This window comes from Anoplopoma fimbria, chromosome 4, assembly GCF_027596085.1.
Source record: "Anoplopoma fimbria isolate UVic2021 breed Golden Eagle Sablefish chromosome 4, Afim_UVic_2022, whole genome shotgun sequence".
Classification (NCBI taxonomy): domain Eukaryota; kingdom Metazoa; phylum Chordata; class Actinopteri; order Perciformes; family Anoplopomatidae; genus Anoplopoma; species Anoplopoma fimbria.
Window position 1 is genome coordinate 6,249,881 of NC_072452.1, and position 534,546 is coordinate 6,784,426.

General features: G+C 42.2%; 34 protein-coding genes and 1 non-coding gene across 52 annotated transcripts; 19 read left to right on the top strand and 16 right to left on the bottom strand.

The window, feature by feature from the left end:
- Positions 1-4,124: 4,124 nt before the first annotated feature.
- On the top strand, positions 4,125-24,087 carry LOC129089693 (protein phosphatase 3 catalytic subunit alpha-like). Of its 6 annotated transcripts, none has more exons than XM_054597007.1 (13): positions 4,125-4,167; positions 7,148-7,272; positions 8,998-9,109; positions 12,051-12,196; positions 13,772-13,911; positions 15,371-15,448; positions 17,220-17,314; positions 17,603-17,728; positions 19,461-19,538; positions 19,751-19,835; positions 20,138-20,235; positions 21,189-21,236; positions 23,732-24,087. In XM_054597007.1, exons 1-13 carry the CDS (start codon positions 4,140-4,142, stop codon positions 23,908-23,910), a joined length of 1,338 nt encoding a protein of 445 aa, XP_054452982.1. In that variant the 5' UTR covers positions 4,125-4,139; the 3' UTR covers positions 23,911-24,087. The 6 variants fall into 6 exon arrangements, with proteins under 6 accessions (XP_054452982.1, XP_054452983.1, XP_054452985.1 ...); XM_054597008.1 differs by having other exon boundaries at positions 19,461-19,520; positions 19,715-19,835; XM_054597010.1 differs by lacking the exon at positions 21,189-21,236 and having other exon boundaries at positions 19,461-19,547; positions 19,760-19,835.
- Positions 24,088-27,612: 3,525 nt separating this feature from the next.
- sting1 (stimulator of interferon response cGAMP interactor 1) lies at positions 27,613-36,536 on the top strand. Its single transcript, XM_054597002.1, has 7 exons — positions 27,613-27,685; positions 29,093-29,319; positions 29,967-30,159; positions 32,613-32,721; positions 33,011-33,246; positions 35,585-35,771; positions 36,245-36,536. Exons 1-7 carry the CDS (start codon positions 27,683-27,685, stop codon positions 36,505-36,507), a joined length of 1,218 nt encoding a protein of 405 aa, XP_054452977.1. The 5' UTR covers positions 27,613-27,682; the 3' UTR covers positions 36,508-36,536.
- Positions 36,537-46,060: 9,524 nt separating this feature from the next.
- Positions 46,061-47,567, top strand: si:ch211-39i2.2 (DNA damage-inducible transcript 4-like protein-like). Its single transcript, XM_054597017.1, has 2 exons — positions 46,061-46,341; positions 46,769-47,567. Exons 1-2 carry the CDS (start codon positions 46,164-46,166, stop codon positions 47,212-47,214), a joined length of 624 nt encoding a protein of 207 aa, XP_054452992.1. The 5' UTR covers positions 46,061-46,163; the 3' UTR covers positions 47,215-47,567.
- A 241-nt stretch (positions 47,568-47,808) lies between these two features.
- Positions 47,809-62,825, bottom strand: brd8b (bromodomain containing 8b). Its single transcript, XM_054597018.1, has 18 exons — positions 62,743-62,825; positions 61,892-61,988; positions 60,679-60,748; positions 60,512-60,561; positions 60,255-60,377; positions 60,087-60,167; positions 59,331-59,395; positions 58,864-59,057; positions 58,199-58,390; positions 57,601-57,694; positions 57,159-57,301; positions 56,211-56,649; positions 56,088-56,125; positions 55,797-55,996; positions 55,315-55,407; positions 54,463-54,531; positions 54,050-54,335; positions 47,809-49,627 (listed from the first exon to the last, which is right to left on the bottom strand). The coding sequence occupies exons 1-18, from the start codon at positions 62,759-62,761 to the stop codon at positions 49,568-49,570; spliced, it is 2,313 nt and encodes a 770-aa protein (XP_054452993.1). The 5' UTR covers positions 62,762-62,825; the 3' UTR covers positions 47,809-49,567.
- Positions 62,826-64,760: 1,935 nt separating this feature from the next.
- gpc4 (glypican 4) lies at positions 64,761-94,967 on the bottom strand. Its single transcript, XM_054597978.1, has 9 exons — positions 94,033-94,967; positions 75,569-75,727; positions 70,058-70,455; positions 69,549-69,714; positions 68,504-68,634; positions 68,265-68,411; positions 68,051-68,175; positions 67,726-67,898; positions 64,761-67,629 (listed from the first exon to the last, which is right to left on the bottom strand). The coding sequence occupies exons 1-9, from the start codon at positions 94,187-94,189 to the stop codon at positions 67,403-67,405; spliced, it is 1,683 nt and encodes a 560-aa protein (XP_054453953.1). The 5' UTR covers positions 94,190-94,967; the 3' UTR covers positions 64,761-67,402.
- A 19,247-nt stretch (positions 94,968-114,214) lies between these two features.
- Positions 114,215-197,346, bottom strand: gpc3 (glypican 3). The gene is given in 9 exon segments (XM_054598172.1): positions 114,215-114,298; positions 114,300-114,562; positions 114,753-114,939; positions 128,026-128,137; positions 132,459-132,584; positions 133,109-133,251; positions 142,608-143,293; positions 187,000-187,161; positions 197,190-197,346. Coding segments are annotated over 9 exon segments (1,920 nt in total).
- An 8,805-nt stretch (positions 197,347-206,151) lies between these two features.
- On the bottom strand, positions 206,152-210,044 carry cab39l1 (calcium binding protein 39, like 1). The gene is made up of 9 exons (XM_054597342.1): positions 209,716-210,044; positions 209,056-209,202; positions 208,797-208,961; positions 208,446-208,564; positions 207,482-207,650; positions 207,316-207,375; positions 207,167-207,232; positions 206,895-207,038; positions 206,152-206,704 (listed from the first exon to the last, which is right to left on the bottom strand). The coding sequence occupies exons 2-9, from the start codon at positions 209,170-209,172 to the stop codon at positions 206,513-206,515; spliced, it is 1,032 nt and encodes a 343-aa protein (XP_054453317.1). The 5' UTR covers positions 209,173-209,202; positions 209,716-210,044; the 3' UTR covers positions 206,152-206,512.
- Positions 210,045-214,301: 4,257 nt separating this feature from the next.
- Positions 214,302-221,785, top strand: phf6 (PHD finger protein 6). The gene is made up of 11 exons (XM_054597772.1): positions 214,302-214,412; positions 216,603-216,768; positions 217,313-217,414; positions 218,547-218,680; positions 218,790-218,836; positions 219,099-219,259; positions 219,363-219,506; positions 219,601-219,705; positions 219,799-219,932; positions 220,360-220,489; positions 220,974-221,785. The coding sequence occupies exons 2-10, from the start codon at positions 216,637-216,639 to the stop codon at positions 220,487-220,489; spliced, it is 1,089 nt and encodes a 362-aa protein (XP_054453747.1). The 5' UTR covers positions 214,302-214,412; positions 216,603-216,636; the 3' UTR covers positions 220,974-221,785.
- A 2,111-nt stretch (positions 221,786-223,896) lies between these two features.
- Positions 223,897-229,950, top strand: hprt1 (hypoxanthine phosphoribosyltransferase 1). Its single transcript, XM_054597054.1, has 9 exons — positions 223,897-224,089; positions 225,966-226,072; positions 226,795-226,978; positions 227,498-227,563; positions 228,102-228,119; positions 228,208-228,290; positions 228,465-228,511; positions 228,652-228,728; positions 228,855-229,950. Exons 1-9 carry the CDS (start codon positions 224,042-224,044, stop codon positions 228,900-228,902), a joined length of 678 nt encoding a protein of 225 aa, XP_054453029.1. The 5' UTR covers positions 223,897-224,041; the 3' UTR covers positions 228,903-229,950.
- A 1,151-nt stretch (positions 229,951-231,101) lies between these two features.
- Positions 231,102-236,925, top strand: pabir2 (PABIR family member 2). Its single transcript, XM_054597431.1, has 10 exons — positions 231,102-232,018; positions 232,146-232,224; positions 232,321-232,374; positions 232,799-232,842; positions 232,959-233,013; positions 233,384-233,485; positions 233,866-233,951; positions 234,120-234,184; positions 234,752-234,848; positions 235,074-236,925. The coding sequence occupies exons 1-10, from the start codon at positions 231,861-231,863 to the stop codon at positions 235,210-235,212; spliced, it is 879 nt and encodes a 292-aa protein (XP_054453406.1). The 5' UTR covers positions 231,102-231,860; the 3' UTR covers positions 235,213-236,925.
- Positions 233,130-233,286, top strand: LOC129090612 (small nucleolar RNA U109). The gene has a single exon (XR_008531202.1). It is a non-coding gene; the product is annotated as a small nucleolar RNA U109 (small nucleolar RNA).
- Positions 236,926-237,506: 581 nt separating the features above from the next.
- mospd1 (motile sperm domain containing 1) lies at positions 237,507-242,235 on the bottom strand. Its single transcript, XM_054597432.1, has 6 exons — positions 242,089-242,235; positions 239,593-239,896; positions 239,401-239,476; positions 238,906-239,138; positions 237,966-238,127; positions 237,507-237,864 (listed from the first exon to the last, which is right to left on the bottom strand). Exons 2-6 carry the CDS (start codon positions 239,747-239,749, stop codon positions 237,833-237,835), a joined length of 660 nt encoding a protein of 219 aa, XP_054453407.1. The 5' UTR covers positions 239,750-239,896; positions 242,089-242,235; the 3' UTR covers positions 237,507-237,832.
- A 1,527-nt stretch (positions 242,236-243,762) lies between these two features.
- ints6l (integrator complex subunit 6 like) lies at positions 243,763-257,229 on the top strand. 2 transcript variants are annotated; one of them, XM_054597420.1, is made up of 18 exons: positions 243,763-244,004; positions 244,112-244,189; positions 247,099-247,248; positions 248,760-248,849; positions 249,025-249,208; positions 249,339-249,467; positions 250,069-250,232; positions 250,755-250,907; positions 251,045-251,177; positions 253,010-253,104; positions 253,217-253,327; positions 253,681-253,896; positions 254,102-254,228; positions 254,601-254,743; positions 254,864-255,095; positions 255,211-255,591; positions 255,705-255,798; positions 256,002-257,229. In XM_054597420.1, exons 1-18 carry the CDS (start codon positions 243,852-243,854, stop codon positions 256,102-256,104), a joined length of 2,736 nt encoding a protein of 911 aa, XP_054453395.1. In that variant the 5' UTR covers positions 243,763-243,851; the 3' UTR covers positions 256,105-257,229. The 2 variants fall into 2 exon arrangements, with proteins under 2 accessions (XP_054453395.1, XP_054453396.1); XM_054597421.1 differs by having other exon boundaries at positions 253,792-253,896.
- Positions 257,230-258,202: 973 nt separating this feature from the next.
- On the bottom strand, positions 258,203-260,590 carry mmgt1 (membrane magnesium transporter 1). The gene is made up of 4 exons (XM_054597346.1): positions 260,394-260,590; positions 259,919-259,971; positions 259,696-259,799; positions 258,203-259,089 (listed from the first exon to the last, which is right to left on the bottom strand). The coding sequence occupies exons 1-4, from the start codon at positions 260,554-260,556 to the stop codon at positions 258,933-258,935; spliced, it is 477 nt and encodes a 158-aa protein (XP_054453321.1). The 5' UTR covers positions 260,557-260,590; the 3' UTR covers positions 258,203-258,932.
- A 133-nt stretch (positions 260,591-260,723) lies between these two features.
- pfdn6 (prefoldin subunit 6) lies at positions 260,724-264,192 on the top strand. The gene is made up of 4 exons (XM_054597347.1): positions 260,724-260,935; positions 261,086-261,156; positions 261,282-261,406; positions 263,805-264,192. Exons 1-4 carry the CDS (start codon positions 260,872-260,874, stop codon positions 263,923-263,925), a joined length of 381 nt encoding a protein of 126 aa, XP_054453322.1. The 5' UTR covers positions 260,724-260,871; the 3' UTR covers positions 263,926-264,192.
- Positions 264,193-268,172: 3,980 nt separating this feature from the next.
- On the bottom strand, positions 268,173-269,008 carry her5 (hairy-related 5). Its single transcript, XM_054598223.1, has 3 exons — positions 268,952-269,008; positions 268,763-268,858; positions 268,173-268,661 (listed from the first exon to the last, which is right to left on the bottom strand). Exons 1-3 carry the CDS (start codon positions 269,000-269,002, stop codon positions 268,173-268,175), a joined length of 636 nt encoding a protein of 211 aa, XP_054454198.1. The 5' UTR covers positions 269,003-269,008.
- A 3,469-nt stretch (positions 269,009-272,477) lies between these two features.
- Positions 272,478-273,908, top strand: her11 (hairy-related 11). The gene is made up of 4 exons (XM_054598225.1): positions 272,478-272,531; positions 272,816-272,911; positions 273,025-273,118; positions 273,262-273,908. Exons 1-4 carry the CDS (start codon positions 272,478-272,480, stop codon positions 273,906-273,908), a joined length of 891 nt encoding a protein of 296 aa, XP_054454200.1.
- Positions 273,909-295,305: 21,397 nt separating this feature from the next.
- Positions 295,306-297,147, bottom strand: fgf20b (fibroblast growth factor 20b). The gene is made up of 3 exons (XM_054597890.1): positions 296,513-297,147; positions 296,111-296,214; positions 295,306-295,900 (listed from the first exon to the last, which is right to left on the bottom strand). Exons 1-3 carry the CDS (start codon positions 296,802-296,804, stop codon positions 295,655-295,657), a joined length of 642 nt encoding a protein of 213 aa, XP_054453865.1. The 5' UTR covers positions 296,805-297,147; the 3' UTR covers positions 295,306-295,654.
- A 697-nt stretch (positions 297,148-297,844) lies between these two features.
- micu3b (mitochondrial calcium uptake family, member 3b) lies at positions 297,845-316,927 on the top strand. Its single transcript, XM_054596960.1, has 15 exons — positions 297,845-298,093; positions 299,838-299,985; positions 302,130-302,161; positions 302,326-302,404; positions 304,554-304,601; positions 304,704-304,786; positions 304,865-304,936; positions 306,163-306,204; positions 308,177-308,272; positions 308,747-308,835; positions 309,051-309,222; positions 311,028-311,136; positions 311,485-311,642; positions 312,283-312,351; positions 315,869-316,927. Exons 1-14 carry the CDS (start codon positions 297,845-297,847, stop codon positions 312,349-312,351), a joined length of 1,446 nt encoding a protein of 481 aa, XP_054452935.1. The 3' UTR covers positions 315,869-316,927.
- A 1,881-nt stretch (positions 316,928-318,808) lies between these two features.
- Positions 318,809-330,286, top strand: zdhhc2 (zinc finger DHHC-type palmitoyltransferase 2). 2 transcript variants are annotated; one of them, XM_054596962.1, is made up of 13 exons: positions 318,809-319,173; positions 322,717-322,743; positions 322,905-322,999; positions 323,694-323,814; positions 323,920-323,989; positions 324,100-324,132; positions 324,807-324,927; positions 325,273-325,405; positions 326,011-326,137; positions 327,950-328,042; positions 328,282-328,397; positions 328,928-329,011; positions 329,089-330,286. In XM_054596962.1, the coding sequence occupies exons 1-12, from the start codon at positions 319,047-319,049 to the stop codon at positions 328,966-328,968; spliced, it is 1,104 nt and encodes a 367-aa protein (XP_054452937.1). In that variant the 5' UTR covers positions 318,809-319,046; the 3' UTR covers positions 328,969-329,011; positions 329,089-330,286. The 2 variants fall into 2 exon arrangements, with proteins under 2 accessions (XP_054452937.1, XP_054452938.1); XM_054596963.1 differs by having other exon boundaries at positions 329,092-330,286.
- Positions 330,287-330,365: 79 nt separating this feature from the next.
- On the bottom strand, positions 330,366-335,798 carry cnot7 (CCR4-NOT transcription complex, subunit 7). Of its 2 annotated transcripts, none has more exons than XM_054597443.1 (7): positions 335,722-335,798; positions 335,099-335,222; positions 334,814-335,007; positions 334,369-334,530; positions 333,178-333,322; positions 332,898-333,008; positions 330,366-331,965 (listed from the first exon to the last, which is right to left on the bottom strand). In XM_054597443.1, exons 2-7 carry the CDS (start codon positions 335,213-335,215, stop codon positions 331,834-331,836), a joined length of 861 nt encoding a protein of 286 aa, XP_054453418.1. In that variant the 5' UTR covers positions 335,216-335,222; positions 335,722-335,798; the 3' UTR covers positions 330,366-331,833. The 2 variants fall into 2 exon arrangements, with proteins under 2 accessions (XP_054453418.1, XP_054453419.1); XM_054597444.1 differs by lacking the exon at positions 335,722-335,798 and adding an exon at positions 335,447-335,713.
- Positions 335,799-336,367: 569 nt separating this feature from the next.
- mtmr7a (myotubularin related protein 7a) lies at positions 336,368-348,422 on the bottom strand. The gene is made up of 14 exons (XM_054597166.1): positions 348,188-348,422; positions 347,783-347,905; positions 347,397-347,559; positions 346,648-346,805; positions 346,424-346,552; positions 345,227-345,361; positions 344,833-344,965; positions 342,730-342,839; positions 341,693-341,818; positions 341,306-341,355; positions 341,018-341,218; positions 340,664-340,798; positions 338,417-338,543; positions 336,368-338,309 (listed from the first exon to the last, which is right to left on the bottom strand). Exons 1-14 carry the CDS (start codon positions 348,209-348,211, stop codon positions 337,977-337,979), a joined length of 1,947 nt encoding a protein of 648 aa, XP_054453141.1. The 5' UTR covers positions 348,212-348,422; the 3' UTR covers positions 336,368-337,976.
- Positions 348,423-352,247: 3,825 nt separating this feature from the next.
- On the top strand, positions 352,248-363,636 carry slc7a2 (solute carrier family 7 member 2). 3 transcript variants are annotated; one of them, XM_054597409.1, is made up of 12 exons: positions 352,248-352,665; positions 353,843-354,223; positions 354,317-354,472; positions 355,786-355,951; positions 356,075-356,211; positions 356,292-356,514; positions 357,570-357,709; positions 359,700-359,802; positions 360,284-360,495; positions 360,584-360,750; positions 360,872-360,980; positions 361,482-363,636. In XM_054597409.1, exons 2-12 carry the CDS (start codon positions 353,854-353,856, stop codon positions 361,667-361,669), a joined length of 1,971 nt encoding a protein of 656 aa, XP_054453384.1. In that variant the 5' UTR covers positions 352,248-352,665; positions 353,843-353,853; the 3' UTR covers positions 361,670-363,636. The 3 variants fall into 3 exon arrangements, with proteins under 3 accessions (XP_054453384.1, XP_054453383.1, XP_054453385.1); XM_054597408.1 differs by having other exon boundaries at positions 353,846-354,223; XM_054597410.1 differs by lacking the exon at positions 357,570-357,709 and adding an exon at positions 357,964-358,100 and having other exon boundaries at positions 352,251-352,665; positions 353,846-354,223.
- A 1,577-nt stretch (positions 363,637-365,213) lies between these two features.
- On the top strand, positions 365,214-368,694 carry pdgfrl (platelet-derived growth factor receptor-like). Its single transcript, XM_054597975.1, has 6 exons — positions 365,214-365,496; positions 366,304-366,577; positions 366,668-366,819; positions 367,114-367,407; positions 367,915-368,051; positions 368,355-368,694. Exons 1-6 carry the CDS (start codon positions 365,442-365,444, stop codon positions 368,541-368,543), a joined length of 1,101 nt encoding a protein of 366 aa, XP_054453950.1. The 5' UTR covers positions 365,214-365,441; the 3' UTR covers positions 368,544-368,694.
- A 1,115-nt stretch (positions 368,695-369,809) lies between these two features.
- On the bottom strand, positions 369,810-399,005 carry mtus1a (microtubule associated tumor suppressor 1a). Of its 5 annotated transcripts, XM_054598058.1 has the most exons (17): positions 398,939-399,003; positions 397,590-397,718; positions 394,496-394,594; positions 391,429-393,154; positions 390,987-391,221; positions 388,449-388,664; positions 386,982-387,071; positions 386,454-386,573; positions 380,993-381,192; positions 376,069-376,135; positions 373,494-373,708; positions 373,066-373,171; positions 372,752-372,825; positions 372,520-372,615; positions 371,737-371,853; positions 371,536-371,633; positions 369,810-371,019 (listed from the first exon to the last, which is right to left on the bottom strand). In XM_054598058.1, the coding sequence occupies exons 4-17, from the start codon at positions 393,049-393,051 to the stop codon at positions 370,797-370,799; spliced, it is 3,480 nt and encodes a 1,159-aa protein (XP_054454033.1). In that variant the 5' UTR covers positions 393,052-393,154; positions 394,496-394,594; positions 397,590-397,718; positions 398,939-399,003; the 3' UTR covers positions 369,810-370,796. The 5 variants fall into 5 exon arrangements, with proteins under 5 accessions (XP_054454033.1, XP_054454032.1, XP_054454034.1 ...); XM_054598057.1 differs by lacking the exon at positions 394,496-394,594; XM_054598059.1 differs by lacking the exons at positions 394,496-394,594; positions 397,590-397,718 and having other exon boundaries at positions 398,930-399,005.
- A 232-nt stretch (positions 399,006-399,237) lies between these two features.
- Positions 399,238-404,241, bottom strand: sybl1 (synaptobrevin-like 1). 3 transcript variants are annotated; one of them, XM_054598046.1, is made up of 8 exons: positions 404,100-404,241; positions 403,614-403,793; positions 402,232-402,289; positions 401,857-401,994; positions 401,631-401,721; positions 401,205-401,272; positions 400,941-401,033; positions 399,238-400,235 (listed from the first exon to the last, which is right to left on the bottom strand). In XM_054598046.1, exons 2-8 carry the CDS (start codon positions 403,757-403,759, stop codon positions 400,170-400,172), a joined length of 660 nt encoding a protein of 219 aa, XP_054454021.1. In that variant the 5' UTR covers positions 403,760-403,793; positions 404,100-404,241; the 3' UTR covers positions 399,238-400,169. The 3 variants fall into 3 exon arrangements, with proteins under 3 accessions (XP_054454021.1, XP_054454023.1, XP_054454022.1); XM_054598048.1 differs by lacking the exon at positions 404,100-404,241 and adding an exon at positions 403,950-404,063; XM_054598047.1 differs by lacking the exon at positions 404,100-404,241 and adding an exon at positions 403,944-404,063.
- A 1,765-nt stretch (positions 404,242-406,006) lies between these two features.
- Positions 406,007-409,420, top strand: polr1d (RNA polymerase I and III subunit D). The gene is made up of 5 exons (XM_054598049.1): positions 406,007-406,115; positions 406,702-406,799; positions 407,219-407,295; positions 408,556-408,638; positions 409,113-409,420. The coding sequence occupies exons 1-5, from the start codon at positions 406,077-406,079 to the stop codon at positions 409,158-409,160; spliced, it is 345 nt and encodes a 114-aa protein (XP_054454024.1). The 5' UTR covers positions 406,007-406,076; the 3' UTR covers positions 409,161-409,420.
- Positions 409,421-413,784: 4,364 nt separating this feature from the next.
- Positions 413,785-423,289, bottom strand: LOC129089860 (endothelin receptor type B-like). Of its 2 annotated transcripts, none has more exons than XM_054597249.1 (8): positions 423,051-423,234; positions 417,831-418,367; positions 417,259-417,371; positions 416,969-417,173; positions 416,010-416,159; positions 415,780-415,913; positions 415,570-415,678; positions 413,785-415,475 (listed from the first exon to the last, which is right to left on the bottom strand). In XM_054597249.1, the coding sequence occupies exons 2-8, from the start codon at positions 418,218-418,220 to the stop codon at positions 415,335-415,337; spliced, it is 1,242 nt and encodes a 413-aa protein (XP_054453224.1). In that variant the 5' UTR covers positions 418,221-418,367; positions 423,051-423,234; the 3' UTR covers positions 413,785-415,334. The 2 variants fall into 2 exon arrangements, with proteins under 2 accessions (XP_054453224.1, XP_054453225.1); XM_054597250.1 differs by having other exon boundaries at positions 415,343-415,449; positions 423,051-423,289.
- A 33,984-nt stretch (positions 423,290-457,273) lies between these two features.
- On the bottom strand, positions 457,274-459,509 carry cysltr1 (cysteinyl leukotriene receptor 1). The gene is made up of 2 exons (XM_054597176.1): positions 459,429-459,509; positions 457,274-458,752 (listed from the first exon to the last, which is right to left on the bottom strand). The coding sequence occupies exon 2, from the start codon at positions 458,732-458,734 to the stop codon at positions 457,700-457,702; it is 1,035 nt and encodes a 344-aa protein (XP_054453151.1). The 5' UTR covers positions 458,735-458,752; positions 459,429-459,509; the 3' UTR covers positions 457,274-457,699.
- A 12,814-nt stretch (positions 459,510-472,323) lies between these two features.
- Positions 472,324-477,803, top strand: lpar4 (lysophosphatidic acid receptor 4). Its single transcript, XM_054597175.1, has 3 exons — positions 472,324-472,665; positions 475,807-476,587; positions 476,724-477,803. The coding sequence occupies exons 2-3, from the start codon at positions 476,012-476,014 to the stop codon at positions 477,210-477,212; spliced, it is 1,065 nt and encodes a 354-aa protein (XP_054453150.1). The 5' UTR covers positions 472,324-472,665; positions 475,807-476,011; the 3' UTR covers positions 477,213-477,803.
- Positions 477,804-479,661: 1,858 nt separating this feature from the next.
- On the top strand, positions 479,662-484,202 carry p2ry10 (P2Y receptor family member 10). Its single transcript, XM_054597173.1, has 4 exons — positions 479,662-480,155; positions 482,156-482,414; positions 482,506-482,686; positions 482,899-484,202. Exons 2-4 carry the CDS (start codon positions 482,236-482,238, stop codon positions 483,760-483,762), a joined length of 1,224 nt encoding a protein of 407 aa, XP_054453148.1. The 5' UTR covers positions 479,662-480,155; positions 482,156-482,235; the 3' UTR covers positions 483,763-484,202.
- A 642-nt stretch (positions 484,203-484,844) lies between these two features.
- On the top strand, positions 484,845-490,366 carry gpr174 (G protein-coupled receptor 174). Its single transcript, XM_054597177.1, has 3 exons — positions 484,845-485,093; positions 487,923-488,318; positions 489,372-490,366. Exons 2-3 carry the CDS (start codon positions 488,115-488,117, stop codon positions 490,185-490,187), a joined length of 1,020 nt encoding a protein of 339 aa, XP_054453152.1. The 5' UTR covers positions 484,845-485,093; positions 487,923-488,114; the 3' UTR covers positions 490,188-490,366.
- A 215-nt stretch (positions 490,367-490,581) lies between these two features.
- LOC129089812 (integral membrane protein 2A-like) lies at positions 490,582-497,465 on the bottom strand. Its single transcript, XM_054597179.1, has 6 exons — positions 497,053-497,465; positions 496,508-496,645; positions 494,580-494,765; positions 494,286-494,396; positions 492,300-492,444; positions 490,582-491,991 (listed from the first exon to the last, which is right to left on the bottom strand). Exons 1-6 carry the CDS (start codon positions 497,122-497,124, stop codon positions 491,897-491,899), a joined length of 747 nt encoding a protein of 248 aa, XP_054453154.1. The 5' UTR covers positions 497,125-497,465; the 3' UTR covers positions 490,582-491,896.
- A 15,788-nt stretch (positions 497,466-513,253) lies between these two features.
- tbx22 (T-box transcription factor 22) lies at positions 513,254-520,217 on the top strand. Its single transcript, XM_054597172.1, is given in 9 exon segments — positions 513,254-513,380; positions 513,810-514,071; positions 515,667-515,768; positions 516,187-516,361; positions 518,234-518,398; positions 519,209-519,273; positions 519,504-519,589; positions 519,677-519,949; positions 519,952-520,217. Coding segments are annotated over 9 exon segments (1,521 nt in total).
- A 9,524-nt stretch (positions 520,218-529,741) lies between these two features.
- Positions 529,742-533,580, bottom strand: LOC129089815 (charged multivesicular body protein 1b-like). Its single transcript, XM_054597183.1, has 8 exons — positions 533,516-533,580; positions 533,068-533,165; positions 532,801-532,947; positions 531,486-531,554; positions 531,287-531,394; positions 531,123-531,166; positions 530,908-530,980; positions 529,742-530,449 (listed from the first exon to the last, which is right to left on the bottom strand). The coding sequence occupies exons 1-8, from the start codon at positions 533,529-533,531 to the stop codon at positions 530,402-530,404; spliced, it is 603 nt and encodes a 200-aa protein (XP_054453158.1). The 5' UTR covers positions 533,532-533,580; the 3' UTR covers positions 529,742-530,401.
- Positions 533,581-534,546: the final 966 nt, after the last annotated feature.

Genomic DNA, 534,546 nt, shown 5'->3' on the forward strand with positions numbered 1-534,546 from the left:
GCGTGTCAGTACTTACTTGAGTGTATCAAGCCTAGCTGTTCATGACTCAGTAGTTTTTGTAAATTGATCCATTAGTTTTCTAGTCTATGTGTATGAGGGGGCTTTCTCAACTATAGCTGCATAGAAAACAGTCAATCCCCGCTGCTTGTTTTCTTGCTACATAGCCTGGGTCATCACTTGTGCATTCAGAAACTGCACAGGCTTGTGATGGAGCTCTGGTCTCACTCAATGACTATAAGTAGGCTGGCTACAACAGACCACTTGAAACTACTCACCGTTTTAAATCGTCAGTGGGTGCAGTTTGTTCTGCACAAATCCGAGAACAAAATGTGTGCAGGGTCTGTTCTTGTTGTCAGTTTGAAATTACACATGATGATCCTTTGTTAGGGAAAGAAAACGTAACTTCTTTTTAAAGTGATGAAGCCATGATGCTTTGTGTACGCGAGCCGAGCACGACACGTTCAATTTAATGCCTGGGATTTAACTAGACGCCCTTATGATAAACATTTTGATAATGAAAACTCTTCAGACATATCTTGGTTTGACTGAACTGAATGTGTATTTAGCTCAATCGTAAGCCCTTCAGGCTTTAAAACCTTTTTGATTCGCCTCCTGCCTTTTAAGCTTTGAAGCTCAAGCTTTGTTTAACTTTGAATTACCAAATCTCTCATGCAAGATTTAAAATGTACTTATGGGTGAAATCCCTTACAAAATGTATTAATTACAAAGGGTTTTAGAGAGAAACCTACAGGACACTAAGGCTAAATTAACATAGAGGGAAAACAGAGGTCAGTGCAGAGTTTCTCTTTGTAATCATGGATTGTTAGCAATGTTATTTTCATGTCTGGCCACTTGGATTGCCATGACATCTTGTTTAGACAGTCATGGTGCCCAAAGGATGATTCTAATTACTTTTTTTTTTTTCATCCACTGACATATCTTCTAGTGCTACCATCAGGTCAAAATTAGATGTATATCCAAACACTGGCTAAACTAATGACACTCCTAGCTGCCACAGCTGTATTTTGTGTTTAATGCTATTTTGCAAATGCTAGCATGCTAATACATTAAACTAAGATGGCAAAAATTATTCCTGCTAAACACCAGAATGTTAGCATAGCAACGTTACCTTTTGTCAAAGCCTGGATCTAATCCAGTCCAGAGCATTACAGGAATAAGGTTTACAAAAAGGTGAACCAGGCCTATATCAGAAGGCCCACAAACTGGCTAACATGTGATGCTCCGTTGCACTGCCACTGAATGCGTGCACATGCTGTAGATCATAAATGTGGGTGCAGTATTCATTGTAAATGCATTTCTTCTGCGTCGATGTTGTGCCCTAGGCCAACAAATTGTTTTTGCCAACTAAATTGCTTTGAGGAGGAAGAACAAGCTGTACCAACTTGTTCCTCATATTAAAATCAGGATTCCAATGTTAAATTCAAATTCATAATGTACAGCTCTAAACCCCAGGCAGTCTTCAACCTTTTCATGTGTGCTTGAACCTCTTGAATTGGTCTGAAATCCAGTAGTGATCCCCTTGAATTGGGCGCTCATCAAACAGTCAGTCATCAGGTGTAGAAGACCTTCTTGGTTTGACTCTCCTCTCTCTGATTCCCTAACTGCCAAGTATAGTTTTCCCAAGTTTAGTCCCTTCCCCAAGCCCTGTGTCTCTGCTGCTCCACACTCTCTCATACCTGCCCTACTTTCACACTGCTCACACAATTTACGAGTTTCACACTCCTTCCCTCACGCTTCTTCCCTCCGTCCTCTCTTTCTCCCTCTCTCTCTCACACACACACACACACACACACACACACACACACACACACACACACACACACACACACACACACACACACACACACACACACACACCCTGGAGCCAGAATAACCAGACATATACAGTACATACACACAAGTTCATGCATGTGTGCAAGCTTCAAAAGAATACTGTACCTTTTTCCTACTATGCATTCATCTTTTTGTGACTTGTGACAGTACTGTATGGTGCCGTACACTAGCACAAGGCAGTACATAACATTACATTGCAGTACAATGGAGGAGGAGAATTAGCCACTGACTGAGCCCTGTTTCTGTTTATAAATAAATATGAAGTCATGATCTTATGTTCTTTAACAGCTTGGCATGTACAACCTTTCATCATATCAATCAGTCCTAACCTGAGGGGCAACACTGGTTTGAACATGTAGATCCGCTGTTCTCAATCGATGGGAAGCAGACCCTTCAGCTTGGCAGCTTGTGGAGTCCTGGGATGTCTCAGGGTGCTCTTGTGTGTTGTGTTCAGTTTTCTTAAGGTGCTTTAAAGTGTCTCGGGGTGTGCTGTGGGCCAACCTATGTAGCCCTAAAGTGCCATGAGATACATTAGGGTACCCTGAGAAGCGTTTTGGTGAAGGTGTTCTGGGATGTTCTGGCGTGTCTGCATGCTCAAGTAGACATCCAAATGACTAGATGGTGCTTAAGTCCAAAATAACTCAAAACCAGAGTAAATATGACTCTGTGGGTTGTCAGAAACTATTGCCATCAGCAGTCATATTTTAAATGTTGAGTAAAATCCTCTTAATTACTCATAAAGTGTTGATTGTAACTGATTTAACTAAAATGTTGCTGGTCTTCCAGTGGTGATTACATACAACTGTGCAGTGTGGTTTCATGCGGTTGTGGAGCTGCTTTTACTGTAAATATTAAATAAAATGTGAGTATCACATTAAAATGTAATGATGGACATCAGTGAGGAAAGCTCATTGAAGAGGCTGCAGCCTGTTAAAGTGACAGGAAGAGAGGGAAGTAAGAGGAGTGAAAAATTGAAAAAAGGAAAAAGAGAGAAGGGGCAAGAGGAGAGAGTGCAAAACAGAGACAAAGTGACAGAGAGTGAAAGTGTGTGTATATAGAGAGAGAGAGAGAGGGAGAGAGAGAGCCAGGCCTAGTTTCTAGTTTGTGATCTAGGCCATTATCTGTGTTAGCACTGGTGGGGCTCCAACAGGCTCTGTGGATCCTGCATAACAATACCTTTTATGAGCTTGTATGTGGTAGTGTACCACTGTAGGCTCACACACACACACACACACACACACACACACACACACACACACACACACACACACACACTGTATGCGATCATGCGTGTTAACGTCATTGTGCCACACATGATGTACGCATGCGCCCCTGCGCCTCTGCCTTTTGTTTCTTGCCACTGAGTTTGTGCCTGCTTATTAAGACCGCTCGCGTGTGAGTGTGTGCGTTCGTTTGGCCGATTGTGTCTTCATGTGTGTGTATGTGACTCCTCACGTGCAGCTGTGCGCTCCTGCTGTATCACCCCCGTCGTCAGTCAACCCCCTCTCCAGCAGCGCCCTGGGGGCCTTCATTATGTAAGAAAGACATTACTGCAGAATAGAGGCAGAGAGACATTACTGCAGAACAGAGGCAGGCAGCCCTGATAACTCTGGCAGCCCCTGCTTCTGTACAACCTGCTTAGGCCTCCATAACACACACACACACACACACACACACACACACACACACACACACACACACACACACACACACACACACACACACACACACACACACACACACACACACACACACTAAAGGCTGCAGCAGAGGTGTGATCAGGATAATGGTGAGGTTCAAGGGCCTCTGGTGTTTGTGGGCAAACTTGATGGAAAAATAGAGGAAATATCAATAAATCATGGTATGCAATATAACAAACATTCTTCTCTTTTCTTCTGCATCAACTCCTCTCATTCACCTCCATACATTTTTTTCATACACCCATTCAAACTCTCCTCCGCCTTCTTAATCTCAAATAATACCTCACATATATTATCCCCCTCCCTTCCTTCATCATTGATCCTCTTCTGTGTCCATCTCTCTCTACACCTTCTTCTTCTCTCTTCCATCTCCTCCCTATCCTTTTCATCACTCCCCGACCTCCCTCCTCAGCGGTTCCCTTCCCCCTGGCCCACCGGCTCACCATGAAGGAGGTGTTTGATGCTGAGGGCCGGCCGCGGGTGGACCTGCTCAAAGCTCACCTCACCAAGGAGGGCCGACTGGAGGAGGCCGTGGCCCTGCGCATCATCGATGAGGGCGCCGCCATCCTGCGCCAGGAGCGCACTATGTTGGACATTGAGGCGCCAGTCACGGGTATGTCATGGTGATGCAGAGAGGAGAATGTGATGTGAATTAGTCTGTAATTTGTTCACAGAGCAGTTCATAAAAGTAGTAGGAAAGCTAAACCTGATGTAAGTTAAAGGAATAGTTTGAAATTGACCAGCAGACAATTGGCTTAGCTTAGTTTAGCAGAAAGACCAATGACTCATTTAACAATTTCTATATATATAATAAATAACAATTAGTTCAATAGATAAAAAAAAAACAAAGACATTAAAACTAAATAAAAAACAAAAAACATCCCTTTATTGTTTTATGGCTATTTTCTTGGTTATTTACTGGCTGGGTTCACTACTCCTGCCCAAGAAATAGTTCCGTACATAACCCCAGCAAAACTCTGAACTCTGGTTGTTACACTTCCGTTTCTGTATGGATTGAACAAGCAAGAGATACTGTGCAGGTAAGTTAGCTTTAATTGTTCTGGACAGCCAGGCTGATGGTTCCCCCTGTTTTAGCTTCATATTTGTCTTAGGTGGGGGGCAAACTAAACAGGTAGCCAGGCCATCACAGGTCTGACACATAATTACAGACAACCATTAACACCAACAGGCAATTTAGAATCAACAGTTAACATAGAAAGTCGGAGCACCAGAAGACAACCTTCACTGACACTGGGAGAACATGCAAACTCCACATAGAAAGGTCGGCCACCCGGAAGTTGACAGAAGGCGACAGTGCTTACATAACCATGCTGCCGCTAAATATAATTTAACAACAGTTTGCTTACATTGGGACTATCCACACAAACAAGAAAAATAACTGTGTTTTACATACGTATGTGCATGACAAGCAAATGGATCATAGACTTTAACAGTGAGGGTACAGATAGCAACAGTCAAACAGAGAGAGAGAGAGAGAGACAGACAGAGGAATGGAGCTGCGGAGCAAAAGGCAGAAAGATTCATTCATTAATCTGCCATATGTATCTGCCACGCTTTTAATATGAACTGTTGTTCGGTCGCACTTCACTGAGAGAACCAATTGGCGCTCATGCACGGGCGCTGGCTTTGGTAATATCTGCATGTATTCCCTTGCCAGACAAGTGGTTAGAACCGTGGAGAAGACGAAAGGAGGGGTGGGGGTGGGGAGATAGAACAAAACGGAAAACAAGTTTCTGAGATGATAACACAGAAGACAGACGTGCAGTCTGGCAGGCAGGCACAGACACTCTCAACCCATTGACACTGCTTGGTTAATATACCTGTGTATCTCTGCATGCCTGTGTGTGTGTGCGTTTATGCAAATGCAAGCAGTGAGATAATTCTGTGCGGGACGTCGTGCCCACGCAGTGTGGGAACATCGCTCTGCTTTCACAGGTACAGATCCCCAGGGATGAGGACAGAGAGACAGGCAGATGGAGAGACAGCCGATCATAAGCTGCTTAGTGCAGAGGTTCTCATAACATATTGATCGGTTTCCAAGTTTCTCCACTCTAAAGATTCTGACCCAGAAACACCCACCTGAGTGGAGTTTTGTCTGACTTAGCTATGATTGGAAACTACAGGAAAAGTAATGCAGATACTTGTGGGGAGGGGATTCAATCAAATGTTGAGGAGATATTCCGCACATTTAAGCACTTTGACGGAGTCTCTCTGGAGGTGCTCTAAGATAGACGGACTACTGAACAGACAGGCAGGTAGATGGCTGAAATTTGAAGGGACAGGCTTTAAGGGAATCACATGAATGCCTCTGTGGGGGATTACCGAGGCAGGTCTGAGGAGGCAGAAAGGTACGCCTCAATTTCACTCATGCCATTTTGCATTCCCAATTCCCTGCTCAAATTAAAGTGAATGCTTAAGAGTAGACACAAAAACAGACACTAACATGGCAAGCAGATGGAGGGACAGGCAGACATTGCCGGCCAGGCAGATGCAAGATGGCCATCGTAATATGGCTGCAGAGGGTAACTATGACATCGACTAAAAGTGAAAAGGAGAGGCCAGGCAGATGGCGAAGGAGGCGGATGGGAAGATGTACGCTGGCAGATCACACAGACAGACAGTCCGGAAGTCTTTCAAAATACAAAGTGTTCATCAGTGAAGCCTGATATGAATTAGACACAAAACTCCTGGATGTGACAAAGAACAAATCTGTGGGGACAGTACTGGTAACACAGCGATTGATATAGAATCAGAATCTATGAGGCTCCATCAAGAAAACTGAATGTCAAAAGTCTGATTGATGTGAAATTTCACCTTATGTAGTACTGTGAAGGCTGCTCTTGTCTTAAAACCAACATGATATATAGCACAGCAGTATGAAGTAGCATTGGGGCTACAATTATTAATGTTTCATTATCAATTAAAATGCCTTGGTGATTGTTTTGGGTATAGAATGTTGTAAAATGAAAATCATAATTTCCCAGAGCCCAAGGTGACATATTCAAATAGCTTATTTTTTTCCAACTAACAGCCAAAAACTCAAGGATTTTCAATATAAAACCATATTAGACAAAGAAAAGAAGCAACATCTGGAGTTTTTTTTTGCTTGAAATGTGGATAATCACAATACGGTAGTTTTAGATACCTTTTCTGTCAACCAACTAATTAGCTGATCAACTGTTTTTTTAGCTATAAATAGTAAAAAAGCATGAGATACTTTTGTCTACTTTTATAATTGTTAGACATTTTAGTAGAGAAAATCAATCTATGTATATATATTGAACATGAGATCCCTGGTTACTTAGCTGGTAGTATATTTAAACACAGACCTCAACGTAATTCTTTTAGGAGGATATTTTTATCACTCATTCTGTATTTTCATTAGGCAGGTGGTGTTTTCTAGATCTGCAGACAGAACAGACATACCTCTGCAGATGGAAATCAGGACCATATGGAGCCACTGAAGCAAAGATGGTGCTACGTGCTTTTACTGAATTGTGAAAAACTGAACACGTGGAGGCTGAAAACAGCGGCCTTTATGATCCTAACACTGTTGTGTGCTGCCTCCACAGTGTGCGGAGATATCCACGGCCAGTTCTTCGACCTGATGAAGCTGTTTGAAGTGGGGGGTTCTCCTGCCAACACTCGCTACCTCTTCCTAGGGGACTACGTGGACAGGGGCTACTTCAGTATCGAGGTGAGGATGGACACTGAAGCATATATCTGAACATCACACTACTTCACTGGGTGTGTGTCCACACAAAAATACTGTAAGCTGACTGTACTGTGTATAGAGTGAGCTTACAACTTAATCAATGTCCATTATGGTGTGTATTGCCCTGAAGTCTATTATACAGTTTCTAGTGGCAAGGTTTATTTCACTACAGAAGTATACAGTTACCACACTGTGCTGTATTAAATGAATTATAGACGTACAAAAGGTGCTTGAGATTAGCATTGAGCACCACAGTGTGTGTCCGAAAATGGACAAAGACCAAAATGATTTAAAATTCATGGTTGATTCAAGGTCAGTAATCACTAACAGGGGTATTATATGCTGCTTACTGAAATATATATGGAAACTGAGTGGAGATAGTATATTCAGGGGGCCGTTTGGACATTTCTGTCAAATAGACGTGAGTGCAATAAAGTATTTTTGGGTTGCTTTGTCTGGCAGAAATGCTCCACAGATCAGGAGTGTGACTTGAATCCATAATAATGCAGGCAAATGGTGAATGTCCTAGCCTGTAGAGCCACCTGGCCTCCATGGCATGAGGGCTGTATCGCTGATGTGGAGTGAGTTTGGAGGGCAGGAAGAGATATTTAGGCCACCTTCCTAACACAAGGGCACATAGGCAGTGTGGCCTAATGAAGATCTTGAATGATACCGTGTGTAGGTGAGAGAACACCCTCTAAGCTATTTGTAGTATAACAAAGAGATAAAAGTGAAAACACATTGGCGGAGCTTGTATTATAAAAGATGTCGGACACAACCACAGCTCTTCTAAAGTCATTTTTATTTTCTGTGAACTAAATCAGCACGCTCTTTTTTGAGATGATTCTTGTCAAAATCCTGTTCATTTCCATCTATGGACCGGGGTGAGGACCAAATTGTTTTCAGCTCAACACATTTGGGCAGTGGATGGTTCATTCAGAGAGGGAATTCCTTGTGACGCCTCCAACTTGATTCTCTGTGTCTTGCTTTGAATTTCCAATTTAAATTTAATGAGGGGAACTGAAAGTGAAATGACAACAACTCTTCCTCATACAGTTACCTACTGGCGATGATGTGCTAAAGAGAAAGTTGTCTTCACTGAAGTGTGATTTTTGAAGGAAAAGTTTTTCATGTTGGGAAATACACTTTTTTACCTTGATTTCATCACAAGGATGTGATCAGATAATGTATAAAACAAAATGACATCATTGAAACTTACAGAATGTACCATTTGGAGCCTTCCTTGATGCTAAGTAAATCGATTGCACCTAAATAGTTAACAAATTTCATTGATGGAAGTTGTAAAAATACACAACCCTAATCTGATTTAGAATATAATAAAACCAATACAAGTGAGCCGCTGGTCGTGCCCATGCTTTGGCTTTCCTAACAGACCAGAACTAGCATGCATGCCATGTGAGAACTAAGTGACAAAGAACAGATATATGCAGACAGCGGGCCATATGCCGATGTGATGATGCCATTTACTTCTCAAGAGTAAACGCGCGTGTAACAATTGTAACACGTTTCATTTAAGGCGATCAAATATGTGATAAGCTTCATTTGTTACAAGATAGTATCTATGCTTCAATTACCTACCATAATGCATTATAAATGTACTCCTGTTCTGGGCAAATTTGATGATGTTGTTCATTTATACAGCTGCTTATCTCTAACCAGCTTCTTTCTTCCCTGGTGAACCTTTAGTGTGTGTTATACCTGTGGTCACTGAAAATCCTCTACCCAAAGACGCTCTTTCTTCTACGGGGAAACCATGAATGTAGACATCTGACAGAATATTTCACCTTCAAACAAGAATGTGAGTAACTCTTGCGTTTCCTCCTAATATAATATGCTCCTTATCTTTTTCTCTACCTTTGTGTCTGTACCTCTTTCACCTCATGAAATGTAGTTGTTATTCCTCCTTTGACCTCATCCCATCATATTCCTTCAAATTATGGCAGTATTTTCTGTGGCTAACAATTATTTTCAGTATTGATTCATCTGCAGATTCATTTTTTAATTAATTGACAAAAAAGTTAAATAAATAAAAAGCATGAACAGTCCAAAATATTATTATAGAAAACCAGCAAATATTAACTTTTTTGGGCATTTTAGTTTTAAGAAAATATTTAAACAACAATTGTTTCAAGCTGACTTATTTGTATAAAAACTCTGTAAAGAAAATATTATGAACATGATATAACGCTAAAAGACTGAGGCTGAAGCTACATGTCCGAGGCAAAAGAATCATCTTCCTCACCAGTTAAAGATCCATGTAAAAGATAGAGTTGTAAAGAGACCGGATTGGTCCTGTTTTTGCAGAATACAGCTTGTTAGTCAAAGTGATATAAGAACTGCAAGGCAAAATACAGGATCAGACAGTTAATTCATGCTAACATAACCCTGTTAACTGCTTAGCTTATGTTATTGCACAATCAAGACAGGTTGCTTCACTGTTCATGTTTCTAATTAGTACTTTCACTGTTATAAGATAACATTTATAATAAGGACTTACAGAGGTGTTCGTAATGTAATGATTTCTCAGATAATGCATTTGATTGGGGTTGCAAACTTCCCCAAATACACCTGAGCAGGATAGAGCGACTGTAATGATCACGCTAGCCTAATATAGTACCGTCCAGGTGGACAGGCTTCCTCACAGTGAGGGAAATACTGCAGAGTGAATGTGCTTTTGTGAATGGGGCTTCTTCTACCGTATCATGTAACCACACTAAATCTAGTTAATAAAATGCTTGACCTTGGAAGTAACCCTCAGCTTCAGTAGCAGATAGTAAGCTAGTTAGCAGGACATGCTAATGTCTGCAGTTTAGGTTAAAGCAGACAAACACGCTGTTCTGTCCCTTCCTTACACTTTTGCTCTTGTGCTTTTGAACGCATCACTTTTGCCAAAGCCCCATGCAGGCCTCTTCAATATGCCGAGAAATTCAAAGCTAGGCCTGCCATGCCTAGTTACAGTTGCTAATCTACGATTGGACAATGTGCTTCTCGGGGTAGGGGTTTAACAAACAGTCACTAATTGCAGATTTATATTCTGTCACTCAACTAATCAATACATTATGACTATTTTAGCAATAAATGTATGTTTTTTTTCTGTAGGATCTCCTCTCTCCTCCCCCGTCCATCCTCCTTGGTTGTATCCTCACTCCTTTCACACTCTCATCCATCCCTCCTCTACTCCTTCTCTCCCTCCTTATTTTCTTATTCCTCTCCATCTTTTCCTCCCCCACACTGTCTCTCACTCTGTCTCTCTGACTCTCCTCGCGTCCTGTCCGAGAGTGGGTGATTAGCAGCAAATTAATTTGGCCCTTAATGATTGGCTCAGGGACTTGCTCTTCTGTGTCTTCATTGGCCAAGGGACAAGGAAGCTAATTTCCCCTGGTGCTTGTGGCGAATAGTGCTCGCCCTCAATTACCATCTGCTGTGTGTACGTGTGTGTGTGTGTGTGTGTGTGTGTGTGTGTGTGTGTGTGTGTGTGTGTGTGTGTGTGTGTGTGTGTGTGTGTCTGTGTGTCAGTGTGTGCGCACCACAAGTGTGTGCACCACAAGTGTGTGCAAGAGCATGTACTGTCACTGCATGTGTGTGCAAGAGCGTCTTCATAAATGTTTAAGGGTCTGTGTGTGTGGAAGGAGCCGAAAACTGGTGGACTAGCAATAATGAGCTCTTGCTTTACACGAGGCAGATGGAGCAGTTGACAAACACACTCCTCACTGTCTCACACACACACACACACACACACACACACACACACACACACACAAATGCTGGCTACTGTACAGTGGTACTCTGCAATACTAGCTTTGATTTGTGTACGTGTCGTCCTCATGTCCTCACACACTTCCTTCTCCTTCCCATCCCTCTTTCCTCCTCCCTTGCCGTCTCCTCTCCTTCCTCTCCTTCCTCTCCTTCCTCTCACCGCTCTTAAGCTCTCCTTCTTCTCCTGTCCCCCCATCAATCTCTCTCCTTCTCTCTTTGTTAAATTATCATTGTCCTTTTCTCTCCTCCTTGCTTGCGTTCATCCAAAATCCACGCTTCTCGCTCCTTTCTTTCTCTTCTATATCTTCCCTCCGATCTCCTTTCAGCTATTTTAATCCTGTGATATTGTTTTGTGTAAGATGTATTGTTACGCCAATGTGTGAAATCTACTTTAAAGACGCTGCGTGTTGGATGTCTTTATTGATATCACTGCCAAATCAAAAGGAGTTTTTCATAAAGCAAAAAAAAATCTGCGGTGACGCCTCTTTGCTGCTGTTTCATGCTTATATTTGGGTCAGATTTTGTTCACTGGAACAAAACTGGAGACTTTGCATCCATATGTTGTCTGTAATAATACCGCATGTACTGCAATATGGGGCATGTTTTCACCAATGTACATTTCTTCGTGTCATATGGTAGCGCTGGAGAAGAGATGTCTGTATAAATTATTAACATGCTATGCAAATTACCTATATTTTAATACCTTAACACCGCAGTAAACTGAGTTATGTTTTTAGGGGAACCTTGCAAGTCTTTCTGAGGCCTTTGGCTGAGTTCTTTAGATCTGTTGAATTAAAAGCAACATGTTTGTTTATCCTCTGTGTTCCTTGTTGCAGTGTTTTTGTGTGTGATATGTAACAGTCACACTCTGAGCGACAGGGACTGACTGTACGTTAGCGAGGATGGTGGCTGTCAAAACACAATACAGGCCCTTCTTTGTCTCAAGCCTTGAAATATCTCTCAACCCCTCTAACCACCTCCAGGTAAGATCAAGTACTCGGAACAGGTGTATGACTCCTGCATGGAGGCGTTCGATTGCCTGCCCCTGGCCGCCCTGATGAACCAGCAGTTCCTGTGTGTGCATGGGGGGCTTTCACCAGAGATCCACACGCTGGACGACATCAAGAAGGTACGAAAAGAGGCACACACACATGCAATTTTAACAATACTGCCCTACAAAGGTAAAACGCAGTAACTACATGTCTTGTCAAAATGAGTTAAGATCTAAAACTGGGTTACTGCATGCATATTATGCGTTTTAAATGTACATTTTCTGAGAAAACAGCTTTTTAAATTATCAGTTTTTTTCAAACAGAACTAAAAAACCCACTCCGGTTTGGTAATCTGTGAAATCTGCTTATAAAAAATATATATACATATAAATATATAAACATAAACTTTATTTGACAGCTACAGTGGAGAGGGACAGTAAATGTGGGGGGAAAAGAGTAGGGGAATGACAGGTACTAATGCTCCGGTTGGCTGGTGAGATAGCCAGGGCTAACAAACAAAATTTTGTTATTGAATTTCCCTAGCCTATAAAAAAATAATTTCCATATGAAGAACTGATATCTTAGTAACTCTAAGATTTTTTTATTTTGTATAGTTAAATTTGGTCTTGGCTGGATTCAAACCCCAACAGAGAGAAGACAAGTCTTAAACAGCTAAAGGTAACTAGCTTAGCAGAATTCAGAAGCTGCCATGTCAGACTCAAGTGGAATTCATGCATCGTTATTAACCTGCCTTTAACTCACATTTAGATTTATTTGATTGTTAATTACATCAATCTATTCATTAATATAAGTAATCAAATAAACAAACAACTAGCAACACAAATGCATTTAATATATATGGTCTGTGGACTGTAAAGAATCAAAGTAAAATGTTTTATCTTCTGAAAGAACAGACTTATGTTGGTAGATACTATTTCCTCGTTTAATTCCTTGAAGATTATTCAAAATCTATCCGTTTTTTTTGCTGCTTTTAGGTATATTTGGTTTTTGTTGCAGTTAGTTTTGGGGTATAGTGATGCATAAAAAGAACACATTACAACCTTTAGTCAACCCCGCCTGAAATCCATTTTCTCAACTAAAATCTCTGTATTTACTGCTTTAAACATATTAGCAACATTTATCAGTCTATTAATTGCCAGGAAAAATAATGTTAATGGAACATGTTATCCACTTATGCACAGTGCAGCATTAAAAAAAATTAAAATAAACAAACAAACACCTCTTATTTATGCCTTAATTCCCACAAGTACTGTCAATGCAGAGGATCCTCAAGAAGCCAGTGAATACAGTGAACCACACATGCTGTATGTTTAACAGTTCACAGTAATTAAGAATACAAAGGCGAACACATGAACACGGAGACAGGGGGACACACACTTCCTCATCTAATGGCAGCGTTTCCATGGTGAATCTGCTGGTGTGACATCTTCTCCCTCCTGTGTGGTGAGGGTTGCCATGGAGATGCTCTGCTCTGACAGTATGTGTTTGTGTATGTGTTTTGCTTTTCTTTTCCTTATGATTTATCCTATATGTGCAAGTGCATTTGTGTGTGTGATGTTAGGCATCTGATATGCTTTCATGTGAGGGTTTGTCTTGTGTCACTGTATTTCTATGTGTGATTGAGCATCCCTGTATCTTTAAGCTTATATTTCTCTGTGTGTCTCTGTGTGTGCGTTCTTTGCATGTCCTAGTTGGACCGGTTCAAGGAGCCCCCAGCGTTTGGGCCCATGTGCGACCTGCTGTGGGCCGACCCCCTGGAAGACTTTGGCAATGAGAAGACCCAAGAGTACTTTGGCCACAACACAGTCAGAGGCTGCTCCTATTTTTACAGGTAGAGGAAAAAAGAAAATCCTCACATGCACCAACTGAAAAGAAATATTACATAAGAGTCCTCATAGTTCATTTTATAAGAATATCAACTTGACTGGGAGTGAATATAGTCTAGTATCGTTGATCCCCTGGCTTATGAAGAACAGAGTTATGCACCTGATATCCAAACAAGCTGGAATAGATGCAATACTCAGAGATAAAAAGAATACACACTAGGAACAATATTCTTTGAAATTAGCAGCTGAAATGTGTAGCCAGAAATAAGACTGATCCTCAAATGTGTTCCTTCCCGCTCATTCAATGTGTTTTAATGATCTGGGCGTCGCGTGTTCGCCCTATGTCAGCGAGATGTGACTTTCATCTACAAATCTGAAATCTAATAAGTTTGGAGGACTTCAGTGTATTGGTTTAGGTTGTGGGTGATGAGAGAAGAGAAAGCGAGATGCTTCCTGCACGGTTACACCACATCCAAGATCCAATAACAATCACCCGGATTTGTACAAGAGACAGAAAATCTTGGCCAGTTTACACACACACACACACACACACACACACACGTAGTCAGTATACGAGCAAACACATAAACACAGAACTTACACACACAGAAACACACACACAGTTCCGTTTCAGCATGAAACGATATCCCACAATCCCCAGGGAGACTGCACGGTTCTGTTGCTATGACGACTGGCTACTCCTGCCAGATATGGAGTGATATTAAGATACAGTGAGAGAGAGAGGAAGAGCAATGGTAGTGGTGGTGGTGGGGTAGAAGATGAAAGGTGGAAATAAAGAAATAAAAATGGAGGCATGTAACGACGAGGAGCTGAAGTTGAAAGACAGGTGGACCGCCGGCGTGGTCGTAGCTGCACTCCCCACGTGTAGTGAGGAGTGTGTTGAACTTTGGCCTTATGACATTCAATTCAATTCAATTCAGTTTATTTTGTATAGCCCAGAATCACAAATTACAAATTTGCCTCAGAGGGCTTTACAATCTGTGCACATGCGACATCCTCTGTCCTTCCCTCACATCGGCACAGGAAAAACTCCCCTAAAAAAACCCTTGTTGTCTGTGGAGATCACAGAGATTTTCTATGTTTAGCAGACACAGCATCAATCCACCAACTGGTGTTACTCGGCCCCCTTCAGCACTGAGGAGGCCATAAGTCCTGCTCAGGCCTGCCTTGAGATCACTGATGCCCCCTGCTGGTCTCAGTTAGACACGACTACAGAAAACAAGAGGCCCACTCATCTCCCACTCCTAGTCTTTAAATACTTCCATCTGCTTTGTAGTTTACAGCAATTTTGATATAATGACATGTGACATGTTTGTTTTGTCATTTTTTTACCTGATCTTTGTGCGTGTTTCATCACCGGTATTGTTTTTTTTTCTTTTCCACTGCTTCACTTCACTTGCTCTGACTCTTTCTCTCTGTCTCCCTCTCTTTTTCTGTACACAGTTACCCAGCAGTGTGCGAGTTCCTACAGACCAACAACCTGCTGTCAATCATCAGAGCGCATGAAGCACAGGATGCAGGGTAAGCTGACTGACTGTGGCGGCTCAGTCCTTTCTCTCGGCTTAAAAGAGAGCTCCATTTAATTTAATGGCTTACCTCAACACTTTATGTCCCGAGCTGTTCTTTTTCTTTGTCAGGGAACTGGCACATTACGGGGAAAGAGGTTCCACAATTTTCCCTCTGTCATACTTAAACTGTGTTATTAGCATTGTTAGAGATTGTCCAACAAAGAGCACCAGCAGCCTGAGCAACATCCAGGTCAACTAACTCATCCCTTGAAAACTGAATGGTAAGGCAAAGAGCCATGTAAAGTTTGCTCCAATAGTCTAAATAAAGCAGTTGGGGCAAAAACCACAATTTTCTGACCCACAAATCCATCCTTGGCATCTGTTATCTCAGCGTAAATCCTCTGAATATAATAGTGCTGCCTTAATTGGTGCATTAGGAGTTGTGCTGTTGCTGTGGTTTGTGCTGTTTGGTGAACCCATTAACAGTATTTGATCTGTCGTGCAGCTGGGCAGCAAGGGTTGGTGCACTTGCATAAGCGCTGGCCAAAGCACACTATAGTTTTAGTTATTAATACAATTCAATAGTACCTAAGGTAGAGAAGACGTAGTGTGTGTTCATTTCAAACACTGCACAATCAAAAGAAGTGACTTCACGCAATGAAAGGAGCAGCAGTGTAGAGTAAGAACTAATTACAAGCAGTTTTCATATATGTTCTCACCGAAAAAAGACAAAATAAATAAAACAATCAGTATGCAATCTGAAAAAAAAAGGAAATGAGGGGTTTGCTCATTATTGAAAAAAAGAATTAACCAATTGTGGATGGTGGCAAAACTTCTCCAGGAACACCTCAGAAAACAAAAAAATAACTATATTTTTCTGGAAAAATTTAGTTTTTCCTTGACGAAGTGTAATTGCCTTTGACATTTTAAAGTTGCAGTTTGATTGATATACAGTGCACTTATTGTATTATTTCATAATATAAAAAGGTTACATTGGTTGATTTAATGCCTACAAACTGAAAAACTGTATACTGTAAACATTAGTACATTGTACATACTGGGTCACAGGGACAAATGGAAAGTATATGTCACTGTGGTAGAGCTGTGTAACAGTCAGACAATCAGGAGCCTGTTTGATACAAAGCCATTACTTTGATTTGATTGGCTCATGGTCAGGCATCCTTGACGAAGCCACACAGGACACTGAACCTCCATAATACCAGGCAATATTGAAATCACTCTGATAAGAAAACAGCAAACTAATTCTACTGCACACCCAGATTATATTTGCTTATAATAAATAACCCAAATTCTTGATTACTGATGAGTTTAGTAATTAGTCCATCCTCAAGGGACCTGGCAAGCAAAGGCTGCTTTTGTGCTTTGTCTGTGGTAACAAATGAAATACGTGTGCTTGGGTTCATTATCATGTCTAATCTCGGTAGGTTGTTTGCATACTTGAAACTAATTGCGCCCAGGCTTGTTTTTGATTGCGACTAAGTCACTAGATCTGGGCCTTATTCAAAATGTTTGCTTTGTGCTGGTGGCTCCACTCAAACACAGTCAGTACCCTGCTCACTGGCACTCTTACTTTACCCTGTCATTTTGCCCACACAGATTCCTTCTGCATTTGTTTTGAAATGCGTGGCTGTCTCGCCTTCAACCAGTCTCTGTCTGGTTTTAAAAGACCTCTGAAGCAAATCCTCAGTTTTCCTCCATGTGTTTTTTTATTTATTATTTGAGTAGCTGTAACGTAGGCGGTTTGTTTGTCTCTCTTTCCTCAGGTATCGTATGTACAGGAAGAGTCAGACTACAGGTTTTCCCTCCCTCATCACAATCTTCTCTGCTCCAAACTACCTGGATGTCTACAACAACAAAGGTCTGACACACACATGCACAAATACGCATGCATGAGTGTACACACACAGAAAGAAGTAACCACAGCGGTGCGATTATTTTAGACTCAACAGTAACATTCTGCACCTAAGTAGTGAACATGATATTTGATGAAGAATATTTAGGGAATATTATCCTCTACTATCTGACCAAAGTGGAAAAGGCTATAATGTGTATGAATGTGTGTGTGTGTGTGTGTGTGTGTGTGTGTGTGTGTGTGTGTGTGTGTGTGTGTGTGTGTGTGTGTGTGTGTGTGTGTGTATTTGTCCAGCGGCGGTGCTGAAGTATGAGAACAATGTGATGAATATCCGCCAGTTCAACTGCTCTCCTCACCCCTACTGGCTGCCCAACTTCATGGACGTCTTCACCTGGTCGCTGCCTTTCGTGGGAGAAAAGGGTATCACATGCACACACACATCTTTTATTTAGACTCTTCTACACACAGTGCATTACAATATAAACATTATAAGGCCACGTTGTCTTGTGTGATGCTGAAATAATGAAATGCTCCAGTCTTTTAGACTCGTTCGAATGATGATAAAAACCCACTTCTTTAGGCTGAATTTAAAACAGAGCAGCTTGAGGTTTGGGTGACTTAGTGCTCCAACTCAGACAGATCACCAGCATTTTTTATTTATTTTTTATTTATTTTATCTGTACATTTAAAAAACACCATGAATGGGGGAAAATTATGAAGACCTGTATGAGTTAAATGATGTTCCTAACTGGAGAGGAGCAGGTTCATGTAACACCGAGCAGAGAACCTGATCCGTCCGGGGCTGGTCTGATGTCACACGGGCACAAATGAAGAGCAAACAAGGGAGATGACTTTCATTTTGATTCCTCACAGAAGGAAAATCACAGAAGTAATTAAAAATGGATCAGTTAACACATGTAGAATAGATTTAGAAAATGAACTAAACTAAATCATCTTTGTAAACTTCGTAATAACAATGCAAATTATATTCATGATACGTGAAATGTCAAAAGAAAATAGAGGGGCCAATGTTGCAACTGTATTCTCATGGCAAAGATGTGAATGGTCTCCTGACTTCATCTTTTTCCTGTCATGAACTTTTAACACCTCCTGAGCGAGACAGAAGATTTGAGTCTTTGCTGTAAAAGACAGGCACAACTTTATCAATCTTGAGCTTTGGCACTATCTGTGCAGGGATGAAAACACACACGACAACATCATGTGTATGTCTCTGCTGAATCTCACTAATCAGCAAAAACAGTTAAAGATGAAAAAACAGTTAAAAGCCTTTAATTTTCTCAAAAAACGACCTTATAATCCGGAGCGCCTTATATATGGATTAATTCTGGTTGTGCTTACTGACCTCGAAGCGATTTTGTGTGGTACACGGCGCTCTGTCAAAATGTTTTAGTACGACTTTGGTAAACTACAAAGCCGCACCGCTTGCAGCATTACGGCTACCGTAGTCAGGAGCGTCGCGGAGTAATACATACTGTGCTTCACCATCATATTACAGTGTGTGTGTATAAGGACCCCAACATGGCTCCTGTCAAGAGACACGCTTACGACGCGGACTTCAAACTCAAGGCTATCAGTCACGCAGTAGAACATGGGAATAGAGCAGCTGCGAGAGAATTCAACATTAATGAATCAATGGTACGGAAGTGGAGGAAGGTTGACTGGCTGACTGTTTTGTTTCGCTTAATGCGCCTTATAGTCCGGTGCGCCTTATATATGAAAAAAGATCGAAAATAGACCATTCATTGACAGTGCGCCTTATAATCCAGTGCGCCCTATAGTGCGGAAAATACGGTACAAGGGATAATACAACTTTTTAGTTTTAAAAGAAAACCATTTAAATGTACTTTACAGTACCACTTTATAATATTCTCCAAAAATAGCAATTAGATCGGCTTAAAAAGGTGTACAGCCCCTACTTACAGGATTAGGGACTCGTGGGTAACCAGAGTTTAGTCAGATTTGAGGCATTTTACGCCTTAATTGGACAGCAGCATCAGAGAGATGGGCAGGAAATGAGTGGAGAGCGAGATGGGGAATGACGTGCAACAAGCGTCCCCAGCTGGGCGCGAAACGGAGGTGCTCCAATACGTGCCTGGCTGAGTTTGTGCATTTGTGTGTCGTGTGTCTGTAGTGACTGAGATGTTGGTCAACGTCCTGAGTATCTGCTCTGATGACGAACTCATGAACGACGGAGAGGAGATCTTCGACGGTAAGACACGCTCAACACTGACATATAAGCAGTTTGATTCAAACCTATGTAAGTGTGAATAAATAAATGCCTGAAACATATTTCACCAATTACACATTTTAAAATTTCATTTGTTATGATGATGATGATGATGCTGATGCTGATGATGATGATGATGATGATGTTGATGACAAGAAATCACATTAATGACTTTGTGTATGACGCTTTTCCAGCCAGTGCAGCAGCAGCCAGGAAAGAGGTGATCAAAAACAAGATTCGAGCCATTGGGAAGATGGCTAAAATGTTCTCTGTTCTACGGTGGGTTGAGATATGGTTTACATACTGTATGTGTGTGTGTGTGTGTGTGTGTGTGTGTGTGTGTTATGTGTGTGTGTGTGTGCAGTATGTGTGCAGCATGTGCTATAAATGTTGCATTTCCTTTAACCTTTGTGGAAATTAATGTCACTTTCAGTGTCAGTGTTATAGCCCACAAGCAGTTTTATTGTGATCTACAGGTGCACAATGAGAGGAAGTCTGGAATTCTCTGTAATTTTGTATCTTTTATCTACAAACACCTGTCACACACACATGTATACACACCGTCCCCGTCTGCCTCTCAGGGAGGAGAGTGAGAACGTGTTGACCCTGAAGGGGCTGACCCCTACGGGCATGCTGCCCAGCGGAGTGCTGTCTGGGGGCAAACAGACCTTGCAGAGCGGTGAGTGTTTAACACGCACAGACACACAAAACATACAACTCAAACGTTACCCTGGACACACAGAACTAAAACACACACACAACTACACACAGACGCAGTTTTAATATCTGCTTTGGACCATCCTCCGGATCTCTCCTGCCCTCTTTCCTCTTCTCCTCCTCTGCTGTTCTTCTCTTCATCCCTCTGCCTCACTGACACGCTCACCATCTCCACTCCCCCTCATCGGTGCCGAGGATACTAACAGCCTGCTGGTTGTGTGTGTGAGATAGAAAGAGAGTTAGAGAATGGACAGACAGACAAAGTGTGTGTGTTGTTTGTGTGAGCTAACCCCAGCTACTGCTAACACCAGGTGCCATAGTCTCAGTGCTGCTCTGAGGGCCACACATGACTGAAACATGTCTCTGAGTCATGCGTACCCACTCCTATAAAATTGCACATCATTTGAATGTGTGGGCTATGTGTTTTTTGGGGGAGGTGTGTCATTTATTCCTTTAATTCATAGAGGTTAGTGGTCAGGCAGACAGGAAACGTGGTGAGTGAGAGAAGGGGGTGCAACAAAAGTCTCCAACTGGAGAAGTTGAGTCATCTAAGCCTTTATGCCATCATGATGCCATACAAATATTCTTACTGGTATATATTTCACTACAAGGGACACTTCGATCTGCTTCATTCCATGTGTGCATTCTTAGGTAATTAAATAGTTTTTTACATAATTCTTGTTGGGTGTTGGAGAGACCCAAGTAGCCAGTGTTTATTGACAACATTTAACTGAGATTAGGAAGGCTCCTCTGTGAGTCACCCATGCATCCACGTTTATGCGCAACTGCACAGAAGCATGTTTCAGCCTTCACTTCCTCTCTTCTTCTTCCTTTGTACTTCATCTTCTCTCTCATCTTCTTTCTCTTCATGTCCTCCTTTCTTCTCTTCTCCTTTTCTCTTTGCCCATCCTTCAGCTACCATTGAGGCCATTGAAGCCATCGAGACAGTTAAGGACGCTGAAGGTAAAATCCAACTCATTTCACTGTGTGTTTGTGTCTGGGTGTGTGTGTGCGTGTGCAGCATGGCTGCGCTCTCAGCCACCCATATTCATAAGGTCATAGATTTTTCCTACCCACGATGCACCGAGCTCTTCTAACCACATCAGCGCTCACAACAAAGCCTAAAAGCGATACCACCACATTGCAACACATGAAGCATCAACACACTTTTCTCTTTCCTTCTCTTGGGAAACAGGAAACACAGACACACCTTCTCTCCAAACACACAAACATGTATGTACATAACACACACATTGCACATCACACCCAGCTTTTTCTTACACACACACGACAATAGTGGGGCTGTGGATGGGGATGGGTTTTGTGAAGGCGGGCAGGGTCATTCTTATGTATTGTGCAGTGTGTTACAGTGTTTTCTTAATATTTCATAGGTGCTGAAGTTCTGTAGAATATAAACAGGCAACCAATCTGTTACTCTGCAAGCAGAACCAGAGTGACCTGCGATGATGATAATGAATGATCGCAAAGTGTGTAATTATACGAACCAATTCTTTAGACTTTCGTCTGTGGTGAGAATCTGCTTTTCACTGGGCTTTTGACCATATCTTATGGCATTCTCAGCAAACGATCACATGACCTAAGTATATAACTTCATTCATGTGATGACAGTTTCTGTACTTGATGACAGTTTCTGTACAGAACAGGTCGGCCAGGTTCTTCTGTGCTACTGAACAGATTGTAATCATAGTATTTGTGTTTAGTGTATTGTGTACAACAAGCTTTGTTATTACTCTGCACGTTTCTGTTAACTGTAGTCTTCTGTGTTGTAAATTTCGTGCTGTCCCGAACTACACTCCATAATTTGTTTAAGCAAATAAATTATGACTATCTCTATGGTGTTTATTTCTGCTATCTGATTTGTAGATAGGTGTTAGGCGTCCACTGGGTAGCACAGTGGTATATTTGTGCGTAGCTGCATTTGTCAAAGGTAATACGACCGTAGCTGATGTTCAAAAGTGGCAGCGATCTCTCCAGACAGACCCCATTATCAGTACAGGAGCTTCTGTAAACACAGAGACCACAGTTCAGCTGATCTCAAAGCTTTGCTTTTTATTCATTTAGGTGAAATGTATGTTTTAAGACAACCAGCTTTATAAGTGGTAAATCTAATTGTTCTCTATCTGCTTTTATGTGGTCTAATTTTAGTCAAGTTTAAAGAGGGGTACCTCCCTAAAAAAATATGGGGGTCTTAAAAGAGGCTAATTACAACAGTGTTGAATCGTCTAACTGAAGCCAAAGAGCCAGACATATTCTGAGTTGTAATCCCTAGTTTGGGTCCAGCTCCAAAAGAGCTTCATCCTACATTTACCATAATGTAACTAACAGCAACCTTTTGTTAAAACCTTCGTTATGGGTAAACGCCCATGTCTTTTAAACTAAATGCCCCCATTTTACAATGCAGACCTCTGCTTAAGGAATAGTTTGACATTTTGTATGTTGTTTGTTTAATTTGTACACAAACAGAAGTGTAAAGAAATAAAGTTGGGGTTCTAGCATGTAACTTCCTAAAACCAAAATTCAGTTTTTTTAATGGATCAAACCAACATGATACAATGTGTTACTTTTTGAGCTTCAGAGTGCTTTTAGGCTAGCTGTGTCCCCCTATTTACAGTCTCAAGGCTAAGATAAGCTAACGACCTGCTGGAGGTCACTTCACCTTTGCCATACAGAAGTGCGAGACGTATCATACTTCTTGTCTAACTCTCTGCAAGTAAGCATATTTCCCAAATTGTTGAACTATTCCTTTAAACATTAACGTACGAACCAAGATAACTTGCATGTGTATTGCCCCTCTAAGAAAAAAATTGAGTGCACCAGCATGTTTTTCATTAAACCTGTTCATTATCAAAAAACTATGACACATCATATGACACAAACGGAAAATCTGACCCCTGACTTTTGTCTTTACCTTTTAATCTTTACTTATAAGTTAAAATATAAAATGGGAAAGTGGTAACCCTCAAAACAAACGTCTAACTGTCAAAAACGATTCACAGAGGTGGTTTTCAGGATCTTTAGTTACAGGTGTATCAGACTTCTGATCTAGGATCAATGGTAAGGTCGCACTGACTGTCACAATGTGCAAATATACAGAACCTTGTTCATTCAAACCCAGAATTTCCCTCTGTTTAAGGAGCTCAATCAGGGTTAAAAGCTATTGAAATGTCCTTTCTGATGTGCCCAATTTAAAACATTTAAAAGGTGAATTAAAACAGACTGAATGCTTTGGAAATGTGTGCACACTCACATTTCATAAATGAATAAAATGTGGTTTGGAATTTTCAATCCATTTCGGTGCTTTAAATATTTCCCTCAAAGCTCCCAGGGATTTGGATACACTAGATTCTACTTAATGTCTAGTTAAATATTAACTCTGTGTGCTCGTATGTATGTTTGTGTGTGTCTGCGTGTGGATGCGTGCCTGCCTGTCTCCGCAGCCATCCGAGGCTTCTCTCCGCAGCATCGGATCAGCAGTTTCGAGGAGGCCAAAGGCCTGGATCGGATCAACGAGAGGATGCCGCCTCGACGCGACGGCGTCAACAGCGTGGGCCTGTCGATGGGCCGCATGAACATGGGAGAGCCCAACGGGACCGACAGCAACAGCAATATACAGTGATGGACATACACTCCCACATGCCCAAACACATACCTGCAGTTACAACAACTCTGATGAGTTACCGGATTTATACATATGTGTACATAGGCATATATACACAAGATAAATGCACAACACACACACGCACATACACGAACACAGTATTACATTCACTGAATAGTCTACAGACAACATCACACACACACACACACACACGATAACCTACCCCATCCCTGTTGCCCACAGCTGTATGTAAAGGCATGAGCGTACCCAGACTTTACCACCAAAGGCTGAGTCTCTTCACTGAACTGATCGGCCCTATTTAAAGAACTACAACTCCCATGTACCTGCACAACAAACAGGAAAGAAACTACGAAAAAACCTCACCATGCAAAACAGGAGGAGCTGCTGCTCACCGTGTATGTTGGGGATCACCAGTGGGTTGACAGTGTCAGCATGACGTGGCTGTGTCGGTGGTGTGTGTTGTGTCGGGCGGGGTCGAGTGTTTGCACGGGGGGCAGGGGTGAGGGTGGCAATCAGGGGTGGCATTAAAGACATGTAAACAGGAAGTGGAACCAAACCTGCGATAGGTTGATTTTATAGAGTTGCAGATATGCCTGCCTGTGTGTGTGTGTGCGCACATACTTAAACCATGTCAATGTCAATGCGGTTGTATTGGAAAATGCTGATCTCGCCATCAGCCAGGCAACAGCAAGAATTTTTTATCTGATGTGCAGTGTGGTATCTGTTGCTGAGAGATGGAGATATTCTCAGCTGCAGTCTAATCTGAGCCCTCGCTGTCCTCTTCTTCTCAAGAGGAGATTCCCGTTTGCTTTTGTAGCACTACACTGTACCCATCCTCTGCAAGTCAAGTGGAGGTCTTCCCCCCGCCAAGCCCCAGAAAAACAACCTCTGGTCCCAGGCCAGCTAGCTCTGGGAAAAGGCTTGAAACTGGGCCCGGATTATATTCAAAATGAGTGTTCATCCCGACCTGTAAATAGGTGACATACAGAGGTTTTATTGCACATGTGATGCATATGGTGACAAGATGCAAGATGCAGTATAGCGGACGTACGATGAGAGGATGCCAGGGGGAGTTGAAATGTGAAGTCATACTCCATTCATTCTCTTTCTACATCCTCCTTTTATTCCCGTGTTGCTGTCTGCTACCAAACAGCAGTGACAGCTGTAAATCTCTGGCCTGAAAAGCAGGAAATCATATTCCACAGAGGAAACAGATTCTTCTTGTTAAGGCAGCAGCCACAACAACAACAACAACAACAAGAAGTCAGAAGAAAAGGTCTTTGTAAAGCATTTATATTAACGCATCAGTGCATGCAGAGTTAAGTTCTTTGATAATAATGTGAAGATTATATTTGTGCTCTGTGTTTCACTATGGTAGGATTTATTTTGTTTTTGTTTTTCTGGCTAATATAAATGAACAGAGGAATAATGAATACATTATTTTGTACATAATGTTAATTTAACTTATTTTTTGTAAATCATTTTGTGTTATATATTCTTGTTTTTTTCATGTTTTTCTTTTTCACAACCTGTGTATCCGGTTTCTTTCGACGCTGTACAGAATGACAGTACGGTTCTATTCAAAGTGTCAAGTCCACGTTCTCTCCTCTCTTCTTCGTCGGTGTACAGGAGTTGTTTTTAACGATAAATATGAATACCGATAAATAAATATTAAACTCGCATTGATGAATGACCATACTATACACAGAGGCACAGGCATTCAGGCAGCCAAAAGCATGATTGCATGGTTAAAATTTGTGCTGTTTGCAGCAAAAAGCAGCAAGACACATTTTAACAGAAGAGCCGGTGTGTTGCCGTCACAATTTAAAGGAAAAAAAAGTGTACTCTCTCTGATCATAGTTCTTGATGATTCCTCTTGTTATTTGATGATATTTATGATTCTATGATTATTATGATTCTATTTATTATTGACATTATTCTTAATATTTAAGCTCTCTCTCTCTCTCTCTCTCTCTGCTGGTTGCTCTTCATGTTGCGTTGCTCCTTGGTTGATCTTGTTGTGCTTCTTTGGGAGAGGTGAACCCCCTGGGAGACCCTGTGCCATAGAAATTGTGCCACGGTTCTAACTTTCTTTCTCAATCTCTCTCTCCTTCTCTCACTCTGTCTCTCTCTCTCTCTTTCTCCCCTCTCTCTCTCTCTCTCTCTCTCTCTGTTTTGACTCCCCAGTCACTAACACTGTAAGCATGCCCCATGGGACGATCCACTTTTTTACTCTTGAATAAAATATGCATGAACCTTTGGTATGCATACCGAGCCTTTATTTCGTAAACACTGTGCACGGACACACACACCCGCAAATTATGATACAAAAGAACCACTCTGATAATGAGAACTGACACTGACGTAGAGACTGCATCTGTTTTTGGTTTGACTTGATATATAAATGTCCCCGCTGCGGGACTAATAAAGGATTATCTTATCTTATCTTATCTTATTTAAAAGCTTTTATAGCCATTGCTGGAAGAGCCAGTGGTGAGATGGAGACATTTTCTCTTTAATTATGTAGCTTCCATGAAATGAAACTGGGCCACGTTGTGCAACATTTATGGATGACTAACTGAATAAATACTTCCGTACAGGGCGTGATAGGGGAACTAAATGGTTGGATGAGTGAATTAAAGGTGTCACTGTAGCGTAGCGGAAGGTAGGGTTATTTTAAACACATTTTTGATTAAATATCAACAAAAATCTGTAAAAAAGAATTAAAAAAAATAAATCACCAAAGTTCACATTTGACAGAGTTATTTATATTTTCTGTAAATTGTATCTCCCTAAAGGTATATGCAAATGCTGGTGAAGAATACAAGATTCATCTAATGTTATTTGAACATATTAGATTTATGTCTCTCTTTTGTCTCTTTTTGTCTAAAAATGTACAAATAACTTAAAAAAAACAGTCAGGTCATATGTGTGTAATAGTATAATGTAAGCTACTGTTTATGTCTTTTTTTGCCAGCCAAAATAATAAGAAGGACGTAGTCTCACATGGCCAGAGGGCTTAGGACTTGACCTCTGTGTCCTCCATAGACTGTATAAAAGAAGGGGTCTCCTCAGTGTGCTAACGTCATGGCCCTGCCTAGAGGTCGACCAGGGATACAAGTACATAGGGGAGGACTTCTGCTGTTGCAATGGTGTACGTGGAAAGCTTGTGGAATGGCTTAATTTAGTGGAAAAATAGAAATTTCAATTAGGGAGTTATAAACGTCATATGTTGCAGCTGAGAGTGCATCAAAACTGATGTTAACCTAGTTAGCAAAAGTGCTTAGAGAAGTTGAAACACTTAACTTGCTTACAGTTAGCTTGCTAAAGAATGAACTTGATGTCAAAACAGTTCAAATTATCTAAAAGAAGTAAATAGATGAACTGTTGAAATGATTAGCTAAAAACCATCTGGATTGAAGTTAAGGCCAAATGGTTAAATTGCTAAAAGTAATATTAGTTAATGGATAAAAAGTTAAATAGATCATGTTAGTTAGTGTATCTGCATCTATTCTACTGTGAAAGAATCGACAAGTTAATCTGTTTTCACTACAGAAAAATTATTAATGAGAGATTCCTCTTTCGAGAACATTTCCTGTAATCTCTGCCTCTCCCACTCTTTTCGTAATTTGATTTCTGGCAGAGGGTCAATTTTACTTCAATCGAAAGTGAAAGTGTCGGTTGATGACTAAAGGGGTGGGGAGAGATAGGCAGAAGGAGAACAGAAGACAAAGGAGCTATATCTTATCCGGATCACAGCTAACACACCATGGTGAGTCCCTTCATTCATTACTTTTCTCTCCTAGTTTTAAAGCGCACTTTGGATGAAGTTAGACCAACTGGCTCCCTGCTAGATTAGACAGTTGTGGTTATCCTGGAATGCACTTTGAATGGATTTAATTATTTGGGAGCGTTACTTGTAAGATGTGACTATTGATAGACAGAGAACACACAGGTTAATACAGCGTTTGGACAAATTGTTCCCCCAAAAAATATAAGCATAGGTAAATTGCCTTTTTTTAATAAAGTCAAAATGTGTCTTTGATAAAGTTATTTTTTATACATCCTTATCAGGTGACAGGTATTACATCTTCTAAAATCGTCAAGTAAATATAGCCCAATTTAAAAAATGTACCTACAGCATACGACCCTTTCATTGGATAAGGAAACGCTTCCATAACTTATCCCCTTAGCAGGTAAAACATGTAGTAACAGAGAAGGGATCACTATCTCAGGACGAACAGTCATGTAATATATGTTGTGTGTACAGAATAGACCAACATAATAAAATTACAATATAGACAATCCATATGACAAAATTGATACAAATAGTGTGAATATATATGGAAAGATGGATCCAGGAGGATGTCAAGCAGATTCCAGGTGTTGCCAAACACGACCTCCCCTCCACCACATTACCTGAGAAGAGGTCAGGCTACTCTTAAGCACATCATCCACACAGATAGGATAATTAAACAAACACTCAGAGAGAGCAACATAATGTATACACATGTATATCCATATGTATAAATACAGGCTTTCAGACTCCGGATGGTTTGTTTCCAAGTTGGGAAGCCATTAAAGGTAGAATCACTTATCGCTTAAGTACACTGAACCTTTGTGGAATGTATAGACTAATCTGGCTACACCCCGGCATTATCACAGCATGTGTGTCTATTAAGAGATGGGGGGGGAATTCCTGGAAATTAGGTAGTGACTGCTGTCAGGTTGCACAACCAACTCTGCTCCCAGGAATAAAAACATGACAATAAAAACCTGTGCAATACAATAACAGTTTTTCTGTCTGTAAATATAATATTTCAGTTATTGTTGTTTTTCTACTGTTTCTTATTGCTTATTTATAATACTTGTTTTTTTTATTTTCATTTGTTATTTTTATCTTGTCTTTCTTTTACTATGTCTCTTGTGTGCACTTTACTCTATGCTGCTGTAAGCCTGCAAATTTCCCGCTGCGGGACTAATAAAGGATTATCTTATTTTATCTTATCTTATCTTATCTTATCTTATTAAACACAGCTTTATTTTATCACATAACTACAACATAGTTTAGACTTCATTGAACAGTTTTCTGGGTGAACTGGCCCTTTGCACGGACAGGTAGATACCTCTGGTTTTATGAAAAGCGATCCCTGTAACTGGGTGACATTCCCCCTCACAGATGCTTCGCCTCAAAGACCAGGACGCTCTCATCCCTCGACCTCGAGGGACTTTGCCCACGGTGGCTGCTGCGGCGCTGGCTGCCATAACGATAGGAAGCGTTGTGTTTCTGTCTCCTGAAAGGTTGTTTGGATGGGTTGCCATGGTAATCCTCATCCTGACCCTCGGCCCTCTGCTGCACGGGCTCTGTCTGCTGGCAGAGGAGATGCTTAACCATTCAAATACGAGGTAAGAGCATTGTGCGTGTTTAAGTGTGTTTTTATTAAGATTTAGAAGAAAAAATGGTAGAGCATGTTGTTAGCCATTGAGAAACAATAGAAATGCTCCAAATCTCGTATAATAAACCTTTAACATTGCATCAAGTTAACCTGACATGCATTGGAAACTGTTTGGAAAAGGGCAGGCACTTTAAAAAAATACTTTGCATGTTATTTGAGGAACCATCTGTCAAACACACTCCTTCCAAAGCCCTCTGGCTTACAGAACACTAACGCATTACTTGATGGGACAAGGTGGATTTTCATATGATATGGGACTCCAGATCTTTACATTCTCTTGTGATATTGCCAGAATCCAGTTGCTGTGCATCCAATAATGGAATGTAAAAGTTGTCCCTCATAACTAACCCACAGAGAATCATCTTCTGACTGAAGTTACCCCCTAGCTCTATGTATGCAGCCACAATATGCAGCTGTTTTTGCTGAAAAACGTTTGAAAACCCACTGTACACTACCTATCTTGACATTGATCTCAGTAACAGCAAGTTTTAATAAATCCTTTCAACCTCTCTATGTTAATGAAATGTTTCACTGGTTTTAAAATGCCAAACTGAGACTCAGTAATCGGGTCAACAATAACCTCTCTGTGTTTACCAGGTATGGAGGCCGGAGGCTGCTGAGCCACGTGCTGCCAGCCTGTGGTTTGGGGGGAAAGACCCTGCTGGCTGCGGCGCTGGCGGGCCTCCTGCTCTACCTGGCCGGAGATCCTCTGCCACACAAAGGCCTATGCTGGAAACTCCTCATCCTGACCTCGGTCCTTTACGCTCTGTTCAAAAGCCTGGGAGTCCTGGTGAGGTCCACCAGAAACACAAACATTATTGTCTTTGTTTATCTGGGGTCTTTCTCTTCCACTCCACTGGAAGATCTAAAAGACAACAGCATGTTTTGGTAATTCATAGTAAAGTAACTTGCAGCGAACAAGCTACAGCATACAAAAACCCATTTTGAGCCCTTTGAATTAGCATGTAGACATCTCATAATGTAACTCTAATTATCCCTTGAAGTAGAGGGCTATGTGAAAGCTTAGGTAAAATTGAGCTAGAAGGAGTGGACATCCGGGGCATCTTAAGCTTGTTTATACTTTAGCAACACCTAGAAACCAATTTGAGGACAATGTTTTAAAAAAATAGTCTATATTACTAATTTAGCAGAGTCGCACACAATCAGAAATAAGAGACCAGCGTTTGTACAACACCTTGTCTCAGATGTCACACACATACTTAGCTTCACTATCAAGTCATTTATCCATACACAAGTTGGGTCCCTACGGAAGCCCAGTGTTCATGTTTAATGATGATTTGACCTATCATCAGGCCCTGCAGTGGGTATCCTAAAGATCCTTTTAAATGTTTACCTGCACCCACACACCAGAGGTGGAGATTACCAATCACTTGACTGACTCCAGTTTCCTTGTGCAGTTCAGTTCAAAGAGTTGTAGACAGTGATAATGTTTTTTCCCCTCTAAGCTTAGTCCTGTTTGTTGCTGACAGTTTTTAAGTTCAGTTCAGTAAAAAAACAGACCAAATATACAGGCACTGTTTATAAGTGTTATAGCTAAGCAGCCAACTATTTTCAGCAGTTATCACGTTATGATAGTTTATCTGTCTTTTATTGTCTTTCAATAGGCTTTTGCTGGGGAAGTAAAGTACTCCAGCTACTGATCCTATCGGTGACACAGTTCAGTACTCAATTTAAAGATCTGGTGTTAAAGATTTGTTCATACATGTACCGAACACCTCTACCACACACTCAATACAGCCCTTCGAAAGCAAGTTTCAACCAGGGTTGGGTAGTAATGGATTACATGTCAATCAGATTACAAAAAATACGAAACTATCATCAACCCAGATTGCATTTGAAAAAAATCTGATTTAATTACCTTGTCAAGTTCTCTCTATACATCAATGCTAACAACGCCTTAAGCTTACTCGCCTGTTGCCAGGTGAAACAAGTCTACTAGTCACTTGATACTAGATAGTGAAAAAAGTACACTGTAAATCTACTGTAAAAGAGAACTCTATACTTTACAATGTCTTTACAAGTAAAAGTCCTGGACAACTAGAAAGACAGTGTAGAGGGATTCTCTCTCTCTATTCACAATCCTGATTAATGTATTAAAAGGATAATCACTTGAGAGCTAATTGTATTGTTACAGCTCAGAGTGTCATGGTAGAAGTGAAAAATAGCATTAAAGCACTACACTTCAGACAGAAAAGTCCCTAAGCTTCCTGAAGCGTCAGTTGATTGTAATTGATGTGGCATTTCTGGAGTAAAAATAGGCTCCAAATATGTCTTCATCGGCAAGAATGACCATAACACTGTCCTCAAATAATTGCTGTGTAATTCTGAACAAAGCTCACTGTTCCTTCAGACTCATTATAAACTACCGGCACTATAAATTAAAATCCAGCTCAAGTTTGGGTATAGCTGTCCCTGTCATGTTGAATTATATCTAACAATTATAATTATAACAATTAAACACCCAGGGTTGGGTCAGATTACTTTGAAGTATAGTCAGTAACTGAATACGAATTACATGGCAATATTAGCATTTCATAAAAAAAAAAAAATCTAATCTTAATACTTCTGGATTACTTAAAAACCAAACATTATTGCATCGCATACAAAAAAAGGAAATGATTGACACAACCCCAAAAATTTGAGTTCATAAATTTGTTTTTCTCTTCAAACATACAAAAACATTTCAATGCAAATGAAATGCATTTTTGCATATTCAGCATTTACAGTTTGTTAATAAAATGAACCTCACAACCACAGTACTGGCACAAATTCAAAACAATATAAATGAAGTCTCCACTAACAAAACCGGCAACCTGATAAAAATATTTTACTTTGATATCCAGTGGAACAATTTAATTTATAACATTTTGAATTGGACATATAAATGATGAATCATCAATCATTACCCTTATAAAGACATGCTGAATAAGAACCTATTTTTAAGGACATATTTAGAAATGTAATCAAGTAATCCTTGACAATATAACTATATTATATTGTATATTATATATTACATTTTTTCAAATGTAATGTGGGCTGATCATAGTTACTTTTTTTAGTAATCTGATTAAGTTATCCTGATTCCATGTAATCTGTTACTACCCAGCCCTGGTTCCACATAGTAAAGAGCAGCAGGGCTGCAAGGATGCCCTTTTTCTGTCAGGCTGAGCAGACATGAGGTGTTGTGACATCCTTCTGGCTGTTTCTGTGGTCGGTGTGCAGGGTCCGTCGGAGGTGGAGGTGTCCGACATCTGCGAGGGGAGGAAGATGAACGTGGCCCACGGCCTGGCCTGGTCCTTCTACCTGGGCTACCTGCGACTGGTGCTGCCGCGTCAGTAACATCAAAACACACACCTCCTTATATTTCAGATTATACTCGATCATTTGTATCACAGTTAGTGGTACTTGTACAATATATTCAATGGATTTGGATATACTGTCTGTGCCTGAGATGTCATGAATGCTACACCACCCTCAAATCTTCATTTTAGGTGATACTTGAGTTGTATTCTCTGTCCTTTGTGGTTTATAGGGTCATAATAGTGCACCTTGCACCGCAGCCTAGTGATTCTAGAGGTCTGAATGAATGTGTGGGTGTCTGTGTTTGTGGGTCCGTTCAGGTTTAGAGGACTCCATCGCAGCATTTCGTGAGACCCATAAGACCCTCTGGAGTCGTGGCTCCAGGAAGCTCATCATCCTGATACCTATCAACGCCAACATTTCTCACAAGCTGGAGGATGAGGACGACAACATCTATTTCTATGACAACCTGCCCAACAACGAGATAGACCGGGCAGGCGTCCGGGGGCGGGTCTACAAGCACAGCGTCTACAGAGTATTGGACGAGCATGGGAAGGTATGTGCGGTGTAAAACAATATTTACAGAATGACACTGAAGTGCGTTCACGCCTGAAATAATAGCTGTATGCCATCCATCCATTCTCTGTAGTTTTAAGAGTCAAAGGTGGCTGAAGAAATATCCCATCATGCATTGGGGGAAAATGAAAAGAAAAGGAAACACCCCAGACAGTTCAGCAGAGTATCTCAAATCTGTATAACTTTATTATTTGAAGTTATAGATGTTAAATTGAGTTGCAAACTGATGAAGGAACCCGTCACATTTTAGGCAGATAATCAGAATATATTCACAAATGTCTCTCAGGTGCACAGCAGAAATATTCAGTCAACGTTAAATAAGGTAATCAGAGAACCTGCAGTTTGAATACCACGGAGCTACGTGTGCTGCGATTCAAATAAGTGTCTGTCTTCTTATTGCCAGTGTGAGTTGAAAGACTTAGCGTGTTGACATCTTCTCTTTTGATCAGATTTGTAAAGGCTGCACTGCAGAAATGCAACAGAGAGAGAGTCGCAGTAAAGTGACAGACTCAAGGGGCTGTTTCTGTATATTTTCTTCAATATTTCATGATAGCACGTCAATGTGCTCCATATTCAATATGTTTGATGTGGCAAATCTAATAGTGATTGTACTCAGACCCACTTCTGTAGTTTAGTCGACGGAAAGGAAGTTTGGGATGCATGAAAGCCGTCTGAGTTTCAAGTGAGACCAGAATTAGCCACCAGTGATATCGAAATGACTGCCAGAATGGTGTTATGGCTGTGTTTTACAGTTGCAGTCATCACACAGAACAAGCTGAATAAAGTGATGATGAATGTTTGACTTGTGTCCACTGTAAATAGCACTTTGCTTAAAGGAATACCTCTTCCACAAAATTACCATTTGTATATAAATTGCTCACTGAGGGTTAACTTGAATTCTTGAGGAAAACTTTGTTTTTCTCGCGTGCCTCCAAGGTGAATGGAGAATCTGAAAACGTACTAAACCCTTGATGAATTGTACTAAATATAGGCCAGGTTTAAGAACAGCATAACTATATCAAATCTTACTATCTTACTACTATAACACTTCCGCCATTGCCATCTCATGAGTCTGTGTATGAGAAGGAAGAGTTTTAAACAGTACGATTTTGCAAAAATGCATGTTTGACAAGAACTGAGCATACGACTGGATAAAACAAGACTTGGATTGTGCTGCAGGTGTTATGTGAGACTTTGTGAACAGATGTTTCGATATTGTTTTGCTGTTCATAAACCTGGCCTCCATTTCACTTTGTTTCATCAAGGATTTTCTCCGTTTACGGCTTTGGTTTTTGACTTCTCTGTTTGTCGTATAGGCAAAAAATTGATATACAAAAGGAAGTTTTCCTTGAAGTTCAATTTTAAGCCACTTTATACTTTTACTTGTGGGAACAAACTTTCAGCTGGGCCAGATGTCTTACAGGTCCCCTACCTAACTGGTTTGAATACTCTTCAATTAACACTCAGAATCAATAGAGTTCAATATGAAATAAGTAAACATGTAAACCCAGCTGGTACTAAAAAAGTGACCTCCCATTCTCTTATCTAAGATAACATTCTTTGTCACAGTACATTGAAGGTTAAAAAAAGAGAATATTCAGACATGCATGCTACGTATACATGGTGGGGATGTGCCTATAATTGTATAATGAGGCTGATTGGGCCGGCGCTGCCTATTATGTTTACATTGGACCCACTCACGGAAATCAAATGCACGCCCATGGATTTCTGTCTGCAACTGGGTCTGTCATGAAATAACATGTAGCCTACTTCTACTTTTAATAAGAGACTTTGTAACTTTTGAAAGTTGAGAAAAATGGTCCGAGCTACTAGACCCTCACTGCTTTACTGTTAAGACTGATAGCTTTGAATTTATTGATTTATTTAATTGATTAGAAGTTTATTTTTTCTAAACTTTACATATAAGACATTTGTCCTCTTGTCTTAAACATACAAAAGAAACCTGAGACATCAGAGAACAGTAAATCACCTCCAGCATAATGTTGCTGAATACCTATGTTGAATACACTTCCTGTAAGTCGCTTTGGATAAAAGCGTCTGCTAAATGACTGTAATGTAATGTAATGTAATGTTTCCCTTCCACAGCACAACATGAGTTCCACCTGCTGGTCAAACCTGAGAACTCAAGAGTTGAGATCTGATTTAGAAAGGCACAGTAACAGCACCATCTACATGTAAAACCAGGCAATCAAACCATCCTGGTGCCGGAGTTCCACAGGCTTTTAAAGGATTATTTGTCCATGTAATGTATCCATCTCTCAGTGTCTGCATGTGTGTGTTTGTGTGTGTGTAAACAGGCCCATGAGTGTGTGGTGGAGTATGCAACGCCTCTGCTGACTCTGTACAGCATGTCCCAGGAGAGCAGCGCTGGTTTCGGGGAGCCTGAGCGCAGACAGCAGGTCCTGCTCTTCTACAGGACCCTGCAGGAAATACTGGAGCACTCACTGGAGTGTCGCAACCGCTACAAACTCATCCTGCTTAATGGTAGGAAGACAAGCCGAGTGTGTGTATGTGTGTGTATGTGTGTGCGGGTTAACTTTATAAACACCTGGCAGGGTGAAACACACTGCTTTTAGTGGGATTTCAGCTTTTAGCTTATCCGCTTCCCCACAAGGATTGCCAATCAGAGTTTGCATATTTTTAGATTCTTTTTTCTGTTTCTGTTTTTTTTTAAAAGGTTTTGTTAATACACACTCACACATTATGCTGCAAAGTGTGTGACTAAAAGGAAGATGGAGGTCAAAGTATCAGCCAAGAACTTTTCTGGCTTTGGTCCAGTTCTGTCTGGCCTCTTGTGAACTTTTCATCTGTGGACTGGCAGTAAGAAACTAAATCACCATGGGATTTTTAACAAAAATATTACATAATTACCGTATCAACATGGACTTTTGAAAAGTGATGAGACAATGAAAATGATGCTGAAACAGACCATAGACCGTTTCCTCTTCTTCTTCTAGACGAGCCCGAGGACGACCCTCACCTCCTGTCCAAAGTCATCCTTAGACACCTGCAGCAGCAGGAGAGAGAGGAGTTCTGCCTTACCCCTCCTCCTCAGCAGGAGGTGGCGCACCCCTTCATAAGAACATCAAGTGCTCCGCCAAATGACTGTGGCCACCCTGAGCCAATGAGCAGAGAGCCTACGCTCATGTTCAGCCTGGAGAAACCTCAGCCTCTGAAGGAACCTGTTGAGGACACTGACCATTATCGTGGAAAAATATAAACACATGCTCAGGCACATAGGAACATAAAAACACAACACACACACACACACACACACACACACACACACACACACACACACACACACACACACACACACACACACACACACACACACACACACACACACACACACACACACACACACTGTTATACTATATTTTTGTTATTTAACAAGCTGACAGATTAGTGATCTAAAAAAAACTTGATACACCTCATTTTCTGACATTTGAATTTCTTAAGTGATTTATCTACAGAGTCTTTTATATCTGCCTGTGTCTGAATTCATAGATATTAAATAAATACAAATATTTGCTTAGATGAAGAGTTAATTTGATCTTTTCTACAATTAATGGTTTGGTGAGACAGGAGGTACACACAACTTATTATCATTTTGATCAACATCAACTGCAATTGTGAAAATCAACACAATATGTATTGACTTATCTTTAGAAATGGCTCTGGGTATAAACAGATGAATAGATCAGCCACAGCATTGAGATTCAAACAGTGTGTGTATTCAGTGGAAACACCCGGGTTACCATGAAGGTTTTGTTTGAAGAGAGTTTGTTATCCTCCTTCTTGTTGTAGAGAACAGGAAATAATCTTCTGCCAGCATCGTGTTAATATGTAAAATAGTCTTGAGAAGGTGGTGTCCATTTGTCCTGCTGGTGCTACAAGTTGGTCCATTCAATTGTTTCAGACTCAAATGATGGTCAGCATTTAGCTATAAAATGCTTTCACCTTTTAATATCACAACAATGATATTTCAAAGGGATATGGACATAAGGATGGTTAAAATGCAAATGTTATGTCGATAGTAAATGTTTTAATTAATGCAACCATTGCCACAAATTATGCAAAGGTAATAAATGAAACAGTAGAAGCACAGAAAGATGTAAGGCAGGAGAGCTCTGATAGAGAGAGAGAGAGAGCAGTGGAAGATAAAAATCTATGTTGCATTTTATGATTGAATAAACAAATGTTACAAGCAACCTGACACCACGCCTGCTTATCTGCGTCTCACATGAGAACACACACACACACACACACACACACACACCACCTCCTGACAGCAGCGCTGCAGCTGAAACTGCTAGGTGATGTTGCATCAGTTTATGTTTACAGCCGTCTGTCTTCTTATATGGGTATTCAATGGATATTCAATATTCAAACAGTTCACTTGCTTTACTCCAGACTACAGAAACTGTGATAAGCCACATATATTGACTTTATACAGTCTAAAAGCCTGGGTCACCAGTTTAACACCTCTGATAGTACAATCTGAACAAATGTCAGATACAGCTACTTTCAGTCTTCAGTTAAAGCCTTTCACCATCCAATCGTTGCCTTAGGAAGCCCTATGTAGAGAACGATCTTCTTTCATTTGGATACATTTATAAAACAGTACTTAGCAGTGCACAATGCATTGGGGCACTCTAATGAGCAAATGTTAGCATGCTAATATGCTGACCTAAGATGGTGACCATTGTAAATATTACACCTGCACCTAAGCATCAGCTGTAGCTGCTGACTCTTTTTCTTGTTGGAATAATGTTTATAAAAATGGAAGTCATATCAAATATGTGTGGAGATGACAAGTCAGTAGATCAGTTGGTCCATAAACATATCATCTGGACATATTTGAGTAATTTGTCATGTAAAAAAAAAAAGCCTGCTGTTTATCAAGAATGATATGGGATTGGTATCTTGTTTCCATTTTGTATCATCACTCATCAGACTATGGTGTAATATGAGCATCAGTATATCTGTCAGTAACCCGTCCTCTCCAGGCAGTTATTTTATCAGGCCACGGATAAGAATTAGTTTTTTGGCAACGTTCCTTCCGTGTTAAATAAGGATTTTAAAAAGAAAACAACACTCGTTCTCTGCTGCAAACATTTTTTAGTCGTGGCCGCAGTGGCTGAGGACTGCCAGAGACGGGTCTGACCTGTTCTCCACCAATAACACTACATCACAGGCAGCTGACAGCTGACACACTGATGACAATGAACGGATAACAAAGTTAATTGTTGTACGTTCTACCAGTGACTCATTGTTCCATGACTTCATTAAACCTTGAACTGGCGACCACCATCACTCAGAGTTTGTAATGATTGTTCAAGTTATGGTTAAAAAATGCAAATGAACCATCAGATGTGGAGAGGATATATTTGTTAAATGGTTAAATATATATAACACCAGACTCAAGCCCAGAGTGAAAAAAACACTACACAATATTGGTGAGGTAGTGAACACATACTGGCACCACACACTGTAGTTCCCCTGCTGTTCCACAGAAAGACACTTCCTCCTCGGTGGTAAGTCTTTCTGAGGACAGCATTTTATCTGAACCTGATTGGTTAGCAGAAGTGATGTCACAGCAGGGAGATTTCCCCAGAAGGTGAGTCACGTGTCAGTAGTTAACCTGTAAAAAATTCTACCTTCCTGCTCAGTGTCTGCTCTCACAGGCCAGTGGGCTGGACTTTAAGGCAACGCGAAGAAATGATTTTACTTTTAAACCTGACAGCCAGCAACCAGCTGAAGATAATGACTATTTTCACTGTAGCACTTTTGCCCACTACCTTGTATTAAACAACCATTTCTCAAATGTCCCAGATTAGTCACTAGGGGCAAAATGTTCTTAATTTAACAATGTGGCCAGATACATAAATACACTTTATTTAAATAGTACAATCTAAAAAAGCACTTTACTATAACATTAAATGAAACACAATCTCAAGACTACAATAGCTCATTAATTACTCAGTAGTACAATGAGGAAGTCCAGTATTTCTTATTGTTTGTCAACCAGTTGTGGATCTTATTTCGGTATATTTTATGCGGTGGTAGGGGTCGCATGAATCTGTAGAAATAGAGGGAGAAGGAAAAATAATAGTTCTGTGTTTAGTGGATACACTTCCGATGCTCCAGGTGTGTGTTTGTGTGTCTGACTGGCGTGTGTCAGAGCCTGTGACTCACCTGTGAGTAAGGCAGGGCTCATGCCACGGTGTCTAGACCTGACATGCTCAAAAACACACAGCAGTCTCTCAGGAATCTTATGTGAATACACTCAAAGCAGGTATGAAGGTAAGATTTCCTGGTAAATTACATAAAAAACTAACTAATGAGGCTTCCAAAGACCCAACCAGGAAGATCATTTGATGGAACTATTACAGCTCATTTTTCAAAATAAAATATAAAAAATCAATGGCAAAGTCTGATGTATGTTTACGGGTTTTTGTTTCACCATAAAAACTTTAAAATTCCATAACAACGTATTAATGATATGTATATGAACTGATCAGAGTCTGCACTATTTTAATGAATGTCAACATACTTATGTATATAAAATCAGATTGTTTATTTTCTCCACTTTTCTTTTAAAGTAAGTTTCTGTGTAGTTACTCGTAGTTAATCAACATTTCAGGCAGATTAAAGGTTCAACTCCACCTCTGGAAGATTGCCTTCAGCTTTAGTATTTCTCCATTATTTGTCCTTCAGGCCAGAACTATAAAAAAACTCTCCCTCCTGTTTATCAGGCTTTTGTCAAATAAAGGAAATCAGGTGGGGCTGTCTGGGTTTTAGATTTAAAGATGATCACTCTTTTTCATGAAGGCCCCCGGGCTGAACAACACCCTCTCGGAGGAAGCAAATTAAAAAGCATTTCTCAACATTTTAATATTTTGTTTTAGATTCATTTACTTTTTTTCTTCTTCTTCTTACTTTTTAATCTACTTTTTAATTTATTTGTGTGCCCATACTTCCCCCTTGCTGGATCCTATTACTTGTTGTTGCACTGAATTTTGTTTTTGTGATTTGAGTTTCTCTTTAAATGTGGTTATATAATGCAAATATAAAGAATATGAACTACTGGTACATTGTTATTATAATTCTTTTAGGTATAGCCCATAGCATGTCATTTATTTTTACCCAGACCACATTATGTATGAGCTATATATTAGTCATAAGCTTGTAGATTTCCATTGAAGCCTACAATCCCATTTAATCTATCAATAGTTTTTAACTGAACATTTTTATATCAACAGTGGTGGAAGTACTAAAAAATACAGCAAAAATAGGCCTCTCTATTAAATGTAAACGTCCTGCATTCAAAATCTTACAAAAGTTAAAGTACAGACATTTTGTCAGTACAATAAACTTTAGAAGAATAAATTGATTCATTATGCAGAAAAATGGCCCTTTGACTGTTTTCTATTTATTACTTTACTATAATTAAGCCTTTAAAACCATTATACATTAGCCTAATGTATAATAGTATAAACCTTCCAGCAAGTTTAAGTTACAGTCAAAAAACAGAGTGAAAGAAAGTAGTCTATTTATTTAAAACTTTACTATCATAGTCAATACAAGTATTATATATAAGCCAATATTATTTGATCATCATCATTACATTTAATGTGTAAGGGGGCTATGTGATCAATCACATTGTTGAAAAAACTTTGTACAAAAGCAATAAAGCTGATGCAGTGAAGCAAAATGTGTTGTCATGTTATTATATAGCAAAGAATGCAAACATAAACGTTTTTATAAAAGTTTTAGAGACGTATCAAAATAAAAATTTGAACTTTATTAAACTATGGATCTCAAGATTTCAAAATGTGTCTCCTTATGCATTGTTAAAACTAAATACTCCACGCTCTACATAATAGATACTGTTACCACTTTTTAAAGAAGAAAAAAAACGCCATATATGACATCGCCGACCTGTGGGTTTTCTATTTGTGACTTATCTCATTAACTCGCCTCTCTACTTTCTAAGATTACATGAATTACACCAGAGAGGAGCATCGTTGTGGAGGAAGATGTGGGGCAGCTCGACGCATGAATCACGAAATAATGTTCATCTCAAGGAGGTATGTGTAGAGCTTCCACCTCTTTCGATGGCCATCTGAGTTTGTGTGCACACATGAGGGCGCAGACCCAATGCGTTGGTTGCTGAAGTGGATGAACAATAAACTTTGTACCGATCGATCTGTTGCAATATGTTGACTGTCAAACTATGAGTGGTAAATATTGCTCAAAATGATGGTTGCATTGAATTGTGTGATGAATTATGGTGTATGCAGGAATCCATAATGGGCTTAATGTCACAGGAGGATAAAGTAAGACGGGACATATGGTTAAAGACAAAAATGATGTTCAATGATGAATTTATTGCCAACACAAAAGAGAGGTTGTCTGAAAATGAAGGTTCTGGTAAATTTGATATTAATTGTGGCTATCACGATGCTATCAATCCCAACGACAGTGTCTCTAATGTGGGTAAACATTCAAGCAGTAGTAAAGTAACACTTCTTCTGCCCAAAATAAAGCAAACGCAGTGAAAGCTGCTCTTGTTGCTCGTAATGGCCGTTTTAAAGGATGGAAGGTTAGGATGGACAGAGTTCCTCTCATGCACCGACAAATGGCATGAACTCTAATTTTAAAAAGGAGGAGAGGAAACTATACTATGACTTTTTTTTTAAAACTTTTTTCAACATATTATTCTATGACTTTTTTCGATATACTATTCTATGATTATTTTACAACTGTTTTGGACTTACTAAACTATGACTGTTTTGGACAAACTATACTATGACTTTTACTACATACTCTGCTATTAAATCTTTTGACATACTATAGGTTTTTTTACATACTATACTATGACTTTTGCTAACATACGACATTTTTTCTAACTTAAAAAAAATATATATAATCCTATAACCTATTTTTTGACATACTTTACTATTTAGACTTTTTTTTTGAGTCATTTCGACCTACTGTAATAATGTTTTTGATTGTTTTTTTTGGAAAGTCTATACTATGAATATCTCATTACTTTTTTTCGTCATACTATACCATGAGTTTTTTTTACTTTTTTTGACATAGTATATTATGACTATTTTTAAGATATGCTATTTTATGGCTTTTTCGATATATCATACTTTTACTTTTTTCGATATACCATACTATGAACTTTTCGATCCGCTAAACTATGACTCTTTTCATGACCTTTTTACTATACTAGAAGTTTATTTTACTTTTTTCGAGTTACTTTACTAAGACTTTTTATCCGAACGTACTATACTATGACTTTTTTAGCATACTATACTGTCTTTTTTTAACATACTATAGCTACTAGGACTTTTTTTTCGACATACTATACTTTGGCTTTGTTCAACATACTCTTCTAGGTCTTTTTTCAACATATTATACTATGAATTTTTTCGGACATTTTACAACATATCATACTTTGACTTCTTTTCTAAATACGATTGCTATGACTTTTTTTGCATATTGTTCTATGACTTTCTATGATTTCTTATGGCATAACCTACTATGAGGTTGTAATGTCTTTCAAAAACTTTTTTTACATACTTTAATGTGACTCTTAACTGATTTGTTCGGCATACTATAATATGACATTTAGTGACTTTATTTGAAGTACAATATTATGGTTTTTTTTTGCTATATGAAACTATGACTTTTTAAAAAAGCTCTTTGCGACATACTGTACTGTGACTTTTTCATGACTTTTGTGACATACTGTACTGTGACTTTAATGATTTTTTCACCATACTAATATATGACTTTTCCCCAAAAAATTTGACAAACTATACTATGACTTTTTTTATAAACTATATTAGGACTTTTTGATCATATTTTGGACGTACTATAGAATTACTTTTTAGGAGTTTTTTTCAACATACTATACTATGACTCTTTTGTGACATTTCTTTCCACATAGTATGCGATAACCTTTTTTTTTTTCATTTACTATTCTTCAACTTTTTAATGATTTTTTCAACAATGTTTATTGGGAATTTTTAAATACTATACTATGACATTTAATGACTGTTTTGACATACCAGGCCACCATTTTTTCGCATTGTAAACCATAACTTTTTCATGATTATTTTTTATATGCTACGCTTTGACTTTTTTATGATTATTTTTGACATTATGTGATTACATACTATGACTTTTTCTTTGATTACTTTCAATATACTATACTATGACATGTTTATGAAAGGCTTTACTATGTCATTTTTATAACATCCTATATTTTCTTAAAAATCACATAATTGATTAGTCGGCTGACAGATTTGGGGTCATACTAAACTGAATATCTTGGGGTGTTGGACTGACAAAATAAGACATTTAAGGACATCACCTTGGACTCTGAGGTACTGGCATACACATTTTTCCGCTATTTTATGACATTCTAATAACATCTTTACGGCATACTAAACCATGATTTTTTAATGGCATAGCATACTTTTACACATTTTCATGGCCAATGTTACTATGACATTTTTTATTACATTTTCCAAAAATGTTTGGGGCTTTTTTTTTAATCATACTACAGTATGACTTTTTATAACTACTATGACTCCAAAAACTACAACATTAACACTTTCAACTATTATTGCAACTTCTACAAGAACTACTACTACTGGTTGAGTTGATAGATACCAAGTGTTCATTCTATGTGCTCCAGCACGCATCTCCTCCAGGACCTTCAAGTCTGGTAACACCCTTTACAAGAAGTACAAAATGACTCACTTCACTATCTGTCAGTCCATGCATTTGCTAGCTGAACATAAATCAAAAATATTCAGGTGCAGGTGCTCAGGTTTTTTCAACATATACTATTTAATTACCCTGGTTCATCTCTACAACATCTATCAATACAAAAAGGCTGAAATATAGATGTTAGATAGAGTATTGGAATAATTCATAAATCCGCCATTAGACTTTAAATAATCAGTCACAAATTTGAGTGGTAAAATATCTTATTGGAGTAGAGTGGGTATGACTTAGTTCTGATTGTTTTGTATGAGTTCATTTTTTTAAATTTTATTTTTATTATGTGGCCTTCGCGACCAATAGCGAAGCTCTTTAGAGGGCTGAGCATGAAGGAAATAGAAGTTGCATGATCCCTAGTATGATGCATGCTGGCGCAAATGACATGTCAAAATGGCTGTTGTGAAAAGGGCCTATAGCTAAGCCCGTTTGAGGGCTCTGCGTCTACTCATAGAACTGAAGTTACACCCAGGCTACTATTTCTTTCTGTTGGTTTCCTCCAGCTCCTTTTACATTTCCCTTTCTACCCTGCCCCATGAACCTGCTTCTGATCTATGGAGAACCAAATGTTCAGAGAGAGGCACAACATTTTTTTCCAAAAATATGAAAGGCACAGTGGTAGATTGATTATGCTTGTTATAAATAACATAACAGCAATTCAACATCGGCCTACTGCTTGTGTACTTGAAGACGTTAACTAATAGATATTGATAATCCAACATGATCTCACTATGAATATTAGTGAGAACATGTTTGAGGAGCTTTTACCTGGTTATGAATTACGCTCAAGATTCAAAATGTGTCTTTAATTACATTACATATGCCTATGTTGAATACACTTCCTGTAAGTCGCTTTGGATAAATACGAATACAATAAGTGCAACAAACTAATACGAATACAATAAGTGCAACAAACTAATACGAATACAATAAGTGCTACAAACTAATACGAATACAATAATTGCAACAAACTAATAGAATAATTGCTACAAACTAATACGAATACAATAATTGCAACAAACTAATACGAATACAATAAGTGCAACAAACTAATACGAATAGAATAATTGCAACAAACTAATACGAATGCAATAATTGCAACAAACTAATACGAATGCAATAATTGCAACAAACTAATACGAATACAATAAGTGCTACAAACTAATATGAATACAATAAGTGCTACAAACTAATACGAATACAATAAGTGCTACAAACTAATACGAATACAATAAGTGCAACAAACTAATACGAATACAATAAGTGCAACAAACTAATACGAATAGAATAATTGCTACAAACTAATAATAGAATAATAGAATAATTGCTACAAACTAATACGAATGCAATAATTGCAACAAACTAATACGAATACAATAAGTGCTACAAACTAATACGAATACAATAAGTGCAACAAACTAATACGAATACAATAAGTGCTACAAAAATACAATAAGTGCAACAAACTAATAGAATAATAAGTGCAACAAACTAATACGAATACAATAATTGCAACAAACTAATACGAATGCAATAATTGCAACAAACTAATACGAATAGAATAATTGCTACAAACTAATACGAATAGAATAATTGCAACAAACTAATACGAATGCAATAATTGCAACAAACTAATACGAATGCAATAATTGCAACAAACTAATACGAATACAATAAGTGCAACAAACTAATACGAATAGAATAATTGCAACAAACTAATACGAATACAATAAGTGCTACGAGGAAGGCTCAGGGTAGTACTTCTTGATTCACTAACTTTAGTTGTCTTCTATCTCTCCCTCCTCTACAGGTCTCGGGTCTTGTCTTCCGAGCTCCGTGCAATGTCCAGACATGTTGCGTGAGCCGCACGCATCCTATCGGGAACCTTCTCGACTGAGCTGGTCGGCCACGCCCACACGTGAGCTGATGCAACGCGCTGCTCCTCCGGTATAAAGGCGGCGCGCTCACCTCTCACGGCTGCAGCAGGTGATCCATGGAGGAGACACAGACACAGACACAGAGCCGACGCGTGGAGGAGATACCGGAGCTGGACGGACTGGAATCAGGATGGTCTATACCGCTGCGCTGCTCTTTGGACACGGAGTGCCCGTTCTGTCGGAGGAAGAAAGCGTCGTAGAGATGATAGGAAAGTATTTCCTCCAGCTCACCTCCCCGGGCCGAGGGACGAGCTCTGCCCGGCGGGGGAGCGTCGACAGCTGCGACGAGACAGAGAAATACTCGCCTTGTAAGTTTTTTTTTTTTTTTTTTGGAGGATTATAATAATTATTATTACTATTAAAAACAGTAGAGATAAGTACTACAGCAACCATACTCGTCACATTAGAACTATATCATTTTGCGGAAGAACAAGCGCACAGGCTGATCTTTCTGATGTAACAGTATATGGATGTAACTCATGCCTGATGAGATGACGACATGCTGAGCTGTCAACATTGCTTCTCCTCTTAGCTGCTGAAACAAACTATTATTCTGATGACTCGTGTATTTGAGACATTTATCACATGATTATGTACAAGTATTGAAGATCAGTCTTTATTTTAGTTCCAAATCGCTGGAATTGCATTTGTCATTTTCCTGCCAGTCACTCTTATTAAAAATGCTCTGATTTTGAGACAGGCCTATTTTCTAACACCTCTGGTATCTGCCTACAGTTGCCAACATGGACGCTGGTTTGGAGCATGAAGAGAGGCTCCTGCAGCAAGATGTGACCCGGCAGATAGAGCGCTGCTTGACAGAGGCCAAAGCTTCCACCCTCCACTGCCAGATGCTGCTGCTACCTCACCGGATGACCTCCAGGGTCGGCCAGGACGTGGTCCGCTCCTCTGTCGATGAGCCCTGCGGGCTCCGGGGCGCATCCATCAAAGTCTATGTGGAAGGCAGAGATGGCCTAAAGTCAGCAGGGAGCATCCTCCTGGACCCGAGTGTCACCCCAACATTCGAACTGTCTGTGATCTTCAAGGCAGACAAGGACGACGGCTGGCCACCGCTCAAGCACATATTTGATACCAACAAAGTGTTGAAGCTCAGACCAGAGTACCGGCTGGTGAAGAGGAAGCTCTACTCTTCAGCTAGCCCTGTCATCCATGATTTCAGCTAGGAGGAAGTTAAGAATGTATACCTGTGTTACCATACCTCTTTTTTTTTCGTTTGTTTGAATTTTATTCTCAACTTTGTCAGGTGAAAGTTTGGCCTGGACTGCACTGGAGTTTTGCGGTGTCATATTTCGTATCTAAAGAATCGGATTGTTCTTTATTCATGTATGAATGTCTAACTTGGAGCAGAAGTGTCAAACTGCTTGTTTACCTAATGCATACAGTATTTTGCACAGAATGGATTAATGTTAAGTGTTCACTCTAAACTGAAAAACTTCCTTCCAGGATTGGGCGGGTCTCACTCCTGAATTGTGCTGTACTTTTTATATTTATGCATTTGTAAAATAAATATTTCACAACTGAATTTCTTGGTCCCTTGCTTGCATTTTAAGTTTACTTCTGTATACCTTTTTTAAATAGAGTATCTCATAAGTACTTATACTGTAAGTCTGGGAAAATGATAACGCAAAGTTTAATGTGTCCGATCACTTAAGACACTCAATGCAGCTGGTGGGAAGATTTCCAGGAAGGGAACATTTCTGTTGCGATGAATTAACCATGCAGTGATCAACACAAATGCGCAACTCCATGATTTAGATTTAGATCAAATAATCTTTATTTAACAAATGTACAACAGAAAAAAAATGATACTTGTATCATCTACCCAAACACAAAACTCTACATGATCCATCTCACAGGTACAAACCTTGTTTCTGTACGCTCATCTAACACACATTACACAAACATGTTTCTTCTTCCGTCTACGTAGCACAGTCTGGCTACATCCTAAGAGACGAGTATGGATGCATCGATACTATTTCAGCAACAACAAACTCCACATCCTACGTTTCAGCCCACGAACACACTCAGTGAAACACCTGCATTTTACAATACAGCCAACTATTTGACAAAGAATATATCGTTTAGTTTTTAAACACATTTTCTGAATCTCCACCTTCAAAAGGCAGCTGTTGGTTTCCATTCATTTCACAACAGCATAGCAAAAGAGCTGTTACATTTAGGTGTAAGATAATTAATCATGTGAAAAACACGTTTGTCAGAGAACCAAGCTGGAACCATTTCACTATTTTGAAAAACACTTGTTGCTTTTGACGACACTCCGGCATTTGAAATTGTAAAGTCTGCGGGCAAATGGTGACCTTTTACATCCCAAAAAAACCAAAAACAATATGCATCTAACAACTTCCATGATAGCTAGCCTGTATTGTGGACTTTGGAAGAAAAAAAAAAAAAAAAAAAAAAAGAAAGGCATTCAATTTTCAGATGCACGAGTGTACTCGAATGCAAAGAGTTAGAAGTTTCAACGGCAGTACCACACACAATCCATGACTGATTACATTTCTCAACTATGGTTCTCTTCTTTTTTTTTCCTGCAAGTTATTAGTGTTACATTGTCTCCCAATTTGAACGGAAGCTCAGACCTGCACGAGGGTAGGTAGTGAAACTTAAAACGTGCTTTGGAAAAAGATCTGCATAAATGTAAAGTATATTCAACTTGCAGTTGATAGGCCAAAACACTGGTATATGTATGGGCCAGCTGAATGAAACAAAATAATCCAGTTTAGTGACATCAGACTTTCTTAATTAAGAAAGAAACTCTTGTTCCGTCAATGAGAGGGGTCAGAAAATCCAGGTAAGTGAAGTGCATTTCAGTTTAACGTTTTAGCAGTGATCACAGACCAACATTCAGTACTAGTAGTTTTTGAATTTGTGGACCTGTACATTTTGATTCTTCATGAGGCCATTCTGGTCGCTGTTGTCGTCCAGTGTCTTTCCAGCCCATGCGGTCCGGGCACGGATCGGTGCAGATCGCTCAAATAAATGGATCAGTCAATCAGCTAGCATTAATCCATCCACCATTCAAATCTGACGAGTAGAGCTCATCCTGCCCTTCATCATTCGATCCTGAACAAACATTTGCTGGTGAAATGGATTTTTTCTCTCTCTCACAGTTTTAAGCGGTTCCATCTCAGCAAAGGGACTTCTACCTTTGCTTGTGAAGTAATGCGTGGGGAGAGTGGAGCGAAGTCCCATGGTGCTGCACATAAACCAATCATATAGACCAGAGAAGAAGAAGTTCTGTGCAGCTCTCTCAGACACACTGACAGATGTAACTGTCTACATATCCCCTCGTCTACGCCAAACTACGGATGTATAAGTGTGTATATACACACACACTTATACATCCGTATACAAACACACACTAAGCGCACACACACAAACAGATGCTGCACAGTCCTCTTTAGAAAACAACCAAGGTGACCATTTAGTATTCACCTCCTCCTCCTCCGAGTGACTCTTTGTCTCTCTAAGGGTCTCGTTCTCTGAAATCTCAGTCTATTTCTTCATTTTGAGGTCGGCCTCCATGGCACTACGGCGACCCCTAGTGCCTCCGTCCTGCAGCACAGAGACAGACGTGGAGAAAGAGGGGAAAAGGGAAAAAGAGAGACGAAAAAAGAAAATTCACATAAGGATGTAAAGGTCAAAGGTCAGTTGGACAGGGTGAAGGGAGGCCCTGCAGCGGGCCTCCTTAGGCCATTGAGCTCCGCACAAAAAAACACAGCAAAGTCCACCTCGGAAGGCTTCCTCTCCAAATGAAGAACAGAAAAAAAAAAACATGATGATCAAAAAAAAAGAGGAAGATTTCAAATGAAAAGAAGGAGAAAAGAAATTAGAACATGCAGAGACACGGACAATCGCACGTAAACAGAAAAAACAGGAAACCGGCATGGGGTCATTACCGGAAGGTCGACTGAAGCTTGGGTGATGAAAGGTTACAGGAGCCTGTGAGTGTGTGAGTGTGGTGAGTGTGTGTGGTGAAGATATTGTGTCAAAACAGAACTTAAAGTTTATGAGGGTGACAAGGACAGTGTGTGCAGAGATGTGTGTGAAACTGTCAGAGAGGAAGAGAGAGAGTATCAATACCAAACATCTAAACAGCGGAGTGTGGCTGTGTACAAAGGTCTGTTTTGTCTTTTCTGTTTTTTTCTTCTGTACTCAGAATTTGATAATTAATCCTATAAGCAGAGGTTGGGGCAACACAACCTGACTAACCAGATAAGTACGTTCAACAAAGAGGAAAAACTAAATAACGTTAAAGAAACAGTACATTTGACATTTCAAGTCAAAAAGGTTGCATCATGTTTGACCGAAAGAAAATCAGATGTGAAGTCAAACAAAAAATACCATCTTTTTTGTAAAGGCCATGAAAACTGGGAAGGGGCTGGGGTCCTACAGAGTCACGACATCTTTAGTTCACATGAAAGATTTCTGTATTAGTGTATATTTTTCTCAGAGCTCTTCTCTGACAAAAAGTGATGTCACCTACTTTCCCACTGGTTAATAAATCCCGATGTATCCGATTACAACTGTCACTTTTCAAGCAAAGATATTCGTTGATGATGCTCCATATCTGTACAGAACTTTCAATCAGTAATATTGCAGAAGAGGCGCCTGGACTCTTTGTGACAAAGACTACTGCGGCAAGCCTGCTGTGAACCAATCAGGATTCAGCAACATCTAAAGTTGTGAGGTTGTTGCTTATCCGTCAAATCTGAACAAAGCACACGGACACAGTGCTGACGAAGCAGATCTTCATCATCAATATTATGGATGTTTTTATTTCCGACATTAACTCCGATTGTTTCTTATAAAGTCATTCATATTTAGTCCTACAGAGGCTTTCAATAATATCAACTTACACTTAAATTAAAGAGAAATTGCTTCCACTTACTACGAGTGGGACAAAGTGCAGCTACAAATAAACCAGTGATTCCTGGTGAGAGAACTTCGTAAACGTGACTCAGTTTGTTAATAACCCCAGACCTAGTTTGGCATTTCTGTTCTGCAATTTCTTGCAACATATTCGTTGTCACTGATAATGACATATCTACCAATATCAGCCCATGGCTTGGTTGATTATAAGTCTTGCCCTACTCATAAGGATTTGTTTAATGCTCTTACAAAGGAACACAAAATAAAATCATTATATACTTTAAAGAGTGCTTTTGTTCATTTGCAGGTCATAACTTTTAACTTACTATTAGTTTTGAAAACAGTGGTAGCATTACCAAAAATGTTCAAATGATACTCAGCCCTAAAATGACTTGAAAGGGAACTGTTGCATTTTTTAATAACTACAGTTACAATATTACTGATTAACATTGATCATAATGGTCATTGGCTCAAATAACAACTTAAATCCTACTTTTATTTTGCTTCCTTTAAAATTGAACTGAATTAGAGAGAGAAAAGAGATGAGAGGTTGAAACAGATGTGTAGAGAGTGTGTTACAATGAGTGTGTGTGTGTGTGTGTGTGTGTGTGTGTGTGTGTGTGTGTGTGTGTGTGTGTGTGTGTGTGTGTGTTTGCTTTGAGACAAGCGTGTGCGTAGCGTGGCCTGGTTCTGGTGAAATCTGAGGGAGAACCTGAATACTTACAAAGAGAGAGAGAAGGAAAGCAGGAGAGGCCATTGGGACACTGTCCTGTAGGAGGACAAACATTGGAGTGAGAAAGAGAGAGAGATCACACACATGTGCGTGAGAAAGCAAGTTTCATACAAGTCTGCGTCAAACACGCCGAGGAACGAACGTCCGTTCGACCGCTGCACACACGCACGCACGCACGCACCTCTCATATGCAGATAGTAAAAGGTTAGATTGATATACACAGACAGATACACAGACAGATACACAGACGGATAAACACACCTGAGACTAACAGGCATGTATACAAGCAGGCAAGCACACTCACATACACACAAACATGTCTTTAAGTCAGCTCACAAACACCATACCACAGTTCCCATCATGGCCACTATAAAAAATATCATGACTTCCATTCAGTCGTAACACCTCCATGAACTACAGGGGTTGTTTTTTTAGTACTGTTGGGTTTAATAAAGCTCTAAAAAGGTCTTGACAGTCTCATTTCAACTGCAGCTTGCAGTAGAAAAGCCAAACAACAGGCTGAAATATTATTTAAAAAGGGTGTGGAGCTTTTTGTGACATAAAGTAAACCATTCGCAAAATTCTCCAGTTCCAGAGAAAATGTTGCAAATTCCTATATATTTCCCCGTCTGGAACTGACATCTCTAAATTCCATGATACTTCAAAAACACCATGACCTACAGGAACCCTGCTAGACACACACTCAAGACTCCCACAGTCAGAATAACACGCTCACTCACACACAAACGCAATTCATTGCAGACAGACAGGCAGACAAACAGTTGAGTCAGTGACAAGCGGATGCAGACAGACAGAAGTTATTGAGGAGAGCTGCAGCCAACATGCAGGACGTGAATCAGCAGGGAAGTCAACAGCAGGAGTTATTCCACTGAAGCACGTTGTAGGTGCCGAGAGGAGACGGACAACCAAACCGGGTCTCAAGTGTCCCGTGTGTTCAACAATGTGTTAATCTCTGACTTGTTTGATGCTGATGTGAAATGCAAATACATGTAATCAGTGGCGAGAGAGACGGGCACTGAATAACTGGCTCTCCTAAGTCACACTTGCATTACGCTGAGTGACGGTAGGCAACACATGAACTAATCGGCGAGGCACAATTCAGTCATTGTAGTGACCTCGAAGAAAATCTGACAAAATGAGAAATTGAAGTGTTTAGTTCCAAAAGGTTAGACACAAGTTCTTTGAATTCATATATAAAAGTAGCATGGGTTCAACAGACGTAACGGACTAAGGTATATCGTTAAATGTAATATCAAAACAGAGAGCGAAACTGTTCCTCCTGTCATTTAAAGCAGTTAAAGTTAGATTTATTCACATGAGTAAATGGTCCCATATTGATGGAAGGAGATAACACACACACTTTAATCAGTGGTGATCAAGTATACAATCCCTAAATGATACAGCAAAAAAGAGTGATTAAACAACAGAACAGTCAAGCCAAAGGCCCCACATTTGTTATATGAAGATGCCATTAATCTATTGAAATAGTTTGAAAGACAAGAACGTTTGTCATCATGGTCGATCAATACACGTAGAGCGTAAGTCAGGTTTCTATTGAGACAGGTTTCGGTAAAAAAAAAAAGAAAAGAAAAAAAAAGAAAGACAGAACCACACTGACTGTATGGTCAATTCAACAAATCTGTGACTTGAGTCCACAACTATGGCAAAACATTTCTCTATTAACAGGGGCTGTGTATCATATCCATTCCATTCACTCATTCATTCATTCCTTTTGCACAAACCACCTGTTTAAGAAATAGTAAGTAACAGGATTTTTGTTACTGGATGATGTTTACCTTTTCACACTGTACATTTATGTATCGTCATACATACTTGACATGACATCAGCCTACACTAATAGACTGTAAGTGTTGAGAGTTTTGAAATTGAAATATATTGTTCAGGAGGACAAATTCCTTAAAATGAAGGGCAAGGGGACATTTTAAACTGACCCACTCAATCTCTCGCTGGCCTCAGGAACCTACGCCTTTTTTCTTTTCTCTAATCTGTTTTTAATTTGGTGGCATTTTTCATTCACACTAAGAAATATCTATGCTTCTCAGCATGTGCACCTGCTTATGGGTTAAAATTGAAGGTTCTATGAAAATAAGAATGCATCAATAAACAGTATATGGCAAGAAAGTTTCAGTGCGAAATGGATACAATAGTTTTCCCATGACATAAAATATCTTCCTGGCTCACTGTTGGAATTTGGACAGTTTTGAACATTAAGGGTGAAATGTTTTGAGTTGGAGGTTTATTGAGTGCTTTGGCAAAGCGTTAAACGAGTCTGATTTTGATAGACTTTTAAGGGAATCCTAATTTGTCCCCCAACAAGTCGCCCAACCCACCTTCTCAGCCGGCTCTCCTGGCTTACGGTTTCCCTCCCTGCCGCGGAGGCTCTTGGCTGAGATGGCGCTCTCCGAGGTCTGCATGATGAGCTGGGTGGCCAGGAACTGCTGGACGTGCTCCAGGACGTCACGCTGCATCTCCAGCGCCATGTGGAACACGTCATGGTCTGACGAGTTGTACATGACGGCATTCTGGAACATCAGCATGATGTCGCGCTGGAACTCGGCTGTGGTGCGGATCACGCCGGCCTCAATGTTCTTCTTAATGGCCGACAGGTCCATGGGTCTGGAGCAGGAAGGACGGTGGAAGCAAAAGGGAGAGTATTACATGTTTATCAAAAGAGCATGTGAGATGTAATTTGATTAAATAAAAGCGAGTGAGTGTATGTGTGTGTGTGTGTGTGTGATCTTACCTGTGTACGATGCTATGGTAACCGGGTGCGATGTCATCCGACACAGGCTGCAGGAAGACGCTGGCGTACCTGAGAGAAAATAAAGAAAGTTCCCCTTCACTGTTAGGGGAGATGCTTTTGATCCTGGTTTCCCATAAACGCTGCATGCATTTTATTTCTCAGTAGTTAAAACAAAAAAGTGTGTTGAGAAGAAAATATGAGAACGGTGGGTGGAATCTTACAAATTCTATTCCAAATCACTCATTTTAAATTAGCCAAAAAGAACAACAAAAAAAAAAAATGCTGAATAAACAACTAGTAGACAACCGAGGTCAGTCCTGATTTGATGTTATACTCATTCATGTGCTTGTTTCACAGATCTTTTTGTTTCACAGATCTTTTTGTTTCACAGATCTTTGGCTGCTATATCCTTGGTATTGTTTCTGGGACTGTGGGAGTTTTAACGACTTTAAGAGTTTACCTAGGCTTCATCTACAATTCATCAAATGAACAGATTGAGGTTCTACAATCAACTGTTTTTCGGCAAAAATATGTGAATGCATTCATTGAACTTAACGAGTTGTACTGAATCAAAACAGATTGATTTAGTACAATCATGTAGAAAGAAAATATTTTTCACCCTCAAAAAGATTTTGACGTTTTAAGGGTGATCTCATGACCTACGTATGTTCTTTTCATCCGGAGGACTCCTGCTATGTGGGACAGCTCAGTACAATCAGGACGGTTGTTTGACAACCTTAATAATTGTGGGACTAAAAAACTCTGAGATTGACCGCGAGGTATTGCTAAAGTATTTTGACCAACAAAGACTTTAAATCAGTGCTGAGGTTGAGGCATTCCAAGAAGCTCCACCTGTGGTTAGCTGCGGCTCTCCACACCAGCATAATGGCTTTCTTCCAGATCTTCTGGGCCTGCACCGCCTCCTGGTCCTCACCGCATGTGGATCTGACGCAGCGAGAGAGGAAGCGGAGACAGAGGGCGAACGAAGAGAGGATTGGGAAGTGAATGGAAACAAGAAGCAGAAGAGAAATCCCCAGTGGCACAGAGGCAAGTGGAGACAAAAGCACACACTGTCAGAGTTTTGATGTCAGCAGACAAAGACCCTAATCTGGTTCAGAGGTCACGACGTGAACGATCATGACAAATGCAAGCTAAGCTTTATCTTGTTTTAAAGCAGAGAAATGCGGTAATGGCAGAGGTTATCTTAGGGCATTGCTCTGGATTTACACAAGCCACTTCCCCAGTAATTATAACCCAGTAAATAAAAATTATTTGTTATTATGACACAATCATCACACTACTTCCTGCAACAATGGACACACGTGGACACCTACAGCTGGGAGGACGAGGCCGGGCTGCTGGCCAGCGAGTCGGCCGTGTAGCGTTGTGAGGGCGGGCCGTAACCGTCTTCACTCTCGCTGGCTGCCCGCTCCACCTCTGACAGATAAGGACCCTCCCCCTCCCCGCACTCCTCCTTCATCTCCATCCCTTCTTCTTGGTCGCCCTCGCTCCCTGCCTCCTCCTCCTTCACCTCCTGGATTCAAAAACACACACACACATTGAGTAAAATGTCCATGTTTTACACATGTTTTGCGTGCGTGTGGACAAGTGTATAAGTGTGTTACCTTGGACTCTTTCCCGGACACAGAGCTGTCCTCCGAGTCTGTGAGACAGAAGTGAGAAGACGATTAGAAAAATATAAATATATGAGCATGATTTCTGCATGTGTGTGACGTGACACCACCCACCTAGGCATGGCGGGTTGGGCTCCGGCTGGCTCCACTCCTCTCCTTCGCTCTTGATCGTAGTCTCAGTGGCCTCCTTCCCTGCCGCCCCCTCCTCAGTTACCTCGCTTCCTGTTGCACCGTCGTCAGAGGTGACAGAAGAGGTGACATCACTTCCTGTTACCTCAGGTCCGTCACAGTTTCCCTGGAGCTGTTGTTGTGTTTTGGTTTCTGGTTGATTCTGGGTATCTATGCCTGCAGGAATCAGGGTTGACATTGCAGCCACATCCTGAGGCTCCTGAGAGGGATCGGAGTCTTGGACGGCGGGCGCTGCGTCCGAAGCCTTCAGCTCCTGGGTCTCCCAGGGGCCGGGGAGGGTGTGTCCTTCTGAGACGGCCTCTTCACACAGGGAGAGAGCGGCTTCCACTGCTGCTGCATCCAAGACCTCCACACAGTCGTCGACCTGGGATGAAGGAGGGACTTAACTAGTACAAAGCCAGTATGATCAAGAATGTTGTTTTTGTTACATAATGTCATACCGAGAGGTCCTGTTCTGCACTCAGAATTCCAAACTTTTTTTTTTTGAGCAAACATTAACAACATGATCCTGAAATATTGGTTGAGTGAATTTTATGCTTCTCGAAAGAAACGTAAACAAGGAAAAAAGCACTCCAGAGGTCACCGATTAGGGAGTGATCATTAAACAAAGTCTGCTTCTTAAATGTGTTTGTCTCCTGCAGGTTATACATTACTACTCTACATATTGATGCAGTAATAACATTTCTGTGGATCACTATCTATTAGAAGTCTACAATAACTTTCATCACAGTTTCATCAAATAAGTCTAACATACTCCCCAATTTAAATGAATTAGAAAGGCAACCTGCTCTGATCATGCTCATTATGGCCTCTTTAATGGTGAATGAAACAAACTAATGCGGAGATTTTGAATTAAAGAAACACAGTACGTACCTTCTCCTCTATGATGGCAATGATGCCTCCCATTGTCTCCAGGTCCAACTCGTCTCCCATGTAAGACACCGCTACAAGGTCCTCTTCCACTAACCCCGTCTCCTCAACGAGCTCCGCCTTAACTGCAGCCTCCGCTTCACCCTCTGCACACACACACACACACACACACACACACACACACACACACACACACACACACACACACACACACACACACACAGAGAGGAGTAAATAAAAACACAATGAAAACCTGCAAGGTTGTAAGTCTGAACTTAGTATTATTATCATTAACAGTGCAGGCCAAGATCCTTTATCTTCTATCTATTTATGTTTATTTATGTCACAGGACCATGAAATGATGTGGCAATGAAAGCCACTTGTGCACTGAGCTGCAGGAGGCAGACTCACGATGGAACATGTGTGTACTGGTGTGCGCCAATACCTGTTATGACATCATGACTAGGTGGTAAGGCAGTGGCTGCGGTGGCTGTCTGAACTCCATTGGTGAGGCTTCCAGTAGAGTCTCCCTCCACAACCTGACATCAATAAATAACACAAAAGTGTAAAAGGTTTAAATCCAGCATTGCTGTGACTTTTGGACCCACTGTCAAAATATTCACTGACAATAAATCAGAATATTGCAGTAACTGTCTGTCTGTTTTGAAAAAGAAAGTCACCAAAGCAGTGAATGAATGCAGGTATATAATTATATAATAAAGATATAAACTCTGACGATGTTGATTTTAGAACATGTCGCAATATACAAAAGACTGTAGGTAAAATAAGAAAAGTTTTAAATAGCGGCAAAGTCAATCCTCAATATGCTCATTAAGCTTTACTAGCAGCCGTTTCAAATAAATATTGAATGACATTTGAAGTTTATGTGCACAGTAGCATTCTATAAATTGGTGTTCGCGGTATATATCTTTGAGGCGTTTACAACTGACCAATTGTTTGTTGCATTGTATGATATAATCATATAATTCTTAATTCCTGGTATTCTTGTAGTTTCTGATGTTATGAACTATTCTGGCTCTCACCAGGCGGGGGCTGGCCGAGATGAGGTTGCCTTTTTTCAGCAGTTCTGACAGTAGAGGTGACGGCGGCGGCGTGGACTTCTGGGTTAGGAGCCTCTTCTGTGGCGAATCATCTATTTGAGCGGCCAGGCCTCCATCTTTGGGCCCCGGGCCTGGAGCCTCCGACACCGGTAGAAACACTCCGACCCCCTGGGCCTGGCAGAGGCAGCAAAGAAATCAGTGAGATTGGTTGGCACAGTGAGCTGCAGTATCTCAATCATCTCCTTCAAGGAGGAGCTGGGAGTGCCAAAACACCACAATGTGAGATTATATTTGTCCATTGACTCATAAAATGACAAAAAAAAACTGCTGGAGATACAGAAAGGCTCTTTTGTGGAGTCTATAGTTCTGAAATCAAACTCATCAAGGACTTTAAGTGGGTGTGACAGCCTTTAAATCTATTACAGCGAAGCCTGAATTAAACTTCAGTGAGTCAACTGTAAAATTCACAACATAATAAAAGATGGTAAAAATGGTGACTTAGAGAAGGTACTGTACATTTTTCAACCTAGATTAAGAAAAGCTCATTCATCATATTTTCCCCTCGGTATTGGCAGTATTCTTTGGCATCTCATCACTGTTACATGACTACATAAGGCAAACGCTTCTCTATTAGAGGATGTTCTTACAACTGAATGTGTGGTGGTGGTGGTGGTAGTGGTGGTGGTGGTGGTATCATCAGAAGCGACACCTCCTGTATCCATGGGCGTCGTGGGGACCAAGGAGTCAGCCAGAGAGTCCACGGCGGGGGGGCTGGCACCCAGAGGAGAGCGTACAGTTACGCTGGGCAGACGCTTGGGTGTGTTTTTCATCGCCTGACGAGCTGTGATGGACAGAGAAGATCAGAGGAGGCGAAAAAATTAATGATTTTTTTCTCCAAGGATTCAGAAAAGAACTGTAGCCCAAAATCCACATCACACCTTGAAAAACACATGTGTTGTTAACAGAGTTATGTGTTTTGATGCAACTTTAAACGCTGTATCACAGCATGCCAGATCATGTGAGGGGAATTTGTGGCAACACCGACCGCAGATATTCTAAGAAGTTCTCAGTAAATACCCAAGATATTCCGATTTACAGCGCAGACTGAACCTACCTTGGTACGCTGTTTCTGTGGCTTTCCTCTTCTGTTCCGCTTCCTCCTCAGCCTGCTTCTTCTTTCTGAGGTTGGAAAATCACACCATTTAACAGTCTGAGAAGAGGGTATATGGGGGGTATAATGGGAAAAAATGAATGAGGTAGGATTGTGGACTGTATAAACCCTTTCCCATGCTTCAAAGTGATAACTGTTGGGGTGTCATTGAGCAATGACACACCAACAGTACTCTACAGTGAGCCAAAAACGAAGACTTCTGACGCTCTTTATGTGTGATCACTGACAGATGCGGAGTCACTTTTTGCATCTATAAAACGCACTGCATTGTGGGACTGATAGAAAGTGGTATCTGTGCAATGGGCAATACTCGTTTGTTCCACTGTGGACTTTTTGAGGGCAGACTATAGTAGATGAATTTTCATCCTGAAAAATGTAGATTTACTAGACAGCATTCTGTACAAGAGAAACATGTAGCATGTGATGTGTATCATATTCTCATGCTACAGCAGCATTAAGGCCACCTATAGCTAAGTAAAGGTAATTGTCTTTGGCAAATTTCTTTCAAAGACTAAATGTTGAACAAATTTACATTTTGACAAGATGGTGGTGTTGAATGGAAGTCGGGATCACAAGAGTTATTAAAGACCAACTGAAATTAAATAGCATGTTTTTGTTATAATTTTTCTACATCTTGCTTTGTAAATCACATGCTACCTTCTGTTTAGTATCAAACAAAAGAATGGAAAAGAGTCTCACAGTGTGATCTCTGCCCACAGCTCCTTCAGCTGGGAGTCCATGTGACCCGTCTGAATCAGATCCACGTCCTTCTTCAACTTCCTGTCAGGACAGAAAGCACAGGAGGGTCAAGGTCATGTCTCGCAATCAAATGTATTTTAAATGATTTGATTTTCAGTGTGTATGTACCTATACTGCTCTTGTGTTTCTCGCAGTAGCTTTTTCAGTTCCTCTATCCTCTCCGTGGTTAGCCTACGCACAATGACATCTTCAATGGTTTCGACCACCTCACCCTTCTCACCACGCTTACGCCTGGAGTATAGGAGGGCACAAGAACTTTAAGTCAACTCCCAAAATACTTTACCAGTGTTAACAAACAAAAGTGACGACACATTATTATAATTCTGCGTTAAGGTGTTTGGCTATGTCTATATTATAATACTGACTTGGGTGCTTCTGTGGCCTCCAGCAGCTCTGAGTATTGTGAGGCACAGTGCTGAGAAACAGAGAGAAAGCTTGTTATACTTGGGCACATTTTGGCCACAGCCTGATAATTATCTGCTCCAAAGACAAAAGGGGGAAAATTATTTGTAGAATTGTGTAGATTTTTCACCTTCTGTGAGAACCAGTCAGGTGGACGGCCAGGCTCTGAGAACGGCTTGATGGCTCTACTTACAGACACCCTAGAAGACAGAGAGACATTCCTCAGAATAAACACACATGTTGAGAAAATAACCTAAAAATAAATTCCTTTGGAAACTGAAGAAATGCATTCAAATTAGGAATAAATGAAGACAAGGGAAGGTAAAATACAGGGTATTGTGGGAAAAAAAAGGCATGATCATATAAGTATTGGCGCAGTTCATTGTTAACCTACAATGCTGGCCCGTACTGCCACAGCAGCTGTCAAAATGATATTTATTTCAATTAAAGGGTTACACTGTTACATAGTTTATTTTTTTTTGTATTGAGGTTGACATTGGTCTTCTCTTACACACTGGTTATTAGTTGTCAAAGTCATGAACAACCACTGAGTGAGAGCTACCGGTCAGCATTTAGACAATATAAAGTGTCCAAGTCTGAACCCTAGTGGTAAGACTAGAGACTAACAGGTTTAACAGGACACATACTCGTGTTTTGCCTTATGTCCTAAAAGATGGACAGAACCAGATAATGTATGGTAGCTAATGTGCTCATTTTAAGCCTCTTACTTAAATTTAACAAGTTTGTATAGACAGGTTGATGCTCTTTTACTCTTAATGTAGATAGACCACTGTTGTTGAAAAGTCAAAGATACTTGGTTTTGTTTGAGGAAATAGTTTGTGTCGGCACATCAACTTTTGAATACTTTTTTCATATAATGGACATAGTAGACTCTAAGATTCTAAGGGTGATTTAATATTTCATTTAAATGTATGCAAAGCTAACACAACACTCTTTTATACAGTACCAGTCAAAAGTTTGTTCACACCTTCTCATTCAACTACTTTGAAGAATGTAAAATATAAAACATATTCTGGTTTGTTGAGCATTTGTTTGTTTACCACATAATTCCATATGTGTTCCTTCATAGTTTAGATGTCTTCAATATTAATCTACAATGTAGAAAAAATAAAAATAAAAATAAAGAAAAACCATTGAATGAGAAGTTGTGTCCAAACTTTTGACTGGTACTGTACGGTTCTCCTTTCTTTACCTCGGCTCTAGCTTCCCAACATATGGATGTTCTTAAAAAACAGACAGACAGACATCTGCCTGTTTTCTGATGTGCTGTGCCTGCCCCCCGTTGACAGTTGACTAATATATTGAGCAGTTTTTTTTCTTACCAGTTTTGGTCGCCACTCCTCATAACAGAGGAGGCCAGGCACAGTTTCTCCCTGACGGACCATGGCTCTGTTGGGCCCACATTCACTATCTTGTGTTCTGTGGAAGGAAAAAAAAAAAGGACAAATATACAATGAAGTCATAACCTGTCCAGGTGTTCTTGGCAGCCTTTGACAGAAATGCTTTATGTCAGTGCACAAAAAAAAAGAAAGAAAAAAAAGAAGATGTTTCAATGAGTAAACCCGTCCTCAGTCAGAGTTTATAAATCAAGCTGACATTCTTTCAGGTTTCACATATACAGACTGTGTTTACTTTCCGGGGGAATGTATTTCATGTGACACACAGGAGTTCTCTAAATGATGGCTTTGTCCCCATAAAACCCAGTTTAATGGGGACAAAGCCATGTGTTTTATGATATTAACATAAAACACATGGTGGTTAGCCGTCTTGTAGTTTGTTTTCATTGTTTATCAAGTTAGCCAGCTAGCTGTTATTAGCTAGATAGTTTAATCTACATTTGCTATCATGCTTGTTGTGCTCCTCATGCTTCTAATACTGTATTATTCTACAGTATAGGGCTTAAATGTATCATCTACAGTTAATTAAACATAACCCTGCAGACATTAACATACACATTCACTGACTTCAAACAGCTTCGTTAGCTTAGCGGTGTTGATTACGGGGGACACATTCACGGGACACACACGGATAAAGCGTGCGGCGCGTTTTTCATCCGTGTTTTAGGCTCGTTTGGACCGAGCTAAATGAACAGCACGGGTTAGAGTTTGTTTACTGGTAGCTGTGTTATCAATTCAGGAAGAAAATCGAGAAATATTTGTGAAATATTACTCACTGCCGATGCCGCTCGCCATTTCTTTTGTGACAAGGCCGTGAGCAACACTTCCGCCGGACGGATTTCAGTGGTGCACAAATGTGACGGGGGAAAAAAAGAGAAAAATCCTCAGAATGAAGCTGCAGTCAATATAACTAAATATATAAAAAGTGTTTGTGTGAGTTAGGTCGGCATTTTTTTTTTTTTTATATTTCAAGCCTGGACAGAAAAAGGTTAATAGGAGGTTGTTATGATAGTAGTTCTACCTAGTACTACCTCATAATAGTGTTTAATGGGAGTGAAAACCACAAACACATCTAAACCAGAAGTGTCACACAAGCAGATGCTTAATGTGTCTTGCAAAAAGACAATAACCAAGGAGAAAATGATGAGTTAGTGTTGTGAGCAGGGCTGTCAGGATTAAAAAGTGTATACTACTGATGTATTTTTGTCTATTTACTCTTTATGCATTTAAATAGACAAATCCTATTTTATTAAAATGTTATCTCTCCAAGAATTGGTCTGAAAGTGGGTTCAAAGGGCTCTACTTTGTCAGGAATATAATTCTGGCGGTGACATACAATTTTTTATTTAATTTCTTGTTTGCTTTAGCTAAAACACTGAGTCTATTACATATGAGAATCAACTTAAAGCCATGTGTATTTGTAGAGTATAGACATCATAAAATCATAAAATGTCCAGAAACAATACCGTGGACACAGCCTTTGTTTTGGTTGTGATTTGTACTCACAACTTGGCCTTCAGCATCTTTGGAAATTCCACTGCTGAATGGGGATGAAAACAAATACTAAACTTGTTTAAGTAATTTACTGTTGTTCGAGGTTCCAGGTTTTATTATCATTTTACAATACAGGATTGCAAAATAAAAATGCATTAGTAGCCCCCTTCATGCTATACACACAGACAATTTATAAAGGGATTTTCTGGAATAGAATAAAATATAAACAATTTAATAGAATACACTATATAAAAGTAGCATTTAAAGAAGAAATCAAAAGAAGCCCTTAATTATATTTACAAGGAAAATATACAATGTGTAATAACAGTGTAACAAAAGTGTTTTGAGTTAGATGTAAATATAAATATAATGTTAAAGTGGGAATTATGATATTGCAAGTGTAATGGTATGGGTTATGTAGCCTACAACACAAGCAAAACAGAAAGTTCCATGTCAAGTGCGGAGGATGTGGTGTTAACGTGTGTATGAAAATGTGTGCAAGAATCTACACCAGGATCACAAACAAAGTTTGCCTGTGTTACTATAATTTGAGGCACTGTAAAGTTGAGATGCAGCCAGTGCCTGGAGAACACACTGGACATATTTTGTTGAGTGAAAGAATTTGTAGTAACTGAACTGGACTTCTTTTACACTTGAGTGATGATCGGGACAGATCTGATTACCTAAAGTGAAGATTCATTGATTGTCAGGTTCACCTGAGTAGACAGACGTCTGCTAACATGTGACAGGTTGATAAAAAAAAAGAGTGGAATAAAAGTTTAACTTCAGCCTTCAGAAACAAACATTAACAATGTTAGCAATTGCATGCCAGCCCTGATAAAAAAAACCCATCTACAAATAATGTGTAATGTGTGAACTCAATGTTTTCTTTTTGGTACAAATGTACCTAGTCAGTGTTTTTTTAAAAGGCTTACTGTTTGTTTCTCAAAAGCAAAAATATAAAACAATGTTACTTCATCAGCTTCATTGTGTCAAAATCCATCATCTGGTGGCTACTTTACACACTATTGTGACTCTTAGTTTAAACTGTAGACTTTTGGAGTGCAGTCAATCAAGAGTGACAATAAAATGAGACCATTCACAACCGTTTAAATATTGGCAGTCTTTATTTCAACAAGACTAAGAAATGTTGTTTAATATACATTTTCTCTTACAATTTAACATCTATCTCATCTTGTTTTTTTCCATAACATTAAGGAGATACTCTGACAAGTAAAAATCTGGTGTACTGTTATGGCCTCTTTTAGAGACATTTAAACCGGCTGCTCTTTATTTACACTTTTGTTTTGTTTTTTACTCATCTCAGTCTCTCCTCAGAAAACGAGTCCTTTTCTGTTCTTGTGGGCCAAAGGCTGATGGTAGGGTTTCCGACTCCTGTCCAACTCAACTTTACATCGCTAGACTGGAGCTCTGTGGATCAAATGAACAACATCCAGCAGCCGGACCGACTCTCTGCCAGCTGGAAACTGTTGCTGCCCTGGCCCGCAAGCACAGACATTTACCATCATCACCGAAAAGCGTTTCCTCCCACTCTCACAAAGTTGGGTATCTTCACACTCGACTCATCTCTTCCACATGACACGAACACATGCACAAGCCCTGGTGGAAATGTTGGTGGAACATAAAAATGAATTGAACTGGTAGCACACAGAGGTCATGCCAGATCAAGCTCCTGAAGCACCGCTTTGTTATTTGAAATTAAGGCGGGAGTATTTTGTGTGTGTAGCTTTGTCGTTCCTTTGAAGTCAGATTCGTGATGTCCTCGTTGATTTGGAAGTCTGTTAGTTGGTAACATCACTTTGTGTTTTTTTTTTTAAAAGAGAATTTCATGTAAGCTTACAATCAAGCTGTCAATTTCAACCAGAGGCACAAAGTTTGTTTTCATTAATTACCATCCATCTTAACTGCAGCAAATTGTTTCAGAACTGACAAATGTGAATCAAGCCAATTCATTTCAATTTTCTCAAAATGCATATTCAAAGCCCCCAAATCTGATCAATTCAATCAATTACTCAAAAAAATGTATTACTTTCCCCTTAGTTTTGCATATGGAAACATTCTGAATACTGTATCTTGGACCATCTATGTCAGGTTTAAAAGCATGTTTACAAGGACGTTAGAATACATGCATAAGTTACTGTACAAAAGCTACATGAGGCAGCGTCATTTTAGAGATGAAATGGCAAGCTAATGCAACTTACAGACCCGATTAGAACATTAGAAGATAAAGAAAATCCTATGTTGTGCTTGTCAGCTGGTAACGATATACTCAAACACCCATCAGGGAATTAGAGCACATAATAGATACAAATCATCAATCAACATCTACATTCTTTTTTTTTTACCTCAAGAAGTTGCTAATAATGTACCAAGGTAAAAAAAAAAAAAAAAAAAAAAAAAAAAAAAAAAAAAAAAAAAAAGATCAGGCACCATACATTGCATTCATTTTGGTAGCACTTGTGACATAACTTCAACATTCCACCTCAAGTTGAAATGATGAGAACGTAAGGATGAAGGTAGGTAGATCAGATGGTCCGGAGTCCATTTACACTGACACAGGCCGGTTAAGAGGCACAAGTGTGTGTTGTGGGACGGGGGTTGTGGGCTTAAAAAAAAAGAAAAGAAAAAAAAAGGAGCACCAAAAAACTGTGCACACTAACCAAAAGTGCCCCCGATATCTGTGCACATTGTCCTCTTCCACCACCTAAAACTAGCAGTAAAAATCCACTGTAGTACCTAATATATATCTTCATACCAAAAAAAGCTAAACATTACAACACCTCTTCGACATAAAACCCTGTATTAAAATAATCTTTTTCTTGATTTCATTTGATCATAGCACTGTCTTTTTGTTCCTCTTCTCTTGCTTTATGAACGTACATGTCGCCAACTTCTCTTTTCAAACAAGACTGTGTAGAGTCAGATCGTCTGTGCTGAACTGAGCTTACAGTACCAAAAAAGGGCATTCAGGACTCGTCAGCTCTGCCTTCTTTAGGATCAATGCCAGGGGGAGTCCTTCTCCCTCCACGCCGGTTACCTTTCACCAGGACGTCAGCCACATATCTCCAATCTATCAGACACTTTCAACTCAACATCACTAGATTGCATTGACAGTGAGAGCATGCGTGAGGTACCACCTTTACTATTAAACTGTTTGTGCTGAGGAAGCTTAATTAAAAATGTATAAAAGGAAAATGGAAAAAAAAAAGTTAGGTTGTGATAATGCTCATGGCAGGAAAACAATATGCATTTTGGGCTTGCAGAGCGTCCCAAAAGCTCTTCTAAAGGATGATTCCATCTCCAGGTCAAACATAAATTGTGCTGTAACTTCTCTCACTGTATTACAGCTAGCTCCGTTATTTCTGACTGGTTGATGGATGCAAATGTATAAATGCACAGACACAAACATTCACAGAGTGCGCATTCAAATGATTGTTAGCATTCATAACAACAATCTGAATAATTATTAGAAAGAACATCCTCAGAAATATGAAGATATGTCCCACCGCAGGCACTCACTGTTCAACCAAACATCTGGGTAACTATTTAGGCGATCACCGAAGAAGGCACAAAAATGTATTATAAGATATAACTGCCAAAATAGGACAATTGTATGATGTTCGTAATGCTGCAAGCAGAACCATAGTGTAGCTCCAAAAGAGCCATAAGGAGTAAAGGTTTATCTGGGGGGGGGAAAGGTGGAGTTCTTGGGAAGAAAATCGTATTGCTGTACACTGATGTCCTTAAAAACATACAAATAATTAAAAGTGAAGTTATTGTAATATTAAGAAGAGTCTCCCCCCCCTCCCCAAATGGCGGACAGTCCAAGGTCCTGAAGGCAGTCTTTTTAAAGTCTCTGACAGTTTTCTCCTTCGCTCCGTCATTCCTGGTCGTTCTTTTCCTCTTCTTGCCCAGCCAGTTTTATCTCAAGTGGGGGGCGAGCAGGGCCAGGGCCAGCCCGCAGAGCGCCAGCGCCATGCTCCCCTGTGAGGCGACACCCCCGCCTGAGGGATCAACCCCCCTCACCCTTTCCTCGTCAGCGGGTTTGGGGGGGTTCGGTGGAGTGGAGAAGTAGATGTCCCGGTCTGTGTCGCAGGACGGAGAGTCGCAGCCGCTGCCGCTCTCCTCCCCACCACTGGCATCCTCATCTAGCCCCCCAAAAAAAAGAAGATATGAGGGTCAGATGTGTTTGACTTTATCATTATGAGATGAAGAGAATCTTAAAGAGCTTCAGCCATCCTCACCGTTATCAATAGAGATGTCGTTGCCGCTGTGTGCAGCTTTGAGCCAGCTTGTCATTTCCTTCAACGCTGCAATCTGACTGCGAATCACAATGTCTGGCTTTGTTATGTCCACGTCCACATCAGGGTTCGACACCTGATTGGCCAGGCCGTTGCCAATGACAACTGACTCGTACCTATGTAGAGTGAGAATCAATATTAGCCAAGATGTTGCATTATCTTGCGATAAATGAAGTCAAATGTAGATTGTTGTGTTTGTGTGTGTGTGTGTGTGTGTGTGTGTGTGTGTGTGTGTGTGTGTGTGTGTGTGTGTGCACATGTAACTTACCTGCTTTTTGCTGTTCCATTCCAGCAGTCGTCCCCAGGTGCGATCCTCTCACCTGCACAAAAGGTCTCTGGCAATGTGGACCAGAACTTTTTGGCATTTTTCAGCTTCTTCTTCACATCGTTTGTCTGCATTGGGAAAAAGAAAAACAGTCAGACTCAAAGACTGAAAGCAAAGCAAAGCGTGGCTGTGCTCTGGGTTTTTCCCCAGTCCTTACCAGTCGATCTAAACTGGTCCCGGCAGCGGTAGTGGGCCTAGCATCGGGACTGTAAGGGCGGAAGCGTCCGCTAAATCCTGTATCTTTGATGGAACGTTTGGAACGGAAGGCCACGCTTGGTTTGGGCTGCCCACATCCTTGGAAAACCTGTCAGAAATGAAGTATCAAGTAAACTTAGTGAAACTGATCTCTTCATCTCTTGTCTTTAATAACCTAAAACACTGTGAAATGGTACTGACTTTCTGCGACACTTGCATGCTGTTCTCCTGCATGTTCATGATGGCATCTGAGATCTTCACGTCGATGGGATCCATGACGGACTCAAAATTAAACGGACCTTCGAGCCTCTCGGCTAGACCAAGCATGGCATCTGAAAACCAGAACATAGGAACATAAAATGAATAAGAGAACAAGAAATGGAGTCATTGAGGAATGACATTTTCTGAAGCTTGATGTTACAAAGAAACTGCCACTAGGGGGAAGCACACGCCCAAGAGCAGGAGATGTTCAACCAGTGAAAGGAGCCCTCGGATCACGGTAGAGGAAAGCTGCTGCACAGAGAGGAGGAGGTAGAAACCCGACACCTCCACAGACAGTAACGGTGTCTGCAGCCAGGACGGACACATGTAACGGTGGTATAGACACCGGGAAACATCTTTTTGTCACGTGACTCTCGTCATGTAGAATAAATGTAACGAGGGGAACCGTGGATGTACGTGCAGCCCTGAGTGTAATGAAACCGATCTGTCTCTGTGTTTACACAACACAGAAGCTGCATTCATCCTGTTGCTATCAACATGTCCAACTCACACTACTACCCCCCCCCCCCTCTCCCCCTTGACTTATACAAGATGCTAAAGAATGAGGGGACGTGTTTGTACATGCTTTTTTTTTTTCTTTTTCTACAGTAAACACTTTGTTCCTTCGTTAAACTGGTTCATGCTAAACTGGAGTGCATTAACCCACAAAATACACTGAAGAAATATGCATTTATAATTCATCAAATACCCACAATATCCCATAATGTCACACTGGTTTTATGGATTCAGAAGCATGTTTAGATAAGTCAGAGGTAGATTAGATCATATTTTAAATGATTTTTTTCAGGGTGAAAAGTGAGCACTGCACTGGCAAGTTTTAAACGAAACACAGTAGCAGGGAGTTTCATAAATATACGTTGCTGCCAAATCAAACACTTAAAGCCATCTTGGCTCTGGCAAGGTCGGTCAGGTCAGTTTAATAATGGCTGCAGAAGGTGTCCTTGGTCGCATGATGGTCGCTTACCCAGGAAGTTGTTCCATTCGGTGTCCAAGTCGGCCTGGTTGGCCAGACACCCACGCAACACGTTCAGACAGTAATTCTGGCAGGGTTTCAGGGCCACCTGGCCCGAGCAGTAGGGACAGTACAACATCTTCATGGACGCTTGCACACAGCTGGGAGAGGCACTGACCTGGAGGAGGCAGAGGGCAGTCAGCAGACATTTATTATTTCATCATAACAAAGACGCTCATCCACCCTCGCCACAGACGCATACTTAGACTGGGAAAAAGCATGGCCGTTAAATTTATAAGCACTAAACTCTCTGCAGAGCAGTATAAACGTATCATTAATGACTCACTCCCTGCAGTGGAAAAACATGCCATACTAAAACAGTCAACGTGGCTTATGTTATCAGAGACACTGTAATGGAATGCAGCCAGTTTTCACAAGAAAGATATGATGGGATGGACAGAGCTTTCTGGAAAAAACGTCTTTGTTTTTTTATCAACGCTTCATAAGCACTTCTCACTTACCTTAGAAACTTTATTGACCACTTCTGGGATGAGCATCAGGCCTCGCACAAAGGTGCGCGAGGCCACAAAGGCCCGTGTCAGCTGGATGCGGAGCTTGCGGGGGACGTCTCCGAAGGGCTGCAGCTGCTCCGTGTGCCGGCTGACGCACTCCATGTAGGCGTCGCTGAACTCGTACTGCACGTTGACCAGCCGGAACATCCTCTCCAGGAGGTCGTTCCAGAAGTCCGACAGCATGGAGTCCAGGTTGACGGCGCCGCTGCCGGACGCGTAGTACCGCGTCAGGGCCTCGAAGAACTTCTTGAACAGCTCCGCGTTCTGCACGTACATCATCCCGTACGTTCGCACGAACATGCTGTGCAGCGAGACCTCTGCATTTTTCAAAAGCTCACGGAAAAACTCTGTGGGGGGACAAAAAAGAAAGAAAGAGGAGAGGGATTAGTGTGATGACTAAATGCTGAGGCTGCCAGAGAGTCAGAACAAACAATTTGACATTGTTAACATTTCAGGGAGGGATTGATTTTAAAGATGGTACAAAGGAAATTGAATTTGTATGATGGATAACACATTGCTTGGGACATCTACAGACACCGAGATGTTATCGATCTGTAACTCAATAACTCCTGAATTGGCTTGTTTGGGGACAGGAAATTCCCATTTTGTGCTTTGTGGGTTTCCCATTACAAAACTACAAAACAAATGTGACACACAACAACATTGTGAGGTTTTCATCAAGTTATTGCAATATACAGATTACAGCAGGACCACATCGTACGTAAAAAACAAAATTATTGATGATTGAAAAGCACAATACAGCGTTGTGGCAGCTGTATTGTGCATTTCAATCATCAATCATTTTGAGTCCTCCACCCACTTTTTTGCTTTATGAATCTGTGCCCGTGATGATGCTGTCATGATTGTAAATCAGAATGATGCTCATTCCCCCTTCACCTGTGCCCACGTCCTGACGTTCTCAGCATCTCAACAGAAACAGTTTAAGCATAAAATCTCAGATGAAAGGCTAAAGGAATGTATTGTGGCGAGAGTGGCGTCTGGAAACGAGGAGCTGAGAGGAGTGAGGCGGGAGGGGTGAAAGGTGGAGCCGGAGCATCTCTGTCAGGCTGAAGGAGCGGGTCTGAGCATGGGAGCGGCGCTGCTGATCCTGGCCCTGCAGACCGGGCCATTCAGCAGAGACGTCTCTCCACATCAAGCCGCTTCAAACTGACCACCATCAATGGCATTTTTCTGTTGTCACATTCCATTCGCTCTCCTTTCTCCCGGCTTGTCTTGGACTGTCCTTCAGAGGCATTTTCAATAGGATTACTGAATAATGCCCCCCCCTCCCCTCCCCTATACGGACCTGTACCCCCCATCTAGCCCTGCATCTCCCCCTCCACCGCTTTCACTTCATCAGTTCCTTCAGAGAGCTCTCTTGACTAGAGACAGGGAACAATGACCTACTTCATCCTGAGGAATGTCCATCTACCCCCCCCCCCCCCCACACCACTTTCCCCCACCCCCAATAATCCAAGCCCCCTCTCCCACGGACACCCCCTCCTGGACCCTCCCTCCACAACTTTCTTAATCTGAACAAAATGAGAATTCCTCAGAGTCTCTGAAAAATGCTTCACCTTCAGTCTTGCGTGCATACACTCACCCCCTTTCACTCATCTCTCTCTCTCTCTCTCTTTTTTTATCCCCCCCCCCTTTGGTGCCCTGTGCGCACAAAACCTCTGTCCCACTGCAGATTCTCTGGGTGCCCTCTGCTTGGCTTTGAAATGTAAAGTTCCCATGCTCTCACAGAGGGAATCACTAAACGTTCCCTGCCACCAGTACACACCCACACATGCACGCACACACACACACACACACACACACACAACAGCAAGTAGCGCTGTCACTTCCACTTCAGCCTGACACACTAAAAAGAAAAAATGGGGTAGGGGAGGGGTGAGGGCGGCTTGGGGCGGGTTAAATTGAGGGCTTTTTTAACTCCAAATCCCCACTGTGTCGCCAAGGATACCGGAAACACTGCAGCCCCTCCATTTACCTCCCCGCCATCATTGCCCTCCTACACACACACACACACACACACACACACACACACACCCCACACACACACACACACACACACACACACACACACACACACACACACACACACACACACACACACACACACACACACACACACACACACACACACACAAAGCCAGGGGAGAGGGCACCAAGTTCCACGCTCCATTGACAGAGATTAAAACAAAAGGTCCACCCCCACCCCTGGAATGTCATAGTAGCCACAAGTTTAAAGTCAGTGAAAGGAGACGGAGGAGGAGAGGAGGAAGGGGAACGAAGCAGGAGGACAAACCTAAACCTGTCTATTTCCTCTCTACAGTTTATTAGAGCGCTAATGCCTATATGCTAAACGGATAAGCCCTGTAATGAGTTTGGACAAACCCACTGGTTAAAAAAAAAAAAAAAAAAGAGAGTGGCCTGTGGAGGGTGTATGTGTGTGAGTGGTGCGCAGCAGGGGAGGAGGGGGTGTATTCTATGGCCCAAGCTGAGGGCCTGAAGTATGAGCAGCATTACACAGGCATCTTGCATTGTCATTAAAAACAGTTTATGACACGCAGCCGTCTGCCAACAGGCCGAGCAGCGGAACACTCCCTCTGGATCTTTTTTTTTTTCTCCATTAAAATGTTGCCTGTTGCTCCGCCAATGGTCTGAGGGAATGTGGGTGAAAGGTTACGCTGTAGCCAAATGTAAAGAAGAAGGACAACTCCTGCCTGGGTGAGCCTTCGTCTCCCTCCTCTCTCTCTCTCCCTCCCCTCGCTCTGTCATCATTTCCACATGTTGCAGAGAGGGCCCTAAATTATGAGCCATGATCTGTAGGCCCGATCCATCACGGGAACAGAGGAGCTGACCCGTTCTCCTCCCACACATCCCACCCATTTCCTCCTCCAAGGAGCTCCCCCCCCCGCTTCCCATTCCCATTCCCCCTCCCCGGCACCCCCACCCCCACCCCTGTGTCCCTATAAACCCTGCTCCTCCCAGCCCAGGCAGTAATTGCATCCTATTTGTGCCAATTAGTCCCTGCGCTTCTCCCTTTTCTTATGGGATGGGATTCTGTCCCTCCTGCTGTTGGACTTCGGGGCTTTTCGGATGGATGTCTCTTGTGTGTGTGTGTGTGTGTGTGTGTGTGTGTGTGTGTGTGTGTGTGTGTGTGTGTGTGTGTGTAAAAGGGGCCTTAATCCATGTGCTTAAATCCCAGACATAGGCTTGCTCTGCTGGACGGGGTGAGTGCAAGAGGACAGCCAGGCTGAGGCCAGGACAAACACACAGCGAGGAGACTCAGAGAGGGGAGAACTATTTCTGGATCCTGGTCTTAATTGGCCGTGACTCCTAGCTCCAGGCGCATGATGAGAGCCCGCCTAATCACATACACTACTTCCTGAGTTTGTTTAGTGTGTGAGCAGCGCGTTGTTGTGTCTTCGTGGAGCGGTCGCGGCTGCCTTTACGCACACACACACATGCACCCCCACCGCAACCGGCCCGACGTCATCATCGCCCTTTTCTGTGACACAAAAGTACAACGGGCACTTCCTGTAGCAGTTTCACCGGCGGGATGTGCCTCCTTCGGGGCGTCTCGACGTGACAACAGGAAATAATAGGACGGCAACCAGAGCCGGTCACCCTATCCTGTGAGAGAGACGGTCTAATGTCACAGGTGGAAGACAGCACAGCAGGCCTTTGTAAAGGGATCCCACATCTAACAGTGCAGAGACAGCAGCAACCTGCCTACAGTGATGGGTGGGGGGCTGCTCGAGGACTGCACCCTCTTGGTCAAATAGTTGACCCTACGGCTATTCAGGCTTTGTCAGACTCTGTGTGACTTTTGCATGACGAGTCTGATGTAATGTTTGCGTAATGAAAATATCTCAAGACATTAACAATATTTTAAGCAACAATGGGAACATATACCTGGGTGAACCAGTTCTAAAAGCCACAATGAAGTTTGACAGCAAAAGAGCGTGATGTCTTCTCTCGTCTTGCCCTCTTTCTCAGCAGGAACACATCCATTATTAAATGTGCAGACAGTAAAAACGTCACCACCTGCAGCCCCAGTAGACCAAAATGCAAAGCAGCCAAGTGAAACGTCGTCGTAGTTATTCAACCTGGACACCGTTTTCTTCCTCGCCGTCTCATTGCGTCAAATACTGCTACGTTCTCAGAAGAAAATAAAAGGCCTTAAAGCACTGAGGTAGACTGAGGAAAGGTTATAACATCATTTAATTAGTAACCTAGTTAAATAAATGGACTATCTAGAATCATTCTCTACGTAGATTTGGTATATTTCAGACATCATTTGACCATTAAAATGCAATTATTATTATTCTAATGGATTGAAAGAAAATCTGTAAATATTTTGATAATCAAATAACTATTTAAGTTCAGTCATTTCTGCGACTAAATGTGACTCTTTTCAGTTTTCTTTGCCTTTAAGACAGTCAACTGAAAGTATTTGGGTTCAGGTCTGTTGGCTGGACAGTTGCAGCCCTAAAACACCGTCACAGAAAGCCAGGGTTGAATGGTGTGAAAGAGCAGCAGGGACATGAGGAGAGCATGAGGAGGGCAGAAATTGTGTGTGATGGAAATATAAAGGGAGGTCTGAGGGGCAAAGAGAGGAGGTGTTTGGGAGAGTGGGGCATCAGATGGGGACAAAGGGCAGTAAGAGAGGAGGATAAGAGGGGCGGGACGGCCCGAGCAGCCACTGCATTCCGACACGTCACATTCCTGTTCACATCTGGCTGCAATACACACTCTACGCGTTACCGACTATCCCTCGCTCCCTTTCACCGACACATAAGATCCGGAGGTCTCTGACTCGCATGTGCACGGGCACGCATGTGTACGAACAAACAAACGCATCAAAACCACGCACAAAACTGCTCACGACAGGCGACATTCTAATGTGTTCGGAAACTTTTAACTCTGAAAGTTTATCAGTCAATCTTCTTCTTTTCCAGCAGAGCTGCAGCGGTGACACGGTCGGCTGGCTGATGGCAGTCAAAGCTGTCTGGCTCCCTCAGTGACTCAGCACTGTTGCATGTTCCCATGAGCTCCCAACCTCAGAAGGGAAACCTGATCCCAATATTTACAGGCATACACACATGTGCTCTCACACACACACACACACACACACACACCCACACACAGAGGAACAGGAAGTACAGAGAAGACTAAATCTGAAGATGTGTGTGGTCCGTCTGGAAGTGTGTACGTCTCTGGAGAGAGAGGGTGTGTGTGTGTGTGTGTGTGTGGGGGGGGGGGTTGGACGATGACGTTGAGAGACAGGTGGACGGGCAGACAGACACAGACTGACTGTCTCCACCCGGGGGCAGCGGACTGGCAGGTGGGAGCGTCCGTCAAAAACGCAAGTGCTGCTGCGGGGCGGCGGCGGCACAACAGAGTCTGGAAAGTGGCCGGCGTGCTTGCGCAAGTGTGTTTGCTTACTGTCAAAGTGGTCGTGCCTCTGTCTGAAGGTGGATTGTAGGTTGGTGCTAAGCCTGGAGACGGGAGCTTTGATCTCCGTGTGGCTCTGCTGGCTCAGCTTCTCCTCCATCTCCAGCGTGCAGCAGGAGAAACCCTGCGGACACACTTTCAACGGGGCTCCTGGAAGAGGAAGAGAACACAGCGTTAAAACACCTTGCGGTACAGGACGCCGGCAACACACGTCACGTCAATGCGGAATAAGTCCAGTCGGTCATGATGGAATAAAACCTGTTTCGAACAGTAGGCCTCTTAAAAGGAGATTTAATTCGTGATGAACTTTACGACCCATTCAGAAGCTTTAAACCTGCAGAGTGGCTTTGTTAACGTGTGAGAGGTTATCAATTAACTGAGCCGACCCGCCGACTTTAGTGCATATTTGACTTGTTTGAAGCACACTAGTGTATCGATCATTAACACCATTTCTTGCTTTTGTCGGGGATGAAACCTTTCTGCTACCGAGTCACAACTCCACCAAATCAAATGCACCTTGGCTGTGAAAACCCCCTTAACTGCACTTAAGTGGATTAATTGCAACTCTCAGCCCAGAGCAGCCTTTAGCTGCCCACTTTATAGAGCCTTGCTCTTATCCTGACACTTCCCCGTCCTGATTGATAGTTCAGTGCTGTAGCTTTCTCTGAGTGCTGTGTCCTTCTAAAACACAGACTTTTAAGAGGAGAGGATTAGCTCTTCGCCCACTTTGCTGGTAAGAAGGCTGACTTCCAGTCATTTGAACATTGAGGCTGATAAATGTTTTGGCTTTGCATCCACGTAGAGCTGCATTTTTTTGAAACAATTTTAGAAGTCTGTTGTATCACGAAGCACGTTCTTTCTATGACATGATCCATAGTTTTTTTCTAATGTTTACTTTGTAAACGAAAACTTTGAAAACAGCAGAGAGCCACCTGCTGGAAACAGCGTAAACCTGCCAGCTTAAGTGTCCCTCGCATGCCAAACAGGAGAGAAGTGTTTTTCTTCGGTGTAGTCGGACAAATGTTCTGAAAGGCTAGTGTAGACAGAGAACTTGTAACTGTTTAAACATTCTCAGACACATCTGCATTCTTGGACCGAGCCAAATAAACTCAACACAACCAACTCTGAGCTTTCACTCCGCTGTTGAATCTAAATCATTGCACAAAACCCTAAATGCAGTTTTTCGATATAAAAGCGACTGCCAACTTTGTCAAAAGTGAGACTTAACAGCCAATTAAAATGGCGGGTCAGTGGAGGACGAATGCAAAGTTGCAGCTGCAATAATGTTTTGTTTTAAACGTGGCTGTTGGAACACAGGGATCCTTTCACTACATCCAGGAACCAGCGGCCTGTTTGGTTTTCCCCACCAGCTCGTGCTCACTGACTCGAGGCCTGTGTGCAGGTTGCTGCTACTGGAGCGGCTTCCATGTGCCACACTGACTGGAGCTTTAATATCACCTGAATTTGTTCATCCCAGACTAATTGAGCCCCCAGGGATCATGCTGACTTTCCACATAGTGTGTGCAGTGAAATGTGTTGTGCGTTTCCTTAATGTAAAACCTTGAAATGCATCGACGTTTTGTTTAAAGCTTGAGGGAAAAAAATGAACAGACGTTAGCAAGGTCTTTAAACTCCAATGCTGGTTATCAATAACAGTGAATTTCTTCCCTGCTCCTTTTTTTTATTTGTTTCATCCTTATTTTCTTCCAAATGGTTGTAAAAATGTTTTCTTTAGACACAGATGATTTGAGCTTTAAAAATCCAGGCAACTTTCTCCACGAGACAACAGAAGGCAGCGAGTACCTTGCAGTCCAAACTACAAGCGTTGTCGTGCTTGTTATTGGTGAAAGGATTTGGTAAAGTGAACCGCTTTTACTCACTTCCAGCTTTGTGAGCGTTTTTTGGTTAAAGTAGCTTCAGTTCCTCTGGCTTGATCATCAGTATTCGACTGTGGGATGTTTTTTGTTACCTCCACTGCTGGTTGCCATGTTTAATATGTCGCCATAACAGCCTGAGCCCTGTGTATTTGTTCCTCTGTGACATCTTGAGATTGTTTTCATTCTTTCGCTGCATGTAATAGAAACGCCCGTCGACCTCTATTAGGAAAAACAGGACTTGGATTTGATGACTTCTGTAATTTTACACATAAACCTTAAGATAGATTAAAAAAAAAAAAACACCTTTGGATCCAGTTTCCTACTGCTTTAAGAGTCTGACGGGTGGCGGCTGATCTTTGAAGCACGTCTGCTTCAACGTCGAATAATTCAACTGCAGCGTCAGAAGTGACTCACAGCAGTACGATCATGTAAACAGGGCACCAGAGGGAGGGATGCACCCCGGCGCCATAAACTGGACCCCTCCGTCTGGGATCAAGTCCAAATAAGCCTCAAGTCACTCCTTCTCTTTCAGCCCTCTCCCCAAAACCCATCCCTCGCTCCCTCTCTCTCTCTCTCTCTCCCTATAACCCTCACCCGACCCCCCCCCTCCTATATGCATATACACACATTCACACATACCCAGGCACAGTTGGCAGCCCCTACCCAAACATATTCACACATCACATCACTGCTCAACACATGGCTCTTTGTACCCCCATGATTGGAGGTACAGGGAGCAGCACACACGCACACGCACACACACACACACACACACACACACACACTGGACTTTTAGGTGAAACAGCCATCCAGTCTCTCCTCCAGCGGGGCCCCCTGCTTGCCCACAGCACAGGCGTACAATCAAAAGGGCTATATCCACATGGAAAATAGCCCTAGTTACCAAAGTACACAAATAAAAGTGAGATGGTCAATATTTCACAGGAATGTCTGCACAAATGTCACATTGTTAGCTCAAAGGATTAGGTCTCTGAAAAGTGAAGATTCTTAGCTAATGCATACTTTGTGAAAACATTTTGGCAGCCAATTTCTCAAACCGCCGGGAGAAAAGAAAACCGGGCCCCTGCTGGAACACAAGAGAGCGAACAGTTAACGGGAACAGTTCGATCCTATAAAAATCAGCATCAGGCCGGACTCTGTGTGACACGTTTCTGCCTCACTATTTCACAATCAGCCATGTGTGGACGCATCATTTCTCCACCGTTGCTGGCGTGAATAGTCTTTGTGTGACGGCTGAACTGGCTCTCGTTGGCCCAAAAAAAAAGAAGCTTCAGAGCATTTTAAGATGTAACACGACGCAGAGACACAGCACTGTTCAAGTGTCGCTCAGACGAGGAAAACTGCCATTTATGGTTGTCAAAACAAGAGAGCAGCATCTTGTAAACAAACATGTGACCGTGTGTCATGGCATTCATCAGCTCTCCGCCGCCTCCCTGCCTTCTCCTTTGTGGGGAGACCACCATCCCCTTTTTAAATGGCTCATAAAATAAGTCACTTCCCTCTGACATTGTCCTGCCTCTCAAACTCTGTTCCCAGAGGAAGGATGGTGGGGGAGGTGAAAACGCCTCACAGACAAAAACCAGATTAGACACCTCACCGCCCCCTCTGCCTGCCATCATGTGCCCCTGAACCAGACGGACCTCAGGGTGCCCCCCCCCCCCCCAACCCCCCAACCCCCCACCACCACACACACACACACACACACACACCTCTGCCTCGACCACCACCACCACCCTGCAGGCTTAACCAGCGAGGTCAGGGGTTAACAGCCACTCCTCTGAGAGAGGTCCTGTCCTCTGACCCCCCCCCAGTCCGCCAGCCAGCACATCCACCAGCCAGCACATCCACCACACACACACACACACACACACACACACACACACACACACACACACACACACACACACACACACACACAGTATCTCAGCCCCCCCAATCACGCCAATAATAACGCCACCAAAAGGCAATTAAGAGCCGAAGAAGTCGCAAACACATGCAAAACATTTTTAAATAGAAAACCCTAACATATGCTCCGATCTGAAGTCATAAAAGCCCCCCAAAGGAATATTCCGGTACCCTTCTGAACCCGGGACGTCACTGAAGCTGCTAAGGGAGCCGAATAGGAGGCCATGGGGGCACCGCATGTCACGAATCATTTGCCGACGTCTGTCACTAATTGGAGCCTGGTGGTCTGCGACTGAACCCAAACCTCCGAGCTTTCACACAGACGTCAACATTTGTAAATCATTAAGTGATAAACTGTATGCCGCTCATAGACCATCTACATGCTAATCCAATCCCAGCGGAATGTAGGTAATCGGAGACGGTGAATACTGGGCCGATTTAATTTAAAAACATGGAAGAAAGAAAAATAAAACAGAAAAAAAACGTGTGAACATATTCCAAGTCGGTCTGATTGATCTCCAAATGTCGGGCGTATAAAAATTCAGCCCCACACACACACACACACACACACACTCGGCAGTGTGAGGTATGCAAAGCAACACTTCTAAATGTAGAGGTCGACTATTAATTGGCATATTATGCTTTCTGCTGTAACATGTAAAAGAGAGCGCTGCCAGTCTACTGAGCATTACTCACACAGACGGTTGTAAATGTGCGCGCCCTGCAGCCATAACATTCTCCTCTTGCTTCTCACCTCTGTCTAGGGTGTAATTATCCAGGGGGGGGGTTTAGGGATTGGTGCCATTTGTTGGATAACTTTCTGTGTTTTGCGTCCCATCCTATCCTGCGGTCTTTTGGAGGAGTCCATGATGCTTTTTAAGGTTGGAAGTTTTACTTACTAGCATTATGTCTTATGAGAATTTAGAGGTCAACTGTTTCAAATAGGCAAAGTAAAGAGACGCGATGTGAAGCCGCAGTTCAAAAGAGTGATTAAAAAGGCTGCTTATTTCATTTCCAAAATCACAGCAATTGCTTTCGCAGTCATCCCCTTCTTAAATTCTTTCCTGTTACAGCATGTTGCCAAATCACCACTTTCTTTTTGGTTGCCCTTTCTCCTTCATCTGAAAGGACTCTGCAGTTATGGGCTCTATCTGGATTTTAAAAAAAACTAATTCCTTTACACATTAAACGTTCCGAAATGCCATTCATCCTTTTTTTCGGGAGAGGCTTTTCCATTTAGTTTTCTCAGCAAGCAATTCAATGTGTCAAACAATTCCCAATAAATGAATCAGAAAAGTAATTTGGAAGCAAAAGTCTCAAAATGCTTTGCGTTTATCTGCTTTCAGTAATGGCCTTGGAAAAGGCAGCATTTTGTTCAAGGGGGGGGGGACGGATGTGTCATTTTGGAATTAAACCCACACATCTATACAACGACGGAATAAATGTTTTCAAGACTCCATAATTGTGCCGGGTTTAGCTAGGGGAATCTCCAGCATGAGATCAGCCTAGTGCTGTAAAAACAAAATGTGCAAAAGTCAAACTCTGGTGGGAGGAACATGCAGTATCTGAGCCACCAGTGTCCTGTTCTTTACAACAACGTTTTCACGCTTTTACAGTTAGGAAAAGTGCTCTGGTACAATATGATATTTCCCCCCAGATTACAAGAAATCCTTTAACTAGGCGAGCTGACTAAGAGCTCAGTCTTATTTACAACCTGGAGGAGTTGCTGCGGGGGGAGGGAAGGCTACAAACATCCACACATTCACGTCAGGCTGCCGCTCTGTACAACCGCAGACTCTTGCTCAAGGGCATCATGCCAGCAGGGAGGGAGGAAAGTGGGTCTTGTTCGCCTTTCCCTTTCACATTTTCCTAGCTATTTTTTTTTCATGAGTAAAAGTGAGGTCTTAAGACCACCTAACCATTACTTCAATGCTGTCAGTACATTAAAAATAATGTTACTAAGGGGTCAACTTTTTAGAATTCTTAAGTAGAAATGAAACAATGTTCTGCCCAGTCCAAAAATGTAATATTAAAAGTAATACTACATTGTGTGGAATTGTACAATGAAAAGTGAGATTGTCCAAACCATATAAAAAGGAGCGCAAAACCACGGACTTTAACATTAAATGAAATGAAAAATTGTACAACCAGGATAAAGTTACACAAGTCGCACTAAGCATTACATCTCTCTTACACGCCAACATCCTGCGTACATGAGTTGTACTCTGAGCGTTGGCAGAATGGACCGCAGAAGGGGGAAAAAGGTTCAACAACATTATGCTGTAAGCGGAAACCATCATTAGAGACCGGACTGGTCATATGGAGATAATCAGGGCAGGGCGAAACTTCCACCTACTCTGTGTCTACACGTCAGCTTCTTACAAAAATAGAGTCATGACAACTTTATAGCACTTTGGGCCGGACCAGTAATGCTTTTTTGTTTTAAGGGGAGTCAAAAAGAGCCTGGAATGTGCTTGCAGGGACTTTTGAATCTGACTAGTATTATATAATGAAATGGGTGGTAACAATGCCACTCCTATTCATTTGCACGTATGTGTTTGACTTGACTGCTGCTCAGTGTGTCCAAGCAGAACTGAAGAGAAAAGCTAAAGGACAGACCGTATAGTTAAAGTTGTTATTGATAGGGTAGTGAATGTTACTCTCATCCTCTCTGAGGTATTACGCCCAGTGTTCGGTCCGATAACCAGCCCCCCCCCCCCCCCCCCCCAGAGATGCCAGGTGCTACGTTCTTCTGGACGTCTGCAGTGTGTGTGTTCCACAAAACACACACATTGTAGATCTGCGGCCCCTTGCTGGCAGTGGCACCAGCATCTTAGCATGGAGCTACAGCTGACCCATGACTCAGACATTACACCACTCTCATAACCAGCCCGTAGCCTGTAAAGGATGTAACCCGAAGTGGGCGACGGCATTAAACATTTTAAGTTAGGCAGTAAAATCTTTTTAAAAGGAATTGTTTGAAATTGCGACCAGAACATCTGCATGTTTGCCTCAATAAAAAGCGTCTGCCTCAGTTTGTTCGGGTGCTGCCATTTGGATCCGTCGTAACATGCTGTTCTAATTAAGTCTTTTTCTTCCGAATATGTTGGTTGCTTTTTGGAGCCCACGTCTTTGTTTTTGTTTGTTGATGCTTTATTCTATTGCTGCTGCAGCAACATCAGTTCCCCCCATGACATCACCGTGCTTATCCATTGCACACTACACATACAACTAGAATAGCATTGTAGCTCAACAAATCACCAGGCTGACATTATGTACCACAGTACAGTGATAGAGAGCAGCTGAGGCCCATTAAATAAAGACAAACAGCTGATCGGTAAGATAGGTCTATGAATGAGTTATTACATACTGTATACAAAATACAGAGATTGTAATCTTCAGATAGTATTCTGTTACATCCCTGCTTACTATCACTACACATCTGCTTATTAATCATTTTGTACATCCATTCATCTTTGGGCACTACTGCATTTACTCCACTTAGAACAATGCTCACCATCCATTCATGAGGCAGGAAGTTTTGGTTTAGGGGAGAACTCTCTGGAGGGAATGTTCTCAGCTACCAGCCAGCCACAGGGCTTTGGATAATGTCTACGTTTCCTTGAATAAATCAGGAATTAAAATCGACTCTGCAACACAGCTGTCAAAACACCAAACTGCCAAAATGTACTTGTCACCCGGCACGACTGTGATGAGAGAAAGGGAGTCATGTCTGCTGCTTCACGGCACGAGGCAAAGCTCATTATGATCTCTGTGTCTCATCAGCGGCTTTTTATGCAGTGATACTTCGCTGCCACAGAAAAACTCTCGATAGACTATTTGTCACATTAAAATGTTTATCCGTGTTAAATCCTCCCCACTTTGTTCAACATTAATTATTGTCTAAAAGGTGCAAAATCTCACATAATAAGCTCTCACTGGGATGTGTAAACCTGAGCCTGAGCCACAAGAGTCCATTTCTGATTACTAAACCAGTCTGGGCCTCTGGCCAATTAAAACTCTCCATTTGTGAACATTCCAAAACGCTGTCATCCATGAACATTTACCCAGAAGCCCCTGGGGAGATTCCACAACATTGCCCCGGCCTCTCGCTCTGTCTGTTCCCCTCTCCCGTCCCGGCCCTGCATCTCCGGCTTTGTCTCCCCGCACAAAAGCTCCCTGCCGACACCACTTCCCAGGTCACTGCTTTGTCAGGGTTTCAACTGGCTCCTGCACTTCCCAGAGTACATTTAACAAGTCAGGGACCAAATTCCAACCACTGGGGCAGTGCTCAAAAGTTCACCTGCAGCACAAATATATATGAAACCTCTAGTGGTCAAAGAAAAATCTGGAGAACAGCGTTCAACTCTCAGATTTCTTGTGTACGTGGCGTGAAACTATTTACATAAAGTCTCTTGATAGTAGATGGATTTTACACCTGTCGAAATATTTTGATACCAGTACTGACACGATACTACAGACAAAGCCTAAAACACTGGGAAAAGTTTTTTTTTATTTTTTTATTAATTTCTTATTAAGATCATCTCTCACACTGCTGCTTATTAAATGTTAAATACTTATCTATTTTGCCAAGTTGCCTCTTAGGGAAATGCTGTGAATGAATTTTAGCTCCCTCTGGTAAGGGGTGATGCAGTGTGTATGCCTAGGGCTTTTACTGTGAAAGGTAAGAACAGGAAGAGTGAAGCTGTAATGCGCTGGCGTTGACACGGTGCGAGCGGTTAAGAGTTTTCCGCCTTGGAGCAGCCTACCGTGTTATTATTTGATTACCTACATAAGTATAGATGCATTTATAACGCTCAGCTGCAGAACTTTATTTTGCTTTGTTGACAAGTCGTGCAACACTTGAAGGGCAAGATTCAAGTGTTAGCCAAAAAGCCTACAGAGCAAGGCTGTGTGAAAACATATCAAAAGTTAAAGATTAAGAGTACAAGTTAGAAAAACAACTCATTAGTTGACAGAAGAAACCACAACCGGGTGGTGATTCAGTCAAAAAAAGCCACAAGCTAAAGTGGGCGTTAAGCATCTTGGTACTCGGTACAACATGGTTTTCTTACTCGACAGTAAACATTTGGCCTTAAACCAGTGCTGAGGTCTGTAAGAGGTCACGAATCACAAAGCAAAGTGAAGAAATGGGATCATAAAAATGAAAGACTTGTGCAGGCTCGGTCTCCAACGATGAGAAAGCCGGAGGCCCTGATTCATGTTAACATAGATTTGGGGAATTCGTTCTTCAAACAGAAGCGGCCTGTCTTTTCCGGAGGAGATTGAATTTGGGCCACTTTCATAACGTGCGCCACACAAACTTTCATCAACTTGTTTGACTTCATTCTGGTAAACACAGCAACCACTTGCAGTTGGCTTGACTGCCATTCAGGCATTCGGACCTGTGCGCGCCTCGCCAAGTGGTTTTAACACGAGCGCCTGCATCAAATATTGTATGGGCTATAGATTCATACATAAAGGAAAAACAACGATCACTCAGCCGTGAAGCTTTTCTAAACAGCACCCATCAGAGGGAGTTAAAGGAAATGATTCACGTTAACAGATGGTGTAATCTTTCACCCTCTCCACGTCTGTCTTTAAGGTTATGAGCCTTTTGATGAGCCGCAGAGTTCCAGTGTTTGATGCTTTTACTAAAGATTCCACCTTGACGTTTCAGCTTGGTGTGTGTGCGTGTGTGTGTGTGTGTGCGCGTGTGTGTGTGTGTTTTTGAACAAGCGCGAGGGAAATGCGAGTGAGTGAAGAGAGAGCGAGACTGTGTTGTGTTTACGATTTGCAGAGACGGGCGGAGGTTTTACAGACAAACGGAGAGGACAAGTTACGGCACAGCGTGATTATCACAAGGGAAGAGAAAAGGAGGAGAGGAAAGAAAGAAAAAGAAAGAAAAAAATGGAGAGACACAAAAGACCTCCCTGGCTTGTCCCTTTAGACAAGCGCTCCGTCTTTTCCACTGATTCATGGCACACAAATGAAAACGCACTTTAAAAGCAGAAGATGAAAAAAGACACTCTTTACTTAAGTGCTTTACCATGGGACCCTGGGCAAACACGGTTGTGCTGTCGGACAAACGGACTACCGTTGAGCGTACAAATGTGTCCTCTCTGAGATGTGCTTTACACACTGCTTCAGAGCCATGCGCTATCCGGTCTATCGGAGGAGGAGGCTTTACACTTAAAAAAACAGTCCTGGTGGACTGGTCATAAGAGCCTGCTTGAGCAAGCTTCACATAACAAATCACGACACCCCACCCCACCCTCCAACTCCACATTGAAAAGAATTTTTAAAAAAATCTCACTTTGTTGAAACATACGAGAGCCTTTAAAAAAAGGACTTGACACACAAACAATACATTTCATCGCTGCCAGTAAAAAAGCTGGCGAACCCCTCCTAAGGACAGGGAGCTCTTTGACAATGTTTATAACAGACATCCAAAAGCAGCTGAGATCCGCCAGATGTTGAGGCAGGACTGGGGCCCCGACGAAGCCCCCCAGGCAGAATGAGGTCAGGTACAAGATCAGGTTTCTGGAAGCTCAATGCTACAAAAGGGCAACAAAGATTCTGATATACCTGTTGGGCCTAAGGAAACTGGACACCAGCGGAGGCGGTGGGAATAGAACTGCTCATCGCAGACTGTCAAAGGGCCCCGAAAGCCTAAACCCAATGGTACGATGGTCTAATGGGGCCTCAGTCATGGACGGCTCAGTCTGTTCCTGATGATGTGTGCCGAATGTGTCGATAAATCAGAGCTGCTTGCAATTCCAATGATTTTTATATATTGGCATGAGGACTGCCAGTAATAAAAAATAATAACCGCCCTCAAAAAACACGCTAACCAAATTTGCAATTTTGGAGCTATCATTTCACAAACTATTTGATCCTTTCATTTGTGGGTTCTTTTTTTCCTCCCTCGCTTATCGGCCCTCAGCCAGCAGGACGTCTGCCATTGTTTTCTTCATGTTTTAAATTTTACTTTTGATGACCTGCTTCTAAACACATTTCATCAACTCGTCAGTCTAATTCACAGAGCTATGTGAAGCAGCCAGAGAAGAAAGGTTTTGTTTTTTTAAGTATTGAAGAAAAGGGGGAAAAAAAAGGGTGGTTTTGATCTCAAAGAATACAATTTATATCAAAATAAATGAGAGCGGGCAGCACACAAGGGGATTAGGCAAATATTAGGAAACCTATTAAACTAGCTGCAGTTTGGAGAGGTGAGCTAAGTGTGAGTGACTTCCTCGTCAGTGGGAGTCATGATGTAGGCCTTGGGAATAATTAGCAGGGATTACAGCTCGTCTGGCCTGCGCCCAGCTCTGGGGTTCCAGCCCAAACACCCAGGCAAGTCCCTGGCTCTGCTCCCTCACCGCGCTCCCTAACCACACGGGCCGCTGGCGAGTCGCACAAATCCTAATGATGATCAGGACTATCAACACGGACATCCATCCTGCTGTGGCTTCATGGGAAATCAATTAACTTCGGTCGAGTTACACCTACATCGCAAACCGCACTCCTCCACCGGCAGCTACGCGGTTAGATGGCTCCAGTGAGCGAGCGGAGCCGGCGTCGGGGGGGGAATCACGCTCCACCCCTGCAGTTTGGGATCAGAGCCCCGCGGCCCTTTTGCCACACTCCTCACAGCTGGCCGAGTGACAACAACACCGAGGTGATTAACACAAAAGAGATGCCAGGCGGCGTTGAATATCAGAGGAACAAAACAAACAAAAAAAAAAGGTTACACCACCAAGCATCGACTGGACAAAAGGACTTCAGCAGCCAGGGGAACTGAACGATGGAGAGGTGAGGTGAGGGATGGGAAACAGTATCTGTGATAAAGGATACTGATATACTCGCCTCATCCAGCGCTGTATTTGAGCCAGATTTGAAATATATTCACGTTGCATGTGTCATTTCATCCTATACAAAGTCAGGGTGTATTAAAATGCTCTTCTGTATTTGGTATAAGAGGCGAAAACATGTTGATGGTGCTTCCTTAACATTCAGAACTGATAAAGTGATTCTTGCACAGAAAAAAACGATTAATGCAAAAAGCAGACGCTAGACAGGAGAGGTAGAGGGGCTGAGAGGAGCACAGGAGCGAAATACCAGCAAACCACGTGAAAAAGAGAGGAAATCACCCAGGGAGGACGGAGAAAGGAAAGATTGGGCATGAAACTAAACCTCCCATAGGAGCTGCTAAAGAGCGAGTGCGGGGGGAAGAAAATGAACTGATATGTCGGTCGGGACAGAGGGAACGGGGAAACAGCGAGCAAACAGGACGTGTTAACAAGGAGTTCAGGGGGTCGCTACTCTCAGCTCAGAGTACGGAAAACCACAAAGCCAGATTGGGATTTCTCGCAGCTCCTCCGCACAGATCCTCCAAAATGATATAGTCGAGTTTAAATGCGGCAACCCGAGCCAACAAAATGTACCGTGGGGCCCTTCGGTAAAAACCTGGTTTTGTGCTCATAGGCTGTGCGTACATGCCTGTATGACTGGGCGACGATGAGTCACAGTGCATGCATGCTTCCAGTTACCTCCCCAGATTCCCGAGGCCTGTGTCACACACACACAGTTGCTCTCTGGCTCCTGCCTGGCCCACCATTTCTCCCAGATACTTGGTTAAACTTGCTCCAGTACAAAACTCTTTCCTGTCAGTCAAACTCTTCTCCCCCCCCTCCCCCCCTCTTTCTCTGCGTGCCTCGGTCGGTTTCTCCAGCGCTCTCTTTGTTGCCGTGTGTTCCCAGCTCCGGGTCTCCCTATGTGTATGGGTCTTGGTGGTCCGGTGTGGAATGTGACGCGGGGGGGAACGGGAGGCAGGCCGGCCTAAAAAAAAAAAAAAAAAAAAAAAAAAAAAAGGGGGTGCTCAATTGTTCCCACACACAGCATCCACCCCCCACTGATCTGTCGCTCACTTGGCCATTATAGAAAAGGGAGGGGGGGGGGGGGGCAAAGCAAAGGATGCAGAGAGATGGAATTACGGACGCTCAGTTGACACACGCACACGCACACACACACACACACACAGCTATTGACGCTACACTTGGAGCATACTAAATGAGTTTAAGAGGGGAAACTTAAGATTCCACATTCCTCCATGTTACAGAAGAACACCAGAGCGGGTGAAGAATGACAAAATCATTTCGTCTACCAGACTGGATCCACGCAGCAACAAAACAAGGTCGTTTTAGGTACCATTCTTAAAATGTTTTTATAGGAACTCGGGGATAAGCCTCATTCGTTTTGGAGCGATGATGAGGCAGCGGTTGTCGCCAGAGCAGAAAGGGACGCCTAGAGCCCCCCTCCCCCTCCCCCTCCCCGATTTGAGAGCTGCTGCGCTGAGTTGATAACAGCGGCGAGATACCACAGAGCTGGCAGGCACGTGTAGCTGCCCTCCTCCCCTCCCTCCCTCCCGGGCCCCCCCCGGGTACACAAAACCTCAACCTCATGATACCTAAACTCAATTATCCTGAAGGCTCGCCAGACAGTTAGTGAAGGGACGCCGAGAGCAACAGGAACCATCACATTATCACTGCTTTTAACGGATCTCCAAGGACACCACCAGAGGCTCACAATGCATCTGTTGACCAGCCTCTCAGTTTCCTCAAACACTAGAAATGTGGCAGCATCAATCAGAATAATATATGTACTGGGAATTACAAATATGAAGAGCATCACGGTCCAGGAGCCCTGCCCTCACGCTCTATTGTTAACCCGATGCAGGCGAAACAAAAGCAGTTGGTAACGAAAGTTGAGATTTTAGATTCTACTATTAATATCGGCACGTGAAACCACAGAAAAAAGAAAAAGAGAATTAGCACCTGTTCTCAAAAACAGAAATGCATACAAGACCAGTGAGAGAGAGCCTTTCAAGGGTTTAAAGGAAGAGGATTTTGAACCACACAGCAATTCTTGTGACCGAACCTATCTCACTAGTTATGACGTAAATGTGTACACTTCCACTGCTTACCACTCAACACTGATGCATTTGCCACTTCTGTAATGGTTTTAACTGATAGTCCATGCATACAAAGTCTTATCTAATCCCATGTGTAGTTTGGCTGCACTGAGAGTACTTGATTATTTCTATCATGAACCGGGCTTGTAGGTGGGATGTGACCACGCCTATGGGTGGAACTAAGACGGTTTCTTCTATGACACACCTGAGTCTTTTTGATCCCGCTGTATCTGGCAAGAAACGAGTTAAGGCTGGAAAACATCTTTCATGTACTAATTAGGTAGGAAGAAAAGGAGTATTTTACAGTTAAGATTATGGGATTTTCAAGTGAAATAGATTCCAGTTTCTACACAGGTTTTTTTGGAGTTTTTATCCCAGAGTTAACGCAGACAGTAGGAGCTGTCTTTTAGTTGGAGTAACATCCAACTCTTATTGTCAACTTCTTAAAAGACTTCACACATTGAACGCCTTCTTATTGGCCACATGCCATAAATAATACGCCTTCATGAAAGATTATCTTACTTTATATTGCCCGTTTACAACATCTCGACTAGATGCGACTACACAAGGGCCCTCAGTATTGCTTGACTGTTGAAGCGGGATTCGATATCAGTTACCACATAAACTACTTTCTACCTGCATGTTAGTGTCTGCTTTGATGTACAGCTAACAGACTGGTTCTGGACTCTTGACCTCGCAGACCGCAAGAACAGGAGGGAGCTGTGTGTTTTAAACAGATAGTGTAAATAATCACAGTGCACTAATTATTAAACCTTACCATTGGGTTCCTCTGAGCTGCTTTGCATGTTTTTTATTTTACATTTGGGAATGCAACAACTATTGCACATTGACAGTTGTTCTGTAATTTTCCAGAACCGCTTTTTAAAATGAGTGGAAATTAAACCTAATCACTAAGCGCAGTGCTGAAGTTATCCTTAATGATAAGACTAGCAAAGTGTTTCACATAAAACAAAAGAGGGCAGTTTGAGTTTTATGGGGTTGACCTTGAGAGCCGAGTAAGACACTTGGCTGGTAGTTTATTAGTTAATTATTGCTGGCGTTACAATACCAGGACACAGTGGAACGGAGCAGAGCCGCTCAAATATTGGTCTTTGAGCTATAAAAGCTTCTGCAGACTGAGCGTGTCCCAGTTCCCCGTGCTTATCTTATCAGCCCAATGTCACGGCAATAACACAACCTGTTATTTCCCAAAACCGTAATGATACAGGGCCACGCAGCCACGGGCTGAGGCGGGAAGGAGCCGGCCTCACAACGCGAGGCCGCAGAACTTCTCGAGCTTTCTGAGAGGCCGACGCGCTGAGGTCATGCACGCTTTGAGTTTCGGTGGTCGTGCGCTGAGCTGATTACGAGCCGGGGGGACGCTCCTCGCGCTGAAGCGGGGGGGGGAGGGAGAACGACCCTCTTCTCTTTGATCCCTGCCATTGTTCCATACCTGGAGCATGACATCAGGCCCGGCTGCCAGAGTAAACCAAAACAGATTTTGCTTGAAGAGCTGCAACAACAACGGAAAATAAAAAGATGGAAGCACAGCGTCCAGCCTCTGCAGTGAGTAGCCTTTGACATGGCAGACGCCGGCCTGGTCAGTGTTAACCGCTTTAGGGTGAGCCTGAGGAGCTGCTCCATGTCACAACTGTGCAACGGCAGCTAGCAGACACCTTTAAGCACTCATCACGGCATCAGATAGAACTGTTAGGGGGAAAAGAATCACTAGCTCCTATCAGCAGATAAGTTCAGAGAGTAAAACCACCGTTTACTATTCTGTATGATTACCGACATTATTTACGTGTCATCATTAGTACTGCGAGCTTCATTTATCACCCATTTGGCGCATTCAACCACAGGCCCTCAACAAATCATCATGCAGAAGACAAGAAACTTGGGAAGGAGGTCTTGAACTGCTTCCACGTGAGTGGTAAAAGATTGATACCATGGGATCGACGAGGAATTCACCAACTGAGCCTGCCGTTCCTCTGTTTCACTCAATTTGGCCTATGCCAAAGCAATCAGGGTTTCCATTTTAGTTTTTACTGCATTAAAAATCTTTATTGAATCCCAAGTCTGGCTTCAGCCAAACCCTTCGGTAATACGAATGGTAACAAACATTCTTATCTCGGAGCTGCCAACAATAACACAAGATCTCTGTGGTTATGAAAGTCAAGTCTTGAATCCCGCGACCCCAATAAGACTTATATTCCACAAGTCTGATTTATGATATCAAAGGAGGTAAACATGTCAAAAAGTTCCTCTGTGACAACTGGCAAAGATACTGTGTAATTTTCAAAGTATGTCTTCTCTGCAGCAGAAGTCTGCACAGTTATGGTTCACGTCAAAAAAAGGCCCATTAATTTGGTAGAAAACGTTCGTATCACAACCACAAGTCTCATGTGGAACAACATTAGTTCACTGCAACTTTTGCTATCTTACATTCAGTATTTCAACTTTCAACTGCGGATGTTAGAAGTCTTAGAGTCTCTGATTATTAACTGTTGAATCTAAAACTGTGCAGATAATTAATGTTCTGCAAACCTCCCATCCAGCTCAATTTAAACACAGACTGTGTTATGATAATAAAGGAATCAATGTTTGGAGTTTGACCCATTACAAAGTGTAGAAGTGATGCTCTGACAAACATGACTGAAGTTCAATCAGACTGCACATCTGGAGCCTTTTTCTCCCCGGCAACATGACACATTTGGAGAGCGCAGGGCTTCTGTGTGTGCGTTTTCTGCTTTCTGGAGACCCCCAGCTCTCTTTAATGACAGTAGACCTTGTTTGCTTTCTATGGATCAATTATCTCAGTCTCTTCCAATGACAAAGAGCTGCTCATTGAGGTCGGCCCAGACATACACCAGGAATCTATTGTAAAGGAAAAGGCACGTGTGTGTAGCACACAAACCTGCACAATAAAACTGCCTTCACTCGGATCCGTCTTTCAAAACCCAGAGATGCAAGACAATTAAGTCGGACCAATGCAGACATGTTGGGGTACTCTCAATGACATTTAGCATCACAAAGACATACAGGCAGAAAACAAAAGGGTCCTATAGACTTGTGTGAAATGCAGGGGGGGAATAAGTCCTCGGCTCCTTTGACAGTTAAGTCCAAACTCATATTCTAATGAGTGGTTGTCAACAAGAAAAAAAAGACAGTGTGAACATCCTCTTTCTATTCAAAGTAAACTAATAGAGCTACAATAAAGAGGACACATACAAACTGGTCACCCTTGTCAGAGGAAATAATGCTGTGAACACATTGCCAAAAGCTGGGAAAATGAAGGTGGGAGAGTCTGAGGAGAAAAAGAGAAACGCTTATTAAGTCCATTGAGATAAACCCACATTAGGAAATCACTTTGAGAAAAGAAAAAAAAGGAGAAAAACATGACAGCGGCCATGCGTGGATGACCTACTTCTAGAATTTAAACATGGACGTCCAGATGAAGCCACTGCAAATCTGGCGACCAAACTGGACTGAATTTAGGGGGTTTCAAATATGCGCGGATATTCATTTTTAACCACCATTTCAATTAAAGTGAAATGAGAGAAGGGAGGGGTTTAAAGTATGCAGGGCACAGAGGAATTTCAGACCCCAACCCCCTTCAAGCCTCCACTGTGAAAGCCCCCCCCTACGTAAGTTTCCATCACTTGGGTTTAACTCGTGATTAGCTAAATTGATTCGCCTTCTCACCTCTGCCTGAATAAAGCAACACAACGTCTATTTATTACCGAGACGTCTTCACTGGTGCTTAACATCCTGTCTAGCAAAACTAGACTAGAGGCAAATGCAGAAGTACAACATGTGCCGACACCGAAAATGTGAAAAGAAAAATAAATCCAAAGGCCTTGTTGAAAAAGCAGAGGGCTTGTTTACTGAATCACTGCAGGCTGCCTGCACTTCACAGCCATAGGAGTCTCCGCTAAGGAAGCCTGGAAATAAACACAGGCCTGGCTTCTTTCAGTGGGGAGCACAGCCCCGTGTGTTGATTATACCTCTTTATTGTTATGAATTACCTACAAGCATTTCCTAAATGAGGACTATATTTACACGCCGGAGTGGTGGAGTGCTTTTCAGCCTGAAGAATGCTCTCTCTCTCTCTCTCTCCTCCCCCCCAAAAAAAGTTCACTGCTCTCTTCCCCCCCCACTCACCCCAACTTCACAATGTACTGTAAGAAAAAGAAATGCATGATTAACCATGTTTCCATATAGACTTTGACAAAAAGCACAAAATGTCCATGTACATAAGAGACAGTTTAACTCTTCTATACTCTTTGATTTAACCGGCTCTTGAACTTTATTACATTTTTTTAGAAGATTTGGTCTTCAAGAAAACCACCTGGAGAACTTTATATTAATTAAAAAAAAAAAAGAAAGAAAAAAAGAGTTATGACTTTGAGCAGCCAACTCTCTCCACTCTCTGATATGATAACGATGGTACTGTAAAAAAAAAAAAAAAAAGTGCCTGGATTTAAGTGATCTTTACCCAGGCCCGCTTTAAAAAAAAAAGAAAAGTCCCCCATTATCCTAAAAGGACCACCGGGGGACTTCTCCAGGACCCACGGGGGGTCCGCGGCCCCCACTTTGGAGCCCACTGCTCCGGACTACAGTATTAGAGGTAATAAAACAGAATTAAGAGGCCAAAAAACACACATGTATTTAAAAAGACTCACCGGTGACTCCCATGTCGGGCACGTCGTTGACGTTGAAGCCTTTGGAGCTGTACGCGTCGCGCACGTCGTTGCAGTTTTTCAACTTTTGCTCCGCAGTCATCGACACCGACAACACGACCAGCGTGCACACGACGCACAGCACCGACAGCGTCTTCATGGCGTGGCAGTTTAAAAAAAAGCCTACAAAGTGTGTATAAAAATATATATATGTATATATGTGTGTATGTGTGTGTGGATAAAGTCGCTCAGGTGTGCGCAGCCTAGGACGAAGTTTCAGCGACTCCCACGCCGGGGTTCCTCATGGAGACGCGCTGCGCTCTGGAGCTCAACAGATCCTTCATCCACAGCTCTGAGGCCGGCTGTGAGACTTCTGGAGGGGAGGGAAAGAAGGAAAAAAAAACACCGAAAATAACCGTAAACGTCCGTTTAAAAAGTACGGATGTGTACTTTAAGTGTCGAGTTCCAGACTCAATCGAGAGAAGAAAAAAAAAAAGGTTTTAGTTTTAAAACATGGGGGGGGAAAAGTTTTTTCTTTTTTGTGTAAGTGCAGGCAGGAATCTGAGGCGCACACACTGCTGCTGCTGCTGCTGCTGCTGCACGGCTCCGGCGGCAGGAGACACACGGGAGGAGAGGCTCACACGGTGCAAAGTTGCAGTGAAGCTGTTTTTCTTTTTCTCTTTCGCTTTCTTTCCTTTTTCTTTTTTCTCTCTCTCGCTTTCTTTTTCCAAACTTGAGGGCCGTGGGGTGGTTTTTCCCTGTCGGACAGGACACTGGACTGTGTGCTGGTCGTACTGGGATCCAGATGCGAGCAGGAGGAAAAACCAAAAAAAAAAAGAAAAACCCTAGTGGACACCCAGGAGTGAGTGCAAGTTCCGGGGACAAAGACCTGGAAAACAGGAACACCAGGGGTGGAGCGTGGAGCAGGGACTTCTGGATCCCTTACTCCATCTGTGAAGTCTAGACTGCTGGAAACAGGCGGCAACCCTCTGTTAAAGTGGAGCCCATGCAGAAGTGACTTATATTTATATTTATTTTTAATTTATGTAGCCATCAGGGGGCGACTCCTCTGCTTGGGAAACATATGGAAGTCTATGAGAAAATCAGTTACTGCTACCAAGATTTATTACCTCAGTAAACACGAGTTTATGGTCTCTCTGGCTTGTTAGAAGTCCTCTTCAATAAAGCATGATGTCCATTTTTAAATAAAGGTACCATTTAGAGTGAAATACACAGTAAAGACATTCCTATATATGGTCTATATAGTGGAAACCAGTCTTGAAAATCTGGACTGGAGCTGATGGCGGAGCTGCTACACTGTGGCCTAACATGAGGACTTACTATTGTTTCACATGACATAAGGAAAGGAAATGCATAGATAACCAAAAGTCCTCATAATCACAAATCTCTTTAATTGCGGACCCCCTTTTGACCCGGGTTTGAGAGGGCTTCTTATCTGTTTTAACTGTCAGACTGGAGATAACCACAGAGATAAAAAATCCTTTGAACTAAAGGTCTGTTCTAATGTTAAATAAGTGAAATAATGAGGGCAGATAATGGGTTTTCTCTATTGAGGACCCTTTGTAAATACCCCAAAGAACATCCCAGATATATAAAAACACACTTTGTGATTGATCCATGTTGATACATTTCGTCATTATGGTTCAGCATTATTTATTTGACACACTGCTCTCTAAACGCGTCTTTTCTGCACGTCAGAAAGCACATGGCAGTGAAGACACATTTTCTCCAAATGTGTTATTTCTGTTTGGCCTTTATAATCCAATACGTCTTAGTTTGTTTAAAACCCTTGGATTAAAACCTGGCTCGTGGTACGGTGACCATAGAGTCCAAATTACAGGCCTGTTCCTTACACAAACACATGGTCAGGCTGTTTGCAGTGGGGCAGTTGTGTCTCTAATATGCAGCTGCCTGTCATATACCGCGGCCAGCAATGTAAACTACAGTAAACAGTCTGCTGGGAGCACGGTGGAGCTGAGCAAGTGGACGGAAATGACAAAAGTTATAATAAAAGTCATCAAATTAATTATTAATCATACTAAACAGGAAGATCACTGAATTACCGCACAATTTAGGTTTTCTTTTTGCACAAAAAACACGGGAGCATCTTGATGTTGTGGCGTGCAAATAGAATAAACCCAAACTCACTCCAAACTTTAGTTGAACTTATCAAAGTTTGGGCAAAAGCATACGCCACCGGAAATAAACTAGTTAAGTTTCAGGCCGAATGGTTTCAACCTAAATGTGTCTGAAACGGTGGAGCGTGCATCCGCACTAAAACTTTTACTTCTCAAACTGTTCAAAGTGCCATCTGTTCAACAGATACTCTGAATCCCCCATATCCTGGTCCATCCTCCACTTGCCAAGAACATCTCTCGTGTCCATATTTCTTTCACATTGTTGCACTAGTGTTTTCTTTTGCCTGCTCTCAGGAGCAGTTTGTTAAATCTGCTGTCATGGTGTTTTCTGACCTTTGACCTCATTGTAACTTGTTTCTTCTTGTGACACTGGGGGGAAAAAAAGCAATTTCTGTTAAATTTCCCCTGATAAGACAATCAGTTAAATCCAAGGAGTGTTACAAAAACTGGCAGCCCTTTAAAATCACCCTTACAGTTTTCCCTCTCTTCATGATCCTCACTCTAAATCAGAAAATGCAGAAATCTATTTTTTTTTTTACAAAGTCTGAAATTTTGTATTTAGAATCTAATCAAGCGCACACATTTTGAACACAGTCTTGTACCCAAATAAGTCGTAATAAGACTTCTTACCCCCTGCGTTTAAACATGCCTGGACTTGTGGGGTGCTTCTGTGTGTGTGTGTGTGTGTGTGTGTGTGTGTGTGTGTGTGTGTGTGTGTGTGTGTGTGTGTGTGTGTGTGTGTGTGTGTGTGTGTGTGTGTGTGCGCACACGTCCATTAGTTTGGGGGGCTGCACTCAGCAAAATGACATTCCTCCTTTTGTGTCCACATTCCTCAGGCGGCTCCATTCATTCTGTGTGACTGCGGCTGCTGCAGGGGAAGCCAGGGGTTGCAGAGGAGCGGGAGGAGGATGCTGGAGCTGTGAGCATGGGAGAGCGTGGGCCCGGCGCTCCCCTCGACGGGCCAACAAAAGGTAAGAAAATGGTCCAGTGCCATGGTAATTAGACGTGAATGAGCTTTGAACGACGTGACATGTCTCAGGCTTTGCTCTCCAGCGGAGGAATTTCAACATCCAGCTTGGTTAAAAAAAGAGCCTGGACCGGGGAGCCCATGCACACTCAAGCACCTGAGCCACATTGTTATTTGAATTCATGTGCACCGCTTGATGACACCCTCAGGCTTGTAAAGGTGCCATAGCCCAAACATCTTTGTGCCACCATGAAATAATGCTGTAATACATATTCATAAGGGAGTCAATCACTCAGGCAGAAAATGCAACAATTCCTGATAGTCAGCTATTCTCACTGTTCCTGCTGACTAACATCAAATTGACCTTTCACTCTCATAATGGTTGCCGTTCCAACATTGCCCCAATATTACCCTAAGAAAACACATGAACTCTGCATTTCAATAGGCCTGTTTGCCCTTTCTGAAGCCTCCCATTAGCATTCAGAGTATAAACCCAGCCCCCCCCCCCCCCCCCCCCGTTTCATTGTTGAGCTGTGAGTGAGCGTCTGTTACCTGGTTGAGGTGACTCCAGGGGTAAAACTAATGGGGTTCAATGTAGAGAAACCCCACAGAGAGCAAATGTCATGCCCAGAGTGGTTCATCATCTGCTGGGAGTGAGAAATACAGATCCAGAGAATCACACACATGATTCACATGCTGCTTTGAGGCTTCGGAGAACTAGCAGCACACTCCAGAGAAACATAAATTAAATGATTCACGAAGGGCTTTGAAGTGGATCAGAGGGTGAATGCCACATAAAGTAACACATATAGTTGCAACGTTGTGTGTCCTATTCAAAACCCCTGAGACACGCCATCCATTTTCTCTCACTTATTTTCCGTGTTTTGAAAGAATGCACTAAAAATGCAAACTAAATTGCATAATTGAATATTTTTTTTCTTTGGGAGGGGGGCTATTTTTGTTTAATCTTGCTTCAACCAATCAGGAGCGAGTAACGTATTTGTCACGTCTATCATCACTATTAGTCGACGTGGAAGCTGTGACATGTTTTTCACTGATCAGATATTTATTTCTTTGAGTCTATCTACATCCACGCAATCTGATCCACACTTTTTTTTTTTTGTCACTATTTTTCATGAATGGAGCTTAATAGCTAGCTATCTATATGTATGAGGATGTCCCAATTCTTAATCACAAAAATAACCGAAAACCCCTACATCTAAAAAAATGTCTCAATTTGCCGCCGCCTGATAGTAGTATAAAGAAAACGGGGTGAATGGGCTAAAAGCAACACATAGACAGCATCATTAACAGAAGTTGTCTCATTAGTCCACAAGCCAAAGATTGTTGCTTCAAAAATAGTTGGAATATACTTTATAATCACATAGAAATTGTACATATACATGGCTTGAATGTGTATGTTTCTGTGAAGGAATTAACACTCATCATATTAACAAAATAAGCATTTTGTGGGCTATGACACGTGTTGAGAGGTTTTGATAGCATGCCACTGGCTAAGACTCACGTACGCTATAGTTACAATAGTTGTTTAATCTTAATAAAAATGGGGTATTCAAATGTTAACTTCCTATCATATCATGTTATCATAGATTTAATAGAAAACCCCAGAGAGAAAAGCAACAACAGAAACTGAGAAAACCAGAAAAACTGAAAATGCTTGGAGCAGAAAGTGGAGAAGGATCTGGCTTTTTCCAACTACTGTAACTATGGATTATATGTACCAGCAGATATTTTCTCCTTGTGAAGACGCAAAACATGGAGCATTTCACTCCGGTGTTCTGTGGCTGCCGTTGGTGTACAAACCTGCATCTGTTGTTTGTACAACAGATCCCTCCCTGATTGTTGAGAGCTGTGCAAAGTCTAGGAAGAATCCCCCGGTCTTTGATTCTGGGGAACATTTACCACTGATGTGTTAGATGATTGCATTTGTTTCCGATATGGATCACCGTGTTGCTGCAATGGAAAAACTTTGAGGTGACCTCACATCCGCTCTGTTCGACCGGTTACACAAGAGAAAAATACACAACTGAAAATAACCCCCATGAATGCATTTAGTTCAGGCTGAAAGTCCTGCCTGTGCTGCCATTCAGCAGTTGGAGCACGGGACTGTGCAATGCAACATCACTATTGGGTGTGTGGTCACGAGGACAACAGACCACACCTTTCTGTAATGATGGGTGTAGTTTCTACAGCGGTAAGAGGGCTGGAGGTGAATCTTTCCTTTAAAAGGTCAGTCAGCTTCTCTCTGTGGGAGTGATACAAGCATTTTGGCCAAAGTTGTAACAGTTTTCACTTTTTAACATGAACGATTTCTGTCAGTCATGTTTTTGTCTCTTCTTTTGTCTTTGTCTATTCTGATGATAACTGTTTTCTCGTTTTGTCACGCAGTGAAATCTGCCGTTCCACAGATTAGATTTGTTTCTGTTAACAAAAAACAACAACCCAAGGATTGTTTTTCTAATTCAATCTGTGACCGTTGCTTGTTTTATCGCAAATAACTGTTTTATTTTATTATAAATAAATAATTAAAATAGCTTTATATATATTATTGAGATTCATCTATTTTTAATGTGGAGCTGCTCTTAAAAATGTGATGTGCTTGGCTCAATATAAATTTAGATATGATAAATACATTTGCTTCATCATGTTTGTCACAACTGTATTTATAACAAATGCTGATCTGCAGAATAGTACACATATCCACCATCACTGTATGATTACATGGTCGGAAAACATTCCTGGAATATACATATTTGGCTTATAAATCAAAACACCATCTCTCCTATCACGACTGTTACAAACACATGAAATAAGAAAACCTCATGTCCTCCTAGCGGGATCACACACATCAACCAAAAAAACACAAAACAGTAAAACAGGTTAAGTTTATTATACATTGTACTTTTCTCATCAGCATTGAACTGAAAAAAAAATGTATCAACATATTTTTTTAATGGGCATTCCTTTTTATCAACCTCTGATCACAGGTCATGACATTTGCCAATAAAAAAAACAGGTGTAACAAAAACATTCATGAAGGCTGCATTCTGCATGCTGGATCACTGACTGGACCACACCCGGATGGAACAGAGCCGCCGCTATTGTTATCTGTTACACCTGTGTTTTGTGCTATTTATCTCTTCAGGACGCTTCTCGCCCCAATGTCAGCTGGGATCGTCTCCAGCTCCCCCCAGCCACCCTCAAGGATTTGCAGGTTTAGCTAAAGGTGGATGGATGGATATTCTGGTGAGAGTACAGTCTAGTCATCTGGACGACGGCAGCAGATACACTTTCAGCTTTTAAAGAGTGTCTTTCCAAACATCCATCACACCACCTTCAGTCTAAACAAAGGAGCTGGAATCCAGTTTTCACCCGACAAACCAAACTAAACCGAACAAATAATAAAAAACTAAATTCTTCAAACTTCTGGCTCAAACAGAACACAGAAGGACAAATCATTAAATACAAAGGCCAGACTTTGAGAATGTGTGAGCTCAATGTAAGCCAACTACAAAAGTAATTTACACATATTTATATTTCACATTACTCATCGCTTTACCCACAGTGCTAAAGAATAAGCTGAAATATGCAGCGACTCTTCACATTCCAACCAACAATTCAGTCCACCAATCAATGAAATATGCCAATATTTCAAATAAAAATGTTTTCTGTAAACATAGCAACACAGAGAAACATACATCTGTACAGTTATCAGGCTGATTTGGAGATTTAGGCTTTTATGATCTTTTTTTTGTTTAGATGGCTGTCGCTGTTTAAAAAAATCATCAGTGTTACAAAATAAAGCAAACACTGAATGTGGGAGTGTGAACACTTGAGGAATCAGTCTGAAATAATTCAGCTATCACTAGGACACAAACAATGAGAGAGAAAGAGAGGGGTTTAAAGCTGGTGTAGGCGGTTTATCTTTGGTGTCATTGGGGAAAAAATGACACAGTAATCTTTCAGCATATTATAATTCAAGTGGTCTAAGAGAAAACTAGACCTGGGCTCTGTTTTCTGGCTTTAGAAAATCGAGCGCGTGACAACAAAGCTTTGGCCAATCACAAATCATTTCAGAGAGAGGGCGTTCCTATTGGCTGTGCTATGAATGCAGACGTGTGTTCCTTCAGATGGATTCAACGGCAGAATATCCTGCAGAAAAAGTTTCTATTCCAACATTAGCAACAACTGCCCCAACTGAAAAAAGGAAGACTGGCTTGAGAAAATGTCGCTGATCGTTTAGCCTTCTGCTCTTAAATCACAGCTACGGTTAGCAGAAGGCTAAACTATTAGCATCGTTTTCTCTCCAAATCTGAAACTCATCTTGAACGTCTTTACAGGCCCAAAAGTTTCCAAAGACAACAACTGCATTGGGATCCCAATTACGATCAAGAAAACGTTAAATGAATGGCTAGTACTCGTATGCCTGTGCTCGTCTGGTGGGAGGGGCTTAGAGCTGTATTTTCAAACTGGCATTTGTTTCGGCTTTTCCAGAAAACTGCCTACCCTTGAGTACCACTTGAATAACAATTTGCTGAAAGGTTATTATGGATTTCTTTTGCCAAATAACTCCAAAAATAAAGTGGCTACCCCAGCTTTAAGTAGTAACAGGGCATCTTAGGGTACAGTGCATGTTTAAATAAAGGTTTGACCTCAGCCTGTGGGGATAGGGAGTTCACAACAACTCCCCAGCTGGAGCCCAGTCCTGGCAGCAGATCAGTCACTAACATGGAAGAGAGTAGCAAAACTTTTTCTTCTTTTTCTTCTTCTTCTTCCAACTTGTTTCTGCAGGGCAATAACTTGTTGCAGACTGGGAGCATTTTAAAAAAGGTCAGTCATGCGTCTGATCTCCAAGGAGCTCCTCACTTGCGGGTCGATGACACAGCCGTGTCAGGACGAGGGCACCCGTCACTTTGTCTTCACACGGAAGTCAGTATGAGAGCAGACAGGAGGCGAGGCAAGAGGCCACAGAAGTTGTACTGGGAGTGGACCGGAGGGCAAGTTTGTTATTTACACCACGCCGTGGGTTTATCTGGTGTGCTTTAATGGTTTTTTGAGGACTAACAGTGATTTTGAATTAAACTAAACAGGATCTTGCTGAGAAAGATGCAGAGAAATGTAGCATTTATCGGTTGACGCTCCCTTTGATGAGCTGCTGAACTTTACACTGGGAACCTGGAATAAAAAAAAACAACAACCAGTTCCACATAGTTTGTATTGAACCCTAGGGGAGAGAGGTGATGGGAGTGTGAGAGTGCACTGGTCAGTGGTGACTGAGCAGGAGCAGAGCGAGCATCACAGGGAGCGTCGGGACCAGGCAGCTCCTCCACAGCGGAGCAGCAGGTGAGGAGGCGCCGCCGCCGACCCCAGCCAGCCGAGGGGTCAGCAGCTGCTCCTGGAAGGTAAAGTCGTCCATTACCAGGTTATCGGCCAGGTCTGAGAAAGTGAGGCAGAGGGAGACAGACGGGAGATAGCGAAGAGGAGACAAAGAATGAAAAATATGAGAGAGGCAGGGGGGGGAAAAAAGGCACAGAGATAATTAGAACAAACAGTGTCACAGAAGCTGAAAAACATATGCGCTACGCCTGTCCTCCTTTCACATGATGTCTTACGCAGCTGTAAAAACAATGTAACACTGGGAGAACCAGAAACTCCGAGCTCCGCATAGAACCAGATGTCACATGTTATTGTTGCAGACACATGCAGAATCACACAGACACATATTTTACCCGGAGTGAGTGTTGAAATGTGGATTTAAGTGGTGCGATGCTGAAAACAAGAAATGAAAATTAAAAACCACAGAGGCTGAATGAGGTCGTGTCTCAGAATCTGAAACACGCAATCATTTAAACTGCTGTATGTCTTCTCTTTGATATAACTTAATTGTTTAAAGAAAACTTAATTGTTTTATTAAATTGTTGTTCTGTTTGGAATTTCAAAGTGATGGAATGATAACACCTCATTTTTACTAGTATGTTAGGTTATGTAGGCACCAGGGAGGGATTTATATTTCTGTAGAGGGGGATATTCCTGAGACATAACAGGGTCATGTGAATAATAATATCAGCCACAGCCACTGTGATTGGCAAATGCGATAAGCTAGGGAATGCCTTTTTGCCCAGCGAGGGTCAACACTGTTCTGCCTTTTAAAAGAACTGTTTCACATTTTCGGAAATACGCTTATTCGCTTTCATTGCCGAGAGTTAGAGTAGAAGATGAGTACTCTAATGAGAGTTAATTATGGGGTCAGAGTCGGGAGTCTGCTAGCTAAGTTTGGCATAAAGACTGGAAGCAGTGGGAAGCACTGCAAAATGGTTCAACTTTGTTCCCCTTACAAATGTCTACAATTACATAGAATAAAAGCTCGCTGAATTCAGAGAAGTTGGCTTTACACTGACTCCAAAAGTCCTGCGGGGACAAGGGGACATCGAACCCAATCCCTCTCTCATGCAGCTATGAGTTATTTTTGGGGGCCAATGCTTTTGTTTTCACTGCGTTGTTAATCATACACAGTGTTACGTGGCTGCGGTGAGGTTCTCTGGGACTGTGGGAAAATAGTTCCACGACTTCAGGGACGCCGTGGAATGAAATGGCACTGCTGTGGGGCTCCTGCTCTGCTGTACCGCAGGTGATATTATGAGCTGCAACAAACCCATCATCCTTTAACTTTCACCTCTCCCTCCACAACAACCACGAATGTGCCCTCAAGCAAGGCACTTAACTAATTTGCCGCAATGAGGCCTTTCAGTAAGCAGCAGACATGCAGACGCCCAGGTGTCTTTCACTGTGTAGATACGAGGCAGAGCGCCCGAGAAAAGCCTTGCTTAGATACATAAAAGTTAGAGAAAGTGAATTATTCCTCAGTCGCTCCCGTATCTCACTGTTTCTCCTCCCTTCTTCTCCATCTGTTCTGTACACCGCAGTGACTTCATGGTCACCTGCTGCTCCGCTCCCACTTGCTGCTGTCTCGCTGCTCTGCATCCACAGCTGTTTCTACTACTGACGCTGAGCAGAGCCTCTTCCTCCCTCTGTGTGTGTGTGTGTGTGTGTGTGTGTGTGTCTGAATGTGTGTGTGCGCGCGTGTGTGACATATTCTGTGCTGCTTTCGCCTGGCAGAAAGCTGTGAGGGAGACAGAAATAAGAAGGCTGAGTTATATGAGAGCGGGCAGGCGGATATCAGTAATAAAGCAGCTCTATGGGTAGGAACGCCAGCTATGAGCTGTCCCCTGTCAAGCCAGACACGGAGCACACACACACACACACACACACACACACACACACACACACACATACAGACACACACATTTCTGACATACCTCTCCCTCGCACACGTCTTGGTGGCTTGGCACACATTCGCTCACTTTCTCTCTCACACACTGTCACATCTGAGCTCCTGAAATAACAGATAGCTCCAAATTGAATTAGCGGTCTGATCTGTGTGCTCCTGAGCGGGAGCGATCCAGTGGGAGGAAGTGGCCGATCTGAAGCCCTGTGTGATCAGAGGGAGCGGCCAGGATTCCGACTGAAGCTTTCAGGCCTTCTCTCCTTGAGTAGAAACACAGAGAACGGGGCCATTCCTCCCGAGTCCCCGGTGCCCACAGGCCCCTAAGCTGCCAGGGAGCCATCTTAAAACAGAGGAAGGAGGCAAATAAACAAAGCGCCAAAAAGGCTCCAAACGGCATCTCCTATGAATTTCTTTGTGGTTACGACATCATTTGAACAGCGGCCAGGGGACAATTAACTTTCCTTTTTTTCTCCTCCTGTGTCCTCTGACATGGCAGTCGGCAGACATTCTTCGGGGCTCTGAAAGAACAATTTGTCACTGTCGACAGCGGCGCACTGTACTGCCGAGCCAATTAAGCTCAAGGTGCAATTCGATACAGCTTTTATATACACTGCGGATAAGATGGAGGGCGGGTTGGGGAGGGGGCATGCGCGTCTGCGTTTGTGTGTTTGTGTGCCGATGATTGAGTGGGGTGTGCGCACCCGTCTTTGTGTGTGTGTTTGTGAAAAAGCGGGAGACTAAGTGGAAGAGCATTGTGTTGGTGTGCTTTACAGCCGCAATAATGTGAGTGAAAAAAAAAGAAAAAGTCTCAGGCTGTGAAAAAAAAGACCCTCAAACCTGGAGGGACGAGGGGGGGGGTCTCTCTTGCTAGTTTAAACACTTCGACATGAGCAGCACCACAGAGGGGCCTTGTTCTGCAGGCTTTATAAACAACCCAACAGGGACTGAACACTATGCAAACTTAGATCCCCTACACTCCTGCACAGGGCCTGGGACTAATAATATCCTGGTATCATTAGTGATGAACACCTGTGCATGTGTAGCAAAAGTACAGACAGTGAGAGTGAAAGAGAGGAAAACAGACAGACAGAAGTAGCTTCTTTTTCTCTTTTCCTTTTGGGGCCTTTTAAGGAGGAGCTGGGACAGTGGACAGGCGGGGACGATTAGGCGCATAGATGGATAACTCCCAGCTAAAAATAGAGCCACAATACGGTCTGTGATTAATGGGACCAATGCGGGGCCCTTGTGGCTTTCAGCGGAGCCGAGCCCTCCTCCTTGCTCGCCCATTTTGAGACTATTGCTCCTCAAAGGACGCCACCTTGCTAGCGTTCCCCCCGCTAGCTTTATTGTGGCCTCATGAGCTCGAGTTACGACCCAGGGGAGAGGTCAACAGTCCACCCATTGATCGGGTGCACTAAGGCTCCGGACTAAGAATGAGCAGGTAGGTCAGTCACCAGGGGTGTAAATATAGACAGTGCAGTAAGGCTGGGGCCCGTGGGGTTGGGTAATGGGCTGGGGGCGGGGGGCAATAGAGAGAAGGGGCTCTACAGCAATGTATTGGCAGTGAGGGCCAGTGCAAGTGAGTTACATTGGCACCTCAGGAATATGTCAGTATTCACAAAAGAAGTAACTACATTTTAAATAGTGCCATTTGCTATATATACAAAATAAAAAAGGGAAACCCAACTCCATAATGGTTTGAAGAAAGAAAATTATTGGTAAAGTCAGCAGAAATCTATAACAAAATGATATTCTTATTCTACATGCACTATATAGACTAAAACAAAACAAAAAAAAGCACTAATCAATTAAATTACCATTTCCTAGTTTCTTATGTATTATGTATGTAATGTATTTATAATATGTATGTTGATGTCCGATGTAAAGACTGTATTTATTCATGTGATGAGACAGCTAGTCCAGATAGCTTTCTGTTCGACTGCTTTCCCTTAATCATATATGCCTACCAGTGTGCTATGTGTGTGTCTGCCTGCGCTTGCTTGCACTAGGGCCCTTCATGATAGCGTGCACTAGGACCTGTCACAATAGCGTGCACTAGGGCCCGTCACAATAGCGTGCACTAGGGCCCGTCACAATAGCGTGCACTAGGGCCTGTCATGATAGCGTGCACTAGGGCCTGTCATGATAGTGTGCACTAGGGCCCGTCACAATAGCGTGCACTAGGGCCCGTCATGATTATGTGATGTCGTCGTTTTAATGTGTCGTTTTCATTTGGTTTTAGTATTTTATCTTATATTCGTTTACTATATTTGACCTATTTCACTTGATTTTATTTATTTTGTTCGTTTTATTTGATTGTCACTTGTTATTTCATTTGCTTTCTTTGTTTAGTTTTATCCTAACGATTGTTCTTAATGTTTCTTGTATTGCACTGTTTTGCTGGCTTGTCTGTCGAAGCACTTTGTAAACCTTGTTTGTGGTGCTATATAAATAAAGTGATTATTATTATGATAGTGTGCACTAGGGCCCGTCATGATAGCGTGCACCCTGGTGATAATAGCGTAGACTATGGCCCTTCGTAATAGCTTGCACTGGGGCCCGTCATAACCACCTTGCTCCACTAACAACAGCTGGGGACGCGGTCAGACTTCAACTTTATGTTTTCTGAAGCGACCATTCCTCAGGAGAACAGACAAATAAATCCAGACTGCGGTTTTCAGTTGGAGCGGATGTTTGTTTGGATCCCTCTAACAGGTCAAACAGTGGCTGCAGTGTGTGTGCATGCATGTGTATGTATATGTATGTGTGTGGCTTTGTGCAGAGGAAAACAGGGTGAAGAGGGAGGAGGGTGAGAGAGTCTGGAGTTTTGCTTTGCCTGAGGCTCGTCGTTTACAGTTTGCAGTTGTCACAACAAGCAAACTATGCAGAAAAATTGAGACAGCGAGTGGAAAGATACATTTCCCAGCAAAACACAGCTACAGGTGATGATTACATGATGCAGAAAAGCACAGGAAACGCTTAATTTGCGCTGTCTGGCATTCTCTGAACACTTTTCTTAAGTGCAGTGGAGCCGCTTTAAAAGTAGGTGCACATCAGTAGCCAGTTGTCACATTATTATAACCCCTCTGGTGAGTGTGTACCTTCATGGTCCGGTACAGTTTATTCAGTACATGTGTGCTATGCACAAAAGGCCTTTTTTTGGTCAGATAAGTATGTGGAATGTTAAGTCTCCAAACACAGGTGCTTCTTATGAAACGGGAGAGATGGTTTGGATTGTGCACATAACACACCTAAGCTGGTCAAATTTGATCTAGGTTTTAGAGATTCGACAGCTTAAAAGATATTATGGTTTCCGAGGTAAAGCAAATATTTTATCACTCGTCTCATCTGTGCAGAGCAAAGTGTTCCCCTTAAATATTATACTCAGCAAATTTAGCGATGGAGGGGCTGGCGTGGGTGTGTCAGTGTGTGTGTGCAATCTTTTATCAGGAGCCGTCTTTACAGCTGCAAAGAAGACAATGGTCCTGTGAAAACATGATAGGAGCAGCAGGATTGATTGATTGGGTCTTGTAGAGGCCAACAGATAAAGAGCTGACATGTGATTATTGGCTTGCTGGTCACATTCTGTAACTTCCAAGGACATCTTGCCGATTGAGAGCTGAGGAGGGAACAGAGGGAGCGGTGCAGGATGCTTCTGTCCTTGGGCCGGCGGGAATGTGACCGTCTGACTCCACACCCACAGGTCGACCACAGGGGCGCTCGGAGAGGCTGGGAATGTCAGGGCCAAGACAAACGGGGACGCCCAGAGGAGGCCCTGTCCCGGGCCTTTGCAACTGCTCTCTGAGCTGCTCTGGCCTCCCAACCTCCACAACACTCACTGTTATTCTAGGCTGAGGAACCCTCCCACACAGACTGCAAAGGAGTATGACGGGTGGACTTGATGCCAAGCAGGACCTGAGGTCACAAACAGACACAATGCAGTTCTCAAAAGTTTAAAAGGTGAGATCAGAAGTGAATAAATGGGGTTAGGAGACTGAAGGAAGTTTGGCAAAACAGGAAACAGAATGAGGACATTGGTGAGTCCAAATCTAAGAAACTCTAAACTAAGTACTGAATGTGTGGGTTCACTCTGATAACAAAGGAATACATCCAGCTGTCAAAAGGGGGAAACCAACACTCTCAGACACTTTTGAAATTGTGGCTTTGTGGGACAAATGCAAGTCAACACCTATTAATTACCATGGCCAGAAAAGGGAGTGAGGGGATGATCAGCACGCTGCACCCATTGGCCTCTCCCAGCACCGTCCAAATTAGATTTACTCAGAAGTATTTATAGTCTCTGCTTCCAGTAACAGCTAATATGATCGTTGAGAGGAGAAAGGGAAGGAGTTTTGAAGAGAAATAATAGCTTGAATCGGAGACATAAATTCTGACCGAGAGCTCCTTCGCAGCGCCGGGCTATGGGAGGGTGGAAAAGTGTGTGAGCGAGTGAGATGGGGTAAAAAATAAATACCATAACAAATCAAACATACAAAGAGTTGATTCTGTGCTGAGGGCAAGGGGGCTTGTTTAGGGGAAGGGAATCTCCACGACGTACTGAGAAGGCCTGTAACCTCCAGCAGCTCTTGGGCCGGTGCTGACGGAGGGTCAGAGGTTGTCAGGGAGCGTCGGTTACGGGTGTTTCTGGAGAGATGGAACAATGGTGGTTCTTATCAGAGAGAGAGAGAAGAGAGAGAGGTCAGCGTTCCAGTTTGGCCTCAGGGACATCCTGGTCAGGGAGCCTCTGACTTACACATTCTTCGGATACTATCTTTATCTTGTAATAATGAGGGAAGCTTACATCCCACACAAGATTCCTTTACATTCTCCACCTCGGTTGCAGCAGTCTCTCCACGGACAGAAATGTGGCTGGCAGATTTGAGACGCATGTTTGTTGTAAGAGTGTCCCTGCCAACAAACATGCAGAATTCTGCCCACATTCCTGACCCGGAGAGCGGCAGCCCAGAAATACAGCCGAGAGTGACAATTTGGCCGGCCTGACTGTACGCACAGCGGGCTCCCGTCGAGCAGTTTCACTATCTATCTGAGTCCTTTTTAGTGGTTGGCCTGCGGTTTCCTCCAGCAGCTCACAGTCTACTGCCAGCGGGACTCCTGCAATTTTCACTGCATTGTTGAGTTACTTTCAAGAATGGGCTGGAAAAACATAGTGAGAGCGTGGGCCACCGGGAGAATAAAAGACTGTTAAGAGGGAGACGCAGGTGAAAGTGGAGGGTTAACATGTAAAATGCAAAAAACCACCCAAATCCTCAACAAGGCTTTTAAGACGTTGCCACAAAATGGCTGCTGTGTGTGCTGCTGCGGCGGTCGAGCGGCGGGGCCCGCGTTCCTCGAGAATGGTCCCGCTGTGTGCAGAGTGTTTGTGGACTGCGGCTTAGCTGATGGACAAGACCCAGGAACGAGCCTGGAATCAATTTAGTGTGTCCAAAAAAGTGCCTGTGAATGTAAATAAAGCGCTTGAGCAAACAAACGCTTTTTCCGAGAGGCACACACAAACACTGTGGGGAAAAAGTACGGGGCCTACAAAACGAATCAGTCGTGTAGATGATGAGAACCCGGTCGGCCCTGCGCGCTTGTATCCACAGAAATTAAAACCAGGGCTCTTCTTCCTGCCTTCTGGCTAATCTTAGGGGTTTTATCCCCGGATTGATTTGAGAAAGCTCCATGGCAGAAGACCAACAAGGGCCCAATAAAAGGGTAACTTCATCCTCCGTGTTTCTCTCCTCCCTTTTTTCCACCCTCTCCTCTCCCATCTTCCCCTCCACTGCCACCTCACTCAGCCCCAGTAACCGGGGGACACACGGGGCCTTGTGGCCGGCTCCGGTGAGAGGCTGCAGCTCTTACTAGCCAAACCTGTTTACACAGATGGTGGCGAGCTTCATTATTTTTGTGAGGGGCGTGGAGGAGGTGGGGAAGGAGGAGGATTGGCTGAATTTACAGAGGTTGTTTATAAGCTCGGGGAGGGACGGAGGTAGCGAAGGCTCGGTCAGAACACCTCCAGTGTGTTACACATGATCAGGCCGTCCGCCAACACCACCCGACAACCTTTCAACTCCTCCTTTGCCCCTTGATTTTTGACGTTTTTATCAATTTAGAGACTTTGTAAGAAATATCATATATTTAAGTTTTGGAAAAATACTCAATACTGCAAGTTCACCGTTAATCTTCTGAAAGATAAACAGATTTTAGTTGGCTACAGAACGATCATTTTGTCAGCCAAGGATGAGAGCAGTATGCATTTTTTCCCCAAATCTCCCTCGCCTCAAACTGAGCAACAACATCTGTCCTTTTATCTGTTTCTCTTTCATATCTCCGGGAAAAATAAATCATAATTACGCTGTTCCGTAGACACGCTCGACATCACTCGTTACAGAAACACATTTGGTAAAATCAGTGCATGTTATCTCAACCAAAGCCTTTTGGGTTTGGAGGATTTTAAAAGAGTTTGATAATTTATGCTTCTGGTTGATAATTTCAGTTGGCATGAAAGAGTCTACAGCTACGCAGCCTCTCTGTGAGGTACATTGTAGAAACACAGTAGATCTGTCAGCATTTAAGATTAAAAACTGACTCCACAGCCTTTTATTCTATATATTTTGGAAGATGATTGACTCCCAATGGAGGTAAGCCTCAAACAGTGATACTTTTGGTGAAGTCTGCATATTTTTCCATCGAGGACTCGGGTCATGTGGGCGCCCAGATTCCTCCTCCGTCCCAAACACCTGCACTCCTCCGAGCACATCTGCATCGTCTGGGCCTGTTTCCTTCTGTCTCACGCAAACCTGTGGGACGCATGCCCCTTCTACCTGGCAACCACATGTGGACAGCTCTGTAACTTGAAGCAGTTAATCAGCTGTATGAAACTATATGGAGCTTAAAGGAGGAGGGAACAGTTTACATGGTGGATGCATCACTAGCTAAGTCAACAGTGTCTGGAATTATGGCTTTTTTTCTTTTGGTATGAAGACATGTGGCAAACACTACTTTGAAGGACCGGCGCCTTGTGACTCACCTATCAGGTGCCGAGGGTGCGGGGGTCACAGCTGCAGTTAATTAACATACCAGGTTCTGGTATTGGCAGCACGTACGGCTGTCAATTGGACCCACATACGGAGTAAGGAATGTTTAGGTTTCCCAGTGTATCAACCTTTAGAGTTATCAAAGGTGTTTTTGTCTCTTTCTGTACTTTCCCCGCATTCTTTCATCGCCTCCTTCTTTCTTTTTACTCGCTCCTTTGTTCCAGCCGCAAAAAGAAAATTGTAGCAGACCTGAAAGGCGAGCCCAGCCTCACATCATGAGCCGCGTGTTTCGCATTACAGGAATATTTCTCAACGTTTGTATTTTGCTAACCCCTGGCGCTGATAAAACTCTGCAGAGCTTCCAAAAAGTACGACCCTTAACTTGGAGTGACCGAATGTCTGAGAGCAGGGACATAACAAGAGGCCTATTCAACGCGGCTCCTGCTGAGCACGGCAAGGTACAGCAAACAGCGAAAAAGGCCCGTTCAGTCCAGCTCAGCGAGAAAACACAGAGGGCAGAGCTCTGGGCTGCTGGGCCGTGGCAGAGCCCACCGACTGTTGGCTTTCAGACCACTGAATGTTTCCAAACAGCATGAAAAACCCATTTCAACAAGTTATTTAGTCTAGCAGTTAGCCTAAGACTCTTTAAAAGTGGTTTAGAAATTTGAGTAGGCAACTGCTGTTATGAAAAAAACAAACATTTCTGTGGATTATTCCCACGTTTTCTCAATGAGAATCGTTTTGTTCCAAGAACTAACTTGAGTCAAGAAATTCAATCTGGAAACTCACTTTCACAGGTATAGCATAGACTGTATTCAGTAAATGGCTCAGTATTCTGAAAATGTTGCAGTACAAATTTGAAGTGACAAGGGCAGTAAAGTGTGAGGGGGTGAGGAGAGGATTTGAGCAGATTTAATGGAGGTTCTTTGTTTCACCACAGAGGCCGAACAGTCAGAGACCAGGTGTGCATGAAAGCATAGAAACAGGTGAGCCCTCATCATGAGCGCACGGCAGCCATACGGTATCACAGATTACAGGATAAAAATAAAAAAAACCACACACAGACAAACCCGTACCCTGCCATACACACGAGCATTCTGCGTACACATTTCGGGATTATATTAGCAAACATAATTTCATGCTTATGATATCGTTTGTTTGAACGCAACAGATCTTTTTTGACTTTGTAGTATGTGTAATAATCAATTAAAACTACAGATAATTTGTGTAATAGAGATTCACACTGCTGAAAAGATGTCCTATATCTGGTGTGGGACAATGTGACTTTTAAAAGACTTAAGAATTAAATTAGTTTGTAGGATTTGGTGGCTAACGTTAGCTAGCTTCCGGTCAATATTACTACGGAAATAATGGTCAGATAGCTGACTTTATGTCTCTTCCCTGCTTGTGGCACGGTCACACAATGTTTTTCCATAGAACATTTTACCATAATTGACACTTTTTTCCCCCCAATCACATGTGTGAAGTTGTAATTGATTATGGCTGTTGTGATTGTCTTCTGCAGAACCCAAACAACAGAATGTAACACATCTCCCACCACTCAATTTAAAGGTTGCAGGTCCTCAAACGATTTGGAGCTGGTCACATCTTTTTTTCACACAGCTGACTAACTCAAATTGATTGACCGACTGAATCAGCTGACACCAGAGAGGTCAGTGAGTGATCTGTCTGGTGTGTGAGCTGTAACCAGTCCAGGCTCTGGCTGTAAGTCTGGCTTTGGAGGGGTGAGGGTGATGTAGGGAGGGGTACCCTGTCCTGGAATAGCTCCCCTGGCCTGGAATGCTCTGGGGAATGTGCAATGTGTGGTTTGATTGGTCAGGAGGGGGAAGTGTGTGTGTGTGTGTGTGTGTGTGTGTGTGTGTGTGTGTGTGTGTATGTGTGTGTTATGTGTGACCAGCATTAGTGATCAGAAGGTTATGGAATCTGTGTGGAGAATGAGCGAGGACAGATCAATCATTTCACAGGTTTAGGAAAAACATCCTCTGTGTGGTCATCGGGTTGACAGCCGTGCTGCGTGGGGGTCTCGGCCCTGTCTCCGTGCTGTCCACACCTTGTTGTTGTGGCTTCCGTCACCTTTCCCCTGGCTCTTGTTTGCTTGTGTGCGTGCGTGCGTGCTTGCTTGCGTGCGTGCATGCGTCTGTGCTTTGTGAAACCAGATCCGCCTCGTCCATCTCAGGGCGGCGGTGGCCCATTAGGCCTCATGCTCTGCAGGTTGACCTTTGAACCCTCCAGTCCCCCTGTTTGACCAGAGTGGGCGGAGCGGCCGTGCTAGGTCAGCGTTTTGCCGGGTCATCATGGTGCTATCAGCGGCTATCTGTGTATCTGCCGAGGAGCGGGGGTCTGCTCCAAGGTCTGCAAACATTGCTGTCTCGTGTACAAACAGGCGAGTATGTGCCTGCAGACTCACTCACGCGCCCTAAAGATGGAGGTCAGACTATGGAGGCTGCTTTCATTTCCCGCTGTGTCAACCTTCAGCAGCTTGAGAGCCGGAGGAGACGGTGTAATGACTGTGTGTATGGAAGCAGAACTGTACAGTCAGGCTAACAGGAGCGTGTAAGAGAGGGCATCAGACTCTCACGGCCCAGGCCGCTGGAAGTGATGGCCCTGCAGGATTCCTGCGTTAACCCCCGGGTTCCTGCTCCCGCTCCCTGCCCGGCGAACCCAAATCTCTGCCACAACAACCCCGACAGGAGGACTACTCCCTCCGCTGTGTTTGCTCAGCTGCGCCGGCTTTATGTCTGTGCATCGAAACCCCCTTGTTCCTGCTGCCTGGCTGTTTTCTCCCTCTCTCTCTGTTTGGTTTCTTTTCTCCTGACGGTTTGTAGCTTCACTTGTTCTTTGTTTGGCTTTGTGAGAGCCGTCTGACGTGTCCAAAGGATCGGCGGCGGGGGAGGTCAAGAGGTCGAGGTGAGGCGGCTACCTGAGGAAGTCTCACGTCTTCTGCTGCATAGTGTCACGGTGGTGTCAACATGTACAGTAGTCATGTAAACGCCTCTCTGGTTTGCCCCGCTGCCCGTGTTTGGACTGCGATCGCTCTGGCTCACTGCAAACCGAGCCAAACCTCTTCATGCACTTACCAGTTTTTAAGTAAAAAGCTCTGATTTAGTTAGCAGCCTTAATATCTTAAAAGCTTGTCCCCAACATGTTTCATTTTAAGTAATCAATGTGGATGCAGTCCCTTGATTCACAAGTTGCAAGTGAAAGTACGATGTGAGATCCAGTTTGTTTCTAACCTGCAAAGATGCGTAGCCGTTTGCGTCTCGGCGGCGGCCCCAGCCCTGACACTCCGGTGCAATCGTCTTCGTCGTCGCAGTCACCACTCACGAATCCTTCCTCCCCCTCATCGTTCCACGTGTCTGCTCCACCTCCACGCGACCTGGCTCTCCAGCGTTTCTCAGACACCGTTACCAGCCGCAGCAACTGTTGGGACAAACAGGAAGAGGTTTAAGGTAAAAAGAAAACAAAGAAAACACCCGGCCCCCTAACCATCTTCATGAATCACTCTGTGGCCGGAATGTGCCTGTGTATTAATGGTTTAACAAAGCTGTTAAAATAAATAGAGGGTGTCTCTTGGTGGGAGCGTGTGCTGTATGATTAGAACAGTTTGAGGGGGAATTCCTGGCAAGAAATCGCTGGTATTTACCAAAAACTCTAATTAAATTCACCAGGCAGGAACACAGTTTTGTTATCGGTGCCAGTTTTGTTATTTCTGTCCAAACGTGATTCATTCAAAGGGTTGTGGCTGTCGCTCCATGTAATTTACTGGTAGAAAAAGAAACAGTGGGACAAGCAGACTGGTGCGACCATGTTGTTACTGGCAAACATCCTTGTCTTGAGTGGTTGTCTCAGGGCAACAGGGACACAATAACACCACATAACTCGATCTGTCCAAGTGGACATCAAGACTTTGAGATCTAAAAAGAGAGAGTCGGATGAAGGACGAAGAAAAACGTATCTAAATGTTTGTAATATTCAGACTCATTTTATTGAACGAGTTACGGTTGGAAACCTCTTTTCATGTGAGAAATATCCAAGATGGCAGCATTAAAAGTTAATAAAGTTAATAAATCAAGCCACAGATTTAAAAATGCTTTAAAAAAATAAGATAATAAAATTAAGACGGCTACAAAACATATAACACAGGCTCTAAAGCAAAGAAATGGGTTATAATTTGCAACTGAATCTTATTCCAATTTGGCCTCTGGGCTGTAAAAGCAGTTGTTGTTCAACTCAGATATTTTCCCACGTGGTTTACAGAAGCTCATAATGTGTTTGTGCAAAACATACCAGAAGTGTTTTATTGAGAACTGTGGTAAACTAATCAACTCATAAATAATACACAAAAGTCCAAGAGCTGTGAGGCAAATACAAAAAAAATCTCAGAATTCCTCCTGACCAAGTGTGAGAGGAGGGCAAATAGCAAACTTTAATAACTTTTTCAATAAGGAAAACGGAGCAAAGACGTCAATTTACGTCAACTTTCATGAACTTTTGTTGTGTAGCATTAGAAAAAAAACTGAAATTAAAATAAAAGAGCGTTCCTGTGTTTTGTTCAAGGGTGAAAAGCATGTGAGCTTGCTTGGAGACGAGTACATGGCCGCTGTCTGACCATCTTTCAGCCTCCACAACATAGCACATGATTGAGAGCCCTGCCAAGGTAACAGATGTGCTAAATTCCTGCCGCCTGCCCTCCGAGCCTGCTTTCATCTCACCGCTCTTCCTCCTTGTTTGTTTTTTATTGATTTCCTTCCTATCTGAATACGTCAGCATGCATTTTTGTTGTTGTTGTTTTCGGTTGTTTTGGCTGGCTATTGGAGTAAATTGAGTTCAGATGGGCCTTGTCTCAAGTCAGCTGCGACGTCTGCCTGAGATCCGACTGTGTGTGTGTGTGTGTGTGTGTGTGTGTGTGTGTGTGTGTGTGTGTGTGTGTGTGTGTGTGTGCGTGAGACAAAGAGCGGAGGCATAAAAACGCATCACAGATTACGTCAGTTAGAAGATAAACAACAATGTTCCCTTCGCCCGCATATACAAACCAATCAATCTGGGTTTTACAAGTGACATAAACTAAAGTTTAGAGGGGGAACACACATCCCCTTGTTCCCAGCATGGCCGCCCAACAAACCTCCATTCATTTCTCAAACTTGAGGCCATACACACACACGATGACCGCAACATTTCTAAAAGCCTGGTCACTTGGACCGAGGGGATGGACAAACAGTCAGTCACAGACAGGACAGGTGATCTATGGGGACGTTTTGACTTCTGTTTGAGATCGTCCAGCAAAGCGCGCACCTGTTGACAGAGCAAAGCCCTTTATGTGTCACAGTGAAACAAACTCTCCCCGTGATGTACGCTGGTTTAATGTACTGGACCGTTTTTTGTTGCAGACTGCTCCGTGTTTGCCTGCGTTTGCCAGAGGCCTCTGTGGATTTACTGAGGTCCTGAAATTCCTTCTTATGGTCTGCATCCTGGCAACTCAGTTGGACTTGGGGAGGGGAGGGGTGCCTCGCGGGCCAATTAAAAGGACAAACAAACACTTGGAAAGAAGGGAAAGAAAGATGTGGTTCGTGATATTTTAGAACAAAACCTAAAAAAAGGTACGAGGAGTGAGGGGAAAAACATTTGGGAGCAACTGTCGCGTCCCTGTTTAGAGCTCAGTCTGCGTGAACGCTGCCATGTGTAGCTCACCACCTGCCAGCAAACACAACGACTCCCCTCGACACATAAACAGACAGGCCGTCCTCTGATTGACTGTATGCTGATGGTAGGAGAAACAACAGCTAAATGCTAAGTTCAGCAGGTTAACATGCTCACAATGACAACATGAACAAGCTGATGTTTAGACTGTGAAAGGTTGACATTGTTCATCTAGTGTTTAACATGCTAGCATGCTAATATTTGTACAGAAGTACAGCTGAGGCTGATGGTAGATATTTGGTCATACTGTTCAAAGTTTTGGACAAATTCATATGTTGACCAGACGATGGAGCTAGATTTAAAAAGTTTTTTGGAAAAGTTATTAATTCTAAGGGGAACATGAACATCTGTACCACATTTCATAGCAATTCATGCGATAGTTATTGAAATATTTCAGTATGAAATAAAAAGGGGTTACCGACCAAATGACTAACACTGCTTATGAAAACACAAGCATTTAGACATTTTCGAAAGAATATGAGAAAAAATGTTTTGGGGGGAATTTGAAGATGAATTTGGCTGCATAATCATAGCCGGGGCGGCCTAAATGGGGTATAGCAGTGAGCCGTGCCCTTCTCCACAGGAGGGGGGTCTGTGGCTTCTGCCCCACTGGCTGACTGCCACTGCCACGGCTGCGGTAGCAGGGAGGGGTTAGATGTATGTTTGTGTCGAAAGTGATGCTGCGCTTTTGGCACGGCTGATCCACAGCGTGATCCGGCAAGAGCCTCCACATTGACCACAAGAGGGAGAAACCTCAAGTCGCTCTGGGCTGGAATCTTATGCAATTAAAAAAAAAAGGAAGCAGGGAGGAAACAAATAAAAGAGACATTTCTTAGGAGAAATGCTCCAGTATGTTTTCCATTAGGAGGAGAGGAAATCTGGCGCTCTCACTCTTCCCCTCTCTCACTTCTCCTTGCGTTACAGAGTTACATCGGGAGCAGGCTCGGACAGGCAATTGGACACGCAGAACATGCAATCAGGACGGCTATAGGCATCCAGCAGGCCACGGGGTCCACCTACCCTTTAAACACAAAAGCACCAAGTCACACCGAGGAAACGGGGGCCTCAAAAGTTGTGAACAAAGCTAAAACATGTGGCGGATTGCTCAATGCGGGCCAGCCAAGACAGAGACACAGAAACCGCAAGTCTGTCACTGCCTCCCACACATGACATGAACTCCACACAGGGTCACTGTTCGACACGACAGCTGCGACTGAGCCGCTGAGTCCAAGCCACTGGCTGACCTGCACTGAGAGAAATCAACCTGCACTCACTGATCGTCAGCTGTGGTCTTTTTTTTCTTTTCTTTTTTACATGAGCCGGCAGTAAGGGCCTGTTTCCCACTTGACCATAAATCATAAAGGAAAGGACGCAAGCTGAAGATAAAGAAAACAAATATCTTAATGTAAACGTCATAACTGTTGAAGTGAATGAGTGATGTTGGGAGTGAAACCGGGATGAGTAATGAAGACAGAAAGCCTAGAGAAAAAAAGGCTCCTTTTGTCAGTGTGTGTGTGTGATTGGGATCGGGCCCTGTGTTGTGTCCTCCTCTCCATGCACAGGACAAGTCTGGACAAGCTTATCATGACTCGGCCCAGACGGAATCTGCTGCTCTGAATGTTTCTTTCAATGCTTCAGCACATCTTGTCTTCAAATCTAATCTACGGAACCTAAGGCTCAGCTTCCCAAACAGAGCATTCTTGCCATAAAGTTCACAACAAAAGTAAAGTTTCCCCCATCTCATGTTGATGGCTTCCATAGTTGCTGGGAGTTTAGGTACTGGTTTTAGGGATGCCACTCCTGACCTGATCTCTGAGCTTTTTTAATGTCTTTCAGCTCATTATTTTTGGTTTTATCACCCTAATTCTTTACTGTTTTGGTTTACTCTCACCTCTTTCATCAATCTAGCAGCTGTTCTCAGCAAAAAGAAGCCTCAAAAAACGTATTTTGTAATTCCTGCCCCACACAAAACGCCACATACAAAGTTAGCAACTACAAAGGAGGATTCAGCAGCTAACGAGACAGATATTTCCCCCAAGAGCTGATGGACACCAGACATAAACGGAGGGTGAGTTCAACAGGATGGAAACACGGCTGGTTAGCTTAGCAGTAAGGAAACAGAGCACTATTGCTACAGCAAAGAAGGCAAGAAATGAGTGTTTAGACAATCAGTTATATTCAAGCTCACTGTTGAAGGCACAGCAGGTCAAAGTTCAGCAGGAGGTCTATCGCTATATGTTTAGAACTTACAGTCTGGGTAATGACTTGACTGTTAATTTTCATTCCAAATAAATTTGGCTAACAAAGGGTTTTATTAACAACCTAACTGTCTGAGTGCTTGTTTTTCTGCCCTGTTATATTTACTTTTAGCAGAGTTGGCGTTCCCAAATCTCAATGATTTACTCGGTGTGTAAAATCTTATCATTCCATGTTGAAAATGTGGCCAAAATTAAAATAATTATTATTTTATATTTAAGGTGCCAAAGAACCTGTTCTGTGTTCTATTCTCATGTAACAGGAGTACTTGAGGCATTCAGAGCTTTGGTTAAGAAATATTAAACTTAAATATTTCTAAATTTCTAAATATATATCTAAATTGATCTCAGAGATCTTGTAAAGCCACAAACACTCTGTACAGCAGATTGTATTTATTATTAAATCAGTACAGGAGGCGATGCCTGGGGTCACTGTGTGGGACAATTAAAACACAGCAAAGACTATATTACCCGATAAAAGAAGGAAATGAACTCTCCTTACACCTTATCCCCCCACATGTTCATTGAGCTGCTGCTGCTTGTAGAGACGCAGGACGGCGGGAATGAATGAGGAGAAAGACAGACGGACACAGGGGTGACAGGAGACCCTTTCCACCGAGTGACTCATGGAAAGCTCCTCAGCACGCCCACAGGCAGTGCAGCGCTTGGGACAAAACTGCAAGCCCCGCACTCCCGCCCCATCTCATTACTCAACTTTTATTGAATCTGAAATGTAAAGAGGAGGGGGACGTATGCTCTCTCATTCTTCTCTCTGATGCCTTCCTTCCTGTCTCTTCTTCCTCTTTCCGTCCACGGTCAAGTATGTCACGCAGCGGGAGCCCTGCCTCAGACAGTTAATGCAGACAAGATTAATTTCCTGAGGTTAATTCCCGTTGGAAGAAAACACACAGAGAGAAAATAAAACAAGGAGCTCTCCAGTGGAGTGTTAAACTGGGCGTGTGTCCACTCCACCTTTCTGACTAAGCCCATAAGGCTATTTCCAGATTTCTCCAGTTTAGACCGAAACCTGAATGAATGTTAAGACTTCGTTGGCAGGGACTTTGTTCCTCTGGTAGATAAAACTCTTAAACCCGCTACATAAATTTATAATAGCAGATTTAAAAATTGCGGCCAGTTCATCATCTGTGTCTTCTCTGTTTACTCAGACATTCTCTGTTCAGATCAAGGCAGGGCATCATCACACAGGGTTAAGTCCCCCCGAGTATTAAATGTATCTGGTATGACAACAATTTTCAATCTGTTTTGAGGATAACCAAATGAAAACCTTGACTTATGTCTGTGAATGTGCCTGATTGTCTGCATGGGGTTTAATAGTTTAAAAAAGTCCCATTCCTGCACAGGCCGCTGGTTGCTAAATCAGATTACGCCCCTCAGACAATCTCTTTTTGTCTGCTGCTCGTCTTCTTTAGTCATGTGTTGCTAAGTTACCCTCCGTTTGGACATCAGCAGACTGTCACTGCCTGTCCCATGATCGCACCTAGCGGCAGCCGGTGGAAGCTCTGTTATTTAAGCGTGTATTACAGGGTGGAGTGGCCTGTGCACACGCTACAGTGGGCTGTGGGGGCTGCAAGCAGATGTCCTGCTGCTTGCTAGCTTAGCTTACAGAAACACAGAGATAATGAGAGAGAGAGAGAGAGAGAGTGCTGCAAAATAGCAAAGTGGAGCCAGAGGAACTACTCCATACTGACAAGGTATGGCTGTCTAGCGAGATGAAAAGGAAAGGAGCAAGTGAGGGAGTGATGAAGTCAGGGAGTGCTAACACTTTGACAGGTCCAGAGAGGAGCCTCAACTCCTCTCTGCCCCCCCTGAGCACCGCCGCCCCAAACAAAAGGCAGAGCAGGAACAGAGCAGGTCTCCGACCCTCGCAGGGAGACCCTCTGATGACCTAGCAGAGACAGGAAACAGGAAGTGTGACCCCTGACCTCTTTCTGGTTGGGGGGGGATCCTTACACGTGACTGTGCCCAATGACAACAAGGCCAGGATGTGTGGGTCAGCGCAGCAGGAAGACTCAGCTGTCCAACAAAAAAAAAAGCTGAGGATCAGCAGATAGATAGTGACTTCAGAGGACGGAAAGCCTGGTTAGCGAGCCCGGTGCCTGGCTAGTGCAGCAGGGTTTTTATAAGCCGGCTGCGTGATAATTACACCCAGTGGGGTGGCAGTGGTGTGGGAGCAAAGGGGCGGAGTGGGAAGAGAGAGGCGACCCCGGCTCGGGCCTCAGGGCGGGGACAGGGGGTGAGGTGGAGGTACGGAGGAATGGGTGGCAGTGGTAGAAGGCATGGTTGGGCCTCATTAGCAGGCAGACTAATTGGGAGGAAAAGGGCCCTCACATGCTCCGTCTGACCTCCCAGCCAGCAGGGGAGAAAGCCAGGGTGGGGGGTGGGGGTGGGGGGTTATCTGATCGTTGGATTCCTAAAGTTAAGGAACCATAACTCCTCATAACTCCCCAAGATCCTAAATATACCATGAAGTCAGAAGTCTCCGGAAAGCGAAGGGATAACATGCGTGCGTGGTGCTCGAACAGGGATACCGACTTTGCCTCTACAAACGCCCCGCAGCCCCTCAGAGGTTTACACCAGGTGTCACACTTCATTTGAAAAGAACCCTCATGGCTTATCCCCGCACACAAACATAGCGGCGTAACAGCTCTCCTTCCTCCTCCGCTTCCAGGGCAGTCGTACTTCACACACATAAAAACGAGGAAGGCGAGAGGACGCGGGCCCTGAGGGGGTGTATTAAATAACGCTTCAAAAACCCTCGGTAAATAACATCAAACAGAGGTCGGACGCTCTGACTGGAGCGAGCAAAATGGCCAGGTTAGCAAGCGTAAGTTTACAAAACAGCAGGCCTAGTCTGACGCCCACGGTGTCTATTAGTCTGATAGAAAGCACGCCCTGTAGGAAAAAGGCCACCGCGTGCTAGCCTTGTCATGAGGCGGCGTCCATTCTGTCTCCACTGTAATTATTACGCTCACAGCACTGTGTTCACTCGTGCATTTTTAAAACACTATTTGAAGTGCTGCTTTATTTCATAGCCGCTTGTATGCTCATGTGACACCGCTGTATATGAGCTGGCAATGTATCTGCTGTAGTTATATTCCTAACTATGTGTGTACAAGATGAACTGCTGCAAGTGTGCACAGTAAAAGCCGTCCCAGCTCAAGTGCTGTGAGTTATATATTAAAGAGTGCATTCTGTACGAGCACGCGCGAGGTGTCGAGCACGCGCCGCCCAGGCTCCGGTGGCTCGGAGGAAGTGAGGCTGCGTGATGGAATTTGTGGCGCTCGGGATCTGGTTTATTTTCCACCCTGGATTTCTGTCCTACCTGCAGGATTTTCCCAGGTTCTGGCTTCAATTAGACTGGGAAGCTGGGAGGAGGAGGAGGAGGAGGAGGAGGAGGAGGAGGAGGCGGGGGGATCCAGGGGTTTTAGGAGAGGGGGAGGGCTGGAGGAGGGAAGGGCGACGGAGCTGGAGTCTGTCACACACAACTCAGCACAGCTGGGGAGATGTGAAGAAAAGGCAACGGACGGGAGATAGAGAACGCCACAACATGTGAATGAGGCGCAAAAAAATGAAAGCTTTGCCGTGTAACATGAGGATGTTTGTTATCCTTCAAATTTCAAAGATGAAATAATTGTGTTGGGCCATGAGGGGTTCGTAAAAATCTTCAACAAAGGTGTCTTTCATACTCGTGGTATTCCAAATGTATCTCTCCAAAAGAGTGTCATGTAGCCAAGAAGAGGCTGTCAGAATAATCCCAGGAGGCCTGACCCTCCAAATGGCAAACTCATCTGACAAACGAGTGGGAAACGCTCTGTAATCAAAGACCAATCACGTAATTGCTCTATTTTGCCACTAGCTCAACCGTCTCCTGTGAGATTAGTTGTTCGGAGGAGAAACCCGATACCCTGGGAAGTTAAACAGATGTTGAGAAAAACAAACTCATCTCCTCAGAACAAGAACACATCACCAAAATAATACGTTCTAATTTAGGAGGGCTGCCTCCGCACACATGTCTGTTGCACTGGGGAGCTCACTTGGCCAGCTTTTATAAGAAATGGGAGTGTTAATGTTGTAGTTGAGAAAACAGCGAGACATGTTGGCATGGCAGAACATCTCCAACTTGACGTCACAGTCGAGGAAAGCGTACTCTTTATCAGCTCTAACACACTGCATGGACAGGACACAACACTCAGACAGGAATTTGTTACACAGCATGCACAGAAATGTCTTCGGCTCCTCACAGTCCTGCACTGTTTAAAGATTCCAAGTCGAGAAGCAATAACCGACGGAGAAAGCCATTTCTCTTCCATCCATTTATAGTGCACAGTTCACTTTAAACTTGGCTATGGCTCAGTCATGACATCAGCTGCTTCAGGCGTGAGAAAACGCTGTTTTATAAGCATGAGGCGACCGGCCCTGAGAGGGGTTTTTTTCTTTTTCTTTTTGGTGTTTAGTTTAGCCTCGCAGAGGCACAAAGGCAAGAGTCTCCTTGCCAGACTGTCTCTGTATCTGCAGATTCTCTGATCAACACTGACAACGTGAGAAATGACACATTTCCGCTGCATTTCACAGGGCCATCGTCACGGAGCACTTAGCAGTGGAGGAATGAAACATCGGGGGGATTAAAGTTGGAAGGAAGTGGATTCTTTGGGGGGGTCCCATGTTCCCCTAACTGTTAGGGAGAGTAGCCCCTATATTTTACGACATGGTCTCGCACACTGCGGGCTGGGACTGATTCCTGGTTGGAAAGTGGGTCAGTACAAGCTGGAGGAACCATTGATTGTGCTCCCTGCTTGAGCCAAGAGCAGAATAATGTTCATTCAAATGGAAAACGTGTGCGGGATAAAAGAGCCTTGCAGGACTTGTATAGACCAGTTTGTGGGCGACCCATGTCCTGAATGCGTGGACAATAATGTACACATTCTTCAGTCTGCAGCTTTTGAACACACTGTACGCGGGGCTCAAAAAACTCAGAGGAAACATCATGAGACTGGAATACTGCAGATTTTAATCAGCGTGGCAGTCTCCTGGTTGACTTCCAGAAGCATTACACATACTGTCTCATTGTTGGCCTGTCCTCATACATGTATAAACTGGGCAGACGAAAGTAATTATCTGAGAGTTGTGGCCTACTCTCCTATCAGATGGTTAATTAGTCCGTTTGCTTTTAGCCCTGCAACATCCAGAGCTGGTGGTCTTTCAACTGGCGGGGAGGCGGAGACCTTGTAAAACTGCTTTTAACTGAACAACATCACTTTCTCCAGTGACTTAAGAGGTTGTTTACAACACGCCGGCTCAGAGCAGCTAGGACAGAGAAATACTGCGTTTAGTCAATAAACATTTAGCAGAGTTATAAAGCAAGTTTAAGGGTTTGCCTCTGACATCTGCCTTCTCCACTGCCGGATATGTTTTCTGTCACGCTAGCATCATGTATCCACGGATGGGAATGTCCGTCGGTCTGTTCACCCCTTTGATACCTCAACAAGTGTTGATAGATTGGCTTGACAGAGATTCATGGTTTCCTGAGGATAAGTCCTAATGATGTGCTGATCCCCTGAACTTTCATTCTAGTGTCACCAGGTCAAAGTTTGCACTCTTCCAATATTTTATTACCAAAATCCATGGTTTCCAGATGATGCATCCTAAAACTTTGGTGACCCCCCCTGGCTTTTCAACTACTGCCATCATGAAGTTTTGAGTGAAATGTCTCCACCACTATGGGATTTATTGTCATGGAATATCGTTCTGTCATTCATGGTCTCTCCAGGATGAATTGTAAAAACATGAAGAATAATTTGAGATGCAGCTCAGCAGTGTGTGTCAGGTTTTTCCAGTACTATATATGTAATAAACATGTATTTTTGTTCAGTACCTATTCAAATGATGAGTGTCAAGGGGCTTAGAACATTATGAGGGAAGTATTTGATGCCAACCTCATAATCTATTATGTCTCTTAAGTTGTTAGAGCAATTTTTCAGTCGCCAAAATTTTGCATAACATTGGAGCAATATCAAGGCCCCTTACCGACAAGCTATGACATGGTTGGAACCAATGAAATCATCAGGCTGCCGTGTTTAATATGGTACAAGTGTGGTCACCTAGCATCTTAAAGACAGTAATGCCATCTGGGATGGACAGCAATCCCGCTGGTCTTTCAATTTTGTTAATTGTGAGCGTGTTTTCATTCTGATGTTAGTATTTAGCTCAACGCAGCGCCTAGCCACACTATGTCCTCACTGAACTGCTAGACTGTCTGGAGACTCTTGTTGTCTTGTTCTTATTTTAGCAGTGAACAATCAATGTGTTTCTAACATGTGGGCAAATTTCAAAAATGGATATAGAAATGGATAGACACAATAACAATACCATCTTACAATATATAGTCAAACATAAACACCACAAATTGAAACATCAAAAGTAAGCAGTTGAGTGAGCTCTCTCAGGCACAAGAACACTATAATATTGTAGATTTCACAAGGGGAGTTTTTTTATTGCAGGACTATTATATTATATTGCATCATCTTCTGAAGCGTTCCTGTTATTTTGAATACCCCAGCATAGTGATGATTTGTTATAAAAAATATTTGTGTAATCTGATTTCTGCACAAATGCCTGAGTCATAAACAGTGAAAAGTGAAATATGCAATCAAGAGCAGTCAGCCTTTTTTGTCAGATGTTAATCCAGCTCATTGATGTTGAGATCTGAAGGGAAATTGAAAATGTGCTTGACTCTGCTGTACGGACATCAGATATGGGATTAAAAGCTCCCGTGTGACTAACCAATCTGCATAAATATCAGGCGTTTATGTAAACAGAATCAAAACCCTGTCAATTTCCACATGTATACCACGTCATGAGTAGAACATGGGAGCCAATGAGGAACGAGTGTTCGGTTACTGGAAATCGCTGTAACACAATGAGCTCTGTCATTTCACCAAACTGAATTTTCTTGTGAAACCTCATCAAAAGCCCATCAGGAACCTGATCCACATGGTAAACAGTCTGCGCCGCAGCAGCTCTGCTTGTTATCACATGGGCGCAAATGTTTGTCCCTGTCAGGGCAGGAAGTTTTCAAAGGCTTATTTCATTAAAGTGCGTACGTGTACATGTCCTGTGTTTTTAGGATTATAGGCTGATTCCAGTTTATCACACACACACACACACACACACACACACACACACACACACACACACACACACACACACACACACACACACACACACACACACACACACACACACACACACACACACACACACACACACACACACACACACACACACACACACACACACACACACACACAACTGTATTGGGTTTTATTTTTGTAGTTTTGGCCACTATTCTTATTGGTTTTACAAATATCATACTCAACAAGTTAACTGCTGGTGGATGGGAATGTTGCAATGCTGCTAAAACATCAGATAGTTGTAGTTGGTTTAAGAAAGAGCTTTAAGAAAGATTTTTCTTTTATAGAAAGACGGCCAACTCTACAAAAATATTAAGCAATTTTTGTTAAAACTGGAATCATCTTTTAAACCTGCATAAACATTTAGATTTAGATCTAGGTTGAATCTTGTGGGGGATTTTGAAGAGGGTAGTAAACACCTACAGGTCCTGTGCAAGTGTCGCTCCTCTAAATTACAGCGGGACTAGGCGTGCATGAGGTAATACAGCAAAAGTAATTGGGAAAATTACAACCTCTCAAACCACAACCCTCTATATTTTTCTTGAGGGTCTCTGGTCGTCGGAGGCGGACTGGAGGAAGGTCCACAGTTGCTCTTTGGATCTCCCAGGTTGTTTAAACAGGAGAGAGGGATTGTAATCCACTGTGACAGGCCTGCAGCACTCAGAAGCTCAAACACATACACGCAGACAAAAACGCACACACGCAATCACAGTTTGCAGCTGGAAGATGGTGTATGTGTTGAGGTGTGTGTGTGTGTGTGGGGGGGGGGGGGGTTGCCACAGCAGCCATCCGACGTGTTGACAGCTATAAGCGCAACAACGAGAAACCGGGAGAGGCAGACAGATCTGTGGGCTGATACATCTACCTACAGCGGCCGACTTTGAGCCTACATCCAAGCATCTCTGCACTCAGCCAGCCCACTCCAAAAGGTGGTTTCCATGGCGACGGCGGAGACGACAAAAAAAAGAAAAGGGGGCTTCGGCCTTGACGTCAGCTGGGGCTTGCTGTGGATGGAGGACATAATTTCGGTCCGCCACAATAATAACCTCCATCGGCCTTGTCTCCTTGCCATTTTGATGTATTTGTAATAAGAAGCTGTTTTGATTTTCTTTGCAGAGCAGATGAGACACAAAATAACATCTATTCAGGTGTTTCCTGTCAATATCAGTTTTTTGTGTGTGTTTACAAAGAGCAAGGTGTTGACTTCACCTTGAGCTCAGCTTTTCAGTGGACTTTCTTTCAAATCAGAAAGAGAACTTTGTTCCAGCTCCTCCTCACATGAAGAGTCACAACTTACCGTTCAAACACACAAACAATGGATACATCACATGCACACTGCTGACCTGGTTGATGTGTTTGAGTTTGTCTATGATCTGGCTGATGATCGGTTCAGGGGGCTTGTTGCTTCGGGACTCGGAGCCCGGGTGCGATCGCTTCAGGCCCGGCCCAGGAAACCTGACAGGACGGGGAGAAAAAATTTGCTCAGTTCTTTTTTCTTTTATAAAATTACCCTTTTGCCATTTTTTGCCTTTATTAGATAGTATAGATAGATAGACAGGAAAGAAGGAGCGAGACAAAGGGACAACATGTGACTCAGTTATTATGTTTGTGATGTTTAAAGGAGTTTCACTGAATTCATAAAGTTCGATGTAAGCTTCATGAGTGGAAGACATCATGAACTGGCCCTTGCTTTCACTCCAAATAAGGCGCTTGTCACCATCTAGTGTTGGTAATATGAATGACATGTCATCTGGTTTTTTTTTGTGCGTCAGGGCTGATCTGCAGAGCTGGAAAGTCAATTAGTAACCCAACTCTATCCAAAAAGACTAACTTTTCCCTTCGCTGAAGACACTACGTCTATAAAGCTAAACAGGGGGTAACATTTTAAATGTCTCAAGATATCTTTTAATATTGGCAATAAAAACCGTGGAGACTGATTACTTCTTAAAAAAGAAAGGATTTATGTCCAAAATGTTTCAGCATCAGAGGTTGTTAAACGTTTTAACTTAACTTATTAAATGTTTGACAATTCTTGAACTTCGCCACAAGGCGAAAACATCCTCAAAGGAGTTTAACCAACATACAAAGTCTGGCTGATGATTAATTTCACGCACATTAAACTGCTCAATTAGAGGCCTTTAATCATAACTGGTGTTAATGAGCACACATTAGCAGTGTTGTACTTCTGTCCTGCTTCAGCAGCGAGGGGTATGTTTGGGAACAACCAGCCTTCGGGCAGGTGCTTACATGTCTCTGTGTGTAACTGAGGAAACACGGCTCTGTTGACACCTGTGTATGTCCTCAAGAGGAGGAGCTGGTGAGTCTGAAAACGGAGTCCTGCAGGTGTTTCTTCGCTCCTGGCAGTGGCAGGCATTAACCCCTTCCTACCACATCCTCACCGCTCATCAGCTACTCCTGCGAGCGTGAGACAAGTCTGTTTAGATGAGCTAGAGTCCGGATGGACATCATGTCTTCCCCCGGGCACCACAGTGGTATGAGAGGAGGTGAGGTCATAGCTCAGAGTAAATGCTCTCTTCTATATTGCTGCAAATGTTGGAAAGATGAAGGAAAAAATGGGCCACAGTGGGGGAAAATGATTTTTCGGAGAAAATGTTCATAAGACAGGAAAGGGTCTTGAAAAAAACATGCGTGAGTGAGATTGTGTGTGTGTGTGTGTGTGTGTGTGTGTGTGTGTGTGTGTGTGTGTGTGTGTGTGTGTGTGTGTGGAAAGCATGAGGTCATACTCTGTTCTCATCTCAGTGACATCGCCCTGAGCACCTACACACACACACACACACACACACACACACACACACACACACACACACCTTTCGCATGCCATCTCCACTCATCAGTCTTTCGCTCTCCCCTCAGCCAGACTTTTCATTAAACTCAAATTACATTTCCCCAGTTATTTATTCTTCTTATTAGCCATGATCTCACCCCCTTCTCCGCCGCTAATTATCACATTAATAATGGAGGGAGATGTGTGATCCATTCAGCAGGGAGAAAAGAGGAAATATGGGTCGTGGAAGGAGGATTAGGGAGAGGAGGATTTTGAGTGAAGATAAGGAGCCGAGGCAGGTTAATGTTTCACATGAGAGGTGCCGTCCAAACATTTTTGTACCGAGACATAATTTAGTGTGCATCACCGTTGAACTCATTTTGACCACTGATAGTCTCAGTTGTCAGCTCTCAGTTTGTTATCTGATCGTTAGTTAGTTATTGTTTGCTGCTAGCAGGGCTGATCAGATCAGTTAGCTCCAGTGATAACCTAATCTAATCTAACACCAATTACCATGCTATTAGGTCCAGTCTGAGACGACTCACACTTCAGATTAAACAACAGCGGGAGAAGAGACTGCAGGTGATGAAGGAAAAGTCTGACGCTTTTCACACCACCTGATCACACTTCCAGTCCCCCCCGGATACAGACAGGGTCAAAGGCCAGGGTGTGTGGGGGGTGTAAACAGTGTGGTTGTTGCTGTTAATACACTGTACTTCTTCAGGCTGTATGTCACTTTGAGCAAAACAAGAATCAGAATTAGATGATATCTTAAATATAGCTGTAAGGGACTGTATGATAATTATTGGGGTGGTGAGGGGCGGAAAACCTTATCTTTCCGTTTGTAAAAAAACAAAACAGCAAATCTCTCTCCAGGGATAAGAATGTTTTCTTTCAACCCTCGTCTTGACTTAGAAACAAACTACAACACCCTCCCTACAAATTGTGAGAATAATAGATCAGTGTTAATCTGGTGCAATTTGTTTAAATTCAATCTTACTGGGGTTTCTAGTGTGTGCCACCAATGTAGACAAGTGCAAGTTGTTTATTAGCCAAGCTTAATGGTGGCACGGCTTGAAGGACGTTGTTAAGTCTGTGCACCATTTTGGATTGGAAATGCATTGCCATGAAATTTAGCACAACAAATCCTGGTCCCCAGAAGATGTATTCTACTGACTTTTCCTTTAGCACCACCACAAGGTCAAAATGATATTTTATCCAATATTTCTTTTTTATTTTTACAGAATACCTGCAAACTTAATGACATTCCCATCAGCATCAGTTGTACTCTATGTTTAATAGCACAAGTTAGAGTGCTAACATGCTAAATTAAGATAGCTGACATGGCAAACGTTACACCCGCTTTACATCAGCATGCTAGCACTGTCACTGTGAGCATGTTACCATGGCGACTTTAGTATTTAGCTCAAAGTAAAGCTGTGTCCCGGGGAGCAACAGCGTTCCACAACTACGTTTATATCAACACATTAATAAAACCCTGATAGAGAGACAGAACTGTTTTCCTTTGCATGTGGCAAAGTGCACCTTTATTAAACGTGGTAATAAAAGTCCCGGGCTCTCAGCCAAAGGAAAAAATAACTATGCCCTCCCTTTTTTTCTAACCTCCTCTGCGTGAAATTCATTTTCATACAGTCCCCGAATCAAATGTTCACGGATGACATCTCATCATTAATCTCACGTGCAGTTTACACTGTCATTAAAGCCAAAAGAGGAATGGAAATTCAATGTTTTTAAGCTGACGCGGCATCACATCTGTTATCACATTTATCAGTGTAACGCTGTTTGATGTGCTGAAAAGTGCTGCTCCTCTGATCTTGGCTCCAGGTAGGATGGTAAACACGGCTGATAAAAAGCGCCACATTTAGCTCCAAAGATCGCTCCTCAAGTATCGGAGACGTTTCGGTACCAGACCCATCTAGCACTTATACCCCCCACAACCCCCACCCACCCAATCTAAATGTATCTACTTGAGACAATACGAGGAGAATGAATGCCACGTTTGGCTCTGGAGACGGTCCTATCTGGGAGGATAATGGAAGATGATCCAGAACAAATCTCAGAGTGAAAATGTACCCTGAGTGAATGTGCAGGCATATATGCCCTCGCAGATGACACAGAGAATTGCTCGCCTGGAGACACCGTAATCTCTCCATCATTTTGGTCTCCTTTCCTGCCTCCCTGCACCTTCCTATCGCACTGTTTGGTCCAGCAGGCAATCATCCCCTCAGGACAGCTCTGCCCCCGTGCTAACCTGATGTCTCTTCTCAGATTGAGACTCCTTTCTATCGCTGTGACAGACTCTCTTTCGGCAGATTGAGAAAGCTCAGGATGGATTCTCGGCCCTCCTCGGGAACAAAAGGGAAAAACATTAACCTGTGTTCCTCTGCATTGATTAAATTCCACACATAATTTACAAAGCAAAAAAAAAGAGGATGCTATCTATAACTATGTAAGCCAAACTGAAATTGGGGCCGGCTGACGGCGCGGGCGGGCGGGAAAAAGGAGGAAGTTATGATGTGTGGAGCCAAAAGGACAGGGGGGAAGTGAAATATCGCACAAACCAAATGAGGTTCTGCAAGGCGCTCGGGAGATGTTGGATGAAGGAGGAGAGAGCGATCGAAACAGCAATTAACTAAGCGAGAATAAGGTGACAGCACGCCTGACATTAATAACATCCCATCGAGCCAAAGTCAAGATTTACACTCGCACTCGGTGGGAGAGGGGGGCCCTCGTGCGGAGCTCATCAGCTCTGGGCAAACTTACCCTTCAACTCACCTACACTCTCCTAGACGTGCTGCAGGAGTGTTGGGAATTCAGGGAATCAGAGCAGACTATTTGTGTAACTGGTCGTCTAGTAAAGGCAATAAACCTGAGCGGGGCCATCCTGCAGGCTGTAGGGTGCATCCATCTATAGAGGGCTCGCAGTGTGTGTTACAGATGTTAATACAGGCAAATGAGACACTGATTTACCTGTCTGTCATCTCCTGCCCATTCCAGCAGAGGGAGTGGTTGGCTGGAGTGGGCTCACGGCTGCACAGTGCCTCCCCGAGACCACTGTAGAAGGAGCTGAAGCCCTTCAAGTCGGATATGAACTCCCTGAGGTAGGCAAAGAAAGGAAATGTTCAACGCAGAGAAAAAGGCAAAGAATAAAACTTCAGTTGATCTGAATATGACTCTCACACGTCAGCAGAGAGAGGAGAGGAAAAAGATAGAGTGAGAGGAGAGACACGGGGAAAGAAACAGAGGTGGAATGAGAGAGGGGATTCAGTGTGATAGCAGTGAAAAGCAAGTCGATGAGATTCCCCTCGAGAAAGAGAGAGTGAGGGAGGCTAGAATAAGCAGCAGCTCTAGTCCTAATTGACATTAATCTGGCCGTTGTGCTGCCGAGGCCAGCAGCCCCGCTGGGCGTTATTACACTGTTCATTTAAGCCTGAAGTGCATCAGGGGTGTCGGAAAACACTCCAGAGGCGAAAGACTGTCACAAGGAAACAGCAAGAAACCTGTCCGCAACGTCAGGGACAATATTTGTCTTCCAGATGTTAATCGCCACTGTAGTGGTCTGGAGAGCGAGCGCTGCTGCTCATCAGCTGGAAGGTGTCTCGGTCACAGATTTTCCTCACCTGCGGAGGCCACCCAGAGTCTCATCAGAGTCCGAGGGTGAGGGCTGGGTGTTGCGGGCCGCAGAGGCAGCGGGGGGAAGACGAGGAGGAGATACTACTGAGCGGGAGGCTCGCTTAGGAGTGTTTCCGCACATCCCGCTCACCTGCAGAGGAGAGAGGAGAAGAAAAAAAAGAGAACCGAGTGAGAATTCAGTTTTCCCCCCAGACCTCTTCACCCCACTTGTGTTGTTTTCATTGCTCCCGGTTCCCTGTTTATTCTAACACTCAACAGCAATGACACTGCAGATAATAAGAACCTGTCAACAGCCAAACTCCCGGGCCTTACTCAGCTGAGCCCCTCTGCAAATTGTCATCTGCTTGGGTTTGTTTATTTTAGGGATGGATGAAAGCGTGGTGGGGTTTGGGGGGGGGGGTTATTTGCATAACAAACAAGTCATTGTATCCTCTGCCAGCCGGTTCCGCCTTGTTCGAAATTTGTAATCACAACACTCCAAAAAACGCGAGCGTAAAAATAAGGCCTCTCGCTTGCTTCTTGTCTCCCCGTACAAACACCATTGTGTACCCACACGGGACGACATAACAATAATAAATAAGAAGTCCCCCTCTGTCTCGCGGAGATAATGGACCTGGCACATTCTTTTCAGGTGCAATAAAAATGCAAATGGCTGTTAATGTTTAGCTTGTGGTTTAATGATTTGCTGGTGGTTTAATTTCCCAGTGGATTCTGGCCGAGGCTTAATTCTGCCATGTAATGTTAACAGCTAATTGTGCCCAGCTCTCCTTTAAGTGAATAGGCTGGCACCGCTGCTGCTGAATACTGATGTGACCTGATAGAGCAGCACTGGACATCTTTATCCGGTGGCAGCCACGGCCAAAAGCACACACACACACACACACACACACACATACACACACACATACACACATAGGCGCATGCACATACACACACACACACACATACACACATAGGCGCATGCACATACACACACACACACACACACATAGCGACATGCACATACACACAAGCACACACACTCAGATTTCCCAGCAGAAACAAAAAAGGAATCATTTTATGCAATTATTCATTTGAACATTATACAGCTAAAGCCCATTAACATGATAAACATGCTCTTCTACATATTAATGGCCAACACACGCACACACACACACACACACACACACACACACACACACGTGCTTATTGCATGCATGCTGACACACACAGAAATGCTGATCGGCTTTAAGACAGAATCGTCAGGGTTAATCAATGCAGCCTTGTCATCCAAGGATACTTTCATACACACACACCTTCATCTACACATTCAAACACACACACACACACACACACACACACACACAGTTCTGATAGTCACAGATGCTTGAGTTCTCCTGCACCAGGCATGCATCCCTGACTAGCCATCTCCACTAATACTCCCCTGCTTTGTACTTGGGGAGAAATCTCACACATATACACACACACACACACACACACACACACACACACACACACACACTTCAGCCACACACACTTCAGCCCATGGTCTCTGTCACCTCATTCTCTTCCTCTCGTGTGATTCTCTGGCTCTCCTGCGCCCGGAGCGAGTGCCGGTGCTCCCACAGGCCATGATTAATGTGATTGGAGCTGCGTTCTTGCTTCTTGTTTGTGCGTTCCCGGGAAGCCGTAGGGGAGTCGTGGCACAAGGGAGAGACTGATTCAGCCCCCCCCCTCCCTCCTCCTCCTCCTCCTCCCACCAACCCCAGCCTCCGATTGTTTCCAGAATTCTTCAAGGAAGGGGCTCATTAGCCGGGGTATTAATATCACCCAGGGCTGGACTAACACAACTAACAGGAGAGTGTGCAGATAAAGGCTGGCTCAGCGTGAGACCTCGGATATATCTGCACACACTTTTATCTGCACTGAGCAGCCCGCCTCACTGAGCGAGAGGTGCTGACGGACAAAAACACAACACACACACACACACACACACACACACACACACACACACACACACACACACACACACATCACAGTCCACACCTGCCGCTCAGGTTCCATGTGGCGCTGCGCTTGTGCAAACATGGCGTAAAGATAAACTCTAAACAAATCAATGGTGATGCACGTGGTTCCTGGCACTCCTAATGAATGAACAGGCTTATACATTAGTTTTGAGTTATTCAGAAGCAAACAGTTTCAAGAGGGAAGAAGATGCTATCGCTGTTATAAAGGTGGCAGGGTGCCACGCACAGCTGTAACGACATATTGGAGAATATTTGGTGAGTTATGTTTGTGTTCCAGGGGAGTCCAGGCTCACGGGAGAGGGGGAGAGATACTGAGTCAGCACTCCTCCTCCTCCTCCTCATCCCTGCATTGTTGTCACCAGCATAGGAACTGAATTCTGGTGAATTGCACACATTATAGGCATCCTATTTCAGCTGAAACCCTTTCAAAGTCTCCCAGTGAAGTGGAAATGAGGGAAAAGTCTCACAGTATATCGAAAGTAGAGTAATACCAGACAGCTATTATGGTTACAACTTCAAATGGATACAGTACTGTCTGGGTTGGAAATGAGAAATATGGTGCAATAATCTCTGTTTGAGGAGGTGAAAATTGTGAGAGTTTGATTGAGTCAGCTAGAGCAGCTAGTTCCAACCTTTCTAGTCCCACAGCCAAGCTCTAAACCCCCTAACAGACACCAGTACACGTGTCCATGTTTTGGTCAGTTTAGTGTATGTCTGCAAAAGCGAAGCCAATGCTGTAGTGCCCTTAACTTGCATTCTTTCTAATGTCTAATGTTTTTTGTTTATTTGTCTATTTCTGTGTATGTTCTTTGAGAGCAACGGAAAAAACATAGTCAAATTCCTCGTATGCATACAATAGCCAATAAAGCTGATTCTGATTCTGATGTATCAGAACTCATCTGGTCGCAAAAAAAGAAGTTTGATTGTACAGAAGTCTACGAGAAAATGACCCTACTTCTTACTTAACTTTTAACTTTTGATAACGGCTGAAACCGTAGTCCACAAACTAGTTTGTGACATGACTACATCCATTTCTTATATAAAGTACAACCTCGCACTTTTATTACTACCAATTAGAGTGAGCTCGATGTTTCAACCATTACTTAACTCAATTTAATTGTTTAAACACGACTTTTAGCCGACTTCAAACTTAACTATTTCAACCAATTATCCAAGAATATCTGCTAACTTTTTCAGCCTTTTAATATGTCCAATTTATAATGCCATTTGGGTGATTATTTTCCTTTTTAAATAGCTGAGCTGAGCTGGCTAAAATCTTTTATTTTTTCCACTCACTACATCCCAACTCCAGACGTCTCAGCAAGAGTTGTCTGGTGAATTCACTCCAACACTAGGTGCTGATAATGTCAATGACATTATATTGACGAGGAGATGAGAGCACACTAACCTCCAGTGATTTATTACCAACTTTCACCACATTTAGTCTTTCTCAAGACTAGTTCAACACCAGTGTCAGATCCAGCCTTACATAAAGACATCCCGCATCCCACACCTGGTGGCGATCCACAATCAGTGACATCATCAACAAGTTACAAGGATGCACACACAAACACAAAGACACCTCATAGATTTACCAGGCTTAGGCCTAGGCTTATCTGTTTTTACTATCTGTCCTATCTATCTGGAAATTGTATTGTACTACATGGTATTGGGCCCCTAAATATACATTTGGCTAAATTAGATTATCCTTTTTTAACTGGGTCTTTGAGACATCTGAACATTTAGCTTCATATCCATATACTGTGGGCATGAATCCCTCAAACACACTGATGAGCTAGTTAAAAACATAACAGAGTTTCAGGTGAAGCTCAGTTTATTTCAGTCTAATCTTTAAATCTCACTAATCAGTTCAGCTCAATGCCTATTTAGCAAATCCACCGCTTCATGAAGTCAATATGACATTAACGGGATCAACAAAATCCCCAAATATTTGAAAATCAAATTGTGTTAATATTTTAGCACAAAGTTAAAGATCTACTTAACGGTAAAACCTATAATTGTCAGCACTAAATCAAATGGGTGACTAAACACTGATGTTAATTCACTAAAATAGATGGGTAAGCTGTGCACATCAGTCTAATTTAAAAAGGAGACATTAGTTGTTTGTGCATCAAGGTTAGTGAGACGCTTGTGAGGAAAATGGATTTCACACTCCTCACTCAGAGTTCTGCAGATCCTGAAGCATTCAGAGCTGTGAAAAGTTATTAAAGCCTGGTGTCGCTCTGATTTGTTAGACACTGTTCTGATGCAGAGGAAACGGTCTCTGTGGGTCTGAAGTGGGTACATGACGTTTTCTCCAAGTGGGATGGAAAAATGGTGTAAAAAAACATGTGAAAGGAACGTGATAAACCCCCGAGAAGTGCAATGAGGGACAAATTATTTAACTGTATGCATTGGGAGGGAAATGAAGATCTGATAAATGGATCTTTGGTTCAAAAGATAATAAAGTAATTGAGATTTGTAACCAAATTACAAAATTAAAAGTGAAAACCTAAAGGACATGTTATGCATTTTTTGGGGAATATGCTTATTCGCATTCTTGTTTAGAGTTAAATAAAAAATATTAACTTTAGACATGAAGAAAAATACCAATAGAAAAATATACCAATATTAATAAAAAAATAATGTTAGAGCTGGTTAACTAAGCTAGCCAAGTAATAGTCTGTTTTTACACACAACAAACAAGATAGAAAATGTTAAATTAGTAATCTTTAGAGGTTTTTGTGCTAAGCTAAAGCTAATCAGCTGCTGGCAAATCTAGCTAGAAAACAACTAAATCTAATTAAAATGATTTGCTTATGCTTTTAAAGGTTCATTTACAGAGCAGCAAAACAATAGCTCAATGTAGCTATGATCAGTGGAACCATTATGCTTGTTTTTCATCATTAAGTCAAACTCCATTGCACATGCAAATATCTGTAATGATATCCTCATACAAACCACAGAGTGGGCCTTTGAGGACTTCTATAATTCAAATGAAAGAAATGACTCGATAAATAATAACTTTGATGATATGTTACAGCATTCGTTAATTTGACTCATTTAATGTTTAAAAGCTCGAACGGCTTTTACAACTTCAGTAGCCGACATGTTTGAGTGGATTAATAAGTAATAAACATGCGGCAGAGATTTAATAAGAGCTCTTGTTTCTTCACTGAAGCAACAGTTTGGAAGCGATTTGATCTGATATTTCTTCACGAAGAGGGGGGGGGGGGGACGACGACAACAACAACAACAAAAAGAAAGGCAATGAAAAGTGTGTTATTGACAAAAAAATGTCACAGGCAAACAAAGCGATATGTGATATTAGACTTTAAGCACCCGCATGTGTCGAGTGTGTGACAATACACAACTCATGTAGTCAGCTGTACTTCTCCTCTGCTCGTGGTCAGATCCATCATATTTCTGTCTCAACCTACTCCCCCTCTTCATTCCCAGCCGAGTGGTCGCAGGGTGATGGATGTCTCCTCCACACTCTCCCCTTCTCCTTCCCCTTGGGCTCGCTCTTCACACTCTTCCCTCTTTCCTCTCTCCTTCTCTTTCTTGTAATTCCTCTCCTCTCTTTCTCCATAGTAACCGGTAAAAATAGAGCTTCATAAATCATGCATCTTCTCTCAAAGCAGTGCGTAACAACGAGAGGGAAAGAAATAAATGGAGAGAGAGAGAGAGAGAGAGAGAGAGAAAGAGAGAGAAAGATGTTGAGGATGAAATGCAGAGACGGAGGTGGATGATATCAAACTCCAGGAGAGGGGTGGGAAGTTGACAGGGAAATAGATTGGAGCTGCAGGGCTCTTGGCCGCCCTCTCCGTCTCTCAGAACATTGGTTGATTCACGCTGGAGCTGAGCCGGATGGAGGTACAATGAATGTTAACATGCAGGGGAGCGGGCTGGCAGACGATGAGTGGCCATCTCCCAGAGCAGAGTGACACGTTTCAAGCCGACACTGAGGAGAGGAGATGTCTCGCACCTCGAGGACTCTTTTTCTTGGACAGAGTCGATCTGTTTGTCACCCTCTGTGGCAGTAACGGGGGTCTGCACTCTCTCACCAGAGGGGAGGTGAAGTGAGAGATGCCGACCACAGCTGCAGCTTTCACAATCACAGGAAACCTCTAAACAAGACGTATCACTAAATGATTACTAAGGTTTCCACTTAACAGCCACACGCACACATTTAAAAAGACAAGCTAGGATTTACAGGACCAGACACCATTATTAGAGCCACAAATCATGTATGCATTACATTACCGGTACTTACCATTTCCAAAAAAACATATCATTTTTAGACGTAGTGTCATTACCAATTTAAAGTGAGTTACAAGTATAGCAAATCAGCAGTAACTACATACAGTAGACAATATATTTGGTCATTTAACATTCTTGTCAGGTGTGTTCAGTGTGTGGACATTAAAATTGTGGGCAGGGACTGTTTTTAAAATAGCTGAATATGATTAAAATTTCTCACTGAAGATTATAACATTAGGTTGTTTTTTTTTAAAAAAAAAGGAAAATATATATATATATTTATTCTACCTTTATCAATATTATAGTTGAAAAAAAAACTTTATTAAAGGCACTCTGTGTAAGATTTAAAAATAAAAATTGAGGTTGGTGCCCCCCAGTGGTGGGATCAAAAATAAAAAACTGTCTGTGACTGCATTGCATGATGGTAGTCCACCATCAACCCACCCACACCATGGACCTGTTGGCAGAGACTCTGGTCTGCAGTGTACTTGCATGCAATTCACTAGCTTAACTGTAGAATTACACAGAATTACAATAACCAAAAAAGCCTAACCCAGGCAGCCGTGCATCATGAGGCACATTGACCCATTCAGGCAGACCACGACTGCAGCGCCGTCCATATGAATCATTTAAAGATGCTAGAATCACATCATAATGCTACTTGATATATATATATATATTTATATATATATTTATATATATATATATTTTGTTTTTAGGTAAAAATATTAACACCACAAAATAATAGAATACTTATGTTAAAAAAGTCATTTTGTTATTACTTTAAAGGGATTCTGGTGCACATTCTACTACATGACGCATATTCCGTTACGTTCACTGGAACAAGACGACATATAAATTATAAATCAAGCAAAATCAGATTAAAACAATCTGCATTACTATTCTCCCTGATCGATATGGCTTTACGATGTATAATGTAAGTGACAAGAAATTAGCTAGTTTGTATTTATTACTTTATAGTTAATTGGCTGAAATATATGTATACAAATATACTGCAATGGTCCTTTAATCCTTAAATTCATTCACCCAAATCCTAAACTGGTTATTTGAGGTGAAATATTCAGGTGTTGTCTAATTTTGGTTGATCTCCCTTGACTCCTCAGCGAGAACAAATTAGCCTTCAGGGAAACGATGCCTCTGTCCCTTCGATGACTCCGCTAAGCGACGAGTGTCTCTGCGAGATTACATTCAAACGCTCTCGCTCACGCAGACGCACACGACCTTGTTACAGTGACAGCGCCGAACAATACAGGACCATGGCGGCTTTAATCCCGTATACTGGAACCAGAGTCACAGCCGTAAACACAGCGTAAAGTCATCTGTGGTGACTGGAGCAGCAGTCTTAAGTAAACCCACACAGGACTTCTTTCATTTTGGAGAAGGATCACACAGACACACACACACACACACACACACACACACACACACACACACACACACACACACACACACACACACACACACACACACACACACACACACACACACAGAGTGAGTGTTTTCCCCTAAGTCAGCGATTCATGGATGCAGCCACGCCCCTCGTGCTGTAGAGTAAGTGAGGTCAACCTGTGTGTTAATAAATGATGTGTTCTGAGTGGAAACCTGGTCACCGCGGGGACTTCAGGGTGTGAGAGTGAAAAGTTCAGCGGATCTACAGGAGCAAAAAGCACATACAGCTCTGTAGCTCTGCCAGAAAGAAAAAAATGAGTTTTCATATTTCATGAGCACTTCTCCCTGACTTCACATGTGGGCTACGAACAAACTTGACGGTTTTATCGGAGTTGAAAACACACCGAGGAGTGGGAGAAGAGTTTTTAAGCGAGACATGCCGGGAGCATCTGTCCGACTCCCTCCCTCCCTCTCCCTGCTATTATTTCTCACTCTTTATTCAGCTGCAGTCCAAGGTGCAGTTCTTTGAGTTCGCTTCAGCTGTAGCTGTGTCTAGTAGTTTGAGATTTTACTATTACAAGGTGAGGTTTTCTTTGTTGGAGGAAAGGAATGTTGCCCGAATCGCTCATCCTCCCTCACTCAATAAAAGTCCTCTCACCTGAAATGCATGCGCTGTCTTCAGCTTCCTCGTTCATTTCAATGGGAGCACTATGTCGGCACAGCATGAGCGTATAGTGTCGCATTAGCTATCTGTCCGACAAAACTGGCACGCATTGGGGATTGAAGAAGGATGTCTGATGTGGGTAAAAAAAAAAAATGCTGCAGTTTGAAGTCTAGAAGTGTAATATTGTATCTTTGCATTTCAAAACACTATTTCTATGGGTGACAGTGACAATTTGCACATCAAAGCCAAACAAATATGAGCTTTGGTTGCTACAGTTGAAACCCCTTTGAAAATGTCCTAATTACACAATTCAACTTGGTTCAATACAAATTAATTGTTATTTAACTTGCTTATAAAGAAACTTTTTGGGCAAAATCCAAGCCATTAGGTCCAATGAAATTAAAAAGCCAAACCCCCCCCCCCCCTGCTTTCTGCCTTGCTACAGTGATATCTGCACTATTACTATTACATTATTTTCATGCAGACTGAAATTTTATTTGTGTGCATTACTTTTTGCTGGAATTCTTTGCAGGAAGCCATTGTCTATCTTGTCAAGTGTTGTCTTTAATTTGTGTTTGTGCCTGTGCACTTTTTATATGGCCCGGGAAAAACACGCAAGACTAAAGACATTTTCAGTTTCTTAGTTTATACATTCACAGAGATTGGTGCTGGTGTAACTTCACCTGTATTCTAATGTGTGTCTTACACACATGATTGTGATAATTGTTCAAACACCATCTCATAGTGCTGTAAAGCAGTGCAGTGTTTTGGAGTCTGGAATACAGTCAATCTCACCTCGAGGAACACACCCACACCGGTGCTGCGTGTATGTGTGTCTATGTGTGTCTATGTGTGGGTATGCCTATCATTATTATTATAGATCCAAGACAAAATTTACAGAAGGGCAGGAAAAATGCGCATTTACGAGTCTGTCTGCTTCTTCAGCACCACGGACAGCGTCATGGATTTATCAATACGCGGCTGAGTCAGGCTGCTGATATTTCAGAGCCATAGATTGTAACTCGCACAAACCACAGTCAGATAAAGGATCAATGAGTCAGGCAGACTAGGCTCACATATTCAACTAAACAACCCCCCTGCCCCCCAAACCGTCTACTGTGTGTATGTGTGTACTTGACTCACCAGCGCAGTGAGGTGGGTGCGGGCGCCCACAGCGTGCTTGAGAGCCAGTTTGATCATGGAAGGCAGCCTGAGAACCACCGCCTCCATGTCCTGCTCCCCCCTCATGGCACCGGCCAGCTTCCCCAGTCCGTCTACGTAGGTCCTCCAGTGCGGCTGCACCTCTGCCGCTCCCCCCAGGCAGCCGTGCATCACGGCCTGGCAGAACCCCTTGCAGGCCGGCGGCCCCAGCAGGCCCTGGCAGTGCGGGCAGTACCACAGCCTCAGCAGGGCCCGGCCACAGTCCCGGCCCGGCCGCAGGTGGTTGGTTGTGTTGACCACCTCGATGCCCAGGTTCAGCGCCTGCAGAAAGACCCGCGTGGCCAGGAGGGAGCGAGACAGACGGGTCATTATGAGTTTGGGATACTGGCCAAACGCTTCCGACTCCTTCCAGGCTCCTCTTACGCACTCCTCAGACACGGAGGAGGCGCCCCCGCCCAGCAGGCGGCGGTAGGCCAGGGGGAAGAGGCGGTCGTAGAGCGCCGCCACCATGTGGTCCACTGTGGAGTCCGAGCCCAGGATGTAGAGCGACATGTCCAGAAAGAGCTGCCCCACCGAGCTCTGCGCTCCACCCCCGAGACCTGGGAAATCCGACTTCAGCATGGCCAGAGTGAAGTTACGGCCGTGACGCAGCACCAGGTCGAAGGCCTCTGAGGGGAAGAAAGAGAACAACAAGAGGAAAGAGTCAGATGTGGGGGCTGGGGATGGGATGTCAGGCCACCGTTTGGAAAGCTGTTGCATTCATGCCTCAGTAATCACAACAACTACGCGGGGCTGTCAGAAAGATAGGCAGCAATTTAGCTCAAAAACATGAAACACTCGAAAAGATGCAATTCCCCCCAAAACATGATCCCGTCCTTAACGATCACAGTCGGAAGAAAACTTCCCACGCACAGCCTCTCTTTCCCTTTTCCCAGTTTTTTCTCAATCTGTTATTTTCTCTAATGGGACCATTCACACATACACAGGACCACACACACACACACACACACACACACACACACACACACACACACACACACACACACACACACATATACACATACACACATACACATACACACACAAACCAACACACAACGCTGCAATAATAGACTGTGGCTCGGAATATAAAGAGAGCAAAGCTCCTGGAAAAGATGAAAAGCAAGATCTGGGGATTGACCTTTCAATACAACTAAAGAGCGGACTAGAACTGAGCTCGCGGGATCTTAAAAAAGAAGTCCCTTTTCAAAGAGAGTATTAATGTCAATATATTAGTCAGCGGGGAGAGGCGTGAGGAAGTCTGCAGGGATAGAAGCACACGGGGCCGGCTGTAAGGGAGGGGTGAGCGGCCGACGTGAGGAGGGGAAATAATCAGTGGCGTCATTTCGAGGCACACAGTGAAGCCTTATCAACAAGGTGGCACAAGAAGCGAGAGCTCTATCATCGACCCGGCAGCAAAATGAGCGAGGACCCGACAACAACAGAGGGGATTTAAAGCTCCATTACTGAACTTAGCGGGGGAGCTGAGAGTCAGTGAAATGAGGCTTTGCACAGGAGAATAGCCGGGGATGCAAGAAATCCCATTTATACCGCAGCTAGTCCACTACATCACTTTGTTGAGAGCGATAGCCACTACTGCTTTTGTGAGGGCGTGGGGGCGTGGGGGGGGGGGGAGGGGGAGGGCTGGTTTATTTTATTGCTTTTATGTGCTACAAAGCTAACCATTTCATCTTTGTTATTTCATTCTTTTCCCTGCTTGGGTAGTTTCATTTCTTTCTCCTCATGCTTCCTTCGAGTCAAATGAAGCCCGTCGGCCCACACGGAGCACCGGGTCCTCGGACAGCACCGGGGAACCGCGTGACACCTCTGTTCTCGTTTGTGTAGATCGTATAATGTGTTTTTCTATGTGCAATTTCAGGCACACGAGGGGGTCCATATGAGAATATGACAATATCTGAGGAAAGGAAACAGACATCACCCCCTCTCTCTGATTGACTGCTGCTGTGGTGCATTTCTGTGTCGCTTAAACACAATCTGAACGGATATAAATTCATTCTGGGTCGTGTGAATTAAGGCAAAGACCTCTAGATGTGTTGAAAATGTTTCAACTTGAGTGAAAGGGCTCTTATTTTGAAACTTTATGACCCAATACATTAACGTACAGAAATCATTTGAAAAGAAGAGAGGGAAATAATAGACAAAAGTGTTTTTTTTAGTGCTGTCACTTTAGTATCAATTGACTCGGGTTCCAGTGTATAGTGTTCATTGCAACATCTGTTAAACCACTATGATGTTTCTTCTACGCCTCGAAAAAAAGCGTGTCTGGGTTTGAATGCATTTTAAGTGTAATTGTTAGTTACTATAAAATGAGGATTTCTTTAAAAGGAGCTGTGTGTAGGATATAGGGGTAATCTATTGGCAGAAACAGAATATAATGTTCAAACTTATGTTTTCATTCGTGTATAACCACCATCGTTTTTGTTGCATTAGACTTTTAATCTTTTATCTTTGTAAGGAGCAGGTGCTCTTCACGGAGGCCCCCATGTTGCCAAACACTGGCTCCAGGGAGAGGCTAAAGCTTTTTAACGTTACCTGAAAGCCACTGTAGTTCTCTACAGGCTCGGAATGGGGGGGGGGGATCAGATGGTTAATGCAACCTCACCATTAGACGCCACTAAATCCCACACACTGTCTCCAGAGAATCTTAAATTAGGGAAAATCCCTACACTGTTATCCAGCAATAGCGTGGAAACAGCGGCCTGTGTTCAGGTCACGTTGTTTTGAATTAAGCGACTCAGTTATCCCCAAACTTCCTCACTGTTAAACAGTGTCAGGCTGTGCTTTTCAAATTTGAATCTGTGCGTGAATATGAAACAGGGTGGAAAACAGCATGCGTGCTCAGCGAAACAGTTGCCGGGTGAATAAAGGTTATAAAAGAAACATTTAGAGTGTGTTTGGGTGAGTGTGAGTCGAGGATGCTCGGGAGCGGCGCACATCTGTTTGGATTTTCGGGGCCATGGCCGCCCCGCTGAGATACAGAAGCACTTCCCTCTGTGACCAATAAGCAGACAGATGTGCAGATTGCCAATTGAGACAAGGAAACATACTGGGAGGAGGAGGGAAGACACACACACACACACACACACACACACACACACACACACACTCACACACACGCAGAGAAAAACACACACGTAGATGCTTATTCCTGGCAATTCCTATTATATTTGGTTAGCCTGAAATTGAGGGCGGTGAGAAAATGCACATCCACCTCAAAGCTATTTGCTCCCCCCCTTTCCTCGGTTTCCGTGAACATCAAACCCCGTGATTCAGCTGCTACCTGTAGTATCTCTTACACCACAAAGAGGAGAGCCACTTTGTAATGGTAAAGAGAAAGGCTAGAGGGCTCTTCATAAATGCAATTCAGTGGCTCTAAGTAGCCCGGGTCATGGTACGAAACGTTGCGAGCCCATTTCCCGTGCACGCCGCTCGCTCTCTTTCATCAGTGAAAGCCTTTGCGGAGATCAGGTATCCTCCTAATGGAGAGGAGAGGGGGCTGTGTGTCAGAGGCCTGTGACATCCTGGATGCAGCCGCAGGAGGTCAAGAGCGCACATTACCAGAGTGGGAGCCCGAGGCAACATATTGGGTCACGCTTAAAATGAACAGTAGCATTTATTTTGTCAGTGTCACAGATGGAGACAGAAGGCTGGCTGCTGGAAAACCGTCTCTCCTCCGAGACCCAAAGCTTTTTAGAGACACATCAGCAGAACGTCTCTGCCTCTCCTCTTCCACATCTATCCATGTTCTCCAACAGCCAGATAATGTTTACTCCAAGGGGTTTAGGCCTCTCAGCTTCCTTGTGCATTCAAATATGGATATCTACTAATTTATCTCCGACAAGCACTCCATCACATTGCAATTGACACCATCACTCTGCAGTGTTACAACCTTTTATGGTAATAACTACTTTATCTGCATATAGTGTCATCAATCAAAGCCCCAGATTAATATGTGATCAAGTCTTGCAGGTCGTCCAAAGTGTGAAGGAAAGCTCATAAATCTGTGTCATGGTAGGGTCACTTACTTCCGACACCTAAAAGCTCTAAGCGACTCCCGCTCCGACATAAAACGGGCCTTTCACATAATCTATGAATGGCCTGTCAAATGAGCATATTTGATGTCTGTGAGGGCCGTCAGTCTGGGTGTTACGTAAGTCGAACTCCACGGCTCGGACTGACTGACTGACTGACTGACTGACTGACTGGCTGACTGACTGCGGTGGATGCTCTGCGGAGGTAGACATGCTCCTTGTGGCCTCGTCAATCAGCTGCCCGTACACCTATTATCCCCGGGAGAGGAAAACATCAATACATTACCCAGCCAATGAGACTAATCCATTTGGGCTGATGGAGTGTCACCTCTAGCCGCCAGGGAGATGGATGGAGAAGCCGCCGCCATCTGGTCCCGGTGACACAACAGTAACGTGTCCAGGTCACAGGTAAAGGACCGGCTGGAGGGCCGTTCACAAAGACACACGGCTGCCATGGAAACCGTGATTCCCCAAAATGTGCCACATTTGATGTAAAAAAATATATTTTTTAAGCTTGTTAATTGTGAAATTTAGACTTATTGAAAGGCTTTAGAGTGCAAACGATGGTCAAAATGTTGTTTCATGTGTCTCCAGTTAAAGCCTGCATATCAGTGTATTGAGCATACAGACCACAAACCTCCCATCATGCTTCAGTTGGGATTTTATGAGCCTGTTCACAACAAAAGCAGCATCTGCTCGTTGACTGTAAACATTATGTTGTTTTACCAGACACATTTCCATTCGCTCCCGCAGAGCAACCTGTCCCAGGTAACCTGAGAGCAGCACCACCTGACGAACTGCGTCTGAATCTGGGCGCCCCAACGTTTACGGGACGGAGGCATCAGGGGCGGCGGCGGCGGCGGCGGCGAGGCAGGGCAGGGAGGGGTTTCCAGGAACAAAGCAGACAGGATGCTGGTAAAACCCAGATAGCATCATCAGCGGACCATGAGGGCCAATGGACAGCGGGGCAGGAATGAGACGCGTATTAGGTTACTCCATCTGTTGAAGAGAGCGGCCCGCCCCACACACAGACACACGCATGCACACAGACACACACAATGCAAACACACGGCGCACAGCAGTGGCCAGGTGGTGACGGGCGGGGGCGAGCATTTGGCAAGCAAGAGTGGGAGGGCAAGGTGGGAGACAGGTGTAAGGACTGCAGCTACACACACACACACACACACACACACACACACACACACACACACACACACACACACACACACACACACACACACACACACACACACACACACACACACACACACACACACACACAGGCAGATTTTCTTTTCATTAATGTCTCTGCCTCCCAATGAGCTTCTGGAAAATGTTTCTTCGCAGCTTGACAAAAAAACACTGGTGTTGTTACCTTTAGTCTGCTACCAATAAACCAATGAAGTGAAGAGCGGCTTTATAAGTCTCTCACAGTAAGTCAGACACATTTCCAAAATATCAACACTGAAATTATGGTTGTTTTTTTTATTACAATAATGCACATAGGCTCAATAGGTTTTTGGAATTGCTCAAATAATTCTGTGTTTATTAAGAGGAGATTTGTTGCTGCTCTGATTCTTCGAGGCCTTTTCTTACAAATCAAACTGTATAACAACTAATATAACAATATAAATGGTTGATTCCTTTACATCAGTGTCTTTGACTGAACTCCATATCTGTCCTTTTTTTAATACTGGTAAGAAATAATAATAATAGCAATAATAACAATAATATAATTATAATAATAATAAAGTTGTTCATCATTAGTAATGAAAATTAGAAAAATTGGATGGTTTGTGGTTCATTTTAATAGGGACTTTCTAAAAGAGGAATCTTCATAATCTAAATTATTATATTAATATCCATATATATATATATATATATATATATATTTAGGAAGTACTGGACACCCACAGACCGATACTGCTGGCCCCTCCTCATACAGACTACACCAGGCTGCTCCCTCTGCCTCCATATTTCCGTATGTCACCATTGACTCCATTGATCTCTGGCGCAGCGGTCCTTTCCGAGGCCAAAGTTGAGCCGTGCTCTATCTCAGACCGCGCAGAGGACACGGTGTACAGCAGCGTAGAGGACACAGTGAGGTGGGAAGGACGCGAGGGCAAAAGTGAACTGGAAAAACACAGCCGAGAGCTGCAGGGGAGGAGGGGGAGGAAGAGGGAGGGAGGAAGGAGGAAGGAGGAAGGATGGGGGTTTGGTGAATAGTGCCAGAACGTGTGGAGAGAAACATTCAGCGAGGCAGGCTTTGAAGCTGCATTCAAAAGGCAGCTGGAGTCAAGCGGTGCCAGGGCTGCGAGACACATCGTGCACCTTCCTTCGCCAAAACTCAGCCGGCGGTGAGAGAGACCTGACACCCCCGATCAAACGCTCGCATCACGGACAAAATGCACGTAGAGTAGATACAGCTTTCGGACTCGAGAGGACTCTCTACCACTCAGAAGTGAAAGGCTATTCCAATAACGGATACATTTCCAGCACACAGACCGAGACAGGACACACAAACACAGACTGCCTCACACACAAACACACACACACACACACACACACACACACACACACACACACACACACACACACACACACACACACACACACACACAGACAGCTCTTGTTGCTCTCCAGGGTTGTGATTCGAGGACGAGGATAAAAAGCCTGCAGCCCATCCAGACTGGATGCAGTGTGAGGGGAGATGAGAGAGGTCACGACAAACACAGCTTGAGCACTCCACTCCAAATCAAGCATCCAGGCTCTATTAATCCAATATGCATCTCTAAGTAGATCCTGTGGTTCAGAATGAATACACTCCCACTCATTCACCCTCAGTCCATCTTTTCATGGTCGCAGCGCATCACGCCCATGCGTCGGCTTAATTCTGCACAGCGTCGCTTTTCAACCGCAGAGACAAATGCGATGAGAAATATTTGCGTTGCCATTTCATAAAGTGCTCAAACAGTAAAGGAAAGATGAGATTCTTTCCCTTTTTTTTTTTTTTTTTTTTTTTTAAGTCGGCCCTTTTAAGACATAAAAGGAGCAACGGACTGAACCGGAGTGAACTCGTGAAGAAAAAGCAGCGAGGGGATACGGGGGTTGTTTTTGAAGTTCTTGAAACAGATGGGTGCACAGTGTGAGATAGAGAGAGAAACGATGAGTGCGAGATGTGGAGGGAAAGAGACGGAGTGAGACAGCGACGGTGCAGGAGGGGCGCCTGGGTGGCCTGCTAGCTTCATTATGAGTGTGGAGCCGCAAGACACGGAAACTTTTCAGTGGGTTTTAACATAAAAGACGTTAAGACTATCATGTCAGATTTTTGAAGTTGTAGTCAACGATGCCTCAGAATGTTAAAGGTTAATATTAAAACACGAGTTACATTACACTCTTTAATTCATCCTCTGCTCCCGTGATGCTCCTGAGTGTGTATGTGCACGGCTGAGAACAAATCCCACCTTCCTTCTTAATTAATACACGCTGAGTTTAATAAAAGATTAGAAAGGCCAGTGGCTCGCTGTTTTAATAATTAACTGTGAGTTATATCGGCTCCTTTAGACAGAGTGAGAGAGCGCTAAATGAACGGCGGTATACCGCAAGATAACTCCAAGATGACTTATGCTTGTCATGAGATCAAATGGAGTGTGTTTGTGTATATGTGTGTGTGTGTGTGTGTGTCGGTGTGTGATTGTGTTTGTAATTGACTGCCTGAACCCCTGAGGGTTGAAGGACATCAATGACAGTTTCATTACAGACCGCAGAGTGCAGTGTAAGGCTGACGGTGTTAACTGTATCTCTTCCTGGTGACAATGTGGGTTCAAACGCGACTCAAAACACTGAATCAGAGCGTGGAAAGGACCAAAAGTTTAGCCACTTCGGGGGGGAAAAAAAAGTTTGCAAATGAACACACTATTTCATTTTCAGCGGGGATATTTCAACTTCAGTCTTAATTTTGCGAAAGGAAGGAGGGCCTCAGGGAGAAATAACATGCCACAAGACTTTGATGTGGAACGTGAAAATGTGGAGCTTTTTACCGGCAGCAGTTAAAAAAGAAGTGGTGGAGGAAGAGGAGCTTGAGCTGAGCTGTTTTGTGACTGGTAGAAAGTAACCTTAAGTTAACGTGTAAAAATCCAAGAAGGGATGGAAATGTTGGACCGTGCTGGACAGGCTGCTAACTGCAGCTCAAAGGTAGAACTGGGCGTAACTGTCACCGAGGAGACGGGAGGTCAGGAGGGCACAGAGGTCGGGCAGCCGAGGAGGAAACAGATGAACGGAAAGTAACTGAAATTGCCAGAGGCTACTAAAAAGAAGTGATCGGGAGGAATCGATTTATGCTGATTTTGACAACAGCGTTTGACAGAACGACGGAGAAAACACTGCAGTAAAACTGGGAAAGTTATCAGAGTAAAGAAACAGAGCAGAGAGCTTTGGAGTCTGTGACGTGTGTGTGTGTGGGGGGGGGGGCAGCCATCTCAGAAACAAAAGAAGTGTCGGGAAACGGCAACAAGTCGAAGGAGCAAGGAGACAGCTCGGGAAGCCAGACTTCAGAAGATGAAGGAGAATGCATCAGCGCGTACCGCTGTTCTGAGAGTAAAATGGAAGAATCCCCTCATCGCACCGACGACCACAAAAGGGGATGCCAGGAAGAGACGAAGAAGAGGAATGAGCTAAGACAGCTTTTTACAAAGCTCATTTAAAATTCATAAAATCATTGCGTCACTTACTTCTCTTCACGGAGAATCATAAAGAGAACATACAACCTAGACAGAGTTAACAACGCTCATTTTTTGGCAGGGCACCTGCACATTTAAACCTCTCATGTTGCAGCTGACAGCAGATCAGCCTGCTACTGCCTTCTTTCACCATCATACACCTGCAGCAAATCTTGTATCTGTAAACCCTTTTTGTCGAGACGTTTTCTACATTTAGAGACGGTGATGCAACACTCAACGACACCAAACTGCAAGAGACTGTGATAACAAATGAGTTCAACAACAGCTTGAGCGAACGCTGTTCCTCTCGGGTACTGCTGATCTCACAGAGGCCACCAGCACTCGCATGGATAGACACCAAGTCTAAGTGAAGTTCTGAGGTGATAATGTGCTAATTACTCAGGGAGAAACTACAAAATGATGAGATACAGTTGGAAAATTTGTTGGTGTCAAACGTAGTGTGAAAAAAATAGAACACGTGATCTGGAATCTGAACACAACATTGCAACAAGTGTTCTTCTGCCCCGTTCAGACATCCCACACAGGCAGCTCAGAAGCAAGAAGTCAAGCTTTTGTTTCAGTTGCTGCAGAAAAACTACAAAAGCTGGATTGATGGAAATAAACTGCCAACAGATTTGTTTTAAGTACCACAACATACTCTCACTTTCTAATACTGACTTTTATTTTTTTGTGCGAAAACATTAGGGCCTGACCTGACAAAGCATCGTTGTATTTTTTTATCCGGATATCTGTGCGTTAAATATAGTCAGCAGAAGAAGAATGTCTACAAAGGTAACCTTGGATACACTGGTTTAAGGCTTTAAAGGCTTTGGGCCACCGTGCACTATAGATATTGTATATTTTTTATATAAAGCAACCATACTGATATCAATTATGTGAAATGATGCTGCAGTCTTAAAGTAGCTTATTTAAAATGCAGATATGCATGTGACCAGATTCACGACCCCGCTGGGATGCAGCTGTGTTTCTGCTGCATTTGTAAGTATGCAAATCAGAGCCACAGTGTTATTGTCTTTCTGTTCTAGAGTGTTCTATGGTAATTTCAAGCAGCTTTTCATGGAGTTATGAAAAGGGAAAGCCACCACAAAGACCCATGGCTCAATATCAACTCTCCCAGCAGTTGTACATCTTTGAAAGGCAACACAGTTGTGGGAAGCAGGTGAGGGATCATGCTCTTCACTCTATTAAAAAAACTAGGATTAAGTTTGACTGGCTGCCCCCGCCGGCCAGTCAAGTCGCAGTTTGTATTCAAGTCTGTCTAACATGTCATTACGTCATTATTTTATTCAATTAGACATTTGTGTAAAATTGTCATAACTAGCATATGAATTCTTGAGCTAAGAAAGATTTGAAGAAATTCTCTCAGATATCACAATCAAGAGACGGACAACCCAAAACATAATGCCTCCGGCCACGATTGTCGTCGGCGCGGAGTTATAAAAACCAACAAAGGAAAACATTGTCTGCTTTAATTGTTTATAAAATATCACAACTGTGACCAGTGGGATTAATTAATCGGAGTCATCTGTGTCTATAAAACAACATCAATGACCACCATCCGGATGAAGGAGCCTGAAAAACACCAAAGAGGTCACTCATTGTCGTTACCACAGCAAAACTGGCTTCCGTTGCTGCTGACATGCGGTGGGAGTATTTATTTTTCCATGACTGTTTGACTACACCGCAGTAAAATATTGATATGGCACAATCCCCAGTAAATGAGTTTAACAGCGCCCCTGAAGTCCTACAAACCCACCAGATGTCCTGAGATTTGTTTTTTTTGTCACTTTATGAAACAAAAGAGAAAAACGATTAATCTCTCATCCGAAGGGGAAAGAAGAAGACTTCTGATCTTAAACAGAAAGAAATCCCTTCTTGCCCATAAACTCCTTTGAATTTGAAAGCAAATATTTTCTTAAGCGTGACAGCACAGTGGTTGACAAATTAAATTGAACGAGCAAATTAACATTGATGAAGGGTCTGAAAGCATCTCTGGGCTCCTAAAACACACAAGCATGACTGGCACTGAATTCAATCAGCAAAACAACAGAGCAGAGACCCCCGTGCTGTCTTTTGACATCTGAAAAATGCATTTGGCTTAGTACCACTCTAGCACATACATCCTTTTGAGCTAGAAACATCAAAATCTGGTTAAAGCCTTTTTAACAGGACATTCAAATGTGTTTCACTGCTGTAATTTACCGCAACATTGCATCTCCTGAAAATTGTCATTATGGTGTGAGGCATAATCTCCCTTTTAAATTCAGCAAGGTGATGAAGGAATTTGTGTGGAGAGACATCAGGGGTAAAGCAGAGAGGATGCGGATTAGAAAACAAAAGTAAACCAGACAACAACAGCAGCAACAGTGAGACGTAATATAGAACTGCAGTCTGAAACATAGTGTGTTTCATTCTTTGGGCTCACTTTAGAATATCAAGATATGATAAAAACTCATTTAGTATAGTATGTATAAAAAAAAGAGGAATTACTGCTACTGCTACGACTGCATCTACTGCTAATAATAATAACAATAAATGCTATTCATTTTGGGAAAGTAGTTATTGTGTATTTACTTTACTGGTGAGCTCATGGCTAATACACTAGCAAGTCATGCTAGTTGTCATGCTAACAGTCACATTTGCTCTCCAGGCTTCTTTGTGTTTCCTGTTAACTGTGTCGTTTACTCCCCCTTGGCATGTTGTTCCGAAGTTTGTACATTATTTAATTCAATTAATGGTTATTGAAGGGGGGGGCTCCCAGAGCTTGTTAGCTTTCTGGCTAAATGTCAATTAACAAGTTTTAGTGTGGGGCTGCTATTGGAACAATACCAGATGTAACTGTGCCTCTTTTGTGGAGCAGTTTGTCCTCCGACAGAGGAGGTTTAAAAGGGGTGAAAGCTTCAATTTGGTTTGTCTCTTTGTTTATTCAAATTACATGTTAGAACTGTCAAGGACAACTTGCTTTTAGAATTTGCACGTCAAAGGTAAAAGTTTAACTAGACAAAGATTACGAGGATTTAATTCGCTCTACAAGAGAAAATCCACAGAGCGAAAATATTTTGTAATGTGTCCGTTCATAAACTGAAATGGAAAAACTACAACTTGTGGTTTTGTGGGGAGATGCGTGCCACGACTTCATCGTGATAGCCAGCCAGCCACCATGACGTTGCCAGGCAACCAGTGCAGGTGCTGGACAGTGACACTGGGCAGATGGATTATTACTATTCATAAAGTGAAAAGTTAGAGCGCCTAACTCCATCTTAAGCCACAAATTGACTTTTTTTACATTATCGCTCATGTTTGAATTTAATAAATGAGTCACAAAGTGTTAATTAATTAAGTTAAGAGGTGCTGGCAGGCATATTGTCAAACTAATCACCTCGTCGCTCTCTCCATACAGAGTGGTATCAATCTTCTCACCCGACTTTGCTTAATAATGAGCAGATCATTTAAATCAGGTGTGTTGGAGTAGGGAAATAGCTAAAATATGCAACGCAGGAGCTCTCGAGGAGCAGGATAAGTGATCATACTGAAATAATCCTTAAAAAAACGAAAACAAAGCTAGATATAGGTAAAACAGACTGATCAGTGAGGTCAAATAATAATAAATATCACAATATGATTTATTTAAGTGCTCAACATAAAATTAATTTGTTATGTTTGCCACACCAGAACTTTTTGCCTTCAGGAGACTGATGGGGGTCTTGATGAGCGGTTACTTCATCACTGCTGCTACGTGCACTGTTGACACGAAGCATTACGTAAATAAGCATCCACCTCTTCCTCCCATGACTGTGTGACTTTGCACCGAGCGTCACTTGATTTTTCCTTCTTCATCTGTCTTCGTTATACGGGACGGGTCGTACAAAAGGTGACTCCCGGAAAAAAGACGACAATAATGATCTTCTCCTTATTCCCCGCATCAAAAAGAAACAAAACTTCCTGGCCCGAAGGGTACGCCACTTCTTCCTCTTCCTCTTCTTCTCCTGTCAGATCACTGCCATACAGTCTATGTCTCTTGTTTGCTCACCCAGTTGAGTTTCTGAGCCAGGTGTTTATCTCTCTGAGTGTATTGGTAAACAAGCGCCTAATTAAATGCTGCAGCAAAGTGTACGCCGCTGCTCAACCTGTACTATAAATAGGTGAGCGTTAAGAAAAGGCTTTTGTACATGATGGGGGGGGGAGACCCTCTTTGTTGTTTTGTGTGAGAGAGGAGATGAAAGACAAACGCCTACGCTGCCTGAATGGCTGAGACACACCTCACCCTCTCCCCTCCTTCTCCTTCTCCTCTCCATCCTCTTCTTTTGCTGCCTCCTTTCTTGCATCGCTCTCATCCAACAAGCTGAACGGGACCCCCTGTCCCCCCCCTCACCCCCCCCCCTCACCCCCACACACACCTCACACACACACACACACACACACACACACACACACACACACACACACACTGTTTGATACTCACAAACAGCCCGACAAGTTCCTGGTTTGACCAAAGGCCAAACACAAACACGTGCAGCACACTTTGTCTTCCTCTCCTCTGTCTGTCTTTACTTTCCCTTTTGTGTCCATTAATTAGAGCTGCTCTAACCTTCAGTGTTGCCCTCCCCTTCCTCCTCCTCTCCTCCTACCCCCCCCCCAAACCCCGGCCTTCATCCATCTACTGTGAAAAAGACATCTCCGGTGGAATAAAACATGAACGTGGCGACATTTTTTTTTTTTTTGTTGAGAGAAACAATGGGGAGAGTCCCAGCTCTGCTCTGCGTCGGGCCATTTATCTCCAGGTAAAGACGTGTCTCATCTCCTGCTTTCCCTCTCCCCCTTTTCCTAGTCCTACACTCCCACATCCCCAGTGCTCCTCTTCAGCCACCTCCCTCCCTCCCTCCTCCTACTCCTCCTACTCCTCCTCCTCCGAGAATCACCTCAGCAATCCATACCTTACATATCTGGACCTCTGGAACCAGTGAAACGGCAACACTTTTAATTTTTAATCAGGGCCTCGGTCAGATGGGACCTGGCTTTTTCCGCTCCCGTTCTCCCACCACCTTTCTCTCACCTTCACTTCCAGCCTCTCTCTCGCACGCTCTCTCTCTCTCTCTCTCTCTAACTCGCCCACGCACCCCGTCCCTCGTGTCTCCCTTCCCAAAGTCACGGTGATGAATGGGTGAGCACTGCCATCTCTGTGCCCACCAGCGAGAGGCAGAGGCCGGCTAACGCGGCTCAGACGCTCTCGGGGCTCACAGGCAGGGAGGAGAGTAATTAATCCAGTAGTACGGGAGGCAGGGTTGCTGGACATACTGTAAGCTTCAGGACACTGCATGTGTGTGTGTGTGAGTGTGTGTGTGTGTGTGAGTGTGTGTGAGTGTGTGTGTGTGTGTGTGTATGTTGGAGCACATTATTGGAAACAAAGGATAGAAACTCCAGACAGGTTTTTTTTTGCGTAGAACTGGGGGTTATGTGTTTCAGAGCAGAAGGTTAGGGCAGTGCGTGTGCTTGTGTGTGTGTGTGTGTGTGTGTATGTGTGTGTGTGTATGTGTGTGTGGGGGGGGGGGGTAGATGAGCGCCTTAAATAAACACCACTTGGGTACAGACAGGAGCAGCCAGAGGCAACACATAGAAGACTGTCCTTGAACTCAAGGGTCAAACACACTGAAACAGCTTCACACACACACACACACACACACACACACACACACACACACACACACACACACACACACACACACACACACACACACACACACACACACACACACACACACATACACACAATGAATTCAGACATCAGCAAGGATGGAGACCGAGGCTAAGTAGAGCCCTTTTTAAAACTGTGAGGGGGGGTGTGAGCTATTATTTCAGCTCCTTTGTTTGAGTGAATCCATTATTGGTGCCGTTACTCCGAATAATCAGTAAACTGTAATTGTCTGTGGACGGCGGGGGAGGACTCCAAATCAAATTACATTCACCTTGATAAGAGAGTATCGCGGACAACTACGAGCCAAATGAAAGATGAGTTTGGAGTGGGATGTATAAACAGGTGTGTTCTCCATCAACGCTCCATGTTAATTGGGCCAATCCATCACCCACTTTGACGTGCCTAATGTTTCAGGGGATGACCGATTAGGGCGGCGAGGAGCGCCGTACACAGGCGCCTGGCTGGTTTCCTCTGGTCCGTGACGTCTAACCAGCGGCTACAGCTCCATGCGCCATTAGTCCTGGCCTAGCCAGCATACCAATCACATGTCCCTATAGCCCTAATAGGATAACCGAGGGGAAAGGGAGGAAATGGCTTCCATGCTGTAGAGCTGCTCTGAGTGTGGTCTCCCGGGTTTTTCCGTGTACACGTATTAATGGACGAGGCCGGAGCAATTACTGCTCGTATGAAGCCTGGGAGGAAATATGCCCAAAAAACTTCCGGGATAGAAATGGAGCGCGGTTGGGAAATATTGGATTTTGCAGCAAACATGAGTAACACGTGTGAGTGCACACGGAGGGGGAGGGGGGCACTGACAGTGCAGGCCTTGTGGAGAGGGCAAATTGTGCTTGGGTGCTTCATGTTGAGCTTTCATCTGTCTCTGATACGCAGCAGCCGGCAGATCGGTGCAACACTTTTATTTAAGGTTGAGGGGAATGAAAACAAGACGGACAGACTACAGCCATGCTGGGCGGCTCTGTGAGGCGGCACTTACAGACAACCGTATACCAACATGCCTACAATGGCAACCATCTCAGTGAGTTAGAATACTTAAATATGCTAATCAGCACTAGATGCAAAGTGCAGCTAAGGCTGATGGGATGTCCTTGGTTGTGCAATATGAGCAACGTTAAAAATCTGACCTGCTGATAGTGCTACATGACTAAAGGGTTCCACAAAGTTATTACATTTCATGCAGAGGGGAACATAAATTTGAACATTGCCACACAGTTAACCTCCTCCTCGTCAGCGGCGGGCTTCATCAACGAGTCGGCTGTCCCGAATACAGGTAGAAGGAGGTGTTGAGCCGCAGCCCACATAACATGACCCATTTCTTCAGACGGGAGGAGCAATCAGCAGCACAGCCGAGGGGGTGCCAGAGACAGGGAGCACACACGCAGTCCCAGAGGACACACAGCTATTAGAGCACAGGAAATACAATCATCCACGAGCCTAGAGGCTAAATGTGAGATACGGCAGCAGCACAGCAGAAGGAGTTAGGTCCTTTTTCAAGTCCAACCAGCGACTCACTGTCTCTTAAATGTGTTTGAGGTGCCTTAAGATCTGATGAAGGATACACGTCCACCTATCGAGGACAAGTGTTGACGTGCCGAGCTGTATTATAACTGTGAAAAGACATCAATAAGGTTTTCTCCACGGTTTTCTCCATCATGGGACTTTTTATGAAGCAAGCTCGTAGCTACTGGTTCCACGTGCGATGATATGAGCGAGTAGAATGGAGAGACTGGATGAAAGAGGAGGAGGAGGAGGGATGAGTGGAGATGAGAGGTCACAGCGGCGGGGAGAGCAAACCGACAGATATGGAAATGAAGTCAGGAGGGAGACAGAGATACGTACTTTTCCTTCGCTTCCTCTTTGTATTTACCCTTCAAAAAAAAGAAAGAGAGAGAGAGAGAGAGAGAGGCCTAATAAAACATTTATCATTCCAGGAAAGCTCTTTAATGTCTTTGACATTAAAAGGAAGAAAGGAGGGAGACAGAGATGAAAAAGAGAAGAGAGAGGGAGACAGGGAGGGGGGGGGGGGGTGTGTGTATATCTCGGAGTGGATGGCGGTGAAAGGTGGAGGAGTGGTAGGGCTCGAGGAGGCAGAGGACAAGAAATCAGAGCCAAAGGTGTGAAAGGTGAGTGCAGTTAAAAGGGGAGTCTGGAGATGAGAGGCAGCTAAAGGAACAATCCAGTCTGATCCATCTGTCACTCAGGGTGTAGGATTTTGGATAATACAGGCTTAATCTGTGAAGATGAATAAAATCTGTGTGGCTGAAAAAAATCTGAAACAATAAAACGAGACTAAAACTAATTTTTGAAATACAAGTTTTATGAGTCCATACCTGACTTACAGAGGTTACGTAACACCTTAAAATGTGGTTTCTCCCAACCTCCAGTGCTTTAACTTCTCACCTTGCCGCAGTGATGTACAGATGTACCCCAGGGACCCTGTGACATCACTGTTGGGCGTGGCTACAGGAGCAGCAAGGAACACCTCTGACCACAAGTATCACCCTTTAAAAAGGTATAATCCTTGAGATTTTCGTGAAATTAAATCCATTTTTTGATGATATTTATGGCCATTCAATGTCCTTACATTCAGTGATTATCTCTCTATTATAGAAATGTTTATTGGCTGTGGCAGGGTCCGCCATTACTGCGCTGTTTTCAGACTGGAGAACTATGCAGCATGTAATCACTGACTGATGACTCACTGTTTATTTGTTTGAGTTAGGAGCCTATATTGCCCGCTACAATGTCGTACACTGTGCTGTTACACACCTATTGATACTAAGAAAAATACAAATACTGTAAGAAAGAACTGACGCAGCTCTTACTTTTCAGTTGCCGTGATCAAAGCTGCTGAAGTATAAAACTGAAGCTGAAGAATCAATATGAATAAATTGTTGTGGTCAATGTGTATTTTTGTTTCATCGCCAAGGACATAGGAAGAATAAAGACCCAAGACGTATACTTTTTTCAGAGGCTGAATGGCTTGCAAAAACAAAGCAAAGAACTGATACGATACAGCGAGGAATCATATTCAGACAGTGTGTAATTAAGTATATTTTCCAAGGATGTCCTTACTACCTGACATAAATAAGAAGGAATGCTCTTCTCAAGTGCTGACATTGAACTATTCAATCTGATATTTGCCCATAGTAGAGTCTTCAGTTACAGAATCTCAGATCCAAGGCTTTTTGTTTGTTTTGTATACAACAATAAGCAGCATTCAATCTCTATTTTTCTCTCCTTTACAGTTCTGGAAACGAGATGTTTTAGTTTACAATGAGTGAATGTAAGAGTCTGAGATTATGAGAGAAATATTTGTGCATTCTGTTTTATTGCTTTCTCTGAAATATGTGTCTGAAGTGATGTGAGAGGAGAAGATACCGAGTGACAGACGGACGCAAAATGAAAGTGAGGCAGACAAAGGGAGCAGAACACGAAAAAATGAAAGAAACATCTTGTTTGTATTCGATCATCCAAACAAACAGATGAACAGGCTGAACAGAAACGGGAATTAGTCGGCAGAGATTTATCTTAAGCTTCATGATTGGATGACATTTTGTATATTGAAAACTGTAAAACAGGGCGTCGAGATGTTTGACATTAGCAAATCTCACAGGGAAAGAAAGAAAAAGGATGCTACATGCAAACTGTGACCCTTACATTAAATAAGTGAACATGCACGGCAGTAAGAATGTTCTCCCCGACATCATAAATTGTGATTATGAATGGTGTATGTCACCTTCTCCCACCTCTGCCAGCTGTAAACAACATAAAACTGCGAACATATCACTTCTGCGTTGCATGTGTTTCTCACTGCTGCGGAGATAAATGTACAGGCACACACTGAACAGCGATCAGCATCAACGTGTCACATCATGACAGATGTTGCAGTGTGTGTCACCAGTCAAGACTGGCAGGCCGAAGGCAGCAGCGTGATGGAAATGTTTGTATGTACGGAACGGTGATGATTGTTTTAAATGGGTCAGCAAGAAACCCTGAGACAGAACACCAAACAATTTGGATTTGTCTCTACTGTAAAAACAAAAATACCCCAAAAAATTGAATTGCCTCCTTGGCGTCGAACGCCTCCGCCAGTCGTGTTGCATTTTCTATCCATGTCTCTCCAAAATTGTATCTTTTCATCCGTTTATCCGCTTGAAACGTTTATGTAAAATTGACATAATTTGCATAGTTTCGTGAGGCAACGTTGACCTTTGACCACCATGTTCAGTTCAACCTTGAGTTCAAGTGGTCATTTTTGCCAGATTTGAATAATTTCCCTCCAGGCGTTCCTGAAATATTGCGTTCACAAGAATGGGATGAACTTGAGGTCATAGTGGCCTTGACCTTTGACCCATCACCACCACATTTAAATGAAACATTTATTAAGGCCACTGCAATAACACAACAGGAATTCTTAATGAAGTAGGTGTTCCCGTTTAAGCGTGGGATAATGCTGTGGACATCTTCAAAAAGAGAACTTCCCGTGCAGTTCAAAACCGCCTGAAGCATCCGTACTGCATATGATGAATATGTATATTGTAATAGTGTAACAGAGCTAAACCACAAATAGGCGACAATCGTTAACAAACACATTAAGGAGACAACGCGAGCCCACTGAGCGGACAGTGGAAGTGTGCTGTCTCGTTGCTCCTCACTCTGATACACAGCTTCAGCTCACACAGCGGTCGATTGACTTTTTAAGGAATCATCAAAGGAAACGGCACCACCAGGGCACACGGAGAGAGCAAAGGAATGTGCTGAGCTTAACACACGCTCATCAGCACATCCATCATTTACACACGGGCAGGCTGGTCGATGACATTAATACCGAGGTTATGATCTACGTCTGTCGCTTTCTGATGGTACACAATAGCTCCTGTTGTTTTGAAGCATCTCATGCACTCATAATATAAAGTCTATCTTCATGTTACGCTCGGTAATATATATATATATAAGAATATATATATAAGAATGCTGAAATGTTCGTTTCAAAGAGGCAGTTAGATGTTTTGACAGACAGGGTGTGATGCTGCAAAGCAGACGATGAGTGTCTCTCATGAGCTCTGTGTTGTCGTTCTCGATTACAACGAGTAGACACGCTGAAGACAGCATGCAGTAAATCCATCAGCTGGACGAGGACATGCAGAGACAAACGGCCGAGACGGACTTTGTGTTATTGTTATAAAAGTATTTTTGTGATGTCACTGAAACTAGAGAATTACTTTGGATGAGACAAAATGCTTTGTTGTGTTTTTGTCTAATTAAAACAGGACCAGAGTGCATGACTTAATATCTCCATCTTCTGCTAAATGAAATATATTTGTACACTGCTGAGCTGTGGCTGTCACATTATTGTGTCTTGTGATTTTTTTTTCTGCAGCTCTACTCTGCTGATAAGTCCTTCACACTCCTGTCACTCCTGGTGTTATGTATTACATGTTGTATAACACACAGACCTGGGTCCGTTGTATTTCCATCTAATATTGTGTTTCCTGATTTAAAATAATGTTTTTCATTTTTTTTAATATTCTTATTTGAGAATTGGTTATATTTTAAAATCATGTTTTAAGATAAGGCTGGACCTGACCCATGGCTGAACTGGCTCACTGAGTCTATAATCCCTGATGAGCCAGATCACAGTGAAACCTGCAGGCCAGTCAAGCTGAAGTCTGGACTGATGATTAAAGGTGCTTTGGCATTTTGATATAACTCCGCTCAACTAGATTAAAGCAACAAAACCTTTTGAAAAAATCTGCACTTTAACTGATAATTTTTCTACCTGAATTCAACCTCCAAGAAAAGTAATAAACCAGTTAGAGTCGGAGGCCATTTATCTGCAGATCGAGTACTTTAATTATGTTATGATATTTTAAGTATACTTAGCTCATTATACTGCTGTATTCTTACTTATACATTACATTACATTACATTACAGTCATTTAGCAAATTGTAAGTCATTTTGTACAGGAAGTGTATTCAACATAGGTATTCAAGAGAACTACTAGTCACCAGAAGTCATAAGTGCATCTCCTTTCTTAAACAAGCATCTAAAAGCATAAACCAGAGCAAAAGTACAGTGCAGAAGCAAATTACTACGAAAACAATAAGTGCAACGAGCTAATACGAATGTAATAAGTTCTACGAGGAAGGCTCAGGGTAGTACTTCTTGAGAGTATAAGAGAGTATATTCATTCATATTTCCACCACTGTCATATTCAGGGGTATCTACTTTCATTTTCTTTTGTTAACGTAAGCCCGTTATGTTCAACCTGTTCTCACTACCATTGACATACCGTCATTTGATCAGTGCTCCTCGGCATCTGACACCAAAGCACGGAGGAACTCTTGTGTGTATGTGACGCTCTCTAAAAAACAGCTAACTCCAATCTAAACACCCCCGCCTCATTATTACATAACTGACGTAGTATAAAGTCCATATAGGGCATCGAGGAGGGGAGCTGGATTGGGTCAAACAAACACAGGACTTTCATCAAGGAGACCACTGTTCATGTCCAGTGTGAAACTAAAATGAAACGTTGAAATAGTGACATGTGAGTTGTTAGTCAAGTTATAGTCAACCGCACTGTTTTCCTAATCCTAACTACGTGGTTTCGTTGCCTAAACCTAACTTCATAATTTTAAAAAGACACTATCCATATAACGTGCATATTTTAAACCAGCCATTTCTGAACTCGCCCAATCTAATGCTAGAGTGGTACGTTCGAGTGTTACAGTTTGAAACTTAGGGCCACTGACTCGGTCTTTGACAAGTTAGGATTGAGAGTGTGACATTTTGTATTCTTATCATCTTTGAGGGAAATTGATTTTACTGTAGCAGGGCGTTTTATTTTGTTAGTACTGTAGTTGAAATCTCATGCAGTTCACATGTTATAGGCTTTCCACAAGCATCATAAAGAGCAATGTGGGGGATATTTGCAGTAGACGGTAGGACATGGTTGACTCTGATCCTGTTACTGATCTTGTCTCTGCATACTCACAACTACAAGGTAAAAACAACATCTTTGTTTACTTTGAACATGTGAAACATTTCTTAAATAATGCAGTTTGAACTAGATTTTTTTTTACATCAAGTAAAGTTTCCTTGAAGTAGGAGAATATTTCTACCTGAGAAGAACCCTATAGAAGTCCCTCCAGCTCTGATCATATGATCACAGAGCAGAGAGACTTAAGAGTGGCCCCTGACAGCCTCTGGGCCTGAGCCATGAGGGCTGAAGGTTCAGGTCTCACCGGGGGTCCCGTCACATTCTGCCTGCTTTAAGTAGCTCAGGCAAAGCTGGACTATATGCATACAGACACACACACACGCACACGCACACACACACACACACACACACACACACACACACACACACACACACACACACACACACACACACACACACACACACACACACACACACACACACACACACTCCTGGGCCTTGTATTTCCTATTGCTCCGGTCCGCTGTGGGCTGCCAGACGGCAGTTTGTCTGTCACACCGTCTGCGCTGAGCCTGGCAGTCGGACCTCAGGGAGGGATTCTGGCTCGCGAGCGGATCAAGCAGCCGCGCTGGAGCCTCTAGTGATGCCTGATCCCGCCATGACACGGCCCCGCCACGGCCCCGCCACGGCCCCGCCACTCTGAGAAATCAGAGCTGTGAGGTGAGAGCTGCACTGTTCTGCTTTAAGCCGGTACTGAAACAAGAGAAGTGAGGTCCTCAAACACAACACACACACACACACACACACACACACACACACACACACACACACACACACACACACACACACACACACACACACACACACACACACACACACAAGGCTTTCACATTTTTACTGCGTCTCATTTTCAACTGATACTATGAAACACGCACTGATTTAAGTTAAAAACCCTGAAGAGAAAAATAGTGGCAAACAACATATTCTGGCGTTGACTCAAGCATCCAATACAAATGAATTAAAACCTTCACGTTCGGAGGTGATTAGGTTTTTCATCAGATTTCTGAATTGTTCCAGTGCACTCAGCATCAGCAACGATCGTCAGCGTATGCTCCAATTTGTTCCAGGTATGTGGAGCACAAAATGTAAAATCTGTCTTTCTCAGGTCAGTGGTGGCTCCGGGAAGCTGGAACAACAACATCCAGAAGTGTGGTCGACATGCCACTTAATATGAGAGCAGAAGGGCTACTTTAATACACACAAACTAGTGTCGGTACCTCTGAAACATCTTCAGTCTGGTTTTTAATCCCAAATACATGAATACATAATATAAAATAAATAAAACCCATATAAGGTACACAATGCTGCAGTCACACAGCACTAGGCCTGACCCCGAATAGTCAACAATTTGATCTAAGGAGCCTGATTCGAAGTAATGAAATGAAGGATCTTTCATTATTAATTAGAGCACCAGATATATTTTGAATTTCTGAACATTTTCTTTGAAATCAGCAGGGGGAGGTGCCGTAGAAACAGCTGTTTGCGGTGCATGCAACAGCTGTATGCAGCGTGCGTCACCCTCTCCCGTTGACTGGAAAATGGAATTAGGACCCAAAGTTCTATTAATAACCACAAAAAAGGGAGCAGGATAAGAAACCATGTCTCTCTGTCTATCGATTTCTGCTCCATGTCAGTACTATGGACAGCGCAACAACTACATACACACACACACACACACACGCACCAAACAGTCCATTATTCTGAAACAACAGCTAAGCCAAAATCCTATTGTATCCCGGTCAATAATGTTGCTTTTACTAATTTTCTATAGATACATAGAGCTTTAACAGAGGGGGATCAATGAGCAAGAAAAAAAAAACAGATGATGACCGATCAGTTGACTATAGACATGCCTGGACCAATCAGATTCTCTGGTTTGTGGACTACAGCTTTGAATCCCAGAGTTCATTTCGACCATCGCCACCTTGGGTTCTGGCCATCTTAAATGCAAAACGCCAAGATGGTGACTCCTGGTGCGTAGTCACATTTTTCAGGAGGGGACCAGCACGTTTCTGCAGCTCTGCACAAGCTTTTCCTCAGAAGTATAAATGGGGTTTTAGGGTTCATATGTACATCTTATGACATTTAGATGTACTTGTGATGTACATACATACAGAGACGACATTTGGAAAGTGTCACGCGCCACTGCATGTTATGATGGATAACCACAAGATCGTTAGGTTAAGATACAATCTACTACAATCCTTTTGACTCCCCAGGTTGAAGGCATCAAATACTTCTCCTATTTCGTTTTTGTGAAAATGTATATTCATGGAGGAGAGAGTAAAACAAAGTTTGAGGATATTACTTTCTGCAAGGACAACAGTCAAAGTCAGAATCCCAGCATCATAAAGTAAAGGCAGACATGTGTTCATTTGCATATTCATCACATTCAGCGTGCATCCTGCCAGAGGCCCCGTATCCCTGTGTGTAACTAATAATGTGGGGCACGCATTTAATATATCACTTGCACGCTATTGTGCAAAGTTGAAGTGGTAACCTGAAAGTGTGAATAAATGTGTACTAAATAGTCGATTGATAAAACCTTCACAGGTCAATTTATGAAAGCTGTTTTATGCATTTCTTGTTCTTTTCAGCACCAGTTCCCACGCAACAATGTTTGATTATGAAGAGGGGATTCTTTTTCTAAACAAGCAAATGATTTAGCTCAGATTTATTATTCCTTTTTCTGTCATATACCATGTTTGATGAATGGAGCAATGGTGGCTTTGGCTCTAAACACTTCCACATTATGCCCCTGTATTTTATTTGATGTGTTTTCCAACACTTTTGCATGCTTGTTTTTCATGGTCACAGTTGGAACTCTTTTCACATGCATATCTTTTTTTTTTTTTTTTTTTAAAACAAAAAATTGGAATCAGCCAAGTCAAGGTTGGCGGTGTGACGGTGGGGGCGAGGTCCACTGGAGTTGAATAGAATCAAATCAAGCTCCGTCTTTGATGAGCTGATCAGTTCTATCGTCGTACAGTAGTTTCGGATAAATGTGGCCCGAGTGCAGTTTGTTAAGGGACTTCAAAGGGGCTCTTTGAAACGAGGCCACGGAAATGCCAGAGCACTGGTGGAGCGCCCGTCTGTCCTTTAAAGCTTGCTCTCGGCTCCCTTGGCTGCGTGTTAATGATGAACCGATAAGATATTAAAGCAGAGTGGCGTTGCCGTTCTCTCTGCCTGCGCTCACCCCCTTGGCTCTCCCCCTTGTGCACCCAGACATATTCGCACACACAAAGGCGGAGCACGAGGGTGCCCGTCCGTCTGTCTGCCCGCCATCTTCGCGCCGCAGAGCGTAAATGCAACCGACTGTTCTATATCGCCTCCGAATAAAAGGGCTGCGGATATGTGGTCTGCGGTTAGAGCGTGTCCGAATGCAAGGCGGCGGGCGGCTCCTCTTATCTAGGAGAGGGGAAGGTTGGCTTGTGTAATTATTTTCACTGGCTTTGATCCAGAGCAGCCTCTTCTGGACACCTGTTGGCCTCTGGCTCCATCTGAGGCCTGATAATTAGACCCAGAAACCGCAAGAGCAGCGGCCCGCGCAGGGGAGAAGTCTTGCCTCCCACGTATACATGCATACAAACAAGCAGTCATTTCCTCTAATACTCCTATAGAAAACCAACATCTGAAAGTGAGAGCAGTTGAACTTTCTGCGAGTAAGTGCACGTCACGTTGGCGGAGTGACAGCCATCGTCAGTCAGACCGCAGACTGCGTTTCATTTCTCTGTGTTCTCCTCTTCCGAGTCTCGCTGAGAGCTTCCAAAGCTGCCGCGTCTCCCCACTGTCATTCAAACTGTGCAGACTTTCAAATGACATTGACAGTCAAAGTGTCTCCTGCCGCGCAAATGACAGCAACAGCTATTGACTGTGCTTCCTTTTTACACGGAAACTTATTTCATTCAATTCGCGTTTCTTTTATTTATTTTTTTCATGTCGGATTCAAAGAGAGAGAGAAAAAAAAGACCCGAAGGAAAACGGTCAATAGGAAACATTCTTCTTTCTTTTTTTTTAATAAATAATCATTTAGAGAGAAAGTCATTTCCTGACGTGCCTTGTCTTGTCCTTTCATTTCAGTATATTTCCAAGGCTGTCTTTTATTTTCCAAAGAACAGTGGAGCTTTCTGCCAGGATGAACCCCCAAAAATTTCAAAGAATTGCCCATGGCCAATTTCCACAATCAGCCGCACAGAAATCCTTGTTTTCGGCAGCTGAGAACGCAAGGTTCTTTTGCTATGAAAATTTTTTGTGCATTGAAATTCAACTGTTGTCGACTCAATATATATATATATATATATATATATATATATATATATATATATATATATATATATATATGTTTTAAATGAGCCTGCACCTTGTCAGTTATTCTCTCGTGTTAATTGGTTCCTTTTCCTGTCAAAGTACCAGTTAGCAGGGCTCAGCCAGCATACCCCCGTAAATAAGACTGCCCCTGGAAATCTGTTAGTAACGTAATTAAAGTCAGATCGTCTCCTCCAGTCAAGTTGTATTTGTTGACCAAACAGTCTTACTTCGGCAAAACTTTAGAATTATACTTTAGAAGCTTCGATTTTGGCTTTGCATTTTTGTCTGGCTCAGTTTCTAGTCGACGCGAGGGGTTAATGTCACATAGATACCCGTGGTGTCGCTTTTGATTTATAGTGCAAGGGGAGTATTTCACCCGCTGGTCGCACAGCCACAAGACACAACACCATCGAGGCCGTGTCCCGCTGTAATTACGCTCCCCGCAGTAACCGTGTTCCAACTCTGTTCATTTACTCTGTGATATAGCTGGAGTCACATTCTGGTAACTTCCATCTCGCCTCATCTCATTACCGAGCAGGAGACGACTGTTTTTGTCATGTCGCTGTGATATAGAGCGGTGGGCTGTGTTAGCGAGACTTTGTTCGGCTTCATAAATTATGTCTTCACTAACAACAGCAGCTATCACAGCTCTGGAAATGAACGTGGCATTACTGTTGCGTTCACGCTACAGCGTAGCCCCCAGCCACGCCAACGTTGACATCTTGTAATGCTATTTCAATCAGGGGAGACAAGTGAATGAAGAAAAAGATCATTGTTTTATCATAACAGATGATGAGTGAGTTTTGACAGAAATGCTTTGTCTTTGGCCGGAGTTGTGCTTTACTCTGACACACACACACACACACACCGACTCCGGCTCAGTGCAGCGTGAGACACACATCATGGCAGAGAGAACAAAAAGATCCAAGGTGAGATAACATTTTACTCCAATAGATGCCGATTACTCTCGTTGTCACAAATGCAAATGCAAATGCAAGTCAGGGAGGTTACACCAGCAATCTTTAGAAATTCACAGCTTTAGACTGTTTGGCGAGCAGCCGTCCATCCTTCATCCTTACCCTCATCCACGCAGGTAAAGTAAGCGATGCCATCTGGAGTTTTATAATAAGAATAGGCTAATAATTGATTGTTTAGCTGCTATCTTTTTTTTTTTAATTTTGGAACTTCTTGCATTGCTGCTCAAGAAAGATTATTAGTTTACTTTCAAGAAAAGAAAAAACAATGTTTATTTTTTTCATGATTAATTGTCTTTTTTTTCCCCTCGCACTATAATCAAAAAGAACCGATAAGAGTATCGATAAGGAAGTTCACCGATAAGCAGTAGCAATAAGAATACTAGTATCAATACAATCCAAACAATAGCCATCCCTACTGTCTATATTCGCACGGGACCCTAGCAGCGGTATCCTGGACGAAAGCCTTGTGGGGTTTTTTTTGCAACATCTGCAGTCATTTGGAGTCGTGTTTGTGCCACGTGACAATAGCTAGTTCATCCTTTCGTTGTATTTTGATGTGCAACAACTGCACTGCGTATGGCGATGGATGATACCGAGGGTTTATTAGAGCTTCTTTATGGAAACCAGCAGCCTGCTTCAACCAAAAGAGGCAAAAAGCACCTTACAACTGAGGGGAAGTGCAGAATGAAACGGGCCTGTCACTACAAGTCATACCTCTCATATTGCACAGTCATCTGAAGATGTTGATGAGTATTAAGTTTAGACCGTTTATCTACCAGCCATGTCACCATCCTGCTTCTCTTTCCTAGCTACAGCTGCTACCGAGCATGCTTCCCCCCCGAGTTGACTTTCAGCCCACACAGACACTCACCTCATGAGGGCCTCAGTACTCGCACTGGAGTGTTGTAAGGAGATCCAGTCACCACCACACCCTTGGGTCGTGTCTACAGTTTGCTCTGAAATGTCGCGGTTAAACCCAACACCTCTCCTGGGGTTTTGATCAGGGTTCGGAACAGTTCCCAGTTTGTGTGTGTGCATGTGTGTGTAAAATAAGATGATTTTGTCATATTCAGATGCGTTATATAACCTATTTCAAATCAATAGAGAAAAGAGAAATTATGCAGAAGAAAAGGATAATGACAAAACACCAAGAAAACAAATTGTTTCCTGGATATTCGACCGTTGTTTCTTTAAAAAGCAATTAATAATTGTCTTCTCTCTTTACAGTGCTTGTATAAAGGCAATAAAGTAGTCAATGAATATGCGGAGGCTCTGGGCTATAAGTATGAACAAAGCTTTAGCCCCCCAAAGGTAGCACTAATAGATCAGATGGTCATTTGTTCCATCTGCTATTGTTTCTTTTAAACAAACTACTGGATATGACGTGATTGCATCTTCTTTTTCCATGATCCATGGTGACAGTAGGAGATATGGTTCCTGTGTCATATACAATGTATTATATGTATTTGTTTGGAAAAACTGTCTGTAAAGCAAATTGCCTCTCAGAGATATTCAAGTGTTTTTTTTACAAATCTGAAACCACATTTAAGAGACGTCATTCATCAGAGAGACGATCTGTCCTTCGTCCACCTTTACACAAAATGGATTATGACCCTGAGTGTGTTAAGATTTTACGATGTCCTTCATTGCACTTGAATACTGGAATTCAATGCACCTCAACGAGTGCAAGGACGCGGAACATTTCAGAAGCACACGTTCCCTCAGCCTCGTGAACAATTCCTCTTTTGGATTGTGCTCTGGTCTCTCTTGTGTTGAACATCTATGCGAATTCAACATCAAACTTTCACTGACAATATTTCAAAAGAATGACTCATGTCTCAAAATGTGACAGACATACCTGCATGTGCCTATAGGTGAACGAGATGAAGAGAAAGGTAGGGGGAACGTCAAACAAACCCTGTGTACACACACACACACACACACACACACACACACACACACACACACACAGTATCTGCACACAGACAGACACGTGAACTTTCCCTGGTCCTGGTGCATTTGACTAAGCAGTTTTGCTCGACAAATAATCCCACTTAGAGAAAACACAACCAGGCATCAAACAAAAGCAAAACAGCGCGGTGTAAGGTGTGCAAATTAAGCTGCAAAACACAAAGCTCAGGGAAACTGCAGCTCTTGTTCTTTCAATTAATGGGGCGTTTTTTTACACACACACACACACACACACACACACAAAAAACAGACCATACCTTTTAGCCTGATATGTTCTAGACCATTACAGTGATGCAATGTCCTCGACCATTACGATTATGCAATGTCTTAGCGTGTATCAAGTCTGCTTCCGATACAGAGAAAAAAAGAAGCAGGTTCAAAGCAGGACAGGAAAACACTCTGGGGTGTGATGGGAACGAGAGCCTTCTGCTAACACCTGTGACAAATCCTGCTCAACTGAGGGGAACAGGAAGCCTCCGGAAGGTGGGGGAGTATAGCAGAAGAAAAAGAAAAAAAAGGGAGACGGAGACAAAATGAAAGCTTGACCTAGAAGGATAAAGAGGCCATTTCAGATCTTGTCTTTTTCTGGTTATTCGAATCTGAGGTTTTCGCACCAATAGCTTTTGGAAAATATGCGTATTTGCTGAAGTTCACTCCCGTCCAATTCCCTCTGCGGGCTAAACGGTCCTACACAACCCTCCATCCATGATCTTACCAAACACTATGCTTTTTTTTTTTTTTTTGCCTCAGTAAAAAATTCAAATAAACAGAACATGAGACCCGTTTTTTTTACTAGGATTTGCAAGGTCGTTTTCCAGCAGAACACCGCTCCTTACTGACCAGTGGCTCCGAGTTTTATCTGGCCTGTTCACTCAGTCTTGAGGTTTATCGACTTCCTGACTGCCAGGGACAAAAAAAATATAGATTTGTCTCAAGCTTCAGTGAGATGTTCTCAACTGAGTGAGAAGCTGTGGACGGATATCTTTACCCCTGAACAGAGCCAGGTAACTGTTCTCTCATTTAGTATTTGTGCTAAGCTAGTATGCTGATGTGCCTTCATTTTTAACATGCAAACACAAGAGGGGCTTCACTCTTCTCATCTGACTCGCCCATTCTTTAAACAGCGGTAACTGTGTCATATCTGCAGACATGAGACTTGTGATGAATTGGGAGAAAAAAGGCTCTCACTTATTAAAGCTGCATGAACCCCTGAACTCTGTCTGACTTCTGAGCAGTTATATAGGCTCCGCTTCAGGGGAATGAGGCCGGGAGTGGCACGGCCGCATGGGTGAATGCTTGTCATCATCCTCAGAGTGGCGGAGTTGGAGGAAGAGGAGGAGGAGGAGGAGGAGGGCAGAGTTCGGTCGTGGCAGCCATTAATCCACTTGGACTGCTTTGAGGTGACAAACAAACCGGTGCTGTGACACATCGGCATCATCTTGACGGAGCAGATCACAGAACGCAGCTATGTTTACAAATTGAAAAGGGGGGGGGGCACGAAACAACGAAATCATTCAGCGAGCGAGCGCGTGCACTTACCTCGGCTGCACAAATGAAAAATAATGACAGTCACTACAGAGGTTGACAGGTAGGAAGCAGCATGATGGGACTGTGATGGATGGTGAAAGGGGGAGATGGAGCTCTGGGGGGGGGAGGGACAGGTAGCATTACAGCACCCAAGAGAGGAGGCGTGCGGCGTTGGGGTGGAGGGCAAGAGGAGTAAGTGACAGGGTGAGCTGTCAGCCGGCTCCTCTGTGGCGCGCTCTTCAGGGGAGCCCCGGAGCGTGTTCTGTTAAGTAAACAGCTGCAGCGAGGAGAGCTCCTCAAATATTAATGGGGGAGCGATCCCCTCCGCTCACCTCGTTCAAGCTGTCCCCCCCCCCACCGAAAGTGGACCGCAGCGCCGTGGACGGGGGCAGACATGCCGGCCTCCTGTAGAGCAGTGGTGGCCGCCGGAGCCGCCGACAGCACCCATCAGGCCTGACAGAGGGGATCTGTGTGACATCCGGCCACACAGAGAGGCCCCCCCCCATAGGCTCACAACAACACAACTGTGGCTCATTACTACCTGATCCCTTGCGAGTAAGCATTTCAGACTGCTTCTAAAAAAACATACTAAAGCACGGTTCACCTCCTCCTCCTTCCCCGGCCAACATCTGTGTTCATCACATGGGGATGAATTATAAATGAAAGGGTGCTCAATCTGAGAGGAATCGATTCTAACAAGGTCCGAGTTCGCCATGACAGTTCTCCCTCCCGTGTTTTTACCGCACATCTTCCCGCCACTCTTTCGGGGAAGAGAATAAATGGACAAACCGGCCTCTAGCTGAGTGCTAAAAAGTAAAGCTAACAAGGCAGAGTTAACAACTTCTACCGCCATTGTTACGCAAATCGCTAAAGAAGCGTCTATATAGCTGATGAGGGCGCTGGATGAATGAAAGAGACTCTTCTCCATCCTACCTCCTGTGATCGACCCACCACTACCCCAAACACCCACCTCATCACCTCTCCACTGACAGGCGGACCGGGGGAATTTGCTGAGGAGGAGTAATGGAGCTTGTCGGAGAGCTCCCTGCTTCACACCACTTAGCCTCTCAGCCAGGGTGGTTGGAGATGTAGAGATGATGGGTGGGGGTGGGGGTGGGGGATGGAGACGTGCACCAGTGATGAGGCTCCGCCGGGACTCGGCGCAGACTCCTCACCACCCAAACATTTCTCCTCACATCAGTCACGCCGCGCGGGCAGAGAAGCGTGCAGCCGCACCTTCTACCAAAACCCTTTTTTTTTTTCTTCTTCTTCCCTTCGTTAAGCTGCTCAGACCTGGATCGCCCTTTGGCCCACGGTGCCCTCTTCACACACACTCCTGCTGGGCGAACACGGGGTCCTGCTTCATCAATAATTCCTGGGTCAACTGCTTCAATATAAGATACAGCTTCGAACAATGAAGGTGGTATCGTTTTAAAAGACGGTGTGAAAATATGACGGCCGCTGTTTTCAATCTGGATAAACCGTGTGAGATCAAAGTGTGCGATAGAGCGTATGAAGTAGTGTGACATTAGACCCAAACCTTCAAGACACAGTGACACTTCTAATCCTGTGTCCATGTGTTAAGGAAATAAAATACTGCTTAATCTCTTTGGGGGCCTACATGCCAAAATATATGATGAATAGGTTTATTTTTACATCAAAATAATCTCTCCTTTTCTCTTGCCCTAAAACGTAAAAATGTCTTTGGTGATTCATCTTGAACACGGGGGCGCGTACACATACAATTATCCAATTTTAAATTGTTACTCCCAGGGAGGTCCTCCTCCAACAAGTCCTTATATTGGAATTAAAGAAAATAGGTCATTTGTCAGTGTCAGAATGAGTCATTAGGAGTGTGTCTGATCTGCCACCTCTTTAGGGAGCTGACGTCCTGACGTCTAGTTGTCCTCTGAAGAAATGAATGTTTCCCACCAACCATCTGCTTCAGCAGCTGGTATTAGAAGTCGAAACCTTTGTGATTTTACCAAAATATGACAATGATTCACTTGATGGCATACTGTACAAAGATGCCTCAGCTTCCATGAAAATGTAGCACTGTGAAGGCACAGATACGTCATTGTAACTTGGCATGCTCAATATCTACATCATCCACCAATGCTCTCCTCTAAGGACATTTTTTTCAGACCTTATACTTCTTTTTATGGACTTGCCACATTACAAGCTGCTGACATTTAAAACCACAATGGTCTGAGGCTTATGGGGAATGGCATTTGTTTAAGACATATAACAACTATTGAATAAAAGACCAATTTAGAGTATTTATTAAAAAAAAAGTACCATTCTTATGGAGGGAACTGCACAGCATAAAATGTTAGGTCCCATGGCTGGATTTTTTGCAAAGCTAGCGGTGCGGATGTATGAATGACAGTCACAACTTAACAACTATTAGTCCTTAATGGTTGTTAATTATAATTATTTACTATCTTAGTATCACCTCACATTGAATAAGACATTTTTAAGCAGCCACAATGTTACATTTAACTTTCATGAACTGAAAGTACACTGTGAAAGAGTTCAAGTTGTAAAACAAAACCAGACAACTCACAGACTGGACAACACCATAGCAGCAACCTGTCAGTCACAAGGTAGCCACGCCCTAAAGCATTCCCTGCTTTATTATCTATTTGACTCTCAATGGACCATAATTTAATAAATAAACGTCATGCTGTACTGAAGAAGACTTGAAACTAGGGGCAAGTTTACAATGTTTACTAAAGGTAAATATATCAAATGAGAAGTATGGTCATTATCTTATACACTTCTGACGTCTTCATGCAACCTAAGGAGTCGTCCCTGATGGATTAAGGCACTTCCTCATTGGCTTCACTTTTCAGACCCGGAGGTTACTGCCTGAGTTTAAAACACAGCGTCAATGGGCCACTATGGCTTCAGACTCTTAAAGTGATTTGAAGCAGGAGACTCTAGTTTCATTCCAGCTTTGAATGTTTAAGTATAGTTCAGGTAACTCAGACTGCTTGGTATAAAAACATATGGTTTAAAGAAAGCAGAATTTATGTTGGTATGAGCACCACGGCCTTACAACATCACATTACTGTCACCTTTCCTGCTTAGAGAAGACCATAATAAATCTCCAGGCAGCAAGAGGTCAGTGTCAGGAAAGGGCAAACACAGGTGATGTTAGGGGGTTAAACAAATGACAGCGGCCCTCTTTAAGAAGAAGCTAAATTTGGTTACATATTTATATGGTTGTAAATAAGCCATGAGATCCCAAAGATGTAAGATCAGCGCCTCTGCCCTGCCCTGCCCTGACATGGCTGTTATGTTTGCATGACTGAGCACATGTTGCGTAAGTGTTTCAATATTTCATGGGCCAAAATGAAAAATGCATCTCTTTGAACTATAAGTGCATCGTCGGAGCAAGAGGGCGAGGGCAAGCTGGTGGGGTCGCCAGGTGAAGGAAGAACTGTGGAATGATGGAGACGGAGCAGAATTGAGCCTCTCACTGCTGATATTTATTTACTTATCTCACCTTTAATTTGCCGGGAGGTCCCATTGAGATCAGAATCTCTCTTTCACAAGACGAACCTGGCCAAGCTAGCAGCAATAAGTAATCACAACAAGATGAGACACAGTTATTTGAAACTGCAACCTGAGTTAGGTTCAAACAACTTAGACCCGCGAGTGAGCTGACTGCAGAGTGCACTTTTCCAAAACGGAGGATGCTTTTCATAAACAAGGAGACCTTGAAGATTAATTCTGTAGCAGGTGTCCCATGCCACAACCTGCCAAACGGCGTGCACAAAGAAAGAGATTGACAAGCAAACACCTTCAGGTCTTGCTGGGGTTGCCCCCACAGAGCTGAACTCAAATAACTTCAGATTGAGGAAGCGATAGCTTTGAGTGAAAGGGAGAGGGAACTTTTTAGCCGCCACAACACATCAGCCTCAGAGGCTTTGGATTTATTCTGAATACGCCTGCCCTGGAGTGAGCAAAGTGACACCTAAGAATAGCCTCCCTCCGCGTTGGTATGAAGACTAACGTTTTACTTTCTCAAACACGTCTTGTTAATAGATGTGGCTGTTCAAATGGGATCTTGCATTTGCATTGATTCAGCTCCCAGAAACGGCTGTGATTGAATAGAACTGTGGGCATTTCTGAAAAGCCGATTTGTATCATCCATTAAGTGGAGAAAAGCCCCGCATGATGTATGGAGATGCTGGGTGATTCATTTAAAGGAGCTCATTAGCTCAGTAAGCGCTGTGTTCATGTCAATATGCTGCCTTCACTCTCCTTTCCTCTCCACTCTTCTCCTTCCCTTCTGTTTCCTCTCCCTCTCTTTCCTCTCCTCTCCTTGTCTCTTTCCTATCATTTTCTTAATTCTCCTCTTCTTTCCTTTCCTTTCCTCGCTCCTCCTCTACTCTCCCGCCTCCTTTGTGGCCTCTCCTCTTTGCCTTCACCCTCCTCCCTTCTCCTCTCCCCTTTCCATCCTCTCCTTTTCTCTCTTCTCCTCTCCTTTCGTCTCCCCTTCCTCCTCTCCCCATCCTCTCCTCTCTCTCACTCTCCCTACTCTCCACTCCTCTTATCTGCTCTCCTCCTCTCCCCCCTTGCCTCCTCTCCTCCTCTACTCCCTCCTCTCCTCTCCACTCTTTTTCCTTTCTTTCCTCTTCTCTCATCTTCTCCCCTTATCTTTCCTTTTCCTCTCTTCTCCGTTCCCCTTCTCTCCTCCACTCTCTCCTCCTCTCCTCTCCATCCCGGGTGATGCACCAGTCATCAGACGTTGAGAGAAACAAAGGCTCCTTCTCTCAGCTGGAGCTGGGAGGAGCTGTCAGTCCCTTCAGCTCTGTTTGATGATAGCATTTCAAATGACACTTTGATCCCCGCTCCACACTGTTTGTTTTTCCTCTATGATGAAATTCAGCTCGAGAGGCGTGCAACAGGGCGCATCATTAAAATGTGGCTCAAACACCAAGAGCCGCGCTCGTCCCTAGAAACCGCTCATGACAATTTTCTTACACCTCAGCATAAAGAACACGACAGGGTGGGTGGCGAAGGAATTGGAGAGAAGAACGGGAATCACACGTTGGCCCAGAAGTTAACGCTCCGCTGAGGTAACACCAAAGCCAAATCGAACCTCGGGTCTCACTAAAAAGGCTGAACTAGAATAAGGGGATCTAATGAGGCAGATCTTTCAGTGTTGTCTGTGGTGTGAGAAGAGTAAACCACATATGCCTGCCTGAAAGTTTAAGAAAATATGAGAATATATGGAGATGCATACTTGTACAAACTTCAATTCAAATCCATGAAAGGTTTTCTTTAGTTACTAAGACATTGTTGTTCCTAAGAAAACATTCGCAAGATAGAACAAGCGCTGATGTATTCACACATTTGTATTCTTCATTTTTTCTAAAAAACAAGCTCAAAAGCAGAGCGAACCAATCCTCCTCTCCACAGGTCTTTACACGATGAATATGAACATAATAGAACGCCTTCATAATCGCAGAGAAATCAGCCTTTGTTTAAGAAAAACGATGGAAATGCTCAAGATCAACAGCCCAAAGTGTAAGTCTGAAAGAGTTGGCTCTTTTCTCTCTGGGGTGATAATTCTGCTATTGAAGATTTCCAGAGCCACAGCCAAAAATCATATGCAAATATCCACCCCATGGGGTGCTGACTGCCTGACACATTATCAGCAGAGAGACAGACGTCGCACATTTGTGGTTTTTGAGTGCGGTCAAATCAAAAGACGGAAGCGCGATTAAAAAGGTGTGCCGTGAAGCACGCGAGACAACGGGAGCACGGTTAAGAGGATGCCAGCGCTGTCGGGGAAAGGATGCTGAGGCCTCCTGCGGAGACAGCGGCGCCTGGCAACCTACATAGAGCCTGCGAAGATAAGACAGACCATTTGAAAAGCCAAACAATGAAAACTGAAAGCATGTTAAAAATGAAAACCAGGGTTTATCTGGGTGAACAATAAAAGTGAAATGATTCACAGGAAGAGGTGATTTCATGTTCTCTCTAACCGGACTGTCGGCTACAGATTATTATTATTATTATTACTCAGCTCCTTTACTTCGGTTCCCCCAGGTGACTTAGCCAATTCCTTTTGATATTTCAGGGGAGAGTTTCTAAACCCTGGGGTCAGGGACCACGTACCCAATGGCATCTCTAAATATTCAGAACATATTGAAATTCATTTGATTTCCAACAAAAAATAGGTTTGAATTGCTCCGTGGATTTGAAACCTGCTTAAGAAACCCTTGTTTAAAAAAATAAAGAATATATAAAAAAAACTTTTTTAAAAAACCCTTGTTTAAACAAACAGTTTTTGTAATTAGCTGTCATTGTCTAACAGCTACCTGTGTCTTCACTCACACCATGCTTTATACGCCAGTCCAGCATGGGCCACCCATAGGCCTTTGTCGTGGAAGACATTTTCACTAGTCAAAGTGGGAAAAGCACAGCTGTAAATAATGAAAATAACGACGGCTGAATTCCATTTAGCTGCTTTTTATTCGGGTTCCTGGTATTGTGCATGCTGGCTTGATGTCGCGATCACTGGAACACTTGCTTAGAACAGAGCCATCGTTAGTGTTATTAGTAACATCTGTGACTTTCCTACTATGACAAGTAAAGCATGTCCACTGTGAGAAAGGCCTGTTGCATTTCCTGCTGCTTTTTCAGTAAACTAGGAGATTGTTGTTGTCATCCCTAACGCAAAAATGGAGAAAACTAGTCAATCGTGGCACCAAATGATCTATAAAGTGATGTGTGGAAGCGTTTTGGATTTAACACCACATACAGAATCATGGATAAAGGCAAGACTGTTGCTTTGTTTCTAAAATACAGATGTCTAACTGTAGCGTTAGCATAAGTCACATTAGCATAAGTCACATTAGCATAAGTCACATTAGCTTAAGTCACGTTAGCAAGTCACTTAAGTGAGGCAGAGTAGACACTGCAATATAACAGATAACCCCATTTCTACCACATACATACACATACCAAGACGTGCTCAAATGAATTTGAATAAATAACATGTAGGTTCACATTTGTTTGACTTTTTTTTTAAACTGAGAGCCCATTCAGGCTGCACGGTGGTGTAGTGGTTAGCACTGTCGCCTCACAGCAAGAGGGGCCCGGGTTCAATTCCCGGGCTGGACAACCTTCTGTGTGGAGTTTGCATGTTCTCCCTGTGTCAGCGTGGGTTCTCTCTGGGTTCTCCGGCTTCCTCCCACAGTCCAAAGACATGCAGGTTAGGTTAATTGATGACTCTGAAATTGCCCGTAGGTGTGAATGTGAGCATGAATGGTTGTTTGTCTCTATATGTCAGCCCTGTGATAGGCTGGCGACCTGTCCACGTGTACCCTGCCGTCAATAAGACACCTTCCTGATTAAGTGCATTCCATGCACACTTAAAAGCTTCAAAATTCAGAGGGACTTTTTAAATTTCTTAATTTATTAAAAATATCTATTCACAGACCCTATATCATTTTTTAAATTTCTTAAGTGCAAAAATGCTCGTTCCTGCAGCACTTTATAACTTATTAGCTCTCGTTTATTTTCTTGCAGAACAATTTTTCAAAATGATGAGGCTGCAAATACATTGTATAGAAAATATGTTTAACACATTCTCATTATCAGCTCAAACTTTTGTGTTTCTGCATAAAACTACATAAAGGCTCCAGTCTGACACACACAGGGGGAAAATGTGACATGAAACACACATTAGATTCACATGCAGACCATGTTATCTCAATTCAGTAGCGAAGTACACACAAACATCTCATTTGTATTTGCCTTTGGTGATTCACTGTTCCACAAGCAGCACACTGGATAATGAGGGGAAACACTAAGAAGGGCGGCCTCACTGGTGCGCCCTCTGTACCTGGGTGTTTTTGTGCTTACAGTATGTGTCTATAGCTGCAGATGAGGTTTCTTCCTCGGGCTGACAAACACTCAAATAATGTCTCAGGCTGTTCAATGCGAAGAGACACTCTGACTTTTTTCCCCCTGTGTGGCTCCAGAGCACCAAGAGAAACTCAGAACTCTAACAGACAGCACGCTTCTCAGTATTACACTTTATTAAGTATCAATCTGCGCAACAGTTTGCCAGCCCAGCAGAGTGCTCAAAAAGTACCGAAAAACCTCATTACAAGCAAACCAAGAAGTGACACATAATGATAAAACACGGCAATTAAGTTGAAATCAAATTAGGAGCTGATAGAAGAAGATGTGGTAATGGCGGGTAAACCCCATCGTGTCTGGTAAACGATGCTCGAAGGAACCCATTGGACATTGCAAAACTGCCTCTCCCCATCATTAAGTTATTAGATTAGCCCGGGGCAGCAAGCAAACAACTTCAGACATCTCGCAGCAGGCATCCGTCCTACCAGTCCCCGCTCTTATTGGATTACTACGGGAGACTCCTCCAGAAGACAAAACGACTCCATGGAGAGCGTGAGGCAAGGGGATGATTATTGGAAAGCAGATGATGGGAAGAACAGAGGAAAAAGCCTGCTCGGGCCAGACGCCCGCAGCACTTTGGATCGAGCGGATGGCTAACGAGCAGGAGACAGGGAATGGATGCAGAGGGCGGCGAGATCCGATTTTGATTATTGGCTGCTGGATTCGAGAGGCAGCCCGGGCCTGCCAGGTTGTGCGTCATCCACCTCCTGCCACATCTCATTTGGGTTACTGCCACGGCGAATGTCCATTCAACACTATCGGAGACAAATGAGGGCAAACGGCTGTCAAGGTCAACAACCGCCTCCACCGGGGCCACAGGTGGTCTGCCATTCTAATGCCTTATACACTTAGAGTAATTAAAACCCGTCCAGTCCAGAAGAAGCAGGGGATGTCGATAGAATTTTTTTGCTAATGAGATGCTAATTTGTTGGCCCGCTAGGAATGAGGAAGTCAAGGACACAAAATATTTTTTTTTGCACACTTCTGTTGAGTTAACTTTTTCAAATATGGCGTGTGTGTGTGTGTGTGTGTGTGTGTGTGTGTGTGTGTGTGTGTGTGTGTGTGTGTGTGTGTGTGTGTGTGTGTGTGTGTGTGTGTGTGTGTTTGTACGCCCTCACGGATATCCTACAAGTTTGTTCAGCAGGGGAGACCGCGGGTTGCTCTTTGTCTTGACATCTGATAAAAAAGATACGAGCATCCTTTCAAGCTCCTTTCAAACTCCCGCTCTTTTACAGAGCGTGGTCCCCGTGAGTTCAGAGTAAAATGGAGAAAGCTCCCCCGCCTCGCAGCGAGGACTGAAGCCACATAAAGATTGCCCTCATGCAGCCTGAAAGTAGTCCAAGTCAGACCTGTTTTCAAACACCCCACTGAGCCAGCCTTCTATGGACTCATTGAGTCATTCCAGGCTGGCTGTCCCACTTTTTTTTTTTCCCCCAGCAGATATCACACAGACTCTCTGATATCTGCACACACTCACGCTGCTCAACTTTTCCCTTCCCACATGTTTGAGTACATAAGCAATCGGGGCCAACCCTGTCCTCTCATGTTTATTAACCGGGTTCGCTCTTTGGACTCCAGTTTGACTCCCCTCGGGCAGCAGAGGAGCACGGAGCTGTGATGAAACCGAGCAGACAGCAGCGCGGTCTTGTTCTCTCCACCGGCGCTGCAGTAGGGAGAGGGTCATTTTCTGATGTGTCATTTCACACAAGCCCTGCACAACAAAATAGATCCTTCCTGCGGAGCCGCTCAGCCACGGTGGCCTTCGGTTCTTACATAAAAAAAACGTTAAATAAAAGCTTGTCTCATTATCAAAGCTAGCTAATCTAATTTCTGATCTGTAGACTCGGGGATGAGTAGTAGCAGCGCCGCTCTGAAGGACACAATCACCGGGGAAATAACAACAATTAGAGCTGCCAATCACCCAAAAATGCCAGAAGATGGTTTTGGATGAGTTTCTGCTTCAGAGGACTCAGACAGAGGAGATGGGTGAGGGTGTAGGGATGATATAAGTAAAGTATAATCACACCACATACACAAAGCTGTGCTTAAGTCAGCTCAGCCACAGTGTACAAACATTAGCCGCTTTCACATAGCCAGATCAAGGCGGTACCGATGTTCTGCCTCACTGTTCTGTATGAAAGGTACGGAGGCAGAATGTGGGGACAGAGTCGATCCACAGCTGAGCCGAGCTGATATCGGTGGGAAAAATGTTACAGCAAGCATTAAAAAAACTAAAAAGCAAATAAGGGAGACAACAAGGTCCTGGAGCTCTCCAAACTATCTGAAATCACACAAAGCAAAGACGGCGTAGCGGCACAATACTGCAGTCTTTACAGCAGTATTGTGGAATCTCTTTGTGAAAGGGGGCTATTGTTTTGGACTTGTTGCAGCCTTGAAATAGAGTTGGGTGAGTTTGGCTCAGACCTCCACACATTCAACACTTACTTACCACCCCACTTCTTTGTGTCTTTCTAATTAGAGTAGAAAATGGCTGAAAAAACTGTATGATTAAGTACTCTGGTGCTCAAAGAATAATAATAATTCATTCATTCATTAGTCAAACAGCAGAAAATTAATTAACTTTTTCTTTCTAGGAAGCAAAAATCCTTCACATTGCGAATTGAATTCCCTTCTGGTTTTCATACTGATAGTTGGAATAAAAAATGTCCAACCCCGTCTCCTAGAAATTACAAATTCCAATTTTGCAAAAGAAAATACATTTTGGAACATACAATAAATTCTGGCAGTTTCTATCAACAAAATGAAGAAATGTTTTTCAGCTAAATTGTAAAAATGTTATACTAAATATATTTGCAATATTTAATCTTGCAATACAATCTCCCCTCATATCATCTATAGCATTATTACACTTAATATGGGTATGTCCAGGCACTCACAGAGCTTGGTTAAGGTGAATTGAAGGTGGTAGTACATGTAGCACTTCCTTAAATACCTCCAAAGTGTAGGTAGCACGCTTGTTAAGCCACAATGTTTTGCTTTCTATTTCTACACGTTTTACTACTACTTTTAATAAGTAAAGTAACATAATAACCTTTGCATTAATGAGTGATTGATAACTATTCCAGAGAAACTTCCTGGTAGAACTCCCTGTGACAACTAAAGGTCAGCGTAGTGCCCCTTTAAGACTCTTATGCTACCATCTCACTGCCCTCTTGACAAGAACTTTCACGTATCCGCTCATCTCTAGGCTGCTCAATGATGTGCAGCAACACATACTAATACACTCCTCAGAAATATTGGACTCCATCATTTATTGTCTAAATTAAATTCTCGGCATGCACAAGATCAGCTTCTCATTTTAAAAGATTAGATTTAAAGATGGCCGTCCTGCACAGGTTTACAGATTCTCATTTTGAACTAAATTGACAGCATCAGGCCATTGAGCTCGAGGCAATCACAGCACACGGGGGAAGATGATGTTATGATCTCGCTAATGTGAATCAAAATGAAATCCAAGAGTCTGTCCCATATCGGAGTGGATGCTGCAGTTTATCCATTACGTAGTGTTTCCCTGGTTTACAATAAAGAGATCAGATCAGGCTCATTAGATTGGCAAATGGCATATGAGGCCTTCTGCATCATTAAAAATTCCTAATGCCTTACCTATTTCCTGGTATTGATCCTGAAGAAGCCTTACGTTAAAGCAACCTGTCATCTCACCGCTTAAAAGACAAACATAGAGAGAGAGAGAGCCATTACTTTATCTATTGTTCCGAGAAGTTGACTTCAAAAGGGGTGAAAACCTCTGGTGGAGTCTGAGGCTTGGGAAAGCGGAGCAGGGCAGGTGGAGCCGGGAGGAGAGGATAGAGAGAGCACTCAGAAAGATGGGAGATAGAGGAGTGGAGAGGGGAAGCCCTTTGATCTCTGGCAAGAAGCGAGCGCATGAAGAAAAAAGACAGAGAGCAGCTAAGAAGATTGCAAACAAGGCATGCACTCAATTCCCAATAGCAGCACGAACGCGAGGAGAAGAGACAGATGGAGGGAGGAAGAAGGAGAAAGAAGTCAAGCAGATTGAGCGAGACAGAGATGGAGAGAGAGGATGACAGGGTCAGAGAGTGAGAAGAAAAGAGGATGAAAATGAAGGAGAGGGAAACAGATAAGACCAGGATGTTAAAAGGATTTCAGTCCGGGGCTGTTTGGGGAGTTCTCTCAAGCCCTATGCTAAAGCAATTAGCATTGAACCCCCTTCTAGGAAAGTGCAGCCAAACCACAGCGGCAGTCTCTAACATAGTTAGTGTCTAACAACCAAGTCAAGCAAACCCCACGGTCCCCATTAAACCTCAAGTTTTAATTGGCATGTCAGGACCGTGCTGCGTTTCACAACCCGTTGAATGCACGCTCTCAAAAAAAGTCGGCCTTGTGAGTCTGCACACCCCACTTCAAGTGGAAACCCCGAGACAGTAAACAGAGCTGCTGAGCTGGATTGAAAAGGCCTGCATAGCGTGATAACAAATGCTCAACTTTAAAAGTGAAAGGGATATTTCATAACATCTGTTGCTAACATGGCCGCGCTGTTGAGGAAAAAGTTGTTTACTCGAAACTAGTTCCTAAAGTTTTCAACCGTCACATCAAAATGTCAAAGTTTTATTTGAAGTGAGCCTATGTACAGTACAAATGACCACATAATGGAAAAATGCTAAAATATAGAGTCACAGTAGCACATTGAGTTAAAAAATGAGAAGTAAAAGTCAATGAACTTACTCACAGACAGTATAATACATGGACGCAGTCTATGTGACATAACCCACAAGCATACAAGTGCTGTCAGCTGTTGCTAGCCAGCTGACGTCAGCTGACGATAGAGTCACAGTTGATTGGCGCTGTCCGGTATTACAAGATTCAACCAAGTTTCACGGACATCACAAATCCCGATATCCCGTGCGGGACTGAGATCATCCAGCGGCAGCCGGCACATTGGCCAGCAAGCTAGCAGGATGCCCTACATACAATGAACGGCATAGCAAGCCTTTATGTTTGTCAGATGTGTTCATGAAAATCACAAACAATGCTATTATGCATAAATCTGTACAGTAAATATGAGGCCACCACCAGTAGTCAGCTAGCTTAGCTACAATACTGGAAAAAGATTGCTAATCTCTGTCCAAAGGGTTTTCTTAGCTAAACTAACCAGCTGTTCCATGGTAGCTTCATAATTACAGACTTCAAAGTAGTTCCAAACTCCTCATTTCACTCTAATGAAAGAAAAGTAAGAAAGGTAATTAGCGTAGCTTCTAGAGTTGAACTATTCCATTAATTATAAGGCCTCGTTTAAGGTTCTTGTTGCTGCTTGACTGAAGGTTTTTCTCAAACACTTGAGAACTTTGATGGGAACTTTGACAAATTTGATTTAGCCAGGAATAAGAGAAAAGAGAGGCGGTAGCAGAGTACTTTAACGCATTCAGCAGGGGGATACTATTTTAATGATGTCACAGAGTTCCTGCTGACTTCACTGTCCAGTCACTCACTTTCAGCAGTCACCTGCCTGCTCGTTGTTTCAGCTGACAGCAGTTGAACCTCAGTGTCTCCAGGTTTGACGATTCCTACATTTTTTAACATCCCGGTTGTTATTCTGCTCCCATCTGCTAGCCAGAACCAGTCACACCAGTCCGTCTCCTTTGACCTCTCTCATCTGTGAGTGCTTCCCAGGAACCACTGCTGACTGGCGTTTTCCACTCTGTGAATATAACAGTCTTCACTGACTGCAGTGCACCAAAATCTCAAGAGGCTGTCACTTTCCAGAACAACATGTCTGGCACCGACAACCGGGTTACATCTAAAGTCACTTTAACCACATGTCTCTGCGCCTTTCCAACATTTAGTCGAACAGCAGCTGAGCGTCTCTTCCCTTTCTGCGTGCATTACGCGTCTGCTTTCGCGTTTTGTGTGACTCACCGTCTGGAGGAGAGGGCCGCTGACGTTAACAGGGATGTGCAGCCAAGAAAGTGGATACTTACTGTGCCAATTTCAGGACGTCAGTTATCAGTTTAAAAATTGCAATTGTGACTGCATTTTTCCTTCTGCCAGTTAAAAAACCCCCCATCTTGTCTGTTTGAGATTAACTGTGCTCACTGCTTACCTTGGAATATGGCGGCGTTCTGGATGATGAGACGTTTGAGTTGAGCACTGACAACCTGCAGACCGGACTCCATGTTGCTGCGTGCGGCTACCTGATAGCGCTCCTCCATTTTCTTGGAACAGCAGGTCGGGCCTTTGGTTTGGCACACCTGCAGATCGGCACCTGGCAGGGAATCAGCAGAGACAGGACAGGATGCTGGATGAGCGCAAGGGAAGGAACTGCAAAGCCACTTTTGTTTAATTTTCAAAAAGAAAAACAGAAGCCCCCCTTCAGCTGCACCCTCTGCATGCTAAACACGCGAAACACTATCTCCAGCAGATTCGGCAGCCTTAATGAGCGTGTGATCATTATGTAGAGGCTGTCTTATTTTGCGGGGCCGGAGTCAAAAATAAATTGCTGCTGAAAAATAAGAGGCATTTTGATTGCACATTCAAGCAATACACCAGAGCCCTTGTTTTTGTCCTCGGAGATCAATTTGGTCAACAGAAAGTTTCCCGCCACTCATGGCTACACTTTTCACACCGAGGATTAAAAGAAAGTATTTTTATGGGGCACGAAAATGAGAGGCGAGAGCAGTTCAGCGTGCACACAAACAAAAACCCCGCTTTCAGAATACCACATTGACAAAACAGAGTAACATTGAAGCTGATGAAACAACATTTCTGCACCTGGCCTCTGACATTACAGGTTGTTAACGCAGATGAGGAGTAATTGGATTCCCAGAGCTCTTTTGAAAAGGTGCACATGTAAGCCAGTTAAGGTAAAACTAAGGTGACAGTGATGAGTAACTCCGAGGTAGCCGCGCACCGGCTGGATCAAAGAACAAATGGCCTGAAGAAAATATATATATATATATTTGGGAAGAAAGAAAATCCCAGGAGCGCGAAAAAGAGTCTGATCAAGGATATTGAGGGTACCTCAGCTGCTGCGACAGCCATGGAGAGTGAACTGCGGTTTTGTGTGACGAAGTCCTTGGACACATCTTTTACAAAGGACTCTTCTCTTCTGTTTCATTACGAGAACATGCCCTTACCGTCGCGATGTCATAGGCAACGCTGAGCAACATGCATCCTAAAAGTTTGAATTAGACACTTAAATGCAGTTCAAACTAATGTGACTACTCAAAATGTATGCTGCTGTCAGAACACCTCTATCGGAAAAGAAAGGGTCCAGTGGAATACGCTTTCTATACACTAGCTATACATTTCCAGCCTGTTCCCAAATCGCTCCTCTAAAACGATGCACACACAGACATCACACAGACATAAATAGGCCACAGCCATCTGATGTTTAAATACAAGGAGCTCCCTCTCCTTAGTGCCTCCCTCTCTCTCTCTCTCTCTCTCTCTCTCTCTCTCTCTCTCTCTCTCTCTCTCTCTCTCTCTCTCTCTCTCTCTCTGTCCCGTGTGGCTGTTGAAAGCTTCGGCTGCAGTCGTAACGTGCCAGGCTGCATCTAGGAGTTGTCTGCAGGATCTGCTGCCTGGGAAGCGTCAGTGACAAGGGCCTGATTGATGGCGTGGTAAACAAATGTCAGGGGAGTCTGCCAGCCCCGGCTGCTGCTCGATGGGATTGCGGGGAGGACAGGGAGACGAAAGCTGGGAGATTAATTTGGAGGGAGGGCTCGGGTTGTGACTGTATATGTTTATTAAATATATATATATATATATATCAGAAAAGTCTTGATAACAAGCGTGTCAGAAGACAGAAGAAAGGCTTTTTGTGGAGACGGAGGGTTTATCTTAATATGAAAAGTGAATCTCTCTATTTGAGGATTTGCCTCTCTGAGATGTTCAAACAAAAGATCCTCAGAATCAAAAGCTCAGACTGTAACAAAGAGAGCAGAAGGCATGGAGGGAAGTTAAACTAGCAGGAGATGCAACAGAGTGGCAGTCCTCATAATTAACAAGTGATGGGGAGTCGAACAGCGCACAGCTTCGGCTAAACCCCTCCGCTCACTACCCGACGCCCATCAGGGTTTAAGGTGGAGAGCCTAATGAGTGAAACGGGCAATAAAACTGTCACGCGGCACCTTTTGTACGCACACTGACAGGCTTAATATCTTAAATCAATATCCGACAAAGGACTCCTGACAGATAAAATCAAGCTAATTTCAGCCTGCCGGGGCTAAATTATTAAGCTGTCAATAGCACCATAGGTGAGGCGAGAGCGGCCGGTGCTGGGGGAGGAGACGTGGGATTTAACAATTATCTTCCTCAAAACAGACAGTCGCATTTGCACGTTAGTTTTTTTTTTTAATATGAGGATGATAAATGTGTTTCATTACAGAAGTTCCACCGCCCTGAGGAATAAGTGAAGGATTCGACAGGAAAATGATTCCCCACAGAGCTTCACAAATGATAAAATCACGGCGTCTAAATAAAGCCTTCTCTCTGACTGACAGATCACTTGGGAACCAGCTTCCTGCTTCTCCTCTTTGCTTTAGGCTCAGCTCTCTTTTTCTCCCCCCACTTCATTCTCTTTTAGTTTTTTATAATCCCTGTCATCCCTGCACAGTTTTGTTCTGAGCTTGTTTCACTTCACCCACCTTGAGCTTAATAGCTACCGGGCACCATCGGCATCTTTTTTTTTTTTGGTTTGGCCTCCTGATGGCCACTTCTTTCAAGCAAAATGAAGAGAGACAAGGTGCAAGGCTGAGAGCAATCTAGATGTAAATCCCCCCCCTCCCCAACATGCAATCTCGTTCCAAGGTGACGCCTTTAAATTATTACCTACTTTCAATCAATACTCTGAACCGGTGGGGCCGGAGAATTCAACATGCAGAGCAGCTGCCGTTTTCATGAGTGTCAAGGTCTTTGAATGGCTTTTTAAAAACGCATTGATCGTCCTCCGGTTTGTCACAGACTTTTTTTTTTTATCAGACCCATCCTTTATTGCTGCTTTGTTTCTTTTGAAATGCCAGGGGTGAAAAACTCCAGCGGGGGGGGGCTCCACAAGTCCTGTGTACACACAGAGAGGGGTCCCTCCCTTCACATCTCTAACAAGCTCGGGGACTCCAAGCCAAGGGAACTAAGAGGGTGGGTGGGGGTGGCGGGGGCAGCTACAAATACACTGTGTGTCTCTTGGCTTCCCGACACCAATTATAAAGCTATCACTATGCAAGTTTAATGACGGAGACCATGGGGGAAAAACAAGTTGTATTAAAATATAGAATATGTTAAAAGCCGTTCATTACAGGCATAAATTATACATCAGCTACCAGTGTTGGGTGGAAGCATGTGGGACTCCTTGGCTTCCTCTCCAGGGCAAAATAAGCCAGTGTCACTTTGCAGAGACAATAAATGAAATGAAGATAGCGCAATTTACAACCAACCTAAGGAATGATTATGCCATTAGCTACCAGGGATTATAATTGTTTTTTGGTATATTTTCAGTGCTTTGCTGACTGCTCTACTTTTAAAGCGTTTGATGAGGCAATAATGTGAAAAAGCTGGAAGAGTGAATGTGAAGGAGCCCGGTCTCTGTTGTCTGAAGTGTTCACAAAACAATGAGGGAGCAAACGCAAAGTGCCCTTCGTTATAGAGAGGGCTGTTACCAGAGAGGAAATGGGAATAAACAAAGAGCAAAACGCTGCTTAATTAGACAAAGGGACCTCTCGCGTCAGGTCAAACCGATCCACCTATTAGTGGTGCCCGGTGTCATTTCAACAGCCGGAGCGCTTGTTCGTTTGTTGTTCAGTTTTTCTGTTATAAACAAAAAACAGGTGACATGACACTGCAGCTAATTACTGAGAAGGAGAAAAAAAACTGTTCAGGATGTTGTGTTGAAATAAGTGACAGCTGGAGCGTCTTGGGTAGCAGAGTGTTCACAGCCCATACCACGTTCTCACAACGTCACAGGTTTGATTCCAGCCTTGTACGGTTGTGACGGTATGAGGTTTTCACGGTAACCATCTCAGAAAATATTACGGTTTCACAGTATTAAGGGCCGTCGATAACTACAAAATAGAACTATAGATACATCGCTTGTGTCTGGCGTCAAGGACAGAAGCGGACAAGATCGTTTTCAGAAGGATCACTTTCAGATCATCTCTCCCTCTCACGAGTCGTGATGCTGAAAGACGCACAGCAGCAGCTACATTACAACTGTTCTTATTTATATCCTTATCTTTATTCCTTCCTCTCTATTCCTCTGGACATTTTTTTTTTTTTTTTTTTTTTTACTTTATAGCTACAATGACATGAAAGAATGATATCAGCATCATCATTAAAATATAATTATAATAGATGAAATTAAGGATTATAGCAACATTTGCATGTTAACTAAATAACTAAATGAAAAATAACATCAGCTTCTAAAATAAAATGTCCAATGATTGATAAATTAACCTATAGTGTAGGTGCTCCTTTCTGTACCTTTACCTCTCCCTCACTTACTGTAATTTAAAAAAAATACTGCACATAAGCAAATGTGCACAGTCTGATCCCACAGTATGATCCCACAGTCTGATCCCACAGTATGATCCCACAGTATACAGTGATACCGTTAGGACCCTAGGGCCTTGGAACCCTTTGTTACATGTCATACCCTTCTCTTTCTCCAATATCCAATCTCTACCTCTACAATAACGAACCCCCCTCCCCAAAAATTTAAAATCTCAAATAAATGTATAAATAAGTGGCAGCTGTCAGCTCAGCCTCCGGCGAACTCGTACTATTCCTCCATTTAGTGAGAATCTGATGCTCCTCTCATGAATCAGGTCAGCTGCTGTCAGAGATCCTCCGCGTCCTCCGCTCAAAGCGCCGCTGACACTGACGGAGCCGCTCTCACACTCATGTCCCGGGGAAAGTGCTCGCTCTCGCACATACACGACTACACGCCACGGAGTGAACCGACACCCAGCCTCCATTTCACCTTCAGACACTCCAACCACCCACAGCAACAACCGCAACAAAGACATGAGTGGTACTCCTGCAGCACAATTTTGTTTTTTCACATCTCCAACTGTAATGTTTTTGTTTTTTTCTCATTCTCATTCATGTTGGCGGAAAGAAAAAGTTTTTGTGTTTTGGTGTTTTGCCCCCTGGCACCACATGCAGCGTTATTAGAATTCTGCTCTGCCTTCCTGCGGACTTCTCTCTGAATCACCCACCTCCCCCACACCACACACCATATCAATACAGGCTACTTCACGGCTCCCCATCATCACACACACACACACACACACACACACACACACACACACACACACACACACACACACACACACACACACACACACACACACACACACACACACACACACACACACACACAGAGATAGAGCGTGATACTTCCCCCAGTCAAATCACAGCAAGCCATCCTCAACATTTAAGTTCATCAATCTTTCATTAGCTGTAGGGCTCAATGAAGAACTCTTGGCACAAAGTTCAGCAGATGTGACTGAAAACCTTCAACTTATTCTGTATCCATTAACGACATGGATGCATTATGGATGACCAAAATGAATGGGACCAAAAACTGTACCAAGTATATGAGAAGTGGCTGCATATTTCATGCTTTTGTAAAAATGTAAAACAAAAGTTCATTTGGAGAAAAGTGGATGGGCTGGGATTTATGGAAATCCTACCTAAAGTACAGGCCTGGCACCATAACTCCGTCTCATGTCTCAGGATATTACGGTTTAAATATTTCATACATTGCTTAAATATCGTCGAGAACGATGAAAGACGGTTCAATGTCAACGCTGGATATAAAGGACGGCATACAATACTGGAAACATGCCTGGAAAGTTAAGTATGAGTCACATCTGTTTTTCTTTTATAAACACACATTTTTTAGTCTAGTTATTTATTCAGGAATACAAATGTGGCTTAACACGTTTAACAGGATTAACAAATATTTTGCAACAGCTATTTTTATGTGGATGTGCACAAAGCAATCCTCCACAAAAACTGTACACATTAATGAGTGAAAGCAGTGAATGTGATTATTGTTGATGATGTAATGTTTGGTAATGCAACTATTTCTGCACTGATAAACCATACATCAATATAACATTATCCCAGTGGTTTCAAACATATGTTGACAGACTTTACTCTTATCTTTGCTCATTTTCTTGCCAATTACTGGATTACTTTACCCTGAAAATGATCCACATAATACACAAATACACCCATTTGGTTTTTTTTTATCACGGTTTGTTTCCACATCATACAACATAGCACACACACACTTTCCACTCATGCACTCGCCTACACTGCTGACGTGACTGACTCCACACACCACTGTTAGATTAAGTTTTCTTTATATTTTGCCATTGAGTTAAATAAATCATTTGTTAAACTACTTGACTGTGTGCGTCTCACTCTTTTGTCATGGCCCGGTTTGTGGCATATGCAAGCTCTGAAAATCAGGCCACAAAGGTTAGGAAACCATTGTGTGTGACCGTTGAAAACATGGCTGTTCAGAACCGGCTTCATGTCCTGTGGTATTTCTGCTTGCAGCTTTTCTCAAGAACCGCTCATCAAAACAGCTTCACACTCCACACTGCTCTTCTTCGGGTCTTCAGCAATACCATGACATGACATAGTTGCGTCACACACCCAAGTCTCGGCTACTCACAGTCAGAGACACCAGAAAAATACAGTCTGGTTCACAGGAAAATCACACCAGAGGCAGACTTGACAGTTCAGCAAAGGAGACAACCAGGGCCCCAAACACACATAGATTTAATATGATGTATAGATGTGAAAAATATTGAATTGGGTTACTAATTTAACTCATTGTACACGGAAATATTTGACAAAAGGCCCCCCAAAATATGTCACTTAATTGTACACTACTTACTTACTGTGTACTTCCAGTTCAGAGGTTAAAACATTAGCAGTGCTACATTAACAGGACAGAGAAATGTTATTGGTTACTTTGAAGAATCTAATTTATCTCACAAAAATATCACAAGCCAAATTCAATGCATCATTATTCATTCAACTATCCAGCATCAGATTAGAAATAAAAGCTCCACCTTTTAAATATGTTACATTAAAGTGCATTGTGCTGAGTATGCCCCCATTTCACTCTCAGTAATAATGTAAATGCAGGAGGATTCATAGTTTTACTATTATTAATAGTTAATACCATTTGGGGTAACATGCTTCCAGGCCACAAAAACACACCCAGGTGGCGGTTACTCCCGGTCCTAAACATCAGTGAAATACTTAGCGAGGTAGTTTCCAGGAGCCTCTATTTGTCGCTTGTTTGGACATAGACGCCTGGTTATAAAGTACAGCATAGACTTCATCAGTGGAGGTGTTTCACTGGCGGTAACCTTATTATAAGTTTATTATCAAGTCATACACCGGGACCCACCTACCTACTTTACTCACGGTCACACCGGTGAAATACATTCTGGTTCAATTCTTCTTCATGTTAGCTATCAAAGCTTCGTTCAGACTCGCGCGTGGCACCCTAGCTCGAGCCTCCGCAGGTGGACAGAGGTTCATGGTTTTATAGTTAGATTAACAACGTTCTGTGGCACATTCAAGGCCACACTACGTTCTCCCAAAGGCCTTGCTTAATGGCTTTTTATAAAAGCCTAAACACTATAAAATTGATTTACAATTGAATGTGTTGCAACCTATTTCTCCCTCAATGGCAGTAATTTGTTTACGCATTAAGTCCTGAATTCACACGCCATTACATTTTACTACAGCTCCTGAAGGGGTCCTAAGATCCCTCTCAGGCTGAGAGGGTTTAGAAGGTGTGCAGAATATAAGGAATTGTTGAATATCAGCATTATTTCAGCACATTGGGAATGAAAGGGAGAGGCATTTTATCTCCCTGTTGCTACACTGGTGCAGTTATGTCTTTTTACATGAATCTTGTTGTATCTAACTACAGAACTTTGTGGCTCCATGGGGCCATTGTTAAAACCCGTATATGAAATTGTTAACATGAATACAGTCTAATTGGGCTTCTTATAATCACCCAGGTGTCTTGTAGACATTGGCAACACTGTTGTATGTGTCCTGACACTAACAATAGTTGCAAAAACAGCCATTTTTTCCCTACGATATTTATTTCTTTCCTTCTAAATTCAGACGTGTATGGAGGTGGTAACCCCTATCTTCATCACACACTCATTTGATGAAGATCATAAAACATTTTTATCATGCCAAATAAGGAAATGTAACATATATATGTTACATGGGCTATGCATGAACAAATATATATGAGTGTTATGTAGGCCTTGGGGTCAATCAGGAACCAGAGAGGTGTAACTCCCTTTTAGAACAAACTCCAAAGCAGAATTAAAAATGGACTTATATGGTAGGCTCTGAGACCCAAAACAGAAGCAATGCATCATTTTTACTGGCGGGATTAACACGTCATCCTTTCAAAATCCTGTTTGTAAGCCTACTTCGGAAAAATCAGACGGTATCAAGACAGTAAAAACAAAGATTACACGTTTGTTGAGCTGCCTACTGGATCTAAAACAGAAAAAAAGGGCCAAAGGTTGTTTTTTTTCAAATCAGTGTTCTACATTAATCTAAAAATCTTGTTCTATACATGCAGGATAAGGTGCATTACCATCAGTCACTTGATAAAGCACTGTAGCACCAGCTCACTTCATAAAAGCAGCAATCAAGCTGCAGCAGAGTAGCCGCGGGCATCTTGGGAATGTGTAAACCAAAGTAGCTCTTAACCGGCGAGGATGAATTGTCCCTTGGCTGACTGGTGGATTGATTTCCAGTGTGAGTAATGGGTTTTCAGCTGCCTGGTGTGCAGGCTTGTCCAGCTGAGGACCGACTCCTCGGTGAAGGTGCACAGCTGGGCATGCTCTGCCTCAGATTTGGAAATGGGGTGTGTGTGTTGGGTGGGGGGGTTAAATATTTCTCTCGGCCTGCCACGATGACTCTGGCAAGATAAAAATGCATGATGGCCTCGGCGGCGGAGGGTGTGTGATTAAAGATTTATGCAGGGAGAGATGTGGGGCGCAGTGGTTGGAGCCGCATGCACCCACGGATGGGAGATTAATACGTGATGGATTGAGCATGACAAAATATGCTTCAAAGTGCGTCGCGCGTCTTTCCTTGTCGTTTGATTTGAATCATTTTTGCGATTCATCACACTCCTCCGTGTTCACAGCGCACTGAGAGCATTATTGGGTAAACCTCTTTGAAATCAGGTGAGGTGTGCGAGGATCTCACGCTGAGAAAATGCTGTTAACCTGGAGCACTTGCCTCGAGTGCTGACATGACACTACGACACCAAATGAACATTTGCAGCTGGCTGGTGATTCAGCCACATGAGAGGGGCCTCTGGATCTGAATGCATGCAACAGGCTCCGGCGGTGCGCGGACGTGCTGTGTTCTGCAAAAATAGGGGGGGGGGGGGGGGCAAAACACCTGATTTATTTAACCCCCCCATCAGCTCAGTGTGTTTTCCCTCACGTCTCAAAAGTCAAGTCCCTTCCTTTTCCTCCACGGAAGCAGACTCACTGACATTTGAGCTCCAGGGAACAGTAATTACCTCTCTGGATAACCGCATCCATTACAGATGTGTTTGCAGGGCGGTCACAATCCACATCACACCACTAATCTATATTCCTGTGACAGTGTGGATAAGGACCATGCTTCAGCGCGCAGCTTTTTAATCAATTCTCATAAAAGGAACAACGTTGGTCTTGTTTGATATGTGTGCAGTCCATCATTATCATCATCTAAAGGGCAGAAACACTCAAACTTAGCAGAAGATACAAACCCCCCGTAAAACAAACAAATGCTGCTAACATCTGCTTTTTTAAAAAGCACCGACCAAACCAAAGTTGTGTGTTACTTGGCTCCACGTTTGGATCAATGCTAGAGCCAATCAATTCTGTAAGCTTATTTAACAGTTAACTGGTGGCTTATATAATTCAACCTGCATTTTTTAACAAGGTGCTTAACTGGCTAATAGATTTTCTTTTCTTTATTACAGGGCAGGTTGATGGAGAGTATACAGTGTACAGTGTGTGGGTCGGCTCTGGCTGCTGACACTGGAGAAGTCAGCAGCCCAGACTAGAGGACGGTTGGACCGGTGATGTCCTCCGAATATGAGTAGAAATCCATTCTTAACCTCTGGAAGTGCAAGCTATCTAAAGTGTGCAGTCACCCCCCCCCGCGGAGCTTTTATATACATTTTATACACAAGCACATTTTATACACAAGCTTGAAGTTGATGACAGTTACCTGACACCGGGGTCTCGGGGACCCACTTGGAGCCCGGATGCAGAGACTGGAACACCGTGCGCACCTCCTGGCAGGTGGGCACCTGTCCTGCGGGCAGGGAGACGAGCTGCAGGGAGACGAGCAGGAGGAGCGCAGCGCGGGCCGACGGACGGAGCATGGCTGGCGCTTAACGGGGAACCGGGAGCGACGAACGGCGAGGATTAAACTTCAACACATTCAGAAAAAGTTACTGGAGCATCCCGGGTTGGTGCTGATGAGGTGAGGCTGCGGCTTCCGGCTCAGCATCAGCATCCTTATCTCTTATCCCCCCCCCCACCCTCACCCTCACCGGTCCGTGAGCGATACTCCCGATGGTGAGAACTTCTGAGTCCCTCTTCACTTGCGGCTCTGACTCTCAAGCTCGCTGCACCGATCGACGAGCCCCGGATACATGTGCGCGCACCCCCACCCTACCCCAGACCCCCACCCCTCCCTAAAAAAAAAAGCGCGCGCCAGAGTGTGGACCTGCGCGTATTCTGATCTCTCCCCTCTCGCGCGTAATAGTAACAGTGATGCGAGCTGATGCATTGGCTGCAGGGGGGGGGAGATAGTAGGAGGGGAGTAATGCGGTGCACGAGCTGTTAGATGAATGGTGGTGTGTTTGATATAGGAATGCATCCTGTGGCCAGGAGAAATGAAGATGGCACATAAGCTGTCAGATATGATCTGGAAATGAAGCTTTTATTGTTCAACACATGGAGAAAAGCATTGATATGTATATATATATATATATATATATATATATATATATATATATATATATATATATATGAGAACAAACAGAGCATAAAGTGAACATCAAAATCCTCCTCTTATCTTATATCACTGGATAAATCTAATTCAATCACATAACCTCATGGCATTTCATTTTACACTGCTTATTCCATCATCTTCCCCATCTTGAGTGGACATTTATTCTTTACTTTCACTCAGCTCCTATTAGAGCCAATACAGTTGAAATGGTGCCACCTGGTGTTCAGTCTCTGCATTTAGAGAGCTCGTCCTCCCCCGCAGATAGAGCTTCAGAGTCCATCGAGCCAGAAAAAAGCACATCTATCCTACAAAACGTCCATGTCTCCTACACACACACTAACACAAGTGTAGCTGTTCACAACATCTGGCGGCTTGCAGATGGATACTGTGCAATTTCTTTTTATTTTGTCTAGCATTGAAATTGTGAAGTCATCCACCCGAAAACAGCGAGACAAGCACTCATGTCAACAAAAAAGAACAACCTTAATGTTAAGACGCCTGTAGAGTCAAATATTACTGCAACAAGGAGGAGGAGGAGGAGGAGGAGGGGGGGGCGATAACAGCTGCTCTCTTAGGCCTGCGGTGAATACGATTTTTAGTCTTTCAAGTGTTCATCAAAGCTTGGAACAACAGAAAACAGAGAAAAAACACAACCTGCACCTCTTCTTTTGGCTGTGCGTCTGAGGAAACGGAGAGCTTTGCATGGATTTGCACAGCAGAGACTGGCAGAAGCTGACAGCAAACCAACAAAACTCTCCGTAAACCCACATGAGTTCCACCTGCAGGTGTGAAACCTGGCTGACGTGTGCGTGATGTGAAGGTGACCGGCAATACCTGAAGTGCACAAACTGCAGTAGATCAGCGTGCACTACCTGCACTGTGAGCACTTTGGGACTGCAAAGTCGACGGCAAGTTCAGGGACACTTTTACTGTGCTTTGATAAATGTATTGTTATGTAATGCAAACACCTTATTTCTTATTCTTTGAGGATTTTAAGATGAGTCTCCTCTGTGCATCTATTGTCTGTCCATGATCAGTGAAGGTTTCTAGGATTAAAACTGCAAAAAAAAAATAAATAAACACTTGTACACCTCACAGAACTAAAGAAAAGACATAAAGCATTTTCACCCAGAGATACATTTGTTTTCAGGGCAAGTGTAGTGGAGAATATTTCAGATCCTGAGAAAGACAGGCCCTCCAGCCAGAAGGAGCAACTAGGGCAGTAGATACTGAGCTACTTCACTAACTACACTAGATGCACCTTAGCTGGAGGACCATGAGAGTTAGGGGTGGAGACGGAGGGGATTCAGGTGCTGAATTATTTCAAACTCCTTCTGGCAAGACGCTCCCAGTCTTGAGCATCTGAAAACAGAACAAAAATCAATTAAAAAGTGATGTAGACAAATATCCAAACTGATCCTACAACTCCTTACAGGAGAATGAATACTTTATAGCTGCAGCCATGTGGGGTGGTTAACTGAATTTAAACCTGCATGTATCTTCAAGCATTACAAACCTTGAAAAGTCCTCAATAAAATTTAAATAAAAAAACTTTGGAATTGTTTGCCATGATGCAATGATCAGTGAGACTGGATACAGATAAGAAACTTTAGATATTATTAATAAAATCTACAAATATCTTCTAACACCCATATCCGGATAGTCTAATTGAGATGTTTAATTAGTTTAATGGTCTTAATCTGCAAAAATGCCCAGTGACTAAAGGTGTAACATATATCTAACTGAATTAAAATGAACATTTTCCCTCTGAAATGTGGTGAATAAGAAGTATAAAGCAACGTTAAACTGGTCTGGAAACAATCGGATGATGTACAAGCACTTAAACATTTTACTGAAGTACTGAAGAGTAAATGTACTTAGTTTACCTTCCACCATCAAAAACTTCCCAGTTTAATAAGATCTTGTAAAAAAAAATTGTTGGAAAATATAAAACACCCTTTAACTCCTTTAATCAATACTATCACATCCTATTGTAGCATGTAAGAAGTCCCAGGCAGTTTAAACATAACGGTCCATGCATCAATCAGCACACACGTGGAGGGACTTCAGCTTCAAACATAGGAGCACAAAAAGACACAATACAGCCCATAATACAGCTCTTTTCCCTGCCTCCCTGTAACAGATTCTATTCTCTTAAACTGCAGATTATGGGATGTAACAGGGCTATGATGGGTTCATAAACGTGGTCGGAGCGCCTCTCTGTGTGCAGCTCGAATAAAGTGGCGCCAACTGCGTTTTTTTTTTTGTTTTTTTTATGATGCGATGATGAGCGTGTCATCTCGATTAAATAATGATCGCGATCACATCCGCGTTTATTCAGTGACGTAACTACTACAAAAACAGCAGCTGGCGAGCGGCGGGTGGATGGATTTGTAACACTTTGCGGATTAATAAAATAGAGCCTGGATGAGCCCAACGTGCCAGCAGCTACAGCCCACAACAAAAGACTGCAGCGGAACCGACCTTTAGCCAACTAAAGTTACTGTGGCGCCCGGAGGACAAAACACATGGATTATTATTATAATTATTATTATTAACTTAAAATGCATCATATTCATTAAGATAACTGCACTGCAAGACCTTAACGAACCAAAAGTCCGATGAGGAGAAATAAGCAAAAAATGACCCTTTTCAGATTATTCAAACTTTTTTTTGAAACGAAAGCAAAGCACTATTTAAAAAAAAAAAAAAAAAAGACCACGTGCGTCAATCTGTGCTGGAATAAAGACGCACAAACAAAAAAGAAGAAGAAGAAGAAGAAGAAGAAGAGCACACAGCCTACCTTTGCTTTGGGTTGAGGGGTTATTCTACCGAGTGACTGTATTGCTACGCATCCTGCAAGAAAAGCTCCAGCACGTACCTTCTCCCGCAGATGTTGTACCCTCCGCAGCCCTCTTTGCGCCAACAAAAAGTTCTGTCATGCATGAAATTGTGAGAGCATCTTTTCTTGTTGTTTCTCTCTTTGTGGGGGTGGGGAGAGGAACGCAGGCGACGCGCTCGTTGCGGATGTCGTCCTTGACACACACACACACACACACACACACACACACAAAAAAAAAACCACACATATCCTCTCACAAGTTTTTTTTTTTAGGGTATTAAATGTAGATTTTTTTTGTTGTTTTCTTCTCCTGGCGCGTGGTGTTTCCCCCCCTGCACGTGTTTGCAGACTGCATCGCGTGAAGTTTAGGTTCTTCTTATTAACCCCCCCATCTGGCTCATCCGTTCGGCGCTTTGCTGGTCAAAGGGAACCCAGGAGGCTGGTGACCCCGTGACCCCCGTGGAAACCCTGCCCCCACACGGCCCCTCTGCTCCGCCACCCCGCCTCATGTGCGCTCACATATCACTCAGTAATAATGTCTCCGTTTTTCTTGCAACAGTAGAGTTTTACATGGAGTCCAGAGGCTTTCCAGACAACGTGGTTCCACTTCCTCCACGGTGGGAACATGGACGCAGCGTTGCCTCACTTGCCTTCTTCCCCCGATTGAACTTTAACCTACTTTTCATAAGTGCGTTTTCCCCTCTGCTCCCAATCGGTGCAGTTTAAAAGGGAAAGACAATAAACTGCAGCTGCCCCTTTTTTTTTTTTTTTTTTTTAATATTATTCTTTCACCAAGTGTCTCTGATTCTCACGGGGAACCGGTGACAGCAGGAGGAGGAGGAGGAGGAGGAGGGTTCATTGTGATCAGGAACCTTTTGATCTTATTTTGCACAAAACTAGGGTTAATTCATGGAAGGAAGATTTTTTTTTTTTTTTTTTTTACATTATGATTTTTAAATGTTGCATTCAACAAAAAAATGGTCTGCTGGAGGAATAATTCGTGTTTTTCTTTGGGTTTGAGTAGGTTTGCAGGGATTATAATTGACCCCCACACAGACAATAGACCGGCAACCCATTGAGCAGGCCTCATGGTGGAAACCTCCTGGTAGGATGGAATGTGTCCCAGTGTTTTGAACTGGGCTTACAACTGGGAGGAGGGGTTATTTTTAGCAATATCCATTTGCATCACTGGATGGATACGCTTGGCAAGATGTAAGCGGTGACCGGCTCAGTCCAGAATGATATTCTGAAGATAAAACTACATTTCAATGTCAATAAACTCAGCAAATATCCTTCCACTCATTAACTTTGTAGATCACACAACATTTGAGTCTTGGTTAGAAGTTTTTTTTTTAAACAAGCAGGAAAAAAAAGATTATTTAGACTCACCGTTGAGTTATAGATTTCTGAATTGTCAACATCTTGCAGAGAAACTACAGGCACAAGAAGGTCTGCAGCTAATTATGACTTTCATAATCATTTTATGTTTTGACTTGTATTTGAGTCATCATTAAAGTCTATAAAATGTCAGAAACATTGCAAAAAAAAAAAAAATGTCCAACAGAATTCCCCAGAGCCCAAAATTGTTTGTTTTGTCCAACTAACTCAAAAGTGTTCATTAAGGGAACCTGTTCTTACACTGTTGTTACATACATACATATATATATATATATATATATATATACACACACACACACACACACACACACATACATACATACATACATACATACATGTATATATAGTTCTCAAAGGTAAAGAATGACCTTCCATGCTCAACAATATTCACATTTAAAGTATATAAACACAGAGAAAACCTGGAAGCTCCTCTGAATTAATTTTGCTGTATATATTACTTTCACAATAATTATTTTGGGAAAAAAACCCAATATCCTGTTGATCCACAAACCATTTCAGCACTAACTAGGCCATATATGTACCAGAGGAGTGTGAGCTTTCACACTATCATCACACTTGAAAGCTGTGAGACGACATGCAGGAGACTACAGTCTGTTTTAGAGTGATCGCTTTAGCTGTGTCTAGAGTGAAACTGGTCAGAGATCAATGGAGGCATCTTTTACTTCACTTCTCAAATCTGAGAAAACCTGCAGCAGGTCTGACTCTGAAGATATGAGCGAAGGGTAAACTGATTTCTGGGTAACTAACTAACTAACTAACTAACTAACTAACTAACTTCTATTATAATCTGGTTTTGTCAGTTTACTCCAAACCAAATGAATGATCTCAAATAACAATAAAAACATGGCTTCTATAATGTTAGAAAGGTATCAGTTGTAAATATGAACTGTAGAATTGAATCCCATGCTACTTGGCTGAACAGCCCCGGCCTGGGCGGAGCTGTGCCGATAATAAGGTGAAGTCATCGCACCGCAAACACCAATTAGAATGTGTTGCCCTAACAGATGTACACGCCGAAGCAGTAATGAAAAGGGGCCTGATCTAGAACATTCAGGTGCACCTGACTGTGTTTAGGACCTTTAAGCTGCCTCTGTGTCCACTAAACCGTTGACGCCACACACACACACATAAATTTGCCATAAAGTTTTATTTTCATGAATGCTTTCACACTTTTATCCTTTATAAAGTTATGTACACATTATTCGCTCCCAAGGTAAATAAAGAGAATATCCAGAGTTTGGAAAGAGAAGGGGGGGGGGGGGGGGGGGGGGGTGGAGAAGGCAACAGAGTAGAAAAAGTAAAGCACAACACATATTTAAACAGAGAACTCTAAATCATGAAATATAATATTGATCTTAAGGAATTTGTCTTGACGTCTACATAATATCGCCAGTAGTTTATATACTCATAATTAGAGGTAGGGTTATAGAAACATGAAATGCTTTGTTGGTTCAACTAATACAATTGGGCCAATTGATGCCAACAGCTCCCCCTGATGGGACCACTGTGAACTGCACGTCATGACTGGGCTCAATCTAAATAATATTCTGAAGAATTTTTATTTCAAAATGAATGTTATTTTCTTTTACACAACAGTGAAATAATCTTGGATATTATAACAGCCTGTTATGCAGAAGTTTGTCAGCAAGCTGCAAGTTTGTTTGTGCTCATGTATATATATATTAAAAATGACTCGTGTAAATGGGGTAAGTCCAATGCATTAATGTAGTTTTGAAAAACTGGTTTTCACATTAAATAATCACAAAGGAGGTGATTACTGACAGGATTATTAAAGAAACTCAAACACACTTTCAGACAAACTTTCTCTCATAAACTGGTGACATGACGGTGCACTGTGTGCAGGTATTCAGTCTATTTGTGCATAATGTACCACATTCACAGCAGAGTCCCCAAATTAATGTATGGATCCGTAAAGGCTTGATGATAACCTTGTGACTATCGGGTGCAGTGTACCAAATATTGATTTAAAAAAAAGAAAAAAAACAGAAGCTATTAACCACAACTGAGTGCAGTCTATTAAAATATATAGTTACACTCACAGGTTTACCTTGGAGCATAATGTGGTTGGTGGCAGAGCTACGCTACACTAGATGTGGATCTGAGAAATGAACTGGTAATGCATTGGAGAATTGAAATGTACATCTTTATCCTTTTCATATTGACTTTGGTTTAAAAAAAAAAAAAAAAAAAAAAAAAAAAAGTCTGGAATTTCACATGATCATTACGATCGGTTAAATGTCTTTAAATAAGGCAACGTTCATTACGAGGTGGCACACTGCAATTCATTATGAATTAACGTTTGTGTGGCACCACCCGATGAAATATTTCAGTTTAAAAATCTAGTTTTCCATTGTGAAAACCAGGCTGCAGTCCGTGTTCAAGTTTGAACATATATGGATGTCAAGTTCAGGCATGCATGCAAACCACTGCTGTGGATTTTTTGAACAGTCGAATAAAATATATCTTGTCTAGGAAGGAAAGAGAAAGAGAACACAGCATTTGCAAACTCAAATCCCATGAGGTATATACTAGAAACTGTGCGCACAGACAACATATATCTTGAGATCCCTAATACGCCATTTCAGTGACAATGGCAGAAGTAAGGCAATTATTTCTTGTTAAGAAAAGTAACTAATCAGCGATACTTGTGAGGAACTCGATGGATTCAGTGCTTGTCAGCCAAAACAAACTCTAGTTTTAAAAGATGGATTATTTTGACAATGCGTCGACATCTGACAGGACCTGCTTTCTGAAGCGCCGCAAGCATGTTACAGTGTATTCTATTAATATGTATTATTAGAAATCAGATCAGAAGACTTTCTGTATTCTTTGGCATGGACCAGAGTTATTGTTGACATGGGATCAAGTTCTTCAAATCAAATGTCCATTACCTACAGTCTGCCCAGTTATCACATCTAGTGTAGCAGATGATCAATACGTGTCAGATGAAAACCAAATGAAGGAACTTGTTCAGGGAAAAAAAAGCACTTCCTGTTGAAAGTTAGTAGGAAGTCTCTTCGGCATGCCCACTCATTTGAAATGACACCTCATGCTCTGATAACAGATTGACACTGCAACATACTTTTGATGCATCTTCATGAGCAACGTCTCCGCGAAAACTGCAATATTATTTCTAGCGTTATGCAGTGCTTATGCTGTAAAAGGAGAAATGCCTAATATAGCATACATCAGGTACTTTAAAACCCCATTTATTCATCGTTTGTTAAATCATTGTTTCAAATGAATGGTTTCTATCTGTGCTCTGTGTGCGAGGATGAGATCAATCGGTTTATCCTGGCTGTCCATGTAAGCGGTGAGCTGGTACCCTGCAGCGTTATCTGATGCCTTGCTTCTATTTCAGTCACGTAAGCCTCGCCTAACAGAAAAAAAAAAAAAAAAAAAAAAGAAAAAAAAAAATCACAGCGCAATTAATTGATTCCTCTATGGTTTTGATTTCCCCTTCCTGTGCCAGCTAATGCATCGGCGAGTACAGCGCTGCGGGATCATTTGTGACCTCTGTAACCTCACACGATGCAAACAAAAATGCCAAACACCTACACTGGAAATCACCAAAAGTGACTCTATGCTGACCAGGCCAATGTGATCCACGAGTCTCTCTGCAAAAAAACAATATAGCTGAAGATCATTTAAGTCCCGGTACAAATCAACAGCTTCACAATAAGGCAATAAACCAAACCTATGCAATTAGTTAGACTAAACATTGTTCAGAGAGAAGGGTTACTGTATGTCTTAAACTGTTTACCATGAAGATACATTAGAAAAATAATATATTTATCCTTCTCCTAAGCTTCTCTATTTCTAAAATATAGACACGTCTCTGAGAAAGACTTTCAAGAACACACGTTGGCTGTGAATGGGGGGGGGGGGGGCGCCTAAGGTCTCTGCCAGCAACAATGTCTGTGGAAAGGTAACAGTTTAAGGTCCAACATTACAAGAACGGACTAAAATGCATTTCATCATCACCAAAGAAGAAGCACTATGGTTTAAATAACAGTTCTTGGCCCACTCAAGTTGCTGGATGGAAATCACCTCCACATCCACACTAAATAAGAAAAAAAAAAAAAACAGAAAATGAAAGTGAAGGAAGTAATCTTTGCTTTTTTCCCTATATTTTTTTGTTAATAATAAATTTAATGAAGCACGTCTTTTAGACTCTCTCTTAGCCGTCTGCAGCTCCAGCCACCACCTATACATCTACCACCTGATGGGAGCAGTCGTTCCTTCCACCTTAAGCTTCCTCTGGCGCTGCGGGCCTCTTCAGGTCCCGGATCTGCTTAATCAGATAGTTCTTCTCATCGCAGAACTGCTCATCCTCCGATCTGTCGGTTTGGAAGTGGCCCAGGAACTCCACGAGTTTGGCCTGGTTCTTCAGCAGGATGTCCAGCACGGGCTGAGTCTTGTTGGGGTTTGCAACAAATACCTTTGGAAAAAAGGGACAACAGAGATGAGAGGCGATTTGAAAAGTTTCATCCTAAACTGAGATACACACTTCTCTTAAAAAAAACACAGCTTTCAATATGTTACCAACTAATCTCAGCAGCATTTCACAGTAAAACTGGATTATTGAACAGGAAATAGTTGCACTGAGGATACGTGGTTAATGTGCACACCTTGAACACATGGAATGCTTCAAACTGGATGTTTCGGCTGTTGTCTCTTAGCAAGTTCATCATCAGCTTCAAGTTCTCCGCCCGACTGATGTATTTTGTCATGACAGTGAAGTTGTGTCTATCCAGCAGAAGTTCCCCGAGGAGCTGAAAAACAGTATGTTATTACAACAATGCAACAATTTTGTAAAACCTTGGCAGAGCATGTCAGTAACACTTGAATTTGAAAGCTCAAAAAAAGTGATTTGATTTGGCCAGAGAGGTGGAGGTTCTACCTTCAAAGACTGACGCTTGGTGACGTAGTTCTCAGAATGCAGGAGTTTCTCGTATTCTGTAAACACCTGACCGACATTTATCATGTTTATTAGTAAGCACAGCTAAGCATTCTTTTGATTAAAGATCAAAAACCACACAGGAGGCTCACCCTGTCATAATTGTTTTCCAGGAAATCTGCACACATTATCTTGTGTCTTGTGAGGAGATCCTGAAAGGCAACAAAAAAAAAAAAAAAAAAAAAAGAGACCAAAGTATTAGAGAAGAACTGTTGGTATGAAGATGCTGGAAACAGAAAAGAAAATATGGCACTGTACCTTGAATGAGGCGAAAGCGTCTGAGGCGATGTCAAAGGTTGAGAGCTCCACATAACCGAAGAAGCAGTAGAAGTCTTCAGAGAAGAGCACTGTCCGCGCCAAAGGCTCGTGACGCAGGCACTCTCTCAGCATCATTCCACAGTTCAGAGCCACTTCTGCGCTCTCATACCTGCACAGGTTGATACATGGTAGGCCCAGGTCAAGTCATTAGCCTCATCAGAACTGAATATAGGCTACTTATAAAACAAACACTGTAGATGTAACAAACAAAAAGAGCAAATAAGCAAAGTCTCTTCAAAATCCATCATAAACACTATTAACACTGTTATTGAGGCATTCAATTTGGATTTGTACTGGTGAGCATTACCCTGCTAGGTCTTATTTTACACGGTGAGATAAGATGGCTGGCCAAATGCAGACAATTAACCAAAAAGGGAACCCATTAGCAGAAGAATCATCTTTAACATCATCGTTAAATGTCAGGTTTTGATGTCCATCTCTGACTATCAAAACTGGATTGTCCTTTTTTTAGAGACGTGACATTTTGGATCAAAGCTCAAAAACACGGCAAGTGGCAAAGATGGCATTTGATCCGCAAAACAGCAGCTTCAACAGACCATAACGCATTGCAGCCGTGAGACATGTTGCTCTGCGAGTAGGCAGGATGACTCAGTTTTTCAGAGCAGTAAAACCAGCACTGCTATCACTGTCTACATCAACATTCGTTACCCACAGGTGAATGCAACAAGTTCACGCTCGTTCCTCCGGGAGTTGTTGAAACACATAATGGGTAATTCGGAAAATCATGAGGCATGTGGAGGGGAAAGTAATTCTCACCTACAAAAATAAAGCTTGAAAAAGTCCACTAAAAAACCGTTACAGTTTAACAGTGTTTAAGAGGCCATTGTACATATAAAGCACTCATAAAACACTGAGTTCCTGTAGCCTGAAAATATGAACTTACCCTTTCAGCAGCATGAAGAGGATTTGTTGTTGCGTAGAGATGTATTCTACCGTGGGTGTACGGCTGCCAATCTGGCGTCTCACAATATTGCTGAACAAATGAACCACATCCTTCTTCCCCTGTAAAAAAGAAGAAAAAAAAGAAGGCACACAGAGAGGTTAATGGCTGACTGGGTGCTGATGATATGTAAAGACTTTTTTTTTTTTTTTTTTTTTATTGCTCAGGGCATCGATGTTCAAATCAGGCTTGCAGTGGGAGCAACCCTGATCATTTGGTGTCGGCACAAAAAGATCAATACTTTAAACACAAATAAAGTCATTGCAGAAAAAAAAAGTGCACCCCCCCCCACACCTCAAAATCAATCCTCTGCAGGTTTGCAATGAGAGCAATGAGGAGGTTGGTGTTGTACAGCTCTTGTGCAAGCTGAGCCACTGCTTCGGTTTGAGGCTCCTTGTCCCCGGTTCCACTAAGCACCTCCTTCAGGGAGGCCAGGTTTTTGGACACCTCCTCTGCAACCTTTAGTGGGGGAAAAGAGTGAAAGACCAAGACCATCAGGTGGGGATGAGAATGACAGACAATTATCATAAATATGAGACGGTTCATAGCTGACCTTTTCACACTTTTTGCTGTCCCCAGCATCCATCTTTTCCATGTACGCCACATTCTCCTTCAAACTCCTCACTATGTCAGCTGGGCTCTTCTGAGACTTCCCAAAAGGAAAAGGCATGATGGAGACTGGTGGTGCAAGCCCTGATCTCTGTAGGAAACACAACACCAGATCAGCTTCCTGGACCTGTTTGCATCAGGAAATGGCTGAAAAGCTCTCAAGCAACAAAACAGCTAATGAGCCTGAAAAGTTACAGTGCAGAGTTACAGAGACCCGCAGCTAGCTCGCATGCTAACATCACAGTAGTTTCCAAAGAGCATGCGGGTCCATTAGCGCTAAACTAACACTTTCACCACCACCCCCACCCCTTTGTTATGAGTGTGTATAGTTAGCATTAGCCCAGGCCAACCTCACCAAACGAGGAGAACAAGGCGGCAACAATGTCAGCCAAACTCAGCAGCAAAGTTCAGCTAGCTTGTGACCTAGTTAGCATTAGCAAGGAACCAGAAAAACAGGCAGTGAACAGGCGGACAGAGGGCAACACACACACACACACACACACACACACACACACACACACACACACACACACACACACACACATACACACACACACACACACACACACACACACACACACACACACACACAGTCAGGACTCACCGTCGGGACTGTGGAGTCTGAAGCTGGAGGAGCTGTGCGGCTAAAGGTTAGCTTCAGCTAGCTGCTAGCAGGTCGTCCCCGCTGCGACGCTTTTACTTTGAAAGGTTCTGTAACGCGGAGATAAAGTTGTCTGATCGAAGCTACAAGTTGCTCAGTTGTCCGACCTGCATCGCTGTGGGTTTTCACGTGAATCCCTCCCCTCGTGACCGCCTGTCACCTCGCCTGTAGCCGCCTAGTTGTGGAGAGAGAGTCGCCCGTCTGACAACTTCATTTCCCTGTTCTGCTGTAGCCCCCGTCCTCTCCCGTCCCAGGGACACTGGGCGGGTATGTTTTGCTTTACAAAATGACTGCCACTACCGTTGTCCAATCCTCTTTAACCGATGCGGAGTCGTAGGAACTCCCACTGCGCTTTAGGTACGCATGTTTCGGGGCCGGTGTGGGTGGACTGATGAGAGAATAAACGGGAAGCCCCGTCAGCCGGACTGCCCCGTGACGGAAACCGAGCGCACCTACATTCTCCAGAAAGATAAGGGGAAAAAACATGTACTGAGAGTTTTCACTTTATGTGTGAATGGAATTTAACTTTGCATTGTGTATTGTATTACATTACTTTACATTACATTACTTTAGATTAGATTACTGTACATTACATTACATTACATTACTTTACTTTACTTTACATTACATTACATTACATTACATTACTTTACTTTATTTTAATTTACATTACTTTAATTTACATTACTTTACTGTACATTACTTTACTGTACATTACATTACTTTACTTTACATTACTTTACTGTACATTACTTTACTGTACATTACTTTACTTTACATTACATTACATTACTTTACATTACTTTACATTACATAACATTACTTTACTTTAATTTACTTTACTTTACTGTACATTACTTTACATTACATTACTTTACATTACTTTACTGTACATTACATTACTTTATTTTACTTTACTTTACTGTACATTACATTATTTTACATTACTTTACATAACATTACATTACTTTACTTTACTGTACATTACTTTACATTACATTACTTTACATTACATTACTTTACATTACATTACTTTACTTTACTTTACTTTACTGTACATTACATAACATTACATTACTGTACATTACATAACATAACATTACATTACATTACATTACATTACATTACATTACATCACTGTACTTTACATTACATTACATTACATTACATTTACACGCTTTTATACACTTACAATAAGTGTATTCAACATAGGTATTCAAGAGAACTACTAGTCACCAGAAGTCATAAGTGCATCAACTTTCTTAAATAAGCACCTAAGAGCATAAACCAGAGCAAAAGTACAGAAACAAACTAATACGAAAACAATAAGTGCAACAAACTAATACGAATACAATAAGTGCAACAGACTAATATGAATACAATTACCACTTGTGAAACGCAGGATACTTTTTATACCTAGAGCATTAGGTTTATTAGTAGTCATTTTCTTTCTGAAGTCCTGAACATCAGTCCAGCATATTTAGATAAGTGTCACTCGTCAACTCACAACTACGAGCATTGCTAGAGGATAAAATGCTCTTCACTCAGAACTGCGGATTTAGACCTGGCCATATAGTGCAATGTCAAATACAATTATGCTGCACTCTTTGTACAACTGCCTGAGGCTTTTGAAACCATTGATCACAACCCTGTAAAATAAGCTGTTCTTCATTGGTTTTGATTGATCGTCTGGTTCAAATCATATCTTTATGGTAGAGTTCAAATGACTTCAGGGTGTTCCACAAGGATCAATCTTATGCCCTCTGCCAATTACTCTATATAATATTTACTATAATAAAACAATATGTATAATTCATTTTGGTACTGCAATGTCTATATTGATGCTGATAATGCTGATAATGTCCAGATTTAACCTCTCAAGGGCCCAAGCTTTGCTGTTGGGCAGATGGGCCCCTAACTAACACCCACTCAGTATTGTGCACACACATTCAAGTATAGATTACACATAGGACTATATGGACTTTTTTTTATGAATAATACCTTGAGATTAGGTATTACAGAGCAAGCACTGAACAATTTACAGTTTGGTGACAAAAAGACCTGAAATGAGCTGAAACAACTCTTTTTTCAATTCAAATCTGACATAAAACAAGTTTTTGTCAAATCCATGGTGAAGCTGCTTAAAACATGGCCCGACTGGATATTAAACATCGATAATAAAGCCATTTTCATGAGGTATTTACTTTTGTTGCCAATGACTTCAGGGTGTTCCACAAGGATCAATCTTATGCCCTCTGCCAATTACTCTATACAATATCTACCATAATAAAACAATATGTATAATTCATTTTGGTACTGCAATGTCTATATTGATTCTGTCACCTGATAATGTCCGGATTTAACCTCTCAAGGGCCCAAGCTTTGCTGTTGGGCAGATGGGCCCCTAACTAACACCCACTCAGTATTCAATTCAATTCAATTCAATTCAGTTTATTTTGTATAGCCCAGAATCACAAATTACAAATTTGCCTCAGAGGGCTTTACAATCTGTGCACATGCACAGGAAAAACTCCCCTAAAAAACCCCTTTAACAGGGAGAAAAAAGGAAGAAACCTGTGGGAGAACGACAGAGGAGGGATCCTTCTCCCAGGATGGACAGAATGCAATAGATGTCATGTGTACAGAATGAACAGCATAACAGAGATACAACACATTCAATGTATATGACATAAATGGTTCATATAATAAGACTACTTATAATAACAGCAGCAATTATTACAGTAGAATTATAGTTATGAAAATAGGGATAGTAATGTGATTAATAATAATAATCGAAGTAGCAGTGGGTGTCAATCGGCTCACAGCAGGAGGCACAACTACGGTCCAGGTACCACAACGATTCATGGAAACCTGCAGAACGAGAAAGCAAAAGGGCTTCAGGGTGGAAGTAAAGCTAAAATGCTTAAATGGTGCAGGTAATAGTAATAGTAATGTGACTAGTAATAATAATGGTGGTAGCAGTCGGTGTCAGCAGGGCCGTAGCAGGATGCACGACCACGGTCCAGGTACAGCCACGATTTATAGAAGCCTGCGAAGCGAGAAAGCACAAAGACTCCAGGGTACAAGCAAGTCAATAAGCGTAATAGTACAGGCAATAATAATAGTAATGTGACTAATAATGATAGTGGTAGTAGTAGTGGGTGTCAGCAGGGCCTCAGAAGGTGGCACGAAGACAGTCCAAATATAACCCCGATTCCTGGGAACCTGCGAGGCGAGAAAGCACAAGAACTCCGGGGAAGAAGCAAAATCAGTAATGTGCATAAATAGGAGATTAATACATAAAAATGGAGGGAGAGAAGAGGAGAGAGGAGCTCAGTGTATCCTAGGTATTCCCCTGGCTGTCTAGGCATATAGCAGCATATCTAGGGGCTGGACCAAGGAGAACCTGAACCAGCCCTAACTATAAGCGCTATCAAAAAGGAAGGTCTTAAGCCTGCTCTTGAAAGTGGTGAGTGTGTCTGCCCCCCGGACTGAAACTGGAACCTGGTTCCACAGAAGAGGAGCCTGATAACTGAAGGCTCTGGCTCCCATCCTACTTTTATATACTCTAGGAACCACAAGTAACCCTGCATTGATTTTTTTTTGGTATTGTGCACACACATTCAAGTATAGATTACACATAGGACTATATGGACTTTTTTTTATGAATAATACCTTGAGATTAGGTATTACAGAGCAAGCACTGAACAATTTACAGTTTGGTGACAAAAAGACCTGAAATGAGCTGAAACAACTCTTTTTTCAACTCAAATCTGACATAAAACTAATTTTTGTCAAATGTATTGTGAAGCTGCTTAAAACATGGCCCGACTGGATATTAAACATCGATAATAAAGCCATTTTCATGAGGTATTTACTTTTGTTGCCAATGACTTCAGGGTGTTCCACAAGGATCAATCTTATGCCCTCTGCCAATTACTCTATATAATATCTACCATAATAAAACAATATGTATAATTCATTTTGGTACTGCAATGTCTATATTGATGCTGTCACTTGATAATGTCCGGATTTAACCTCTCAAGGGCCCAAGCTTTGCTGTTGGGCAGATGGGCCCCTAACTAACACCCACTCAGTATTGTGCACACACATTCAAGTATAGATTACACATAGGACTATATGAATAATACCTTGAAATTAGGCATTACAGAGCAAGCACTGAACAATTTACAGTTTGGTGACAAAAATACCTGAAATTAGCTGAAACAACTCTTTTTTCAACTCAAATCTGACACAAAACAAGTTCTTGTCAAATGTATTTGTGAAGCTGCTTAAAACATGGCCCGACTGGATATTAAACATCGATAATAAAGCCATTTTCATGAGTTTTTTTCTTTTTTGTAAAGCACCGGCGTCTCTTCATGGTTGAAACCTCGCCACGCACATTCACCCACACGACTTTTATTCTGAAAGCCATGCTCCGGAGGTCCTGCTGTCGCGCGCGCGCTGTAGCTCGCTTGATGCTCAAAAAAAAAAAAAAAAAAAAAAAAAAAAAAAAAAAAAAAAAAAAGGGCTCACGATCACTTCTGAAGGACGGGGAGAAAACACGGGGCGCTGCTCGGTAAACACGTCCCCCCGCCGTCCCTCACCGGCCCGGCGCTGCACGGCTACACGAGCAGGTAAGCGGGGAGCTGCGTGGCGGAGGCCGGGCGGCGGCCGCCTGCTTGTCCGGCCTCTCGTGTGTCTCTTTCCGGGCCGCTCAGCTGGCGTCTCCCGCACGGGGACACATCTCGCGTGGAGGCTCTCTCTGCTCCAGAACGGGCTGCGAACACCCGCGCGCCTGCAGTGAGAACCCCCCCGCGTTTAAAGCGCGTTATAGCCGGTAAACACAGCGGGGACGCAGTGCAGAAGTGTCCCCATGACCAGCTGGGTGTCCCCACATGCAGAGGCCTTGCAGGACACGTCGGAGAGCAGCAGCGGCGGTGGTGGTGGTGGTGGTGGACATTTGTCCTCACTTATAGCGGACTCAGTCTCGTGCAGATGGAGACACACACACACACCCCCTTCTATTCAAAACTTTGCAAGAGAAATGTGTGTGCACTTTTTCATTTTTTTTATTATTATATTTTTTAGTACGTTTCCCTCGCTCTTGTCTCACACCGAGCACGGCATCGCCATGTAACACAACACGGAGCTAAGAGAGCGTTTCAGAGAGCACACGGTGGTGGGTACCCGGGTTTGTCTGTCCTTTGCCCGGGCAGGGATGTGTGTTTGCACCGCTGATGCAGCCGCCGCAGTGAAGCCCCGGCCTTGGGCTGTGGAGGCTGTGGTGGCTCTATCAAAGGCGTCGCAGCACACTGCTATTGTGAGTTAGAAGAAAAAGAAACACCCACTTTCATTTGTGGACTGTTAAGGATTAAGTTCATGTTTCTTTACTGCTTATATTTAATACATCTGTGGACTATAACAGGATATCTCTGTGCACATGACGGCACAGATTTGATCTCCTCCCCTACGTTCAACAGCAGTGATGGATTTCTAACTAATCTTGCATCATTTTTTTTTTTTAAGAAAATATATTGTTTAACATACAATACAAAGGTTTGATAAAAAAAAAAAAAAAAAAAAAAGATGCAGCTGAAATCATCCCAGCTGTTGGTAATGTGTGTGTGTGTGTGTGTGTGTGCTCACTGAGGCATTACAGTCAAATATTGAATATTTTCTACCCTTTCATTATTTTTCTTTAGAGACTGGGATGGTTTCAAGTTGGGGGCAGACGAGATGTTGTAGAATATTGGAGCAGACTGTGTGTGCAGAAATAAAAAACATGTTGCATCATTTGCAGAAATGCTACTCTTTTGGGGGGGGGGATTGCCTGCAATAAGAGGAAGCCCCTCTTTGTAAGGTAAATTGGTTTGTCTCTGATTTCCATAAACCTATATCCTGTTTAGTCTGATTTATGGCTGGGATAAATGTAAATTAAAACACACACACACACACACACACACACACACACACACACACACACACACACACACACAGGATCTCACAAAATTCTGATATAGGTCAGAGGTTTTACTGGACACTCTTGATTTTCCGTAGTCACACTAAAGGCCGTCAGAGACTCTTCATCGCACAGTAGACCAAAATGAACGAGGATCAGAAGTTGACAGAGTGTCAGGCTGTAGTCTAGTAATAAATGTGCGGTTCCTGTGTGGGATCCGTCTGAGGCTTTGTTGGTCAAGTGTTTGTAGGACACAGGACTTTTCTTTGGATGACTTTCATTGCTCTACTTTGAGTTACTTGGAGTAGTAGTTAAGGGGTTCTAATGGCTCCCTACCATAGGGTTATATTATTTCACAATACTCACATTTAGTTTGTGAAAGAACTTGATTTTCCAGAGTACAGGTTAGTGTACAATAATTCAACCTGTGAGGGATGTTTTGACATTGTTAATCCCTGATTATGAACACAATAATAACTGAATAAACAACTCCAAACTCTGTTATCTTGTTGCCTACTGTTACCTCATAATTCATTCTTATCTATGTTGCCAATGACTCTGGGCATCACCAACATATTGTATTCATTTCAGAGTCTTGCGGCATCAAGTTTGAGTCAGATGTGAGTTGCGATTATGAGCAACATGCATGACAAGTGCGTCGATGTGTATGAAAGCTGTTATACTGTAAATGAAGAGAACATGGCCAGGCAGTGTAACTGTATGATTGAGTGCATTTTACAAGTGTTTTTTAAATGCTTTATTAATATCTATGAAAAAAGGATCTACCAGCTTATGAACTGTGAAGCTATCTTGTCGTTCTCACTTAACAAATTTGTCTTTTTTTTGTTTTTGTTTCTTTCATCAGAGACTTGATCAACCAAACAAAAAAGCCTTTTGTCATGTCGGGACAGAAGAAAGGAGCTGCATCGCGGCTGCTTAAATGTGCCTTCTGCAGAACCAACCGGGACAAGGAGTGCGGGCAGCTGATAATGTCGGACAGCCAGAAGGTGGCAGCCCACCACAAGTGCATGGTGAGGAGAGCACACTGCTCTCAACCTTTGTAGCCTGTGATCCCTCTAGACTTAGGCATGCTTACTGGTAAACGTAGTAACTAATGTAAAATACGGAACAAATCAGCAGAAACAACTTTGGATTTTGTGTTTTTGCTGTTGTTTCACCTACTTATATTCCTGTATAAATAAGTTCGGCATTTCATAAAGTTAAAAAAAGGGAAACGGTTTAAAAATGAAAAGCTAAATTTAGCAGAAAGAGGTGATTTATCCCCCGTAAATGATCTTGATGGGCCCCAGTGTGTCTTCTTGTCCTCTGGGTGATCCTGACCTCCACTGCACTGCTCCACACACTCCTACATACCATTTACATTTCACGATAATCACGTCACTGTGAAATCAGTTCAGATGCTGGTTTAAACACGTGACATCTATCAGTGTGAAAAATGGTGCATCGGCAGTGGTCATGAGGGAAATTAAAATGCAGATATTGCACTTCTCATCATCATAATAAAAGACTGCACAAACCAATTTACATTTTTCTGTTAATAAATGTCCCATGCAGCTTTTCTCCTCTGCCCTGGTCACATCTCACTCAGACAGCGAAAACATCGGAGGATTTTCCATCGAGGATGTGAAAAAGGAGATCAAGAGGGGAAATAAATTGGTAAGTGCCCCTCTCAGTTAGAATTTGTCCATAAATGTTTTTTAATTCAAATGTGTATGACTTGTAGATTTTAACAGCCCCCCCCACATCCAAACACTGTGCACATATGAGAATATGCACTAGCTGCTTTATTGAACAGATAATAACTAATGATGATGATGATGATGCATGTTTTTATACACTTGAGAGTATGGTACCTTAATTGTGGATACCTGTCTATCTTGTAAATACATAGTGTATATGTGTGTGGATGTATACTGAACCCATATGTACGTTTCCTACGGAGGAGGTGTTGTTACTAGTTTGTACCGTCTCATGATTTATCTCATGTTTAATTAGGGAATATCACCTTTTTCCATCTAATAAGATCTAGAATTAGACATGTTGTTTTGAAAGAACAGGTTGTGGCTCATTCCTCAAGCTGACAAACTATTAGAAGATGACCAGCTGCACTTTTTTCTTCATGTATGTGAATATCCGAGGAGTCTGACGCTGAAAAGCAATTTTAGTCTAATTGGCAGCATGTCTAATATAATTTGCATTTATATTGCTGTAAATTAAAATCGCTGTCACACATTATATTTAAGTTACTTTATTATAATCCTTCTGGCTCTTGCTCACGCCATTATATTATATCAACACTATTCTGTAAAAGGTTACCAGTATATTATCAGGTGCAGTGTTTATTTATACACATATCTCTAGGCGTTATGTATCAGTTAGTTCCTATACCTATGTATATAATTAACAGTCATCAACTACGACTTACATATACATGTTTTTTTTAATAAGATGCTAACAAACTGATTAATAATTATATTTATACATGATATTTACAGCCTTTTCATTTTTAGCTTTCTCTGCTGTTTTGTTCTATTTCAAAAATAAATAATAATAATAATCTTATTATCCTATGCCATCATTTCATGATATTTACATATTGCCTTTCAGAGATTGGTGTCCGTCAGTAATTCTTATTCAGACCCCCGTCGTAAAGTCACGTTTAACATTACTAATTGAAAAAAGCAGCTCACTAGTTGTCAGCTATTTTAAATGGATATCAATGGTTGTGGTAGTGCATGTGCTTGGCTGTTTTTCCTTTTAAGATGTAGGTCTGTTTCCTTCCCGTCAGATGTGTTCTTCATGCCACCGGCCGGGTGCCACCATCGGCTGCGATGTGAAGACGTGCCGGAGGACGTATCACTACTACTGCGCTTTGAAGGACAAAGCTCAGATCAAAGAGAATCCCTCACAAGGGATTTACCTGTAAGCCACTTTGCCTTTGATCAAGCACAAACCTACTGCAAACAAAAATATATATTGTTCATTCATGTTAGATTTAATTAAAATATGTTTATTTCTCTCCCGAACATAGTGTTTACTGTCGCAAACACCGGGATGCCTCTCAGGATGGAATTCAAGGTAAAGTATGAACATCTGTTATATCATAAGGCTGATTGGATTCATTTTTCATTTTATATCAAATTAATATTCTACTGCAAAACATGCTCTTACAGGAATTGCCCCGATTATCTGTCTTGTTCTTTACATGTAGTCTGATTAAAGTTCTTGATGCGTTATTTGTCTCTAAACTGTCAATAAAAAAATGCTTGCATGATTCTTTTCTTGGATATGTAATGAACTGAAAAGTTTGTCCTAATCAGGCCTGTTGTTTCTTCGTTAGATGAAGAGGGAGCGGTGGCCAGCGATTCAGACTCGTCGCCCCCACAAAGTAGGGGCAGAGGAAGGTTTGAGAAAGGACGAGCCAAGGTCGGTTCTCGTGGCCAATCAGAGGACACCCGCTCCACTTCCTCACAGGCGGCAGACGAGGAGAGTTCCTCCCATGTAAGGGCAGCACATCTGTTCGCAAATGCAATCTGTGAGATTGACTGGAATGGTCTGTTGTCTGAGCTCGGACTAATGAGCGTTGTTGTCTTGTGTGTTCCAGCGGGACAGGTCACCTCTTCGGGCCAGCGTGGCGGACGGCGGCCAGCGCTGTGGCTTCTGTCACGCCGGCGAGGAAGAGAACGAGAAAAGAGGCATGCTTCACACCGACAACTCCAAAAAAGTGGCTGCACACTACAAGTGCATGGTAAGATTGTCTCGTTGGGGGGTCACTTTATACTGTGAATGTGCTTTCACAATTCTGTCACTTTTATATCTGTGTCATCTATGATCCCGTCCAGCTTTTCTCATCGGGGACGGTGCAGCTGACCACCACGTCACGGGCTGAATTTGGAAACTTTGACGTGAAGACAGTCATCCAGGAAATCAAGAGGGGGAAAAGAATGGTGGGAAGATTTGTATAACCTCTAAACTGTCTAAAGACAAAAAACAGCTTATCATATTTGACAAAATAAATAAATAAAATGTTGTTTTTACAGAAATGCACACTCTGCACTCAGTTGGGTGCCACCATTGGGTGTGAGATCAAGGCGTGTGTGAAGACCTACCACTATCACTGCGGCCTGCAGGACAAAGCCAAGTACATTGAAAACATGGCGCGTGGCATCTACAAGTGAGCTCAACTAGCTTTCCCCTCGCAACCAGATTTACAGATTTTGACTGTATTATTGTATTTTTAACATGGAGATTTTCTCTGCATAATTACAGTAATTGTGACCACATGATCATTTTTTCACTTTGATGTTAAGTTTTGCATATAATCATCAGGTTGCACTTAGGCTTTGAATGCCATTATTGTAAAGGCTGTTCACAAATGCCCTTGTGAATCTGATTTAAGCTTTTATTTTGTACATGTGAAAATATGATAGATGTTTAACTTGTACACCTGAAGAAAAACACAGACATGGTCGTCCTCGGCTCGATCACAATGCTGATTAATGCCATTTAGAGACTGCTTCTGTGGATTTCTAATTTCCTAGAAAGAAAGTTCTGTTTAAATTCAGTTTCACTCAACAAGTGCGTGTGGTGTTTTTTTAAAGACTATACTGCAAGAACCACAGCGGCAACGAGGAGAGGGATGAAGAAGACGAGGAACGGGAGAATCGCAGTAGACAAAGGGCAGCAAACAACCACGGAGAAACACCGTCAACGCAAGTGAACGGCAACTAGGTGCGTTATTAGTGGTTGTTGCTGCTGCACACACAAACTATGTTTAAAACATACTAAATGTACACCTTTCATGTCAAACGTGAGGTGTCAGTGTTTCCCTACAGCAGAAATATCATGTGCAATATAACTTTTTTTCATTTTTTTTATATCATTGCCAATATAACTCTCAATATCATGCACAATTTCATTTTTCTATTTTAGTTTTTATCAGGCACTGGTGTTAGTATTACGTCTTATAGACTTTTTTTGGGAGTTTACTTTTTCTATTTAAGTTGAATTTTAGTTTGTACTATATTTATTCTTATTGCTATTCTATTTGGCACTGGTGTCTTTTATGTTTATATTTTGACTATTGTTTTTTTTATTTTTCTGTCTCTTCAATCTCTGGGACCAACCTTTCCTTTGGGATTACTAAGTATGCTATTATATCTTAATAAACAGAGTTTTAACATTTCCTGTCATTTCATTGATGCTTCTCCTACAGGTTGGTCTGATGGATGTGGCGTGGGGTGAAACCAGAAGATCTTGAATACGACGGAGGGATATTTTTTTATACTCAATCTTAGCCCGCTCACAAAGTCGTGGTCTACAAGCTCCCAAGAGTCCTTTTTTTTATCTACACGGTTTCTCCCAGTAAATGGACACGATGTCCCAGTGTGCGCCAGATGTCGTCTACATGTGAAACCCAGTTTTGACTCGTCTGGATGAGCTGCTCACAGACTGCTGCAGGATCACGCAAAGCCACGGCTCATCTTCTCCAGAAGTCAGCGACGGGCTCAATTACAAATACATCTATTGTTTCGGCGGGTAAAAGCTGATGGACTGATCTTCTGATTGTCACTCACTGCCCATGTCCCCCGTCCCCGTCCCCCCCCTGCAGATTACATGACACACACTTGCTGAAACAAATGCATTCTGGCTCTTCCTTCGCTTCTTAAGGACTCACTTTTCAGAGGGGTCTGTTTGTTACTAGTCACTCTATCAAGTTGTGCAGTTTGATTACCTTGTTTCTGTAATCATGTCTTAAGAATACTCTTTTCATGTTAGCCTTTCTTTCTTGATATGTAATATTTTGCTACTGTATTATCATCATGAGTAATTTTTTGAATATCTGGATTTCAGACAGTCGCATTACAAGTTTCGCCAGCATGCACTTGGATTTTTCCCTCACTGTTCAAGGTGGCATTTTTTTTTTATTATTTAGCTACCAAAGGGCAATGTAGAGCTCTTTAGAGGAGATGGCCTGACTTCTTTGATGTACTGTTACCTGTATCTCTACAAATGTACCCATGAATGATTGGAAATAGAAAATATTTTTATTTTACACATTTACTGAGTGAGTCTTTTATTTGGAAAGTGTGTCCGTAGGGCACTCGAAACACAGAGCAGTACTCCCGGCCGGTCCCAGGATGTTAAAGGTGAAGAAGACCTGCGGGGAGGTTTGAGGAGTGAGGAATGTCACATAAGCTGCCGTGATATAAAGTCAGAGCTCTCCATTCACAGCAAGGCCTAACCTGCTCCTATCTGGAGCTCCTGCTCCTGTTAAACTACTTTGTATGGAGGAATTTGGGCAATTTATTTATATAGATTGGCAAATGTAATGCACTTAAATAGATAATAATTAGGTCCACACTATAATACGTAGAAACCTTGATGTAGTATGCTGCTAGTAAAGCCGTTAGCATCGATTATAGTAAAGCTCTATGTTGATGTAGTTTATGTCAGAAGTCAAATCATGACTATGTAAGGCTGCTATAAGATTTATAGTAAAACATTTGCTGAACCAGATACAAATGTGGTAAGCCTGCAGATTTACCAGTGTTCCATTATTCCTTAAAATACTTATATAGGGCAACGGAAAAAAAATACTGAATTTACATTTTTTTTTTACTGTATTTTACAGCTCAGTTTTAATGCGTTATGCTGGGTTCCTATTCTTTTCTACATAACAACTAGTCAAATTCTCTTATCCATTTACATTCTTATATACAACAGTTTCTCTTTTTACCCAGAAGACCCTGCAAACAACCATCAGACCAACCTGCTTCAAGAAATCCGCAAGTGGATGTTAAAGAATGTACACAGCTTAATGCTCATAAGACAGAGATATTAATCAAAGATCAAGATAGTCCAATCACCCAAATATCAAACTTTCTTGGGTCACTGTCCCATTCTATAACTCAGCATTGCAGAAATGTTGGTGTCATTTTTGATCAGAACCTCAGTTTAGACAAACCCATTAAATCAGTGTTTCAATCCTGCTTTCATCATCTCTGAAACATTTCAAGGATCAGACCATTTCTTTCTCCAGAAAATCTTGAAACCCCCTCCTGCCTCCAGCTATATATATATATATATATATATATATATATATATATATATGCAGTAATATTACACAGTACAAAGTGTGATATCACAAGGTGACAGAGCCTTTGCAGTTAGGGCTCCTAGACTATAGAAAATTAACTATTGAAATTAAACTTTTATTATGTTTTTTGTTTTGCTTTTAGATCACTGTATTCTCTTTGTGCTACATTTGCTCTATTTTTTTATTGTAAAGCACTTTGTAACGATCATTTGAGAGTTGCTATATAAATAACGATTTTATTATTAATATTATTATCATTGTTATAACGGGCTCAAAACCTACTCAGTGTTGGTGCATAGCATGGAACTTGGACTTCGATCAGGACTGATAAGTGTCCTCTTCAGGTAGCGAGGGAGTTATATCTGTAATAATATTAGAACAACAGTGGTTATACTGGGAGTAAATAAGTATTATATGATGTTAAAGTGAGTTAACATGCCCATAGGCAGAGCCAGAACAAGGACTATAGAAGCATGGTTATCCTGATCTCCCCCTGGTCACACCCATCCCACATAGCATTATAATCAGACACCCAAAAGAAAAAAAGTTTTAAAATATGTTTTATCCAATCAATTGCTTTCGATATTATGTCGATTAATCCCAAAATGAAGGCAAACTGGTGTTTTGAAGCATTTATTTTCTTGGCCCAAAAGTGATGAAACTTAAAAAAAAGTCTACTAAATCTATACTGGCACGTTGCCATCTAAATGCACGTGGTGTGCTCATTCCCCCCAGTGCTGCCTGGTCAACATGGCACGTGCCCTAAAAAGGTAAACAGCAGTTTTATTCAGCAGCAGAGCAGACTTCACTTCAGTCATGTTAATAACCTGTCTAATACCTGCTCATCCACCTGCACACTGACAGGATATCCTCACCATAATGAGCTACATCTTCTTAAAAACCTGTATTGTTGAGTTTAAGCAGCCAGAAGTTGTAAGCATGCTTTCCAGCTCTAACGCTAAGCCCCGCCCCCCTGTGGCTCCTACGCGTTGTGATTGGTCCGCCGCGCTCCCGCGTCATCACACACGCACCGCAGCAGAGCTACTGTAGAGCCGCAGCCCGGAAACAAGAGAGCAGCCTGGTGTAGCAGCGGAGCTAGCCACCTCCATGTGTGCGCTGTCACAAGGTTGAAGCGTCTGCGGAACCGACCTCAGAGTGCGCCTTTGTCTCCTACATACAGCTGAATGGCGGGCACCGACGCGGACATGGCGACATCCAGCCCCTGTGTTGTGGTAAGTGTCTGCCCCCCCCCACCAAACCAGCAGCATGTATAGACTGTGTTTCCTACGCAGCGTCAGCGTGGCCTGTCTGCGGCACACATCACATACACGCGCTCCGCACACATTGCGTAAATGACGCACGGGACGCTTTTTTGGGTGCCACATCCAAACATTTTTTTGTGGGTCCGACAGCAAATTGCAGGTTTTTTAAATTTTTTTTATTTGTGTTACATAACTGCAGCCAGAAGGCAAGAAACGCACGAGATACAAGCAAGGGGGCGTGTTTAAAAGCTCCTCTTGAGAGTGTCAGGAACGGTGCATAGATGATGGTGTGTGTAAAGCATCATTTGCATAAAATACAATAGCAGATTGGCTTTATACGTATGTCAAAACATTACTTTAAAATCACTGTGAGAGCGCACAGGGTAGAGTTCTGAATATAATGCACACACATGATACAGGTTATAAATGTCCTCAAAGGATAAGATGCTTTCTAGTGTGTTACCAAAAGTTTGGTGTCTTTACATTAGTCATTTTTACATTACAGTCATTTTTACATTACAGTCATTTAGCAGCAATTTTATCCAAAGCGACTTACAATAAGTGTATTCAACATAGGTATTCAAGAGAACTACTAGTCACCAGAAGTCATAAGTGCATCTCCTTTCTTAAACAAGCATCTAAGAGCATAAACCAGAGCAAAAGTATAGTGCAGAGGCGAAAACAATAAGTGAAACAAACTAATACGAATACAATAAGTGAAACAAACTAATACGAATACAATAAGTGCAACGAACTAATACGAATACAATAAGTGCTAAGCCCTTTAAGCTTAATTCGGAACTAAAATAGGTGTTAAATAGTGCTAGAAAAAGAGCCGTTTGATTGTGTTCAGTGTTTTTTTTTGTTTCTGGAAAGAAAATGGAAATGTATGATTTACAGCACAAGAGGCAGTTTTGCAACACATCCACTATGACCTGGGCTGGAATTAGTAAATAAGTAATGCGCTTTGCTTTCCAGGACATTTCCAGCATTTTGAAGCCAGTGTTTTAATGTCATGATGGCTGACCCACTCGACGACACTGGAATGAGTTTGCTAAAGCAACATCAAAAAAGGAAGGGCAAGATCCTGTCTCCTGTGTTACATTTGAAATCCCATTATCTGCAAAGTGCAGTGTTGCCAAACATGGACTTTGCCTGCTAGAAGTTCAGGGAGGCCCCTTCCATGGTTTTTTAGTGTTTGACTTTCTTCATTGAATAACAGATAGCTAGCTCACGTCCAACAGTGGAAAACACTCCTTCAGCTCATGTTACCACGAGGACATCTGCTCGGTATCAGTCATTATTTTGGAGTTGAAAGGGTGTAGCCCAAACAGATGGGCATGTTTTTTTCATTTTCCCACAAGGGGAAATGCTTTTCTCTGATTCAACCAGATGTGATGTGAGGACGGGGGCTTCGGATCCAGCGTTTAGGAGAGCGATGACAATTTGTCAACTTAGAAGAACCCAGACTCTGCATCGGTATAAATACTGTCAGTGCGCTCTTGGTCTTTACCATCATTCCCACAGCACCTCGGGCTCTGCGCCGGCTTCCCAGCTGTCACATGATACCAGTTATGTAGTCTGGGTTCATGTGGCAGGCAGTTTGAGAATCTACACTTAGTATTTACAACCACTGTTGCTCGTTAAGCTTTACAGAATAAAGCATTGTTCTCAGAGTGTGTGTTTTGTGGCAGAAGACGGTAGAGACAGTAAAATATATGAAGAGGGAGTCAGTGGGAAAGTTAGACCCTCATTGACCTCATCCCCTTAGATGAATGTTCCGTGTTAGGTAATACCCCTGAGATTATTATTTTTTTAATCCCTTTTGTGTCGTGTTTTCTTTCAGATCAGTGATGATGAGCAGGGGTATGACCTGGACCTCTTCTGCATACCAAAGCACTATGCCACTGACCTGGATAGGGTCTACATCCCACATGGACTCATCTTGGACAGGTAAGAGGCCACATTTTTAGCAGCTTGGAGTTGAATAGTGAAAATTGAAGGATATTGTTGGGGTCAACTAAAACTAGCGCAATATTATATAAATACGGTGATATTACGCTAGATACCGTCTTATACTTTGCCTTCGATAACGTGGCATAAGCGTTGTCTTTCCTTGGTTGTAAAGGGTTCCTTCACAGTAAAGTGATGTAATGTTCGGATCTTTCCTGACAAAGCTGTTCTATTATTTGCCTTTCTCCACTTAGTCGTTGTACCCATATTACAGATGATTATTTCTCAAAAATCTCATTGTGTCAATATGTTGTTTAAAGCACCAATTATTTCGAGTTAATTAGTAAAAAGTATCTCCACATTGCTGAGCACTAACTTAAAGGTGGGTTGTCTCAATGATTGGCTGTAAACCCACTGAACATTAAACAAAGTCAGAAACCGATTCAAATTTGAAGTAATCATATTTTATCCAGTGGCTTGAAAAAAAATACTATTTGCCAAAAAGTTTGTACTGCAGTGGAAGTATTTTATTGTAATACTTGGGAGTGCTTTAGATGATGAAAACCGTGCCTGCTGACACAAACAAAAAGGAACTACTGCTGACTGCAGCAGAAAACTGAGCTGACCATCCTTTCTCTCTCTCTCTCTCTCTCTCTCTCTCTCCTCCCTCTCTCCCCTCTCCTCTCCCCCCTCCCTCCCTCCCCCCTCCCACGTGACCCCAGGACAGAGAGACTGGCCAGAGAGATAATGAAGGAAATGGGGGGGCACCACATCGTGGCCCTGTGTGTTCTCAAAGGAGGCTACAAGTTCTTTGCAGACCTTCTAGATTACATCAAGGCCCTGAACAGGAACAGTGACCGCTCTATCCCAATGACCGTGGACTTCATCCGCCTCAAGAGCTACTGTGTAAATATATATATCAGCTGTTCTTATTTGTATTCACATGTCTCACTTTTGATGTGCTGCAATAAAGCAGTTTCTTTGTATTCTGTGTTGTTAGGATGCTCAAAGTTACCCTGTGGCCATAAAAAACAGTACGGAGCAATGCTTTTATAAGGGTTAGGGTTATGTCTGTGTCCATTACACTTTGTCACATGTTATTTCCAGTAAAACGACTACTTTTCCACCTCCACCAGTCCTTAAAAGTTCTTCCACTCAAAATGTGCATAAAACAGCCCACTATTTAACATTTCCTAGTAACAAACATAATCAGTTTAGGTGAGAAACACTGAATGTAAATTTGTACATTTTGATGCATAGCGTAATATATAATATAACATGCAATAAGCTACAGTAAGTTTTTTTTTTTTTAGTTTTTTTCAAATCAAGCTCCATATTGTCCAGTTTGTTCTTTGATACACTTTCTTCACCTGTACACTATATAATATGAAGTCTAACATGTCCACTTAATTCTTATCCTCCCAGAACGACCAGTCAACAGGAGAAATCAAAGTGATCGGTGGAGATGACCTGTCTACATTGACAGGAAAGGTAAGAAATATGGAAGGCAGCATGATCATGACTAAAACATTGAGATACATTTTTGTAATAATAATTGTGACTTAAAATTAAATGAACTTGAAATGAGAAACCCATCTTCCTCCTCCTGTTGTCCATCATATCGTTTCTCGCTGTACGTTGCCATCATTTTCAACATGAATAGGCATTTAAAATGTCCTGCTTATTATTAGTTGATATATAGTTTTGCAAACAAGTGTGTGGATCAGGATTATGGGAAAGTCAAGGTGGGGATTAATATTGGAAATTCTTTATTAGGAAAAACCCCTTGAGATGTACCAACTCGTTTTCAAGGGGGTCTTCAACGTACACAATACAAAACATTTAACAAGACAAAGAAAACTAGAAAGATAATGATGAATATTGTGCTACACTTGAGCAAACCCATTGCTTTCATGTAATGTTCCAGAGACTCGTGTCACATTCCTCTTCAGTTTATTTGCACACTAAAATGAAATGAATCCAGACCACTGGTTCTCACTAATGTGATGGTTCTTTTCTTTTTACACAGAACGTCTTGATCGTGGAGGTACGTACAGAGTGTTTTTCTGCTTTAGTAAAGTGAACAGCTTTCTATTCCAAGACTAATGCAATGTTCTCTCATGCTGTGTTTAAAGGATATTATTGACACAGGGAAGACAATGAAGACGTTATTGCAGCTCCTCAAACAGTTCAATCCCAAAATGGTTAAAGTAGCAAGGTAATCTGAGCACACATAACTCTTTATCTTGTGGAATCATGTGATGGTGATAATGAACACAGTGTTTTTCTGGCTGTTTCATAATAGACTGTGGTTGTTTTCACTAAAAGGCTATCTCAGAAGGTTTCTTATATTACATAGCAGTATTATGATCAGCTTTTTTTCTGTCCCCAGTCTGTTGGTGAAGAGAACACCAAGAAGCGTTGGCTACCGACCCGACTGTAAGTTCAAGACTTCTTTAGACTACTTGTGAAATGTATAGTTAGTGCAATGTACTGTATCTGTGATTTTGAATGAGGCTTAGCATACCTTCATTTCACTACAAAGACCAGTAGCTGATTTATTCGCCCGTTTCTTTCAGTTGTAGGATTCGAGGTGCCTGACAAATTTGTGGTGGGATATGCGCTAGACTACAACGAGTACTTTAGGGATCTAAATGTAAGTATTTGAGATGGATGAAGAAACGTAATGTAATGTTTTGTTTTCATGCTTATCAGAGTTTGTGTAAACAGTTTGTACCTGTATGTTAATGCAATAGCACTCATTGATCCTTCTCTGTTTCAGCATATCTGCGTCATTAGTGAATCAGGAAAGGAGAAATACAAGGCATGATGAGCACCTCGTAATGGTATCTAATGTATGGTTATATCTTCCCCTTTTGCTGTCCATTTTATATTTTATCGCTTCATATTTGTGTCGTAAAAATACCTGGCCTTCTCAGGGTCTCTGAGGACACACCGCTGGAGTGATGACTCTGTTTAGCAAACACACACACACACACACACACACACACACACACACACACACACACACACACACACACACACACACACACACACACTAGATTCAACCTTTGAGAAAATTGATTGACTTAGATAGAACCACGTCTTGGTGAAACAGCATGGAGCTGAGCTTCACCTGAAATTCGTATAATGTGTCTCTGCCGCCACACTGATTCATTCTTTCTTTTCTTTAAACGATGATGTCATTTATTCAAAGCAACTCTGCTAGCTTTAAGGACAATATCACAGTTGTTGTGCCACATTGATTTGACAACCTCTTATGAAATGAAATATTTTATTGTAATTCTACTTTTACCTTGAACTATCAATAGCTGTTTAATTGTCACTCTTAAAGATGATGTTACATTTTCTTGACATCTGTATGTGTATTTTGGGATAAAACACATTTCTGTGCTCCTGTGGTGTGTCGTAAGATTTTCTTAAGATAGATTGTGTTGAAAAGCAAAGCAAAGCAAATGTTGGCTGCTGTTCCTCATTAAACACATAGATAATAAGATGAAGATGAAATATACTCTTATTTATGAGTATTTATGAGTATTTGTCTTTTATGTTGAACAAAGAAATTGGATGCATGAATACTTTGTTTACACATAAATGTTGCTTATGCTGGAAAATATGTATAGTGTCCAGATATGTACATTTTCTATTGATACTTAAACTAAAGTTGAAATACAAATCACATTTGAAATGCTTAATCTGTATTTAACTGTCATTGAATCAGAAACCATTTAAATAGCTGTTTTTGTCTTTCCATTTCTACTCTATAAAACGCCCTCATCTGATGATGCCATCACTGTAAACCAGTGTTGACTGAATTTTGCAATACCAGCCATTAAATGTTCACATGCTTCCTCTGACTATTGGTTTTCAGTACATGCTTTGTATACAATATAACACCAAATACTTGGAACATTGAAATTATTTGTGGCCAGTCAATATAGGAAATACTTGTTAATGAAGTAGAGTTGGAGAAAAGATAAATTACCTTCCCCCCCCCAAGAAAAAATATTTAGTGATTTAGGTATTTTAGTTTATTTCTAGGAGCTGACAGAACTCGGACTTTCTAGTATCAAAGGTTTTACAGTTGAATGAAAGAAATACATGCTCAACGCCCTTTCACTTTTGAGCAAATTACAAAGGATATTTTCCTCCCGCTTTTCATGTGTCCAAATAGCAAGATTATTTGAGATTGTTGTCTAATTAATTTTTGGGCTATTTTACACTGATAGAGCCTGGATGCTTTGCAATTTAAGAAAACTTGAAAATGAGAATACCATTTTTTTATTGATCATCTTTTTTTACGTTATTAATGAAAACACCAAACATGTACTGGTCAATGATTGATAAATGCTTACATGTGCGTGTTTTAATCTGATTCATATTCAATGAATACTTGCTGGCTGCTGGTCACACTTAACACTGGCTCTGTCAGTTCAGACATTTACTACTGTAAATAGTCTTGAGTAGATTTAACGGGGAAAAAATACAGTACCAGTCAAACCTTCTCATTCAACTACTTTGAAGAGTCTAAAATATAAAACATATTCTGGTTTGTTGAGCATTTGTTTGTTTGCCACATAATTCATAGTTTGGATGTCTTCAATATTAATCTACAATGTAGAAAAAAATAAAAATAAAGAAAAACCATTGAATGAGAAGGTGTGTCCAAACTTTTGACTGGTATATATATATATATATATATATAAGTAAAAATATTATATATATATTATATATATACATATATATATATATATAATATATTATATGTATATATTATATATATATATATATATATATATATATATATATATATATATATATATTTGAAAAAAGTCTCAAACCCAGGTACAAACATTTGTCAAGCTCCTCGTGTGATGAAACACTAGAGGTGGAGAGAATGGAAAAGTTTATTCATGACCCAAAGGACGCCGTTCTCCACATCCCGCCCGAGCGTTCCGGCAAATGAGGCCTTCTCATTGGCTGACGCTAAAAGGGGCGTGGCGTGTGCGGCTAGCGGCTAACACCTAGCTCCTGTGTGATCACCTAGCACCGGGCTCATTCTCGGCGGCGCCCTGCAGAAACGAAACATGCTATTGAGGAGCGAGTGATATTAGCAACAGACAGGGTTTAGTTGACTTCTTTGAGCATTAGAACAGCTAACGAGTTGACCGTGCCCCGGCCTCTCTGTGGACATAGCATTGTGGCTATCGGCGGTAATGCTAACGTAGCGAGTTAGCCTAGCGGGCTAGGTAGCTGGGCTGTTAGCTGCGGAGGGAACTAGCTAGCGGGGAGCACAGCGCTGGTTTACATTAGCTACATGCTAGACTCTCAGTATGGGACTCACTGGACACCAGCGTCGTTAGGCTCACGTTAACGTCATCCACGTAAGAGCAAGCAGCTAGCATGCTAGCTTAGCACAGCAGCGTCCCAGTCGTCGCCGTGCAGGCTGAGCAGGTCGGTAGCTAGCCAGCTAGCTAGCATGTTACCAGGCATTGTGCGGTATGTAGCCACGGCATGCTAACCATACAGCACCAGAGTGTGTGACCGGTCATAACGTTTGATTGACCACACAGACGGGGTATGAACCAGTTAAGGGAAGGCGTGTTTGAGAGTAGCAGCCGGGGTTAGTGTGCTCCAGCGGGGGGGTCGGACACGACAGGGGCCTTGGTTCCGTCTGAGTGATGATGTTTGTTCACAATGTGTAAAGTCAGCAAAGTCTGGAGAGCAACAATGTGACACAGCTGAGCAGGTTGGCCATTTTAAGTTGATGAATTGGTGGCGGGCAGCGTCAGCTAGCAACATGAACAATTCAGAAGTCCTGCCACAAGAGAAGATGGAGCTGGATCTGGAAATCCCATCTTCTCTTGTGCACACCGATGGACACTTGAGGCGATCCAACAGTGCACCCATGATAAATGGCTTAAGGTTTCTACAATAACACTGCACACTGTTTCAGTGGATGTGTTTGTCCCTTTTGCACACACAATGAAGTGACTGCAGTGACCTTTTACTGAGGAGACACATGGGTGGTCTTGTGTATTTGTCGTTTCAGTGATAACTCCCAAGTGTTCCAGAGAGAGGTTCTGCGGAGCCGGAGAAATAGCACTACAGTTGTCAACAGGCCGAACATGGTACACAAGACTTTAGCAAACACGCGTTCACTCAATGTGTGTCTGAATGATCCTGCTTTGAATGTTGTCTTATCCACGCTCCATCCTTGTTCGCAGGTCCCTTCATCGCCTATTCGAGTCCCAAGCACCAGACTTCACCAGATAAAACAAGTAAGAAAGGGAAGTGTTCTTTTCATGTTTTAGAGGGAGCATGTCAGACCACTGTCTCCCTCTCAAGCCATAGGGAGTGATGGTGTCTTAACAAACATGCTAGAGTAACACTTTGGGGAGTCCACAGGGCCATCGATCTTAAAGCGTTGATCACTTGGTAGTATAGGACTCCAACAGATAAAATGGCTGCTCTGATTTAGTCCCCCGGCTGAACTAAATGTCCACAACTGAATTAGAAAACAGTTTAGTTTGAGCTTTTGAGATTAGATGAAGGCTGTGCTTTTTGAGTAAGAATTATGTCTTACTGCAATGGTGTGCGATAGGATAATGTCTATTTATACATTAAATATCTGTTTGAAGAATAGCTAAGATGATTTATTAATCTAAACCTTGTAACCATTAACCCTCTGGTGTGTTCTTGCAGGAGGAGGGTGTAGATGTGATGAACAGAGAAACGGCTCATGAGCGGTAAGCAGTGTGTTTATGAATGCAGTTGGTGGATAAAGAGATTTGTTTGAATTATTACTTTTCTGTAGTAAAAATTCTGTTTTACATGCGTTTATTCCTTTTTTGTTTTCACACAGGGAGGTTCAAGCCGCCATGCAAATCAGCCAGTCCTGGGAAGAAAGTCTCAGTCTGGTAAAGATGGACTCTTCATTAAAGCTTGTCCAGTCCCCCCCCCCCCCTTCCACCAGTGTTGTTGATTTGTGCTGTTGTTTTGAAACCTTGAGAGCCCGCTCTGTTTTGCCTTCCCTCTGCATGTTTTTGGCCCCGAGCCATGGTTGGCCACTCCATCATTGTAGAGAGTGGACAAGTACAAACATGCTAGAATAACATTGAAACATTTGGAGTTAACAGGGCCACCAGTCTTTCAAGGTCAGGCTGAGTTGGTAGTATAATACTCCGACACTCTTTTTGAATGCTTTTCATGTCCTCACTATGTAGTTCTGTATAGATATGATGTAAGACGACATAGCCACCCATGTGTTTGGTTCTTGTGTGTTCTCAGAGTGACAATGATTTGGAGAAGTCGGCATCTTCGTCTCCAAAGCGCGTCGACTTTGTTCCTGTGTCGCCTGCACCATCTCCAACCAGAGGGATAGGAAAAAAGGTACGTCTGACCTCAGTATGGTTCCACATAACCTGATTAGACCGTTAACGACCAGATGAAGGAAGCGGTTGAACCATTTTCATGGTTTGCGGTCACTTGATTCTCCTAACAACTTTCAATCACAGTAATGAATGGAAGTCTGTGTGGCAGCCTGCAGGAAGCAATTCATTGGCAGAAGAAAAACACAAATATTTGTTCCATTTGAGAATTTTCTTTTTTTGGGGGTAAAATAAAAAAAAAAAAACTGTTACTTGGTTGCATTTGATTTATTTATTTTTTCTGGGAGGGAAAATATTGTTAAATAGGTTTTTCCTTTTAGATATACTAACACGATAGGAACAATAATCAGAGTACTTTCTTTATTCATTTCTTGCAAGCAGCAATGTTTCTCTCCGTCACTACAAATCCTTGTGAGCAGCAATGGCTTATCACCCAGCCCAATACCCAGCCCAACGCGACGCTTCAGGTGAGCAACAAGTCCCAGCTGCACTTAGTAACCTCGTAAGGTACTGCTGTTACTCTGGACTTTCTCTAAATAAAAGTCTATTTGTAACTGTTGATGGGGAATGATTGGGGCTTAATTTAACAATATACAGTGTATATATTAAAAAAGTGTATTTTCGGTTCTCCTTAGCCGACGGAGTCAAAGCCCAATCAACTGCATCAGAGCCAGCATACTTGGGCCAATGAAACGCAAAGGTACGGTACCAGACAAAGCTTCACTAGAGGCTTCGGGTTGTTTTTCCTTTATAACATTTGAATGCCACCAAAAGAGCCACTTCATTTATGGATGAAAAGGATCTGTTGTCGACTCAAGCTAGTATAAAATTAGATTAAAGGAAATAGAATAATGTAGATTGAGTTTTCTCTATGCAGAGAATCAGTACATTGCAGCCAATTTGAAAGACATTCAAAATCCAGCTTGATGTATGACGATGAAGTTCTTCAAGCCCTAAACCCATGTTATCTCTTTTACTGTGGTTGAACAGTTAATACATAGTTAATCAAATATGTTTTTCTCATTTAGTGTTTTTCTTGGACTTTATTATAGTTCAATTGATTCTCTTTCTGGTTTGATCACTTTAAATCTATATTTCTTAAATGTAACTATTGGAGACTGCAGTGGCTGTCTGGTCATTTAATGGACTGTTAAAATCTGTAATTTACACTATCTCAGATAATGATTGAAATAAAACACTTTCATTCAACTATACCTTTTTTTTTTTGGAGCGAATTTCTAAATGTCCGGGTGCCTTTACTCTGCAGGTGAGATGGAGACAGAGAGTCAACCAAAGAGGCTCTTCCAGGGCACCACCACCATGCTGTCCTCTGATGTCTCCCACATCTCAGAGCTCCGTTCCTGGTAAGACTTATTACTTAGTCATGTTATGATGATCTGTACGAAAAAAAAATGTAACAAACTAATTTAGTCTTCAGGTTATTACTTGAATAGATTGTGGAGTGTGTTGCAGTATGCTTTCTATTCATATTCATTCCTTTTTTTAAAGTAATATTTAAATTTCAAAAGGGTGAAGATGTTACAGTAATGGAATAAAATGTGAGATTTTCATCAGCTCTCTCCTTTCAGCCACTCTCCAGAGTTGCTGGATGGCAGCCTCAGCAGCGTCGGATCCTCCACAGACTCACCAGGCAAAATGGAGGGAGTGTCGCCTTCATCGTCCAGCAACTCGCCCTTCGCTTCCCTCCAGGATTTGTCCCCAAAGTGAGCATGTCTTAGCAAGAGACGATGTAAAGGACTGGCGCCAAAAAAAAAAGCCCTTCTCTAGGAACAAAGTTTCTGTCTCGACCCTCCCATCTCACCATCGCCTAGATTTAGTGGAAACGTTCCATGTTTGTGTCTGAGCGGCTGTTTTCACGGCTCCATTTTGGAGGGTCTAGGTATGTTTGAATTAAGGGAACGAAAGCCATGGATGAGTTTTTAGGGTGGAAGACGCAAGCCTAGCGTTACTAGGAATGACTGAAGACACTGTGAGCACCAGCTGCTAGTAGAGGATCTTGGATGGTGCTTGGCTTCATAGTGATATTGTGTTCATAAGTGGCTATGCTTTTGTCAGACCAGTTCCCGTCACTGGAGAGAGACATTGAGCACTGGACATAAACAAAAAAAAAAAAAAAAAAAAGACTATTTGGATGTGTACATTTTGCCTGTTTTGTGCTGGAAAACCTTGGTCCACAGGCCTTTTTTGTATGGACACAGTCTGCAGATTTTGTAAGAAAATATTTAACTTATTGTTTTCCTGATCTGTTTGTAATTATGTACATATTCCCGTGTCAGATGTCGTACATAGTTTTAAGTTTGTGACTGGCTGTGAGGTGAATGTGCGCACAGGTCTTCAACAGCAGAAGTTTTCTTTGTAAAGGAACAAACTACTTTTGGGGTACACCTATGGATATGTCCTTACTGTTTAACTGTAAGAGGTTGTTTTTTCAGCAGATTTTTCTTCATATTTTTTACAATATGGGCGATTAACTGTTGGGATTTTTTTGTCAGTTTGGCTTTCCCTACGCCTAGTATGAGCGATGAATGCACCTGCAGTTGATCTTTAAAAGGAAGAGAAAAAAAAGATGGTCTTCACTGTTGTGCTCTCAACACTAAAGGTTCCTCTGTATCCTGTGTTTTTGTCAGGAGGTTTTTGTAGATAAGCAGAGTATAGAAATGATTTTCTTTCTACTGGGGGGAATGTTCTTATTTATGAAAGAAGTTTATTATAAGAATTGGAAGGCGGATAGATTTCTAACCATTTGTGTTGTCGTTTACAGCTAATCAGCACAAACAAAATGGCACCGTCACATTGTGAGTGAAGAGACTGTTGTGGTTACTCTTATTCAAATAGCTTTTTGCACAGGATACACAATCCTGTGACGTTTCAGCCCATGTGTAGGTAGGGCAGAAGTGAAACTTAACTTTGTTGTAAAACATGATCCAAGAATGCAGTATTTTAGAGGTAAAGAGTACTGCAATTTTTTTATTTTTTTTTGAGGTTTTGTCGCTGAATTTGCTTTCAGCTGTCAAGTTCCCAGTGTCCATATCCCCTGTGTAACTTAAACATACGAACCCTTTCATGGCTCTGTAGCCTTTAATGTGTATGTAAAAAAAGAAAGAAAGAAATTGCGCCCTTTTTAACTTAAAAGTGTGGCTGCAACTATTTTTATTTTTTAAGTGAGTGTCTTTTGCCTTGATGCATATCAGAAAATGGGAAATGCAGTCAGCTTGCCCTGCTGTCAAAATGAAATTTGATATTTTCTGTCGTCTCATGAAGTGTTCAGGGCATGAATTCCGCAAATATTCTTATACTGTGTGACTGCAATGGAAAGGCTGTAATCTGCCAAGCTGGCTCACAACTTGGCTGTGCTTGTGTCTTTTTGTGATTGCAATCGTAGCGGACGTCAGGACTAAATAAATTATTTCTTTATAAGGAGTGAGGCTGTTTTTGATTATTCCAAGAGGAACTTTTCTGGTCTTGAGCACTAAAATGCACAATGTAAAATGTAGGACAGTGACATTCCTAAACCTCATTTGCTGCTCATAAACCAGATGGTAAACATACAGTCCCATCATTACAAAGCTAACAGAGGCCTTATTCTGAAGCTAGGTGCGCTACACCCTCCTGACCCAACCTTAGTAACAAGATAACTAAACTATACATTTTATACTAGACAGCCGTTTTGAGACTTTATTAAACATTTGATGGAGCATTGATATAGCACTGCGAACAAACCACTGTCTTCACAAAAAGGTCTTTGCTTTGGTGACATGTAAAAGTATCTTTAAAAACTCAACCAGATTAAGCATCCACACATGCAAATAACTGCATTTAGTCCTCTGCGTCTGTACTAAAAACGCTTTAAAACATCAATATAATGATGGTTACAGGTAAATACCATAACAAAAGTTTAATGGCTTTATATACACATGTATAATGTTTGCGTGTCGATTCCTTCACACTCGAGCTAATCATAGTCTGATGCATAATGGCGATAGAAATACGGACACGGGTAGTATGAGGTCAAACAACACTTTATATGGCCTCGTGTTTCTCCACAGGCCCCGCTCAGGGACGGCTCCTCTCGCTCTACCTCTCCTTTGGACCTATACACTGGAGGTCTGCCTCAGTTCACCTTTGTGTCAGTTAACGCAAAAACAAAAATACATGGTTTTGAAAACAAGTATAGCATAATGTATGTTGCCAGGGACGGAGCTAACTGAGTAAGTACCACGTCCCCCCTGCTGTCCACTGCACTCGTAGTAGCGTAGCAGAGCCTCCGGTGTGAGGATGTTCTTTGTCTTTAGATCATTTTTTTCTACTCTTCCCAGCTCACAGCACGTCATGTGCGTAGGATGACCATTGTAAGAAGACCTAAAATATGGGCAACAAAAAAGACAGTCTAGTTAACATTTAACTTTTTTTTTTTTTTTTTTTTTTTTTAAAACAGCACTTCGTTTTTATATTTTGCTTACCGAGAACATAAGCAGCTACAAGTTTCTTGTTAACACTTAAGTGGAGGTAGAGAGGCACAGTAGAGTCTTGCTCCCCCAGGGTCGGGAGCATCAGGGCAGCCATACACACCAGCCCAAGCAGCACCGTCAGCAGGCTGGGGCCCCCAGCAACAGGACGGCTCTCTGTAAGGCCCACGCACATGCACATAAACCCAGTGGTTAACAAGCAATTTAATGGATGTAAACAAATCCCATGAGACGACCACAATCCAAAACGTGTTAGTGTGTAATACTTTCCGTGGCTCTTGGCCACATAGCACATTGGCTACTACTGAAGACACGAATCTGTGATAATGGGATTGGCTCAAAATAAACTACAGCGATCGTCATGGTAATGAAGCACCGATGTGCTTTTAATAGATATTGGACAAAAATACACACAGATCAGGCTTTGGATACACAAACAGTACATGTTTGTAAGATCAATTCATTGTTGGATGCTCCTTTCACCAGATGCTTTGATAATACAAGATTTAATGCAAATCACCAGAAGATCCTTTAACACATTTAATAGCAAAGAGTTTTGGTCAGCGGGAAGAAGCTATAGCTAAAGTGTTTTAGTTAACAACCCACGAAAGGGTTAATGACATTTAAGCTGATGAAATGGTAACTATGTGTGTGTTAGTCTTAACAGGAAACGGGTAAATCATGGTATCAACTATCTTTCTGCAAGATCAAATGTGAAGGGGATTACAATCTTTGTGTTACTATTGTCATACTTTGTTTGTGACGCCAATACCTTTTTTATACTAGCTAAGATAGGCAGATAGGCAGATATGTTCACAGACCACAAACAACTATGTAAAGCACAACAAATATCCAGTTAAAAGTTCCTGAACTTGAGTTTATGAGTCTTTGGCTCCATCTAGTGGTATAACCAGACAACAGTCCTTCATCCTACCTGTCTGAATTGCAGTCTGCTCAAAAAACTCGCTGTCTGCAAACTGCTCTTTGATTCTGCGTTCCTCATCTTGGGGCCGTGGGCTGGGCGGCTCCTGCGAGGCTGAGGGCCGGAGCGTGGCCGACACCTCTTTGCGGCCCAGGGCTTTCCGCTGACTCTGCTCCGACACCTGCAGTCGGAACTTGTCGTACACCCCATAATGGCACGCTCGCACATCTCTGTGTCTGATTACTCTGCGTGGACAAAGAGAGTTTATAAGATGGAGTCCTTGCATGACCAGATGGCAATGTTGGCTGTATAAACAACCGTCTAACTCAAAACTCGCGGTCAAATTTCCCCCAACAAACATAAAGGTTAATAATTAGCAAAGCAATAAACGAGAAAAACGTGGCTGGGAATCCACGAGGAACAACAAGCTAATAGATAAAAAAAAAAATGTAGTTCTATTAGTGCTTTACCAAAAATAATGAGTTGTACACATAAAAACACACTCACATGTCAACACAACACTGTGGCTTGACCGCTCCGGTGGCATCCACCACAGTGTATTTGTTTGGCGCTGTGCACAGCACTGATAAAAGAGAAAGAAAAAAAACACAGAGTATCTGCATTATCTGGTGTTTGGAACAGAAATAGTACAGTGTACATGGAAACCCAAATGGCTTGTGTTTTACCCTGCCAACTGACCTTTAAACTTGAGGGCGAACTCATAGGGGTTGTACAGGGTGAGCACCTGCTTGTGGGACGTCTGCTCATCAGCGTAGAAGATGAGCTCAGTGGGGAACACGAACACGGGAAGGCTTCCTTCCACCAGCTCAGGCTGTCGATGCTGCTGCTGCTGCATTGGCTCCAGCTGAGCTCTTCCCCTTCCCCGTCCACGGCCTGCCTGGGTCCCCCCACCCCTCTCTCCACGAACTATCACGCTGTGTGAACTCCCTTTAGGTGGAAACGCCACTTCCCGCTCTCATCGCCTCAGGGCCAAGAGGTGTTACTGTGAAAAGACACAGGTGATGAATAATAAGAGGCCCTGGCATGCCACTTATTTACATTTTGTGACACCTAATGTCACAAAATTTAAAAATATGTCTCGGCTACATGTCATGAGGATATATTACATTTGTTATTCCATTCAGGTTTCCAGCAGCTGGTGTTCGGAGTTACTTTGCACCTAAATGTTTTGCATGTGACAAATGTAATAAAGCTCATTTAAGTCACTTCCAAGGATTCAACTACAGCCCAACTTATGCTGGACGACTTCTGCAAATACTTACATTAATATTTAAGAGTTTTTAAAATGTAATCACTATAGGCTGTATTAATGGTGCTAATGATAATAAACTATGTAATGCTGACAAAGTTTTAAAAACCACCTCAAATATATAACCAATTCCACCGCACTGGTGTAATAAAAAAATTAAAAAAAGAGTTCACCAGCACTTTAATTTCCCAAGAACACTTAGGAAAACCAACCTGTCAGTGAAGCGGCTTGTGCCCTTCTACCACTGATCTATAGAATGTACTGACATGTTGTATTACAGTATGGTATGCCAACTGTTCAGGAGGAGACAAAACAGCTCTCCAGAGAGTCATAAACACTCCTCAGAGGCAGCAGCATTAAGGACAACACTTCCAGGCTCAGAAACAGTATCTACCCTTGAACCATCCTTTAACTGAACTCCTAAAAATCACACCCTACACCACAGGATTACAGCTGGAATAGCTAAAAAATAAAGAAATGTAACTGTATAACTGCAATGATATATTTATAAAGTGCAATAGTAGCTGGATATGTCACTTATTTATTTTTTTACATGCCACTTGTGTTTATTGATACAGCACTTCTACTACATTTAAAAAAAATCCCTCACCGAGTTACTCTGGAAGGTGCATGTGTGTGTGGTGCGTGAACAGGCATGTGGGGAATGCTAAATGTGCAGTTTTTGCACATCAAATGTCGTTATATACTGTGTGAAATGACAGTAAAGGCCTTCAATTCATCGCAATCATTCCTTGTTACTTAAACAAAAGACAAAGATCCCTATGTGCACAGTTACGCTCAGGAACATTAGCATTAGCCCTAGAGACCGGTAGGTTTCATTCCACTCCAGAGGAGGACAGAATCAACAGTTTGTTGTGTGAGCTCGGTGAAATTGAAAATGAGGTGCACTTTTTGTTTTACTGTCCTGTCTACGAGGACATAAGGGATGTCCTCTTTAGTGAAATGACTTCCATTTATGTTGATTTCTTTTGGCTGGATGACTATGAAAAACTCGAGTTGTGTTTTAGGAAAGGAACCTTCTTTGTAGCAGATTGTATTTGCCAGGCCGGAGGAGAGAGAAGAAAGAATGTTTTGTTTAAGATTGAGCGGTGAAGCAACCGGTTGTTTTGTAATCAAATGTGACCTGATGAGATGTGGAACCACTGCAGCTGTACTGTTGGTGTCTTGTAAACCCATGAGGGTTGGGCACGTTTTGTGCATGACAAGAAAATAAAAAAAATATCTATCTATCTATTGAACAGCATATACTGATTTATCCTATCGATTCGTAAGAACTGTATACTTTACATTACATTACAGTCATTTAGCAGACAGACAATCAGTAGTATATTACATATCATTCACCCATTCACACACTGATGACAGGCTACCATGCAAGGTGTCACCATCAGACTCTGACTAACATTACTTAATTGTTTACTTAACTAAAGCTTGAATGCATGATTATTATGGGTACTGTTGTATATGTTAAGTATGTGGATGTGTGCTCAAGTCAGTCAAGTTCATAGAACTTAATCAGGTTCATTTAAGTTCATCACGGCTAACAGTGGAAGGTAAACTCCATGTGGCCGGTCACATGGCCCGACGTGTTGACATGCTTATGGTAGAGCTCGAAGAACCACTGTCATGGTGTCGCAATACAGCTGCACTCCACGACATGAACTCATAGCGTGTTTTAAAGCGTACTGGTTATACATGTAGCCACTGGGCTACCCACACCTCTGTTAAAACACAATGCTAGAGTCATGACACCTTGTTGTGGTGTTGTGCTAACGCTGCACAGCACTGTTAGCATTAGCTCGCGTTAGCCGGATGCTAGCTGACAACGTTGTCTGCCCGCGGTGTCATTTGAAGAGATAAAACACAGAGTTGTTCCTCAGACAGGACTCAGAGAGAGGCTTTACCTTGTGGTCAGTACGAGGGGATAACGTTGGTGTCGGTGCCTCTGATCCAGCCTGTTGTTGTTCCTCTTCAGCCCTGTTTTTCTTTGTCAACAATATGCTGCAGACCCCGCGGTGCATGCTGGGAGAGCGTGTGCTACGTCACAGCGGGACGTGAAGGCTCCAAGCTGTTTGTCACAACTTCATGAACGCGTATAAACACATAAAAACGTCAGTAATGATTTATTTGAGGAATATTTTTGAAGTATGCACTGACTCACCGGCCATGTTAATCATATAAAGTAGCCCAAAGTGTGTGATTAAATAAAGCTACTGTGGGCCACAGGATAAACTAGATCTAAGTGCATTGGTTTAGTAGGTGTTTGAGGATGGAGGAGGATACTCCTGTTTATCAGGATATTTCACCATGCACACACACAGAGAAAAAGTAAAAGCCTCCACATTTAGGTTGATGTTGAAAATACAACATGCTTTACGGTGCAGCAAATGAAAAAAGAAGCACAATTCAAATTGTTATATGCAAGTCAAGCCTTTAGGGGCAGACAAGGCCTTCCTCTGCAGGCTGGCATTGTGTCTTGGTTTGGGTACTATGACTTTCGACTGACCTTTAAATATTTATAAAGTATTTATTCTCATTTGCTCATTTATAATACTTATTTTTGATCTTGTTTTTTTTTTTTAACTATGTCTCTTGTTTGCACTATCCCCTATGATGCTGTAATCCTGTACATTTCCCTGCTGGGGGACTAATAAAGGATCATCTTATCTTATCTTATCCAACCTATTTTAATATAAAGTCTGAACCTATGATAAACACACGTGTGCACCAATGTCAATGTATTAGATCACATGTTAAAAGGGCAAATCAAGAAGACCCTTAATGTAACAGCGATGCTGCCCTCAAGTGCTGTCGGATTTATGACTGATCATGAGAGCACGTGCAGCTCGGGCGGTACCTCTTATGTTTTTGGAGGCTTGATTGTGGTTTTGTAAGTGACTTTTTCCACTGTTATATCCCCCCTACAATATGTATTCAGAGCTCTATTTCAACATTTATATTTGTGTTATATTTGTGTATTATCTATCTCTACGCAGATGTTATACCTAAATGTGCATTTCCACTTTATTTTCACCATTACAGCATATATGGTTAGTTCACTTGATTAGAAAACTTAAATAAAACATACAACTGAAATATGTTGTATACTTGGTTAGATCACATAACTGCACGTGTTCTTGTTATGTTGTGCTAAGAGTCGGAAGGACGCACCCTTTGAGGAGCCTTGAACGCAACAAGAGAGTGACAGGAGATGTGTGTGTGTGTGTGTGTGTGTGTGTGTGTGTGTGTGTGTGTGTGTGTGTGTGTGTGTGTGTGTGTGAGGGAATAGCCAAGAATGTTAAATAAATATCATGAGGTCTATAAATATGCATAATGTCTTAGGGAATACATGCATCACTCAAACACCAGAGCCACATGCCTACAATCGAAACGGATGCACTGAACACAGCACACGCGCCATAGCGGCCTCGTTATATATGTATCCAGCGTAAAGGGGGCGTGGCCAGCGGAAACGGGCTCAGCCAATGGCGTCGCAGCAGAGCGAGCGGGGCGTTCCCTCCGCTGAGGAGCAGAAGTTGAACAGCGAGAGCCGAGCCAGAGCTCCAGAGAGGCGGATAGGGAGAGAGCAGAGGCGACGGGCCTCTTCTGGAGGGGGGCTTATTATATCAAATATACACACACTGTCCGGCCGCACGATACAGGTCACATGTGGATAACAGTAATTTTAGAAAAGCATACAGCAGCTACAATGCCTATCCTACTTTTCCTGTTAGACACGTCCGCCTCTATGAATCAGCGCACTTATTTGGGCACGACGTATCTGGACGTCGCTAAAGGCGCGGTTGAGGTCTTTATGAAGGTAAAGGATGATTTTTTCAGCAAGTGTGCAGCTTTGGGGAGCTTAGAGTTCGTTGGGCAAGCTCGGTCGGGATTAATATATGTTGTTTTGGCTTTCTTTTCTGACAGCTGCGTGCCCGAGACCCGGCTAGTAGAGGCGACAGGTACATGCTCGTTACGTTCGATGAGCCGCCGTACGGAGTGAAGGTAAACATGTGTGCTTGTCTCTGTCCCCGGGACTCTACTGTCCGTGTGGGGCGGCCTCTCTCTCCCGGTGGCGACAGTAATATAAAACAACAAACCACACGGCGACAGAATACCCGCAGACCCGGAGCTGCGCCGCCTCCGACCCTCCAGCGGACATTTTGCTTTTGTGTTGAGAAAAGTCTCGGGCGTTGAGATGGAGGCGGGGAGATTTATTATCGCCTGTGACGTCGCGCTTTTTCTTCTTTTTTTTTGAAAAAGCAACGTTTGGATTGGTCGAGGAGCCCGCCAGTCAGGTTCGACTCCGCCCCTCGCGTCATCCTCGCGTTACCATTGGTCAGTCTGGCCCTGGAAGTTGATGAGTCCCTTCTCTTCATCATCTTTATGCGAGTTCGCTGGAAGAAGATTATCATTATTCATATGATTTATGATTTGTCTGTATATCAATACTATGAGCTTTATGGAACAGCACACAAACACTATAGTTTGCATACACATTGGCAGAAAAACAAAAAAACCTGTGAATCATTGCTATCATTTCGGGGGTTTCATGTCAGCAAAGTTATACCCACCAATAATCAATTGATTTGTTTCATGAGCTGGCACACATCTCTCTCAGAGCTTTTCAAGCCCAATAAATTACAATCCTTAGTATCCACACAAACCCCTAAAGTCCCTCATATTCCGAATTCCCCCCCATGGGGATCAATAAAGGAATATAATAATAATAATAATAATAGTGGCTGGTCTGTTTTAGGAATCTCTTTGCTGGTCTAACTCTGTCCACCATCAACACATACTACTCTTAACACAATATGCATCGCAGCACTCACTCTGCCCAGTGTCGTAAATGACCTGAAGACATATTGAATAGTTTGCTCTCCTTGTAATGTCTTCTTTTGTTTTGTTTGCATGCCTCATAGCCACGTTACAAAATACCTTTAATTGATGAAATCAACTTTAAAAGCAGTAACTGGTGTGAGGCTTAGGAGATAAATATAGAGGCAAACATAGAGAATTGTGCAAATGAAAAGATACTCGTAACGACTAGTTCATTCCATATTTTTTGTTTTTATGATACTCTATTAAAAATGCCAGGGTCCTTTTCTGCAGCACCCCAACAGCTGCAGCTTTTTAAAAAGAGCACCAGACCAGAAGCTACAATCGCATGATCAATTACTACAAACTAAATGAAAATAGAGTATAATATTTCAGACTCTTCATTTACATGAAATAACTTCCAAGTATCATAAAAGCAAGAAAGAAATTATAATAACCTTTTTCTAACTTTTGTTAGATGAGCAAAAACACTTTTAAGAGGAGGTACTTCCCTTTTCTGAAGTTGCATTTTAAACCAAATGTATTATAATGCTTTTATTGCCATATATGTTAGTGCCCACAGGTTTTGAGTTATTTTTTTGCTTAGTATTAATATTTAAAGCCGTGCATAAGCAAAATATCTGTCAGGCTACATGTGGCTCTTTATTAACCTCCAAAAGGACCATTTGAGCTCAGCGCCCCAGCACTTTAAACATCATTGCATCCTGCTGCTGTAGGCCTATGTGTAGGATCAGGGTCATGACAGAATATCATGCTTCCTACTACACCAAGGCAATGACCTTGCAGTATTCGCCAAGTCCAGATCCTTGCTTTTTAAATCCTACTGAAGCAGTCTTGTGTATTTTTAGCTAAATGAACCAAGAAGTGGTACTCGCTACTCCTTGAAGAGTCTGCCCTCAACTCCTCTTCCTTCTGCTCTTCCTCTCTTTGTCTTCATTGCCTTCTCCTTTGTTGTTTCTGCCGGCTCTGTGCACCGAGGATTATGATGAAAGGACAAGGTTATACTGAATGGGGCTACTCTGATTGCACAGTTACAGAGGCAATAAATTGTTGATGTAGAGGGGGAGAGAAGGAGGTTGTGTGAGGGGGAAATAGAAATATTCTGTAGTCTGAATTATTGAGTGCAAGCTAAGCCTTACATTTCCACTGGCCTACATGAGGTTCTATGTCTGAGTTATTACTTTTCCACTTTGCATGTTAATATTCAGTAATCTTCCGTTTTGCTTCGGCTGCTCAGGGATGTTGTTTGTATGACTGTGTGATATTTATCTAACGTCACATCATTCTGAGCTTCTCCCAGAAACTCCATCAAAATTAGTGGTTTTGGAAGGATATCCCACCCATGATAATCCAAAAATCCACCCATTGGCCTGATTCACAAAGCACATATGTAGACACTGGGGCTACTCTCTTACTCTACATCTCTCTCTCTCTTTCTCTTCTCTCTGTCTCTGTCTCTCTCTCTCTCTCTCTCTCTCTCTCTGTCTTCAGCCTCCCCTCCTCCCTTTCCCGATAAAGGAAGTGGTAAGCTTGCAGGTCATCCTTAGATTAAGCATAAAGCTGCAGAAGTAAGGTACTTGACCCCGGCTGGAGAAAAGTCAGAGAGCAGTTACAAACCCACATCCTCTCACATGGGAGAATATCTCCGTAACGGAGTACAGGCGGCAGTGGGAAGTGTATATCTGGATGCTTGTCATGTATGAAATTGGACTCTTTCTTAAACAGCACCAACCAGCTCCAAATGTTGGCCTGAATTTTCAACAATATTATCTTCCATTCCCAGAGCCAGACATAAGCTGATCTCATTTTATGGTTACTTGTTATGTCATGTTGCACACAATCAATGGGTTGCTAAGATATATATGCTCATTTAACAAAGGTGGCAGCGGCGTGCTCGACACAAATGACTTTGTGGCTGTCAGTGAACACAACTTTCTGTTGGGTTTTTCTTTGTAATTACATGGTATGGGTATCTGTGGGTGTGGATCTATTTTGGATTGGCCTCCTCTGCTGCTCAGCTGTGGAGCTGTTTGCTGTGCAGTCTGTTCAAAACACTAATGTGTGTGTTTCAGGCAGGCTGGAAGGAGAACCACGCAACCTTCATGTGCGAGCTGAAGAACCTGCAGGCGTCCGGGCTGACCACGTTAGGTCACGCTCTCCGCACCGCCTTCGACCTGCTCAACCTCAACCGCCTCGTCTCAGGCATCGACAACTACGGACAGGTATTTTGACACCAACATCCCATTATGCATTTCTTTGGCAGCAGTTGACAATGAGTTAATCATAACCAGCCATGGCAGCGTGTGCGTCTAGTGCTATATACACATTAGTCAGTGTGTGTGTGTAAGTGGCATCATGGCAAAATGTGGTCCTGGAGACGCCGACTGTAGAAGGAACTACCACAGAAGAGGCTTTGACTACTTAGCCAGGTAGTGTGTCTGTCTTTTTGTCACCGCAATAGCGTCTAAACCATGCAAGATGCAGTCATGCAACTTTACAGGTGTGTAGTTGAGAACCAGGTTTAAAGATGGGTGTGGTTCTTTCTGTAGCGCTGCTGATGGGATCCTATTGCTACATGGTGGTCTCTAGTTTAAGCTTTTAAAGCAAAGATACCGAATCCCTTTTTTAATTTCTCACTATTTCCAGACATTTTGTAGACCACACATTTGACTAATTGACAAAATACTTGGCAGATTACTCAATAATGAAAACATTTTTTAGTTTCCGCCTTCATTTTAATCATTACGCAAATTAATTAAAGATCAAATTCTATGATAGTATTATATCTGATCTGTTTTTTTATTTTTGGTTGTGATTGAAAACACATTAGTGACACACTAATGTTACACACCTGGTACGCAGTCATGACAAGACAGTGACGTGCAAATTAAGAGGTGGATTTATTTGTTTGAATAAGAACGATAATTAATGAAGGTACATTGATCGTCAAGAATACGTAAAGGCTTCTTATAATAGAGACAAAAGAGATTCCACAAGACAAAACTTATTATGATGTACCAGCTAGTAATTGAGTGTCAAACAAGGCTGTCCTGATATGGCCAACGCACACAGTATATGTGGACTTTCCCTGGATAAATGAAGTGTTTGATAATGATAGCAGCCAAGCATTCCGCTGGCTTGTCTTTTTTTTTCCTTCACCTCGAGACACAGAGAAGAATATTGACATTTGATCCCAGCTTAATCCACTCCGTCGTCCTCGATTACCGTTGCACTGTAATCAGCTCCTCACACACTTCTTTTCTGCAAACCCCTGCTCGAAGGCAGAGAAATTTTACTACCCTCAAGTAGTGTCACAAGGTCTGTGCGGCGGGTGTGTGTGAGTCTACTTCGGTATTCTGCATGTGAATTAGACAAGGCTGACCCCTACAGCACAGCGGTGGAGGCCCCCATCCATAACGAGTCACACGAGGACTCTCTGCGGTTTACGGATGCATTCTGACACAAGGCAAAGTTTACAAGCTGCAATAGACAGTTCATATTAGCATTCAGGAAGTTATAAGAGGTGCCTCTGTTTAAATAGTATTCCTGTGTTTTGCCATAACTGCTAGCGCGAGAGATCAGTTACATTTTTTTATGTTTTAAGAGATGGGAATCTTTTTGAGACAAACACAGAACAGTGTGAAGAAAAGAAAGCAGGCGCCTGAGAATAAATGGGGTCACTGTTTGCTCGAACTTTGATGTTTATTGCTGAATGTTACTGTTTCCGTCTCAGGGCCGTAACCCCTTCTTCCTGGAGCCATCTGTGATCATCACTATCACCGATGGGAACAAGCTAACACACAGCTCTGGGGTGCCAGACGAGGTGAGAGCACAAACAAATGCAGCAGTTACTACTCTGTACACTTTGTAGTAATGGGATTGGTTCAGACTGTGTAATGACACGTATGATAACGTTTGGAAAACGGTGACCTGTGGCAACTTTTAAACAGAAATCTCTCCCATCATCCTTTTCCTTCTTTACCCTGTCTGTTGTGCAGCTGCACCTGCCTCTGAACTCTCCACTGGCGGGCAGTGAGCTGACCAAGGAGCCCTTTCGCTGGGACCAGCGTCTGTTTGCGTTGGTGCTGAGGCTGCCAGGAGCATCCACGCCAGACACAGAGCAGCTCGGGAGCGTCCCCACGGACGAGTCTGCCATCACACAGATGTGTGAAGTCACTGGAGGTTTGGCTCTCTCTTACTTTGGCATCCTTAAGCGGGGCCATCATTTTATTTTAAGAATGATGGCGTTCCTGCGCTCATAATTCATTTTATTATAGGAGATAATTGTGCCTCCGTTTTCTTTTTCTATCAGGGCGATCATACTGTGTGCGGACACAGAGGATGTTGAATCAGTGTCTGGAGTCTCTGGTCCAAAAGGTTCAAAGTGGTGTTGTCATTAATTTTGAGAAGACGGGGCCAGATCCGCCTCTGGTTGGGGACGGTGAGTAGCAGAACAACTCTACCGTTGTAGAAATCCTGCCTTCAGAAATGTTATGGACACACTTACAAACATGTATTGCATACATTTTAGTCATTACCTTTTGATATATACCCAAAATGTTTCCTACTCGAGAGCTCAGTTGAGTGAGTACAACGTGAGTTTATGAGCACACTATCTCCACACATTTGATACAGTAAGTTTAAACAAAGATACTGTGGGCAGTAAAACAGGTAAAAGCAGAAGAGACTCCTCTTATCTTGGGTCACCACGGTGCAGTTTTACATTAAAAGAAGAACTGAGTACATTTCCAGCCATAAAGCAATATGAAAATGTGTCCGTGTTAAGAAATGTTCTGAGATCATTTGACTCACACATCATTTTACTGGTAAAAGTTAAATGTATTTGTTTAAAAATCTTACATATTTTTAAACAGAGGTTCTTGACATTAAAAACCTTCAGCAAATAAAACAGGTTTTATTTGAATCTGTGACTCAGGGTTTGTTTGACAGCGGTTGCTCTCAAATTCACACTAATCGTTTGTTTTAGTAATCTGGTTGAGAAATGTGTACTACTATGCATAATATCTTTTTTTATTCTACAGAAAACTCAGTTGAGTCAAGTCGTCCTGTGTCATCCTTCAGCACACAGCCGTGGCACAGCTGCCACAAACTCATCTACGTGCGACCAAACCCAAAGACGGGGGTTCCAGTTGGGCATTGGCCCATTCCAGAGTCCTTCTGGCCGGACCAGAATTCTCCTACCCTGGTGAGCAGAGAGGCTTAACAACATTTCAGCATCACCTTCCGTGTGTCATTCTGCAGGTTAACTGGTCGACACACTTTCTCTTTCACTTTCACCTTGTCTGTGTTATTTTATTTTTCTGTCTTTCTCTCTTTAAATGATCAGTCCTATCTTTGTGCCTCTGCTCCGGCGATAGCTGTGGCTGGAGCCACTTCTATAATATATTATATTATTCACTTTTATGTCCACTTATACTCAAGGCTGAACTGATTAGAATTTGGTGGTCAAAGGTCACTGGGACCTCACAAAACAAGTTTTTGGTCAATACTCAATAATTAACATGCTGATTATTACAATTTTTAACTTATGTCGAATGAAATTCAGCAGTGATGGCATTTTGAACAGACATGGACGTAACCTGCAGCATGACTAATTGCCGTACAACCTAGTTTCCCTGTCCAACCCTCTGTTGATTTTTAAAGGTACATACCGGAGATATGCATGTCTAAAAAAACGTATTTTATTTTCTCCATCTCCTGCTCCCAGCCGCCTCGCTCTGCACATCCCGTGGTGCGTTTCTCCTGTGTGGACTGTGAGCCAATGGTGATCGACAAGCTCCCCTTTGACAAGTATGAACTGGAGCCATCTCCACTCACACAGTACATCTTGGAAAGGAAGTCTCCACACATGTGCTGGCAGGTATGGTAGACATTCACACACCCATCAGCTCTGTTGGCCTTTTCTGAAAACTTGGTTTCAGTGGCTGTGTATTGTAATGATTCTTACTCCTGAAATAACTTTATAAGTGTCCTTATAATTTTCCTTGTTGTCCTCAGGTGTTTGTTAACAGCAGCGGGAAGCAAAATGACCTTGGGCAGCCATTTGGCTACCTTAAAGCCAGCACCACTCTGACCTGTGTCAACCTGTTCGTCATGCCTTACAACTACCCAGTGCTTCTTCCACTCCTCGGTAAGACACAATGCCAGTAAATCTTACCTGTTTAAAGTGGCCAAGAACATTTCTGGGTCAGTAGGTCAGATCTAATATGATATTTAAAAAGCTTATCTTTTCTGGGTCACTTCATCCTCAGCAATCTTTGTCCCCAATCATTTTTGGTTATAATCACAAGTAACAGGCTGATGCTGCATTCCATTGAAATAGGAAAAAATGTGAATAAGGAGTCATGAATGACTTCACACTCGAGATTGACTGTGTTCCAGCAAAACAACACGGAAACTTAATGGAGTTTGCTCCAGCCAGGTTGGCTATTTTTAGCAATACCAGACGGTATTACGGCGGTATTTTGCTCAAACAAAAACCGTAGCAACATGTTCAAAGAAAAAAACAGATGAGCTTCTTTCAGATTAAGGTCAACTAGAGCATGGAAAACTACATATCTCCATGGCTAAGAGAATCACTGATATCAAAATGGTATTTCTTTCGCAATCTCTTTACCTTTCCCCAGCAAACCTGTCTTTCAACCCTCTTTGTCATTTTAAACAACTGGAAGTGCTGGATCATTATGCCCTTTAAACTGAACTACAAAACTCTACGAATCACCAAAAATACCCAATTATTTCAAAAGACAGGAGGGAAGCTGATTTAAACATTATATTGTGGATGAAAAAGGGCCCAGTCACTGATTCAAGTGACTGTCCAGCTCTGCTATTAGAGCAGACTCCTTTTAGTAAGACAATACAGCATTAGTTTTGTCATTAAGAATACTGTGTTTATTTCCTGAAACAAATCAAATAACCCATACAAACTAAAATGATAATCCAATATGTGAAATCCAGCTTTCCTGCCTGGATTAAATGACTCCGTCCTCACAGACTGGAATCTTAAAACGTATCAAAGATTTAAGCGTGTCATACCTTCCTGGGCACTTAATGTCGTTTAAGCAGCTACAGCACGCGTATAATATACCAGCCTTCAAATGTTTTCAGCTACTTGAAAATCCGTTTCTGACTTTAATCATATTGTGCAAAGACATTATAATTTTACCCGAGTGCACTCCAGCAGAATTTAGAGACAGATTAATAATATTACTTTGAGGGGACTTCAGACACAATCTGATTTAAAACCATGCAACAAAGACAGATTACACAAGATTCTCCCTGATGTGTCCCCATTCCTCTGTTACAAGTCTAAAGAGGCAGACAGGAAATTGACAAATTCTCTTTAGAAATGTCGGAAATGTTTACTTGCTAAATGTTTCTCTAAAATCTTTGAGAAGGACTATGAACCTAAGCCACTAGTAGAAAAACGTTTCTACTCATCTGGACGTCAGACTGCACACCAGCATTGGATGAGAGTGGATGAATGTGTTGCATTTAGAAAAGTTGAGCTTCTCTAACAAGAAAAATATTTAAATGTGTTTATGAATTTGGAGCCGGGTACTAGAGTATCTCAAGGGTAGTGGACTATAGTAGACTGATGGTGTGAATGTGTACCCTTTATCCATTTCTCTATGTATTTTATTTTACTCATTATGTTTTAAGTCCTATGTTTGTTTTTTTCTCTCTCTGCATTTGTTAATAGACAATAGTGGCTGAGCTTGTTTGTTTTTGTATTGGAAATCCTAAAATAAAGGTTTAAAAAAAAAAAACAGTTAATCTTTAATAATGCTATTTTTAAAAACATATATTTTGGGTAATGGGGAATTAAGAAGGGTGAATAGAATATCTCATTACCTGAATACTGATGTGTGTATAACAAACGGAGGTGCAGGTGGTTGGCTCACGGGTCACTGATCATGAATGCTAAAAATGTGTTCCTGCTCTTTCTTTGTCTCCTTCCAGATGATCTGTTTAAAGTGCACAAACTAAAACCAAACATCAAGTGGCGACAGGCCTTTGAGATGTACCTGAAGACAATGCCTCCGTACTTCTTCTTGGTAAAGCAATGCGTAATATGTCTCTTATGCTGCCGTTAGTAAATGTTCGGTACATAGATCATTTTCTGCATGTAACTAACATCCCCACTTTCCTCTTGCCGTCTTCTGACAGCCCTTAAAAAAGGCGTTGAGGATGATGGGTGCCCCTAATCTTATTGCAGACACCCTGGACTGTGGCCTGAGTTACAGCGTCATCTCTCACCTGAAGAAGCTCAGCCAGCAGGTAAAATCTTTGACACTGGCTCCCAAAACACGTGGAAAATAAAATCTTCCACTTTTTTTCTATAATGTGGTAGATAAGTTGTAGAATGTTTATACTATTTATATTGATGTAAACATATCAAAGGGAGGGTGACTTAATTCTATGCTCAGGTTAAAAAAAAACTCTACTACATCTTTACATAGACAGTAGTTGTTTGCTGCTATATCATTATTATTCCTTTATTGATTTTAAATGAATGTTAAAGTTGCAAAAGTCATCCAAAAGACTCAAAAGGATCAACATGGAAAGGATGTACCCCAAAATGCGTTGTGGGTCTGTGCTCTAAACAGCATTCCTGTTTTGTTGGTATAAAGGCAAAGATGGAATCAGATCGTCTTATCGTGTCTGTGGGGAAGAAGGCTCCACAAGAACCTGGCATAAAGGTGAAGAACCACTCCAACTCTCTGTCTCTGGCCCACCGGCAGGACTTTAAGCAACTGCTGCAGGGAATCACCGGGGAGGGGCCCCTTCGCCTGGTGGACATGAACTTCAAAGAGTTTGCTGGCTTCCAGATCGCCCTGCTCAACAAGGTAGATTTCTGAAAAAGCATGATGTACTTTTATGTGGGTGGGAAAGTTACAGGAACACCAGGGCAATATGCTCAATATTCTGAGAGTTGTATCTGCAGAAAGAATGCACTGATGCAATTTAACTAAAAAAAATAATAATTTTGTCAATTGGCAAGTGCAACATTTTGTAGGTTTTCTCTGAAATGATTTGCTGATGTGTTCACAGGATCTGAAACCTCAGTCTTATCGAAATGCCTACGACATCCCAAGACGGAACCTTCTGGATCAACTCACCAGGATGCGCTCCAATTTGCTGCGGACGTCGCAAAAACTGATCCGAGGGCAAGACGAAGGTATAAAATCCCACTGATGCAGAAAACTTCCCAAGAAAATGTGACCTAGTTTAATTTGAATGCTTTTGTCCGGCACCCATCCTGATGAAAGCAGTCCTCAAAAGTCCTCATTTTATCATTCAGTCATAGGTGATAGGATGCAGATATAAGAACATCTCATACATATATGCAGAAGAATATATCTTTTGATCTAAATTGTATCAAGGAGATCCAGTTAAGATACATTTTCAATGATTTGTCCAAAGACTTCACCGAGACAGAATGGTACTAACCAAATCCCCCCCCCAAACAATATGAAACATCTATTGGACCTCCTGTGTACTTGTTCCAGAGTTTTGTTAAAGGCTAATAAGATTTCCCTGTGGTTGTTAGACTATCTACACAGTATCCCAGTGGCTCAGATGGGAAACTATCAAGAATACCTAAAAATGATGCCGTCTCCTCTGAGAGAGATCGACCCTGACCAACCGAAACGCCTGCACACGTTTGGGAATCCTTTCAAGCAGGATAAGAAGGTAAAAATACATCAGCACAAAATACAGGGCGATTCACTTTACATATTCTCAATGTGTTTTTTAAAGATACAACATTCAATAATGAGTCCCTTCATTCTTTAATATTGTGTTTTCTCTCAGGGGATGATGATCGATGAGGCAGATGAGTTCGTAGCAGGCCCTCAAAACAAGAAAAGAGGAAATTCCAACGACGCCAACTCGAACACTACTATGAAGAGAAGGCGGAGCATGTCCCCGTTACTGCGGCGGCCACAGACTCCACCTGCGGGCACCAACCATGTGGTGGCAGGAAAGACTCCTTTAGGGGTTCAAGGGCAGCAGAACCTCCTCAAACCCATCCCACAGCACAAAGGTAAGATTAAGATGTACCCAGAACGAATGAGAAATATCTTGAAATGTTCTGAAAATATTGCCCAAACGGCACTGAATAGTACTTTTAAATAGTTTCTTTTTTTGCCTCCCTCCAGGAGTAGATGGCAACAACGTGGCGGTCGCTGAGAGTAACGGCGACGCTGTTCTTGAGCCTGAGTCGGAGGAGATCTGGCCCGCTGAGATCGACACTGTAGCAGAGAGTCCACCTCCACTGAGCCTAGAGGAGAAGGCTGGGCCGGGGGAGGCAGATCTGGGAGAGGACATCGACATGACGGAGGACAGCGTGGTGGAAGATAGTCTCGATGAGCAGACGCCGGAGGAGGAACACAACTGTGACCGACTGAGTCCACAGAGCCAGCTAGAGGACCCTGACGCAGATCCTGCGATGCTTGAGACCATATTCATAGCCCCGCTAGATGGGTGCCAAGCGGAGCTGAGGAGTCAGATCATCAAGGAGGTCCGCAAACCTGGGCGAAGTGAGTATGAGCCTGAGAGGCATATCGCGTTTTATTCACTGCTATTCTAATCTGGTGACGTCGGTGTCACATCGGGACCATTTGACCGTCTCTGTGTGGTTCTATTTTCTCAGATTATGACGCAATACTCGGTCTACTGCAGCAGGTGAAAGGTCCATTTAATGTTCAAAGGTACTTCATCCAGCATGCAATCAAAGAGGCTGTCAGGTAAGAAACAATGACTCATTTTAAACTACGTGGTATAAGTTAAGTGAAGAAGTTAAAGCATCACTGTAACCATGTCTCTGACACAAAACATGCCTCTTCTACATAAAGACTTTAATATTGTAGCTGTAATGTCCTTAGAGCATGCATTCAGCTGTCTCCCTTTATTCCCTGCTTCTTTTTAACTTCCTTTGCCTCTATGGCAGGTTCAAGAAGCGAGTACTGATCCAGCAGCTGGAGACGTCCCTTGCCGAGTTGGAGGCGAAGCAGGCAACATCCTCACAGCTTCCCAATGACCATGGAAGTTAGTATTAAAGACTTGTTTTGTTACTAGAAATGGGAATGAAGCTCCTATTTTATGGACTGTTGGACTAAACACCATTAAAAAAAAAAGAAAAAAGAGACGTCCTTGTAGACTAGCCTCAAAAGGATCAATTGAGGAGGAACTGGACGGGGGGCGGGGGAGGAGAAATGCACTGATGGCAGACACTCCCACTGTCCCTGTGCTGTTACATCACATCCTGTTAGAGGCGGAGGGTGAGGGGTTCATCTGGAGGAGGGGCCTTCAGGACGGATCCACTGAGGATGAGGAAAGTATGAAGAATAATCCTCTTCATATTGACAGATGCCTTATACAACCTTATGGCTCTTGTCTGTACGGCACATTGTTCAGCAGACACACACACACACACACACACACACACACACACACACACACACACACACACACACTCCGTTAGACAGATACACAATATGCCGTGCGTATGTGATGAACAGGCACATTCCTGTTATTGTTATTCTTCAAGAGCAGACCTTTCTTCAGCTGGTCTGAAAAGTGTTTGGAAGACTGCAACCTTTTTTCCTAGGAGTCCTAAAATGTCATGTGTGTGTATATATGAAATCCAGTCAATTCAATAACTGACTATATGACCAGATATCACTCAAGCATAATTACCAGTGTTTTGGACTGGACTGGATATGGACTCATCATATCCATGAAATACTAATATCCTCTTACCTGCCATTACAGCAATAGAACATGAGTTCAGTGAATGCAGCTGTTGGTATCCATCCAGAGTTTACTCCTCAAAGCCAACACACACAGAGTCCAGTATATCGTTCTCCACAAACACTCCATTGATTCCCACAGTTACAACTTTATTCGTAGGAATTTCTGCATCTGTCCGGGCTCAGTCGACGGTCACCTGTTCTGGATTTTAACAGCTGGTAATCTGCCCTCTGTTGCTTTTTTACAAAAACGTTAGCGCTCCTCCTTTTGTTTTTTTTATGACAGATGTACACTACTTTTTAATGTTCATAAGGAATATAGATTATTTTTATGAATTTATTTCAGAGTATAAGAAATATTTTGAATGAAATGTTTTAAGACAATTTTGTAAACTGTTAAATACATATATAAAACTGAAAGTTTTATGAACCTTTTTTTTTAACAAAACAAAAAAATAAACCAGTTCCAATGGTATCTCCAGCTGTGTGTCAGTGTGAGTATTTCTACCTAGAGGTTACATTTAATAGTCTACGATGCCAAAACAATTGTATGTTTTGCATTATGTGTCTGATTCAGAAAAAGAATGATGTTGCTCTCTGGTACAGCTCAGCTTTACCTTCATGAGTCCCCAACCTTTTTTGTCTTGTCACGCCTTCAAACAAAGCAATGTCTGCTTATGACCCGTCCAACAAAAGAGGGACGTTTTCGGATGCCTGAATAGATCAAATTATTCAGTAATTCATGTGGAAAAAAATCTAAAAGTTAAGACTAAGTATTGAAAATAAACATTTTGTACAGTCAAATGTATCTCTTCTGCCTTTCTATCTTGTTAATCAAGCAAAAATAGAAAAAGGGTTTCAACAGTATTCAGCATCAAATAAAAAATCTAGTCTTTAAATGAAGTCACCATTTTCAGCTGTGATTTCTCATGCATTTCATCAGATGGATCAATAAATCCAACAGATGTGAGGAGTAATGGAAATAAAACTTGCAGAAACGTCTAATTTGGTGCAGATCCTTAGGAAACAGACTAAAAGGCTCAGTTCCCACTGCCACCTAGAGGCCAACATGAACAACTGATCAGGTGGAATTTTTTTGTGACGCAACAGTCCAGCAACAAGGTCACACGCACATCTCTGCATTGTCAGCATCACTTTAATTACTTCCAACTCACAGACAAAGGACTTCCATCTGTGATACCATTAGGATTTGTTACCCATTTCTCCACACTGATTAGGCAGGACGGCAGGACAGTGTTGCACTAATGCCTTGTTTTTGTATTTAAGCCTCTACGGCTTGCGGCAGAGATTTGATCCCTTTTGTCTGGCTAAAACAATATTCCAGTCTCTTTATGCATCTTATTCTTAGACATAAGGCAAATAAATTGATTCTGACACCTTGTAAAATCAGTAAGCCTTTTATTAAATTAAAAACATCTGTTGAATCTTAACAAAATGTAAAATAAAGGAAAAACAAGATTCACCCAAACGAGTTTACCACTACTTTCTAGTTTGCCTTCATGTTCACAGTATCAGTGGAACGGCTGTCTAACGTTTGCTGCTGTCACATCTCACCTTGAGTTGATTTCCTGTGGCCTAAAGCAAACCTCTTTAATGCATAAAGGATGTACAGACGACCCTTCATGCTTCCAGCAAATCATCAAGGAAAAAAAAAAGGGTCCTCAGTTCATACAACAAAACTCATTTCGGTTCACAAAATATTGCCCAGCCAGTTGCCGAGGAGTGATGTGTGGTTGAAATGAAACAGTAACGAAACAGGCGTTTTTATGCCCCTCATACAAAGGATATACAAAGGACAGCATTATCCCAATTCAGTTCAGAAGGGACAAAAAGGGCCGATGTCTCTGTATCTTAAGACTCCAAAGCGATTACATACTGTATATACAAACAAATTTGCTTGAAAAATTGAAGGGGTTGGCACAGTCAGTGTTGAATAATGTAGTGACCACTTTTATGGACAGAGACGCACGTTTGGACAGCATATTAGTTTATGTACAAATACAAATTAAAGTGGAGGAAGGTGAATTCTCGCTTTGCCTCCTCCGTCTAACAAAAAAAAAACAAATATTATCTGACGTTGACGTCGTTACAGGCACGGAAGGCCAGTCTCAGTGCAAATGCTCCAGCTTGCGTAGCCGTATGGGGTTGGGAACAGCTTGCTGGTTGCGTGCGGAGGAGGGCTCCTCCTCCGGCGAGCGGAATAGCCCCCGACCCCGGTGATTGAAAAGGTAAAAGGATGGATGGTTCCTCAGTGTATCAAATGTTCTGGAAAAGAAGAAAGTTATGAAAAGGGGCAACATACAAATAACGTTATACTTTCAAACAAACTGCAAGTTATGCACGTAGGAAAACTACAGTGTAGGTGCACTATAATTCAAGGACACACACCAACTCAAAACTTATTGATTAGTGATCTTGCCATTGTGACTATGTGCATTCTTGGTGGAAAAAGTATGATATGTAAAAGCAAAGGAGTCTGTGGTAATGATTTTGACTTATAGAAAAGATGATTAAATCTGAAACTTGGTAGTTAAACTATGTGAGCTATACATAAAGAAAAAAAGAGGACAATACGTATAGAGGCCTTAATGTTTCCCTAACATTTGTTGGAATGGTTCTTCAATGCACCCAGTACATTTGATCATTATTACATTATCTTTCCTGTCTGAAGCGTCTGCTCTTAAACATTACGGTTGAAGATGAACAAACAAGAGCAACTCAGGGAGATTCAGTGAGTGTCTGTGGGAATTGATTCAAGGTAATGTTACTATCCGTGCAGTTGAGGTGACGAGCGAGCTTCCCCTGTGGCAGAGGACAGAGGACACAAACACCCACATCACCAAGGGAGGAAGGTGCTTCAACACAACTCACTTGTTCTTGAGCTCTGAGGAGGCGTCCATGTCTTTGAACTCTCCAGCAATGTGAACGATCCCATAACAGGTCATCACAAACGATAATAAGGTCTGTAATACAATCTGCAACAACAACAAACAAACAAACAAACAAACAAAAAAAAGACAATGATGAAAATAGCAGAGACATGTTTGGTTGTAGATGTTGCAGGTGGGGGGTCAACACTGACAGCATTACTCACATCAATTGGTAGTGTCTCGTTCTCCTTCTCTGTGAGTCGCATGTATGATCGATCTGATGGAGAGAGAACACACATTCAATTCAATTCAATTCAATTCAATTCAATTCAATTCAAATTCAATTCAATTCAGTTCAGTTCATTTTGTATAGCCCAGAATCACAAATTACAAATTTGCCTCAGAGGGCTTTACAATCTGTGCACATGCATTTCAGCCACCAATCAGAATGAGCCTTTAACGCGTCGTCACATTAAACAGTGCGTTTCGTTAGCGGTGGTAATGTAGCATTAGCTGCAGGTGAAGTGCTCGGCCCCTGTGAACGGTGGTGAACGGGGCCGAGCTGCGCTAGCATCTAGTTAGCTTTAGCCGTCGGACCGAGAGGCCCGGCCGGCTGCTGTGTCCGGTGACCACGGAGCCTCCGGACACACGTTTGAACCCCGCGACCCGTGACGCCCCCCTGCCCCCACCGACACTCACGCTGTGCGGCGGAGAAAGCTGCGTGAGCTAAGGCAAAGAGTCCGACGCCGACAACACCTTTCCAAAACGACGAGGCCATCTTGATCCAGGGCGATGAGGAACCGTGTGCAGTGTCGTAAAGCAGTGTCGTAAAAAACAGTGTCGTAAAAACAGCCGCAACCATGACAGGGCCGAAAAACAAGAGAATATATATATTTTTTTAATTAAATCAACGTTGCGTGAAAAATATAATTAATACAGGTGGTGTTTTTAATTTTAATTTTGCTGTCTTATTTGTGCTGGTTTATTTGTCGTAAATGCAACCCTGAAGTAGCGAGGGCTCTTACTTTGGAGGGCACGGCTAACTTCCGGGTTAGCCGCTGCTCTTTCCGGTTAGCTTGCGCAGAGCTTCCATCTCCTACAACATCCACACACTTCACGGCCTCTCGCTCTACGTGTCGTTCACGCTGTCTGTACTACTTTTCCACTGAACACAAACATGGCAGAGGCCATTCAAAAGAAACTGAAAGGAGAAGTAGAAAAATATACTCAGATGCAGAAAGGTGGGTGTCAGACAGCATTGCCATGTTGTAACAAGCTAGCTGACCATATTAGGACAGCTAGCTGTGGGTTAGATCAACTTGTAAGCTATTTCCTGCACGTTTAGTCTGATTATTTATCACTTTATTGTCTTATATCTGTCTGTTGTTTAGATGTTAGTAAGAGCATGTCAGCCAGACAGAAGCTGGAGACACAGCTGGCAGAGAACAACATTGTCAAAGAGGTGAGTGTCTTATTCTCATTGATAAAGCTTCTTTAATGGACATTAGCCCCTTATTTCTCTCTATATTGGAGTTTGTAGTACTACATGTATGATCTCTCTCTCTCTCTCGCTCTCTCTCTCTACAGGAGCTTGACCTGCTGGACATCACAAACACAGTGTATAAGCTTATTGGCCCAGTGTTAGTAAAGCAAGACCTGGATGAGGCCAAAGCCACCGTCACCAAAAGGCTGGAGTACATCAACGGAGAGATGTGAGTCACTAAAGCTATGATCCACTCTGTAGTTGTCATAAGAGTTGTCGTGGGTTTGACTAGAGCAGTACAGTACCAGTCAAAAGTTTGGACACACCTTCTCATTCAATGGTTTTTCTTTATTTTAATTTTTTTCTACATTGTAGATTAATATTGAAGACATCCAAACTATGAAGGAACACATATGGAATTATGTGGTAAACAAACAAATGCTCAACAAACCAGAATATGTTTTATATTTTACATTCTTCAAAGTAGTTGAATGAGAAGGTGTGAACAAACTTTTGACTGGTACTGTATATACATGAGTCCAATGTAGTTCCAGTTGATGGGGGTTCATTGTGATCGTTACTCAAGAAGCCCGTCAGTCCAAGTGTTGACAAAGTGCATGTGCTGTAGTAAAGTTGGAGGAAAGATTTACTCCAAAGGTTTTTCTCTGTAATACATTGTAACCAGGGTTCACCGCAGCTGATAGCAGTCACTGATTTAATTAGAAATTGCACCCAGATGCAATTTATTGATCCTTCAATAGGACATTTAATCTAAATATGTGGTAGAAGGTACTGTAGCAGTGGTCATAACTGACCCTTTATAACTGACACATTAAATAGCATTATGTTTTCATGCCCTGAGGAGGCACATATTGTGCAAAAAACAACTGCAGCCTTGAGTCATTATTAGGTTCTTCACATTCAGGTAAGTGTGTGCCAGTTGTGAAATACATGATATGTATATATATATATATATACACTTATCCTACAATTGATGCTCACCCGCTCTATTCTGCTTCAGGTATTGGGTCCCAAATCCTAAGCATTTCTAGACTGAATGAGTCATTACAGTCCAAATAGACCTATCTCCTTTTGCAGGCTCCTCCAATGTGGCTGAGTAATGCAGCTTTATTTTTCCTAAATGTTGAGGGTCCACTTGGATAATTGTTACCAGTCTATGCATGTTCACTTTCCCTGCTACAGGGTATTGGAGGGACATTTAGTTGATATTGATATGTTTACCAATTACCTAAAATACATCATTTTAAAGCAAAAACTCAGAACAGTAACCTTGATGGTCATTGTAAACCCAGTGGTACTTATACTTTATGGCTGTGACTTCACGAATGTCAACATAATTGCCAGTGAAAATATTGTTATTAGTAAATATCAATGATTTTTTAGGAAAGAGATTTCCCCAAAATAATGTCACACAGAAACATAAAACGTTATGTCTTAATCTCATAAATGTAACCTTCTTAATACTTACAAATAGCTTAATGTGGGTATTGGTGCATAGCTTAGCTGTGCTATGATGTTCATTCACGTACAGGGGGCAGTATGGAGTTTGGGGGATGGACAGTTCTAACATCCCTGTTGCCGTCTTCACTCTGCCCCTGTGATTACAGGAGCACTGTGAGGCCATCTTTTTTGTGTGTTAGACCACAATATGAGACAATGAGGGAAATCAAAGCAACCTCAGAGTGGTGTTGAGTTACCCTTATGATAAAGGATGTAATTATTGGTGCTGTTTAACTTTATCATATTTAATGAATTGTTTAATTCCTATTGCCCAGTCCCCTAGGTTTGAGTCAAAATATGATTGTTACCCATAATATAATTATCACTACCATGGCACTGAGTGAAAACAAAAGTTGAATACAGAAAGGTCATAACCATTACTTGTGTGAACACATAGTGAACAAACATGTGCTCAAATGAGTTTTATCTCGGGATGCACCGATTTATTGGCCAATACTTTCCTTCTGACTGCCATTGGGCTCTCAGGCAAATAAGAGGACATTCTCCAATGGCAGCGTCAGGTGTTTATCTGTTGTGTTACATCAATTTTTGTGCCGACTAAATGTTGTGTTGGCATACCTAGCTACTGATTTGAAGAAGCCACTGGCTGGACTCTTAACACTGTGACATGATGCAAGAGCGCAACCGCTGCCATGAACACGTCTGGTTTGTTTTCAGATAAGAGTAAAATAATTTTTTGGCCATGTGGGGGTATTACACTGTCTTGGTGAAGGATCACGACATTCAGTTTGTACGTCATCTTTCTTTGGGGATGCCCAATTTCCAGAAATGTGTCCGTACTCATATCTTAGATGAGAAAAGAAATGGATTAGCTGCACCAAGACAGAGATTCTTCCATGTTTAGCAGTTGTATAGGTTTATTTTGATAATGAATATTCCTTTATACCCTTCGCACAAAAGTAAGATTAAAAAACAGATGTCAAGAACAAAAATCACATCACTGTTATCTGCCAAATTGTTATGTTAAACATCATTATCGGCCCAGAATTATACAATCGTGCATCCCTAGATCCATTCTGGTGTTTAACTAACTAAGAATATCCCTTTTTTTTTCTCTTTTTTTTTTTTTTTTTGTCCTGTTACAGCCAAAGGTACGAGACTCTCCTGAAAGACTTGGAAAAGAAATCCGAACAGCATCGAGAAGTCTTGTCCTGTTTACAGCAGGAGTATCAGAAAGCTCAGGGCCTGGCTGTTGGCAAAGTCTGACCAAGTGCTCCGGCTGCATGCACACACACACACACACACACACACACACACACACACACACACACACACACACACACACACACACACACACACACACACACACACACACACACACACACACACACACACACACACACACACAATTCTAAGTAGAATGGGTTAGTCATGACTTAATGTAGACCTTCAACATAAGGCTGGTAAAATTGTGCCTGTAATCTTGTCAATTCTTTGTTTATTACAGTGACTAATAAACATGTTTTTCATGAAAGGTCATCCCTTTTTCCTCTTGGTTTTAATGGTGTGAGCAGAGCAGAGCATTGTGTCTCTCTAACGGGTAGATCACACAGAGCAGCCCGGCTGTGTGCTCCTATCTGTTGAACAGTAGCTTCTAATCACAGGGGCCGCTTCTAATCACAGGGGCCGGCTGGTGACCACCGGGACAGATGTTCCCGCCCCACAGCTCTGAGCGGCATTGTTCCCGTTAATGATGAGCGTCCCCCCGCAGCGCACCACCAGCGGAGCATTTAGGAAACATGAATATTTAAGTAGACTACAAAGTCTTCTGCTGTCTTTGGAGCCCAAACTTTACATTTAGGGTTAGAAGTAGCCCGAATATTTCTTAACCTTTTGCTCACTGTCCAGCTATGGTTGTAAGGATACTGTTTAACTTGTTTTATGCCCCCGGTAGACTTGACTTAATTATTTATTTTTTATTATAAATGACATAATAAGACGCAGATTACACAACAGCTGCTAGTTTACAAGTTAACATTTTATCTTTATACAACGATTTTGTATCCAACCAGCACACACACCTGCTGTTGAATGCATAACGCGTAGCGGAGTCTGATGTAAATATAGGTGCTACATTTATGCAAAACTAAATATGGATATTTCTGAATTTAAATGTATTTGTGTAGGCTACACCATTGGTTTACATGTGAGGCTAGTGTTTGTTCTTAGTGTTGGATAATCAAAGTGTTAGGCTGCTGTACACAGAAACACAAACTTACATTCAAATGTTTTATAGCCAGCACTGAATCTGGGCTACAGATTCCTGACGAAAGACAAAAGCGCAATCCCAATAACACAGGGTCACAAAAAGTTGTTTTCGTGCACGAGCCTGTCACCTCTGGCGCGTGGGAGCCAGCACGCCCATTAACACCTGGAGGTGTGGCGCGTTATAATGTCCAGACTTCGGCTGTAAAGCTGGCCGACACGTGGCAGCTGGTATAGACTATATATTCAATTCAATTCAATTCAGTTTATTTTGTAGAGCCCAGAATCACAAATTACAAATTTGCCTCAGAGGGCTTTACAATCTGTGCACATGCGACATCCTCTGTCCTTCCCTCACATCGGCACAGGAAAAACTCCCCTAAAAACCCCTTTAACAGGGAGAAAAAAGGAAGAAACCTCTGGGAGAACGACAGAGGAGGGATCCTTCTCCCAGGATGGACAGAATGCAATAGATGTCATGTGTACAGAATGAACAGCATAACAGAGATACAACACATTCAATGTATATGACATAAATGATTCATATAATAAGACTACTTATAATAACAGCAGCAATTATTACAGTAGAATTATAGTTATGAAAAGGTACCACAACGATTCATGGAAACCTGCAGAGCGAGAAAGCAAAAGGGGCTTCAGGGTGGAAGTAAAGCTAAAATGCTTAATGGTACAGGTAATAGTAATAGTAATGTGACTAGTAATACAACATAAGGCAGATTAGAGTTTAAAAAAATAATCCTTTCAGGAGATTCGAGTTTGAGAAAACTGAAGCATCAACTAAACAAAGGCCCTACAATACTGTGCAAGAGTTAAATATTGAGGGAAAACATTTACATATATTGTATATGACGTATAAATATATATATATTTTTAATAAAGCATCAACCACTTATGCAGTTCAGTCAGAGATGATTATTGCTTTATTTCATTATAGGCGAATTACTCTCGCTTTAAGACTGCAACTTAAAAAGCTCTATCCGAAGAAAGTACCACACTTAAACAGATAAACCCGATATATACACTTTAAAAACTTTAAATAGGTTTATGGTAGCGTACTGTAAACATATCACAGGGAACTTAATGCTCGTTATTTGACCTGCAATCATCAAATGGTTTGTTGATGAGGCCAAAAGGTGATTTATTATCACTGCTTTATTGTGTTCGCGCTGATGTGGCAAAAACCAACAGAACAATATTGAAATGTTCAGCAGAGTGATGGTTTCTGAGGCTACACTTTGATAAACTGGCCAAGTTCCATATACATTTAGGTTTAAGGTCATTTAGAGAAACAAGTGTCTGTCGTAAACAAAGTGGAGACCTTTAGGTTGATACATCCGCGCTGGACTAACCTTCCTCTGTGTTACACTGACAATAGATTCATTTAATCTTCATTTAGACAGATGCCTCCCAGATGAAAGCCTAATCTGGTTCCAATTTGAATTGATTTACTTAGTCCTGCGGGTTTTTCTTCAGTGGGTTTAAGCTCAAAAGCGCACAAAGGCGCATCCTGTCCAGAGATCAGCCCCTTTGATGGAGCATCTGAAGGAATGTGTGTATCCACCAGCCCGACCAACCAAAGGTCACGAGATGATGAATGGGAGAACGTTTGTTTACCTCGTCAGCAAAATGTAGACCCACATCTTAAGAAAATATTCAAATTGAACATTTACAGAAGTAAAAGCCATTAAATGTAGTTGCAGGGGTCTGAAGCTGAAGGATTATATGTCCCTTAAGTTTATAACAAGTTAGCTTTGATCCCTGCAGAATAAAAGCTATTTGAGTTTGAGTGCATGGTTTCATTTGAACGTAAATGCTTTACCATTCTGTAATACCCCACCATAAGAATCTCCCACATTTAACACGTTATGTCGTCATCACATATCAGGTATTATGATGAGATGAACTGCATGCTGATCTGATGCGCTGCGATGATGAACAATTAGGAGACCTTTAAGTGTGCATTGATATGTTGATGTTTTGTAGAAGTGCAGTCTTTCAAATGTAGAAAAGCACACGACAGTGGCCATTACCAAAAGTGTCCACACTCAGCATCCAGACAGATGCATCCAATCCACAAACCCACTTTAGACCCCGAACCCGACTCCCCACTGTCATTTCAATCCATATCCATAAAATATTTAAAATGTGTTTTTTGTTGGTCAATTAGGATCGAAATGTAGTTTATCAAGGATTGGTTCAGCCTCCCCCCGTCATCACAACAGACAGTTGCTTCCTCTGCCCCTTTACTGGCTCTTCCAACACGAACAATGTAATTCTGCACCTGAGAATATGAGTAGGTGGTAGAAAAACAGATGAACACTTGTTGCTGGTCAGTCAAAAGGGGCTGTTGGTTTTGTATATGATTTATAATTGACCCAACTGAGTGCCAACTAGTCAAAACGTCTCTTTTCAGATTGTATTGAATAATAGACTTATAACATAAGATAAAGTATATTTTAATATTTCACAGTAAACTGGATATACTATATAATTGTTACTGAGTTGGGCCTGAACACAACATTTCTGGCAGAGTTTGGACGCCTAAAGTGGATTTTGTAAATTGGATGCCTCCACACCGGTGTCCTGCAGCAGTCTGGCTGCTGGTCAGCGTGTGAACGACCACTCTCCTCTGCTTTTCTACATCTGAAAACTGCACTTAAGATCATAGAAGGCATCGGTATGTCTCCTCCATCTACATGTCAATAGACCAATGTGTCATAACTGCTGTCCAGCCTGGATGGAGTACGTGTTAACTGTCCTGTGGATGTCTCCCTTCTTTTGAAAATTGCAAACTGCAAAAGACTGCTCAAGTACAAGCTGTTGACACAGTGAAGAGGCCACTCCGTGATCAGGAAATCGTGCTTTTATTCGAAATGGGATTTCCAAACTAACAGCAAGCACAGGTATAGAATAAATGCATGTCTGTATCCATAGTACAGCTTTTCAAAAAAATGAAAAAAAAATGCTTTCTGCGGACACCACATCATAAAAAAAAAAAAATCACATATTTACAGCCAATATAAAAAGGACAGGAATGACGCGCGTGCAAAACAGCATATCCAAAAGGAAACAAACACCACATGAAGGTGGAGAAATGTTTGAGTTTTCATGGAAAATATCTTCACTGTACAAAATAAGTCTGTAAGGCTGTACAACAGAATACATATTTACACGGTCTGTGGGCTCCTATAGGACATCTCTGAAATATATCTAAAATATACACTCTGTCACTGGGGCCAGGGCCTCCACACGGGATCCGGGACGTGCGTGCAGGCTGCCAGGGAGGAGAGCAGCTCCCTGGTGTCACAGTGGAGGTCAGTCCTCCGGGAGAGGGTCGGGGGAGAGATCCCGCTCTGGCAGTGCTGGTGAGCCTGATGCTGAGGAGAAGGAGCGGCCTGTGCCAGGTGGAGGTGTCCGGGGGATGAAGGGTGTGTCTGGAGCTCGGGAAGAGAAGCCTGAGCCGCCTGATCCCCGTCGGTGTGCTCCAGGTCCTGGCTCTTGCTGGCTATGAAGTGGCTGACCCTCAGCAGACAGGACCTCATGCCGTCATGGTAGCTGTGCTGGCGGGCGGATTTGGGTCTCTGCGCCCTGGACCTGGACCTGGACCTGGACCTGGACCGGGGCTCCATCTCCATCTCCCCGTCCTTCTCTGTCTGCAGGAAATTGATCACACTCTCCAGAATCTCTGCCTTCTCCACCTTTGGATTTTTCAGTTTCTAGAAGGAAAGGGGAAATGATTTTACTCACTACAAACTGGAAGCAGAGACTTAAATACAGCAACACTTATTAAACAGATATTAAACATAGATGTACGGACCTCATTGTGGGTGTTATCCAGCATCAGAAGCCTCAACGTCTCCAGACTTTGGTTGATCCGCTCCCGTCTGCGTTTCTCCATCAGAGGTTTGGGGACCTTGGGATTGAAAAGTAAGAGATCACAATTAGACATGTTAGACATTTGTTTCTCTCAGATGTTGGTGAGAAGAGCCGGAGTGCTGCTGCGTACCCTCCGGAGGCTCCTCGGTGTGTGGGCCTCTGGGGAGCTTAAGGCTTTCATGCTGAGAGTTGAATCCACGATGAGGAGACGGTTCCGTTCGGGCCCACATTGCAGTGTGTTGATATCCAGCAGATAGCCCCGCCCCCCGGGACACGCCCCCCGGGACACGCCCCCCGGGCACGCCCCCCGGGACACACACGGGACACGCCCCCACCTCCACTGAGCAGCCCGGGCCTTGACACTAAAAGGGAATTTAAATTTATTTCATCTAATCCTCTTCTTTTCCCTTCCTCGATACTAAACTGTAGTTTAAATACTAAACTGGAGTTAAAATACTAAACTGGAGTTAAAATACTAAACTGGAGTTAAAATACTAAACTGGAGTTTAAATACTAAACTGGAGTTAAAATACTAAACTGGAGTTTAAATACTAAATACTAAACTGTAGTTTAAATACTAAACTGTAGTTAAAATACTAAACTGTAGTTAAAATACTAAACTGGAGTTAAAATACTAAACTGGAGTTAAAATACTAAACTGTAGTTAAAATACTAAACTGGAGTTAAAATACTAACCTGAGTTAAAATACTAAACTGGAGTTAATACTAAACTGGAGTTAAAATACTAAACTGTTTAGTTTAAATACTAAACTGAGTTAAAATACTAGTTTAAATACTAAACTGAGTTTAAATACTAAACTGGAGTTAAAATACTAAACTGTAGTTTAAATACTAAACTGGAGTTTGAATACTAAACTGGCGTTAAAATACTAAACTGGAGTTTAAATACTAAACTGGAGTTAAAATACTAAACTGGAGTTTAAATACTAAACTGGAGTTAAAATACTAAACTGTAGTTAAAATACTAAACTGTAGTTTAAATACTAAACTGGAGTTAAAATACTAAACTGGAGTTAAAATACTAAACTGGAGTTTAAATACTAAACTGGAGTTAAAATACTAAACTGGAGTTAAAATACTAAACTGTAGTTTAAATACTAAACTGGAGTTTAAATACTAAACTGGAGTTAAAATACTAAACTGTAGTTTAAATACTAAACTGGAGTTAAAATACTAAACTGGAGTTAAAATACTAAACTGGAGTTAAAATACTAAACTGGAGTTAAAATACTAAACTGTAGTTTAAATACTAAACTGTAGTTTAAATACTAAACTGGAGTTAAAATACTAAACTGGAGTTTAAATACTAAACTGGAGTTAAAATACTAAACTGGAGTTTAAATACTAAACTGGAGTTAAAATACTAAACTGTAGTTTAAATACTAAACTGGAGTTAAAATACTAAACTGTAGTTTAAATACTAAACTGGAGTTTAAATACTAAACTGGAGTTTAAATACTAAACTGGAGTTTAAAATAAAGGGGAGCGTGTCTTGTGGTCTTTCACGGGGTTACAGTAATCTGTTAAAGGGTAGCCAGATCATAAAACACAGTTGATCTGACTTAAAGTTAGTGGTTTCATCCAGTTATTCACATACTATAGTACACGTCTGATGCAAAAAAAAAAAAAAAACCAGTCTCACTGGAACTGCATTACATGTGCATTTAATAATGATCTTAGTTGCATTGCTTCATTCATTTCAATCATTTTGCTTCACAAACATTTCAAGGAGGTTCTAGTGTAGAACAAATAAAACAAGCATGCTGCTCAAACATATGGGAATGTCTCAGTCACTGTCACCATACTGCTATTTCTACTATTGATTCAATCATAGGCCTGTATGATACTGTACTGATTTTTTTTATTCTTAGATTCTTTAAATATTTCTACAAATGTGATAATCAAATATAAAAAGGTGTCACTGGTGAAGCCCCTCACATGTCTCCACACAGGGCCGGCCTGGTGTCGGAGAGCCAAAATGCACGATTCACACCTAAACGCGTGTGTTGTGTAAAGGAGCCATGTTTGTGTTTACACCGACCCGGCTGATCCTTTGACCTCTGACTGGAGGAAACCGGGACCAGATAATGTTTTCTAAATGATTTCAGGAGTTTGAGTTTTTTTGGGGGGGGTTTCTTTCTCCTCCGCACTGCATCTATGGGCAGCCTGATCCCCATAATAGGCTAAAGTGTGGAGATAACACCGGGATGATCGGATCACGGGGATCCCGTAGATTAAGAGGCTTTTCACAGGCAACGACACTTCCGTTTCAAATCAAAGAGAGGGCGATTAGTGTCGGATGAGAGGTCACTGGTTACCCTGGGAGACATACTGGGAGAGGGCAGTCAGGGAAATCCCATTTATACCAGATGCTTTTCTTTATTTCTATTGTTTTTTTTAAATGTAATCACAATTTCCATTATATCTGTAGTGGCGATTCTTCCCCCCCATAGGAGTATAATGTATAGGAAGAGGAAACACATATTTCATGTATTTCACTAAGTGTGTGTATAAGATTAAAGCCTATAAATAAGCCTGTGATGGAAACTAATTAGTGGAAACGCGCCCTTTGGTGTGAGATAAATGGACCGGTGACTTTCTAATATCGTGACCCGTCGGGTGTGTCGACCACACTGACAAAAGAGGCGGACTGAAACGCAGCTGACGGGGCTGGGAACATGTAGAGAAAGCCAACAACTGCTTTGGTTTTTATTAGAGATGTGGTGAGAAGTCCAAACACCGGGCACCGTGCTGACCCGAGGCCACGCACACTTAACACTCAGGTGTAATAATCATCCTCACACTCCATCACATCAGCAGACACACGTGACATGCTCCCCTTTGGCCTCTGCGATGTAGTTGGTTTATCAAATGTATTTAGTATTTGATGCGCTTAACTGTAAATGGACATATGACAGAGTGTTGCATTTAAACATGTGTGATCTGTCAATCTGGGCTGTTTTTAGTAAAAAAACGACTTCATCATTGGGACCAGCCCTGCTCTCATCTCTCATTTGGTCTTTTTCAGCACTTACCCAAAGTGTGGATGTCTCACACGTCATAAAAAGTCCTCATAGCTGCCCGCTTTCTCACTTCATTTCTGTTCCCACGAGAAAAAAAAAAGTTTCCCATAGTCTCACTTCTGGGAGGCGTTAAAGGTCATCACAGAGCTCACAATACATTTAGCCTAATGAAATCAATAAGTGGTGTGTGAGAAGATGGCCATCCAGACTCATCAGATACAGCTTCAGTGTTAACTTCTTATGTCTGAAATGTGGTTAGGCAACCAAAAAGAGTCATTTAGGTTTGATAAACTATAAAACAAGGTCTGATGATGTCATCACTTGTTAAGATCCTCTATTAGTCATTAATATTGTTGCCTCTAATGTGTTGTATAAGTTATTTTAGAGATACTTCACTACCTGATCACTGTTTGTAATGAATAGAATCAATTGTATCAATTGCCCATAATAAAGTTAGGAGAGACCTTTTTTTGTTGTTGTCGTAGTGTCGTCACTCACACTTGTCAGCCAATCAGAGGCATCACGAGCTCTCCTTATAAAGGCCCGCAGGCGTCGGCAGGCTGTTTCACTGCTGCAGCCTCCTGACAGGACATTTGGACCAAACACTGCAACATGACCAGGAAACTAGAAAGCCCGATTCTGGAGGATGGCAGGAGTAGAAAAAGGGTAAGAACTTATTTATTTTTGTTAAGGTACCCTTTACAAATGTTATCTAAGAAATAATGCTTTATTAATGTTAAATAATCATTTAATAATCCTTTATAGAGCAGTTCCAAGCCATTAATTATATATATTTTTTGTTTGCTGGGTTTGTTGAGGAATTACTAACTTTATTAAACTGCAGGTATGATAACCAACAAGTTTTTTTTTTCACAACCTGGCAACCCAAGTTGGTCTAATGATATATGACCATAACTTCACCATATTCACACAATTTTATCTCTTTCCAGGTTCTCAAACCAGTCGTGGAAAAGAAGAGAAGAGACCGGATAAATCAAAGTCTGGCTGAACTTAGAAGTTTGCTGTTGAATCATACGTCTGATGCAGTGAGTCATATCAAACAAAATGCCATCATCCGTCTCTATGTATTTAAGGGGAATCATAACCTTACAATGATGAAATGTTTTTTTCCCCCTTTTTCCCTGTTATCGTCCCACAGCGGCTGGAAAATCCTAAACTAGAGAAAGCAGAGATTCTTGACCTGGCTGTGGAATATGTTCAGAAGTGGACAGATGGGAGGAAACAGAGAAAGGGTAAGTCAAACAAAGTAGTTCATTAACTCCTTTTAACTTATTACATTTTTTCATAAAAATCTTTATTTGTCTGCAGCAAATCAATATTTGAATCCTACAGCCCTGTTTTATCCCTCATCCTGGTGTCCTTTCTCTTTCTGCAGACTCTACTAACAGTCACATGAACCCTCATGTTCCTCCGGTAAACCTCCATCGCTCAGAGTCCAGTGCTCCCACTCTCCTCACCATAGAGAGTGCCGGTTTTCAGCAGTGTGTGGCCCAGCTGACCAGCTACATGCACAAAATCACACCAGCACAGAGAACAAGCCTCATCGAGGGGCTCAAACATCACTCAGAGGGCCAGCAGCCAAACAAAGCTAAACAGGACTTCCACCAGAGAGTGACGGAGACTGAGACGGCCAGAGGACCAGATGGAATAACAACGGATGTCATTTGCACATCTGAGAGGAAAGAGTTTCCATCTCACTCCCCATTTCAGCCACACTCTTGCTCCACGCCGTTCCACGACTACCTGTCCCCTCCTCCCTCCCCCTGGCTCTCCCCTTCTTTCTCCACTTATGCCACCTCTCCTCCTTTCCCGTCATTTGCCTCTCACTTCCAGTTCCCCCCCAACCTGTCACCTCTGTCCTCCAACACCTCCTTCTTCAGTTTCTCGCCCACAGCCTCTCACTCTGGCCCTCCTGCCCTCCACTGCCCCCCTCTCCTCACACTCAGATCCCCTCCACATCCTGCTCGGAGGGAGGGGTCAACAACAAACTGTTCTTCGACCATGTGGAGACCTTGGTTTTGATAGTGTGGCTCACAGACTGATAAACTGAGAACAACAGAGCCGCCTAGTGGGACCTAGCTGCAATCATTGGCTGTGGAGAGGATTCAATACTCTCCAGGCTGGAAATGTATAGTGTACATATTATTTAAAATTCCTATATTTTGTATTTTTCTTCTGAATAAAATTTGTGCTGAATCTAATCAGTCTCAGTGTGTACATTTATGTTCCACAGCTGCCTTTATAATATACACATGTGAGTCAGTGGTCATAGCAAAAGTATGTCTGAAACGTTAACTTTTCTTGGAACGAAATAATCACAGTTGTGGCCAAACACGGGTGTGCAGTTTAGTAATCAGGCATAACATATATGTTGTTCCAGATAATATATGTTTGGTATGTTTAATATCCTTAATTATATACCAGTTTAAATATATTTAAAGCGGTAACAGGCCTCCGACCCATAAAATGCAGTTTCCATTTATCAAAGAGTGACCTCAATATGAGTTATTTGACAGATTATAGAATTAAAATGTCATAAAAAGTCATAGTATGCTATAAAAAAATCATAAAAATATCAAAGTATATAGAATGACATTAAAAACATGATAAAGCATGCCATAAAATGTCACAAAACATATCATAGTACAATATGCTATATACAGTATTATATGACTTAAAGAATCATGATATATAATGTGTTAAAAATATATGGTAAAATATGCAAAAAGGCATATTATTGTGTGCAATAACAATTTAATTAAAACATGTCATATAGTAATTAACAGAATAAAGTATTTTTTGCCTCATATCTTTCTCTCCTCAAACACGTTTGTTAATGCATAAATATATATATAAGTCTCTATTCGCTCCTGTTGTCCACCCAGGATCCTCCAGCAGTGATGTCCAGGGTCCTGTCCCTCCGGTGCAGTGGGGTTCTTCCTGTGGCTGGTGGGGAGGTAATGGGTGAGGGTGCACCATGCAACAGGCTTCAGGGCTGGCCTGGCAGATGGAACCACTGAGTACCTGAAGTCAGAGGCATGAATATGTGGTGCTCAACTGCCCTGTGCTGCACCCTTAACCCAACGCACCCAGTCCTGAGCCACTGACTCTGGGCCAGCTCACGACTTTCTGTTGGCTGACCACACGAGGGCGCTGTTGAGAGGACAGCGGGGAGTCCTTCGGTTGCTAAACTGTCCACACACATCCACTTCCTTCAAGGTACTCTCATCCTAAACAAATCCATTTTGATTGATCTCTTTATAGAATTAATCTAGTGCTAAAACCATCAGCTGTCTACAATTTTAATTGTTTAAGTCATTAATCATGGACCATGTTTAATACAGTCTGGTTTCTTGAAATAGGAAGATTTGCTGTGTTTGCTGCTTTGTCATTGTAAATTTAATACCTTTGGGTTTTGAACTTTGCTTCTTGGGCAAAATTAGCAATTTGTTAATGTCACCTTTGGCTAGGGGAAACTCTAAGGGCTATTTTTTTTACATTTTCTTTTTATTTACTTTTTTCGACAGACTATACAATGACTTTTTTTATATGCTACACTATGACTTCTTCATGACTTTTTGCAACCTACTATACTATATATTTTTTGGACATACCATACTATGACAATTTTTTCAACATGCTATACAATTACTTTTTTATGACTTTTTTACGACACGCTATACTTTGACCTTTTCATGACTTTTTTTAAACATACTAAACTATAACTTTACATTACCCTTTTTCAACTTACTATAGTATTACTTTTTTATGACTTTTTAGGAAATACTATACTATGAGTTTTTTCAGCCAACAATGCAATTCATTTTTTTGACATTTTTTGGACATGCTATACTTAGAAACTTTTTATGACTTTCCTAAACATTCTATACTTTGACTTTTTCCAACCTTTTATACGATGAAGTATTTGTGACATTGTTTCGACATACATAGAATTTTTCATGGCTTTTTTCAACATACTAAGCTCTTTTGGACAAACCATACTATGACTATGACTTTTTTTTCAACATGCTTTACCTTTTCATGACTTTTTTTAAACATACTAAACAATGTCTTTACATTACTCTTTTTCGACTTACTAGAGTATACCTTTTTTTCCTAAATACTATACTATGGTTTGTTTCGAAATACTATAGTAGTTTTCATGACTTTTTTCCACATGCTATACTATTTCTTTTTCATAACTGTTTTCAACCATTCATATATGACATTTGTTGTGACAGTTTTCGACATACTTAGACTTTTTCGACAAACTATATGATTACTTTTTTTGTCATACTATTCATTGACTTTTGTTTGACTTTTTTGACATACTATACGCTAACTTTTTTATGAATTCTGTAAAAAAATCATACTATGGCTTTTTTTATGACGTTTTTCAACATACTATATTATGACTTTTTTTATGTACTGTACTATGAATTTCATGATTTTTTCAACCTTCTATACAATTCATTTTTTTGTGACTTTTTCCCGACGTACTATACGACAACGTTTTCCAATAACTTAATAACAAATTCATCAACATATTATACCATGACTTTTTTCCTCATACTAGACTATGACTTTTTAACCATGGTTGCAACTTCAAGGTAGAAATCAACATTGTTGCAATGCACCTTTAATGCATCACAAGGCTATAGCTGTTCCACTAACCAAAGATAGTAGCTATCTTAGCAATTAGCGTTAGCTAGCGATTAACTAAGCATTAACAATCATTTTACAACATTATTACAATGATACAGTATGCACCAAAGTAGGTTGGACAAACTAGACAACAATCTAATAATGAAAAGTATCTGCACTACACAGCTAAGTATGGGGTTCTACTATCTCCTCACAATGGCTGACAACTACTAACTTGGCAAAGAACAGTTTCAAACACCTACTTTAACTGGCCGGACACTGTCTCCCTCACAGCTGGGATCCTGATAATAGAACATACTATACGGTTGGCATATGGAAGCAGTCATAAATATAAGACTACTTATGTGACTACTTATGTGGCGTTTCATACCAAGAGAAGGGATGTCCAGCAGAAATGAAATTGACCGCAGTTAGGACTCTCCATTGGGTTTTTATTTGTACCACATTAGCAACTAATGTGGTACAAATAAATAAGCAAGCATTTGTGCTCCCCTTGGGAACAACATGCTATCGTTACACTTCTAAAATATGGGGTTGTAGCAGAGTTAGTTTGGAAAGACTAAATGTATTTATAGACAATCTTTGGTTCCATTAACCCTATATTTCACATGGATTACTATAATATTATGAAGACCAACCAACTGCCTCAGGATTTACAATCACCTCCTGTTCATCAATAAGCCCCTTACAAACAACTTGAGTAGCTCATAAGGTCTATACAGTCGCTGCATAACTGGAACACCTGTCACACTGTTCTATAGAGCGGGTGGAGATAAATTAGGCTGAGAAAACAAATATTCATTAGCAAGCCATTAGCATTTTAACTGTGGAGAATGTGCTCTACAACATTTTGACTGCTATTGTGCTTTGTGCACCCCATTCTCATCTTTTGCACATTATTCTCTACAAACCCAAGCTTTATTTTGTGCTTACAAATTAGTTTCTGTTCATTGTTCATTGTCTACAAGACTGACTATATAAATAGAAACATGAATAAATAATTAGATGTATTCTTTTTTTTATTTATTCTAGTCTTTCTAGTCTTTGTGTGTAACTTTGTGTGCCAGCTGTGAAATTATAAGCAAAGTCAGTAATAAACTAAATCGTATTACCATCCACATCGCAGGTTCTGAGTTTGAAATGAGTTCAGAGGTTAAGATGTTTAGTTTATGACCAACAGAGGGCAGCATTGACAAAGTCGTGTCATGCAGCATCATTGTCATTTGGGCCAAATAGAGGATGCCATTGAGCTATTCCATCAGTGATAAGCCCAAATGTATGATCATCATTCTTCTCTCTTCTTCTGTCTCTCGATGCTCAACCCAAACTAAATCTGATAACCAAAACTTTAAGACAAACTCTGAATATCTTCAGCAGGGCGGCATCAAAAGGTTGGCTTTAGTTAACAGAATTCATCACATGATAGAACATGTCTTTGGATAATGGTTATCTTTCCCCCCCCTCTCTACTCGTCTTTGCACTGAAGAATCTCTCTCTATGCCATTAGCTATGAGGTGGCCATTGTTCCTTGTCAGAAAAATGAGAGGGCAGGCACATCACTGGGAGCTTGATTCACCACCACACTGTCTCTCTGTGTTTTGATCATTCTGCACAGACATATGAGAGCAGAGAAGGTCGCTCACGCCGGAGAAGACGATTGCTGCGGCAAGGCACATAATTAATAGGTTAAGAGATCGCCCCTTGATGTGACCTGACAATGGTTGAAAACGCTTCTTGGCGTTTTTTCAGGACACGCTGATTAGAGCTGATCCTGTTACCCTCTTTAATCACTGTTTTTGTTTGCCATGAATGTACCCATGCATTCCTGATTTGGAAAAGCTAAAGACGTTGTGCTATGGAGATGTCAGGGGTTTGTCATGGCCTGCGGAGAATCTGTTTATACCTTTGTGTAGGTGCATTTAAAAAAAACCAAAGAAAAAACCTGTGCACCTTGAAAGCATACAAACAAAGAGCAAGAGTGCCCAGGACAGGTGCTCCTCAGACCTCTCACTTCATGTCTGACTCGATTCACCTAAACTAAATACTTCTGGTGTACCTTGATTCAGTAGTTCTTTTTACCGTGACAATCTAACCTAATAAATCTAAATTTCCTCTGAGATTCTCAAAGTTAAATTTAACTGACATTTCTGGTCTCCTTTCCTTATTCCACAGGTCTTAACCAGTTTGTATTTAAGTCCAATAGCACAGGGTTATCTTACACAGAGGGTGGAAATAACTTCTCTTGCCAACATTTACATAAGTGCACAGATCCAAGACCATTTAAAACTAATTCAGACACTTTAACCTACTTCCAGATTAAGACAAGGTGCCGTGGGTTGGATTACAATTCAAGGAAAAGTGTTTACATTCAGTGTGACGCCTTATATTTGTGAAGCGAAAGGAAATGATTTAGATTCACGTGTGGTAGTACATATACAATCATGTATAACATTATGCACACTTTCCTTAGTAACTTGTAATGTGTCAAATGTGAATAACCAGATGATAAACTGTCCAATCTGTTTTTCTGTCTAATAAACTGTCTAATGAAATGACTGTGAATTATTTTGAGGTTGAGTCAGTTTGTTTAACTAAGCTTGATCTTGGACAGTGCATGGACACAGTGCTTTCTATGAGTCAGATTTAAGGACCGCTGCAGACTCAGTCAGCATCCCTAGTAGAGGAGGACTCCTCACTCAGATCGCATGTCAATACTCAAGAATGTAGATCTGTCACTACCCACAACTAAATATAATTTTTCCTCCCTTTCATTTCTCTCTCTTTCCCTCTCTTTGCTTGGCTCTTTGAAGTAATAGTGAAAGGATCCCAGACTGTAGCAAATTACCTGAGGACTGAAACATTTTTGACATAAGTCCTGAGAGACGGGGCGAGCCACTTTTCCTGGCGGCCCCTTTGCCGTTTTTAATCTGGGGCTGAGGGAGACAGCAGCGCTGACAGAATGATGGGACAGCTGGACATGCTTCCAAGCCGGTAGCAACGGGCAAAAGAAAAGCCAGGAGAAGGGCCACTGCAGACATCTCAGCACGGAGCCAAGAACTCAGGACAGCAGACAGAAGCAGGATGGAGAATGGCGGGTGTGCAGAGGACATCCACCTCCTCCATCATGACTTAACAGCTGGTTTCTCCAGTCATGGAGGATGTAATTGTAATTTCCATATGTTAACCCCCCCCCAAATTTTTTTTTGATTTGTTTTAGTCTTATTTTGGGCACAAGGTTCCTTAGCTCTATGACAATTCAATACAGGTATATAATGAATGTATATGTTATATATGACTAGTTCATTTATTTTTTGGCCAGGCTAGCACTATTGCTTCTGTCCAAACTCAAATAACTTAAAAACTATTGAGATTGTCATTAAATTTTGTAGAGACATTTGTAGTCCCCAGGGGATGAATCTTACTCACCTTGACTTTTTTATCAAGTGCCATCATAAGGTCAAAATGTCCATTGGTCCAAAAGATTTTTGAACAAACCCCTGCAAAACAAATTACATCCACATCAACCTCAGCTGTACTTTGCTCTTGGTGCTAATTAGCATATGTTAACATGCTAACATGTTAGTAAGCTAACATGAACATGTAAGTAAACTGACAACAGCATTTAGCTCAAAGCACCACTTTGCTAAGTACAGGCTCACAGAGCTGCTAGCACGGCTGTAGAACTTGTGCTTGGTCTTAACATTGCATACTTCTGTACCTACAGTTAATATTTTGAGTTCACACTGCAAGTTCACAAATTACAGTAACAAATCATTTCTTGTTTATTTGGTTAAAAAAGTTAAATAACCAAAGTTTTCAGGAAGTAACTACGCACAGCTAATACCACTGCATATAACCCCCATAAAACCACAGTATGTGGTTTTTATACTTTGATTCTGTACAGATTATACAATTAAGATCTAATGTTTTAATTGGTGAGCTTTAGAGATGTCGTTAGACCGATTTTGTTACCCTCAGAGAGTGAGGCTGGCTGTAAGTTTACCGGCTGGTGGTATATTCACTGTACAAATATGAGAGTGGTATTGATCTTTCCGGGTATATCTCGGCATGAAAGTAAATAGTGTATTTCCAAAAACGTGAAAAAAACGTGAAAAAAGACATTTGACTTCAAACAAAGAAATAAAGAACAGGAAATGAGAGGTCATTAAATAAAGCTCTTTGGCGGACAAAGACATCGGAACATCCCCAAATCTCTCCAGGAGCTGATTGTCTCGGCAAACATGCTTAAAGCAGACAGGAAGTAACTTGAGCCAAACAGGAGGGAATCAAATCAGACATCGCTAGCTTGCTTTTCAGGGCAGGACAATTATATTTGACATAAGGCGCTTTTCACTCATGCATCAGTGCTCTCCACTTTCATGGGCTGCTATCACATTGGTCCAGTGGTTTGCCTTTCTTCCTCTCAATTTTACGAAGTCATTTTGCTGGAGATGATGAACAATGGCAGCCTTTTCAGAGATTGTATAACCTTTTCCTCCTGAGGGACCCCGCTGCAATCAAGTATGCGAGAGTGTATTGTCATTCTCTTTGATTGCGCCGTCCAAATTGTAACCTTTGCTGCACTGCTTAGAGATATCTTTAGATTCAAAGTGCAATTAATTGTCAGCGTGATCTGATCTGAAATCGGGTCTCTATTGGCTTCATCTATTAGCCACATTTTTTGCCAATTTGTTAATTTGGGGTTTAACAGAAAAGTATCAGGAATCAAGCCTTGCCTGTGTGTCTGCCGGGGCCTTCCTGTGTTTTGTGTTTGGGCTCTGGAGCTGTCTACCTTGTGTCTGGGAACATGCATCCTCCTCAGCCTTTGTGACCCTGTCTTCCCTCCCCCTTGGGTGGGCTGTGACCCTGCTAGCCTGCAGCTACCGCAGGTTACAAACTCTCACCCTGGAACGCTTGTAATCCCGGGGATGTACTTCAGTACACTTTATGCTCTTTGCCCCTTTCTAAAATTCGGTAAGAACCTCACAGGTCACAGGTCATGGTACCAAACAGAAGCTGCAGATAAAAATAGCAACTGATACACAGGTCATCTAAAAATACTAGCTCCTGTCCATTCTCATTTAGAGAATACTTTGTTTTGCTGGCAACCTTTTGGGAACTTTTGACATTTTGTCCTGGTGTCACCAGAAACAGGAGTGGGAGGCCGTTTTGTCCGCAGAAAAAGAGGCTAGATGATGTAGATGTTTTTTTTTTCCTCGTATGTAACCTCATACTGCTGAGAAAATGTCAGAGTGCAGGAGAGAGTGTGTGGACATCAGATTCTCCGGGCCCTTAAGGGGCCCCCTGCACTGACGAATGGAGCAGTCTGTACTTATCTCTACCGTGTAAGAATTCCACTGGGAAGTGCAGCGTCCGAAGCCAAGCCTTTCAAACAATGTAGAGCACACTTAAGAAAGGTCTAAAATTAGTCTCATTTGCAGTTGTGTTTCATTTTGTATTATCGTTTAATTTACAATAGTCGTGTCATATTTAACGGTGAAGTGGAGATAAAGGGTGGGTTAAAAATAACAGGTACCTTGATGCACATTTCCCAAATGGTTCTAAATTTACCACCACAGGACACAATCTATAATCAGAAACTGATGTTCTTCTAGAATTGACTCTAATCTAAGAAGGAACAAACAAATCAAGCAAGCATTCAAAATATTTCGAGACTTCTCACTCACACATTACGAGCATGGAACATTTTTTATTGAGGCTTCACAAGCTGACACCTGGCAGCGCTGGAGCAGATGAGCAGAGTGTTCTCTGTCTTGGGAAGTTGGGGTTTCCCGTTGTGGCTCCATGCAGGAACAAGTACCGAACAAGAGCTACGATAAAAGAGGAAATTACATACCTTCACTGCCAAATACCAGCACTCTTCTCTTCTCTGTGCTGGCACTCATTATTAACAGCACAGTGAACGGTACAGAGGTGGCCCACTGATCAGTCGCTGACCAGATAGCACTGACGCTCTAGGGATGGCAAACAAAAGACATTTCCTTTAACATCAGCACACTAAACTAAGCAGGTGAACATGGTAAATGCCACTCGAACAGAACGTCCTTGTACTTTTTGCTTGTACTGAAAACTAGCTACGTTTCCAACAGAAAAATGGCATCCAAAATATAAGTGCAAATAATGTTATGGACACACATTTTACTGTGTTTTGCCTGACTTGGTCATTCAGCTGTATTTATTCAAGCCAGAATATACAGCCTAAAAAATTCTGAGGATGCGGCTGCATGACCCATGCAAGAGGATATGGACACTCCGGGCTCACAATGCATCCTGGTACATGTATGCATTGTCGGCACAGTTCTGCGAGCGAGAAAAAAATACTTATTTCTCTGTCAATAGTATGCACTGAGGAATTTATGCTTTAATTGACTACGAATACCATCAACACTGATTGGACATCTACATACAAGGTTGCAGAATTTTTGTTTGACATAAGCATTTAAGCATTGTCTCTGTGAGCATGTTAGCAGTTAGCAGTTGTTTTCCTTGATAAGTACGTCACAGAAGATGCGGATATCAAATATATTTTTTTAAGATGAGGATTTTCAGGTTTGTACTCCTCTCAGGGAAGGCCTGCAACCTCTCTCACGTTAATGTTTCCATATCTGTGGCTGATACTTATCTAGTGATGTCTGGAGGCATCATCACAGCACATGCTAACAACATCATATTAGAGATTTGCTGACACTGATGCGTCAACTGCTGAAGTATTTGTGTGCCTCTCATAATGTTATTATACATTTTTAATTTTTTTTTATTTCTTATGCAGAATTGCACACCAGAAAATGCAACAGCGTGTGGATGTTTCCTCTTAAATCTTGTTGTGTTCATCTGCAAATGCACCCTCTTCCAGCTTTAGGGACATTTAAGAGATGAGCACGCTATCTCCTCCTAAGAAGTGTTGCGTGAGACGATGTGTGTGTAGTTTATCAGAGCTTTTCTTCTCTCTCTTTTCATCCAGCTCCATATTTGTTAGTCCTTCATAAAACAAAGATGCCTCCTCTTGAATAAGACTGCTTATCTTTCATTCAGACTCCCCCCTCTATTTTCACTGTGGTCCAAATGCGTGGACCACCAACCTCCCATCTCCGAGAGGACTAAAGGTGGGGAGATATGATGAAACAGACAAGATTCGGCTCAAAGCTACGGGACGTGGTGGTACTTTGTCTGGCCCATCTAGATCGCTCTGATAGGGTGTCACGATAAGTAACATGAAAGTACCCTGTCATCAGCTTTTTTCTTTTCCTCTTTTCTTCCCTACAACATCACGGCAGGGAGAAGCCTTCATGATGCAGATAATAAACAACACTTTTGCATGTTACTGCTGTTCGGACGTAAAAATAAATTTCAAAAAGACTGTGCTGACGTCTGCCCCCCTAAATGATCGACTGCATTGGCTGTTGGGTTGTCGTATCCATCACAACCATATACTGGTGCATATTCTCCATTAAATGGTCCCTTGACAGCTCATAGCTTGGGGCTATCAGTAATGTTTTATTATCGATCTGATTTCAGCTGATTCCAGGAGGCCCTGAGTTTCTGTGCCAGGCTGGAACTCGGGGCCTCCCAGGCTGAGATTTGTGAGTTGCAGTGAGGTCCTGAGCTGCAGCACCAGCTGATTTACTCTCCCCGTCTTCACCCTTAAAACAGCTTTTCTTCAAAGCTGGCTAATCTTACTTTATCTGTTTTCTAACAGGAGTGCTGCAGTTCCTTTTGGTAAATCAATCTATTTTTTATAGCTAATAAGTCTTACCTCCACATATCATGAGAGATATGTGGAACCTCCCTGATAATGGAAATGAATGACATTTTGTTCGTGGTGCTTACAGTGTTAATAAAAGATCAAACTGTCAAAAGTTTTCATTGAAACTACTTTGTACAAAATAGATATTTCAAAGTAACCGCGGCATTGATTCTGAAAAAACACATTGCTGTTGAAACATTTTTCAAGGCTGTGAGCAACACGAATGAAACTCTGCTCACCTGTATGTCGAGGAGGCTGAAATCTCAGACTTGAATATCTCACAACCTGAGTCAACCAGGTAGCACATGGATGTGTAAAAAAGAAATGGTTTGCTAAATTGTTAATCGTACAGCTACATGAGGTGACGATATGTCTGGAATGTTTTGTTTACAGCCTGTTGCACTGCCCCCAAATGGCCCCAAAAAAACCCAATATTAAAAATAAGAGTAATTTTAAGGTACAACTGCTTTATACTTCTACTCTTATTCGGAAATCAAATTAGCACTTTTTACTCCACTACATTCATCTTAGGTTACAAGATTATATACAGAAAATACAATAACAAATATAAGGCATTGTCATAGAACTCATAAAGGGGCAACTCTGCACAATGAATACATTACATCCAATATTAAACATATTATGTGGATAATCTTACTGTAAATATGGAGAATTTTAGCATGTAATGGACTATTTTTGGACAGTGGTAGTGCTACTTAAGTTAAGCTTTGGAATACTACTTCTGCCACTGAATCAATAAAACCAGAAATATCTGCATGGCTGATACCACAGAGGTATGTGAGCATTTCTCTTTTTTTAAGCGTAATTTGGGTGTACTGACGTTTCAACATTTTTCTATTCAGGTGCACCAACGATGATGGATAAAAGGACACATTATGGGCTTCTCAGTACAGCCACTTCTCACTGTCCTTGGGAGCCTGGCACAAAAGTTCCCCTTTGGCTGCACCTTCACTATCATTAAAAACAACCTCTATTCCACACAGTCCTTTTAAACATCACTATGAAAATAAACTATTTCTAAGAACTGTAGTGTCTGCACTGCTTGTGTTTTACTTTAATAAATGCATGTGCATGCTTACAATCCTTATAACATTTCCAGTTCTCAGAATGACAGCTTGCTTGTTGACACAGCAGAAGCTGAATGAATGTGTAACGTCTGCCGCTCTGCAGACATCTAAACTGGCTCCTATCAATGCTGTTATGATTACACTCTGCATCCTTCTGGGTCAGACCAAAGGAATGAGGTGGTCCCTGTGAAAATAAACATTAACAGCGAGATGTATTACACCCGATTGTAAAACATCCACCAATGACAACATAAACCCTCACCTATCTTCCTTCAGGGCCCGGGATTGTAACTGCTATTGTGATTGGTCACCACAGGTGAGGCATGTTGAGGAAACGGCATGCCTTTCTCCTCCCAGAAAACTGTCTTTGTTTGCCTCTGACAGGGGGAATGTGCGGCTAAGCATCGATGTGGCACTTTGAGCGCTTGAAATGAGTCCCCTGTATTTTCCTAATGTGCACAGAGAGGCACTTTGATCCTCCCGAGCAGGAGAGGGTGTCAACTATCTGAGAGAAGCTTGTCCCGGCTTATTTCTCTTAAAAGGTAACTACAATTCATTTTTCTGTTTGGCCGCATGAGCCAAGACAGAAGCTGAACAAGTCAAATATTTGATGCATATTTTACTTCTGAATCCTGAAACTTCTATTTTCTTTTCACAATCAAATCATGCCGTGTGTTTCTTTGTCCCAACATTGTTTTTGGTTTCATAACACAGAGACCTGACCTACCTAGCAGGCAAAAGGTTTCTGATCACCTTACAGATAAGTTTCAATTCAATAAAAATCACACCTGGGTTGGTGAAGGAGCAGAGTCAACCAGACAGAAAGACAGCAAACATTAGTGTGTGAATAATATGGCCCTCCACTCATACACTGGAACATTTGAACGACTCCCTAAACTATTCTGCCGGGACTTGAGACTTTGAAGTCTAATTTCTGCCCACTGGAGCAGACAATAATAACATCTTCTTGGTCGAGGCAGGGGAAATGAACTTGTGGACGCACAGGTGAAACTCTAGAAAGCTTGAATATGATATTTCCTGTGTGTGCAGCTACTCTATTCTTGTCCAGATCTGTATGACGATAAGTTACTGGGACGTGGAGAGGTATGCATGCCTGCTGAGCAGGAGGAAGAGGAGGAGAAAGTGTCTTTGATAACCCCCAGTGTCCAACAACTGCTGATCTTGTTATACCAATTACTGGAGGGTGAAGATTTTTCTCAAATATTCTTGAGGATCCCTTTAGCCTTTATCTAGGCTACTCTACAGTTCATCACCATTATGATTCCTCTCGGGAGGCTAAGCTAGTTGATGCTTGCCTTCTACTAGGGAAATCACTTTTATTAAATCTCACATTTGCAGATTTAGTCCTGAAATGTGGTGAGACATTAAATTCAGTTTCCTCTCTCAAAATGATACTCTTTTTCCTGCTAATGCATGCTGGTCAACACATGAGCATGCAAGCTAATTTTAGCATGTAGCTCAAAGCACTGCTGTGCATCAGTACAACTTGACAGAGCTGCTACCACGACTGTAGACTCTTTGTCTATATTACTTATTAATTGTCTTATAATTAGAGACTGAAGTTGCTCTCAACTATGCGATTGTATTTGCTCAAACACTGTGAAAAACTTTCAATATCCATAAAAGTGACCTTAAAACTGTGTTAACTACATTATAGGAACGGCATTGCATGCTTATAAAATGAAAAGTATTTGTACAAAAGTTTCTTTTGAAGGGTGTATCTTCTTCAAGTCTTTCATGACTCTCTCAACTTATCACCTTCTGCAGCTTTTTGCTCTGGTTTTTCATGTCTTTGATACTGGGTGAAATGCAGGCTTTGGGAAGATAAAGGCCTGTTTGAGGCGCAACTGATTAACCTCTGAATCTGTGATAATCTGGAAGAAACTAGCTGCCATAAGCAGGAGGTTTGGAGTGATTTTGACTGATATAGATTGGGTTATAAGAAGTTCTCTCCAGATTTTATTTGTGGTATATAGTCTTGTGAGCTGCCTCTGTAGTAGAGTGATGTGTTTTTCCTGGCCAGGGGATTTCCTTCTTCCAGAAGCACTTAAGGTTATTACTGTGGAGGAGGATCTGATCTCTGCAGCAACGCCTGTTTGAAGTTCCCCACAACATTTTACACTGTGAACACTACCAGAGATCACAGTGAGAACTCATTCACTGAAAAGTCAATCATATCTCTTTTCATTTGATAAATGTCTATTTTAAATGTGCTACAAGGTTACAATCATCATGACATCTGTGTAAACTGTCTGAATGCACTTTCCACCTTTTACATAATCACAAACATACTTAATGTATAAGTGATTACTGGTTGAATGCAGAGATTTGAAATGTAACAGATTACCCTATTGAGTCATACTGATTTCTCTGAAGTGGTTGTCTCAGACTCCTTTCTGTTCTCCAAAACAACTGGGACTCAAGCGGCACTCTTGGATCATTTGTGCCTCTTAACTCGCCGGGGCTTGTAATGTTTAGCCCTGTGATTTATACGATGTACCTATGTAAGAGTCACAGATTAATGTACAGTATGGCAAAGCCCTGTTTAAAATCCGTGTGGAGAATATCCCTCAATCAATTTAGCACATATAAAGACAAGAAAAAACTGAAATATTGAATAACAACGGTATCAGATTGTTAAAATAATGGTGGAATGTGTATAAAAATGACCTTGCATGTCAAAATTGAAAATATGGAGTAAAACATGCTGTCGACCACATGTTGACTTGGATTTTAATATCTGATATGCGTTATAACAAACATCAGAGAGATTCTAAATGCCGGTTTATTTACTTCTGGAAATTCTGGTGTCGCATTGGCTCTCTGTGGAGGAAAATGTTTTTTTGGCCACAGAGAAAGTTTTTGTTGCAGTACAGTAGTTTACCACTGGGATACATTGGCAGCAAAGCTAAGTTGCTTCGTCTTACTCAGCACTAATAGAGTTATTATGATTCCAACTGCTTTTCTTGGCAAGGCAGGCCCTGCGTACCATTCAAGCACTGGTATTTGCCAGGCATTCCTTCTTGCCAAGGTACCAGTAGCCTGATTTATTCAAGTCATATACCCCGTCCAACGAGCTATCAAGACCCTAACTACTCAAGGTCAACGGCCCAACCTTAACCAATAGTCTCTGACTCAAGCAGCTACGCAGGGCAGGTCTTGCCAAGAAAGGCATTGGGATTCATAATTCCACCCACTGAAATTAGCTCCATGTTGTGTTCCCATTCATTTTGTTGATGAATAATGGTTTATTTAAAGAAACTTGAAATGAAGGGAAATGAAATGTGCCTTTATCACGTCTTGTGGCATCAGTGGGCGCCGTTCTGCAAAAAAAGTGACATAGTCTTGCTTTAAACCCTGAAGACATTCATATATTTACCGTAACCATGTAAATGAAATTGCTGCAGTAATCTCAAACAACAAAATCGCATCACAACCAAATTGCAAATCCTTCCAGCATAAATTGTTATTTATTTGACTTCAGCCTAGTTTCACATTAAGCTGCTCTCAAGCAGAAAAACAATTAAAACAAGGCCTATTTGTCTTGACTATTGATCTCTATTGATCTCCTGCAGACATTACTACATCATTTGTTTGGCGCACAGTGCTCACACTGAGACACACTAAAAGCTATTACAATGAGTGACTGATTTGAAAGCTGAATCAGTTTTGGCAACTGTCTTTGATGTTCCACATGCATCAGATTTGTGGGAAACACCGCTGCATGCTCGAAGCCTCTCTGCAGGATTAAGCAGTCAATCAAGCTGTGGAAAAGTTTTCCCAAGTGCTCCTGTTATTACCTCAAATCAAGCAGTTGCTGTTTTGAATGAGAGAATAACAAACAACATCCTTTTCATGCCTGTAAGAATGTTCTGTGGTCACAGACAGGAATAATTTGTGGCATTTTGCAGGTTTTGGACATTTGCCAAAACCTGGCATTTCATCTGCCACTGTGAGCTAAACGTATATTGGGTTCAAATGAGCTGAAATGGGCAATAGACGTGCAAGGTTTCACGGTAAATTCTTCTTGCGTATCGTTTTTCCCTCCCATGTCTTTAAGTCGCTCGCTCTAAGCCCTCTTTTCTCTCTTTCTCCCCTTGTTTTGTTATTTTACCTGGAGGTGCAGGTGTGAAAGGGTGAGGCCGTGGAAAAACATTCGATTCCATAAGCTTGTCATGAAGGAATCCATTGACTGACCTCTGCATCTTGGCACACAATGACAAATGGGTTTGCAATTTTCCGCCTGACTGAGGGGCAACAAAGCACATTTCCACTTTCACCAGTAGGCAGTGAGAGTACAGTCTTCCTCTATCGCGCTCTTCAACCAGACAGTGAGCATTACACATAGCTGGACTCTTTACTTTGGCTGCTTGCAGCTCCCATGGTCAAAATAGACAATTACACTCAGTATGATCTATCAGGACACACTGACTTCACACAGTGAGGTAATCTGTTGATGAAGAGAAGAATGCTTGTTTTTCATGCATCGTTTTTTAAGGACAGCTCCTCACTCTGTGTCATTTAAATTGTTTGTTTTGAAATATTTAATATATAATTTCAGATATATTTCCTGTTTTACTGGTTTTTAAGGGTATCAGTTAAGATAACTATTTATGAATTGATCAATTGCATATATTTTATATAATATTTAGTGGCCATAGGAGGGCTGCAAGCTGCATTAATGTGCTGGAATATGATAGTTGGTGTTAGTGTTACTTTGCTGATGGCAGCTTGTCTTTCATTTGTTGCACAACTGACTTGTGTCTCTTTGGCTATTTCTTCTATAGGCAGGGGATTCCGACTGGTTTCTTATCAATACAATTATTGAATCAAATTGTGACATCACCGTCTTTTGTATGTACACATGTGTATATGTGTATGTGTTGTGTGGACCCAAGAAGAAATATCTTCTTCATGGAAGAGGCTAATGGGGATCCTAAAATATGGACTTAAATTAAATGGTTAATGAGCATGTTTTTCATGATGCATTTTCCAAGTCCCATTTGGTTTTTGATCACATTTCACATTTGTTTGTGTACATAAATGATGTTGTCTATTTGTCTTTTATAAAGCCAATATATTAAACGCCAATATGTAAATCCGTCTGTCTTCTCCCCATTACATTCAACCGAAACAAAAATAAATATATAATTGCAAGTGCTTGTCACTCCAACAACATTTTCATAATGTTTTTTTAGCTTAGTGAATATTATATCCATTAAGTGTTATTACCTTTCAGCCCTGAAAAATATCCAACTCATATCTCAAAGTATTGTCTAGCTGCAGACAGTTTATGTTGCTTTTCTCTGTGGGATACATCAATCTTGTTTATGAGTACGCTGCATCGCTAACGACGGCTGGTAATTCCAGGCCGCTAAATAGTGTTTTCACTGCTGATTGAATTGCTTCCAAAGCCTACAAGAATGTTTAAAGTAGAAGCTATGGAAATGAACCAATTGACCTTTTTTCTGACCCTAAAGATCTCCACACCCTATGGGAGCAGAAACTGTCAGACAGCACCAGAGTCGGGAAATCAAAGGGATCCATGGTGTTATAAGAGACCTACTGCCACTCCTCCAGCATGGCCTCCACACATGTAAGAATGTCAAACTATTTATAGAAACGTTTGGCAGTTTTATGGCCTTTCTTTGCCTAGTTATCTAAAACAAAGAGATTTGTGTGTGTGTTGTTTGTGTCTCTGGCGGGGCAGTCCGGCCCAGCAGTCCAGCAGGGCGTTTATGTCCTGTAGGGATAACCTGTCATGGTGCTGAGAGCCTAATTGATGCCTCATGCTTTTCAGGGGGCAATTATAGCGCCCAAATGTCAAGACCTAATTTGTGACTCTGTAATGTGGACACATGGGCCAGAGGAAGGGGTGACACGGTTGCTCCGGGGGGACTCACACATTGGTTTGGTCAGCAGATGTGAGGGCCTGGGGTGGGGGGTGAGATTTCCTAAAATAATGTTTTATACGTTGGGTTCCTTTTTTTGGAAGAGAAATGGTTCCTGCAATGTAGACAATGCTTATTTCTTCTTGGTGTATATATACTTGGATTCCCTTTATCAGTGGTAAAAAACAAACAAAACTAAAACAAAAATAACTCCAGCAATCAAAGTTTGAAAATTTGTATCATCAGAAAAATGCTATGAACTATCATAAGTAAAAAATTCTCAATATACAGAAGTGACCTTTCAGATTGTTATATTATCACATATTAAATATTAGTAATACTATCACAGATGCATTAAAGGCGCAGGTATCAATATTCTTATATTAACAATGGATTAAATGAATATGTGTAATGTAGTCTTACACTGTGTCAGCGCTAAGTAAAGCTCAAAAAGTTCAACACAATATCATTCTGCTATTGGTGGAAAAAACACTCTGGTTTGTTTTGTATATCCTTGAACTCACCTCAATCGTCTTTGGAGACTCTACGCATATTAAATTCATCAATAAATACTTGCACTTCAAAGTAACTAGGATCTGTACTTGTCATGTTCTCTCTGAAACGTGAAATAAAGTAACACAAAAGGGGAATTCTTAAGTGCAATACCTCTTAAGTAGTACTTAAGTTTCGTTCTTGAGTAGATTTCAGCTTTTTCAACCAGAGTATAATCTTTTTGTTATGGTATTTTTGAATACATTTAATACAAATAAGAATATAGAATGTAAATGTTTTCTTGTTTATCGACCAAGAACTTCACTGTTAGAGGATAAAAAATATACTCAATTTGAAACAAAACACTGTCAAATACCTATGTAGTATATCACAGTTTGACTTCTATGACTTCAGTCATTTACAATTTGCCTCCTGTCTCTTTGTTCTGTAATAGATGCTTCAGATGTCTCCTCCAGGAACTGAGTGGTCAGATCCCTTAAGTTAAACAAAATGTCAGTCGGTCTCTGGCAGGGCCTCAAACACACCTCAGTGTTGTTCACTATGTGTGCTTTGTTTGAACTGAGAGATTAAACAGTGCCCCGGCTTCTTCTTCTTCTTTTCTTTTTGTTCCCAGAACACCTAAACCTTGTTGTTTTCTACCAACGTCTCCAGGGTGACCCAAACAGAGGAGCATGTTTTCCACCAGAGCTGACAGCTTGTGATGCCGAGTGTCAGTAAATCAGGTATGCTGCTCTAATTGCCGCTTGCGAGAAATCCTCTCAGCTTTGACACTAAAAACGATTGATCTCAACCCGAGTACAATGCAGCAAGTGTGGAAGATGATTTAGTTTTCCGGGCCGTAGAGCATTAAGGTTGAATGATATTTTGGACCCCTGGCTGTAGATTGGACCAGAATGCCTCTCTCTCTCTCTCTGGACTCGGATGAAAGCCCAAAAGTATCAAGTGGATAACGCTATACTTACACTTCTGCTGTAATCCCTATAAACACACATGCAGCTCATAATTTGTGCGCACAGCAATTTACTAAGGAATAAACAAACAACAAAGAGCCTGAAATCAATAGTTGCAGGATTCAAATGACACAAAGCTGCAGACAACCGTCCCTGCGCAAACACACTCTTAGAAGTGGCCTCGGCTTTGGAGCAACAGGTGAGCTACTCGGCAACTCCCCTGTCTTCTCCAACGCAGCCTTCTAAATATAGAAATTATGCTCTCTGATAATTGGGGGCAGACAACAAAGCCGGCTATATTTCCACCCTCCTCCTCCTCCTCCTGCTGCTGCTGCTAAGTCATATCCCCAGCTGACAAACAGCAGGCCTGAGATCAGAGTGTGAGAGCTTGAGTGTTGAGGGAACACCTGCGCTGTCTGACTGGATTGCAAGGATAGACACGGAAGATCACTGACTTCCACACCTGCCCGTGGACCCTGACCGCACACACACACACACACACACACACACACTTGATTGGGTTTCCTCGAGAGCCCTTTAAGGCGGCCGCTGAGGAGGTGATGAAAGTCAGGGAGCGTCCATTAAGCGTGTGAGACGGCCCTCCAGAGTGGGTGCGGATGAGGGGTTTAAGTGTTTTCAGCGAGTAGCCGCAGACCACCTGGAGGAGGAGGAGGAGGCGGGGGGGAACAAAAGCATCTGACTAAGGGCCAGGGAGACTCCAAAAACATTACGGTTAAAACAAGTGCCAAGGAGCACTTCTGGGCATCAGGTATCACAAGTCGATGGCCTTCAAAATGTCAAAAGGAGGGCAGAAGGGGTTATGGTGTTAGATCTGCACAAGGTCTGCGTTTCATGGGGACAACAAGGGTGGTGTCTAAGCGCCCTGCATTGAGACTTTGCCTCTTTGCAACGAGAAAACAGAGCTGCCGGTTAAAGTCACGGTCAAACTACTGCAGCAACACGCTCTTTAACTTGGCAAGATGGGATGGGACAGGAATGAAGCACGCCCGGTCCATCATTTTCACGCTTGTTAACTTTTCTAGGAGGCTAAAGAAAGACGAGTGAGTGACAGCAACTTTCCATAAAAACAAGCACCAGACTCCTTTTTCATGTTGCAATAGGCTTGCGTGTGTGCACCCGCTGTAGAGGGGATGTTCACGCGCGTGTAGCTTATAATACACTCCGGGGGTGCTGTCATTAATCGACGACAGAAGCTCGTTGATGTTCAAGGCGTGCAGGTGGGAAAGTCCCACAGTATCGCACTGCAGACAGGAGAGAGTTGGCAGCCGGGTTGGCTCCCTGCATCGAGACACCCCCACTGGCTCGCCATCACACACGCTGAGATCACAGGCCCAGCTTTCATGCTTCGACACAGACCTTCCCCCAGCCGTGGAGGAAACAGATATGCAACAGTGGCTTTTTTTTTTTTTTTTTTTTTTTTTTTTAAATCAGCTGCTTTGCACCTCCTTATTCCAACTATAACACACTTGTGTTGCTCTTCTGTTGTTGGGACGGTAAATAAATTTGCAGCACAAAGAAACAGAAGCTGTCTGAGAGCATGAGGATGAGGCATGAATGTCTTATTTTATAAGACATTTCAACAAGTATATCATCCTCAAACTGTCAGCCGAGGTCACATAACCCTTATTGCTCTGACCTCCACACGAAGTTGCCGGGCTCGAGCTAAAGGTCAGATTTTATTTGGCCGTGATCGTGTTGTTGCATGGCCTCTACATACAGAGGATTCTGGACGGAGGCTTTGAAGTTTTATGCGTGCATCAATTCTACGACCCTTCTTGCGGCATAATGGTGTCCATAAAGAAAGACAACATTGGTCTCGTAAGCAGGTTTATATGTTTAAACCTGAAAGACGAAGGCAACCGATAAAGTCAACTTTTCAAAGATATTGCTCTGTTAAAAGTTAAATGTGGATTCTTTAAATAAACATTGGTTATACCTTCATCTTTGATCATATACGCTGACAAAAAAAAAGCATTTTGATCACATTTTGAGCCATTTATTGTTTGTGTCGTCAGTTTGTCGACTTCAGATTCCTCCTGTAACACAGGTGACAGTAGTTTCGTGTGACTAAATAAGCCATCATAACATAGTTTCTTTAAAAATTGATTCACAGTTGCCATATTTCAATAAAATGCATTCTTCTCAAATCTTTTCCAAATGTAGCCATTATGTTTCCTTTTTTGGTCATATAACAGTATATCACTAGCTGAGCTGAGTAAAAGACATAACGATACAGTGTCTCAGTTTTGATATAATTGATACAGTTTCTAGTGGTTTTCCTATATTGCATGGATCTAACTGTAAAAATATATTCTCAAATAAATAAATATAAAGCATAAATATATGGATCTAAAATGAATAAATAAATTGTTACATCTTTTCAAACAGGTCAGGACACAGGTAAGAAAACCAAAAAACTGAATTCCTTCAAAGTCCTTCTGATCAAACTGCAGCTTTCTGACACAATACCCAAATTAAAAGTACCATTTCAGTACAGCAGTAAACATTCCCATGGACTCAGCTGATATCCCCATCTGACCAGAGGAGATGCTCCCAGATCACTCAGCTCTGTTTCCCATTCCTCTCCTATTCCACGCAGGTACTTTTTAGGGTCGTCTGAGACAAACAGCCCCCTCATGCCGTGCGTGCAGACATTCTAACCCGTCTTCCTGGCTGCTGAGAGAAGGCCCATGCATTCCTTATAAGAGGCCCCGGTGCCTTTATCCCTGCAGATCGGGCCGCTGTCCGCCAGCCTGCTCGGGCCACGTCCCTGCCTGCGTCCCTCGTCTCTTCTCTGCTCCCTGCCCGCAAGGGCTTCAGCAGCTATTCCTGAACCGGTCTGGGCCGCCAGGTCTCAGCTGTGTCCCAGGATATCCCTGTACAGCTCTGGCACACGGTCTGGGTCCACAGGCCTTGGCAAGAAGTGTGTGAATTTCTGGTGCCGCCTGGATTTAGTCCCATCCCTTGGTGTCCCGTCTTTGTTTAAAGCCACAAAATACCGTGTCCCTCTGTCTCCGTGTTTGTAGAGGTTGGAGGAGTACGTGTTGTACCAGTTCTCCTCAAACTGCTCCTTGAAGACACATTCGGCTGAGAGCTTCTCCTGTAAACAAAAGGTCACAACATTAAAAGCAGTCCTGACTTTTAATGCGGAAAAAGAAAAAAACATATAACACTTTTAATTATTTAAAAAATGTATCTTCTTGAAAATCAAATTGTCCAAATATGAGTACTATATAAAAGCCTTGAGGGTAATCAGATGGTCAAAAATTAGGATATGGGGGACATGAATAAGAAAAGCTGGTATACTTACAGAGCCATACAGCTCTCCTTTGTCGTTCATCCCCAGATAGAGTCCACTGTCCACACCTCTAATGCTTATCAACCCAACAGCAAGGCTTATAAATTCCAAAATACCTGGAGAAGATTAACACAGTTGTTCGTTACAGACTTTGACAAAAATAAAAGAATATGAATAAAGACACTCAAAAAAAATGAATTCTATTGACACAATCAATACGTTTGATGTTTTAAAATTAACAGAATAATATCATAGGATTGTTTTTTTTTGCATCATTCTTATTCATTTTTCCATCGTTGCTGATTCTTTCGACAATGACTTGTTTTATTATGAAAGTTGGTCACTTTCTATATATTGCCTCATATTTTACATTTATACATTCAAATATATGAAAAAGTACGCCTTGGTGTTTACCATAACGACTGTGGTCCTTCCTCGTCCCTTGCACTGTGCCATCCGGAAGTATTTCCAGGTGAAACCCAGTCCTGCAGTATAACTGTCTTCTCCTGAGGATCCCTTTCAGGTGCGTTAAATCCGCCGCGGTGCTCCGGGAGAGCCGGTCCCCAGAAATGAGGTGCTCCCCAAGAAGAGTAGGACTGTCCCCAAGCGGGGTAAGGAGGAAATGGGACCCGACCTGCGCCACACCATCGATGCCGTGTAAGACGCCTCCAACTTCCCCCAAAACAGCAGCAGCAGCAGCAGCCATCGCGTCAAAGCTCAGCGGGTAAAGTTCAGTGAGGAGGTCCGGAGGGAGCTCTGGCGTAGTGAGACTACCTGGTTGTCACTTATTGCATGTTTACGTCCACCTTGTGCAAGGACACGCGGACGCGCGGGTTTCTCTCCCCTGACATGTAACACTCACCACTGCTGCCTGCACCGATTTTTTTTTCTTCTTTCTCCTCCTCTCAGTTTTTGGTTTCCTTTTTTCTTTTTACCTCTGCGTCTTCATACACTGGGCTCGGGCTGCAGTTGCTGCTCAGATAACCCTCATGGTGCATACCTGTTCGCGGCGTGCTGCCTTCGCTTTGAGCCGTGGAGGATAGACAGAGAGAGAGAGAGAGAGAGAGACCCGGCCGGAGAGGAGTCAGTGAGTGAGTGCGTAATAAACGCTGCAGTGCAGGTAAAAGGAGCTCCTGGAGGTTTTTTTTTTTTTTTTTTTTTTTTTGCGCTCAAAGTGGCAGGGGTGGTGAGGCAGGTGCAAAACCACAGGACTAGTAATGGGCGGGGCTGTCACAGGCCAGACGTGCCCTGGCAAGGATTTATTTTTTTCCCCTTCTCCCAGGGCATAGTATCAGGAGAGAGAGAGAGAGAGAGAGAGAGAGAGAGAGATAGAGAGTTGATGGTGGAGGTAAACTGAGCACCTACATCACTTTAAATTCAAATAAAACATGTCAACACAAAACCACATGACACTTTAATACAACTCACCAGATAAATATATCTATAAATATATCCCATTCAATATAAATGAGGGGGGGGGGGGGGGGGGTTCATGTTTGTGCGACAATTTCAACATTTCCTTCACTCACACATGAATTTGACGCCCCGTAATCCCAGAGCGACTTGAAATACCCACGGCATGTCTCGCGAGCTCGGAGCAGCAGGCGGCTCGAGCTGCTCTGCTCTTTGCTGTGTGTGTGTGCGTGTGTGAGTGTGTGTGTGTGTGTGTGTGTGTGTGTGTGTGTGTGTGTGTGTGTGTGTGTGTGTGTGTGTGTTATCGGTTACGACACCTCAGTGTAAACAGTCATGGCTGCCCTGCGCAGGCTGATCCCTCTGCTCACTAACAGCTTAAGAGCAGGCGCGTCCACGGCTCGGAGACATCAGACATCCTCGCGGGCGGCTAAAGCGCTCGCGGCCGGAGCCTGCGTCACCGTCGCGGCCGGAGCTGCTTATTACTACCGCCGCTCGGCCGCCGGCAGACGCTCCGGGCTGAAGAACCATGTCGAGGCTCGGCTCTTCCATCTGGCGCTGCCGTCGGTCTCTGCCACCGAGCAGGTACAGTGGGACATCTGTTTGGTGATGCCATCCAAGATCACGCAGCCTGCTGTCGTGAGAAACGATTCAGTTTTTTTGGGGGTTAAATTTCAGTTTTTTTGTTTTTTTTTTTCATTTCAACTTCATTACAAGCCTCTGCATCTCCAACTGCCTGCATCACATCATGCACGTGAAAACTACAATAACGCTAATGTGTCGTCAACATAAGGAGCTGTCCCCGACATTTAGTGCTGAAATGGCAAAAAACGGTTCAGAGGCGGTTCTCAGATCACGTGACCTGATTGCTGCTAAGTGAGGGTCTCCTCTGCTATTCCTAATGCATGTCTCAACATTTAGTATTCAGCATAGGAAATAAGACTAAAAAGATACAATGCTGATTTGTACATTATACTGTATTTACCTTTTTTAGGGGGAGGGCAAAATAACAAGAACACTTGACTGTGTGTAATCCAATACCATATTGGCCATATTGGTGGTGGTGTTGATGGTGCTGGATTTAAGATGCTCCCGCTACTTTACCCCATCCCAAAAGTATTAAATTACATGCATACACAAATATATATACTTATATATGTAGATACACACACCAAACAACAGAAAAGCGGCTTAAACCAGTAGTGCATCTATTTCAGACAAACGACTAGTCAAGTAATCTATCAATAAGCAACTTTTAGGACAATTGATTCATTGTTTAAATCTTTTCAGCTTCTTTTATTGAAGTTGACATCATTGTAAAAAACGAAACAAGGATATTTTGGCACAATATCATCTACTTCCAATTAAATTGATTAATCGAAACAATTTTAAAGATTAATCAGAAATAAAAATAACCATTAGCAGCCCGGAATTTTGGCATATTTTCTTGTAAAATGTGTTGAATGATTAATTGCATATTCAAAGTGTTGTTGATACATTTTCTTTCATTTGATTAATCAATTACTACACTAATAAAACAGACATTGCTTTGCAGGTTTCATCATTATTGCATCATCATGCTAATTCTTAGTTATTTCGTCCGTCTGTACAATGTGTATCTGCCCCTTAATAGCCTACCAGCTCTAGTAAGTATTTTCAGCTCAGACATGTGCTGACCTTGTTGACAGGATTGTAATAGATCACAGGGGACCTAAACAAACATGTACACCTTGTCTGGTTTTCACACTTCTACTACAGAAGTTTCCTTGTTTCTTATGTGCGGGTTGGAGGTAGGACAGTTGGACTGGTGGCCACAGGCCGCAGGAATCCAGGGTCACAGGAAACTGGACACTGGGGCTTGGCGGAGGGGCTGACATCTGATGAGAGGGAGGGGGGGTAGAGGGGGTTTAATGGTTAAGCAGAGGGGGGCACGCATTCCCTGGGTGTTTGCTCTGTGCCCAGTGGACCTGGCACTGTGCCACCTGACAGAGAGATCCACTCTGTCTTCACCAATCCAGCCTTCTGATCTGGCTGGGTTTGAACAGTTGTAGGGACATTATCTGGCACACAGGGATGACAAATTGGGGCTGACATAACATGCGCCCCATTACTGAATTAAAGCACGGGCCTCTTTGTTGTTCCATGTGAGCGCGGCTTTCCGTGAGAAGAAAAGCTGCGGTGGATTTCATAAAAAGCATCTTTCAGACGGTATTATCACTGTTGATATCATTTGAAATATTTCCCGTGTGGTGTGTGTGTGTGTGTGTGTGTGTGTGTGTGTGTGTGTGTGTGTGTGTGTGTGTGTGTGTGTGTGTGTGTGTTTTTGCAGGCCCGGACCTATGGTCTGGATGATGGAGATGTGTACATGTCGTCCTATGAAAACAGATTCCGCCTCTTCAGTTCGGTGGAGCACGAGGGCCAGCTCTACATGACGCCCCTCAGCTTCATAGAGTCCGTCACTTTGAATGAACCCAAGAGTGAGTGCACTCCTATTACTCAGCTCCTTCCAACAATACTAAACATCCTCTGGAGGAAGGGAGGAATCATTACTAATGTCAGGGCTTAAACAATTAATCAATTAGTCTATTGACAAAATTAATTAACAACAGATTTAACAATACATTTTTTGCTCTGAAACGTGAGGGTTTGCTAATTTTCTCTGTTTCATTGTTGTTTTTGTGACTTTGGACCGTTGATCTTTCATAAACAACTTGATAGCGTCAATATGGGCTTTCTTAGGGATTTTGTTCCTTTTTATATATCAGAAAATGTATAAATAATCAGTAAGCGATAAAGAAAAGAATCATCCCCACATCTAAAGAACCTTGCAAATTAGAATGGTAATGATCTAGAAAGTTAGGGAAAATATTTGTGTTTTCTGACAAGCGATCTTCTCAAGAAGAAACATCAACAGAATCATCGTCCCTTTCTTTGTATTAGTGTGGAGTTGAGTTTGAATGTGATGAATGGATCATGCAGAGCTTAAAAAGGTGACCTAAAACTTCAGGGCTTGTGAGCTGACTGAATACATTGTAGCACCCTAGACTTTGCAAACTCTTCCCCAACAGTTCCTGGGCCTTCAAAGGACTGTCCCTAGAGAAAATACATTTTTGGGAGTCAGTAGCTTAATTTAGATCCTGATTTATTTTGTTCCTGAGTTCCTAAGAATGTTCTTGTGGTTCTTGGAAATTCCCTGCGAAGAACCAGGCTTGTTTAAAAGTTTCCTCATTAGTTGAACACTTTTGCTATCATTAATCGTTTTGTAAGGAAAGGTGGCAGTTCCCTTCATGAAGACTGCCAGTGTGCTACAAATGTGCCCCTGTAATCAGCCGCATTTGTCAGCAACCATTTCACTTAATTCCACTTCCGTCAAGTCATCAGATAAAACCCCTTCATCCTCCAAATACTTGAGATCAAAAAAAAAAAAGTGCCAGTGTTTTTCTCCTGGAACATTACTTGTTGCTGAGGGCCTCTGAAGTGTCATCATCAGACAATAAGTTGCGGCTTGCAGAGCCTCAGTCATAACACCTGCATAAAGATAGGCATCTTTACCAGCAACCCCACTTTTATGGCTCATTTATGTGGCAACAAACTCGCAGAGACCCAGAGAGACCAAACAACTGAACATGGATGTCATAAATGTAATGATAAGACATTCGGATCACTGCGATTGATTATGGTGTGAGGTGTGTGTGGCCTGCTGTAATGTTTTGGACATGTCTTCACTGGCATCTAATGAAGGTAAATAAGAGACAATCATGTGTTAACATACCGTGTGCCATTGTTCTCTAATGTGTTGCAAAATATCCATCATGGTGTTTTATGGTTATACTGTGGCTGTAAAAAGAGATGCGTTTCTGATAGGATGGTGGAGTTCTGGCCATTTAGACGTGAACCATTAGAGCCAAAACCTTAAGTGCTGTAAGTAAATTATTCATATCACATCCATACGGTATGTTTTCATAAAACAATAAGTGAAATGAACAAATACATGTTCAAAAAAACAAAAGCTCAAAAGCTCACTTGGTCATCATAATCCCAGTTTTAAACTCAGGCTCTAAAATGTGTCCGTGGAGGGTTATTGATCTGTTGTCGATGCCATTTCCCGGCTAGGTTTTTTCTCTCCCTTTTACAACACCTCCATCTTATCTTCTTCTTTATTGACCATCGGAATGCGTTCATGGAGATGTCTGTCCACATAAACACCCGTTTTCACTTTTGTTTCCCAGTTCTATATTCTTAATATATAGTTCACAGTTGAAAAATGTCAGTGTAAGTATATGGTATTCAGATCATTTACTTCATTAAAGTACCACGCTGTAAAAAATATTCACTAAAGTAAAAGTTCAGCCTTCAAAAACATATGAAAAATGATCAGCTAAATTTGGTTAAAGCATCAAAAGTCACAGGTTCATCAGTTTCTCAGAAAAAAACACCCTTTTTTTTGTTTTTTGCTCGTCAAGAAAGATATGAAAAATTGAGATCTGAAATGCAACTGTCAGACAAATGTAGTGAAGTACAAAAAGTAAATGCTCAAGTCAATCACAAGTACCTGCAATTTGAGTAAATGTACTGTAAAGGTCATACAGCATGTACTAACTGTATACCTTGTTTTTTTTAGGTAGGAGAGCATGGAAGTCCCTCTCAAAAAAGGCGAGTTGTTCTGCCATCAAAGCTCTTGCTGCTGTTTTACAGAATCTCTTAATCTGTGTAAAACCTCTGTAATTACGGTAATGCCAACAAACATTGTGTTACTTTGTGATTACTCAGGATTTAGGAACGAATGAGTGATTTGGGATTTTCTTTTATTCTATCAGGACTTAGACAAGATGCTGGCTGATACCCCGCCTGTTTGGAAAGGATCATCTAATATGTTCAGGAATCTTCGTGAACGAGGTGAAGTAACCTGCTCCATTTACTACAGCTCTACACAAGCACCCATTGGCTTTTAAGTGATTCAAACTTAATGCCTTTACTTTTTTAAAGGCCTTGTTCAGGGTGTGCTCTAGTGGTGCGTGTCAACCTCGTATATATTCCAGAGCAGTGAGCATGTTGTAAATACTATCTTATCTCTCCATCAGTCTGGTAACGTGTTGTAGATTTATTCTCAGGTAACCTTTGCAGGGAATGCTCCATTGATTATATACATAATGATCCTACGCGGTTTCTTGAATAAAACATGTGATAAGTATGAAGTTTCCTGGAAGGAACTGTATAATTTGGTACTAATTATTGGGAAAGTGGGAGATTCCCTGAAAGAAGTTTATTTTCGAATGCTTTATTGTGCTGTATTGTATTTATTTTAACGTTAAAAGGCATCTTTGAATGTAAAGCTGAGCTGTTAAAAGATTAGGTTTATTATTAATTATTAATTCAACAACTTCTCTAAATTCCTTATCATTTATAGAAAATTGCAATGATTTTTTTCGGAGACAGAAAATATTCTAAACATATGGACTTAAAATGGCAGTGATTAGAAATGTTGCATCACAATGAACACTGTTAGAGCTGAAACAATCAGATTGGAGTAATTTATTCAATTAGTCGATCCACATAAAATGTATTGGCTCCCAATGCACCTGAAGATTCTCATTTTAAGCGGCTTGCGAAACGACTGCACTCTTCCTCTGCAAACTCTGATTCCTAGCATTAAGAAAATGAAGTTGTTAGTGTGAGTGAAGATCTTTTTTAATTTTCCCACCTGGGCCTGCACACTCCCGCTCAGTAGGCCATCCGAGCCAGTGGAGCATCAGATCTCACTGTTCTGCTCTCCCCTCTGTTGCTTTAGCTAAGTGCCAATGCTGGGATTTGGGGGCTTTTAATCCTGCTGTTAAACGTTGCGGCTTTGTCAGGGGGGAAAAAGGACTGGATTGATCTGCGAACAAAGCGTCGCTTTAGAGAATGAGGGAGCTGTTTGAACCCAACTATGTCGAGACATGTCCCACCGGCCACCCCCCTGATCACCACGGACATTATGAAGCCTAAGAATGGCATTGGATTACATCTCCGGGACTGCCACTCTGTATGAAGTGTTGCTGTGGAATTCTTTGTATTGTCTAACAACATCTACTTGAGCTCAGAGGCTGAGTTGCAGGGGGAGGAGGAGGAGGAGGAGGAGGGGGGGGGGGGATCCCTCCAGGAGAGTGAAGGTGTGTGGTATTGGTGAAACATGGCTGGAATCTTAAAAGTTTTTTTTTTTTTTCTCTCTCTCTCTCTCTCTCTCTCTCTCTCCTCAACCCATTTAAGCTCTAAGAGGCTTTGAAGCCAGAGATCTGTTGTCATTATAAGGCCGTACCTGCCAAACAGAGAGCGCCGGGATGACAAGAACTTTTTTTTTTCTCAGATGAACTTTGTCTAATGGCATGCATCACTAATTCTCTTTTCACACCTCAGTTTGAACACGTGTTTCACTTGCCTTTACCTCATCTCGTTAACAGCCTCGAGACCAAAGACATCTTTGTTTGCTAGTTTAGTTTTTTCTTTCCCCCTTGCAGCAAACCCCCCGTTCCTGAATTATTTTCCCATAACGCCCAGAGCACTCACCCAGAACTATCTGCGCTCGATTCTCTATCTTCCCGAGCAAACAAAAGCTTGGGAATGCTTTCAGAGTCAGAGGGGAGAAGCCTCTCCGAGTCGACCAAGATGTCTCCTGACACTCACTCTTCCCTTCTCCGTGTCACACAACAAAGGGAGCTGAAGGACGCGACACAAAACCTGAATCGGCCGTTCCCAATCAGTGACAGATCACTTGAGAATGTATTACACCTTGTTACCCAAACGGGATCAGAAGCCGTGGGCCTTAAATTTGTTTGGGTTTGTGTCCAGATAGGTCAGCTCAGTTGTAAAGCCTGTGTTTGTGTGAGGGGGGAACACCAAGCATGAGGTAAAAGGCACCTTTTAAGATGTTATCAGTGAGGGCGAGAGGATTACTCTTGTCTTAAGGCGTTTCTTTGGATGGCTTATTCATCTCGGGCGCATGACTTTGAACATAATAATTTTAGCTTTTGTTTGTCAGCTTGACAATTTTCTTTTCTTATTTTTCCAGGTGTCATCAGCTACACAGAGTATCTCTTCCTGCTCTGCATTTTAACAAGCAAGTATAAATGTTAACTGACTCAAGGGGAATTATCTTCAACGTATTTAGAGATTAAAAAGGTGACTATCCACTGTAATTCAATTCTTTTTTTTATTTCAGAGCCCCACGCAGGCTTCAGGATTGCTTTCAACATGATTGATGCAGATGGGAACGAAATGGTGGACAAAAGGGAGTTCTTGGTGGTGCGAGCCTCATTGATAATCAGATATGATGCAATGCATTTGATCCATTCTGCATAATAACTTCTATCTTTTCACCAGCTAGAGGACATTTTCCGTAAGAAAAAGGACAGAAAGGAAGTTGCCGAAGACACGCAAAGATTCGACCTGCAGGTATGAGTTGCTTTGAAATGCCTCAATATTATCTACAACAGATCAACAGGGCCCTCAGCAATGTGTAATATCAAAGGGGTTGCTGGTAATTATGAATCCTCAGAGGATTATTGCTAATTTAGCAGTTCCCCTTATTGTTTTATTTTTTTTCCCTTGACTGAAAATTCCACTCTCAATCTTTTGCTGTATTAATTACAAAAAAAACCCTAATAAATCAACTGCACACTACTTTCGGGCACAAAATACCAGACAAACCAGTAATAAAACAAGGACCTATTCTCACTGTATAAGTTGATATGGTTCACATGTGAGTAAGTGATTGCCTATTTAGACATCAAGCCGACACAGAGCACAATTAGCATTCAGTTGGAGTCGTGTTTCTGCCAGCTGATATTCAGTCTTCTTTTAGCTCTGTTCAAGTCTACACCAACTACTGAGAGAAATATCTGAATTTTTAGCCTAATACTAGGCCATTTTCACCAGTTAGTTGCTAACTTTGTCTGTCTGCCGTTTGTTGCCGGGAACCTGGTACTGAACAGTGAGTTTATCAGAGCTTTGAAACAGTAAAGTTTCGGGGCAGAAACCAAAACAGTGAGCTAAAAGAGGCTAAAATGCTCCGTAGAGCTGAGGGACGACAGAGTCAGGTGATTCTCTCTGGGTTTGTCATTAAGAGTGAGACCTTTCAAATCACACACAGTCCTTTTACCCATTATTATTTATATATATAAAAAAAAAAATGTCTTAGGAGCTTTGTGTCCCTAGAGAGGACTCAGGCTGCACAGAGGTCAATGTGGTCAAACAGGGTAAAACATGTCTGAGGCTTTCATCTCTTTAGGGCCGCCTTGTGCCGCATGCAGGTGGATGTAAACAGACAGAGCCGAACAGAGCGATAAGAGCGACTCTTTGAGGTCTTATCGCACAAACACAACATGGAGGAGCTTACTCTGCAGGGACAAACGTTAGCATCTCTGGACGGTCTTGCATTAATCTGAAGCCCGTATAACACATCAAACAAACAGATCATTAGAATGGGTACTTTAGATTTGGAAACATAATGATGCGTTTGCCAGAACACAAAGTTGAGAGCAATGTCACGTCATATAAAATTTGACGGCTATGACTTGAAGAAAATCATTTGATAGCTTAAGAACTCTTTCCAAGCAGCTTCCTGTTCTAAGATACGCTGTGAATTATAAATTAATCTTTTCCCTCTGCTTTTATTTCAGAGCCTGCAGCTGTACGGTCAACGCTCATCCCAGCCGCACAGTGTATGTATTGTTCTCTTTCCCTGAAGGAAAATGGAACAGTTCTGCTTGTTGCATGCATTTTTGGCATGCGCTCCTCCAAAAGCTGAAATCTATTTTACACACAGAAAACACCCACATTTGTGTCTGTTAACAGAAGATAACCTCATTTGCAGGATTTAAAATACACAACCGTGTACTTTAGCATTATATGACATTGTCTTTGTGTGTGTGTGTGTGTGTGTGTGTGTGTGTGTGTGTGTGTGTGTGTGTGTGTGTGTGTGTGTGTGTGTGTGTGTGTGTGTGTGTGTGTGTTAGTGCAGATGATTCATGTACTCTCCTTTTGTCAGCATTCGGCCAGAGATTCCACCTCAAAAAGCTTTTACCTGAAGACTGACAACGTTTCGTCTCGGACCCCCATGTTTTATTTTTACAGTTTCTTAAGGAGTGGTATTTTGGCTCAGGTTACCTTTTGTGATGGGTTTGACCATGAAGATGCCAGTCAGAGAGGAAAACTGTGGAAAGCACTCAACACACACACACACACACACACACACACACACACACACACACACACACACACACACACACACACACACACACACACACACACACACACACACACACCACACAAACCAACGGTGGGACGGACCCGTCTGTTTGAAGACTTTACCTCTAGGTGTGTCTTTTTTGTTTTGATTTCTTCTGTCGTACTGTAGGTATCTTTCCAGCAAGAAGTTCAAAAGTCAAATCTTTCAAAAACAGGGGATTTCCCCGAGCATGTTCTAATTACAAGCGTTTCAGGATCTTTTCATGGGTAGAGTTGAGTAACAGTGCGGTGCATTAAAGAGTTGTTCCATAATTAGCTGTGGGATCACGTCGTAAATCTCTCTCCCACTCTCTTTCTCTCTCTCTGGTGAGCAGCGACGAGGCGCAGAGGAAGAGCTGTTTAATCAGCTGGCTCACATTCACCCTCAGGCTTGAGAGATGAAAAAAAAAAGAATGATAAGAAAAATAAATATTATGAAATGAAGCAAATCATATTTAAGAACACGTGTCGACGCCAGCTGGCTGTTTCTGGTTGGTTCTGTGCTGAATTTGCATTTGAATGAGGCGATGTCGAGGCTTGAGAAACAGAAAAATAAAGAAATGATGGGGTGAAAAAACTGAGTTTGTGGACTACAGTTTTAAAGCAGTAGTTTGAGATTTTGGCCGTCGCCATCTTGGTTTTTTGCAACCAGTGAACAGAAGTGACTATATATGGACCGTATATGGCTCTGGTACCGACCTGTCCAGGTTGCCTTGCCCTAAAGCATACTTTACTTTATTGTCTATTTTACACTAACTATGACTATAATTTACTAAATGAACATCTAGAAACTATCAATTGAGATCATTAACTAATGTTTAAAATACTTGCTGAGGTAATAAAGCAAGTGAGAGGTGGAGTCATTTTCTCTTAGACTTCTATACAATCACACTTCTTTTTGGAAGGAGTTGCCCCCTAATGGCGAATAGAAAGAATGCAAGTTTAAGGCACTTCAGCATTAGCTTCACTTTTCAGAACCGGAGACTGCCGCCGGCTCTGAACTTATTTCACAACAGAAGGTGAACGATGTCTGATAACTTGCAGTTACCTCTGAGCTTAGCATCAAATGATGACAACCTGGCATGAATCACCCTGAGGCTCTCACGCCTCACATGCTTTGGACATGTGTTAGCTGCCAAGAGGCTGCATGCATGGCTGCAACGCAGGCCCACGTCAGGGCCGATGGGCCTCTCAGATACACCGCTGGCAGCCCCAGTCTGTTTCTGCCCGACTGTCTCTCCGTCTGTGACTTTTTTTCTTCTTTTTTTTATCTGACTTTTCATCTTCTTTCCAGTCAGTGCATCTCTGTTCTTCTGCCTGCCTCAGTGTTTTCCACGTTTGTCCGTCCATCTTCCTTCTCCAGATGTGTTTTGTCTTCTAACAGCTGTGCTTCAACTGCTGCCACAGGTTCTTGAAAAAGACAGTCAGCATGTGGAGGCCCGGGGCATGTGGGATGTTCTCAGACGTGGCACAAGTCAAGTTCTGTTTTCTGATCTCACAGAGGTAGCCATGCCCTCATTACTTTGGTTATACAGTCAACACTGTGGACCAGGTTATGACTGTCTGTACTGCAGGTTCCATGTTAGCGCTATGGGTTAATTTATTAAGCCTTCTGGTTAGCATGAGTAAATACTGACTAATATTTCCTCTGTAGCATGTTTAACGAATCTATTGCATGGCACGTGTTTGTATCGTGCAGAACTGAGAAATGCTGGCCCACTGTTTGGTTTCAGGCACGGTAAAAAATTAAACATTAACTCTTATTCGACTGCAGAATCTGGGTATATCTATTAACTAACATCTTTGCTTCAAGCTTTCAGTGTGGTTAGATAAAGTCATTGTTAATGTTTACCTGGTGTTTCCATGATACACTCTTCGTTAGAAAACAGCTCATTCTGGCAGCTCACACTGGGATTTTGTGCAAATTTACACAATGTTTATAATTTAGTTATAATTTAATCATTTTCTCTCCAATAGCTGGTGGATGAAAAGACAGAGACAACGCTGCTGGTGCATTTCTTTGGGAAAAAAGGCAAAGCTGAACTGAAGTTTGAAGATTTTTACGAGTGAGTAGAAACCCCCTTTTGTCCGCTCTGTGATAAATCAATATGTCCCTGAGAAAATGATTATCTCACAGTGTAATAAGGCCATTAATCATTTTGGTGCTGCCGATGGCTAGAAACCGTCAGTGGTTTTGTTTGCGACTATGTTAAGTGTTCCTTTGTGCACGTGAGGTTCTGGTGGTGGCGTTTCCTGTCAGCGTTGCGTTTCGCTCCTCCAGGTTCATGGACAACCTGCAGACAGAGGTGCTCGAGATAGAGTTCCTCTCCTACTCCAAAGGCCTGCCCACCATCAGCGAGGAAGACTTTGCTCGGATCCTCCTTCGCTTCACCAACGTGGATGACGTCAGCGAGTATTTGGAGAACCTGCGCCACGGCTTGCCGGACGAAAAGGTGCAACGTTTTTTCACTTCTGACATGTGATGACATTAACATGCTGAAACAGACTGAAACAAATATTGAAAGATTGAAAGGAACGATGTCTGGACGAAAAGGTGCAACGTTCGATTACAATTTGTGGTTTTAAGAGAATTACGTGTTTGAGGTAATTGATGAACTTGATGACGCTTTATCTGTCTGCCCAGTGAAGCGCCTCTCGCCATCGTTCAGGTTGATTCCAGATACAGTCAGTCAGTCGGTAGGATAAAGGCCATACCCAACGTCGCTGCACCCGCACAAGAAATAGTTCCATGCAATGTGGAGAAAATCAAATATCACTATATGTTTGACCAAATACCTCCATATCAATATAGAGACAATATTCTAGAGTTGATTATTGGTGCTTTTACAAAATATTTACACAATGAGATTTTTGATAATTAATCATCAAGAATGTATATATAATGGCTAAGCAGGTAATAGGTTATAACAGAATCTCATTTCAGAGATTTACATCAATTTACTGTAATGCAGACTGTAAAACCAGAAAGACTTATGGCACATTAGAATATTCACAATCTAAGCCCTAGTTTCATGATGTAACTTCCAGGAAGATTACAAACTGTTGTTTTTACATTGCGGTTTTTGTACAGCTTAAACAAACTAAATATAATTAGTTAATTATTGTGCTTTAGAGGTCCTGCTAAGAAGATTTGCAGAGAGTCAAGTCTCTCATGTATGCAACTTCATCTAACTCCCAGACAGATTGTTGCCAGTGACAAGTGTTTATCTCAAAATGTTGAACTATTCCTTTAAATTAATAAATTAGCTTTTCACATACTTTAAAGCAACCAAAAAGACACAGCGATACACAATGTCCATGAACTGTACCAATTTGGCCCAAGGGTCGGCTTATGCTCAAACAGCAGAACTCGTCCTGACGTCATGGAGACGTTTAGATGTGAGGTTAACAGCAAACATTCACACAAGGGATTCATAGCGTTGCACTCTCTTGTTTTGTGTGAGTGTGGGAGCATTTATTTATTTTAGTGCCGCCGGCTGAATTAGCTGTTGAGTGAAACATCCTCATTTTAAGCTTTAATTTGTTTTTCCTCTTGGCCCGCTGAAAAGACACCGGCAGCTCCTCAGCCACCTTGAGTAGCCTGTTGCTAGATCTCCATTGACCATCAAGTGGGTCTCGTCGTTAACGCTAAGAGATATTTTTATGGCCCTCGCCCTGTTAAAACAGCAAAGCGACACAGATTAGTCATTACTCCGTTTGTTAGGCCGTGTGTGCTGCCTGTTTGGCGAGGCCCCTGGCGAGAGAAGGAGCTGGTAGCTGCGGGACGGTTGAGTGGAGATCAATGGACTCAGTGTTTAAGTCATCAGCCAAGCCTGAGATGTTTGGGGATTCATCACTTTTGTTGTTTTTGTTTATTCAAGTATCAGGTTAATCTGCCTTAGAAAAGTCTGCAAACGGGCCTGACCTCTTCCCAAAAGCTACAATCCCCCCCCCATCGCTGACAGCTCAGCGTGTCCATACTGCACAGGGGAAAATCCAGCAATGTATACTCTGTCTGTTTGGGTGTGTTATCTATCTGCTGTCTTCCCACACACACACTAAAGGATTCTGCCGCAGGATGAAAGGAAGCGGATGATGTGCTGTGTGAATCGTAGCACTATCCTTTGCTGGGAGTGTTTACACATGCAGCCGCTCGCTTTGTGTGGCACTTTACCATTTTTTCTCGCGTTGCATTTCGCAAGCTTTGTGTTTCGGGAATAAAAAAAAGTGTTGTTTTATTGTCGTCATCTCTTCGCAGGGAATCACCTTTGAGGAGTTCAGGTCCTTCTTCCAGTTCCTAAACAACCTGGAGGATTTTGCCATCGCCATGCAAATGTACAACTTCGCAAACCGCTCCGTTGGTCAAGGTGAATTTCAAAGTTTGTAGTCACGTTATGGCGGCACAAGGCGCCATAACGATGGAGTCACGGGATGGTCTCGATTTGAGGAGTTTTATTTTTATATTTTTCTGTAGTAATTCAATCAAATGAGGCAAGCAAACCTTCCCAATCTTTATGATTTTGTCTCATGCAAAACCATCTGCCTTATCTGTACAGATTGTAAAGCCATCTGAGGCAAATTAGTGATTTTGGGCTATACAAAATAAATTGAATTGAATTAAATGAAATGTCATACTAATGGGATGAATAATGTAAATATTGATGGCAAACATCTGCAATACTGCTCCACGATTTTCTGATTTCCTTCCCTCTCAGAGGAGTTTACCCGCGCCGTCTACGTGGCCACGGGCATCAAGCTGAGCCGCCACTTGGTCAACACGGTCTTCAAGATCTTCGACGAGGACCGCGACGACAAACTCAGCCACAAGGAGTTCATCGGCGTCATGAAGGATCGGCTGCACCGCCGCGGCGGGGTGAGACGGCAGAGGCCTTTTATCTATCTTTTATGACTTTATGGAGGTGACAGGTGTCTGGATGATAGCAGCATTGTCGGCCACTGTCAGCTACTTCTCAATGCCAAAAAAGGGTGTGATAAAAAGCTCAAAGACGAACTCATTGATGCAAAGACAAGTCAGATTTAACAGGGTGAAGGACGAAAAAGGCAAATGTGGGTTTAAGCTGAGCACAGACATGCATGTTTAGTGTCAGAACAGAGTACTTAAGCAGCTATTAGCATCACAAACACCACCCCTCCTGTTTAATTACAGCTCTGAGTAAGCGCTAATTATGTCTGCTTTTTCTTTAGGTGGTGGAAGACTTAAGTACCTCCACACCACAATGTCTAAATTACACTCCTGCCACTTTTTATTACTGGTACACATCTCACCTCTGAGTTGGGAGATTAGTGATTTTTGTGAAATTATACTGCCATCTAGTGGGACACCATGACATTGACCCTCTAATAGTATTTCTCTCTCTTTCTCCCTCATATACACACAAACACACACACACACACACACACACACACACACACACACACACACACACACACACACACACACACACACACACACACACACACACACACACACACACACACACACACACTCACAGGGCCTCAGAGTGGAGGAGAAGTTCACCTCTTTCAAGTCCTGCATGAGGAAGCAGCTCTCAGGCAAATAGGTAAAGTATGTTCTCATCCTGAAAAATTCAAAATGATCTAACAGTGCTTAATGTAAGGTTGACAAATACAACATGATTTTAGTTTCTAAGCTGCTATGTAACAGCGTTTTTTCCAGGCACAGTATCCCAGCCAGTCTTTTCAGATGTTATTTTGAAGGGTCCACACTCTGCTCGCCCCGAAGTATTGAGTTACGCTGTATTATTAACACCTGATCAACTGCCACCAGATCCCAGCTTAGGTCTGCACATGAGCAGTGAGCATTGCACTTTAAAGCTGCGTGTATAAATGTTTCAAAGGAAATGCACCTTGATGATGATCTTAGGAAATGACTTGATCTGGATGTTTTTGCAAACTGTGCCACAATAAGAAAAATGTCTATTTTGAGAATTTAGATTTTTCTCTGCATTAATTGTTTTATTTTACTATATGAAAGTGCAGAGGACACTTCGGAAGCATTTGCATTTTCTAACATGACTATGTGACCTTGCCAGCAGTTATAGAGAGGGAGAGAGAGAGAGAGAGAGAGGGAGACAGAGAGGCAGAGAGAGAGAGAGACATAGAGAATAATAAGAAAAAACGTCCACAAGGAGCGTCACAGTCCTGAGAGAGACCAGGCCTATTCCTCCTCCCTGTACCGCTTAAAAAAACTTTTTTTTAAATACATTTCCTTAAATTGTTTTATATTCTTCATCTGAATCATTCCAGAAAATGACCCCACTAATTTAGGTGAGGACAGTAGCAGGCAAGGAACTGCGTTATGAAAGCCACTAAAACAGAGATAATCAATGATCATAATTTAAACGGCAAGCAAAATTGATTCCATGAATTTACAACAAGAATACGACAACAAGCACAAACAAACAAACAGTCACCACAAAGAGAATCTGTGGATTTACAAACGCTGTAGCTGTGAACAAACACCAGTGTATCACTGACTGGTTACAGTTTATGTACAAACCTACGTCACTGTGGAAACAGGAATACACTACTCCTGCTGTCTAGCAGCTGCTCGGCTGCAGCAGACCAGAGGCACACAGCACATGACAGAAGTCACATACTCTCAGCTCGCCACGCTGACTAACAATATTATGCAGCAATGGCATGCAATATAATCAATGCTTGAAGAGGACTAAAAGAGTGTTACTTTTTCCTATTTATGTTTTATTCCTCTAAGCATGTTATTCTGTGTCAGTTATGATTTTATTGTTACATTACTAGACTTGGGCTATGCATTTTCTATAGTAGGACTTTAATACACTAATAATAATATTCCCACTGAATAAATATAGGGTTAGGGTGATGTGTTTGTATATTCACCCATAGCGATAATACTCTATACTATATAGGATGCTTATATCCTGCAATCAACATCAGCCAGTCAGACAGGCAGGTTTGCATGCACAGCTGAGGCGTTTGATCTCTTGATTCAGGTTTTTAGAGCAGGATACTCACACATATTATAAAGCAGGAAAAAGACAAACATTCAGATTTTCTACAGTGAATAAAGTATATTAGGAGATATTTAGGTTTGGTCAAATATGAAAAGTTTTGACTTAAAACAATTACATTTTACATCTTTTTTGGACCATTATTATTACTGTAGACAACACCCAAAAAGTTTAAAGACAAAACTTGTTTTAGTTAAATAATTATTCTTACTGTTTACAGATATCATAGCGTTAATCTGATCATTAATTCTTCTGGAAATGTTTGCCCTCTAAAATCATAATCTGTAAATGAAACAAGCAGAATCAGAAAACGTCCAATACCGTTTCATTGATTATATTCGTTTAGAAATAAATAACTGTAGCCTCGCTCTAACAGCCCTAATCTCTTGCCGTGTGTCAGCTCGTCCAGACTCTCCTTATTGTTTTCCTGTTCTTTACGGCGCATGATGCAGTTATGAATCAGCTAGAGATCCTATGGAGGGGGCAGAGTAGAGGACCGACTGGTGAGAGAAGAAAGATCTCACGGTACGCGAAAGAGGAAAATGTTGAAACGCAGTTCGCGAAAGACTGTTAGTTTTCAGGACCATGGACAGCGCCGCTTCTCGCCTGTAGGGGGCGCGTGCGCTGCAAATAACATGCTGTAACAGTTGTTTCTACGCGCCCTCTCTCTTCCGATTAGGCAAAATCAATCATAAATTAAAAATATATCCAATGCCCTGTTTCTACGTTGTATTGCGGGTGCTCTGAATAATACACGTATTCTTTTATTATTATTTTTCTTTACATTAGCATTATGTTGCTATTACAGGCTGCAATGTGGAGTTGCTGGCCATAACATAGGTATATTTCTAGTGACACCAGTAGCCTGCATATGAGACGTTTAGGAACATCTGTAAATTGTACCAGGTCATCTACGTAAATGAAAAATAGTAGCGTATAAGGTTATGTCAAAAATATTGGCTTTCGTATTGTTCATATTAATAAGTAACAGAATCCTTGTGTTCAATAGTAAAACTTTTATCTACAGACAGAAAGCTAACCCTGCCGCACTCGGTCCAAGTCTCTGTTACATTCCTAAGTCCAAAAGTCAAAGTGTATTGATAAAATATATACTACCCATTTCTAAAATTTACCACGTTTTTATCTAACTAAATATTCCCTTTGATTTGGTCGGAAAACTAGAAAGGTCTGTTTGTAAAGGTCGTACATGTTTCTGTCCCGTTTGTTGGTGAATGTTGGTTAAGGCTGGGGTTAGCCTTTTTCTCGCTACAATTTCTTTTACACTTTGAAATTCAATTTTGCTTAATTGGTCAGTTTTTAGATGATCCGCGGCCGCCATGATGACAATTGACATTTATGACAGTTTACGTAACGATAAATGCCCTCTGACGTAGAGACGTTCAAATCCAACTGTACGCTTTTCCAGTCAAGACTTTCGACTCTCATATGTAACAAAGAGCATTGCTGGCAAATTTACGTAAAAAGGCACAACAGAGTCTTTTCACGTTAGGAATACAGGAGCTAGATGCGCACGTGTAACAGGTTACTCTCAGCATGCATTCACATGACTAGTCATTGAAAGCCCTGCTTTAGTCCCATTTATTTTCTTATTCGATGACGCACTGCCTAACTTGCCTACCTGGACCTATAATTGTGTTACACAATTTACATCTAAACTGACATCTGTGCTGGCAATACTTCCCATGTACATTTTTTAATTAAAGTATATGAGTGAAATTTGAAGATATGTGAGAGAACTATTGCTCATTGCTGCCTGTAAGCTAAAGATTCACAGCTGTGGTCACTGCAGAGGATCCAGATTTGTTTCTGCACACTTGCAGAACTACTGCTGCACCCCATGACTGTTTGATTAAGAGGTGTACTGGTTTCTGTTTCTCTGTAGTGTAATGTATTCATTCTTCTCAGTATCTAATATGTAAGAAAGAAGCAACCGCTGTTCTGTTGTGAGAACGCGATGATCCACAATGGCAGCACAGTGTGTTGTTTTACTTTTACAAAGTGTCACACTGGACTTGTATTGATCATTCTCTCTCTGTTCCGTCACCAGGTGGAAATCCCATCATCAGCGCATGTCTTAACTGGACGAGCGGTGCCTCCTCTCTGCTCTCTACCAGGGACACAAGGGTTAATGCATGCTTTCGCATCTAATTGCACTATGATATAAGCTTTTAAGTAAACAGGATGTGGCCCTAACAGGAAGTGGTCAGCCTAATGGGAAGCTGTTGCTAGTGGTCAAACAAACAAGAATGACCCATTATGAACCAAAATCCACTTAACAGTGTTGCAGGGGTTTAAATTGAAGTAATCAGTTTGTCTAAGCGCTTTTGCTTGCTCAGAAGATATTTAACTATTTATTGATTGTAAATATATTGATCAGGTTAAGATTTTTAACACTGATTTTATTTATTTGTCAAAAAGTCCAATGTTGTCTTATTCCTGCTCTGCCAGTGTGTGTTGTCCATTCAGATTCTCCTTTTGTCCCGAGCTCCATTCTGTACAGTGGCGGCAGCATTGCTCACATTCTTCGCCCTCCCACCAGCTCTGCAGCCCCCTGCACAGATCAGCTCAGGACAGCACCTCCCCTCCTCCCTGTCCTCCCCCTTCCTCCCATTTCCTCAAAGCGCTGCAGCTAAAATCCTCGAGGATCCCCCAGAGCCAGCAGGCCTGAACAAACTGATTCAGTCTGTGGCTTTTCCACTGTTTAACTACAGGCAGCTAATCATTTCTCAGCTGGTAAAAGAGGAGTGCTATTTTCATGCCACTGGCAGGGATGACCTCTATATAAATAAATGTGGAAAATAATGAAGCCATGTGTTTGTTCCACTCTGGGGACACTCAGTTTAAATTAGTTTTGGTGCAATACATTAAAATTACCTTCTCTTTATGCTCTTTAAGGAAGAGTTTACACTTCATCTTCTTAGTGGAGATTCTTACTGCTACAGTACAGTGCAGTATGTGGTTGGTTCCTGGTGTAATGTTTGCTTTGGGTGGAGCTTTGTACTGAAAAAAGATATCAAGGTGTTACATTCTGTAATGTTAACCAGATTAGTTAGTCTACCTCTTGAAGAGTTTTTGGAAACTTCTAGCCGCGTGTCATCCTTTAAAACCAGGCCTCGACTGTTACCCTGATGCATTTATAATGACATGGTCAAATAAATATAATAAAAAACATTTGGGTGTTTTGTGTCTCTGTCTCACACAAAAACACACACATGCCAAACAGCTAATTACCTGTGAACTGTTCACACTGTCCTCACCAGGAGAGCGTCAGTCAGCCTACCTTTCTCCATAGCTGCCGACTGATGGCAGCAGCACAGAGGAATAAATTAGCCGTTTTATTCTCAACCTGAAGGCGAATCATTAACAGTATTAATCATCAGGAACCTGAGGCTGTGTGGGTGTACGGGACTCTAATCAGGGACTTTTTTAAATGATTCATTCAGAAGGGTAATAATTTGCAGTCTCACACTCTAACCCTGAACTTTTGAAGTAAGATCAACAAAGTCCTTCAAAAATCTAAAAGATCCCTGAGATATAATGAAAAGTTTAATTTCAATGATCATCCATTAACTCTAAAGCAATTAAATCTTTTCAGGTTTGATTAATATGATCTTAGTTATCTAAATGATCCAACAGTACTTTATTGGCTTATAGCAAACTAGTATAATTATTGTTTTGTGAATTGACACTGTGTGGTTATTGTAATATTGCTTCCCCATTTTACCAACACATTGCTAATGATTTTTTTTTCTTCTTCAGGCTCACATTCTACCCCTATGTTTTTACCCACAGTTTCACAGGTTTCCCTTTCCCCTCAGTATGACCGATCCAGTTCACATAAACAATAATAACCTCTGAGTCTAGAGGTACTCCAGCAATTTAGCATTCAGCATCCATAGTTTGTGGGATTACAAGAGACAGATTAAAGAAAGAATGATCAAAACTGATGCAGCAGAGGGTGCATCCCATAATGCAGCTAAATAGAGTCTTTCACCTCACCCACGACAGAGACTCCAGTCCGAGAGTAGACGCAGAGGCAGAGGACGGTTCACTTTGTTGGACTGATTGACAGCAATAAAGATGAATCTTCTCAATATGCATGAGAGATGAATGTCCACTGAATGTTCCTGTAAAACAGAATAAATAATATATATATATATATATATATATATATATATATATATATATATACGAGATGTGCTTGTGTGTGTGTGTGTGTGCGTGTGTAGTTTTTAAACATCATATTTATACAAACAATATTTTGAACACATAACCGAGCCATCTGTTCTAACTGTAAGACCGAGATGTGCATATTGTTAGTTTGCTGCAGCGTGCCACCCACCCACGAAATTGGAAACAGATGGAAAACCATAGCTTAATTTTTTTTTTCTCACATTCAAACAGCATTTATGATAATATGTGCAATGTGAAACAGAGTGCAGCATTGCAGGTGTCCTTTTAAAATGTATAGTACGACAGGGTTGCAGGCCACTTTGCAGCTGCAGCTGGGCGTGAAGCAGCAGCAGCATGGTGGATCTTGCAGACCTCCACTTACACTATCAGGAAATGATAAAACACAATATGTTCACATGACTTCTGACACAAGCAAACCATACAACAGTAGTCAGAAAGATACATAATACAAGGGGGGGACAATAATAAGGAATGTTTGAAAAAACACCTCTCACTTTAAAATAAATACAAATATTTGAGCTTCTTCTTGTCTTTGTGTGCAAGTATAACTGACTCAGACTTGTTCCCAATTTATACAACTGACCCGAGCTCCCCTACAATCACTCCCCAGTATGAACTTATTGAACCCATCTGCTGGCGGTAGGTGAAAAAAATACAAATGTGCCAGGCTTGCAGCATCCCGCGGACGTCATGGCAACCTGTGGGGAGGCAGCAGGGGCGGTGCAGACTCGTGTGCATGTGTGCGCTGTCTGATACCGTGTTGTCGTCTGCACTGGAGGTCTGAGCCGGACGAGCAGAGCAGAGCAGGGCTGGAGGGCTGGAGGGGAAGCTGCTAGGATGTTTCGTCTGAGCTGCCGATTAGGCTGATCAGAGCCAGAGCGCACGATGCAGTGACAGTCTACAGGAAGACACGGGCACACACACACACACACACACACACACACACGCTCACACACGCACGCTCACACACAGAGGGGGAGGGAGGGAGAGTAACACACGGATGCGCACCAGAAATGATCCGCTCCTAGACTATGGCACCGTCGGGCTCGCGTAGTATCAAGAAGGGCTGTCAGAGAGTTTTGTACTGGATCCCGGTCCTCTTCATCGCCCTCATAGTGGCGTGGTCATACTACGCCTATGTGTTGCAGCTTTGCATAGGTAAGAAACCAGCTGTCTGGGTACTATGATGAGGTGTGTGTGTGTGTGTGTGTGTGTGTGTGTGTGTGTGTGTGTGTGTGTGTGTGTGTGTGTGTGAGAGAGAGAGAGAGGGGGGAATGCCTTTGACTGGTGGTGTGTGTGTGTGTGTGTGTGTTTATTTTGGGTGATGGGGTGGGGAGACATTTGTGTTGAAGCAGTTTTTGATCCAGGCTGTTTTCTGTATTTTTTTGGGATGCAGAAGACTGGCATGTTGTTTATGCAGTGTGTGGATAGTGTCAGTCACATGACAACAACAGTTCAAGCAGGGATTGTCAACATATTCTTACAAGGATGTGACGGTTCAGTGTTTTCTAGACGGACAGAATTAGAAATATTTTGACAACCTGCTTTTATTGTGAAGAAGCTGACAAACAGATTAGGTATTTGCTCCATGAGATTCATAATCTGACTCCACCACTACCACTCTATCAGCACTATCTTAAAGACTTACTGTATGAGCATCGGGCTCATGTAGTCGCTGAGCTTCATTATCTGAATTGATATCCTCCACCACAACACCACCAGCATTATCTTTTTGGCAAGAAGTGTGACGGTAATGGCTTTTGTCTCAGGCCTGCCTGCTTCATTCTTGCTCCCTCCGGCTGCTGAACGTTGGACGGTGCGGCTACAGACAGCGAGCCTCCTCGGTGAACAGTGAACACAGAGTTGACCTGGATAGTGAGTAATGGTTTCTAGGGTGTCTCAGAGGACTCTCAGCAGCCTACTCATGTGCTCCATTTGGCAGCTTGTCAGACAGCTAGGAAAGCAGATCTCCTCCGTCAAAAAAAGGATGAAATGGAGACGGTTTAATGAGACCAAACAGAGGAAAACACAGGGAGGGAGGGGTTGTTCCACGGTCTGTCTTCTCCAAACAGAGCCGGGTATTCTAGTCAGCTTTAACAGAAAGGGAACACCTTTATGTTCGTCTTTCTTCTTGAGTGAGACCATAGTGCTATGAGCCTTGGTTCACCAGCAAGGGTAAAGCCAGAGGGTGTGGCACGGGCTCCTCCTGAAATTGGTTGGCCAGTGTTGGTGCCCCAACTACCAAAGTCAGGAGATGATAGTTGTTGGCTTGTTAGTACCATGGAAGGCTTACTGAACGGTCTTGTTGTCAACAACCACAAAGAGATGAAAAAAACCCACAAAAAGATACAAAAACAACCACAAAGAGATACAAAAACGACCACAAAAAGATGATAAACGACCGCAAAAAGATACAAAAACAACCACAAAGAGATACGAAAAAACAACACAAAGAGATAAAAAACAACCACAATGAGATACAAATACAACCACAAAGAGATACAAAAACAACCACAAACAGATGAAAAACAACCATAAAAAGATGAAAAACCACCACAAAGAGATAAAAAACCACCACAAACAGCTGAAAAACCACCACAAAAAGATACAAAAACAACCACAAAGAGATACAAAAACAGCCACAAAAAGATACAAAAACAACAACAAAGAGATAAAAAACAACCACAGAGATGAAAAACAACCACAAAGATACAAAAACAACCACACAGAGATGAAAAACAACCACCAAGAGACACAAAATGTCCACAAAGGGTCAAAACGAAATCAAATGGCCGAAAAACGACTACAAAGAGATGCAAAAAGAACACAAACAGCTGAAAAACAACCACATAGAGATGCCAAAAGACCACTAGGAGAATACAAATGAGCACAAAGAAACTGAATGAGAATGAATGGATGTCTTGCTGCATTGTAGGAGTGGTATACTTTTCTCATAATCCGTCTACGGCGCCAGGCTATTTGGAGTTACTATAATAAACAACATCTGTTATTATTTCATATTTATATATATAAAGTTGCTTTTTTGGCATTCATTCATTGCAATGAATAAACAATGTATCCATTAATAATGTACAGTTTATTATTGCCAAGAACCAACTTTCCCCAGTCTGCCCCCCACCCGTTCAAAAGTTCCTCAACCCGCCCCTGCTCACTAGAGAGGGCAGCCAGCGTCTGACCCAGGATGTATCTCCTCTAGAGTTACAGGATGCCATGTGACTGTTATGAGATATTGAGTCATCCTCCATCACTGCAGGGCGACAAAAAAGCAAAGTCACTGTTTCATCAGAGCTGGGTTTTAAAAAAAAAAAAAAAAAAACGTCTTGTTTTTGCATCCAGCAGAACAGGAGCGACATTGTGATGCACCCACGTCACATGGGGCGGACGGATGCAAACAGCAGCAGCGGGGCAGGACAGCGGCCGCTGGGGGCCAACGTGTGCTCCGCAGACACACACAGGGACGGTTGTGTGAAAGTCTCGTCAGCTGATACCTCTCGTTCGGCGGCTGAGTTAATCCCATTGTCTGGCTTACATATTTCACCCTGAGCAATCTGCGGTTGACCCACTTTCTTTTAAAGCACCGAACGTCAGCTTTTGAACAGTTGGTCCTTTTTTTCCCAGGGTTGGTAAAAAATGTGGAATCAGGTGGTTGTTGACCTGTTTGTTGCAAGAATGCAGAGAGGAAGAGAGACAGAGAGTGCTACAGTGGCCATAAAGCTCTTGTAGACACTGATATACATCCTTGCACATGCTCTTAATCACACATACACTTTATGCTTCACTCTCAGACTCTGGGGCTTTTAACGCTGGCAAGGCGGCTTGCACACAGGTTTTTGGCTGCATGCCTCGATCCGGCAACTTGGCTCACCTTTCCTCGGTTTCTGCTTTGTGCATGTGTGTGAGTGTGTTTGTGTGTGTGCGTGTGTGTGTGTGTGTGTGTGTGTGTGTGTGTGTGTGTGTGTGTGTGTGCGTGTGTGTGTGTGTGTGTGTGTGTGTGTTGCTGCTTCACAGGCTAACTACTGAAGATGGATGATTCAGTATGCTCAGCTAATCATTGCTTAGATATTGGGACAAATATAAAACAGCGTCAGCTAATATCTACCAACAGGTTTTCACTCTTTATGTTTGAGTCCAGATCTTTGGGTGTGTGTTTGTGGAGGCTTGGGGGCGGGGTGTGTGTGTTTGTGAAGGTTTGGGGGCGGGGTGTGTGTGTTTGTGGAGGTTTGGGGGAGGGGGTGTGTGTGTTTGTGAAGGTTTGGGGGCGGGGTGTGTGTGTTTGTGAAGGTTTGGGGGCGGGGTGTGTGTGTTTGTGGAGGTTTGGGGGCGGGGTGTGTGTGTTTGTGCAGGATACTCCTGTGGTTTTCAGTACTTTATGATAATGCACAGTAATGCATATGTATATGAGAGCAACAATAAGTCGAACACTCTGACTGGGAGTGTGCTGTATATTGATTTTGTGGCTGGTGTGGTATTAAGGATTTACACATTCAGCATTCTTCAGTTCTGCTGATTTGGAGTCAGTCAAACATGTGTCAATAAAGGTACACGTGTGGATTTGTGCCTGTGTGGAAGACTTAAAAGACAAATAAAACTTTTTCCTAAGTGTTGACCCACACATTTGGGTGTTTTGCCTTCTTTAACCAATGCACACCTGACTGCTTCTTCTCGTTTGTCTTTCTTCAGCGTCCATCGAGCAAACAGGAGAGAAGGGTAAGTGTTTTGTAAAGCTGTTTAACATGAAGAGGAATCACAAGATTTGATCAGATAGATCTGATTAATATCCAAAGAACCTGAAAACTGTGAGTAAATGGTTAAATGCACTCCTCTCGTGATGGATGACGACGACCTGTTTTCTGTTTCTTTGCCTCCAGTGATATACTTGCTGGTGTATCATGTCATCTTCATCCTGTTTGTGTGGGCGTACTGGCAGACCATCTTCACCAGGCCCATGAACCCCCTGAAGGAGGTGAGTGTGTCTGTCTGCGACACTGTGTTTTCCTTTTTTTTTTTTCGTACTGAGGGGAGGATGAGGCACAGCGGGAAGAGTGCAGATGTAGGTTACAGCCGCCCTGTGTGATTGAACGCTGCATTTAGACTAATAACACGTTCCAGTGGAAGTGCCTGGAGCTGAGCTGTAATGGCTCCGATCCCGACCACAGCACATACATCTGAGAGAGGACACTCAGAGAAAAGGCCCCTTTGCATTTCGCTTTAACTGAGGCATACAATCGCCTCATATTGAAGCTTCTCGTCAAGAAATGTTATCGCTGGATCACTTGAGGTTTCAAAAATGTAATAAAAGATAAGACATTTTATGTGTGCTGCGCGGTTTTTCTTTGCCATATTTCTTTTTTTTTTTCAGTGTTATATCATAAATCGTATGAGTGGCTGAAAGTAATATTGTAGCGCTGTGCTGCTTTGCCTGCTGGGGCACAAAGAACCAAAACAAATAGAAGATGCAGAAATTCCCTGCCTTCTGAACTGCAGCTTCACAGCAACCGACCTCACTGCATTACTGATACTAACAAGGCTTGTAGACTAATGAGTTGACTCTGTCAGGATACGATTCATTAGAAAATAAACGACACTGCTCACAGATGGCGCTATCGATATATCACCGTTGTTGTTTGTCTTTCCCCTCTCTGTTCCGCCCTTCATAGTTCCACCTGTCCTACTCTGACAAAGAGCTGCTGGAGCGTGAAGACCGGGGGGAGTCTCAGCAGGAGATCTTCAGGAGGATAGCCAGGGAACTGCCCATCTACACCCGCACCAACTCTGGAGGTACAGACAGGAGCAGCTCTCAAAGCTCCTTTTGACCCCCGTCAAATTGTTAAATCTGTGGTCAAGTGTTAGAGCCGTGTGATTGAATTGGCTGTGTCTCCTCAGCAATCCGTTTCTGCGACCGCTGCCAGCTGCTGAAGCCTGATCGATGTCACCATTGTTCAGTCTGTGATAAGTAAGGCTCTCTGCTCGTGCACCTATAGAGAACAGACTACACCATGCATTGAATTCTGGCAGGCAGCGTAAGATTCAATTACACTGACGTCTGACCCCGCTGTGTTACAGATGCATCCTGAAGATGGATCACCACTGCCCGTGGTAGGTAGCTGCAAAACTATTTTAAACAAATATCAGTGACACTGCACTCACTCGGTGTCGTTACTTTATCATTTCCCTCTCATTAGAGGCCACACAGGCTTCGTGTATTCATCAGTTTTCTTTAGCACCACGCTGCCCGTCTACGTTCCAGAGACCAGGACTCGTAAACACACATCTCATTGGAAGCACAAAGACCTTGTTCACCGGAACCTCTCATCCCGTCAGATGACACGTTTTGGCAGCACAGGGAGACAAAACAAATAATTTTTGATCGATTTGCCTCCTCTCTTTGCAACAATATTGTGTTGTCTCATATAAAGGCTCATAAAGAGCAACTCATCTTGCAGTTGTTTTCTGTAATGTTCTCCTGGTGTCCAAAACTGATTGGCTGAAAATAACATGTCCTCTGATGATTCACATGAAACCAATCTGCTAATTGAGGGTTTTCTTGTAAAGATCCGCCAAATATTTGTGATGCATTTACCTGATTTTCAGCCCGAAACAGGCTTAAAAATGGCCTGGAATCACATCCACAAACACCCCAACGCATCTCCGATATTTACTGCTCTTCTGCTCAAAACTTTGAAATAATCTCTTCAACTCTTGTATCTCTGCATTTAGCAAAGATTTGAACAAGTACTAATGACGTCATTCCCACACTGACCTTGTCGCAGGGTGAACAACTGCGTGGGATTCTCCAACTACAAGTTTTTCATGCTGTTCTTGGTGTATTCGCTGCTCTACTGCCTTTTTATAACTGCTACAGATCTTCAGTACTTCATTAAGTTTTGGCTGGTAAGTAAGGTTTGACCAGCAGAACACGAACCATTGATTCATTGGGTTAGCATATAATACATCAAATCAAATCTGAATGGACATTTGAAAACATGCATTCTGTGTTGAATATGTGGTATTTGATTTTTTTGTTTTTCACAAGGCTGGAGGTAGAGCACATTTCCGTCTGAGGGAATACCTGGTATGAACCAACCAACTGCTGTAGTTAGAGGCACTGGGATATAAACAGCTTAATTAGCTCCCATAGAACTCTAGTAGAGTAGAACTCTCTCAGATCCCACTCAGTCTTGGTGTCCACTCTGTTTTCAGTTGTGTTGATTGTTTGGTTGCTGTTCTCGCCCTCAGAACGGCCTCCCAGACACTCAGGCCAAATTCCACATCCTGTTCCTCTTCTTCTCGGCCTCCATGTTCTCCGTCAGCCTGGCTTCTCTCTTCATCTATCACTGCTGGCTCGTCTGCAAAAACAGATCCACCCTCGGTAGGTGGCGTACACTCCATGTATGCGTGTGTTCTGTTTGTGTTTGCAGCGATTATACAGCCTCTGTTGTACAGCAGCTGGATATAAAGTCTCAGTCTGCTACCAGTGTCTTCTTCGCTGAAATGATGAAGGATGTTTCGTCGCAATTTTTTCCCACCATCAGTCACCGGCGTCCTCATCAGCGCAGTGGTTTGATGAGCCGCTCTGGGCCGTTATCAGACGGAGCAGTTTCTCATTAAGCGTGCACAGTGGCACACTTTGTCTGCGCGATCGCGGAGACTGGATTATCCATAGGAGTCTGTTACAGTGTAATGCAAAGACACAAGGCTCAGAGCCGTAAGCAGCTTAGTAACAGACACTGCTAGGAAGAGAAGTCACACATGGTGGAACAGTCTCAGATCTGCTTTTTCCTGTGCAACAAAGACACTTTTCATTCAGAGTTGTTCCATTGACGCAGCTGTTCAGCGGGAGTCGTTCAAGTGCCGTCTGAATGAGCTCCTGCTATTAGTCTGAATAATAGATTATATAAAGACGGAGAGGGAGGGCTGCATTTATTCAACTTCATCTTCATTGACTCTTCTCCTCCTTGTGTGTGATCTTTTCAGAGGCTGTGCGTGCTCCAGTGTTCCGCCACGGCACCGATAAGAACGGTTTCAGTCTGGGCTGCAGTAAGAACTTCCGTCAGGTCTTTGGGGATGAAGTTAAATACTGGCCTATTCCTGTTTTCTCCGGGTAAGTTCTTATGGGCATTTGTCAAAGACATTCAAAAGAAAAAAGTCTGAAAAGACTCAAGGAGGGCAAAACTAAAGAGAATCAGATAACACAAGTCTATGTGTTCATTATTTAGAGCTTCCCCTGTTAGCTTGTTTGACAGTTTAGGAGCCCCCATCACCTGTAGTTTTGAGTCTAGACTGAAGGACGAGCAGGTCAAAGACTTCAGGCTGTGTTTCAAGAACCACTACTCTGTGCAACTGCTGTGCGGCTCTGACTGAATATGAGCTCAGCCAAGTTTATAGGTTATGTATCATATATATCGTATGTTAAAATCGAATCCTGAAGTGTTTTGAAGCCTCAATTGCATCTTTAACTAGTAAGTTGCACTCAGTAAGTGAGTTTGCTAAGACCACTGCTGTATTGTGTGATTATATGAACACAACCCACAATTGGTTAACCCCTGTCAAGACACACTTCATTTAAACAAAACAAAAAACGCTGATGTATGCAGACAATCGGCTCAAAGTCGTTGTATCAGACACGTCATACAATCTTGCCACAAACAAAATTAAACTCACCTAGCTGTGTACCAACATAGTAGCTGCTGATTTGCAGAGAGGTACTCAACTGTGTGTGTTCTTGTAGTTCCGGTAGCTGTAAGCAAAACAAAACGCAAACTATTTTCCCCCAGCTGTAGGTGCAGAGTAGCTGCTGTGGGGCGGCGATGCACTCAGGTGTGTTATCTGGTTAGGAGTGGTTAGGAGCAGTGTGGGAGGAGTCAGCAGGCAGTCCATGGCATTATAAAACAGGCCATAAAAAGGTGTTTTGACAAAGTATGAGTCACCACAACCACAAGAGGTCCTTGATCATGCAGCCATAACTGGCCACCGGAAATATTATGAAGTATGCTGCAGAACAATGCAAGATTGTCATGGACGGACACAGAGATGCATACACAATCCCTTACAGACACACGCACGCACACATTTTACAGATTGCATTATCCTCCTGGCGGAGACAACTATAACTAAAACTGCCAACCAGCATCAATATTCACAGCAAAGGTCAACATTTTCTTCAGAAAATGCTTCTGTAGTTCAAACAGTCTAACTCAGGATATCAAAGAAGTGCTCAATGAATGAAGTCACTCATGGATTAGAAAGGGCTGTCATTTAGTTTGAAACCAAATGGTTCAAAAGAGTCCCCGAGGAGACAAGCGAGCATCGGCTTTAGTAAACAACAACAACAGCACCACAACTGGGAATTCATGCGGAAGCTCCAGCTTTGCAAAAATGAGTAATTCATGCTGACAGAATGAATAATATTATGAATATACGGCTTTCAGGCAATCACAGTCCAATTATTAAAACATAAACCCACATTTTATATTGTTGAAATAAAACACTGTTAATGTGCAGAACAAATTTCAGATCCAGAACCCTGTTTTGTTCCAAGATTTGCAACAACTGGTTACAAGTGACATAGTGACATTAAAGTGAGACTATGTAACTCTTTTAATAACTAAATAACACAATCCTCTTGTAAATTAAAAGCTAATAATCATAAGCAATCAAACCTTTGCTCATTTGAAAACACTTAGAGGTCTAATATTGCTCTTTATGAGCAATATGTGATGTTTTAGCATTTACCATTATCCCATAATTTCCAGTAGACTCACTTCATCATAATTTACATCAATGCATAAAATAAAATATACAACGTATAATTCTATTGATGCTTATGAGAATCACCTTCATTGAACAGATTTATAACCTGCTAGTAGTTTAAAAATCAAACTGTTCTTGATGTGGTTTTCTGCTGGTCTTTTAGTTTAGGTGACGGGTGCTCATTCCCAGCCTGTCTGGTGAATCTGGACCCAGAGCAGCCCTCATCGCCCACTGGCTCCAACCCCGCCAACAAGAGGTGAGTAAAACATGAAGTGAAAAAACCCCCCAATAAAGCACAGAACTGCTAGCCAGCCCCTAGTCTTTTATTAACCCTGTACGTTTAATGATGCAGAAGAATCAACTTGCAGCAGTTATGGCCTTACAGATTCAAATGAATCAGTCAATCATAGGATTACAGGATTTAGGACTAATTTATTCAAAGAATGAAGTGGGCCCAGGAATACTCCCTACTTATATGTACCTGTGTGTTTCCAGTGCAGCAGAGGGCCGCCAGTTCCCCTCCAAGCCACTGACGGAGTCTCAGAGTCGACTGCTCACCAGCACCCCCTCCTGGTCAGAGGGTGACAGTGCAACAGACAAAGACAGGAAGGGTAAGATATGCTCCTCATAATGGGTTTCTCCATAGCTGCTTGCTTACATTAACATAAAACTATATTTTTATCAAGAGTTAAGCTGATTTTTTTATGACTTAAAGGAGACATATTGTGCTCATTCATTCAAACTTGTATTTGGGGTTTCTTCTAGAGCATGTTGACATGCTTTAACGCTCCAAAAACACATTATTTATTTTAAACTGTCTATCTGAACATACCTGTATTCACCCTCTGCCTGAAATGCTCCATTTTAGCCCGTTTTAACAAGCCTCGGTCCATCTTTAACAGCCATAAATAAACTCAGACACATTTACAATGTTTTCCGTTCAAAGCTGTGGCCTCTATATTGAATAGTTGTGATGCTGACGTCTTGTTCAAAGTCACAGTTTCTGAATAATGACCGTGTGTATTTCTCCATGGATAAATACTTCTGCTGCTAGAACTTGGACCCAGCTTCACAATAAAAAACAATATAAACATCTCACTTTTTCCAATATGTGACCTTTAAATAACGTGTGTTTGTTTAGGTGCCAGTAACCCAGTGTTGACCATAGAAAATGAGGCGTAACCAGAGTCAGAGACATAGAGGTGACACCCTCCATCCAGAAAAAGTGAGTGTACAGTCATCTAGAAACTATCCCCACATCAGGATATAAAGTGAACATCTGTCACCATGTGTTTCATCCAGCAGGTCCTCGGTGTTTGAACGTGATGTGGTGGTGACATCATCATCAGTATTTGTTGTTTTCCACACTGCACTCTGCTCCTGAGAGGTTTACCTGCCTTATATCACCTACAAAGCAGAGGAAGAAAATAATTATCATTATCAGTATTACTCTTATTGCTATCAGTGACCATTTCTGCCGCCATCTGAGAGTATTTGGGCTTCAGAAGAAATGAGAATGCATTCCGAAGATCACAATTGCTTTTGTTTGTACATGACTGAGCACAGAGCAGCAATGAAAGAGACTGTTTTTGAACTTTGCATACCAGGAGATCAATCTGAGCTGCTTTGGTGTGTTACAGTCAATGAAACAGAAACTCTCTGAATTATTTACATGATTACTTGTTTTACGTTGTTTTCGCAGCTTAGTACAATGATAAACGGTGTTATAAGTTTGCCAATTGTTTGCACATTCAGTATAGATTAGTAGTGGTGATTATGTGATGTAACTAATATTCCTTTAGCCATTTTCTTTTTCAGTGAAGGATTCTTTTTTTTCCCCATCCACCATGTTGTTGTGGAAGTTGAACAGATGCATGCTCTCATCTCAGGATGTCAACACAAACACACCTTGTTGTAGTGAACTGTACCACAAGATGTTCTCCCCTTTTACTTGGATAAAAAAAAAGAAAAAAAGGTGTAGTGTTTAGTAATTACATTTGAATAAGGGCTCTTCTGATATAGCATGAGTGAGGATGTTGCTGTCACATTGAAACACCTGGAAGCTGGTTCTGCCAAATATCCAAAACACTGTCGGGCAGCCTACAGAACACGTTAAACTGACGGCCAAAAGCTTTTCTCCGACTGTCTCTGGAGGCGTATCTGCGGCCGCCAGCAAAGCCTCTGTGTCATGCTGCAGATCTGCTCACCATCAGAAAAGCAGATTCTGTTGAGTGTTTTTTCTAACTCACAACACAAAGTTTTGGATCTCCTGCAGAGCTAAAAACAGAGGAAACAGCTCCAGCTGCTTTTGAACAGTATATTTTCAACCGTCACTGACAATTACTGGATAGAATGTATGCTTGTTTGAAAAAGAAAAAAAAGCTTCGTTGTGACAGCCAGTGTCAATCTATATTTTTCTATTCTTCTCTCTGTATGACTCAAGAGACAATATGGATGTGTGAGGCGATGTACTGTACAGTTGTGCTGCCTTATAAGAATAAAGAGCTCATCTACAACTCTGTCGCACATTGAGTCATTAAAGGGATGTGGTTTATGGTATAAAAGTTTCAAGCCTTTATTTACAAAATAATCTAAAAACAATCTTCTTGCATATATTGCATATTCTTCTTTGACTCCGTTACAGTGTGAAAGATGTGCTGCAAAAAGAAAAAAGTGCTTCGGTTGTCAGTCTTTGCAGCTCAGCGAGGTTAATGAATCTCAAACCTAGAATTCAACACACACACCTATGGGAAGTTCAGGATACTTCTATCAACAACACAGCATTTATTCAAACATTCTAGTACATGCAGCTCGTCTACACGGCAAGAATGAACTAAAGAGCATTACAAAAAAAATTAAATTTCAAAAGGCCAGAACTACAAGTGAAATGAACTCCACTGGAACAAAAAGATGCATGTTCAAACGCAATGCTGTTTGTTTCTGCTGAGTAAAAGTTTTGTCTGCTTTTATCACAACACTAAAACTCTACAAAACCTCAATTTTAATTAAAAGTTTTTACTCTTAACAGAGTAGTTCAAGGTAACCTCCGCATGTCTCACATGCAGGAGAGTTTTTTTATACTTTTTAATTTGTGTTTTTTCGAGGTCTGGTGAAGTGAGTTGAAATCATTGCAAGACAATGTAGAGGTTTCATATGTGCTTGTGTCAATGAGTGTTTACATGCACAAATATTACATTTTCCTCCTATGAAAACCATGTGTGTCTAGTACATGTTGTATATATCCATGTATGTGACCATTATGAGTATTATCATGAATACAAACAGGAAAACAGCAACTAAAAGTAAGTTTAACTCTCCCGTCTACATACTGTATAAGCAGCAAACTCCAGTTCAGTTAGTTTAAGGCTTATCACAGCGGGATTGATCTTATTCAGACCGTTACAAACATAATCTTTTATATGAACGAATGAAAAAAAAACCAGAAATCTTCATGTGCACGTAAACATACTGACTGAGAGCTCCCTTTCTCTTAACCATACAGGAGATCCTATGACAGATGGCCAGCGTACCGACACATTGCGTCTGCTCAATATCAGATAACTAGCACAATAAATTAAAGGTTAAAAGAGAAGAATGCAGCTAATGTTACGGCTGAGCGTGCCGAGAGCGGTTCTTGGGTTCACAACGGAAAATGGAAACGTAGAGAAGGCAACAAAGACACCGGAAACTTTTGTTCAGCTTTCCATATAAAATCAGGTTAGAGCTTTAAAGTGCAAAACATTTCTACAGAACATTTTAGGAAAACTAAAATCCCATCTTTTCAAGCATGTTAAATTCAAATGATCGAACCCCAAACGTGTACACTGCTTCGGAGGAACACAGGACTGAACTCACACAGCTGTTTAACCATAATATTCAGTTGTCTAAGGTGAGCAGGGCCTATAAGAAGCAGCTTGTTAAATGATGTGTGTATGCTTTGTGTTCTTCCATCATCATCATCATCATCATCATCCTCATCCTCTGTTTGATGAAGCCCTGACTGTGCGTGTGACCCGCAGGTAGGGTGGATGGGGTTACGGAGTGATGTCACGACTGCTGCTTGTTAGCCTCCTCTTCGTAGGCGTTCCCCGTTCCGTTCTGGACGTAGGCGGAGCCGGAGCCCAGCCCATACAAGTGACCACAGTACTTTGCATCATCGATGTGATCCTCAAAGAACATCTGTGGAAGAGGTTAAAGAAATGTGAAATACCGACATTGGTGTGTTTCTTCCCAGTTATATGTTGTGGTTATCTGTGCTAAAAAGTGACATGCACATCGTTTAAATCCATCAACAGTAATTCTTTTTTTGTCTTTTGAATCTTTGTCAGCCTTGCAAAGCATATATTTCATGTACACATTTCAGTATATAGTTTCTAAAAAGCTACAATGATTTTACAAAATAGAAGAGAGAAACATGTAAGTGGTGCATTAGTCCAGTTCAATCAGATGCAATATTAATCAATTAATCATTGAGGTCCCTTTCTTTTAATAAAAAAACATTCAAAAACATTCAGCTAAACGTTCAGTTTTCTGTGAGCAGTTCCCTTTGAGGATGCCCCTTTCTCAAGAAAGTACACTTGTTCCTTCTTTCAGACAGGGTTTATGTAACATTAAGACATAAGTGGCTTCACTCAGACTCAAGGGCACATTTCCTTTTAAAACCTTTTGCTGGATATTCATCCATGCAGTTGACATGAATAATCATTGAAAATATCGTGAGGAACTGTTGGTCAGATTATAACTTTTTGTATGAGCGTTTTTTTTTTTTTTAAACTTCTTTCACCCCAGTCGCATCATGAGAAGAAAAATATTTTTCTACACTGATATGATATGTGAAGCGTCCTGAAGGACTATTTTATCAAACTGATTTGGAGCATAAGAGATGATTGCTATGATACATTTGCTAAAGTGATCACTCTCCCTCTACATGTTTTACCTTGTGCCACTGCAGCCTTTGTTAATCTGATGCCATTCAGACCTCAGAATGTGTAAATGTGACCAAGGTGCTAAACTGCCCTCAGATCAACATGAAGGGGTGCAGCTCTAACGTAGTAACTGCAGTAAGTTTCTCCACACTCATTCAACTCTTCTCTCTGAATTGAGGAGCCTACCTCTCTCATCTTGAAGAAAGCCATGCCTGTGAGTAAAGAGTCGGAGCCGGCCTGATGCTGAGGTCCGATCCTCTCCAGCTCTAGTTGCTCAGCTACTTCCTGCAGCCCGCCCTGAAAGCAAAAACAAAAAACATCTGTCACTCAAGGCGCAGGCTTCTAGTCCAAGGAAAACCAGAGGGCAGCACTCACAGGAGATCACAACAGACATCAGGGTGGGAAGCTTTAAATGAATAAAACAGGAGATATCCTGTGCTACCTGCTGAAATATTTATGGAGGTACCTTCAGGTTTTTACAACTCTTCATGAGGTACTTGACATCATAAATGACTGGAAAGTACAAGCGAAGAATCTCAAAGAAGTCCACCTCCTCTTCAGGCAGGTTAGAGTTGGACAGAATCTTGATCAGGTATCCAAAGTCATAGCCACTACAAAACACATATACACAAACACAAGCATACCTTTTAACTAGGGTTCTTTTTTTATTTTCAAAAGAGAACATAGCAGGAGGCTTCAAGAGATTTTCTGCCCATGCCACAAAGATAATTAAAGACAGGCAGACTGGCTGTCTTGTTCGCCTGTACCGGCACATACAAGGGCAACTAACTAAACAAAGCAACCGTTTAATCCCAAAATAGACTTTGTGATTGGGACTTTGATTATAAACAAGTATTACACTATTCAGTGGTTAAAAAAACAATGAATAAAACAACCAATTATTCAATGCGATTAACAGTTGATTCACAAGAAACCGTTGAAAATTAGGATGATTTAAAGAAATACGATGACAAAAACAAACCAAAAAAACAGCAACAAGTGACATAAATAAAAATAACATGACATCAGTTGGTAAAGGTGAGTTCTAAATACCTGAAAGAGATGACAGTTGTGTTTCAAACCTAAGCTTTGTTTATTTTCCAAAGCCTGGTTACCTTTAGCCTCAGTTTGCCATGGAGACACAGTGGGAAACTGAGTATGACATGAAGATGTTAAGCAGCAGATTGTAGAAAATACTTGATTGTAGAAAAAAGTTGCTACTCACTAGAGACCAATATATATAAAAGTACGAGTGTTCATTGCACTTGAGCAGCAAATTTAACAGCAAATTTCAACGGGATATTTTCTGGTTTGTTTAGCAAAACGACCACAATTCTGCGTAACATCTTACTTCTCACCAACACACGAAGAAAGACAAAAAACTTTTTACAACAAATAACATAAGTAAACATTTAAACACAGGAGGAAGTCTGCGTGCAGACATGACAAAATAACCACACATGGAGAAATAATGATGCCAAGATTGAAACAATGTGTTTCTGATCAGTGCAAACTGTCTGATAAGTGCTTGTTTATTAACTAGCTGATATACAAACTTGTGCTTTTTCTAAGTACTGTGGGCAAAACAAATAGGATTCCTGTTGCTATGCCGCTAACTACAGCATTTAACTGACTGCATACACAAAAAGCTGAATACCTGTGAAAAGACAGCCACTTGACCCCATCACAGAGCACCACCCCTGATGTCATCAGCAGCTCCGCAAAGAACAGCGTCTCGATACCTTCGTCCTCATGCTTCTTGAACTGAATCCCTGAAGTGGTCAGGAGCTCAATGGAGTCCTGCGCGTACATATCTTCTCTGAGGACAAAGACGTGTCACACTGTCAATCTGACCATCTAGTAGGAATGAGAGCAGTAATTAAACTTCGTCATTTTAAAAATAGTGATTTGTACGCTATGTCTAAAGGTGTTGTGCTCAGTGTTTGCAGTGGAAATACTTCTAAATGTTGCCCTCAAACAACATCTAAACTGACAGTATGCATTTTGACAAGCTGAGATACTCATCCCCCATATTCCTGTGCATGACATGGACACATTTGAATGCCACATGAGAATCGGAAGAGTGGGAGAAGTCATCTTACGTGAGGCTAAACTTAAAATTGAACTGCCACGTCGTTGTCCCAGCAGGGTATTCCCCCTGCTCGTTCATAAACGTGAGGCCAAGCTGGATTATCTTGAGCAGATCCACATTGCAGCGCAGTAGCTGGTACTGATAGTCGGCATTGCTCCTGAACTCTCCGATCGGCCTGGCTACTACACCTGGAAACTCTGTGTCCTGTGAAAAGGACAGGAGACAACCAGCTCTTTACGCAGGACAGACACCTGGCTGTGTAAGACCTTCTCAACCCTCAAAGAGCACCACTCACCATTGCAATGTAGTTGTATTTCCGGATGACATGTCGGATCCTCTTCAGCTCCTCCTCCAGGTTGTTGGCCCAAACTTCACATATTTTTTGGTTGTGATCCACGGTAGCAGCTGGCATAGTGCCACTTCATGCAAGGAGATAGATGCAAGAAGGGGAAGGGGATTGGGGGGGGGGGTAAAATACAGTTGGTTGATAGACCTACCCCAAACCTGCTGACCTGTGACAGACCAAATGATGAGAGGTGGCAGGACAAAAGCACACAGCATACATGACCCCCCCAGACACCCAAGAATCTGTGAAAAATCATTTGTCTCAGGATACAATATTAGATGCATGAGGAGATACAACCTGCTGTGGGGATGAAACCAGAGAAAGCAGGTTCCCAGCAGCACTAGCTTAGGTTAGTGGTAGCAGCTAGCAGCAGGCTGCAGACTGAGCTAACATGCGGGGCAGAGGAGGCTCTCAGCTGGGGAGGCTGTGTGCAGGCTCCACGCTCCTCTACACGGATAGCTTCACGGGTGCATACATGTGTGCAATGCATGAAAGACACGCACACGCACGCACACACACACGCACACACACACTTTGATACATTAAAGCTCACTGTCGCGTCGTGAACTTACCGTGTCCCCAAACCGGGCGCGTGTGTGTTTCAGTGTGTACTATCTGAGAGTGTGTAGTTTAGTATTGTGTCTGGGGGAGGGAGGGAGGGGGGGAGGAGGGGGGCTGTTCCTCTAACTTTTAAATAGTTTATATTCAGCAATGTATCGGTGTCAACCCACGGCTGCCATCATAGTCGAGCCTACTACGCGACGTCATCACGTAAAAACAAGAAACGTGCGCATGCATGCACGCAAGCGTGGCGGTGAGGTGCGCGCACTGTCTGTTCAGTGTCCCTGCTTCAGTAAATGAGGAACAACGTTTGTTACATTTTTTTTAATAAAGGTGTGAACAAAATGACAACATGCAAACAAATAATCAAAAGTATTATTTATTTTTTTACTTTTTAGACTTTTAAAAATTTGGACCAGCCATCAGCCTCAATTATCCTATTTCTTATTAAACACGCACTTTTCCACAGATCACCCGGCAACTACTTTCTACTGGAAAAGTAATCTTTTTTAATTTCATTTTGTCCTTTAGATTGTCTAGAAACATCAAACCCTGAGCAAATAAAACAACACTATCTGCCTTGCTTGAAACCACAGGTTATAAGTGAGGTGTTTTTTTGTTGTTCTTGAACTAAAACAGTCAGCCAGGAACACAATCACGAGGATTGACAATATATTTATTTATTTCAAATGAAAATTGACACAAATTACACAACTTTGCATTTAGATCAATTCGACACATCTGGCTTTATTCCACATTGAACACATAAAAGCAGCAATATAAAGCTCTTTCTTTTACACAAGGTCTAAGAATTCCTTATTACCGGACATTTTTGTTCCTATCATTCAAATAAAAACAACATGAAGCAAGTAGTCAAAAACATATGTCATAATACAAAAACATCTTAACATGCCCACTACGCCTAATGTGTACTACTATTCTGTGTACGGTTTTAATACTACCTTTACAATTGATACGGCGCCAATATTGGAAAAGTCAGTCGTTATCTGCTGCCCAAAGCAGGTGTTTATTTGTGTTCACATGCTCTGGTCTGCTCACTATTCAGTAGTGCTATTACTCTCCATTCATCACTTATTTTACCAGCAGAGGGTTGATTCACTTTGGTAAGGTTTTTGGTTTGATCACAGCAAATCTATTGTTGAAATATTGTGGACAGAAATGTATTAAGTTGCTTGTTCAATAAGATTTCAAAGCTAAGATATTGTGTATCAAGGTGAAAAACAAAAAAGGTGTGGACCACAATGTGTCAATCAACCATAAATAGCCACTGGTAATTGTAGCGTAATGACTCCAAACCCCAGCTGAGGTCACTGTTGTTCGCTCAGTGAGTTTAGTTCAGTCATTATAAATGTCCTCTGGGGTTGAAACACAGCTACATTGCTATTTGACTCCAGATGGCCTGTGATGGAGTAGCAGTGATTATAGGGTGTGACAGTATTTTAAATAGGTATTTGAAACTCACCAAAACACATTACAGAAAAAGGAAAAACTAATCGTTGCTACTGAGGTGAGTCATTCTTAATACCAATTAGCACCATGTGACAACAGTCTGTATTCTCTACATTGTTGTCATATGTTTGCTATAAGCTACAACTTGAGTCTGCTGTTATCATGATTCATTTTTTCAGCCCCCCCTCTTTATCATTATCATTTTTGCCATCTTTAAGCACAAACAACGCAACTGAGATAATGATAATGTCTCTTTGGAGTGCTGGATATTGTTCTGTGTTGCTTTGAAAACTTAAAATCTATGTTCAAATGTTTACATGATTGTAAAGCCAAATTCCTAATGAATAAAAGTGTGTGAAAGCACACACAGCTAAATGGCTCATTAACTTGATGTGTTGACAAGCTTACATTGAAGTGCATTGAATTGTTCATAATTGATCGTAATTCACTCTTAACTTTGGTAAATTAGTTTTTGCCAAGGATTATGTCAAATCTTGAAACGTCTTCAACATGAAACTGGTTATTGTGTATTGTAATTATGTGTGTACAATCTCTGGGGTTTAAATATTATGTGTAAGAGGTGAAATGTGGTCAGCTACAGTAAACAACTATCACCTCATATGTGTGTGGCAACAGGGAGAGTGCAAACATAAGTGCAAGTCACTTGTGTCATCTGAATAACACTTTTCACTGGAGTTAGCCAATCGCTGGGTTATATAGGGAATGTAAAGGTCTGTTCAGTGGCACAGTGGACAGCTGGTTGCTGCTTCACCTTCCATCAAACGCTACATTAGTCTCAGGCAGCTGAGTAGGCGGCCTCATCAGAGTCTGGGTCCCTGGTGCTGTCCTCGCTGAGAGGCGAGCGACAGCTCACGTCCGCAATCCCCGACTCCTGGTCGCTGCCGTTGGAGAGGGTGGATTGGTTGGAGTCCTGGGTCAGGAGCACCAGGCTGCTGTCTAGTGCTTTAGGCTGACAGGGGCTGCTGGTGATGAAGCCCCCGGTGTAGTCCTGAGGGGTGTTGGCCAGACCTAGGTCACTACCAAGAGCCCACGCTGTGGGGCTCTTATCAAAGGGGACGGCTTCCTGGGGGACACTCCCGTCCTGCTCCTGCTCCAGCTGAGCAATTTTCTAATGAAAATGCAAGACATGAAGACCACAGTATAGCACAAAAATGCTGTAGATTGTATTTTCTCATGAAAAATAGATAATTTATTAGTTTTATAGCCCTGTCCTACCTGTTTGTGTGAAGCCAGCTGCTCCTCCAGCTGCTGCGTCTCCTCCTGGATGGCACTCAGATAATCCTCCACAGACTGTCGAGGATGCATCCCTCGGTCAAACCGGTTGTACAGCCCTCTCCAAGACCTGTGCGAAGCATTTATAATTTATTTGGGTTTATTACAAAAGCAGTCTAATAGCTCAGACTGTTTTACATACTAGGAAACACTCGTGTAAACCAGGTTTGAGAACTAAGTTGGATGAAAGCTCGATGAAAACCAGGGTTAGTCACGGAGTTCCACAGGGGTCTGTTCTTGGACCTATTTTATTTACCTTATATATGCTTCCCTTGGGGAATATTATCAGAAAACACTCAGTAAACTTTCATTGTTATGCAGATTATACCCAGTTATATCTATCAATTAAGCCAGACGAAACTAACCAGTTCTCTAAACTTCAAGCATGTCTTACGGACATAAAAACCTGGATGACCTGTAACTTCTTACTGTTAAAAAACAGAAGTTATCCTACTAGGCCCAGATCACCTTCAAAATCAATTATCTAACGATATAGTTTCTCTAGATGGCATTGCTCTAGCATCCAGCACTACCGTTAAGAACCTTGGAGTTATCTTTGATCAGGATATGTCTTTTAACTCTCATATAAAACAGATCTCAAGGACAGACTTTTTTCATTTACGTAACACTGCGAAAATCAGGCAAATCCTGTCTCAAAGCGATGCAGAAAACTAGTTCATGCATTTGTTACCTCTAGACTAGATTACTGTAACTCCTTATTATCAGGCTGCTCTAATAGGTCTCTTAGATCTTTACAGTTGATCCAGAATGCTGCAGCACGTGTTCTAACAAAAACTAAGAAAATAGATCATATTACTCCAGTATTAGCTTCTCTGCACTGGCTCCCTGTTAAATCAAGAATAGAATTTAAAATTCTTTTACTTACCTACAAAGCTCTAACTGGCCAGGCACCGTCTTATCTTAAGGAACTTATAGTTCCATATTACCCAACTAGAAAGCTGCGCTCAATCAATGCAGGGTTACTTGTGGTTCCTAGAGTATATAAAAGTAGGATGGGAGCCAGAGCCTTCAGTTATCAGGCTCCTCTTCTGTGGAACCAGGTTCCAGTTTCAGTCCGGGGGCAGACACACTCACCACTTTCAAGAGCAGGCTTAAGACCTTCCTTTTTGATAGCGCTTATAGTTAGGGCTGGTTCAGGTTCGCCTTGGTCCAGCCCCTAGATATGCTGCTATATGCCTAGACAGCCGGGGGACTACCTAGTATACGCTGAGCTCCTCTCTCCTCTTCTCTCCCTCCATCTTTATGTATTAATCTCCTATTTATGCACATTACTGATTTTGCTTCTTCCACGGAGTTCTTGTGCTTTCTCGCCTCGCAGGTTCCCAGGAATCGGGGTTATATTTGGACTGTCACCGTGCCACCTACTGAGGCCCTGCTGACACCCACTACTACTACCACTATCATTATTAGTCACATTACTGTTATTATTGCCTGTACTATTACGCTTATTGACTTGCTTGTACCCTGGAGTCTTTGTGCTTTCTCGCTTCGCAGGCTTCTATAAATCGTGGTTGTACCTGGACTGTGGTCGTGCATCCTGCTACGGCCCTGCTGACACCGACTGCTACCACCATTATTATTACTAGTCACATTACTATTACTATTACCTGTACCATTAAGCATTTTAGCTTTACTTCCAGCCTGAAGCCCCTTTTGCTTTCTCGTTCTGCAGGTTTCCATGAATCGTTGTGGTACCTGGACTGTAGTCGTGCCTCCTGCTGTGAGCCGACTGACACCCACTGCTACTTCGATTATAATTATTAATCACATTACTATCCCTATTTTCATAATTATAATTCTACTGTAATAATTGCTGCTGTTATTATAAGTAGTCTTATTATATGAATCATTTATGTCATATACATTGAATGTGTTGTATCTCTGTTATGCTGTTCATTCTGTACACATGACATCTATTGCATTCTGTCCATCCTGGGAGAAGGATCCCTCCTCTGTCGTTCTCCCATAGGTTTCTTCCTTTTTTCTCCCTGTTAAAGGGGTTTTTAGGGGAGTTTTTCCTGTGCCGATGTGAGGGAAGGACAGAGGATGTCGCATGTGCACAGATTGTAAAGCCCTCTGAGGCAAATTTGTAATTTGTGATTCTGGGCTATACAAAATAAACTGAATTGAATTGAATTGAATGGGTTGCTACTGTTTGTGAGGACCTACTTAAAGCAGTAGGGGGCAGTAGAGGGCCGGAGCAGCCCCTGTGTCTGGCTGTGGTCTGGTCGGTACAGAGGGTTGATGTAGTCTGTCTGGTTCTTCCACAGATAACTCCACAAACAGTGAGTCCTCTCACGCAATCTGTATGAAAGTCAAGGGATAAAGACAATGTTAAACAAGATTGATAAAAGAAAGAGGTTGATGTAAAGTAGCCTATTTTTTTAGCACATTGTTGCCTCTATTTGCATAAACCCGCTGCTGGCCGTCACTTCTCTACAGCAGTCGGTCTTCCCTGACAGTCTTCCCTGTCAAGATGTCTGCGCTGTGAAAAGGAAAATAAACTGCAGGTTTAAATCTCACCGCAGCTCTATCCTCTCCCGCTGGTTGTTGCCAATGAAGTTGCCGTACTGGCAGGAGTAGACATGGCTGTGAATGGTGATGAGGAACCTTGCGTTGAACTCAAAGGCACAGGGGAACTGCTCCATGAGCTGCCAGACGCACTCCAGGAACTGATCGATGACGGGGGACACCTCTTTAGGGTCTCCGACCAGGTGGTTGCATCTGGAGGAAAGAGAGGACGATCAAAACCTAGAAAACGATCTGAAAATCACAGCTGCTATGAAAAACCTTATATTTTAAGAGTCAAACCTGTGGGAGAACTTGTGTCCAAATGAGAGCCAGTCTTTCTCAATAAGAACCTAAGAACAGAAAAAAAACACATCCTTGTGCTTAATCCGAAGAGGACCAATTTCAGCCTGTCATGATTAAAGGTTCAGACATAGTGCACAGTTAATCCCGGCAGAATGACTGAACCTTTCCCCCCTCTGTGTGGGGATAATTCCCAAAGCATTCTTCTCTATCATATTTATTTATTTTCCGAAGTGGCTTTTGTTGATTCCAAGTTGTCCTGTGCAAATCCTTCGGATCAAAGAAACAAGCCTCATGAGCCCCACTGCGGACTACTATCAGCTATTATAGCCAGATAAACTTTACACTGTAACTTAAAACACAAAAAAGGTAAAGTTTGGTATTTACCATGAATCCTCTGAGGGTCCTGTAGTGAGGATCCAGCAGCACACAGGCCACTGAACACACCTGGGCAGTGCGGTCCCAACCGTCTGAACAGTGAACCAGGACACTGACACCCTCTTCTGCAACAGCCTACACACACACACACACACACACACACACACACACACACACACACACACACACACACACACACACACACACACACACACACACACACACACACACACACACACACACACACACACACAAATAAACACACAAAAATACTCTACTGTAATCAGAGTGTAAATATTAGCATTGATCTGTGCCAGAATTGTAGCTAGAAACTTTCACTATTTTTTATAAGTTGTCAAAAACGAAGCAGTGGACATTTTTCTAAAGCTAGTAACTTTTGGTAAACTTGGTTTTCTACCAGTTATGTAATACAATTATTAAGAGATACAAATAGAAAATTTAAAATATCACCAATAGCAACATTGCTTTGAGATGGAATTTACCTCAAAACCTCAAAGCCAAAATGTTTTAGGTACCCTGTTGAGTTTTTCGACCACGAGCAGGACGAGGAATTTGCTGCCTCCTTGATTTACACCTTTTAGACACTCACTTCTTCCTGTTAGGTTACATACAAAACCTGTCTCTGTCCTAACTATAGCCATTACCTGGATTTAACCCTGTACATTTTTATGTACTTTACTGGTGGAACCTGAGAGAAAGTATTGTCTAAGAACTGCAGTGCGGGAGGGGAGGAATCTGACTCACTCATTTTGGGATGCTGTTGAATTATTTTGGGTTTTACTGATGGGTGTTTCTATCATTTTATCCAGCCCATTTACATCTGTGAGAGTAGGCTGATGGATTGAATGCAGGACTGGTGTATCAGACTGTATTAGTTTGTCCAGGTGCACCTAATAACTGGCAACTGAGTGTCACACATACAGGATACAACCACACACACACACACACACACACACCCACAAACACCTAAGCTAACATTGAGTGGCGCGGTGAGGCAGACAGCAGGGATTAACCTCCAGACTGACCTTAGCGATGAAGATGCCTGCATCCAAAACAGCTTTGATGTGCCTCAGCCAGCCTGAGCTCTCCAGACCTTCCAGGAAGTCAGACATGGAGGGGGAACGCAGCTCACACACTGTAAGCACAACACAGCTGTCTCACTGGCAGGAAACAAGGAGCATACCTGATCTCTGGACTTTATTAAACCCCACGCTCACTTTCACATCACCGACAACATCCGCGACAAGCGATTTCTAGTGAATCCGTGCACGGCATGAGAAAATATGGGTCATCCTCTTTTTTTCAAAAACAGATTTCCTTCAGCTTGGCTCTAGGAATGGCAATGTCAGGACTTGAACAATTGAATCCGTTTTGAACAGATATTCGTGTTCCCCAGAAGATGAATCCCACTGATTTTGGTGACTTTTACTCTAGACCCATTAGGGGGTCAACGTTTTCACTTGTGAAATGTCTACTACATGGATTGGCACAACATTTTGGACATATATGCATAGTTCCCAGATGATGATCCTAAGGACTTTGGAAAACCCCAACTTTTACTTAAGTGACACAATGAGATTAATTTGTGGTTTTGAGTGAAATGCCTTCGCAATTACTTGAGATGACTCCCATTATATTTAGCGTAGACGTTCATGTTCCCCCAATGATGAATTTTAATCAATTTGAGGATCCCTTTACTTTCCGTCTAGTGCCATCATAATGTAAAAACATGTATACCAATGTGTATACATTTGTAAACAAATGCTCTTGTTGATGACCAAATACCTGCAAATCCATCCACACTTCCATCAGCCTCAGCTCTACTTTGTGTTGAATGCTAACGAGCAAAAGTTAGCATCCTAACATGCTAAACTACAATGGTGAACATGGAAAATAGATACCTACGAAACATCCCCATGTAATGTTAGCATTGTCAGTTAGAAGTTAGCATTTAGCTAAAAAAAAGAACCACTGTGCGTAAGTACAGCCTCACATAGACCCTAGCATGGTTGTGAACTCTTAGTCTTGTTATTGTGTGTTTTTATAATATGAATTTAAGACAAAGCCATACTCAAACACAATAACACAGTTAAATCAGACAATTTAATACGGATCCATTTCTGTACCATAAGGCTTCCTGCATTCTGTTTGTTTATCTTGTAAAACTGAAACCTAAAATTAATTTTTCCCCCCGACTTCAGGGTTCAACATAAATATTTGCGAGTTGACAGAGGGGCAGAGTGACATGAACCCGTTTCTCCTCAGCTGACATTCCAGTCACTCAGGACAATTGGATCACATTAACATTGGTAAATCAGATTCACTTTTATAGGACTGTATGCAAACATATGCTGGCTCATTAAGCAGTGACAGAGGTGACGACATATTTTTTGCAGACATTTTATCAGTGTACCTGTAAGAGAGCGCTCTGAGGCCACTGATAGGAGAGCAAGCAGGTGAATGGGTTCATTCAACCTCTTATAACACTAGTAGGGCTGACTTCCACTTGGAGGAAATGTTTGAGCTAATGCTGCCGTGCAGGGGGGGTCTTTGAAATCTCACTGAAGTGTGTAATGGGGTAGAGCTCAGGCAAGCTCTGAAGGGCAGTAGCTGTCTCAATTTTTTTTTTTTTAAAAGACTTCCCCTTGTGCTGCCAGGGGGCAAAGAGTTATCACAACTGAGAACAGCTATAACTTTTCAGACTTGAAATCACATCATTCTCACGCCCTGGGTCTCTCTTTGGGGGATAAGGTCCCGGATTGTCCACTCCGGGAAACCAAAATAGCTCAGAAATAAAATCCAGATGGATTCAAAGTCTTCCTAGGAGCACCCCTGCACAATACCGAGAAATTCTCCTGTGGGCTCATTTGAGGCCTGATTGCAGCACAGTCCAGTCCACATGAGTGCATATGAAAGCCACAGGGTTAGCATGGGGTCCCGCTCTGCTTCAGTAATGGGAAAACGCAGCGGACTTTTAAGCAGACAATGCCAGAAAACAATACATTTCGTTGAGCAAACACGGATTTGGTGGAACATTTCTGACTCTGCTGTGCATCCCAAACTGTTTCTACAGTGAATGAATCTAAAAACCAGTAAGAGACATCATTGCAGGTAGACGTGATAATTACCTTCCAGCATTTTTTGTTGGCTGTTTCTCATGACGTGGATATTCTCGATGCCGATGAACTGGAATTTAATGTTGGAGTAGTTGTCCTCGTTTTCGTAGCCTTTTCCTGCAGCTCGGTTTGCGATTGCATTCAGCTAGAAAGACGTGATTAATTGTCAGAATTACCTTTTAGGAGCAAAATTATTCAAAAGCATGGTTTTACCCACATGTCAGTTACACAATATTGATCACAGTTCAACAAGCACATAGCCAGGATGTTTTAGAGGCTTTTTGCTGTGAGCCTATCCAGCTGGCAAAATGCAGTATGGAAAATAAAGCCCACCTGAACACACAGCATAGTAGTACTGTAAGACTTGTATTTTTGCAGGCTGTTCCTTAGGCACAAAGGGGCTCACCTTAGGCCTGGTGTCCACCACATACATGAAGTCGCTGCGGGGATTGGACCTCAAGATGGCCTCCAGCATCTGTTCATCCTCCAGGCAGCGAGCGCTGAAACCTGACAGCGGCTGGCTGCTGCGGCAGATGGCGGCCTGGGAGGAGGCGAGAGGCGCTCAGGCTTCATACTGGGACGTTTACTCGCCTGACATTTTGATTTCTAAGTGAATTAATACTTTGGGTAACATTTAGAACAAAGGAAACCCAATATGTGAGAATGCGAGTGGACACAAATTCACAGTACTGTTTCATTTCTTGCTTGTTCAGTATAAATTTCTTCTTTTTAGTATCCACAAGGGATATGGCCAGAGGCGGTTGTGCGGCTCATGAACCGGTTGTATGAACTGAGCTCCGCACATTGGACCCTCAACCCTGGGAAGCTGACCTCACACCCATAAAGCAGTCCCAACTGTCCAGTCAAGGATTAATAGAAGGGATTTTTAATGTTGAGGCTTATTCCTGATTCAGATACAGAAAATAGTAATGACTCGTGCTTTTTAAAGATAGCATGGACGTCTCCTCGTAAGACTTTTTTTATTAACTTGACAAAGTGCCTGTTTAAATTTCACAGCTACAAATCTCCTTAGTATGGGACATGTTTTCTTTCCATTTTGTTTTACTGTCAACTGAGTCTCGTACTTTTGTGTTCCATATTTTTATTTATATATTTTCAATCTTTATATAGCCTGGGTCTTGGCTGTGTTGTAGCAGACATTAGAAGAAAGCCCTTAACCCGCTTGATCAGTCAGAGAATCAAGTTATACCAAACCAAATAAGGAATCTGGGGCTACTTTGGAGTCATAAGAGCACCATCAATTACATTTATCTTATTTAAGGCTCTGTACTTATATCTGATGTACAGTAAGAGGGTTGAAATCTAGTTTCAAATCAACAATATTTTTAAATTTCAACTGCCAAAAGCAAAAAATAAGTATTGTGATCACTCTGCATCTTAATATACACATATCTACATTGTCATGTCTGTGAACAAATACCTGCTCTGATAGGCTAACATCTAACAAGCGTTACACCATTCCTTTTGCAGGGACTCAGTCAGAGAGATTGTTTCCTTCAGTGTGTTCATGCCTTTTGTATTAAGATAAGTTTTCACAGGAAGCATGTGGAGGAAAAGAAAAGGGCAAATGTGTACAACTTACATGATTTTCTTTGGAGTAGTAGGATAGAGTAGGAAATCTGCCTCTGCTCCTGAACTTGGAGCTCCCCACTATGACCGGAGGCGTGGCGGACTGAGGAACGAACAGGTCAGAGGGGTACGTGTCGCTCACCTACGGGAAAAATAACATAACAGAAGGCTTAAGCTACTGCCATGGCCATATTAGGATAAAATAGCACAACTGGTCGTAGATGTTGGCTCACTGACCTTGTAGTGTTGGTTGACAGGGGAGAGTTTCCACAGGGAGTTTGGGAGTCCCATTCTGCTGTAATCAGCCATGAGGTCCAAAAAGTCCCATTCCTGCCGTCTCTCCTCCTCATCGACGTTGGGCTTGTAGGAGAAGCAATACAGCTCCTCGCAACGCTCTGCAAGGTACAACAAGTTTGACATGAAACCTACAATTTGTAGGAGCATGATAGACCCAAGTGTTGCGAAAGCAGAGGAAATGACCCGACTTTGAGGCAGCAGCCGTTACAAATAATTAATATTTCTTATGAAAAAAAGATGTCAGATATATATTTTTTAATCTCTTCTTGCACACTTGAGCAATAAAATCGCCAATATTCATTCATTCATTATCCGTAACTGCTTATCCTGTAAGGTCGCGGGGTTGCTGGATCAATGGGCGAAGGCAGGGTTCAACCTGGACAGGTCGCCAGTCCATCACAGGGCTGACATATAAATAGAGACAGACATCCATTCACGCTCACATCCACACCTAGGGGCAATTTAGAGTCTTCATTTAACCTAAGCTGCATGTCTTTGGACTGTGAGAGGAAGCCGGAGAACCCGGAGAGAACCCACGCTGACACTGTGAGAACATGCTCCACACAGAAGGCCCGTCTAGCCCGGGAATTGAACCCAGGTCCCTCTTACTGTGAGGCGACAGTGCTATCCACCACACCACCATGCCGCCCAAAATGACCAATATGATCTTTTTAAATAACACAGTTCACCTGGCTGGGAAAGACGCTGTAGGGACAGGTGAACATCGTGGCACTCCCGCTCTCGAGGTACCACAAAATGAAGAACCTGGAAGTTCTTGCAGCGAATGAGCAGAGAACATCCCGAGGGTGTGGCGGCTTGCTTCTCCACGCTGCACACCAAACTGTGAAGCACCTGGTAGGAGTAATGGAAGGCAAACACAGACCTTTTAGTGTATGTTAAATGTTGCAAAGACAGCAAGAATGCACACAGTGTCCACATCCGAACTATGCAAAAAAAACATGACATGTCAATCAACATTGGGCCTTGTATGTGAGGCCCTCTGAGAACATCTCACCATGACACACTCCTTTCCTTTTGTCTGTCCTAACAGGCTGTTAGGTGCTGTTGTGCTTACCCAGATTTCATTGCGCAATCCATCCTCAGTCTCTACAAAGATGGTGTGCGTGGCTGTCAGGTAGAGGGTGCCCACCCTACTTCTTCTGGGTGAGACTCTGTCAAGCAGCCTGACATTCTCCACCTGGAGGAGGAGGAAGAGGAAGAGGAAGAACAACATCAATCAAACACCCTCACACACTCATGAGTTAACTGCAGTGATAAGCAAACACATCCTGCCTGCAAGCTGAGGAAGATAGTATCAGGGGGACCATGGCTGCCTACGTGGCCGACACGGCACACACCCTTTATCTGTACTAAAGCCTGTTTTCTTTTTCATTAACTGTTTGCATTAAACCTCTGCAGTAACCGTGCTCGGGCCTGGACACAGTGCGGATGTTGCAGCTGATCACTGCATCGGGTTTACCTTTGGTAGTCGGATGTGCTCCATCAGGAAGCTGAAAGAAGAGCCGCTGCTCGGTCCCTGAACCTGTCGCAGTACACCTACCGACAGCAGCACAACATGTGTACAACAGTATCACAACAGTATCACAACAGTGTCACAATAGTATCACAACAGTATCACAACAGGCTGTACAGTCAGTCGCGCTCGCAGGTAAACGCTGCCATAATATTGCTGCTGCGTAAAGGTCCTGATTTGAGCTGCACCGCTGGGTCCTAAAGCCCGCCACGTGCCAGGCTGTGGCCTGTATGAAATGTCAAAGGGCGTTTCAGGATGCCACTGACCAGAGTTAATGTTATTGTTATTGAAAAAACATAACTCAATTCAAGACATTTACTGACCTCAAGTCGTCTAAGATAAACTGTCACACTGCACACCTTAACTGAAAAAAATATTATATGTGGAATTGTTAAAATGGTTAATGATTTAGGGGTTTAATGATATTAGGCTGGCTTAAAATTGAGCTAGCCTAATGATGGCACATTAGCATTGTTCAGAAAAATACAGTACCAGTCAAAAGTTTGGACACACCTTCTCATTCAATGGTTTTTCTTTATTTAAATTTTTTTCTACATTGTAGATTAATATTGAAGACATCCAAACTATGAAGGAACACATATGGAATTATGTGGTAAACAAACAAATGCTCAACAAACCAGAATATGTTTTATATTTTACATTCTTCAAAGGAGTTGAATGAGAAGGTGTGTCCAAACTTTTGACTGGTACTGTAAGTTCATAGTACAGAAAGGACAATTTACACCTGTGACGCCAGGTGTAATTATAATAATAAATCATAAAACAGAAATGAGTGCTTGTGCACTGTTCTTTTCAGTACAGTGACAACTTTGTTTCTGCAAGAACTTCTGTTACAATGACATTTTACTGTAAAAAAAATAAATAAAAGGTTGCAGATTCCTTTGAAAGCATTCCGTTCTGGAGTCCCTTGGTATCTGAATGGTTACAGTGCATGTTACACAGTTTGCAATGCCCACCGGTTAGATTTCAGCTGGGGATCTTTATTGCATGTCATACATCTCTCTCTCTTCCCCATCTGTCTCCTGTTAGCCTCTTTGCTGTCACTGTACACTAAAGGCAAAAATGCCCAAAATAAATCATCTTAAAAGCTTTCCCACTGTAGCATTTTTTGTAGTTGTCGGCAGGAGACATTCAGAGAGACAGCTCTTAGCTTTGAGATGGAATGTAGCTGACCTTAAATGAGTCTCTCTGTTGGTTTTTTTCAAGAAATCTTTATTTGCTCTACACTAGTCTGAGACAGATATAATTTGTGCAACCAGCACTTAATGTTAATTAAAAATGTTATTCAAGGGCTACAGTTGTTGGATACAGTGTTGCACATGTTTGACACTGAGCATAAATATCCTAAGTATGCTTAAGGGATTGTCGCAACGTTAGACAAATCGTGAAGTTATTTTAAGAAGCTCCCAGTGCAGATTGATTCCATATGATTCCATATGATGTTTTAGTTTATCAAAATCTTCTGACATCTGTCGTTGTTTTGGCAAGTAACACCCAATTTCAAATGTATTTTTTTATATTCAGCAGTATTTTGCACACCAGCGAGCAGAGGAGCCATCTGTTGTGGGACAGTTTGCCGAAAACCCCCCAATAAAAGTAGTTAGTTAAACTAAGCAGAAGTGATTTACTTACTGACGCCTGATGGCCTTGCTGCACTCCCACTCATTCAGCGCTGCATTCATGTATGAGGAACCAAAAAAAGCTTCATTGTCCAATGATTATAAAAAAACAATTCAGTTCTGATAACATCACACGGATCAGATAACTCGCCTCTGTTTGGATGAGCAATCATAATTTGTGCATAATTAGACAATCCAGCCTTGAAGACTGAAGTGATTTTCAATTTGTTCATGGTTAGTGTCTTTTTTATGACTGGTACATGTCTAGTAGGTGTAATTGCCGAGTCTAAAAGGCCAAGACAAGATATGAAATGATCAGGACAGTGCAGAGGCGCGGTTTGAAACCAAATATTTATTTATGGCTGTAAACTTTTGGAATCCCCCAGTTTTACTTGAAGGCACGTTTCAGCCTTCTCACTGTGGAATTCATATTCAGAGGTCAGTGCATCCCGAGGGACTTGGACTAAAGTCAGACATGGACATTGCAGATTATATTTAAAGGACCTTTTACTGTTGCCAAATGTTTCAAAACAAAAGATTGATGATAGTCAGTGATATTATACTTTATACTACTCTGAGATTGGGCCTGGACTCACATCTAAACCTTCTACAAATGTAGTTTCCTAAATCATTAAAGTAAAATTGTATTACATTTAAATTTCCTCAAATGTAGTATTTTTATTTGTTTGTTCCACTACACAAAAACCTGCAAGTACTGTACTGAATAAGCTATTGTACACTGACCTACGTAGAGGCAGGAAATCACTTTAAGCGGCGGAGGCAGAGGGAGTCTCCAATGAGGGTGAATACATCCATGGATAATTCTCCACCCTCCTACCTAATAAAAAGAGAATTAAGTCCAACAATGGACAGGTAATGTCTTCAGGCATCAGTCCCCAGACTGTTCTTAAAATGCAATATGTAGAGACTTTGTGCCGTTCCATTAGATCCAACTTTTAAACCATGGCTAATACTGGCCTCCTAAACAAATATCTAACAATTATACAATTTGCTTTTACATTTTTTTTCGAGCTACACTGAAACCTGTGTTATCTGTGGTCGTGTCTTTTATTTGACTTTGGTACATCAACATAAACTAGTTACATTCTTGTCAAATCGAGGTCCGAGTATCTTTCTGCCCCAAAGCTTCTGTTTTTAGCCTGGAGGTCACTCTCCCTGTCTTGCCTCTTCTCATAGCTGTCGTCTGCCTTATCAGTAATTGTTCACTCTAACATTTCCTGGCGACACCAGTGTTAACTGGAGCGAACGGTGCGCAAGGCAAACACCACTCAATCTGTTGACCATATCCACGTTTTTGGAGCTGGGTCACTCAGCCATCGGAGGGCAAATGCATTCAATTGGCTTCACAGAATTAGCGCATGTCAACAAACGAGACAAGGCGAGCCAGTGACTCCTTTCCATACTTTCCATGGTTACAGAGACCAGCTCCATGTATAAAAACTTCACGCTCACTCCAAAAGCAAGTATTTCTGTGATGCAGGATGATATCTTGGCAAATCAAATGTCAGTGCAACTTTTTTGCTGTTTTTATGTTAAATGTATAAATGTATTTAGGTGCATTTTGTACAGCAGTGTGTCAATGTGTTTGTGTTTAAAACAAACAGCCAACATTAACAGTAGTGTCTCCAGCCTGCCCACCACTAAGGAAAACATTGGCTTTCCCATCAGCATGCAGGTCAGATAATCAACCCTGCAGCCAAGGTTTGGTGGGCGGTGGGCCATGATATTTGACTGCTTGGCTGGATGGATAAACTCAGAGAGACTTGGCTGTTGTCATGTCGGATTGCACGGTGTTTCTAGCTGCCAGCTGCCACCTTCCCACTGAGGTCTTGAGCTGGTTCGAGCTGGTCTTGGCAGAAAATTATCTCCACTGCAAACTCAACCTTAGTTGTAATTCGCAGGCAGTGTTTGATGGAAAAATGTGCTTTTTCTTTTTAATTCCTACAGTAGCTCAACTGAAGTTGTCGTGGAGATTCCAGGCTCTTCGTGGTGTACCACAGTGAGCTGTGCTTTATTGATTTTGTAATGTCCATGGGTCCAATAGCTCAGGGAACATTGAGCAATACCTGTCTTCCATTAGGAGGACTTAACCCCCCCAGGTACTGTAGCTCGTCCACCCTTCATTGACCAATCAGCACCCATGCTTTTAGTAGCACTTCTGTGGACTGCACTGGGTAAACACAAAGTGTCTGCCTCAATGTTTGTCAACGCCAGTTGCCTAACCATTTATCAGCAGTCAGTAAGCATCTGGGCAGCTGGGATCTATGTGCATTAGAAATTACAAATACTACCATCATGTATCCTCCCATTGTCCTCTCTGTCCCGCTGTGTGTGTGATCCCACGGCGAGAGCTGACAGAGTTTTACTCCCCAAAACCTCAAGCATGGAGGTGGAACACCCCTCCCACCCTAATCAGTCCCTGGGGCCCCCTCCTCCCCTCTTGCCTCCCCTGCTCAGGGGACGTCACTCCACTGGCAGCGTCGGGACTGGAGGCTGGAGTCTAGAGGCAAGGCAAGGGCACAGTGTATGAAGAAACACTGTGGACAGAGGGGAGGCGTGAAAGCACTGCTCTGCTCAGTGTACATGCCAGCATATGACTTAGTGTTGAGAGCAGCACTATAGCAGAGTTTTGAAAGGCAGCAGTTCGCAGGAGCAGTGGATATAGTTTGACATTTACCTGCACTGATCTGCTGTGCGAGCTTGAAGAAACGCACTGATAACTCTGACAGCCTTTTGACATCCACACAGTGTCATTCTCACAAGGTAGGTGCATGTTTCTATACAGTGTTTGGATTCATCAGTCAGACTTCTGCAGGAGCGGGGAGATGTTTGTGAACTGGCAGTCTTTGCAGAGAAGTTCAACATCATCTGTTTAAGATAGGACCTATGTTGAGGTCACTGTGCAATGTAAAACACACATGACATGTATGGAATAATAGTGCAAGTGATATCTTAGCTAAATTATTTAAATTTTTTATGTAAGTTTTCAGAACTGTATTTTCACGTGCTTAAAATTAGATTTTGTTCATTGCAATGTTCACTTTTTCATTCACTGTACCCTTGGAGATGCTGCTATGCAGCCCACATTGTTATGTTAATGAGCTGTCACATCCACAACTCTTTTTCCACCACACTTAAATTGAGATCAATGCATAGTTGGACGGTCGTCTGTGTTAATTTAAGGTAGAGATAATCAAAGTTTTGGTTAAAAGCAAAAGTATAATCTTCAAAAGCGAGCTAAAAACTATAGTGTGGAGGGCATTTTTCATTCTTCATTTATCTTATTGTATTCATGCAAATATGTTCAGCAGGATCCCCAGCAATCATGCTGATGAAAAGAGACATTTTTAGATACAAGACAATGGCAACTTTGAAGTTTGTCTTTTATGTCCTTTTTTCCCCGTGTAATTAGTAACGACAGATACTGGAATGTCTAGTGGTGCATTCACGGTCCCCTTATGAATGCAGCTCTTTGAGTACTTAGATCTGCACCATAATCCCAAACAATGGATTTTAATGGGACACTTACTGTACGAACTTCACCACTCTTGGCAGCGTTCCTATCATGCACGTCATAGTTTAAAGGGTTAACAAACAGTACCCATCCCACCCTTTTTCATCCTCACATGTTATGCAACTTCAGCATTCTTGTTAAAAGAACACGCTGTCAGAGCCTCTCAAAACTGCAAATGCAGCTGGACTGTGCTTACAGACCTGACCTTTGCTTTCTGCAATCCAAATATTGATGCTGAGATAAAGAATAGTGATTGGGTGGGATCATCTTCTTTATGTGTGTCACCGTCGAGGCCTTCATGCCTTCAGACCATGAACTGCATTAAGCATTAAATACTTATGTAAGTTTGTGGCCTGGCTAGAGGTAAAATGTCTACTACATTGCTACATAGGTATTTTCAGTTTTCTCTTTCTCTCCCCCCGTCAGCAGGTGCCGACATGCTGCAGCAGGTTCTGTCGTTCGGCCGTTCCCTGGTGCGCAGGAAAGTGGTCGACATGAGCAGCCTGGAGGACTCCAAGCTGTGCCGCTGCCTTGGAACCGCCGACCTCATCGCCCTGGGAGTTGGCAGCACTCTGGGCGCCGGCGTCTACGTCCTGGCCGGCGAGGTGGCCAAGGGAGACTCAGGCCCCAGCATAGTCATCTCCTTCTTAATTGCTGCCCTGGCCTCCGTCATGGCCGGCCTGTGTTACGCTGAGTTCGGCGCACGCGTCCCCAAGACGGGTTCTGCTTACCTTTATAGCTATGTGACTGTGGGAGAAATCTGGGCCTTCATCACCGGCTGGAACCTCATTCTGTCCTACGTGATAGGTGAGTTAGTGACTATCTTTGTGTCACGTGTTGTTTAAAGAAGATGCTGATTCATTTCTGTTTTTTATTTTATTTTTCTCTGCTTTCTCACAGGTACCTCCTCAGTTGCCAGGGCTTGGAGTGGCACATTTGATGAAATGATAGGAGGGCACATAGAGGTGTTCTGTAAGACCTACTTCAGCATGAACTATCCTGGTCTGGCTCAGTACCCTGACTTCTTTGCCGTCTGCCTGATACTGCTGCTTTCTGGTAAGGAAGCAAATAAAGGCCAGAAAATCATAAAATCCAAGTCAATATGAGAAAGAACGGAAATTGGGATTTGGGACATTTTGTTCAACACATGCCAACTTTCATGAGCCACAGGTGGCGTAATCCAATAAAGAGATGGCATCACACTGTGTGATAAGGGTTTAATAGGCAATGTGAGTCCTCTGGGAGACCACATTCACCTCCTGCTGTTTTAGAAACTCCCTGATCCTCCTGCTAGTCCTCAGCAGCACCCCACTTCTCTTTCCCACAGTCACACACAATCACATCTGGGAACTGCAAAGTACAACTAGTTTATTTACAACCTCAGGTCACTGAAAAGCTCCACTGTATCAGCCGAGGATTTATAATGGTCAGTAGCTGTCGATGACTTGCAGAGTACTCAATATTAATTTTCCATGCTCCGATTCATGACTCACCTGGGATTTAAAGTGGACATGACCCTCAGGATAAAACTGTAAAAATGTTCATACAGTATGTTTTATCCATTGGCCTGCTAGTGCAATGGTTACGTTAGGTCAGTGTGCCCCACAAACAATCCACTAGTGTTTGGTTGTTTTTAAGAACCCCAGATGTGTTGACCTGATGCAATATCTATTCATCAAAAGATTAAAACAAGATAAGCTTCAAGAGGTTTGTTACTACCTCTTTGGTCTAAAACACTCCAAATCATTTTGTGTAGATCTTTAACAAATTCTGTCATGAATTAATTTATTTAGCAGAGTTCCACCAGAACTGTAACATGTGTAAGTGTTCCATCACTGTGAAATGATCTACTGACATTCACAGGTACCCATCAAGAAATGTTTTAATAACTAACTGTGATCCCGCTCCTAGACTTTTTATCTAGTGCAATCATTGTTAAAAAATATAAATCGTCCAATACTCAACTTTATAAAGCGAATGTTAGCATACTACGCAAACTAAGGTGCTGACCATGGCAAATGTTAAACCATCATAGCATCAGCATGTTAGCATTGTCATTGTGGGCATGTTAGCATGCTGATGTTAGCATTTAGCTCAAAGCTCCAAAGGGCCTCAGTACAGCGTCACAGAACTGCTGAGCATGGCTGTAGACTCTGAGTCTCATATGTTCATATCAAGTGGCATTAGGTTTTCGGGTTGAAACACACAACTTGAAGATAATGTTAATAAAGGATAGTTATGATGACAGACAGTGTAACTACTAGACATTAACAGATAAAATATTAAATTGAAGCAGTGCCTGGTATTTCAAACTACAACAAACATCACATTACTGATCTGAGTTCTGTTGCCCTTTTTGCTCATCCAAGGACTCCTGTCATTTGGCGTGAAGGAGTCGGCTTGGGTCAACAAAGTCTTCACTTCAGTCAACGTGCTCGTACTCTTGTTCGTCATCATCTCCGGCTTCGTCAAAGGAGACACAGACAACTGGAAGATAACTGAAGAATCCCTTATAAATGTCACCATAGTAACAAGGTAATTTATCCAACTAACCATCACAGTTATCAGTACTGTCAGTGTGTTTTGTTGTTTTATAACAGCAATGGGACATTTTTAGTCCAATTGTTGCTGTGAAATTAAATTAACAATATGTTTCAGGAACTTGTCGGTGACGGCCAACGTGAGCAGCGATTATGGAGTTGGAGGATTTATGCCCTTCGGCTTCAGTGGGACCTTGGCTGGAGCCGCCACCTGCTTTTACGCTTTTGTTGGATTTGACTGCATTGCCACCACAGGTGAGCCATTGATAGGTTGTGATGCAGCATGATTACGTGAAAGCCAAATGTAAACATGTTGGTGTGTCTTTGTGTGACAGGCGAGGAGGTGAGGAACCCCCAGAGAGCCATTCCCATCGGCATCGTGGTGTCACTGACCGTGTGTTTCCTGGCGTACTTTGGCGTGTCCGCCGCGCTCACACTGATGATGCCCTACTACCTGCTGGACGAGAAGAGCCCTCTGCCCATGGCCTTTGAATACGTGGGCTGGAGCCCTGCCAAATACGTGGTCGCTGCAGGGTCACTGTGTGCCCTCTCCACCAGGTAACCACTGGATATGATTTTGTAAAATAAGCTGAGGACACAATATAAATATCCATGGTAGACAAAGGCATTCAGATGTTATTTATAAGAAGACTTTAAGTTCTGATTGATATGCTATACATGGGTGATAATGGTGAAGGAGAACTGGTCAAAAGTTCTGACCACACATCTCTGTCTATCTGTCTTATGATTGGATTGATTCCTGACGCTTCATGGGACATAGTGGGTGCAGCGCTGAATTCTATCTGATTTTAAACACATGCATGCTTTTTTGTAATATACTATTTACAATTAGAGTATCATAAAAAGGTGGGCAGGTTTGTCTATAAACAATATATATTGGTGTGCCTTAATTCTGTCTTTCTTCCCTGAGGGGTTTCTATATCAGTCCTATGTCAGTACCTGCTATTGGTGTTTAGGCTGTTACTTTGAAGGCTCTGCCCCTTTGGCAGTTGTTTTCACAATTGCGAAAACCCTTTGACACACATTTTTGTGCTTTTATATGTTTCAACTTACTCAAGGGCACATGCAATGCTTTAAAGTTGAACTCCAAACCAGCTCTCAAAACTGAGGAAAATAAATTAAAATCTACTCTCAAACAACACATCATAAAATTCGACTGTTAAAATACATTGGTGATCATTTGCCCTTAAAAGCAGCTACAATCTGTTGTATTCCATTGATTTAAATTGATGAAAGTGAATTGACAGATGTGAGACGTGCCAACAGGAAAGAAAGACACGTGTTTACTTTAAAAGGTACAGTTCAGCCCAAAATCAAAAAAACACTTTTCTCCTCCACAAGCCGAGTGCCATACAGTCCAATTATTTTGGAGATAAAAGAGCAGACATCTCTATGACCAATATCTCCAAAAATAGGCAACTCATACTAAAATGATTTAGATAGATAATAAGCTCACCTTTGATTTGGGGGTGAACTGTCCCTTTAAGCATGCTCTGGAGCTTTGATGATGTGATTGTTGGTGTAAATGTGTCTCTGTGTTTGGGGCTTTTGACTAACGTGTTGGTCTTGCATGTCTCTGCTGTCTCATGCAGTCTGCTGGGCTCCATTTTCCCCATGCCTCGTGTAATCTATGCTATGGCTCAGGACGGGGTGCTTTTCAAAGTCCTAGCCCGAATCAATCCTAAGACGAAGACCCCACTTATTGCCACTATGACCTCCGGTGTAGTAGCAGGTGAGAGCCAGGGAGCGTCAAATGAGATTACTCCTGCTAATCTTTCTCCACCAATCAAATGTGAAAGACAGACAAAGACGCAGATAATCATTTGGCTTTTTTCTTCCACACACTTTAACACTCTCTACTTTAAATTGTCCAGTTTTAGGAGGTTTTCCCTCCATACACACATGTTGTTCTTTCACAGTTGTGCAGGTGTCATGTTTTTTTTCCCAGAATGCCCTCAACTTAACCATGAACCCTCTTCTCCCTAGCCTGTTGGGCTCCATGTTCCCTCTGCCACGCATTCTCTTTGCCATGGCACGAGATGGTATTCTGTTCAAATTTATGTCCAAAGTGAGTAAGCGCCAGTCTCCCGTGGCTGCCACCATGGCGGCAGGTACCACTGCGGGTAAGCTCCTGGGATGAGGACTCGCCTGTGGTGGGGTTGTATCGTGGACTTGTTTGGGGTTGTTATCAATGCACGTGGTGGTGGTGGTGGTGACTGCATGTTTAAACTTGGTGATGGTGATTCCAAAAGCATGTGAGGAAATATTACACACATCATTAAGGGCTGTAAAATAACGGACATTATTTTTGGTTCACCAAATCAGTCCATGACTCCGTCACTGCTACTGGCCAAGAAATAGTCCAGGACACAAACCCCAGCAAAACCACTATAGCAGTGTTTCCATTCAGTTGTCAAGTGAATTTTAAACAAACTTTTGAATTGGGGCAAATTCCGTGAACTGGTTTGGAGGGAATAAACTTTCCTACATCGTAGATTAGTCAGAAGTTATTGGTTTAAGCAATGCAAATATGTCATTCGCCAGTAAACAGATTAGAACCAGAAACAAAATATGGCTGCTTGGCCATCTCACACATCTAGAAAAATGGTGTTGTCTTCAGGAATTTGCCTCAATTTAAGACAACTTTTGCACGTTATGTGAATACACTATAAGACAGCAGGCACAACTGATCAGTTATTAGAATTTATTCAGCAAAGGTTGTTCCATAATCCAATTGAGGAAGTCTTTTAAAATTTTGCCATTTTCATACAGCTTTTTTTTAAAGCAATGATTCAACATGCACATCAAAATATGTGAATGGAAACACGGCTACTACATCATTTTTTTTTTTAACGATTACAGAACGCAGGCAGTTAGCTTAGCTTAGCACAAAGACTGCAAACAAAAGGAAGTGAACTCCAGGGTGTGTCAGTACATCGTGACTTCACAATTGGGTTACATTTGCAAAAGATTACAATTCTGAGCACACAATGAAACAGGATTTAAACTTTCAACCTGAAACAACATAGAACACTTATTTTCAGCCTGCTGTCAAACTAGCCATGAAGTCAAGTAAACTGACTTGTACTTCTTATGATAGAATAATGAAGGAATACAAAAAGTTGGCCTTTTGCTGTGCTCATACATTATTTAAAACGTCTACTTCTAAAGCTTGCGAAGTGTGTGGTTGCATCATGCTCACTGTGCTCCGGTGTTGGGGCTTTGACCTTTAAGTTGATTGACCTGGTGAAGTGGCAGGCAGATATGAAACGGTAGACCTAGGCAGGGGAGCTTCCTTTGATATTCTTGCTTTAATATAATGTCACGGGGAGCAGTGGACATACCGCCGCTCTGTGTTTGTACTGTGCTGCTGAGATCAGCTCCATACTGGAGTCTGGTGCTGTGATACAAGAGAGGGAGCACCACAGTGTATCTCACATCAAACGACACTCGGCACTGAGATGATTGCAGCTGCCAGCCCGGGGAAACAGTCATCTCTTTTTATTGTGAAAACAAGTCTGCATGAAGTTTAATTTTCATCTGTTCGTGTGTGCATCTGTTGGATGGGGCATCGGAAGAAAATAGCTTTTCAAATTATAATTGCAAGAATATTGTTGGTGTAAATGTTTTCATGTAATTATGAGAATGATCCGTTTTCTTATAAATGTTCTTTTAGAGGAAAAAGCATTTGTGTTAACAAATTTTTCTTTTGCCGGCTATAGCCATCATGGCTTTCCTGTTTGACCTCAAAGCGCTGGTTGACATGATGTCCATTGGAACCCTGCTGGCCTACTCGCTGGTTGCCGTGTGTGTGCTGATTCTCAGGTGGGTACATTTGTAAATAACCACTAAGTCTTATTTGTGAAACATCGTGAAACAGCTCCTCTTATAACTTTTCTAAAATCCCACAGGTACGATTACATACGCCTCATGTTGTTGCATCACTCTGGTGATGTAAGAGCTCTGAATGCTCCCATTGTATGAATGTGAAGTAGCTGCTTGAGTGAATGGAGGTGTTTACTCAGGCTCCTTGTACTTTTAAACTCTGGACGCGCTGTACACCTCAGCTGGTTGCACCAAGGTGACTCATTACCACAGCAGCGTTATTACGGACACAGTGTTCGTTTCACTGGTTTAAACTGGACTCATAGGCCTCAGTTGTAAAGTAAAACCAAACACATTTCACAATTAAAGTGGTTTGTAGCTGTATAAAGGAGGCTGTGTGTAAACAGGTAGTTCTTCAAACAATTTTCCAGAGTGAAATGCAGACTTGTGACCTTTAATCTTTGACGCTGCTGTTGTCCAGGTATCAGCCAGATGGAGCTCTTGAGCGGCGGGCAGGCACCGGTGAGAGGGACCATTTGTCCTCTGAGGCAGGGGAGTCCGACCTGACGGAGTCCGAGTCCCACCTGAACATGCTGAACGGCGGCAGCTCCACCCTGCAGGCTGTCCTGCACCCTCCCGCCTCACCCTCTGAGCATTCCTCCAGTGTGGTCAACATAACCATCTGCGTGCTAGGTAAGGAGGCCGGCTGTAAATCTTTTTTTTTTTTTAAATGATGTGACAAAAGACGTCAGAATTTAGTGTGTGTGTTTTCAAACCACAGTGCTGGTCGTGTGCGTGGTCAGCTACCTCACCACGTACCACATCTACTCCGTCCTTGGTATGGAAGTATGGATCCTGGCCTTGCTGACCTTGTGCCTCATCATCTTCAGTGGCTGCGTCTTCATGGTCTGCAGGCAGCCTCAGACCAGCAAGAAGGTCTCCTTCATGGTGTGTTGCAGCTCAATAAGTGCACTGGTTTGATACCGAGTCTCACTTCATGGGATGAGGCCGATCCCAAACGATTATATTGATGGTAGAATTTTTTGTTTTTTGCTTGTTTCCGTCACAGGTTCCCCTTCTGCCTTTTCTGCCCATTGTGAGCATATTTGTTAATATTTACCTCATGGTTCAGCTGAGTGGAGATACCTGGATACGTTTCTCTGTGTGGATGGCTGTGGGTGAGTGTGCCATTGTGGACATTTAAAGGAGTAGTACACATTATTCCCTTCTTTTGGTCAAGAGTTCGATGAGAATATCAATACCGCTCTCACAAGTTTGCTAATTATGTAAATATAAAGCTAGAGCGGAGACGGTTAGCTAAGTTTAGCAGAAAGACCATTAGCCTGGATCTGTCCAAAGGAACCCCTTCTTGGCAAGAAGCAGGGAATTCCAGGCGTCACTATGAGGTTGCTAGGAAACCGTTGGTGACTTCAAGAAATCCCTGCTCCTCTCCAAGAAATAGTTCAGCACATAATCCCCCACACCTTGCTTGTTGTACAGTTAAACAAACATGATATATCGTCTTAGTTAATGAGTTTTAGAGGTGCTGGTAGACAGATGTTGTCTTCCGTATAAGCTAAGCTAAGATGTAGCAAAGATATCCCAAAACGTCAAACTTTTCCTAACAATAAAATTTTCTTTTTTTATGTATCTCCTCTCTATTCCAACGGTTTTCTCAGGTTTCTTGATCTACTTTGGCTACGGCATGTGGCACAGCGTGGAGCGCCAGCGCAAACTCCAGGGTCCCGTACACGGCAACAGCACCCAGGAACACAGCAAGGCCGGCGGGGAGAAGCGGGCTGGTATGGGTGCGGCGGGAAAAAACCAGGAGAGTTTCATCTGCCCAGAAAAGACCAGCCAGTGTTAAAAGGACAGACTCTGCTAGGCGACAGATGCATGAAAGCACACAGCAGCTCTGCCTTGATGCACCTGTTGACACGGGCAGCGTCAGAACTCTGTATCAGTGGCCACATGATGTGGGGAGCCGCTCTATCACTGCCATGAACTTGCATCCTGTAGGTCACATTGCGCTTTACGGACAGCACGGAGACAGAATTAAAAAAAGGACAGGTAACACACTGGAGGGTGATGTTCATTTCCTTTAACACTGAAGTAGTCTATGCAGGACTGCTGCAAAGCTTTTCTCTCTCATTATTGACTTTATTTTCCTTTTCTGTTATTCTTTACACTTTAAGCAGCTTTGTACAAGCTGGTTTTTAAATGTAAAGTCTTGGGAATCTGTGTTTTCCGTTTTATTCCTCCAGAGTATTATTAGTTTTGAATACACCAATTATGTACTACTATTAAAGGTAATGTTAGTTTGTGGTAGAAGCACTCATTGTTATTTCTTTAGGTTAAAGTTATGCTGTCAGTTACATTTGAAACATGTTTTGTGGGAGGTATGACACTGTCATTGTAGGACCTTAGACCTCATAAATATGTCTAATAGATTTGTAGGCACTTAACATGTCATGACTCAACTAATGGAAGTCCATTAAGTGCTGGTGGAGAATGTCATGCTTCTGTAGGTGTTCTGCATAGAGCATAGCAATCTGTAGCTGTAGGTATTGAGGTATCCGTAGCTGTCATGGTGGTGACTTTACTCAGCACAGATTTACTTTTGTATTTTTGCTAGGGTGTGTATTATCTATGATCTGTTACAATCTGAATATGAAGTATTGATTATTGATACAGAACTCTGCTCAAGAAGTATTTTTAGTAGTAGTGTTTTTCACTTCAATGTTGGTTGTATGATATTTTGTGCTATTTTGATACGGTTACAGACCTTCATGAATTGATTCTCTCTTAACCAGTGCACGTTGACACCCAGTATGAAGCACAACTGTCTTGCCACGTCATTTAGATAAACAGGGTCATTTTTCCAGGTTTATTCTCTTGTGTTGGGTGTCGTACTTCAAGGTTTGGAGTCTGGGTTGCTTTATAACCGGGTTGAAGAGACTTTTTGTGCTGAACTACATGAAGATTCAGTGATGTCATTATTTCCTTTGGGCTTTCAGTGAGCTCTAGTTAACAGTAGAAACTTTGGGTTGTTGGTGATCGGGCTGATTGATATGCAGGGCTCGACAGTTACAGTAGCCAAGTTTGGCGACCATTTTGAGAAACTGGCAACCAGTTCTTGGCCTCAGTTGGCAACCAATTTTAAAATATAAAGAAATAGGGACAGCAAAAAGCAAAATAAGTTAATGTTTGGTGCATGTGTCAAAGGTACATGTGACAAAGCTGCAAGAGCAGTGATGCGTTTACTCGCGCGCACACAGGTTTCTGTTTTAGAAACAATGTGGAGGCAACTGGTGTTTGTCTTTGGGGTGAAAAGTTTGACTAACCTTTTGACATCACAAACGAATGCAAAACATGATTCAACTGACAAACACAAAGCAGATGAACCTGAACGAAAAACAAAAAGGAAGCGTGTGAAGTCTTGGGAGGCGAAGTGTCTGGGCGTCTTTGAGCTGGAAGGAAAATGATGCTGTAGAGTTTTGTTCGGTTTCTGTAATAAAGCTTTTATTCTTTTATGTCCATTTTTTCTTATTAAGCTGACTTAAAATTGCATAGTATCTTAATTACTCAAAATATATGGTGACTAAAAATGGCAACCAAAAGCTGATGCCCTGGTGTGTGCAGTGGTTTCAATAAAGGTGGAACAAATTCAGAAGCTCGTCTCAGCGGGCGTTTGTAGGTATTCTATTATACTGACCCTCTACATGAACAGTGTAGAGTCTTCCAGTGAGGTTACAGGGTAGAAGTAACCACAATGTCATGATAAAGTATCACTTGTTACCAACTGCACAAGTACAATAAATGTATTTTCCAGTATGACAGTGTTTTGTGTTTTCTTTTTTTTATTACTGACTCAAGGTGTTTGTGTTTTAGTTTCATTTGTCTGTTAGTAAAAAACTCAGTTTAATGAAATCTGAAAGTAAGGCCTAAGTCAAACAACCGATTCATTTCTGATGTAGATGGCGCCCCCATGTGGACATTTATGCATAACTTTTGGTTCAGTCCAAAGCATACAATCTTCACATTGGTGGTGGTACAAGTTGTCAGTTCTTTTACTATAGTAAAATCACCAGTACCACAATGTGAAAATACTCCACTACAAAAAATAAAAGTCCTGCATTTAATATCCTATTTAAGTAAAAGTACAGAGGTATTATCTGCTAAATATACTTATAGTGTCAAAAGATAAAGTACTTGTGCTAAAGGTTCCCTGTGACTGATATTTTAGTATACATGACATTATTAGATGGCAACTGATGCAACAATGTGTAAGTAGCATTATATTATAGTTATAGCTGGTCAGGATGGAGATAGTTTTTACTAGTTTTTACTACTGGGAAGTTCAGTTCAGTGGTTCCCAAGTTAAGGGTTTGGACCCTTCAAACAGGATTATCTGGGCAGCAAAGATAAAAAATGTAGTTAGTGAGATTTGGATAACGTTATCTCTTTGTGCCTTAAATAACTTTATAAATGAAGTCAATTAAGAAGTTTAGAGGAGAAATGTCTCCCATAGGAATATGAAGATTGATTTGGGCCCCAACTACACACTACTGTTTCTATCACAAACTGCTGCGTCACTGCTCTCACACTGTGTGTTCTATTAATCCATTGTAGTGACTATTAGTCCTATACTTTAAGCCGCTACTGGCTGCTGATTGATCTGAATTGGTAAGATGTGCTCAGAGATACACATCACAAAATTATCTTATGTCATGGTGTCTATTTTGCCACTGGTTCTCAGGAACTGTTTTCTTCTTTCTCCAATCAGCAACACCTGCGGTCACTTGCATCAACTAAATAGGCTGAGGCCAGTTTAGGCCTGTACCAAAACACCACCTAGTGCTTAAAAAGCATGTTACCCTTGAACTGAAATCATAGATATGGCTCCTACACATATACTATCAGAGTATCTAGTACGACAGAACATTTTTAGTATGTCCCAATACATAGTATGTCATATGCAAAATGCCAAAAATACCAGGATGTTCTGCTACATCGAGTAGCACTTAGCAGTATGCAAACCAGCATGCTTCTCTGGCTATTCTGACCCACAATCCTCTGAGCAGCGGATGCATGAGCAAGAGGGTCAAAGTTCAACCTGCCATGTTATGAGGAAGTAGTGTGTCCCAATCGAATGCATACTGCATTGTTAAAGCAGCTCCAGTATTTACTAAAAGTAAAAATAAAAAAAGTATACGATTTGGAACAAAGTGCAAGTGTTGAAACTTTGCTACAATTCTGGCCACATCCCATTTAGTGACATAAACGCATGTGTGGTCCAGGGCCGAACACCTGCTGTTACATCACCAATTAGGATGTTGCTAAGTGTGCAACATGTGAAACAATGATCTCTTCCAGAGCAGCACAGCCGTGCGTTGATGATTTACCCTCAGGTCCAGCAGAGGGCTCCAGAGTTTGTGAGTCTGCTCTGGGGGTCTGGGGAGAGGGAGTAAACAGAACAGGCTCTGAGCTTATTTTCCCTTTTCCTCTCATTCTGTGAGGATGGAGCTGGAAATCTAGACAGGGCAGCTGGAGCCTGCAGAGTTCCTACTGATCCCAGAATCAAAACTCCCCGACTCTCTCCGTCCCAGCAGAGCACACCAACCCCGTCAGCACACAGCATGAAGCTCTGGGTTGTGCTTTGTCTGGCACTGCTCTGGGTGGAGCTCCAAAACGGTGAGTAAAGTCTCCACATCTGTCTCGTAGATTTATGGTTGAAGCAAAATGACTGTTGTTCTGATCATGAGGATTTGGATTGTAATCTGGAGGTATAGGGGAGATTAAATAATCTGAGGTTGTGTGGCTGGCTGTGGGGCACCAGTCTCTGTGATTGGACGTAGAATGGGAGGTGGATTCACAAAGAGGTAGATCTCGTTCACATGAGAAAAACACTTCATCGACACACTTGGTCAATCATTTTGTCTTTCCTTAGGCGCATACTGCAACTAATCGTCTCTGTTTGAATTGCACATAATGCATATACATTGTTAAAGTTTGCACAAGGGTTGTGTGAAACTGTTTTCAAAGTCTTACTGCAGACCAACTCAAACCAGCTGCGTCTGAGGCATGCAGCAGGCGTTTCTAGTTAACCAGCCTTCACTGCTGATCTCTGCTTGGAGTTCTCATTAATTCTGCACGGAAGACTGAAACAACAAACCCTGAGAGTCTACACTACAGACTGATTTTATTTTGTTTTGCTCTTTTGTCTTCAATGGTCTATGTGTTCTGTTACTGCAGCTGAGAGTGAGGCTGGAATCTGGACATTTTGTGCCAGTAATAAGGATATCACACTTCCTGTTCAACTGTTGTCTCAGCTGGTGGAAACACGAAGAGTAGCTCTCTGGATGGGCAAACTGAACAGCGGTCTGGACAGTCTGTAAAGAATTAGGCCATGGAAGAGCTCAGCAACAAATGATTCTGTGACCTACCTTTTATCATTTTTGCTCTTGCCTCTACCTCACCCTCCTCTCGCTGTGTATCCAGGTGACTGCCAGCAGGTCAAGCGGAGAAAAGATGTAGGAGAGAACCGCATCCGTCCGGGGGGAAAGCGGGTGAAGGTGCGACCAGTCAAACCAAAAGATGGAGCAGGGAAAGGCCCGTCCCTGCTGACCCAGGTTTTAGATAAGGGCCGCTTCTTACGCTTGGGCCCAAGCACCACCCTGACCCCTGGGAGGAGCATAGAGCTGCGCTGCAAAGGCAACTCTATCGGATGGTCGTACCCGCCCTACCTGGACACCTTCAACGACTCGCGCCTCAGGTGCCCTAAAGCACGCAGCAGCTATTTGTCGAGCTACTTGTTGATGTGAGTATGAAGGTTTTATCATTTATTTTCGTTTCCCGCCTACAGCATCAAGTCGAGCGACAAGTACAGTCAGCTGATCCTGACGTCGCCCTCTGCTGCCGACACGGGGCCCTACAGCTGCTGGGTGATCGTGTGTGACGGCACAGAGTGTGAGAGGGACCACGATCGCACATACGTCTCACACATCTACTTCACAGGTGAGGATAAGCACACGCAGCACATTGAGCTTCACAGTGTCTAAAATGAGAAATAAGTGATATTTACAAAGAGCACAATATGTCACTTTAATAAATGGTTAATGATTAATTATAACTTGTATATAATATTAGGGAATGCTTTGGAATCATTTATAAGATCAGTAGAAACAACTCCTGGGTCCATCACACACATAGATCACAATTGTGATCGGATGACTTGTTTCCATTAAGTGTATTTTTAGTGTCTTAGAGAACAAATGAACTTCCGAACCTTACACCTGTCCCTCTAAACAGACAAAGCCAACCTCTTCGTCCCCTCTGCCATCCACTTCGAGATTGTGTACCTGCGCCCGGACAGGCCCGCCGTAGTGCCCTGCCGCGTGACCGACCCCCAGGCCAAGGTGTCCCTGCACAGAGAGGTCCCTCCGGAGGAGATCACAGCCAACGGGACGCAGGTGACCTACGACCCAACCAAGGGGTTCGTCCTGCAGAACCCCAGCCTGGAGCACCAGGGCGTCTTCTACTGCAAGGCTGTGACCAAGGGCACCCCTCAGATCTCCACCAAGTACCAGCTGCTCTATGTGGAGGGTAAAGGTCACACTCATCATAGATACAGTCACAAATGGTGTCGCTGCTCTGGTTGCAGGATCCGTGACCATTTTTTTCATGTGTCAAACTGTCAAACATAAAGACTTTAATTATGACTTTGTTGATCAAAAGTAAAAACCATTTTTACAAAGTCATGAATCAAGCGCTGGTTATTTTGCTTCATCAGCCTTCAGGAAAAGGTTGTATTTCCCAGCTGTCAAAAGCTTCCCCACTCCTCCCAGCTCAGCTTGGTTCATGTGGATGCTTTCCAACTGAAATGGAAACACAGTCTGGATTTTGCAAGTGGGAGGAGGAAGAGTGGTGAATTTATGGAATGGAAACTGTGTGTGGGTTTAGGTCAAATTAAGCTCCAGTGGCATGTTTGATTGGCAGGTGGAGGGAGATGGACTTTGGACTGGTGATGGAGGTTTAACTGGTTAAATACCAGTCAGCTTTGACTTATACATACTACAAGTTTTAACATTGATAAGTTTTTCTTGTTGCCAGTTCCAAGTGGGCCACCGTTTGTGAGCCTTGAAGCCTCTCCGGAGTCAGTGGAAGGAGGCGACAACGTCAACGTGACCTGCACAGTGTTGGGGGAGCCGGAGGTGGATGTGAGCTTCACCTGGTCTTATCCTGGTCAGGTAAGAGGACAACTGGGCTTTTAAAAAATTCAGGACAAAGACTGTCAGCAACCTGTGTTTATAAATGTCAGATCGCTTCAGTTAATTTGTCCAAACAGAGAAATTCATATTGTAACCAAGAGTAATTCATAACAGTCAGTAGGTCATAATAAGAAAAACTTGTTAACTGGAGGGGAACTTTTAGGTCTCGTTGATAAACCATGCTGGATTTTCCGATTACTTAATCGTTTCAAATCATGGATCAATACTCGCTTGTCAACAGAAAATCCCATAATGGTAAATCATGTTTTTGTAATTTTGTAGGGCAGTCGCCCGGTTCACACCCAGACTTCCTGGAGGCTGGTTAACAGAGGAATGAGCCACACCACACGGGTCTCCCAGAGCGTCTTGACTTTAGAAGACATGGAGACCATCGACTTTGGAAACTACATCTGCAAAGCCAAGAACCAGAACGGTGAGACAGTCGTGGCGACCGACATCATCTCCAAATAGCGTCGGCGGCGGAGACTGTGGTACCATCGAGTGTGTTGCTGAGATGTAACCGGAACACACCAACCAGGGAGACCCCATGAAATAGACATGTACTGTATATACATAAAAATGGTTGTATTTTTAGATTGGAGATTTTGATGACATAATAAAGATTTGCTACATCTCTTGTTGAAGAGTTAATTCTCAAAACTGGACCCTCACTGTATGTTTCGCAGCTGGAGAGCTTACATAACTGTCTGCATGAAAGGTTAATGCAAATATGCACGAGGCCACCAGTCAAACACAGAAGCCAAAGTGTTTGGGATGTTTCACTCATTCTCAAGTGACCAAAAAGAAGTTATGGAGGAAAGGCATTATTTTGCAGCAGGACAATGAGCCGACACATGAATGCAATCTATATGAAGTCAGCAGATCTATTGGGAGAATAGCTCTAAACTGTTTGAAAACGTGCATCGTGCCATGCTCTACAGCAGTGGTTCTCAAATGGGGGTACGTGTACCCCTGGGGGTACGTGAAGGCACTCCAGGGGGTACGTGAGATTTTTAAAAAATATATTTAAAATTAGCATCCATTCAAAAATCCTTTAAAAATTGTTATTTAATAAATATTCAATAAAATATAAGTGTAACTTCATAAACTGAATTTAATGCAACAATGCAATCGTCAGTGTTGACAGTTTAATAAATCAGACACTGATGGCAGAGCGCTTAGTATTACATCTTTTTTTCAACCAAAAATGCTTTGCGCTGGTTAGGGGGTACTTGGCTAAAAAAGTATTTCACAAGGGGTACATCACTGAAAAAAGGTTGAGAACCACTGCTCTACAGGAGTGTGGGTTTCATATGGTGTCTCAAACTCTGCAACATTTAAATAAAATGATGCTGGAAACGAGAGCAGCGGCCGTCGGAGACTTGCTCTGGCTTTGCAGCATGTTGTCAAGAGGAAAATGTGGCTTAAAGCAGAGCGGTGTGCCAGGCTGACGTCCTAACGCACTCCGTATGTGGAATGTGATCTGCAGGCCCAGAACTGATTTCGGTCCAATGCAACACTTGCTGCAGTTTCCACTTTGCGGAATAGTTATTTGGTTGTTAGGATTTTGGAATATGCTTCAGCTTAGGATATTAATGTTTGTGGTTGAAAAAATATTGACGAATATAATATATATATATATTATATAATCCAGGAAAAACTGAATTCCTATAATATACCTCTTAAATATAACCCTAAATCTCAGTTTTACAGCTTGACTTTGACACATCAGGTTTCATACAAGACTTTATTTCATATCAAAAAAGGGTCAACAAACCAGTAATATCAATACCACACAAAACTCTTTTGAGACATTGCAGTTTCTCTGACATGTACAAGCAGAGCCTCTTCATGTCCCCCCTTTGCAAAGAGCGCATGTTTAAAGCTGCATTAGGATGGTTTGATACAGGGAGATTACCGAGACGAAAAACTCATGCACAAAGACTTGGATTGGTCCCTTTGTCAAACAAACAAACAAATGTGGAAAACCAAACATGTCCGAGGCCACAGATGATACTTAAACTGACAAACTAGGAGTAGAAAAACCCTTAACCTTTAATAACCATAACCTGAACATAGAAACTCTGAACATAGATAAAGACCTGTACAGCCTAGCAGCGGGATGTTAGTAATGTGACGATTTTACTGTCACTCTTGAGCAGTTAGATACAACAAGAATGGTGCAGGGATCCAACAGGAACAATTCCACATTTCATGCACATTTTAAATCAAACGTGCCCTGAGGAGGGACAGTGTCTATTCTGAATGGCTGTGATCTCCAGAGACACAAAGAGCTAGGGCTGTAGCTGCATGTGTTGAGATGCTTGCATATGTGTATCTCCTACTGCATGTATGTGTGTGTGTGTGTGTGTGTGTGTGTGTGTGTGTGATGAGCTTCAGGGCAGACAAACCTCTGTCAAAACAAAACAAAACAAAAAGTAGTGTATCCTTACATAGAAGACCTGAGATTTCCTTCACCCCCCTCCATAGTATTAGACGTGAAAGGCAAAAAAAACAAGGCGACCTTGCTTATTAAGTGCATCTGTGCAAGTGTTTATTTTTCAGTCTGCAGTGTCTGAGTTCATCCAATCCTGAAGACGCCAAAAGTCAGGCTGTTGTGTTGCTAAGCGACCAGGGAAAAAAAAAAAAAAAAAAACATGGCTCTTAATACTAGAGGGATAACTCCAAAGATAGGGTGTGCTTCCTGGAAGCAGGGTGCCATCATTATCTGGGTGAGACGGGAGGGCTGGAGAACACGTCCGAGCAGCGAGGTGATTGGAGGCTGAAGGACCGCGATGGGGAGGTGGGGGACACCTTGCGGGGGCTACTCAGGTCTCCGTTGTGGAGCTTCCACATGAGCTCCTCCTTCTCCATCGACAGACGCTTGTTCACCTTGGACTCCTTCTGGAGGGACTCCTGCAGCACCGCCTGCTCCGTCGACAGCTGTCTGTGATGCATCGACACAACAGACAAGTTAGAAATGCTCCGAAGAACAAAAGGTTTACAGACGTGGACTGAAGCCAAATAAAAGTACTAGTATGAGGAGTTACGAGACATATTTACTTGGTTATTATCAACAGGTACCATGATAGGATTCGTATAAACAATACATTAAATCGGTCTCAATACTTTCTGACTTTCCCCGCCCTGTTTGTTGCCCTCAGCCCTGAACCCATTGGTTCTTACTGAAGACGTGATGCAGACCTCACTGAAACTGGAGCATTTGTTGGGGACAATTTTCCCCTCACAGACGGCGTATGTGGAATTGAGTCAGAATAAACTACAGTGCCCATATTCATCGAGGGAACCAGTTCAATTGTGTGGCTTGCTGATTAATAGTCTGTCTTAAATAATGAAGGTATGCTAATGATAATAAGGAGATGCGTGGCACAGAGAAGTATAAGGAGTCTGAAGCATCTAACCCCCCGTCTCAGCTTAAAGTCTTCTCTAGGTGAACCCTTACCTTGACAGTGCATAATGTCTTTCCATGCGGGCTTTGAGGTCCTCATTCTCCTGCTGGACCTTCTTAAGGTTCTCATCCAACTTCACATTTTTATCTGTCTGGAAAGATTATAAAAAAAACCCACAACAACACATGAATCACTCATCATTGTGTTGCTTTTCTTGATGCCCAGCAATCATGATGATCTGCCTCAGGTCTCACCAGTGTGTTTATCTCCATCATCTTATTTTCCTGCTGGTGGAGCTGTTTGTTTTTGATATCCAGCACCACATTGAGGCTCTCCAGCTCCTGCTCCAGATACAGGGTGTGGGAGTCCTTCTGCAGGGGAGAAATGAGTAGCGCCAAGTTCAGGGACTGTAAAAGACTTCAGAAATGAGTTCAGACAGCCTGGTGAATGTCATGTGGCCATAACTCCACAACCACACACAGAGGGCCCCATGACTCACTAACAAATTAATTGAAAAAAATGTTATGGGCTCACAGTGACCGTAAAGCTCTGGGTGTCATACACAATCATAAAAATGTGAAACATAGTGTGCTCTGTATTTTTAAACAGGTGGTCAGTACATATTAAGCCGTTGCTCCTGCTGGTCTTATTATCCATCTATTAATAACCTGGAATGGCAGGGTAAATGTGAGGTAGTTACCTTAATGACTCTACTGTGCCAGGGCAGAATGCTGAGTACATGTGGAAGCCACTTAACACTGACAACAGCACTCGGGGAACATTTTAATCTACACTCTCAGCAGAGCAGTGTTGTAGCGAATCCACTCAAATCAGTTAAGCATTTTACGTGGTAAAGAATGGTTAACTGACCCTACGGACAACTGTTCTTTCAAGAAAACGTGATGATTTTCTTTCTCTCCTCTAATCATTGGCTTCATGGTTTTGCCACCATTTATGCTTCAAAGGCAAACAACACTGGAGTCATGAGATGTTCCTCAAGTGGAGCTGTGCTATAAAAAGCACACAGATAAGATTACCTGACTCTTTTCGGCCAGCTGTTTCCTCCTGTTCTCCATCGCAGTTAGCTTCTCAATCATGGCATTGTTCTCCACAGTGAGCTCTTCGATCTGTCCCTGTGGATGTACGCAGCACAACAGAGTCACTGAGTAAAGCTTTTACACACTGGTTCATCAATTCATAAGTTGTCCTTGTGCCATGACATGCTATCGTTTGTGTGAATTTCTTTAATGAAAGGAAAGTCAAGCTTACAGATAGAGCGGCTCCCGTCTCTTTCAGGGTTCTTTCCAAGGACTGCAGGTCCTGATTGTGGACTTTGCTGAGCTCTTAAGAGTTTTATGACATAAAGCAAGAATTATTTCAGAAAACTTAAACCGCACAACAAAGCTCAAGGCTGATTGCAATGTCATGTAATGATGCATAAAAAATAAATGTATGACTTCATTTGCTAACTGAGGTAGAATATCCAAAGTCAAAATACACTCAAAGCTTCAGTTAAAAAAATAAAAAGCAACTTTATAGAATAGATTTAGTTTCATTCATTTGGTCAAATAAAGTCCACTCACCTTCCAGTGACATTTCATACTGCTGTTTGACAGACTGCAGCTGTTCTGCATGGCTGCTCTCTAGTTCCAGCTTCATGGCTTCATGGCTGGCTTTAAGCTCTCCCATCTTTAAAAAGAACACAGGATAGACTTCATTTTGGACCACAGCATTACATTAGTACTGCATTACATTAGCAGGTTTTATTTTCAACCGAAGAACAAACTATTTGGAACAAACTACATTTTAAACATGACATAATATTGACAAAGAAAGCTGCCTATTCAATAGTGTCTGAGCCTTTCCAGAGCTTTCAGTTAAACTAATTTAAAAACAGACCCTTTACTCGAAAGTACTGCAATATAATCAGAGGCAATAGTCCATTTTCCTGCATAAAATGATCATAATCTCTAATAGAAATAATTATTAAAAAGGGGGAGCAGGGACAAACCTGCTGTTGCATGAGGGTCTTGCACTGGTCTGTCTTCTCCTGGTATGTGAGGAGGACCTTGTCCAGCTCACCCTGGTAGAAGGCCTGAAGTCTCTGCTCCAGCTTTGCCAGGTCATTCTGATGCTGCTCCTGCTGCTCCTGCAGTGCAGTCTGCAGAGCAACACGCAACTCATCCTTCTCCTTCTCCAGACGTTCAGATGAATGGACAGAGCACACTGGAAATACAAACACAGAAAGCTAGCATCTTATCTTGGTAAAAAGGTGACAGGACATGTGCATGGTGTTCAGTGATTGTATGCAGCTGGGTAGGCTGTAATATTCAATAAATGGGGCAGAGGAACATTTGTGTTAGTAACTGCTTGTGTAAGAAATAGGATATGTCCACTGAAAGAAACTGTTTAGCAGAGTTCTCCCTTGGTGTAAATGTGTGACACTTAATGCGTTCCAAAAAGGAATGGAAAAACTGACTTTCAAGGGGAGGTTCCGCTCTCTCACTTGACTGCATAATGCCAACTACACTGCAGTTATTTATAGGCAGATGAAGATCTGGTAACAACTTGTCTCTTAATTCTTTCTCAATATCTAGAAATCGGTAACACAAGTAACAGATTTCTTAAATCAGACTGTTCCCTCCACAGCTGGTAAGAAAAAGACAGCTGTGCAGATCAAGAATGTCTGCTGACATGTTAAGCAGGTGATTCTCTTTCAAACGTTGAGTAACAAGTACAGGGAAAGAAAAAAAAAAAAAAAAAAAGAAACACTACTCAGAACTTAAAACCAAACCCAGATGGTGCTGTGCTACAACATCTTACAATTGATACCCCTTCTTAAACCCAGATTTTGCAACCACAGTATAATGCTACCATGGAAACAGAGTCATGACAGGCCCTTTTCAACATCTTGTGCACGAATGAAGATTCCTGTTAGCCATGAGGACCACATGCTGTATTTAACGTCTTTACTGGTTCACACATCTGTATTGAGGGCTGAAATTGAAATTGAACAACTTTGTCACAGACTTGTAGTCTCCAATTATGTGTATTCCTGATGCTCTCTGGTCTGTTTTTGCACAGTTAAAAAAGCTGAGCTACAGTATGAACACTGCACTGCATAAGCATGAAGATTCACCTTACCAAGAGTGGAAAAACAGCAGCAGATCCAGGAACAGTTGCCAAGCTAACATAGGGACTGTCTAGCAGGCTTTGGCATGTACAGCTCATTAAATGAAGCCCTGCACTCCACAACCATGTGTAATAGAGATCTGGTCATATGAGCCTTTCATGTCCAAACCCACCTCACGGCTCACATGTGGGAGGAGCGCCCAGTTAATCTAAAGTTAGCTGCATTCTGGCAAACAGTCAGCAGGGTGATGGGTGTTTGGAAGTGTCGCATATAAAGAACATCCCTCTTAGATAGGATTTTGCGGGTGTGGTTGTATAACAATTTTGGCTGTGGCCCAAGACTGTATTTTATTGCTGTATGAGGAGTGAGATCATTGTGGAAACAGGCAGCGACACAGTCTAAGGAGGGATTTAACTGAAAGCGGACATATAAGAATAGGACCGGACTTCCAAACATTTTTTACTAGACACAATACAAAAAGGTCCATTTAAGGTCAGTGTAGGTCTCACAGCCTCCCTGACGTGCAGAATGTGGTAAAGCACAGATAAAACAGCGCTCAGCATATAAGAGCAGTCATGTGGAAGTCCCGAGGCTGTGATGGAGGGGAGGAGCCCCAACACTACAGCTGCCTCGAGTACGAGAGAGGAAAGCTGGTGAGTGAGCGTGTATTGGTAGAGCACATGTGTCTGTACGTACAAAAGCTACTACTCTGCGTGAGCGCTCATAGGCTGGACAGAAAACACAGGTCATTGTCCTCTAGCCCTCACAAGGCCTCAGGTGGTGTGGCATTCCGCCACTGGGAGCCCCTCCGGTGCGGGGTCAAAGGTCAGCCTGCCACTCCCCAGGGAATTGGCTGACCAGTCTACTCAGCAACACTTAAAACACACACGCCTTGACAAATAGGCATGTGACTTTCAGCAGCGGACAAAGCACTCAACGAGTGGAGGACGAACCAAAGGGGGGGATCTATTTGGTGAGCAAAAGCAAACAAGTGTATAAGACCCCCCCCCGAATACAGAGGGAATATTTCATTCATGAAACTATTCGTCACACAAGCTCCCTCAAATAAGAGTACATTATTATTAAATAAAATAACAGTGGAGTGTGTAATGCAATGATGACTAAATTCAGTGTAGAATAATGCCTCACATAAACATCTAATTTAAAGTATCAATTAAATTAAATTAGATCAATTACTGCTTAAGATCACAGTAACACAAAAAAAGTAGTAAAAAAACCCCCAACATAAATCATAATGAAAAATACAATGGCAAACAGCAGTAAAACTTATTTGTCCTCATTGTTTATACGAACATGACCCTAAATGTTTCCTTATCATCTAAACTGAACATTCAGAAAGGGGAACTAAAAGCAGACCCTGTAGCAGAAGTGTGTGCGTTGGTGATAACAACTTTAAACACAGCTGCTGTGTTATCAAGGTGACTTAACTTACCAAGCTCTCCTTGAAGGCTGTCCAGCTCCTGGGACAGATCCCTGCACTGCCTTGTGGCTTCATCACGCTGCAGAGGGATAAGAAATGTAAACAGTCATGCACATGCTCAGAAATATGTCAATGCCATTTTTTGAGCTTCCATTCTTACAGTTAAGATCAGCAGAAAGGCTCTGCTTGGGAAACACCCTTGACACATAACCATCTAATGAGTACGGGTTTTCCTTCCAGGATATTGTGTTCAACTGCCAAATGCAAATACATCAAAAGCACCACAGCAGCAAGGAAAGGAGTTTAAGGAAAAATAGACATTCATCCTGTGTTTTCAGTCTTAGCACATGCTTTCTGTGAGCCCAACTCTTTTACTTCTCCCTGTCTGACTCAGTTTTGCAGTAAAGAGGCTGCAACTGCAGTGCTCCTCCAGAATTTAAAATTGACGTATGCCAAATACCCAAATTGTTTACATCTAGTTTAATACCTTTCTCTGACTATGCCGATTCACATAAACATCCTGATACACTAAACAGTACATCACACAGCCTGCATAATTCAATTATGAACCTGAGTCAAAGTCAAATATGACTTCACTGATCAGTTTACAAAAGGAAATATAGTCCACCCTGTCCTGCTTTATCCCAGAACTGCATCTATTCCTCACTGCAGAGAAGAACAATGTAGAAGCCAGTTACCCTCTCTGCAGCACAGGGAGCACTAAGGCACGCTCTGCTGCCAGAACAGCCCATGATCCAGCCTCAGCCTGAGGCTTGCTAGCTGGAGTCTCCCCCCTCCAGCTATGGAGACCCAGTACTCCAGGACAAACAGTGGTCCAGGTGGACGCACCACCACCACCACAAACACCTCCTCCCAGACTGCTCCGACTACATCTGAGGCCGGACTGAAAAAGCTGCTCTGCTGGCTGAGGAGAGTGACTGCAGAGCACATTACCGTATTACACCTAAAAAAAAAGGGGCAGGCTACAGTCTGCGCAAGGACAGCCTCCTCATCAGTGAGGTGAGGTCACTTTAAGACAGCACTAAAGGCAGCCGGAGAGGAGCAAACAGATAAATTGCACAGAGCTGATGGAGCAGGACTTGCGCTGCGCAGTGACCTTCCCAGGGGAAACATGGAGAGGCTTCCTTACCCCCATCCCCCACCACTCATCCAAACCTACATTGAATCATCCCCTCACCCCTCTGCATACACTCTGCTGCAAGGCTTCATGGGTCCAATCTATACAAGATGATAACATGCTGAGACAGATCACATTCCCGGCTTCTGTGTGAGCCCAAGTCTTTACAGTCACTGTGTAGAATTACAGAAAATGATGTCACTTGTCGACCTGGTAATCACTTATCAGACTGCCCTAGAAACCATCTTACAAACTGATGGTAAAGCCTATGCAAGTCTAAGGGACATCTAGCCCGGGGGCAAAAAGCAGACATGTCCCAGTGTATATCAATATGATACCAAGTCAGGTGTAGAATAACACTTGATGGCACACTAAGATCGATGACTAATTGCCTCAGATCAAGATAGAAGTTCCAAGAAATATTGTCAGTATCAGATAGCAATTGATGTAAAGCGAGAGTGAATTGTTTCTGTTTTTTGGGGGGAATGTGCTTCCATTCCTCTGCTGAAACGCTGATGTGTTTCCCAGCATTTTCTCTCTGAGAGAAGGTATGTCAAACCAGGGCCAGTGCTCACACGCTCCATTCAAGCAGATGATAAGAAACAGTGCTCAGCCCGTCCTTAGTGTTTGGCTGCTGTTCATAACCATATCAAGTCAACAGCTGGGACATTCTCAAACCATGCTGGTGAGTACCTACCTCCTATTCTTGGCCTGATGATTTGCCACCAAATTCCATTGCACACTGCATCCACACAGACTCGTCCATACACACACACACACACACACACGTCCACACACACACACACACACACACACACACACAAATCTGTTATTCTTGTGTACTGAATTGATTTTTTAAATATTAAATGCAAGTTGTGTGTGTGATAAAACATCCCCACTTGAATCACTGGTTTCAGTGGAGGTTGGGGCTAGTGAGTCAGTGAGAGGAACAAACATGTTGTGTTATAAGTAATTGTTGATGTAATCAGTTTCACAACCCTACCACCCAAACACATATGAGTCAAACACCAGTGACTGGAGATCACACACTGTGCCTTAAACACCAGCTGTCGCATTACATGATTCAGTATCTGGACACATTTTTCTCCAGCTTTTGTTTTGTATAATTCCATTACTAATGACTTTTTAATGACTGGAATGAGTACTCAAGTTACAACATGCAAAAATGTTGATGGCTCATGGTTGATGGTTTGGAAGGCTCGTGAACAGCTCAGGAGCAAATGTCAAAATAACTTACGACACTTGACTGCATAATCAAAATACCTGTATTTGTTCAACTCTTGGCAGCAGCAATTATAAAACAACAGTAATCGCTGAAGCCCACTAAGGCTTAAAATTGGACTGACATGAACTCTGTCACAACTGCAACTACCCCAGAACGCTGCCACGAGGGATCTGTCTGGTATCAAACTAAGGCAGGAGTAAAGGGAGTTGCTGTAATCTAGGCCAAAGGAAAGAGATGCACGAGTGACTTTATGTATTAGGATTGAGTGAAGCAGTGGTTTATTTTTCGGAAAAAAGTTCTCAGCTGCAGAGAGCTCAAGTGCACAACCACTTTAATACATTTGTTAACACTCGTCAACAAACATCCCCTTGTTTCTAGGCCACATGTTTCATATTAGAAGCTAAGATACTCCATTTGTTTCCCTTTCCTCCAGAGACCCTTGCTAATACATACAGTAGCACATTGCTTGCTAACAACAGATTTCAAACACTGATGAGTTTAAAGCCACTTTTCACCTCACGGCAGCAATAAACCAGAATGAGTGACTCAAGTATATGAAACCCGCAACCACAAACACAAATAAACGCTAATTTGTGTGTGATGGACTGCTCCACTACGCTGGAGCTACAGTAGGGTTGGAAATAGGGTCACTTCTGACATGTTTTTCCTCTGCACCACCCTGGTGCCCTGCAAGTCTACCGTATCTGCAGTACAGGGATGCTAAGCTGAATAAAGATTTATGTGTTCAAGCAGGTTTTTTTTTTCCTCGTTTTTTTAACAACCTCAAAATTGATTTGGCCCTAATTCCCTTTGCTGATGTGTCTGAGGGGTAGCAGCAATGTCAGATAAGCTCCAGTGGATTGCAAAGGAATGATGGCAAGTTCCCAGCCGCCTCTAGAGAAAAGTCCTGGTAGACTTGATGTCTGCCCTCTGTGCCACTGAATCTAGCCTCAACTGACAAGGACATAAAACCCAAAGTATTACACATTTGACCTTGGTTTACCACGGGGTTCTACAACTACAACTAGTGCCTCAACTATCTCTGTGTGTTGAAGTTTGACAATAGTCAATGCAACAGCATCGTTACAATTTAAAGAGAGGCACTAAAATCATCTCATATTTTATATTCAAAGACATGAGACAATTTATATTTGGATGGTACATTCCAGTTGTATCACTCAATCAACACATGTAACACATTTCTAAAGTTAACCACGGGGACTGAAACAGCTTGTGACATTTATTCAGACAGGTGACAGAGGGTCTGATTTTTTTTCTCTAGGTTTAAGGACAACATGGATTTATATTTTAACTAACTGCATTTGGCTAATTTTATTTAATTTCATAATTCACTTATTAGACTGTAAAGTCAGATTAAATATACTTAACAGTGTCCAAGCACCGAATCATAATTACACTTTTACAACAACTAAATGAGGGAGTAGATGGTTGGGGTTGGGTGGAGGGCAGCTAATAGGATAAGTCTGTTTGCACTGCACTGTGCGTAGATTAATTCCTGGAAGTCAATCACATGGCAGCACTATTAAAACAGAACCTTAACAAACGGCAAGTTTAAACTTTCATATTTTAAAAAGGCTCTCAGCGTCATGTTTGTCTACCTGAATGACCTATGAATCTATGAAAAGGTACAACTGCACTGAAAGACTGGCAAGCTTTTAGATTAAAAACCGGAATAAATTCAGCTCTCCTGTTAAAATCTTCTGCTGCAATAAAGATGAATTCTTAAATGGAGCAAGTTTTCTCTTTGATCAAGTATAGCCTCAGTTGTTCAGTGGATGACAACAACAGGGCTGTTTTGTGTTTGGACAGCTTCCAAGAGTGTCTGTGTGTGAAGCCCCTTATACCCTCACAATTACCCCCTCCCATGCTTTTGCTGTAAATAGAAATACCATTTGGATTGCCTTGTATTAACACACAGGATTTGATTTTGCAACACTTAGTTATGTAGTTATGTCATAAAGATATATTCAAAACCACAAGCTGTAAATTTAGAGATTAAAACAATCCTTATCTGGACATTTTAGCTCACTTGGCATTTTTGTGTTTTACCACTGTATACTTTATAACACATAAGTTCAAGCTAAGACAAAGTACTTGTCTACTGTTTAATCGCAGGTTTCCATAAAATGATGCAAAATGGAAAGCATAGTGAAGTAAAACTATGTGATAGATTACTTCTTTCTGAATTGCATTATGGGTATGGTTTCCACTAGTTGGACAGATATTGGGCATCCACATGGATAACTGCCTGACATATATATGATACATTCTTTAAACCAGGCGACCTTGTGTGATAACATGGTAACGTTAGCCACTCTGTCGGTCTCGGTTTGAACACAAACTGATCGAGGCTGCTGATCTGTAAGTGTCATGATTTCTGAAATCAGATACACATTATTGTTATGATATGTATAGGTCTGTTGTTTAAAATACATTTCTATTTTCAGTGAATAAAAAGGAATTTGAGTCCATGCTGCTCAAATATAACATTTTGAAAATTAACATCCCGCTATAAATAAAGATGTTCATACCTCAGCCAAGGTTCGCTGCAAGACGATGACGAAGGCCTGAAATCTGCAGTTACCAGCTGCCAGGAGTCCCCTGAACTGCTGGATGATCTGGTCCTTCCGCCTCCCATCGGCGTTACTCACTGGCAACACATCCGGCGGCCCAGTACGCTGGTTCGGTTGGGACGCTTGCTGCGGAGGGTGTTGCTGGCGGGAGCGGTCCACTATGAAAGAACATGTGTTGAGTGTGGTGACAACGTTGATCATCATCACCATACCACCCTATACACTCCCGTCAGGGTCACGGATGCAGCATGCTCCAGTGTCAAAGCCCTGGATATTTCTGCAGTACGGAACTGCTCTTTCCAGATCAGCCAGCCTGACGAGTCCCAGTGCTGCTCCTCCAACAGCCCCGACGTAAAAATGATCCCCTGAATGCAATTAGTTTTTCCATATCTTAAGTCAATCTAGGTGCAGACTCCACCTTCACCAAGGGGAAAGTATTTTAGCAAGGCCCTGCTACTGTAGCTTCGATTTACATCAGCTTTACAAATACATCACCCCCGTAAAATAGCTACCATCAATCCTACTAATGAAGAACACTTTGTTTAGTCCTCTACAACACTGAGACTTCACAACAGAGGGACCCAAAAATGACAAACCCGCTACAACTGAGTGTTACAGGTGACAAGAGGGAAGAAAAGGACACCTGTGTGTTTCTTTGAAAGCACAGTTTGTTTATAAGGAGACTTGAGTGAGCGTTATGTAACACAGCGGTGAGAATAAACCAGTGAGTGGAATCTATTGCACCACCAGTGTACTGTGGGGATACTCACTCAGCTCCGTTTGCTGTTTATGATGACAGCTGTTGGAGCCAATTAAGATAAAATGCAAAAATAACCCAAAATAAATATTGAAATATTCAAACATAGACATTGCAATTCAATTTATAAAAGAAATCCAGTGATTAATCGACTTTAAAAAAAAAAAAAAAAAAAAAAAAAAAAAAAAAAAAAAAAAAAAAAAAAAAAAAAGGTACTGTGCTGTACTGAATCCACTCTAGTGTGCTCCCCTAATACTATGTAGGCACAACCCCAGCTTGTTTATAACCAGGCCTTTTATGAACCACAAGACCTGGAGCATATTCAAGTTAAATTTAGATGCACTAAACAGGGCACCATTTTAAAAACAGATAACGTCCCAGAATAACACCAGCATGTAAGTGTGGGATGTGGACATATTTCAGAGCAGCAGTTATTGGAATGCCTTTCAAAATAAGACCCAGCTGTTTCTATTGGCAGTGAGCAGAAGGTATTCAATCTAACCAGAGGAAATATCTTCCCTGCCTACTGTAGACAGCTGATCCAGGAGCTGTAGAGAAGACAGCCCTGGCCTGATGGGGTCAACAGAATACTGCAGAGAGAATGACACCCCAGGCTGGCTGGCTGGCTCACCACTGTGGTGACGGAGCAAAACGAAAACCTATGTGAGAACAGGATGTGCAGTTCACTTCAAAAAACTAGTTTGTCAGTGCTCTCCCTGTCTCAGAGCTAAAGTCAACTGTTCAGCATAAAAGACAGGCACAGCCTTCAAGACAAACAAACAAACAAGACACATACTTTACCATTTAAATAAATTACAGAATGTTTTGGCCTCCAATGCTTTAATTTGGTGAACGGTTTCACATGTATGTTCTTGAGCGTGTGGAATTTTGTAGACATTCAAGAGCAGAAAAACAGATTTCCACCTCAGTGTCCGGGCTGCATTCTCCCAATTCTTTTTAGACTATGTTTTTTCCCCTACTTATTTTTTCATCATGTGCAGTACATTCGTACAGCATGACAAATGTCAAAATAGAAAACCTTTTTCTGATACAGGTCTACAACAAACACTTCAACTGTGCTGCTCAGCTTTCAATCATTTTGATGATGCTGCAGTTTACTAAATCTACAAGGGTTTCTTTAAATGGAGGGTGCCCTCTGCTGGCTGTGCAAAGAGCCCGAAGGTGACGCCATCTCAAGCAGCATCACAGACAACATGTTACACAAACAGACCTGCAGAGTACAGCCCACCTCAGTGACATACTCAGGCTGTTGAGCTACTGCAGAGTGGCAGTATCATATCATAATGGGGAAATATCACATTTGTTTATGTGATTATGTTAATCAACATGTTGTGAATAATAAATAGCTGTCACTAAATGGCATGTCAATATTTTATTCCGCTGTAATATAGTAGCATTTAATAATTATGTGCTTTTTTTTTTTTAAACTTTGAAGTAAAATGTTGTTATGATTTCCTTTTGCTTTCACTCATGAGACAATCATAAAAAAAATGGTTGGGATCATAGCTATATTTGCTGATGCCACTTTTAACATGTCTATATAAAGAGGAATTGACAGTAAGATATTCCCATTTGTGTTAGTTTTCCTCTGGCTAGTATCTTGTGCTTGTATCCAAGACCAGCAGTGGACATTATGCAACACATTTCTGCTGAATCTAAAAAAAAACATGCTCTCAACTTTTTTGAATAATTCAAAATGGTCTAAAGAAGTGGCCGGTTCAGAGATTCACATAGTGGTGAATAACACTGAATACAGTCTGATATTCAGGGTACAATTTAGAATCATGTAATTGCTTCATTCAGAAATACATTTTCTCTGAGGGCAGCTTAGTGTAATTCTCATATGTAGTCACAAAACAGAAAAACATATATTCCCACATTAACAAATGTATAGTCTACCATTTCAATTTGTACACTTTACATCAAATACTGAGCGATTTAGTGACTCCACCACATAGTGCTCTGTTGCTGTAAAGAGACAGCACGCCATAGCACAAAGCATGATGGGTGAGAGACCCATCACAATCAGGCACTTGTTATATCACTTGGTTGACACAATACAAGACAATAACTGTCTGTGCAAAATTCACTGGAAACTTATCTAAAATAAATGAATAAATAAATGAGTGACTGATTCATGGGACACCTTGTTAATACTTTTACTACCATTTTTAAAGTAAACAATTAATTATTTCCTTTTAAAAAAGACATACAGTTATCGTAATCCTACTGACTGTAAAAATAAATAACCTTATTTGGTCATAACCTTTCAAAAACAGGAGAAGAATGCTTTAAATAATGTGGGAACCACAGGAAGCTCCTGTTTTCCCACAGTCCTGTTCAACAAGGTTCCCATGGTTCAAACTGAGACCATGAACCAAAATAAACTTGGTATATCTCAGGTTGAAACGGGAGTGCTGGGTGTCCCAGTGAGCAGGAGAGCAAGACAACGTGCATTTTGACACACAGTCGTATAATAAAAGGTGGCCTCAAAAATAATAAAAGTCATATTGAAAAGTCAATATGACAAATCTGATGTTTGCTTCAATACAATTATTGCTGAATTAACCCTACAATATTTCTGCTCAGGGCTGCGTGTTTCGGTGATCAAGGTGGGTAAATGAAAGATGAACCTCCCGCTCTGCCAACGAGTAAACAGCAATTTTAAAAATAGATTTCTGTAACAGCTAACCGCACAGGTCTATGTGTGAGAAGCAAACACTGGTAGGATTGGCTTTATACTATAGCAGGCACAAAAACCATAACAATGTTGGTAGAAATATTCAATAATGAAATAACGGACAGACCTGCTTGGAAAACCACTGTGTTCTTCCTGCATCCTGACAGCAGCTGGATGTTTCGGAGTAAACCCTTGGCTGTCAGACGCACGTGGATGTTCGACAGGGAGAGCTTTGGAGACCATAACATCTCTCAAAAACAAAGATGGACGGCCAATGTTTTTAGCCAACGATTACTTAAGAAAAAATTGTTTACAAATCCAGAAGCTTGATGCTGGGTGTCAACAACATGCCACGTGGTGCCTCAGTGCATCATTCCTCAGGTAAAAGCAGACCTTACAGCCAAAAATCAACAAAAAGAGTAGTAAGAGTTACGCCACTGAAACAACCTTGAAAAAAGCGAAGGCACCCAGTTCAGCATGGCAGGTCTCCCAACTCAAAATCTAATTCCAAGCTTTAAAGGCTGGAAAATACATAAAAAGGTTAAAGGCTGGTCTAGTGGTTTGTGGCACAGCCTAATAGATGGGATAGGGGAAGGGGAAAACATACAAAAATCCCTTAATCCTCTTGGTAAAGCCAGGCTTCAGCTTATTCAACAAACACATGAATCTCCCACAGCAGAGCAAAGCAGCATCTCATAGATTAATGATGGCGGTGCTGTAGAAGAGCCAGGATGATAGGAAGAGAGCAGAGGGGGTGGGGTGGGAGGAGCTAACAGCATATCAGCAGCCAATGGGAATTTAAACCCATTCCCCTCACTCTTCCTCTCATTTACTCTCTTTCCTTGTGTCACCAGCAGCGGGATGGCAGGAGAGAACAGACTTCTTGTGGCATGCGTTTGTCTGATGATCTGAATAACAGCTTGGCTGGCACAGCTCTCTGGGAAACTGTGTCCTCAGCTATGACTGTGAAACATTCGATCCAAATCTCAAAAAAATGTGCTGACTAAATGAGCGTTTTATAATGTAGCATGTTTTTCCATCCGATTTCTGCAAAACTATAAGCTCAACTGCGCCGTAAAGACACTGTAAACACATGAAGAGCATGAAAATATGCATCAAGCATTGTATGGGATCCACAGAGAGCAACAAAAGCAGTAAAACAGAGCACACATTACAGCTGTAAACATTCTTATAGCACTGAGCAGCATTCAAATTTAAAAAAATACTATTTCAACATTAGATTCAGCTTAAAGAAGAACTCTCTGTATAAAAGCCACAAGAGCGTACTACCTTTATCCCCTTCACTTTCATAGTTTCAGGTTCATTCTATTTCTAAACCTTGAAACAATAATTTCTTACTGTCAGCCACCATAGCTAAATGAGGAGTTGATACAAATATTGTTCTCCTTATATAGGGTCACCTTAAACTATTACTGTGCACTAGGAGCAGTGTTTTTTTGGAGACTTTTCACCCTTATTTCGCCTTACAGGATGCATATAGGTGGTCCTACTTTATTGCTGAAGGTTGTTGGGACTGTATGCGGTCTAAGAGGACGATTGCAGACAATATTCATGGCTCTAAAAAAACACTTCCAACATCTCAGCTTGTTTTTTTTCCAAGTACAACAAAAGTAATCCATATTAATTTAATTAACGCATTCATTTCCTATAAATAGACACTTGACTTGAAACAGCAATCAAAGACAAGGAGTCATTGGAGAGTGCTCTTTGTAGTCGATGCAAATACATTATCAGGTCTCTGTTAAGAAAACTAAACAGTGTTGGCACATTAATAAGAAAGGGGCTTAAATTGCATTTCTATTTTGTTGTTGTTGTACTATACCATTATTACAGAAAGCACAATAACAAATATTTTCTGAAAACAAGCCCACCTAAATATTTAGTTAAAACACAGACAATACGCAAAAAAAAAAATCAAATGGATACAATTGAACTCTTACCAGGTCCACTTGAATTTAGACGAACAAGTCTTGCAGAAGAGGTCCTTCTCAGAGGACTGACTGTAGAGTATGAAGTGCCCTTGCTGGTGGGAGCAGCAGGTTTGCATGCTGGGGCCAAAGCTGTTACAAGCAGAAGATCCAGGTGAGACAAGCGGTGTGAGTTAATCTGACCCATAATGGAGCAGACTGGCTACTGACCAGAAGAACTGACAGCTTTTATGCTGGAAAGAATCCACAAGGTTTGATCAAACAAACATACTGTTCAAAAGCAAAGATAAAGCTTATTTAATTCAATCAGCATCAAACAGCCCTAATCGACAAGAACGATAACCACACAATGTTTGAAATGATAAAATCAATGTGATATCAGATTGAGTTAGGAAAGGGAGACTTAACTAGGATCAAAATTCAAGCTCAATGGCTTCAAACTTAAATAAAACAAAAATCATTGGACAGGAAAACAAGATAAAAAGGAAAAATCAAGTCTGAAATGTTTGTGTGTGTGTATACAGAGAGAAGTATCCTTACATGGTCCAGTGTTTTCCCCAGGGGTTGTGATGAGTCTAGCTTTAAGCAGAGTTTTGAAAGGGGATGGTTTATGTGAAGGTCCTCCAGAAACTGTTGAACAAATTGAGAAGCGCTGGTTAAATACAACAAATCACCACATGGGTTTTCTTAAAAGCATTTGAAATTTCACTGCGCACCTCAATACCTCTTTGCTTTCAAATAATTACTGCTGTAATCACCACTGACATGACATGTCTGTCAACTTAGAGGATCTGAACGGACCATAACAAGCACAACCGCAAGTGCGACAAGGCTATGGAAATGATTCTGGATAATATTTAAACACATCCTTAAAATTACAATTTAGGTAAAATTCAATGAATGAGATAACAAAGGGTAATTTTAATGTGCCCATTATGACAAAATTTACCAAAGCAAGAGATAGCAAATAAAGAATTGAATTTATAAACAAAGACTGAATGAATATCTCGCATGTTAAAGTATTTAAGTCATCTGAACTAAACTAATGAAAATATCCATAAGTTTTTCCAATTGAACACTTCACCATGGATACCACAATTATGATTCAACTTCCAGTCTCACTTACTTATCCAAAGCTTTTCATCTTTTCCATTAAGCGCAGCTAACAAAGGGATGATACAAAAACGATAGGATCCAATGAGCAGGCATGTCAAAAGGGTGAGATCGCAGGTGGATGCTGCACTGCCCTGTGCTATTAAAGAGGAGTTGTTGAAAACATGAGCGGGAAATTCAGTCCAAGTGCAGCTTCGAAGTCCTGTGTAACCAGCCATTGGTTTTTAATCAATAATAAGAACAGGGAAACTGCTGCTGTTCTTCACCTCAGACAACATCAGTTGTTGTGTATGTCTGCTCCCTATCCTCCAGGCAACACTGTGTGTGTGTGTGTGTGAACTAGAGTGGAATAGAACCCGTTGCCATGACAACCACAAAGGGGGGTCCCCACTTGTGAATATAGATCCTCTCAGCCAATCATAGACCTGCATGCTGTTGAAGATGCTGGGAGTAAGAGATCCTGCTGTCCAACACTGGCCCTTGTCTTAATACAACACACCAGTAAGAATATAAAATGTCATCAGAACACATCAGAACCACTCAAAGCTCAGCAGCAATACAGAATGATTTGCATACAGATTTTAAAAATAAAAGAGACTTGTCACAATGTTTTTAAGATGTCAAGCTCCAGTATGTTGGCAGATGTGGAGGTATCAAATCAGAGACAGATTTGCCCCAGGGAGATTTACGTCCAAGCCTGATGCCTGAAGTGGGTCACCATTGAGAACAGAGGCTCCTCCCCTCCATGTCCAGATGTGTTAAAAAGCACAATGAACAACATGGATGGATCCTGGAAAATACCTGCATTAAACTGATTTTATACCTTTATGTAATAGCCTGTGGGGACTGAACATCCCATTTCTAAAAACTGTGTAAATCCTTGTTAAGTTTTACCTTGTGTACTCCCGGCACCTTCACTCAGCTCACTGTGGACACTGGACTCAGCAAGGCTCCTGGATGGCCGCAGTGTCTTGCGTGGTAGTCTAGAAGTAGGAGGAGGGCCCATAGGAGAAGGCCGAGGAGGTCGGGATCCGTTGAGTTGAAGCTTAATGCTTGCTGTTGAGGCCGTTCCAAGGGATGGCTCTCCTGTTGCCTGCACTCTCTGACTGCCTGGGATGCAATGGAGCAAAAATAAACATTAAGGTCAGCTTTATTAAGGACAAATACGCATACTGAGCTTACCAGTGTTTTGCTCATGAGTACAAACACGGGTAGAAAAAAAGTCCACAGAGCTCCCAGATAGGCCAAATCAGGCTTAATAAAGCAGCCAATATTATTCTCATAACGGGTAGTAGTATAATGAGTCATTTTTAATGGGATATTTTAGAGACATATGCCCATAAGCAAAACTAGTTTTAAAAAAAAACACATAGAAAACAATGTAAATATCAATTTCTGAAATTTAAATGATCCCCAGCAGCTTACCTATAACTTGTTACATTTAGTATAGAAATTGTGCAAAACTCACCTGCATGTATCTTACTGACTACAGCAAACATGTCAAATATGATTGAATACAAACAAACAAACAAAAAAAAAAGTTACGTTGAACGAAATAATGCATCTCAGTGAGGCGTCTCTGTAGCCGGAGCAAGAGAAAGTTATTGCTTTGTTACTGTGCTCAGGGTGCTTGTTTAAAAACAATGTGTTCTCACTTTGACACTATTGGTGAGCTCTAAACCTCCCTTTCCTTCCCCTGCTTTTTCCACTCGTAGATGATGGCTTCCCATCAGAGGAAGAGTCCCCCTCCTTCCCCAGGATTCTTATTATGAATAGCAGAAGGGCAGAGGGTGTTAGCCGTTTTCCCCCCCCCCAAGACCTGGACGAGAGACCGGAGGTGACATCTGTCCAACACTGTTCCTGTGGAACATGGCTGAGCTCATCAGGAGGACAACAGTAGGTCCATTAGAGGAACAGCTCAATGTCACCCTCTGATGGGGAATATGCTTTACTACAATCTGAATCATTTCAGTTTACAATTGCATGTGCTAACATGTTAACACCTAGAATTTGTCAATTCCTCCATGATGGGGCCCACGATTTGTGCTGGGAGGCGACACAACTTAAAAACTTAAACTTTTTTTTCAAATATTGTAGCAGGCATTTTAATTACTTCTGGAATGATAGCGGCAAGTTTTGAATAAATTATAAAAATAAATAAAAAAAAATTCAAATGTTTAGTCATCTGAGGACTATAAATCACTCTCTTATATCATTACTGTTGCTTTGAAGGGTCCTGCTTCAGCTACAGTACATAAAAAGCACAACAAACCGTGTACCTCTGGTGCTGCCCTCAATCCTATATGGCCCTCCAACTACAGTCCAAGTCAACTTCTCTACTGTGCTTGTTTCAAGTACAAAAAGGGTTAAACAGGCGTATTGCACAATACTCTCGGTTTACACAACAGAGGAAATAGTTAAGAAATCATTGACTCTGTGCTTAGTCAAAGGTAGATCACAAGACTTATGGGGGATGATTGTGACCTACTGTCAATGTTTATTTAAGGACATTGACAGGTCAAAGTTTGGGGACAACTTTGTGTAATTCAGGCCAAGATCAGAGCCTAAGTGCACCCACTGCATCATTTTGAAAAAAATGGTAAAAAGTGGCCACGGGGTGAAGAGATTAAACCAAGCCCACTTGTATATGACAAAAGCTTTCACACAGAGTCGACACATGACAACTACAGTAGCTTTGAAAAGCGCAATAGGTCATGGTGCACTGCCATCCCCACTGCTAGGAGAATACTGCGCCGGCAGATTAAGACAGCATAAAGCCTAGCCACTCAGTCTCCAAAACTGTTGTCTGCTCTCCTCCAGACTGTAGTATCCTAGCAGTGGGGAGCTTGGACCCAGAGCTGCCGCTGACCACCAGCCTGCTGTTTCTGTCAGTTTCAGTTACCGGAGTAACCTCAGCATGAATGGCATGGCTGAATGAGCAAGCCAACCTTATCTAGTTAATTAGCCAGCCGCTCAAAACAACTTAATGTTTCATCTACATGCTTTTGTCAAAGCGTAGGAAAGTACATTGCTTTCACCATATAATTGGTCATATAGTTGGTCATTGATTCACCAGAATCTTGTTATGTGCTGATAACCTTATTTCCAGTCCTCAGAAATGAGAGAACAGGCTTGTGCTGTAAGTGTTTATGTAAAAAGTTAAAAAGATAAACGCTGTGGGGGCAAACAAGTAGGGGGGTCTGATTAGATGGCGTTAACATTCTCTCATTTCATGACTGTGTAGTCTGAGAATTGGTCTTACAATATCAGTGCTGATTTAAAACAGTAGATGGCGTTTTTAGCCATTTTCAAACGTGACATGAAGATTTTTATGAATTTGGTAAGAAGGGTTACACACAGTGAAGTTATGTTACTTAAAAAAAGGCAAATCATGTACAGTTTTTAACATTGGCCATTAATTATGAGTCTCACCTGTGCTGTTCTTCTGCTTGTACTGTGGTGTCCCCACAGCTTTGGAGGTCCTGTATTCATCCCTCCATTGGGCTCCCTGGCCCCGCCTGGTTGACGGAGTGGCTGGTCTGGGACTGGCAGCTGGAGGTTGTGAAAGTGGTGCTCCTCTTGATTGTCTAGGAGATGAGAGTCTTTGAAATCTGCTCCTACGCTCATCCGAGGAGGCTCCCGCTGTTGTTGATTTGCTAGACTCTGTCTGCGAAGATAGCAATTTCTCACTCAGTTCCTCAGCTCTGTGCAATTGGAACACAGAAACATTTTCCCTGCCAGCTCCAACCAGTGGACCAGTGTCCAAAATATTTGGATTTAATTAACTTACAAAGTTAGCTGCAGTACTAAAAAATAAGAAAAAAAATGTTTTGCTGATTTTTTAAATTGTGATACATTAGAAGTCTATACTCACCAGGCTGATCCTCTTTATCTCTCTTGTGTAGTCAGAATGCAGCGCTGCCTCTTCTGCTTCAGAGCTGGCGTTACTGCATTGGACTGCTGAAGCATGTTTATTTGCAGCTGGCTGTTGGAAAGGTGGGGATGCTCTACTCTTCCCCAGTCCATCCACAGCAGAATGTCCAGAGGACTGTATAAATGTCACGCCCAAGTTAGCAGCCCCTGTATTCACTCGTCTCTGAGCATCATTGATCGTTTTAGTTGGGGTGAAGACAGCTGCTGCACTAATCCTAAACTTGGCAGGACTACTCTTGATAGGTGCTCTTGCTTCTGCTTCAGTGTGTTTATTGTTCACTTGTGATGGTCTCTGCAGTGAAGCAGGGCCTGACACCGACCTTTGATGCACACTTCTCGTCACAACTTTTGATTTTACGCTGCTAAAGTTTGGCCTGGGAAACTTTTTAATTTCCATTTTCTTGACTTTGCTGGCTGAAGGGGGCAGTCCTGCAACCATACAGTTAGCAGTCACAGAGATTTGCTGCCGTTTAACAGGGTGAAGTCCTGGGCTGCTTCCATTTGAAGTGCAGGAAGACTCTGAAAAGGAAGGGAGGCTGGGCATTATGTTCCCAATGTTTTGCACTGGAGTGGAAGTGTGAATGTTCGTATCAGTGTGTTGTGTAGCTGACAGAGTGGATAAAACAGTCTTGCCTTGTACAGGTGTTAATGCGCCAGAGAATTGGGACAATAGCTCTGCTTCAGCAGTAGGAAACGGAGCCTCTTTTCCACAATCTGCAGGAGATGATTCACAGAGAAAGGTCGTCAAACAACCACCCTCATTCTCACTTGGCAGAGCTACAGGAGAGGTGGATGCTGCCATATCATTTTCCTCAGTGGGAAGAGCTTCCTGAGTGAAAGTCATGCCAAGTATCAGGTGGTCTATATTCTCCTCTGTGAGTCTTTCTGTGGATTTTCCAAGTACCTCCGGCAGAGTGGTTAACAGGAGGTTAGATTCAGCGGGGAATGCTGGATGGCCTGCAGCCAGAGAGATGGACGACTCCTCCAGGGAAGAGACAACCAAGAGTGACTGGTTCTCCTGACAAAAACTGTTGCTCCTTATTACCATTTCCCCAGAGCTCAGGGAGCAGCAGTCATTCTCAGTTGATCCGCAACGGGAAGTCCCACCTGAACTCAGTTGGCTTTCCCTACCGGCAGAGTCTGGAGAAATCACTGCACTGCTACTTCCATCCTCTGTGTCTATATTGAAAGTCGGGTACTTATCTAATCCAGTTGCATGGTTGCTCATCAGACTCAAGTTTTCATTCCAGAAATTCACACTGCTATCAACAGGTGTGGCGATAAAAGCTGGGTTCAGGTTCCTGATTACGCCACACAAGACTTTATCCTGCGGCGAGGTGGTGTTGTAGGAGTAGGAGTCCCTGAGGCAGCACTCCGGCATGTTGACGTCAGGGGAGCTGTTGGTTTCTCTGTCACTCAGGTTGGAAACACTGCTGTTGGAGTCAGGTGAAGGCGACAGTGACGAGTTGCTGCACTGACTCTCGGGGGATAGGGTCTCTCTGTTGGGTTGAGGAACTGTGCTCTCAACTTGGTCGGTGGACATGTTGAATGTCTTATTAGACATTCTGGAGTTCAGACAGGATTTTGCCTACTTCTGTAGCTTAAATAACCTCACATTTGGTTAGCAGCACAGTGATCCATCAATTTTGTTGATCAGGCATGGATATCTGTAAAGAGAAGGAAAAAGGCCAATTTTTTACAACAATGTTACTTTGTGCAGTCTTTGCTGACATCTTTGTTATTTCACTGAACGTTAACAGAAGTCCCCCAAACTGATATTCCAGTGTAAAGTTAAGCTCAGGGGTCAAGAAAGGCTTTGGTCTGCCCTTGGAGAGCCTTTGTAGCCATTGGTCATTGTAACAGTATCTGGATACTCAAATTATTTATGACTTAGCTCAATGAAAAATTTAATGCTTAGAGCATACTGTAGTGCAAGTTTGTCTAAATTTTCTCCTAGTTGTGCTAAGCGTTACAATATGCAATAGCCTTAAGATTGTTGAATATCAGAGGATCTGAGTATCTAGACTTTCTAAAGAAATGTTTAACCAGACACACCTGCGGTCTCTCCTGAATCATGGTTTCAGAAAAATATCAAATGTGAGGCTGGCCAAGCAGTTACAAGTCAGGCTTCTATTCTGAAATGAGCCAACATGGGTTTGGCATGAGAAAGGACCGACAGTCTTAACTGCTTTGTTGGGTACTGTTGTGTTTATTTAAGCTGACTGGACAGCTAAGCTTGCCAGCTACTACTACAACAAAAGCACCATTGTGGTATGTACCACTAGAGAGTAGGATATCAAGTCACCAACAGCCTGAAAGTGTTCCAGTATGCAGACCCCAGACATCCTGGTGCATAGCGGAAAACTCAGGAGGTAAACTTGAGCACAATAATAAATTATCGTATTCATGTTTTGCCTTAATGTTTCTATAGCAAAAAGTTGACCTTGTCCCTCTTTTCAGGTGTTAATCACCCAAAAATAGTGAATGAAACACCAATCAAGTTTAATTAGACAAAGAAAATACTGGTTGAGGATTGAAGGGCATGATCAGTGAGGCTAGATGACTTTCCCAGGAAACACGATGCAGGAAACGTAGTACATTAAACTTAGTTAACCTCATTCTAGAGTGGCAGCCTTCTTGCCTTGGGCTCATCTTAGTGAAATAATGCTGAGATGGAAGTTTCTTTAGTAGCAATATCAATATGTAATCCAGCAGTTGAATGTTAATTCCCTGTTTATATAGGGGCAAACAAGGCTCTACTTAAAGTGAGTGGTGTAACTCAAGAGTTAATGGACACCTGAAGTTACTAGAGACCTGACAATACTGGAGCTAGCTGCAGGCCTGAGGACGGGTGCTATATTTAAATCGACACTTCAGCAAATGTCAACTCAAATGTATTTTCTTTTCAAAGAGACACTGTAATAGAGCATTTAAAAAAACACACAGAGCATAATTCTGGCCCTCACTTCCAAACATGCACATTTAAAAATGTTAGAAAAATGTTTTACCTTAGAGCAATTTTCTGTCTGTAAAGACAACAACGACATCAACAAAAGTCCTCCAATGAATATCCAAGTGATACTCCATTCCATAAAGTGACCTTTAGCCTAAACATTTGGGGGAAATCACAATATAACAATATGCCACACTACAACTAAGTGTTCATTTTTTTAATCCTTACTTAATTTTGACACTACTGCTGATAAGATAAATCAAAGCAGCTCTGCTTTTATCAACATGACCAACAGTCCAAATCTGGATTCATATTTTGTTTGCTTAACAGGCAGGGAAACAACACACCTTACTGCACATTACAATCTGTACAACCAGAAAACATACAGCCTTGGCAAACTGCTGTGCACATTGAACCTTGGCATGGACTGCCTCTCATACGCCACTGCAGTATTTTCGCCCACGATTTAACAATGCAGAAGTGATTTTCCTGGTTGGAAACGTGACTAAGCATTATATTGTTACTGTATTTAAATTACAACTGCACCTGAGACAAACCTTGACCTGACAATATTTATGGAAAAATAAAACCTAGAAAATAAGCTACATGACACAGAGTGAACAAATAGAAAGAAACAAATCTTATTTTAACGACACTTACATTTGACAAAAAAAATAACAGATCAACTGTAGTATAAACTAACTCAATAACACCATTCCTGTCCTCTCCATTCAATGAGAACAGTGGAAAAGAAAATGCCTCCACAGTCAGCTGTGTTGTCTGCTGTATCTCGTCAGATCACTCGTTTTTTCCAGGTTGATCCAGCTTCATTTTACTCACTCAGAGACAATCCCATTACTGCTTTCCTTGCAGAGCTCTACATCCAGCCAACTGGGCAGGCAGTGGTGTGCGAGTGTGCTTCAACTAGACACCAACCCCCCCCCGTCCTACAACTCCTCCTTCCTCGTGTTCAGAGTCAACCGTGCATCAGTAACATCCCAGCCTGAATGAGGGTGTTACTGTGCAGCGATTAGATTCTGTTTTTTTTCCTCCGCTCCCTGAGGTAACATGACCAGTCCAGCAGGCTTACTGCAGCAGTGGATCAGCAATCTCTCCAACAATCCACTGTGTCAGACAGATCAGTGACTTCCCCAGTGCAGTCATGTCAAGGTCCAGCTAAGGACTGTGCTCAGTGAAGTGCTCCACTCCCAAGTTTACAGAGGGAGCAAGCAAGGGGGGAAAAAAAGCAACATGTTACCTTATCCACGCCGAGCCCAGTGCTGGGGGAGTGGCCATGGCTTGCCAGGCTGACTTGGCATTCACTGTTGCTAAGCAGCCAAAGTCCATCTTTTATGAGGGGATGGATCAGGCTGCTTTTTAGTACGGGATAAGTGAAGGGTAGCAGAATGAAGGGAGGCCCGTGTTCCTAGAGGAATGTTGCCCTATTACAATTCCCAATCAGAATTTGCATAGAAATTCACTTACTGCAAGGTGTCAAGACACACACACAAGTTTTCCAAAGTCCTACACTGATAATGTCCCTTTCTGATGACACAGCCTCATATGGTACACAAACAGCTCGACACTTGATCCTGACTCTACAGCAGTGGTGTGACACCAGAATCTAAGACCCCTAAGACCTATGCTATTTCTGCTTAATCTATACAAGGCCCCTGACCCTGGAAACTACAGTCTAATCTTAACTAGAGACAAGAATTAAATCATGGTATAGAGTAGGCTTATTATCACCTCAGAATTCTGAGAATTAGTCTTATATGTGGTAAAATCAGCTATTTAGTGGGTCTACTTGTGTAATCTAAGCCTTTTGACATTGGTCGTTAAGTACAACAACTACATTAACAAAAATGAAGAAGTAATGTTAATTTTCAACAGAATTTAGAAAACCAGCAAGAGACTCTCCTGTCCAAGATTCAGACTTAAAACCTCAGTGATGTATGTTGCAAACATAAACGGTATACACTCTGAAACGTATAAAATACATTAAAAAAAGAATGAATAACGGGCCAAAATCCCTCCAATACCCGACACTCACATTAAACTGTCAACTAATGTCTGGTCTACTGGACCCTATGTTTTAATAGTCCATTCTGCCTTGTCAAACAATACAATTTGGTAATTTTGTAAATGTCTCAGATTCATTAATAACTATGCTGTTTGATATACGACCTCACCAAGTACCTCCGTTTATCCGGGTGTCTGTTTGTGAGAGAAATCTAATCCAATTACAGCCTTCAAATTGAATTACACATTAAAAACAGTGATAGGAACAGAACAATGCTTCTCTAGGTCTGAATCCCCTAAGGCACTGTGCAGAAAGACTCAAATAGCCGTTCCTTGCATTTGCATGGGTGACTGGACATATCAGTTTCATACAGTGGGCTGTTATGAGTAGCAGAGACACCCATCAAAAACCAAGTCACAGAGTCGCACCATTATACAGCAGGGCAGCAGGTCAAGCTGGGGGATTCCAGCCAGCATACCACAGGGACAACGCTTTCCTCTGTAAAGCAGGGAACAAAACCTCACCAACGAGCCTGGACTGAAGAATAGCGTGGCACTGTCTTTCAACAGCCAGAACATCAGTCAGTCTGCTCACACAAGAAGGAAAATAAAAGGCTTTCAAGACAAAGCTGCGGGCCTATGCCATCTAGTGTAAAACAGATGCATGTCAGAAGTGTCAGCGGCTGTGCAAATGCATCTTGGTTAGCTCTTAATTCAGTTAGCCCTAAACTGTGATGCTTGTACTGACTAGCCATGGCATTTCCAGGGGGTGGACAACAACAAACAATAAGTTGAACATTGTTTATAAAAACATTGTTGACAAGCTGCAGGTCGGGAATGATTCTTCACACTCAATCTGAGCTATTAAGTTAGATATTTAACTATATGCCATAGTAACAGCTGAACAAATTGCTTTTAGTGTCGTGCTGTATATCACTGTTTTATAAGGTGTCCCTGCTGAACGAAATCATTTCACCATGCAATCAACACCACGAGCATTTAGAAATTGCTCTTAAACTCATCACAGCTTAACCAATGTGCAAGCAGATAATCAGGGAGTCCACTAGTCAAAGGTGAATATTTTAAGCCTGAGTTTCTGATCAAAACAACAACTGCCCCCAGATTACCCTGTGTGAGTCCTCTTCCAGCCAGCTGGGGCTATAATTAGACCAGTAGTAAACATAGTATGCCTCCACGAATAGCAAAAGGAAAATAATCTTTCAAGTCCATAAATGGTTTAAAACACGTCCGAGGCCCTTTAAAAGATTAGGGAATAAGTTAGATAACATTATTAGCAAACGTTAGCAGCCTTGAATATAGTTACAAACATAGCGGAATACCATTTACTAATGTTATAGTAGGTTTCAAATATATACTGTATTTAAGAAGAATGCACTTCAGAACTCCAAATTAGTCATCTTTACATTAGCTTTGAATTATCTTTGAATTATCTTTCCATTATTTCTACATTAGCTCTACATTAGCTCTACATTATTTCTACATTAGCTCTACATTAGCTTTACATTAGTTCTACATTAGCTCTACATTATTTCTACATTAGCTTCTACATTAGCTCTACATTAGCTTTGCATTATTTCTACATTAGCTCTACATTAGCTTTACATTAGCTCTACATTAGCTTTACATTATTTCTACATTAGCTCTACATTAGCTTTACATTATTTCTAAATTAGCTCTACATTAGCTTTACATTATTTCTACATTAGCTCTACATTAGCTTTACATTAGCTTTGCATTATTTCTACATTAGCTCTACATTAGCTTTACATTAGCTTTGCATTATTTCTACATTAGCTCTACATTAGCTTTCCATTATTTCTACATTAGCTTTCCATTATTTCTACATTAGCTCTACATTAGCTTTCCATTATTTCTACATTAGCTCTACATTAGCTTTACATTATTTCTACATTAGCTTTACATTAGCTCTACATTATTTCTACATTAGCTTTACATTAGCTCTACATTATTTCTACATTAGCTTTCCATTATTTCTACATTAGCTCTACATTAGCTTTACATTAGCTTTACATTAGCTTTACATTATTTCTACATTAGCTCTACATTAGCTCTACATTATTTCTACATTAGCTCTACATTAGCTTTACATTATTTCTACATTAGCTCTACATTAGCTTTCTACATTATTTCTACATTAGCTCTACATTAGCTTTACATTATTTCTACATTAGCTCTACATTAGCTTTGCATTATTTCTACATTAGCTCTACATTAGCTTTCCATTATTTCTACATTAGCTCTACATTAGCTTTGCATTATTTCTACATTAGCTTTACATTATTTCTACATAAGCTCTACATTAGCTTTCCATTATTTCTACATTAGCTCTACATTAGCTTTACATTAGCTCTACATTAGCTCTACATTAGCTCTATATTAGCTCTACATTAGCTTTACATTAGCTCTACATTAGCTGATTACAAACCGCGCTAACGTTAGTTTGGAGCTTCTCTCGTTACTTCTCTCAGTAACTGTTAACCGGCTCACACAGCTGTCATGAGACCGACTGAACACGTGTCCGCATTTAAACGCCTCCTGATTAACTATTATCTCCACCTGGTCGTTTCCCTTTGTCAGCGCATCAGGAGCAAAGAAATGTCACCTGTCAGTCAAAACCAGAGTCCAGCTCTGAGTAGAAGCAGTAATGAAAGAATCAGTTCATTATTAATATAATTAGATCAGATATCTGTAATGAAAGACACACATGTCAAAACCTCTCTTTTGTTTTCTGTCTGAGATCAGATTTTATTATATCAAATCTGATTATACACCATATGAGGCTGAGAAGCAAATCTATGTACAATGTAAAAAGTGCATTGTGTTAAAAGAAAAAGAACATATAAGCACACTGAACATCCTAGCAGAAGGGGGAATGTGAAAGGGAGCCTCCTATAAAAGGTCTTTTGAGTCAGTAATATTAATCAAATTTACAACATTTATTTGTATTATCATATCTGGTATTTTACAACATCAATTTTAGAAAATACGACTGTGCTTGGCGATAAAACATGAAGGAGATCAGAAAAACTGTGGTTCGGAGCAAATTCTTGAGACACCAACAACATGGTTTATTGGACAGTTGACCCTTAAGACATACTGTATAATGCATTGGTTTAGTCAAAAATTAGTTTTCAGTTATGTAACAGCCGATCAGACACTGTATTTTGGGATTCCTTCTTGATGGATCTGCAACATGCTATATATACTTGTAGGTCCCCTATGTCACTTTCAAAGGAAAAAGCAGGACAATAATGAAGCTATCTCTGCTATCTGTGTGGTTCATTACGGTATCAGTCTGAATGGATGAAATACATAGATGGGTGCAGGGCAGTATCACAAACTGATACATCAGGCCACTAAGTGCATGAGACAGGATGAATGTACCAGACTAGAATAAGACAAGATTGTTGTTCCACATCAGTTTTAGGCCACATGGCTGCTGTCCATTGTGTGATGAGGTGGGACTCCCTGTCCAGAAGGCAAGTCAATGTGCACACTATCAAAGAAGGGGCGAGGAAGGAAGCAGGAGGAGGAGCAGCATGTGTCTGCCGGTGATGTTGAAGCTAGAGGAGTAGGGGAAGGAAAGTTTCCTTTTGTGTCCACTGGCAGGCAGGGTCGAACAGGCGCATCTCCCCCCTCTTCCTTTTTTCCCCCTCTCTCTCCTCTCATTTGACACATGTGGGCCAGTTGAGGCCTCCACAGGCAGCAGAAACGATGACGTAAAGGACCACCTGAAAGGAGGACAGATATGAAGTTTAGTTCCTGCACTGCTGTGTGATTAATCAAGCTGTCAGCCATGCAGCTGCAACAGACAGAAGGAAATCCTGCTGTCAATGTCCGACAACGATAATGGGCCCTCTTAAGCAGATCACTGCTGCAGTTAGGGCTGAGCGATAATTCAATATGATAGGATACCATTTTTCCATTGAATCATATTGCGATGAAATCGAATATAGAGATATCATGATACACGATTACATTGTCGAGATTGATAATAAAAGGAACATACTAACTGAAATGTATCTGAAAATCTGATTGTTTTGCACTGAAGCTCTTAATTAAATGACAAAAAATTCCGTACTTTACATTCGTCATATAAATTACATAAAGACTATTTATTGTCTTATCAGAACACATGCTATATTGTGATATATATCTGTATCGTGATTTGAAATTACCTGTATCGGCAAAGAAGATTTTTGGCCATATCGCCCAGCCTTAGCTACAATGTGTTTTTAAGTAAGTGAATCATTTAAAGACAATTACGGGAGTTTTATAGGACAGTTGTAGTAGCTAAGTAGTCTGTGCAATTTCCTATGTTAATGGCAAAAAAAGGTTTAATAAATTATAATTAATTATCCACTAAATTGTCTAGAGAACAATTACACTACATCCCAATAACAACCAACATCTCACCAGTTCTTTCCGATACTCACCAGGCACACCAGCACAATGACAATAGTCAGCTTGAGGTTCTTCATACACATGGCTCGTGCCAGGTTACGACTTGTGGTTTTGAATGTGACCGACTAAATGGAGTAAAGAGAGAGAGTAATAACAGTGTCAACATTTGTGCATAAGTAGCTTGCTACCTTACTGTCAAAAGATACAAATGTACACTGCCAATTGGAAAACATCATGCACTAGAAAACAAGTTGGATGAACAGGAGAAAAAAACTAAAACTGGACTTTAAACTCACAGAATCAACCAGATTTTCTGTCTTGTCAATCAGCAGCTCCAGCTTCTCTCCTCTCTGAGCTACCAAGTCTGTAAAAAGACACAAAGAGAGCCAGAGGTAACTCGGACACACAAAAGGTCCAGTGTTATGAGATTCATATCAAATGGTTGGTGAAATCTGACTGACATTTGAGACTGTTTTCAGCAGAATTTTAGTGCAGAATATTTGCTTAGGGCACAAAGGCCAACAAATATCATTGCTTTATTGGCACAGCATAATGAAGAGGTCACTGGTGCAACCACAATGCACTGCAGTCATTAAAAGAAAATAAACAACACTTTTAAGATTTAATTAAATGGACATTTATTGCATTATCTTATAGCCACATATAAAAAAAGAGGTCCTTTCAGTGTCACCGTGCCGTGGGTAAACTCATGAGAAGCTCACCTATGTTGCGGACCATAATGCCTTTCAGGTCATCCACCTGCATCTGAGTCTCAGTGACACGATCTGATCCTCGTGGGTCCGAGTGGTGTTTCTACAAAGACAAAGGGTGATCGAGGCGTATTTTCTGATTACTAATTCTGCATGTGTGACTACAGAAGTAAAAAGCCGTCACAGAGTCTTCGCAAGACCATGGTGCTCAATATGCTCCAGCTCTTTTCACACTCACCATCTGAGCAGCCAGTGTTGAGGAGAACTCGCTGTTCATGGCGTAAGGCAGGGCCGTTTGTGCTCGCGACCCGTACGTCGTCTGGAACCGCTTCTTGACTTCACTGAGGAAGCTGAACGCACGCGACCTCTCAAAGTCCTTCAGTACAAAAAGTCAAATATAGGAGGTATTACTTTAAGTACATTCCTATTAAAAGGTCCAGTGAAATGAAAAACGCCTTTCTATATTGTTACCCTGCATAAGTCGATGAACTCAATATTATACTACAAAAAACGTGGGTTGGAGATGCATTTGGATGCAAAGCCTTTATTTCTGTTTTTCCACTCAACCCTACACAAATAAATACACAGATAGCGGAGCCAATTGTATACTTACGTCATCAGTGATACACAGGAATATGATTCTGTCATGGCAGATGTAATGAAAGAGATAGCTATAAAAGAAAAAGACAAAAACAAAATCAACATTACATATATAAAGTTTAAAGCTCACAGTTTAATACAGTTAACTACGTGCTCTGTAAAATGTGTCTAAGAAAACATTAACTACAGATAAACCGTAATAAAAGGGCTTTAACTCGAAATGACATCTCTAAACCATTCTAAGTTCAGTGAGGACACGTTGGGTTGTGCCTTTGTGGCATGTGATACCACTTTATTGACTCAAGATTGTGGTTTCCTGTAGTGCACTTTCTGTATCTCTAGAGCTTGTCACATGTACTGAAATTACCACAGCACACACTGAGCATACAAATCATTACATCAATAAGGCTGTAAGAAAACACTTTAATTCTGTAGGCTGTTGAAGTAGTGTGTTTGTATAAATTGCAATAATCACATTATATTAAGATAGATATTATAGATATATATTTTTTTTCCATGCACAAAACGTGCCCAACCCTCATGGGTTTACAAGACACCAACAGTACAGCTGCAGTGGATCCACATCTCATCAGGTCACATTTGATTACAAAACAACCGGTTGCTTCACCGCTCAATCTTAAACAAAACATTCTTTCTTCTCTCTCCTCCGGCCTGGCAAATACAATCTGCTACAAAGAAGGTTCCTTTCCTAAAACACAACTCGAGTTTTTCACAGCCATCCATCCAAAAGAAATCAACATAAATGGAAGTCATTTTACTAAAGAGGACATCCCTTATGTCCTCGTAGACAGGACAGTAAGAATTGTCCATATAAATGTAAACACCATTTCCTTTTTTAAGTTTTAAAAATAAGTCAGTGAATGTGCATGAAAAAGGCCCTGAGAGATGAAGGTTACATCACGCTGGTGAATAATGATGAAGAGAGGGAGTTCATCATGTCAACTCCTATTGGCAACAATACATTGCCATACCATTTTCGAGTAAATTATAATAATAATAATCATAACAATCAATCCTTTATTAGTCCCACAGTGGGGAAATTTACAATTCTCTGCATTTCAACCCATCCCGGAGGAGCAGTGGGCTGCTAAGAAGCGCCCGAACCACCAACCTTGTGGTTGCAGGACGAGCACTCTGCCAGCCGCCCCATGTGTGGCTGATTGTCATGTTCAACAGTGCATTGATGTAGTGTGCACACACACACACACACACACACACACACACACACACACACACACACACACACACACACACACACACACACACACACATACATACATACATATATCCCATGTTGTTGCCTTTAACTAGAGCCCACCAGAGTGAGTCACTCAGGTGCACCTGTGCTGTGAGACAGGTGTGTGTGAGTCCTACCTGCCGTGGCTGTAGGTCAGTTTGTTATTCTCTGATGGGATCTTGGCTAAAATCTGTTCAGTCACTTCCAGGAAGTTGCCACCACACCACGCGTGCTTTGCCAGGATGGTGGTTCCACGAGCCACCACTGCGAACAGGATTGCCATGGCAACAGCTTCTGGGTTTCCGCTCTTCTACTCGCTGCAACACACGAAGAACAGTGACATGTTAGTGACATGTTAGTGACATGTCAGTGACATGTTAGTGACAGGAGGTCAGACTCTTCAGTGCAACCTTACAGATAATAAAAAGAGGTGTCTGAGTGGGACTAATAAACATTAATAACGTTACTCTAACCAAGCTCCCTGGCGTCACGGGACGTGAAAACGAAAGTCAGACCAATGGCTGACAGACAGACACACAGACAGCTGCTGTTGACCAAAGTACACAACTACGTCACGTCTGCGGCAGTGACGTCAGCCTGCTGTATATCAATGAACGTAACACCTCAGTGTGTGTGTGTGTGTCGGCGCTCTTCAAAGTAGAATCCCGACATCTAGAGAGACCACATCTGCTAGCAGGCTAGCTGGAGCTAAAGCTAATCCCTGTCGAGTGACTTCTGGTTTGCAGACCTGCAGACAGGGCAGAGCTCACTGTGCGAGGTGGTTAATGTAGTTCTTAGCACGTTCATGAGGCTATGTGCTCGATTGAATTGGTTTTTTTAAAAAACTACATTCTTTTTTACTTCCGGTTATGCAGTGAAACGTCACATGTTTTTATACATACGTCACGAGAGGGCGACGGGTTAAAGGCGCAGGTTGGTATTAGAGCCCTTGGCGGGGTCTTACAGGCAACTTAGCATACAGTAACAGTGAAAAGTTTGTTCACACCTTCTCATTCAACTACTTTGAAGAATGTAAAATATAAAACATATTCTGGTTTGTTGAGCATTTGTTTGTTTACCACATAATTCCATATGTGTTCCTTCATAGTTTGGATGTCTTCAATATTAATCTACAATGTAGAAAAAAATAATTTAAAAAAATAAAGAAAAACCATTGAATGAGAAGGTGTGTCCAAACTTTTGACTGGTACTGTAAGATAAGATAAGATAAAATAAGATAATCCTTTATTAGTCCTGCAGCGGGGAAATGTACAGGATTACAGAAGCATAGAGGATAGTGCAAACAAGAGACATAGTAAAAGAAAACAAGATTACATTACATTTACATTACAGTCATTTAGCAGACGCTTTTATCCAAAGTGACTTACAATAAGTGTATTCAACATAGGTATTCAAGAGAACTACTAGTCACCAGAAGTCATAAGTGCATCTCCTTTCTTAAACAAGCATCTAAAAGCATAAACCAGAGCAAACAAGCATCTAAGAGCATAAACCAGAGCAAAAGTACAGTGCAGAAACAAACTAATACGAATACAATAAGTGCTAAGTGGAAGGCACACACTAAAATAAGTATTATAAATAAGCAAATGAGCAATAAAAAACAGTAAAGAATCCACAATAACTGAAATATTATATATACAGACAGAATAACTATGATAACTATTATTGCACAGTGTATTTGTATTGCAACATACGCTGTATACGTATAACTCTATTGTTATTCTTCAACAAAACATAGCAGGGATGGTCCCTTGATAAAAATGGCAATACATTATATCACTACCGTGTACACTACATTTATATGCCCACATATACAGTACCAGTCAAAAGTTTGGACACACCTTTGTAGTGTATTTTATCATATTCTGCTATACCTTGCTGTAATGAGGCCATGAAGTTGTTGCATCGTGTGTGATGTTGAGAGTCTGGGTACTCAGGAACTGCCCTAACAATGACCTCATGACCTACATACGACATGACAACCTTGTTTATAGTGATGTTTACACAGATGGAAGATTCTAGGTTCTCAGGAAGGTATTTCAAAAAGCGTATGTTTTGTGCTGCTCAATATGTTTTGTGCCTTTGTGCGCATTGAGGGGATGCACAACACAGATATAAGTCCAGACTGAAGGCTGAGAGCCTCAGTCCATGCTGAATCTCTGTATGGGCGCCATTCTGCGCAGAATTACTTCAGATGCATTGACTCAATAAAGAAAATTGTTGAAACTGCATCAACGGACCTGGACATCTTCCTTTATCCTTTGATAAATTATATACTACACCTTCTCATTCAACTACTTTGAAGAATCTAAAATCTAAAAAATATTCTGGTTTGTTGAACATTTGTTTACCACATAATTCCATATGTGTTCCTTCATAGTTTGGATGTCTTCAATGTTAATCTACAATGTAGAAAAAAATAAAAATAAAAATAAAGAGAAACCATTTAATGAGAAGGTGTGTCCATACTTTTGACTGGTACTGTACGTCAAAGCCCTGAACCTCCCTCTTGCCTGTCAGACCGCGGTGAGGGCTGAATCCTCGCGTGTCTGTATTGACGTACAGTCGGTATGTGAAGCATGGCTGTTGAAGGAGAAAAGAAACCCGTGCTGGAGATGGTAAGATGCTTAAACTCCTTTCTTTTAAAAAAAATACTGTTTATATAAATACTGTTTGTTATTATTAAGCTGTTTTTGTAAGAAAATATTCAAATAAAGAAGCTTATTGCAGCATTTCGACCGCCCGCAAACGCCTCACGTGGGCAGCTATGGAAGCTATCGGTGAGAAAACAAATCTTCCACCAGAAAACCAAACTACAGCAATAAATGTTCTCTTGTGCAGCATAGTTTGCTTTGTGTACTGATATTACAAGGTGCATTATGTAGAGCTCAGCTAAGGTTACCTGAACGTAAATCCCTTTACATGCTTTTCATTGCATCGCAGTCCATTGCTGATTCAGAGATTCTCCACTAGGGGGCGGTATAGAAACAGCTGTTCCCTCAGCTTCTCAGTGTGCAACATGTTAAGCTGATGCTTGTCAATGTCATAATAACTAATGGATGTATTATGCATAATAGTTCCATCTCAAGGGGATTGCTTGTCCGACTCAATCATCTTTAAGCGGGTGGTCTTTCTGTTTAGAGTTGGATGTGCTATGTGTGTTATGTTGTAATTAACACTTCTTATTGTTTTTGTTTGTTTTAGGTCCAGGCCGATGGGGCTGATGAAGGGTGTGTGACATTTGTGCTGCATGAGGAAGACCATACACTGGGCAATTCCCTCAGATATATGATTATGAAGACGTAAGTTGTTGTTTTTTAATGTTTTTTTTTAACAAACTTTAAACTCAGGTTTTGAACTTTTTGTATTAAGACAGATTTAACCCCTCTACTCCCATGGAGCACGTTTAAAGAACAAAAAGGCATGACTGATTGTTCATTTGTGTCATTTGGGGATTTGATTCCAGCTTTTTTTTTTTACTTACAACGTATACAGTTCATTCTGACAATTAATTATATTAATAACAACAATAATGTTGATATCCAAAAAGAGTCTTCACGGTGCGTATGTGGTTTTGATCCCAGTGTTTTTGTTCTCAGTGACCTGAGATGAGTCGATAGTAGAGAACTCGTAATAATGCTAACACACCTCCACCCATTTTAAGCAAAACATTGATGATAATAATCACAAATCTTGCTTTCACTTCCTTGTTTTCCGTCAGCGTGGATGTGGATTTTTGTGGCTACACCATCACCCATCCGTCCGAGAGCAAGATCAACTTTCGCATTCAAACAAGAGGTGAGAGACACTCCCTCAAAAACCCCACAGCACTCCATCTCCTGTTTCTTCTTCTTGCAATCCATGTTAGTTTATGGGTGCACACATGCGTAGGAAAGCCAGAGAGGAAACGTTTTGGGTCTGTGTTGCAGAGTAAACACGTTGATTGGAGTCTGGTGCATTCACTTGTCCACTCAGCCCAACACGAAAAGCCAGGTACTGACTTTGAGTAACACACAGACAGATGGCACAACAACACACACACACACACACACACACACACACACACACACACACACAAACACACACACACAAACACAAACACAAACACACACCCTGTTCTTGCGCTTTGCACAAAGTGCCTACAGATAACAGGAGCCCTGACCATCACATGAAAGGACTCTGTGAGACTTAGAAAACAACTTGTTTTTGTTGTTGAGCTAAGTATCAGGATGCCTGAAGGATCTTTCCTCCATGGCAGATAAACACACAATAACCTTTTAAGCAAAAGCAAAAACCCTAGTTTGCACTGTGCTTTTAGACATTCAGCCAGCGGATATCTCTTCACGTCTTTCTTTTAATTATTGCTCCTAAATGTCAATGGGTGGGGTGACTCCACATCAATCGGGAGAAGAGGACCAGAACAGCATCGCAACAAACATTTCTCTTCATTCATTTGATTTCAGTATAAGTCGATTACATGACCACAACAAGATACTTGAGTATTCACTGATGCTTAAAAAATCTTAACATACTCAGTTTATAATGATAAGAAACAAAGATTTTCTTAGCATTGTTTTTTGGGGGAAAATTCATCTCTGAGTATTTTTTTCATATTAGTTTGTACTTTTTGATTTACTGTAATAAATAAAAAAATACTTTAAAAGTGATTTGCTATCCGCTGCTTACAAACAGATTGTATTTAGTGGCAGTTTGTGTCAAGTTTCAGAAATGATTATCATGTGAAAATTGTAGATACATTTGATATTTGTTTTTTGACTAGAGACAACGATCCCTTGCTGTAAATTTTTCTCTTGGATGCTGCAAATTTGGTGAACAGGGCTCTTGACCAGCGTCTGGTTCTTGCTTGGTCCCTTAATTTCTCCGGCAACTCTGGCAGCCCTCATCGTGGCTGCCTACATTCGCAACATCATATTCTATCATTTCAAACCAATCGGTCCAGCTTTTGCTGAATCTTGCAGAGATGATTGACCCATAGTATGTGTTGTTATTACTATTAGTGGTGGTGGTCTTTCTTACGGCATCCGCTGTCTGTTTCAGGGGGGATTCCGGCTACGGAGCCGCTGCGGAGGGGCCTGAATGAGCTCAGTGATGTTTGTCAACACGTCCTCAACACCTTTCAGGTGAGCCTAAGTGTCCATCACTCACTGAGAGAGACTGAAAAGCAGTGGATCAGCATTGATCCATTTAAGAAGGTTCAGGTGGAACACAGTCCAACCGAAATCTTTCCGGCTTAACTCACAAGCACACATTTCCTGTCAGCTGATCCATATTGAAAGCATGTGTACTGAGCAGGGAGCATTGTACTTCACCTTCTTGTGTCAGCTGCTGAACCTGCTGAAGGGTGAGTGTCTCTGCCAACAACAGGGCTCCTGTTCAGAAGCTGACCCGGTGCCGTGACCTCTCTCTACAGAGGGGGGGCAAGCAAGAAGCAAACAATTATGGTCTGCACAAGGAATGATAATATTTCCATGTTGGCTACAGGAAGAAACCCCTGTCTGTTTAGCTCTCACTGTGCTGGTACCACAGTGAAAGGAAGGCCGCCCCCCGCGCTGTGTCGACTCCAATTCTGACTGTTTTCTTTCATTTTGTTCCAGGCAAGAGTTAATGAGTTCAAAGAGAGGCAGGAGCAGCCGATGGAATGAGGAGCATCACGTATGTTTGACTGTGAAGCTGCCAGACACAGCGTCTACAAACAAACTAAAGATGTGTGATCGTGATATGTCCCTTTTTTATATATATATATATATTGTATAAGATAGCTCTCGAAATGGTTTGATCATGTCACATTCACACACTTGTACAGTTTTTCTTTTTTCATAGTATGTTTTGGATTGATGTGGTATGCATGTGTTTGGAATGATTAGAGGAATACTTTTAAGACATTAAACTCAGTCAAAGAATACCATTTTTCTTCTTTTTTTGCGTGTGTGTTATTCTGAAACGAACACTAAATTGCTCTCATCTGTCTTTTGAAGCCGTATTTGTTGAGTGAAGGAAGAAGTGGAAGCTATATTTCCTTATTAGCAGAGGAATGTGGTGCAGGGGGAACTTCGTATGGTGCCAGGAAGACAGGGGGGGAAATGAGAGGAGACGAGTGTAAATAATGAGGTTAAGATTATTTTTCAGTCACGTGTTCACGTCTGTCAGTCATAAAATTGAAGCCACAGCCTGCAGTTTTTCCTACCTGCACCTCTAAAGCTCACTAATCATAACGTCATATGTTGTTAGTTTAATCTGTGCGAGCCTCTTTGGTCAGCAGCAGGTTAGCTGTTTCTCCCTGCTTCAAAGTTAACCGTCTCCTGGTCCTACCTTCATTTTTAGCATCCCTCAGTGAGAAAACGAGTTAAGCAAATTGAATAAGTGGAGGATGATGGTGAAAGTCAAGTGTAACATTAGCATAAGTAGATGAGTCATAAAAGTAAGCTGACCGTATCATAAGGGTGCCTTTTTATGGTGAATGAATTCAACTTTTGTAAGAGAATGAATGTGTTTTACTGTGATCCCGTAGATGTTGATGACAGGACTCAAACTGCCTTATTCAAAGTTATTTCCCTTTCAACTTTTTGCAACTGCGCAGCACAATTTAAAGCGCACGCTCTGGAAGGGAAATTCCCCCCCAAAACTCACATGTCACATGTTCAAGACCACATCAAGAGTGAGCACAAGACTTGAAATATTGTTTGTGCAGAAAACAATTTACCCACGGGGACACAGGGAGACCGCTGTGAATAAATGTTTCTCTAGGCAAGAGATATTTTTTTTGCCTTTTTTGTCAGATAGTACTGCTAAGATAGAGGGGGAGAGAACAGGGGACGACATGCAGCAAAGGACTGTGGGTAGGTTTCAAATACGAGGACGCTGCTGAACGTTGGTCGTTTAATGTGGTTTTGGTCAAAAAGCTCAGATTTTAGTAAAGGAAGTCCTCACTCATTCCCAGTGTCATTTGAAACACATTCTGACATTTCAGTGCATGCTTCTTTCACCAGGAATAAGCGTTTCTTCTTGTTTTTCAAATATCTTATAATGCAGCACTTATTTAAATTATCAGTTTGAATTGCTGCATTATTGTTGTAATTTAATGCGGTTATTTTAGGTTTGTGCCATTGAGGTTTATTAATGCAGCAGTGTATGTGTGTGTGACCTCAGGGATTGTTGAATACAACCAGGGCCTGTGTGGTTTTTGAGACTCAAAATGATTTTCTTAGGTATTGCTCAATAGTTTTCTCTGAAACGTGGACATTGAACCTGTATAAATAACTCTGAGGCGAGATGAGAAAATAAACAATATACACTGCCTTGTGAAACTTGTGGCTGTTTCCAAGAAATGGCTTCGCCAAATAAAAAATAATTCAAATCTGGCTGATGTGAAAGATCTTTTTGGCGATTTGGCAGTTATCTCTATGAAGCTGCTTCTTGGAACCGGCCCATGTCTAGTTGTCCAAAGCAATCAGTTCAAACCAGCAATAACTTTGTAAAAGGGAATTTGTTTCCTTTGACGATCTTTTACTGAAATGTGATGTAAACTAAATGTAACTTGTCCTCAAGAAATACAGCCAAAGACACGAACCCCGTGACGAGATATGCAACCTCTGACGGTCTTTCAGTAACAGAGAAGATTGTTTATGTTCACTCCTGTCAAGCGTGCACCGCTCCATAATACCACAGCTGTGCACTGATTTTCGAGGAATTTTTGAGAATTTCATAGAAGCGCTCTCATGCTCATAGAGCTGATGTTACAAATGAGATGCAAAGTGCATAACATGATATGATACATGAACAGTAAAAGTCAGCAGGTCTTACAGTATCTTTTCCAAACTTTCTACAAGATGTTTCATTGTAAATAACATTCAGTTTTACTATATAGGACATTTCATACGACTGCCATAGACTCAATGTGCTTGAAAAGAAACAGAAAATATGAGATAGGAAGGCATTTCTATAATCAATTTCAGTGATAACTTAACTAAAGTAATGCAAAACTAAACAAACAAAATAAAATAATTGACCAAAACATCGCCTGAAGTCAAGGAAGAAAAATTGAATCAGAATGTGACCCGGTGCCCCTAACAGAGTGCTGCACAAATTGAGCATATTGTGACTCATTCTAGACCCTCTACATGTCTGGTCATCCAAGCTACACTGAACAAAAATAATAAAGTGATCTGGAATCCAAACATCTAGAGTGCCCTTATACTGTACCAATGCCTTTAGAAATACGCAGGCCAAGAGTGTGAGCCTGATTATGAGTAGGCATGGTAGTGTGGTGCATGAACTCAAAGGTTGACAGCATGTGACATAGCAAGTCAACAGACAATCGGAATCTGTTCTACATACATAGAATAGTAAAAATACAATAAAGATATAAAAAAAAAATCATATTAAACAATTAAGAAACATGTAAAATGTAATTTTTTTTAAATGAAAGTGCTCGGTAGGAATGTGCTAAAATATATTCTGAGGGATGTGCAATGGTTCACAGTATTAAGAATAAAAGTCCTGGAGGTGAACAGGTCTTGGTGGGTCAGCAGATTGCAGCCAATCACCTTCTCTGCAGAGCGAATGATACACTGTACCGGTTGATGATGGAGGAGGTGAGGATGGACTCAATGGAAGGTTGAACTTCTTCAGCTGCTGCAGGAAGAACATCCTCTTTTGGGATTTTTATAGCTCTAGGCCCTGGGCAATGATGGATGGCAGGAAGAGAAAGGTCTCCACAGCGTTGACTGGGGAGTCACGCGGGCTGATGGGAACGAGTGGGGCAGGGTTCTTCCTTAGAATCCACAACCATCTCCACTGTCTTTATAGCGTTAGCTCTAAGTTATTCTTACAGCACCAGGTCACCTTATGGTCAATCTCCGACCTGTAGGCGAACCCATCCCCACCAGAGATGAGTCCAGTTAGGGTGCTGTCATCTACGAACTTCAGGAGCTTGATAAACTGGTGACTGGAGGTGCAGCTGTTGGATAAAACAGTAACTTTGGATAAAAGATCACCAAATTCAGATATGCAGCCTTGGAGGGCGGTGAACTGTGAGCACTAGACAGGGAGATATAGATCTGATTCCCTGAGCTAAATACTCTAAAGAAGTGGTAGAACCAAATAAGATGTGTTTACATGATAAAATATCTGAATAAATAGCAGCCCTACCACCAACTGTGGCAGAGTCAGGCCTAGGATGGCTAGAGGTTTTCAATAACTGTGTTTTAGGGTCAGAGTCCACAGTGGAAGGACTCACTGTTAGAATGTACCCAAAGTCGTCAAACTCCGACGCTTGGTCAGTGCCCCTCAGCTTCTGATGCCGATTGGTGTATGGATCAAACAAACACAGGACTTTCTTCAAAAAGCCTTCTGTTTGTATCCCGTGAGCAGCTAAAATCAAACACTGACATTTTGTCTGACAGTCAATAATATTGTTTGTCATGTGACTCACCTGAGTCGCTAGCCACGTGACACGCTTGACAATCGGTAGTCAAGTGAGATGTGAGTCAATCAAGTTCACGTCAACCACGCTCTTTTCCTAAACTTAACTAAGTGGTTTGGCACCCTTAACCTTACTTCTTGCAAAGAAGGAGGGTTGTTTTGAATACACACTATGCATGTAACCAGTCCCTGACACGTCCAGAACTGATGCTAGATGGGTTCGTAGAGCATCATAGTTTGAAGCTTGGGGCCATTGACCAAGCGTCTGTGTTTGACGAGATGGATGTATTAGTTGGAGATACAAGTGTCTGGTTCAGGTCTTTCTGTGAAACATATCATAGTCAATAGACATAAACTGGATATCATTAGTCAACTCTTCTGTTTCCATTCTAATAATGTGCATACCATCTGGTCTGCACATGCTTGATTAGTCCAAATTAATCAAAGTTTGGGATTAGGTCATATCCTGCAGCAGAACAGAAGTTTTTAAACCGGTGGTGGAATTAAAGTGGAGCAAACAAATTTGGTGAACGCATTTCCCTTCTCATGAAACAAAGACGAGTTTTTGAGGGTTTTCAATACAGCATTGTTTACGTCCATGCAGCAGTCTTCTACTTCTCTGCCTTTGATGGCAGCACATGTTGGTGCATGACAGTCCAGTCACTTGTCAATCGGTGGAATAGTGTGAAACCCAGATAAAATAACAGATCCAAAGCTCTACTAAAGATGAAAAACCTTCAATGTATGCAGATATATTGTGTAACAATGAGACTGCTTCAGTACTGACGGGAGATTACCCTAAATACATGCACACTACCTGAGTAAATAACTGAAACAACACAAATCCTATAAAATAATATTTATTACAGCATACTCTCATCAAATAAGTATAAAGTATAAATGTGATTTAAAACACCAGGGCCAATATTCACATTTCATTTGATCTTCAACCTCAAATCACCTCTAAAAGTCTCAGACAGTCGCCTCTAGATGTATCAAAAAACAGGGAGAAAAACATATCCATATAAATACACATGAAGCCTTAATGGGTCACATGCTGCATCATCTGCCGATTTGATCACTCTATTACAGAGGAAAATGAAAATACTCTGTCCGAACATACTGAATAAATCAAAATCTATTTCAGTGTGGACACAGATTTGATTTTGCAAGAGCACACATTTACCTGGATTACATTTAATGGAAGCAATTTATATATATAAATATTTTTCTATGACCATTACAAACTTAAATAAATGTAATCCCCAAAAACAATCGCTCCTTAAAAACAAATTGGTCAATTTTGGGATAATTCTCCCCCAGCTGCTCTCAGAAATCATTTCCAGCCACATGGAAAATTGTTGCAACATGACCACTCACAAGAGGTGAAATATTTGGAAATAATAAATGCACACCTCATGCTGTGGTAATAAACAGCCTTCACGTCTCATGTGATATACTTTTTTAGAAAAATAGAAAAGCTTCATTGTAGGAGAGGTTAAGACTTATAGAGTGGATCAGACAGCTACACACGTACGACAGCACGAACACTGCAATAATAAAAGTACTCATAAATGATCCCCTCTGTGTAGCATGACTGGAATCATCTGGTGTTTGTCAGTGTTCTAGGACAACAGCTGGCCTCCACATGACTCAGAGCGGTGATGGTTTCCAGATAAAAGATTTCCAAAGATTGGTTTCTCCACATGACAGTGGGCTCCTTTTCACTCTGGGATGATGTCACCGGGGTACATGGGCATCGGGAAGCTCAGCGACTGTGTGTGTTGATTGTCAGATAATTGGCTTTTGTGTCTTTATGCCGAGGCGCAGTCGTGTGTTAATATATAAAAAAAAAACTTTTGGAACATAACTTGGAATCACAGTTTCCCTCTATCTCTCCCTGTGAGGTATCAAAGCTTCAACAGGTAGCACTTATCAGAGCTGTTATTCATACGTTGATTGGATATAACCATCGGTCTCAGTCTGCTCGTAAATAATCCTGTACATAAATTTACATGCGGCATTAATAAACACTTTTTATAAATGTGTTGACCATGTTGGTCCACTGAGAAAACGTTCAGTCCTCTGCACAGGCCTCAGTGTGGGGAGTATGAACATATTTATCATACGTTGTTTCTGCAGTTAGTATGACGGCCTACAAACACAAGGTACAGTCCTGTCCGGTTCGGATCCATCCTGGTTTGTTTTTTTCAGTCTCCTGTGAGTCCTGTAGAAGTGGCTTCTACCTCGCTCCATTTTCTCTCTCCTCACTGGTCGGTTGTCAGTGGCAGCTGTTTCTCCGTGATGGGAGCTGATGGGAACGTGGGTTTTTTTGGCACAAGAAGTAAGAGAGTGCCTATGTGTGTGTGTGTGTGTGTGTGTGTGTGTGTGTGTGTTTAAGAGGAGCTGGTGTATTTCTGACTGGAGTGGGAGCTGGAGCGGTCTAGTCCGTTCCCGTGACAAGAGCCCTTCCAGCGTCCCCCCGAACCTCGTTCATCCAGAGGAGACGTTCTGTAGCACCAGCAGCACAGACAAGACTGTGAGACAAGAAAAACACACAGTTGTGTACTTTTTGCTGACTGCATTTCCTAGTTATAATATATTTTAAGTGCCAGCATGTGTCACTCTTACCTGGAAGCAGTTTTTAAACTTCTGGCTGACAAAGTAGAGGGCAATCGGGTTAATGCAGGAGTTTAGGGAGGCCATGTTGATGCCGATGTAATCCATCACTAACAGGAAGCTGGCGGGGTAAAAGGGCAAAGTTTACAGTAAGGACTACAGGAAGTGGCAGAGCAGGGAGAACAATGCTCTCGTGACATTTGCGGTGTGTATCTACTGTACCTGAGCAGTTCACAGCGGTTGGGGTCGTTCTGGTCGTAGATTGTTTTCTTCAGGATGCGGCTGAGATGAAGAGGCAGCCAGCAGAGAGCGAAAATCAGCACGAGGCAGAACACTGTCTTCGCTACTTCCCTCCGCTGCGCACACACAAACACAAAAGACAAATGTTGATGCCTCCGTCTTTACAACCCTGGGGGCTAGAGTGGATCTGAGTGAGTCATTTGCACGTGTACCTGTTTCATGTGGTCGTTGAGTGCGATGCGCATGCCCTTTTTGCGACTGAGCATCTCGCATGACATTAGTGTGTAGAAGATTCCTGTGCAGGCCAGCGGGAAGCAGAAGTAGAAGCCAAACAGCCACCAGTCTTTCATGTCCTGGTAGAACTGGACAAAGAAAAAAGACCCAGTCAAAAAAGTGCATCGACAAATACAGTGTTACGGAAATTACATTTTATAAAGACTTAACGTATCTAAGGTTTAGCAGACACGCAAAAAGTCAACATTTTTCCTGCCTGGGCTAATAAAGATTTAAAGTTGAAACTGATGGCATACATAATAATTAACTTTTGCCTTGAAACACTTTATTACTTGTATTTTTGTCAGATATTTTTTATCTGAATTACAGGACAAAAAACAACCTTGAATTTCAATATGACGAATAAACTCACTTTTCCGTTATTATAGTATCACAGACGGTGAAATATGTTGTCATTATCAATATTATCTTACTGCAACAATATTCTGTTGATAAAACTAGATGGTCAATAAGCAAATGATCCTTTGTTTTTAATGGCCACATGATCTGTTCAAAGGCACCATGATTAAGGCATGTTGAACTGTGACCACTGGTTCTCCATTGAATATAGAGACGATGTTTCCATTTCCAGAACTTCATATACAAATAAGATAAATAAGTTCCAGACTTGTTTTGGTTTGGCACAAATTCTTTCCTTTTTCTCCTCAAAGTAGTTCACTGAATTAGGTCTTTTGGAAAAATGATATCAAGCTTGAATTACAACTCACTGATTTAAAATGACACATGAAAGGACGTTGCGGCTTCATTTCATTTCCACCGTGTCCTGCAATCCAGACCCTTCTGATTCAAATAAAACCCACTTTGTTATTAGTGTCTCGCAGTGCAAATTCATGAAACGCACGTCAATGTTTAATGAGTCCCATACAGATGATTTTACCTTCATAAAGCTTGTTGTCTGTTCCGGATGGAGTAGACACACGCGCAGCTTGTTGCCTCTGTACGACATCTCCATCATGTCGAAGGCCAGCGCCTCGGGCACCGCCAGCATCACAGCCACCAGCCAGATCAGAGTCACCTCCACCGCTTTCCACAGAGGGATGCCCATCCCCTTCACCCGGCTCCATGACGTCACTGCGTGGTAGCTACGCAAAAAGCACAGACGTACACATTAGCCGCATTAAGCACTGACGTTTGTTGTATGTGTGTGAAGAGCAGCAGTCCACATACCGGTCAATACTGAGAGCACACAGGCTGAGGACAGTGATTCCCACTGAAGCTTTCTGGATGAACGGCATCAATTTACAGATGTACACGCCGAATGGCCAGTCCTCGGCTATTAGCTGCAGAGAAAAAATAATGGGGACAGAGAGGAGAAACATTTGTAACGAGAGAAGTGTCCCCTGTGCACACACATGGACGGACTTCTTTGAGGTATACGTAGGGGTCCTGTCTAGGATTATTGCTGTGGCAGCGAGCCAGAATCAACATTTCCTCCTCACTGCAAGTTTGTCTCCCAGGTGTTATAAAATGAGTTCAGCACAAGGACAAAATCAGGCTACACAGTGGATTTTCACACTAAATTGGACACAGACCCAGGGCTGGGTAATGAATTAAATTCTTTTTTCTTTTTTTGCTTATTGTGTGAAATGCATGAATTGCTGGGTAACGCTTTGGTTTCATTGTTTGATACATCTTTGAAAACGTTACCGTCTTTTCCAAAAATTAAAAAAGAGAGATCATCATTCACACACGACAAGCAAAGGTAACACCAGACGGACACAAAGGATAAATGTTGTCACCTTAAATATATTGATGGGGATGGTGATGATGATATAAAGCAGGTCCCCCAGAGCCAGGCTGCCGATCAGGACGTTGGGCCCATTCCTCATGCACTTGTTCTTATATATGATCCTGAGCAGCGTCGAGTTGCCGATGATGCCCACCACAAAGATCAGGCAGGACACGATGGTGTTGACGTATTTGAAGGCGTGCTTGATCTCTGTGGGCTTTAAGCAGATGGTGGGGAAGGGGCCCTGCGGTCTGCTCAGCTGCGGGGGCAGGAGCAGGGCAGAGGCGTTAGTACTTGAGGGCCCCGAAGCTGCGAGGCCGACCTGGGCGTCGCGGGCGACCCGAGAGGCCCTGACCTCTGCGACTATCAGGAGACAAAGCAGGGCGATGACGGCCCTCATCCTCGCACGAGCCTCGAACTCACACAGTTTGCTTCTCTTCAGCAGTCTACGGACACACACTTTGAAGGCACTCACACACGTATCCACACATGAGGGGCCACGCTCCGGGCCTGGCAGCGTGGGTGATAGTCCGAGCTCTGGGGTGTCCTGCGGAGAGAAAGTAGAGACACTGTCAGTATACGTCTGTTTTGTTCACAAACTGTATTCATAGCACAGTTAATTCAAACAGATTGAGCTTGATCCTTCTTCCTGAGGGGAAATTGGTTCTGAATGAATATGTTTATAAATAATTTTGATTCTGATATTCTTTCACAAAACTAAAAACATTTTGTGTATTCAAAAAGTATTTAAAGATGGGGGGTTGGGGTGGGGAATGAACAGAGCAGATAAAAGATAAAAGAGACAAATGGAATAGTGATAACTGAGGTTATGGGTTACATGAGGAACAGCGTGTGTGTGTGTGTGTGTGTGTGTGTGTGTGTGTGTGTGTGTGTGTATGTGACAGAGTTACTCTCTTTCTCTCATAGACAACCCTGGCTTGGCCCTAAGCCTCTCAAGAATCATGTGAACCCCCCAGAATGCCCTGGGGCATCTCACGGGTTGATTAACGATGTCTTCAATATCTTTAGAGACATGCTATCAGGGCGCAAAATCACAACCACACACACACTGCAGATGTGCAAACCTCTTGTCACAGAGGTTTGGAGAGTTGAAGTTTTGGGGACAAACACTGTGCTTTTTAATCTAAAAACGTGCTTACACTTACAAAACTTCATGCAACCCCACTGACACACAATGCAAACACACACACACACACACACACACACACACACACACACACACACACACACACACACACACACACACACACACACAACTGTCAAACACAACTGGCATTCATGGCTGGATGGGGCTCAGAAACACAGAGGCTCATTCTGTTCATTCTGTTCAAAGACACAAAGTCACATGGATGAACTCACACAAATATCACAAGAAATCAGTTTTCATCCTTGCACATCCTCTGTATCATCTGAATTATGCCTTTGTGTTGTATAACAGGGTGCCTCATTAGGCCATGTCAGAGCACCCTTGTCTGATCTAATTGGAAAGCTGGATTTCAAGCGGCCTGATCCTCTGAATTGAATAGATTTGACTTTAAAATCGCTCTCTGACCTTGAGCTCTGCTGGCTTCACTTCTTAGAAAGAAGGAGGCGGAAAATTGGCAACCAGCAAGGTGAAATAAAGGGGCAATTAGTGGTTAAAAAAAGGGGGTTTTGTGCGGGGAGAGGAGCATAAGAAACTAGAAAAAGGTGCTTTAAAAGTATAAAAGAGAAACATATAAATGCAGGAACAGTATGAAAAGAAAAGAGGCAAAGATTGAGAGGAATTAAAGTTTGATGTTCTGAGCCGTTCAGAAGAACAATAGGCGGAAAAAGGAAAGCACAGGAAAGGAAAAATCACAAGAGGGGAAAGAGTGAGAGCCAAGGACAGGAGTCACGAGAGTGACCTGGAGGCAGTAAAAGACAGCGATGTGGGGAGGGTGGATGAATTAGCACAATGGATTCTACTTAAACGGAAAATTTGAGAAATAAATGCCCTTTTTAAAAAACCTAAATGTGACTTTGAGTCAGGCTTGTGAGATGCAATGGCTTAATGCTATTACTAATATTGGGTCTGTGGCTTGATACATTCATGAATATAAAGAATAACCAGATTAACAAACCAGACAACAACTTATAGATATCTGAAACAAAAGAATGGGCCCAAACTACACCCCAAGCCATAACGTTTAGGAACTACTGGTTTAATCTTAAAGAATATATTGGAGTTTATACTTTTTTTTAATGCAAATCAGAATTGATGCAGAGTAGAAGTTCAAAGTAGCATAACATCAAAAATACTTAAGCAAAATACAAATACCTTAAAAATTGTACTTAAGAGCAGCACCTGAGTAAATGTACTTAGTTACTACAGGTGGGTCCATCAGGAGGAATGTCCAGTCCATAATTATTTAAAATTTCTTAAATTACAAATATCTCAGTAACTGATGTGTCTCTAATCCACACAGGAGCCTGAATTGGCGTTCACATGTTCCTGCTGCATCATCCAGGGCTCAAACTCATAACCTCGAACGTGACGTGCCAGTCCTAATCACGTTGAGCTGCCAGCAGAGACTTCGGCAGTCAGCAGGGTTGCATGTAAAGACAATGTTCTGAGGTTGTGTGTACTTCATCTAGACAACATAGAGATGTCTGTGATTTATTTTTACAAAGATGTATTGCTCCATAAGTTTTTTTCCCCCATTACTTGCGATAGTTTACATGAGGATAGAATTTCAAACTGAAATGAACCACACTACATCTACCCTGACATCAAAATTAGGAATTATAAAGTTGTTAAAATACAAGTAGAGTTTTGACACTGATGCAGTGTAGCAAGTTAGACGTCAATTGAGCAAAATAATATAGGCGATAGGCTTAATCAGAGTGATATACTTCATAATTCCCGCCAGCTCGAATCGGTTGCCGTAGCGCCACCATCAGGACCATTAGCCCATATAGCCAAATGAGGAAGTTTGGCCTATAGTAGTGGACCTACGTGATTAGTTTTGTTTATGTTCATGCATGGGATGGCAAATGTCCTCGTAGAAAAAGAAGAAGAATAACAGGAAAACTATAATCCTCGTCTCCAGTTCGGATTAACAGAAACAACTTATGGTCAAAACAGGAATGCTGCATGGGAGGAGAAATGCTAACAGCAATGCACATGCCATCACATTGTTGTTTAAAAAGAAAGGATTCAAAAAAAAAAACACCAGTTGAGTTTTAGCTCCACTGAACCTAATTACACAGTTGTGTCTATTAAATGTAATATCAGTTCTCCCGGTCGCAGAACTCTCTTCTCAGGATGAGTTCATTTTCAAGATAAATAGAGCTGGGTGATGGACAAAATCTTCTGTCCTAATATAGATCATTTCATCTCTCTATAATGACATATATCACAATATAGCTTGTTTTCTCGTAATTTAATAAATAGATAGTCTGGTAACTTGAAACTTGAAAAAAGTATTTTCTCATTTAATAAGAACTTCAGTGCAAAATATTCAAATGATCAATTTAGACTGCATCATGATATCTCCCTATATGATTTCATCACCATATGACTCCATTGAAAGATGATAAATTATCATATTGATTCATCGCCCAGCCCTAACTATAAACTCTGGCATGTTGCAGTTATGTTAGAGTCAGAGGTACCTTAAGTAATCTTTCTTTACTTTGGTTGCACGGGTTAAAACTTTAGTAAATGTTTTAAGGAAACCTAAAGGAAGAGACTTAAGGGTTTTTTGTGCAACTGCTTTGATTTTAAGGAAACTCAAGCCCCTCTGTGAAAAGTAAATCCTGAATATAAGACTAAAAGCCAGTGAACTGGAAATGGTTTCATCCTTTTGAGTTAAATATGTTATTGCGAGGGCAACAATATGTATCCATCAAAAACAATCCATCAAGCTGCTCAAGGCCAACACATAAACTGCACTAAGCTGCAGATCATGAAATCAAAAAAGGAGGCCCTCTAAACTACACTGTGTAAGTGCATGAACATGATGTAGTCATGCTATGAAAGCATCTCTGAGGACCTCCAGTTCAAATCATCGGCTTGAAAGGGCGCATCAAACGTTCAACAAGTCCAGACCAACAGACGGAATGAGTTTTAATGGTGAAAAGGAAATGGAAACAATTCATAATAGAGTACAAATCTTATAAAGTGAGGCTTAACAAATGCATGAGTCATGATGATTTAATGCATGAAGCAATGCAGGATGTAACATGAAAACATGTTGCCCACCATTCACAAATGGTCAAGTAGCTTTAACTTTTGATTAGCTCACGCTTAAAAGATCATCAGTTAAGGAATGTTAATTCATACTTACTTCTTCAATTGATTGATGTAAGACCAATTTAGCTGAATAGCAGGTTTAAAAGTTAATTTCAGACCGATGCATTTGCTCTGAAAGCAGAACAATATCCATTCTCATAGAAATATAATGCTCTTTTTTTGTGCATCACTTCTCTCAACTTCGAAGAACACATATAATAATAATAATAATAATAATAATAATAATAATAATAATAATCATTTTACAATAGACAATAACTCACTTTCCACCCAATAGGTTGTAAATGTGGCCATTTGGTCATGCAGCAACATGTAAACGACCAGTCTGATTTAAAAAAGAAATGTCTTCATATATGTGAATGTGTACGTTCACAGTATGACATTAACTGTTAAGTAGCTTGGATAATGTATGTAAGTAAGTATCAATTAAGAAACCTAAATGTATGATCCATCACGTGTGAACTAACCACATATAGTTGGCAAAATGAATTCATAACTCTCCCTGCATTCATTCATGCTGATGAGTCGTGCATTAGTAATTACACGATACTTAACTGTATATTTATAGAACTGCAACAGATTAAATTCTGCGGCGTGTGATTAAATTATGAAAACGTAAACCATATTTGACATGCAATATTTTTTATTTTTTTTTATGAAAATGTGAAATGGTTCACGCAGACCAAAGTATCCCAGTTAATAAAACCCCTGACCCTATAAATAGAGAGAATGATAAATAGATACTTTGCATCTAAAAAAATGACAAAATAAAAGTTTTCTCCATCGCGCAATTGCAGCACAGAAGTAACTTAGGCCTAACCAAAAGAGGCGCAGTAGTTAGTCATGTGGCTGTGGCTTCTTTTGCGCAAAGTGCACAGTCAAACCGCACACTTAAACTCTGCATTTTGATAAGGCTTATCAATATAAACTTACCGGACCGCGGAATTCTGGTTTTGTCCAAAGTTTCCCTCTCTATATTCCAGCAGAGTTCCGCTAATTGGCCCGATCCTCGGTGGTTAATTACGATGTATTCGGTGGGTGTCCAGTGTGTCCGGCTGTGTGTCCGGCTGTGTGTCCGGCTGTGTGTCCGGATCCTCGGCTCCCCGCTCCGGCTGCGCTCTGACGCGCCTGGTGACGGAGCTCGGCTTTATAGCCGCGAGCCGGGAGACTGCAGAGATGAGCCAATCACAATGCAGACACGAGCATCCTTTCCCATCTTACAGCCAGGACCCAACAACATCTAACAAGTACGCATTCAAGTTTTACTTTCCCTAAAAAAAATCCGCAACGCTCCGCCAATTCAATCACTCCCAGCTCCTTAACAACAATCAACGACTTATTCTGGTTATTGGGCTGAGGACGTGTAGGACAGTGGCGATGAAAGAGGAGTTCTCTGATGTGCTGTAAATTCTCAGAAGTGGACTGATGTCATGGGAATGGATCAGCCTCCGGGACCCTTCCCTGCAGGATGTTACTTCAAAACACAAGACATCCTCAGTCCCAGACCTCTGCCTCCCCCAGGCTCCAACCAAAACTGCTCAGGTGCTCGGTGAGATGGTTCATTTTAATTAAGTTTTATTGGAAATTATTAAATGTGTCACATGTCTGACTACATAGCTAATTTGCTTGAAGAAGTTTTACTTAAAAAACATGTTATTATGACAGATACATGGCTGATGCATTAATTGGTCGTATAACAACGTGTTTTAAGGTTGATATGCTTCATTTAAAGAGACTGTTCTTCGTGCTTAGCTTTTTATTTTTTCAATTCCCCCCACTATAATCAGTGGAGGCTGTTTTGCAACTTTTGAACTTTTGATTGAATTAAGAATTCAAGGGCATTGCTGGTGTTGACAGAGCTGATTTTGTGTGGAAGTAGAGCTGACAATGACAACTGCCTTAAACTGCTACAAACTACTTGCAGTTGTGAATTTTATCTTCACTCTTGTTGCAACTTTTACATTTTCTGTCATGTTCAGAGTGCTCAAATGTTGCAACGCACTCACAGTCACACAAACAGACACTATCTTCTTGCAGAAAGTGCACGTGTGCACATTGTTTTGCACGTTCACTTCTCAGAACAACTCACAGCATTTCACCTCTCAACGCTTGTGACACACTCACTGCCTCAAATGTGCAAATAAAGACACCAACACACACCAAAAACAGGAACAACCACTTAAATCTCCGACCCTTCACACCAACACCATCACAACCGCTGCCAGCAGGCACACACACACACACACACACACACACACACACACACACACACACACACACACACACACACACACACACACACACACACACACACACACACACACACAAACACCAAACAAAGGACCTTTCTGTGAAGTCTGTTTAATGACACCCATCCCTGCTCTATTTCGGGAGGAGGACTATTTCTGGCGGATAATTTATGTCATTAACACAGTCTCAAATTATGAAATCATTAACAGACATTATACACATGGTTACACACATTATGTCTTCTCAACTCAATACTGCATTGCTCTGCACCTGTGTGTGTGTGTGTGTGTGTGTGTGTGTGTGTGTGTGTGTGTGTGTGTGTGTGTGTGTGTGTGTGTGTGTGTGTGTGTGTGTGGAAAGGACGTGCTGATGTCCCTGTTGCTCTGTAGTCTTTGTGGCCTTGGCAGAGGGAAACGGTTGGATAGTTACGGTAAACACTCCCAGGCTTAGGCGGTATAGGCCGAGCTATTAGGACGCCCTCCATCCATAGGTGCGGCCCCAGTGAGGGGAGAAAAGGAGATTCAGAAGCGATCACTTTTACAATTCTTTGCTAGTGCTATTCTACTATCATTCCAATATGTTACAAAAAAAAACTGCAACACAACTACAAAGCCTATTTAATGGGCCCTAGTTTCTGTGTTGCCCGCAGCATAACCCTAACAGCTAATAAGCTAACGTTAACATTAGTTACTCCCACCTTACATTTAGTAGGGGGAGTTGGAGAAATTATTCAGATCTTTGGGGAATTACCTTCAACTTCATTTTGAGAAATACAGTTTTTGAAAACTGAAAACACAGACAACTCCAAGACCGGACAACTAGAAGGCAGCGACCTGTCAATCACAAGGTAGACGCGACCTAAAGCATACCCTGCTTTATGGTCTATTTTACTCTAAAAGGGACCCTAATTAACTAAATAAACGTCATGCTTTACTGAACGCTTGAAGCTAGCTGTTGAGACCATAAACTCATGTTTACGATGTTGACTGAGATAATAATCAAGTTAGAATTAGGGTCATTTTCTGGCAGACTTCTATACAACCGGAGGAGTCGCCCCCTTATGGCAATTACAGAGAATGCAAGTTTAGGGCACTTCCATATTGGCTTCAGTTTTCAGCCTGGAGGTTGCCGCCTGAGTTTAATCTCAGAGACATAAAGCTCAGCAGTTTCTGTGTTTTGACACGATTGATGGGCTTCTATGCAAGGGGCACCAGCTAAAATCATGCCTGGGGCACCACATTTGTCCGGGCCATGGAACAGGACACAAGCTCACTTTGAACATTACACTCTGGACTGAAGTTCCTGATAGAGTCTGAATATGAAGATTATTATCTAACGGCTGACAATGAGCGACAAACTGTGAGCAATGATCCCACTTCGTGTTTTTGCGTTGAGCTAGTTGCTAAAGACTGAGGCTGGGCTCCATCTTCAGGCTGATATCCAGTGGGAGGAATGTGACAAACATTTTGAGCACAGCATGCTTCTGTCTGCACTGTCCTGGGGCAGGCAGAAGTTGTCCCCAAACTTAAGACTCTCTGTTTCTAACATCAAATTCTAGCCCTCAATGTTTTTGTGTTATGTAATTTACATTACAACAATTCTCTATCATTTAATTAGTTCTCTTAACCGCAGCTATGTTTGCTTGGAACCACACAATTATTTCTCCCTCTTGGTTGTGGTAGCAATGAAATCTCAATGTGCCCCTTTTATTTACATCACAGATCTTTCTTGTTTCATTATCATCTAAAAATGGTAGTGTTTGAAGCACCAGAGTGATTTTAGAAAACCTCTCATTTAACTGCAGCAGGGTCTGACAGTCTGTTCCGCTCAGTCCTGGTTCTGGTTCTCCCGTGCCTCCCTTCCCTCCAGCCGGCCCAGTATTAAGGCCTGGGTCTATAGCAGCGTAATGTTGGTGTAAGCTGCCAGCGGGGACCAGCTGTGTAGCAAACTGATGCTCTGCTCCTGGCTGGAAGTATTTGTGGTATTTTCTTTTTAATTTATTAGGGACACAGGCAACATGCTTGTGAATATAATCATTTTAATCTTTATTACAGTAAAGATTTTTTTATGTACCCTTGTTAACACCTTATTTCTAAGACCTGACATAGTCACATGTGTATCCTTCCGCTAACTTCACCAAGTAAATTGTGATCTTGTGATAACCATATTTAAAAAAATGTTTTTATAAACAGTTAAGGCTTCCGTAGTATCAAATTTTGTACGTTCATAACCAGTTAAAAGTTCCTCACAGTAACTTCAAATTTAAAAAAAATCCACACACAGTCACAATAGCTGCGTAATTACACCAAATAGAAATACTTCTTGTTTTGCACATCGTTTTATAAACATTCTTTCTGCAACGACATATGGCATCTTTGCACATATCCGCTCTTGAAAAAAATCTATCTGTGGGTTTGCACAATGTCCAGTCACACATCATAAGCTTTAAACAACTGAAACACTACATGGTGCTTCAGTGTTGAAAACATGAGGAATTATTTACAGTAGGGTCAAACTAAGTAACAAAAATATGACGGGGGAACCTGGCACCATCTCTCACCACTTTAGACTTTCTGTCTGTTATAATAATATATGATGGATATCGTGTGAAACCCCTGTTACTCCAGTTTTCTGATTTTCATGTTTGCTCTGCATGTAAAGGATTACATGCTCATCCATGCGTCAAAAAAGTTCCCTGAACTCTTCAGAGGCTTAAAAAAAGGGGGTCAACAGACATGCATCTGCAAACATGGCTGTCCTTTTTTCAGTTTGGATCTCTAAAAAACAATATATGAATACGTATTTATGAACGGATCTTGGCAAAGGATTGTCAAATCCTTTAAAAGGCGTAGCTGGCCTGATGATATGGATTGTTGGAGAAAATTCAAGAAATCAATGACACTAAACCTCGGGCGTGTCTGCTGATAATAGATATTAGATATAGTTCACACTAAATCAGGCACAGGCTGAGCAGCCCGAAGTCGACTGAATCTATGTCTAAAACAAATAACTTACTGCAACCCATTTAAAATGCCACTCTGATTATTTAGAGATGGATTCGGTTGTAACTTTACCGCAATTGTCTGACAAGGAAAAATACTTTGAGAATATTGAAGGTGTTTGTTTTAATGCGTGCATGATCGGAGCGTGTATGGAGGGACGCCAAACCCAAACATTCATCCCAGCCAGGAAGACCAACGCTTTAATGGAAATAAACATGACCATCTCCCACTGGTTCATGATTGTTCTGGCAGAACTCAAACACTGAAAACAAAAGGGATCAACACAGCGGGAAAGAGCGAGTTCATTCAGAGGTCTTGTGCAACGTTGGATTGCTGTGACCACGCAGAATAAATATCCAACTTTGTCTGTCATTAAGTTTCACATAAAAGACAAGAAAAGGCAAATAAACATAATGAAGAGAAAAATTTTGTATGGACATTAAAAAATCTGCTTCATCTGAACCGTGACTCCACCAAACCAACATCACCCCCACCCCCCATCCAACATTGCAACACACACAGAGACAAACACATACAGTGGTGTAACCTTCCACAGCTGTCTGGGAGTTTTCTGCATCCGATGTCCCATTGGACTAAAACCTTGAGGCTCATAATAGGCGTACCAGGTTCATATTAGCGTTTGATTCCATGCGTCTGATTCTCAAAGCCTCGCATAGTTGAGCACTGACATTTTTGAAAAAAACATGCTCAAAAAATCAGCAGGAACCCATTCAGTGTTATTGGAAGGGCGGCGTTGACCTTGAGCCTTCATCAAACACTGACAACAGTCTGGCCGAGGACGCTTCATCCAAAGGCGGCGCTTTAGTTCTTCTGTTCCTGTTTGGGCTCCGTTGCTACCATCAAATCAGCGGGTCAGCGGGTCTTTTTGAAGGATTTCCTAAATCAGTTATCTGCTGTAGCATCATTACTTCTGATCCCTCTGGACATTGATTTAAACCACATGGCTGTGAAGATGTCGTTCCGCTCTTACAAAGATTGATGCAATGCTCCCCCTAATGTTGGAAGTTTCAACCTATCCGTCAATGGTGAGAATGCCGTGGCTGGACTAGACACTCATACATCAAATTTGATGAGTAAACCCCCCGGAGTTAGTGAGGCACTTGTGATTTCTCAAGTGGAAGTAGATATTCCAGAAAGCTGTTCTTTCTGTAGCTCCTTTACAGGATGGGAACAAAGGTCTGTACACTGGGTATTTTCATTTTACCTTTAACCAAAGGTAGACAGTAGTGAGGTAACAGGGGGAAAAAAGGGGAAACAACAACCAAAGCAACTGGTTGGGATTCCAACCAGGGTCCACCACAACGCTCTGTATTCTGGCTACTTTCAAGTGTCATGACAGGGGCATGAAATCCCTCCTGGATCTGCTCTCACGAAATGTAAAATTTGCATAGACGATCTTGGATGCTTAAGCTGCAAGAAATATTGAAACTGGTTCCATCATTCATTCCAGGCATTGGAAAATCCCTTTGCTAGCCATTAGCCAATAAATACGATGTTCCGACAAATGTTTTAGACATGACCGTCTGCAACTTATCAACATAAGTGGCCAAGGCACACATGCATTACCACTTAAAGGCCAGGAATTGCATCTCTCCTCCTATGCCGTGGACTAAATCATGAGTTATTATCTGCATGGTTGAGTTGAAGAAAAAATATTTAGGGAAACAGCTGGATTGTGCTCTGCTTTCAGGCCCTATAAAGTCCTGGCAAAGGGACCATCTCCGGGGAGGAAAACCACAGGAACATTGCCACATCAGGCTACTGGAAATGAAAGCAGCATTGCCTATTCTGCAGAAGTTCAACTGGACGATTTTGGCTTATCAACAAGCAGGCCGCCATTCAACCACCCCTGAAAAGCTTGTGTTGGCCAATTTCCTGAGAACGGATTAAATTCCAGTCCTTCCCAGCGTGTGGGCTGACGGGTCGAGACTACACATGTGCTGTACGTGCTTATTTTCCTTGCCTCAACAGCGCTGCGATACACATGGACTTGTGTGCCGTGTGGGTAGCACTGTGCCAAGATGTTGACATGATGGGCATGGTGCCCAGAGAGCAGGTATTACATCCTGAGGGAAACAGGTTGGTACATGTGGGATTATTGGATACACTGCTGTAGACCAGCGGTCCCCAACCACCGGTCCGCGGGTCATTGGGTACCGGGCCACAGAGAAAGAATATATAACTTCTGTTATTTCCATTTTATTGATTATCAGTCTGAAAGATGTTTTATTTCGAAAAATGACCGGATTCTCTCCCATTACATCCGCCTGTGCCTCTTGACACATGTCAAGACACTTGTCTCAGTCACGTGATACGTTAACTCAAAAAGTGCGCCAACAAGCTAGCGAAAATGAGTAAAAAACAAATGTCTTTGGAGAGCTTCTTTGCAAAGGGGAAAAGGCCCACTGAGGAGACAGAAGAAGATCCGACAACCTCCAAGAAAAAGAAAGCTGCATTTAACAGACAATACCAGGAGTCCTACTTAAAATACGGGTTAATCGCGACTGCATAATATGTGGCGAAAGGCTAGCAAATGAGGCAATGAAGCCTTCAAAACTGCTTCGGCACATGGAGACCAAGCACCCTGAATTAAAAGACAAGCCTTTGGAGTTTTTTGAAAGAAAAAAACGTGAACACGAAGGACAGAAGCAATTACTGAGAGCCACCACATCAACAAATGCGAGTGCACTGAGAGCATCATACTTAGTGGCTAACCGTATTGCTAAGGCTAAGAAACCATTTACTATTGGTGAAGAATTGATCCTGCCCGCCGCTAAGAACATTTGCCGTGAACTTCTAGGAGAGGCTGCAGTTAAAAAGATTGAACAGGTGCCTCTTTCGGATAGCACCGTCACTAGGCGTATTGAGGAAATAGCAGAGGACATTGAGACACAATTGTTGGAGAGGATTAAAAAGTCACCGTGGTACGCAATCCAGATTGACGAGTCTACTGATATTGAAAACAAGGCAATACTACTTGTTTATGTGCGATATCTTTATCAGGAGGATGTGCATGAGGATATGTTATGTGCACTATTGTTGCCAACCAACACCACAGCCGCAGAACTATTCAAATCTCTGAATGATTACGTATCAGGAAAACTGAATTAGTCCTTTTGTGTCGGCGTATACACGGACGGAGCTGCTGCCATGACTGGACGGCTTTCTGGTTTAACTGCTCGGATTAAGGAGGTTGCACCTGAATGTGAGTCTACGCACTCACTGTCATTCACAGGGAAATGCTGGCTAGCCGAAAAATGTCACCTGACCTTAACAGTGTATTGAATGAGGTGGTTAAAGTTATTAACCACATCAAAGCACATGCCCTCAACTCCCGTCTGTTCGAGCAGCTTTGTGAGGAGATAGACACAAAGCACAAACGCCTTCTCTTATACACAGAAATAAGATGGCTATCTAGAGGGAGATGGCTGGCCAGAGTGTTTGAGTTACGAGAGCCACTGCAGAGATTTCTTTCAGAAAAAAAGTCACCACTGGCAGCACATTTCAGTGACGAGGAATGGGTCGGAAAACTTGCTTACTCAATCTGTCACTTCAGGGGAAAACGACAACTGTCCTCAAAAGTAGCTGCATTCAAAGCCAAACTGGAATTGTGGGGACGGCGAGTGGACAGAGGGATATTTGACATGTTTCAAACATTAGCAGGGATTTTGGAAGAGACAAAGCCTGGACCTTCATTCTCCTGGCTGGTGCATGATCACCTGTCTTTGCTTTTAAAAGAGTTTGAGCGTTTCTTCCCAACCGCAAAAGACCCACGAACTGCAAAGGAATGGATCCGCGACCCATTTGTGAACAAACCAGGTGAATCGAGCTTATCCGTGCAAGACGAAGATCATCTGCTGGAGATTGCAATGTATGTTTGCGACAACAACTCTGCTGGTGTTTTGGATTCAAATAACGCTGAATATCCTGAGATCGCCACAAAAGCACTGAAAACCCTGCTTCCATTTCCATCTTTGTGAAGCGGGATTTTCTGCAGTGCCGGTAATCAAAACCAAATTACGGAGTAGACTGGATATAAAGAACACGCTTCGGATGTCATTGTCTCCCATTACCCCGAAATTTGACCGTCTTGTTGCAGAGAAGCAAGCTCAGGGCTCCCACTGATTCAGCGTTATGGTGAGTTGTATTTTTTTATGCATTTTATATTTGTTTTCATGCCGGTCGTATCATTTATTTCGTCGTGTTTATCCGCCACACCTTGAAGGCCGGTCTGTGAAAATATTGTCTTACATGAAACCGGTACGTGGCCCAAAAAAGGTTGGGAACCGCTATTGTAGACTGCTCACGGTGAACACAAGAAATGGTTTCTGTCCTGTCACCTATCCAACTATAATCATGACTCATCTTTTGTCCAATGCTGTTGGGATAGATATCTTGGGAACTAACGAAACATTGGCAAGTCATTTTATTTCCAAAGTAGTTGTGATCTGTTTGGTTGTTGTTCATACCTTGATCTAGTCAGTAGCATGGCAGTAAGCTGTTTTGGCTGATGCCAATAGTTTGACATGTGTCTTGGGATGGTTGGTGAGTGTCGTCTCACCCAGAGTTAACCAAACACACAGCTTCACACTATGCTGTTGTTTCAGTGTTCGCACAATTATTGTGCTTCGTCCCAATAGAGAGCTTCCCTTTCATCAAAGAACAGGAGTTACAATATGTAACAATCATTCTGAGATGGGTTCCAGCCCCAAACTCCCACAGAAAATGGATAAACGAGGGAGATGGGTGGATTTACCCTTCCATTGATGGATTGGAAGTTGAACATTTACACTTCATCATTTCCCAAGTTTTCCTGCCTGCTATTGGAGTGTGTACCTCATTCATCAATGTCTACCTAAGTTTGTTCTTAGATTTGTTCTTGAGAAAGGAATCGCTCGTATCTGTGTGATGAATCCCATTATCCTTGTAAATTGAAGGTGTGGGCCAGCTGATGCTAAATAGCAGGTGAACGCCCTGCCAATCCCCATAAAAGAATATGAAACTTCAGGGCTGTGTGCACACACAGAAACTGAAAAGAAACGTTGGGACAATTTAGTCAAGAAGGTCCAAGAGTCTAAATATTTGTAATATTTTGTAATCTGCAAATCTAAAAAGTTAGAATTGTGATAAATGGTGTTGAAATAAAAAGTGTGTATTTAATCATAAATGATTTATATACATATACATATATAATGTTAAAACCAAAATGTCTAAACTATAATGACATTATATGAAACTAAATATATCTTGAATTAGAACTGTATTGTTCTTTCATAGCTCCATACATTATCTGCTGTGTGGAGATTATGGGGAAACACATTCAAAACCAACACTAATCCAATTTTCCCTCTACAGAAGAGAGGTACAAGAATTCTAAATCGATTGGACTATTATGAACCAAATATTGCACTATTTATTCAGGAATGGTATGTTCAAAAAAAGAAACTGAGGCATTATTTTGTATGAAACGTCCATTTTTTGTGTCTGTTGTTTTTGTAAACCTTGCAGTAAAAGGGTTAAGGCATAATGGTAAGGTATTATAAGCTAAAACTTCATCCAACACTTTTTCTACCAGTGTGTTTTTTGTGTTTCCTTTATTTTGAAGCCTTATTGGTAACGTCAGGCATGACATAGAGCAAGAGTGAGATCCAAAACACACAGTTGCCAGAAACAGGTACGGTACAAGGGGATTCAGTCCAGTAACACTTAAAGATGTCCAAAAAACTCTGGGCAAAGGCAGAATCTAAATACACAAAGGAAAGGTTTAGATCACACTTGGAAAACTTGAGGATACGAGGCTGGACTGCTGACTAAGGCAAGTTAAGGGGAACTGGCCCAGACGATGCGGAGCACACAATGAAAGGAGGGTGATAACGAGGGACAGGTGAAAACTATCAGGGCGGGGCAGATAATCGTACAGGCACGAAACAGGAAGTGAACTATCTGAAATGAGAGACAAAGGTGGGTGTACCACGTAAAACAGGAAATATTAACCTGAATACTGGAAACAAGGAAAACATGACCGTAGACATTGTTGTTATTTATTTATTGTTTATGTGCATTTTTGGGGGGAAAACATTACATTACATTACAGGCATTTAGCAGACGCTTTTATCCAAAGCGACTTACAGGAAGTGTATTCAACATAGGTATTCAAGAGAACTACTAGTCACCAGAAGTCATAAGTGCATCTCCTTTCTTAAACAATCATCTTAAAGCATAAACCAGAGCAAAAGTATAGTGCAGAAGCAAATTACTACGAAAACAATAATTGCAACAGACTAATACGAATACAATAAGTGCTACAAACTACTACGAATAGGATAAGTGCAGTAAACGAATACGAATACAATAAGTGCAGCGAACTGATACGAATACAATACGTGCAACAACTAATACGAATGCAATAAGTGCTACGAAAAAAGTAGAAAAAAAAGAGAAAACCTCCCGTAGCTCTGAAGTGGAGTTACCTCTGCAGGAATCTCGTAGATTCTGTTCTCATCTAAGGGTTAGGTCTAAATCTTTGTGAAAAATGTGTAACTTGTTTTTAAGGAAAATTCTGGCCAGCAATTATGAAGTTTTATTATACTTTGTTATACTATTTATAATGTGTTATTATTACTGTTTTAAAAGCAACTATAGAACTATAATGACACAGTGATCCAAGCAAATTGCAACACATGAGTATGTTTAGAAGTCATTATAGACATGGGCATAGAAAGTGTTAATGAAATGTCCTCTTGAGAACTTTTAATGGATGAAGCCAATGTATTTGGCAATAGGCAGAAAAAAACAGTGGGGAGCATTGCCAAGGAAGGTTTTGCATGCATGGAGCTCAGGATGTGTGGGAATTATTTGGGTAGGTGCCAACAAGGGACTGTTGGAATTTTATCTTTTGGTGGACACGTGGAAGCATCCAAATCTGTGATTGAATGGGGTGAAGTTTGGTTTTGTCCCCCTGCTTCAAATAAGGAAAATACTGTATTTTTACTATCCAGTGCATGTAATATTAATAATCATTTAGATTTTTGTTAAAGGCTTGTAGTGAATATGTTGCACTTACTCATGAATGATGGGGTGTTTACCAGAGAACTACAATTTAGGATAATGGAATAATGTTGGAAATTATCCTCCAGTTGGTATGGAGCAAGGGCAACATCTGGTAGTGTTCTGTCGCCAGGCTCAGTCTGCAATACATTAAAGGTGCAGCGTGTAATGCTCGGACACCTGCTCCAAAGAAATAGGGGGCCGCATTTCACCTTTTCTCCTTGGTCCATACAATATGAATTTACAGTCAACAGTTTTAACAAAAAATCCAACTGCTAACTAACAGCAGCTGCTCTCTTAACTTGTGGCATCACAGTATAGTTTACGTTAGCCATCTTTGTGTTTACTTTGCCACTAACCAGGGGCTATATGGTCTGTGTAGACCTTGATTGCTTTATTGTTTATTGGATTAAATCCAGAGTGATACGAGAAAGCAAACTGCACCTTCTTCTTGTTGCCCCCTGCGGCTAGGAGACCACCATGTCGGTAAAAGAGAGGTCGGTGTAGTGGCAGCTTGTTTGAAAACCTTCTTCACAAATTCTTGCAGTATGTAAAGGGTTCTGACTCATGTAGACTACCATGTCCAACTCAAACATGCTCCTCAGCAGGCTATTCTTTCCATGGTCAGCTATCCAAAGATGAGGCTCATAGTGCATCAAAAGTAGTACAATCTGCGATCAGAAAAATTGTGGCTCCACATCCTGCTCCATCGACACTTAACTAGCACATTAACTCCTCTTAAAGGAGCCAACCCAAAATGGTCCAATAGCAGGACAGAATAGAGGAGCTTTCATCTTAAAAGGTCAAAAACACACATCAAAGCCTATATTGTAACTTGACTAATTACCTTAGTTCTATTGTATTTAAAACATTTTAAAGGGCATAACACACATTAATTTAGCAAAAAGAACAACCAAAAAACAATGTAACATGTTTACAGTGTGCACTGGCCGAATTTGTGCTAAGTACTAAACGCTAACGTCTAGGGGGACGCAAGTCATTTTGTCCTTTCTGCCACTTCGGAATAAACTAATGAACAAGCAATCAAAACGTACCTTTCTATGGATGTACTGTAGACAAGCCCTCGGTGCAGCCCGACATATTCGCTCTCTGGGCTGAGAGCAGACTAAACGCTACAGTAACTGACTATCGCTTCTCATGGTACAAATTATATTACAAGACAGGAAGGGCCAGACCCTGCTTTTTGCAACGAGGTATCTCATGCAGCACCATACATTGACGCATTTGTCATAACATCAAAACTGTTACTTATTCACTTTCTTTGCTAGGTACTTTTTTGCATGATTTTTACCTAAAACTCCAGATCTTATACGCATAAGCTTAAATTTGTAGTTCCATGTGTATCAGCTGTGTCAGTTTTATTGGCTACATAATGAAACGCCTCTTTGTACATGACAGTATGAAAGCAGTCCGCTATAGAAAACGTGAGGACACCAAGATTTTAATATTGTGTACAGTTGCCATGCACGTACACACACGCAGTAAAGCCATCGCTCTTCTTTCCCACTGTCAGGTTTGATGGATTTTGTGTGTGGGGGGGGGGCTTGCTGTGCAGTGAGTGATACAGGGAGAAAGAGACCTCACATTGTGTGGAGGTTTTCTTTCTTTGTGGGTTATTTGACAGGTTTTCCCCCCTCAGCAGTTCTAGGATAACCCCCTGCACTGTAACAATTCCCAGCCGCCCTGCCCCGGTTCTACCCTGGGAACAGGAACCGGGACTCCTGGCTGACATCAACAACTGGGGGACCTGCTGCACACGTCCGGTTTATTATTGGACGAGCTGCGTTTGCGAGGAGCACAATGTTAGTGTCAGGGCAAAGGTTTTTTTTTCCTGTTTAGCAACATAATGAAGGTAAATGACAGCTAGTGTCAGATAGGATAGGTGGGTACTTCCTCTATTCCCCTGTGCAGGAAACTGCTGATAAACCAGGTCAGCAGCAGGGTGGATGCAGGGAAATAAATTCAAGGGCTTGAGGGTGTTCCTTTTGTTTAGTAGTTTGCAGATTGAATACGTTGCAAAACCTTACAAACCGCTCAAATGATATATGTCTTTTCCATACATTTAAGATCATGTGTTCTGCTGCAGCCTTGCTGCATAGTCACATTTTAGTTTCATAGTTTCTCTAACATGCTGAGTATTTGTGCATTGAACGCTGTCGACACACAGTTATCATTGTCTGACTGATAATCTGTTCATTCTCCAACGCTTACCCGAAAAGGTCAAGGGTCAACGACTGCTGACAAAAGAGGGAGTGAGAATCTGAAAAGGCGAGGCTGAGATAGACGGAGAAAGAAGGACGGACTGAAAGACTGGAGATGGATGAGACTTTAAAGTGAAACAGACATTACTATGTCATCCAGTACTCCACGCTGCAGGTGCTCTAAGCCATCCGGTCTGTTTTAGTGTTAGCTGTATTCCCTCGACCAAAGATTTCATGCTGATCCGCATCTGACAAAACACTCTCATGTGCTTTCCATATTACGACACTACGTCTAGAATTATTCGCCTGTTAGCGGCTGTTTCAGGGTTCCGTGCGCTCTAGAACATTTTTGATATGTTCTCTATAATGGAACCCTGCTGAGACCGCCTATTCCAAGATGATTTAGTTGATGGACCTACATTATAAATCTCAAACACTCATATTATATGCTTTAGCTATATTTTGTAGTTGAGAGTAGATTATTATATGAATAATATCATGTGTATTGGAATATGAGTTACTGGGAAGAGCATTAAGTTCCTGTAAGTCGCTTTGGATAAAAGCGTCTGCTAAATGACTGTAATGTAATGTAATGTAATGTAAGTTCTCCCCGGAAAAGGAAATTCGAACATTTTTCAACCTGGGTCATAACTTTGCAGTTGCCATCTCCGTTGTAGAGATTCATTGAGTCATTTAGCATTAGCCTTTTGAAACTTTGCAAACAAACTTCAATTTGACACCCAAACCCTCTCCCCTTGTCCATGGCCCGTAGGTTTGTGTGGCTGCTGCTTCTGCTTTGTCTCCCCTTCCTGGTAGGCGGAGATTGTATCAGTGCGACCGGTTGCATCTGGCAGAAATATCAGCCAACCCCGTTCCCTCCCTATCTCACTCCATTGTTGGCTCTCTCCCTCTCGCACCACGTGTTTCTCTTGTTAGGTTTAGTTACGCTAATCTTACTTTTTGTAACCATGCAAGACTGCAACTTCATACATCCGCTCACCAACACTACTGACCTACTGACCATTTCTTACATCTAGTCCATGCATTTTGTTTTAATTTATAAGACTGCACAACACATTTTCAACCAAATGCATCAATACAGACGCTTGGTAGGTGCTCTTAAGCTTAGGGCTATGACACTCTTCTCACTCAAGCTTCAATTCTGGACGTGTCAGTGCCGGTGAGTCAAAATACGCTGGTTACATTCAAAGTGTCTTTTCAAAATGAACCTACGTTTTCACAGGAAGTTAGGTTAAGGCAACAAAACCACTAATTTAGGTTTAGGAAAATAGTGTGGTTGAGCATGACTCTACATCAATAGTTCAACAGTTAGTACAAAACTGGGTGTTTTTTGAGTGAAGACTGTTTGGTCCAGCTTTTCTCTCCGTCCCGGTTTCTTCTTGGTGCTGCCCTTCTTCCTCACTTCTTTGTCTTTCCTCTTCCATTAGATTAAGCTCCAAATCTTCTATTGTTAGCTACACACACATCAACATTTGCCGATTCAATGGGCTTCTTTCATTGTTTTCCTTCGTTTTGACTCTTGAGACAAGTGATTAAAATTATTTGGAGAGTTTTAGGAGACTTCTGCTCCATTATGCATTGTTTTACCTGGGTTGTGGTTCCTGAATCCCTACAACTGAGGTGGATAATGTAACTTTAGCATGATCAAGGTCTGAGTTATTCTCATGCCAGAGGAGATTGTTGATAGTGAAGACAAACTTAATAAAGTTTAAGAAATAAAGTCTTCCCCTTAACTAACACATCTCCACTGCTAACCCTCTGCTCACTGTGTTAGTAACCATGCTGTTTGAGTTCTTGTTTTTCCAGCAACATGTGCTTTTTGTTTACATTTTGATCATGTGGTGTTGTCATGTGTTTTCTGTTTTTGTTTTGAAAAGCCATGTGGCTCTGACTCCACCCTGTCTTTGTTTGTTTTCCCGCCATTTTGTGTGCACACCTGGGCCGTTTCTCAATACCAAGTATGGTCAAGTATGGACTTGCAAACTTGCAAGTTCATACTTGGATAGTTCGACTCGGGAGTACAAACTCCCAAGGATGGGAGGACGCAGTACGGTCATTTTGCAATTGGAACAGCAGCGAACTTGATGACGTCACCAACGTCACGACGTCAACAACTCAGCTCGTCGGTCCCGCCTACTCCGGTTATCTTCAGTCATATATATTGACAATAAAACGAAATATGATATAAAACACAACCCTGCCTTTTTTCGTTTTCATTTAGAAAATATTAAAATATTAATATGTATATGTTTTGTGTTACATCTGCAACCACAACCACAGAGACACCGGAGCCAGCGGCACATCTGGAGAGGCCTTGCCGAGATCAGGCTGCTGTCAGCGGGCTACATGAGCATCACCGCCCGGTCTCCTCTCTGGTCCTCTCATATCTCCGACAAACGTCGGCGCTTTTTTCAAACAGGCTCTATCTGGATAAATTGACCGCATATTTTAAAGCTAGGGTGGGTCATTTCTTTACTGTAATATTTGGCAAAACTGTCCTAATAGCCAGTCAGCTATATGTAGGTGAAGTGCTCTGAGAATATCTGCTCATAACTTTGCTCTCCCCTGCCTCTGTGGGCCGCACCCAAAAATTGCCACCGCTCATGTACACTTTGACCAATCAGAGCGAGGCTCCGATTCTCCGTTCTTATTGGCTGTGGGACTGTCCGGTCACCTTGGCAACGACGTTGGTGCGTCCCTGCGTGTTTCGTCTTCCTATCAATGTAACTGAATTCACATGAACGCGCATAACTGACGTTCGGTGGGAGGAGCTACAGCAGGTAGCGTGGCAGGGAGAGGCCAGAGAGCACGCGACGGAATCTCAACGGCTGTTTTCGCCCACCCTAGCTTTAAGTCTTAACAACTACATTCTCGCTTAAAAAAATGTTAAAACTAAATTCCGTTACACAACAACAGCAGTATTTAGACAGTTATAACTGACAGTTGTGAGCCGTCTCCGCTACTGTCGTCTCTTGTTTGCTGGTGAAATGCATTCTGGGATACTTGGCTGTCCAAAGTCCACACAAGTCTACTCCGATGCATCCCCGATATAATGGGCGGAGCAAGGACACTATCTGGACCGTACTTGGCTGAATGCGAACTTGTGTATTGGAACAGTACTTGGGCCGCGCTAGATGACGTTTCACAAGTTCACGAGGACACAAGTACAGAGAAGTTCACATATTGAGAAACGGCCCTGATTTCTGTTTGTGGTGATTGGTTTGTGGGTATTTAAGCCCGGTGTGCCGTGTAGCCTCTGCCAGATCGTGCCAGTTAATACCTGAGCCTTTCCAGCGTTTCGTAAATCTTGTTTCGCTGTCTGCCTGTGATTTTTGACCTTTGCCTGATTTTTGACCTGCCCTGTTTGGATTCTGTGTTTTGGATACCTTTGCCTTGGACTCTGTTCTGACTTTTGGATTTTTGACCTCTGCCTGCCTATTTGACTACGAGACTGTTTTTGCTGGATTGTTGCTTGAGAACTTTATTAAATCTACTCTGAACCAAGAGCTGTGTGGCTGCTAGTGGGTCCTTTTCTACTGAATCCCTAACACACTGACATCATGTCTCTGTATCAACGTCAGTGAACTGACAAAACGGACCTTCCAGCGTTATTCCCCGGACTGATTTCCCGTTGCCGACCCCGCTTGTTTGGACTTCTCCGCCTTGCCTCTGCCCCGGTTAACCGACTCAGCCTTCTGTCCCCGACCACGAGATTAGCCTTTGCTCCTTTTGGTTTTTGTCTGCCTGCTCCGCTGACGGATCAGCGCTCTCTCGAGTGGAATATTCCCCGTGAGTTATCTCCTGCCTGTCTGTCTGCTGTTTGTTCCGCTTTGAATAAAGCTCCTGAACATTACCCTGGCTGTTTCTCAATCAGTGAACTTCTGTTTCTCAATCAGTGAACTTCTCTGTTTCTCAATCAGTGAACTTCTCTGTACTTGTGTCCTCCTGAACTTGTGAAACGTCATCTAGCGCGGCCCAAATTCTGTTCCAAAACACTGTCTCCTGGTCGTACTGCGCTTTGGTCCACACACCACCCGTTACAGTTAATTTAGGGAGAGAAGATTTGGGGAAACTCAGAACCAATGTTTGAATAAAATGAGAAATTGAAGTAATAAAAAACAAAGTGTTACAGATACACACCCAACGTTTAGAGTTTTCACTCTTATGAACAGATGTTAGCGTTCACAAGGTGTTTTATTACAGAGCGTTGACAGAACAAATGTGGGAGTAGGGGAAAAAATAGGTTTTGACTTACAACTTGTGATGAACTGAAATGTGATTTTGGTTTTGTCTCTCATTTATAGAGCTGACCCGACTCAGCTCAGCGCCAAGTAAATATCATCATGAGACAAAGGTCCAATTCATTGAATTAAAAGGTCACTTGAAGTTTGAAGAAACCAAAAAGTAGCCCACATTTTCAGAAAGCCACTTTACCAGGCAAATCTGGCAACACGGATCACAGTGACTGGATGAATGTGAACACAGCAGTTGTCAGTCATGATACAAGTTGAAATACAAGTCACCAGAATGTTACACCAATTATGGAAGTATGCGTGTAGCCAACCCTATGTTGCAAAATTAAATGAGAACAAGTAGGACAATGGCTGTATTGTGGTAGAGCTATCAACAGGTGAGGTCCGATGCTAACTGAAAAATATTGGAATTTCCTTTTAAGGGGCTAGTGTGTGAGAAACATTTTTTTTTTTTTTTTTTTTTTTTTTTTTTAACTTTTTTTTCTGACCTCCCCAGGAAGGTCAGAGCATAAGACCTGCTATCAAAGCATAAAAAGGAGGACAGATGTCTTGCTCAAGGACATTTTTAGCAGATGCTTGCAGACAAAGATGCTTTTAAGTCGCTCTCTCCTCCAGTTGAAAGGTCACCCTGGTGTGTCCAAATGTATGTGCGTGTGTGGTCACTCCTGAGGAATGTTGAGTATTTTGTCCGCCTAAGTGTCGTTTGTCTGCTGTGGCTTCTGGTGTGTTTGCAGTGAGTTTTTGTGTGTTGACTCACACAACTGAGGGGCTCACCGTCCGTCTCATATGTCCCATCCCTGGGGGACGCAAAGCTGCCAGTTCAGTTTTTCGCTACATCTGCGGCAAAGACATTGGCAAGTGACTGATTCTTTTTTACTACAAACAATAGGGTTAGAGGATGGAAAGGAGCGGTTTTCCCCGCTCAGCGACACACCCGCTGAGAAACCAACTCTGGTGATCGGCAGCTCCATTCTGAGAAACGTGAAGTTAGCGAAGACAGGGGCCATAGTTAACTGCATCCCCGGGGCCAGAGCGGGCGACATAGAATCCCATTTAAAACTGCTGGCTAAGGCTAAACGTAAATACAGTACGATTGTTATTCACGTCGGCGGTAATGACACCCGATTACGTCGCTCGGAGGTCACTAAATTGAACGTGGAATCGGTGTGTTCATACGCAAAGACAATGTCGGACTCCATAGTATTCTCTGGCCCTCTCCCTAATCTGGTCAATGATGAGATGTATAGCCGCGTGTCATCATTCCGCCGCTGGCTGTCGAGGTGGTGTCCTGCAAACAATGTGGGCTTCGTAGACAATTGGCATACTTTCTGGGGAAAACCTGGTCTGATTAGGAGAGACGGCATTCATCCTACTTTGGATGGAGCGGATCTCATCTCTAGAAATCTGACCCAGTTCATTAGTGGACCTAATCCATGACCCAGAGTTCAGACCAGGAAGCCGAAGCAGAGTCGCAGTCTTTCACACTTCTCTGCGCTTCCTTTGGAGCAGTTACCCACCCAGTTACCCACCCAGTTACCCACCCAAAACCCTATAGAGACTGTGTCTGCCCCACGGCCACTTCAATTATTTAAAGTCAACAGAAGAGGAGTTATACAAAATAACTTAATAAAAGTTAAGGCAACCAATGCAACAGTGCATCAAAACAGGACAATTAAATGTGGACTCTTAAATATTAGATCTGTCATCTAAGGGTGTACTTGTAAATGATTTAATATCAGATAATCATATTGATTTATTTTGTCTTCCTGAAACCTGGCTGTGTCATGAAGAGTACGTTAGCCTTAATGAATCAACTCCTCCAAGTTATATTAATACTCATATTCCTCGAGGCACAGGCCGAGGAGGTGGAGTAGCAGCTATCTTTGACTCAAGCCTATTAATAAACCCTAAACCTAAATTAAATTACAACTCATTTGAAAGCCTTGTTCTCAGTCTTTCAAACCCGAGCGGGAAAGCATTAAAGTCAATTTTATTTGTTATAGTGTACCGTGCACCAGGTGTGTATTCTGAATTCCTATCTGAATTCTCAGAGTTTTTATCTAGTTTAGTCCTTAAGACAGATAAAGTTATTATTGTAGGGGATTTTAATATTCATGTGGATGTGTATAATGATAGCCTTAGTACTGCGTTTAGTTCATTATTAGATTCTATTGGCTTCTGTCAGTGTGTACATAAACCGACTCACTGTTTTAACCATACCCTCGACCTTGTTCTGGTATATGGTATTGAAATAGAAAATGTAATTGTCTCTCAACAGAACTCTCTTTTATCGGACCATTATCTAATAACCTTTTAATTTTTTCTACCAGAGTGTACGCCATTAGGCAAAAGTTTCTACACTAGATGTCTATCTGATAATGCTGTAGCTAAAGTTAAAGAAGCGATTTCTTCAGGGTTTTATTCAGTACCATTGCTCAATATAACAGAGGACTCCTACGCTAGCTTTAGTCCGTCTCAGATTGACCATCTTGTTGATAGTGCTGCATGCTCACTGCGAATGACACTAGACTCTATAGCTCCTCTAAAAAATAAGCTAATAAAAGAAAGGAGGTTTGCTCCATGGTATAATCCTCAAACCCGCGATTTAAAGCAAATATCGCGAAAACTTGAAAGGATATGGCGTTCCACCAATGTGGATGAAGCGCGGTTAGTCTGGCGAGACAGTCTTAAAATATATAAGAAGGCACTCCGTAATGCTAGAGCAGCCTATTATTCAGCATTAATAGAGAAAAATAAGAACAACCCTAGGGTTCTCTTCAGCACTGTAGCCAGGCTGACAGAGAGTCACAGCTCTGTTGAGCCGTGTATTCCTATAAACCTCAGTAGTAGTGACTTCATGAACTTCTTTAATGATAAGATTCTAACTATTAGAAAAAATGTATAATCTACTGCCCTCAACCAGTACCGATCGATCCACAGCTGTAGAACCTGAAATATATTTAGATGGCATTTCTCCCATCGACCTTCAACAATTGACTTTAACTATCTCTAAGTCTAAACCTTCCACCTGTCTCTTAGACCCGATCCCGACTAGGCTGCTTAAGGAAGTTTTACCTTTAATTAGCAATTCTTTATTAGAAATGATCAATCTGTCTTTACTAACGGGCCATGTACCACAGGCCTTCAAACTAGCTGTAATTAAACCTCTTCTTAAGAAACCTACTCTTGATCCAGAGGTGTTGGCTAACTATAGACCTACAGTATATCTAACCTTCCGTTCCTCTCCAAGATCCTTGAGAAAGCAGTAGCAAATCAGCTCTGACTTTCTGCATAACAATAGTTTATTTGAGGATTTTCAGTCAGGATTTAGAGTGAATCATAGCACAGAGACAGCACTGGTGAAAATTACCAATGACCTTCTAATAGCTTCAGACAAAAGACTTGTCTCTGTACTTGTATTGCTAGACCTTAGTGCTGCATTTGATACCATTGATCACCAAATCCTATTACAGAGATTGGAGCATCTAATAGGCATTAAAGGAACCGCACTTAGCTGGTTTAAGTCGTATTTATCAGACCGATCTCAGTTTGTATATGTAAACAATGAAAGCTCGATGAAAACCAGGGTCAGTCACGGAGTTCCACAGGGGTCTGTTCTTGGACCTATTTTATTTACCTTATATATGCTTCCCTTGGGGAATATTATCAGAAAACACTCAGTAAACTTTCATTGTTATGCAGATGATACCCAGTTATATCTATCAATTAAGCCAGACGAAACTAACCAGTTCTCTAAACTTCAAGCATGTCTTACGGACATAAAAACCTGAATGACCTGTAACTTCTTAATGTTAAACTCTGAAAAAACAGAAGTTATCCTACTAGGCCCAGATCACCTTCGAAATCAATTATCTAACGATATAGTTTCTCTAGATGGCATTGCTCTAGCATCCAGCACTACCGTTAAGAACCTTGGAGTTATCTTTGATCAGGATCTGTCTTTTAACTGTTATATAAAACAGATCTCAAGGACAGCCTTTTTTCATTTACGTAACATTGCGAAAATCAGGCAAATCCTGTCTCAAAGCGATGCAGAAAAACTAGTTCATGCATTTGTTACCTCTAGACTAGATTACTGCAACTCCTTATTATCAGGCTGCTCTAATAGGTCTCTTAGATCTTTACAGTTGATCCAGAATTCTGCAGCACGTGTTCTAACAAAAACTAAGAAAAGAGATCATATTACTCCAGTATTAGCTTCTCTGCACTGGCTCCCTGTTAAATCAAGAATATAATTTAAAATTATTTTACTTACCTACAAAGCTCTAACTGGCCAGGCACCGTCTTATCTTAAGGAACTTATAGTTCCATATTACCCAACTAGAAAGCTGCGCTCAATCAATGCAGGGTTACTTGTGGTTCCTAGAGTATATAAAAGTAGGATGGGAGCCAGAGCCTTCAGTTATCAGGCTCCTCTTCTGTTGAACCAGGTTCCAGTTTCAGTCCGGGGGGCAGACACACTCACCACTTTCAAGAGCAGGCTTAAGACCTTCCTTTTTGATAGCGCTTATAGTTAGGGCTGGTTCAGGTTCGCCTTGGTCCAGCCCCTAGATATGCTGCTATATGCCTAGACAGCCGGGGGACTACCTAGGATACGCTGAGCTCCTCTCTCCTCTCTCCTCTTCTCTCCCTCCTTCTTTATGTATTAATCTCCTATTTATGCACATTACTGATTTTGCTTCTTCCCCGGAGTTCTTGTACTTTCTCGCCTCGCAGGTTCCCAGGAATCAGGGTTATATTTGGACTGTCATCGTGCCACCTACTGAGGCCCTGCTGACACCCACTACTACTACCACTATCATTATTAGTCACATTACTGTTATTATTGCCTGTACTATTACGCTTATTGACTTGCTTGTACCCTGGAGTCTTTGTGCTTTCTCGCTTCGCAGGCTTCTATAAATCGTGGTCAGTGGTGTATAAAGTACCCAAAAGCCATACTTGAGTAAAAGTAAAGATACCTTACTGGAAAATGACTCCAGTAAAAGTGAAAGTCACCTATTAGAATACTACTTGAGTAAAAGTCTTATATTAAATGTACTTAAGTATTGAAAGTAAAAGTACAAGTAAATGCTGTTAATAAAAAAGCAAAGGGTCAGAATTTTGAGAATTATGAAGTTTATTATTTTAAGTGCTGTGGCCACCATGACCAAGGACAAGGAGGTACAAACAGAGACAGCAGCCTAACATACACCATGTGTAGTTAAATTAGAAGATCAGACACCTGTCTCTCCCCCCCCCACAGATATACTCCAATCCTGTGGGAAACACTAGATATCTGAACAGGTTTATGCTAATTATGATAACTAAACATTAACGTTGCGGCTCATGGGATTAATCTTAATTGACCTCAATGTGTTTCCTGAGGTTGGATGGGGAGTGTTTGAATGCCAATATTTCAGTAGCTTTGAGCATGAGGCTCTTCATCCGGTACGAAGAGTCTTTCACTCCAACATAAGAAAACATTTCTCCAGATATGGCCCGGGTGTTGGTCTTCGTCTCCACCGTGGTTTGTTGCGGGAGTAGCAGGTGCTTCCGTTTCTGCTTCCATCATGAAATCAGTCATCGTAGAGTGGAATTCTACTCATGTAGTCGCTCGCTAGCTGGCATCCTGGGCATCACTGGGCATCAACAAACCGCGGCTTTGAGAGCACTTGTTTGCAATTGCGCATTAACGTGATTAACCAGTGATTTAACTTGCTAGCTAGGACCACTGATTCGCCAAACCTGCTTGCTTGCAGTCTGTGTTCCACCACAGTCCCGACGTTGGTCTCATGATTCATTTTCTTTCTAAAAATAGATTTGATTTTGTAGCGAGTAACGAAGGTTTCAGGGGAAATGTATCGGAGTCAAAGTATCAGTTCTCTTTGCAAAATGTAGTGAAGTAGAAGTGAAAGTCAACAGAAATATAAATAGTAAAGTAAAGTACAGATATAAAAAAAAACGACTTAAGTACAGTAACGAATTATTTCTACTTCGTTACTATACACCACTGATCGTGGTTGTACCTGGACCGTGGTCGTGCATCCTGCTACGGCCCTGCTGACACCGACTGCTACCACCATTATTATTACTAGTCACATTACTATTACTATTACCTGTACCATTAAGCATTTTAGCTTTACTTCCACCCTGAAGCCCCTTTTGCTTTCTCGCTCTGCAGGTTTCCATGAATCGTTGTGGTACCTTTTCATAACTATAATTCTACTGTAATAATTGCTGCTGTTATTATAAGTAGTCTTATTATATGAATAATTTATGTCATATACATTGAATGTGTTGTATCTCTGTTATGCTGTTCATTCTGTACACATGACATCTATTGCATTCTGTCCATCCTGGGAGAAGGATCCCTCCTCTGTCGTTCTCCCATAGGTTTCTTCCTTTTTTCTCCCTGTTAAAGGGGTTTTTAGGGGAGTTTTTCCTGTGCCGATGTGAGGGAAGGACAGAGGATGTCGCATGTGCACAGATTGTAAAGCCCTCTGAGGCAAATTTGTGATTCTGGGCTATACAAAATAAACTGAATTGAATTGAAAGGAAAGGAGGAAGTCTGATTTTAACTGATTTCAAATTTACGCAAGAGCTGTGCAGGAATTCCAGCAGAACATCCATATCTGCACAAAGAATTGTCTTCCATGATTGAAGCTCTTTGGCCGTACTGGTCTCAAAGCTACCTGACTGGATTTTTAGGTCAGAAAGGCCTGTGGAAAAAAAGAAACAGCGCCTGTTACAAAATCTTGAACCTTGGCGCAACATCCCGTCAGAATTTATGTTCTTGCTTCTCAACATGGATGCTGTGGTGGGGTTCTGGCTTACAACACACAGCTGGACATCTGCTTTACATTCCTCTTTCCGCTGATCCACTGACTGGAGTTCTCCCTAAAAAACAGCGTGCACCATCATCAGGGACGGAAGAGGAGGAGCAGGAGGCTTAAACATTTTGAGTTGGGTGTTCCTCTGCCATATTTCAAATGCCTACTTCACACAGGGGGTTTAAAAATGTCTGTAAAATGTTTTTCTGTGGTCCTCATAAGCCAAAGAATGTTAGCTGTGCGACATCAATTACACCCCTTAATGTTTTAAGTGGAGCAGACGATCTTGTTGAGAAGCTCTTGTTCCTTGTTTAATACTAAATTGAGTTTTGCTCCAGAGCTGACATAAGGGATAACTTTTCTGAAATGGGAGTTAAATATCATCAAACTTTCAGACTCAGTGTCTCCACTGTTAATTACTGAACTCCAGCAAATCCAATATTTCCTCACACCGTACAAACATGCGTGGAAAACCGTGACTACTTTATTCTATTGTTGGAGATTGTTGTTAGAATTTAACTGTTAAAACATAATTATCTGGAAATGGCAAAAGTGATCGCCTGGTAAACGGCCCCATCATGCTTTTTTTTTTTTTTTTTCCACTTAGCTCCATATTAATCATTAATACAGAATTTTACGCATAAAAGCGCGGTGAAAGTGACTGATGGACTATGACCTTTTCCTCTTTTTCACTGTCGACAGGATAGTTAATGGCAGCGGGATGAGAGGCGCTTTTGTCAGTAAATTGGGGGAAATTAGCGTGTATCAATGGCTCGTATTGATGAGTATTTGGAGTCAGCGTGGGGCACACGAGGGACCGCGCCAACATCATGATTTGGGCCCTCTCGCTCTGGAGGGGAGGCTTCCTGTACGCTCATCGGGGACAACAAGCGGCCCATTGTGTGCGTCTGTGTGCGTGATTGTGTGTGTCTTTGTGATGCTGGAAGTGGAGGGTTGAGGATGACCCTGATGGGGAGACTGTGACCAGGTGTCATGTGATAGGTGCAAGCGAACACAATGGCCACTTGAAGGGGAAAGTAAACAACATTAAGCCTCGTTGGTATCTTCTCCTGACCCCTCACCCACCCACACAGTCATACATGCCTTCTACAGCTTTGTAATGACCTGGTGCTTCAGGCCTGCAGTGTTTATGTTTCCTTTTAATCCCACTGAGCATGTAGGACCCCACCCTGTCACTTCAAAACAACAGGATTACCCATGAACCTATCACTGAAATCTGTTAAAGGCTTCTCCAGGGTCATAATATAATAATAAAAACCCTAGCATGAATGTAAATCATCATTATACACTTTTTGCCTTTGCTTAAAGGTTTCATTGAAGCCACATGATGTTTACAATAAATATTATAATAATTTTGGTGGTATAAGAGGATACGTACCGATTTCTTACATTTGTGTTAAAGAGCTATAGAGCTCAGAAGAAATGTCTCCTGCACAATTAAAAAGTAGGTTTTTATGTTGTGACTATGTCTCCTTATCCCAGCACCCAAAAATGTAAAATGTTCTTACTTTTTTGTAAAAAAAAAACAACAAAATATTAAAACGTTATTTTGTTTGAAATGTTACCTTGTAACTGATTTCATATTTAGATTAACTTTTTAAAAATGAAAGGACCAGTTTGTAGGCTTGAGGGGGCTCTATTAGATAAATATTAATAAAATGATAATGTTATTATTATTGAGCAGGTCCTCTTCACAGAGTCCGCCATGTTGCACGTGTAGCCGTGTCACTGCTACTCGTGAGTCCTCCTTAGCAGGCTTAAGCAGGTAACCTGCAAACAAACGTTCTTTATTTAGTTTTACAAAAGGAAATACAGACTGCTGTGCGCTCTCCCACGCTGCCTGGCTTCTCGGACCGCGTGCAGTCCAGTGTCCACAAAACTGCAAGTCTCTGACGACTCGTGTTCCCATCTCTCTGTCCTTGTGTGTCCCAACCACCAGAGCTCCAGTCTGCTACTGCTTAAAAGGATGAAGGATAATTAGCAACAAGTTACAGCTGTGCCAATTAAACTCACCATGCCACTCCCACACATCTCTCCCCTGCAACTGAGCACAGACCACACCCACTACCACACACCGCTATGTTCCTACAGTGGCCCAGAATGGACAAATCAAACGCTGGCTCTAGATAAAGGCCACCATATTACGAACTGTTCTCACTCACAACAGGTCAAATAGCGCAGCTCAATCAGATTACAAAGATTACAGGGGAATTGTTTCCAGAAAATTGGATGCTTGTACTTGTGCAACGTGACTTGAATGCAATGGTACCAGATGAGAAGCTCAAACCGGGGCTAGAGTTAATCGACTGTCACACCGACAGGAATAAAAACTTCAACAGAGTCAATTTATCTGGTGTTCATTGTAAAACAAGTATGCCAAAATTCCTTAAAATTGATTATTGTACAAAAAAAAATAGAAAGAAGTATTTCACAATGCTTATCACAGGTACCTGGACCGTAGTCGTGCCTCCTGCTGTGAGCCGACTGACACCCACTGCTACTTCGATTATTATTATTAATCACATTACTATCCCTATTTTCATAACTATAATTCTACTGTAATAATTGCTGCTGTTATTATAAGTAGTCTTATTATATGAATCATTTATGTCATATACATTGAATGTGTTGTATCTCTGTTATGCTGTTCATTCTGTACACATGACATCTATTGCATTCTGTCCATCCTGGGAGAAGGATCCCTCCTCTGTCGTTCTCCCAGAGGTTTCTTCCTTTTTTCTCCCTGTTAAAGGGGTTTTTAGGGGAGTTTTTCCTGTGCCGATGTGAGGGAAGGACAGAGGATGTCGCATGTGCACAGATTGTAAAGCCCTCTGAGGCAAATTTGTAATTTGTGATTCGGGGCTATACAAAATAAACTGAATTGAATTGAATTAAATTGAACTGATGTTCTGTTCAGTTTTTGTCCATTTTAGTTCGGTCTACTCTTCTTTCTCAACTGTGGATATGCATGAATGATGATTCTGTTTTTCATGTCATAATTCACCACACTGTTGTGTCTTGTTTTGCCGTGACACTGTCGCTGTCGCAAAAGAAGACTTTAGAAGCCCCAAGTGTAAAACAAACTAAAATAGTTTTGGTTTAATTCCAGATGCCATAAATCCTGTCAACAGTGAACACAGCAGGGACGGACATTTTAAAGAGTTTAGGATCCTACCAGTGTCTGAGGACGGTATGACTAAGCTCTATTACGGATGTTTTTAATTTAAACATTTTACGTTGGATTCATCTTAATTTGTATTCTTTCTTATTCTGTTGTGGTTTTCTTCTCTACAGATTGACTTGCCTCGGGCTGTTCAACAAAGAATGAATGTACATTAGCCTACTTCATAGTGGTGTGTTTAAGCCCTCTTCCGTTTACAGCTTTATGCTACAGTTAACCTGGAGTTGACGTGGATGCAAAACATTGTGTGGTTGTTACACTCTATCAGACATTTGTTTCTAAAAGCTTTGAGCAATACCAACTTGAGACATTAGGTAAGCTGGAAGACATTATGTAATATATTTTATTCATTCAGTTCCTTCAGCCAAGCTTTTAACCAACATTCAAGCAGATAGTATGACCTTTCTTGCATTATTCAAGTTGCTGGTAAACTCAATTAAAAAACTCAATAGGATTATCCTGGTTAAATAAAGGTTAAAAAAAATAAATAATAAGTATTAATCTTTTACTGCATTTTGTCGGTTTTGGGGCTGCATATCGTTGCTGTACAGTGAATACCATTCATCTCTTTTTTGTGAGTGTTTCCTTTTCTTCTAAACCAGATTAAATGTGTTAAAAATAGTTCACTTATGCCTTTGGCTACTAAAAGCTTGAAAAGACCCGTTAAACTGTGCAACAAATTCAGGCAATGAGGCTTAAAACAAGGCTGTTTTTCATCTTTCATGAAAACTGAACAGTTTCGAAATATTGGTTTTGGTAGGACAGTGATGATTCCGCAGATAATTCATTTAAATGACTTGTTGAAATACGCTCTGAATGAAGAATTGTGTTTTCCAGTGTTCATAAATATTCGCTGTGTCAATTTTCCACCATGTGGTGGGAGATTTCAGAGCCAAACCTCAGCCTTACTCCCTCAGGAGCCAATGTTTGTTTTCAGTGGTCTATTTGGTCTAGATAAACTGTGACAGCTTGCTTAGACAGTGTGCATATGTTAAGTTCTTAACCAATTCATCATGGGACAAGAAGAGCCTTCAAACAGCCCAATACAGTTCACTGCAGACGGTGAAGAATGTGTAGAAAACCTGACTGGGAGTCTAACTGGTGTATTACCAGAATGACCCAGTTTCACTGCACGTCACTGGACTTGTTACAAGTGTGTGAATTCTGTGAATTCTGTATCACCGCTTTCCTATCTTTAATTCCCGTCCTCACTGCTTCAGTAAACTTCTAAATCCTCTTTATTTCACCTCATTGATTTACAAAGACGTTTTCTGCCTCTGCTGTCAGAGAGAGACTCAAACTGTGAACAGCAAAGCGAATGTTTCTTTTGACCCTGAACAAAGAGCTTTCTGTTTGAATGATCGTGCCCAAACTCAACTTTTATCTTTTTTTAAGAGGTTGATTGAGGCTTGGTAGAGTATAAGAACCGCTACAGACACGGCTGTAGAGCCTCAACGTTTTATGCAAATTACCATGAAGCTCTCCAGAGGGATCTTGTTCATTTCAGTTAGAGAAGAAAGGCTTTCCAAAATTGTGCCTCTGGCAAGATGGTTGAGAAGAGGAATGACAGCTCTGTGGCAGCCTTTATCAACAGCTGCACCGTAACCGCAGGAGACAGTGTATTAACAGCTTCAAATAATAATATATATTCCATCCAGTTATGAAGAAATGTCTGCACATGTGGAGAGAGTTCATCATCAGCCAGATACAGGTTAACAAGGTAAGCAAAGTTTATTTAGATTCATTTATTTAACATCTTTCACAGCAACCAGTCATGAAGTGCTTCACATAAAAAAAAAAATCAAGCAAAGATAAAAAAAAAAAAGATATACATAAAGTATACAAGGGGTAGAAACATAAGACACAAGTTTAAGCAAAGAAATACAACATGCTACTTAAAATCTTGTCCCGACAGATGGGTTTTTAACTGCTCTTTAAAAAGGTATGTAAAAAAGATTATTGGGAGACTATTACGAAGTTTAGGACTACCCACTGGTAGATGATTTGCCATCCAGCTCCTGATTGCATTCAAGCAGTCGTTCAGTATCGATTTTTTACGAGGCTCATCAGGTTTTTATTGAAAAATACAACTGAATGTCATCGACGTACAAATGTATCTTAAACTACTGATAATCTCCCCTAGTGGCAGCAAGAATGTGAGATTAAAATGGGTCCTGAGACCTATCCCTGGGGAACACCACATGGCCAAGCAGTCGTGTCCAAAAGTGTACACAAGGTGATTCAGCGTGTGGATTAGAATTTGGTAACAACAATATCAAATGTTGTTAAAAATTTATCAAGAAACCTGTTCATTTATAGTATTTGAACATGTTGCTTTTCTACAACCTCTTCAAAAACCGACTTTGGATATTTGCAATTGAAAAGAACAGAAATTATCTTTTATTCAGAAAAAAATATGCTGAAGAATATTTCTAGAATTGATTGAATTGATTCTTTCTTTCAAAATCCTAATGCTTTGTGTATCTATGGTATAAAACATCTGCTTTGTTTTTGTTTTTCCTTGAAATGTATTTTCTTGATATCTCCCCTCGGTTAAATAATGACATATCAAACTTTAAAAATAGTGTACTGAAAATGTTTTATTATAAGACCTGCATTATAAAAATGCAATCATTCTGAAGCTTCATTTGTTCTGACACAAACAGCCTTTTTTTAAATTTATAATTACAAATGCCAGAAGGCTTTATTTTATCTGGAGAACTGATGGGGTGGGAAAACATTTTAAAAGTCAAGCAAACTAAGAGGCCTTTCTCTCTGTGTGTGCGTCACAGCGCAGACCGAAAATACACTGTTGTCTGAAAATACTTTCAACGGAATACACAATGACTGTCGTGGACAGTATTGCACTGTTCACAAAGCTTCCTGTTAGAGCTAGGCAGATAGGGCGGGCCCTCGTCTGCAAGGGGAGTATGTTTGTAATAAAACTTATTGGAACTGGTGTGTTTGGCAACACACAATGTGATAGGGCGGGCCGTCTGAAGTGTTTTTGTCCGTTTTTAATATGTAGTGAACGGATGAATGAGTGACGTCTGAGTAATAGCCTGAAATAGCTTGACTGCAGCTGCTCTAAAAGCTCCAGACAGCTATTATCTCATCTGTGAGCTGTTTGTCTCCTCCAACCTGAACTCAACAGCGACTATAACACATCAGCTTGGCCTCTAACCTTGCACTCTGGAGGCAAAGAACTTACTATATGCATGTGGCCTTTAATGTTGTATAGAGTGATCATATTAAGGTCATAGATGTGCACGCCCATGCACACACACATACACACAGATGTGCACACATAGTACTGTATGAAGGCATCAATTAGAAACAGCAGGGTTTGACAAATCTGAGCCTCGGTGCACAGCGGTCATGTGATATGATGTAAGGCTTGATTATGTTTACTGATCTGTTTAACATCTTACTGCTTTGTACATGAGTATACTAACCAGACTAAATATCTAATGATGGAGATTCTGCTCTCTTGGATTCATGCTTTGTCCACATACCAATAGAGTTCCAGGCCTCGCTAGGGACTATGGTTCTGCTTCCTTCTTCCTCCCAACATTCATCAGTGAGGTGGACCGCCAAATTTGTGTGGCAAATCAAGTCTGGTTACGTCAAACATCAGGTTTGTAGTAGAGCAGGTCAGCCATGAACTGTGACAAGCATGAAGAAAAGCAATTTTCTGCAATTTTACCCCATCTCCGCTGTTTCCTTTTGGGAGGAAATTCTTTCAATTTGCGTCGACCGTAGTTTATAACACCATGATAATAACTGGAGACTTGAATTCATGTAAAAAGCTGCTCTTATCCATATTTAAAGGTGGATGACTAAATGTATACTGAGGGAACTAATAGCAAACTCCTCTCCATTGAACCCTGCAGAGCTTTTTAGCACTTTTCAGCTTTTTATTTTTGTTTTAATCTCCCGAAATTTAATGTTAGGTTCACTCTCATTAGCATCATTTTCAGTCAAAGCAGGCAGCTGTTTTCAGTGAAAAAGCTCTAAATACCCACTTTACCCACCTACCCAGCACCAAACCGCAGAGTGGGGGGTTTCCGGCACAACCTACTAACCTTGGGAAAAGGTATATGGAGGACAAATGTATTCCTTTATCGTCAGATTCAGGGTCTGGGTCATCGCCAGACGGCCTTTAGCTGATTAACATATGGGGACATTTCTGCCAGCTGTTGATGGAGACCAAAAAGACACAAGCAGAATTAATAATGGACTTACATTAATTGGGGCACTAGTAATGTGACTCTGAATAAATGCTAATGCTGCTGTGTCAGCAGGATGTTTAAATAGGCAGATGTTTGCAAACACGTTCGCTATGTCATTCTGCTTTACAAGGTGATTATATGCTGTTATTTACAGCCTGTTGTGCTGCTTTCCAGTGGCCAACATTTTAATTCAAAGAAAGAGTGAACCCCTCCTGATGTTTTGTATTAAAGGGGCGCATGCCAAATCATCTTAAAGCCTGATAAGTGCCTTTCAAGGTATTTGCCATTGGGATTCCCATGTATACAAGAAATCCAAATGGCCTAAGAAACAACCCAGGATAAAATCAGCGCTCCTGGAGAGCTCCTCTGAGTGTTTCTGTACTCATATGGTGGGCATTAACACATGTTGCAAAGCTGAGTCTGCTCCCCCTGAGGGCAATCGAGTTTTAATCTTAACCTTTTCCAAAAAACGAATCAATGATTCGGCCAAATCTCTTTTGGAGTGCAGCAAACCTGGAGCACAGATGAAAGAGTGGAAACTTTCCTGCAATGCAATGGGGTGCACTGTTGTCCCTAACCTCTTTAGAAACAAACGAGGAGGAATTAAGCAGGGACTTTCCTTGTTTCCTGTATGGCGAGTATCTCCGCCGTGTGTTACACAAACACTGCAACAACAGACTCACATCTCTGATATGGCCCTGCTTTGCAGACTGAAACAAACATGTTTTTGTGCAGATGTAGGAGGGAGCCGATCATGTGCTCGATATTATCTGTTTATGGTGGTAATACAGTGGCCCTCTATGTTCTTATCAGCAGGGTCGGCCTCAGCAGTCTGGTCTCTCAGTGTTGTTTTGTATCTTTAATTGACCGGGACGCTCAATTTTGGTCTTGCTTTTTTGATTTGCTGTATAGAAAGAGGGCTCTTACCCTTTTCTATAAATGTAGCAGGTTCTTTACAGCTTCAGTGAATGCATTTATGTGCTATACTTTTTGCACAAATTGAACTCCTCTTGCAGTGCTGCGGCTCATTGTTGGCTCATCTCAGAGAAACCGAGATGAATAATAGAAAAGCAATGGAGAAAATGATGGGCCTCTAATCATTTGGAGGAGGGCTACAACAATGTGTGTGCTGGTGCGACACCCAGTGGACGGAGTTGGTAACTTCCAGTTACAGTGAAGATAATGCAATGACATGCATTGGATGATTTATTGATGCAGTTATCATACATGACATGAAACATTATTTGCACATGACAGGATTACAGAAGCCTCATGTCAGGTATAGTTTGATATTTTTTTGAGAATATGCCCATTTGCTTTCTTGTTATGATACCACTCTCACATCTGCACAGAAACCGCACAGTACCAGTACAGAGTGGTGTCATACTTCTCATCTTACTTTTGAGAACAAAAAAAGCATATCAAACTATTCTTTTAAGGGTACACAGTTCAGAAAATCCTTATTCATCATCCTCAATATTTTTTACAGAAAGGATGCACAGAAATATTAAAAAGCAAAAGCAACAAACCCACAATTTCCATCCAAATCAAGCAAAAGTAAGTATGATAAGCATGGAAAATCACAATAACTCATAATTATAAAAGAGTTATGGTCATAACAACAATAACATTGCTACAAAAAGGGGAAAAAATAAGAATATTAAAGGGATGGTCAGAATAAGAATATTAAAGGTCTACAGTAGTCAACACAGCAGAGTTTAGCCCTTCTTTCATATGCAGGTTGTGTGATACAAGACTCAATAAAAAGACATAGTACAAAAGTATTTACAATACATTCATACATTTATATACTGTGAATTCATATTTGCAATTCCACGGTTTGAGCAACTTTTGGGACACAACAGACTAATGTTTACTGCCATAATGATAATCCAGAACAACATCACCACAATATTGAACACTTTTCATTCTTGAGAATAATAAATGAGACTGAGACGTGCTACTTGTTTAAATACTCTGTTCATTAGTAGACCAGCCCTTCCTGGTAAAACTTTTTTTCTGTTTCTTTCAACTGCTTCCCTGTGTGCAAATAGGACACACGCCAATCCGGAGCTCCTTTAAGGAATACTACACCCACTAGATAAACATTTGTATAACAGTTACAAAGTGTTACCTTGAATTTGCGAGGGTGTATTTTGTTTTTTTCTGGCATGCCTCCACAGCAAACAAAGAATCAAAAAACACAAAAAGTCAAAAAAATAAAGTCTTGATGAATTGAGGTAAACGTGAGCGTTGTTAACCGACAACAAAACTATATACAAACATCTACTGTATATACAAACTATCACGCGTGCCATGCAGTATAATTCAAGTCTCATTTATCCACTCTTATTCTCTTTTCACTGAGGAGGCATGCGAGAAAAAGTTTTATCAGAAAATGAAAGGTAACAAGGGGTGAGTAAGTGATGGTAAATGGTACTGTTGTGGGTGAAGTATTCGTTCAAACAAATCCTGAGATATTTATTTCTCTGGTGTAAATCAACTGTCCTTCAGCTGGTGGATCTCCCCGGACTCTGAGACTTTGACTGGCTTTATTCTGGCTATACGGTTATGGGTGCTGCCCCTCATTGACTTGCGCAGGGAGGACAAGCGAGTGCGGAAACCCTCTCCAGAGAAAAAATAAAGCAGTGGATCGAAGCACGAATTGGAAGCAGCCAGGCAGAGGGTCACCACAACAGACTTCTGCATGGCCACCCGCTCTGCGCAGGTGGTGTCGTTCCGCGACAGGAAGCTCAAGTGGATGGAGCGCTGCACGTGGTACGGCATGAAGCTGATCAGGAAGGTCAGCAGGACGATGACAATCATTCGGATGGCTCTGGTACCCGTGCCCTGCTGGCGTCGGGCAACGTTAGAGCGGGACAGCAGGGTGCGGACTATGCCAGCGTAGCACAGCAGGATGACCAAGAAGGGCAGGGCGAAGCCCACAGCCAGAGATAAATAGTTCAGCATGATTAGTCTATCTAAACCGTTAGCACCTGGAGGCTCAAAGCACTTGGTTTTATTTGTTTGGGGGTCGGTGTGCTGGCCAGAAGTCAGGAAGGGTGAGGATGAAAGACAGATGAACACCCACACAAACCCACACACCATGCGAGCACGGGCCTCCGTCACCAGCCGCAGGTTCTGCACGGGGAACACGATGGCCAAGAAGCGCGTGATGGACATGGCAGCCATGAAGTAGATGCTGCAGTAGAGGTTTACATAAAGGGCATAGGAGCTGATGCGGCAGAGGAAATCACCCTGGTTCCACTGGCCCTTGTTGACATAGTAGAGAACTCTCAGCGGCAGCGTCATGACACATAGCAGGTCGGACACAGCCAGGTTCAGCATGTAGACATGAAAGGGTGAGCTCTTTCGGTACGTTCGGAGCAGCACCACTAGGGCGAAGCCGTTCCCAACCAGGCCTAACACGGTAATGAGGGAGTAGGCTGTGGAGTAAACCTGGTTACGGAAGTCGTCAATGGACGGACATTCGGTAGAGTTGCTCTCCACGCCACGTGTCAGATTGGACTCCATTTGAGGTTGTACTTGCAGCTGCAGAGAGACAGAGAGATGGCCTGATGATGTGGGCAAAAGAGAGCATGTGAACGATGGAAACGAAAACATAAAAAAGGCACAGGCTGCTGAGTATGGTGACTTTGATGTGGTTGATTGCTGTCAGATAGTCTCTGCCGATGAGAGAGAAACTCAGAAAGTAGATAAGCATCTTTGACATTTATGTCGTCGGGAGACAATTTTTCAGAAATCATACTGTTTAAGATGAATTCAGACGCATTTACAACCAAATTCTATTTGTCTGTACATCATGTGATGACCTTGCATGCTTGTAACAATAACTGGCATCATCAATTGAAAATACAAATGCCATTTACAAAACCCTTTTTCTCTCTGCTATTAATTATTTATTATGCATCCAGCGAATCAGAATGTAATGTACGTTACTGTAAACTTGTTTTTCTGTGCAGCTCTGATGCACGCTGTATTGAGCGGTATGTGTTGTGAGTGAGCTGTATGAATGTTATTTATTCAGTCAATAATGCTGACTGCCCGTTTGCATTGTTGCATTGTCTGCAAGCTGAAAATGTGCTCAAAATGTTACATTATAACTACACAGCAACTGTAATTATCTTTCAGTTACATTACTTCTCCTTGACTAAAGTGAGAACATATCTGATTTAGCAAAAGTTAAAACAAAGTCTTCCTTCCTTACCTCTGAATACCTGTCTGTTGTCGGAGCGCTGCAGCCAGTCTGTGATCTCTGTCTGGTGTTGGAGCGCTGCAGCCAGTCTGTTGATCTCTGTCTGGTGTCGGAGCGCTGCAGCCAGTCTGTTGATCTTGACTCTTGGCTATCTCTGCCTCATCTGCCAGATGTCATAGTGGCAGTGGGAGGACACTACAGCAGGTGGTTGCTTCCTCACAGCCTCAGTTGTTGAGAAGTTTTTCATTTTGTCTGTCTCTTCTACTCTCCTCTACCAATGACATCATCAACCATGCAGCCAACCATTACAGTGAATGAAAAAGGGCTAAACAGAAAAGAGATGTGAATGATTACTGAAAGTTGTGCTCTTTTTAGTTAGAATTAATTTTTCTATTGACTAAATATAAAAAAATACATATGACATTTAGATAAATCCTATTTAAATGATTTTATAAATGTTGTCGAAAGGACAAAACACATAAAGCCCAATAGCTCATTTACATTACATTACAGTCATTTAGCAGACGCTTTTATCCAAAGCGACTTACAATCAGTAGTATATTGCATATCATTCACCCATTCACACACTGATGACAGGCTACCATGCAAGGTGCCACCATCAGACTCTAACTAACATTCATGCAACATCCAGTCCACACCGATGGCAAAGCCTTCAGGAGCAACTTGGGGTTAAGTGTCCTGCCCAAGGACACATCGACTGCCGAAGCCAGGTATCGAACCACCGATCCTCTGAATGGAGAACTACCTTGCTCTCCACTACGCCACAGCCTCCCCCTTTACACTGTGGACATCACTAATCCTTTTCAATTTAAACATTTGCCTGAATTCACCTTAGACACACTCTGACTGTTAACTTTGCAGCCGCTCACAGACCCTTCTCTGTCCCGAACACAGGAAATCTTCCTCATTATGTATCATATCCTATTTCTGCTTAATTCCCTTGTAATAGCTTGTCTGACCTGTTCCATTGTAACTGTGTATTCCTTTTGACATGGCTGATTACATGGAGGAACATGCGTGTCATTCAGCCGTTCTGCAGAAACAAGTCAAGAGCAAGATCTTATTATTCCTGAGGTGTGAGGTGGTAAAGCAACGGGATAAACTGTACATGGGTCCACCATGAAAACCCCGGTTGATTGATAATGGATCACATTTAGTTATGACAGCGTTTCCTTTGAATCCCCCTAATGAGTGTTATTTGCAATGAGTAAATGGACTGCGGATGCTGCGGTGGAAATGGGAAAACTCATTTTTTTTGCAGCTGAAAGGCCTTTGTGATTGAAAGGCAGGATAATTCATCTGTAACTCATTTAGAGGTTAGGCACCAGCAAAGACAAACATCCATGCCCATTTGCACTGTGGAGTTGTCTGTATCAACACCACTGACCTTTTTACATGATCAGAGAGTTATTACTCTATTAGCCCGGCAGAGGAATATTTGTGTTGTGACCCTTCTGAGAGCTGTTGAAAGTCTGTTCAACAACATTCAGCATCTACAGGCTGTTGACAACAAATAGTGGTAGAGCTGAGTGTAGTTTCATGAGCTGTTGTGCTTTCCTTGTGGATCATAATGTGGATGGGAAGTCAAAAGGCTTAATAGAATAAGTGCCTAAGTGCCTAAGTGCCTTCATGCAATTGTTATTTGTAAGTGGTGATGGGCTCTGGCCGGGTTTGGTTATAAGCAAGTATTAAAATTGAGTTAATGATTTTAATACATTTCTTAATATCAGTAGGAGTATTAATATAGATAATTGATAACGGGGCACCACCCTGGGATCAGTTACCAATAATCAAACTTTGGATTGAGTCTCAAACTTGGTGTTCACTGTCACTAGTCATGTCAATAGTCAAAGTACTGTTCCACGTTCAGCGTGAACAGTGAAGGGTCGAATCTGAGCACTGACTATAACAACCAGCTATTATTACAACATATATGAGTAAAACAATTACAGAAACTGCTCTTAAAAACTATAACAACATGCTCCTGGTGTGGTATTGGGTAAAACAGTGGGCGTGGAAGTGAAGAATCTGGGGATGCTGTAATTTTCCTTGGTTGGTTGGTTGGTTGGTTGGTTGGTTGGTTGCACCTGCGCTGCACCTGCAACAGACGCAACTGGCATCGATATTGGACCTTTCCAAATTATGAAAAAAGGAAAAGATGTTGCAAACCCTCTTAAAGAGGAGGCTGGGATGGATAACGAGTGCGTGACTTTGACACCAGAGTATGTGGTTGGCTTGCTATCTCAACATTGGTTTCTTCTGAACATGAAGATCTCAATGACTGTAAATTACATGAAGATCTTCCCCTGAACTTAATCATGACCACGATCGTCCATTAATCTTAACCAAGCCTTTTTGGTTGCCTCAGTTTAGCTTCAATCTGCATTAATTTAGGACCTTTGTTGACCACTTTGGATTAGCGGATACACGCTGTTAATACAACATTTACATGTCACAAGGTGATGTGGTGAACAGTTGCCTACTAAATATAGAGCAACATTAGCATTAATTTGGTGGCGTGTTTGTGTGCACCTGAAGAAAACAAATCCAAAATGATATATACTTTCCTATATAACTCTGTTTTTAGCTTCTATTCACCCCTGAGGGGAATCGCCGACTCTTTAGCAGCTAAAAGCTCCATTATGTTCACCAGCTAGTCGCTAACTGTGTCTGGGACTGTGTTTTCTTTAACATTAATGCTGACCATAGAGGTGGTAGAAAGCACTCAATGAGTCATTTAGGAAGGAATTTACAAGCTGCATCTGCTATCATTGAGATATGAACTCTTGTAAGCTTCTGTTTACTGGATACAGATACCCCACATATTTGAGCTTAGCCCAGCAGTCCCTCTGTCTTTGCTGCAGCACCACTCCTTTCATGGAAGTAGGAGCAGCTGTTTAGCTTTAAAAACACATCTCGCAATCGCTGTGTGATTAATTTCATACCTTGTATATATATTCTTACCCTGCTGGGAAGTTTATAAACTCCAAAACACTGTTGGCCTCAAGTACTTGCAACGTACAGTTAATTTATGAGAGATTTATGGAGTTGAGATTGAAGAAAGCAGGCTTATTAAAGTCAAAGACTAATAATACCAGGGTGGTCTGCTTACAATGAGACCTATTGTTTTTAAAAATGTGTCTTTTTGCTGTTCTCACAGAGCCGGTAATACCCCGCAGACCAGGATGTTCAAGTAGGTCACTTAATCTCTGAAATGTACCGTTCATCTCAGCAGTTTTGTGGACAGTTTCACAAAGTCGTGCTCTGGGAGATAAAACTCTAACAGAACATTGGAGGGAAACAACATACACTTTGTGGTTTCCTATTTGCTGACTTAGTTTGTGCAGTTTAATTCTGTTGCAGTTCAGAGTGTTTGTGAGCTGATTTGCAGATATTGTTTAATACATCCTGGATGCTTCAGGTCAGTGTAATCAGCGGTGAATCCGACTTTTCAGGAATCACGTACTGCAGATGTGCAAAGTTCAGGTATGTCACAGCATTCCTGTACATGGAAATATATTGTTTATTCAAATGATCCTTAACAGCAACATGTGGTCTTTTACGAGGATTGCTATGAAGTTTAATATTTCCATTCATCGAAGGAATGGAAGGGCTTGTTTACAAAAACTCCCACACCTATCCAGCATGGATTACAGAAATAGTTGAGCGTGTGCTGACACGGATTAATTGATTTTCCCAGGGTGTACAGAGGAACAAGGAGAAATGCACTTATGTCCCATAAAGCACATCACGCGGGAGCTTCCAGTTATTGTGTATCTGATGATGAGCACTCTATGAAGCTTTCTGGTTAAGTTTTTAACTGCGAGTGTAATTTAGTGGAAGTTGTCACAGATAGTGGTCAGGTTGTGTGTCAATCGGCAATCTATGAATCTCTCAAGTCCATGCAGTACTTTGAGGCATCATGGGCGTGTTCAGCATAGATGAACGTAGCAGCTTCATTAATCACACGGGGAAGTTCATCTCATCATCTGTAAATACCATCCTGATAAATATGATCTGATTTTGTAAAGCTCTACCCTACACACACACACACACACACACACACACACACACACACACACACACACACACACACACACACACACACACACACACACACACACACACACACACAAACACACACAATCAAAAAGCTAGGGAAAATGCTCTTCAATCAAGTTTGCGCTTTTATAATTTGTTTCAGAAAAGCAGTTAGTAGGACTGTAGACAAATGTTATTTCTCAGAGTACACACTAATACTCACATGTTGCCTGATGCACACTTACTCACACACCCAGCCTATTGCCATCATGTGTGTTACGTGCACCAAACTAAAAAACTAAAACCCCCTGTTCCCAGTCAACCATCAGAGAAGTGCTGTGACACAGTAAATCAATCAATGCCAGACGCAACGACAGAATGAGTCGAGTGCTTAGTCAGTGTCGCGGACAGTCACATTGTTTCCAGTGCTAACAAGGGCCAGTTATCATGGAGACCACACCCTAGTTGCCGTGGATACGGTTGTGTGTTTCAACCCGCCCGCTCTTAAAACAGCATCCAACATACTGGCAACACACGTGGGTCGCTACACTCACACTGTAACATTGATAACAAGCTGTGGAAACACTCATTATAATGAGCTGTGAGGTTTGGGAATATGTATTGATTTGATATAAGTCAGTAAAAGCTTCTTCACCAGCGTGTCCTTGACTGACTGTCTAAGGCACATTGGCGACTCCCTTCCTGGCACCAACTCACCCATGCAAAGCTCCTTTTTTGGCTCCGTGTTGCAAGGATTAACACACAGGTTTACACTGGTGTCGGCCGGTGATGCGTGGAAACCCCTCGGGCACAGATTCTCCACCGGCATGAGTCAGACCCAGCCTGGCTCTCCTCCAAACCAGACATGATGACATTTGCGGACTAAACCGGTTGGGTTGAAGCAACCAACGTTGATAAAGAGTAGGGCGACACACACACTCTCATTCAGCCTCTTTGGAAAAGAGGTGCGGGCATGGGGGTTGAAAAACCACTACCATCTCATATTCAGGAGGAACAGGACTTCTCAACTTCCTGCTAAAAACACAGGTGAGTCCGACACGGTTCAATTCTTTGTTTGAAGGTACAGTACCAGTCAAAAGTTTGGACACACCTTCTCATTCAATGGTTTTTCTTTATTTTTATTTTAAAAAATTTCTACATTGTAGATTAATACTGAAGACATCCAAACTATGAAGGAACACATATGGAATTATGTGGTAAACAAACAAATGCTCAACAAACCAGAATATGTTTTATATTTTAGATTCTTCAAAGTAGTTGAATGAGAAGGTGTGAACAAACTTTTGACTGGTACTGTATATCATTGTGTTTGTTGTATTGTCTGTTGAATCCGCTGTTTCGGATGTGAAGAACACCTTTAGATATTCAGAGAGGTCAACATTTGAGCTGAGGGTGGAAAGAGCAGAGGCATCTAATAGACAATAAGAGTTAAGTGTATCAAATGAAATGAAATGAAATGTAAATGTTTTTATCATGTCACCTCATGTCAAATGCACTTTTTCAACTGTTGCCATTCATAAACTGAATAATATTTACTTTCTCTAATGACTGAAGTGCCATAATTTGTCATGTGCTTTTTATCAGGCTCCTTTATCCTTTACTTTCAATTTAAAGTCAATGAATGCCCTCTCAATGGCACTTGGCCAAGATGAGAGGTGATGTTCAACCTCAGTCATGTTAGACGCTACCTATAAAACTAAGGAATTCATTGATGGCTTGTTTGCTTGCCGGGGCCTCTGCCTACTTACACAACACCTCGGCTTAGTCATAAAAAAAAAGGAGAGCTGTAAAGTGAAATACATGACGGAGATAAACCACCAGCGTGTGTCTCTTCTCAACCTTCCAATGGGTGGAGCAGAGTTTCAAACCAAGACAGGAACATCTCACTGAGCTAACCTCCAGGTGTTGAACTCTCTGCAGGTCAAACTCGATTTTGAGGTCAGTCTGGGAGATGAGCTCTTGGTGCTGGCCTGGTCGAGAACACTCTAAAGGTCGAGTGCTCTCGGCCTCTAAAGGATGGCTGCGTCGCTTCTTACTGCTGAAGCTGGTGACGGTGTTGTTGCTGCCCCACACGGCAGGCCTCTCCCTGCTGGTGGGCTGTGTGTTCAGCTCGCGGGCCCTGTTGCTGCTCCACTCCCCTCACACCTCCACCAAGCCCTCCACCGTGCTCCTGGCCCGGCTGGCTCTCGCAGACACTCTTGTGCTGCTGCACTGGATGCTCCAGCTGGCCTTGTGGATGAAGGAGGTGTGCTGTGGGACTAAGACAGGCCTCGTGAAGGAGGGGGACTCAGCTTGGCGGTGGGAGGCGTTGGGCGCATTCTGTGAGCAGCTGCTCGACGCGCACCACCTGGCCTCTCTGCTCCTGCTGGGGCTGCTGGGTCTGGAGGCCACGCTGGTGTCACGCTGGCCTCAACAGACTGTGAGATTCAGGACTTCACACTGGGCTCAGCTCCTCGGCAACCTGGTCTGGATACTTGTGCTGCTTGAAATATTGTTCTCACTCCACTCCAAACTTTTGCAGGACTCCAGACCTCAGGAATATTTCTTAACACCTCAAACTTTTCAAAGCTCCTCTCTGGGTCTGATGCCTCCTTCGTCCCTTCCAGATGTCTCCTCCTACCTAAGGAGGATATTATGGCTGGTGAATTTGTGGCTGCATTACGCTGTCCTCTTTGGCAGACCACAGAAGAGGAACAGCTTCTTTCATTAAAAGGCATGGCTGTACAATATTCCATACCTTTTTTATTCTATTTAATTTATACAATTAAAACTATTTTTAACATAAATTGTAGATATTCTTAGTAATATATCTTTATATGGGCCTTATCTTGAGATCTAACTTGAACTGAACAATGGCCCCTTTTTTAAAAATAAACTATAATATGGCTTGAGCATATTTCTAATAAAACTGCTTACAAACATAAAACATGTATGAAAAACAAACCCTAAAAACGCGGAGTAAGGTGAATAAGCAACAGTGGGCCCATAGTTATTGTGAAATGTTTCTCAAAGCAGGATTTTCAATCAAAGGTTTCCTCTGTTTACATCTGAGATGCTTGTGAAGGAAGCTAATCTCACATTTCAACAGGGAGAGATTATGATCGGGTTCATATTTTAAATACGCTCTCATCCTGCAGTCTCTCCACTGTTTGATCTGGAAGACATGTATAAAAATGAAATACGACATGAACAAATGTTTGCTCTATTAAACAGCACGCAGTAAGATTGTATTTAATGTTGCCCTTCGCCTTCGCTATTGCGTTTTTCAAGATATATTCACTTTGTATACATCCCGTATAACGTAGCTCACAAATGTCTGTTTACATTGTTATGCAGTGAATCATTTACACAGTAAGTCTGATTCAGATCAGAACACCAACTGGGATGAATTAGTAGCATATCATTTGTTTTGTTTTGTTGTTGCAATGAATGGAAACAGCTCAAGCTTAACTTGTTTTAATGGCTGCTATACACACACAAATTCTCAGCTAGCTACCGATCAGTGAGACACACAAAAGCATTTTATGCATAAACATAGGTCAAGCTGATGAGACGGAAGCCACAAACACAAGGTTACAGGACTTGAAAGGCAGTACCAGAGCACAGTGCAGCCTGGCATTACCCTAATCTGAGGACACGAAAGATCACAAATAAATCTCGTACAGGTCAACAGTTTGCATTTGTGAGGTGACATTACCACATCACACACCTCAACCGAGAAACGTCAGCTTCAACACCAACACAGGAAAAGAGCGACGAGGCGAAAAATCTCAGGCTGAGTTATTCAGAATGTCATTGTTGAAGTGTGAGCTGTGACCAGCAGAGGGAAGCACAGAGTTTTCTTTGATATATTTTGTAGTCCGTGCAAAGTCTTTTGTCACAAAAGGCAAAGCGCTGGAGAGGATGGAGAGACTCAGCTGCTACAACAAGCTAATTTACATGACTGCTCCAATGTGTGCCAGTTTGTGTTAGTGTGTTGCTGCAGCTTCAAGTGTTCCTGGAACTAATCAATTAAAGCCGGGAAACCGAGGAACAACGGGGGTGAGGAGGAGTGAGGAACACAGGTGGTGGCTTCCTTCCCACGATGCTCTCTGTTTGGCATCGTGTACTTCTGGAACTGGGGCTGTCAGTAAACAATGTGGGAGGTCAGACTTTGAAATATAACAATAGATTCTGTTGTCCCCTTCAACAGGTCAAGGTTCATTTGGGCCCTGCAGGCTTTGAAAGACCAGAGGATCTGACCATCAGTTGTAAGGGGATCAAGTAATATGTGCTTAAAAATATATGCATGAGAGGATATCACACTTTTTTTTTTTTAATTAACCACATGTTATTCCCCATGAATAAACCTCTGCAGTCCATCTTTTGGCCAGTCATTAACATGCTGTACAGTACGTCCTCTTGCTGTGACATGCAGCTCTAGCACCCCCCTTTGGACTTTGTAAGTGCGTCCGTGTTTGTATGCAGAGGTTCACCATTGTGTCAAATGTATTGTGTCCAGATGATGGGTGAAAGATAGTCACCATCTTGAAGTGTTTACTCCCTTATTTCACCTCTACATACTGCATTATTTCTATTATAGGTCTCTACTGGCTTCCTTTCCATCAAGGAATTTACTTAAATATTCCACTGTTGGTTTATAAAGCACTGAGTGATTTAGGGGCAAAGGACATATCTGATCTATTACGAACCACCCAGACCTCTTAGGTCGCCTGGGACAGGTCTGCTTTCTGTCCCCAAAGTCAAAACTAAACACACAAGCAGTGTACAGCTTTGATGCTCCACATCATCTTTAAAAAAACTCCCAGAAAACTTGAGGTCTGCTTCAACTCTCAGTTCTTTCAAATGAAAGCTTAAGGCTTTTTCTGTTTGCCTCTGTCTTTAAAAAGATATTCATACCTCACATTGCACTGTAATTTCATTCTCTATTTTTATATGTTTGTTCTATTTTAGCTTATTTGTATCTTCTTTTTTTATTTCACGCTTTTAAATCCTATGTGTTTGTAACGTGTGTTTTTTAACGTTGCCTTGTGTTTCTTTTATTAAATACCTCCCTGTCTTATGTAAAGTACTTTGAGCTGCCTTGTTGTTGAAAGTTGCAATACAAAAACAAAACTTGCCTTGCCTTGCCAAGAAGACCTTGCGTGGAAATGAACTGATTGAACCTTTGACAGACGACTTCTCGCTGTACGTACCCCGAGGCAAAGTATATCAGCCCATTATATCATGGAGACAAACAGACGGCTCTGTCTGCACAGGCCGGGGTCAGTCTGGTCAGCCCGTCTGTCTCGTCTCTCCGTCTGGAGAACGAGCGCTCACCCATGGCTGCTCATGCTGCACCTTTCACTATCAGTGCTGTGGGGTAAACAGCCGCTGCAGAGCGTCTGGGGTCTATACCTCTGCGGCTAAGGTCAGCTACGGACACACACGCATACACACTTAGCACACCCCACTGCAGACATGTTAATATCAATCCATAAAGCCCACGGAGCTCAGGACTCCTGTGTTTTACGGCCTTGCTGCCTTTTGTCCAACTCTGTTGTCAGGGCAGAGGTATGTACGGCGCAACGGGGCTGCACCCTAAACCCTCCTGGAGCCAATGAATGAGAGGATGGACGGAGGCGAGGGGAGGAGAGCAAAGGAAACACACTCATCATCGCATTAAAAGGAGAGCAGGACAGAGGGGTCGAGGAAGAGAGGGGATGGAGGCAGGGGGAGAGAGAGAGAGAGGGGGGGGGTGCAGTAATGGGGTCTTTGTTCTGGTTGGTGTGACTCACAAAGCCTCGGCCGGGGCAGCACAGCTTAGTTACCGTTACCAAACACAGAGAATACGGAGGGAGGAGTGTGTTTGTGTCAGAACTGGGGGATGTTTTCTGCGACCCACTCAAACCTTACATGTCTTCTGGTTCATCCAGTCGAAACATTTCAACACAGCTTTTGCTCCTCCGCCTTCGCTTCTATTAGATTTGTTTCCCGGCCCCCATGCTGGTTTGCTTTGATCGTCAGTACATCACAGGCGACCAGCATTAAGATAACGTTGTACAATTAGCTTGTCAGAACGGGTTATGTGGGAGTTACACAGCGTAACTTTAAGAGTTACTGACAGGTGATCGATCTCATTATTGCCGGTATCTGGCCTTTGATTACGCATGAGGTTTTCGGCAGAAGTCATCTAAAGAAACATCACGTGACTCAAAGGAAATGTATTTTGTGTCACATGGTTGAGGGGGCTAAGGTGTTTTGCCAAAACTTAATTTAAAGAACTCACCTGAAAGTGATTGTCATGACAATTTAACAGTAATGTGAATCAAATACAAAAAGTTGACCCATACTTTTTTATATAAGGTGTCCTTGTTACCGTCAACAGGTGGAACGCAGGACATGGAATTCAAGTGCCCTAAGACATGAAACTAGCTCAGTAGATGAGTCAACCAGTAGATGAAGAGCCGGGGAGCTGATGATTGGCAGGTGTGTGAGCTGAGAGAGGTGACGAGCAGATTGCAGGCAGGTGTGAAGGTAGACTAGGGCCGCAGGTTGGTTGTAGGACAGACACACACACACACACACACACACACACACTTATACACACAGAGACAAGCTGGGGACATGGAGGATAAGAGGACCTGGTAAACACAATATGCAAATGTTGATCAAAGCAGGGTTGATCAAGACTGAAATAATATAACTATGGAATGTATAGCCGTGATACAGACATTAATGTTCCCCTCACGATATATTTAGTATGGGTTATGAAATGGAAATGTTGTCTTATCTTAGGTTATCCTTTGACCAGTCAGGAGAATTCATTAATATGATTATTGTTTTTCACCCTCTACCCCCATTGACATTTCCTCCATAAATGTCTAGTGGGTCACTGCTGCCAAAATTGTGTCTTTTCCATTAACAGGAAAGTCTTTGAAAAAAGATGTGAAAATGACTTTGAAGCAATACCATATTTGAGCTGACCAAACAAAGGAAAGTACTGGAATTGTGTTATGAAACATCATTAAAGAAACATGTTTTTATCACAGCGTATGACTCAGTTCTTTAAACACATGTACTTCAACACCAACAATCCAGAGGTTAAAGACATCTGGTGGTGTGTAATGGATTGTGTGTGTGTGTGTGTGTGTGTGTGTGTGTGTGTGTGTGTGTGTGTGTGTGTGTGTGTGTGTGTGTCAGCTTATGCAGTAAGCAGGATGTCCTGTCCTCCCTGCTGCTATTGTGGAGTGGTCAGCCTGCCAGACGCTACCCCCATAGACCACTTCCTCTCTGTCAAGTACCCTCTCTCTCTCTGTTGTGCATACACATACACACACACACACACACACACGTACACACACACACACACACACACACACACACACACACACACACACACACACACACACACACACACACACACACACACACACACACACACACAGACACACGTACATACACACATACACACACAGCCCCATGCCAGCCTGAACACAATGGAAACCTGTCCAACACCGCCCTGTCACCTGGCTAAAAATAACTCTTTTGTTAGCCTCGGACAAGAAGATTGTATTGTAACAATGGTGTGGCAGGACTTTGATCATAGCCAAAATAACTTTGTGCTGTTATTCTGAGGCATCACACACATTTAGCAGTATCCTTGGCTGATGTGAGACTCTGAAGATGTCATCCCCATTTTGAACTTTAATAGTATATACATGTGGCCTGATGCAAGTCATTGCTGGCACAAGGACAGTCTTTCATCACAGGGAGTTCAGTTTTTCTGTCATAAACAAGCACTTAATCTCAGTTTAAACTATTTGAATTTCTCAAGAAGAATTTATGAACCCTTCAAGATTGAAAAAAGATCAGATCCTTTACTTAAAGTAGTATCACAAAGTGATTGTCATTGTTTTATTATTACATTTAATAAGCAGCATTTGGGTGGAAAAACTACTTCATATACTGCGTTGTAATGTTTCTACAACAATACATCCTAGATGGTATCGGGTGGACCTGAAAGCAGGACGCTGACATTGAGGTTGGTTTAAGTTTAAAAGGAATTGTTGTGAGACGAGTCTGCACGAGGATGGGTGATTTGGGCAGGCTGCCGGAGCACAAGAGCAGCAGACGGGGGAGCAAGCAGGCAGACAGGAATCTTGGAGCACGGGAAATAGACAAGAATTAGTTCAGGTACAAGAATACAAGGAAAACATAAAAGCTGAGCCTGCATGCAGCTACCACAGTAGTTAAGATAATGATCTGTGGTTGACAAGCCTGGATAGATACACCGCAAGGATGATTAGCTGATTGTAGACAGGTGAACAGAGCCGGAGAGACAGGATGACACACACACACACACACACACACACACACACACACACACACACACACACACACACACACACACACACACACAGACAACTGCTATTTTCTGGATTTTATGAATTGTACCCTGTTTTTTTCTCTTCATATTTTCATTATAACTTGACCCTTTTCACTTACTGTATGATAAACCTGAAACTGCAGAGAAACAATGTATTAAAGCTGTATAAAGTAATACAGCTTAATAGAAATACTCAAGCAAGTACCCTTAAATGGTTTCTTAAGTACTTGAGTGAAGTGACTTTGGAGCACTGGTCACTGACACAGCGGAGACGTCTGTTATCACATTAACAGGCTGTGGTGTTAGTACAAACAGCTCGGCTTATGTATATAATAATGAAGTGTCCTAATAAACTGTGAGTCCAGCTGATGACAGCAGCCTGTGTCTCTCTCTCTCTCTCCCCCCCTCTGTCCTTCCCTCCTTCTCCACAATCCCCTATTCACACTCCCCCCCTCCTCCCCAACTGCCCAGCCGAGGTGCTATTGTCTCGTTTCCTGTGGCCGCGCATGAGCCATGCACGCTCCGCGCACAAACGCTCCCGGGCGAGCAGGAGAGGTGGATGTGAAGCGGTCGCACTGAGCGAGTTGTCTGGATTTATTGAGGAAAGTCACACCAACGAGCTTTAAAGGAGCCGACCTATGACTTGTCCGTGATCGGTTGGTGCCAGTGGGGAAAACTTTGAGCCAAGCTTTGTGAGCAGCACCGGGACATTCCAGAGAAAGAACAAGTCACAAGTTTGCAGTTTTTCTTTTGACAGCTGCGCCTCTGCCAGACTGACAAACATCAAGTGACCAGGAGGTGAGCTGTCAGTCCGTTTTGTCTTCATACATTGATATATTATAATGTTATATATCATATTTATTTACATTTTGAATACAAAGTAATTGCATTCAAAATCTTGCTTGAAGTGCACAAAAAGTAATTGTTCACATAATGCAGATTATTGCCCATCACTGTAATTTGTGAAGCATTAATGTGTAAATGTTGCTGCTGATAAAGGTGAGGCTAATTTCAACTACCTAATACACTGCTTGATTCAAAGCAATAACATATCATTATGTATAAGTTTATCTATTCTTAGTATAAGTTATCTGAAGCTGCAAAGTATGAAGTCAAATTAAGATTGTGGAGTTACAAGTGCAATATTGGCTTCTAAAACAGTAAAAGTATAAAGTAGCTTCAAATGGTAATGCTACAAGCACAAGTACCTCAAAATTGTGCTTAAGTACAGTACTTAGTGTACGGTACACTCAACCTCTGAATTACAGTTGGCCTCAAGTATTAGGAGCACCTAATTTTTCTCCAATTCTTTTTTTTTGTGATGACTTACACTTCCAGCATAACCAACCTCATAAAGAAGTATTTGGAGAACTTCATATTCATGTATTCATGATATTGGGGGAGTGTGATGCAACTTCAGATGTAATTCGAACAAGAACTTTCTGATTTAACATTCCACTCTATAGCTCTATCAGCTCTACTGGCTGTAAGTGAAGATGTCCTCTCCCACAATGCACGCCTGGTTGTCTCCCACCTTCCAATCTCCCTGCCTTCTTCCTCCTTGCGTGTGAGAGAAAGGAACAGCTGGATGTGAGCTGAGCCTGAACTCGATCCGATCAGATCAGCGGGTCCCAGAGGCCCTGTTTCTGTCACTGCCACGGCCGACTGTGGGGGGAAACCCTTTTAAATGTGCAGCTGTCCCCGACCTGTGTATGAAATCCAGGTCTGAGACCCCCCCACCCCCCAGCGGGACTCCTAGAAACCCACAACATGCTTTCAATCTGTCTCTCAGGGTCTGAAGTGGAGGTGGTTCTTGTTTCCTTACACATAAAACTGTATAGCAGCCAAATTCAATGTTCTATAGACTTGGCTCCCTGCAGAAACAACATCAGCTGAATTTGAAGCCGGCACTGTCAGAGGTCCTGGGACTGAGCCACAGAACACAGAACTCTACAGTGTGTGTGTGTGAGAGGACTGGCACATGTACGTGTTTGCCTGGTTGTGTACGCACGTGTGGTGACTTGCGCGTATGTGTGTGTGTGTGTGTGTGTGTGTGTGTGTGTGTGTGTGTGTGTGTGTGTGTGTGTGTGTGTTGGTGCAGGCGGGTACAGTGAGGGTATTGTGAGGGCCGGACCGGCTGAGGCTCTTCTGAGGAGTCGTGTGAAAACGCAGTAAAGATGTCACACTGCAGCTGGCACGGGACAGGGCTGATGGACCGCTCACACTCACAGCGATGCCTTTGTGTGTCTCTGTATGAGGTGAAAAGAGCGAAACGAGTGAATCTTTCCTGAGACACTCTGGAACACTTGATGCCAAAAGGGGGTTCACCTCACTGCTGCTGCAGCTCCGTTGCGTAACACAAGTTAAGGCCAGTTTAGCGTGTTAAATCTGGTGCTGCAGCAATTTAGAACTCTGCATAAAGTTGGAGGTGTTATTTCAGCAGGGAGAGATATGGTCACAATAAATACAGAGTTTTTAGTCCATACTATTTGCCATCCTTCAGAATTGCTGGATCCAACATCACCCAGTGATGTAACCGGATAGAGTCTTTCATTGGAGGCTCCCTGAGTGGTTAACAGACTGAGAGTTCACTGTGAATAACAGTATGTGTTTGTGAGGATAAACAAGAAGTTTGTTGTGCTGACTTGGCCACACAGACAAACAATTTCCAACTCAGACTTTAGAATGATTTTAAAGATGCTATAATTATACAAAAAAACTATATCTATCTAGCTAAGATATATGTTTTCTGCTGCCCCATAATATCACAAATCCGCAATAATTTAGTTGTTGTATTATATATTGTGTAACAACGAAATGGGTATGACTATGAACGAATTAGAAAAGAACAGATGTGATTATTTGAGTCATGAAGAATTGGTCATTGTACAACATACAATGTACGTTTTTACGATGGGAGCAATAACTCTTTGGTCATCACTTCCACAAAACAGAAAATAAAGTTTATTGTGGATGTAGTGTGTTCATATAACACAAAACGCTGTGATAGAGAAACTCGGCACATTCACAACAATCTACTTCCTGTTCTGACATCACATGCCCGCACAGATCCTTTAGCTTCGAGTAAATGAATAGAAAATGCGTTGTCTTTTAATTGTTCGGGTTTGACAACCAAACCATTGTGTGTCATGGCAACACTGCTCTGCAATGGTGGTATCAGCTCCACACTGCCACCATGCTGACTTGTTTACTTCCTCCAGTTGGAGCTCGGCCTTACATACTCTCTCTATGTACTTTTACGGCTGGGAGTGGATTTTATACTGGGCCATTTAACATCGGGGCTCATGAATGAATGCAGACGAGAGGTGTTTTAACTTCCTAATCTACAGTACGTGTCTCTGTCTCTGGCAGACATTCACAGTGCTGATGGCAGCTTGAGTGCTGCGTGCCACACTGCCATGTGAGTGTGTTTATTTATACTGACAGATAACACATCAACTTCATAAAGACAAACATCCAAATCCAAATTAACTGAATGTTACAGCTAAGCCAACACTGAAAGATTAACTACATACAAGTCCATACAGTTGATTGTAAAGCATTTAAAATACTTTGCAAATATACAAATTCATCAAACATTTTTCAAATTGTATTTTTGATTCATTGTAAAGCATTTAAAATATTTTGCAAATATACAAATTCATCAAACATTTTTCAAATTGTATTTTGGATCAGAAGTCTAGAAAATATCTTACAACTGTGTCTCATATATGGTAACAACCATTATAATTCACGCTAGTGTAACATGGAATAAATGTCTGCCTTCTTTACACTTAAATACATTAAACACATGGCAGGTCTTGGTATAATGGCATTTAACATACTCTTTGTCTTGTGGAGAGCTGGAGTTGTTTACTTCTCTGTCTGTAACTTTTATAGTGAGGAAGTGACAGAGTGTCTTTCCTTCTCTCTCCACAGGATGACCGACCAGCCCTCCAGCCGGGCATCCTGACTGCCTCCGTTTGTGTGTCTGAACGTCCACGATGACTTGGAGGAGACTTGACTGGTGGATCCCCTGCTGACACATCCAGTCCCCAGACATCCGCCTCGACCCCCACCCTTTCCTGACGGCTTTGGCGTACCCTATTTCTGTGAAGCCCCCCGCCCTGTTGAAGCTGTCGCCATGGCCAGCCTGGTGCTCAACGAAACGGGAATGGAGGACTGCGGCATCGACGACTCCTTCAAGTACAACTTATACTCGGTGGTTTACAGTGTGGTCTTCGTCTTGGGCCTGATCACCAACTGCGCCGCCCTCTTTGTGTTCTGCTTCAGGATGAAGATGAGCAACGAGACCACAATGTTTATGACTAATTTAGCATTATCCGACTTGGTATTTGTTTTCACGCTGCCATTCAAGGTCTTCTACAATGTGAACCGCCACTGGCCTTTTGGAGATGAACTGTGCAAGGTGTCAGGGACTGCCTTCATCACCAACATCTACGGGAGCATGCTCTTCCTCACCTGCATCAGCGTGGACCGCTTCCTGGCGATAGTCTACCCTTTCCGCTCCCGCTCCATCCGCACGCGCAGGAACGCGGCGCTGGTGTGTGCCGCAGTGTGGCTGACCATCGTAGGGGGGGGGATATCAGTGACCTTCTTCTCCACCATTAACAGCAAACATAGAGCCACCACGTGCTTTGAGGGCTTCTCCAAGAACACCTGGAGGACCTACCTGTCTAAAATCACCATCTTCATCGAGGTGAGTGAGGAGAGACTCTGATAGTCACACACATTAACATAAAGACCATTCGTACACTGTATTTTATTAAGCTAACCAGAGGCACATCAGTGATGTTACACTTTATCCTAAAGTTTTGTTATGCTTTATTTCCCAGATTGTGGGCTTCCTTCTCCCCCTCCTGGCCAACTTGGTATGCTCCTCACTTGTTCTGCGGACGCTGCGGCGTCCGATGACTGTTGGTCATGGCTGTAACAGCAAGAAACGTGTCTTACGGATGATTTTGGTCCATCTGGGCATCTTCATCATCTGCTTCGTCCCCTATAACTCCATCCTCTTCCTGTACGCCCTGGTGCGCACCCAGGCCCTGGCTAACTGCGCCGTGGAGCGCTTTGCCCGAACTCTTTACCCCATCACTCTGTGCCTGGCCAGCCTCAACTGCTGCCTGGACCCTGTGGTCTACTACTTCACCTCAGAGAGCTTCCAGAAGAGCTTGACCATGGGAAGCAAAGGGTCAGGATCTCGGCCCGAGAGTATGCCCCGCAGCGACACAGAGACCCAGGACGTGGCAAACACTCTCCCCAGGGACACAACCAACCAAGCCAGCAACGGAAAAGAGACAAAGGTGTCTGAGAGTCAGTTCTGACTCGGCAGGGAAGAAGGAAGGTGAAGGAGGGCGGTGTTGGTTTGATGGGAGCCCTGAATTTTAAAAAAACAAAGCAATCAGCTGTTTGGTCCTGGAAGTGACAAACGCATAACTCAGCAGATTAGTTAAGTCCTGAGGTAAATCCTGAGGTATGGCCTGGGCTTTACGGATTTATCCAACACTGGAGAGCAGAGGAATGTATCTGTGTGTGTTTATTATGAGAGAACACTACCGGGATCAGAGATCCAGCCACACCGGGACTATTGTCCAGAGACCCGCAGAGCCTCTAAAAGAGACTGCAACACATCACTCAGGCTTAACACACACGAACACTCACAAATGCACTGGATTGTGGGTAGAATGGAGATTTGCATCCGCATTGTTGGAATATGCTGTTAAGTACTTTTGTAACACGCTGAGCCCTTTAAGTTGTATTGTTAAAGAGTCCAAGCTTTCACAGCACATTATATCATGTTAGACCTTAATGTTATGACACTCGTTAGTGTGGTGAGACCCACTGCTATTATAACACAGGAGTAAAATGTGTCTCATGTTTACTTTTGAGGCCATTAAATGTCTGTTTTGAAATGCTATCGTGGCTGCATTTATTATTTCTGTACATGTTAGTTGGTCAAACTAATCAGAATCTGGTCTTCGTCAGCATGTCAGTATGTTTGAACTCGTGGGGGAGTTTTCTACTCTTCATTTCCATCAAGCAGCCGGAGGGATCTTGTTGTCGGAGCAGAGGGTAGCTCTGCTGACCTGCGTGCTGTGTCACAGGCCAAATGCTTATAATGACTGGAGCAATGGTCCATTGTTTGCTTCTGAATGAGGTCTCTCTGTCTTAATCTGGCTTTACACTGCAGATCGGCTCAAAGATTCTTATGCAAAGCAAAGTACGGGGGAACACTGTTGTCCAAACAGCCAAAATCATTGTGTAAAGCTGCATGTACAGCATAACAGTTATGTCAGCAGAAGTTGTGGTGCATTTGGTGAATACTTTTATCCAAAAGGCCTTGAGTATGCCATCACGCAGGATGTAACTAATGACAGTAAGCTAACTAGCTTGGGGAGCTTATATTCCATCTTTAACTCTTTATGGAATGAATTTAATTCCAATCCTGAAAACAAAAACAGAACAGTAGAAAGAAAGTGTAAAGATCCACAGTGAGATACTGTAACTATGGCTACCATGTTCCCTGCTCACTTGTGTGTTTGTCACAGCACATTGAGGTACCGCAAGGACCAGCAGCTGGGTCGTCTATATGTTTCTTTGTGCATAAAACTGGATCCTGCTGCGGGGGGCACTTTTCTGTCTAGGACATTATACTAGATGTTAGTACAAGATGCTTATTGCAGAGTTAGAGATTCATGGCCTTACTTGGAAATGTCATTCGCCTCTATAACTGCAGCAGCAGTATGTACAGAGTACGTGAGAGAGAGAGAGAGAGAGAGAGAGAGAGAGAGAGAGAGAAAAGATACAGTAACTCTAGCGGGCCTCTCTGATAGTGTGAGTGGTGTGACCATGTGCATCCAGCAGTGGAGACAGAGGGACAACAGAGGATGGACTCTTCTGGGATTTGGGTCAAGGGTAGCAGAGAGAGGAGGACGAGTGGAGAGAAGTAGCGTAGATCGGGAAATACGAAGTGGGAGTGTAGAAAAATATGCGAGAAACTGTCCTTTGACCCGTGAGTGGTTCATGTCAAGAGTGTGCCGAAATATTTCAGCAGAAGACACTGAACCCTCCCAAACGTGTCCTTTAATGGAGCAATCTGCCCTTCTAAGCGTTGGTGGAAAAAAAGTGTATACTGAGCGTACAGAGAATGTTGGCCTGCTCTGACCTCTAGTGGCTATAAGTCAGAACAAACATTTGAGTGAAGACACCAGCATGGACTCCACCTACGGTTAACTGGCATGTGTTGTGTTCGCTGATTATCAGCCTGCCTTGCTCTACAGTGAACTCTGTGTGTGTGGATGTGAAACAAACGCCACACAGGGCTGGGAACCTAAGTCAGTAAGTCAATTTCTCTGAGTGTGTGACTCCTCGCCTGCAGATTGGTGTGAAACTAACAGGATAGATAAAACCACCGCTTCTATTGAACTGTTGTTTTACATTTTAGAGACACATCAAAATGTATTTTTTAGAGATGTCATACAATGAAACCTTATTGTTATAACCATGTAACAAAAGGGCACGTAACCATTCTTGGCAACCTCAGAAATGATAAAAATCAAACCTTTTTTGCAGAGGACTAAAACACAACGTGTAACATCAAAAGACACTTCTACCTTACAAAATGAATGCATTGATAAACAGCTTTGAAAAAGGAAGTGTTGCATCTGATAGGGAAGTGGGTGATTGCATTTTTATCTCCAAAGATTGACTGATGCAAATTTACTTTTTGCAACAGCATAGTAGGGTAAAAATGGCGTGCCTTCAGAAAGAGGAACTAACATCGTCTGTCTGTCTTCTTTTAGGTAAATGTCTTAACCAGTATGCGTTGTCATTTTGTTTTCTAAACCACACACTCACCCACTCTGTGTCCCCAACACTGTGTTTGTCAAGTTCTGAGTTTATTGCTAGGAGCTCGGTGACGTCACAAACGGCAGAAAAACACTCGCGAGGGCAATGCTTCCCCCTCCCATCTTCACCATACCTAAGAAGCAGCCAACACCGGACGCCACCAACTGACGCAAAAACATTCAAGCAGAAACCACATCAGTGGCGGGTTTAATGCACACTTGCTCACATGCACAGCTGACACGTCTCATCTGCTCGAGTGGGACAGGGGAGGTTTGCTGTTAACCCGCGTTTGCTGCTGCACGGCCAGAGGAGGAGTGTTTGTGCATCAGTCTGCTGCGGAGCTGCAGGAGCATGTGGCCACTCCAGGCTTCGACCTCTCACCTCCAACCCCGCTGATCGTTTAGGGGGAGACCAACAAGGTAATTACACAGTTTGTTGTTTAGGGAGCTGATGACAGGCGGTTTGTTAACAAATCCTCCTTCACTTAGCATTCAATCAAAATGTATCAGTATGTACTTGTTATGAATTTCATGTTACAGGCGTTGTTAAAATCAAATAAGGCGTAAAATATTTTTTATTATTATTATTGTCATGCAGGCTGAATTCTATCACTGCTGCACTATTTGATGATATGAAATGTCATCAGGGATTTGATTTTAAGACTGAAATGTAAGAGTTTGAGAAACAGATCAAATAGGTTTTGATATTCACCAAAGTCCTTCACACAACGACGCTGAGAAACTACCAGAAGTCACCAGTTTATCCCCTCAAGTTCCACGAACCTGCGCACTACCTCCTTAAATAACAAAGTGTTGCACAACTCCGCCTGCTGACTGTTGCAGACTGATCAGTCAAGGAGTAGAAACTGTTACAGTAAAGCAGCAAACAAATGATTCTCTCTTCCCCCTCTGGGGCCATCAGAGGAAGGGTGTTGTCTCATGTTGATGGCAGAGGAAAGGACGATGCTCGAGTGATAAGCAGACTAAATGCTCTGTCTTTCTTTCACGTGTTTCCTGCTGCAATCTTTGCTCTGACAGAGACTATTCTGATTTAATTTGGCATCAAGTAAAACAAACACTTTCATATCTTAGAAAAGCAAAACCATGACACTGGGAAAAAATGAGGCAGCAATTTAGCCAGTAAGCTACTGGTAGTAAAAGCTGTAAAACTTATAGTATGTTGCTGTCAGCAGTTTTGCCAGCAAGATAGTCCAGTATACAGTATCTTTACTGTATCAGAGTAATACAGTAACTAATTGTGATCAAAATTTACAGTAATTTATCAGCATAAGCAGTTAATTACTGTGGAAAGGAAAGCTTGACTGTTGGGATCAACAAGCATTTTGACTCCCAGAATGCATTGTTTATTCACAGCAATATAAAGTATAAGCATATTACAGTAGATTCCTATAAGCATTTCAAAACTTCTGGAAAAAGGCTGCATCTGGGCCCAAACTAAATGTCTGAAGTAATTATTATTAATAATATTTACAGCTACAGACTTAATGGATTGTCTGAAAACCCATTAACTAAAAGCTGAGTAGTGCCTCTTGAAGTATACAATTTAATACCTGTAGAATTCTTTTTACAGTTAATTGTAAGAGAGCACAACATTGCAAATTTTCTGCAATCTTACAATAGTAAAATTGCAGAAACAATAGAATTTTGGATATGACTGTAACTGTATGTAGAACAGTTGATGGCTACACTTGATGGCTAATTAAAAAGTGAAACTTTCTTTTTATTAATAGCTTGAGATTTGAAAGTGCAGACATAAATAGTATAAGGAACTCAAAAACATTTTGTCTGCATTTGTAAATGTTATTAAGTTGTTAAAAAAAAAGGATTCTGAGAAAGGATTCTCCAGATGTCCTGGAGCCTTTTTACGGAAGGTAAGTGGTCCAACAGTCAATTGAAAAAGTCTTCTCTGATGAATGACGGAGCAAGCTAATAAAACAAAAGTATTATGGTATAAACACACATGAACACCAGCCAAAGATGAGTCTGAAAGAAATTGGAAACAGCAGTTAGCCAAACTATCTCAACAACCCACTGCTGAGCTTTCCGATTTCGATGAAGCCAACATGGACAAGAAGTCCTTCAAATACTGAGAAAAACGGACATTTGAACATAACGCAATTCCATGACAGCTGGACAAACTTCATCAGCTGAGGAGAAGCTGCTTATTTGAGACATTTTCTTCACAACCTGGCAACCCAATTGCTGTCCTGAATAATAGCTCATAATTATTATAATTATTAAATCTTGTTAAAGGGCCATTAGTTATGACTTTTTAAAGTCTTAATAAAGGGTCTCTTATTAATAAACAGGACCAATAAATTGGGATTTCCTCTAAATGTGATGTAAGAAAAGAATGCCATCCATCACATTAACTCTAAGCTCTCCTTTGACCATTGCAGGTGTTCAGTGTGAGAGTGACGGGATGAAGGTTTGATCAAGGTCATCGAGTTATGCCACCTGTGTCAGCGTGAGAGAGGAAATGACTCTGAATGTGTCTGTAGTGGGGGAGTCCCTGCTCAACTCCTCACAGTGTGGACACAACATGACCAGCTGGAACCAGCGCATGGAGCAGATGTACACCTACTTCTACCTGCTGCTCTTCATCCCCGGGCTGCTGCTCAACACCACCGCTCTCTGGGTCCTCTGCAGACACATTAGGTACACACACACACACAAACACATGTATTTATATATATATATATTTAAAGCCTGAGCAACATGGCTAACTTTTGTGCATGTCGCTCCGCAGTAAGAAGACCAAGGCGGTGATCTTCATGATAAACCTGGCATTAGCGGACCTGGCCCACATCCTCTCTCTGCCCCTCAGGATCTATTATTACTTCACACACGCCTGGCCCTTTGGACCTGGCGTCTGCTTGTTCTGCTTCTACCTCAAATACCTCAACATGTATGCCGCCATAGTGTTCCTGGTGAGCAGGCAGTAATAATTAATATAATCCTGAAGATACTAGAAGGAAACGCATATGACAGCTTAGCCAGTTCTAATCTATTTAAAAGGAGGATATATGTTAGGAAGTCGTTCAAGTCTCAGCTCCCTTCTCCTAATTTTCGGATCAAATTTGATTATTTTGTCTCTCTCTGTTCTATAAATTTCATTTAGCTGTTCTTTTTCTGTCTCCAGGTGTGTATCAGCATGCAGAGGTGTGTCTTCCTACTCAACCCGTTCTCCGCACGCCTGTGGAGGCGGCGTTACGACCTGGCGATCAGCTTCATAGTTTGGGTGGTGGTCGGCCTGGCCTGCTCGCCTTTTATACTGATGCGGAGCAGCACCTCCACCAGTCCTGGTTCTACCCAGCATCCCTTAAGTTACGTCACGACTGATGCACCATCTGTGACTGCGAGCCTCGGCAGCGACTCCAGAACCAGCTGTTTTAAGGACTTGCCCACGCGTCGTGTGCCGGTCTCTCTAGCGGTCACCATGATAGCTCTCGCTGAGCTGTTTGGCTTTCTCATTCCTTTGGCCTGCATCAGTTACAGCTCCATCCGCATCGCCTGCTCTCTCAGCAAAATACAGACCCAGGATCAGCAAAACTCGAATGAGTTCAACACATCAGCGCGCAGCCGACTCCAGTCATCCACCAGCATGTGTCAGGCGGACAAATATCATGCAAAGCAGACAAACGCCGAGAAGCGGCGCGCTCTGCGGATGGTGTTGAGCTGCTCTGCCCTCTTCTTGATCTGCTTCACCCCCTACCACCTTAACTTCCTGCTCTACATGATGGTGTCGCAGAATTTCGTGTCAAACTGTGCGACACAACTGGCTGTGCTTCAGTTCCACCCAGTGTCCCTGTGCCTGGCGAGCATGAGCTGCTGCCTCAACCCTCTGCTTTATTACTTTCTGACAGCCGAGTTCAGGATGCACCTCACCAGGCGCACCTCCTCCTTCACCGCCTCGCTCCTCTCCTCCCCGATCAGCTCCCCGACCCAGCGCCCTGCGCAGCAGAGAATGGTGAGCATGGAGAGTAGCTGCTCGGACAGGGAGTAGCTTTATTGGCAGGCGCCACCGCTGTTTTCACGATTATGCAACGGGGCTGGTCACAAGATGGTCTTGGTTCAGAGGTTAAGTTGTTTTTCCCTCAAATATTGAAGCAGATAAGCATGACAGATTGAGATTGCAAATAGACTGACCTGATCCAAGTTGGACAAAGAGATGATTTCACAAGTTGCAGCTGTCCGAACACAAACTGACCTGAAGAACTTTGAGCTCAATGTGAAGAATTTCCCAGGGGACATCACTTGTGAACCAGCAGATCTTCAATCACTTACAGAAATGGTGTCTGTGTTTCATAATATCCATGTGATTATCATCACAGTGGCCTTGTGTACATAAGCTACAGGCTTGTTGTTTATTTTCATATGTCATAAATATCGATTCAAATGCATGTTAAATGTTGCGTGAATAAAAGAGCTGTCTGTCACCGCTGGTGCTGTGATGTTTGTGTGGCTTCGTGCAAAAACAGGTGCCAACTCATTCCGAGTTTACTTCCTCCCACAACGCAGGCAGTTGGCAGCAGTTATGGCAGCTTTGACAAACCGGTAACTGACAGTCTCTGAGGTCTGCCAAACTCAAGTCTGAGCCAAAACCCCCACCCTCAGGCAGATGTATGCAGCCCACCTTAGGAAGAACTGCCAGTTGTCTGATTCAACCAACCACTTCTGATCCCTTCGCTGCCATACTCTAGCAATATCATCTGCTATTTAGCTACTGAAAGTACAGTGATGAATAATAAGTGAGAGAAAGGAACCAACAGCAGCTTAAAAAGGCCGCAAAAAAAATAATTCAGTATTGACTATCAGCTCTGATATATAACAATGTTTCCATCTGTCATCCAAAGGAAACACGTGCCGCACTATTGTCGCTCTCTAGGGGGGAGAAAAGTAGCCATGATAGCAGAAGTCATGGTGTCAAAATATTCTTGTAAACCACACCCCCCCCCCCCCCCCCCCCACACACACACACACACACACACACACACACACACACACACACACACACACACACACACACACACACACACACAGGAAGCCCTGTGTGTGCTACAACCCTCAGTACAGCGGAGACACAGAGAGAGAAACACAGATAGAAATGCAGACAGAACGCAGTGAGAAATCGACACAGGAAATCACTTCAGATAAGAGAAGAACAAGACAGTAGAAACTGGATACAACAGCGAGAGAAAGGAGAGGGCGGGACGGGGCAAGGGAAGAGTGTTACAGGGGGAGGAGGAGGAGGGGGGCCCGGGGTGGCATGTGTGTCGGCTGATGCTTCACCCTCTCGCTTTCTGATGCGACGCAGCCTCAAGCTTGGAGACAGAGGTGAGATGATGATTGTCGATTCCTTAAAAAGACAAAAACAGTGAGTTTTAAGCTTTTGTGTGAGAGCCTGTAACAGCTGGATCCCTTCAGCCTGGAGTCGTGCCTCATGGGGGATCTCGCATTTTTCTCCAACATGAGGAATGTCTGTTATGTCGAGAGTGTGAGTGTGTGTTTGTAGGCCGGCATCCTGGTGTTCCTCTATCTGTCCGTGTGTGGGAAGTGGGATCATGACTTGTTTTGTGTTTTGGCACGGCACACGTGGAGGGACCGGGATGCCAACGACCAACGTTTTGGGTGCTGATACACGAGGCGAGATGTCGTGTCTGAGTGGAAAAAGGCTATAGCGCGCCAACAACCCACAGAAGGATGAATCACTGCATAAAATAATGAGTTACCATTGGCAATATCTATTGAATAAAACTGCTGAGTCCTAAAGGAAGGGGTGCAGCTCTTTTTCAAAACACAGACATTTTGCTTAACTTGATTCAGCGAGATCCAAAGAAACATGATGATGTCGCTGTCACAATAAGATAATGTGTAGTTGCTTGACATCATTTAGGGGCTTTGATAGGTCATCATTGTGAACATCACGCCTCTGCCATGAGACAAAAAAGAGAAAACGTAAAAAACAGCGATAAAACATTTAAGATCATATGGACAGCACCTGAGAGAAGCATTATGTATGTGCAAACAGAGAAATTAAAGAGAAGAAACACACTAAACAGTAACACAGAGGTCAAGGGTCAGTGAGGCTAGAAGTATGACTGGGGGCTGAGGGGTCCACTTGGAGATCTTTCTCAGCGCTGTGAAGGAGGATAAAAGGCTGTCAGAGAGCAGAGGACAAAGTGCTGTGGAAGAGTTTGTTTCTCATTTAAAAAAATACCCTCAATGTCCAAAGTTCCTCTGCTCGTAAACGTCCTCCTTAGGAAGTTCAATTCTGAGGGCATTTTAGTTTCCTTCAGATACCGGGAAAAATAACTAGTTAGGGCCGGGCTCTGAAGCAACATAAGGAAAACGTCAAAAAATTTCTGAGGCCTGAAACAGAAACTGTCACAGTAGCTGAGACCGGCTTTGCAGACTGGACAGCTGAGGTGAGCCGTAATCAGGGGGGAGCTGGGAGAGTGGCAGGACGGGAGCCACGCCCACTCTAACACACACATACACACGCACATACACACACACAGACACACACAGACAGGGGACTGCTGGAAACACAGGGGAGGGAGGGACACAATGGACACTGGGAAATAAGACAGAGCAACGTGTTTGACATTTAATTAAGGCATAAATAACCACCAAGGTGCAATAAGTAGAGTGCAGCAGATCTCCGACAGGTGTCCGCCACTACCACTGCTATGTTATGTACTTGAATGACATAATTGGCTAACCCCCCGTCTAAACACCCATGGACTGTAAGGTGGTGTACAATACACTTCTTTCAAACTCAAAAACAAGCGGTGATATATGCAGACAATTGGCTCTCAGTCGTTGTATAAGACACGTAGCACGATCTTGCCAAAAAAACAAAATTAAACTCCCCTAGCTGTCTGCCCACTTAACAGAGTTGCAGCAAGGTACTCAATTTGCAATGTGTGTACTGGTAATTCCATTAGCTTTTAGCCAAGCAGGCCATAAACTGTTAACTGTGGGCTCAGAGTGGCAGCTGGGGGTCGGTGATGCACTTTGCGTTGTTATCACTAGTGGACAGTACTGCCGGGGTTTGGAGTAGTGAGTGAGGAGTCAGCAGGCAGTCAATGGCAGTATTAAACAGGAAAGAAAAGGTCTTCTGATAAAGTGTGAGTCATCGTAACCAAGAGAGGCCCTTGATCATGCAGCCATAACTGGGCACCCAAAACATTATGCAGTATGCAGCAGCAGAATGCGAGATAAGTGGTGGACAGACACATAGGTGCAAACTCACTCACAAACGCACGCACACATGTGACCGAGCGCATGATCCTCCTGGCGGAGATAATAACAATGACCAGTTTTACTATGAAAACACTGACATACTTTTATGACTATGACTAACACAATTTCCCCTTTCTGTTTCATAATTAGCAATAGGATCAATTTAGTCCAAGTCAAATTAGACAATAAAAAGAGACAAAACTGTATAAAATGAGGACGAATCTTCACAGCCCACATAGTTAGTCTCAAACTGTTTATATGGGTTAAAGCAAAGAGCAAGGAAACCCATAGTGAACCAGCACACCTACGTATCTTTACAACAGTGGGTGTATGATACCTACAGGCTGGAGGCTCAGTTCCAGACATTACTGTGTGTTTCCATCTCAAGTTAAAATCAATATCTGAAGTTTATTCAGGTTAATGCGTTCCTAAAAGTTTTTTTAAATGACTTGTATTTTGTGATGTGTCAAAAAGCAGAATGTAGGTGTATCACTTATGTTGTAAGTGTGAATTCATCAAAACCAAAAAGTGTTGTTCTTCATACGAAGGCACGTTTGTTCTGGTCCGAGCTGGTAACCAACGAGCCTGGTATGACTTGCTAACCACGCCAGTTTCACAGATGCCTCGCTCTGAGGCGTTTCACACTGGCCTGCAGCTGGAGAAGCTAAACAGTGAACTTTGTGTGGGAAACTGTTATAACAACTTCTCTGTGCATTTGCATAATTGTAAATGCAACAGAACTACACACATGTTTTAACAAGGTGAAGCTGTGTAAGTGTATTTGCATGTGTGTGCGTGTGTATGTGTGGGACTGAATGCTGTACAGTGAACCTCACAGCTATGTGTGCAACATGCTGCCATTAAAAACTGTTTTACAGTCACAATAATACCATCCTGTTGACTCTCTCTTTTTTCCAGCTCATCACAGTTTATCAGCTCCGGACACAAACTTTAACTTGATTCACTGAACTCCTCCTCGCCATAATGGACAGCACGGACGCTCAAACACACCCATCACCAGACAAAAAGCAGCTTTGCTGATTCAAGCTTCCTGTTGGTTCACAAGGTGGCTAGTCTGAACAGCTACCAGCAAACAGCTCTGGGCTTAAGATGAACTTTGCCAACAACAGCTGTAATAGCAGTGAAGACCTCCGGACGTACCAGCACCATGTGTACGCTGTCGTGTACAGTGTGATCTTAGCGCCGGGCCTGCTGGGTAATGTGTTGGCTCTCTGGGTGTTCAAAGTTTACGTCAGAGAAACCAAGAAGGCTGTGGTGTTCATGATGAACCTTGCTGTCGCTGACCTGCTGCAGGTAAACATCCGTTTCATCATTCTTACTTCCTATAAATTATCATGTGTACGTTTATGTACGTATCGGTTTGTCTTATCTCATCTTATTGACTTAAAAATTATTTTTTAATCACTGATATTTTCTGATAAATTCTCCTCTGCGTGAATGATAGGGCAGACACACATTTGACCAATAAAACTTGACTTTAACCCCCATTAATAAGCATTTAGAAGAAGTATATTATACTTCCTGGGATTGTTTGTAACACACAACAATGAAGTTGTAAGGACATTTTAAGTCTCTAATGTATTTTCTAAGAACAATTACAACCTCTCACCGGTGACACATTCATTACTTGTGTGTAAATAGTTAATGAATGATTGACAACTCAGTAAAATTCACCTGTGATGACATTTAATGACTTGTGAACAAACACACATGAACACATCTTTAGTATGTGTATTAAAACATCCATCAACTGTTCATATAGGTTTACAAACCAAGACATCTTAAATAACGCTCCACATACTAGATTGTGGAGCGTTGGCCTCATGGCCTTCAATTTGCTCAGTTTTCATGGAAAATAAAAATGTATTTATTGATAGATTTAAAGAAAAAGAATAAATTCAATATAAAGATAATTATCATAAGAAATTATTTACTGTGTTATCTTGTGGATGTGTTAATACACCAGTCAATATGCTTCACAGGAATTATAAGGGCTGAAAAATACATAAAGAGACATTTTAAAATGTCTTTATATAAGCATACAATGAAATGTGTAATAGTATTTTTTGGACTGCTTATATTGTTTCACCTATTAAACAAATATGGTAAATGCCAATTTCTATAGTGCAAAGTTGCTTGTTTTGAACAGTTCAAACCACAAGGGTTATTTAATGTCCAATTCTATAAAATAAAGAAAAGCATTAATTCCTCACTTTTAAGAATTCTTGTAAAAAAAATCCATTCCATAGTTCCATCGTCACTAAAATCATGGGATCATCTGGTTATCTGAGACCATTATCTGCTTGCGGTTCTTTATCTACAACCATCTCCACAAACTCTCCTCAGGTGCTCTCCCTGCCTCTGCGGATCTACTATTACCTGAACAACAGCTGGCCCTTTGGTCACCCTCTCTGCATGATCTGCTTCTATCTGAAGTACGTCAACATGTACGCCTCCATCTACTTCCTGGCGTGCGTCAGCGTGCGTCGCTGTGAGCTCATCATGTGCCCGCTGAGGTACAACTCATCCAGGCGGAAGGGAGACTTGTTAGTGTGTGCCGTCGGCTGGCTGTTAGTCTGCCTGTGCTGCCTGCCCTTCCCTCTGCTGAGGAACCCCGGCGGTGACCCCAACTCAAGTCTCAGCACCTCGGGTGGAGCTGACCTGGTGTGTTTTTCAGAGCTGCCCATGAGGGCCATCAGCGCCCCAGCCGCCTGGACCCTCCTGATCCTGGCGGAGCTGCTGGGCTTCGTCATCCCTCTCATCCTGGTGTTGGCCTGCACCTGTCTGACCGCTGGGAGCCTCCGGGAGCCGACGGCGGGGGCCATTCACGACCGAGGAGAGAAGCGGAGGGCGTTAAAGATGGTGCTGAGCTGTGCTTTGGTCTTCCTGGTGTGCTTTGCTCCATACCACGTGACCATGCCCCTGGACTTTATGGTCAAATCCAATACTCTGAGCAGCTGCAGCCTCCGTGACTTTATCCGCAGATGTCACCCCGTCACCCTCTGCCTGGCCAGCCTCAACTGCAGCCTGGACCCACTCATGTACTATTTCACAACCGATGAGTTCTGGAGGCGATTGAGCAAGCCAGAGATACCAGAGAGCATGACTTTCAGCAGGCGACTGTCCTGTATAACTGGGCAAGAGGACACAGAGGAGGACTAGACTGCGGTCAGTCTGCTCTCTTATGTTGATCTCAACCACTAAACCCTGAGATAAAGACTTTGCACTCCTTAAAACGGGGGACATATAATTACAATGCAAACCAGTTTGTGAAACATGGGAGTGCTTTTCAAAATGTTATATTTTTTTCTATTTATATTTCAATAAAAGGCATGTCTGTTCTTTCTAAATTTGTACGACCCTGTAAGAGCAGTTCCTGTTATGAAGGATGCACTTGTAATCAGTGCCAACATTTCTAATAAGCATCAGGAAACACAGAACAAAGCCAGACCAATCAACCAGCCACACTTTCTCTCCAGATTCAACTTCATGATGAGCTGCGACGTGTTGGTGCTGCGTTCACTGGCGCCGTAATAACAAACAAACAAAAATATTCAGTAGGTAAAGAAATGTAACTTTATTCAGCGACAAAGTGAATTTGTTTCAGTAGCTGCACACAACATTGTTTTTTATCTAAACTTCTAGTATTTGTTAGACAGAGACACATTTTTATACACACACTTCCTGTCTGATTGTCTTTCTGTGCAGGCATTGAGTGGGTAACCACTGAAAACCACTCGAAGTTATTTGGCAAAAGGCCATTTTTATTTCATACTTTCAAGCTTTTCCTTAAGGGCTTTCAAAATAAATAAAAGATTGCTTTATGCAGATTCACTGAAGGATTTTTAACAAACATTTTGTTCCCTTGACAATTTCAAATATATAGAGTTCTGCAAAGCCACCTACGGTAAGCTGCAGTTCAGATCCATAAATACAAATTTAAATAAAAAACTCTGACAGAAAGAATAATGTTTTCAAATTTGGTGAAACTTCCCTTTAGCGTCCTTCCAAGTTTATTGTCACAAATTAGTGTTTCTACACAAACAAGTCATATAGGGTGCTGGACTGCTCACCATCTATTACATAAAAATCATCACATAGCAGGACAGCAGAGGCCTCTGGGAGCAGCGGGGCACTCTGGGAAATATCTACAAAAAGGGTGACAGAGCTCGAGCATCTCTGGCACCTTCCATAACGGACTCGGACAACTGTGTTACACTTGTACCGTAACTGTACCGTGCCTTACATTTCCTGGGTGATTTGTGCTTCATCCCACTGTTAACATTTAGTATGTCTTGTTGTTCGAGAAACCCCTAAAGAGTGGGAACAGTAGGCTGACAAACAGACAGGTCTGATATGAACGACTTCTCAGTTTCACTAGGGTTTTCAGAGCGGTGGGTGTAATACAGTAACGACGATAAGATAATTCAGCAGGAAGCTACGGCAACAGAACAGAAACCAACAAAACAAATGAAACTTAGTACACGGTTAGTAAGCAGGCTGATGCTCGTTATTAGTACAAGACTAACTATTGAATACTTGAGCGAGAGAGAGCTATGACTTATACAGGTTCAGGGGAGGGGGGTTAGGCTATATAATGCTGGAACTTAAATTCACTCATCACTGGGGTTTAAAGCGAGGGAGGCAAAAACTGCAGTTAAGGGTTTTATACAAAAGTAACTTTCTGCTGAAAGCTGTTCCTTCCTTCGCCCACTTATCACTCCTACTCTCTCTATCTTTCTCTCTCTCTCTCTATCTTCTACTCTCTCTATCTTTCACTATCTTCTACTCTCTCTCTCTCTCTCTCTCTACACTACTACTCGCTCTCACTCGCTCTCACTCACTCCCTGACCCATGTTTGTGCTTTCCCATCAAGCCTTGCAGATCCTGGTCTCCGTCACGAACTTGTTCGCGAAGTGGTGGATGGTGAAGCATTCGTCCGCAGAGCGCTTATGGATGCCTCCACCTGGCAGACACAAAGACATCAGTGCTGAATATCAGTATCAGTTCTGTTTCTAACTGATATTAAAATTACTTTTCTCCTAAGAAATCAGAGGACATATACTTGTTCTGGACACACACCTAGACACTGTGTACAAAATGTTTTTATCCTCTTTTGAACAACAACAGCAGCATCTTTATCATAGCGTATAATTCCTCACACAAGGAGTGAGGTAGAACAAAATGAAAACACAAGCTGGCACTTTTAAAATGTGAATGAAGCTCAACAAATGGGACAAAATGTCCGTTTTTAGCTGTGCAGTGCATCCAGACCTGGGAGGCTGGAGCGGCGCTGCATCCTGTATGTATCCTTCCCATCACACAGTCGGCGGATGTAGAAGCCCAGAGGCTTGATATCATCGATACGCTCCGTCACCACCAGGTCCTCGTGCACCAAGTAGCTGCGGTAAGAGCCGGACTGGGACAAAAAAAAAGAAGGAATCACAATACAAATAACTTTTTAGTCTTCCTGAGGAGAGAAGCAGCTCAGTGAACAGGACTGCAACCAAGTGGGAAACTAAAGCTGTGTCCCAGTCCAGCAGCTGCATCCTTCGGAGGGTGTATTTGTAGACCGATTGCGCCGCAGCGGCCACGACGAGGCCGTCCCATTTCAACGACTCCTTCTAATGCGGCCGACAAATGCAGCCTACTTTTCCCAGATTGGGAGGATACAACTGATGGATCCTTCACTGCCCAACATATCCCAAGATTCATTGCGTGCCGGTGAAGTTGATTTAATTTTTTTAATGACATGGCGACTAGTGGACCAGCAACGGGAGAATTCACATTTAAATGTAATTATTGGGTTTTAACTCACATGAATATCTACAGAAGTGTTCAAACGATCAGATCACACTTGTGTTAAAATGATCGGTTCATTTACGTTATTAATGACACATCATCAAACTTCTGCATTCTACTTCCGAATGATGAAATTTGCTGATTGCACCACCACCCACCAAACACCAAATGCTGTGCAAAATGTTGTGGTGGAGAACTGGGTGAAAACTATTGCCTACGTACCGTCTGACTGTTATCAAACTTGGTCTTGTTGACCATTTCCCACCCTCACAAAACTAAACATTTAATAGTTTTTGGAATGTCATTGTTGAACTGTTGAAAGGACAGTCAAAGGCTATCCATTTCTATGATAAAAATGCAATGATTTCATGCAAGGCTATCATGGCTCTGTGGAGGCCAATGACTGATCCCTTAAATTTTCATCTAGCGACGTCATCGGGGCAACATTTTAATTTGCAAACAAATACCTTGGTTAATGACTTCCAACTTGGAAAACTAATGACATTCCCATCAGCCTCAGTTGTACTTTGTGTTTGGGGCTAGCTAGCATACATGCTAAACTGAGATGTTGAACATTGTAAACAATCAGCACATTAGCATTGTCATTACAAGCATGTTAGTGTGCCAAAGTAGCCTCACAAGCGTGTCTGTAGACTTTTCAGTCTCGCTAACTTTATGATTCAGCAAAGAAAACACATGCAAGTTCTTCCACTGTAGAGTGCTGCAGGAATGAGCAATGGAAACGAGTCTGTATTTTTACACTTCCTGTTCCCTCGTTTCTTGTCAACGGTCTTTTGGTTAGATGCCTAAAATAAAGTCTGTGGTTAACACAAACTTAAACTATTCAAAGTAAAGAAAATGAAAACCTTGGTGCAGTCTCTTAATACCCTGACATTAGCTTTTTACTTCTGCCGATTCAAAAATCATAAAAGTGGCATTTATTTGTGAAGACTATCTTGTTGAATGAAACATTCAAGTATCAGCTCCAAAGGAGCTTATTTTCTGCAATACTTGAAAAATTCAAAAATCAGATTATCTGTTTGTCAAGGGAACCTGTGTGACACTCACTTCTAAAAAAATACATCATCCCTGCAGCACTCAATAAGACATATTAGTGTTCTACTGACCCTTTTTTGATCACATATGTAACTACAATTAAAGAGATAAAATGTGTTAATAATAAATTCTGGTGGAGGTTACTCATGCAGTGTTAGTAATACAGAATGTCTGGGATAGAGGAAGATAATGAGGGCTGGAAATTTTCACTCAACAAATTACAGACATGACAGATTTGGACGGGATTAAAGAACAGACAGTCTCTGGAAATAGTATAAAGCCCTAGATTTCCACAGGTAATGTTTATCCCTTAATATTCAGGCTAATGCGTGAGGTTGAGTGAGAGTGCTGTGCCAGTATAGTTTTTTACTCCATCAGTTAAGCCAGGCTTCTTCTACTCACCATCAGCTGGGAGAAGAGGTCGATGAGGTCCTGAGGGGGGAGCACCACCGAGGTGTTCAGAGGAATCACAAAGCAGGTCCTCAGAGTCAGGTCCAGATATGCTGTCAGCTTCTACTCACACACACACACACACACACACACACACACACACACACACACACACACACACACACACACACACACACACACACACACACACAGACACAGACATAGCAATCAGGAAATAATGTAAACCACATTAACAGGAGCAAGCCAGCATCTGCAGTACTGTTTGTGCTGTATTAAGTGTGTTACCCTGTTGAAGTCATGGAGGATGTAAGCAGGGTCCCCGGGTCTGAAGCGGGGAGGTGGGACGCTGATGACGGCCATGCTGTCAGAGATCTCCACCTCCTCCTCCACCCGGGGCAGGTAGTACGGCTGGTTCTCTCCTCCAGCTCCGGCTGACACGTCGCTGAACTGCATCGCACCGTGATACAGCCTCTGAGGGACACATGCAAGCAGCCAAATTAAACCACTATGATGCACACGAGGACAAATTCGATATAATGACTTCATGGTTAACACATTTGTTATTATTATTTGTTATTTAACGTTTTAATTATCTTCTTTTTAAGGTCCAGACTTTCTTCACTTTAACTACTTGTATGTCAACCTTGGGGAAATCTAAATGAAAGCTAAACCCTAACCCACTAGAAGTATTTGCCACCAAGGTATATTGTTATTTATAATATGTGGTGAGTATGGTTTTTGCCTCTGCAACCACCAGTGATTCACCTGGTCCAATACCGCAGATCTATGGAGCCAGTGGTTTCCCTACAGTATCTACCTATCAGCTCAGCCAACACACTTCATCAGGCCAACAGAGATAACATAATGCATCAGTACAGTTTGCTCATAAGATCTAAAGTAGCAAGATTCGGTGACGAAATGACGAAGCTCAAAGCTGAATTAAATGATTTTCGACCACTAGGGGGCAGAAAATACCCTCATTATTCCATTGAAATGTGTACTTTTTGTTATATTAATCTGTAGTTTTGTTTTGTCTTGTGTTACTGTGTATCTCGTTGCAGGTATGTTAAATGTGTAATTGTTTTATGACATAAAAAGACAAGCTAGATAGATGTTGAAGTCAAACAACCCATCTTGGTACTGACCCAAGAGTGCCATGTGGAGACCAAACCTAAATTAATGACAGTGACAACAAGTCACAGACTGTTGTGTTTATTCTCAGTACAATACAACCTGTATAATCTGTATCAAATTCAAAAGGGACAAATTCTATGTAGTCAAAAAATTTACTGAAAGGTAAACTTGAACAATACAATCTATTAAGGTAAGAAGAAGGTCATGTCTTTAATATCTCAATTTGTGAGTGGGATGAATCTCCTAAACAAAGTTGAACACCATTAAGAAGTGTTTATGCATCGCATTAATATTTTAAAAGCCATTTTTAGCTTTGCTTCATTTGCATAATATAAGAAACCCCTGTGGGCACAGAGAGACTATATTGAATGTGAGACCCTCCCACTGACAACACAGCAAAAATGAAGTCTGCACTTTTTCTGAAGAGGGAAGTTGGCATGAGTCAGCATTCTAGTTTCCCACTGAGGCAAGAGTATCCCATCAGCAGTCGAAAGCAGCTTTAATAATAATATACAAACTGAAACAACACAAACTGACTGAAAAAATGGGTACATATGTCCCAGGATTGTCCATTTTAGATTATCCTAATGTGGATTCAAATACAGCATAAACGTTTCCAAGCATTTTGTAATGTTACAGTGATAAAGGATATATAAACCACTATGCAGCGTGGAGGGATGCTTTCTGATTGTGTGTATATATTACATATTCATAATAATATCTGGATCACATCACAGAGCCTGGGGCACATTAGGTGTAACACATGACAGGTAGACAGTGTCACATTGAGTTTTATAACAACGACCCGCTTATAAAAACGTAATACTCCAATATATGATATTAGTAATAGCACTAGTAAAAACAATATACCATACAAGCATACAGTACCAGTCAAGAGTTTGGGCACACCTTCTCATTCAATATTGAAGACATCCAAACTATGAAGGAACACATATGGAATTATGTGGTAAACAAACAAATGTTCAACAAACCCAGAATGTGTTTTATATTTTACATTCTTCAAAGTAGTTGAATGAGAAGGTGTGTCCAAACTTTTGACTGGTACTGTATATATTTACCTTTGGGGTGAAATATCGATAGAGACATGCTCCTCCGACGATGAGCCCGCTGAGGATGAAGGCGATGCCCAGCAGGGTGAGCAGACAGCGACCTGTGGAGCCCTCGTTGCCCGCTGGAGCAGAGGCCAACTCAGGATCCTAAACATACACAACCACACACACACACACACACACACACACACGCAATACTGTCAGCAAATCTGTGAATACTATTGCATGCATTTTAATAACAACATTCAACACACACAGCTTTGGCTCAGCAGTCTATAATCCCATTAAATGTGTGGCCCTTTTGCAGAACAGCTGTGTTGATGTTTAGAGGATGGGCGGTCCCGCTGCATCAGGTGCAACACGGCTCTCTGTGCAATTTGCAAGAAAAAAAGAAAAGAAAACACTGCAAAGCTCTTAATGTCACGTTTGCAAAATGCACGAGAATCCATAACGACCACACATATATATATAACACCGACTGACTGACAGGCTGCGGTCAGTGCAGGCCTGCTACCAGGCTGCAGAATGAGCACGGACACCGGGCTGAAGCTCACCTTCACGTCGGCCGGCACCTCTTTGCCCAGCGCCTTCTGCGCCAGAGCCGAGTTAAACGCAATCTTCACCATGGCTGCAGTGGGGAAGAAACACGTCAGCTCGGGTTTCTTGTGCAAGTAGAAGAGTGGAAGACTAGGCTGTCGGTGCTGGGCTGCAGGCTGGTGTTTTTGTTTTTTTGTTTTTTTTACTCTGTGACGCAGTTTGCAGCCTCGGCTTTATCTCGAGCTTCCGGTGGCTGGAGGGGATTAACATCCGAAACGGAAGCTGGGAAAACGACTTTTTATAACTTCAAGTTACATGATATGTTTTTTATGAACAGCTGACGCCTGGGTTAAATTAAAACGAGTCTTTTTTTTGCTGGTTTGACGGTGACCACTGAAACCATTCATGGGCTCAGTGATTGTCTCTCTGGAGAGTTAACATGTGTGCGTTTGGCGCCATCTCGTGGCCACGGTTGGGAACTACCCATATATAATTATAATGGCTGTGCTCCCCATCAGGACCAATCAGCCTCCCATTCATTAGACTGAACCTAATACCACATGACTTGAACTATTTACACTTCCAGTTAAGCTTGTCTCCTTTTACCTGCCATATTCTGTACAGCACATGACACACACAAGAAAACGACTCAATTCTGCACTGTAATGTAATGAAATATAATATCTGGAGTGTATAAAGTAGTCCATTCACCTCTGTGAATATTCCACTCTGTAAACTGACTCTGTAAATATATCCTCCCCTCCTACAGGCCGGGCACTACCTGCCAGTGTGTCTGCCCACTGACACACACACACACACACACACACACACACACACACACACACACACACACACACACACACACACATTCACATCATGCGCTGTGTGGAAACACATGGCCAGCGCCAGGCCCGGTACTGTATGGCTGACACATATCCTCAGTGTTCTGGTCCGCGGTGGTCCTCTGCTTCCTCTGCTTCCCCTCTCCTGACTCGGTTAAGGTTGTATGTATGAGTAAATAAACACTTGCTGCCGCACCGGCGCTCTAATTCCACGCAACTCAGTGGCATCTCTCCAGCCGCACCACACGCATCTCCAAGTTCTCACAAACACGAAGGCAATGATATTTCCTCTGTGAAACAGACGGATTGGACCGGTAATCACCACTGAAAGGTACATAAACAGAGCAGCTGATTTCTGTACCTAACTCCCCCCCCCCTCCGTGCGGCCCCAGAAACGGACTCTCCCTGAGAACCCTTAAGTGGTCCTGAAGGCTTGTTTATGGGCTCGTCTTACGCTGTGTTTGATCTGAGAGTTTGCCCACACATGCATGCGTGGGCACACACACACACACACACACACACACACACACACACACACACACACACACACACACACACGCACGCAGCAAGAGAGAGGGAGGGAGCCAGCATTAGCAGTAATAGCTGAGATGATAAACAAAAGGCTTAGATTTAATCCTGAGGGCTTCTCGGCATCACACACAGCAGAGGAGGGAGCCAGGAGGAGACCGCACTCTCGTTCCGGAGGGAAACTAGGGATGATTGAGGGGGGGGGGTCGTGGTGGCAGGTGGGGGGTGAAATGGATTGATTCTGAGAGAGGGGGAGTAAAGTGATGACTGGGGAAAACACATAGAGGGAGTTACAGGGAGAGGCAGAGCAATCTGCAGTGTCTGATGCTTGAGTGAGTTTTCCGAGGAGCTGATTAACGGCAGATTAAACTCACCGTCCGTCCAGTTTACATCTCAAAACTTTCTAGCAAGCCTGTTAGGTACAATCCCTGCGCCTCTCAGACTGAACAGAGTACACAAACTGACACCCTATGTTTTTGTGCACGCAGCGAGGCAGCGGGCGTCATAATGTGGTGGATGGCAGGCCGTACATGATGGAGTTTGAATGCCAGTGTTTCCCTGTGGTCTGCAGCATGCGTCCAAAGAAAGCAATACAACACACACACACACACACACACACACACACACACACACACACACACACACACACACACACACACACACACACACACACACATGCTCATGTAGACACAAACACACACTCATTGCCTGCAATGTCAGCAAACTGAGAAAGTCTGCAGAGGCAGAGCTGGTTTCATAAAGTGTGAGAAAAAAAGAAGCTCTCGTGCATGACATCAACCACACATGAGCCAACGTGTGAACACAAACACACACACACACACACACACACACACACACACACACACACACACACACACACACACACACACACACACACACACACACACACACACAGCACCTCAAAGATTTGTCATCCCTTTCAATACCAGGCATGTGAAGCCGCAAGTGACAAATTACTTTGTCCCCTTTCACTGCACCCAAGTCTTACTTACAGTACAGACACACACTCATATATAGACTTAAACTGCTATGGTAACAGCTGGCCACAGATTTGTGAACCAAAAAGTCAGACACTGCTCAGTGCTTCATAACGTCACTGACATGTCTTCATGTGGACCCACCATAATCACCATGTGCCTTGAGTGGGAGAACATTTAGTGGTCAAAAAGAGAGAAGGGGAGATGGAGAAAATGTAAGAAAGAAACAGAATGAGCAGATCTCCTGGGTAAAGGCTACATGTGGAGAGCAGTGATGCTCCTTTAAAGCCCCTTTCAGATCCCCCCTCCAACAGAAAAATCAGCGTGCATCACACTCTCATGATCCTTGCCCCGCCACACACACACTTTTGGCAGCCACATATGGCGAAGAGACAGGGGTGACAAATGAGTCTTTCCTGTGAGTATCAGCTTCTAAAGCTACCTTCGCTCTCCCATAGCACCGCCTGTCTGCCTGGCTTCATCCGCTCAGCTTGGCTCACCTCAGGGAAATGTAATAATTTCATGTGTTGAAGTACTCACAATAAATAAGGATTGGGTTTTGTTTGTTCGTTTGTGCGTGTAAAGATTTAAATTCTTCATGACTACTAGCCTTTTATTGTCTATACTACTAGCCTTCTTTTAGCTACACTAGCTAGTGTGCATTAAACCAAAAAAAAGACTTAGCTAGCAAGGACTAATACCTGTAAATGACCTTTGGCAAGGTCCAGTATATTTGTATAATGTGTTGTATTCGTGTTTGTTCGTTTTCTAGATGTTTAAGTATGTGCTGATGTTATCCTTTAACATTAGGTATAGGTGGTTGCTTATTTTTTGAAAGGGTTATATCAGTAAGAGAACCTGCTACCTTACAGATGCATGTGCTTTTATTTAAAAAATAAATAAATAAATAAGACGAACGGTAAAAACGCCAGGTGTGTCTTCCAAAAATACGGAGCGCATGGTTTATTTTTGTTTGTGCAGCAGTGCAAGACATGTTTGACCTAGGATGGTTAGAGCTTCATTCAGAGTCATTACAGTATCACAAGCTGTAGCATACCTTACAGAAATGACAGTTTAGAGATATGTTAAAATGAACTGTCAGTAGAAATATGCTTGTTGCAGTTCCCAATGAGGGTGAAGTGTCTGTTTATGCTAACCTAGCTGGTGTAATTAGCTAAATGTTACTGGTATAGTTTTGTGTAATGTAGTTGTGTTATTTTTGTGAAAGGTAATTTAAAACATTTCCAGGCTACATTATCATTAGGCTACACTGCATTTTTATCAAGCGATGGTTCAAATTTATCAACCATGTTTTATATTAGCTTAACTCCTTTACTCCTCATTCCAATAGATTCATTTGTCAGTGAGCTAACTTTAGCTTTGTCAGAATGTTTGGTTAGCTTAAATAGTTGGTGACAACATCTAATGTCCTCACCAGATGTGTGTGTGTGTGTGTTGTGTTTGGTGACCTCTTGCTCGCTAGGTCAAGAGTCCTTGGTTGAGGTGGGTTCAGTTCTCACTTTGTCATTCTTCAGCTGCTCTAGAAAAAACAATAAAAGCCCTAAAAATATAAAAAGTTTTAACTTATTAGGAGCTGGTTCAACAGCAATGAAGCTAAAATGTAACCCTCTTTCAATTATTTTTACAGACACATTGGATTTGAAGACTCTTTTGTTAGTCATTTATTGAGGCTAAAATTATATATGATGCAACATGGAATACAAGTTTTTTATGACTGTATTAAAGAGGAATGTCTGCTTTCTTTCCTCTAAACTTGTGACCTGATGTTGCCATTCTGTCTGTCTGTTTTATTGAAAAAGGTGGGGAAAGCCAAGAAGAAGAAGACGATGGCATCATAGGATTTTTGAAGCACGGGAGTGAAAAAGAGAACAAAAGGTATGACTGATAGAAAGTACAAAAGGTGGGTCACACATGTAGCCTATGTGATGAAGGACAACTCAAGGTAAGCAACTGGCACAGCTAGAAAGGGGGAAAGTGGAAAAAGTCAAATGGGATGAAAAAGGATGAAAGGGTACAGAGAACAAAATGGAGCGATGGAAATGGACGCATGTCTGTTATGTTCCTGAGGGTTAAACTCTGGGGAAATTACCTCATCATCATGAGACGGCTCCAGAGGGTTACATGTACACCTCGGCCATGTTGACTTTGCGTCGGTAGAGCACACACACCAACCGTCTTCTGAATCCTGGCCAATAGCATCATAGTCTGGCCGAATCACTTCCAGATTCAGTGACGTCATCTCTGTCAGGTTCACAAGAGGAGCAAAAAGCACATCACACACACACACACACACACACACACACACACACACACACACACACACACACACACACACACACACACACACACACACACATGCATGCACGCAAACTGCTCAGCATCAGGATCCTTTTCACCGGAGGATGATGCACTGATCTGTATTTTTTTCTTCAATTATGACACAGAGGTTGTTTCAAGGCTTTTTATTTCAGCTTCTTTATTGAACTCAGAGAGCAACTGTCCTCACATCATACGGTGGATAACGCAGAGGACTGACAGACTGAAACTGTTATGGCTGAGAGCCATGAGGCTACAGCCCCTCCTGGACTAAAAAGACCCATATTACTGTATGGTTTTAGTAGCCTGCAGAGGTTACTGAAGAGGCAGCTGTAAGGCTGTTGGTTTATATGGAGGGGATGTTTTGGGAAAACTACTGCTATGGTGCCATTGAACAATACACTTTCATAACAACTGCTCCATGAGACAAAAAGTGAGAGTCAACATTTTGTGGATTAAATTGAAGCTACAGGAGGAAGACAGGAAACATTGGTCAATGTAAAACAAATCTTTATTCTTTGTACTTTAATGTGATTCTAAATGAAAAACATTTTTTTATTGGCGAAAGACAATTGTTTCTACTTAAATTTGACAAGAGCTTATCAAGGAGCCTTAGTTTTATTCATTCTTACTATTACTAATTACCATATTGACCAATATCTAGATAAAGAAAACAGACAAGTTAGGGTTGTGGAGGATGTACACAAGCCAAAGAGATTTTTTCACAAACCAAAAAGTCAACATCATTACAGGATTGCTTATTAAATCTTATAAGCCTTATAAATTATCTTTAACCATTAATGCAGATAATTTGTTGGAGGTAGGGATTCCTAATTAGAAAATGGTATGTATATTTTTGCAAGTTCTCTTTTTCATGAATGTGTAAATATATGTGTTTGTAGTTTGGTTTTCAATGTGTGTGTATTTTCACCCGTGGTTTTATAATTGTTTAGATTTATTCCTTAATTGTAAAGCACTACATAAATATACATTAATATTATTATTGTTAAAAGTAGTATTTTGTTAAAAATAAATGGACCTAAGGTAGGTGTGTGTGTGTGTGTGTGTGTGTGTGTGTGTGTGTGTGTGTGTGTGTGTGTGTGTGTGTGTGTGTGTGTGTGTGTGTGTGTGTGTGTGTGTGTGTGTGTGCGTGTACGCTTGTGTGCATGCTTGGCGGTGGGGGAAGGCTGGAGGATATAAGAGTAAGCTGCTAAAATTGATGACATCCCCAACACCACCCCTGTTTCTCAGCATGTCAGAGTTCACCATGCCAGAAAGAAGACAAATGTGATGTGATATACTGAGGATGAAAGTGATAGCCCGTGTGTGTGTGTGTGTGTGTGTGTGTGTGTGTGTGTGTGTGTGTGTGTGTGTGTGTGTGTGTGTGTGTGTGTGTGTGTGTGTGTGTGTCAGTCTGGAAGGACTTTCCTGCGCTTCAGAAGTCAAAGCCCTGCTCAGGATGTAGTTATGGAGCGCTAATTTGAGAGATGTCTGATTGCGGGCTTTCAGTGGGCCCCTACAAAACACACGGACACATACACACACACACACACACACACACACACACGGACACACTCATACTCTTTATCAGTCATTAATCCATCAGGTGTCATTAACAGGGGAGGATAGACTGATTGGAACCAGAGGGAGACAGGGTGATGTCACACAAACACACTTTGCTGCCAGGGTGCTCATGTGTCTCCACGTGTCCCTTTCATCCTCATCATCGCCCCACACATGCACACGCACACACACACACGCACTTGTACATGTGACTGACATATAGACACATAAAAGTGCAAACGTACAGTAGGCCTACAAGGGAAACACTTATTAATGCTGCTTCGCTCTTCTCCCTCATCCACAGCCTCACCAACACCAGCTTCTTTAAAAACAGATCAACAGAGAGCCTGACGAGAAGGAGAAACTAATGTTTGAATACAACAATAACGGAAAGTTAGAAGTGAAGATCAATGTGTTTCTTTAATGAATGAGCCCGTGTTAAGAAGAAGAGATTGATTGTTGCTCCTGCTCCAGGCTGTCCCTATTTTAACTCCCCTCCCCACACTAAAACTCACACGCTACAAGTCTATCTTTGGAGGACGAGCTATTGTTTAGCAGTGACAGTAATCCCTTAAAGAGGTACTGTGAATGGATCTCTTTATTAACACTGACGGAGGCTCATTATCTGTAAATACAGGCGGGAGCCACTAATAAATCATTTCTCATGGCCCTGATAGAGCACTAACCACAAGGCATTAAGGCATCATGAATACAAACCACACGTTGGCAGGCGAGCTCTCTCTGTGTGTGTGTGTGTGTGTGTGTGTGTGTGTGTGTGTGTGTGTGTGTGTGTGAGTTACACCACACTTTGGCAGGCCGGATGATGGGGCTAGAGCTAGGCTTTTGATTGAAATAGCATGTTGTCTTTTGAGTTCCCATTTCGGCATCATTTAAATTATAGTGTGTCTACAGGGCAGCAGAAAGTTTCTTGGGGTGGGAATAAAGTCAGAAAAGTGAGAATGTTTTTCTATACATGTAAGGACAAGCCCGATACAACTAAAGGGATGCCGATTTGTCTTCTGAAGATTGACTTCTGTGATGCAGTAGCAGGGTTAATTAGTTTCTACAGATATCAGTGTCAAAGAACATTATATGGATGCCATGTCCACAGGTGTTGTGTCATAGTGCATCACTGGTGATGGCATTCAGAGGAAATGCAAGGCCACACCAGTTACTCATCAATCCATGACTAAGTTTGTGTGTGTTTCAGAGTTAGTAGTGTTCAAGCATTTTCAAATAAGTGTAAGATATCAGACTCTTCTAATTTCGCCAAGTCAATAAGGAAAATGTCTGTTTTTTGTTTTTTTCAGTTATGTGTGTTATTTTTGTGGAATATACAATAAGACTTTCCAGTTTATCATCATTATGTGTCAGGTCATATGTTGATGATCACGCTTTTATTCTAAAGGCGTCATATGTATTAGCAAGCTTAGGTTAGCGTTAGTTTTGTCAGTTAGCTAACAATACTTCAGTTATCTACAAAGCAGTTACCTGGCATTTAGTAGTGGTATACCCATTTGTTCTTTTGTTTCTTTTTAATAATGCAAGATGGCCAGCATGGCGTTCAGAGGAAGTGCAAGGTCCCACCAAATACTCGTAAATCCATAAATAAGTTTGTGTTTCAGAGTCGGTAGTGTTCGAGTAGTTTAGAATAAGTGTAAGATGTCAGATGATTCCATAGACTGTATATATGAAGTGGACATAGTCATCGTGTCGTCCCCCAATGGTTTGTGCATTACCGTTTTGAAGATCAGAGTTTCGGAAATTTTGCCGCCGACATCTTGGATACGGCCGTCTTTGGTTGAGTGCAGGTAAACAGTCTGTGAAGATCCGTAAAGCATTGGCCCAAATGCAATTTGGGTACACTCTGACTCTTGTCTGACAGTGATTTAGATTTTATTTGCCTTACAATTAGCTTACTGTCTCTTGTGAAAGTTTAAAGACTGAGTAGCACACTGAGAAGAAATTCTTTGCATGGATATCCCCGGCTTCACCGGATCCCCAGAAATATTACCCATTGGCTCAAGACGCTTTTCTGTCGTTACACCGATAGATGAAGGTTGCCAAGATCGGTAGTATTCTTTCAGTGAATGAGTGAATCCAATTACCTGATCATTCAACAACATTTGATTGGCAGAACCTTTTGTTATTTTAGATATCTTGTTACTTTGTGAATTGATTGAACTTGTTGTCATTTAATGATGCGTGTATATCCATTTTGTTGTAACTGGTCTTAGTTTGAATTAACGAAGAGCTGGTGCAACCCACATGGTTTCCATGGAGTCAAAACACTGGAATTAGGGGACATCTAATGCATAATCAACAGTTGTCATGTGTTTTCTCAGTTCATCCTGTCTACTCCAGCTTCTGTCTTAACTCGAGCCAGGCCAGACGGGCCAAACTCTGACAGTTTAACCTTCCTCAGAGGTCAGTCCTTTTCACAGCAGCCCGTCCAGTCCAGCCGACCGCTTCAGCTTTGGCCGGCCCTGTATATCCAATCATTACCCCTATCCAGGCCCATTCTGCAGACATGAGGGAATGAAAGGTCCGATTAGGGCCTGCTGGAAGTATTCAGCATGCAGCCCCCGCCCCGCCGGGTCCATCACCCCAGTCAGCGGCCCCTTTCTAACCAGCACCTCTCCCCTCGGCTCTGCGCTGCTCTGAGCTGTGATTGACATGTGAATTACAGTGTGTGGTGATGATAATAAGAGTGCTACCCGGGGCCAGGCCCGCGCCTTCCAGCCAGCAGCCAATCCCAGCTGGCACGGCCTGAAAGACAACCGCTGCCACCATCTGAAGAGGCAAATAAAAATGACAAGCTAACTGTTAAAGAACTGCAGATTTTTCACATGTTGTTTTAAAAGCTTTTGTGGCTCTGCCAGATTTTTTTTTTCATCTCTTTCTCTCTTTTCCCCCTAGATTTTCACTCTTCATCCCTACCAACCACATCCAGATATATGAAACCCCTCATTTATCAGGGCAATCTAAAAATAATTCCCCTCCACTGTGGCCAGCCTTTGATAAAAAATATTTGTGTTCAGAATGATTGCGCTCAGTGGGACAAAAACAGATAAAGACGTGTGACACTGTGGGGGGGGGGGGGGGGGGGGGGTTCCTCAACAACCTCCCACCACATACTGTACAGACCCAAAACGATGGTTTCCCCCAAAATAATTACTACTTCCCATCACCATGCATGTTAACCACCCCAATAGGAGCCCTCAACACATTTCAAACTCTCCCTTCAGTCCGCTAACAGCCCGAAAACATGTTTATGCTGGAGTGCTGGCATTGTTTACTTTTATGGATTCTTTTATACAAACAGTCCCACATAATGTGCAAGTGACACATCAGGGTATTAGGAAAAAACTCTCCAACACTGTGCGGATTAGTTTCTCACCCTTTGACATGCTTCTGGGAAGGGTCCTGCTTGGCAGTAATGCCGATACTGGAGAGAGAGAAGGCGTCGACTGAGATCCTCACATGAGTCTGATTCTCATTATCAATTACGGCTGTTTTTGTTTCTTTTTACCGCAACCATTAACCACACAGTTACTGGCAGTTGGGGAGAGAGAGAGGGAGGAAGAGAGAGGCAGTGACTGAGAAAGAGAAAAGGCAATTTTCATCAAAAATAATTAGCTATCCAAACAAGTGAGATGAATGTGCCGTAGAGCCGGATTCACAGCGCGCCTCATGAAAGCTATGTGGACAGATGAAGATCTATATGTGTTTAATAGGAAGAGGGTGAGTAGCAAGGGATAACTAAAGGCTTAGGAAGAGAGGAAAATGGAGGAAGGGGGGAGAAGATAATTCACAACACACTTGTGGTGAGAGGAGGAGGCTGCGTTTTGGCCGAGACCTTACTTTCCTCTCCTGTTTTCCTCTTGCCCTCGTCCCTCGTTACCCGCCGGGGCCAGGCCGAGGCAGAAGGAGCCAGTGAAGGCTGGATGCCGTGGCACATGAGCCATTAAATCTTCCTACACTGTGGGCAGGGGGAAGGCGGTAGGACCAGGCTTCATGCCCAGGCTCCTCAAATGCTGCCGGTCCAGAGACCCAGAGTGCAGAGGTGCTACACAGAGGGAAAGGAGAGCTGCAGGGCAGAAGAAAAGTATGTTTTTACCTCTCTAGGGCTTGACTGATGTGATGCTCATAAAGTTATAAATTGGTTACAATAATACAGAAGTGTTTTGCCCGGGTATAAGGCCAGAGAGAGAGCAAATATTACAACCAGTTTACACTGGAATTGTTGATATCTTTAAAGGAAATGGCTGGCGATATATATAAAAAATATATATATTGTCAACAAAACCCATGAATCACAGCTTGGCACTGTAGTTTCAAAGCAAACATTATTCAAAAATGGATAAATAGTGTATTAGTTGGAAAAGATACCCCGCCGCAGGTTTGGTGCAATAATATCATAGATTGTGTATAAGAAGTGGACGCAGTCACTGTGACGTCACCCATTAGTTTGTGGACTACGGTTTTGAAAGCCGTCGCCATTTTGGTATTTGGCCGTCGCCATCATGGTTTTTGGCTACCGTCATAGGCGTTACGCAACAGGAATGACACGTGGAGCTAAGTACGACCTAATGTACCCCTGATGGCCATTAAAAAGAGCGCAAGTCTAAGGCATCCAGGTTGTCTTCACTTCTCTGACCCGGAGGATGCCTCCTAAATCATATTTTTGACAGCAGTCAGTGTATGTGCCAGGCAAAGATGTTAGCATTGTACCTTTCTGAAAACCAAGAATACATTAAATGTGGACATTTTTTTATTTTTTTCACTGTGGACATTTTTGCATTCAGGCAGAGCCAGTGATGTATTACAACAGGCGATGCTCAGAGGAAGTAACAGTGCCTTTATCAGCACCTTGAGATTTCTTTGTATTTTAAAGTGTGCTATATAAATAAAATCCATTATTATTATTATTATTATTGAAAGTTGCGTGGTAAAGCTGGTGGTATAAAGGACCGCTGTCATTTATTTACGCTACTAATGTTACGTAGCTACGCTATTTTAACCAAAACCACATTGTTTTTCTAACCTTAAACATGTGGTTTATTGCCTTAACCTAACCAACTGTTTCACACCGTAAACCATGCTGCATTGTGGGTTTCTGCAAGCTTGATACGCAGCTGATATGAAACTTTTTCTTTGGTTCAGAAACGTCAACATTCAACGTATCCCGTGGAAACCTACATTGCCAACATTTTTTCTGGCGACATAGTTGGTATGTTGGATTGCAGGAAAATGAACTACAATGCCCATGTGAAATCCATGTTACCCACTGCAACAGAGTGTGTGATTGATGTGCTTTTTGCAGTTTTTGGACAACAACAGAGCTGTAGCGGATTATATTAATGTTGGTTTGGGTATGTTCCCTGGAATTTTCTTTATTTTTTTTTTAAATGATTTCATTTACTCTATTTGTGCACGTCAGTCTCTATTGTTTTTCTGTTCTTATTATTTCTGTTTCTTGTGTCTGTCACCTGTAAAGCTCTTTAAACTGCACTAACCTTCATGAAAGATGCTTTTCTTGAGAAAGGAGGTTGGTGATACGGCAGATTTGCAGAAGCTTAAACAGGCAGTAAGAAATAGTTTGGTGAAATTGATTATATCCTAAAAACTCTTAAACTCTTGCCTCTCGTGTGGCTCACTTTCTCTTTTTCTTCTTTGTCATCAGCAGCCGAAACAGATTAAACATACATTTTGGAGGAGAGAATTCTGATGCTCCTATAGACTGAAGGATGTGATCAGCGTCTCACTGACTCTCCCGTAAGAGCTGCTGCAGAAGAAGGAGCCATGAGGAGACTTTGTTTCTGCACAGAGAGGATCCCTTCAGAGACTCGACAGTCCTCAGACAGCTGTACGCGAGAGAGGGACAAGAAGGAGGTTATGAGTAGCAGATGTGAAATGACACACACACGCACACACACACACACACACACACAAACACCATGGAGCTGATGACATGTCAGGGTCATAGGAATTTTAACACTATGTAATCGGTCATGTTGTAAAAAGCTTCGACTGGTTGCCTGCTCCCATGTTCCTCTCAGGATGTTTTGGCACCACCTATTCAAAGTAGAAGCAGTCTGCAACAACATGAGGAAATAACAAACAGCCTTTATGCCACTTGGAATCCAAGATCACATTTATGTAACAAGGGTTGGAAACAATTCGCACATCATTGTCTCCGGATATATAAAGAGAGTGTTTTCCAGGTGAGCCTCCCCTCATGTCCGCTCCAGAGGACTCACTTCCCATTAGTGCCACAATACGCTAAGTGTTTACAGCGTTCAGTACTCAAACACTCTACACGTGTCACAGCGGACGGGGTGGTGGAAGTTTGACGTTTGGCAGTGAGTGGGCATCCGCTCCAGGAGCCCATGCCCAGAGCCACCCTCTCTCTCTCACACACACACACACACACACACACACACATGCATGCATGCACGCAAACTGCTCAGCATCAGGATCCGACTTAAAACAAACCATCAGGGGCCCGGTCACATCCACTCAGCACTGAGCAACAGACAGACAGGCAGGCCTGTTTATAAAAACACACACACGCATGCATTCATTTGTGATACATATACAGTACAGACAGACGCCTACCATGAGTGTGCGGCTGGTCGTGATTACTCTTTGGGCACCAGTATTCAGACACACACACACACACACACACACACACACACACTTCAGCTTGAGTGTCAGTCATCGAGTCATAAACAAAGCATTTGTATTGAAATAGTGGAGCAAAAACTGTTTAATTCATAAAAAGGCATATTCAAAAAATGTGGTAAAAAACGACCAAAGTTTAAGTTACCTTCAACAGTAAAGCTTTGTACTTGAGCATGCTGCTGGTTGTTGGTGCATTTAAAGGCCTATACCAGTCAGTTTCCAAATTGCAAACCAATTATTCACCTATGATTATTAATCAGGCCGCGGTGGATACGCAAAATCAACAGCATGCGGGCGGGCCTGCAGGCGCAAAGTGATCGGAAGGCCTAATTGGAGGAAGGTCATCAAACTTCCGCATTGATGGAAACCCGAAGCCCGTGCTAAATTGGATTTGAGTCTCTCCTTTTTCTTTTCTTTTTTTCCCGCCAAGCGTGTGTATTGTGCCTAATAAGAGGAAACATGTGTGCCAAACATCCCCGAATGGGAGACTTGCACTGGATTAAGAATCCTGAAAACGACTTGGAGCAGCTTCCTGTTGTGTCCAGCAGCGCCACGGCATCATGAGGTACACATGAGGTAGAGCGCTTGTCCCGTTAACCACAAGGTCGGTGGTTCAAACCCCTCTACAGGTAACATGCCGAGGTGTCCTTGAGCAAGACACCTAACCCCAAGTTGCTCCCCGGGCGCTTCATTGCAGCCCACTGCTCCTCCGGGATGGGTCAAATGCAGAGAAAGAGTTTCTCCATTGTGGGACTAATAAAGGATTGATTATTATTATTATTATTATTATTACATCCCGTAATCCCCACGACCAAGATGTATGAGCAGGGGCGCCGAAAAGGGGGGGTAAAGGAGACGGATTCTAGGGGCCCATGATGGAGGGGGGCCCAGAGAGGCCCCTAATGATGATGAAATTATAATACAGAAAAAATAATGACACTAAGTTATTAACTAACATATAATCACACATGTTTTTTCTTTCACAAATATGGTAATGATAGTCAAAAATACCATTAAAATGCATAATTGTATGTAAAATAGCATCAAAAAATGTTGCCGCTGTGTTGTGTATGAGCAGTGTGCCGAAGACGACATGGAAGAAAAAAAATAATCTGAGTGGAAGGAAACGACGCAGGCTATTTATATCGGAACCGTGCGTCTTTTCTTTTTTTTTTCTTCTTCACAGAGTTGCAGCAGCAGCATGGCCTCCTGCGCACAGAGTTATTCCTGTTGCTCTCTCCTCTCCTCACCGCGTGTTTGGGATGCACTTTAGTTACAGTATTGAGAGAAAACGACAAGTTGGGAAAGAGCAAACATAACTCCTGCAGGCCGCAGCCCTCAAACAGGTTATGATGACAGAGAGCATGCGATTCCGGTTGGTCATAGTTCTCCATTTCCCGGCTGTTGTCAGAGATTTCCATCACCAACCAAACCAACCGTGCCGTAAACACAGCCCTCATTTGTTTTCTCCTCACAGCAATTATATCATGTGATTAAAAAACATTTTAAATAGGCCCTTCGCTGACTTGTATTTGTATAAAGCGGATCCATTTCATGTCGAGCAGTAATGTAATAATCCCGAGCTGTCATTACGGCCCAGTCCCCCCCTGTGCGCCGAACTCCATCTGATCTCCGCAGTTATGAGAACCAGACTGACGCACACCCTCACCGGGGACCGCAAAGTCAAGGGGGGGGGAAAAAATCCCACTTCTACACCGGAGGAACGGGAGACAGGATAAGGAAAACCTTCAGATTAATATAGGAAATGTTAGCCTCAACAGAGAGATATTTCACCTCCCAGATGGCCTGAATTAAGAGCCTCAAATATTTGTGCCTGGACTCCCCCTCCAGCTCTAAAATGTTCATTCTATTTATCTATCGGATGTCCAAATGGGGGAGAAGCAACATGGACAACGGGCAGGTCAATCAAAGAGCTGGCTAGTGCTAAAAAAAAAAATCGAAAAAGGTGCTTCACTGATTTTAAATAAACCACATTGGAGATTTAAATCATGCCTATATTATTCATCAGCTCCATTATTACTATTATTATTTTTCGGCCTACCACTCACATTTTAACTTTTGAATCAACTGAGCTTGATCATATTAAAAAAAAAAAAAAAAAAAAAAATTGCCACAAACCAAGTCCAGTTTTGCCCGTTCAGCCTCTCATCATCAGCAGTGAAGATGATGCTCCTGGTTGCTCTGGAGCCCACTGCAAAAGATATGTTCTGTTATTAAGAGTGTCTCAATAGTTTAAAATAACTGAACTGACTCGAGTTACACCTGTTGATACTGATGTGGTAATGTGCCTCATTTTTGCATCGTTACAGAGTCTTATGAACGAAATGTGATTGTTTTGGAGAAAAACAGCTTGTTAGTTCACTTAAGCAGTGTCATTCATTTGTAATTTCTCTCAGGAAACTATATTTAAGGCTGATATAAGTGTTAGAATGGATACTTTTTGCAGCGCATGCCCGTGTGGAGGAATGCTCTCTCTCCTCTCTCTCTCTCTCTCTCTCTCTCTCTCTCTCTCTCTCTCTCTCTCTCTCTCTCTCTCTCTCTCTCTCTCTCTCTCTCTCTCTCTCTCTCTCTCTCTCTCTCTCTCTCTCTCTCTCTCTCTCTCTCTCTCTCTCTCTCTCTCTCTCTCTCTCTCTCTCTCTCTCTCTCTCTCTCTCTCTCTCTCTCTCTCTCTCTCTCTCTCTCTCTCTCTCTCTCTCTCTCTCTCTCTCTCTCTCTCTCTCTCTCTCTCTCTCTCTCTCTCTCTCTCTCTCTCTCTCTCTCTCTCTCTCTCTCTCTCTCCTCTCTCTCTCTCTCTCTCTCTCTCTCTCTCTCTCTCTCTCTCTCTCCTCTCTCTCTCTCTCCTCTCTCTCTCTCTCTCTCTCTCTCTCTCTCTCTCTCTCTCTCTCTCTCTCTCTCTCTCTCTCTCCCCGTGACGCGCAGAGAGGGACCAGAGGAACAAGCTCTCTGTGAGGCAGAGAGGAATTAAAGGGGAGACACGGAAACGGATAAAGGGGGAGAGGGGAAGCCATTGTAGTGAGGGGGGGGAGGCGTGCCAACAATCAAGGGTTTTTGGATGAGGGCGCGCGTCTCGGAGAACACATGGGACGGCAGAGGATCAATCACGCAGCGTCACGGAGTCGCCGTGGAAGAAGAGGGGCACCCTGAGGTGCTGCTGCTGCTCTACCCCGTCCTGTCCTTGTGCGGGAAAGAGTCCAAGTTCAGAAGGATATACGACTCTCAGAAAGACAGCATCTGTCGCCAACATGCAGGGTCTGAGCTCCCGGGCTCACGCGTTTTCGGTGGAAGCGCTGGTCGGGAAGCCCTGCAAGAGGATGAAGTTGTCGGAGGGACACGAGTCAAGTTCAGCTGGTGACACGAGCATCTTCACCGGTGAGGAGGCAGAAGGACTTTTTGTGTTTTTACGAAAATGTCTTTGCTTCAATGTACACGCATTTTACGCACAAGATGGATAACAACAGTCAGCAAGTTTGCAAGTTATTTTGCTACATAAGACCTTTGTTTCTTCAATATCCTACATTTTAACAATTTTCACAATTCAACTTGTGCTTATGTTTTAGCATCTGAAAATCAAAAATGATCAGTTAAAGTATTTTTCAAATATTCTCCATGTCAGTGGTCAAACTGGAGCAACTTTCTCTTCCTTTTTATAAGACTATACATTAGATGTATCCACAGCTATACTTAAAAAATAAATAAAAAGCTGAACTTGTGGGACTTAATGATTTGGGGAAAACAAAATAGTGCCAGAGTTGTTTTTTCTCAACACCTCACTGATCCCAGTCTGTGCCCCTTGTGTAGGCCTGAACGAATATCCTGTCAGCCAGATGAAGACAGCGGGTTCAACACCGAGGAGGGCAGAGGACTCGTCCTGTGACCCGGAGAGACGGGCCGTCCGGTCAGAGGCTGAGGAGGCTGAGCCCAGCGGAGAGGAGAGCAGGCCGGAGCAGAGCGACTGCCGCCCGGACAGAGACAGAGAGGTCCGGGCGGAGCTGCAGGGCTCCGAGCTGTGGAAGAGATTCTACGAGATCGGCACGGAGATGATCATCACCAAAGCTGGCAGGTATAACATCTGGATAAGAGAGACGGATTTTACAGGCATCTGTAGCAAATATGGAGAGGCTTAATGCTGTTGTAAACTGGGCCTTAAGGCTTTATGTTTGTTCAACTTTCAAACTTATTTGCCCTACATATCCAGGAACAAGAGAAACAACATCTGACAGGCAACGGCTGGGTCTATATCTTTTTTTTTTTTTTTTTTTTTTGGTTTATTTGGTTGGGACAGTGCACATTAATAAAACATTTCTGTAAATGCGCCAGAGTGAGCCAAGAGGCTATTTTTCATCTGTAGTCCCGACACAGATGTTTCAAAGTAACCCTAAAAACAGAATATAAGATTAAAGTTATTTTAAATAGAACATCGACTAAAAACATGATCATCTTGCATTGTTAGTATTCATATTCACACACACACACACACACACACACACACACACACACACACACACACACACACACACACATATATATATATATATATATATATATATATATATATATATATATATATATTATAATGTCTTTATTCGCTTCATTATTGTAAAAACTAGACACAGCAGCTAAACGAAACGATTGTCCTGATGAGATTTATAATCGGATCCTTTACTCTTTAAACAAAAAGAAAAACGATATTTTCTATTAAAATGATAAACAATATGAAAAAATAAAATAAAATAAAAAGTATTTAATCACATGTAATAAAGCAGGCCATGCCAGAGCGTTACTCAAACGTGGAGGACCTAACATTTTGTTTAAAAAAAAAAAAAACATCTTCAATTATCAGTCATGTCATAGCTTACGTGTTCAGGGGTCAGTTATGCATGAAATACAATCTGGATAGTTCATCATCAGTGATATGATACATGATATGATATTTGCATGAACTGTCCTGCGGTCACAGGTGCGCGTTTATCAGGTGTTATACGGCTCATGAAGCAGTTTATTAAGATATAGTAGACATTACACCAGCTTATACTGCGCAGCTGTACTCCGGCCTGCAATTGGGTTAACGTGTAAAAACACATGTATAATGTCATGGTCTATTTATTTAGTTTAGCTGTTCTTTGGAACAAAAAATAAATAATACAAATGAGAATTAAAGTTTTTTTTTTTATTATTACATAAAGTCGAACTGAATTAAACTCTATTTACACGCACACAATTTAAAAGAAGTCCAATTAAATACGATCCGGAAATATCGATGACATACATATATTGTGACACGTGGATGTTCTTGGTTTAGATCGATATTTAGATAGAATTACTTGATCTTTCAATTTTAACGGGATTCATTTTGCAGGACATGTGTGTTTTTTACAGTTTTTTTTTTTTTAAATTCCAGGAATGAGTTATTGGGACAGAACTACCTGCTGAAATCTAGGTTCCGTGTTTTCGATTACGGAGTACAGGCGCTATAAATCTGGACAGTGAAGATGCCCTCGAGGACCCTGAACTTGCCTCTGAGCTTGGTCGCTGTAGCTGATCTCCTGAGTGGTTTTACGATGTAGAATCCCCTCTTTAAGAAAGGTTAAAAAAAAAAAAAACCCAGAGTCAGATCTCAGATTAACGTGCTGCGCCTCTCCTCTCACCTCTCGGTAGGAGGATGTTCCCCTCCGTGCGCGTTAAAGTGCGCAACCTGGACCCGTGCCAGCAGTACTACATCGCAATGGACGTCATGCCCGTGGACTCAAAACGCTACAGGTGTGTATGAGCAGGGGCGCCGAAAAGGGGGGGTAAAGGAGACGGATTCTAGGGGCCCATGATGGAGGGGGGCCCAGAGAGGCCCCTAATGATGATGAAATTATAATACAGAAAAAATAATGACACTAAGTTATTAACTAACATATAATCACACATGTTTTATTTTCCATGTTCATGCTGTTCTTCTTTCACAAATATGGTAATGATAGTCAAAAATACCATTAAAATGCATAATTGTATGTAAAATAGCATCAAAAAATTTTGCCGCTGTGTTGGGGGCCCTGTAAAGATTCTTTTCATGGGGCCCAAAATCCCTAGCGGCGCCCCTGTGTATGTGTATGTGTGTGTGTGTATTAAATGAGTTAATACTTTCGATGCGTGCGTTTATTTGCTTCCATGTCTTCGCCCTGGCCGGCAGGTATGTGTACCACAGCTCGCAGTGGATGGTGGCCGGAAACACGGACCACTCGTGCATCTCTCCCCGGCTCTACGTGCACCCGGACTCGCCCTGCGCAGGAGAGACGTGGATGCGTCAGGTCATCAGCTTTGATCGAGTCAAACTCACCAACAACGAGATGGACGATAAGGGGCATGTAGGTAACCCATCTGAGCATGCGCTGACTTTTCTTTCTCTTTCTTTTATCTGTCCAACTGGTGACAGAGAGTGACCAGTGGGCACTTATCCTATTCGTAGTAGTTTGTAGCACTTACTATATTCGGATTAGTCTGTTGCAATTATTGTTTTCGTAGTAACTTGCCTCTGCACTATACTTTTGCTCTGGTTTATGCTTTAAGATGCTTGTTTAAGAAAGGAGATGCACTTGTGACTTCTGGTGACTAGTAGTTCTCTTGAATACCTATGTTGAATACACTTCCTTGGATAAAAGCGTCTGCTAAATGACTGTAATGTAATGTAATGTAATGTAATGTCCACTGGGCTCACCATTTTATGTAGGACTCTCTTGGTTGTTATTAGTGTGGTTTATAATGTCTTTTTAACCCTACATTATTTCTATACATTTCCTATCGTTCATTTCACCGCATGGTATATATGTAGATGGTAATGTAGCAGCAGAGTCAACTTCAGACACATGTTCAGCTCCCATGTCTCGTCTACTACTGGACGGTTCTTTAGAGAGGAAAGCCTGATGGCCTCTGTCTTTTAGGGATAAAGGAAATGGAAATCCTGTAAAGGCTCAGTGATATACAGGTGTGACAGATGTGGTGGCTGGGGAGGCTGTGGTGGCTTTTCCCTTGATCCTCCTGTTTATAAAACCACGCTGGAATTGTTTTTTCGGGGGATTCATTATTCTGGTATACGATGGAGGAATGTAGAAACTTTAGAAACTTTAGAAATCCCTGATGTTGTTGTGGTCAGTTTACCATCTTGTCTGAAACTGTTTTGCTCATTTGAAACACTAAAGAAGATGTGTTCATTTTCTTACATGTTCTTTTAACTGTTTGATATTACATTTGTCAGTTTAGCTGTTTTGGGAAATTTGGAAAGAAATCTGCTTTTTCATGTGAAATCTTAATACAGTATTTTCCTTTGGTTTTCTACTTTGACAGGTAAAAAGGAAAACTTTAGATTTGTAGATGTTAGAAATACAAACCGGTCAAACTGTTAATTCATGTAATTAACCATTTACTCTGGCTGTTTATAAAAATAAAAATAAACTTGTGGAAAAAGAGAAAAATAATAACACACAACAAAAGCAAATTTTAATCTGCAAAATAAAATTTGGGGAAATTAATATTACTTAGATGAGACATTTTCTTGTTTAATTTTTTTAGAGATGTCAAATTAAAATCCTGTCAATTTCTTTTAAATGACTAGTTGATTAATATTTGTATGACGCGCTGATTACATATACATTATAATTCATCTTTTGTTCGTTGATATATTGAATAGCACATTTGAGCTAACTCTGTAATAGTTTTAACATACGTAACAGCCACTATAATACTATTTTGCATTGTGTTAAAGATTAGGGTGCCTGTTACATATTATTGTATTTGTTCTATTATCATATTACGCATATCACACATATTCAAGTTAATTTGTTTAACTGAAATCGTCCGCTTGTTTCCCACATTTTTTTAATTTTTATATTTTGGTGGGTTAACAACTAGTTAACTAATGGAAAAATTACAGCAGCTATTCGGATCATTTTATTTCTATAGAGTTTAATATGGTTTAATTTATCAAGCAAAAATGTCAAAGGTTCTTTGATTCCAGTCTCTCAACTCTTTGTCTCAAGTGATAGTAAATTGAATATCTTTGGGTTTTGGACCCAAAAAAAGCAACTTGATGACATCCATTTGAGCCTCAGGGAAGTTTGATGGATCGTCACATTATTCCAAAGATTATTGATAATTGATGAATTGATATAGCTTAATACTTTAGTTGCAGCCCAATAAGTCTATTGTAAAATATAAAGGTTCCTCCTCATCTCTCTGTCCAGATTATTCTCCAGTCGATGCATAAATACAAGCCACGTGTGCACGTCATCCGGCACGACCCTCGCATGGACTTGTCCCAGATCCAGTCGCTGCCTGCTGAAGGAGTCCACAGCTTCTCCTTCCCAGAGACGGAGTTCACCACAGTCACGGCTTATCAGAACCAGCAGGTAATGCTCACTGAAACGGGCCGATCCTCTCAAACACTCTGTAGCATATTCACAAACCATGGATTTGATATCAATTGTTGACACAGAAGAATAGTTTACATTCAAAATATTTTCAACATCTGAATTTTGATTACGCTAAACATGTGTTGTTGCATATTTATATCCTTTATGTGCCAGAAATAATAAAAAAGCAAGATTTGTTCCGTGCACACAGCGGCTTTAATATCCTCAGTGATCAAATCGAAAGCTCAAAAAGTCTTTAATCTTAACATCATGGAGGTGATGGGGCCAACTTTTCTGTGGTCTCAGCAAAATCATAAATTGCAGTGTCCTGGTTTCCAGTTGCTCGGTGTGTGTGTGTGTGTGTGTGTGTGTGTGTGTGTGTGTGTGTGTGTGTGTGTGTGTGTGTGTGTGTGTGTGTGTGTGTGTGTGTGTGTGTGTGTGTTGACCCCACTGTTGGCTACAGCTCCTCCAGTAACAGAGGCGTCTGTGGGGACCGCCAGCACTCTTCATCAGGGCTCATTTTTTACGATCAGCGAACGTATTATTACAGAAACTCAATAATGCGCTGTGACTGGGCTGACTGCTGGAGTCCACAGCCCGTTAAAGCACCAAATAAAACCGTGCCACCTCCAAGAACCCTGTTTGACACTGCTTTTCGCTCCCGGGTGCTGCTGGGAGATGTAGTCCCCGATGGAGAGCTCTGCCTCTCTCCACGCTGCTGTAAAGCTGAGCTCATTGTTAGCTTAAAACGTCAGCGGTTGACGGCGTCCGCTCTAACTTGTGTCCGTTCCTCTCTCCTGGGGCTAGATCACGAAACTGAAGATTGACAGAAACCCGTTTGCCAAGGGCTTCAGAGATCCAGGAAGAAATAGGTACAGCAACCTCACCGAAACACTTGTTTTAGCTCAGAAAGTGCTCCAGAACGGGACCCGAGAGGGTTTTAAGGCTCAGCCACTGACATTTGACACCACATAAAACCTTCACATGAAGTTGAAATGTGTAGAGCAGAATTTCACACCTCTCAGAACCAATATTTAAAAACCTGGAACAACATTTTTTTAGTGCTTTTACACTATAAGTGCGTGTGTGTTTTTGTGTGTAGGGGAGTGTTGGATGGCTTGTTGGAGTCGTATCCCTGGAGAGGCCCTCTCAGCTTCGACTTCAAGCCATTTGCCATACAGCTCCAAGGTACCGTGTTGCGTCTCTTATTACTTTACTCCGTTTTTTATTTTTTTGTGTTTCAGGTTTCTGATGTCTTTTTTTTTTCTTCAACAGGGGGCCCGGGCTCGCCGACCAGCAGTGTGAAGACTCTCCTGCCCCTCTCCTCTTCCGCATCCCTTCATCCGTTCTCCGTCTCTGCGCTCTCCTGCCAGGACGCCGCTCTGCATGCCTTCGCTCTTCCCCTCCATGGCAAGACTCCCACCTCCTTACCCGCCTCCCCGCTGCCCAGCAGGGCCTTCTCCTCCCTGGGAGCAGACAGACTGAGAGGCCTGCCCCCGTTGTCTCCGCTAACAGACCTCTCGCTCTTCTCGGCGCTGCAGGCAAAGAAACCCCCCACTGGAGGGACCCTTGTCTTCACGGGTCTCCGGGGAGCTCCCCCTGCCTCTTCCCCCTCCACAGCCCCCTCAGCCCTCAGGGGCCGTCTCTGCTCCCTCATCTCTCTGACACTGCAGGCCCTTACTGTCTTTACCGCTACAGCTTCCCCCTGAACCCCCAACTCACAGCCATTTCCCGGCACGCCAAACTAGCCGAAAACACCACAGACTGTCTGCTGCGCCAGTCTCCGTGGCACCCGACCACCAACCACTGCCTCTGACAGCTGGACCGCACTTCTTAGGCTCCGGCCCATTGAGTGTAACGAGCCAAAGCTTATTGCAACAAAACCGAGAAGGCCGATTCTCTATTGAAGCAAGACCCAAAGGAGTGATAAACTGTGGCGGTGGGGACGTTTTTGTACTTGTTTCGTACGCTGTGTTGGATTTACCAGCACAAACACTGATCCTGAAGCAGACCATGAGTTTCTCCTCTTTACTGCGCATACTCAACTAGAGCCCAAAAGCTCAGCAACCGAGTGAACAGAGATGTAGACAGGGGGACCATTTTTATTTGGGACACAGAGCACAGTCTCTTTTCGCCTTAACTACTTCCCACGCTGTATTGGTGCTACGAAAAAGCATCATCAATAGGACCTGAGGTATGTAATATAGATATATAATGAATGTTAAACTGACCATGAGTGCCTATTAAAGTAATATTTTTTTGTTGTCAACCACACACCAGCATTCCAAATGTTCTTGTCCCGTACACGCAGTATGTGCAACAAAGTGAAACACCTTTTCCGTGTTTCACAGTCGTATTCACATGAATACAAAGTGTATTTCAAAGTGAAACAGAAACACATGCTGCTCTGCAACAAGAATAAGAATTTATTTGAATAAGAAATTATATAAAAAGGGTCAGGGATCCGGCGACAGGAGGAACTTGATAAAAAACAAACCGTGTTTTGTGTTTTGTTTTTCCGAACTCTAAACTCAGCTGAATCTCGGCGTTCGGCTTGGCCACCCCTGACTAATAACATGAGCTCATCAAGTCTCTCTGTGATTTTAGGAGGAAGAACAACAGCTGCCAGGTTTCAGCCGGCATTCTTCCACTCCTGCACTTTATTACCAATAACGGCACTAATCAGAGAGGCATGGAGGTGAAAGGGTTATTTGTCGGAGGCCTTTATTAGACCCAGCAGAGGGCTCCTTGCAGCCGTGTCATCGTTATTGTAATCATGGTTGTAACATTGTTCCAGGATCAACAGTAAACCAACACGGCTGTGTGAAGACATGTGGAAGGCTTTCAGAGAAGTAGTGTGCCATGAGGAGCAGAGAATGAAAGCCTACTGTGGGCCAACATAACGCTGTGTTTTTCTGGTCCATACCAAAGGGGGCACGCCCGTTCAGCCGCTGATGTGATAATTCCTGCCTTCAGCTCAGACTCAAAACCCTGCACCATCCCTCCCTCCCTCCCTTGCCTCCCCCTCTCCGCAGAGCGAGGATCAGCGGTTTAGTCAAAGCGGGGGGAAATGGCCTGTTTCCCGACAAACGGTCGTAACCAAACAGCAATTTACTTGTCAGGGGCCGAGCGTGGCAGCGAGCTAATGCTGCGCTGGATGTGGAAATAGCAGGAAGGAGTTAATTGAGGAACTCAAGGCAGGGGATGGCCCCGTGTTTCAGCGGGCAGTCAGGTGCGCCGCTATCAAACAGCCCGCCCTTTGTCTGCAGACGGACATAATCTGTGGTGGTTATTTGATACCGTCCGTCATTTCCATGTCGGGTTTTGCGGGACAATCATTTTAAACTCCCAACTAATTCCTGATCTCTCAATTGGACTAATTGGTTTCATACCAGGGGAGCTGACCTCTGCACCTGCTGCTCTCCAGTAGAGTAACACAGAAACACACACTGCATAGAATAACATGAGCACCTGTCATTAACAGAGTTTAAATACAACTATGCTATGCTGCAAGCAGTGACTCACATATCGTTTTGAACATTAGCTTTTGATAAGTGTCCATGCACACATTTTGCAAAAGTATAAATGGTGCTTGGTTAACTCAACTCACAACAGCCTTCAAAAGTAAAAAATAATAATTTGACATTATGGGACATTTTCTTTCTGCTTTCTTGTTGAGCTAGATGAGGACATCAACACTGTATAAGGTCTTTAATATGAAGCTACAGCCAGTTAGCTTAGCTAAGCCAAAAGACTGTAGACCCAGAAACTGGCCTGGGAAGATTGAGTTTTTGTTGGACGAAGCCAGGGGAAATGTTTCCCACTGTTTCCAATTTTTTCATGCTAAGCTAAGCTAACCAGCTCCTGGCTGTTGCTTCATCTTTAACAACCATATATTTTTCAATTCAATTCAATTCAGTTTATTTTGTATAGCCCAAAATCACAAATTACAAATTTGGAAAAACTCCCCTAAAATAAAACCTTTAACAGGGAGAAAAAAGGAAGAAACCTATGGGAGAGCGACAGAGGAGGGATCCTTCTCCCAGGATGGACAGAATGCAATATTTATTTTATAAGCCTTTATATATTTAATAGTAGTCTTATCAAACTTCACCTTTGTTTGAGAACTCGTTAGACTCAAACATTGGTTGAAAACCACCGTCGAGTTAACCCGTTATCAGCCTGTCGATGATTAACCACGCCGCTCGACCAGCCACGTTGTCAATTTGCCTGATAATGTGCAAACATAATCCCCTTAAAGGCAGCGGCAGAAATAACATGGAAACTCTGTCGATTCTACTTTGTAATAACACAGGGAGGAACGTTTCTGGTGAGTTTTCACGTTGATTGACAGGCAGTGAAGGCAGAGAAATTTGACCCTGGAGTCATTTGTTTCCAATCATGTGAAATGGCATGCTGAAAAGGGAGAGAAGCCCGGGAGAGAGTCAGGACGTGTAAATATACTCTGCCTTCATTAGATTATCATACAAACTACACACACACACACACACACACACACACACACACACACACACACACACACACACACACACACACACACACACACACACACATACACACACATCAGTTATCTAATATTAATAGTTGCCATATACTCAGATACACACACACAACTGCACACACACACAGCTGTTTGCCCGTTAAGCTTCGTGCCCTCCAGCCCCGCTCGTATTTGGTTCAGCGAGTCTCTTGCGAAGGTTTATACTGGACTCTATTTTCTCTGCAAACTCAATAAAAGATGGTTATTTATCAGGTCAGATTATGGGACGTGACTTGAGCTCAGCTGTAAAGTTGAAAGTGAAACCAGCTGTGGCTGAAATTGAATTACACAGAGTGAGTAATGGGAAAAGCAAGGGCAGTTTAACAGTGATTAAGCGCTCTTCCACCGCGCTATCAGGCAGGCATACGCCGCTCAGTCCAACTGAGGAGGGGAGAGGGAAATTCCTCTCCTCTCCTTTCCTCTCCTCTTCTCTCGTCCCAGCACTGTTTCCCTTTTATCTCTGAGACATCCTCTGCAGGAAACGTCCCCAAGTTTCCCAAGTTTGTTTCAAACACCGTCCTCTGTTGTGGTCAGAAGTTTTGCAGCATTGGATCACAGGAGTGAGGACAGAACCAGGAGCCTCCGTGGATCTGCATGTTGCTTTTTTTTTGTTGGCGTATGTGTGTGTGTGTGTGTGTGTGTGTGTGTGTGTGTGTGTGTGTGTGTGTGTGTGTGTGTGTTGATGTATCCACATACTGCTTGCAGTATGGCCACTAGTGTGCGTAGACAGGGGTCACTGGGTCGTTGCATAGGCATGTGCTCCCTGACAGGCCCCTGTCTGCCAGGACCAGAGGTTAGATGAGTGGAGGACAAACTGCTTTAACATGTGGCCTGGCACCTGGCCTGCATGTATATATGTGTGTGTGTGTGTGTGTGTGTGTGTGTGTGTGTGTGTGTGTGTGTGTGTGTGTGTGTGTGTGTGTGTGTGTGTGTGTGTGTGTGTGTGTGTGTGTGTTGTGGGTTTTCCATCTGGGCCTCACACTCAGAGAAAGTGTTAATGACCCAAACAGCTTTTGCACTTTCCCTCACGCCTCACCTCTCTATTCTCACCTTTCCTCACTCGTTTCGAACACGTGTAATAAACAAAGCACTTCCGTACTAAAGGGGGGCGGGACCATGGACCTTTGATGTACTTACTAACAGTTCGAAGGTTTTTCAATGCTATTAAACTTTATACTTAAGGGAAATATTGCACTTTTTATTCCTTTTATTTCACTATAGCCCTTTTTTTTTTAAATCAGAATTTACATACAAAACATATTGGTTTATAACATATGATACACTGGTTTAAGATAAAACCAACCAAAAGTTTATAAAACAGTAAAAATTTGTTCAACTTCATCCAGCTATATTAAAGCATGGATTATATGATAATGCATCAACAATAATGATCACATTATATTATAATACAACACAGACGGGGACTCTACATCATTTATAATTTATAATGTTTTCTGTGAACATCAGCTTTCCAAGGATAATAAAAAAAAGTCTTAAATGAATCCAATAATCCAATGTGTTTTTAAAAGTGTATTTATTTAAAGATGATTTTAGTTAAAGACTTTTTCCTGAAAAACCAAAAAATCTTGAAAGGCATTTTTTTTTTCATTCATTTTGATCATTTTGGTACAATTTGAATCCAATACTGCTGTACTTTTACTCAACTAACATTATCAGTGCAGGACTTCCACTCGTGGTTGAGTATGTATACATTTATACGTGGTATCGCTACTGTTACTAAGTTAATAATCGCAATACTACTACAGCTAAATACTATACAAGTATACAACTAGATATTTGTTACTTTGCAGAAGCAGTCCTAAGAAAATAAAATAAACATTTAAAAGCTAATGCATTGCTATACAGTTAATAAAACTACCAAACATATATACAAAAGTTTTATAAATAGCTCCACTTTAAACAGCTACAACATAAAAATACTATCAGCATGTTGATACATCTGCAGTAATAATATAAAATATACTAACAACAGGCCATTTTGCCTGCGTAGTTTAAGTTTTGATAGGTACATTTATGCTGAGAATACTGACACACTCTTGTTTTAAATTAAGTATTTTCACATTCTGGTATTACTCCTTTACTTTATTGAAGGAATTAATTACTTCTTTCATCACTGCTATTCTAACCTGAGCATTTAGTGCTGCATAAATATTCACATGATTCTTAGTGCCATTAAGTATCTTCAGCACGTCTTGTTCAGCCGATTGTTTTCTCATCAATGGAGCTGTGTGTGTCCGTGTGTGTGTCCGTGTGTGTGTGGGTGTGTTTGTGTGTGTGTGTGTGTGTGTGTGTGTGTGTGTGTGTGTGTGTGTGTGTGTGTGTGTGTGTGTGTGTGTGTGTGTGTGTTTCAGTGCAGGTTGAGTGGAAGAGGGCTGTCAGCACTCAGCTTATGACCAACAAACACAACGCACACTTTGACCCTAGCTGTCCATCACACGGGCCCCTCCCTCCCCCGTAACAGTGTGTGTGTGTGTGTGTGTGTGTGTGTGTGTGTGTGTGTGTGTGCTAATTCCTTCCAGTCTGATGGACCTGAGGGGGTTTCTACAGGTGCATGAGTGTGTGTGTGTGTGTGTGTGTGTGTGTGTGTGTGTGTGTGTGTGTGTGTGTGTGTGTGTGTGTGTGTGTGTGTGTGTGTGTGTGTGTGTGTGTAAGTGAGAGAGAGAGAGAGAGAGAGGCACTTTCTGGTATTGTTTTTTATTAAATATGGAGCTATAAATCAACCCCTTTTGGAACAAGAGATGTGAGATATTCTTTTCTCTTTTCCCCTATCTCTGACAGAGGGATGGATCGTTCTTACCTCTTTTGCTTCCTGTGTATGACAGGTTATCACTCCTGGGACCAGATACACAGAGGGAGAGGGGAGAATGAGGAAGAAGGGGGATGGAGGGTGATTGAGCGAGAATGATGCTCCGTGGCTGATGTATCGGATGGCAGACGAGGGGCTGGGGTGAGGGTACGGGACGGAGGGAGAAAAGGAGTGATTTAGCGCCGGCCTGTACTCTCCTCTCCTCTTATCCCTGCCCCGCTTCTTTCATGTGTCAACCCGGGGTCGACCCGCCTGCTGCCCCAGATGGTGCTGTCTGTCTGGGCTGCCCTCTACAGGATGTGCCCCCCACCTCACCCCCACAACTACAGACCTATACTCGCTTAATTGATTTCAGGGGGGAAGGCCCGCTTTATCTTCTGTTTCACACACACACACACACACACACACACACACACACACACACACACACACACACACACACACACACACATACACACATAGAGCTCGCCAACAGCTAGTGCCCCCGGTACACACACACATACACGCGGCTGGCGCTGTGCGCTGTCAACGCTAATTCAATTTGAGACGCGGGAGTGTGACTAACAGCAGGCCTGCAGAGTGTTTTACCATATGCACCACACACACACACACACTCCTAACAGATCACTCCAACCACTGGTATAATAATGTAATTCCACAGGTATTATTCCTATTAATAGAGCTCCTCTGTCCCTGTTTCTGTCATTATCAACTACAGTGACACCTTATTAACCCCTTCAACTTCACTGCCTAACCCAGAATCAGTTCACACAAACAGCCAAGCGAGTCGCACCGTAGTTACAGCACATTAATCTGAAATAACTAGGTAAACCTTTTTAGGTTACGCTAGGAGAGTAAATACAACCACCAGTGCAAAAAAGAATTCAAGGACAATAAAACCAGATATCACACATTAAAGATGAAATGTATATGAAATGCTTCATTTTTGTGAAACAGCGCACAATAATCACAATGAATACACAAAAACATGCAAGATGTTTAAAAAAGGCGAGCCATGCTAGCACCTCTGTGAGGCTAAACTTCGGCCCAGTGATGCTTTAGGCTACGTGCTTACCTAAGTTTAGTGTGTTAGCGTGCTAACATTTGCTAATAAGCAAATGTTAACGCATTTGACTTGATAATAGTTCCAAATAAGCATTTATGGGTCATTGGAATACTTGCTGGGACCACTCTTTTTAGCTGCGCTGCTAGCTTAGCTAAAAGGAGCCAAATCAGTGTTTTTGAAGCACATAGGTAAATGACCATTCATATTTGTTGCCCATTTGAGGGGATAAATCATAGTGTCATAATAAAGCACGGTACACAGTCCAGACTGCGATTGTGTGTGGACGCAGAGACTGGCAGACAACCTCAATAAAGAGCAAGAGACAAGGCTGCATGTCCATGTTCACGAGTTGTTTGACTGTAAGAGATATCAGGGGGGATGACGGGGTGAGGTGAGGGTCAAGTGGAGGGGTGGCAGGATCAGGTGTGTGTGTGTGTGTGTGTGTGTGTGTGTGTGTCTGTCATAGAGGGTTGTGAGGGTGTGAGCAGGAGATTGGTTAAATCTTAAAGAAGCGGAGAGCGGGGATGGATAGGGCCAGCTGTGTCGGCGAGTGTGTGTATGTGCGTGCACATTGAGACAGTAAAACTGATTAAAAGCAGCGTTAACACATCTGACAGGAAGCAATGGTCAAGAGGTGAATGGAAACTGGGGAAAGCCTTGGGCTCGAACGATTAGACACACACACCGCTGCGGCCGCAGATGGAAACAGGGGAGAGCCCTGGGCAGCAGCGATTGGTCACACATGCCCGTCGATATCCGAGTAGAACCAATCAGCTCGGCTTCCTGTGTTTGACCTGACCCTTCATGCATAGTAATTGAATATTTCAAATGGGAGGCCAAGGAGGAGGAACAAGACAAGTAGAGGAAAAGAGCCTGTGCTTCCATATTCTATGAAACTTTATTAGTCTACACTCACCACTGTAACAAAAAACGGGTTGAATTTTACAGAAGACCACATTTTATAAATATGCAGCAACAAGATTTTTGTGAATTATAAGTCCTAATAAGGACATCTGGTGTTTTTTGTTTTTTTTTGGAGGTCAGTTTTTAGAAAAAACCCCACAAACAAATCTTCCTGAAATGAGCTTTGCAATTCGATACTGAGAATGGGATTTTCTCTGCACCTAACAATTATTTTCGGTATCATCAATCTGCAGGTTATTACGTAGATAACAGCAAAGATAAATTCAGTTTAGAATCATACATGACAAACAAAAGCAGCAGATCATCTTATGTTATTCTGAAATGATTAATCAATTATCAAAACTGTTTGCCAATGACTTTCCTGTCAGATGAATATTTAATCATTATTTGACTTTTAAAGAGTCATTCGTTATTCACTTATTATGGAAAACTTTGCTTTTAATATACTCAATGTTTAATTGTGTGCCTGCTTGCATATAAATTCCACATCTTTTCATGTCCAGCCGACCTGCTGTACACTGACTACAAGACAGTATTAATGATGCGTTAATTAATAACCACTTCATGTATTCAGAAATTACAGACCTGTGAAATAGATACTCAATTTCTCAAGAGAATAATCCGGGCCCTAGCAACTGTATTTTTTCCTGCTGAATCCCAGCTCATGACTAACTGTCTGGACGTACTGTTTCATTTCCTGTGTGTGAATCATGTAGTCGTCAGACCGATCCCCCTTGTTGCAATTAGAGCTTTTTCACAGAGCCAGTGTGTGGCTCTGAGCAGCTTCACTCCCCCCACCGTCGTGGAGAAGCAGACAGGTCGACCACAGGGACGGGACCACCGGCCCACCGGATCTCTGCCTGTCAGCAAGTAGCACTCCTCTAGGAACCCGGACCAGGAGGTGTTGACGGCACTGGAGGAAAGCCACTTGGTATCGACACCTGACACACACACAGCACACACACACGCACACACACACACACACACACACACACACACACACACACACACACACACACACACACACACACACACACACACACACACACACACACACACACACACATATTCAAACACAGGCGTCCCCAAGAGCAGTGCTCGCTCCAGCACATCTGGAGGAAACATCTCTGCTCACACAGTGGAGAAAAAAATAGGCCACGACAGACTCTCTGGGCTTTAATCATACTTTGGGGTTAAAAATAGATTTAAAACTAAACTTACCAAATAGATTTTGTGGCTTTGACAGCAGAGGGACATGGAATTTTAATTTCAGGTGATCTAACTCCTGGAGAAAATGACTGACAGCCGTTGGATCACGAGGCTCAGTGTTTTTTACGGATAACTCCCAACAACTGAAGACCTGAAGAAGCATGTGAGTAATGGAGACTTGTGTCAGTCCGGGGGCACTGATGATGATTGTGAATGTAGTTAAGTGTGTGCTGATGATGATTAGGAAGGACACAAAAAGGGGTCAGAGGTGGCTGAGTGTCACTCTGGAGGACTCCCGTCAGCTCACGGCTGTTCATGTATAGTGTGTGTGTGTGTGTGTGTCTTGGACAGCACCTGTAATGGCTCCCAGCTGAGTCTCGCCTACCCCCCTGGGATGTGCTGAACTATGTGTGTGTGTGTGTGTGTGTGTGTAATAAGGCACTGGCATGCGAGCGGCAGAGGACCGCTTCCTCTACAGGTGACACCTTTGACCTCTCATCTGTTCCTCTGCTGGAGGACAGAGAGAGGAGGGGTAGTGAGATGGTAAAGGAGGGAAAGAGAGGCATGCTGGGATGCATAGTTTGCCCAGAACACAGCTTTAAAGTCACAAACAAAAAAACGTGACAAATGAAACATGTTGAAAACTCTTTTAATGACTGCCTGTCTTCACATAGAAGTGCACGATGACCCACTAGGGCTGTTTAACGCTACATGCAGAAAACCGACCATATTCAAGCTTCCTCTTCAGCAATGGACAACAATCCCCATCACACAATAAAAATAAGTTAGAGTTTCAGCGCCTAAAGCCAAAACACAGACCAACAAGGAATCGACACCAGACGTCCTCACATCCTCAGTCAGGTAAGACACAACAGTCACAACACAAGCATGCTCTCAGCAATCAGTCAGTAAAGCAGGCAGTGAATAAATAAATAAATGAATATTGCTCTTTGCATTTATATACAGTGTATAAACCACCTGTGGAATGAGGTATTAGCTATCAAGCAGTACACAAGTTTTTTTCCTCAACAGTTTGCGCAACAAAAAAATATCCCAATTCAGATCAGAGGTGTAAAATAAAGAAACATGCCAGGTCAGTGGTGTCCTAATGCTGAACTTTTAAGCAATCAGAATACATGTCAAATATTAGTGTGCAAATCGACATTATTATGGAAGAAGGACTGTGTGTGAAGCAGTGTTTTGCAACACTGTAAATATCCTGCTTCATCCTCTCGGCCCCTTTTTTCTGCCGTTGGACAGCTTCCTTTACTTCTCTTGACAGAACAAACCTGGAACACAGAGCTTTCAGGCACATGGCCCCTTTTTTTTGGTTTATTCTCCACTCCATTCTCAGTCCCCGTCTCTTCTCCCTTTTCCCGCTCTCCTCCCTCCTTTGCGATCTTTTTGACATCACTATGACACCTGGTCTCGCAGTCTGGACAGCCTCTGGGAGAGCTCGTCCTGTTGATGACGACAACCACACAGGTAAAATAAAACACTGAGAAGAGGACCCTCAAGCCACTTGTCAGTGGGGCAGCTCTAGAACAATGCAGAGTATCACTCGACCTTCGTAGGTTTGAGAGGCGAAGTGTCTAGTTATGTCCTTCACAAACAGCGGACGCGGTCAGCTTGAATCATCATGATTACAATGGATTCAAGTGGTGAGTCGTCATAATGGGAAAACGTGTTAAAACATCTTTAGGAACGACTCAAACACTTCCTGCCACAAAGTCCATGTTTCTGATGTTGATTTTGTTCCACACTGCTTCTGTGTCACACTATGACTCTCTGTGAGGTCCCAGAGCTCTGTGAATGCTAGGTTTTTCTAATAGTTCATGTATAACAATAAAGATGAAGTGTGAATTCTGTTCTGCGATGTAAAACTAGCGATAGCATAATGATAAGAGTGGATGTGTTACCTGCTCTGTCGATGCCACAGATGAAGCCAGTAAGGATGTGTGGCCTGCAGGAAGCTCCAGGTTTAGATCCAACCTAAAGAAGAAAATAAAGTCTCATTAAGTGTTTCTTTTTTAAAGGTTAATGTGTCTTTTTTCCCGTAGGTACAATATGCTTTTTAAATCCCTACATGTGTGATTCTCCTCCATCAATCTCTGTTGGCGTAACTGTTACTCACCCCGCTTCATCAGCCATCTCATGCAACAGCGTATCCACTTCATTCTAGGGAACAGCCAAGCAAACAACAGTATGTGTTTATAGGACTCAATCAGTGAATCAACACCAAAGCAGCCACGTGAGCGTGTGTATTTCCCAGCTTGTACGAGGATCAGCGCTCATCACCTGAGGCGTCGTCAGAGTGGTGGTGTTGCCCATCGTGTCCTCCATCTGAGCGGTCTGCACGTCAAGAGTTTCAAACTGGTTCTCAAACTTGTCCATTAAGGCAGAGATCTGTGGAGAAAGAGGAGCTCTCAATCAACATATTCTATTTCATTATTTCTTTTGTCGGTCTGCGCTCAAGTATGTGAGTCAACTCTTTTACCTTCTCCAAGTTCATACTTTTCAGTGTGGCGTCCATGGACTTGACCACTCCAGACATGGATTTAGATACCTGGGCAAAAAAACAACAAAAACACATAAAATGAAGTCCCACTTTTCACTTGTGATTTAAAAAAAAGATCAGGGTATCTGGAGTCAGACAGGGAGAAGCTGTTGACATGTCAAAGCTTGAAGTGCTCTACCTTTATTTTTCCACTAGGTGTCACTTTCACCTTTTTAACCAGATACTTTGTCATGACTACCTCTCCTCCTCATAGCATCTCTAATATTTCAAAGACGACCCTGATTTAGGACAAATCTAGCAAATTATGCTAGAGGGGTTTATTATCAGTGCTATTGTGTTCAAGTCTTATGAGACAGGCAGCGGTATTACCACAACATAAAGAGGTGTTTTTTGGCTATACACCAGCAAACCATTTCTATAGACGCTATTAAGTTCTATTCTATTAAATTTTGCCTGTCGTATAGTGAACCTGAATAACAGTAATTTAATGAGGCTCACATAAGAGAAATAAGCTAATAGCCTCAAGTCTGACGCACATCTAATGACATTATGTAATTGTCTGCTTTTTGTTTGCATGTCTGCTAGCCTTTTTTTTCTGCCCCCTTTTCTTCCCACTGTCTTTGTGCGGGACTTTTGACAGAAAGGACAACTTTGGACTTTGTGCCCTCATATGGGTAAACTCTGCAGCTCTCAACCCCATAAATGAGATGTAGTATACAAAATATACACTTTGAAAACTATATGACCAGTGAAATACTTGGTAAATATAAATACCCATATCTATTGCAGTTGTATCAGGTAAAACCATGCGATTTCTACATCTTTGTGTTGAGACAAGACAGGGTTGTGTAAATTAAATGGATGGCTACTGGGGTAGCTGTTGGCTGTTTGGGTGCCCCGTGGCTTACAGACCATTTTATTCATATCTCGCTATGGTATCAATCTAATTAAAGCAGAAAATGCACCTACAAATAATCATAACAATAAAAAAAACAAGTTATGATGTTGACCACACAGGTGATAATACGTGCAAAATACAACCACCTTAATGTAGGGAACATGATGGAAATATCATTTATGGCAAAGGTCATTTTTCACTACAGCAGACAGCAAAAAACCTCTGCACATTTTCTCCACATTGAATTATATACCAACCACCTGACCTAAAGGTTATCTTGAAAAATGGACGTGTGACTAGAGTAAATAGGCTGGACGTGTTTTACTCTTGTCGTCATTTACTTGCTCTGTGCTACTCAACATCAGAAAGCACTAACCATTGACCTGCAATCCTGACCTGGTTCATAGTGACAGCGGTCTGGACCCTAGAAGCCACGGCATCCACACGTGCACTCATCCTCAAGAAGTTAATGGATTGATGCTTCTGACGGATGGCATTCTCTGCGTGGATCTTGGCTGCCTCCATATTACCCTTCTGGATAGCCTGAGAAACAAAGGAAATAGGAGAACATACACCAACATAACACAGAGCGTAGCTGCAGTGTAGCCCAGTTTGTCCCTGCATCTGGTGGTCTCTAATAAATGCACAATTTAATAAGCCAACCTGCTTAACTTTGGCCTTTTCTGCCCTTTCATCTTTGTCACATTTCTTGGAGTTGCGTTGTAGCTCCTTGGCAGCAAACTTGAGGTTGAACAGTTGTTCTGTATGGCTGGTCAAGGAGTAGTTTATTTAAGTAATGGTAATATTATAGGAATATATGAGTATAAGCTGAATCACTTTAAGACATTGAGCTAATGCAACCCAAAGCAGTGCAGGCAAGACTCAATTGTTTTTCCTAAACAAATGAAAATGTAGCAAAAGAGTCATGCAATTATTTAGGCAAGCTAGAAATAACACCAGTGTTTTCCTTCATCAGTGACTCTGCAGAAGTTGCAAGCTATATAATGACAATATCAGCTATCAAAGCCATCTTACATTGGGCCAGCTAACATTACTGCTAGGCATCTGTATATCTAACATTATGCATCTTAGACTACACAGGAAAGGATACTCTCCATTTTCGACATGATGCAGGTGTCTTCTCTGAGACAGACCCTCACTCTGGTAATGCACAGAGAAATGCTTGTTTTGATTTCTTTCAAGCTATCGAATCTTCGCCACTGAAGCGAAGCAAGAGGCTTCCCTTGTGCGCACTTCCGCATTTGCTTTAAATCAGTTCGGCAGAGCGGCAGTCACGTTATCTCGTTTGTCTTGAACACAATACGACTCATGATTGTTGGAACATTGTCCCCTTCGAGAGAGCTTTTGTAATTTATTCAGGTAATTAAAAAAAAATGTGTGTACCACCTACAAAACGTCTGAAAATTGTGTGTGTGTATGGGGGGGGAGTCCTCCAATGTGACGCATGCGCAGTCCATAGTGTTGAAGGAGCACGAACTATTCACGAATATTCCTTCATATTTTATCCCTTTTGTATTGTCTAGATAACAATATATAAATGACACAATATTAAACAGATGGATCCATATATGTCCGTAGACTACAGTGTCGTTTCAGCTCGGGCGACGGCCGGACCTTCTTTTCCACATGACACGTGAATGATCTTGCTGTATTATCATCTTTGAACTGAAACTGTCTCCTTCCACCGTCGTCACACGGTCACGATTCCGCTTGGCGTTCTCGCGCTTCCTACGTCACAGCCGTTTGAGCGGTGGACGGGGCGCGCGTGTCCGAAGCAAACAAGTTCCATCCAGCGCTAAAAATAGTTCGTACCCGGTATCGGTTGTGGTGCACGTCTAGTGACGCAATTCTTCAATTTTTTTTATTTTTTTTTAATATGTGAAGGAGTAAAATGACCTTTTTCTACCGAGCTACTCGCTGTGTGTCTTTTTATTTTAACGTTATTTTGATTTCTGATACATTAACGTGGTAATAAGAGTAGTTTGGAGCGGCCCCGGGGGCTGACGGGAAAGGGATGACGGGCAGTCCAGTGAGAGGACGGTTCCGGGGGGGGGGTCAGGGGGGATGAGTCACACGGGCTGATGGTCTGTGTGCTCCAGATATAATGATGAATGAATGAAC

What these genes read in the sequence shown, in the direction of transcription:
- LOC129089693 (XM_054597008.1), top strand. Translation starts at nt 4,140, where the DNA reads ATGTTGGACATTGAGGCGCCAGTCACGG. An exon ending in GCCTTTCGTGGGAGAAAAGG is followed by an intron (nt 17,729 to 19,460) that starts GTATCACATGCA and finishes GTGTGTCTGTAG; the next exon opens with TGACTGAGATGTTGGTCAAC. An exon ending in AAAATGTTCTCTGTTCTACG is followed by an intron (nt 19,836 to 20,137) that starts GTGGGTTGAGAT and finishes TCTGCCTCTCAG; the next exon opens with GGAGGAGAGTGAGAACGTGT.
- sting1 (XM_054597002.1), top strand. An exon ending in CTTAACCATTCAAATACGAG is followed by an intron (nt 29,320 to 29,966) that starts GTAAGAGCATTG and finishes TGTGTTTACCAG; the next exon opens with GTATGGAGGCCGGAGGCTGC. An exon ending in CCTGCGACTGGTGCTGCCGC is followed by an intron (nt 32,722 to 33,010) that starts GTCAGTAACATC and finishes GGGTCCGTTCAG; the next exon opens with GTTTAGAGGACTCCATCGCA.
- si:ch211-39i2.2 (XM_054597017.1), top strand. Translation starts at nt 46,164, where the DNA reads ATGGTCTATACCGCTGCGCTGCTCTTTGGACACGGAGTGCCCGTTCTG. An exon ending in GACAGAGAAATACTCGCCTT is followed by an intron (nt 46,342 to 46,768) that starts GTAAGTTTTTTT and finishes ATCTGCCTACAG; the next exon opens with TTGCCAACATGGACGCTGGT.
- brd8b (XM_054597018.1), bottom strand. An exon ending in TCTCGGCCAGCCCCCGCCTG is followed by an intron (nt 57,695 to 58,198) that starts GTGAGAGCCAGA and finishes TATTGATGTCAG; the next exon opens with GTTGTGGAGGGAGACTCTAC. An exon ending in TAGTCATGATGTCATAACAG is followed by an intron (nt 57,302 to 57,600) that starts GTATTGGCGCAC and finishes GTGTGTGTGCAG; the next exon opens with AGGGTGAAGCGGAGGCTGCA.
- gpc4 (XM_054597978.1), bottom strand. Translation starts at nt 94,189, where the DNA reads ATGAAGACGCTGTCGGTGCTGTGCGTCGTGTGCACGCTGGTCGTGTTG. An exon ending in GGACCAGTTTAGATCGACTG is followed by an intron (nt 68,176 to 68,264) that starts GTAAGGACTGGG and finishes TTCCCAATGCAG; the next exon opens with ACAAACGATGTGAAGAAGAA. An exon ending in AATGGAACAGCAAAAAGCAG is followed by an intron (nt 67,899 to 68,050) that starts GTAAGTTACATG and finishes CACTCTACATAG; the next exon opens with GTACGAGTCAGTTGTCATTG.
- cab39l1 (XM_054597342.1), bottom strand. Translation starts at nt 209,172, where the DNA reads ATGCCTTTTCCTTTTGGGAAGTCTCAGAAGAGCCCAGCTGACATAGTG. An exon ending in TGGAAAACAATTATGACAGG is followed by an intron (nt 207,233 to 207,315) that starts GTGAGCCTCCTG and finishes AATGTCGGTCAG; the next exon opens with GTGTTTACAGAATACGAGAA. An exon ending in CCAAGCGTCAGTCTTTGAAG is followed by an intron (nt 207,039 to 207,166) that starts GTAGAACCTCCA and finishes ACTGTTTTTCAG; the next exon opens with CTCCTCGGGGAACTTCTGCT.
- phf6 (XM_054597772.1), top strand. Translation starts at nt 216,637, where the DNA reads ATGTCGGGACAGAAGAAAGGAGCTGCATCGCGGCTGCTTAAATGTGCC. An exon ending in TCAAGAGGGGAAATAAATTG is followed by an intron (nt 217,415 to 218,546) that starts GTAAGTGCCCCT and finishes CCTTCCCGTCAG; the next exon opens with ATGTGTTCTTCATGCCACCG. An exon ending in ATGGCGCGTGGCATCTACAA is followed by an intron (nt 219,933 to 220,359) that starts GTGAGCTCAACT and finishes GTTTTTTTAAAG; the next exon opens with ACTATACTGCAAGAACCACA.
- hprt1 (XM_054597054.1), top strand. Translation starts at nt 224,042, where the DNA reads ATGGCGGGCACCGACGCGGACATGGCGACATCCAGCCCCTGTGTTGTG. An exon ending in CATGGACTCATCTTGGACAG is followed by an intron (nt 226,073 to 226,794) that starts GTAAGAGGCCAC and finishes ACGTGACCCCAG; the next exon opens with GACAGAGAGACTGGCCAGAG. An exon ending in AAAATGGTTAAAGTAGCAAG is followed by an intron (nt 228,291 to 228,464) that starts GTAATCTGAGCA and finishes TTCTGTCCCCAG; the next exon opens with TCTGTTGGTGAAGAGAACAC.
- pabir2 (XM_054597431.1), top strand. Translation starts at nt 231,861, where the DNA reads ATGAATTGGTGGCGGGCAGCGTCAGCTAGCAACATGAACAATTCAGAA. An exon ending in GACTTCACCAGATAAAACAA is followed by an intron (nt 232,375 to 232,798) that starts GTAAGAAAGGGA and finishes GTGTTCTTGCAG; the next exon opens with GAGGAGGGTGTAGATGTGAT. An exon ending in ATCTCAGAGCTCCGTTCCTG is followed by an intron (nt 234,849 to 235,073) that starts GTAAGACTTATT and finishes CTCTCCTTTCAG; the next exon opens with CCACTCTCCAGAGTTGCTGG.
- mospd1 (XM_054597432.1), bottom strand. Translation starts at nt 239,749, where the DNA reads ATGCAGCAGCAGCAGCATCGACAGCCTGAGCTGGTGGAAGGAAGCCTT. An exon ending in GTTCGCCCTCAAGTTTAAAG is followed by an intron (nt 239,477 to 239,592) that starts GTCAGTTGGCAG and finishes CTCTTTTATCAG; the next exon opens with TGCTGTGCACAGCGCCAAAC. An exon ending in TGTAGCTGCTTATGTTCTCG is followed by an intron (nt 237,865 to 237,965) that starts GTAAGCAAAATA and finishes CCCATATTTTAG; the next exon opens with GTCTTCTTACAATGGTCATC.
- ints6l (XM_054597420.1), top strand. Translation starts at nt 243,852, where the DNA reads ATGTGGATAACAGTAATTTTAGAAAAGCATACAGCAGCTACAATGCCT. An exon ending in AGCCGCCGTACGGAGTGAAG is followed by an intron (nt 244,190 to 247,098) that starts GTAAACATGTGT and finishes TGTGTGTTTCAG; the next exon opens with GCAGGCTGGAAGGAGAACCA. An exon ending in TCCGCCTCTGGTTGGGGACG is followed by an intron (nt 249,468 to 250,068) that starts GTGAGTAGCAGA and finishes TTTATTCTACAG; the next exon opens with AAAACTCAGTTGAGTCAAGT.
- mmgt1 (XM_054597346.1), bottom strand. Translation starts at nt 260,556, where the DNA reads ATGGTTGCGGCTGTTTTTACGACACTGTTTTTTACGACACTGCTTTAC. An exon ending in AGCTTTCTCCGCCGCACAGC is followed by an intron (nt 259,972 to 260,393) that starts GTGAGTGTCGGT and finishes TCTCTCCATCAG; the next exon opens with ATCGATCATACATGCGACTC. An exon ending in TCCTCAGAGCTCAAGAACAA is followed by an intron (nt 259,090 to 259,695) that starts GTGAGTTGTGTT and finishes CTTCTTTTCCAG; the next exon opens with AACATTTGATACACTGAGGA.
- pfdn6 (XM_054597347.1), top strand. Translation starts at nt 260,872, where the DNA reads ATGGCAGAGGCCATTCAAAAGAAACTGAAAGGAGAAGTAGAAAAATAT. An exon ending in ATATACTCAGATGCAGAAAG is followed by an intron (nt 260,936 to 261,085) that starts GTGGGTGTCAGA and finishes TCTGTTGTTTAG; the next exon opens with ATGTTAGTAAGAGCATGTCA. An exon ending in GAGTACATCAACGGAGAGAT is followed by an intron (nt 261,407 to 263,804) that starts GTGAGTCACTAA and finishes GTCCTGTTACAG; the next exon opens with CCAAAGGTACGAGACTCTCC.
- her5 (XM_054598223.1), bottom strand. Translation starts at nt 269,002, where the DNA reads ATGAAAGCCTTAAGCTCCCCAGAGGCCCACACACCGAGGAGCCTCCGG. An exon ending in CACCGAGGAGCCTCCGGAGG is followed by an intron (nt 268,859 to 268,951) that starts GTACGCAGCAGC and finishes TTCAATCCCAAG; the next exon opens with GTCCCCAAACCTCTGATGGA. An exon ending in TGGATAACACCCACAATGAG is followed by an intron (nt 268,662 to 268,762) that starts GTCCGTACATCT and finishes CTTTCCTTCTAG; the next exon opens with AAACTGAAAAATCCAAAGGT.
- her11 (XM_054598225.1), top strand. Translation starts at nt 272,478, where the DNA reads ATGACCAGGAAACTAGAAAGCCCGATTCTGGAGGATGGCAGGAGTAGA. An exon ending in TGAATCATACGTCTGATGCA is followed by an intron (nt 272,912 to 273,024) that starts GTGAGTCATATC and finishes ATCGTCCCACAG; the next exon opens with CGGCTGGAAAATCCTAAACT. An exon ending in TGGGAGGAAACAGAGAAAGG is followed by an intron (nt 273,119 to 273,261) that starts GTAAGTCAAACA and finishes CTCTTTCTGCAG; the next exon opens with ACTCTACTAACAGTCACATG.
- fgf20b (XM_054597890.1), bottom strand. Translation starts at nt 296,804, where the DNA reads ATGGCTGCTGCTGCTGCTGCTGTTTTGGGGGAAGTTGGAGGCGTCTTA. An exon ending in GAAGGACCACAGTCGTTATG is followed by an intron (nt 296,215 to 296,512) that starts GTAAACACCAAG and finishes AATCTTCTCCAG; the next exon opens with GTATTTTGGAATTTATAAGC. An exon ending in AAGGAGAGCTGTATGGCTCT is followed by an intron (nt 295,901 to 296,110) that starts GTAAGTATACCA and finishes TTTTGTTTACAG; the next exon opens with GAGAAGCTCTCAGCCGAATG.
- micu3b (XM_054596960.1), top strand. Translation starts at nt 297,845, where the DNA reads ATGGCTGCCCTGCGCAGGCTGATCCCTCTGCTCACTAACAGCTTAAGA. An exon ending in CACTTTGAATGAACCCAAGA is followed by an intron (nt 299,986 to 302,129) that starts GTGAGTGCACTC and finishes TGTTTTTTTTAG; the next exon opens with GTAGGAGAGCATGGAAGTCC. An exon ending in ACAAAAGGGAGTTCTTGGTG is followed by an intron (nt 304,787 to 304,864) that starts GTGCGAGCCTCA and finishes TCTTTTCACCAG; the next exon opens with CTAGAGGACATTTTCCGTAA.
- zdhhc2 (XM_054596962.1), top strand. Translation starts at nt 319,047, where the DNA reads ATGGCACCGTCGGGCTCGCGTAGTATCAAGAAGGGCTGTCAGAGAGTT. An exon ending in CATTGTTCAGTCTGTGATAA is followed by an intron (nt 323,990 to 324,099) that starts GTAAGGCTCTCT and finishes GCTGTGTTACAG; the next exon opens with ATGCATCCTGAAGATGGATC. An exon ending in CCTATTCCTGTTTTCTCCGG is followed by an intron (nt 326,138 to 327,949) that starts GTAAGTTCTTAT and finishes CTGGTCTTTTAG; the next exon opens with TTTAGGTGACGGGTGCTCAT.
- cnot7 (XM_054597443.1), bottom strand. Translation starts at nt 335,215, where the DNA reads ATGCCAGCTGCTACCGTGGATCACAACCAAAAAATATGTGAAGTTTGG. An exon ending in AAGTGGCTGTCTTTTCACAG is followed by an intron (nt 333,323 to 334,368) that starts GTATTCAGCTTT and finishes TGTGTTTTGTAG; the next exon opens with TGGCTATGACTTTGGATACC. An exon ending in AGAGTTGTAAAAACCTGAAG is followed by an intron (nt 333,009 to 333,177) that starts GTACCTCCATAA and finishes TTTTGCTTTCAG; the next exon opens with GGCGGGCTGCAGGAAGTAGC.
- mtmr7a (XM_054597166.1), bottom strand. Translation starts at nt 348,211, where the DNA reads ATGGAGCACATCCGACTACCAAAG. An exon ending in ACTACTCCAAAGAAAATCAT is followed by an intron (nt 345,362 to 346,423) that starts GTAAGTTGTACA and finishes GCCTCCTCCCAG; the next exon opens with GCCGCCATCTGCCGCAGCAG. An exon ending in GGACACAAGTTCTCCCACAG is followed by an intron (nt 341,219 to 341,305) that starts GTTTGACTCTTA and finishes TCTTTCCTCCAG; the next exon opens with ATGCAACCACCTGGTCGGAG.
- slc7a2 (XM_054597409.1), top strand. Translation starts at nt 353,854, where the DNA reads ATGCTGCAGCAGGTTCTGTCGTTCGGCCGTTCCCTGGTGCGCAGGAAA. An exon ending in CTGTGTGCCCTCTCCACCAG is followed by an intron (nt 356,515 to 357,569) that starts GTAACCACTGGA and finishes TGTCTCATGCAG; the next exon opens with TCTGCTGGGCTCCATTTTCC. An exon ending in CTCTGTGTGGATGGCTGTGG is followed by an intron (nt 360,981 to 361,481) that starts GTGAGTGTGCCA and finishes CGGTTTTCTCAG; the next exon opens with GTTTCTTGATCTACTTTGGC.
- pdgfrl (XM_054597975.1), top strand. Translation starts at nt 365,442, where the DNA reads ATGAAGCTCTGGGTTGTGCTTTGTCTGGCACTGCTCTGGGTGGAGCTC. An exon ending in TTCAACGACTCGCGCCTCAG is followed by an intron (nt 366,578 to 366,667) that starts GTGCCCTAAAGC and finishes TCCCGCCTACAG; the next exon opens with CATCAAGTCGAGCGACAAGT. An exon ending in CCAGCTGCTCTATGTGGAGG is followed by an intron (nt 367,408 to 367,914) that starts GTAAAGGTCACA and finishes TCTTGTTGCCAG; the next exon opens with TTCCAAGTGGGCCACCGTTT.
- mtus1a (XM_054598059.1), bottom strand. Translation starts at nt 393,051, where the DNA reads ATGTCTAATAAGACATTCAACATGTCCACCGACCAAGTTGAGAGCACA. An exon ending in TCTAAATTCAAGTGGACCTG is followed by an intron (nt 381,193 to 386,453) that starts GTAAGAGTTCAA and finishes GTTCTTTCATAG; the next exon opens with TGGACCGCTCCCGCCAGCAA. An exon ending in TGATGGAGATAAACACACTG is followed by an intron (nt 371,634 to 371,736) that starts GTGAGACCTGAG and finishes TAATCTTTCCAG; the next exon opens with ACAGATAAAAATGTGAAGTT.
- sybl1 (XM_054598046.1), bottom strand. Translation starts at nt 403,759, where the DNA reads ATGGCAATCCTGTTCGCAGTGGTGGCTCGTGGAACCACCATCCTGGCA. An exon ending in TCCTGTGTATCACTGATGAC is followed by an intron (nt 401,995 to 402,231) that starts GTAAGTATACAA and finishes TTTGTACTGAAG; the next exon opens with GACTTTGAGAGGTCGCGTGC. An exon ending in TCATTGTGCTGGTGTGCCTG is followed by an intron (nt 400,236 to 400,940) that starts GTGAGTATCGGA and finishes TCCTCCTTTCAG; the next exon opens with GTGGTCCTTTACGTCATCGT.
- polr1d (XM_054598049.1), top strand. Translation starts at nt 406,077, where the DNA reads ATGGCTGTTGAAGGAGAAAAGAAACCCGTGCTGGAGATG. An exon ending in AGATATATGATTATGAAGAC is followed by an intron (nt 406,800 to 407,218) that starts GTAAGTTGTTGT and finishes GTTTTCCGTCAG; the next exon opens with CGTGGATGTGGATTTTTGTG. An exon ending in ACGTCCTCAACACCTTTCAG is followed by an intron (nt 408,639 to 409,112) that starts GTGAGCCTAAGT and finishes ATTTTGTTCCAG; the next exon opens with GCAAGAGTTAATGAGTTCAA.
- LOC129089860 (XM_054597249.1), bottom strand. Translation starts at nt 418,220, where the DNA reads ATGAGGGCCGTCATCGCCCTGCTTTGTCTCCTGATAGTCGCAGAGGTC. An exon ending in TCCCCATCAATATATTTAAG is followed by an intron (nt 417,372 to 417,830) that starts GTGACAACATTT and finishes TTTTCTCTGCAG; the next exon opens with CTAATAGCCGAGGACTGGCC. An exon ending in AACCGCTGTGAACTGCTCAG is followed by an intron (nt 415,679 to 415,779) that starts GTACAGTAGATA and finishes TTACCCCGCCAG; the next exon opens with CTTCCTGTTAGTGATGGATT.
- cysltr1 (XM_054597176.1), bottom strand. Translation starts at nt 458,734, where the DNA reads ATGGAGTCCAATCTGACACGTGGCGTGGAGAGCAACTCTACCGAATGT.
- lpar4 (XM_054597175.1), top strand. Translation starts at nt 476,012, where the DNA reads ATGGCCAGCCTGGTGCTCAACGAAACGGGAATGGAGGACTGCGGCATC. An exon ending in AAATCACCATCTTCATCGAG is followed by an intron (nt 476,588 to 476,723) that starts GTGAGTGAGGAG and finishes TTTATTTCCCAG; the next exon opens with ATTGTGGGCTTCCTTCTCCC.
- p2ry10 (XM_054597173.1), top strand. Translation starts at nt 482,236, where the DNA reads ATGACTCTGAATGTGTCTGTAGTGGGGGAGTCCCTGCTCAACTCCTCA. An exon ending in GTCCTCTGCAGACACATTAG is followed by an intron (nt 482,415 to 482,505) that starts GTACACACACAC and finishes GTCGCTCCGCAG; the next exon opens with TAAGAAGACCAAGGCGGTGA. An exon ending in ATGCCGCCATAGTGTTCCTG is followed by an intron (nt 482,687 to 482,898) that starts GTGAGCAGGCAG and finishes TTCTGTCTCCAG; the next exon opens with GTGTGTATCAGCATGCAGAG.
- gpr174 (XM_054597177.1), top strand. Translation starts at nt 488,115, where the DNA reads ATGAACTTTGCCAACAACAGCTGTAATAGCAGTGAAGACCTCCGGACG. An exon ending in CTGTCGCTGACCTGCTGCAG is followed by an intron (nt 488,319 to 489,371) that starts GTAAACATCCGT and finishes AACTCTCCTCAG; the next exon opens with GTGCTCTCCCTGCCTCTGCG.
- LOC129089812 (XM_054597179.1), bottom strand. Translation starts at nt 497,124, where the DNA reads ATGGTGAAGATTGCGTTTAACTCGGCTCTGGCGCAGAAGGCGCTGGGC. An exon ending in AGGTGCCGGCCGACGTGAAG is followed by an intron (nt 496,646 to 497,052) that starts GTGAGCTTCAGC and finishes GTGTATGTTTAG; the next exon opens with GATCCTGAGTTGGCCTCTGC. An exon ending in GCGCCGCTCCAGCCTCCCAG is followed by an intron (nt 491,992 to 492,299) that starts GTCTGGATGCAC and finishes TGTGTCTGCCAG; the next exon opens with GTGGAGGCATCCATAAGCGC.
- LOC129089815 (XM_054597183.1), bottom strand. An exon ending in CCGCTGTCACTATGAACCAG is followed by an intron (nt 531,555 to 532,800) that starts GTCAGGATTGCA and finishes TTTTTTGCCCAG; the next exon opens with GTATCTAAATCCATGTCTGG. An exon ending in AAAGTATGAACTTGGAGAAG is followed by an intron (nt 531,395 to 531,485) that starts GTAAAAGAGTTG and finishes CTTTCTCCACAG; the next exon opens with ATCTCTGCCTTAATGGACAA.